The sequence below is a fragment of the Homo sapiens genome, chromosome 10 (genome assembly GCF_000001405.40).
Source record: "Homo sapiens chromosome 10, GRCh38.p14 Primary Assembly".
In the NCBI taxonomy this organism is placed as follows: Eukaryota; Metazoa; Chordata; class Mammalia; order Primates; family Hominidae; genus Homo; species Homo sapiens.
Genome location: NC_000010.11, coordinates 31684401 through 32255732, shown reverse-complemented (window position 1 = coordinate 32255732; position 571332 = coordinate 31684401). Strand labels below are relative to the sequence as shown.

The 571332-nt window shown below is 41.6% G+C and overlaps 2 protein-coding genes, 3 long non-coding RNA genes and 7 pseudogenes across 16 annotated transcripts, besides 29 other annotated features; 8 read left to right on the top strand and 4 right to left on the bottom strand.

Annotated features, from left to right (window-relative positions):
* Nucleotides 1725-2225: an enhancer, noted in NCBI's record as "H3K27ac hESC enhancer chr10:32542436-32542936 (GRCh37/hg19 assembly coordinates)". NCBI's record gives its function as "activates a minimal SCP1, AML or CMV promoter by ChIP-STARR-seq in naive H9 embryonic stem cells {active_cell/tissue: H9 hESC(naive)}" and the evidence as "EXISTENCE:reporter gene assay evidence [ECO:0000049][PMID:30033119]".
* Nucleotides 8103-8320: a silencer, noted in NCBI's record as "fragment chr10:32536341-32536558 (GRCh37/hg19 assembly coordinates)". NCBI's record gives its function as "represses an EF-1alpha promoter that drives an FKBP-Casp9 reporter gene in an ReSE screen in K562 erythroleukemia cells {active_cell/tissue: K562}" and the evidence as "EXISTENCE:reporter gene assay evidence [ECO:0000049][PMID:32094911]".
* RPS24P13 (ribosomal protein S24 pseudogene 13) lies at nt 23450-23953 on the top strand (annotated as a pseudogene).
* Nucleotides 47898-48192: an enhancer, noted in NCBI's record as "tiled region #5551; HepG2 Activating DNase unmatched - State 12:CtcfO, and K562 Activating DNase matched - State 12:CtcfO". NCBI's record gives its function as "activates a minimal TATA promoter and a strong SV40 promoter by Sharpr-MPRA in HepG2 cells, with weaker activation in K562 cells {active_cell/tissue: HepG2 | K562}" and the evidence as "EXISTENCE:reporter gene assay evidence [ECO:0000049][PMID:27701403]".
* Nucleotides 47898-48232: a biological region, named in NCBI's record as "Sharpr-MPRA regulatory regions 2209 and 5551".
* Nucleotides 47938-48232: an enhancer, noted in NCBI's record as "tiled region #2209; HepG2 Activating DNase matched - State 4:PromP, and K562 Activating DNase unmatched - State 12:CtcfO". NCBI's record gives its function as "activates a minimal TATA promoter and a strong SV40 promoter by Sharpr-MPRA in HepG2 cells, with weaker activation in K562 cells {active_cell/tissue: HepG2 | K562}" and the evidence as "EXISTENCE:reporter gene assay evidence [ECO:0000049][PMID:27701403]".
* Nucleotides 59381-59574: a silencer, noted in NCBI's record as "fragment chr10:32485087-32485280 (GRCh37/hg19 assembly coordinates)". NCBI's record gives its function as "represses an EF-1alpha promoter that drives an FKBP-Casp9 reporter gene in an ReSE screen in phorbol 12-myristate 13-acetate-treated (for megakaryocytic differentiation) K562 erythroleukemia cells {active_cell/tissue: K562(+PMA)}" and the evidence as "EXISTENCE:reporter gene assay evidence [ECO:0000049][PMID:32094911]".
* On the top strand, nt 66878-67608 carry PPIAP31 (peptidylprolyl isomerase A pseudogene 31; annotated as a pseudogene).
* Nucleotides 81990-82048, bottom strand: RNU7-22P (RNA, U7 small nuclear 22 pseudogene; annotated as a pseudogene).
* Nucleotides 85958-86252: a silencer, noted in NCBI's record as "tiled region #14665; HepG2 Repressive non-DNase unmatched - State 23:Low, and K562 Repressive non-DNase unmatched - State 20:ReprD". NCBI's record gives its function as "represses a minimal TATA promoter and a strong SV40 promoter by Sharpr-MPRA in HepG2 and K562 cells {active_cell/tissue: HepG2 | K562}" and the evidence as "EXISTENCE:reporter gene assay evidence [ECO:0000049][PMID:27701403]".
* Nucleotides 111974-112043: a silencer, noted in NCBI's record as "silent region_2283". NCBI's record gives its function as "represses an Ori minimal core promoter by ATAC-STARR-seq in GM12878 lymphoblastoid cells {active_cell/tissue: GM12878}" and the evidence as "EXISTENCE:reporter gene assay evidence [ECO:0000049][PMID:35858748]".
* Nucleotides 112084-112133: a silencer, noted in NCBI's record as "silent region_2282". NCBI's record gives its function as "represses an Ori minimal core promoter by ATAC-STARR-seq in GM12878 lymphoblastoid cells {active_cell/tissue: GM12878}" and the evidence as "EXISTENCE:reporter gene assay evidence [ECO:0000049][PMID:35858748]".
* Nucleotides 115767-116496: an enhancer, noted in NCBI's record as "H3K27ac hESC enhancer chr10:32428165-32428894 (GRCh37/hg19 assembly coordinates)". NCBI's record gives its function as "activates a minimal SCP1, AML or CMV promoter by ChIP-STARR-seq in naive H9 embryonic stem cells {active_cell/tissue: H9 hESC(naive)}" and the evidence as "EXISTENCE:reporter gene assay evidence [ECO:0000049][PMID:30033119]".
* Nucleotides 132273-132772: an enhancer, noted in NCBI's record as "H3K27ac hESC enhancer chr10:32411889-32412388 (GRCh37/hg19 assembly coordinates)". NCBI's record gives its function as "activates a minimal SCP1, AML or CMV promoter by ChIP-STARR-seq in naive H9 embryonic stem cells {active_cell/tissue: H9 hESC(naive)}" and the evidence as "EXISTENCE:reporter gene assay evidence [ECO:0000049][PMID:30033119]".
* Nucleotides 152392-153280, top strand: RPS4XP11 (ribosomal protein S4X pseudogene 11; annotated as a pseudogene).
* Nucleotides 199205-199394: a silencer, noted in NCBI's record as "silent region_2281". NCBI's record gives its function as "represses an Ori minimal core promoter by ATAC-STARR-seq in GM12878 lymphoblastoid cells {active_cell/tissue: GM12878}" and the evidence as "EXISTENCE:reporter gene assay evidence [ECO:0000049][PMID:35858748]".
* Nucleotides 199308-246718, top strand: KIF5B (kinesin family member 5B). 3 transcript variants are annotated; one of them, XM_047425203.1, is made up of 27 exons: nt 199308-199885; nt 205210-205423; nt 207182-207269; nt 215276-215349; nt 216302-216406; nt 216907-216955; nt 217515-217570; nt 218126-218213; nt 218355-218479; nt 219739-219843; nt 220066-220211; nt 220895-221043; nt 221695-221888; nt 222959-223027; nt 224454-224660; nt 227162-227305; nt 232697-232885; nt 233476-233593; nt 234446-234507; nt 234602-234711; nt 235774-235875; nt 237171-237231; nt 237346-237417; nt 237577-237681; nt 238374-238590; nt 240074-240224; nt 244217-246718. In XM_047425203.1, exons 4-26 carry the CDS (start codon nt 215344-215346, stop codon nt 240202-240204), a joined length of 2610 nt encoding a protein of 869 aa, XP_047281159.1. In that variant the 5' UTR covers nt 199308-199885; nt 205210-205423; nt 207182-207269; nt 215276-215343; the 3' UTR covers nt 240205-240224; nt 244217-246718. The 3 variants fall into 3 exon arrangements, with proteins under 3 accessions (XP_047281159.1, NP_004512.1, XP_047281158.1); NM_004521.3 differs by lacking the exon at nt 205210-205423; XM_047425202.1 differs by lacking the exons at nt 205210-205423; nt 244217-246718 and having other exon boundaries at nt 240074-240226.
* Nucleotides 199725-199934: an enhancer, noted in NCBI's record as "active region_3244". NCBI's record gives its function as "activates an Ori minimal core promoter by ATAC-STARR-seq in GM12878 lymphoblastoid cells {active_cell/tissue: GM12878}" and the evidence as "EXISTENCE:reporter gene assay evidence [ECO:0000049][PMID:35858748]".
* Nucleotides 206412-207611: an enhancer, noted in NCBI's record as "BRD4-independent group 4 enhancer chr10:32337050-32338249 (GRCh37/hg19 assembly coordinates)". NCBI's record gives its function as "activates an origin of replication core promoter dependent on BRD2, P300/CBP, MED14 and CDK7 cofactors, and independent of BRD4, by STARR-seq in HCT116 cells {active_cell/tissue: HCT116}" and the evidence as "EXISTENCE:reporter gene assay evidence [ECO:0000049][PMID:35650434]".
* LOC107984219 (uncharacterized) lies at nt 235334-332881 on the bottom strand. The gene is made up of 3 exons (XR_001747415.2): nt 327690-332881; nt 326911-327071; nt 235334-237707 (listed from the first exon to the last, which is right to left on the bottom strand). It is a non-coding gene; the product is annotated as an uncharacterized LOC107984219 (long non-coding RNA).
* Nucleotides 236520-237719: an enhancer, noted in NCBI's record as "CDK7 strongly-dependent group 2 enhancer chr10:32306942-32308141 (GRCh37/hg19 assembly coordinates)". NCBI's record gives its function as "activates an origin of replication core promoter dependent on BRD2, BRD4, P300/CBP, MED14 and CDK7 cofactors, with strong dependence on CDK7, by STARR-seq in HCT116 cells {active_cell/tissue: HCT116}" and the evidence as "EXISTENCE:reporter gene assay evidence [ECO:0000049][PMID:35650434]".
* Nucleotides 252240-253055: an enhancer, noted in NCBI's record as "H3K27ac-H3K4me1 hESC enhancer chr10:32291606-32292421 (GRCh37/hg19 assembly coordinates)". NCBI's record gives its function as "activates a minimal SCP1, AML or CMV promoter by ChIP-STARR-seq in primed H9 embryonic stem cells {active_cell/tissue: H9 hESC(primed)}" and the evidence as "EXISTENCE:reporter gene assay evidence [ECO:0000049][PMID:30033119]".
* LOC105376485 (uncharacterized) lies at nt 259138-274951 on the top strand. Its single transcript, XR_930806.3, has 3 exons — nt 259138-263455; nt 265109-265259; nt 274690-274951. It is a non-coding gene; the product is annotated as an uncharacterized LOC105376485 (long non-coding RNA).
* On the top strand, nt 263352-263646 carry RN7SL825P (RNA, 7SL, cytoplasmic 825, pseudogene; annotated as a pseudogene).
* Nucleotides 271178-271478, bottom strand: RPL34P19 (ribosomal protein L34 pseudogene 19; annotated as a pseudogene).
* Nucleotides 314071-315270: an enhancer, noted in NCBI's record as "P300/CBP strongly-dependent group 1 enhancer chr10:32229391-32230590 (GRCh37/hg19 assembly coordinates)". NCBI's record gives its function as "activates an origin of replication core promoter dependent on BRD2, BRD4, P300/CBP, MED14 and CDK7 cofactors, with strong dependence on P300/CBP, by STARR-seq in HCT116 cells {active_cell/tissue: HCT116}" and the evidence as "EXISTENCE:reporter gene assay evidence [ECO:0000049][PMID:35650434]".
* Nucleotides 326731-327230: a silencer, noted in NCBI's record as "silent region_2280". NCBI's record gives its function as "represses an Ori minimal core promoter by ATAC-STARR-seq in GM12878 lymphoblastoid cells {active_cell/tissue: GM12878}" and the evidence as "EXISTENCE:reporter gene assay evidence [ECO:0000049][PMID:35858748]".
* ARHGAP12 (Rho GTPase activating protein 12) lies at nt 326857-450335 on the top strand. Of its 10 annotated transcripts, NM_018287.7 has the most exons (20): nt 326902-327050; nt 345170-345208; nt 346807-347561; nt 394075-394338; nt 401527-401667; nt 403136-403216; nt 412147-412272; nt 416022-416096; nt 416414-416428; nt 423933-423994; nt 429348-429429; nt 435245-435346; nt 437847-437945; nt 441372-441474; nt 442910-443026; nt 444986-445084; nt 446426-446503; nt 446605-446739; nt 446982-447084; nt 447901-450335. In NM_018287.7, exons 3-20 carry the CDS (start codon nt 346878-346880, stop codon nt 448073-448075), a joined length of 2541 nt encoding a protein of 846 aa, NP_060757.4. In that variant the 5' UTR covers nt 326902-327050; nt 345170-345208; nt 346807-346877; the 3' UTR covers nt 448076-450335. The 10 variants fall into 10 exon arrangements, with proteins under 10 accessions (NP_001257626.1, NP_001257624.1, XP_011518063.1 ...); NM_001270697.1 differs by lacking the exon at nt 401527-401667 and having other exon boundaries at nt 326857-327050; NM_001270695.1 differs by lacking the exon at nt 416414-416428 and having other exon boundaries at nt 326857-327050.
* HMGB1P7 (high mobility group box 1 pseudogene 7) lies at nt 341979-342584 on the bottom strand (annotated as a pseudogene).
* Nucleotides 354172-354672: an enhancer, noted in NCBI's record as "H3K4me1 hESC enhancer chr10:32189989-32190489 (GRCh37/hg19 assembly coordinates)". NCBI's record gives its function as "activates a minimal SCP1, AML or CMV promoter by ChIP-STARR-seq in primed H9 embryonic stem cells {active_cell/tissue: H9 hESC(primed)}" and the evidence as "EXISTENCE:reporter gene assay evidence [ECO:0000049][PMID:30033119]".
* Nucleotides 404145-404345: a silencer, noted in NCBI's record as "peak921 fragment used in MPRA reporter construct". NCBI's record gives its function as "represses an SCP1 promoter by STARR-seq MPRAs in K562 erythroleukemia cells {active_cell/tissue: K562}" and the evidence as "EXISTENCE:reporter gene assay evidence [ECO:0000049][PMID:32103011]".
* Nucleotides 480687-481684: an enhancer, noted in NCBI's record as "H3K4me1 hESC enhancer chr10:32062977-32063974 (GRCh37/hg19 assembly coordinates)". NCBI's record gives its function as "activates a minimal SCP1, AML or CMV promoter by ChIP-STARR-seq in primed H9 embryonic stem cells {active_cell/tissue: H9 hESC(primed)}" and the evidence as "EXISTENCE:reporter gene assay evidence [ECO:0000049][PMID:30033119]".
* Nucleotides 489546-490183: an enhancer, noted in NCBI's record as "H3K27ac-H3K4me1 hESC enhancer chr10:32054478-32055115 (GRCh37/hg19 assembly coordinates)". NCBI's record gives its function as "activates a minimal SCP1, AML or CMV promoter by ChIP-STARR-seq in naive H9 embryonic stem cells {active_cell/tissue: H9 hESC(naive)}" and the evidence as "EXISTENCE:reporter gene assay evidence [ECO:0000049][PMID:30033119]".
* Nucleotides 495213-495302: an enhancer, noted in NCBI's record as "active region_3243". NCBI's record gives its function as "activates an Ori minimal core promoter by ATAC-STARR-seq in GM12878 lymphoblastoid cells {active_cell/tissue: GM12878}" and the evidence as "EXISTENCE:reporter gene assay evidence [ECO:0000049][PMID:35858748]".
* Nucleotides 495383-495662: a silencer, noted in NCBI's record as "silent region_2279". NCBI's record gives its function as "represses an Ori minimal core promoter by ATAC-STARR-seq in GM12878 lymphoblastoid cells {active_cell/tissue: GM12878}" and the evidence as "EXISTENCE:reporter gene assay evidence [ECO:0000049][PMID:35858748]".
* Nucleotides 495383-496307: a biological region, named in NCBI's record as "H3K27ac hESC enhancer GRCh37_chr10:32048354-32049250".
* Nucleotides 495411-496307: an enhancer, noted in NCBI's record as "H3K27ac hESC enhancer chr10:32048354-32049250 (GRCh37/hg19 assembly coordinates)". NCBI's record gives its function as "activates a minimal SCP1, AML or CMV promoter by ChIP-STARR-seq in naive H9 embryonic stem cells {active_cell/tissue: H9 hESC(naive)}" and the evidence as "EXISTENCE:reporter gene assay evidence [ECO:0000049][PMID:30033119]".
* Nucleotides 547848-548037: an enhancer, noted in NCBI's record as "active region_3242". NCBI's record gives its function as "activates an Ori minimal core promoter by ATAC-STARR-seq in GM12878 lymphoblastoid cells {active_cell/tissue: GM12878}" and the evidence as "EXISTENCE:reporter gene assay evidence [ECO:0000049][PMID:35858748]".
* MACORIS (macrophage enriched lincRNA repressor of IFN-gamma signaling) lies at nt 548286-562651 on the top strand. Its single transcript, NR_184023.1, has 2 exons — nt 548286-548427; nt 562386-562651. It is a non-coding gene; the product is annotated as a macrophage enriched lincRNA repressor of IFN-gamma signaling (long non-coding RNA).
* Nucleotides 559963-560524: an enhancer, noted in NCBI's record as "H3K4me1 hESC enhancer chr10:31984137-31984698 (GRCh37/hg19 assembly coordinates)". NCBI's record gives its function as "activates a minimal SCP1, AML or CMV promoter by ChIP-STARR-seq in naive H9 embryonic stem cells {active_cell/tissue: H9 hESC(naive)}" and the evidence as "EXISTENCE:reporter gene assay evidence [ECO:0000049][PMID:30033119]".
* Nucleotides 560525-561086: an enhancer, noted in NCBI's record as "H3K4me1 hESC enhancer chr10:31983575-31984136 (GRCh37/hg19 assembly coordinates)". NCBI's record gives its function as "activates a minimal SCP1, AML or CMV promoter by ChIP-STARR-seq in naive H9 embryonic stem cells {active_cell/tissue: H9 hESC(naive)}" and the evidence as "EXISTENCE:reporter gene assay evidence [ECO:0000049][PMID:30033119]".
* Nucleotides 562652-571332: the final 8681 nt, after the last annotated feature.

Here is a 571332-nt window from a genome sequence, read left to right as displayed (position 1 = left end):
TAGAGAGACCCCCATCTCTACGAAAAATTAAAAATTAGCCCCACACATGTGTGGTCCCAGCCACTAGGGAGGCTAAGGTGAGAGGATTACTGGAGCCCAGGAGATGGAGGCTGCAGTGAGCTATGATCACACGACTGCACTCCAGCCTGGGCAACAGAGCAAGACCCTGTCTCAAAAGAAAGAAAAAGAAAGAAGAAAGAAAGAAAGAAAGAAAGAAAGAAAGAAAGAAAAAGAAAGGAAGGAAGGAAGGAAGAAAGAAAGAAATTCAAATGGTTTATCATTGTTGGTATAGCTGCCTGTCACTGAAATTCTTGTGTATAATCTGACCCAGATGAAAGGAGTCCAAGGGGACAGGACTATTAAATCTGTGTGATCCTTCACGGATCCTCTTCCGGAAAAAGGACAAGAGTGGGAAAATTGATGAAATTCGAAAAGTGTCTGAATTAGTTAATAGCATTGCTACACTGCCAATTTCCTTGTTTTGATCATTGACCTGTGATGATATCTCAAGTATTAACTTTTAGGGAAATTGGGTGAAGGCTCTGTGGAAATTCTTTGCACTACTTTTTTCCTAGCTTCTTTGCAAGGACAAAATTTTTTGAGAATAAAAACTTACAATTTTTAAAAAAAAATTCAGTTTCCCATTTGGTAAGGGAACTTGTTAGGAATATAGATTCTCGGCCAGGTGCAGTGGCTCATGCCTGTAATCCCAGCAGTCTGGGAGGCCAAGGCAGATGGATTGTCTGAGGTCAGGAGTTCCAGACCAGCCTGACCAACAAGGTGAAACCCCATTTCTACTAAAAATACAAAAATTAGCTGGGCGTGGTGGCAGACACCTGTAATCCCAGCTATTTGGGAGACTGTGGCAGGAGAATCGCTTGAACCTGGGAGGCGGAAGTTGCAATGAGCTGAGATTACGCCATTGCACTCGAGCCTGGGTGACAAGAGTGAGACTTCGTCTCAAAAAAAAAAGAAAGAAAGAAAGAAAGAAATACAGATTCTCAGCAACACCCCCAAGAACTAATCCAGAATCTACAGTTTAATTAGAGATCCCCAGAGGGATCTTGTGGATTCTCATTCATATGCTCACTGAATTCTCAGAAAGAAAACTGTACCCATATCCTCATTTTATTGATGTGGGAAATGAAACTCAGAATCATCACCTGTGGGTGCGGTGGCTCATGCCTGTAATCCCAGCACTTTGGGAGGCCCAGGTGGGAGGATCACTTGAGCCTAGGAGTTCAAGACCAGCCTGGCCAACATGATGAAACCCTGTCTCTACTAAAAATACAAAAATTATCCAGGCGTGGTGGCACACACCTGTAATCTCAGCTACCCAGAAGGCTGAGGTTGGAGGATCACCTGAGCCCGGGAATTTGAGGCTGTAGTGAGCCATGATTCTACCACTGCACTCCAAGCCTGGGTGAAGGGAGTGAGACCCTGTCTCAAAAATAGAATCATCACCTGAGCAAATAAGTGGCCCAGATTTGAACCCATGTCTAGCTGACACTAAAGCCCATTCTTTTAATAAGCTGCCTGCCATCTGGTGCAGATATAAAATTTATTATCACATGCAAGCCTGGGACTCAGTTCCTCCAAACCCTGTTTTCTGGTTTCGTGCCTGAAGGCAGAGAGATGCATTGGAGAGAGCCCTGCACTGCCCTCCAGAGCCACAGTCTGGTCCCACATCATGCCACACTGCAGTCCTGGAGGTTGCCAAGGCCTTGCAGGAACTCAGCCTCCTCCTCTGCAGGGTAAAGGGGCAGGACAGACACTGGTTCACACTGTCTTCCACAGCTCTGGCAGTTAGCTTCTGGTTACCTTTATCCAGGCCCTACGGGTCACTGGGGCAGTGGGGTAGGGAGGATAGCCCCCCATATGTGCTTTCATCTCAGCTGGCCAGTGGAGGTCTTCAGACCCCAAGAAGTGGGTGACACCTCTCATTGGTGTCCTTTCCCCCTCCTGTGCCCCAAATACTGCACGCTTCTCTTTTCCCAGACCCCTGGCCTTTACCTCCTGCCAATAAGATTATCCTCTCAACTAGATGCCTGGGGCAGAAAGACCTAAATCAACAAATGCTCTTTGCAGTGTTTGCTGGAACAGCTTGCAGATCACAGACTGGTGCTCCCAGCCTTGGAGAAGCGGAGCTCAGGTGGTGAAATCTCAGACATGACTGTGAGCTGGGGAGGAACCTTCCCAGGCCCCTGGGTCTCACCACACACAGGTCTGGTTTTTCAAAGGTAAGCCTATGAGGGAGAAGCTGCCAGGTCATTAACACTACCGCCTGGGAGGAGGAAAGTGGTTTCAGCCACACCCAGTCCTGATGACACATCTGGAGGCTACTCCAGGGTAAGCCCAGTGAGAAGTCTGAGCTTTGCATCCTTTTAGAGTGTATCCTTCAGAAAATTTCGCGCAAAGGTTGTCTTTCCCTGGCTTCCTTTCTTGTCTCAACCCCATTGTATTGGCATGTGGTGGGATGGGGAGAAATGGAGATTGAGAGAATGAAATTAGAATGATAGAAACGTCCTGAAAATCCATTCAAACTGTCAGAGGTATTTGAACCAGAGCAACTCCATCTGGAGTAGGGGCTGGATAAAATGAGGCTGAGACCTACTGGGCTGCATTCCCAGGTGGTTAAGGCATTCTAAGTCACAGGATGAGATAGGAGGTCGGCAAAAGATACAGGTCATAAAGACTTTGCTGATAAAACAGTTTACACTAAAGAAGCCGGCCAAAACCCACCAAAGCGAAGATAGCGATGAGAGTGACCTCTGGTCAACCTCACTGCTATACTCCCACCAGCGCCATGACAGTTTATAGATGCCATGGCAACATCAGGAAGTTACACTATATGGTCTAAAAAGAGGAGGCATGAATAATCCACCCCTTGTTTAGCATATCATCAAGAAATAACCATAAAAATGGTCAACCAGCTGCCCTCGGGGCTGCTCTGTCTATGGAGTAGCCATTCTTTTATTCCTTTACTTTCTTAATAAATTTGCTTTCACTTTACGGACTCACCCTGAATTCTTTATTGCACGAGATCCAAGAATCCTCTCTTGAGGTCTGGATCAGGACCCCTTTCCTGTAACAAAACCAGGAGTGGAGAGAAAAGGGCCCTTCAAATTCCAGTAGCACAAAGGGTCTTTCTTTTCTTTCCTTCCTTCCTTCCTTCCTTCCTTCCTTCCTTCCTTCCTTCCTTCCTTCCTTCCTTCCTCCTTTCTTTTTTTATTTTTCTGGAGTCTTGCTCTGTCACCCAGACTGGAGTGCAGTGGCACAATCATGGCGCAATCTAGGCTCACTGCAGCCTTCATCTCCCACATTCAAGCGATCCTCCTGCTTCAGCCTCCCGAGTAGCTAGGACTACAGGCATGCACCACCATACATAGCTAATTTTTAAAATTTTATTAATTTTTTTTTATTTTTAGTAGAGACAGGGTTTGGCCATGTTGGCCAGGCTGGTCTCAAACTCCTGACCTTGGGTGATCTGCCCGCCTTGGCCTCCCAAAGTGCTGGGATTACAGGTGTAAGCCACTGTGTCCGGCCTTTTTTTTTTTTTTTTTTTTGAGACCGGGTACTGCTTTGTCACCCAGGCTGGAGTGCAGTGGCTCAATCATATAGCTCATTGCAGTCTCGAACTCCCAGGCATAAGCAATTCTCCCTAATAACTAGGACTACAGACATGTGCCACTATGCCCAGCTAATTTTTTAATATATATCTAGACATGGTGGTCTCGCTACATTACCCAGGCAAGTCTTGGTCTCTCCTCTTGGCCTCCCAAAGTACTGGGGTTACAGGCATGAGCCACTGCACCCCACCAGAGTAGCTTTCCTTCCTAAGAGACACCTACTGCGATAGTTCTGAAACTTGTTTGTCTAAGAATCATAATGGGGTAATTTTCACAGGTGTTGGGCAGGACCCAGGAATATGCATTTTTAATCAGTGTTCAGGCAATTCCACTGAGGAAGTTCTGAAGGTCACTCTCAGAGCTTCTCAAACTTGAGTGAGTATTCCCGGAGATTTTGTGAAAATGCAGGTTTTGATTCAGTGGGTCTGGGGTGCAGCTGAAGGTTCCGCATTTCTAGCAAACTCTGAGAGTCTACTAACACTGCTGGCCCAAGAGCCCCTGCCCGGAGTCGCAGGGCTCTGTCGTCTCAAGCCCCTTCTGGTTGTCTATCTTGATTCCAGTGCTTTCTAACAACATGTGCTTTGCTGTCATAAGCTTCCGGATTTATCAAAACTACAAGTTGATCTAGGAAAGCTACGACAGTAATTTTGTATACCCATTTCCCTGCTAAAAAAATAAATAAAATGTTGTGTGATTGCTAGAGCTTAGATAAAATTGTGGAAGACAACCAAACATAACTAAATCTTGCCAGTCAGCTAAGAAGTGGGCTATTTTTGAAAGCCATATAAAATTCAATAGAAAGTCTGCTGGGAACAGGTGTTTTCCGGTCTTGGGAGACAAAACTGCTCATTCAGGCTCCAGCTGCATGCATTTTTCCTTCTTGAATTTGTTTTACTCTTGGGAAAAAAGACTTTTAAATTCAGTGACAGCAGAGCTCTAGAGCTCATTTAGACAGAACTTAAAATGTTCTCCTGTGCCTTATCTGCTGAACTGTGTGTATCCCAAAGCCACTAGCAGAACATCTTCAGTGTGTCTGTGAGGAGATGACAGGAAAGGTGGAAGCTTGACCGAGGCTGGCCATACAGAACCAGGGTTCCAGAGAGGCCATAAAATGTCCTTTAGACTCTTTTTTTTTTTTTGAGCTTTTTACAAGCTTTTTTCCTTTTTTTTAATTTTTAAAATTGTGGTAAGATATAGATAACATAAAATGTACCATTTTAATCATCTTTCAATGTACAGTTCAATGGCATTCAATACATTCATATTGCTATGTAACCATCACCACTATCCACCTTCAGAATTTTTTGTCATCTTAAACGGAAACTGTAAGTAAACAGTAACTTCCCAGTCCCCTCTCCCCCTAGCCCCTGGTAACCACTGTTCTACTTTCTGTCTCTGTGAATTTGACTACTCTAGGTCCCTTGCATGCCTTAGTCAGCTTGAGCTGCCACAGCAAAATATCATAAACTGGGTAACTTAACAGACAGGCTGAAGTTCTGGAGGCCAAAAGCCTGAGATCAAAGTGCCAGCATAGTCGGTTTTGGTGAGGGCTCTCTTTCTAGCTGTAGGCTGTGGCCTTCTCACTATGTTCTTAGGTGGCAGGGAGAAACAGACGTCTCTGTGTCTTTTTTTTTTTTTTTGGAAATGAAAGTGTGTTTTCTTTTCTTTTTTTTTTTCTTTTTTTGAAGATGGAGTCTCACTCTGTTGCCCAGGCTAGAGTGCAGTGGTGCAATCTCTGCTCACTGCAACCTCCGCCTCTCAGGTTCAAGAGATTCTTCTGCCTCAGCTTCTCGAGTAGCTGTGATTACAGGCACCCACCACTATGTCCAGCTAATTTTTCTATTTTTAGTAGAGGCGGGGTTTCACCATGTTGGCCAGACTGGTCTCGAACTCATGACCTCAAGCAATCTGCCTGACTCAGCCTCCCAAAGTGTTGGGATTACAGGCGTGAGCCACCATGCCCAGCCTCTGTGTCTCTTCTTATAAGGACATGAAGAATAACACACCAAAAAATCAAATACTGTATGATTCCTCTTACATGATGCTGTTGAATGAATTGAGTCTACTCAGAATTCATATGTTAAAGCCCCAACCCCCAGTGTGACTGTATTTGGAGAAAGGGCCTTTATGGAGATAATGAAGTTTGAACCAGCCACCACACCCAGTTAATGTTTTGTATTTTTAGTAGAGACTGGGTTACTCCATGTTGGGCAGGCTGGTCTCAAACTCCTGACCTCAGGCTTCCTGAGGTGATCCACCTGAAGGTCATCAGGGTGTGGCTCTGATCCAACTGTTTGTTACTTTGTATTGTTATTTGTTGTGGCTTATTTCACTTAGTATAATGTCTTCAGGGTTCATCTGTGTTACAGCATGTGTCAGAATTTTATCACTTTTTAAGGCTACCATTCCATCATATGTATATACCACATTTTGTTTATCTACTCATTTGTTGATGAATATTTGTGTTGCTTTCACGTTTTGACTACTCTGAAGAATGCTGCTGTGAATATTGGTGTACAAATGACTGTTCAGGACCAGGCATGGTGGCTCACACCTATAATCCCAGCACTTTGGGAGGCCAAGGCGGACAGATAGTGAGGTCAGGAGTTCGAGACCAACCTGACCAATATGGCGAAACCTGGTCTCTACTAAAAATACAAAAATTAGCCACGTGTGGTGGCACATGCCCGTAATCCCAGCTGCTTGGGAGGCTGAGGCAGGAGAATTGCTTGAACCCAGCAGGCGGAGGTTGCAGTGAGCCGAGATCTTGCCATTGCAATCCAGCCTGGGCAACAGAGAAAGACTCTGTTTCAAAAAAACAAAAGGAAAAACAAAAACAAATGACTGTTCAGGTCCTTGCTTTTAAATTCTTGCACGTATATACCCAGAAGAGGAATTGCTGGACCAAATGGTAATTCAATGTTTAATCTTTGGGGAACCACCCCATGTCCCTTAGAATCCGGAGCCAGAGGCACATGTTGACATGTGTTTCCAAGGCCCCATTAGACCACCTCAACTCAGGGCTGACCTGGCAGAATCAGCGGGAGGATTTTATCTCTGGAACATGTTCAGCATGTCTAGTCCTTCCACCATGTTGCCCATCGGGAGACCTTTCAGCCCCTAGATGTGTCCATGATGGACTTGAGGCCTTTGCCTTCCCAGGGATGCTGAGCAGACTCAATACATAATAATCAAACTCCTAGAGGCCAAGGCCTCATGAGGAGCCCTGGAGCAGGTGTGAGACCTCAAAGATCCCTGAGGACAGTTAACTAATCCTGCTGCACACCACTCCTCCTCCTGCGTGTTTGTGTGTGGACCTGGCTCTGTAGCATTTTGAAGTGGAGGTCTGGAATCTGACCTCTGGGCTCTGACCTTCCTTTAAGGCTGTCAAAGAGACAGCTAGTTACCTGGTATTGTTATTGTTAGGGCTGGGTGCTGTGGCTTATGCCTGTAATCACAGTACTTCGGGAGGCTGAGGTGGGTGGATTAACTTTCAGGAGTTTGAGACCAGCCTAGCCATCATGGCGAAACCCTGTCTCTACTTAAAAAATACAAAAATTAGCCAAGCATGGTGGCACGTGCCTGTAGTCCCAGCCACTGAGGAGGCTGAAGCGGGAGATCGCATCACTGCCATCCAGCCTGGGTGACAGAGTGAGACTCCGTCTTAAAAAAAAATTACAAAATAGAAATAAATAAATAAAGTGGAGGTCTGGAATCTGACTTTTGGGCTCTGACCTTCCTTCAAGACCTTCAAAGAGACAGCTAGTTACTTGCTATTGTTATTGTTAAAATATGAACATGCAGTTCCTATTCATTTTTTGTTTTTGAGACGGAGTTTCGGTCTTTTACCCAGACTGCAGTGCAGTGATGCTATCTCAGCTCACTGCAACCTCTGCCCTCCAGGTTCAAGCGATTCTCCTGCCTCAGCCTCCTGAGTAGCTGGGATTACAGGCATGAGCCACCAGGCCCAGTTAATGTTTTGTATTTTTAGTAGAAACGGGGTTTCTCCATGTTGGTCAGGCTGGTCTCAAACTCCTGACCTCAGGTGACCCACCTGCCTTGGCTTCCTGAAGTACTTGGATTACAGGCATGAGCCACTGTGCCCGTTCTCCTATTTGGAATATGATGTGACACTGTCTCTCGAAACTGGAAATTCACAAGGAGTGAGTATTAATGTGTTCTCATGCTGCTGGTAAAGACATACCCGAGACTGGGCAATTTACAAAAGAAAGAGGTTTAATCAGACTTACAGTTCCATGTGGCTGGGGAAGCCTCACAATCATGGTGGAAGGCAAGGAGGAGCAAATCTCCTTTTAGATGGATGGCAGCAGGCAAAGAGAGAGAGCTTGTGCAGGGGAACTCCTTGTTTTAAAACCATCAGATCTCATGAGACCTATTCACTATCACGATAACAGCGTGGGAAAGACTTGTCCCCATGATTCAATTACCTCCCACTGGATTCCTCCCATAACACGTGGGAATTCAAGATGAGATTTGGGTGGGGACACAGCCAAACCATATCAGAGTGTGACCCAGCAGTCCCACCTCTTGCGCTTGTAAACAAGGATGTTGTGCAGGGTTGCTCATTGCCTCATCAGTCAGCCTTTCCTTTATGACTTCGGGGGTCTTTTTAAAGAACGGCTTTCCATCCCTAGGATTATAAACCTTTTCCCAATATTTTTTCTAATATTTAATACTTTTGTACTTGTTTTCCCAGCTCTTATAGCCAGTTTGAAATTTGTTTAGTTTAACTGAGTATTGTTTGTGTTTAAATTGATAGCCAAATATCCCAAATAGTGTGTTGAATGAACCATATTTTCCTCACTGATGTGAAGTACTATCTTTATCACAAACTAAATTTCTTTATGTATGTGGATATAAAATGGTGAACAGTGGCCAGGCATGGTGGCTCATACCTGTAATCCCAGCACTTTGGGAGGCTGAGGCAGGCAGATCACTTGGCTCCAGGAGTTTGAGACCAGCCTGGCCAACATGGTGAAACTCCATCTCTACAAAAAATACCAAAAATTAGCCAGGCATGGTGGCACACATCTGTAGTCCCAGCTACTTGGGAGGCTGAGGTGAGAGGTCACTTGAGCTTGGGAGGTCAAGGTTGCAGTGAGCTGTGATTGTGCCACTGCACTCCAGCCTGGGTGACAGAGTGAGATCGTGTCTGGGGGAGTGGGGCGGAAAGGTGGGAGTAGGGAGAAAGTGAAGAAGAATCCTATGTGTCAGCTTTAAATTGGAGATATCAGTATAAATTCATGATTGTGCGTGTGTGTGTGTGTGTGTGGGTGTGTGTGTATTTTCTAGCTCCACACACAGGAAAAGTCTAAAAACAACACTCCAGAAACCTTAATATATCTGATGCACAGTTCTTGGTTTCTAAAATCCATTGTCCATTTAAAAGAATTAAGGATCCTTAGAGAAATTAGAAATCCTTTGGCTGATCCCAGAGCCCAAGGCATAGAAAGTCCAAGTTAAACATGAAATATCAACATCTTATTCCAAAAAGAAGGAAGAGCTCAAAGGCTAATGAGCTCATGTCAAAAGGACATAGAATTCAGTCTGAAGGAGATCTCACTAGCAAAATTTGAGATAATTTGGGTAACAGCTACAAAAGGGAAAAATAAAAGAAAGTTTATCAATTATAACCCACTGAACTTTAAAAATCCCTGAGTACATAGTGATAATCACAAAGAGAGATGTAGAAAAGAGAGGAAAAGAAATAATTTTTCTTTCTTTTTTTTCTTTTTTTTGAGACTGAGTTTCGCTCTTTGTTGCCCAGGCTGGAGTGCAGTGGTGTGATCTCCGCTCACTGCAACCTCCACTTCCCAGGTTCAAGCAATTCTCCTGCCTCAGCCTCCTGAGTAGCTGGAATTACAGGCACATGCCGCCATGCCCAGCTAATTTTTTTTATATTTTTAGTAGAGACAGGGTTTCATCATGTTGGCCAGGTGAAGAATTTTTCTTTACTGATTTCCAACTAATAAATGTAGAAGAAATAAAATACAAAGTCACCACTTTGTAACTCCCAATGTGATAGTATAGTCACGGATTTTTTTTTTTTTTTTTTTTTGAGACACAGTTTCACTTTGTCACCGGGGCTGGAGTGCAGTGGCACGGTCCCAGCTCACTGTAACCTCTGCCTCTTGGGTCAAATGTTTCTCATGCCTCGCCTCCCGAGTAGCTGGGATTACAGGTGCACGCAACCACGCCCAGCTAATTTTTGTATTTTTAGTGGAGATGAGGTTTTGCTGTGTTGGACAGGCTGGTCTCGAATTCCTGACCCCAAGTAATCCACCTGCCTTGGCCTCCCAAAATGCTGGGATTATAGGTGTGAGCCATTGTGCCTGGCCAGTCAAGGATTATTAATGGATGCTAAAATCATTGGATAAAAAGTTGAGAAACAGGCCAGGCACAGTGGCTCAAGCCTGTAATCTCAGCACTTTGGGAGGCTGAGGTGGGCAGATCACGAGGTCAGGAGTTCAAGACCAACCTGACCAACATCGCAAAACCTCATCTCTAATAAAAATACAAAAATTAGCCGGAAGTGGTGGCGCATGCCTGTAATCCCAGCTACTCAGGAGACTGAGGCAGGAGAATCGCTTGAACCCAGGAGGCGGAGGTTGCAATGAGCTGAGATCGAGCCACTGCACTTCAGCGTGGGCAACAGTAAGACTCTGTCTCAAAAAAAAAAAAAAAAAGAAAAAAGTTGAGAAACAGGATAGTCACATGATTTCAAAGGATTACCCTACAGATTATGTATCAATACAAAGCAAATAATGTGTTTTATGGTAGATTATTTAGACATAGCCACTATAATTTCCCTCCCTGTATTCACTTCTTTGGGCTACATGACTTCCCTTGGCTAATGGGACAATAATAGCACATGTGATGGAAACAAAGATGTGAAAGTTTGTGCATTGAGAATTACTTTCGTGTTGCTGGTAATGCTTCCACTACCATAGCAATAAGCTTAGGCTAGCCTGCTGAAAGATGAGGAATGATGTTAACCAGGGCTCCAGATATCCCAGATAGCCAAGCCATCTCAGGCATCACAGCTAAGACCCAGATATGAGTAAGCCCAAGTAAGAACAGCCGAGCTTTGCCCAGACCAAAGAGACCACTCAGCTAAAATTGCTGATCTTCACTTCATCCCGGGAGGTGGAGGTTGCAGTAAGCCAAGACCACACCACTGCTCTTCAGCCTGGGTGACAGAGCAAGACTCTACCTAAAAAAAAAAAAAAAAAGAAAAAAAGAAAAAAAAAAAAGAAAGAAAATAGCTGATCTACAGAATTGTATGCTAAATAAAATAGTTGTTGGTGGAGGCCACAGTAGTTTGGGGTGTTTGTTAAGGAGCAATGAATGGCTGATACATAAGTTGGTACCAGAAGTGTTATGCTGTCATAATGAAAACCCAAAATATGTGGCATTGGCTTTGAGACTGTGGGCAAAGGCTGGAAATGTCATAAAGAAACTGCTAGTCAAGCTGGAAGAAATGACAAGCAAATGATCAATGGAAACTATGAAGCAATGAGAAAAGTGCTAGACAGAAACAGGAAAAATGCTGACCTGTGTTAGGCAGCAGCTCAGCAATTGGCAATAGTATCCCCTGCACTAACATGAAAGATGGAAAAAGCACCTAAAAAATTTCAGATATGGTGAAGGGGGTTTCATTCAAGGCAGAATGGTGAAAACATCAATTATCGAGTTGTGCATAACAAGGTACAGAAAACAAGGCATTAGCTAAATTGTGCTAAAAAGCACAATTTAGAGGAAACATAGAGGAGCCAGGACTGGAGAGTGAAAATAGCCCTTCATCTTGCAAAAGGTTTTCAGGAAAGAAATAATGCCCTGAGGGTAAAGATAAAATCAAAGTGCGGCTTTAACAACCTTTGTTAAGATTTCAGGAAGATTGTACTGACATCAGCAAGATGGTAGCATAGGAGATCCCAGCCTTTGTCCCCTTATATAAAACAATAATTAGACAGATATCTATGAAAAAAAATGCTCTGGGAGAGCTCAGGAGTCCAGTTAAGAAGTTGCAGCAGGCCGGGTGCGGTGGCTCAAGCCTGTAATCCCAGCACTTTGGGAGTCTGAGGCAGGTGGATCACAAGGTCAGGAGATCAAGGCCAGCCTGGCCAACATGGTGAAACCCTGTCTCTACAGAAAAAAAAAAAATAGAAAAATTAGCCGGGCCTGGTGGCAGGCACCTGTAATCCCAGTTACTCAGGAGGCTGAAGTGGAAGAATCACTTGAACCCGGGAGGCAGAGGTTGCAGTGATCCTGCCATTGCACTCCAGCCTGGGGGACAGAGCGATACTCCATCTCAAAAAAAAAAATAAGAGAGAGATAATCAAGAAGTTGCAGCAATGCAGTGAAGAAAAACAAAAAGAACAGAAAATAAATTGTACAGAAAGGGTAGGAAGAACAGTTTCATGTTGTCTTCATTATTCCATCCCCTAGGCTGGCATAGCTCAGTGCTGAAAGAGAAACCACCAGTCCATGAGTCCCCTCATAGGGAAAAAGAGAGCAGAGTAAGCAATCAGCTTCCTGAAACTCCAGGGGCACTGCCTGAAGAATCTGCTTTATCTTTACCACACCCAGATCACTGGGGAGATTGGCATAGCTGAGACATCTGGAGATGGCTAGGAAAACAGAAGGGCAGGCCAGGTGCAGTGGTTCACGCTTGTAATTCCAGCACTTTGGGAGGCCGAAGAGGGCAGATCATGAGGTCAGGAGTTAGAGACCAGCCTGACCAACACAGTGAAACCCCATCTCTACTAAAAATACAAAAATTAGCTGGGCACGGCGGCGGGTGCCTATAATCCCAGCTACTGGGAGGCTGAGGCAGGAGAATCGCTTGAACCCAGGAGGCGGAGGTTGCAGTGAGCCGAGATCGCGCCACTGCACTCCAGCCTGGGCAACAGAGCTAGACTCCATCTCAAAAAAAAAAAAAAGAAAAGAATATGGAAGGGCAGGCCTGTCAGTATCAACTACATGGAAGGTGCCACAGCAGTCTCCGGTGGCCTGCTCTTCAGAGGATCCCAACAACCTTTGACACTGAAGACCTCAACAGCCATTGCAGCTATCATGGATTCTGCAGAAAAAGAGATGTGCCTCCCTACAGAAGGAGCCACCACTGGGCTCCTTGAGCTGGAGCTTTCACCTTCCTTCCTCCTGCCTGCAACCACATGTATGCCTGGACTCCAGAGCTATGGCTGCTCCACACACACCTGTGCTTCAGACCCCAGCCCACAGCCACTCACGAGCATCCATGCTGCAGAAACAGACACTGCTGCCTCAGTGGGCATGCCTGAACCTCAAACATTGAAGCTACCACCACAGCAGGCACACCTGCGCCTTGGGCCCTGGAGCCATAATTGCTCCTCATTGGAGAAAAAGAGAACAGGAGGACCTCAGTAACTTTCACCTCTGAGGACCCTAAGAACTCTCGGCACTTTCTCAGATACCCACAGTTTTGGTCACTAAGAACCCCCACAATCTGCCAAAACCGGCCTCAGCTGAGGGAGCTACATGGAAACTATACCATTGCACACTTCCTTGAGATGAAATCACTGCACCAACCCAGCTGGCACCCTCACATACACCTGTAGGTAAAGCTCTTTTCCCACCAAAACTAGTTTATAAAGTCTGGAAGAGGTGACTGCTTCCTCAAATATGTAGACATCAATACAAGGCTATAAGAAATTCAATAAATCAAGGAAATATGACACCACTAAAGGAACACAATAATTTTGTAGTATCTGAACCCAGTGAAATGGAGTTCTATGAATTGTCTGATGATTAATTAAAAATAATAATCTTAAAGAAGCCCAGTCACAAAACAAGCCTTAACAAATTTAAGAAAACAGAAATCATTCCAAGTGTCTTTTCAGACCACAGTGGAATAAACTAGAAATGAATAACAGCCAAAAAGCTGGAAAATTCACAAATATGTGGGAATGAAACAACACACTCTTGAGCAACCATTGGGTCAAAGAAGAAATCAAAAGGGAATTTAAAAAGTATCTTGAGACAAATGAGAATGAAAATACAATGTACCAAAACCTATGGGACACAGCAAAGGCAGTAAGTACTGAGGGGGAAGTTTATAGTGATAAATACCCACATTAAAAAAAGAATACCAATGTCAAACACACAACCTAACTTTTCAACTCAAAGAACTAGAAAAAGAACAATAAGCTAAGGCCAAAGTTTTAAGAAGGATGAAAATAAGAAAGATTAGAGAATAAATAAATCACAGAGAATAAAAAAATTAGAAACAATTAAACAGAGTGGGTTGTTTGAAAAGATAAACAAAATGGACAACATTTAGCTAGATTAACTAAGAGAAACAATGAGAAGATTCAAATAAATAAAATCAAAAATGAAAAAAGGACACATTGCCAGTCACGGTGGCTCAAGCCTGTAATCCCAACATTTTGGGAGGCCAAGGAGGGCGGATCACCTGAAGTTGGGAGTTCGAGACCACCCTGAACAACATGGAGAACCCCATCTTTACTAAAAATACAAAATTAGCCATGTGTGGTGGCACATGCCTGTAATCCCAGCTACTTGGGAGGCTGAGGCAGGAGAATGGCTTGAACCCGGGAGGCAGAGGTTGCAGTGAACCATAGATCGCACGGTTGCACTCCAGCCTGGGCAACAAGAGTGAAACTATGTCTCAAAAAAAAGAAAGAAAAGAAAAGAAAAAAGAAAACAATTCAGGCCTGGCATGGTGGCTCACACCTATAATCCTAACACTTTGGGAGGCCAAGGTGGGAAGATTGCTTGAGCCCAGGAGTTCAAGACCAGCCTGGGAAACATGGTAAAACCTTGTCTCTATCAAAAATACAAATATTAGCTGGGCATGGTGGCATGCACCTGTAGTCCCAGCTACTCAGGAGGATGAGGTGGGAGGATGGCTTGAGCCCAGGAGGTGGAGGTTGTAGTGAGCTGAGATCATGTTACTGCACTCCAACCTGGGTGACAGAATCAGACCCCTTTGCAAAAAAAAAAAAAAAAGAGAGAGAGAGAAAGAGAGGAAGAAAGAAAGAGAGGAAGGAAGGAAGGGAGGAAGGAAGGAAGGAAGGAAGGAAGGAAGGAAAGAAGGATTCAATTCAAAATAATAACAGAAACAATAAAATGCTGAGAAATAAACTTAAACAAAAAGGTAAAAGAGTTGTAAAATGAAAATTATGAAACATTGGTGACACAGATAAATGGAAAAACATTCTGTGTTCATAGATTAGAGAAATTAATACTGTTAAAATGTTCACACTATCCAAAGTGATCTACAGATTTAATGCAATCCCTGGGAAAATACCAATGACATTTTTTACATAAGTAGAAAAAAATTATACAATTCATATGGAACCACGAAGCACCCTGAATAGCCAACACAATCTTGAGAAAGAAGAACAATGCTGGAGGCACCACACCCCCTGATTTCAAAATATATTACAAAGCACAATAATCACAACAGTATGGTACTGGAATATAAATAGACATATAGACCAATGGAACAGAATAGACAGACCAGAAATGAATCCATGCATCTATGGTCAATTGATCTTTGATGAGGTGTGAAGAATACACAATGAGGAAAGAACAGTCTCTCAAGAAGTGGCTTTGGGAAAACTGGATGTCCACATGCAGAAGAGTGAAATTGGACCCTTATTTCACACCATATACAAAAACCAAGTCAACATTTTGAATGTAAGACCTCAAACCATAAAACTACTAGAAGAAAACATAGGGGAAAAGCTTCCTGGCATTGGACTGGGAAATGATTTTTTGGATATGACACCAAAAGCAGATAACAAAAATAGAAATAGACAAATGAGATTGCATACAACCAAAAAGCTTCTGCATAGCAAACAAAACAACCAACAGAATGAAAAGGCAACCAATGGAATGGGATAAAATATCTGCAAGCCAAATGTCCAATAAGTAATTAATATCCAAAATATATAAGGAATTTATGCAACTCAATAGAAAAAAAAAACCCAAAACCAAACAAACAAAAAACCCTGATTTTGAAATGGGCAAAGGACCTGCAAAGACAAAAAAAATACAAATGTCCAAAGGGTATATGAAATAGTTGCTCAACTTCATTAATCATCAGGGAAATGCAAGCCAAAACCACAATGAGCTATCATCTAATACTTGTTAGAATGGATCAGAAAGATGAAAGATAGCAAGTGTTTGCAAGAATGTGAAATAAAGGGAACCCTTATACACTGTTAGTGGGAATATAAGTTGGTACAGCCATTATGAAAAAACAATATGGGGAGTCCTTAAATAATTAAAAATAGAACTACCTTATAACCCAGCAATCCTACTTCTGGGTATATATAGTCAAAGAAAATGAAATCAATATCTCAAAGAGATAGTTGCAGTCCCATGTTCATTTCAGCATTATTCACAATATCATAATAACCAAGATATAGAAACAACCCAAATGCCCATCAAGGGATGAATGAATAAAGAAGGTGTATAAATGGATAAAGCGTATGTGTGTGTGTGTTACATACATACACACAAATATATATATAATGGAATATTATTCAGCCTTAACAAAGAAGGAAATCCTACTGTTTGTGGCAACATGGATGAAACTAATGGACATTGTGCTAAGTGAAATAAGTGAGAAGCAAAAAGAAAAATACTGTATGATTTTACTTAAATGTGGAACCTATGCAGTGAGCCGAGATCGTGCCACTGCACTCCAGCCTGGGTGACAGACTGAGACTCTGTCTCAAAAAAAAAAAAAAAAAAATGTGGAACCTAAAAATGTAAAACTCATAGAAACAGTAGGGGCCAGGAGCGGTGGCTCATGCATGTAATCCCAGCACTTTGGGAGGCTGAGGCAGACGGATCACCTGAGGTCAGGAGTTCGAGACCAGCCTGGCCAACATGGCAAAAACTCATCTTTATTAAAAATACAAAAATTAGACAGGTGTGGTGACAGACACCTGTAATCCCAGATACTCATGGGGCTGAGGCAGGAGAATCACTTGAACCTGGGAGGCGGAGGTTGCAGTGAGCTGAGATTGCATCACTGCACTCCAGCCTGGGCAACAGAGCGAGACTCCATCTCAAAAAAAAAAAAAAAAAGAAAAAGAAAAAGGAAAGAAACAGAGTAGAATGGTGGTTATCAGGGGTTGTGGGGAGGGAAAGATGGGGAGATGTTGGCCAAGGGGTACAAGGTTTCAGCATGCAAGATAAGTAAGTTCTACAGATCTAATGTACAACAATGTGACTAGAGTTAACAATATTGTATTGTATACTTGAAATTTGCTTACAGTGTGCTTACCACAAAAGGGAAAAAAGCTAATAACATACAACATACCTCATATAATTATATGAGGTAAGGGTATGTTATTAGCTTGCTTGTGGTGAATATTTTGAAGTGTATACATATATCAAATCATCAAGTGGTTTACCTCAAATACATAAAATTTTTAATTATCAACTATAATTCAATAAATTTGGGGAAAAAGACCTCAGGAAGATTTAAGATGGTGCCTAGTAAATTATCTCATCTGGACAAAAGGGATCCTCAGACTTTTTATGAATATAAAGTTTGTCTCATTGTGGCCTTAATCTTGTCTTAATCTTTTGTGAACATAAAGTTGCATCTCATCTGTGGCCTTAATCTATATGGCCTGATTGAACATATTTCCATATGTGTACTGGCCATTAATTTCTTTTCTGCGAAATGCCTTCGTTTCTTATCATTTTAGAGAAGGGAATGTTCTTCCAGGGAACATAATGAGCTGGTAAGTTTCTGGGTTCTACATGATGAATTCATTCTAGCATGACCAGTTTTCTAAACCATCTGAACTCTTTCTATTATTCTGTCAGGGCGGTATTGGCAACTTTACCTCATTTAATTTGGGCCATCGTTAGCTCCAAGTTTTAAGGCTCCAATGCAGAAGAATGTTAGGATGGGCCACAAGCATCCTTGCCAGGATGTTAAATCATGAGTCATGGAAGACTCACACTGATGTGAATCCCCATATCAATAAACTCTCCCCCATCCAGATTTGTACTCCATTCCCCTGTCCATGCAAACAATACCTTCAATATACACTTCCATACTTGCTCTCCTGGCTCCTACTAGTACATATTACCCGAGTACTGCAGGTTTTGTGGGGAGGAGGATAATACATTTTCTCTTATTATAGAGATAGTACTTCTGGGCCTAGACCTTCCTGAGACCAAACCTAGTTATTTGTCTAGATGCAGTAAGAATAAACAAAGGCAGATTTTGAGAAGAACAAGTATCATCTTGCAATCTGTCTGCCTTAGGTGAGACCTTTGCATGGTTTCCAGGCAGTGGAATTCTGCTCTCTCCTAACAAGAGGGATGGGCTGCTTCTGTTGGCTGAAGTGTTGAGGAGACTAGTGTTTCAGTGTTTTCAAGTGTATCTACCTAAATAGAGGTGATGCTCATATTGCCTGGAAGAACATCCCCTTCTCTAAAATGATAAGAAATGAAGGCATTTCACAGAAAAGAAATTAATGGCCAGTACACATATGGAAATACGTTCAATCAGGCCATACAGATTAAGGCCACAGATGAGACACAAATTTATATTCATAAAAGATTAAGATAAGATTAAAGCCACAAGGAGACAAAATTTTATATTCATAAAAAGTCTGAGGATCTCTTTTGTCCAGATGAGATAATCTACTAGGCACCACCTTAAATCTTCTTTTTCCCCAACTTTGCTGAGTTATAGTTGACAACTAAACATTTTATGTATTTAAGGTAAGTCAAGACATCTCAGGGTCTTGACTTTAGCAAAGTAGACTTTCTGGTGCAGTGAATTCTGTTTTGTATGTAACTCTACCACCCTTGCAAATTTTAGGCCTAATTTTTCATATTAACTTTAGGCTCCAGAGGGGGGAAAACTTTCACGGTGCGTGAAGAACAAAAATAAGAATGACAGCAGCAGAATTCTCATTAAAAACAATACAAGGGCCGGGCACGGTGGCTCACGCCTGTAATCCTAGCACTTTGGGAGGCCGAGGCATGCAGATCACGAGGTCAGGAGTTCAAGACCAGCCTGGCCAACATGGTGAAAGCCCGTCTCTACTAAAAACACAAAAAATTAGCTGGATGTGGTGGCAGGTGCCTGTAATCCCAGCTACTTGGGAGGCTGCGGCAGGAGAATCGCTGGAACCCAGAAAGTGGAGGTTGCAGTGAGTGGAGATTGTACCACTGCACTCCAGCCTGGGTGACAGTATGAGACTCCAACTCAAAAAACAAACAAACAAACAAACAAACAAACAAAAAGACAAGTCTGGGCGCAGTGGCTCACACCTGTAATCCCAGCACTTTGGTTGGGAGGCCGAGGGGGTGGATCAGCTGAAGTCGGGAGTTCAAGACCAGCCTGACCAACATGGAGAAACCCTATCTCTACTAAAAATGCAAAAATTAGCCAGGTATGGTGGTGCATGCCTGAAATCCCAGCTACTCGGGAGGCTGAGGCAGGAGAATCGCTTGAACCCAGAAACGGAGGTTGCGGTGAGCCAAGATTATGCCATTACACTCCAGTCTGGGCAACAAGAGTGAAATTCTGTCTCAAAAAAAAAAAAAAAAAAAAAATTAAAGGAAAGAAAATACAAGCCAGAAAATAATGGAGAGCATTATAAGAACTGCCTTTCAAAACTGAAGGTCAAATAAGGAATTTTCAGGTAAGCAAAAGCTGCAGTAATTAACCACCAGCATATCTTCACTACAAACAATGTTTAAAACAATTCTTTGGGCCAGGCGCGGTGGCTTATGCCTGTAATCTCAGAACTTTGGGAGGCCGAGGTGGGCAGATCACGAGGTCAGGAGATCGAGACCATCCTTGCTAATACAGTGAAACCCCGCCTCTACTGAAAATACAAAAAAATTAGCTGAGCGTGGTGGCGGGCACCTGTAGTCCCAGCTACTCAGGAGGCTGAGGCAGGATAATGGCGTGAACCTGGGAGGCGCAGCTTGCAGTGAGCCGAGATCACACCACTGCACTCCAGCCTGGGTGACAAAGTGAGATTCTGTCTCAAAAAAACAAAAAAAACAGTTCTTTGGATAAAAGCAACATGATTCTACATAGAAACTTGGATATAAACGAAGGAATAAGTAGCATGAGATATGGCAAATATCTGAATACATATCAGGCTTTATTTTTATTTTTGATGTCTTTCAAAACCAATATATTTGAGGGTTATGATATATGCAGAAGTGAAATACATGATAACAATTATACAGGAGACAGAGAAGAAATGGCAATATGCTGTTGAAAGATTATTTCAGTATATGTGAAGTAATATAATGTTAGCTAAAGGCTGACTGTGGTAAGTTAAAAATGTATATCGTAGGCCAGGCACGGTGGCTCACGCCTGTGATCCCAGCACTTTGGGAAGCTGAGGTGGGTGGATCACCTGAATTCAGAAGTTCAAGACCAGCCTGGCCAACATGCTGAAACCCCATCTCTACCAAAAATACAAAAATTAGCTGGGCGTGGTGGCACACATCTGTAATCACAGCTACTCGGGAGGCTGAGGCAGGAGAATCTCTTTAACCCGGAAGGCAGAGGTTGCAGTGAGCTGAGATCATGCCACTGTACTCCAGCCTGGGCAACAGGGCAAGACCCTCTCTCAAAAAAAATAAATAAATAAAGATATATATTGTAAACCCTAGAGCAACCACTTAAAAAAATAAAGAGGGATATAACTAATAAACTAATAAAATAATATTGACATATATGTTGCAAATAAAACTCAAAACTCAATAAAACAAAGCAAAAAACAAAAAAAGGAGAAAAGAACAGATGAGATATTTAGAAACAAAATGATGATAGATTTAAACTCAACCATATCAATAATTATATTAAATATAAATTATCAAAACACTCAAAAGATAGAGATTCACCAAATTGGATTAAAAAATCAAGATCCAAAAGTATACTGACTACAAGAAACTGACATTAACTACAAAAACAAAGAGGTTAACCCTGAATGGATGAATAAAGACATAGGAAAAACGAATGGAAAGATAACTGAAGTGGCTAGATTAGTATCACACAAAGTAAGAGAGAACTATGAATATTACCATGAATCAAGTGGCACATTTTATAAAGACTTAATTTATCAAGAAAATACAACAATTTTAAATTTGTATACTCCTAACGAAAGGTTTCAAAAGATAGGCGTACCTCATTTTATTGTGTTTTACTTAATTGCACTTCACAGATTTTGTATTTTTTACAAATTGAAGGTTTGTGGCAACCGTGTGTTGAGTAAGTATATCAGCACCATTTTTCCAACAGCTTGTACTCACTTTGTGCCTCTGTGTCAAATTTTTTGGCAGTAAAGTATTTTGAACATATGTACATAGTTTTTAAAGACATAATACTATTGCACATACTAGACTACAGTATAGTGTAAACATAACTTTGTATGCACTGGGGAACCAAAAATTTTTTGTGATTTGCTTTATTACAGTGTCTGGAACCAAACCCACAGTATTTCTGAGGAATATCTCTACATGAAGCAAACACTGATAGAACTGAAAGGATAAGTGAGTCAATTCTCCATCACAGTTGCAGATTTCAGCACTCCAATCTAAGCAATTATAAAACAAATACATAAAAAAATCAATAAGTGAAGCAGCTCCATTGTCTGGGGTAAACACCCGGGGTTTGATATCTCGCACCAAGAAGATTAAAGACACAGACACACATAAGGAGTTTAGGAGCGGAGAGTTTAATAGACAAAAAAGAAGAGACCTCCCCCTCCCCTTCCCCCTCCCCCTCTCCCTCTCCCTCTCCCCGGTCTCCCTCTGATGCCACCAAAGTTGTGAAAGCGGAGGCTCGACTGTACTGCCGCCATCTCGGCTCACTGCAACCTCCCTGATTCTCCTGCCTCAGCCTGCCGAGTGCCTGGGATTGCAGGCGCGCGCCGCCACGCCTGACTGGTTTTTGCATTTTTTGGTGGAGACGGGGTTTCGCCGTGTTGGCCCGGCTGGTCTCCAGCTCCTGAACGCGAGTGATCTGCCCGCCTCGGCCTCCCGAGGTGCCAGGATTGCAGACGGAGTCTCGCTCACTCAGTGCTCAATCTTGCCCAGGCTGGAGTGCAGTGGCGTGATCTCGGCTCGCTACAACCTCCACCTCCCAGCCACCCGCCTTGGCCTCCTGAAGTGCCGAGATTGCAGCCTCTGCCCGGCCGCCACCGCGTCTGGGAAGTGAGGAGCATCTCTGCCTGGCTGCCCATCGTCTGAGATGTGAGGAGCCCCTCTGCCCGGCCGCCCAGTCTGGGAAGTGAGGAGCACCTCTTCCCGGCCGCCATCCCGTCTAGGAAGTGAGGAGCGTCTCTGCCCGGCCGCCCATCGTCTGAGATGTGGGGAGCACCTCTGCCCGGCCGCCCCATCTGGGATGTGAGGAGCGCCTCCGCCCGGCAGCCGCCCCGTCTGGGAAGTGAGGAGCGTCTCCGCCTGGCAGCCTCCCAGTCCAGGAGGTGGAGGGCAGCCCCCGCCCGGCCAGCCGCCCCTTCCGGGAGGGAGGTGGGGGGCGCCTCCGCCCGGCCACCGCCCTGTTTGGGACGTGGGGGGCGCCTCTGCCCGGCCGCCCCGTCTGGTAAGTGAGGAGCCCCTCTGCCCGGCCGCCACCCCGTCCGGGAGGTGTACCCAACAGCTCATGGAGAACGGGCCATGATGACGGTGGCGGTTTTGTCGAATAGAAAAGAGGGAAATGTGGGGAAAAGAAAGAGAGATCAGATTGTTACTGTGTCTGTGTAGAAAGAAGTAGACATGGGAGACTTTTCATTTTGTTCTGTACTAAGAAAAATTCTTCTGCCTTGGGATGCTGTTAATCTATAACCTTACCCCCAGCCCCGTGCTCTCTGAAACGTGTGCTGTGTCCACTCAGGGTTAAATGGATTAAGGGCGGTGCAAGATGTGCTTTGTTAAACAGATGCTTGAAGGCAGCATGCTCGTGAAGAGTCATCACCACTCCCTAATCTCAAGTACCCAGGGACACAAACACTGCGGAAGGCCGCAGGGTCCTCTGCCTAGGAAAACCAGAGACCCTTGTTCACATGTTTATCTGCTGACCTTCCCTCCACTATTGTCCTATGACCCTGCCAAATCCCCCTCTCCGAGAAACACCCAAGAATGATCAATAAATACTAAAAAAAAAAAAAAAAAAAAGAGAGAGAGAGAGAGAGAAATCTTCCTCAAGCTGAGAAAGTGGGTCACCCAAGAGAGGGTTTCCAGGTTTGGGGTGGGATTTGATCAATTTTGTAGAGAGGCTTGAGAAGGCAGTGACTGATTTACATAGGGCCCAGGGGATTCATTTAACCAGGTGTGCCATTTACATAGTCCACAAAGGAACTAGCCCTCCCACCCTAATCTTTCATTGTGTAAATGTGGCTTCTACCTGGCTGTTGCCATGACACCTGCACATGTGGCTTTACCTGGTTGGTGACACCCATATACTTCGTGGTAACAAAGAAAAGGGAGGGAGAAGTCTGCATGTTGGAATGTACCTGGATTCCAGGTACAGCTGCTGGCATTTACATACTCAAGCTTCCAGCTTGCTTGCAGCTTGACTTTTCAGGCTGCTTTCTGTTAGAAAAGAAGTGGTTTTGGGGCTGCTTTTTATTAAAGGAAAATTCTACCAAGAACTCTTTTACCCTCACTAACTGCCTAAAATAATTTATTAATAACTCCTCTATTGTAAGGATATTTAAGGTTTGAACAACACTGTCAACCAACATGCCCTAATTGGCATTTACATAACACTCCACCACAAAACAGCACTCTTTTCCTTCCTGGCCGTCTAAGGATTGACTACCATCATGAATGACACAGTAACTATCTGAACTAGAAAGTTCGTGACCAACCAACTACTTCAGAGGAAACAAATGATGATTGATGTCCTTCATACCTGGAAGGCAACAGTACCTAAGACAGAAATTTGGGAAAAACTAGCCAAAATGTACAAGACCACACTGGATGTCATCTTTGTGTTTGGATTAGAACTCATTTTGGCGGTGGCAAGACAACTGGCTTTGGCATGATTTATGATTCCTTGGATTATGCAAAGAAAAATGGACCCAAACATAGACTTGCAAGACAAGGCCTGTATGAGAAAAAAAGACCTCAAGAAAGCAATGAAAGGAAGGCAAGAACAGAATGAAGAAAGTCAGGGGACTGTAAAGGCCAATGTTTGTGTGGGCAAAAAGCCGAAGGAGTCAAGATGCTGCAATGATGTTTTCTGCAGCCATTGTGGATTCTTCATGAGAAGATTAATAAACTAATAATGTGAAAAAAAATAAAACACCACAATACGCATTCAAGTGCACATGGAAAATAGATCAAAGAAGGTCATATTCTAGGCCATAATATGTCTCAATAAATTTGAAAGAAAGAAATGAAAGTATGTTTTCTGATCACAGTGGAATTATATGCCAAATCAGTAACATAAATATACCTGGAAAATCTCTCAAATATTTGGAAACTAAACAATAGACTTTGAAATAACTCATGCACCAATGAAAAAAATTACAAATGATATTTGAGATAAATTAAATGAAAATACAATATATAAAAATGTGTGGGGTATAGGTACAGCTATGCTTACAGGAAACCTTGTAACATTAAACGCTTATATTAGAAAAGAAGAAAGATCTAAAATCATTAATCTGGCCGGATGTGGTGGCTCATTCCTGTAATCCCAGCACTTTGGGAGGCCGAGGTGGGCGGATCACCTGAGGTCTGGAGTTGGAGACTAGTCTGGCCAACATGGCAAAACCCCATCTCTACTAAAAATACAAAAATTAGCTGAGCATGGTGGTATGCGCCTGTAATCTCAGCTATTCAGGAGGCTGAGGCAGGAGAATCACTTGAACTGGGAGGCAGAGATTACGGTGAGCCGAGATTACACCATTGGACTCCAGCCTGGGCAACAAGAGTGAAACTCCATCTGGAAATAATAGTAATAATAATAATAATAATAATAATAATGATGATGAAGATGGGGTCTAACTCTGCTGAACCGACTCCATCTTGTTTCTAACTTTTAAGCTGTCCTTGTTCATTCCTGGGCATGGGCTGAGCTAACTTTGGGAAGGGATTCAGTTCATGGTTTGACTCTGAAGCAAAACTGATAATAGCCCTTTCCCAGAAAGACCCCCTTCTTGCCTGGGGACCAGTCCACCTTGCAGTACTAACAAATTAGGTACAAGATTAGAAAGTACAGTGTAGGGGTCATGCAGCCTCTGGTTCCAAGAGTCTGAACCTTCCCAAATGGTTCCTGGGGATAACATCACTATTGAAAAACCTAAGATCAGTGCTTGAGATATTTTGGCAGACCCTGCACTCAGTGGATCAGCTGACACCACCCAGACAGGTAATCTGGCTCCACCAGTTCTGCCATCTCACCCAGGAACAGAAAACAGCAAGAAAAACTCTCTTCGACCCCCTATGATTCCATCTCCAACCTGACCAATCAGCACTCGCCACTTCCCAAATTATCTTTAAAATCTCTGATCCCCAAATGTTCGGGGAGACTGATTTGAGTAATAATAAAACTCTGGTCTCCCACAGCCGGCTCTGCGTGAATTACTCTTTCTCTATTACAATTCCCCTGTCTTGATAAATCGGCTCTGTCTAGGCAGCGGGCAAGGTGAACCCACTGGGCAGTTACAGTATCTGGGCTCCAGCTCCTGACAGCAGGCCAGAGGAGAAGCAAACTCTGAGAGACGTGGCTGCAGTCTGCACCAATGCAGACAGGACCAAAGGCAGCCCAGGCTGAGTCCTGGTTACCAGTGAGACGTGAAAACTTCAGAGAGCTGCCAGGGCTGAAAAGGCCACATGGAGGGAAACAGTGGACCTCTCGGGTCCTCCTGCATGGGTGAGTGACTTGAGGACCAGACAGACTCCACCCAAAACCTTTTTACACTTTATAATAAGCCCTAAGACTGTTTTTTTTGTTTGTTTGTTTTCTTTTGAGACGGAGTCTAGCTCTGTCACCCAGGCTGGAGTGCAGTAGCATGATCTTGGCTCACTGCAACCTCTGCCTCCCAGGTTCAAGCAATTCTGCTGACTCAGCCTCCTGAGTAGCTGGGATTACAGGCACCCGCCACCACGCCCAGCTAATTTTTGTATTTTTAGTGGAGGCAGAGTTTCACCATGTTGGCCAGGCTGGTCTTGAGCTCCTGACCTTGTGATCCTCCCGCCTCGGCCTCTCAAAGTACTGGGATTACAAGCGTGAGCCACCGTGCCAAGCCTAGTTTTTGTTTTTAAAGATGGGGTCTCGGCCGGGTGCAGTGGCTCACATCTGTAATCCTGATCAACATGGAGAAACCCCATCTCTACTAAAAATACAAAATTATCTACTAAAAATGCAAAATTAGCCAGGGCGTGGTGGCACATGCCTGTAATTCCAGCTACTCAGGAGGCTGAGGCAGGAGAATCACTTGAACCCAGGAGGCAGAGGTTGCAGTGAGCCAAGATTATGCCATTGGACTCCAGCCTGGGCAACAAGAGCGAAACTCCATCTGGAAAAAATAATAATAATAATAATGAAGATGGGGTCTAACTCTGCTGCCCATGCTGGAGTGCAGTGGTGCTGTCATAGCTCATTGCAGTCTCATGCTCCTAAGCTCAAGCAGTCCTCCTGTCTCAGCCTCCTGAGTAACTGGGAGGCACATGCCACCACGTCTGGCTATGACTTATGATACAACCATAAAAATGACTGCAATTTCTTTTCCACCTGCTCAGCAAGCATGAGTCCCAAACAACAGCAACAACAATAAAAAATGGGTTGTAAAAGAATAAAATAATATTTCTTGGACATCTGAGATTATGGGCTGAGAGACATACACACTACAAAAATACAAAAACGGACAAAATTAAGCAATATGAAAAGGAAGGCATTGAGATGAGGAAAAATATATACACTGTATTTGATACACTTGGATGACAAACATCTCAAAGGTAGAAAGAATGATCTGGTTAATACATAGATTCTACCAGAGAAGTTTAAAAAAAAAAAAAAAAGAAGAGAGAGAGAGAAACTGGTTATTTATGTGGATGGATATAGAAATAAACTACTAAATGGAAAATGGACTGCTTTTGTAGAATAACCCAAAGGGCCAGCTGAGGACACCCACTCTGTTGTTTGAGCAGTGCATAAACCGTAATTCTGCATCACACATTTGCTTCATATCAAAGACTTCCTCATGATTTCTGCAAATTCTGGGGAACATGTATTTTATGGCCACCCGGACCCACTGAACAATCCATTTCACCAGCATCTCACCTTCCAGGATTGCTCTCTTCTCTCTGTCCTATACTGTACCATCAAAGCTTTTGACTTAATAAAAAGCTACTTTTTATTTTTATTTACAGGCATGGTGGCTCATGCCTGTAATCCCAGCACTTTAGGAGGCCAAGGCAGGCAGATTGACTGAGATCAGGAGTTCGAGACCAGCCTTGGAAACACGGTGAAACCCTGTATCTAACAAAAAATTCAAAAATTAGTGGTGCGTGCCCGTAGTCTCAGCTACTCAGGAGGCTGAGGCAGAAGAATTGCTTGAACCTTGGAGGCAGACACTGTAGTGAGCTGAGATTGCACCACTGCACTCCAGCCTGGGTGACAGAGCGAGACGCCGTCTCAAAAAAAAAAAAAAAAAAAAAAGTTGGGGGGCTACTTAGTATGGGGGCACTCCTTAGAAGCCAAAGAGAAAAACTTTTTTCTCTCTGATTCACTAACATCTCTTGTTCCATTTCTTAATCCATTTCCTGTTTGCCCTGAGAAATGAGCGCCGGCAGTGAGCTGAGATTTTTTTTTTTTCCCTTAACGGAAAATGGGTTAAATTAAGGGACTGGCCAGCAGTGTTTACCTTCTCTTCACTTCTTATTACACTGTCATTACACCATCTGACAGTACTGCACTATGATGGTTAATACTGATTGTCAACTTGATTGGATTGGAGGATGCAAAGTATTGTTCCTGGGTGTGTCTGTGAGGGTTTTACCAAAGGACATTAACATTTGAGTTAGTGGACTGAGAGAGGCAGACCAACCCTCTATCTGGGTGGGCACCACCTAATCGGTTGCCAGTGTGGCTAGAATAAAAGCAGGAAGAAGATGGAAAAGCAGACTGGCTGAGTCTTCAAGCCTTCATCTTTCTCCCACGCTGGATGCTTCCTTCCCACAGACTCCAAGTTCCTGCCCATCAGACTCCAAGTTCCTCAGCTTTTGGACTCTTGGACTTACACCAGTGGTTTGCCAGGGACTCTCGGGCCTTTGGCCACAGACCGAAAGCTGCACTGATGGCTTCCCTACTTTTGAGGTTTTGGGATGTGCACTGATCCACCACTGGCTCCTTGCTCCTCAACTTGCAGACGGCCTATCATGGGACTTTACCTTGTGATCACGTGAGTCAATTCTCCTGAATATGCTCCCTTTCATATATACATCTATTCTATTAGTTCTGTCCCTTTAGAGAACCCTCACTAATACATACACCAACTTACCTCCCTCATTCATAGACTCCTGGTCCTTTCCACCCCAACTCTAGACATTACCTAGGGGATTTCATGCAAATGCCCCTTGTAACAAGTTAGTCCCTTAATTTTTCCAACATTTTTGTCATTGCAGCCCAGTTTTGACTTGTAAAATGTTGGAGACGCACATCAAACAGGTAACAAAAGACTCAAAATGGCATTAAATAAGTCAGCAACAATTTCAAAACTGTCATGACTACGGAACATCAGCATCTCGTGATGTCTGTAAAATATCCACAGTTGCCGCACTCCTCAGAGGTGTGAGGCTGTTTGGGTAGAGCAGCTTCTTGCCTTGACTGATGATGTACCCACATCTCACATCGGTGGTTTCCAGTTGCAGCTGTATCCCAGCACAACTCAGTATTCCTACTTCATGACTCTGCTCAGCTCCCTCACCTCTACCCATGTGACCCTCCACAAGTCTCTCTCTGTTGGCCAGGGTGGTCTTGAACTCCTGGCCTCAAGCAATCCTCCTGCCTTGGCCTCTCAAAGTGCTGGGATTACAGATGTGAGCCACCACACTCAGCCTCCACATCTGTCCTTTCAGCTAGAACTTTGTCCTCTTGGTCAGGTGTGGTGGCTCAGGCCTGTAATCCCAGGGCTTTGGGAGGCAGAGGCGGGAGGCCTCTTGCTTGAGGCCAAGAGTTCCAGACCAACCTGGGAAACATAGTGAGACCATGCCTCTACAAAAATTAAAAATATTAGCTGGGCATGGTGCCAAGTGCCTGCAGGGCCAGCTACATGGGAGGCTGAGGTGGGAGGACTGCTTCAGCCCAGGAGGTTGAGGCTGCAGTAAGCCATGATCATGCCACTGCACTCCAGGTTGGGTGACAGAATGAGACCCTATCTCAAATAACAATTTTTTTTTTTTTTTGAGAGGGAGTGCACTCCTTTTGAGAGGAGTCACCCAGGCTGCAGTGCAGTGGCCTGATCTCGGCTCACTTCAACCTCTGCCTCTCGGGTTCAGGTCATTCTCCTGCCTCAGCCTTCCGAGTAGCTGGGCTTACAGGCACATGCCACCATGCCCAGCTAATTTTTGTATTTTTAGTAGAGACGGGGTTTCACTGTGTTGGTCAGGCTGGTCTCAAACTCCTGACTGGCCTCCCAAAGTGCTGGGATTACAGGCATGAGCCACCACGCCCAGCCAAAAACTTTTTTTTATTATTATTTCTGAGTATCAAAAGATACATTTTAACTTCAGAACAACTTTTAAATTAGCCAGAATTAAACACAGCCTGCTTTAATTTTCCCTAATGTAGTTACATGTATCAAATGTATCAACGTCAGCACTAAGCCCTTAGGAAAGGAAAAAGGCCAATTTGTTGAGAATTGTTACAAAGAACTGGCTGCCCCTGTTCTCCTCTCTTATTCCCAAAGCCCAACTCGGTCAGAATCTGGGCATTCTTCACCCCAGGGTGGGCGTGGCTGGTGACAGCTGAGGATTTTTGTTTTGTTTTGTTTTTGTTTTGTTTTGTTTTTGAGACAGTCTCACTCTGTCTCCCAGGCTGGAGTGCAGTGGCGCGTTCTCGGCTCACTGCAAGCTCCGCCTCCCGGGTTCACGCCATTCTCCTGCCTCAGCCTCCCGAGTAACTGGGAGTACAGGCGCCTGCCACCACGCCCGGCTAATTTTTTTGTATTTTTAGTAGAGACGGGGTTTCACCGTGTTAACCAGGATGGTCTCGATCTCCTGACCTCGTGATCCACCCCCTCGACCTCCCAAAGTGCTGGGATTACAGGCGTGAGCCACCACGCCCAGACAGCTGAGGATTTTAATGACTTCTTCCGGTCCATGTCTTGACTGTTCTGATTCTGCTGGCACATTGATTTAAGGGATTAGGAGGGAAATAAATGTTTATTCAACTGTTAGTGTATCAGAGAGAGAAAGTTCTTCTCTTTGGCTTCTAAGGAATGTCCCATGTTAAGCAGCTTTTTACTAAGTCAGAAGCCTTGACTCTACAGTATAGGGCGGATAAGTGAGCACTCCAGGGTGAGTCCAATATTTCTTTAAAAATGCCCCCACTGGCCGGGAGCACTGGCTCACGCCTGTAATCCCAGCAATTTGGGAGGCTGAGGTGGGTGGATCACCTGAGGTCAGGAGTTCGAGACCAGCCTGAGCAACATGGTGAAACCCCATCTCTACTAAAAATTGAAAAAAAAAAAAAAAAAAAAAAAAATTAGCCTGGCCTGGTAATGCATGCCTGTAATCCCAGCTACTTGAGAGGCTGAGGCAGGAGAATCGCTTGAACCCGGGAAGTGGAGGTTGCCGTGAGCCAAGATCGCACCATTGCACTCCAGCCTGAATGACAAGAGCAAAAATCCATCAAAAAAAAAAAAAGCCCCCGCCCCCAACTTCAGTCTATTCCCTCTAAAGCTGTTACATTAGCTTTAATTGGCTTGCTTCCTCTTAAACAACTTCAGAGGAATTGGGGATGGTTGTTACTATTGGTTTAATTCCTTTATCTTACTTGGTAATAATTTGGTAATAACCAGTTAGAAATCGAAACACTCTTTTGATAAAATCTCATAGTTGCATGTCTCTGACCCTTCTTTCCTTGTCACATCTCTCTTGGACCACAGGTGGGAAAGGATCTCAACTTATTTTTCATTTTTCTTTTCCTCCTCCTCCTTCTTTTTTTTTTTTTTTTTTTTTTTTTTGAAATAAGGTTTTGCTCTGTCACCCAGGCTAGGGTGCAGTGGCACAATAATAGCTCACTGCAGCCTCTGCTTCCTGGCCTCAAGTGATCCTTCAATCCTCCTGCCTTGGCCTCCCAAATTGTTGGAATTACAGGCATGAGCCACTGTGCCTGGCTGGTTCTCAACTTTTAAGGGCACATGAGATTAGCTTGGGCTCACTAAGATAATCCAGGATAATCTCCCATCTCAAGGTCCTTAACTTTAATCACATTGCAAAGTCCCTTTGTCCATGTAAGATTCTGAGGTTCTGGGGATTCACACATGGACATCTTCATGGGGTCGTGATTCTGCCTACCATGAATGATACATTTAAACCTTCAGTAACTGAATTTTGTGCCATAATTCTTCACACATGTAAGAGCATCATGCAGTGGGAACAGTTCACTAGTGTGGATTGTTATGTCGATGGTCACCTGTTGAGTACACATAGGGCTAAAGCCAGGAGGACTTGGTTGGTCTGTTCAAGCTATCCTCCAAGAAGTAAAATCTATGCACTGTTAGAAACACAGAGAAGGCCAGGCACAGTGGCTCACGCCTGTAATCGCAGCACTTTGGGAGGCAGAGGTGGGCGGATCACGAGGTCAGGAGATCGAGACCATGCTGGCTAACACGGTGAAACCCCGTCTCTACTAAAAATACAAAAAAAATTAGCAAGGCGTGGTGGCGGGCACCTGTAGTCCTAGCTACTCGGGAGGCTGAGGCAGGAGAATGGCGTGAACCCGGGAGGCAGAGCTTGCAGTGAGCCAAGATGGCACCACTGCACTCCAGCCTGGGCAACAGAACAAGACTCTGTCTCAAAAAACAAACAAACAAACAAAGAAAACAAACAACAACAAAAAAGAGTTAAGTTCTTGTGGCATATTTCTGCTCACAAAAACATCACCACACTTCTAAGTAAAGACCAAAACACTTTAATGTTGATTTTTTTTTTCAGAGTGTTTGCTGTTGGTACATGTAAATGCAACTAATTTTTTTTTTTTTAAGAGACAGGATCTGCTGCTCTTTTGCCCTTGCTGGAGTTCAGTGATGTTATCGTAGCTCACTATAACCTCCAACTCCTGGGCTCAAGCAATTCTCCCGACTCAGCCTCAGGAGTAGCTGGGACTACAGATTTGTGCCACTACACCTGGCTGATTTTTAAAATTTTTTGTAGAGACAGGGTCTCACTAGGTTGCCAGGTTGTTCTCTAAGTCATGCCTCAAATGATCCTCCTGCCTTAGCTTCCTGAGTAGCTGGGACTACAGGTGTGAACCATCATGCCTAGCCTTGCTACTGATTTTTGTATATGAATTTTATATTCTGCAACTTTGCTGAATTCACTGATCAGTTCTAACAGTTTTTTCGTAGCGTCTTTAGGTTTTTTTAGGCATGAGATCATGTCATCTGTGAACAAGGCTAATTTGATTTCTTCCTTTCCAAACTGGATGCCCTCTATTTCTTTCTCTTGCCTTATTGCTTTGGCCAGGACTTTCAGTGTTATGTTAAATAACAGTGGTGAAACTGGGCATCCTCGTTTTGTTCCCATCCTTGGAGGAAAGGCCTTCAATTTTTTCACATTAAGTATGATGTTAGCTGAGGCAAAGCACTTCTAATATTAAACATTGAAATAAATGTGAGCTCTACATACATTTAAGAAAGATCAATAAAAACAAGTAAGATAATTATTTACCTGCTTATTTCCAATTCAGGGTCAAGAGTGGCCGGAGTCTATCCAAGCAGCTCAGGGCACAAGATGGGACCCAGCCTCAGACAGGACTCCATTCCATCACAGGGCACACTCACACACCCCCACACTCACTCATACTGGGACCATCTGAGACAACAATTCACCTAAGGTGCATGTGATACAGTTTGGCTGTGTCCCCACCCAAATCTCACCTTGAATTGTAGCTCCCATAATTCCCGCTTGTCATGGGAGGGACCCAGTGGGAGGTAACTGAATCATACCGGCAGGTTTTTCCCATGCTGTTCTCGTGATAGTGAATACATCTCATGAGATTTGATGGTTTTATAAAGGGGAGTTCCCCTGCACATGCTCTCTTACCTGCTGCCATGTAAGACATGCCTTTGCTGCTCATTTGCCTTCTGCCATGATTGTGAGGCCTCCCCAGCCATGTGGAACTGTGAGTCCATTAAACCTCTTTCCTTTATAAATTACCCAGTCTCGGATATATCTTTATTAGCAGCATGAGAACAGACTAATACAGCATGGCTTTGGGATGTGGGAGGAAGCGGGAGTACCCAGAGGGAATGCATGCAGACAGAGGGAGAACGGGCAAACCACAAAAACAGTGGCTCTGGCCCAGGACCAATTTCTTCTTCTCATCCACATAATAAAATAATGTTGAATGAAATGATGTTATTTGATGACCTGCCTATTCCACAGGAGAGACAAAAGTACATAATGGTCATGAAACTGGATCACTGCGGGGGCACTCCTTAATTGAGGTGCACATGGTCCCTTTTGTTAGGAGAACAAATTGATTTTAAACTCAGGCACAAAGTCTGGCTGAGAAAATGATGAACTAAAAAAAGACTCAAATAACTTAACTTTAAAAAGATTTTAATAAATGTTTTCCCAATCCCATTGGCAGCCTCAAGTGAATAAGGAATGTTTTCCCCATCATTTTGGGCATCATTATCAAATAGCTCGACACAAGTGCATTTTCTGGCAATCTCTTCAGATGGCTTCTTTTAAATTTGTTGAACAAAAGTTACTTACATCACTTTGGTTAGAAACTCTCAAAAGAGTAAATTATATGTAATCACCTCTCAAATTATGAATGCACGTGAATTAGAATTCTTGATGCAAGTTAACATCAAAACTAAAACATTTTCATTAATGTCGATCTTCAAAATTTTCTTCAGCTATGTGAAATTGAGCTGAATAGTTTTATTTTTGACCAATCTTTCTTTCTTTCTTTTTTTTTTTTTTTTGAGGTGGAGTCTTGCTCTGCCGCCCAGGCTGGAGTGCAGTGGCACAATCTTGGCTCACTGCAACCTCTGCCTCCTGGGTTCAAGTGATTCTCCTACCTCAACCTCCCTGGTACCTGGCACACACCACAACGCCCAGCTAATTTTTTTATTTGTAGAGATGGCATTTCGCCATGCTGACCAGGCTTATCTTGAACTTGACCTCAAGTGATCTGCCCGCCCGGCCTCCCAAAGTGCTGAGATTACAGGCATGAGCCACCACACCTTGCCTGACCAATCTTAAATAATTTTTTTCTCATTGGAGAATCATTTAGTAAATATACTACTGTTTACATTTACTTTATTTATTAATGATTTACTTTATTTCCTTAATGATTTACTTTATTTCCATATATGGATTTACTTTATTTCCATTTATGGCAAGTGATACCAGTTTTCCACATGTGGTAATAATGTAAACTTTTCTTCTAAAATATATTTATTATTAGTAAAAATGAGTAAATTAAGGAAAATAGTATGCACTGAAATTTGGAAAACACTAGCATAACAAATATGAAGTATTTGCTTAATACTTTTAAGCTTGGCAAATAGTAAATACATAATGAAAGATAGCTACTATTTTTTAGATACTTTTAGTTACTTTTTAGTTAAATTATTGTGAAATTCTACATTAACATGATTTAATTTACCATTTAAAATTTATTTAACAATTAGATATTCCCTGTCCACAACACGCCAGGCCCTGGGAATTCAAAGATGAAAATGAATGAAATAGACCCTGCTTCCAAAGAGCTACCATTTTGGTGGTGAGAGAGATATTAAATAACCAGTAAAAATATAATGGTTTTGTTTTTGTTTTTTGAGACAGAGTTTCGCTCTGTCACCCAGGCTGCAGTGCAGTGATGCGATCTCAGCTCACTACAACCTCCGCCTCCCCGGTTCAAGTGATTCTTGTGCTTCAGCCTCCCGAGTATAGGTGCGTACCACTACGCCTAACTAATTTTTATATTTTTAGTAGAGACGGGTTTTCGCCATGTTGGCCAGGCTGGTCTTGAGCTCCTGACCTTAAGTGATCTGCCCACCTCGGCCTCCCAAAGTGTTGGGATTACAGGTGTGAGACACTGTGCCCAGCCACAATATAATGTTTTATGTATTATTATTGGAGCTATGTACAAAGTGCAGTAGGAACAGAGGGGAATAGCCCCGAGGTTTACCGAACAGGGTCAGGGAATTCTTTTTTTTTTTTTTTCTTGAGACAGAGTCTCACTCTGTCACCCAGGCTGGAGTGCAGTGGCACGATCTTGGCTCACTGCAACCTCTGCCTCCCAGGTTCAAGCAATTCTGCTGACTCAGCCTCCTGAGTAGCTGGGATTACAGGTGTGTGTCACCACACCCAGCTAATTTTTATAGAGACGGGGTTTCACCATGTGGTCCAGATTGGTCTGCAACTCCTGGCCTTAAGTCATCCACCTGCCTTGGCCTCTCAAAGTGCTGGTATTACAGGCATGAGCCACCATGCCCAGCTGGGAATTATTATTTTTTTTAACTTTTATTTTAGGTTCGGGGTACATGTGCAGGTTTATTATACAGGTAAATTTCATGTCACAGGGGTTTGGTGTACAAATTATTCCGTCACCCAGGTAATGAGCATAGTACCCAATATGTAGCTTTTCCATCCTCACTCTTCTCCCTCCCTCCACCCTCTATAAGGCCTCAGTGTCTATTGTTTCCTTCTTTGTGTCCATGTGTTTTCAATGTTTAGCTCCCACTTATAAGTGAGAACATGTGGTATTTGGTTTTCTGTTCCTGTGTTAGTTCACAGGAACAGTATGCAGCCATACTGACAGGATTATGGCCTCCAGCTCCATTTATATTGCTGCAAATGAGATGATCTCCTTCTTTTTTTATGGCTATGTAGTATTCCATGGTGTATATGTACCACATTTTCTTTATCCAGTCTACCGTTGGTTGGCATTTAGGTTGATTTCATGTCTTTGCTACTGAGAATAGTGCTCTAATGAACATACATGTGTATCGGGGGAACCAGCCCCCAATATTTTAACGTAGGTTCTTTCTATTTTTCCCTAAATATTGGCCGGTTTGAGAAATAAAGAGAAAGAGTACAAAGAGAGGAATTTCACAGCTGGGCCTCTGGGGGTGACATCACATATTGGTAGGACCGTGATGACGACCCCAAGCTGCAAAACCAGCAAATTTTTATTAGGGATTTTAAAAGGGGAGGGGGTGTACGAACAGGGAGTAGGTCACAAAGATCACATGCCTCAAAGGGCAATAAAGATCACAAGGTGAAGGCAAAATTAGAACTACTGATGAGGGTCTATGTCCCGCTGTGCACATATTATCTTGATAAACATCTTAACAGGAAACAGGGTTCGAGAGCAGAGAACTGGTCTGACTAGAATTTACCAGGCTGGAATTTCCCAATCCTAGTAAGCCTGAGGGTACTGCAGGAGACCAGGGCGTATTTCAGTTCTTATCTCAACAGCATAAGACAGACACTCCCAGTGTGGCCTTTTATAGACCTCCCCTGAGGAATGCATTCCTTCCCCAGGGTATCCATTATTAGTATTCCTTGCTGGGAAAAGAATTCAGCGATATCTCTCCTACTCACACGTCCATTTATAGGCTCTCTGCAAGAAAAAAAATATGGCTCTATTCTGCCCGACCCTGCAGGCAGTCAGACCTTATGGTTACCTTCCCTTGTTCCCTGAAAATCACTGTTATTCTGTTCTTTTTCAGGTGCACTGATTTCATATTGTTCAAATACATGTTTTACAATCAATTTGTACAATAGTGGTCCTGAGGTGACGTACATTCTCAGCTTAAGAAGATAACATGATTAAGAGATTAAAGACAAGACAGACATAAGAAATTATAAAAGTATTAATTTTAGGAACTGATAAGTGTCCATGAAATCTTCACAATTTATGTTCTTCTGCCTTGGCTCCAGCCAGTCCCTCCGTTCGGGTTGCTGACTTCCCACAGCATGCATGCATGTGTCTTTATGGTAGAATGATTTATATTCCTTTGGGTGTATGCCCAATAATGGGATTACTGAGTCAAATGGTAGTTCTGTTTTAAGTTTTTTGAGAAATTGCCAAACTGCTTTCCACAATGGCTGAACTGATTTACATTCCCACCAACATCTGTTATTTTTTGACTTTTTAATAATAGCCATTCTGATTGGTGTGAGATGGTATCTCACTGTGGTTTTGATCTGCATTTCTCTAATGATCAGTGATGTTAAGCATTTTTTCAAATGCTTGTTGGCTGTGTGTATGTCGTCTTTTGAAAAGTGTCTGTTCATGTCTTTTGCCCACTTTTTAATGGGGTTGTTTTTTGCTTGTTGATTTGTTTAAGTTACCAAGGAAAGCAATTGAACAGAAATGTGAAGGGTGAGTAAAGGAAACCACAGAGTTCCCTAATATGGAGGGTGAAGCTTGTGGAAGGGAACATGGGCCTGCAAGGCTTCACAGGACGGCAGGGGCAACCCTGAAGGCCTTTGTGTGCCAACCCCAGAAGTTTAGATTGTATCATGTGGTTAGCAGGGAGTCACTGAGTAACTTTGTTGTGGGAAGTAAAATACAGGTTGAGTGTCTCTTATTCAAAATGCTTGGGATGAGCAGTGCTTCAGATTTCGGATTTTTTCAGATTTTGAAATATTTACATGTACTTAATGAGATATCTTGGGGTTAGGACCCACGGCTAAACATGAAACTAATTAATGTTTTAACGAAACAGAGTCTGAAGGTAATTTTATACATTATTCATACATTTTATACAATTCATACATCCATACGATTTATACATTAACATTATTCATTAACATTTTATATACACCTTATATGCAGAGTTTGAAGGTAATTTATGCAATATTGTAAATAATTTTGTGCATGAAACCAAGTTTGTGTTAAGTACTTATGTGTGGAATTTTCTACTTTTGGTGTCATGTCGACACTCAGAAAGATTCTGATTTTAGAGCATTTCAGATTTCAGATTTTTATATTAGGGATCCTCAACCTGTAATCAGATTTGTATGTTGGAAAAAAAATTATTCAAGCAGGAGCAATGTGAAGAGACCATTGGAGTAGAAAATGTTAGAGGCAGGGACGATGGCGTGAGAGCCATGCAGACCTAAACCCGGGCAGGACCTACAGAGAAGATGCGAGAGAGAAGGAATGGCCAGGTAGAAGAGTTTGCTGGACTTGGCGATGAATGGGATGTGGAGAGAAGGGGGAGACCCCCAAACCTACCAGATTTCTAGATATCCTGCAGTAGGTTCCACTCTTTCAGTCAAACCAGAACAGCATCCTTTGCAGCCATACTGACACTATCATGCAAATTGACAGGAACCATTTGGTTTCCAAATCAGGCAACTGTTGAATGCCTTGTCTTTGGAAATCAGTATTTCATTCACAATACTGCAAATGCCTGCTAATGAGTGTGACTTGAACAGATGTTAAAATAATGTTTTGGGTAACTAGCGTGCTCTATGAACAAGGTTAGAATCTTCCCATTACAATTTTCCACCACCACACACCTGGCATCTTTGCTGATTGAAACTGTTTGATATCATTCACCATAAATCCTTCTTATCTGGCTAATGCAGCATGAAATTATGTCAATTGAAGCAAAACATAATACACAATAAACACTGGCAAAACCAGTGACTATGACAGCAGCTTTGCATATGGAGTACAAAACAGGTTTTTGGTTTTTTTTTCTTTCTTGGAACATATGGCCAATTCTTTTCTTAAGTGAAATGCATAAAACAAAATAAGGAATGTTTGCTAAATGAGCATTGTAAAGTAAAAATTCACTGGTGATGGAAATAGCAATAAGGTGCACAAAAAGGATCATGGATAAAATTTTCTCTGTCAGAAAGTGGTTTTGACAACTTGGTGTCTTGCAAGTCTACGCAGATCTACTACACCAAATACTCAAGACAAACCTTCAGGGGCAGTCACCGAAGACACACAACTCTCCCATCCTCTGCAGAACTTCTTACTTCTTTGCTCTTACTTAATTTAACAGTTAATCCTTAATAATAACATTTACTGGCCAGGCACACTGGCTCACACCTATAATCCTAGCACTTTGGGAGGCTGAGGCAGGAGGATTGCTTGAGGCCATGAGTTTGAGACCAGCCTGAGCAACATAGCAAGACCTTGTTAATATAAAAAATAAAGAAATGGCTGGGTGCAGTGGCTCAGGTCTGTAATCCCAGCACTTTGGGAGGCCAAGGTGGCTGGATCACCTGAGGTCAGGAGTTCAAGACCAGCCTGGCCAACATGGTGAAACCCTGTCTCTACTAAAAATACAAAAATTAGCTGGGCGTAATGGTGGGCACCTGTAATCCCAGCTATTTGGGAAGTTGAGGAAGGAGAATTGCTTGAACCTGGAAGGCAGAGATTGGAGTGAGCCAAGATCGTGTCATTGCACTCCAGCCTAGGCGACAAGAGTGAGACTCCATCTCAAAAATAAATAAATTAATTTAAAAAATTAGTCAGATGTGGTGGTGTGTGCCTTTAGTTTCAGCTACTTGGGAGGTTGAGGTGAGAGGATCACTTGAGCCCAGGAGTTTGAGGTTGCAGTGAGCTGTGATCACGCCACTGCACTCCAGCCTGGACAGCAGAGCAAGACCCTGTCTCAAAAATAAATAAAACAAAACAAAAAAACCATTTATTGAGTACTTACTATCAGCCAGGTATGAGCTAAAAGCTGTGCACATATGACCTCAATCTTCTTAACAATATTGTAAGGCAATTATTATTATTACTCTCTTTTGTTGTTGTTGTTGTTGTTGAGGAAATCAAGGCACAAAGAGCTTTATAAATGAGTCTAAAGCTGGATAGCTAGGAAGTGGCAGAGCGAGAATTCAGACCTGGAGAATTCTAAGTGCAGGGTGACTCCACTGCCTGTAAGTGATAGGAGAAGCTTGGTGGCCACAGGGCCTGGAGTCATATTTTAAGTTCATGCCTGAAACAAGGTCTCTGCATGAGAAACCAGAAAACCTACTACGTTCTTCATATCATTGTAATTCAGCTAGAAAAAATAATTGAAAGTGATACTTCATTTGCAAGAATAAACCCATCACCACTGATAAAAAGAAAGCTTCAATATTTGCATAGGTTCAAGAATAATCTGTTCTCCTTTTTACCAAAAATATAATGGAAAAGTCAACTGTGCAATCAAGACCAAACCTGATATGTTATAATTGAGAAGGATTCTCTTTCAGTCAGGTCTAAACAGGTACTGCAGGTGAGACCTGGTAGGGTGTCTTGGGCTTGGTAGTTGCTCAGTATTCGAGGGCTCTAGGTTTGTAGAGCAAACTCAAGTTGGCCTAATAGTTAATTAATATTCTTGCTACATCTCTGTAAACAATCAAGCCAACTATCTAGACAAGCCCTTTTGTGATTGGGACTCATCTTTGGAGATTATTTTTTATTGCAAATGAGGGAGATTGTTAGAATAATTATGCAAAATTGAAAATAGGCAAAAGAGATTTCTGAGTGTTCTTTCAGTGTGGTGCTAGGTTTGCTCTTTGATTTAATTTCGATCAATTGGGCTGTTTTACAATTCCTTAAAGGTTAACCTAAACAGGTCTAGTAGAGGTGCAAATAGTTTCTGTCTAGTGGAAAAGATAAGCCCAAAAGTTAAAATTTATTGCCTTGTAGGATATTAAAGAGTTTTTAAAATCTAACTTGTCAATCTTATCCTAACAATCAAAAGATTTTAAGGCCAGGTATGGTGGCTCACGCCTGTAATCTCAGCTCTTTGGGAGGCTGAGGCCGTAGGATTGCTTGAGCTCAGGAATTCAAGACCAGTCTGGGCAATGTAGCAAGACCCCATCTCTACAAAAAATAAAAAATCGGGCCAGGCACGGTGGCTCATGCCTGTAATCCCAGCACTTTGGGAGGCTGAGGCGGGCAAATTGCTTAAGGCCAGGAATTCAAGACCAGCCTGGCTAACATCTCTACTAAAAATACAAAAATTAGCCAGCGTTGTGACACACACTTGTAATCTCAGCTACTTGGGAGGCTGAGGCACTAGAATCACTTGAACCCAGGAGGCGGAGGTTGCAGTGAGCTGAGATCACGCCACCGCACTCCAGCTGACAGAGCAAGATTCCATCTCAAAAAAATAAAAAATAAAAAATCATCCGGACGTGGTGGTGCACACCTATAGTACCAGTTACTTGGAAGGCTGGGGAGGGAGGATCCCTTGAGTCCAGGAGTTCAAGTACAGCCTGGGCAAAGGAGCAAGACCCTGTTTCTAAAAAAATAAAAATAAAAGATTTTAAGGGCTGATAAGCGCCCAGTTCTGCAAATTCTCCTTGAGCCAGTATTAATATCCTACCGGCTTCCTCATTAATTAATGAGTTGACTAAAATATTTGACATATGTTCTTTATATGTTTGCATTAAAGTATGATTTTACCTATATTAGCAGAGGTTCAAATGTTTGTTAAATAAATACAGAGTCACACAGATGAAAGCCCAGAGTGTGCACTTTAAAGACCTGCACAGGGGGCTGATGCTATTTTTGTGGATCCAGCCTGATACGGTTTGGCTGTGTCCCCACCTAAATCACATCTTGACTTCCCACATGTTGTGGGAGGGTCCCAGTGGGAGGTAACTGAATCACGGGGGCAGGTCTTTCCCATGCTGTTCTTGTGATAGTGAATAAGTCTCATGAGATCTGATGGTTTTAAAAAGGGGAGTTTCCCTGCACAAGCTCTCTTCTCTTGTCTGCTGCCACGTGAGACATGCCTTTCATCTTCTGACATGATTGCGAGGCCTCCCCAGCCACGTGGAACCATGAGTCCATTAAATCTCTCTCTTGTAAATTGCCCAGTCTTGTGTATGTCTTTATCAGCAGTGTGAGAATGGACTAATGCACAGTCCATGCTCCACCCACAAAGTCACTGTCCTGTTGTAAGGCTGCATCCATCCAGAAGACTAGCACTTTTTTCCTCATGCAAAGATGCTCTGCACACAGACAGGGCATGGTGGCTCACATCTGTAACCAGCACTTTGGGAGGCTGAGGCTTGTGGATCGTTTGAGCCCAGGAGTTTGAGACCAGCCTGGGCAAACATAGTGAAACTGCGTCTCTACCAAAAATACAAAAAGAAAAGAAAAGAAAAAAAAATAGCTGGGTGTGGTGGTGCACATCTGTAGTTCCAGCTACTTGGGAAGCTGAGGTGGGAGAATTGCTTGAACCCGGGAGACAGAGGCTGCAGTGAGCCGAGATCACACCACTGCACTCCAGCCTGGGCAACAGAGCAAGAACCTGTCTCAGAAAAAAAAAAAGATGTACTGCACACAATGTGCTTGTGTAGTTACTTTCCTCTAATTTACACAAAGGCACTTAGAGGCTAGTGGTAGCCCTAAATACCTCTGCCAAAGTAACAAATACATTTTAAAATTGTAAAACCCAACGAAGTATGTATTTCATGAAAACTAATGTAAATATATTATGGGTAACCTGGAAATATTTTCAGTCTCTGGAAAGAAATCTGTCAATACATAACCAGCTATAAAACTCTGTAATTTTAATTCAATGATTCTACTTTAGGGTATATTACCTCAAGAAGATAGATTCTCCCCTTTTCCTCCTCCAAAACCAGATATGTATACATAGCAGCACATTAATAACATCAAAAAATTCTGGTTAGGCCGGGTCCGGTGTCTCACACCTGTAATCCCAGACTTTGGGAGGCTGAGGTGGGCACATCACCTGAGATCGGGAGTTCGAGACCAGCCTGGCCAACATGGTGAAACCCCATCTCTACTAAAAATACAAAAATTAGTCAGGCATGGTGGTGGACCCCTGTAGTCCCAGCTACGTGGGAGGCCGAGGCAGGAGAATAGCTTGAACCTGGGAGGCAGAGGTTGCAGTGAGCCAAGAGTGTACCACTTCACTCCAGCCTGGGCAACAGAGTGAGACTCTGTCTCAAAAAAAAAAAAATTCTATCTGGGTATAGTGGTTCATGCCTTTAATCCCAGCACTTTGGAACACTGAGATGGGAGGATTGCTTGAACTCAGGAGTTCGAGACCAGCCTGGGCAACATGGTGAAACCTATTTTGTATATTACAAAATATACACAAATTAGCCGGGCATGGTGGCACATGCTTGTAGTCCTAGCTACTCAGGAGGCTGAGGTGGGAGGATGACTGTAGCATGAGACAGGGTGGAGGTTGTAGTGAGACAAGATCACACCATTGCACTCCAACCTGGGTGACAGAGGGAGATAGTGACTCAAAAAATAAATAAATAAAAATTAAAAAATTCAAAACACTATACATAGTCACACAATAGGCTATGTCAATACCTGAACTATTTCTATAAACTAATAGTATGTAAAAAAGGGCCAGATAAAAAACATCTAAACTGCTTGATGGCAGGATTGTGTATCGCAACCTCTGTAGCACCCAGCATGTGGCAGGTATGTTGCTCATTAAAAGTATGAAAACAGACTAAATTTGTATACTGTATTTACACTAATATAATATTGTAGCCTAGGCATGGTGGCTTATGCCTGCAATCCCAGCACTTTGGGAGGCTAAGGCGGGAGGATCACTTGAGGCCAGGAATTCGAGATCAACCTGGGCAACATAGTGAAACCCTGTCTCTACAAAAAAATTTAAAAATTAGCTGGGCATGGTGGAATGTGCCTGTAAGTCCCAGGTACTTGGGAAACTGAGACGGGAAGATCACTTGAGTCCAGAAGTTTGAGGCTGCAGGTGAGCCGTGATCATGCCACTGTACTACACTCGCCTGAATGACAGTGTAAGACCCTGTTTCCAAATATATATCTCAGCATTAGCATTTTTGGGTGCTATATATGTAACAATACTATATAAAACATATAGTATTGTTAAGTTATTAAGCATATATAAGTATCCAATTCCAATGAGGCTGGAAAAGACTAGAGCCATGTTGTAGAAGCTCTGGGTGCCAGGTTGTGGAGTTTAAACTTGACACTGGCACAAAGAGCTGCAGAATGTTTTTCAAGACAAGAAGCAACATGATGGGCTGGGTGCGGTGGCTCACGCCTGTAATCCCAGCACTTTGGGAGGCCGAGGCAGGCAGATCACTTGAGGTCAGGAGCTTGAGACCAGCCTGGCCAACATGGGGAAACCCCATCTCTACTAAAAATACAGAAAAGTTAGCCGGGCATGGTGGCAGGCGCCTGTAACCCCAGCTACTCGGGAGGCTCAGGCAGGAGAATCTCTTGAACCCAAGAGACGGAGGTTGCAGTGAGCCAAGGTCACACCACTACACTCCAGCCTGGTCAAAAGAGTGAGACTCTGTCTCCAAAAAAAAAGAAAAAAAAAAAAAAAAAAAAGAAGCAACATGATGAAACCAGTATCATAGGAAGTAGTTGAGATTATTTGGAGAAAAGTTAATGTGGGATAAAGATGTCTCCAGTACCCCGGTCTTGAAAGCTGGCAGAAGATTAGGAGTGAAAGATTCTTTGTTTATATATGGTAGAGGAGAGCCTGACTCTTAAGTGTAGGAAAAAGCCTGATATTCTTATTCTGTAAAGCTGGTTTAAAAATTTCTAATTAATTTGCTGTTACCCAGGGTGGAGTGCAGGGTGCAATCGTAGCTCACTGCAGCCTCCAATTCCTGGGCTCAAACAATCCTCCCACCTCAGCCTCCCAAGTAGCTGGGACCACAGGCACACACCACCCCCAACTGGCTAATTTTTTACTTTTTTATTTTTGTAGAGACAAGGTCTCACCATGTTGCCTAGGCTGGTCTCGAACTTCTGGCCTCAAGTGATTACTGCCTCAGCCTCCCAAAGTTCTGGGATTACAGACGTGAGCCACCATGCCGGCCTTTAATAGTCTTAATTTTCTGGAAAGTCCCAGCTGACCCGGTTCATCGTGAAGCTAGAAACACCCTGGATTTCCATGGGATTATCACTAGAGGGCAACCTAATCATATCCGCTCAAAGTGGTGTTCTCACATTAGCAGCAAGAGTGCGTTTGTGGCGTTTATTAAAAATGCAGGCTCTGGGGCTCCCCCTGAGACCTACAGAGTCAGAATTTGCATTTAAAAAAAATCCTCAGTGATTGGCTGGACTGCAACTCCTGGGCTTTAGCGATCCTCCAGCCTCAGCCTCCCCTGTAGCTGGAACTACATGTAGCGCCATGACGCCCAGCCGAAGTCACATCTTTAAGTAAGGTTCAGCTCTTGCAATCAGTCTGTCTGGGAAATCAAAGGGCATCAACCCCTCATAGCACGGTAGGAAAGGGAAGAAAGGGACGGAAGGAAGTGGCGCTGTCTATTATCTATGGGCAAGGCCTAGTGTTTTAACCAGACTGGATCTTGGTGGACAGGAGCCGCGCGTGGGAGTGACTCAGTGCATCTTTGCAGTTGTGCCTCCACATGAGGGCGCTGGCGAGTTTGGGGCAGTGGTCACTATAGGCTCCATTTCCACCTTTTATGCTGGTGGAATCCCACCAGCTCATATGGCATTTCCCTGGAGTCTTACTGCTCTCAAAGAGCAAGGCTGGGCTTGCCCTGGACCCAAGGAGATAGGATTGTGCAGAGGAAGTCTTCCGGGCTGGAAAAAGCACATTCCCAGAGCAGTAACCAGAACCTGGACCGTCTCTGGTTACAGTTCAACCACGTTCGAAAATCTAAAGCAACAGTTCTCAATTTACCAGCGCTTCAGAATGCCCTGGAGGGCTTGTTAAAACCTAGATTGCTGGGCAGCACCCACAGTGTGTCCGCTTCAGTAGGTCTGAGGCGGGACTGGAGAATTTGCATTGCTCCTGCTTCCCAGGTGATGCCGATGCTGCTGACTGGGGACCACACTTTGAGAAGCATTGCTTGAGGCCAGGAGTTTGAGGCTGCCGTGAGCTATGATTGTGCCACTCTACTCCAGCCTGGGTGACAGGGTAAGGTCTTGTTTCTTAAAAAATAAAATAAAAACCTATTGTAAATACCTAGGAATCCAACTTACAAGGGATGTGAAGGACCTCTTCAAGGAGAACTACAAACCACTGCTCAATGAAGTAAAAGAGGACACAAACAAATGGAAGAACATTCCATGCTCATGGATAGGAAGAATCAATATTGTGAAAACGGCCATAATGCCCAAGGTAATTTATAGATTCAATGCCATCTCCATCAAGCTACCAATTACTTTCTTCACAGAATTGGAAAAAACTACTTTAAAGTTCATGTGGAACCAAAAAAGAGCCCGCATTGCCAGGTCAATCCTAAGCCAAAAGAACAAAGCTGGAGGCATCACGCTACCTGACTTCAAACTATGCTAAAAGGTACAGTAACCAAAACAGCATGGTACTGGTACCAAAACAGAGATATAGACCAATGGAACAGAATAGAGCCCTCGGAAATAATACCACGCATCTACAACCATCTGATCTTTGACAAACCTGACAAAAACAAGAAACGAGGAAAGGATTCCCTATTTAATAAATGGTGCTGGGAAAACTGGCTAGCCATATGTAGAAAGCTGAAACTGGATCCCTTCTTTACACCTTATACAAAAATTAATTCAAGATGGATTAAAGACTTACATGTTAGACCTAAAACCATAAAAACCCTAGAAGAAAACCTAGGCAATACCATTCAGGACATAGGCATGGGCAAGGACTTCATGGCTAAAACATCAAAAGCAATGGCAACAAAAGCCAAAATTGACAAATGGGATCTAATTAAACTAAAGAGCTTCTGCACAGCAAAAGAAACTACCATCAGAGTGAACAGGCAACCTACAGAATGGGAGAAAATTTTTGCAATCTACCCATCTGACAAAGGGCTAATATCCAGAATCTACAAAGAACTTAAACAAATTTACAAGAAAAAAACAAACAACCCCATCAAAAAGTGGGTGAAGGATATGAACAGACACTTCTCAAAAGAAGACATTTATGCAGCCAACGGACACATGAAAAAATGCTCATCATCACTGGCCATCAGAGAAATGCAAATCAAAACCACAATGACATACCATCTCACACCAGTTAGAATGGTGATCATTAAAAAGTCAGGAAATGGCCAGGCGCGGTGGCTCATGCCTGTAATCCCAGCACTTTGGGAGGCCGAGGCGGGTGGTTCACGAGGTCAGGAGATTGAGACCATCCTGGCTAACATGGTGAAACCCGTCTCTACTAAAAAGTACAAAAAATTAGCCAAGCATGGTGGCAGGCATCTGTAATCCCAGCTACTCGGGAGGCTGAGGCAGGAGAATGGTGTGAACCCGGGAGGCGGAGCTTGCAGTGAGCCGAGATTGCGCCACTGCACTCCAGCCTGGGTGACAGAGCGAGTCTCTATCTCAAAAAAAAAAAAAAAAAAAAAAAAAGGCAGGAAACAACAGGTGCTGGAGAGGCTGTGGAGAAATAGGAACACTTTTACACTGTTGGTGGGACTGTAAACTAGTTCAACCATTGTGGAAGACAGTGTGATGATTCCTCAAGGATCTAGAACTAGAAATACCATTTGACCCAGCCATCCCATTACTGGGCGTATACCCAAAGGATCATAAATCATGCTGCTATAGCGATACATGCACACGTATGTTTGTTGCGGCACTATTCACAATAGCAAAGACTTGGAACCAACCCAAATATCTATCAGTGATAGACTGGATTAAGAAAATGTGGCACATATACACCATGGAATACTATGCAGCCATAAAAAAGGATGAGTTCATGTCCTTTGCAGGGACATGGATGAAGCTGGAAACCATCATTCTCAGCAAACTATCACAGGAACAGAAGACCAAGCACCGCATGTTCTCACTCATAGGTGGGAATTGAACAATGAGAACGAACACTTGGACATAGGGTGGGGAACATCACACACTGGGGCCTGTCGTGGGGTGGGGGGAGGGGGGAGGGATAGCATTAGGAGATATACCTATTGTAAATGATGAGTTGACAGGTGCAGCACACCAACATGGCACATGTATACATATGTGACAAACCTGCACGTTGTGAACATGTGCCCTAGAACTTAAAGTATAATAATAAAAATAAATAAATAAATAAATAAATAAATAAATAAATAAAAACCCATTGCAAACTGCCTAGAGAATTAAGTACAGATTAAAATACCACCTGCCCAAGCCCATTAGGATTTCAGTCTCCATTCAAGCAAACAGGCCTCCTACTTAAAAAACTGACCTGTTGCCTCTACCTCCATAACCCACCAGGTGGGGCTGCTGGGCTGCCACAAAGGAGGCTGGGGAAATTTCCACGCTGTCAGGGCACCCACAATGCTTTGAAGGGTGCCAAGAGCACCTTAGCTTCATCCTAAAGAATGTAAATATTTCAGGTTACCCATAACCAATAGCACAGTGTGCTACCCCTGGGTCTTCCCACCGCTCCCCACCACCTCATTAATTTCCCCCCACCTCCTTACATCACTCCAGGGCATTCTGAAGCGCTGGTAAATTGAGAACTATTGCTTTAGATTTTCCAACGTGGTTGAACTGTAACTAGAGAAGGTTCAGGTCCTGGTTACTGCTCTGGGAATGTGCTTTTTCTGGAAGACATCCTCTGCACAATCCTATCTCCCTGGGTCCAGGGTTTACAGTGAACTTTTTTAAGGTAAGGTATTGTATTCTATTAAAATGCAAATAATCTCAAGGGTGATGTCTTAGTCTGTTTGGGTTACTATCACTAAATTGAGTGGCTTATAAACACCAGAAATTATTTTTGTTCAGGAGGCTGGAAGTCCAAGATCAAGGTGCCAGCAGACCAGGATATGGTGAGGGTCCTCTTCCAGGTTGCAGACCGCTGACTTCTTGTATCCTCACATGGCGGGAAGAGGGTGAAAGAGCTAGGGTCCCTTTTACAAGGGCACCAATCCCATTTGTGAGGACTCCACCCTCATGACCTAATTACTTCCCAAAGGCTCCACCTTCTAATGCCACCACATGGGGGGGTTGGAATTTCAACATCTGAATTTGGGGGAGACACAGACATTCACTCCATGATAGGAGATAAGCCATTGCCAATCATTAAAGTTTGAATTAGGACACTAGAGTATTTTATAGTTTGGTTACAAGGGAAGGAAGAAAGATGGATTCAAACATGGAAATCTGGGTTTCCATGAAGGGCTCACTGCAACTTGCAGTCAGAATGAGGACAAGAAACATCTGGGGTAGGACAAGGCCAAAAGCCAGAGGATGGCAAAGGACACTCACCTTGCATTGTTATGGTCCCTGGGGTATCCCTAGATGTGCAATGAGACAGGCCGGTATAATGTTTAAACCCTCTCCTCTTCCAAAAATCAGAGAATCTTGCTAATTTTTTTTTTTTTTAATTGAGACTGAGTCTCTCTCTGTTGCCCAGGCTGGGAGTGCAGTGGCACGATCTCCGCTCACTGCAAGTTCTGCCTCCCGGGTTCACGCCATTCTCCTGCCTCAGCCTCCCAAGTAGCTGGGACTACAGGCACCTGCCACCACGCCTGGCTAATTTTTTGAATTATTTTTAGTAGAGACGGGGTTTCACTGTGTTAGCCAGGATGGTCTCAATCTCCTAACCCTTGTGATCTGCCCGCCTCAGCCTCCTAAAGTGCTGGGATTACAGGCGTGAGCCACGGTGCCCAGCCATTGATATAGTCTTTACAGACTTATCCTATGCTATACTGATTATGTGCTTTTACCCTCTCTAAATATATACTACTTTTCCATGTCATTAAATTATTCTTTTATAACATAATGTTTAATAGTTGCTTGCATAAAAGTGCATTGCATGAATGTACCACAACTTCTTTACTGGTACTCTGACAGTAGATACTTAGAGAATACTTAAAGAGAGTTTAAATAAAGAGTTTCAAATATGAAAATAAAATGTGACATTTTAATATTTTCATTATATTTCAAGTCAACAAGTCCTTATTTGGGGAGAAAAAAATAAAATGTGGCCTCTGCCTTAGGAAAGCTAGAAAAAATATAATTGAGCAAAAGACTAGCTTTTTATCACAAATTCCATCAACTATGACTCGTTTAATGTAACATAACAGGAAGGCAATTTATAACAGAAGAAATAACACACCCAGAGCTGATTCCTGAGTAAGCCAGGCCTGAAAAACACCAAGATAAGAAGAAGAAGAAATATATATATCCCAAGTCCCATTTCATGGAATTCCTTTGATAAAACTTGGAATAAAATCCATAGTTTAATTGTTCCTGCAGGCTAATGGATGCTAAACTGCTCACATGCAATCCAATTTGTGTATGGAGCTGACTATGGTTTCCAGCATAGTCCAGCTCCGGTGGTCTGGAACGTAAAGTTAAGAACTTTATGGAAAAGTTCAAAATGTTGTGAATTGTTAAGAACACATATTTCAAAGTATTTTGGGGAGATATGTGAGTGTGTATGCATCCACCAAAACAGTGCAAAAGGCAACAGTTCCTCCCTTCCTGTAAGGTATCAAACCCTCACAATTGAAAAGACTGTAACTGGCCGGGTGTGGTGGCTCACACCTGTAATCCCAGCACTTTGGGAGGCTGAGGTGGGCGGATCACAAGGTCAGGAGATCAAGACCATCCTGGCTAACACGGTGAAACCCCGTCTCTACTAAAAAAATACAAAAAATTAGCTGGGTGTGGTGGCGGGCGCCTGTAGTCGCAGCTACTCGGGAGGCTGAGGCAGGAGAATGGTGTGAACCCAGGAGGCGGAACTTGCAGTGAGCAAGATTGCGCCACTGCACTCCAGCCTGGGTGACAGAGCGAGACTGTGTCTCAAAAAGAAAAAAAAAGAAAAGAAAATACTGTAACCAACATCATGTCAGAGTTGGAGGCCAGTGGCTAGGTCTTATGCTTCAATGTCTTTTCATTCTCAACCATGGAGTTTCCCCAGTGCACTCTTCAGGCCATTAGCTGCATATGCAAAAACAGATGTCCAAGGTCAAAACAGATTTCCAAGGTCAAAATGTTTCTTTGATGGACTGGGTTAAATAATTTTAAACAAATTTCCTTACTGCAGGACTATTCAGAGTCGTTAATAAGCTGTGTTGTTAGAAACATTCCAATACAGAATGCAGCCTTTCTAAAATTTCCTAAATTTTTTCAGTATGGAATGCTTCTTTCGTGGAACATATTGCAAAACAGAACCTGAGCTTGAGAAACACTGGCTTAGCACAAAAGTGTGGAAATTGGATGATATTATGGTGGTATTCATCTGGGGACTCAGGACACTGAGCATCTTTTTGTTTTGTTTTGTTTTTGAGGTGGAGTCTCACTCTGTCACCCAAGCTGGAGTGCAGTGGCACCATCTCAGCTCACTGCAACCTCCACCTCCCAGGTTCAAGCAATTCTTCTGCCTCATCCTCCCGAGTAGCTGGGATTACAGGCACATACCACCATGCCCAGCTAATTTTTTTGTATTTTTAGTAGAGACAGGATTTTCACCATGTTGGCCCAGGTGGTCTCCAACTCCTGACCTCAAGTGATCCACCTGCCTCGGCCTCCCAAAGTATTGGGATTACAATCATGAGCCACCATGCCTGGCCCTGAGCATCTTAATCGTGTTCTTGACAAGCCACCTTTCCCTATAAGTCCATTAAGGGAAAAACATGCCCAGAGGACAACAATGGTATATTAACATTCATCATTATTGAGATTTGACCTCAATCCAAACAGTGAAAGATAATAGATCATGTAAAGAATTCTTTGTGCCTAGATTAGGTCAAGTCTAGAGCCTAGTTAAAGGGCCTCCTCTCTGCTTTGCCTCATCTTTGATCTTCCCACTATGAAGATGAGAAAATGTTGACCCAAAAAGCAGAAGCAAAGGGAAAAACAAGAATATAATGCTTTCGCCATGCAAGGCTCTCTCAGGCACTGGCAGTTGCAATGTGGAACTGCATCCTTAGCCCTTCTGATCTCACCTGCCAAGGAAGTTCAAAGAGACAGTGAAGAAGAGTACCAGAGAAAAGAGAAGTGGCACCTAACCTGCCTCTTGGATGTAGGGCATTCCGAGCATTGGGCTTTCAGAAAGGAAGCCTCTTGCCAATCCATTCATTCATTCTGTCATTAAGGAGTCATTAAGGAGTGTCATTCATTCTGACATTAAGAAGTCATTCATTCTGTCATTAAGGAGTGTCATATACGGCACTCCTCCTGTATGCTAGACCCTAGTCCAGGTGTGAGGGACACCACAGAAAATGTCTCTGTCTCCAGGAAGCTTCTGGGGCATGATGAAGGGTGTCAAAGAGCAAAATTTCGAATTGAGTTTCAAAGACTGAATTGACTTTTATTAGTGATTCATGAACTGGGCAGCATACAGACAAATAGGAAGGAGCTCCAATGAGCTAAACAGAATGGGTGAGTTTTATAGGCAGAAAAAAGTAGAAGGAAGTGGGAACAGGGAACAAAGAGTACATTGGAGGCCAGGCACGGTGGCTCACGCCTGTAATCCCAGCACTTTGGGAGGCCAAGGCAGGCAGATAACCTGAGGTCAGAGAGTTTGAGACCAGCCTGGCCAACATGGTGAAACCCCATCTCTACTAAAAATATAAAAATTAGCCAGATGAGGTGACAGGTGCCTGTAATCCCAGCTACTTGGGAGGCTGAGGCAGGAGAATCACCTGAACCTGGGAGGTGGAGGTTGCAGTAAGCCAAGATCGTGCCACTGTACTCCAGCCTGGGTGACAGAGCCAGACTCCATCTCAAAAAAAAAAAAAGAGTGCATTGGTCGTTTCAAGGTTACTTTCCTACTAGGGATGTAAGCAAAATCTTGTTGGCTTAATGGGATTTAGCTATTGTCTCTCTCCTGATTTCTTGGAAGGCCAGATCTTACAAATAAACAACTTATGTTTCAATTTGGCAATGTGGAACTTCAGCACTACTGACTCCACTTTCGGCTGGCTGTTTTTTTCCTTAACAAGGTGGGAGACAGACACTAATCAAATCAACAAATAAATATATGTTGAGGATAATAAGTGTTACAAGGAAAAATAAAGCAGGAAAGTTTGTTTACTGTATCCTCAGTGACTGATAAATAGTAGATGTTCAATAAATGTTGTTACATCAGTCTAGAAAGAGTAGGAGGAAGGGAGAGATGGGAAGAGATTCATTAAAGGATACAAAATTACAGCTAGATAGGAAGAATAAGTAGTTCTAGTATTCTACATCATTGCAGATGACTATAGTTAATAATGTATTGTATAGTTTCAAGTAGCTAGAAGGAGGATATTGAAAGCTCCTTAGGCCGGGTGCAGTGGCTCACACCTGTAATCCCAGCACTTTGGGAGGCTGAGGCAGGTGGATCACGAGGTCAGGAGATCGAGACAATCCTGGCTAACACAGTGAAGCCCTGTCTCTACTAAAAATACAAAAAATTACTGGGCGTGGTGGCACGCACCTGTAGTCCCAGCTACTTGGGAGGCTGAGGCAGGAGAATCACTTGAATCTGGGAGGTAGAGGTTGAAGTGAGCTGAGATCACACCACTGCACTCCAACCTGGGCGACAGAGTGGGACTCTGTCTCAAAAAAAAAAATAAATAAATAAAGTTCCTGAAACAAATAACTGAAAATAGCTGATAAATGTTTGAGATGATGGATATGCTAATTATCCTGATCTGATCACTATAAATTCTATGTATGGAAACATCACTATGTACTCCATAAATATGTACAATTATACTTTGTCAATTAAAAACATAAAATTACCAAATGCAAAAAAGTTGCTAAATCAATGAATTACCCTCACTAGAATCTTAAAAGGTAGATATTATTATCTCTATTTTACATATTTAAAAAATTGAGATTCAAAAGGGATTAAGTAAGTTACCCAAAGTCACAGCTGATTGACAGGATGTAGATAACCTGAACCCAAATGTTCTGGCTCTAGAGCCCAAGATCAGAGCCACTGTGCTATTATTTATATCGCATCTCCTTGTCCTTATGAAGTTTACAGTCTAACTAAAGTTTAAAATGTAGGTTTGGGTTGGGCACGGTCGCTCACACCTGTAATCCTAGCACTTTGGGAGGCTGAGGTGGGTGAATTGTTTGAGCTCAGGAGTTCAAGACCAGGCTGGCAAACATGGTAAAACCCGTCTCTACTAAAAATACAATAATTAGCAGGGCATGGTGGCGCACGCCTGTAATCCCAGCTACTTGGGTGGCTGAGGCAGGAGAATTGCTTGAACCCTAGAGGCGGAGGCTGCAGTAAGCCGAGATTGTGCCACTGCACTCCAGCCTGGGCGACAGAGTGAGACACCGTCACACACAAAATATAAATAAATGAAATTTTTTAAAATGTAGGTTTGTTTTGATAGAAAATAATAATGGAGGCTGGGCGTGGTGGCTCACCCCTATAATCCTAGCACTTTGGAAGGCCAAGGCAGGAGGATCACTTGAGGTCAGTAGTTCAAGACCAGCCTGGCCAACATGGTGAAACCCTGTCTCTACTAAAATACAAAAATTAGCCAGGCATGATGGCAGGTGCTTGTAATCCCAGCTACTCAGGAGGCTGAGACAGGAGAATCGCTTGAACCCGGGAGATGGTGGTTGCAGTGAGCCAAGATAAAAAAAAATAATAATAAAAAAATAAAATAATGGAACCAGGCCAGGAAAGGTGGCTCACGCCTGCAATCCCAGCACTTTCAGAGGCTGAGGTAGGTGGATCACTTGAGGTCAGGAGTTCTAGACCAGCCTGGCCAACATGCTGAAACCCCATCTCTATTAAAATACAAAAATTAGCCAGATGTGATGGCAGGCACCTGTAATTCCCGCTACTCAGGAGGCTGAGGCAGGAGAATAACTTGAACCTGGGAGGTAGAGGTTGCAGTGATGGTACCACTGCACTCCAGCCTGGGCAAAAGAGTGAGACTCCATCTCAAAAAAAAAAAAATAATAATAATAGAAATAATGGAACCATCTTTAAAGCCTTGCAGAGTAAAGATTCAAGCATGTCTGTACAATGTCTGTTGGTGGAATGGAGTTGGGGCAGTATCCTTTAGAGATTTGAAGTTGCAAAATTGGAGAGATTAATGTTATGTGGCAATAACTCCAAAATTATTCAAGGGTGTTGTTACTAATTATAATTGGTATTTTTTAAAAATAATAAAACCTAAGGTTTTCCCAATTTGTCAGCTTCAAGCTCAACCTTCCAAACATGAAATTTTCACCTCATGTTAAAGATGAGAACATCAGTATAGAAGGATTATCACATCCAACTGCACACCAAGAGCAAAGCTGTTCTCTACTTGTGAATTCATATATTATAAAATGCCATTACCTCTACAGGGGTTCATTTCATATGTAAGTTTAGTCCTTTCCTGAAGTGACATCTCATTTTTCCTCCTTCCTTCCTTACCGGGAAAAATATGTCCCTCATCCTCCCCTCTTCTCTGTCCTTAGACCCTCTTCTACCTATGAAATTCCATCAAATATGCAACAATTTCTAACCCAGTGAGCTATGAGGAACTTACCTACACAAGTTCCCACAAGACATATTTTGTCCTTAGTCTTGCCTCACAGGCCAAAGGATGGGGCGCAAAGGGTGGAAATCAAAACTAAAGTGAAAATCTCACAGGAACTCATACTGTTGCAGCAACAAGACACAGTATGACAACTTAAAAGAGTGTTCTTTTAAAAAGAGAGAGAGAGGAGAGATGGCCCATGTGCCACCTCCCAATATGGCAGTGGTATGAGTGAAAGGAGACAACAGTATGTGAAAGCAAATGTGAGTTATTATTAATAAGTACCTGAAAAAACAGCCTGAGCATAGCACCGTGTGACTCTTACTTTCACTAAAAGCAGAATTTAAATTAAATGGCCACGTTGGTCAAATTTTTAAAATTTCTTGATTTAGACACCAGTGGAATAGCTATAAATGTTGAAACCCCATAACATAAGCTTTCAAAATAGATGTTTCCGCTTTTTGGCAAATAGAAATAAGCAGTTCCATCCCCCAGGCACTCGGGGGTACCTGGGTGATTGTTTGCCCAGGGAATGAGGAAATGGTCCCTGCTGGGTGGGGCTATCTCCCTGGGCCCTGGCTCTGTTCCTTTTTTTCTTGTTGTACTTCTTCTCCAGCAGGGCTAATTAATCTTTCATTTTTCCATAGCTAATGATTAATAATAAGTGCCCCATGCAAAAAGTACAAGGTCCTCAGCTAAAGGAAATCTTTCACCAAAATGCCATCAATGCACTTTGAAGTGTTAACCATCTCCCCTAACATCCTGTAACTTGATGTCATTGAATTAGCTCAATTTTTGAGTAACATATTTTGTGACTTTTCAGGTTTTACAGACTTTTATATTTTATTTATTTATTTATTTATTTATTTAGTTAGTTAGTTAGTTAGTTAGTTAGTAGAGACAGGGTCTCCCTATGTTCCCTGGGCTGGTCTTGAATTCCTGGCCTCAAGCAATCCTCCCTCCTCAGCCTCCCAAAGTGCTGGAATAACAGGCATGAGGCACTGTGCCCAGCAAGACTTGTATATTTTATAGATACAGGTCTCTAAAATATTTAGAGGGCTTGTATATTTAAAGAGCTTTATATTTTGAGAGCTGGTATATTTTGCCTCCGCTGGTGGGTAATTGCTATACCTGAAATGAAACCCATTAAGTGTTGAGTTAGGTACTGAAAGGGGCTCCAAGTCCCTTTTTGGAGTTTGCAGAGGCTGTCACAACTCCCACTGCCTCCTTCAGTCGAAATCCTGAGTCTCCTAGAGGCAGTGAGTGAGCATGTGTATGTGTGTGTGGTATTGGTCAGTTATTAGAGTTTAACAAGTAAGTGTTTGGGGTTAAACAGTGGAAAGATCACAGTATGGATAGTATGAAAAGCTATCTCTTGCTGGGTGGATTTTTGTTTGTTTGTTTGTATTTTTGAGACAGAGTCTCACTCTGCCACCCAGGCTGGAGTGCAGTGGCGCCATCTCGGCTTACTGCAACCTCTGCCTCCTGGGTCCAGGCGATTCTCCTGCCTCAGCTTCCTGAGTAGCTGGGATTACAGGTGCCCGCCACCATGCCCAGCTATTTTTTGTGTTTTTAGTAGAGATGGGGTTTGGCCATGTTGGCCAGGCTAGTCTCGAACTCCTGACCTCAAGTGATCCACCCGCCTCAGCCTCCCAAAGTGCTGGGATTACCAGTGTGAGACACTGTGCCCAGCCTGCTTGGTGGTTTGGAGCATGCCCCTTGGAGAATCTAGACCTTTAATTGAGACCTAATTCTGCCACTTAACCAGCTATGAACTTGAGCAAGCTACTTTATATATCTTTGCCTTCCTCCATTCCTTGTCTGTAAAATGAAAAGAATAATACCACCATCTTGGTAGGGCAACCAGGCAGAAGATCAATAATGAAATAGAGGAGCTGAATAACACTATAGGCCAAATGGACCTAACAGACATATACAAAACACTCCAATCAACAACAGCAGAGTACACATTTTTTTTAAACTGCAGATGGATCATTCTCCAGGATAGACCATATGTTAGGCGACAAGTTTTAATACATTTAAAAGAATTGAAATCATACAAAGTATCTTTTTTGTGTGTGTGAGATGGAGTCTCCCTCTGTTGCCCAGGCTGCAGTGCGGTAGTGCGATCTCGGCTAACTGCACCCTCCGCCTCCTGGGTCCAAACAATTCTCCTGCCTCAGCCTCCCAAGTAGCTGGGATAACAGGCACCTGCCATCACGCCCGGCTAATTTTTGTACTTTTAGTAGAGACTGGGTTTCACCATGTTGGCCAGGCTGGTCTCGAACTCCTGACCTCAAGTGATCCGCCTGCCTCGGCCTCCCAAAGTGCTGAGATTACAGGTGTGAGCCACCGTGCCCGGCCTCAAAGTATCTTTTTTCATCAAAATGAAAAATTAGAAATCAATAGCAGAAGGAAAAGTGGAAAATCCACAAATATGTGGAAATCAAACAACCAATGAATCAAAGAACAAATCACAGAGGAAATTAGAAAATATATGAGACAAAGCAGGGGGCGGTGGCTCATGCCTGTAATCCCAGCATTTTGGGAGGCTGAGATGGGTGGATCACTTGAGGTCAGTGACAGCAGGAGCATCGCCATCTTGGCATCTTGGACAAGCCACTCATTCTAAAGTTCACCTTAATAAAAAAATCACCTAAATCCAAGGGGCATCAGCCTAATGGCTATGGTCAACATGACCATAAACCACAGATAACATCTCCAACCAGAAACATTCCAAACTCCTCCCTGACCGGAGACATGCTAGCCCCTAAATTAGCCCCCTCCAGACAGGAAGATGCTAGCCCAGATAACCCCCCTCGGGCCAGAAAGATGTCTGCCCCAAAATAACCTCCCCTCCTCCCAGAGAGATTCCAGCCCCGTCATAAACTTCTCCACACACATAAACATTCCAAGCTTGTGATAACCCTAAAACCGATATGTACTCTTAGTCTGTAAGAGAAAGTGCTCCTGACCACAATCTGCCAGGAGTGTCTTCAGGTTTTGACTAAAGAAAACCTGTCTTTAACTGCCAGCGGCGTTTCAACTTTCTTTCCTCTTTCTTTAACTCTGACAGTCAGAAGTTTGAGACCAGCCTGGGCAACATGGTGAAACCCCGTCTTTATTAAAAATACAAAAATTAGCCAGTTGTGACGGTGCGTGCCTGTAATCCCAGCTACTCAGGAGGCTGAGGCAGGAGAATTGCTTGAACGCAGGAGGTGGAGGTTGCAGTGAGCTGAGATTGCACTCCAGCCTGGGTGACAGAGTACTCAGTCCAAAATTTATGAAATGCAGTGAAAGCAGTGCTAAGAGGGAAATTTATAGCTATAAACAAACTAGTAAAGAAGAAAGATCTCAAATCAACAACCTAACTTTATGCCATAAGGAAGTTGAAAAAAAATAAAAACAAACTAAGCCCAAAGCCAGCAGAAGAAAGGAAATAATAAAGATTAGAGCAGAGTTAAACAAAACAGGAATCGAAAAATAATAGAGAAAGTCAACAAAATCAGGAGTTGGTTTTTTGAAAAGAATAAAAAAATGGACAAACTTGTAGCTAAACTGAGGAAGTAAAAAAGAAGGAAGACTCAACTAAAATCAGAAGTGAAAGAGGGGACATTATTACTAATTTTACAGAAATAAAAATTATTATAAGGGAGTACTATGCACAATTATGCACCAGCAAATTGGATAATCCAGATAAAATGGACAAATTCCTAAAAACATATACCCTACCAAGACTGAATTATGAAGAAATAGAAAATCTGAACAGACCTAGAACTATAAAGAAGACTAAATCAGCAATATAAAACCTCCCAACAATTCACTGAAAAAAATCTTCCAAACATTTAAAGAAAAATTAACACCAATCTTTCTCAAACTCTTTCAAAAAAATGGAAGAAGAGAGAATAATTTTTAACTCACCCTGCGAGGCCAGCATTATCATGATACCAAAGCTAGACAAAGACACTCCAAGAAAAGAAATCACTGGGATGCAAAAATCTGCAAGAAAATACTAGCAAATAGAATTCAACAGCCCATTTAAAGAATTATACATTATGACCAAGTGGAATTTATCCTTGAATGGAAGGATGGCTCAAATCACAAAAATCAATCCATGTATTAATAATACACCATAGGCCAGAAGCCGTGGCTCATGCCCATAATCCCAGTACTCTGGGAGGCTGAGGCGGGCAAATCACTTGAGGTCAGGAATTTGAGACCAGCCTGACCAACATGGTGAAACCTCGTCTCTACTAAAAATACAAAAATTAGCCAGGTGTGGTGCCACATTCCTGTAATCCCAGCTACTCGGGAGGCTGAGGCAGGAGAATCGCTTGAACCTGGTAGGCAGAGGTTGCAGTGAGCCACGATTGCTTGCCACTGCACTCCAGCCTGGGGGACAGAGCAAGACTCTGTCTCAAAATAATAATAATAATAATAATAATAATACACCATAAAAACAGATTGAAAAGGGAAACACGCATGATAATCTGTACTGATGCAGAAAAAACTCTTGACAAAATCCAACACCCTTTTATGATACAAAACACTGAACAAGTAGAAGGAAACTACCTCAACATAATAAAGGTCATATATGAAAAGCCCACAGCTAACATCATAGTCAATGGCTAAAGACTAAAAGCTTTTTCCCTGAGATCAGGAACAAGACAATTCTTTTTTTTTTTTTTTTTTTGAGACGGAGTCTTGCTCTGTCGCCCAGGCTGGAGTACAATGGCTCGATCTTGGCTCTTGGCTCACTGCAACCTCTGCCTCCCAGGTTCAAGTGATTTTCCTGCTTCAGCCTCCCTAGTAGCTGGGATTACAGACCCCTGCCACCATGCCCCACTAATTTTTGTATTTTTGTAGAGATGGGGTTTCATCATGTTGGCCAAGCTGATCTCGAACTCCTGACCTTAGGTGATCCACCTGCCTCGGCCTCCCAAAGTGCTGGGATTACAGGCATGAGCCACCGTGCTCGGCCAACAATTTCCACTCAACACAGTACTGGAGGGTCTAGGCAAAGCAATTACTCAAGAAAAACAAGTAAATGGCATCCATATTTGAAAGGAAGAAAAACATTATTTCTGTTCACAGATAATAAGACTTTACATTTAGAAAACCCTACATATAGGCCGGGCACGGTGGCTTACACCTATAATCCTAGCACTTTGGGAGGCCGAGGCGGGCAGATCACCTGAGGTCAGGAGTTCGAGACCAGCCTGACCAACATGGAGAAACCCTGTCTCTACTAAAAATACAAAATTAGCCGGGCGTGGTGGCTCATGCCTGTAATCCCAGCTACTCGGGAGGCTGAGGTGGGAGAATTGCTTGAACCTGGGAGGTGGAGGTTGCAGTGAGCTGAGATCGCGCCATTGCACTCCACCCTGGGCAACAAGAGCGAAACTCAAAAAAAAAAAAAAAAAGAAAACCCTAAATATTTCTGAAAATTATTAGAACTGATACATGAATGTAGCAAAGTTGCAGGATAAAAAATCAACATGCAAAGTCAGTTACATTTCTATATGCCAAGAATTAACAATCTGATAAGATAAATTTTAAAAACTATTTTATTTATTTATTTTTATTTTATTTATTTATTTATTTTTTTGAGACAGAGTCTCGCTCTGTTGCCAGGCTGGAATGCGGTAGCGCGATCTCAGCTCACTGCAACCTCCGCCTCCTGGGTTCAAGTGATTCTCCTGCCTCAGCCTCCAGAGTAGCTGGGATTACAGGCACGTGCCACCACGCCCAGCTAATTTTTGTATTTTTAGTAGAGACGGGGTTTCACCATGTTGGCCAGGATGGCCTTGATCTCTTGACCTCATGATCCACTTGCCTCAGCCTCCCAAAGTTTACAGGCTGTAATCCCAAAGGGATTACAGGTGTGAGCCACTGCACCTGGCCAAAACTATTTTATTTATAATAGTATCGAAGAGAATAAAATGCTTAGAATAAGCTTAATCAAGGAGACGAAAGACTTGTACAATAAAAACTATAAAACATTGGTGAATAAAATTAGGGCACAAATAAATAGAAAAAGGTCTCATGTCCATAGAATGTATGACTTACTGTTGTTAAGATGTTTATACTATGCAAAGCAATCCACAGGTTCAAATCCTATCCAAATCCCAATGATATTTTTTGCAGAAATAGAAAAATCCATACTAAAATTATAATTAATATGAAATCTCAAGGGACCCCAAATAGCCAAAACAGTCTTTTCCTTTTTTTGAGATGAAGTCTCACTCTGTCACCCAGGCTGGAGTGCAGTGGCACCATCTGGGCTCATTGCAACCTCCGCCTCCCAGTTTCAAGCAATTGCCCTGCCTCGGCCTCCTGAGTAGCTGAGATTACAGGTGTACACCACCATGCCCAGCTAATTTTTGTATTTTTAGTAGAGATGGGGTTTCACCATGTTGGGCAGGCTGGTCTCAAACTCCTGACCTCGTGATCCGCCTGCCTCGGCCTTCCAAAGTGCTGGGATTACAGGTGTGAGCCACCGCACCTGGCTGAAAACAATCTTAAAAAAGAACAAAGCTGGAGGACTCGCCCCCTCCTGATTTCAACAAAGCTACAATAATCAAAACAGTGTGGTACTGGCATTAAAAAAAAGACATATAGACCAATGGAATGGGGTAGACAGCCCCAAAATAAACCATTGCATATATGGTCAAATGATTTTCAACAAGGATGACAAGACCATTCAATGGAGAAAGGACAGTCTTTTCAAAAATTGATGTTGGGAAAACTGGATATCCACATACAAAAAAAATGAAGTAGGACTCATATACAAAATTAACTCAAAATAGATCAAAAACATAAATATAAGACCTAAAACTATAAAACTCTTAGAAGAAAACATACAAGAAAATCTTCATGACATAAGATCTGGCAGTGACTTTTTGGATATAACACCAACACACAGACAACAATAAAAAAGACATAAATTGGATTACATCAAAATTAAAAACTTATTTGAATCAAAGGACACTATCAACAGAGTGAAAAGCCAAAAACCCATGGAATGGGATAAAGCATTTGCAAATCATATATCTAATAAGGAGTTAATAGCTAGAATATATAAAGAACTCTCACAACTCAACAACAAAACAACCCAATTTAAAAATTGGCAAAGAACTTCAAAGAAGATACACAAATGGCCAATAAGCACATGAAAAGATGCTCAGTATTGCTAATCATTAGGGAAATCCAAAGCGAAACCACCTCATGAGATACCACCTCATACATATTAGAATGGCTGCTCTCAAAAACAAACAAACAAACAAAAATCACAAACACAAAAAGCAAAAAATAACAAGTGTTGGCAAGAAATGGTGAATGTGGAACCCTCCTACACTGCTGGTAAAAATGTAAAGTGGTGCGGCCACTGTGGAAAATCGCATGACGGCTCCTCAAAAAATTGAAAATAGAACTACCACATTATCTGGCAGTTTTCTTTCTGAGTATACACCCAAAATAATCAAAAGTAGGGCCTTGGAGAGATATTTGTATACCTATATTCATAGCACCATTATTCACAATAACCAAAAGGTAGAAGCAACCCAAATGTCCATTGATGGATGAGTAGATAAACAAATTGTGATATATACCTACCATGGAATATTATTCAGCCTTAAAAAGGAAGTACATTCTGACACATACTACAATGTGGATGAAATTTGAGGACATTATCCTATGTGAAATAAGCTACAGGACTAAGTGAAATAAGCTAGTCACAAAATACTGTATGATTCCACATATATGAGGTCCCTGGAGTAGACAAAGTCATAGAGACAGAAAGCAGAATGGTGATTTCCAGAGCCTGGGAAACTGAGGGAATCGAGCTGTTGTTTAATGGGTACAGAGTTTTAGTTTGGGAAGATGAAAATGTCTGGTGATGGACGGCAATGATGGTTGTACAACAATGTGAATGTACCTTAATGCCGCTTAAAATGGCTAAAATGGTAAGTTTTATGTTCATTATATTTTACCATAATTAAAAAAAAATACTGTATTGGGAAAAATAATAGAATAGCAAGTTTTCTATTAAAATTGCCTTTAATTACCAAAAAATTAGTAAGATTTAATGTAGGGTTTTTTGCAGATACCCATTACCAAATTAAAGTTTGTTTTTAAATTTAATTTTATTATTATTTCACTCTGTTGATAGTGTCCTTTGATTCAAAGATGTTTTTAATTTTTAATTTTATTATTAATAAATTTATTATTATTATTTTTTGAGACCAGTCACCCAAGCTGGAGTGTAGTGGTGCAATCTCGGCTCACTGCAACTTCCACCTGCTTGGTTCAAGCCATTCTCCCACCTCAGACTCCTGAGTATCTGGGATTATAGGTGTGCACCACCACACTCAGCTAATTTTTTGTATTTTTGGTAGAGATGGGGTTTTGCCATGTTGGCCAGGCTGGTCTCGAACTCCTGACCTCAGGTGATCCACCTGCCTTGGTCTCCCAAAGTGCTGGGATTATAGGCATGAGCCACTGCCCCCAGCCAGAAGTTTCCGTCTATTCACAGTTTGCAATGAGTTTTTACTTTGAATGAGTATTGAATTTTGGTGGAGACTTTCCTGTATCTAATGAGTAAATTATACAATTTTCCTCCTTTATTCTCTTAGTACATAAGTTACATTGTTTGTTTCTCAAATATTTAACCAACTTCGCAATTTTGGAATAAACATAAATTGGTTGGAAAAAATAAAAATTCCACCAACTTATCATAGGATTATTATATAATATGCAACATAATAACTGGCAGTACAATAAGTGCTCAATAAATGTTTCCAGCCATTTTTAAAATCACAAACTTGAGAGAAAAGGCTGAAATGTTACTCTAAATTCTCCTGCAAGAGTTTACTGAGCAAATATATACAACTCTTATATAGCAATGAAAGTAAATAATTTAAAAAATGCTTGCTGAGGATTCTGTCCTTTCAATTCTTGGGGAACAGTATCTGAGTGATCTGTGGCCAGTGAACTCTCCAAAAAAATTATTTCTAAGAATAGATTGCTGCAAATATGGGGAGCTCCTAAATATGAAACAAGCATTGTCACCAGGGAATGCTGAGAATCCTGCAAGATAAATAGAAATTTAACATTCAGTGTGCTTAAGTAGTAGTCACAATAATTAATACTCTTAAGCAGAATTATATGCCAAATTCTGGCCAGGACATAGCATTAGACAGTTTTTCTGCCCAAAGAGCACTTTGCTGCTCACTTATTTACATTTTCCATTATTTGGAACCCAAATAGATTTTTCTTACTTTGTTACATTAAAAGTCACTGTGGAATACAGTTACAGAGAACCCAAAAAGTATTTTAAGATTTGAAAGTGATTGTCTGGGTAGTTTTTAGACCAAAAGTTGCCATCTAGTGGCACTAATTATTAGTGCAGACACAGTGAAACAAAAGAAAAAAAAGGGAACTAATATTTTTCTAGAAACTGTTCTGTGCCAAGCACTGCAATAGGTACTTTATTTCTTTACATCTTTTAGTCTTCTCCCATCTTCTTTGTTATGAATGTGTCACTTCTGTCATGCCTCCTCACAAGCTGATGATGAGAAGCAAAAGAGTTGTTTCTGTTAACATTTCATGGAGATGCAATAGGAGAAAAGCCAGAGAGGAGTAGTCTAGAAATGGAAGCTTCATTAAAAGAGAGAGAGCAATACAGAATGAGGAGTTCTAGGACTCACATATCAGGCACCTTCTTCCATGATCATGTGAGTTACATGAATCAGTGGATCCCCACATTGCCTCGGATGTAAGAACTCCGTAGAAAGCAGTGAGAACAGTGACCGTGATGCTGATAACTGTATCATAAGCTTTTTGGGACAGAGACCACATCATATAGTGTTTGCATTCTCTGTGGTCCACGAAGCCTCTTCTGTAAGAGCACTCATCCTGTTCATGAGGACTCCACCTTTATGACCTAATCACCTTTGGGAGGTGCAAGATAAATAGAAATTTATCACCTCCACACCTACAATACAATCACATTAGGGATTAGGTGTCAACATGTGAATTTTTTTTTTTTTTTTTTTTTTTTTTTAGACACAGTCTTGCTCTGTTGTCCAGGCTAGAGTGCAGTGGCACTATCTCTGCTCACTGCAACCTTCATCTCCCGGAGTCAAGTGATTCTCCTGCCTCAGCCTCCCGAGTAGCTGGGATTACAGGCGTGCACCACCACGCTGGGTGAATTTTTGTATTTTCAGTAGAGCCAGGGTTTCACCATGTTGGCCAGGCTGGTTTTGAACTCCTGACCTCAGATGATCTGCCTGCCTTGGCCTCCCAAAGTGCTGGGATTACAGGTGTGAGCCACTGTGCCCAGCTTCGACATGTGAATTTTGAGGGGACTTAAACATTCAATCTACAGAAGAAACTAAATATCCCCACTCCTCTGAGGGCAAGAGGAAGAAAGGCTTTGGTCTGCCTCCTGCTCTGTCCACAAGCCTGGGTCCAGGCGGCTGGGAAAGGAACCCTGAGGACTTTCCTAACTAGTCACTTGAAGTCCACTTCATCAATAACGATGCCCCAGCTACCTTGGGAGAAATGGCCTCTCGCCCAGCAGGGATGCAGAATGAGAACTTTCACAAGAATGTTGACTGAAGGAGGTAATCAATACTCTTGCAGTTATTTCAAACACAAAAGCCTATGAAGGCAACTCAATTACTCTCACGCCTCCTTTTCTGACTTACTTTCAGAACCTTGTCAAAGGCTAGTAGTGTTGGGTGCCTTTTTTTTTTTTTATTCATTTACTTACACTATTCAAGCATGCTCTTTTCCTGGTAGAATTTTTTCTGCTTTCTGGATAAAGACACCCAGTGTCCAAAAAGTGAACAGCATGGGAATATGGAGACTTATCAGATGGAACTTTGACCTCCAAAGAGGCTTTGCTGCATCTTTTCTTCCTTCCTTGTCTGTTTTGTCATTTCCTATTTTTTTTTTTTTTTTTTTTAGACAGAGTCTTGCTCTGTCACCCAGGCTGGAGTGCAGTGGCAAGATCTTGGCTCACGGCAACCTCCACCTCCTGGGTTCAAGTGATTCTCCTCCCTCTGTCTACAGAGTAGCTGGGATTACAGGTGCCCACCACCACGCCCAGCTAATTTTTTTTTTTTTTTTTAAAGTAGAGACGGGGTTTCACCATGTTGGCCAGGCTGGTCTACAACTCCTGGCTTCCAGTGATCCACCCACCTCGGCATCCCAAAGTGCTGAGATTACAGGCATGAGCCACCATGCCTGGCCTATTTTGTCATTTCTTATTTTCATTTATTTGGTTCTTTTTATCTGGCAGTGTTGTAGGAGTTATTAAGAAATTATTGGCTGGGTGCGGTGGCTCACAGCCTATAATCCCTGCTCTTTGGGAGGCCGAGGCAGGTGGATCACTGGAGGTCAGGAGTTCCAGACCAGCCTGACCAACAAGGTGAAACCCCATCTCTACTGAAAAATACAAAATTAGCTGAGCATGGTGGCAGGCATCTTTAGTCACAGCTATTCGGGAGGCTGAGACAGCAGAATTGCTTGAACCCGAGAGGTGGAGGTTGCAGTGAGCCGAGATTGTGCCACTGCACTCCAGCCTTGGTGATGGAGCCAGACAGACGCTGCTGCCGAGGAAAACCTTGTATTATTAGGCATGGTCAACCCCACCGTGTTCTTCGACATTGCCATCGACGGCGAGCCCTTGGGCCGCGTCTCCTTTTAGCTGTTTGCAGACAAGTTCCCAAAGACAGCAGAAAATTTTCGTGCTCTGAGCACTGGAGAGAAAGGATTTAGTTATAAGGGTTCCTGCTTTCACAGAATTATTCCAGGGTTTATGTATCAGGGTCGTGACTTCACACGCCATAATGGCACTGGTGGCAAGTCCATCTATGGGGAGAAATTTGAAGATGAGAACTTCATCCTAAAGCATACAGGTCCTGGCATCTTGTCCATGGCAAATGCTGGACCCAACACAAATGGTTCCCAGTTTTTCATCTGCACTGCCAAGACTGAGTGGTTGGATGGCAAGCATGTGGTCTTTGGCAAAGTGAAAGAAGGCATGAATATTATGGAGGCCATGGAGCGCTTTGGGTCCAGGAATGGCAAGACCAGCAAGAAGATCACCATTGCTGACTGTGGACAACTCGAATAAGTTTGACTTGTGTTTTATCTTAACCACCAGACCATTCCTTCTGTAGTTCAGGAGAACACCCTTCCACCCCATTTGCTCGCAGTATCCTAGAATCTTTGTGCTCTTGCTGCAGTTCCATGTTTTCCTTGTTCCCTCCCATGCCTAGCTGGATTGCAGAGTTAAGTTTATGATTATGAAATAAAAACCAAATAACAAAAAAACAAGAAAAGAAATTATTTTAGTCAGATAGAGACAAAAGGGGTCCTTTGGAAGTTTTCGTTTTTTAAAGCATCTCTGGAAAAGTTTCTTGTAAAGCCCCAGCTCTTAGAGCCAGGCTGGCAACCTTTGATAAGCAAATGATGGCCATTAGAAACTGGGTCCACCCAAACATGGCCATTCCTGCAGCCTTCTTGCCCTTGCCCCACATGTTCCTGGCAATATGGCCGCCCCCGCATATCCCCACATGTGTAGAACATCATGGCACCCTGTATTTGCATATTAAAAAGCTAGGGTGGGAGAGCCAGCTTTTTCACGGGCTACGTGAATGACATGCCTGGCCAAACCAATCCCCTGAGCCCTATGTAAATCAGACACCACCTCCTCCAGCCTCTGTATATATACCTGGCTGGTATCCGTGGCAGGTGGGGTTTCCTCTTTTGGCTTTAGAGGCCCCCCTCCCTCTGTCTCTGTATGGGGGAGGGTCTTCCTTCTGTCTTCTCCCTTCCTTCTTGCCTATTAAACTCTCCAGTCATTAAAACTACTCCACGTGTGTCCCTGCCGTTTTTTCTAATTCAACTTGAGAGGAAGAACCTGGTGTTCCTTCACTCATTGGAGCTGTATCAGCAGCTCCACTTAACTTAAATCTCAGAGCTAAAAATGTTGCCTTAAAGAAATTTTTTTAAAGAACAGGTTTAGAGAAATTAGTGGTCTCAAAACTGGAGTAGGGACTTAATTTTTGTCAAGTTAGGGTTGTAGGAGAAACCAGGAAAAGTATTACTGTTCTCTCTACAGCTAAGACAGAGATTTAGGGGGATATGCTGAGGCACACCACTTCCCTAAATTTAGTAACTTGCTAGAGAGCTCCAAGACTCAATAGGAAATTATACTCATGGCTCAGATTTATTACAGCCAATGATACAGAATAAAAGCAAGCAGGAAATAGACATGCAATGGAGGAGTCCAGAGAGGTCTCACACAGGCTTCGGATGTCCTTCCCTGTCCGAGACCACAGGAGTGCTTTCTTTTTCTGGCAGCAAAACTACACTACAGGAACGTGTGTGGAATATCTCTATCCAGGGAAACCCACTGGAGTATCAGGGTGCAAGGTTTACTGGGAGAGGATGGTCACATACGCATATTCTCTTAGCAACCAGCCATGGCAACCAAAATTGAGAACCCAACACAGAATCTAGGTGCCCATCCTCAATCTTGATTTTTTTTTTTTTTTTTTTTGAGACAGAGTCTTACTCCGTCACCCAGGCTAAAGTGCAGTGGCGTGATCTCGGCTCACTGCAACCTCTGCCTCCTGGGTTCAAGTGCTTCTCCTGCCTCAGCCTCCCGAGTAGCTGAGATTACAGGCGCATGACACACCAGGCTAATTTTTGTATTTTTCTTAGTAGAGATGGGGTTTCACCATGTTGGCCATGCTGGTCTCTATCCCTGACCTCAAGTGATCCTCCAGCCTCAGCCTCTGCCTCCCAAAGTGCTGGGATCACAGGTGTGAATCGCCACGCCCGGCCACTCATTTCTGATGTTTGTGTGAAGAAATTTCACCATCTGATCTGGCACAGTCCATTGCTCCTGGTGTGTATGAGAAAATCACCAATCACTAACTATCACAAAGAACATTCCAAGGGCCACATTCCCAGAGTTGGCCAATGGTCAATCATGGTACCCTGATATATGCAAGGAGTAGGCTACCAGATCTGCTTGTTAACTCTTTCCTCCCAGGAGGGCACTAGTAACTCCAACTGGTGGCACCAGAAAGTCAGGAGCTGAAAATATACAACTATGACCCAGGTTGGTCAATTAGGTTCTCCTATAAAATTGACTGTCCATCAACTATCAACAGAAATACTAATTCATCACTAATTTAAATTCATTAACAGATATGACATTCCAAACAAAATTAAAAGAAGGAAATATATTTACGCACAAGTAAAGTATCGTCCTCATCCTAGAGGAAATATAAATGAAAGGCATTTGAAAATGATAAGCATTAGGTAAGTGTGACCCCTGTTAATGCCCCGCAGGACTGGCAAACAGGCTCAGGCCTTCCCTACTAAGAACCCAGCCTGCTTAATGGATGATCTCAGAGGCAGATAAGTGCACTTCATGGTCAGAAGCTTCAGACCCCTGTCCCCTCTTCCCTGTTCCCTGAGCCTGAACAAGACAGCTGTGGAGTTTTGTCTTGATGACTTTTTTTTTCGAGATGGAATCTCGCTCTGTCACCCATGCTGGAGTGCAGTGGTGTGATCTTGGCTCACTGCAACCTCCACCTCCGAAGTTCAAGCGATTCTTGTGCCTCAGCCTCCCGAGTAGCTGGAATTACAGGCACCCGCCACCACGCCCGGCTAATTTTTTGTATTTTTAGTGGAGATGGGGTTTCACCATGTTGGCCAGGCTGGTCTCAAACTCCTGATCTCAAGTGGTCTGTCTGTTTTAGCCTCCCAAAGTGCTGGGATTACAGGCATGAGCCACCACGCCTGGCTTCTTGATAACTCTCTTTAGCTGAAAGTCACTCATTCCTTGACCCACTCGCATTTCCAGCGGATACTCAAACTAGGTGCCTTTTCTCAAAGAGAACTGCATTTACTTTTCCAAAGAGATTTTTTTTTTGAAAATTTCCCCCTAAATTCATTCTTACTGTAGGCTTCTTTGTCCAAATCAGAAACAGAAATTGCATTACCCTCGGCCACCCAATACTATGTTTAGCCACCTTAGATGTTTAGATATTTGAGATGATCTAATCCAGTTTTCTCATTTCCAGGTACAAACTTTTATTTTTATTTTAGACCTGGGGTCTTGGTCTGTAGCCAGATTGGAGTGCAGGAGTGCAATTCTAGCTCACTGCAGCCTCAAGCTCCTGGGTTCAGGTGATCCTCCCCTGTCAGCCTCCTGTACCTAGGACTACAGGAGCGCACCACCATCCCAGCTATTTTTATTTCATTTTATTTTTTCTTTTTTATAGTCTCTAATTGAAGTTATTTATTTAGTTAGTTAGTTTTTGACAGCTCTGTTACTCAGGCTGGAGTGCAATGGTGCGATCTCAGCTCACTGCAACCTCTGACTCCTGGATTCAAGCAATTCTTCTGCCTTAGCCTCCCAAGTAGCTGGAATTACAGGTACACACCACCACATCCAGCTAATTTTTGTATTTTTAGTAGAGGCAGGGTTTCTCCATGTTAGCCATGCTGATCTCGAACTCCTGACCTCAGGTGATCTGCCCACCTCAGCCTCCCAAAGCGTTGGGATTAGTGGATCACCACGCCCGACCTCTAATTGAAGTTAAAATGTATTTTTTTTCTTTATTTTTTGTAGAGGCAAGGTCTCTCTATGTTGTCCAGGCTGCTCTCAAACTCCTGGCCTCAAGCAATCCTCCCACCTTGGCCTCCCAAAGTTGGGATTACAGGCATGAGCCAGTGCACCCAGCCTTCAGATACAGATTGAAACCTGAGGCCACCTAACCTATCCAAGGTCCCACAACTTACGGGTGACACCTGCCTCTTGTCCTGCAACCTCATGTACTACCTCCCACCGCACACAGCATGCTGGGGCCTCTCATGGAACAGCTGACCTAGGCCCACCAACCTGGTGTCATAACAGGGTTCTACAATGTCTTCGTTATCTATTGATGGATTTGAAATGCTTAGGGGGGATATTGTAATGGACCCGGCAAATGGTGGCTTGGCAGCCACGATCATAAATTCACTTGACTAAAATTTTGGAGCTTAATTTTTTTTTTCTTTAAAGAAAAGGGGCCAGGCGTGGTGGCTCACGCCTGTAATCCCAGCACTTTGGGAGGCCAAGGTGGGCAGATCACTTTAGGTCAGGAGTTTGAGACCAGCCTGGCCAACATGGTGAAACCCCGTCTCTACTAAAAATACATAAATCAGCCAGGGGTTGTGGTGGGTGCCTGTAATTCCAGCTCCTTGGGAGGCTGAGGCAGGAGAATCACTTGAACCTAGGAGGCAGAGGTTGTGGTGAGCCAAGATCACACCATTGCACTCCAGCCTGGGCAACAAGAGCAAAACTACATCTCAAAAAAAAAAAAAAAAAAAAAAGGAAACCCCATCCCTACTAAAAATACAAAAATTAGCCGGGTGCAGTGGTGCACGCCTGTACTCCCAGCTACTCGGGAGGCTGAGGCAGGAGGAGAATTGCTTGAACCTGGGAGGTGGAGTTTGCAGTGAGCCAAGATCGTACCATTGCACTCCAACCTGGGTGATAGAGTGAGACTTCATCTCAAAATAAATAAATAAATAAATAAATAAATAAATAAATAAATAGTATTTGAGAAGGACAAATGAAGGAGAGAAGAAGGGAGAAAAACCCAGGAATTAAAGTCAATTAATTTAACATCAGTAACTGAAAAAAAAAAGAGCTATCCATCCCATAATCACTTTCATGGAACATCAGGAAATGAACAAGGCAGCACGTTCCCTCTTAGATAATAAATAATGTTAAATTCACCAGAGTTGTTCTGACAAGATTACAAATTTACTGCATGGAATAATGTGCTGGACATTCTATTTCTGTACATGGTGAGTCTAATGAGAAACAAATGCAGTTCTCATATTCTTCTTTTTTTTTTGAGTCGGAGTCTCGCTCTGTCACCAGGTTGGAGTGCACTGGCACGATCTCGGCTCAATGCAATCTCTGCCCTCCGGGTTCAAGTGATTCTCCTGCCTCAGCCTCCCAAGTAGCTGGGATTACAGGCATGCGCCACCAAGCCCAGCTAAATTTTTTTTGTATTTTTAGTAGAGACAGGGTTTCACCATGTTGGTCAGTATGGTCTCAATCTCTTGACCTTGTGATCAGCCCGCTTCGGCCTCCCAAAGTGCTGAGATTACAGGCATGAGCCACCACGCCTAGCCTCTTCTTTTTTTTTTGAGATATGATCTCTGTCACCCAGGAAGGAGGGCAGTGGTATCATCATGGCTTACTGCAGCCTCGACCTCCCAGGCTCAAGCGATTCTCTCTTCTTACCCACCTGTGAAGCTGGGACTACAGGTACATGCCACCACACCCGGCTAATTTTTTAGTAGAATTAGGGTCCCAATATGTTGCCCAGGCTGGTCTTGAACTCCTGGGTTCAAGCGATCCTCCCACGTTGACACCTCACAGTGTTGGGGTTACAGGCATGAGCCACCGGCCCCGGCCCAATTCTTTCCTTATCTGGATTTCAGCCAGGTACTTCCACCCAATCCTACACACAGATTGTATTCAGAATCCCAACAGAACCAGATGGCCGTTCAGCCCAGTATTGCATTAGTAAGTAGCAAGAATGAGGACAGCTCAGTTCTGAGTTGGGTCCCACAAACACCCTGTCCACAGCCTCAGAGGTGTGGTGGGAGAAGCAATTTATTTCGTGTCTTGTCCCCAGTCCTGTGGGGCTGTCGGGCAGTTGCTGTGTCTGCGGAGATGAAGTTTCCCGCTGGCATCTCCCCACCCACCCGGGGCAGCAGCTGGGGTCTTCCTCCTGCAGAAGCCCGACAGGCAGCTGCGAGTCACCCCACACTCTGATGGTCTCACTCGTGATCAGAGGGGAGCGCCACTTGAACACTGAGAGCCACATAATGCTGAGCTTAACATGCTGTTTAGAACCAGGGCATTACATTTGTTCTGTTTTCCAAGTCTCGTGGGTAAAAAGAAAATAAGCAAGAAATACACTTTTAGGTTTCTTTTTTCCAGAAACTATATAATTGTGGATCCTAACTTTTTCCAGGGTTTTCCTCTTGTCATTTCAAAATAAAAAGTCTCCCCTTGGTTGGGCGTGGTGACTCACGCCTGTAATCCTAGCACTTTGGGAGGTTGAGGTGAGTGGATCACTTGAGGTCAGGAGTTGGAGACCCGCCTGGTCAACTTGGTGAAACCCCGTCTCTACTAGAAATACAAAAATTAGCCGGGTGTGGCAGTGCACACCTGTAATCCCAGCTACTTGGGAGGCTGAGGCAGGAGAATCACTTGAACCCAGGAGGTGGAGGCTGCAGTGAGCTGGGATAGCGCCACTGCACTCCAGCCTGGGCAACAGTGAGACTCCATCTCAAAAAAATAAAAACTTAAAAAAAAAAACTCTCCCCTCAATTCCCCAACTTTTTTTTCCAAATCATGTGACTTCAATGGAGCCAGAAATATTGACTGTGTTTAATAACCTGCCTGCTTTCCCTGTTCTTCTCCCCTCTCCTCACACCCTGTAACAACAGCCAATAAATCAGGAGACAAGGTGCTGGGGCAAGGGAGACGACTTTATTTAGAGAGCCAGCAAATCATGAAGATGGCAGACTGCTGTCCTAACACTGTAACTCATCATGAATTAATATAAACTTCGGGCCCCTGTTATGTTAGGGAAAGGGGAAGAGGAAGGGGGTTGAGACCAAGAGGTGACCGATGACCACAGATATCTGGGCACCAGCAAGGACCCGAGGAGGTTGGGAACCTTCTCTGTCTTGCTCATGTGACAATATTCCTATAAATCTTTTTTTTTTCTTTTGAGACACAGTCTCACTCTGTTGCCCAGGCTAGATTGCAGTGGCACAATCACTGCAACCTCCACCTCCCAAGTTCAAGCAATTATTCTGCCTCAGCCTCCCGAGTAGCTGGGATTACAAGTGTGCACCACCACGCCCGGCTAATTTTTGTATTTTTAGTAGAGACAGGGTTTTACCATGTTGGCCAGGCTGGTCTTGAACTCCTGACCTCATGATCCACCCGCCTCGGCCTCCCAAAGTGTTGGGATTACAGGCGTGAGCCACCACGCCCGGCCTATAAATCTTTAACATAACATTGTGATTTGTGTGTACTCCCTTCTTATTTCCTTGGGAATTAGTTTCGGGAAGGGAATATTATCATCCTCATTTTAAAGTTAAATTAGGCCGGGCGCAGTGGCTCACACCTATAATCCCAGCACTTTGAGAGGTCAAGGCGGGTGGATCACTTAAGGTCATGAGGTCAAGACCAGTCTGGGCAACATGGCGAAACTCCGTCTCTACTAGTAATACAAAAATTAGCCGGGCATAGTAGCGCACACCTGTAATCCCAGCTACTCTGCAGGCTGAGGCAGTTGGCTCGCTTGAGCCTGGGAGGCAGAGATTGCAGTGAGCAGAGATCTTGCCACTGCACTCCAGCCTGGGCAACAGAGCAAGACCCTGTCTCAAAACAAAAACAAAAACAAAACAAAACAAACTATAAACTAAATTCCTCCCATAGTTAGCTTGGCCTAGGATCCTTTGTGCAGATATAAGTAAAAGCAGTTAACAGATACCGTGGGAGTGGGAGTGGTTAGGAGCCAAATGGAGCTGTCATGTTCCCAGAACCAAGCAAGGTCCGGCTGTGTTTTCTTGAGAACCAATAACGAGAAACAGACAAACTAGGAAAGAAGGGAATTTATTGCTATAACCGGATACAGGGAGAAGGCCGGAGATAATTCCACCAGACCAACTCAAAGTGTTACAATTTCTTTTTTTAAAAAATTTATTTTAGACCACGCCTTACAATTTTCTTAGTGCTTATATTGGCTGCGGCTATGTGCCTACGTGCAGTAAAACATTTGCCTAAGGCTACTGATAACTAATTTTGCTTCAACTAGAAGGTCAGAGGCAAAAAAAAAAAAATACTTGCTCAGTCCAATTAAAAGGGCCCCAGGACCTTCAAGGCCTGTCTACTGTGGTACCGGAGTGATTATTTCTAGCTTATGTCCTTCACAGCTTGGTCCGGAGAGCTGCCTTACACTCTCCAATGAATCTATTCAAACAGCTGCCTCAGTTATTTTGACTCGTCTCAGATTTTGTCGACCCGAGAAGGGTTTTGGCACTGGGAATGTAAGACTGTCTCTATTATTTTGGCTTGCTCCAGGTTAGGGAGAAGCCCATTCAAGGCTCCGACTGACCGTATGTTTCATTTCTAGCTTTGATGTCTGGGCACTGATTTCCCTAGGTTTAACTATTTGCTCCATGTTAAGGCGGCGCTGTGGATATCTGCCTGTGTAACTGGAGTGCTATGCAGGCCTGTCTGTGTGACTGTCATGTAGGCCTGTCTGTGTGATTGCCAGGGAGGATTGGCCTGCCACAGTCATGCTAGGCCTCCTTTTTACTGCTACACCCTTGGCGCATCTTCATATTTTTTCCCCATGCGGGAAGAAACTGTCTCTACAGATCAGCCCAGCAAGCTTCCATGACACCAGATCTGGGCCAAGCTGGTGTGCTCCCTCCTCCCCCTGAAATGTGCCCAAACACCAGGCCCTTAGATTCCCTTTTCCTTCAAAGAGACTCTCTAGCCTGTAGCCAACCCGGACAGAGCTCCACTCATGCCACCCACCCACCCACATCTGCACACACACCAACACTGGCTGTCACTTACAGAAAGCTCTGCTACAACAGAGCTTCTCTGAGGGCTGTTCCTCAGAGTTAACCCCCAGGGGACACCCTCAGTGCATGAAGCGGGGGTGAGGGGGTTGATGAATAAATACACCACCTTATTCACCCCTTTCTAGGACAATTCTGGGGCTTTTTCCACAGACTCACACATGTTCCCAGCAGGACCGAACCCTTATTGCCCATAGCAGTAATTTGCTCAGTCACAAGCCCAAATGTCAGAAGGTGTGTGAACCAGAGCAACTCCATCTGGAGTAGGGGCTGGGTACAATGAGACTGAAACCCACTAGGCTGCATTCCCAGATGGTTAAGGCATTCTAAGTCACAGGCTGAGATAGGAGGTCAGCACAAGATACAGGTCACAAAGACCTTGCCAATAAAACAGGCTGCAGTAAGAAGCTGGCTAAAACCCACAAAAACCAAGATGGCGATGAGAGTGACCTCTGGTCATCCTCACTGCTACACTCCCACCAGTGCCATGACGTTTACAGATGCCATGGGAGCATCAGGAAGTTACCCTATATGGTCTAAAAAGGGGAGGCATGAATAATCCACCCCTTGTTTAGCAGTTAGTCAAGAAATAACCATAAAAATGGGCAACCAGCAGCCCTTGGGGTTGCTCTGTCTATGGAGTAGCCATTCTTTTATTCCTTTACTTTCTTAATAAACTTGCTTTCACTTTAGGACTCACCCTGAGTTATTTCTTGTGTGACATCCAAGAACCTCTCTTGGGGTATGGATCGGGACCCCTTTCCTGTAACACAAAGACAATAATTGCACCCAAATTCTCATCTCAGAGTCTGTTTTGGTGGAAATGCAAACTAAAATAAACTTCTTCCTTTTTTTTTTGAGACAGAGTTTCACTCTTGTTGCCCAGGCTGGAGTGCAATGGTGCGATCTAGGCTCACCGCAACCTCCGCCTCCCGGGTTCGAGCGATTCTCCTGCCTCCGCATCCCGAGTAGCTGCTATTACAGGCATGTGCCACCACGCCCTGTTCTCTTGAAGGTGGCCTCCTTCTTTATTTTAGACACAGGGTCTCACTCTGTCACCCAGGCTGGAGTGCAGGGACATGATCATAGCTCACTGCAGCCTCAAATTCTTGGGCTTCAGCTGTCTTCCAACCTCTGCCTTCCAAGAAGCTGGGACTACAGGTGCATGCCACCACACCAGCTAATTTTTTTTTCGTTATTTTTATTTCTTGTTTATTTTTCTTTTTTTATAGACATGAGGTCTCACTATGTGTTGCCTGGGCTGGTCTCAATCTCCTGGGCTCAGGTGATCCTCCTATCTTGGCCTTCCAAAATGTTGGGATTAGAGACATAAGCCACTGCCCCCAGCCTCCGGCTAATTTTTAAAAAATATTTATGTAGAAATGGGGTCTTGCTATGTTGACCAGACTGGTTTTGAACTCCTGGCCTCAAGCGATCCTCCTGCCTCAGACTCCCAAAGTGCTAGGATTACAGGCATGAGCCACTGCGCCTGGCCTCCAAATTCTGTAATAGGTCCTTCCCTAGTTCTCTTCCTGTCTCCCTCCAAGGGTGTTCCCCCGAGTCTGTGGTTGGCCCTTCTTGCCATCGTCTTCTGAACAGTGTCCTCTGCAGTCTCATCCATTCTGACTTCAACCATCATCTTTCTTTCTCTTTTTTTTTTTTTTTGAGACGGAGTCTCACTCTGCCACACAGGCTGTAGTGCAATGGCGTGATTTTGGGTCACTACAATCTCTGCCTCCTGGGTTCAAGTGCTTCTCCGGCCTCGCCTCCTGAGTAGCTGGGATTACAGGCACGTGCCACCATGCCCGGCTAATTTTTTTGTATTTTTAGTAGAGATGGGGTTTTACCATGTTGGCCAGGCTGGTCTCAAACTCCTGACCTCAGGCAATCTGCCCGCCTTGGCCTCCCAAAGTGCTGAGATTACAGGATTGAGCCACCACGCCCAGCCTCAACCTACGTCTTTCAAGAGGCAATCCCAGTTCTGAGCCTCTAGGGCCAACCTCAGTTTGTAACTTCAGCCATGCATCTGTGTTTTCCTGCAGGAACCGTACACCTCTGTGCTTGTGGTGTTCCTAAAAACCCTGTGGGAAAAGCAGGGGCAGGCAGGGCTCACCACGGTGGAACTGGGACCCACATTTCAGCCACTCTCCCACTCCCTGCTGGGTGAAGCATTGAGTAGCTACAGTTAATTACAGAAGCCTGGTCTTGGCTTTACCCTCTTCATTGGGGATACCATGGAGCCTGACTTGGGGACTCCTACTCTGGGGACAGTAGCAGGGAGTGGGTGTGACTTGAACCTCCTGAGTTACCTCCACCCAAATCTGAGTTGCTCCCCAGAACAAGTCCATGGTTCCTGCTTGGAGAGCATTTGTTTGTTTGTTTGTTTGTTTGTTTGTTTGTTTTTTGAGACAGAGTCTCGCTCTGTCGCCAGGCTGGAGTGCAGTGGTATGATCTCGGCTCACTGCAACTTCCGACTCCCTGGTTCAAGCGATTCTCCTGCCTTAGCCTCCCGAGTAGCTGGAATTACAGGTACGCGCCACTATACCCAGCTAATTTTTGTATTTTCAGTAGAGACGGGGTTTCACCATGTTGTCCAGGATGGTCTCGGTCTCCTGACCTTGTGATTCACCCGCCTCAGCCTCCCAGAGTGCTGGGATTACAGGTGTGAGCCACTGTGCCCGGCTGGAGAGCTTTTCGTTAGATCCCCAGCCAGGGCTTAAAACTGATCTGAGCCCATCACCTTCTTCTTCTATTAAATTTTTTAATTATTATTTTTTGAGATGGAGTCTAGCTCTGTCACCCTGGCTGGAGTGCAGTGGCATGATCTCGGCTTACTACAACCTCTACCTCCTGGGTTCAAGTGATTCTTGTGCTTCAGTCTCTTGAGTAGCTGGGACTACAGGAGTGTGCCACCATGCCCAGCTAATTGTTGTATTTGTAGTAGAGACAGGGTTTCAACATGTTGGCCAGGCTGGTGTTGAACTGACCTTAAGTGATCCACCCTCCTCGGCCTCCCAAAGTGCTGGGATTACAGGTGTGAGGCAGCGCACCTGGCCCCTCTTCCATTTTTTAACACCTTCAAAGAGCAGCTCCTTCTCCTATGAATCCACCTTTATGCAGGCACCCGGTTCAATACCTCAAAATCAATCCACTCCTGGCTTTCCTTGCTGCCCATATCCAATCAGTTGCTGAGACCCTATTGGTACTGAAATGGTTCTCTCATATTTTCCTTCCCTCTCTGTTGCTTGCAGAGCCATGTCAGTTCTTGCTGGCAGCTGGACTATGACAGTGACCTTCTACTTGGCCCACCCAGCTCCAGTTTCTCCCTTCCTCTCTGTTCTACCCGACTCAACGGCTGTCACTGGATAAAACCTTCAATGGCTCCCTATTACCTACAGAATAAAGCACAAATTCTGCTGCTTGGTTTTCAGCCTCTTCATGACCTAGGCCCAACTATCTTTTTTTTTTTTTCCTTAACTGATCACTTTTTTTTTTTTTGAAGTGAAATTTATGGCCAGGCACAGTGGCTCATGCCTATAATGCCAGCACTTTGGGAGGCTGAGGTGGGCAGATCACTTGAGATCAGGAGTTCAAGACCAGCCTGGCCAACATGGTAAAACCCCTTCGCTACTAAAAATACAAAAATTAGCCGGGCGTGATGGTGCACACCTGTAATCCCAGCTACTTGGGAGGCTGAGGCAGGAGAATTGCTTGAACCCGGCAGACAAAGATTGCAGTGAGCGAGGATGGCAGCACTGCTCTCCAGCCTGGGTGACAGAGCGAGACTCTGTCTCAAAAAAAACAAAAGAAATTTACATAATATTAACCACTTTTGTTCATTTTGAATGACCAATTCAGTCACATTTAGTGCACTCAAATATTGTGCAACCACCAGCTCTCTCAAGTTTCAAGATTTTTTCCTTTACCTGTAAAAGGAAGCCCTATACCCACTAAGTAATCACTCCCCACTTCTCTGTCCACCCACCTCTTGCTAACCTCTAATCCACTTTCTGTCTTGATGGATTTGCCTAACCTGGATGTTTCATATAAATGGAATGATACATATATGGCCTTTTGTAACAGGCTTCTTTCAGGTAGCTTAATGTTTTCAAGGTTCCTTCATATTGTAGCATGTGTCAGTACTTTGTTCCTTTTTATGGCTGAATACTACTTCGTTAAGAGTTGGCTGGGCACCGTGGCTTACATTTGTAATCCCAGCACTTTGGGAGGCCAAGGTGGGTGGATCACAAGGTCAGGAGTTTGAGACCAGCCTGACCAACGTGGTGAAACCCCGTCTCTACTAAAAATACAAAAATTAGCTGGGCATGGTGGCGCGCACCTGTAGTCCCAGCTACTCAGGAGGCTGAGGCAGGAGAATCGCTTGAACCCAGGGAGCAAAAGTTGCAGAGAGCCGAGATCGCACCATTACACTCCTGCCTGGGCTACAGAGCGAGCCTCTGTCTCAAAAAAAAAAAAAAAAAAAAAAAAAAAAGAGTTGGCTGGGCGCCGTAGCTCACGCCTGTAACCCCAGCACTTTGGGAGGCCGAGGTGGGTGGATCACTTGAGGTCAGGAGCTTGAGATCAGTCTGGCCAACACAACAAAACCCCATCTCTACTAAAAATACAAAATTTAGCCGGGTGCAGTGGTGGGCGCCTATAATTGCAGCTACTCAGGAGATTGAGACAGGAGAATCGCTTGAACCCGGGAGGCAGAAGTTGCAGTGAGCCGAGATTGCGCCACTGCACTCCAGCTTGGGTGACAGAGCAAAACTCTGTCTCCAAAAAAAAGTATACCACATTTGTTTATCCATTCATCAACGGATGGGCTGTTTCCACCTTTGGGTATCACAAATAATGCTGTTGGCTGGGCATGGTGGATCATGCCTGTAATCCCAGCACTTTGCAAGGCCAAGGCAGGCAGATCACCTGATCTCAGGCTCAACATCACAAAACCCTGTCTCTACTAAAAATACAAAAAATTAGCCAGGTATGGTCTTATAATCCCAGCTACACTGGAGGCTGAGGCAGGAAAATTGCTTGAGCGCCGGTGGTGGAGAATGCAGTGAGCCAAGATTGCATCACTACACTCCAGCCTGGGTGATGGGAGTGAAACCCTGTCTCAAAAAAAATTAAAAGCTTAAACAAATAAATAATGCTGCTATAAACACTTGTGTATAAATTTCTGTGTGGACATATGTTTTCATTTCTCTTGGGTGTATACTTAGGAGCGGAATTGCTGGGTCATATGGAAACTCTATGTTTAACTTTCTGAGAAACTGCCAGACTGTTTTCCACAGTGGCTGCACCCTTTATACATTTGCACCAGCAATGCTGAAGGGTTCCAGTTTCTCTATACCCTCACCAACTCTTTTTTTTATTTGAGCCATCCTAGTTGAGGTGGTATCTCATTTTGGTTGTGATTTAATTTCCCTAATGACCAATGACGTGGAAAATCTTTTCATGTGCTTTTTGGCCATGCGTATATCTTCTCTGGAGAAATGTCTATTCATGTCCTTTGCCTGTTTTTTAACTGAGTTATCTGTTTATTTTTTTTGTTTTCTTTTTTTGAGATGGAGTCTCGCTCTGCTGCCCAGGCTGGAGAGTGTGGTGGTGCAATCTCGGCTCACTGCAACCTCTGCCGCCTGGGTTCGAGCGATTCTCCCACCTCAGCCTCCCGAGTAGCTGGGACTACAGGTGCCCGCCATGCCCAGCTAATTTTTGTGTTTTTAGTTAAGACGGGGTTTCGCCATATTGGCCAGGCTAGTCTTGAACTCCTGGCCTCAGGTGATCCACCCGTGTCAGCCTCCCTAAGTGCTGGATTACAGGCGTGTGCCACCATGCCAGGCCCTATGTTATGTTTTTGTTGTTGAGTTGTAAGAGTTCTTTATATATTCTGAATATTGAACCCTTATGAGATATATGATTTGTTAATATTTTCTCCCATTCTGTAGGTTGTCTTTCACATTCTTGATAATGTCCTTTGATGCAAAAGATTTATATTTATTTATTTATTTGGGGGCTTTCCGGCAAAACTGGAAAGCCGGCTAGACAAATTCTAAAAGAGCTGTAACACTCAAAAGATTTTCTTTTAAGAAAAAGAAAGGGAAGAGGAAGAACTGTATCTCACTTTTGTTGCTTTCTATATTTTATATATATATGTATATATACACATATATATATACATATATATACACATATATATACATATATACACATATATATATACATATATACACATATATATACATATATATATACATATATACATATATATACACATATATACACATATATATACGCATATATATACATATATATATACATATATACATATATATACACATATATACATATATACACATATATACATATATATACACATATATATACACATATATATACACATATATATACATATATATATATATATGTATGTATGTATATTTAAAACCAAGGCTGGGCACAGTGGCTCATGCTTATAATTCAGTGCTTTGGGAGGCCAAGGTGGGAAGATATCTTGAGGTCAGAAGTTCAAGACCAGACTGGCCAGGACAGTGAGACCCCGTCTCCATAAAAACTTTTAAGAATAGCCAGGTGTGGTGGTGCATGCCTGTAGTCCTAGCTACTTGAAAGGCTAATGTGGGAGGTTTACTTGAGCCCAGGAGTTTGGGGCTGCAGTGAGCTATGAGTGTACCACTGTTTCAGCCTGGGTGACACAGTGAGACCCTGTCTGTAAAACAAAAATTAAAAAAATTAAGAAACTCCAGAAATTTCTGTGTAACAAAATGCCCATTTGCCCTTGAGGTAGTTCTACTCTACTCTAATAAGCATAACAAACAAAACCAGGACCTAAAACCACTTGTCAATGGGACTGTTTCTTGTATTCTCTTTTCCCTTTCTTCTCTGTTATGATCTGAAGCTTCTTTTTTTTTTTTTTTAAGACTTAGTCTCGCTCTGTCGCCCAGGCTGGAGTGCAGTGGCGCGATCTCGGCTCACTGCAAGCTCCGCCTCCCGGGTTCACGCCATTCTCCTGCCTCAGCCTCCCGAGAAGTTAGGACTACAGGTGCCCGCCACCACGCCCCTGGCTAATTTTTTATATTTTTAGTAGAGACGGGGTTTCACCATGTTAGCCAGGATGAGCTGGATCTCCTGACCTCGTGATCCGACCGCCTGGGCCTCCCAAAGTGCTGGGATTACAGGCGTGAGCCACCACGCCCGGCCATGAGCTGAAGCTTCTAATACCATGTGCATGTTAAGGTTCCTATTCCTGCCTGGCTCTTGTTCTTTTCAGATTGTCAGTTAGCAGCTCTATTGTTAAGTACAAATCACTTTCATTCCCCTTATTAGTCCCGGACCCCAGAGAGGTGGCCTTTCCCCTGGGGTGGGAGGTGTGGGGGGAGGTCCCTTATGTTGTGGGGGGTGGGACGCGGCAGGTCAGAGGGGTCCCTGCTCCATCTCAGGCACAGCCCTGCCTTCCTTCACACCCTTTGCGCAGTTGTTCTTTTCTTTTCTTTTTTTTTTTTTTTGAGACAAGATCTCACTGTGTCACCCAGGCTGGAGTGCAGTGGCAAGATCTTGGCTCACTGCAACCTCCGCCTCCTGGGTTCAAGTGATTCTCCTGCCTCAGCCTCCCGAGTAGCTGGGATTACAGGTGCGTACCACCACACCTGGCTAATTTTTGTATTTTTAGTAGAGATGGGGTTTCACCATGTTGGCCAGGCTGGTCTCAAATTCCTGACCTCAGGTGATCTGCCCACCTCGGCCTCCCAAAGTGCTGGGACTACAGGCGTGAGCCACCGTGCCCGGCCTTATTAAGCCGTTTTAAGAATTAATGGAGGCCAGGCGTGGTGGCTCACGCCTGTAGTCCCAGCACTTTGGGAGGCCAAGACAGGAGGATCACCTGAGGTCTGGAGTTCGAAACCAGCCTGGCCAACATGGTGAAGCCCCATCTCTACTTAAAAACTACAAAAATTAGCCAGGGATGGTGGTGCCTGCCTGTAGTCCCAGATATTTGGGTGGCTGAGGCAGGAGAATTGCTTCAATTTGGGAGGCAGAGGCTGCAGTGAGCTGAGATTGTACCACTGCACTCCAGCCTGGGCAACAGAGCGAGACTCTCTCTGTCTCAAATAAAAAAAAATTAATTGATATGGCTCACCACAAAAAGTTAGAAGTAGGTGATGACAATTTGCAGTTTGTTACAAGGAAACTGTGGCTCAACGAGGCAGTTTGTTACAATGAAAGCAAGTCTCAGAGACTAGAGCTCTTGTCCCACCTACAAATATTGACCAGCAAGCTGGCAAGTAACAGCTGCAGAGCCTGTTCTGTAAGTTCTGTGGAATGGCAGCTTTCTGTTCTTTCAGAACATTGCAGGAAATGTTTACCTAAGGCAGATTCAACAATATCCCAGGAGCTGGACTGCACAGACTTAATGAGGACCGGGTGAGGGAAGCCTCTGAAAGACCAGGACTCAGGGCTGTTTCTTGGGCACCATGCAAAGTATAAGGGGCTACTGGAATTGCAGTGGCAGGAGGATCACGGCAGAACAATCTCTGAAGCCAGTCCAAGGAGCTTAAACCCAGCCATCCCATCAGTATAAAGTTGCTTATAAATCCACTGCGCCAATTAACAAAGCTAACAGAAGGGCTTAGGGTTTCCTCTCTGGAATAGGGGCTCCTGATTAGCCTTTCAGATGCTAACTAAACATCCCCAAATTGTGTGTTTCCAATTAAGAATTGTGAAGGTCAAATCTAACACACACACGCACTTGCGCACACACACACACACAACCTTTGCTGAAGTACAGTACTTAAAAGTAAATCAGACAATATAAAAGCTTACAGCTCTTCAAATCATTTTGTGCTAAGTCAGAAAAAAATGGCATGACTTATATCTAACCATGAATTCTGAAAACAAGCCACAAGTTCACATCTGGGCTCTGTCTTGTACCCAGTAACATAGACAGCCACCTGCCTGATCCCCATACCTCAGTCGGCTTCCCTGACACCCTACCTCCAGGTTTATCCTCTCACTGGGGACCCTGGGCATTTAGGAGTGTCCCTAGAAGGACTTCACATGAAGATGCAGGTAACTAGAGGACCCTTAAAAGGTAGCGCTTCAGCTGGGCATGGTGGCTCACGCCTGTAATCCCAACACTTTGGGAGGCTGAGGCAGGCTGATCACCTGAGGTCAGGAGTTCAAGACCAGCCTGACCAACATGGAGAAACCCCATCTCTACTAAAAATACAAAAATTAGCCAGGCTTGGTGGTGTGTGCCTATAGTCCCAGCTACTCAGGAGGCTGAGGCAGGAGAATCACTTGAACCTGGGAGGTAGAGGTTGCAGTGAGCCAAGATGGCGCCATTGCACTTCAGCCAGGGCAACAAGAGCGAAACTCCATCTCAAAAAAAAAGGTAGCGCTTCAGAAACAGAAAGTCAAATACCACATATTCTCACTTAGAAGCGAGAGCTAAACCATGGGTACCCATGGACATATAGAATGGAATAATAGACACTGGAGACTCCAAAAGGTAGGAGGGTGGGAGGGGGTAAGGGCTGAAAAATTACCTGTTGGGTACGGTGTTCACTGTTTTGGTGATGGGTTCACTGAAAGCCCAGCCTTCACCACTACACAATATGTGCATGGCAGAAATCTGTGCTTGTACCCCCAAAATTTCGAAAAAAGAAAAAAGAAGCAAAAAAGGTAGAGCTTGCACCCACTGCAAATGGTTTATGGGAAGGTGGTGTAGAAAAGGGTCCCTGAAGGTGGCCCTGGGAGAGGAGCCCAGGCAGAGACGGTCCCAGATCATGGGGGAGCCAGGAATGAAAACAGGAGGCTTGGACATCTGGATGTGGGAGGAAGCAGAGGAAACCAGAAGTCAGGAAGGAGCGGTGCAAGATTCTGTTGAGTGCACAAGACCTTGAACATGCTTACAGATTAAATGTCCGTCAGCTGCTTTAGCTGTTCACGGCTTTTCAGATTAGCTGCCCAGAGTGTGGGCAGCTTTTCAATAAGCACTGCTGATTATTCATTCTGGAGAAGCTCTGGCAGTGCCTCTCATACTTTCAGTGCCAGTTAGAATTGCCCCAGGTGCTGATTTGTAATGTAGACTCCGGGTCCCCATGCCCAGAGGTTCTCATTCAGGACACCCGGAGTGAAACACAGGAATTCAGATTTTTAAGAACCACTGGTGATTCTATTGCACATTGGCCCTGATGTAGCACCCTCTAGGTGTGGAGCACTTTTTTTTTCAACAGGAAAATAGCTTTATAAATTAGCAAATTTATTAAATACCATATACTCAATATAACATTTGAACAATTCTTCTTTTTTTTTTTTTTGAGACAGAGTTTCGCTCTTGTTGCCCAGGCTGGAGTGCAATGGCATGATCCCATCTCACCGCAACCTCCTCCTCCCGGGTTCGAGCGATTCTCCTGCCTCAGCCTCCTTGAGTAGCTGGGATTACAGGCATGCACCACCACACCTGGCTAATTTTGTATTTTTAGTAGAGATGGGGTTTCTACTGTTGGTCAGGTTGGTCTCAAACTCTCGATCTCAGGTGATCCGCCGCCTCGGCCTCCCAAAGTGCTGGGATTACAGGCGTGAGCCACAACGCCCTGCCTACAATTCATAAAAGTGTAAAGAAAACAGGGCACGGTGGCTCACATGTGTAGTCCTATCTACTCAGGAGGCTGAGGCAGGAGGATTGCTTGCGCCCTCGAACCCTCCCAGGGTTTCGAGGCTGCAGTGAGCTAAGATCACGCCAGTGCACTCCAGTCTGGGTGACAGAGCAAGGCCCTGTCAAAAAAAAAAAAAAAAAAAAAAGAAAAAAAGAAAAGAGTCACTGAAATCCTAACAGTTTAGATACTGTCATTTCAGGAAATGTTTAGGCATGAATGCATATGAATACATTTGCATAAGCAGGATCATACATTTCGTGGGACTTTTTGTTTGTTTGCTTGTTTGTTTGTTTGTTGTAGAGATGGGGTTTCGATATGTTATCCAGGCTGGTCTTGAGCTCCTGGCCTCAAGTGATCCTCCTGCTTCTGTCTCCCAAAGTGCTGCCTACCAAATGAGGATACTTAAATACCATCTTTTCTTTCTTTTTTCTCCCCCAACCCCTGCTTTTATCCTCCCCTACTCCTACCAGCATCTCCACCACTCTCTGGTGTGTGTCCTTCCATATTTTTCTCCTAGCTTGCATAAACAAACATATCTGTATGGGACTCTGTCACTGTTTGACAAAAATAAGTTCTTTTAAAAAAAAAAATAGAGATGGGGGTCTCACTATATTGCCCAGGCTGATCTCAAACTCCTAAACTCAATCGATCCTTCTACCTTGGCCTCCCAAAGTGTTGGGATTACAGGTGTGAACCACCATTCCCAGCCAAAAAAAAAAAAAAATGTTTTTTTGTGGGGGGTTTATTTTTTGAGATGGAGTTTCGCTCTTGTTGCCCAGGCTGGAGTGCAATGGCACAATCTCAGCTTACTGCAACCTCTGCCTCCTGGGTTCAAGTGATTCTCCTGCCTCAGCCTCCCAAGTAGCTGGGATTATAGGCATGCACCACCATGACCGGCTAATTTTGTATTTTTAGTAGAGATAGGGTTTCACTATGTTGGTCAGGCTGGTCTTGAACACCTGACCTCAGGTGATCCACCCACCTTGGCCCCCCAAAGTGCTGGGATTACAGGTGTGAGCCACTGCTCCCAGCCAGGAAAAAAAAAAAAAAAAAGAGTTCTTATTGTATATTCACTACTCTGTGATTTTGCCCTTTTTTTTTTACTTACTGTTACCTCTCTGAAACCCCTTTAAATGAATGGGTGCAGATTTAATGGTTCCTTCCAATGGCTGCATGATATCCTACGGCAGGGCACAACTTGCATGTTCTCTATTTCTATTATTCTGCCAACAAAACAGTGCTGCAAGACGTGCCTGGCTGACAAGCAGTTTATAATATTTCAGGCTAACCTGTTGTGTTTGGATCTGTTAGCTCCGGTTGTATCATAAACCACACCAAAAGTTAGTGGCCTAAACCAGTAATCATTTGACTCAGCTGAGGGTCAGCCAGGTGGTGTCATTAAGCTCTGGGCTGGCTCTGCTGATCTCTGCTGGGTGCCCGTGTGTGTTTTTGGTCAGCTGGCAATTGGTCAAAACGTGAAGTCTGGGGATTAGCAGGCTGGTTGGCCTGGGGGCAGGAGGGTCTCAGCTGGGGTGTCTTGTCTCTGCTCCATGGGGGCTGTCATCCTCCTGTAGGCCGGCCCCAGCCTTTCCACATTGTGCTCCCAAGGTTCCAAAGCACAGCAAGAGAGGCAAGCCCAAGTGTGCATCTCTGCTTGTGGCATGTTTGTTTTTGTCCCACTGACCAAGACAAGCCATGTGGCCATACCTGGAGTCAGTATGAGAGGTGACTACTCAAAAACATGGGGCCAATGCGGTGGCTGACACCTGTAATCACAGGACTTTGGGAGGCCAAGGCAGGAGGATCACTTAAGGCCAGGAGTTTGAGACCAGCCTGGGTATCACAGCAAGACCTTATATCATTTTAAAAAAAGAAAAAAAAAGAAGAACATAAGTATGGAGGGAGAAGAATTATGCTGGCCATTCTTTTTTTTTTTTTTTTTTTTTTTTTGAGATGGAGTCTCACTCTGCCACCCAAGCTGGAGTGCAGTGGCACCATCTCGGCTCACTGCAACCTCTGCCTCCCAGGTTCATGCAATTCTCCTGCCTCGGCCTCCTGAGTAGCTGGGATTACAGGTGCCCACCACCATGCCTGGCTAATTTTTGTATTTTTGGTAGAGACGGGTTTCACCATGTTGGCCAGGCTGGTCTTGAACTCTTGACCTTAGGTGATCCTCCCACCTTGGCCTCCCAAATTGCTGGGATTATAGGCATGAGCCACTGCACCCGACCATATTGATCATTCTTATACACAGTCTACCCCATCTGCTAAGAGGCTCTAAATGTTTAATAGGAAATGAAAGTCTTGGGAAATTTGTGAATCAGAGGACAGGAGCTTGTCTTTTCCTGCCCAAAGATTGGTTTCAGTGATGTGACAATGTTAGCACATTTCTAATGATCCAAGTGTTGCAGAACATACTCTGGGACTCAGGCTCTGGAAGAGCTGACACCATCTGACCTGTCCTCCCTCCCTCCACAAAAGCTCCCAGTGGAGACCTCTCCCAGCAGCTGCTCTTTGCACCTGTTCCTGTGAGGCCTCAGGAAATTCCCTCTTTCTTTAGCTCTCATATATCCAGGGGTTACATATATACAAACATACTGCCTGTTGGCCAGGTGTGGTGGCTCATGCCTGTAATCCCAGAACTTTGGGAGGCCAAGAGGTGCAGATCATTTGAGGCCAGGAGTTTGTGACCAGCCTGGCCAACATGGTGAAACCCTGTCTCTACTAAAAATACAAAAATTAGCTGGGGGTGGTGGCGCACGCCTGTAATTCCAGCTACTCGGGAAGCTGAGGTAGAAGAGCTTGAACCTGGGAGGTGGAGGCCACAGTGAGCTGAGATCGCACCACTGCACTCCAGCCTGAGCGACAGAGCGAGACTCTGTCTCGGGAGAAAAAAAACCAAACAAATGTAGTGCCTGTTTAAAGAAAGTCCTCTTTGCAGAACCCCAGCCTCCTGCAAGTATTCCTTTCTGACTCTTCGCTGCTGCCTCTCAGGGTCATCTCAGGTCTCCAGCCTGGGACTTCATGGTAGGCCATGCCAAAACCATTAGACTTGGAGGACTTGGTTCTGGTCCTGTGTATTCTCAGGCTAGTTGCTTTATGTCTCTGGATTTCCCTTTTTAAGTCTGTTAAGTGAAGGAATTGATGAGGACAGTGCTTCTCAAAGTTTAATGTGCATGTGAATCACCCAGAGATCTTGTTAGACATGCAGAATTTCAGACCCTTTCTGAGACAGCTGACTTGGCATCTGTTCTGCCAGGCACGGTGGCTCACGCCTGTAATCCCAGCATTTTGGGACGCTGAGGTGGGTGGATCACCTGAGGTCGAGAGTTCGAGACCAGCTTGACCAACACAGAGAAACCTCGTCTCTACTAAAAATACAAAATTAGCTGGGCGTGGTTGCTCATGCCTGTAATCCCAGCTACTTGGTAGGCTGAGGCAGGAGAGTCGCTTGAACCCCGGAGGCGGTGGTTGCGGTGAGCTGAGATCGTGCCATTCCACTCCAGCCTGGGCAACAAGAGCGAAACTCCATCTAAAAACAAAAACAAAAGCTCTAGAGCTGTTTTTTCTTTTCAACCTGGACTGCACGGTAGAATCTCCTGGGGAAGCTTTAAAGTATGAGTGCTGGGTGCCCCTGCCTAGAGATTCTGATTCACTTGGTTTTGGGCGCACCTTGGGCATTGGGCACCACTAGGCTTGAAGGGTTGGGGAAAGGGAGGGCTAGAGGAACCTGGAGGGAGCAGCGTAGAAGAGGACTCAACCACTGCTAAACTGCAGCCTGGCAGGGAAATGGCCAAGGGGGAATTAATATCCCAGCCTCCCTCTCCTCCCACTCTCTCATTTGCTGCCAGAGTGTACCACGCACTAGACCCAGTTGGATTCCAGAGCACAGGGAAGCACAGTTGAAGCAGTCCATAAATGTCATCTCCTGGAGCACCAGATGGAATGAAGAAAGATGGAGAATGGGTCTGAATCCTGGGGCTCAAGATGGAATGAAGGATGGAGAATGGGTCTGAATCCTGGGGCTCAAGATGGGATGAAGAAGGATGGAGAATGGGTCTGAATCCTGGGGCACCAGATGGAATGAAGGATGGAGAATTGGTCTGAATCCTGGGGCTCAAGATGGAATGAAGGAGGATGGAGAATGGGTCTGAATCCTGGGGCACAAGATGGAATGAAGAAAGATGGAGAATGGGTCTGAATCCTGGGGCTCAAGATGGGATGAAGAAGGATGGAGAATGGGTCTGAAAAGGCAAATAGAAATGATCCAGCCAGGTGCAATGGCTCACACCTGTAATCCCAGTGCTTTGGGCAGCCAAGGCGGGCAGATCACCTGAGGTCAGAAGTTTGAGACCAGCCTGGCCAACATGGTGAAACCCCATCTCTACTAAAAATACAAAAATTAGCCAGGAGTGGTGGCACATGCCTGCAATCCCAGCTACTTGGGAGGCTGAGACACAACAATTGCTTGAACCCGGGAGGGAGAGGTTGCAGTGAGCCAAGATAACGCTGCTGCACTCCAGCCTGGGCAACAGAGTGAGACTCTGTCTCAAAAAAACAAGCAAGCAAACAAACAAACAAGAAAAAGCCAAGTGAAATTCTCCAGCAGAGGATGCTTGTTTCAAAATGCAGATTTAAGGGGGCCAGGCGCGGTGGCTCACGCCTGTAATCCCAGCACTTTGGGAGGCTGAGGTAGGTGGATCACCTGAGGTCAGGAGTTCAAGACTAGCCTGGCCAACATGGCAAAACCCCATTTCTACTAAAAATACAAAAATTACCCAGGTGTGGTGGCACACGCCTGTAGTCCCAGCTACACCGGAGGCTGAGGTGGGAGAATCGCTTGAAGCCGGGAGGCGGAGGTTGCAGTGAACTGAGATCACGCCACTGCACTCTAGCCTGGGCGACAGTGAGACTCTGTCTCAAAAAAAAAAAAATGGTGTTTAACACCAGGTTCGGTGGCTCATGCCTGTAATCCCAGCACTCTGAAGGCCGAGGCAGGCAGATCACTTGAGGCCAAGAGTTCGAGAGCAGCCTGGCTAACATAGCAAAGCCCCGTCTTTACTAAAAGTACAAAGAATTAGCCGGGCGTGGTGGCACACGCCTCTAATCCCAGCTGCTTGGGAGGCTGAGGAATGAGAATCACTTTAACCCCAGAGGCGGAAGTTGCAGTGAGCTAATATTGCACCACTGTACTCCACCCTGGGCAACAGAGTGAGACTCTGTCTCAAAAAAAAAAAAAAACAAAAAACAAAAAAACCTGGGTGCAGTGATGCATGCCTGTAGTCCCGGCTATTTGAGAGGCTGAGGTGGTGGGAGAATCTCTTCTGCCCTGGAGTTTGAGACCAGCATGGACAACATATTAATAGCAAGACTCCATCCCAAGAAAAAAAAAAAAAAAAGAATGGTGTTTAAATATTTACCAGAGGAAAATGAAAGAAGTGTATTCTTGATAAGACATGGACTCTACCTGACATGAAACGTTCCTCTGAGGACTGAGCCTTGTATCATTTTTACGTAACCTGAATGTCCGACATCCCTCCACCTGTGACCACAGGGGAGGTTGCACTTTATTTTGATGCTCAGCGTCCAACGTCACAACTGTCCACTGGCTTGAGCATAAGAAATAACTTTGCCTCAGATTCTCCCAGCCCCACTGCAGGATTTCTAGGGACCATAGTGCTTCCCATGTGCCCACACCCTCTTAGCTGCAGTTGCCACAAAGCATTTGCTGTCTCCTTCCCTTCCTTTAGGTCCACAGCTGCTGCCCACACCATTTCTGGGAGAAGCCTCACCATGACTTCTGCCCTCCCAAGAAGGCCATGAGTCGTTCCAGTCGTTCCAGTCATCCACAGCTGCTGCTCACACCATTTCAGGGAGAAGCCTCGCCACGACCCCTGCCCCCACAAGAAGGACATGAGTCGTTCCAGGCTGCCTTTGGGTTTCACCAAATTTCCAGTCCTGGGGGGCATTAGATTTGACTTGGCTTTTATGGAGAGGTGAGGCAAATGCCCACCCTTCAACTCTTCTATCCTGGACCACACTTTTAATGGCACAAACTGTTATTTTAGAACTGTCAGGAGTTCTTCCTATGGCTGGAGATAAAGTGTGTATCTCACCTTTGCGGAGGCTGGAAAGCTGCTGTAGGAGAGGGGAGAGCTGGGTTTTGCACCCTAGGGTAGAAGCTCTTTCTGGGATTGGGGCACACTGTCCTTCATTCTCACTGAGGAACCATTTTTGTCCCATTGTGGAAGGCTTGACCCAGGGAAGGAAATCAAATGAAGATGCTTCAGACTGAGATGCTAAAATTATTTTTCCATTATGTAAGCTGGATATATTTTTAGCAGCTCTGTAATTTTGCAGATATATTTTTTAAAGTATGTATGTTGTTTTTTGTTTGTCTCACTTTGTCACTCAGGATGGAGTGCAGTGGCACGATCTGGGCTCACTGCAACCTCTGCCACCCAGGTTGAGCGATTCTTCTGCCTCAGCCTCCTGAGTAGTTGGGACTACAGGCGTGAGCCACCATGCCCAGCTAATTTTTTGTATTTTTAGTAGAGACAGGGTTTCATCATGTTGGCCAGGGTGGTCTCGAACTCCTGAGCTCAAGTGATCTGCCAGCCTCGGCCTCCCAAGGTGCTGGGATTACAGGTGTGAGCCACCACGCCTGGACTAAAGTATGTATTTTGATTGGAATGTCCCTGAAAATTATTGGAATTTTTTGGGAAAGGGGTCTGTGTGTCGGTGGTGGTGGTGGGGATAGTGTATATGTGCGTGTGTATATGTGTGTGTATGTGTGTATGTATGTGCATGTGTGTGTGTGTGTGTTTTGCTCAGGTATTTGCTTCTGGGAGATCATAAGTCCAGAGCTGCTGAAATCCCACACATGATGTCACTTAAGAATAACAACTCAGACCAGGAGAAATATACTCTCAGGTCTTACAACCGCCTCACCTGGGCCATACAGAACCATATGACAATCTGTAGAAAGGAAGGGTTATTTCCCACCTTTGATTGACCTATGGTGGAAAAGGAGGCAGCCTTGCAGGTATGGAGCGGGGGCCCATGCTCTAGCAGGGGGCTTATACTCTGGAAAGAGTGATCCCTCGACGCCAGGGAGGCCGGGGGCTAAGCTGGGGACTTCCTAGCAGTGATATCAACACTGAATTTTGAGTTTTTGTTTTCCGCATTGTAATCCCTTTTAGTCTCAAGATATCAATAAAGTTGAGTCCTCAGAACAGCTTGGAGTTAGCAACACTTTGGAGCCAGGCCCATCCAGTGCTTGAGAGCACAGTCACATTACTGTCACCAGCTGGCAAGGAGTGGCAACAGAGGAGCAGCAAAGAGGAGCAATAGCCAGAAGGAATGCGTGCAGCATGTGCGGGCCCCTCACAGAGTCTCCGAAACATTCGGAGGGAGCCCATGCAGGTTGGACTGTCTGCAGAGAGGCAGACAGAGACCAGAGTGAGTTGGGTGGGAAGGTTGGCCACTCCCTGCCCACCATCACCAAGCCCAGGGAACTTGGGCGTCTTCAGTTAACCCCCTTTTTTTTGAGACAAGGTCTTTCTCTGTTGCCCACGCTGGAGTGCAGTGGCGTGATCATGGCTCACTACAGCCTCCAACTCCTGGGCTCAAGCTGTCCTCTGCCTCAGCCTCCCAAGTAGCTAGGCCTACAGGTGTGTGCCACCATGCCCTGCTAATTTTTTAATTTTTTGTAGAGACAGGGTCTCGTATGCTGCACAGGTTGGTCTTGAATTCCTGGCTTCAAGTGATCCTCCTGTCTCGGCCTCCCAAAGTACTGGGATTACAGGCATGAGGCGCTGTGCCTAGCCCACCCCTCTTTCTTTGAGTTTCAAAACAGCTCTACTCTGCCTAGCATCCTACAGAGCCCTCAAGTCCTGTTTCATCATCTTCTGGCCATCACCCGTTGCCATGAATCTCACAAGAATCAATTGCATCTATTTCTAGCCCTCTGAGCCCAGTCCAAGGGCCCACAAAGGGAATGATTGCAATGCCTGACTCTTTCTTCCCCTCTACTCTCTACCCTCCCATGGGCTTACTCAAAACTCCTCCTTCCTCTCCTGGTTACAGAACAAAAGTTTTTGTGCACATAAATGGGCTGACATAGAGCCAGCTGTGGCCTAGCTCAGCCAGCTCAGAATGTTCTATTGCACTTATTCCTGGCTCTCAGATGGAATCTCCTCGATGGTATCAGGTGGAATTGTTAGGGCAGCTTGCCCTTCATCACCTTTCAATAGGGCACACCTTTCTGCCTAGGATATGTGCAGGAAGACAAGGCCCTTCTGTGGCATTTTTTGAGGCATATCACAGGGACCCACTCCGTCCATCATCTGTCCCAGTATGTGAATATTCCCCTCCTCAGTCACTCCTCATCTAAGTACCAGGCAGCTGTTGCCCAGTGTGTCCAGACCACTCGCAGCACTGGGGCATCCCACCTCCACTGCCCCGGAATCCTGAGAGCAGTCAAACGCTGGTCTCCAGATTCCTGCCGCGCTGCTTTAAATGCAAGTTCCCAGCTCTTCCCTCTCCTCCCATCCTCTTATTCCATGATGCTTTGCATTTTCTCCCCAACCATCCTTGCTGTTTCCTTGTTTTTCTATCACAAATAAATTCCATCATGTTTCTAACTATTAACTCATTTTATTCAATCAACAATATAAGCCAGGCGCAGTGGCTCACGCCTGTAATCCCAGCACTTTGGGAGGCTGAGGCAGGCGGATCACTTAAGGCCAGGAGTTCAAGATCAGCCTGACCAACATGATGAAACCCCATCTCTACTAAAAATACAAAAAATTAGCTGGTCATGGTGGCACATACTATAATCCCAGCTACTCAGGAGGCTGAAGGACAAGAATCGCTTGAACCTGGGAAGTTGAGGCTGCAGTGAGCCGAGATTGCATCACTGCACCTCAGTCTGGGTGACAGAGTGAGACTCTGTCTAAAAAAAAAAAAAAAAAAAAAATCAGGCTGGGCACTGTGGCTCATGCCTGTAATCCCAGCATTTTGGGAGGCCAAGGCGGGCAGATCACGAGGTCAGGAGTTCGAGACCAGCCTGACCAACATGCGGAAACCCCGTCTCTACTAAAGATACAAAAAGTTAGCTGGGCGTGGTAGCGCACACCTGTAATCCCAACTACTCAGGAGGCTGAGGCAGGAAAATCGCTTGAACCCGGGAGGCAGAGGTTGTAGTGAGCCAAGATTGCACCACTGCACTCCAGCCTGGGTGACAGAGTGAGACTCTGTTTAAAAAAAAAAATCAATATTTATTTTAAAGGTAAGTAATGCACTAGGTATTGTTCTATGCATTGAGAACACAGCGATGAATAATATAAACAGGTGTCTGCTCAGGTGCTTACAGTGTAGTAAAGGACAAATAAAAACAAATGAGTAAACAGAAACACATAAATAAAGTACATCCTTTCCATGGTGACAAGTACCTTGATAATGGAATGGTGTGCCAGAGGCACAGAACAGGTGCGTCTTTAGATAATATGATGGGAGAGGCTCTATCCGAGAATGCCAGTTTGCTAAAGGTCTGAATGACGGGAAGAGCCCAGCCACAGGGCAGTTCCAGGTTGAAGAACAACTCTCTAGATGGGTAACACTATAAACTCATGATCGCCGCCCTGGGATGTGTGCATAGAACATCCCGGCAATCCTCTCAGGTATTTGGTCAGGCTCCCTCACCTGCGTTGCTCATTGGCTGTTCCAAAACTTTTCCACCCTATTCAAGGCCATATCTCATTCCTGCCTTCTTCTTGCTCAACAACTGAGTCTGCCTTTTACTTCACAGAGAAACTTGAGTGTGTCGGGGAACTTCATTCACGTCCCACCTCCCCATACCTGCAGGTTCACTACAAATCCATATGTTCTTTTCCTTCCCATCTCAGAAGCGTCCCTTCATCTCCATATTCTCATGTTCCACATTCACCTCTTCCCATCTCCTCAAGGCTGTGACCGGCCCTCTCCTATAATTCCAACTTAGGGCCGGGCGCGGTGGCGCACGCCTGTAATCCCAGCACTTTGGGAGGCCAAGGCAGGTGGATCACCTGAGGTCGGGAGTTTGAGACCAGCCTGGCCAACATGGCATCTCTACTAAAAATACAAAAATTGGCTGGGCATGGTAGTGTGCACCTGTAATCCCAGCTACTTGGGAGGCTGAGGCAGAAGAATCATTTGAACCCAGGAGGCAGAGGTGGCAGTGAGCTGAGATCACGCCACTGCACTCCAGCCTGGGCGACAGAGTGAGACTCTGTCTCAAAAAAAGAAAAAGAAAAAGAAAAAGAATTTCAACTTCTTTTGTGTTGTCATCTTCCATTCAGCATAGAAGAAATGCTCATATCTCCCTTAACAGAAATGCTTTCTTCACTCTCACAAACTGCTAGTGGTCATTTAAGTTGGCTAATATAAAAGTCACAGTAATATCAAGCTATTCAACAAGCATTTTGCATTACATTTCAAAGGTCTTAGACTTTTGCCTAAATTTTGATTTACGAATTCTACTTCTAGAATTTATCATGATTGTGCTCTAAGTCGTAGTGACAAAGAGGGTCATGCTAGTGCTGTTTATAATACTGAAAAGCTATAAAACCATTATGTTCAATAAATAGGAGAAATTATTTAAATAAAATATGTACGTATGGCCGGGTGCGGTGGCTCACGCTTGTAATTCCAGCACTTTGGGAGGCCGAGGTGTGTGGATCACCTGAGATCAGGAGTTCAAGACCAGCCTGGCTAACATGGTGAAACTCTGTTTCTACTAAAAGTACAAAAACTTAGCCAGGCATGGTTGTGTGAGCCTCTAATCCCAGCTCCTCGGGAGGCTGAGGCAGGAGAATTGCTTGAACCCGGGAGGCAGAAATTGCAGTGAGCCATGATCACGCCATTGCACTCTAGCTTGGGCAACAAGAGTAAGAAAACTCTGTCTCAAAAAAAAAAAAGTAGGTATATAATAGAGCACTATCTGCTGCCATTAAACATGCTGTTGTAGGAAAGACAATTATGACATGAAAAATTATTCACGATTTATAAAAACACAAAATGTAGTCAACAAAATGATATGAATACCGTGATACCATTTAAAAAGTATATTTCTGCTTTTAAAAAGACTATAAGTATATTGTGTATACCAAAATGTTAACAGCGATTATCTAGGGGGAGAAGACATTATATAAGGTAGCTTATACTTTCATGCTTAACTGTATATAGTACTCTACATTTTTATTGTTGTTGTTCTTGTTCTTGTTTTGTTTTGTTTTGTTTTTGAGACGTAGTTTCACTCTTCTCTTGCCCAGGCCAGAGTGCAATGGCACAGTCTTGGCTCACTGCAACCTCCGCCTCCCAGGTTCAAGTGATTATCTTGTCTCAGCTTCCTGAGTAGCTGGGATTACAGGTGCCTGCCACCACACCTGGCTGATTTTTTTGTATTTTTAGTAGAGATGGGGTTTCACCATGTTGGCCAGCCTGGTCTTGAACTCCTGACCTCAGGTGATCTGCCCGCCTTGGCCTCCCAAAGTGCTGGGATTACAGACATGAGCCACCGTGCCCAGCCTGTTGTTGTTTTTTGAGATAGGGTCTTGCTCTGTTGCCCAGGCTAGAGTGCAGTGGGGTGATAATGGCTCACTGCCACCTTAGTCTCCTGGGCTCAGGTAATCCTCCCACCTCAACCTCCCAAAAGGTTGGGACTATAAACATGCATCACTATACCTGGCTAATTTTTTTTATTTTTTTACTTTTTGTAGAGATAGGTTCTCACTAAGTTGCCTAGACTGGCCCTTCTGAACTCTTGGGTTCAAGCAATCCTCCTACCTCAGCCTCCCAAAGTGCTAGGATTACAAGCACGAGCCACTGCACCTGGCCAGTATTCTAAATTTTCTATTGTAAGATTATACGGCTTAGTAATGAGAATAAATTATTTTTATATTTCTTCTTTGTTCTTGAGTATTGTTCACTTTTCTTTTTTCAGGAATAAACTCCTTCAAAGCTTAAATGGTCCCAGACAACCCTTTCTCCCTCATTCCTCCAATTCTACACAAATTAATCTTTTTTTTTTTTACATTGGGTAAAATCTAAGCCATCACCTTTCTCTATTTTTTCTTTCTTTCTTTTTTTTTTTTTGAGATGAAGTCTCGCTTTGTTGCCCAGGCTGCAGTGTAGTGGCGCGATCTCGGCTCACTGCAGCCTCTGCCTCTTGTGTTCCAGGGATTCTCCTTCCTCAGCCTCCCAGGTAGCTGGGATTACAGGCACACACCACCACACCCAGCTAATTTTTGTATTTTTAGTAGAGACAGGGTTTCACCATGTTGGCCAGGCTGGTCTCAAACTCCTAACCTCAGGTGATCCACCTACCTCGACCTTCCAAAGTGCTAGCATTACAGATGTGAGCCACCATGTCCAGCCTATTTTTTCTTTATTTTTTTATTATTTTGGGAGAGAATTTTGCTCTGTCACCCAGGCTAGAGTGCAGTGGCCTGATCATGGCTCACTGTAAGCTGGAACTCCTGGGCTCAAGGGATCCTTCCACCTCATCTTCCCAAGTAGCTGGGACTGTAGGCATGAGCCACCATACCTGGCTAATTTTTAAAGTTTTTGTAGAGATGATGTCTCGCTATATTGCCCAGGCTGGTCTCAAACTCCTGGCCTCAAGTGATCCTCCCACCAAAGCCTCCCAAAGTATTGGAATTACAGCCGTGAGCCATTGCATCACCTGTCTTTCAAGATGTCTGTTCCATTTGCCTTCTCTCTCAGTAAATGACCTTGCCTCTTACTTCACAGAGAAAATTAAAACTAACAGGTGAGAATTCTTTTACCTTTCATGCATCCTATAGAGTGCTGGAAGCTAGTGGTACAAAGATTAAAGAGCATAGCCTCCGGAGCTTTCCATCCTGTGAGCTTTGGGGATTTGTTTGGACATCGGGAAAGAGATTTTCCCCCAGCCAGCATACATTACACTAATATTTACTGAAGACTTAATGTATAACCTGTTTGGCCAGATCTAAGGATAAGTTTGAATTATATGATTGAAGATGTCTAAAAGTCATAGCAATAAAATTTAGCAGAGATACATGGAAAAGTTTGTATACAAATGAGAATCCCTAAGACAGCACAGCTTGTGATTGAATTCTAGCTTGTCACTTGTTACGAAAGTTTACTACTGCATCCTTCCTTTGGATGCACTCATATAACAAATACACCAGCAAATCTGAGTGTAGTCTGTGTTCTGTGAAGGCATACAGAGATGGGCACAAACATAATAAGATCACTATGACGATGGAAGTAGAAATAGAGTTCAGTAATCAACCAGAAGAAGACCCTAAGGGAAGCCTCCATGGAGAAGATGAGATTTGAGCTGGAACTTGAAAGACATCTGCCACCATTTATTTATGTATATCCTTGCATGTTCCAGAAGGAGTTAATATAGTTTCAAAAACAAATGCAAGATGTTGACTTCCAGAAAAAAAAGGAGCAGATGCACTTTTCCCTATTCATCTCACCAAGTGCAACTAAAACCCTGGACCTCACATATAAAACACACAAAGACTCTGAAAGGTGGAGGGAAGAAATTAGCCTGACGAGGGACCTCAGAACCTGAAGAACAACAATAGTGAGTTTCCTGGGTTTTCTTTCTGACTCATATTCCCCATTCTGGATGCCAGAGAAGCTGGTAACACAGAAACACCAATAGGAACAAAAATCAGAAACAAAACAAAACTCAAGAAAAATCTGCTCTTTCTAGCCAAAGGAAGAGAAAAGGGGTAGCCTGGCAAGAAGGAAATCTTTTAGATAAACAACCACTCTACTCCAGCCAAACATCACAGATAAAGCTGTGGCTCCACTCTCACTCCCACCGGCAAAGGCTGACTGGAGGGTTCAGAATGCTACTGTTGCCAAAAGCTTGCAGTGATGAGACAGACACCACTGGGGTTGTGTCAGAGGAAGCCTAGTGGAGAGTCAAGACTTTCATCCCTGCCCAGGGTAAGGAAGTGACCTCCCATGGCCTCAGTAGGGGCCATGTGGGGAGCAGTAACAAGGCACCCCTGTGCCCCCCATCTAGGATAATCAGTGGAGGCCTAGTAGGGGGGCTGAGCTTCCACCCCTACTTATCAAAAACAAGGAGGTGTCCCAGGCATCAGTGAAGGCAGAATGGGTATCCTGGGGTCAACACCTACCTAGCAGTAATGAGTAGAGCAATGTGAGAGGAGGTCTGTTCAACAGAAGATTTAAATAAGAGACACAATGTCTAACATAATACCCCAAATGTCTATGTTTCAACAGAAAATCACTCATCATACCAAGAACCAGGAAAATATCAACTGGAATGAGAAAAGATAACCAGGATACACCAACACCAAGATGGCACAGATGTTAGAATTATCTGACAAGGATTTTAAAATAGCCATTATAAAAATGCTTTAGGCCAGGCACAGTGGTTCACGCCTGTAATCCCAGCACTTTGGGAGGCCGAGGCAGGTGGATCACCTGAGGTCAGGAGTTTGAGACCAGCCTGGCCAAGATGGTGAAACCCTGTCTCTACTAAAAATACAAAAATTAGCTGGGTATGGTGATAGGTCCCTGTAATCCCAGCTACTCAGGAGGCTGAGGCAGGAGCATTGCCTGAACCAGGGAGATGGAGGTTGCAATGAACCCAGATCATGCCATTGCACTCCAGCCTGGGTGACAAGGGCGAAACTCCATCTAAAAAAAAAAATGCTTTAATGAGGCCAGGCATGGTGTCTCATGCCTGTAGTCCCAGTGCTTTGGGAGCCTGAGGCAGGAGGATCACTTGAGGATAGGTGTTCAAGACCAGCCTGGGCAACATAGTAAGACCTTGCATCTACAAAAAATAAAACTAAAAAATTTAGTTGGGTGGCGACATGTGCCTGCACTCCCAGCTACTTGGGAGGGTGAAGTGGGAGGATCTCTTGCACTTAGGAATCCAAGGCTGCAATGAGCTATGATTGCACCACTGCACTCCAACTTAGGCAACAGAGTGGAGTGCAGTGGTGCAATCATAGTCTCTTAATAAAAAAGAAAAAAGCTTCAGTGATCAATTATGAACATACTTGAACCAAATGGAAAAAAATATAAATCTGACCAAAGAAATAAAAGCTATAAAAAAAACTCAAGTCAAAAATTTTGAACTGAAAATACAATAAACAAGTGAAAAACTCAATGGATGGGTTCAATAGCAAAACAGAGAAAATAGGCTGGAAAAAGAAAAGAAGAGATCATTAGAGACCTGTAGAAAATTATCAAAATATTTGTGTCATCAAAGTCCCAGGAGAGGAGAAAGGGGACAGGAAGTACTAGAAAAGTATTTGAAGAAATAATGGCTGAAATTTCCCCAAATTAGGCAAGATACATAAACCTAAAGGTTCAGGAAACCTAGAGAATCTCAAACAGGATAAAGCCAAAGAATCCATACCAGGACACGTCACAGTCAAATTCTGAAAACTAAAGAAAAACGAAAATATTTTAAAGCAACATGAGAGAAATACACCTTATGTATAAGGGAAAAACAATTCCAGTGGCAGCAGATTTCTCATCAGAAACCATGAGGCCAGAAGGAATTGGCACAGCATTTTTCAAGTTCCGAAAGAAAAGAATTGTCAACCCAGAATTCTATATCCAGTTAATATCGTCTTCAGAAATGAAAGGGAAATCAAGACATCCTCATATGAAACAAAACTAAGAGAATTTGTCACTAGTAGACCTGCTTTGAAAGAATGGCTAAAGAAAGTTCTCTTAAGAGAAAAGAAGTAATAAAAGAAAAAATATTGGAATATCAGAAAAGAAAATAATAACAACAAAAGTGAAAATAGGAGTAAATACAATAGACTTTCCTTCTCTTCTGGAGTTTTCTAAATTGTGTTTGATAGTTAAAGTGAAAATTATAACAATGTCAGATGTGGTTCCAATGCATGAAGAGGAAATAATTAAGACAATTATCCAATAATGGGGAGGTTAAAGGAATGTAAAGGGAGGTAAGGTTTGTACACTTCATTCAAACTAGTAAAATGTTGACACTAGAAGACTATGATAATGAGTAGTACAAGTGACATTTTTGTAGTAATGGAAAAGTCCTTTGTTTTGATTGCAATGCTAGTTACATGAATCTGATGTGGTAAAACAACAGAGAACCACACACACATACACACACATGCACACACACACATTGTCCCAATGTTAATTTCCTGTTTTTGATATTGTACTATAGTTACAAAAGATGTAGTTATTGAAGGAAATTGGGTGAAGGCTACACAGACTTCTCTGTACTATCTTTACAACTTCCTATGAATTTATAATTATTTTTAAGTAAAGATTTTTTTATAAAGTGAATGTAGTACACCTCGTTAAAATATGAATGGAAGGCAGTAGATGTTCCTAAAAATGAGGTTTTATATATATATATATATATATTTTTTTTTTTTTTTTTTTTTGAGACGAAGTTTTGCTCTTGTTGCCCAGGCCAGAGTGCAATGGTGCGATTTCGGCTCACTGCAACCTCTGCCTCCCGGGTTCAAACGATTCTCCTGCCTCAGCCTCCCGAGTAGCTGGGATTACAGGCATGCACCACCACGCCCGACTAACTTTGTATTTTTAGTAGAGATGGGGTTTCACTGTATTAGCCAGGCTGGTCTCAAACTCCTGACCTCATGATCTGCCCGCCTTAGCCTCCCAAAGTGCTGGGATTACAGGCATGAGTCACTGTGCCCAGCCGAGGTTATTTCTTAATCAGGACTTTTTTAGTTGCAAGTGGCAGACACCTGAATCAAACCACTTCAACCAGAAATTTATTAACACACATTAACTTCATCACTTAGTTTTGCTTCTGTCTGTGGACTCGTTTCACTTTATGCTGCAGCAGCCAAGCCTCCTCCAAGGAACATGACTAAGGATTAGCAATCTGAGAGCTTAAGATCCAAGAACAAGGGAGTCTCTCTATCCTTCCTAGCATGCAAATGTAACATTGGAGACCTCCAAATGTCTCCACAAGTTGGAGAACACTCCAATTTGCCTGGCTTGGTCACATGCCTATCCCTGGGCCAATCGCTATGGCCTGGAGGTAGAATGTTGTGAGTGACAGCCCTTCCCCTTGCTCCACCCACAAAATGGAATTGGGAAGGAAATGCTGTAATAGAAGAGGGAAGGGATGTTGGCCAGCAAATACACTGAAGTCCACTCCAGAGCCTCCAGTGTCCTGCAGGGATTACAGAAGTAAGAGAATAATGAGAGTCCCTCTTACAAATGGAATCATACGGCATTCTTTTTTTTGTGACTGGCTTATTTCACTTAGCATAATGTCCTCAAACTTCATTCATGTAGTAGCATGTGACAGAATTGCCTTCTTTTCAAGGCTGAGTAATATTTCATTGCATGGATGTGTCACATTTTGCTTAGCCATTCATCCATGGATGGACACTTGGGTTGCTTCCACATTTTATCTATTGTGAATAATGTTGCTATGAACATAGTTGTACAAGAATGTTAGGATTTTAAAAGGAGAGAAAGATCACAAAAGAACATAAAACATCCCATAAGGCCATAAGCAGTGGCTCACGCCTATACCTTCACAGCACTTTGGGAGGCCAAGGCAGAAGGACTGAGACCAGCCTGGCCAACGTGGTGAAACCCCTTCTCTACAAGAAGTATAAAAATTAGCCAGGCATGGTGGTGCATGCCTATAGTCCCAGCCACTTGCGGGGTTGAGACGGGAGGATCTCTTGAGTCCGGGAGATCGAGGCTGCAGTGAACCTGCACCGCTGCACTCCAGCCTGGGCGACAAAGTGAGACCCTGCCTAAAAAAAAAAAAAAAAAAAGAGAAAGAGAGAGAGAGAGATAGGAGTGTAAATAAGAGAAATGAGAGGGGAAGCAGCTGAGCTGGCCAATCATATCTCCTGGGCAAAGCCATTCCAGGTCCTGTGGGTGAACCAACACAGCTTCCAGGATGTATTTGAAATAAGAGTCAAAAGAGCTTCTGAAACTTCGAAAAGCTTTTGTGAAAATTCAAATTCTTGTGTTGAATTCAGAACCCCAGCAGGTTGTAGGCATATGGTAAACATGAGTGATTTAACTTCTAGTTAGAGGAAAAACAAGGTAAAAACCACAGGAAATTGTTTTTACTTCACGGATCCATTTCAGATAAGATAAGGCTGAATGAGGGAGCAAACTTAGAAATCAGATAAGGAGTCAAAAACAACAACAGGAATAAACCGAAGGGAAGGGCATGATGTCATGCAAGCTTTCTGTCATTCAAGAGAACATTTTGAAGGTCATCATCTGGTGTTAGTTGGAGTTTAATTTTTGCTTCTCACAGCAACTTGTATCAGAGAAAGAAAATGCTTCTGCACGCAGATCCCACAGTCCTCGGTGAGGAGGTTAGGCTGTGCTGTCTCTAGCGAGCAATACTCCTGTTAAGTGACTTGGTAAGCTGGGCGCAGTGGCATGTGCCTGTAGTACCAGCTACTTGGGAGGCGGAGGCAGGAGGATCACTTGATCCCAGGAGTTTGAGTCCAGCCTGGATACATAGCAAGACTCTGTCTAAAAAACAACAACGGCTGAGCGTGGTGGCTCACGCCTGTAATCCCAGCACTTCGGGAGGCTGAGGCCAGTGGATCCACTTGAGGTCAGGAGTTTGAGACCAGCCTGGCCAACATGGTAAAACCCCGTCTCTAATTAAAAAAAACCCAAACAAACAAACAAACAAACAAAACACAAAAATTAGTCGGGCGTGGTGGCGCACAGCTGTAATCCCAGCTGCTCAGGAGGCTGAGGCAGGAGAATCTCCTGAACCTGGGAGGTGGAGGTTGTAGTGAGCTGAGATCATGCCACTGTACTCTAGCCAGGGCAACAGAGTGAGACTCTGTCTCAAAATAAATAAATAAATAAAAACAACAACAACAAAAAAAAACACAAAAAGACTTAGTGGAATGGTTCTGCATGCTTCCTCAAATCTCCCAGGTGTGCCGGGCGTTATTGTTGACAGGTAGCTATTAAGCACCTCATCTATAAGAAATAAAAACAATAATGAGCAGGACCAAGGACTTCTCTTCATTTTTGTTTTTTGGTTTTGTTTCACTCTGATACTCTGTTTACAAATACAAGCATAAATGAAAATTGCCTGCATTTGTTGTGTAGCTACAGGACATCTTGCTAAAACTTTTGATCTCATTGCATCACCACAACAATCCTAGGAAGTGAGTGATATTATTATTGCCACCTACAGAGGAGGGCAGTGAGGTATGGATTCATGTGCAAGCACAGGCCTGACTCCAAAGGCTGCATTCTTAACTTCTTCCTCAAGGCTTTCTGCTGAAGAGGAAGCTTAGCTATTTTCTCCAAATACAAGGGAATCTGCTTTATTGCCTGTACACAATTGGCACTTTTTTGGGGTGGGAGGATAAGTTAAAGAGACCTTTGCATGAAGTTGTGATGTTCCCTACCAAATGTAAGTTAAAGTTCCCAATGACTTGCTGTTGGTTGTCAAAACAGAGATTAACAGTCTGAGTCATGGAGTCATTTATTTCAAATTTGGCTTCTGCGCCCATTGTGAAGTAATTTAAAAAATGGGCCACGGGCATGGGAATGGCTTGAGTGACGTCACAATTGGGCAATGTGATCCCACCCTGGGAGGCTGAGACCTAGATTCAAATGGAGTACTCGCCTGTCTGTCCCTTCTCTGCTACGGTTCAGGTTAGATGAGCTGCTCCCGTTGGTGGTTTTTATCTCTTAGCTACACAGCTGCCTGTAGCACTCTCGTCTTTCAGAATGAGTTGCCAACTTTCCATTCTGGCCGTCAGAATTAAAACAAAGAATCATCCTCCAAAGTCATCCAGGCCGGTTAGTTTTTTTCTCTCTCTCCCTTTTGGCATTGGTGTTTTAAATGGAAATCTGATTCACCTGTCACCAAAACACACAAGAGAGCGCTGTATCAGAGGTGCTGGACAAAATTTGTCTCCTGGTATCCTATTCAGGGGTGAGCACCCCACCTGCTGAAAAGGGAGCCTCAGAGAGAGGCCAGAGAGGCAGTTCCTCGGCAGGGGGTGGGGAGGTGGGTGGGTGGAATATCTCTGAGACCCCAAGGGAACATTTTTTTTTTTTTTGAGACAGGGTCTTGCTCTGTTGCCCAGGCTGGAATGCGATGGTGTGATTGCAACTCACACTGCAATCTCAGCCTCCCAGAGTTAAAGGCTGGGTGCAGTGGCTCACACCTGTAATCCCAGCACTTTGGAAGGCCGAGGTGGGTGGATCACCTGAGCTCAGGAGTTTGAGACCAGCGTGGCCAACATGGTGAAACCCCATATCTACTAAAAATACAAAAATTAGCCAGGCATGGTGGCGTGTGCCTGTAATCCCAGCTACCAGGGGGCTGAGGCAGGAGGATCGCTTGAACCTGGCAGGCGGAGGTTGCAGTGAGCCAAGATCGTGCCACTGCACTCCAGCCTGGGCAACAGGGCGAGACTCCATCTCAAAAAAGAAAACACAAAAAACAAACAAACAAAAAAAACCTCCCAGAGTCAAGTGATCCTCCCACCTCAGCCTCCTGAGTAGCTGGAACTACAGGCATGTACCACCACAATCAGCTAACTTATTTTTCAAGTTTTTTGTAGAAACAAGGTCTCCCTACATTGCCCAGGCTGGCCTCAAACTCCTGGCCTCAAGCGATCTTCCCACGTCAGCCTCTCAAAGTGCTAGGATTACCAGCCAAAGGGGACATTCTTGACCAGACGATGTCCCGAAGCACGGGAGTACTGGGCCATGTCAGTTCCGTGAGATTCGTCCTCTCTAGAATGAAACTGAGAGGATCAAGTGATATTAAATATAACAATATTAAGATTCAAAAAGTCTTTACCATTGCTCCAACAATCCCACTACTGGGTATCTACTCAAAAGGAAAGAAATCATTGTATCAAAAAGAATCTACCCCACTCATATGTTTATGGCAGCACTATTCATAGTAGCAAAAATATGTAATCAACCTAAGTGTCCATCAACATAGGATAAAGAAAATGTGGTATGTATACAGTATGGAATACTACTCAGACATAAAAAGGAATGAACTCATGACATTTACTGCACCATGGATGGAACTGGAAGCCATTATCCTAAGTGAAATCACTCAGAAACAGAAAGTCAAATACTGCACGTTCTCACTTAGAAGGGGGAGCAAAGCAATGGGTACCTGTGGACATACAGATGGAATATTAGACACCAGAGACTCCAAAGTGTGGGAAGGTGGGAAAGGGTGAGGGTCAAAAAATTACCTGTTGGGTACAATGTTCACAATTCAAGTAATGGGTTCACCAAAAGCCCAGACTTCACCACTATGCAATATATGCTTGTAAGAAATCTGCACTTCTATCCCCTAAATTAAAAAAAAAAAAAAAAGAGGCTGGGTGTGGTAGCTCAAACCTGTAATCCCAGCACTTTGCGAGGCTGAGGTGGAGGGAATCACTTGAGGTCAGGAGACCAGCTTGGCCAACATGGTTCAACTCTGTCTCACAAAAATACAAAAATTAGCTGGGCATGGTGGCAGGCACTTGTAATCCCAGCTACTTGGGAGGCTGAGGGAGGAGCATAGCTTGAACTCAGGAGGCGGAAGTTGCAGTGAGCCGAGATCATGCCACTGCACTCCAGCCTGGGCAACAGAGCAAGACTCCAACTCAAAAAAAAAAAAAAAAAAGAACATAGGTTGAATCAGTGGGTGCACGTGGACACACAGTGTGGAATAACAGACACTGGAGACTGTAAAACATGGGAGAGTGGGAGGGGGTGAGGGCTGAAAATTACCTATTGGGTGCAATGTTCACTATTTGGGTGATAGGTACCCTGAAAGCCCTGGCTTTACCACTACGCAATAGATGCATGTAAGAAACCTGCACTTGTAGGCCCTAACACTATAAAAATAAGCAAAAAAGAATACAGGTTTAAAGATGTAGGCACCCCCTGCTGACAAAAAAATCCCCACTGAAGTGTAAGCATCTGACCTAAGATCCTTTTCTGATATCAGATTTGGTGGTGGCAGGAACAAAAGGGCACCAATCCCAGAAGGGGGAGGCTAGATCAACTTTAGGTCACGACTTACTACTTTCCTGGTAAGTTTTACTTGCTCTAGAATACTCTAGTCTTAATATCTGCTCCCTTTAGGGTTATCAGTCTTGAAAAAAAAATGAAACATTTTTCAGTGTAAGTATGTCCCATGCAATATTTGGGACACACTAATATATCATTTGTTTTTCCATTGCTTTTTTTTTTTTTTTTTTTGGAGACAGTCTCACTCTGTTGCCCAGGCTGGAGTGCCATGGCATGATCTTGGCTCACTGCAACCTCCACCTTCTGGGTTCAAGCGATTCTCCTGCCTCAGCCTCTGGAGTAGCTGGGATTATGGGCACCTACCACCACGTCCAACTAATTTTTGTATTTTTAGTAGAGATGGGGTTTCACTATGTTGGCCAGGCTGGTCTCAAACTCCTGACCTCAGGCAATCCTCCTGCCTCAGCCTCCCAAAGTGCTGGGATTACAGGTGTTAGCCACTGCACTCAGCCTGAAATTCATATTTAACTGGGCATCCTGTATCTCACCTGGCAACCTTAGTTCTTTGATCTGAGAGTTTTCCACGGGGTATCTCACAGACAGAAGGGATGGGATGCCATCATCAAGCATCCCGACGTCAGAGAATGGGCCCAATGCCTTCCTATCCTGGCAGCTTAATATGAACTTGGAGCTGCACTCAGGAATGTCTGGACTGGGCATTAAAAGAACAGTTTTCACAGAGGACTCAAAAGGGACAATTGATGGTGGGAGTGGTGGCCAGGTCTGAGAGTGGTCATGACAGGATGGTGAGGAGGAGTGGGCAGGATGGAGCTTATGCTGAGCATTTGGTCATGCGTATTTGTTTTTCTGTTGCTACCATGGCAAATGACTGCCAAGTCAGTGACTTAAAACAACACCCATTTATTATCCCACAATTTCTGTGGGCCCTACATCCAGGTAGGCATGTCCAGGTCATGGGATTGAAATTCTGCCTCCCACAACAGGCTTTGGAAATTGACAATTCACTCTGGCTGGCCAGGGTTGGACAACCTCTCAAAGCAGAAGAGCAACTTCCTGTCATATCTGAGGCTACAACTGTTCATGTAGCCACTTAGGGTCCAGTGTGATATAACCAGGGTAGAGCCCAAAGAACTTTATTCTGGTTCCAGCTCTGCAGCCGCCACAAGAAAGAAACTTAGACAAGTATTTAAAGTCTCTGGCTGGCCTACTGTGGGAGGCCACGGTGGCTTACACCTGTAATTCCAACAGTTTGGGAGGCTGAGGCAGGGAAAATCCCTTGTGGCCAGGAGTTCAAGACCAGCCTGGGCAACATAGAAAGACCCTGTCTGTACAAAAAAAAATTTTTTTATTAGCTGGGCAAGGTGGCCTGTGCCTGTGGTCCCAGCTGCTCAGGAGGCTGAGATGGGAGGATTGCTTGAGCCCAGGAGTTCAAGGTTGTAGTAAGCAATGATTGTGCTACTGCACTCTGGTCTGGGCAACAGAGCAAGACCCTGTCCCCTCCAAAATAAATAAATAAATAAATAAATAAATAAATAAATAAATAAAGTAAGTAAGTAAGTCTCTGGGTACTTTATCTGTCAGATGTAGCATCCTGGAGGAGGAGTCTGGCTTCTGGTCAAATACCTACGTGTATGTGTTTTTTTTTCTGGCCCAACCCTAGGCAGTTACCTAGGCTTTACCTGGCAGGCCTCCCTGGGAAAAGCTGTCCTCCCCGCACCAGGCATGGTGCACAGCCAGGGCATTGCAAAGGGAGCTGCAGTCGAGGGCTCAGGCCCCGCTGGCCAGCTGTGCTCCTATACATAGCTGTGTTCCTAGCCCAGGTGCCCCTTCCTCAGGCCAAGACCTCTTATCGGGGGAGAGAGGAAAACTATGAAGAAACTTTTTGTCTACCCTGATGGTATTCGGTACTTTTCCACTCAGAGTCTTTGTCCCAGATTCCCTCTCCCCACCCCAGTCCCCCAGGACCATAAAACTGCAGGAGCCCTTTGCTCTGGGCTCCCTCAGTAGCGAGACACCTCCCCTGTGTGCCGTCTCTGCACTGACAGTGCACAAGCCAATGCTCTACGCTGTTCCACAGGGGGAGATGGAACCAGGGGCACTGGTGTTTTCTTCCACTTAGCATCTTGCTTACACTATTGTGGTAAGTGAATAAAGGGTGGACTCTCGCTTTATTTGGTTTATTTATTTATTTGACAAGGTCTTGCTCTATCACCCAGGCTGGAGTGCAGTGGCACAATCACAGCTCACTGCAACCTCAACCTTCCGGGCTCAAGTGATCCTCCCGTCTCAGCCTCCTGAGTAGCTGGGACTACAGGTGCTTGTCACCACACCTGGCTAATTTTTAATTTTTTTTTTTGTAGAGACAGAGTCTTGCTATGCTGCCCAGGGTGGTCTTGAACTCCTGGCCTCAGGCAGTCTCCTTGTCTCATACTCTCAAAGTCCTGGGATTACAGACATGAGCCATTGCACCCAGCCAAAGGGAATATTCTTGACCAGATGGTGTCCTGAAGTGCAGGAGTGCCAAGCCCTGTCACCACCACACCCAGCTAATTTATTTATTTATTTTTATTTTTAGTAGAGATGAGGTCTCACTATGTTGCCCAGGCTGGTCTAAAACCTCTGGCCTCAAGTGATCCTCCCGTCTTGGCCTCTCAAAAGGCTGGGATTTCTAGGCATGAGCCACCGCCCCAGCTTGATGTCCTAAAGCATGAGTGCACAATGACCCCATGAATGCAATGCCCCTCAAAACCGCTGGTTCTTTAATGAGGCCATTTAAGAATTAGAGTTCTGGCTGGGTGCAGTGGCTCACGCCTGTAATTTCAGCCCTTCAGGAGGCCGAGGCAGGTGGATCATCTGAGGTCAGGAGTTCGAGACCAGCCTGACCAACATGAAGAAACCCTGTCTCTATGAAAAATACAAAACTAGCCAGGCGTGGTGGTGCATGCCTGTAATCTCAGCTACTTGGGAGGCTGAGGCAGGAGAATAGCTTGAACCCGGGAGGCGGAGGTTACAGTGAGCCGAGATCGCACCATTGCACTCCAGCCTGGGCAACAAGAGTGAAACTCCATCTCAAAAAAAAAAAAAAAAAAAAAAGAATCAGAGTTCTAGCCTGTCACGGTGGCTCACGCCTGTAATCCCAACACTTTGGGAGGCCAAGGCAGGAGGATCGCCAGAAGTTCAAGATCAGCAACATGATGAGACCCCATCTCTATAAAAAATACAAAAAGTAGCCAAATGTGGTGGTACATTCTTATAGTTCCAGCTACTTGGGAGACTGAGGTGGGAGGATCACTTGAGCCCAAGAGTTCGAGGCTGCGGGTGAGCCACTGCACCTGGCCAAGACTCTCACTTTCATTTCAGTTTGCTGTCTTAATCGGCAGCCCCCGGCAGTTCAGCCCTCTCCAGCTCAGCAGAGCTCTTGACAACACTGCCCAGACTAGTTGCCCTAGTAGTGTCATGAGTTACAAGGCTCATTCATTCATAGATTCAATAACATTTATTCAGCACCTATTATGGGCTGGGCACTTGCTGGGTGCCAGGGATACAAAGATGAGTAAGTCCTGTCCCATCACCGGCATGAAGCCAGTTCCAGTTGAGACACGTTGATTGATTCATTAGGATACAGTGTAATTCCTTCTTCCATCAAGTATTTTTTGAAAGCCTGACTTCTTGCTTGGGACCTCATATAATCCTCACAATGATTCTTTGAGATAAATTTTGTGATTGTCTTTATTGTATGGATTAGCAAACCAAGGTTCAGAGAATAAAATTTTGAGTGAATATTTTAGGCCTTCTAACTAATAAGTGATAGATGAGGATTCAAACTCAGGACTTCTGGTTTAAGTTTAGTGTGCTCTGTCTCTTTCATGCCACCCAGAGATAAGCTCTAAATAAGGACACAGAGGAAGGAATAGATTCTTCTTGGGGCTAAAGGAGGGGAATGCAGCAATATCTCAGGACTTCGAAAAAGTGCTACATACAATTACTATTATTGCTATCATAATTTAAACTCTTACTGCTTTTAATTAATGAAGATAAAAGTTGTGTGTCATCCATAAGACATCTTGCAAAGCCCTAACTTCTCCCTGAGATGGAAAGTTCCCTTGTTATGGGCATTACTCACAGCTGGTCCCTCTGGCCTATGTGCTGATGACATCAATGCTCAAGGCCATAGTGTGAGCGGTTTTCTCCAGGTGGGTTTTTGGAAAATCTGTGCATAATGACCTGCTAAACAATGACTCTCCAAAAATAGTGATTCATGAATGTGGCCATTTAAGAATCAGAGTCCTAGCTTGGCACGGTGGCTCACACCTGTAATCTCAGCATTTTGGGAGGCCAAGGCAAGAGGATGACCAGGAGTTCAAGACCAGCCTGGGCAATAAAGAGAGACTCCTTCTCTACCAAAAAAATACAAAAATTAGCTGGGTATGGTAGTGTGTTCCTGTAGTCCCAGCTACTTGGGAGACTGAGGTAGTAAGCTATGGAGTTTGAGCCCAGGAGTTTGAGGCTGCAGTGAGCTATGATTGTGTCACTGCACTGTAGCTCAGGCGGCAGAGTGAGTTTCTGTCTCTAAAAAAAAAAAAAAAGAGAGAATCAGTCCAGGCATGGTGGCTCATGCCTGTAATCTCAGCGCTTTGGGAGGCCAAGGCAGGAGGATCGCCTGAGTCCAGGAGTTTGAGACCAGCCTGGGCAATATAGCCAGTGTGGTGATGTTGCCTCTAGTCCCAGCTACTCAGGAGGCTGAGGTGGAAGGATGGCTTCAGCCCAGGAAGTCAAGGCTGCAGTGAACCCTGATGGAGCCACTGCACTCCAGCCCAGGTGACAGAGTGAGACCCTGTGTCAAAAAAAAAAAAAAAAAAGGCTGGTTCTGGTGGCTCACGCCTGTAATCCCAGCACTTCTGGAGGCCAAGGTGGGTGGATCACCTGGGGTCAGGAGTTCAAGACCAGCCTGGCCAACATGGTGAAACCCCATCTCTACTAAAAATACAAAAATTAGCTGGGCATGGTGGTGGGCATCTGTAATCTCAGCTACTTGGGAGGCTGAGGCAGGAGAATCACTTGAACCTGGGGGATGGAGGTCGTGCCACTGCACTCCAGCCTGGGTGACAGAGCGAGACTCCATCTCAAAAAAACAAACAAGCAAACAAACAAACAAAAAGCAAAACAAAAAAGAGAGAGAATCAGAGTCCCATCTGGACATAGAGGAATCCACTTACTCCACCTCTCCGGCTTGAAGGGAAAAGCTAAGCGTGGGAGTTTGCAGAATGACAATAAAGGGCGCAGCACAACTTGGAGCTACACGCAAAAGTGAGCATGATGTCACTGTCTCCTCCTTGAAACATTTCTTCTGTTTCCATGAGTGTGAAGGTATTGGGAAATATTTAAGATAAGTGCTGTTGTCTGGGGCTCCAGGACCTCTGGGGCTCCGGGACGTCTGTGCCTCCCGACAGAGATGAAGGCATGGAGGCCAACCCCGGCATGTGCCCATCGCAGGGTGGCTTCCTAGTTTTGTTTGTTCATTTCACCCCCACTTACTTCCCAGTCCTTCTTCCTTTCCAGGCTTCTCATGAAAAACACAGCCATCCCTAAGGACCCCAGAGGCCCTGCACCTTGGCTGTGCATCTGCCCCTGAAAAAATTCTGCAGCCACAGAAACAAATGCAATTTTCTTGTCTCAGGTCACCTTCAGTTAAGCTTGAATCAGCCAGCCCAAGTGACCGGCTATGACATTCATTTCCCTCTTAGATCTCTGCTCCTCCTAAACAATAAAGCTTCAAGGTGCCAACAAGGAAGACTGAATTTTATTCTGTCAGATTGAGTGGTAGCCAACTGATGACCTCACTCAATTTCAGGCTTCCCAGTTATCAAACAGGACTTGCATAAGCACCGATGATCTGAAATTAAGTTTACTGGAGAAGGAGTACAAAGAGCTACTAAGTACCGTGAAGCTCTTGTTAGTTATTGAGTAGTAATAGGAATCAGTAGAATCCCCATTCATTTGTATCTCTTCTCGTAATAAGCATCAATTGAGCACCCACTGCATGCAGGGCCCTCTGCTTGTCACCCATGGGGGTACACAGACACAATCTCTACCCTTCCAGAATTTAGCACCTTAAAACCAGCCAAGTGGAGTGCTGGAAACGAGGGGCAAAAGGTGTCCTCAGTGGTGCGCTAAGTTGGTTCTGAGCAATGTGTCACAGTGCAAACCAAAAATAAAATTCTAAAGCCCACTAACCATCTGAATGGATCCCTCCTTTCAGCCAATGGCATTTGAAAGTTCACCTGAAAAAACTAGTTCAGGCCATGATGGAAGGGGGCGTTGGACATGCCTCATGATCCCCTCCTGTCTTTGGAATTCAGGAAAAGCTGACCAACATTAACATTAACACAGACCTTAAGTCTGATAAGAAACATTTACAATCTATTCTCTCTGAAGCCTACTACCCAGAGGCTTCATCCGCATGATAAAAACTTGGTGTCTACAACCCCTTTTCGTAACCCAAACATTCCTTTCTGTTGATAATAACTTTTTCAACCAATTGCCAAACAGAACATTTTAAAATCTATCTATGACCTGGAAGCTGCCCCATCTTTAAGTTGTCCCGCCCTTCCAGATGGAACCAATACACATCTTAGACATATTGATTAATGTCTCGTGTCTCCATCAAATGTATAAAAGCAAGCTATGCCCCGACCTTGTTGGGCACATGTCACCAGGACCCCCTGAGGTGTGTCATGGGTGCATCCTTAACCTTGGCAAGATAAGCTTTCTAAATTGACTGAGTCCTGTCTCAGATGCTTCTGGGTTCATAACGGATACCCCATACCTACATTTTGAATAAACAAGCAAGACTGATGATGGCTGGGTGTGGCGGCTCAAGTCTGTAATCCAAGCACTTTGGGAGGCTGAGGTAGGTGGATCACTTGAGGCCAGGAGTTTGAGACTGGCCTGGTCAACATGGCGAAACCCTATGGCGAAACCCTATCTCTACAAAAAAAAAAAAAAAAAAAAAATGAGCTGAGCATGGTGGCGCATGCCTGTAGTCCCAGCTACTTGGGAGGCTGAGATGGGAGGATTGTTTCAGCCCAGGAGATGAAGGTTGCAGTGAGCCCTAGTTGCGCCTTTGCACTCCAGCCTGGGTGACAGAGTGAGATCCCATCTCAAAAAAAGAATGATGCTGACCACAGCTGGTTTTGCTCACATGTCTCTTTAGTCATCGGAGAGGCCAGGCCCTGGCCAACCCCCAGTCCTCCCGCTGGACTTAATGCATGTGGGCAGTTTGGTTTCTGCCAAAGGCCAACAGGGTTCACCTCAGGTCTGTTAGTGGCACTTTGGGGCTTTAAGTGCAGTCATTTTTAATTCATGAAATTCAAAGGAGACACTGAATGAGTTGGCTCTCCAGCCCTTAACAGGCTGGCCTGAGCATTTTGGGGCGGAAGCATTTTGTAAGGGATTGGAGAAGCCACGCCTTGACCCAGGCAGGGAAAAGGATGACTCAGCCTGAGCCACTGAGGTTGGGCAGGAAACAGCTGATTCTCCTGCTGTGGTGCTAGGCAGGACTGCCTCCCCGCGGGGAGCGGCAGGGGGGTGGGCAGGGGAACAGGTTGCCTTGGGAATCTGGAGTGACTTTAACTGGCAGCTCTTTTTCTTCTCTTCCTTGGGTTATTCCTGGGGATTTGGGGAAAGAGTTGAGCAACAGGCTGGGTTAAAGGAGACAAAATAGAAAGGAAATGAGGAGCTCTGCAAGGCCATCCCTCGAAATAGGCCAGCAAATTCAACTCTTGGAGCCTCTTAGGGAGTCAGGTGGAACCAGGAGGAGCACAAAACACAGGAGAGATCCTTAACACACTGTAAAACGTGAATGTGTTTTTTTGCACCTGGCAAGAAGCCCCCAAAGCTGTACTCTTCAAGGAACTGCCAGCAGCCTGCAGAGATGGTCTTGCGTAGCTTCTGTCAGTCAAGAAAAATGATGAGACAAGTCTCATTTTAGGAGGTTTATTTGCCAAAGCTAAGGACGCACACTGTGACACAGCCTCAGGAGGTCCTGATGACATGTGTCCAAGGTGGGTCGGGGCACAGCTTGGTTTTACACATTTAGGGAGACATGAGACATCAATCAATATATTTAAGAAGTACATTGGTTTGTCCAAAAAGGTGGGTGCCAGGCCTCTGAGCCCAAGCTAAGCCATCATATCCCCTGTAACCTGCATGTATACATCCAGATGGCCTGAAGCAACTGAAGATTCACAAAAGAAGTGAAAATAGCCTTAACTGATGACATTCCACCATTGTGATTTGTTCCTGCCCTACCCTTACTGATACATACATTCTGCCCCACCCTTAAGAAGGTAATTTGTAATATTCTCCCCTAGCCCTTAAGAAGGTACTTTGTATGCCTATCCCAAACCTATAAGAACTAATGATAATCCCACCACCCTTTGCTGACTCCTTTTTTGGACTCAGCCTGCCTGCACCCAGGTGAAATATACAGCCTTGTTGCTCACACAAAGCCTGTTGGTGGACTCTCTTCACACGGACCCGCGTGACATTTGGTGCCGAAGACCCGGGACAGGAGGACTCCTTCGGGAGACCGGTCCCCTGTCCTCGCCCTCACTCCCTAGGGAGATCCACCTACGACCTCAGGTCCTCAGCCCAACCAGCCCAAGGAACATCTCACCAATTTCAAATCTGGTAAGCGGTGTTTTCACTCGTCTTCAGCCTCTCTTGCTACCCTTCAATCTTCCTCTCTCGCTACCCTTCAATCTCCCTGTCCTTCCAATTCCAGTTATTTTCCCTCTCTAGTAGAGACAAAGGAGACACATTTTATCCGTGGACCCGAAACTCCGGCGCCGGTCACGGACTCGGGAAGACAGTCTTCCCTTGGTGTTTAATCACTGCGGGGACGCCTGCCTGATTATTCACCCACATTTCATTGGTGTCTGATCACCACGGGGACGCCTGCCTTGGTCATTCACCCACATTCCCTTGGTGGCAAGTCAATTGCGGGGACGCCTGCTTTGGCTGCTCACCCACCCCCTTCTCTGTGTCTCTACCTTTCTCTTTAAACTTACCTCCTTCACTATGGGCAACCTTCCGCCCTCCATTTCCCCTTCTTCTCCCTTAGCCTGTGTGAAAAGCTCCCAATGTGACTTGTCTCAAATCTTTCTTCTTTCTTTCCTGTCTGTTCGTTCAGTTTCCACCCGAAGCTCTGAGTCCTTTGAATCCTTCTTTTCTACGGACTCATCCGACCTCTCCCCTTCTCCCCAGGCTGCTCCTCGCCAGGCCTAGCCAGGTCCCAATTCTTCCTCAGCCTCTGCTCCCCCTCCCTATAATCTTTCTATTATCTCCCCTCCTCATACCTGGTCTGGCCTACAGTTTTGTTGCGCGACTAGCCCTCCTCCACCTGCCCAACAATTTCCTCTTAAGGAGGTGGCTGGAGCTAAAGGCATAGTCAAGGTTAATGCTCCTTTTTTCTTTTTCTGACCTCTCCCAGATCAGTTAGCATTTAGGCTCTTTTTCATCAAATATACAAACCCAGCCCAGTTCATGGCCCGTTTGGCAACAACCCTTAGACACTTTACTGTCCTAGACACCAGAGGAAGGCTGTCTTATTCTCAATATACATTTTATTACCCAATCCACTCCCAACATTAGAACAAGTGCCAAAAATTAGATTCCGGCCCTCAAACCCCACAACAGGACATAATTAACCTCACCTTCAAGGTGTACAATAATAGAGTAGAGGCAGCCAAGTAGCCACGTATTTCTGAGTTGCAATTACTTGCCTCCACTGTGAGAGAAACTCCAGCCACATCTCCAGCACACAAGAATTCCAAAACGTCTGAACCGCAGTGGCCAGCTGTTCCTCCAGGACCGCCTCCCCCAGGATCTTGCTTCAAGTGCTGGAAATCTGGCCACTAGGCCAAGGAATGTCTGCAGCCCGGGATTCCTCCTAAGCCATGTCCCATCTGTGCAGGACCCCACTGGAAATCCGACTGTCCAACCCCACAGCCACTCCCAGAGCCCCTGGAACTCTGGCCCAAGGCTCTCTGACTGACTCCCTCCCAGATCTTCTCGGCTTAGCAGCTGAAGACTGACACTGCCTGATTGCCTTGGAAGACTATAGGACCATCACAGATGCTTTGCGTAACTCTTACAGTGGAGGGTAAGTGGGTCCCCTTCTTAATCAATACGGAGGCTACCCACTCCACATTACCTTCTTTTCAAGGGCCTGTTTCCCTTGCCCCCCATAACTGTTGTGGGTATTGACGGCCAAGCTTCACAACCCCTTAAAACTCCCCCACTCTGGTGCCAACTTGGACAACATTCTTTTATGCACTCTTTTTTAGTTATCCCCATCTGCCCAGTTCCCTTATTAGGTGGAGACATTTTAACTACATTATCTGCTTCCCTGATTATTCCTGGGCTACAACCACACCTCATTGCTGCCTTTTCTCCCAGTTCAAAGCCTCCTTCACATCCTCTCCTTGTATCTCCCCACCTTAATCCACAAGTATAGGACACTTCTACTCCTCCTTGACGATCGATCATGCACCCCTTACCATCCCATTAAAACCTAATCACCCTTACCCTGCTCAATGCCAATATCCCATCCCACAGTATGCTTTAAAAGGATTAAAGCCTGTTATCACTTGCCTATTACAGCATGGCCTTTTAAAGCCTATAAACTCTCCTTACAATTCCCCCATTTTACCTGACCAAAAACCAGACAAGTCTTACAGCTTAGTTCAGGATCTGTGCCTTATCAACCAAATTGTCTGGCTTATCCACCCCTTGGTGCCAAACCCATATACTCTCCTATCCTCAATACCTCCCTCCACAACCCAGTCTAGATAAACCTAGCTGACCCCATAAATCCTAAATCCTTTCCCCACTCCCCTTTCCATTCCTTAAAAAACAGCCCTAAAAGCTGCTCCCACACTAGCTTTCCCTAACTCATCCCAACCCTTTTTATTACACACAGCCGAAGTACAGGGCTGTGCGGTCAGAATTCTTACACAAGAGCCGGGACCGTGCCCTGTAGCCTTTCTGTCCAAACAACTTGACCTAACTGATTTAGCATAGCCCTCATGTCTGTGTGTGGCAGCTGCCGCTGCTTTAATAATTTTAGAGGCCCTCAAAATCACAAGCTATGCTCCACTTAACTCTCTACAGTTCCCATAACTTTCAAAATCTATTTTCCTCCTCACACTTGATGCATATACTTTCTGCCCCCTAGCACCTTCAGCTATATACTCAGTCTTTGTTGAGTCTCCCACAATTACCATTGTTCCTGGCCCAGACTTCAATCCGGCCTCCCACATTATTCTGGATACCACACCTGACCCCCATGACTGTATCTCTCTGATCCACCTGACATTCACTCCATTTCCCCATATTTCCTTCTTTCCTGTTCCTCACCCTGATCACACTTGGTTTATTGATGGCAGTTCCACCAGGCCTAATTGCCACTCACCAGCAAAGGCAGGCTATGCTATAGTATCTTACATGTCTATCATTGAGGCTACTGCTCTGCCCCCCTCCACTACCTCTCAGTAAGCCAAACTCATTGCCTTAACTGGGGCCATCACTCTTGCAAAGGGACTACGCATCAATATTTATACTGACTCTAAATATGCCTTGCATATCCTGCACCATCATGCTGTTATATGGGCAGAAATAAATTTCCTCACTATGCAAGGGTCCTCCATCATCAATGCCTTTTTAATAAAAACTCTTTTCAAAGCCGCTTTACTTCCAAAGGAAGCTGGAGTCATTCACTGCAAGGGCCATCAAAAGGCATCAGATCTCATCACTCAGGGCAACACTTATGCTGATAAGGTAGCTAAAGAAGCAGCTAGCTTCCAACTTCTGTCCCTCATGACCAGTTTTTCTCCTTCTCATTGGTCACTCCTCTTTACTCTCCCACTGAAGTTTCCACCTATCAATCTCTTCCCACACAAGGCAAATGGTTCTTGAACCAAGGAAAATATCTCCTTCCAGCCTCACAGGCCCATTCTATTCTGTTGTCATTTCATAACCTCTTCCATGTAGGTTACAAGCCGTTCGCCCACCTCTTAAATCCTCTCATTTCCTTTCCATCATGAATATCTATCCCCAATCCTCCACTCTTGACTCCCTCTTGGAGTGGATAGATGATCTTTGCTGACAGGACACACTCCAACACTTTCATCCCGATGAAGTCCTATTGTTTACTTTTATACTCACTCTTATTCTCGTTCCCATTCTTATGCCACCTACTACCTCTCCCCAGCTATCTCCACCACACTATCAATCTCACTCACTATCTCCTAGCCATTTCTAATCGTTCTTTAACAAACAATTGCTGGCTTTGCATTTCTCTTTCCTCCAAAATCGCTGAGGCCTCAATTTACTCACTGCTGAAAAATGAGGACTCTGTATATTTTTAAATGAAGAGTGTTGTTTTCACCTAAATCAACCTGGCCTGGTATATGACAACATAAAAAAACTCAAGGATAGAGCCCAAAAACTCACCAACCAAGCAACTAATTATGCTGAACCCCCTTGGTCACTCTGTACTTGGATGTCCTGGGTCCTCCCAATTCTTAGTCCTTTAATACCTGTTATTCTCCTTCTCTTATTTGGACCTTGTATTTTCCTTTTAGTTTCTCAGTTCATACAAAACCGCATCCAGGCCATCACCAATAATTCTATATGACAAATGCTCCTTCTAACAACCCCACAATATCACCCCTTACCCCAAAATTTTTCTTCAGTTTAATCTCTCCCACTCTAGGTTCCCATGCCACCCTTAATCCCGCTCGAAGCAGCCCTGAGAAACATCACCCATTATCTCTCCATACCACTCCCAAAAATTTTCACCGTCCCAACACTTCACCACTATTTTGTTTTGTTTTTCTTATTAATATATGAAGACAGGAATGTCAGGCCTCTGAGCCCAAGCTAAGCCATTATATCCCCTGTGACTTGCATGTATACATCCAGATGGCCTGAAGCAACTGAAGATCCACAAAAGAAGCGAAAATAGCCTTAACTGATGACATTCCACCATCGTGATTTGTTCCTGCCCCACCCTAACTGATACATATATTGTCCTCCACCCTTAAGAAGGTACTTTGTAATATTCTTCCCCCACCCTTAAGAAGGTACTTTGTACGCCTATCCCAAACCTATAAGAACTAATGATAATCCCACCACCCTTTGCTGACTCCTTTTTCAGACTCAGCCTGCCTGCATCCAGGTGAAATAAACAGCCTTGTTGCTCACACAAAGCCTGTTGGTGGACTCTCTTCACACAGACTTGCGTGACAGTGGGGACAACTCAAAGCAGGGAGGGGGCTTCCAGGTCACAGGTAGGTGAGAGACAAATGGTTGCATTCTTTGAGTTTCTGATAAGCTTTTCCAAAGGAGGCAATATGCATCTATTTCAGTGAGCGGAGGGATGACTTTGAATAGAATGGGAGGCAGGTTTGTCCTGAACAATTCCCAGCTTGACTTTTCCCTTAGCTTGGTAAATCTGGGACCCCAAGATTTTCCTTTCACACTTCTCTAGGGCCCAGGAACTGCTGAGTTGGAGTCAGCCATTGTGACTCTTTTTCTTTTCTTTTTTTTCTTGTAGAGATGGAGTCTCACTGTTTGGCCCAGGCTAGTCTCAAACTCCTGGCCTCAATCCATCCTCCTGCCTCAGCCTCCCAAAGTGCTGAAATTACAGGTGTGAAACACTGTGCCCCGCCTCCACTGTGACTTTATTTCCATTCTTTGTGTCTCAGAATCCTCATTTGTAAAATAAAGTTAATAATAGAAGCTACCTGTAGGGCTGTTTGTGAGGATTAATGAATCAAAATGGATGAAGCACATAGAACAGTTCATGGCGCAGGGTAAGAGCTTCATAAATGTTTAGGCATTTTTATGAGTAGGTCAAGAAGAAGGCATTGGTCAACACAAACAGTTGTGCAGACACTGACTATTAAACTGTAGCCGGAGGTAAGGGTTGACTTAAAAGGGAGAAGCTGAGGTAAGTTGCCCTGAATATCCACTCCAATGTGCAGTAGTTGCAAGTGGATTTTTAAAGGCAAAAAGAGGGAGACAGGGAGTGGGCTAAGACAAAGCTGCTTGTCAGGAATTCCCATTGGTTTACAGAAATAACACTGATTAGCTATACACTGTGAAGCTTTAGGGTGTGGGTTATGGTGTCCCATGTGGCATTATTAGATTAATTTATAGCTGCCTGTGGCAATAGCAAGCCATTTCAAGAAATGAATACATAGCTCAAAGCAGGGAGTAGGGCATGATTGTGAGACAGCCAAATGCCTAGGCATATTAAAAGAGGTCCCCGGAGAATCTCCGACCTGCCCCACAAGTGTTTACATGAGATACTTTTGTGCAGATGAGGGAACCTGCCCAGGGCCTTGTCTGAGCCTGCCAACATGCGCACTGGGGGATGGGGCGGAGCCACAGGCAGTGGGAGGAGCCTGGCCTCTTCAGTTCCTGTGTGGCGGCCTGGGATTCAATCTGTGAGGTGGGGGGCCTATTAGCAGGACTCCATCTCGTTTTGCTGTTTTTTTCTTTTTTCTCTTTTCACCCAATAAAATCCTGCTCTACTCACCCTTTAATGTGTCTGCGTGCCTAAATTTCCTGGTTGTGTGAAAAGAACCCACTTACAACTGAACTAAGGAGCAAAATTCTGCAACAATTGCTGCCTGTTTTTAATACCTCTCTGGGCCCAATAATTAAAAGGACTTGTGTTCCTCAGATAAAAGTTCTTTTCTTTTCTCATAACTGAATATTTTTCTTAGTTTTAAGAAGCCATAGGAAAGACGCATTTCTGTAGGAAGTAACTGTACCTATAGCCCAATCTGGATGCAGTTCTTTCCTTCTTCCAAGCCTGGGGGTATGTTTCCTCTGTGGATGAAAAGAGTGAAACTCTGTAAAATATTTGAGGAGATTTATGCTGAACCAAATAGGAGTGACCATGGCCCATGACCCAGCCCTCAGGAGGCCCTGAGAACATGCACCCAAGGTGGTAGGGGTGCAGCTGGGTTTTATACATTTTAGGGAGGCATGAGACTTCAATACAATACATTTAAGAAATACATGGGTTTAGTTCAGAAAGGCAGGACAACTGGAAGCAAGGAGTGGGGTGCAGGGGGTGGGGGAGGCTCCAGGCTATAGGTAGATTTAAACATTTTTTTGTTAACAATTGGGTGAGTTTCTCTAAAGACCTTGGATCAATAGAAAGGAAATGTTTGGGTTAAGATAAAGAATTGTGGAGACCAAAGTTCTTATTTGCAGAGGAAGCCTTCGGGTAGTAGGCTTCAGAGAGAATAGGTTGTAAAATATTTCTTATCAGACTTAAAGTCTGTGTTGATGTTACTGCCAGAGAGGTATAATGAGGCACATCCGATCCCCACTTCCTGTCATGGCCTGAACCAGTTTTTCAGGTTAAATTTTAAGATTGTTCTGGCCAAGAAGGAAGTCAGTTCAGATGGTTGGGGGGGCCTTAGAATTTTATTTTTGGTTTACAGCTCGATTGTCTAGAACAGTGCTTCTTACTCTTGAATGGTATATAAATTACCCAGGATTGTGTAAAAAGCAGATTCTCTCTCAGTAGGTCTGGACACAGCTGAGATTCCACATTTCTTCCAAGCTCCCAGGTGATGTTCCTGCTGCTGGTTCACAAATACTGGTCCCAGGGATCCAGCACAGTCCGCAGAACTTCCGGTGATGATGGAAATCTCTACCTGAGCCACTAATCATATGTGACTATGGACCAATTGAAATGTGGCTATTGAAAACTGAAGTTTTCATTGCATTAAAATGAAGTATAAATGACTGTATGGCAAGTGGCTACCTTACTGGACAACACAGCTCTAGACTCATGCCCAGAAGGTCCAGGTCATGATCTGGATTCTTGTTAGAGACACAGACCAAACCATGTTCAGGACCACATATTACATCTTAGATAATAATGAGGACTCAGCAAAAAGGTGTGTACAGCTCTACCCAGACCATCTACATACCCAGAATGTACAGTCAACACATGTGCTCTGATATCTGTAAATGTCAGTAAAATAACTTTCCTATTTGCAGATAAACTTCCTGGTAGAGCTGTCTGACTGAGTTCCTTCCCTCACCTCTGGACCTGGGGCTAGAACCACTATTGTAGTCTGTGCGTTCGTAAAGAAAAAATAAAAATGAGGTATTTAATTAACATTATTTCTGTGATCTCCTCAGTTCCATAATTTTTACTTCTCAATTGTTTTCTTTGCATGCCTTTAGGGCATGCCCTTGATATCCACAAACAACATAAAAACAGGCATTCTCTGCACGTAAAAAAATGGAAAGTTTGTAAAATTGAGAAGAGTTAAAAAAAGATCTTTATCTGACCAGCTGTGGTGGCTCACGCCTGTAATCCCAGCACTTTGGGAGGCCAAGGTGGGTGGATCACGAGGTCAGGAGATCGAGACCATCCTGGCTAACACAGTGAAACCCCATCTCTACTAAAAATACAAAACATTAGCTGGGCGTGGTGGTGGGCGCTTGTAGTCCCAGCTACTTGAGAGGCTGAGGCAGGAGAATGGCGTGAACCCGGGAGGCGGAGCTTGCAGTGAGCCGAGATGGCGCCACTGCACTCCAGCCTGGGTGACAGAGTGAGACTCTGTCTCAAAAAAAAAAAAAAAAAACTTTATCTGACTACATTGTGAAATAATAATAAAATAACTAGGAATGTTTGATATTCAGGAATTTTTCTCAGGTTGAAAATTATTTCCAAGTGTTTAGCTTTCTTCTGGGTTGTTCCAAATAATCTTTGTGGTTTCTTTTTGTTTTTGAGATGGGGTCTTGCTCTGTCGCCCAGGCTGGAGTGCAGTGGCACGATCTTGGCTCACTGCAACCTCTGCCTCCTGGGTTCAAGTGATTCTCCTGCCTCAGCTCCCCTTTTGTATTTTTAGTAGAGGCAGGGTTTCGCCATGTTGGCCAGGCTGGTCTCGAACTTCCCATCTCAGGTGATCTGTCCGCCTCGGCCTCTCAAAGTGCTGAGATTACAGGTGTGAGCCACTGTGCCCAGCCCAAATAATCTTTGATTTCTGCCAGTGCATTCTTGGGTGAGCTGGATGTGTCAAACATCCTGGATAAATGGTGAGAAGACTTACACCCATATCAGTGACAAATAACTGACTCTGATCCAAAGCATGCAGCCAGGTTCTGAGCAGATGCCGGGGCCTGATGCCTCAGAATTGATAGGAAGAGGAAACCAGCCCTGTTTTTCACTACCTCTTGCTGAGAAATGTATCCATGCTTTTACATGCTCCTGGTGTTACATGGAAGAGATCAATTTCAATTGTCTCCAAGTTACTGTACTGATTTTATAAATGACTCTGCATTTAAGAGGACACTTCACATTTTAGCATGTGAATGGCTGAAACCTTAATAGACAACACTTTATAGTAGGGACAAAGTGAAGAGCTGTTATATTGGTTATGAGAGCTCTCTACTGCAACATAGACTGTCAAATTGAATTTAATAGCAAGGAGTTGACAGCAATCATGAAATAATAGCAATGAGTAGCTACCCTTTATTTCATGATAGTGGAAAGTTTTTTCTATATCCTTATTGCTTTTATAGGGTCTGGGTGTAGTGGTCATGCCTGTAGTCCCAACACTTTGGGAGGCCAAGGCAGGTGGATTGCTTGAGCCCAAGAGTTCAAGACCAGCCTGGGCAACACAGCAAGACCCTGTCTGTACAAAAAATTAAAAAATTAGCCTGGCATGGTGGCACACACCTGTAGTCCCAGTTACTCAGTAGGCTGAGGTGGGAGGATTACTTGAGCCCAGGAGGTTGCGGCTGCAGTGAGTCGAGATCATGCCACTGCACTCCAGCCTGGGTGACAAAGAGTGATCCTGTCAAAAAAAAAAAAAAAAAAAAAAGAAAGAAAGAAAGAAAAAAGAAGTTTATGGAAATGAGATATACTGAGAAACTATCCAATAAATGCCCCCATGCTATACTGTGTTGAAAATAATATGTGTTGAATAAGAATGATTCAATTCTTATTCAAGGACAACATTGAGTTTCCTGCCATAGTGAAAAGGGGGACCCTTGAGTCAACATTCACATAGAAATCAAAGTAGAGTGTAACATTAAATGCCTTTGATGATGGACTATAAAATATACACACTTTGGACATTTTATTATGACACAGCACTTAACAGATTCAACATTAACTCTCAGATGAGAAAATGCTAGCAGCCCAAGGAACAAAGGAGTATTCTTCTCTTTTCTTTTTATTATTGTTCCCTCCCCTTCCCTAATTTCACTTTCTAGTTCTCTCTGCTTTTTAACTATTAGAAAACTTTTATTTGGTACTTTATCCCATATCTTCTTCCACTGGAAAGACATGCCCCTTCACTGGGCATCAAATGTACGCAGCACTGTGCAAGATGCAATAGAAAGGTATAAAGAACATGTTCCTTCCCGTAAGCTTATGAGGTTCCTTCCCATAAGCAATTTAGAATGTATCTGGGGAGAAAACCCTACTAATATGAAGGGGTGTGTTTATAAGGGCCATAAGTGATTGAAAACTACCCACCAATCACACAGAAAAGCTAGAGTGGTTGACTACAAGGAGGAGAAGGTGGAAAAAAAATTCCTTGAGGATTCATGATGTAAGTCTGATGGCTGGGAAGCAACTAGAGAAAACCAGGCTGATTCAGTGAGTGTCTGGGAGAGGCTAAACTCCCCTCTAAGGCTAAGAGTATCTTGCAATGATAGCTCATTTAGACAAAGCAGTCTGGGCAGACAAGGCTGCACAGGTGACGTATTCTGAAAAATTATTCTTTTTTTTGCTTTGTTTTGTTTTGTTTTTTTTGAGACAGAGTCTCACTCTGTCACCCAGGCTGGAGTGCAGTGGCGTGATCTTGGCTCACTGCAACCTCCGCCTCCTGGGTTCAAGCGATTCTTCCACCTCAGCCTCCCGAGTAGCTGGGATTACAGGTGCGTGCCACCACATCCAGCTAATTTTGTATTTTTAGTAGAGATGAGGTTTCACCATGTTGGCCAGGCTGGTCTCAAACTGCTGACCTCATGATCCGCCCACCTCGGCCTCCCAAAGTGCTGGGATTACAGGTATGAGCCACTGCTCCCGGCCCTGAAAAATTATCCTTAAGGAAGCCTGGATTGAAACCTGCTAGGGATGGACAGGCTAGCTCCAGCTCTTCAGCCATACTTGGGCCCATTGCGATCTGAGAGACCAAAACAGACACCTCTTCATCACTAAGATGGATTCTAAGGTTAAGGAAACAAAGTTCCCTGTAAGTCAAGGGTTTGGGCTTACTGACATGGCAAATTTCTAAATTCCTACAGCTTTAAGCTTCCTAGCAATGGGAGCTCGGACCCCTCCTAACTGATTTACAACCCAGACCAGTATAACTCTGTTGGACAGAGGACCAGCCTTAATAACATTCTTTTCTGATAAGCAATTACAGACCGTAAGCCAGTTTTAGCAACTTATAGAGACTGCATACAAACTGTCTTTGTGTCCTACAGTTCACCTTTTGACATAAAAGAGCCAAGTTCCTCCTCATTTTATTTTTTTATATTTATTTATCTATTTATTTATTTATTTTGAGATGAAGTCTTGCTCTGTCACCCAGGGTGGAGTTCAGTGGCGTGATCTCAGCTCACTATAACCTCCACCTCCTGGGTTCAAGTGACTCTCCTGCTTCAGCCTCCCCAGTAGCTGGGATTTCAGGCATCCGCCATCATGTCTGGCTAATTTTTGTATTTTTTAGTAGAGACGGGGTTTCACCATGTTGGCCAGGCTGGTCTCAAACTCCTGACCTCATGATCTGCCCGCCTTGGCCTCCCAAAGTGCTGGGATTATGGACATAAGCCACCACGCCCAGCCAATTCCACCTCATTTTAATGCTAAAGCCCTGCCCCAAAGTGAACACGAGATGTATGTTACAGACATGTTTGCCCATTGCACATGCATTCAGCTCCCCTCATAAATATGTATAGTTTTTCCCCCAAAACTGCTGAATATGTATGTCCTGTGAGGAAAAAAAACCCCAACTGCTCTTCCCTCTTGAAAAAGAGAATACCTTTGTCACACATCAGAGACTGTCTCTTCCCGTTTCGCAAACTGGTATTGATGATAAAGCTCTCCTTTCTACTACTGAGCCATCCTGGTGGTCTTTGGGACAACACCCTGAGTTGGATATCTTCTGCTAAGAAGAAACAACTACATATATGGGTCACAAACCCAAGAGTAATGCAGGGATCTGTGATTGGACCTGAATCAGGCAAACGGGCCCATGAGGATCTCAACCAAACACTTCTGGGTCCTGTGAAACTGCAAATATTTTCATTTTATTAACTGCCTTTTTTGTGCTGGGCCATGTTTGGTCATGTCTAAGCCTAGGGAAAAATGATGGGCTCCTCTTATGGTGGTTTTCTTTTCTTTCCTTTTTTTTTTGAGACGGAGTCTTGCTCTGTCACCCAGGCTAGAGTGCAGTGGCGCGATCTCAGCTCACTGCAACCTCTGCCTCCTGGTTTTAAGTGATTCTCCTAACTCAGCCTCCCAAGTACCTGGGATTACAGGTGCCTGCCACCGCGCCCGGCTAATTTTTGTATTTTTAGTAGAGATGAGGTTTCACCATCTTGGCCAGGCTGGTTTCGAGCTCCTGACCTCGTGATCCACCTGCCTTGGCCTCCCAAAGTGCTGGGATTACAGGTGTGAGCCACCACACCCAGCTTTATGGTGGTTTTCTATAGCACCTCTTGGAGTTATATCTTTGCATTGTGAATTGCATTTTTTTTCCTTTGAGCATATCAACAATTTCCTTCTTTAATTTTATTTTTTAATTGACAAACAGTAATTGTACATATTCATGGGTGACAGAGTGATATTTCTATACATACAACATATGGTGATCAGATCAGAGTAATTAGCATATTCATCATCTGTGAGTGGCATTATTTTTAAATTTTGTTTTTTTATTATTATTTATTTTATTTTATTTTTAGAGACAGGATCTTGCTCTGTCACCCAGGCTGGAGGGTAGTGGTACAATCAGAGCTTATTGCAGCCTTGAACTCCTGGGCTCAAGCGATCCTCCTGCCTCAGGCCTCCTGAGTAGCTAGGACTGCAGGCACGCAACACAACCCCAGATGGGGTCTCATTATGTTGCCCAGGCTAGACTCATACTCCTGGCCTCAAGCGATTCTTCTGCCTCAGCCTCCCAAATTGCTGGGATTACAGGCATGGGTCACCATGTCTGGTTGTATGTGTTGCATTTTTTAATAGAGCATGTTCACAAAAGCATATTATTGAGGTAAGAAAAGAAGGAAGAAAATAAAAGCAGATAAACAGCCAAAGTTTTGGGAAATACAAGAACTAAGGAATAAAAAACGAGAGTGTGATCTTGATGAAAAATGAAATCTTAGAGAATAAAAAAATGATGATCATTTAGGCATTTTTAAAAATTCACTGCTATGAATTAGTGGGATCAAATTAAAATGACAGATGTTGAAATGTACAGTAACAGAGAGATGAAAATATAAAAGCATGTTGGCTCTTAAATCCTTCGAGTTTGAGAACTAAGGGATGCCAGTGAGATTGTGTGGCAACACAGACTTGAAATGTTAAAAATTCACACAAACAATTATTTCCTTTACTCATGGAAATGTCTAGATTGCTGTCTGTTCCACTACACTGGTGAATAGACCTTTGTCCCAATGTCCTTGACACACAGCCTTTGTTGAGATCCCTGAGGGGTTGTGAGGAAGGGGGAAGGGCGGCGTAATGTAGAGAAGTTTAGAGGACAGAATCTTTCTCAACTCAATGTCTTTTGTTAGAATCCCAGGACAAGCTGGGCGCGGTGGCTCACACCTGTAATCCCAACACTTTGAGAGGCTGAAGCAAGCGGATCACGAGGTCAGGAGTTCGACACCAGCCTCTAGCTTGGCCACCATGGTGAAACCCTGTCTCTACTAAAAAATACAAAAATTAGCTGGCTGTGGTGGCATGTGCCTGTAATCCCAGCTACCTGGGAGGCTAAGGCAGGAGAATCGCTTGAACCCAGGAGGTGGAGGTTGCAGTGAGCTGAGATCACGCCACAGCACTCGAGCCTTGGTGACAGAGCAAGACTCCGTCTTGGGGGAAAGAAAAAAAGAATCCCAGGACAAGTCCCAAATGATGGAGTCTCACCCAAGTACATTTTTCAGAAAGCCCTCCTGCTTCTGTGTGAAGCCCAAAGCTAAGAGCTCTCCCGTGCCCACCCTTCCCATATTGGGGCTATTTGTCACTTCAAGTAGCAGTGCCCATTGCTCAAGGCATTGAGTGATCATTGTAATTCTCTAGCCAGCTTCATATATTTTAAATATGATCAAAGAGGAAAAGAAAAGCAATAAAAAGGCACAATTTAGATGTAATCTTTGGCTAGTGAGAAAAAACAATGATACTGGATTAGCCAGGATTCTTTTTTTTTTTTTTTTTTTTTTTTTGAGATGAAGTTTCACTCTTGTTGCCCAGGCTGGAGAGAAATGGTGCAATCTTGGATCACTGCAGCTTCCGCCTCCCAGGTTCAAGCAGTTCTCCTGCCTCAGCCTCCTGAGTAGCTTGGATTACAGGAGCCTGCTACCATACCCGGCTAATTTTGTATTTTTAGTAGAGACGGGGTTTCTCCATGTTGGCTAGGCTGGTCTTGAACTCCCAACCTCAAGTGATCCCCCGCCGTCTTGGCCTCCCAAAGTGCTGGGATTACAGGCTTGAGCCACCGCGCCCAGCCGGATTAGCCAGGATTATTTTGGCTGGAGTGTGTTAAAAGAAAAATCTTAAACAGGCCAGGCATGGTGGCTCATGCCTGTAATCCCAACACTTTGGGAGGCTGAGGTGGGTTGATCACTCGAGGCCAGGAGATTGAGACCAGCCTGGCCAACATGGCAAAACCCCATCTCAATGAAAAATACAAAAATTAGCCAGGTGTGGTGATACATGCCTGTTATCCCAGCTACTCGAGAGGCTGAGGCATGAGAATTGCTTGAACCCGGGAGGCAGAGGCTGCAGTGAGCCCAGATGGCACCACTGCAATCCAGACTGGGCAACAGAGCAAGATCCTTTCTCAAAAAATAAAAAGTAAATGAAAGAAAAATCTTAGACAAATTAAATTTAGCAGAGTTTAATTGAGCAAAGAACTAGGGCAGCCCCTGAACCAGAGGGAGGTAGAGAGAGGTTCCAGTATGGCCTGGTGGTCCGAGAAGATTTATGAACAGCAAAAGGAAAGTGATGTACAGAAAATGGAAGTGAGGTGCAGAAACAGCTAGATCGGTTACAGCTGGGCGTTTGCCTTATTTGAACATGTTTTGAACAGTTGGTCACCTTTGATTGGCCAAAACTTGATGATTGGCACAAGCATAGCTTGCAGTCTGTTCATACATCCAGTTAGTTTACAGTTCATTATGTACAGAGATATCTTTAGGCTGAACTTAAAATAACGTAAGGAGGCAGCTTTAAGCTAAACTTAGTTTAACAAATGATAGAGCATAAATTCAAACTAGCTAAAGCAAAAAGTGGAAATTAGTCAAGGACACCTGTGTGTCTCATGGAGTCCAAGAAGAGAAATGAGATCGGGCCTTAGGGAGGAACAGAACCAGGATCTTAAATCTTTCTGCTGCTCTGCTAGCTGAACATCTGCTTCCTTCCTTCCCTGCCTCAGCCCACCAGGCCCTGAAATCCTACCTTAATCATACCATGTTACTGCTCCAAGCACAGAGATCCCCAAGAGAGGTGAAACTGATGGGAGGGGCAGGCCATCTGGAGCCACCGCTGCCATCACACCAGCTGCAGCAGGGAGGAGTGGCCAGCGCTCCTTGCTCTGTGGAGCCCGTGGGAGCTGGGAACAAGTGGGAGCCTCATCCCTTCTAAGTTGGGGTGAGAGCTTCCTGGGTGCTGCTGCAGCCACCCAAACCTCAGCTGCAGACCTGGGCCTCCCACTCCACAGAGTAGGCAAGATCCCCACGCTCCCAGGCACAGCTGCAGCTGCCCAAACTGCAGCTGCAGACCTAGGCAACCCTGCACTCTTGGAGGCCCAGGAAGTCACCCCCACCGCCACCCTTATAGGCTTGGAAGTGCCTGCTCCACTGCCTGGCTTCTCCCTGTTGTCAGTGCCTGGTCCGATCTTGGAGCAAAGCTGGGGGGAGCCTGCGCACTATGAATGGCAGCAGGAGGCAGACAGATTCCTGGGCAGAAGGGGGTGGGTCCCTGGTGAGGTCCCACCTTCAGGCCAGGGAGGGCCTGAAAGCTGGAAGCTGGGCTCCCAGTCCTGCAGACCAGAGTGGGAGCTTGTGGTGGCTTTTCTGGGCCCATCCATGGCTGCTCACGGACCAATTGTTGCACACTTCCTCCTCTCGGAGGCCCATAAAAGCCCCAAGCTCAGCCAGAACTGAGCAGATGTTAGGACAACCAGCAGCAGAGAGAAGCTATCCACTCTAAGGCCTCCTCTATGCTGAGAGCTTCAGAGACTTGCAGAGACATTGGGACAGCCAGCTGCGGAGAGGAGCAACCCACTCCAGGGCCTCCTCTCTGCTGAGAGCTGCAGAGACAACAGGACAACCTGCCTGCAGAGAAGAACTTCCCACTCCAGAGTCTCCTCTCTGCTAGGAGGTGAACACTCATTAGGACACCCTGGCTGCGGAAAGGAGCTGCCCCCTGCGGGTCTCCTCTGAGCTGTTCTGTTGTTCAGTAAGGCTCCTCTTCATCTTGCTCACCCTCCACTTGTCTGTGTACCTCATTCTTCTTGGTCCCAGGATGAGAACTCAGGGCCCATCAAATGGCAAGACTAAAAGAGTTGTAACATAAACAGGGCAGAAACCTGCCCCCTGCTCATCATGTTGTGGGTGAACAGAATGAGACAAGAGCTGTGGCCTTTTGGGGAGCCCAGACCTGGGAGCTCCCTGAGCCAGGGATGTGACTTTCTCTTTGGGGCCCTGAGGTTCCTGGTGTCTCCAAGCTTCTGGGCACCACTGCAATCCCCAGTGCCAGCTGAGGAAGCTGCTTGTGGTGCACCTGGTCTTGCTGCAGCCTCATGGAGAGCTGGTGCTCATGCCAGCACCTGGAGCTGCTTGCCCCCTGGCTGGCATACCTGACTGTGCACAGAGGTCAGACCTCACACTTGCTCATACACTCCTTGCTGTTCCGCACCTGGCTCACCCTTGGCAGGCATGGGATCCAGGCCGGCAGCATGAGCAGAGTGCAACCTGCCAGGCCAAGTGGGCAGAATGAGCCCGGTGGGCCCAAGCAAATATCGGGCAATGGCCCCACAGCCACAGAGGTTTCCAGCCAGAAAAGCAACACCCAACAATCCTGTAACAAAACTACTCTTTGTTTTCCCCCAAAGCCTTGACATGTCAGGAAGGGCAGTAAGTAGTGGCTCTAAAATCCCTGCTGCTTCTGCATGGGTACCCTTTCCTCTCCCTCTGGAATCCCTGGAAACCAAGATTTCTGACCATATCCTGAAGGGACCTGTGCTTTTGTTTCCTTGGCCTGCTGAAATCCTATTCACCCTGCAGGGTCCAGCTCCAATCTATGAAATTCTTCCACCCCGGTCCTTTGCCTACACTGCTAAGTACGTTATTAATCTTCCAAATTCCTCTCCACAGTGCTGGGAAGAGTCGGCCTTAGCTCCTAGTAGACACTTATTAAGTATGTGCCAAATGGAAGCAAACTAATGGGCTAACAGACCCCCCTCAACCCCAGGACCTCTCACACAAACTATGGCAACATTGACAGCTCTAGGGATTGCCACAAGGAGCTTGTGCCCACACCATTATTTTAAATCAAACAAAGAGGCAGCTATTACAACATGTAAATCCACCCTTTTAGATAGAAAAGGAGGTAAAATAATGATCCAAAGTGTAATCATAGTAGATTCGTTGCCTGACACATACCACAAGTCAATATGCTGAGAGGTTGGGTTGCAGCAGAGAAAAATGTAATCCTAGGGTCACCAAACCAGGAGATGGGAGGGAACCTCAAATCCATCTCCCCAAGGAATTTGAAGTTAGGGTTTTTAAGGGGTAGTCAAACTGGTTGCTGGAATTTAGGGTCTGAGAAACATCTTAAGCAATCCTTAAACAAAAGCCTTATGAGTCTAATGTCAAAGATCCCGTCTGTAGGAGCAATGGGATGCAGACGTCAGCACCTAGTGCACCTGACTTTTAATAACAAGGAAGTAGGTTAGAGTGTAGCCTGATGAACGCTTAATTGTAACTATATTTTTGTCCAGAACTATGGACAAAATCCTTGCAGTCCTTCTCAACCCTGTAGGAATGGTTTCAAAGATAACATTGAAAAGACACAGTCATGTTTTTCCTCCTTTTAAGTGTTTTCATTCAAGTTAAATATCTAAGCATTGGCCTTGTGTGACGGCTCATGCCTGTAATCCCAGCATTTTGGGAGACCAAAGCAGGAGGTTTGCTTGTGGCCAGGAGTTAGACACCAGCCTGGGGAACATAGTGAGACCCCGATCTCTACAAAAAATTCAAAAATTAAAAATAAATTTTAAAAAGCATTTAAGTACCACTTCTGCTCTTCCAAGTCCTCCACTGGTTCCCAGCTTGGCAACTTCAAGGTACCGTTTGATCCCAACTTTAACAGGGGCCACCTCCCTCTTTGTCAAACTTCAAAGAGTAGGATGTAGGAAAAAGCAAACATTTTTTTTTTTTTTTTTTTTGCCAAAATTCTTTCTTTGAAATTTGTTTTTCTGTGATGTCTGGGAATTTCTAGTGAGAAACGATAAAGTAAAATAAGACAATCTCACTCCAGCCTTTGCCTTCAAACCCCCACTTCATCACCTGTGTTTCTGCATCACCCCCAAACAGCTAGTGCTGTGTTCTGACCTTTTCTTTCTCTGCATTCCTACCCTGGCACCAGCTGCAAACAGAGTCAGACATTGCCCCTGTAGGCCTTAAAAACTGATGAACAAAGATAGCCAGATGCTCTCTTCTATTGTGAGGAAATGGGGTGGGGGCATTTTTCCCTGGCAGAGACTCTCAAGTATGTTACCTTCCACTTTGAGCCATAATCACCATCATTCCCAACAACAAAACGGTAGTTCCCCCCACACAAAGTCACTGTGCTGCAAGGACCCTGTCTCCCTTAACGCTGCAAGCCAGTGGCCTATGTCTGCTGGCTCACAGGGACCCCTGGCATCGAATGTCTTACCCAGGGAGATAGTACCCTGTGGTGGGAGCAAAAGTCACCTCTTTTTTTTTTAAATTTATTTTTATTTTACTTTAAGCTCTGGGATACATGTGCAAAACATGCAGGTTTGTTACATAGGTATACATGTGCCATGGTGGTTTGCTGCACCCATCAACCCATCATCTAGGTTTTAAGCCACACATACATTAAGTATTTGTCCTAATGTTCTCTCTCCCCTTGCCCCACAACCCTTGACAGGCCCCAGTGTGTGATGTTCCCCTCCCTGTGTCCATGCGTTCTCATTGTTCAACTCCCACTTATAAGTGAGAACACGTGGCGTTTGGTTTTCTGTTCCTGTGTTAGTTTGCTGAGAATGATGGCTTCCAGCTTCATCCATGTCCCTGCAAAGGGCATGAACGCACCCATTTTTAGGGCTGCATAGTATTCCATGGCATATATGTGCCACATTTTCTTTATCCAGTCTATCATTGATGGGCAAAAAATCACCTTTTTGCTCCTGGCAACCTTTGCCCAGAGCATTCTGGTTTGTCTTTGTGTGTAACAACTCAAGGGAGATGGCTTTTTGTCCCGAGATAGCACTTTCAATATGATGGTGCTTATGTGGTACTCAAGTAAGCACAACATAAACAGTATTGCTGAGAAGGACAGTTCACGTTTATGTTTTAATTTGGTGGAGTATTATTGTTTCTTTGTCATTTGGTTGAATCACCATCTTTGGCTATTTTAGGAAAGAACAGAAAGGGAGCAGTTTTCTGATCCACCTGACAAATTCTGGGCCTGCACTCTCCCTTGGAGTCCACAGGATTTAATTTAAAGAGCCAGAAGACTAAGTTTAAATAGAAAAGGATATTTTGAAAAAAGGCAAAGTGAGACTGTTTTTTTAAATGAAACCTGAAAACGTACCTTGAAAGAGATTCCATGACTAAAGCCGCCTAAGGGAGTTTATTAAATGATTATTCTTTGATTCTTTGTTTCATTTTTGTCTTGGGTAAGAGCAATCCAGGTTTCTCTTCAGAATATGATTTTTTTTTTGACGGAGTCTCCCTCTGTAGCTCAGGCTGGAGTGCAGTAGCATGATCTCGGTTCACTGTAATCTCTGCCTCTCGGGTTCAAGCAATTCTCCTGGCTCAGCCTCCTGAGTAGCTGGGATTACGGGCGCCTACCACCATGCCCGGCTAATTTTGTATTTTTAGCAGAGACAGGGTTCCACCATGTTGGCCAAGCTGGTCTCAAACTCCTGACCTCAAGTGATCCACCTGCCTCAGCCTCTCAAAGTGCTGGGGTTACAGGCGTGAGCTATTGTGCCCAGCCAGAATATGATTTTTGATACCATTATTAGTTGGACTTCATATTCTCTTTCACCATCAGCAAGCAATTTTGTTTTCTATATAGTTATAATTTATTTACAAACAGAAGGTGTTTTATGGAGACCTTTGTTTACCAAGCATAGCTCAAGAGTACACTGTATTTCTGGAATTCTCTCGTCTTCCTTTGAAGACCTACCTAAGAAGTCTACACTGATGGATGTGTGAAAGACTTCAAGTTTCTTAATATGGCTCATTACTTTCATGAGAAGAAAAGGTTACTATAGACTTAGTTAAAGCAAGAAAAAGGCTTTCTATTGGAGTGGTCATTTCACAGTTTTATATCAAAATTATTTTATTTTAAAGGGAATTACAGGTAAACCTCACAAGGCTGGGCACAGTGGCTCATGTCTGTAATCCCAGCACTTTGGGAGGCCAAGGTCAGAGGATTACTTGAGGCCAGGAGTTTGAAACCAGCCTGGGCAACATAGCAAGACCTGTCTCTACAAAAAATTAGCTGGGCATGGGTGGTGCACACCTGTAATCCCAGCTAGTCGGGTAGCTGAGGCAGGAGGACCACTTGAGCCCAGGATTTTGGGACTGCAGTGAACTATGATTGTGCCACTGCAGTCCAGCGTAGACAACAGAGAAACCCATCTCTGAAATATAGAACAAACTACAACAAAACAACAACAACAAAATCACATGAACATGGAATTTTCTTTGTGAACGCTTACTGACTTGGTTTCTAAAGGGCAGTGGAGTTATTTGTCTGTACCTGATTCAACAATATCCATCTTAAAATTCATGAAGATCCAATTAAAATGCCCCTTATTCCCTCCTGAACCCCCTTCACCCTCTGCCACACACAGATATTAAATTGTGACATCCCCCAGCACAACAGCATGTGCCCCCAATCTATTCCAATCTATCATAATCCTTTGTGTACAGTCCCAAGTCACCTAGTAGACGATGTGTTCTTTGAGTGCAGGGACTATGTTGTATTCTTCTTTATTTTATTTTTTTATTTTTTTGAGATAGAATTTCTCTTTTGTAGCCCGCCCAGGCTGGAGTGCAATGATGCAATCTCGGCTCACTGCAACCTCCGCCTCCCGGTTCAAGCAATTCTTCTGCCTCAGCCTCCCAAGTAGCTGGGATTACAGGCATATGCCACCATGCCTGGCTAATTTTTGTATTTTTAGTAGAGATGGGGTTTCGCCATGTTGGTCAGGCTGGTCTCGAACTCCTGACCTCAGGAGATCGACCCACCTCGGGCTTCTAAACTGCTGGAATTACAGGCATGAGTCACCATGCCTGGCCAAATGTCATACTCTTCTATTTTGCATCTTCCACTGAACCTATGACTGTGGCTGGTACATCCGAAAAGAAATTAAATACCTGCTGGATTTAACTTATTTCAATGTCTCCACAGAATCCCATTATCCTCATAGCACTCTTTAGAAGTTGCTATTTTCCCTCTATAGTGACAGTGTACTGTGACTGTCACTCTAGAGTTATTGCAAAAAGGAGAGAAGTTTAGGAGGGACACAGTAACACACATGACATTTGCCTTTGTTGTCTTCCTGCTATTTTTAATAAACATTTTCCCCAGGTGCCCAATTCTGCCATGGAACCCCCACCTTGGCATCTCATAAGGGCCTGCTCAGTGCCATCAGTTCCTGTGACTTTTGTATTTATTTATTTGTTTCAAATGTCTTTTATATTGACTTTTTTTTTTTTTTTTTTTGAGACAGGGTCTTGCTCTGTTGCCCAGGCTGGAGTGCAGTGGCACGATCTCAGCTCACTGCAACCTCTGTCTTCCAGGTTCAAGTGATCCTCCCATCTCAGCCTTCTGAGTAGTTGGGACTACAGTCACACACCACTACACCCAGCTAATTTTTGTAGAGATGGGATTTCTTCATGTTGCCCAGAATGGTCTCGAACTCCTGAGCTCAAGCGATCTGCCAGCCTCGGCCTCCCAGAGTGCTGGGATTACAGGCATGAGCCACCATGCCTGGCCTATATTGACTTTTTAATGATATGTTCATTTAAGAAAAATTTAGCAATACAGATAAGCAAGATAAAAACCACCTGTGAACCTACTCCTCAGGTGGGATCATGTGGCATAACATTCCTGTCTATAAACAGAGTGAGTTTTGTTGGCTTGTTTTCTAGAATGAGGGTATCAAATAACCTCTGAACAAGGAGAGACAAAAATTCCCCTGGCAGGGATCTTCTTTGTCCTGTGACTGTCGCTTCATCCATCCTCTTAGTTTTGCACTAACACGCTTTGGTAGAAACACGTCCTGATTAGAGTTGAAGTGGATTTCTCTTTGGTTTTACAAAGCTGACCCTCCCTCCTAAACTCCTTCCCATTGACAGTAGTAAGCAGAATTTGGGGGAAGCTGAGCATGAGGGGATTGTGGGAAAACCATATGTGACCCAGCATGTGGTTGCTATTTGAAGCAACTGCAGACCTGCTCACCTCGGCACAGTGAGTTGCTTTGGGGAGCAATGGCTAGGTAGAAGAGTGCTCATTAAGAAGAGTTGTGAGGGCCAGTGCAGTGGCTTATGCCTATTATCCTGGCATTTTGGGAGGCTGAGGCAGGAGGACCACTTGAGAACAGCGGAGGATGCAGTGAGCTATGATGGCGCCACTACCCTTCAGCCTGGGTGACAGAGTGAAACACTGTCTTCAAAAAAAAAGGAGAAGGAAGAAGCAGCAGAAGAAGCAAAAGAGGAAGAGGAAGAAGAGGAAGAGGAGGAAGAAGAGGAGGAAGAAGAAGGAGGAGGAGGAGGAGAAGAAGGAGAAGAAGGAGAAGGAGAAGAAGGAGAAGGAGAAGGAGGAGAAGAAGAAGAAGAAGAAGAAGAAGAAGAAGAAGAAGAAGAAGAAGAAGAAGAAGAAGAAGAAGGAAGAAGAAGAAGAAGAAGAAGAAGAAGAAGAAGAAGAAGAAGAAGAAGAAGAAGAAGAAGAAGAAGAAGAAAGTATCCAATGTGGGTTGCATCTGAGACTCTGGGAGAAATCTAGACCGAAAGAAGAAGAAGAAGAAGAAGAAGGAGAAGGAGAAGGAGAAGGAGAAGGAGAAGGAGAAGGAGAAGAAGGAAGAAGAAGAAGAAGAAGAAGAAGAAGAAGAAGAAGAAGAAGAAGAAGAAGAAGAAGAAGAAGAAGAAGAAGAAGAAGAAGAAGAAGAAGAAGAAGAAGAAGAAGAAGAAGAAGAAGAAAGTATCCAATGTGGGTTGCATCTGAGACTCTGGGAGAAATCTAGACCGACCAGTGGGGTCATTCTAACAATGGTGGACAATGATTTTCCTTCAAACAGTAGTAGGACAGCCTTTAGCAAAGACACTGTGAGGCTGCAAGAAGCAATGAGGTGGGTGCGAGGGAGGGACTGTTGAGTCTCTAACTCCTGCTCTGCCTGGCATGGAAGCAGATGTGCATGTGTAGGAGGATGCTTGGTATTTAATAAGTTGGGTATTTAATAACTTTTTTAAAAAGGTAAAACATCATCATAATGAGGTAAGAATTATGTTTTACCATAAAAAAGTAAAATGTAATAATAAAATTAATAATAATAGGTTGGGGGATTTGAACACTTGGAGGTGGAAAGACCCCTTAAGAAGATGTTCTTTGGGATAAGAGCTAATAAAAAAAGAAAAAAGAAAAGAAAAGAAGATGTTAGTTTGCCTGGAAGTGGAGCAAGTAGGCATTCAAGCAGTCAACTCTAAATGAAGCAAGATTATATTTGTGCACCAAAGTGGAAAAGCAAGTTATACCATGTGTGATTGCACCTGCGTAAATGTGTGTGTAATTTTTTTATTGAGGGCATCACATTAACTGGTACTGATTGCTTTAGTTCAGGGAACTTCAGGCATGGAAGGCAGAGCACAAGAAAGATATTTCTGGATGAAATGGCCTTTCTGATCTTCCTCTTAAGTATGCAATGATTTCACTGATAGGTCAGGTCAGATTTAGCCCATCTCATAACTGGTTATAGAAAATCAGGAGAGGCTGAGCGCAGTGGCTCACGCCTGTAATCCCAGCATTTTGGGAGGCCAAGGCGGGTGGATCACAAGTTCAGGAGTTCGAGACCAGCCTGGCCAACATAGTGAAATCCCGTCTCTACTAAAAATACAAAAATTAGCCGGGCATGGTGGCACATGCCTGTAGTCCCAGCTACTCGGAAAGCTGAGGCAGGAGAATCACTTGAACCTGAGAGGTTGCGTGGGGAGGTTGTGGTGAGCTGGGATGGCACCACTGCACTCCAGCCTGGGCAACAGAGAAAGACTCCATCTCAAAAAAAAAAAAAAAAAAAAAAATCAGGAGAAAGCCCTAAAAAAGGTTCAGGAAACAGAAAGGAGAATTGCTGAATTCTCTTACCAGACTCCGACCTGGAGTCTGGTAAATTCTGATAGTTCTCCCAAGCCCCAAACCCCTGAAGTCTTCCCAGCCACTGCCATATGCCATTGGCTTGTTAACAGTTGCAGCCTCTTCTCAGTCACAAGTTTTTGTTTGTTTTTGCTTTTTCACTTTTGCTAACATTTAAAAACTTTTAAAATAAAAATTTCCAAACACAAACAGAAGTAGAAACAATGGTACAATGAACTCCCATGGACCCATCACTCAGCATCAAGAATTATCAGTGAGGTTCCATCTGTACCACCATCCACTCCAACAAACATTTTGAAGCAAATCCCAGACATCATATATATACACCTTAAAAGCAAGGATTCTTTTTTAACATAAACACAATACACAATACCATTAACACTTAAAAAAGTTAACAATAATCTCTTAATATCAAATATTTAATCAAAGTTCAGCTTTCTCCAATTGTCTTATAAATGTTTTTGTAATAGCCTCAAGTTTCATATGCTTATAGTGTGTTAGAATATTTTGTTTCTATCTTTAAAAATCCATCAATAAACGGGGTGTGATGCATGCCTAGAGTTCCAGCTACTTGGAAGGCTGAGGTGGGAGGATTGCTTGAGCCCAGAAGTTTGAGGCTGCAGTGACCTATGATGAATAGTCACTGCATTCCAGCCTGGGCAAAGTAGCAAGACCCCCATCTCTTAAAAACAAAAAACTCATCAATAAGTGTGCATATATTTACTATGTGGTCAGCCTTGTTTTAAGCACAATAAGGAGCTAAGTGCCCATGCTGCGGAGTGGTGAAAAATGGGATCAAATAGACAGGATAGGGCTAGACTACGGAGGATATTTAAAAACAGCAGAGGAGTTTCAACTTGATTTGGTGGACAGTGGAGAACCTCTTAAGATTTCTGAGCTTGGCGTGACAAGAGGAACTTCAGCTTCTCCGGTGAATGACATATGATAGTGACAATTCCCTTCACCTCTCACAATGCCTGACTTCCTGAAGAGTTGAAAGAGCAAGTGAGGTAATGAGTATTCTATACAAACCTCAGTTGCATTGATGGGAGTATAAAGATAGAAACTTGCCTTTATAGTCAAATGTTTTAATACAGATATTCTGCAAAGCAAGGGATATATATATATATATAAATTGAAATGAAATATAAATTATATTTCAATAATAAGACATTTTAATGAAAAGTTTTAAAATAGTAAAATAACCATATGCATAGTGTTAATATAAACAAAGAGCATTCTTTTTTTTTTGAGATGAGTCTTGCTCTGTTGCCCAGGCTGGAGTGCGGTGGTGCAATCACTTCTCACTGCAGCCTCAACCGCCTGGGCTCAAGGGATCCTCCCACCTCAGCCTCCTGAGTAGCTGGGACTACCGGTGTGCGACACCACGCCTGGCTAATTTTTTGTATTTTTTGTAGAGACGAGGTTTCGCCATGTTGTCCAGGCTGGTCTCGAACTCCTGGGCTCAAATGATCCTCCCACCCTGGACTCCTAAGTTGCTGGGATTACAGGTGTGAGCCATTGTGCCTGGCCTCAAGAGCATTCTCGATGGTCAGGAGAGACAATGTAAAAGAATATAACTTTGAAGACTTAGAAAGTGAGTGTTTTTCTGACATCTTCTAAATATACATCGTGAGTTTTTTAATTGTATAAGTCCTAACCAATAGCCTAAGAGCTAAGTATACAGATGAATACCATATAAAGGCAATCTAAGTCTAGTTATTTTTAACTCAGTGGATTATAAAATAAACCTAAGACCTCATTAGAGGTCAAGTTTTTGCAAAGATATAAAAATTGAGCTAGAGTTGGCAGGGGCATATGTGGTAGAATTTTGAAACACTTTGTAATCCATGAGTCAGTGCCTCCGGAATGTTGGAGAAGAAAGAATGGCAGTAATCAATCCAAGAGGACCCAAAGGCATGCACTCTGTAGGCTGTTCCACGCCAATTTTAGCAAGTGCACATGTCTCCAAAATAATAGGTACTCTCCAAGTGGCGAGATGGCATCTGGATCATACAGGGTTTTGTGGTTTTTTAAAAAGTCATTTAAAATTATTGAAATTCAACTAGACCCTCCAAAATCTTCAGAAGAAAAGAACAAATTTCAAATTTTAGAAAGCAGTTTAAGAAAAAGACATAATGGGACTGAGGTTTATCAGTATACATATTATCATGATCAATCTTTAGTATTATTATATGAAACTGATGGATGTTTCATAAAAACACATGGATTCTGGGCAGCCTTCCCTACTGAAAGGCTGAGAGGTGGACCCTGGGGCAGACAGCTGGGCTCAGAGCCCAGCAGGGTGAGGATGGATGAGGATGCGCTGACCACCCTGAAGATCCTCATCATTGGCGAGAGTGGGGCGGGCAAGTCCAGCCTGCTCTTGAGTTTCACAGATAATACTTTTGATCCAGAACTTGCAGCAACAATAGCATGATGTGACTGCAAACAGTATGATAAGAATGTATGCCAGGTGAAACACAGGGATCACTGTCATAGAAGTTGCCTCAAATTCCAGTTGTCTGGAAAGCGATGTAAACTGGACCGCCCGCCACAAAAATATACTCAGTAAAATAAAGTCTATAATATGTCAAATGTGCCAAGAGAAGATAACGGTAAATATATGTCTCTTTCCCACTGTCTAAACCAGTAATTCAATGCTCTGTTCTGTATTTGCTTCTTCCAGGCAATCCAGGAATCACATCAACCTGGCTATTCACAGATGAAGGGGTAAAGAAACTGCTGTGTAGATACACAATGGAATACTCTTCAGCCATAAAGCTTCTGGAAACCCTGTCATCCGCAGCCACATGTGGAACCCTGTGCATCCACAGATGAAGGGATCAGGAAACTCTAACACATATACTGAAGGGAATAGCCTTCAGCCACCAAAATAATAAAATTATGTAGCTTGGAGCAATACAGATGAACCTGTCCATCCACAAATGAAGAGATCAAGAAACTCTAGTATGTACACAAGGCAAAACCCTTCAGCCACCAAAATCATGACATTATGTCACTTGGAGCAACACAGTTGAACCGCCGAGGATGCCTCATCCTCCACAGGCGGATAAACGCTGTGGCCGCCGCTGCTGCCTGGGTTGTGCCCTGACACCCCCACTGCTTCTCTATTTATACAACTTAATAGGGTTGCTGACCCAGCAATAACTGAACAGCTGATATGTACCTCACACTAAGCCAGATGCTTCATATGTATCTAATTTGAAAAATGCTGAGCTACTTACCTTCTTAACACCACGGAACTTCTACTTAAAAGTTTGTTTTTTAATCCTAGAGAGCTCCAAGCAAGTTTTAGGGGGCTCCCCAAAACCAGTGAAGACTTTAACTAAAAGTAGAATTTCAGAGTACTATAATTTGATTAGAAACCAAACCCCAAAATTAAATATGAAGATCAATGTCTGTACTGAACCGGCCCATCTGGTGGACACAAGATTTGTGTTATTGACTAGAATGTTACCGAAAATTCACAATTTCTGGCATCCATCGGTGTTCAGAAAATTGGATTAAGTACCAAATACAGCAGAGCACACCCAGCTTTGAGGCAAGGACCCCGTCAAGCAGTCAGGCAGCGCTTCTGTTAGGGTTCTGGGCACAAGTCTTCCCCGTCCCTCCCACCTTCTCCTGGCCTCCCTGTAAACCCGAACAGCCAGGTACCTCAATTTTCTTCAAGGCCAGGCTGTTCTTAACGTTGGCAAATTGGTCGAGGAAATGGGTGAGCCACTGCTTGCTCTGCACGTCGTCCTCAGGATGCTCGGTCTTCAGGCAGTACAGCAGCCACACGGCTTTGGCCCGCAGGAGTAAGTGGCCCATTCCTAGGCTGTCCCCCAAGATGTGTCCTCCGAAGAAGCTGGTCAGGTAGAGGGGATGCCCGCCCTATTTGTAGATGGGGAAGGAGATGCTGCTCAGGTCGAGCGTTTTGTCCACCTGCCAGGCGTACAGGAGCGGGTTGGGGGGCACGCAGAGCACCCTGTACCTCGCGCACACCTGCTGGTACTGGATCTGGCTTCCGTTTCCCCGCGCCACACGCAGATCCTGCACCGCACCGTCCAGTTTGCTGACTTCTGCAAAGATGGCCGGGTCCAGCAGTGAGTCGCTGTGGAAGACCGCCAAAAGCGAGGCGCAATTGGCCTCGGTGCTCATCCTGGAAGCCGAGAAGACGTAGGAGTCGTTGTTGGTGAAATGGCTCTGCAGGAAGCACCCAGGCCTTGGCAGGTGAAAAAGCAGCCGTGGGCCAGAGCTCCCCCTACCCAACCGTTTCCTGGAGAAATTCTAGGCGAGTCTATTTGAGCTCCGCCCCAAGCTGCCGGCGGAGGCGGCATTTGTAGCACGTGGTTGGCCCCAGTCGCCTGACGAATATGGAAGGTGTTTGTGGCCTGGTTGACCTCTCAGGGGTTCGGCAAATACAAGGATCGCTTTTTCAAGGCCATCAAATGCGTACCTATCCTACGGGACTCGCAATTTATTGGGAGAATTTGGGGGTTTCTCCTACACACACAAATGGCACAGAAATTCCACGTGTCCTGAGAAACAGATTTTACCTTTCCTGGTGTTCACCCTGTAGCAGTTTCAGGTAAGGCTTTTGTGAACCTGATGCACTTGACTTATTGTTTTTATTCTCTGTCCACAAATGTAACATGAACATACATTCTCCTAGTAAAAACAAGTAAACGCATAGAATGAAAAGTGGAAAAAAGAAATCAAAACCTTTCTATCCCATTCCTCTTAAAGGAAGTGTTAAAAAGTGGGTCTACATCCTCACAAACCCTTTCTATGCATATACATGCATATCAAAGATATAGCAAATATACCTTTTCCATAAATATTGTTGAGCTATTTGTGCTATGCAGATTACATTTTTCATCTACAGTGGCAGAGGGTTTGAACATGTCAGTGCATATAGACTTATTTATTTATTTATTTTTGAGGCAGATTCTTGCTCTGTAGCCCAGGCTTGAGTGCAGTGGTGCGATCTTGGCTCACTGCAACCTCTACCTCCCCAGTTCAAGCAATTCTCCTGCCTCAGCTTCCCAAGTAGCTGGGATTACAGGCATGCGCCACCATGCCTGGCTAATTTTTGTATTTTTAGTAGAGATGGGAGTTTCACCATGTTGGCCAGGCTAGTCTCGAATTCCTGACCTCAAGCGATCCACCTGCCTCGGCCTCCCAAAGTGCTGGGATTACAGGCATGAGCCACACCACGCCCGGCCTTATCTTATTTTTTTGAACTGCTCTATACTTTTCCAATGTGTGGATGAAACATAATACAGCAAGAATTTTGTTGATGGACCCATAGATTGTTTAGATGTTTGCTTTTATAAACAGCATTCAGTGAGTGAATGTCTTTTATTTAACCTATACTGAGGAACCATATCTGCGAGATAGTTTTTTAGAGTGGATTCACTAGGCCAAAGGAAAGGTTATTTAAAATTTTTAGAACTATTGAGAAATTAAAATCCAAAAAAGTTGTATTAATTTGTACCCTCATAAGCAATATATAAATTTACCATAGCCTATCCCACAATGTCGGCAAAGCATTTGGTTTGTGCCATTGGTATCTTACTTTGGTTTAATTTTGAATTTATTGCTTAGTATCCTTATCTTTCCTTTTGAGTGAACTATCATATCTTTTGTGTGCGTGATCCATTCGATAGTTTTCCTATTGGATTGTTGGGATTTTCTTCTTTGTTTATAGGAACGATTCATATGTTAAAGAAATGACCACTTTTCTTGTGATCAGAGTTACAAGGGTCCTCCCCACCCACCTGCATTTTGCTCATTGCCATGGATTATTATCATTATTATTTTTTTGAGATGGAATCTTGCTCTGTCACCCAGGCTGGAGTGCAGTGGCGCCATCTCAGCTCACTGCAAGCTCCACCTCCCGGGTTCATGCCATTCTCCTACCTCAGCCTCCTGAGTAGCTGGGACTACAGGTGCCCACCACCACGCCCAACTAATTTTTTCTATTTTTAGTACAGACGGGGTTTCACTGTGTTAGCCAGGATGGTCTCGATCTCCAGAACTCTTGATCTGCCAGCCTCGGCCTCCCAAAGTGCTGGGATTACAGGCGTGAGCCACAGCGCCCATCCTTGCCATGGCTTAGTTTTGTAGTTCATTAATGAATACTTTTCTTCCCTGAGATCCAAGTTTTTGTCATATTTGTGTGTGTGTGTGTGTGATTAAAAAAAACCCACATGGATTCTAATCACGAAAAATGCAGAAAATAGCGTAAGGACTATTTCCGAAGATTTTGTCTTGTTTTTTGGTGGTTCACCAGATGGATGCACGAGACTCAGTGACAGGGTCCTAAGATTCATTGCAGCAAAGCATACTGAGCAAAAATAGCAGGGAATGTGCAAACAGAGGAGTCCAGGGAGGGTCCTGGGAGGCCCAGCATAGGCCTCTGATTTCCTTCCTCATTCACAGCCACACAGGAGCACTTTCTCTCTGGTAGAGCTATCTGGTATATATGAGTCTCAGAATCTGAGGGCTTTGTAGCAGGTGGGTCACAAAGGTACCTCCTGCTATACAACCAGTCATGGCAACTAACACTCAAGATCCCAGTAAAAAAACCCAAGTGTCTTGATATTTGTGCCAAGAACCCAACAAACCAGTACAGTGTGGCCCATTGCTCCAAGTATATGTAGCAAAACCATCAATCATAGCCAGGTGCATTGGCTCTCACCTGTAATACTAAAACTTCGTGAGACTGAGGCAGGAGGATCACTTGAGTCCAGGAGTTTGAGACCAGCCTGGGAGCCATAATGAGACCCTGTCTCTGTGAAAACAAAATTAAAAATTAGCTGGGCATGATGTTGCATGCCTGTAGTCCTAGCTACTCAGGAGGCTGAGGTGGGGGAATTACTTGAGCCCAGGAGATCAAGGCTGCAGTGAGCTATGATCACACCACTGCACTCCAGCCTGGGTGATAGAGTGAGACTGTCCCAAAAAGAAACAAAAACTATCAGTCACTACCATAAAGAACATTTCAGGAGCCATATTCCCAGTTGCTGGCAAAGAGTCAATCATGGTGTCCTTGGAGACATGTAAGGACTAAGCATACAGACCTGTTGTGGTATTAGTTTGGTGCAAAAGTAATTGCAGTTCTTTGCCATTACTTTCAATAACTCTTTCATTAGGGATATTCTGGAATGAACCAAAGGCAGCAAGCTTGCAAGATGGTATTACTCCAGAGAGTGTGCCCAGTATGCCCTACCAGCCTGCCTTTCCCCATGTTTCTCCCTATGCCTACTTCCTCTCCTGTCCTTGTTTCCAGATCCCATATACCTTTCAAGCTCCCAAAACTTTGGGACAAACTCCCAAGACTCTCATGCCCAGCTGGTAGCCATCACTTGTACAGTCAGGACTGGCTACGCAATTTGTAGGATCTGGTACAAAATGAAAATACCCAGTTCCTTGTTAAAAAATTATTAAAGAACTTCGGGATAGTGACAATAAAGCATTAAACCAAGAGTAAGGCCCTCCCTCGAGCAGGTCACAGCTACACAGGTTGCAAAAGCCTGAGGCCAGCCCCGATTTTTTTCTTTCATATTCTGTCACCGAGGCTGGAGTGCAGTGGCTCCATCGCTGCTCACTGCAACCTCGACCTCCCAGGCTCCAGCAATCCTTGGGACTTGGAGAAGCTGGAATACCACCACACCTGGCTAATTTTTGTATTTTTTGTAGAGACGGGTCTCACTATATTACCCAGGCTGGTCTCCAACTCCTAGGCTCAAGTGATCCTCCTACCTTGGCCTCCCTAAGTGCTGGGATTACAGGTGTGAGCCAATGCGACTGGCCTTGTAGTGAGTTTTCACTGGCGTATGTAAGACAGCTACAGGGAATTGGAAAGTACCCCACTCACCTTCAACTCAGATCACTCCTAGCTCTACTCCATTGACAAGGTGACCTTGGAAAGTCACCTTGCCTCCAGACTCCATTTCCTCCTCAATAAAACAGGAATGATAATGATAGCATGTTTATGGGGCAATTGTGAATGTTGAAAGAGATATATACATGAAAACGCTTTGTAAAGTAAAGCACTATGCAAATATTAGCTTTCTCTCTGGGGCTATGTCCATCTAGATAACAAACACTGGTCTATTATTTTCTCTCCCTTGGACAGTGCTGGAGGCACACTAACAGATACTTTTCTTTGTTGTTGTGAGTTCGCTCTTGTCACCCAGGCTGGAATACAGTAGCGCAATCTCGGCTCACTGCAAACTCCACCTCCCGGGTTCAAGCAATTCTCATGCCTCAGCTTCCTGAATAGCTGGAATTACAGGTGCCAGCCACCATGCCCAGCTAATTTTTGTATTTTTAGGAGAGATGGGGTTTCACCATGTTGCCCATGCTGGTCTTGAACTCCTGAGGTCAGGTGATCCACCCACCTCAGCCTACCAAAGTGCTGGGATTATAGGCATGAGCCGCCGCGCCCGGCCAATACTTTTCTTTTTCACCCTTTCTCCCCAGACATGAATGCTTTTGTTATTATAGTAGTACAACATAACCTCATATTATGTTTCCCCAATTACAAAATGTAGTTATACTTACAGTTGTTATTATGGGGGAGACTAATTTGTGTCAGGTTGAGTAACTTCTATGGATGGCTAATCTTATGCACTTTATGTTTTATTCCAATTCAACTTCGGAGGATGTCATTTTCAAAACTTGTCCCTAAATTGTCACTTTGTCACACCATGTAATACTGTGGTCACCTCTCTACAGAATATACTTTGTGCTTGTTAATTTCTCACCTTCCTAACTGCTGCTATGTGCACATAAAGATCCTGATAAATATTTGCTAAATAAATGAATTGGCAAATGAATAAATAAAGAAAGAAAGAGAAGGTCATAGTCTGGATACACAAAAGGATTAAATGACGAAACTGGTTTATGATCACCAAACATAATTTCTTTAATGTCAGAAATAGTAGTTCTCTTAGTTGCTACCTAAAGACTTCAAACACACAGAAATGCATCCCAGATCATTGCAGCACTGGATCCAGAGAAGACGAGGTCCTGGTGGGGCAGACATGGAATAGGGTGGAGCTAGGTGAGCCACTGATTGGCCCACATGCATCACTATTCCCTGAATGGAAATAGTGCTCCAGCCTTGGGGTTCGGGGTCTGTTCCAATATATTCAAAGGGGTCATCCCCAGGCCGGATTAGGGGCTCAAGGTCACTCCAGGAAGGGCCAGCCCAGAAGTCTGTGGTCCTTCCACTTCCTGACTGACTTTCCTCTTTACAGAGCCCTCTTTCTTCTTCCTTCCACTACATAACCAACACACAATCAGGGCCACTGCTGATCCCTCCTAGACCAATTTCAATCCATGAGTCATCTCTAGGACTGACCCCATTCCCATGCAACACTCAGGAGTTGAGCTGATCCTCTTAGAAGTATAGTCCTTGATACATAGTCCTTGATTCTGAAAGACTAGTCTAGCTTTTAGAGGTGGCTTAAAGGAAAGAAACAAATGTTTTTCATTCCCAAACTTCTAGTTCCTATATATATTTGGGCCAGGTGTGTAAGAGAGACTCACTAAATGTGTGTTGACAAGCTGAATAGAGTTTCCACTCTGATCGACTCAGAAATGAAGAGCTCACAATTCAGAATGTGTCTGTGACCCCCAGATAAGTCTCTTGGCCTGCACAGCTGGAGACTACCCAAGAAATTCCAATAAAATAAATTGCTTGCCTGAAAAATGGAAGTGTTCCATTTTTAATGTTGTAAAAGAAACAAGTAAATGCCTCAGAGCCTACAGCCTTTAGGATGGCTAAGAAATCCAACATCATAATGACATTAAGGCTTTAAATGAGAATTGAGACGTCTCTGCAAAGTTTTTGAGTTAAAATTTTTATTGCTTGTGTTCCCGGGATCCTTAGATAACAGAGTTAAAATAATTAAAGTGTGGTTATGGCAACCCTGCCAGCTTTCATGGTTTTGGAGATTGCTATGATTTGAGTATGGTTTGAGTTTATTTCCCCCAAAAACTCATGTTGAAATTTGATCTCCAAGGTGGCAGCGTTGGGAGGTGAGTTTAGTGGGAGGTATTTGGGCCATGGGGGTGGATCCCTCATGAATGGCTTGGTGCTGTTCTCATGGTAGTGAGTGAGTTCTTGAATTAGTCTTGGATTAGGTCTCTTGGGAATGGGTTAGTTCTCAGAAGGGCAGGTTGTTATAAAGCCAGGACATTCCTCAGGCTTTGCCTTTCTTCACACGTGTCCACTTCACCTTTGACCTTTCCACATTGTTGCTTGTTTTTTTGTTTCTTGTTTTTTTCTTTTGAGACAGAGTCTTGCTCTGTCACCAGGCTGGAGTGCAGTGGCACTATCTTGGCTTACTGCCACCTCCGCCTCCTGGGCTCAAACGATTCTCCTGCCTCAGCCTCCTGAGAAGCTGGGACTACAGGCGTATACCACCATGCCCAGCTAATTTTTTGTATATTTTTAGTAGAGACGGGGTTTCATCATGTTGGCCAGGGTAGTCTCGAACTCCTGACCTCAAATGATCTGCCCACCTTGGCCTCCCAAAGTGCTGGGATTACAAGCTTTAACTGTAGCCCCCGGCCTCTCCATCATGTTTTAGCCTACCATGAGCCCCTCAGCAGAAGCCAAGCAGATGCTGGAGCTGTGCTTCTCATACTTCCTAGCCTGCGGAATCAACTAAATAAACCTCTTTTATTTATAAATTACCCAGCCTGAGTTATTCTGTTATTGCAAAAAGAAAAGGTTAAGACATAGGTGATCCTCCTTCCTTGCCTAACACAGCCATGGCTGTGTCCCAAGAAGCATCTGAAGTGGGTAGCAGCTCCAAAGCATTGGATGCTGGATAAAGTGACCAGTGTGTTTGCTCCTTGTCCATCCAGTGGTCCCCACAAGTTGCGAGAGTGTCTCCCCCTCATCATTTTCCTAAGGAACAGACTTAAGTATGACCTGACAGGTGAGGAAGAAGATTTACATGCAGCAGTTCATTAAGATCAATGGCAAGGTCTGAACTGATATAACCTACCCTGCTGGATTCATGGATGTCATCAGCATTGACAAGATGAGAGAGAATTTCTGTCTGATCTATGACACCAAGAGTTGCTTTGATGTACATCTTATTACACCTGAAGTGGCCAAGTACAAGTTGTGCAGAGTGAGAAAAATCTTTGTGGGCACAAAAGGAATCCCTCATCTGGTGACTCATGATGCTCACACCATCCACTACCTTGATCCCCTCATCAAGGTGAATGACACCATTTAGATTGATTTGGAGACTGGCAAGATTACTGATTTCATCAAGTTTGACGCTGGTAAGCTATGTATGGTGACTGGAGGTGCTAACCTGGAAAGAATTGGTGTGATCACCAACAGAGAGAGGCACCCTGGATCATTCGACGTGGTTCGTGTGAAAGATGCCAATGGCAACAGCTTTGCCGCTCGACTTTCCAACATTTTTGTTATTGGCAAGGGCAACAAACCATGGATTTCTCTTCCCCGAGGAAAGGGTATCCACCTCACCATTGCTGAAGAGAGAGACAAAAGACTGGCGGCCAAACAGAGCAGTGGGTGAAATTGTCCCTGGGTGACATGTTAGATCTTTGTACATAATTAAAAATAACATGGCATGATTAATAGCCAAAAAAAAAAAAGACATAGGTGATCTTCAGCCTGACAGCTAAGTCCTCCTGCATCTATGTTCAGAATGCTTCAGTTATGTACTTGTTTAATTAAATAGAATAGTAAGTCAAAATGTGTTATTTGGGGGGAACTCATATTTCCTGGGAGGAGTTTTGTGAGATAAATGTTCAGCAGTTAGAGATTTTCCTTCTTGTTGCAGGGAATGGCTTTTCTCAGTTAGGCAATGATAAAACTTTCTACTATTAGGAAAGTAGAGTATAGTAACATCACGTATTTAAATGGAAAAATCAGTATAAGCTTTGGCTTTAAAAAAGATGTATATTTTCTAGCTCTATCACTCTTTTATGTGGTCCCACGGCAACAGCAGCACATTTATGTGTAACCAGCTGCAGTGATTGTTAAACTCCTATCTTCCCTGTTGTTGCATGTGACCACTGGGGACAGTAAGTCTTCCTGCCTTTTGTATGGTCTCTACAATTTCTGGGACTTTTTATCAGTATTGTATTCAACATTTTTCTTATACAGATAGATATAAGTATAAGTTGGTCTCTAATAGTATTGCCTACCAAAAAGAGAAGGACTCCTAGAGGACAGCTGATTCCATGTCTTGGGGCAAGAAAAATTAGGATGGTTTTTGGAACTTCATGTCTTGCCAAAAAGCAAGAATGTCTTTAAGGATGCCAGAGCAATGCTATAGGGCAAAGCAATTTGCTTAAATGGTTTCCCATCATGAACAATAACCGTTACTGTTAATAAATTAATTAGAACAAATCAAATCTATAAAAGGCCAAGGGTTTATGATACCTGAAAAGGGAACATTAGCATAAATTATACAAAAGGTAATGTACTGAAAAAGAAGAATGATTATAAGAAAATATGTTTTATTTGTATTGATTTTAATAAATAAAAGAGGAAGTATGTGTGTTTTCTTTCTTTAAGTTTTTACCTATTTATCGAGTATGGATTATAATTCTTTCTATCTGTATAAGAAAAATGTGGAATACAACACTGTTAAAAAGTCCTAGAAATTGTAGAGACTATACAAAAGACAGGAAGAATTACTGTCCCCAGTGGTCACACACAACAACAGGGAAGATAGGAGTTTAACAATCACTGCAGCTGGTTCCACATAAGATGCGAAAAAGAGTTCAATAGAGTTAAATGTGCCAAATGTGTTAGAGAGGAAAGCTAACTGTGCATCTCCTAGGTAATTAAACTTCTTGATAGTCCTACTGGTGATAGTGAAATACAACAAGAAATGAACACGGTTTTAATATGAAAACAGACCAGGTGAATATATAATAGCAGAACATGTTATCTAACACTAGCCAACCAGGACTATAAAGAAAAAGTAAATGATTTGGATTTTTGCTTGTTTTGTGTTTTAGAGACAGGGTCTTACTCTAACGCCCAGACTGGAGTGCAGTAGGGCGATCTTAGCTCACTGCAGCCTCCAATTCCTGGGCTCAGTTGATTCTCCCACCTCAGCATCTCAAAGTGCTGGGATTGCAGCCATAAAGAAGAATGAGTTCATGTCCTTTGCAGGGACATGGATGAACCTGGAAACCATCATTCTCAGTAAACTAACACAGGAACAGAAAACCAAACACCACATGTTCTCACTCATAAGTGGGAGTTGAACAATGAGAACACATAGACACAGGGAGGGGAACATCAGACACTGGGGCCTGTTGGGGGGTGGGGGACAAGGGGAGGAAGAGCATTAGGACAAATACCTGATGCATATGGGGCTTAAAACCTAGGTGACAGGATGCCACAAACCACCATAGCACATGTATACATATGTAACAGACCTGCAAATTCTGCACATGTATCCCAGAACTTAAAAAAAAAAAAAAGAAAGAAAAAGTGCTGGGATTACAGACATGAGTCTTCGTGCCCTGCTCAAAGTAAACTATTTTGAAGGAAGATAGCAAGTTGCAAAAAATAAAACATAGGCTAAAAATGATCTGAAAAGTTTTACTGAGATGATAAGTGGAGCTTTACTGTAAACAAGAAGTTCAGCCCCCATGACCAGGGATCAAATTTGACTCACCTAAGAAGCCCTCAAGTCCTGTGCTCTAATGAATAATCTTTGATAAGCCACATCTTACAACCTTGGAGTATTTTTCTTTTGAGTCTGGTAAGATTACTGCAATCCTGGGAATGTATCAAAAAAATTGTTATGAAAACTCAAGATATTATTAAAATAAAAATAACTATAACCCAAAAAAGGTATAAAAACAACTACAAACATAATAAATTTAGCCTGTTATTCTGATGTCTCAAAAATAATTTAGGTATAATAATACATTTTATTATCATTTGTATGTTTTATTTACCATCTGAAGTGTTTGAAATGTCTTAGAAATCAACCATACTAATAAATATATTTGTAATTACAGTTTAAAATTGTTTGGGGAAATGTAATTAATTAAATTTAATTCTTAAATGTTCAAGAAAATTTAGCTTTCAAATATTAGATATATGAGGCTTAATAATCTGAGCATTAAACAAAGTACAAATAGCTAGGAGTATTCTTCTCCATGTCCCAAAGCCCCTGGTCATTGAAGAATGTACCCAACAATTCAGAGGGATAATGATATGGTTAGGCTTTATGTCCCCACCCAAATCTCATCTTGAGTTGTAATCCCCATAATCCCCACGTGTCAAGGGCAGGACCAGGTGAGGTAATTGGATCATGGGGGTGGTTTCCCGCCTGCTGTTCTTGTGATAGTGAGTGAGTTCTCATGAGATCTGATGGTTTTATAAGTGTCTGGCAGTTCCCCTGCTTGCACTTACTCTGTTCTGCCACCCTGTGAAGAAGGTCCTGCTTCTCCTTTGCCTTCCACCATGATTGTAAATTTCCTGAGGCCTCCCCAGCAATGCAGAACTGTGAATCAATTAAATCTCTTTCCTTTATTAAATTACCCAGTCTCAGGTATTTTTTCATAGTAGTGTGAGAATGGACTAATACAGTAAATTTGTACCAAGGTAGTGGGGCACTGCTATAAAGATACCTGAAAATGTGGAAGCAAATTTGGAAGTAGGTAACAGGCAGAGGCTGAAACAGTTTGGAAGGTTCAGAATAAGACAGGGAGATGTGGGAAAACTTAGAACTTCCTAGAGACTTGTTGAATGAATGGTTTTGACCAAAATGTTAATAGTGATGTGGACAATGAAGTCCAGGCTGAGGCTGTCTCAAATGTAGATTAGGAACTTATTAGGAACTGGAGCAAAGGTGACTCTTGCTATGCTTTAGCAAAGAGACTGATGGCATTTTGCCCCTGCCCTAGAGCTCTGTGGAACTTTGAACTTGAGAGAGATGATTCAGGGTATCTGGCAGAAGAAATTTCTAGGCAGCAAAGTGTTCAAGATGTGACTTGGGTGCTCTTAAAAGCATTCAGTTTTATGCATCTGCAACGAGATGGTTTGGAATTGGAACTTATGTTTAAAAGGGAAGCCAAGCATAACAGTTTGACAAATTTGCAGCCTGACAAAGCAATAGAAAAGAAAAACCCATTTTCTGAGGAGAAATTCAAGCCCACTGCAGAAATTTGCTTAAGTAATGAGGAGCCAAATGTTAATCTCCAAGACAATGGGGAAAATGTTTTCAGGGCATGTCAGAGGTCTTCTTGGCAGCCCCTCTCATCACAGGCCCAGAAGCTTAGGAGGAAAAAATGGTTTCGTGGGCCGGGCCCAGGGCTCTGCTGCTTTGCGCAGTCTTGGGACTTGGTGCCCTGCATTCCAGCTATGGCTAAAAGGGGCTAAGGTAAAGCTCAGGATGTTGCTTCAGAGGATGCAAGCCCCAAGCCTTGGTGGCTTACATGTGGTGTTGGGCCTGTGGGTGTACTGAAGTCAAGAACTGAGGTTGGGAAACCTCTGTCTAGATTTCAGAGGATGTATGGAAATGCTTGGATATCTAGGCAGAAGTTTGCAGCAAGGGCAGAGCCCTCATGGAGAACCTCTGCTAGTGCAGTGTGGAAGGGAAATATGGGGTCAGAGCCCCCACACAGAGTCCCTACTGAGGCACTGCCTAGTGTTGCTGTGAGAAGAGGGCCACTGTCCTCCAGATGCCAGAATGGTAGATCCATCAGCAGCTTGTACCATGCGCCTGGAAAAGCCACAGACACTCAACACCAGCCTGTGAAAGCAGCTGGGAGGGGGGCTGTACCCTGCAAAGCCACAGGGGTGGAGCTGCCCAAGACCATGGGAACCCACCTCTTGCATCAGCATGACCTGGATGTGAGACATGGAGTCAAAGGAGATGATTTTGGAGCTTTAAGATTTGACTGCCCCACTGGATTTTGGACTTGCATTGGCCCTCTAACCCCTTCATTTTTGCCAATTTCTCCCATTTGGAATGAGTTTCTCCCATTTACCCAATGCTTGTACCCCCATTGTATCTAGGAAGTAACTAACTAGCTTTTAATTTTACAGGCTCATAGGTAGAAGGGAATTGCCTTGTCTCAGATGAGGCTTTGGACTTGGACTTGGGTTAATGTTGGAATGAATGAAGACTTTGGGGTACTGTTGGGAAGGTATGATTGGTTTTGAAATGTGAAAAGGATATGAGGTTTGGGAGAGGCCAGGGGTGGAATGATCTGGTTAGACTCTGTGTCCCCACCCAAATCTCATCTTGAATTGTAATCTCCATAATCCCCATGTATCAAGGGCAGGACCAGGTGGAGGTAATTGAATCATGGGGACAGTTTCCCCCATGCTGTTCTCGTTATAGTGAGTGAATTCTCACAAGATCTGATGGTTTTATAAGCATTTGGCATTTCCCCTGCATGCACTCCCTGCCACCCTGTGAAGGAAGTGCCTGCCTCTCTTTTGCCTTCTGCCATGATTGTAAGTTTCCTGAGGCTTTCCCAGCAATGCAGAACTGTGAGTCAATTAAACCTCTTTCCTTTATAAATTACCCAATTTGAGGTATTTCTTCATAGCAGCATGATAACGGACTGATACAGGTAACGTGTAGCAAGAATAACTGGGATTGATGTCAGTACCCAATGGGAAAAGTGGAAATGAGATGGGTAGGAGTGCACAGAGAGCTTCAGTTATACCAAGTTTACAACTTAAATGGGGCTTTTGGCTGAATAGGTGCCCATAACATTACATGCTATACATTTTTTTATGTTAAAATATTTCAAAATAAAACAAATTTACAACTGTACTTGAATGAGGAGAAAATGTCCCTGATCAAAAATATGGTCTTAGTCCTAAATGATTGGCTACATTGGTTAAAATCACATTGAAAAACTTTTATATGTTGTAATCTTACCGCAAAGGCAGAATTTTACGAGTTGAAAACCATTTTAACTGGTCAAGTGAGATAAGTACATTGAAATTAGCCTTAATGTTTGATTTTAATGCCACTAACTATTAAATATATGTTCATCTATTTCATTTCTTAGATGTTCATGAAACTCTTAATTTTCCAGAAATTAAGTCACATTGCCTCTGTGGACTTTTGACTTGTGCTGTGCCTTCAAAAACTGTTTATATAAAACATTTACCGTACTAACGTAGTTCATAAGTTGGGTTAACCAAGCAAGTTAACAGTAGTAAACTATTTTTACGTTAACTTTGGGAAGCAATAGCTATCATGGAAAACAAAAATACAGCAGTAAATAAATACTCTTTTAGTGCATTGTAGTGGATTCATATCACAAAGAGAAAAGAAATATGAAAACATATATAACTAGTGCTATTCTGTACCTTATACAGCTTTGCAGTGGCTAAAGCCACCATAATATGGGCTGACAATTGTCATCAGTCTAGGTTATGTACTGGGCCATCATCAACACTGGGAAGTTTGTTACTCAGAGCCACTTAAAATGCATTCTGGTGGATCACTTGAGGTCAGGAGTTCAAAACCACCTTGGCCAACATGGGAAAACTCTGTCTCTACTAAAAATACAAAAATTAGTTGGGCGTGATGGCATGTGCCTGTAATCCCAGTTACTCAGGAGGCTGAGGCAGGAGAATTGCTTGAATCTAGGAGGCAGAGATTACAGCGAGCCAAGGTTGTGCCACTGCACTCCAGCCTGAGGGACAGAGTGAGACTCCGTCTCAAAACAAAAACAAAACACATTCTTCACAGTAGTCTGCAGAGGGAAGCTCTGTCTAGAAGGCATTGGCAGGGCTCATGTCTGAATTGAGAGCTCAAAATCTCTGGAATTGACCAAGCTAAAAGAAAGATTGTTTGTTTTCCACAGATGCTGTATTAGTCTCTTTTCACGCTGCTGATAAAGACATATCCGAGAGTGGGCAATTTACAGAAGAAAGGGGTTTAATAGACTCATAGTTCCATGTTTCTGGGGAGGCCTCACAATCATGGTGGAAGGTGAAAGTCACATCTCACATGGTGGCAGACAAGAGAAACGTGAGAGCCAAGCAAAAGGGGTTTCCTCTTATAAAACCATCAGATCTCGTGAGACTTATTCACTACCATGAACAGCCCCCATGACTCAATTATCTCCCAGTGGGTCCCTCTCACAACACAAGGGAATTATGGGAACTACAATTCGATACAAGATTTGGGTGGGGACACAGCCAAACCATATCAGATGCCAACTGAGATCTGGTGGCAGAGTGGAACCTCCAGGAATTGTGAGATGAAGGACCTGAGTGCCAAAGTGCCCATATATTTACTTATTTCGATTGTATTGATTCCAAGCAACTATACTTAATGCATCTTAATGCATTTGTACTGACACTGTGGGTCATCATTTCCATGATCAATTCTGTATTCGCTGATTCCACGCTTTCAGAAACTTCAGAAATTGATGTTTGCTATTGAGTCCAGACTGACTCTCAAAGATTTCTTTTCCTTTCTTTCCTTTTTTTTTTTTTTTTTTTTTTGAGACAAGGTCTTGCTCTTTCACCCAGGCTGGAGCACAATGATGCAATCACAGCTCACTGCAGCCTCAAACTTCTGGGCTAAGATGATCCTCCCACCTCAGTCTCCCAAAGTGCTCAAATTACAGGCATGAGCCACTGTGTCTAGCCCAAGAATTTATTACTTTTGTAACTTGTACCCTTAACTCTCTGCTTGTAATATGACCTTTTTTTGTTTGTTTTACTGCTAAACTAAACTCAAGACAATAGGGTTTGAGGACACCTCCCTTTATTGACATAGTCACTATTTGCTAAAAGTGGAAAGCAAGTAAAGAAGACAGCACAGCACTCACCACTGCAGCCAGGGGACCTCAGCCCTGCAAGGGTGCTGCAGTGGAGAGGGGCACTGCCTTATGCTCTCAAGGGGTGGGGGCCCTGGCTCCTGGCACTTGCTGGCTGTGTGACCTTCACTTAGTAATTTTACTTCTCTGGACTGCAGTTTTCTCAGTGAAAATGGATTAACAATACCTTTCTTTTTCAGAGCCAGTGTTAGGGTGAGGTGAGTGAAACCAGATCATGCAAGCAAAGCCACATTCTTTCCCTAAAATTTTGACATTTTGTTTATCATGGATTTTCTTGCAGTTATTTTTTTTATTTATTTACTTTTTTGAGACAGAGTCTTACTCTGTCGCCCAGGCTGGGGTGCAGTGGTGTGATCCCAGCTCACCGCAACCTCCACCTCCATGGTTCAAGCAATTCTCCTGCCTCAGCCTACTGAGTAGCTGGGATTACAGGCACCCACCATCATGCCTGGATAATTTTTGTATTTTTAGTAGAGATGGGGTTTCACCATGTTGGCTAGGCTGGTCTTGAACTCCTGACCTCGGCCTCCCAAAGTGCTGGGATTACAGGCATGAGCTACTGCGCCCAGCCTCTTGCAGTCATTTTAATTTTGCAAATATTGCATTAAAATATTATTTATCTTACTGAGTTTTTGGGGATCTCCCTTAATTTTGTGTCTGAGGCAAGTGCCTCACCTCCATCACCCTAGTGTGAGTTGTACCATCACCCAAGGCAGGGTTGTGGGAATAATCCTAGATTCTTCATTCTTAACCCCACCCCACGTCCAAACAATCTCCAAGTTTCATAGAATCTAGTCTCTCTCTCTCATTGCTTTCTCATTCTCTATTCCCATTTGTTTCATCTCTCATCACTCCCCTGTGAGATGACTCCAAGAGCATTTTAATTAGTCTATTCTAACTAGTCCACCTGTCTTCCTCCAATGCATTCTCCATGTCACCGCCAGTGAGGCCTTTCTAAAGGGCAAATCTGATCCCACCACTCTCTGGCTTTAAAGCCTTCAAGATGTCCTCTAGCTTTCCGGATAACCTAAATTTATTCCCACGGTCTTTCATATCCTGGTTCTGTAGTCTTGTTTCCTGCCATAACCCCACTCCCACAAGCATGGTGGTATTTCATGCTGCCAGGCCTGTGCGCATACTGTTCCCTGTCCCTGGAATGCCCTTCCCCATTTCCTTACCTAGCTGAATTATATTTCAAAGCTCAGCTCAAGGATACTTCCTCTGGGAAGATTTGGCTGCCCAGATAGTTGAACGTACATATCTAGTCTCTGTGTTCCCAAAGCACTTCATGTGTCCTCTATCATCGCTTCCATCATGTTAGACTGAATTCACTGATGCACTTGCTGTATTGCTTGCTCTCCTAGCACAGCACTAATGAGACTCAATAAATGTTTGTTGAATGACTGACAGACTGAATTACATAAAAGGACATAATAATGCACTGTACACAGTAAGTACTTGAAAGTATTATTCTGTTTCCTTTTTTGGTTTTGCACCCAGCTACTCCAACAACAGATGTATGGTTGTTGTCTTCAACAACCAGATACTTTTTAAGAACTGATACTTTTCTTAAAGGATCTCAGGGTATTTGCTGAGCCTGTCACTGCTGGTTGGAGGCTTTGATTGAAGGTACTCAATTTTACTAAACAAACTGTGCTGATCCCAGTAGTCTAAAGGATGGATAAGAACTGATTCTTGCTCTTTAAGAATATTCAATCTAATATAACTGAATGTGACAAATACTCAGTTTATGCTAACATAAGGCATTTTGCAATAAAGTACCATACAAAAGACTGTGGGGGTTATATCACTTGGACTTGAAGAATCAGTGGAGTAAGAGATGGAGACAGAAACTTCCACATGGGGGACACAGAGGCACAGAGGTGGTGAGCCATGGAATATTTGGAAATAGAAAGTAGGTCTGATGGAGTACATAAGGGGACCTGAAGAAGCAAAACTTGTAAAGACGGTTGAGAACACATTTCAGAAACCCTAAAATACCACATGGAGGAAATGTGTGCTTGACCTGAGACAATAAGAAACCATAGACGGGCCTGGCGCGTTGGTTCATACCTGTAATCCCACTGCTTTGGGAGGCCTAGGTGGGCGGATCATGAGGTCAGGAGTTCGAGACCAGTCTGGCCAACATGGAGAAACCCCGTCTCTACTAAACATACAAAAAATTAGCCAGGCATGGTGGCAGGTGCCTGTAATCCCAGGTACTTGGGAGGCTGAGGCAGGAGAATTGCTTGAACCTGGGAGATGGAGGTTGCAGTGAGCAGAAACCACGCCACTGCACTCTAGCCTGGGCAACAGAGTGAGACTCTGTCTCAAAAAAAAAAAAAAAAAAGAAAGAAAGAAACCATAGAAGGTTGTTGAGGAGTGTCATAACCAGATAATTTCCCAAAGAAAGTTTAGTCAGGTAGTATATTATCATGGATGTGTACTACATAAAAGGAATCCAGCCATTGTGAACTACTTTTATTAAAAAAATAAAAAGGCCGGGCGTGGTGGCTCATGCCTGTAATCCCAGCACTTAGGGAGGCCGAGGCGGGCAGATCACGAGGTCAGGAGATCGAGACCATCCTGGCTAACAGGATAGTTTAGTAGAGACCCCATCTCTACTAAAAATAGAGAAAATTGGCTGGGCGTGGTGGCGGGCATCTGTAGTCCCAGCTGCTCGGGAGGCTGAGGCAGGAGAATAGCGTGAACCCAGGAGGCGGAGCTTGCGGTGAGCCGAGATGGCGCAACTGCACTGCAGCCTGGGCAACAGAGCAGACTCTGTCTCAAAAAAAAAAAGAAAAAAAAAAAAATTGGCTGGTCACTGTGGCTCACGCCTGTAATCCCAGCACTTTGGGAGGCCGAGGGGGGAGGATCATGAGGTCAGGAGTTCGAGACCAGCCTGGCCAATATGGTGAAACCCCATCTCTACTAAAAATGCAAAAATTAGCCAGGTGTGGTGACACACGCCTGTAGTCCCAGCTATTGGGGAGGCTGAAGCAGAAGAATCGCTTGAACCCAGGAGGCGGAGGTTGCAGTAAGCCAAGATCATGTCATTGTACTCTAGCCTGGGTGACAGAGGAAGACTCTGTCTCAAAAAAAAACCCTCCCAAATACATTGAGAACTGTACCCCTCATTCAAAGACCAAATTAATTAACCTTGAATGTCAATGGTCTTAATGCTCCACTTAAAAGGCACAGAGTGGCCAGGCGTGGTGGCTCATGCCTGTAATCCCAGCAATTTGGGAGGCCGAGGTGGGTGGATCACCTGAGGTCGGGAGTTAGAGACCAGCCTGACCAACATGGAGAAACCCCGTCTCTACTAATAATACAAAAAATTAGCTGGGCGTGGTGGCACTTGCCTGTAATCCCAGCTACTCGGGAGGCTGAGGCAGGAGAATCGCTTGAACCTGGGAGGCGGAGGTTGCAGTGAGCCGAGATCGCGTCATTGCACTCCAGCCTGGGCATTAAGAGCAAAACTCTGTCTCGAAAAAAAAAAAAAAAAGGCGCAGAGTGGCAAGTTGAATAAAAAAACAAGACCCATTCATCTGCTGTCTTCAACAGACCCATCTCACCATAACAACATTCATAGACTCAAGATAAAGGGTTGGAGAAAGAACTATTACACAAATATAGAACAAAAAAGAGCAGGGGTTGCTAGTCTCATATCAGATAAAATAGACTTTAAACTAACTGTAAAAAAGGACAAAGAAGGACACCACATAATGATAAAGTGTTCAATCCAACAAGGTGACTTAACTATCCTAAATACATATGCATCCAACATTGGAGCACCCAGATTCATAGAACAAGCACTTTTTGACTTACAAGAAGACTTAGACAGCTATACAATAATGGCAGGGGACTTCAACACTCTGCTGACAGTGTTAGACAGATCACTGAGGCAGAAAGCTGGCAAAGAAATCCTGTACTTAAATTTAACACTTGTCCAGTTGGACCAAATAGACACACTCCACCCATCAACTACAGAATGTACATTCTTCTCATGAGCACATAGAACATAGTCCAAGATCAACCACATGCACAGCCATAAAACAAGTCTCAATAAATTCAAAAACACTGAAATCATAGCAATCATACATTCAGACCACAGTGGGATAAAATTATAAATCAATAACCAGGAGATCCCTCAAAACCACAGAATTAAATGAAAATTAAACAACTTGCTCCTGAATAACTTTTGAGTAAACAATGAAATTAAGAAGAAATTTCAAAATTATTTGAAATAAATGAAAATAGAGACACAACATACCAAAATCTCTGGGATAGAGCTAAAGCAGTGTTAACAGGAAAGTTTACAATGCTAAACACCTACATCAAGAATTTAGAAATATCTCAAATTAATAATCTAACATAGCACCTAGGGAAACTAGAAAAATAAGAATGAACAAACCCCAGAGCTAGCAGAAGAAAATAAATCAGAACAGAGTGAAATTGAGACCCAAAAATTTATATAAAGGCTCAACAAAACCAAAAGCAGTTTCTTTGAAAGAATTGAGGTTGATAGACTGCTACTAGATTAACGAAGAAAAGAGAGAGAAGAACCAAAAAAATACAATCAGAAACAACAAAAATGACATTACAACTGATCCCACAGAAAATACAAAAGGTCCTTAGGCAAGATTATGAACACCTCTATGCACATAAACTAGAAAGTCTACAGGAGATGGATAATTTCCTAGAAACACATAAACTCCCAAGACTGAATCAGGAAGAAATAGAAACCCTGAACATACCAATATCAAGTTCTGAAATTGAATTAGTAATTAGAAAGAAACCTACCAACCAAAAAGAGCCTTGGACCAGGTGGATTCATAGCTGAATTCTACCAGACGTACAAAGAAGAGCTTAGTACCAATCCTATTGAGACTATTTCAAAAAGTAGAGGAGAAAGGACTCTTTCTTAACTCATTCTGCAAAGCCAGCATCACTCTGATACCAAAATCCGGCAAAGACACAACAAAAAAAGAAAACTACAGGCCAATCTCCCTGATGAACATAGACACAAAAATCCTCCACAAAATTCTGTAAACCGAATCCAGCAGCCCATCAAAAAATCAATTCCCTATAATCAAGTAGGCTTTATTCCTGGGATGCAGGGCTGGTTCAACATACACAGATCAACACATATGATTCATCACATAAACAGAGTTAAAAATAAAGGCCGGGCCGATGGCTCACACCTGTAAAAAACAAAAACAAAACAAAAAACCATATGATCATCTCAGTCAATAGGTGCAGAAAAAGCTTTTGATAAAATCCCAAATGCTTTCGTGATGAAAACTCTCAATAAACTAGGCACTGAAGGAACATACCTCGAAATAATAAGAACTATCTATGACAAACTCACAGCCAACATACTGAATGGGCAAAAGCTGGAAGCAGTTGCCTTAAGAACTGGAACAAGACAAGGATACCCTCTCTCACCACTCCTATTCAATGCAGTACTAGAAGTCCTAGCCGGAGAAATCAGACAAGAGGAAGAAATAAAAGGTGCCCAGATAGGTAAAGAAGTCAAATTGTCTCTCTTCACTGTTACTATGATTCTGTATCTAGAAAACCCTAACAACTCCACCAGGAGGCTCTTATTGCTAATAAATGATTTCAGTAAAGTTTCGGGACACAAAATCAATGTATAAAAATCAGTAGCACTTCTAGACACCAATAACATTCAAATTGAGAGGCAAATTAAGAATGCAATTCCATTTATAATAGCCACATTAAAAAATACCCTGGAATACATTTAACCAAAGAGTTGACAGATCTCTACAAGAAGAACTACAAAACACTGCTGAAAGAAATTATAGATGATACAAACAAGTGGAAAAACATCTCATGCTCATGGATCAGAAGAATCAACATCATTAAAATGACCATACTGCCCAAAGCAATCGGCATATTCAATGCCATTCCTATCAAGCTATCGACGTCATTTTTCACAGAATTAAAAAACTATTATAATATTCATATGGAACCAAAAAAGAGCCTGAATAGCCAAAGAATTCCAAGTGAAAAGAAAAAAGCTGGAGGCATCACACTACCCAACTTCAAACTATACAACAAGGCTACAGTAAACAAAGCAGCATGATACTGTTACAAAAACAGACACGTAGACCAATGGAACAAGATAGAGACCCAGAAATAAAGTGCATACCTACAACCATCTAATCTTTGACAAAATCAACAAAAACAAGCAATGGAGAAAGAACTCCCTATTCAATAAATGATGCTGGAATAACTGGCTAGTCATATGCAGAAGAATGAAAGTAGACCCCTACATTTCACCATATACAAAAACTAACTCAAGATAAATGAAAGACTTATATGTAATATGTAAACCTATACAAATCCTAGGAAAAAACCTAGGAAATATTATTCTGAACATCAGCCTTGGCAAAGAATTTATGACTAAGTCCCCAGAAGCAATGGCAACAAAAACAAAAATTGACAAGTGGGACCTAATTAAACAAAAGAGCTTCTGCACAGCAAAAGAAACTACCAACAGAGTAAACACACAACCTAGAGAATAGAAGAAAATATTTGCTAACTATGCATCCAACAAAGTTCTATTTTCCAGAATCTATAAGGAACTTAAACCATTCAAAAACCAACCCCATTAAAAAATGGCCAAAGGACATGAACAGACAGTTCTCAAAAGAAGACATACATGTGGCCAAAAAACATATGAAAAAAATGCTTGGCATCACTAATCATCAGAGAAATGAAAATCAAAACCACAATGAGATACTATCTCATACCAGTCAGAATGGCTATTATTATTATTATTATTATTTTTTTTTGAGACGGAGTTTCACTCTTGTCACTCAGACTAGAGTGCAATGGCGGGATCTCGGCTCACTGCAACCTCTGCCTCCCAGGTGCAAGTGATTCTCCTGCCTCAGCCTCCCAAGTAGCTGGGATTACAGGCACCCACCACCACACCTGGCTAATTTTTGTATTTTAAGTAGAGACGGGGTCTCACCGTGTTAGCCAGGCTGGTCTCAAACTCCTGACCTCAGGTGATCCACCCACCTCCGGCTTCCAAAGTGATGGGATTACAGGTGTGAGCCACTGAGCCTGGCCTAGAAAGGCTATTAAAAAGGCAAAAAATAACAGATGTTGGCAAGGTTCTGGAGAAAAGAGAATGCATATACACTGCTTGTGAGAATGTAAATTAGTTCAGCCGCTGTAATTTGTCAAAGAACTTAAAATAGAACTACTGGCCCTGTGCAGTGGCTCAAGCCTGTAATCCCAGCACTTTGGGAGGCTGAGGAGTGTGGATCATGAGGTCAGGAGATCAAGACCATCCTGGCTAACGTGGTGAAACCCCGTCTCTACTAAAAATACAAAAAATTAGCCGGGCGCAGTGGTGGGCCCCTGTAGTCCCAGCTACTTGGGAGGCTGAGGCAGGTGAATGGCGTGAACCCAGGAGGTGGAGCTTGCAGTGAGCCGAGATCGCGCCACTGCACTCCAGCCTGGGTGATGGAGCGAGACTCTGTCTCAAAAAAAAAAAAAAAAAAAGAACTACCATTCAACCCAGCAATCCCACTACTGGGTAGGTACCTAAAGAAAACAAATTATTCTACAAAAAAGATACATGTAATTGTATGTTAATTGCAGCACTATTCACAATAGCAAAGACATGGAATCAACCTAGATGCCCATAAACAGTGGACAGGATAAAGAAAAGGTGATACATATACACCATGGACTACTATACAGCCATAAAATAGAACAAAATTGTGTCCTTTGCAGCAACATGGTTGCAGCTGGAGGCCATTATCTTAAGCAAATTAACGCAGGATCAGAAAACCAAATACTGCATGTTCTCACTTATAAGTGGAAGCTAAACATTGAGTATACACAAACATAAAGATAACAGCAATAGACACTGGGAACTACTAGATAGAGGCAGGAGAGTGGGAGGAGGGCAAGGACTGAAAAACTACCTATTGGAAACTATGCTCACAGCCTGGGTAATGGAATCATTCATATTCCAAACTTCAGTGCACACAGTTTACCCATGTAACAAACCTGCACATGTACCCCCTGAACCTAAAAGTTGAAAAAAAAATCCCAAAGACCAAATTATTGCAAGAACTCATACTTAAAAAAAAAAAGGACGATGAACTATATTTGAGCAACCTAAGATCTTTTGAATTTAGGAATATTTGTTGTGCAGAATGTGAGTTTTATCAAGTTAGAAGAAAAAACTGGTAGAAAACGGTCACTTCATTTACTGAGTCGGTGATGTTTCCATTCTTCCTACTCAAGGAAAATTTTTAGTCTGGAGGCCTTGCCGTTTAATCCACCTAGATCTTACAATCAACAGAGAAGATGGCTAGAACTCGTCTTCTCTGTTCCATTCTTTTTTTTTTTTTTTTCAGAGACCAGAGACAGGGTCTTGCTCAAAAAATAACTAAAGATAGATCACAGACTTAAATGTAAGACCTGCATGTCTTGCTCTGTTGCCCAGGCTGGTGTGCAGTGGTGGAGTCACAGCTCACTATAGCCTTGAACTCCTGGGCTCAAGCAATCCTCCCAATTTTTTGGCAGAGGTGGGGTCTCTCTAGGTTGCCCAGGTTGGTCTCCGACTCCTGGCCTCAAGCAATTGTCCCTCCTTGGCCTCCCAAAGTGTTGGGATTACAGCCGTGAGCCACTGTGCCTGGTCTGTGCTCCACTTCTATCAAGACCTCAAATGTGGCAACCTCTGTGGAAGAGATATGCAAGATAGGCCAATTTCTAGAAGCCACAGTAACTATTTCTCTGGAAAGTGATATGTTCAAAGTAAAACACCAGGGGCATGCATTAACTATTTGAAAATACATGTTTGTGTGCCATACCTTAAGGAAATCTGACATTAAACCTACAAATCTGAAGACATAAGAGATGAAGAGATGAGGATGAGGTTTTTTTTTTTTTTTTTTTTTTTGACAGAGTCTCACTCTGTCACCCAGGCTGGAGGAGGGCAGGTGTGTGATCTCAGCTCACTGCAACCTCTGCCTCCCAGGTTCAAGTGATTCTCCTGCCTCAGCCTCCCAAGTTGCTAGGATTACAGGCATAAGTCACCACACCCATCTCATTTTTATATTTTTAGTAGAGACAGAGTTTCTCCATGTTGGCTACACTGGTCTCGAACTCCTGACCTCAAGTGATCCACCCACCTTGGCCTCCCAAAGTGCTGGGATTACAGGCATGAGCCACTGCGCCCGGCCAGGATGAGATTCTTCAACCTCGTTTAAGATAATTAGGTGTATGCATAACTTTGGGGGAACAAATAAGTGATAAAAAGCCAAGTTTTCCATACCACATCTATCTTAAAAAATCTCCCGTCACAAAGAATCAGGTGGCACAAGTGTCAGGCATGATTTGGGAGGGAAAGAGAGAAAACTAGTCAGAAGCTTTTGAATCATTATCACTCCTAAGAAAACAATTTCTGGAGCAACAGGGCAGTGGTGTCCACTGATTCTTAAACTTTGGTATAAATTGGAATCACAAAGCAATTTTGTTAAAAGTACATATGCCTGGGTTCCATCTCTGGAGATTATTCCTGTAGGTCTTGGAGTAGGGGTGTGGATGTGGAAAGGAATCAGGTATCTGCATTTAAAACATGTACATGCATTTGTGGGGTGCCATGGTTCACACCTGTAATCCCAGCACTTTGGGAAGCTGAGGTAGGAGGATTGCTTGAGCCAGTAGTTTGAGACCAGCTGGCAATATAGTGAGACTCCTGTCTCCACAAAAAATAGAAAAAATAGCCTAGCATGGTGGCATGAGCCTGTAGTCCCAGCTACTTGGGAGGCTGAGGTGGGAAGATCAATTGAGCCCAGGAGGTTGAGGCTTCAGTGAACTGTGATCATAACACCATATTCCAGCCTGTGCAACAGAGCAAGACCCTGTCTCAAAATACACATACGCACACACGCACAGACAGACAAGTAATGTTGATACCAACAAAATCTGGGAATCACTAAAAAAAGGATTACCGAACTCTGTATCTCCCAAATTCCCAAGCACCCAACTGCAACTGTCGTCTTTTTTTTTTTTTTTTTTTTGAGATGGAGTTTCACTCTTGTTGCCCAGGCTGGAGCACAATGGCATGATCTTGGCTCACTGCAACCTTTACCTCCCAGGTTCAAGCAATTCTCCTGCCTCAGCCTCCCCAGTAGCTGAGACTACAGGTGCCCACCACCACGCCTGGCTAATTTTTGTATTTTTAATAGAGATGGGATTTCACCATGTTGGCCAGGCTGATCTCAAACTCCTGACCTCAGGTGATCCACCCACCTTGGCCTCCCAAAGTGCTGGGATTACAGGTGTGAGCCACTGTGCCTGGCCCAACTGTCATCTTTTTGTGTTGGTGTTCATGTAGTGTTTTCTAATGGAAACACTTGCTTTGAATCCTTCATGGTTAGAGTAAAATTCTTCCAGATGTCTGCAATCCCATTATTTTCACATTCTTCCCGTCTCTTCCAATGAGGTGACATGGAAAACTAAGAATAGAAACAAATGTGCCTTTGGAAGATGTGTTAGTCCAGATGCACGGAGACGTGGCTGCCAAGATGGGATAAAATGTGCAAGGGTCTTACTAAGGAAAATGACTAGTGAAGGAAAGTGGAGAGCAGCTGGAGAAATCTGGGGAAACGCTCAAGCCACAGGCAAATTTGACTCTGAAAGAGGAACAGAGAGAGAGAATCTTTGGTAGAGGTGTCCCAGACCACCATGTAGTCCATTCAGCTAAGTTGTCAAGGAGTCCCCAGGCCAAAACTGGTCATCAGAGGAGCCTCCTGTCTTCTAGGAACAGGTGTCCCCAGAATCCCTGCTGCACTGTCATTGGCTGGGAGCAGCCTAAGGGAATGGCGCCCCTGGAGCCATGGATTTCAGATCCAGCAGCTGGGCCCTTATTCAGTCGCAATCCTTGCAGCTGAACTGAGACATTCTCATGGCTGCCACAGAAGAGCTCAGTTTTGGTTGACAAACTGAGAAAAGAGAAATGAGGACTATGTGACAAAGTGTTATATGTTGGTTGCTCTGATCAGCAATAAGACACACCCCACCATGTTTGCTTTTGAACATTTTTATTATTTATTTATTTATTCAAGACAGGGTCTTGCTCTGTCGCCCAGGCTGTAGTACATTGGCGTGATCATAACTCATTGCAGGCCTGGTGTGGTGGCTCAGTCCTGTAATCCCAGAACTTTGGGAGGTCGAGGCGGGTGGATCACTTGAGGTCAGGAGTTTGAGACCAGCCTGGCCAACATGGCAAAACCCCATCTCTACAAAAATACAAAGAAATTAGCCAGGCATGGTGGTGTGTGCCTGTAGTCCCAGCTATTGGGAGGCTGAGGCAGGAGAATCGCTTGAACCCAGGAGGTAGGGCTTGCAGTGAGCCAAGATCATACCACTGCACTCCAGCCTGGGTGACAGAGTGAGACTCCATCTAAAACAACAACAACAAAAACAACAAAAACTCATTGCAGCTTCAACCTCCCCAGACTCAAGCAATCCTTCCACCTCAGCCTCATGAGTAGCTGGGACTATAGGTGCATGTCACCACTCCCGGCTAATTTTTTAAATTTTTTGTAGAGTTGGAGTCTCAGCATGTTGCCCAGCCTGGCCTTGGACTCCTGGCCTCAAGTGATCCTCCTGCTTTGGCCTCCCAAAGTGCTGGGATTACAGGTGTGAGCCACTGCACCTGGCTTGAAATTTTTTTTAATTAAAGAACATTACTCTAGTGGTCCATTAATCTTTCTCCTCTCCTTCCCTTTTCCTTTCTCCCCACCCTTCAGTCCCCATATTAGGATGTGGAGAAGTTCCTAATTTACATTTATTTATTTATTCGGTTTAACCCCACATTACCTGTCAGCTTTTAATTCTCTGATATTCTCCATCATCAGTCGGTCTCTCAGCCCACTGAGCACACCACACATATACCACTTTCTCCATCTGGGTTTATGCTGCCCTGCCAATCTGGAATGACCCTCTGTCAAGACAACACATCTATACTGGCTGGACAAAGAGCTTGCGTCAGGAGAGGTAGGGTGGTCTGGAGTGTGGAAAGCTGAAGACCACCACCTACCAGTCATTTCTACCCCCCTTCCTTCCCCAAGGCCTGTGGCTTTCCCATTGATTTTGTATTCCTCTCAGCATCTGGTTCAAACTGAGCATATGGTAGGTAGACAAAGCACACAGAAATTCCTCTGCAAAGACGGCCACAAAATTCTATGCATGAGACTCAAACAGTCAAATTTCTAGAGTTTTCAGCGAAAGCTTCAACGTCCAGAAGAAAGTGGAAAAAATTAAAATTTGTGCAGAGAGTGGAGGTGATAACTTCTAACTAGCATGCATAGAAAACTTGTGGTCACTCATTATCTGTGAGATATCATTTCGTGAACATTCACAAGTGCAAAACTACATAATAAAGTGAAAGTAGATGACTCTTGGTGCACTGCCTATGGGGTAGCCCTGTTCCAAAGGGGCAGTCAATCCACCAATCAATATGTTGATTCTAATACAGATGATGTTATTGGTTACTTTGGAAAGATCTCAAGTGGATTGATGTAAACATCTTTGCAAATTTAAATTGCCTATAAGACAAGGGCTTCTTCACTTATCTATAGCTTTTTTTTTTTTTTTTTTTGTGATGGAGTTTTGCTCTTGTCGCCCAGGCTGGAGTGCAATTTTGCAATCTCGGCTCACTGCAACCTCCACATCCCGGGTTCACATCATTCTCCTGCCTCAGCCTCCCGTGTAGCTGGGATTACAGGCACCTGCCACCACGCCCGGCTAATTTTTTGTATTTTAGTAGAGACAGGGTTTCACCATGTAAGTCAGACTGGTCTTGAACTCCTGACCTCAGGTGATCCACCCTGCTCGGCCTCCCAAAGTGCTGGGGTTATAGGCATGAGCCACTGTGCCCAGTCCACTTATCTGTAGATTAATCATTAACCTATTTTGTAGCATCTATAACCTAATATATCTTATTTTTAAAGATTTAGATTCTTTCTACCTGTGTGATAATCAGAATTCTATAGACAATGACCTTGAGAAAAAAGTGACTTTGAAGTTAATTGTATCTTCTGGAGATTCTCTTGCTTATCAGTGAAATCTTGGAATTTTTTTTCTATAATTAATAATGTAAGCTTCCCACCTGGAGAAGAGAGAATTCACATCATTCCAGTGGACATGTTATATTACTCATTCATTAAATTAACAAAGCAAAGAAGATTCTAGAAAAGGTTGCTTAAATATGGCATTTTGCACACTCCTGGCCATTGTTAATACCTTGGATATTCCTGTATATGTTACATACAGTCATGGACTCTCAGACAGATCCTGGGATGACAGACTGTCGATGACTGTAATTACTGATAACATTTCCATAGGATAGATGTTTATTGTTGTTTCCTGAGCACCCAGCAACTTATTAGGATGTCTAATCCCTGCCATTTTAGAGATTCCTTTCCACATGGTATCTATTTACCCTCCAATGACACCGTGCTTACCATTTCAATCTGAAGTTTCCAAAGCACTTTACAAAGTGACTAAATATAACTTGTATCCCAAGAAGTCTTTTCAAGAGAAGGGTTGCAGATAGTTCTCATTTTGCACAGTTCCCACAGGCCCGAATTTCAGTTACTGCAGTTTAGTTAAATAACAACAGTCCCCCAACAACCTGGTTCGAATTTCAATTCCATGCCTTACAATATGGCACTCCTTATTTTTGCAATTGCATAAAGTACAGACTTTGCCACTAGGTCTTCAGTCCACACATCACTACATAAGTAACTGATGTGCACTGTGATCAGTGGCCAATCACATCACTTATTTTCATGTCTGTGCATTTTTGGTCACTGCACATCTGTTATTCGGTTCATCTACAGATGGCAAAATGGGGAGGTGTGTTGCCTCCCAGGGATAAATTCACATGACATTTTACACAAATGGGTAATAGAAAGAAGGAACTGGCTAACAAAGATGAAAATAGAGCAAAGAAATAAGAAGTGATAATTCTGGACGTTAAATTAGAATAGTGAACACTTCAGCTATAGAAGAAATAACCTGTTGCTGGGCATGGTGGCTTATACCTGTAATTCCAGCACTTTAGGAGGCCGAGCTGGGTGGATCACTTGAGGTCAGGAGTTGAAGACCAGTCCGGCCAAAATGGTGAAAACCTGTCTCTACTAAAAATACAAAAAATTAGCCAGGTGTGGCGGCACACGCCTGTAATCCTAGCTATTCCAGAGGCTGAGGCATGAGAATCACTTGAACTGGGGAGGTGGAGGTTGCAATGAGCTGCGATCACGCCACTGCACTCCAGCCTGAGTGACAGAGTGAGAGTCTGTCTCAAAAAAAGAAGAAGAAATAGCTGTCCATGGGAATGCTGACCCTGCTACCATTAGAGCCTTCAACATGCAGCCAGAGGAACTTAGTTAAGGTGACTTAATTTAAATGAGAAAAGCAATATAACAGAAAGAATGAAGACGTCACAGAGGCAAAAAAACTTTACACTAAAGGAACTCATGAAGACACTGCATGATATAAAAGCACAAAGGATAAAATGTCAGAACCTGACCCAGACTTAGAAAGGTACATGACAAGACCGGGCACGGTGGCTCACACCTATAATCCCAGCACTTTGGGAGGCCAAGGTGGGTGGATCACTTAAGGTCAGGAGTTCAAGACCAGCCTGGCCAACATGGTGAAACCCCGCCTCTATTAAAAATACAAAAATTAGCTGGGTGTGGTGGCACACACCTGTAATTTGGGAGGCTGAGGCATGAGAATCACTTGAACCTGGGAGGTGGAGGTTGCATTAAGCCAAGATCACGCCACTGCACTCCAGCCTGGACTACAGAATGAGACTCCGTCTCAAAATAAAAAAAGAAAGGCACATGACAACAGAAAACATTCTCACTTCATATTGTAAGTTACATGGAGAGAAAGAGACAAGCACTGTACAAACTATGCTTCATAAGTTTTTTACAAAGAAATAAGACACTTTAATGTGTAATGTTTCTAATGTTTTAACTTATATTATTCATTTTACTATTTTTTTCATTTTCCTATACCTTTATAGCTGACAGAGAGTTTTTACTGTTTTGACAAACTTTTTTAAAGGTTATGGAACAATTGTAATTTTTCCCATTCATAGCTAACATTGCTTTGCATGGCTTTATACAGTCATTCTTTGTTTTGTTTTGTTTTGTTTTTTTGAGATGGTGTCTGACTGTCACCTAGGCTGGAGTCCGGTGGCATGATCTTGGCTCACGGCAACCTCCACCTCCCGGGTTCAAGCGACTTTCCTGCCTCAGCCTTCCCAGTAGCTGGGATTATAGGCGCATGCCACCATGCCTGGCTAATTTTTATGTTTAGTAGAGACAGGGTTTCACCATGTTGGCCAGGCTAGTCTCAAACCCCTGACCTCATGTGATCTGCCCGCCTCGGCCTCCCATAATGCTGGGATTACAGGTGTGAGACACCGCACCTGGCCTGTACAGTCATTCTTATGGTGCTACATGACTGTGCAAGGTGAGGACTGCCTGTACAAATTTAAAGGGTTCAGAATGTCTGGTAACAAAGCCATATAAATCCATATTCCGCCGATTGTCTCTTCTTTTACAAAAACTACTCCTTTATTCTACTGTTACAGATAGTCATTTCTAAACTTTTCTATGCAAGGAAGCAACTGTTTTTAAATGTTTTTCAGAGCAGAAGCCATTACAAAGCATACATGTTTCACATGTTTGACCACAGATACAGTGCAATTGGGAAGGTAATTTCTTGTGTTTGGAAGTTGCAACCTTCAACTTTCTGGTCTTCTCCTCATGTATTCTTTGTCCTCTACTGTGCCTCCTGTGGAAGTGAACTCCCCAAATCCTATCTATAGCCCTGGGTGCTCACTAAGACAACATTACTGAACAAGCAGGGATGAGCCCATGACATCTCATTCACAACATGTCTAAAATCCATGTCTTTATTCTTAAAATCCTCCCTCCTGACTTACTGATTTTGTTATTTTTATTTTTATTTTTGTTTTCTTGAGACAGAGTCTCATTCTCTTGCCCAGGCTGGAGTGCAGTGGTACAAATATAGTTCACTGTGGCCCCGACCTTTGAGGCTAAAGCGATCCTCCCACCTCAGCCTCCTGAGTAGCTGGGACTACAGGCATACGCCACCATGCCTGGCCAGTTTTTGTCATTTTTCTGTAGAGACAACATCTTGCTTTGTTACCCAGGCTGGTCTCAAACTCCTGGGCTCAAGTGATCCTCCTGCCTTAGCCTCCGAAAGTGTGGGGATTACAGGCATGAGCCACTGTGCCTGGCCACATATTTATTTTGATTGATTATTGCTTTTTATTTTGGCTATTTGAATTTCAAAATTTGGAGTTAAAAACTCCTCATTCTTCCTTTTACATAATGTACCTTTAAGATATCTGTTCATTGGTAGATTAATTTAAACTAATTAAACTGTACACTTATTTGTGGATACCACTGCACTAAGGGTTTTAAAAAAATATTGTTTTCTTTTTTCTTCTCTCTTTTTTTTTTTTCTTTTTTTTGAGATGGAGTCTTACTCTGTCACCAGGCTGGAGTGCAGCGGCGTAATCTCGGCTCACTGCAACCTCTGCTTCCCGGGTTCAAATGATTCTCCTGTCTCAGCCTTCTGAGTAGCTGGGGCTACAGGCGTGCGCCACCACGCCCAGCTAATTTTTGTATTTTTAGTAGAGACAGAGTTTCACCATGTTGACCAAGATGGTCCGATCTCTTGACCCTGTGATCCCCCCACCTCGGCCTCCCAAAATGCTGGGATTACAAGCATGAGCCAATGTGCCCAGCCCTCTTTTCTTTTCTTAAATTTTTTTCTTTTTGTCTCTGCTGCTTGAATCAGAACAGTTTAGAGGTATGAATATTCCACATGTATATACATATATGCTTACTTATGTAAATGAATATATGAGAAGGGGAACTGGAATTGTGCTCATGGTTTGAAGGAAAGGTGAATGAAAGAGAAAAGCTTTCTATCCACCATGACCTTTATGCTGTCAAAGCAGCCAGTGGCGTGGCAGAGACAGAATTCCCTTGAGGCTTGCCCTGACACTAAATCAGGCAGGAACGCCAAGGGATGAGTCAGAGGGTGGACTGGGATCTGCTTCTCCCAGCCTCCACTAAAAGAATGAAACTTTGAGGCATTTCACAAGGGCATGTGGACCCTCAAGTCGCCAGGGTACATGTGGCCATGAAAATGTGTAACCATGACTACATCCCTGCTCTGGTCTCTCAATGCCAGCGTCATCCACTCCCAGGAGATGTCCTAGACCATCCCCTCTTCCCACTTTTCATACTACATCAGTCTTTTTGTTCTGTGGGCAATATTGGAATTAGGTTTTCACGGAAATAAGTGGTTAGATGATCACAGCTTGGCAGACAAGGAGAATGGCAATTCCATAGACAGAAGTTCCTCTTTTTATTTTTTATTTATATTTTTTGTAGAAACAAGGGTCTCACTTTGTTGCCCAGGCTGGTCATGAACTCTTGGCCTCAAGCAATCCTCCTGTCTTGGCTTCCCAAAGTGCTGGGATTACAGGCGTGAGCCGAGATCACAACACTGCACTCCAGCCTGGGTGACAGAGCGAGATCCTGTCTCTAAAAAAAAATAATAATAATAATGAAGAAACAAAATGCTTTTTCCTACTTTCTTTTTTATTTTTTTGAGGCAGAGTCTTGCTCTGTCACCTAGGCTGGAGTGCAGTGATGTGATCTCGGTTCACTGCAACCTCTGCCTCCTGGATTCAAGCAATTCTTCTGCCTCAGCGTCCTGAGTAGCTGGAATTACAGGTGTGCACCACCATGCCCAGCTAATTTTTGTATTTTCAGTACAGACAGGGTTTCGCCATGTTGGCCAGGCTGGCCTTGAACTCCTGACCTCAGGTGATCCGCCTGCCTCGGCCTCCCAAAGTACGGGGATTACAGGCATGCGCTACCTTGATGGCCAATTCACTTCACTTTTGACACTACCTGGAAACAGCATCAGATCCCTTAAGCCTGCGCGACTTCAGTTGCCAATCTTTTTTTTTTTTTTTTTTGAGACAGAGTTTCGCTCTTGTCTCCCAGGCTGAAGTGCAATGGGGGTTCAAGCAATTCTCTAGCTTCAGCCTCCTGAGTAGCTGGGATTACAGGCACCCGCCACCAGGCCTGGCTCATTTTTATATTTTTAGTAGAGACGGGGTTTCACTATGTTAGCCAGGCTAGTCTTGAACTTCTGACCTCAGGAGATCTGCCTGCCTCGGCCTCCCAAAGTGTGGGGATTACAGGCATGAGCCACCGCGCCCACCTCAGTTGCCAATCTTAAGGACTAGTTTGGCACCTATACTTCTGATCGACCTGCTAAAAAATCGGAATTTCCACACAACTCTCTCCTTAGGTTCCATTAATTTGCTAGGATGCCTCACAGAACTCAAGGGAACACTTTACCTACATTCATCCAGTTATTATAAAAGATATTACAAAGGATGCAGGTGAAGAGCCCAGGGAGAGATGCCGAGGGTAAGGCACATGAGAAGAGTCTGGGAGTTTCCTCCAGGAGCCTGCATGTGTTCACCACTCTGGAAGTTCCCCAACCCTGTCCTTTTGGGCTTTTAGGGAACCTTCATTACGGACGCATGATTAATTAAATTACTTGCCATTGGTGATCAACTTGACCTTCAGCCTTTCTCCCCTCCTTGGAAGTTGAGGAATGAGGCTGCAAGTTCCAACCCCCTAGTTTTGTCTTTTTAGGGTCCTCTAGCCACCAGTCATTTTATCCAAATATGAAAGACACTTAAAGGCCAGGGGCAGTGGCTCACGCCTGTAATCTCAGCACTTTGGGAGGCTGAGGCAGGAGGATCGCTTGAGGCCAGGAGTTCCAGACCAGACTGCACAACATAGCAAGACCCCCGTCTCAAAAAACAACAACAACAACAAAATATATATATATATAAAATGACCTGGATGTGGTGGTGCACATGCCTGTAATCCCAGCTACTGGGGAGGCTGAGGCAGGAGAATCACTTGAACCCAGGAGGTGGAGGTTGCAGTGAGCCGCCACTGCCCTCCAGCCTGGGCAACAGAGTCAGACTCCATCTCAAAAAAACAAAACAAAACAAAACAAAAAAACTTACCATGACATTACAATAATTTTAAAAGTATAATGTTATTAGGGAAAAGTGTACTGATGTCTGTAATTTAATTAGAAATGCACCAAAAAGAAGGTGGATCAATGTATGGATAGAATGAGTGATAGCTGTCAGGATACATGATAAAGGGAAGATAATTTCCCACTAGTTTGCATTTATTTCTCTGGAAAATTAAATAATCACAATAATAAGAAGGCACAATAATAATATTTTGTAATGATATGTATCTCAGATATACCTGATATCTTTTTGTTTGGTTTGGTTTTTGTTCATTTTTGATACAGGCCTCTCTATGCTGCCCAGGTCGATTTTAAACTCCTGGGATCAAGGAATCTTCCTGCTTAGACTTCCCAAAGTGCTGGGATTACAGGCATGAGCCACCTTGCCCAGCCTACCTGATGTCCTTACCGTGTGAGATTTCATTTCCCTTTATGCTGAAGTATAAATCATCTGAACCTTCATCCTATATGACTGATAGAAGTCTAATATTTTTATTATTAATAATGATTAACTTTTATTGAGTACTTATTATGTGCCAGGTCCTTTGATTTTTTTTTTTTTTGAGATGGAGTCTTGCTTTTGTCACCTAGGCTGGGGTGCTACGGCACGATCTCGGCTCACTGCAACCTCTGCCTCCCGGGTTCAAGCGATTCTCCCGCCTCAGCCTCCCAAGTAGCTGGGATTACAGCCACCCACCACCATGCCTGCCGGGCTAATTTATGTATTTTTAGTAGAGATGGGGTTTCACCATGTTGGCCAGGCTGGTCTCTAACTCCTGATCTCGTGATCCACCCGCCTCAGCCTCCCAAAGTGCTGAGATTACAGGCGTGAGCCACCGCTCCTGGCTCCTTTGATCTTTAAACAAGAAAACACACAATACACATATACATCTATAAGAATAATCAATAATTTTCAAAGACAGCAAAGAGCAAAGCCATATTTAAGAAAGAAATATTATCCTAAAGAAATCAATTTACAGGAATATAGCTCCTGCAATGAAGACAAATGTTTGAAATACTATGCAGAACAGCATAACCCCTCATTTTGTTGGATCTTTTTATTACAAAATAGAATCTTTCTTACCAAAAAATCTACCATCCTGTTTTTCCAAAAACCAAGAAAGAAAGGAACAGCCTGCTCTCACAGAAAAATCTAAGTCTCCCTTTCTGGTAACATGAAGTGGAGTGTTTGAAATTGTTCAGTTTCTCACAATTGTAAGGATCCCAGGATCCAGATAATCAGGGTAGAGTTATCTGAGCTCCTTTCTTTCCCTTTGGCCTAGAATGGAGACCCCCAGGCTTGAGAGGAGTCTCTGCTGCATTTTCCCCTCACCATACAAGCAAGCCTTTGAGGTCCCAGTTTTGTGTTTTTTTTTCACTTTTCAACATCTTAATAGGAAATTAAGTATCAAATTTTCTGAGCTATATAATTGAAAAATTCATTTGGGATAACAGTAACACTATAAACTTACTGTGAAATTATAATTTTTAAAGTATAGTGTTATATTTAGGGAAAAGTGTATTGATGTCTGCAATTTAATTGGAAAGGCACCATAAAAAGGTGAATCAATGGATGTAAAGAGCAATAAATAGCTGGGTGAATACATGATAAAGAAAGGATAGTGAAGTGTTAATTGTAGAATCTAGGCAGCAGGTATACAGGTGATCACTATAAAATTCAACTTTGCTGTAAATTTTTAAATTTATATGGTGAAGGCATATATAAATAGATTAATAGAATCTTCGAAGCTTTCATCTCAGAAGTCCAGAAACACACCCATGAATATATGGAATCTTGTTGTATGACAGTAGAATCATAAAGTTTTGAGAAATAGTACTTGGATGGGAGAAATAATGAATGATTTAATAAATGGTGCTGAAGTCTGTTCATTTAAAAAAAATTAGATTTCTATCCCAATTAGCCTTACAGTCTAGTGTTTTCCATTGAACTCTAAGTTCCATGACAGCAGAGTCTAGATCTATTTTTCCTCCTATTATAATCCCAGGGCATGGTGTTTAGTAGGTGGTCAATAAATACTTGTCAAATGGTCAAATGAAGAATATATTAATGAAGACCTTAGTCCTGGAAGATATGCTGTGGGTTGTAGGATTCCTGTGATCTGTGCTGTTGCCAGGCATTGTAGGAAAGAGCCAAGCAGCTGAGTCTGGAATCTGTCCACTTCCCTGTTCCTCCTTAGCTGAGCTAAAGCAACTGTCACACTGACTGCTGGTTGCAAATAAGCAAACTTAATGATAAGTGCTATGAGGTTGTCCTAGACTTCATTCAGGGCTGACAGAGCTCCCTTGAAGACTTGCTTATAACTTTGGACTTGCAGGAACAAAGTCTGTAGCTGTTTGCGCTTTCTAAATCTGTAACAAATGGGATGGGTGAGCAGGATTTGGGGTGGGGGAGAAATAATGATGTAGAAATAAATGATTGATCCAAGTTCATTGTATATACATATAATATACATCACATATATATGCATTATAGATGTATGTATAAATGTTACATATATTATATATATGTTTGCGTGAAAGAGCGTGTGTGCATAAAGAGATAGCAAAAATTTCTTCCATGAGTTTAGCCAGATCTCACGTACATTTTCCTTATAGCCCTGAAAAAGGAGAGCAAGTTATTTCACAGGGAATCAAATTCGGCAACCGATACTTTGAACTACTTTCACATATTGATTTGATGATTTTGTTGTCAGGACACACATTGTACTTTGATTCTGGTAAGTCATGTGCTTATTCTCAGCACACCACTCATAAAATGAAAAGGCTGCATTTAAATTATAGATACTGCACTTAGAGTTTCCATTTTGACTGCTAAAGTGTGTTTTGTTCCATTGTATGATAAACATTGGTATATACATTTTAGTATAGTTGAACATTTTTTTTTTGGTGGATCATGGGCACAATGCCTCCAAAGCCACAGGGGCTTCCTTTAATCGAGAGACTATTAAAACAAATGTTCTTCTTTTAACATACAGCCATTGAAAAGATGACACATTAAGAAACATGTAAACACTGCAGCTGGTTAATTACAAATTGCACTGCTTGATTTAGTACCTATGCGCTCCCAGGTTTGGGGACCTTAAGAGAGGGGGACAGGGGCCTCCCCTCACCTTTCACAGTTGGATAGAGAAGGCAAGAATGTGGGTACAGTAACAGAAAACAGAAGACCTGGCTTGTGCACAGTGCCTGAGAGAATCAAAGCAAATTCTATCTTCTAGTTCTCCCGGAAGAAAGATTTAAGATGTTAGGAAGGTTGGAAAATGAATGTGTGTTGTCATTTGGGAGACAAAGGAATTGACAAATGCTTCTAGTTAGAATACCAGCTAGGAAAAGGAGGCATACAGAGCTGACCTCATGCTCTGAAAAGGCAAGGAATCCAGAACCTGCCTCCCTAATCCACTTAAGCCCCAACCTTGATCATCAAGGGCAGTGCATAGGTGATCCTGTACGTCACACCTGAACACACGACCCAGCTTAGGGGAAACACCTTGCCTTCTTTGGTTCTGCTGCCCCCAGTCACCCTCCCAGGCCACCCCAAATGCCTCTCCCTCCAGTCTCAGCTCTGATCCGTGAGCCCTGCCAAAGGCCTGAGACTGCACTGATCTCAGAAAACAGGAGTCTTCCTTTCCCACACTAACTGAAAGGTGACACAGGAACCAACCCCTTAACTTTCCAAATTACTGAGAACTCAGACGACCAAATACCGTACCTGTTGGCCAGTGGAGCCTGCTTGGTCTTTCCATAAAGAGAAGGGAAACCAATAGAAGAGTAATGCCTGTCATTTCCAGGGGAGGCAAAAAAGGACAGTAAACTTTACTACTGTAGGCCCCAGCGCAGAGCCATAGAGGGAGATGTGCCTTCCTCTCCAGCATAAAAATAATATTCACAAGAGTTTTGTATATGTGGTTTTTAAACAAACAATAGCAATAGTCCTAAACTTGGGTCAGTCAGCTGGTGAAGGTGACTGGCAAGATTCTGGCAAGCAGAATGATTCGGAAGTTTCGCAGCAGAGTCTTCTGCCGAGGCTCAGGTCTCCCCTGTGTAACCCGCAGGGAGAGGGGTAAGGGGGCTTGGGCATTAGTACAAACAGCCTTGCAAGGTTTCAAAACTAAGCCCTAATTCCCAGAAATGAAATGGAGGTCGAGGAGAGATGAGGGTCCACTCTCAGGGAGGCGGAGGGATCAAGGCCACTTCCTGGGATTGCTTCTTAAGGGAAACAGGCCCTCTTGATAAGGGCTTGTTGGGGCACATGGAGCAATACCTAGAACAGCCCAGACCTTGGGGTTACCAGGTGGAGCCATGTGAAGGGAGGCAGTTGCTATGCACTGATCTTCCTTGGTGGGCCAGGCTGAGCCTCCTGGGTTAGTCGAACATTTTTTAAGTCTACGTAATCCTAAAAGTCAAAAGAATAAGCTGAATAAAAGTGTTGTACAGATCTTTAGTTTTCCTCCAGTATAAGAGAAAGTAAAGTGGATACTTCACAAATATTCTCTGTATCACTGTGTATTATAGAGACTGCGTATTACATAGACAACTAATACAAAAATGCATGCTTTCCACAAACAGGAGTGCATGTTGTCTTTGCTTAGATAAGCCATATATGCAGCATAATAACTGTTCTCTTTATTTTAAGACACAAATCCTAATATTCTTTAGAGTGCCTCAAAGAAGATGAAGTGTGACCCATAAAAGAACTACTTAATAACAAAGATTCTTCAGAATGAACCGTCCTAAAAAAAAACAAAAAACAAACAAACAAAAAGATTCGTCCCACCTAAAATCTTTGTTTTTTTATTGATCTGAATGAAACACATTTTCCTTTTCATGGTTTCCCCATTCATCAATAGTAAACTCAGCTCCTTTATCTCAGGAGCATTAGAACTACTAACTGCAAATGTGCTGAGTACAAATCACTTTCAGAAATGTCCAACAATCACACCCATTTTAATGCTGCGAATGAAAGATTTGATGAACCTAATCGGTTCATCTAGCAAGCAAGCTATTATAACACTATTTTACTGCTGGTACTATTCCATTACCACCCGTAAATGATGTATTTAAAGTTCCAGGATCTTGAAAATGAACAGAGCCCTTGTAAAAATTGTGTTTATACATTTTGTTTATTAAATAACTTAATGATTACTTTGAGTATTTGTGCAGCTGAAACCCAGGGGTGAGGCTGCAGTTGTCCTGATTAAGGTAGTACATTCCTGCAAAAGGCTTAACTGCAATAGACATGTTACAACATGAACACGATTAGGATAAGAGAAACATCACCATCTTGATTTAAAGTGGCTACTTTAATTTTGTCTATAAGATGTCTATGATAAAATATCAGACTATACTTTTACATAACACTTCAAGGCCTCCAAAATAAGAGAGAAAATTATATTACCTTTCTAAATAGGTATATCGATATAATATAAATCAGTACTTTTGTCTTGATTCCTAAACTTGTGGAGTGACAGTAATAAGCAGAACTGAAAAGAGGGTGGACAGTTGTGACACATCCAGGTTCAATATTCCAAAGATTCATCAATGTTAAGAAACACATTTAGGGCTGGGCACAGTGGCTCACACCTGTAATTCCAACACTTTGGGAGGCTGAGGAGGGAGGCTCATCTGAGTCCAGGAGTTTGAGACCAGCTTGAGCAACATAGGGAGACTCCATCTCGATAAAAAATCTGGCCAGGCACGGTGGCTCATGCCTGTAATCCCAGCACTTTGGGAGGCCGAGGTGGGCTGATCACCTGAGGTCAGGAGTTTGAGACCAGCCTGGCCAACATGGTGAAACCCTGTCTCTACTAAAGATACAAAAATTAGCTAGGTGTGGTGACGGGCACCTGTAATCCTAGCTACTTGGGAGGCTGAGGCAGGAGAATTTCTTGAACCTGGGAGGCTGAGATTGCAGTGAGCCGAGATTGTGCCACTGCACGCCAGCCTGGGCGACGAGAGAGACTCCGTCTCAAAAAAAAAAAAAAAAAAAGGCTAGAAAATTACCCAGGTGTGGTGGCATGTGCCTGTAGTTCCAGCTATTTAGGAGGGTGAGGCAAGAGGATCGCTTGAGCCCAGGAAGACGAGGCTGCAGTGAGCCATGATCAGCCCACTCCACTCCAGCCTGTAACAGAGTGAGACCTTGTCTTAAAAAACAAAACAGCCGGGCACGGTGGCTCACGCCTGTAATCCCAGCACTTTGGGAGGCTGAGGTGGGTGGATCACCTGAGGTCAGGAGTTGGAGACCAGCCTCACCAACATGGAGAAACCCCGTCCCTACTAAAAATACAAAATTAGCCGGGCGTGGTGGCACATGCCTGTAATCCTAGCTACTCGGGAGGCTGAGGCAGGAGAATTGCTTGAACCCTGGAGGCGGAGGTTGCGGTGAGCCAAGATTGTACCATTGCACTCCAGCCTGGGCAACAAGGGCAAAACTCTGTCTGAAAAAAGAAAAAAAAAAAAACAACCAAGAAACACATCTAGGAGGAGTTTACTATGCCTATCACTTAGAGAAGGTGGAAGTATCTGAACTCTGGGAAATTGTTTGCTGAAAATGAATTTCAAGTTGTCTGCCTTTCAATTTAACTATTCAGCCACTTGGTTTTGGTTTTGTTTCATTTTTGATAAAGAAAAAAGCAGTTGATGGAAGGGCACAAACTGACAGTTCTTACTGTATTAAAAATCAAGTCAGCCGGGTGCGATGGCTCACGCCTGTAATTCCAGCACTTTAGGAGGCTGAGGTGGGTGGATCATGAGATCACGAGTTCGAGACCAGCCTGGCCAACATGACGAAACCCCGTCTCTACTAAAAATACAAAAATTAGCCGGATGTGGTGGTGGGTGCCTGTAATCCCAGCTACTCAGGAGGCTGAGGCAGAATTGCTCGAACCCGGGAGGCGGAGGTTGCTGTGAGCCGAGATCGCACCACTGCACTCCAGCCTGGGTGACAAGAACAAGACTCCTTCTCAAAAAACAAAAAACAAAAAACAAAATCAAGTCTTCGCAGAAATAGACAATATAAAGGCTTCCTAAGTGTCCTGCAACACTGGTGTTGTAGATGCTGTGCTGTGCCGCCCAAGCGCCCAAATTCCCAATTTATGACCGAGGCAGTGGCGGCTTTCAGTCTCCTTGGGAATTCCCTTCTACAGAAGGGAGCTGCTTCATCTAAAATTATGTCCATTCCCCAGGGACAGCCAGCCTGCGAGGCCTAGCCCCTTGTCCCAGTTAGCACTGCCATCCCTGCTCCAGGGATTCCTCCATGAGATCGGCTGAGGCCTCCGTGCCAACTGCATCACAGTCCAACGTCCCTGCTTAATCCTGCTGTTGACAGCTCTCCCCAGTTAACCTTCTGCAAGCAAATTTCTGCCTGAGACACTTCTCCACATCAAACTCAACCTAAGACACACGGCAAAATTCTTTGATACAATTAAAGATAACCATTTTTGGCCGGCGCAGTGGCTCACGCCTGTAATCCCAGCACTTTGGGAGGCCTGAGGAGGTCAGGTTTGAGACCAGCTTGGTCAACATGGTGAAACCCCATCTCTATTAAAAATACAAAAATTAGCCAGGCATGGTGGCGTGCTCCTGTAATCTCAGCTGCTGGGGAGGCTGAGGCACAAGAATCACTTGAACCCACGAGATGGAGGTTGCAGTGAGCTGAGATCATGCCGCTGCACTCCAGCCTGGGCAACAGTGACACTCCATCTCAAAATAATAATAATAATAATAATAATAATAATAATAATAATAACAATTTTTATGTAATTGTAGATTACTACTCTATTAATTGGGTTTAAGTGAATGCACTGGTTGTGGTAACATTCCTGCCAGTTTTCTTATAAATCTGTCTGCTTAATTCTAGGTGTGTGGACTTGGCTTTACAAATGTTAATTTCTGTAGGCCGGGCACTGTGGCTCATGCCTATAATCCCAGCACTTTGGGAGGCCGAGTTGGGTGGATCATCTGAGGTCAAGTGTTTGAGCTACTCAGGAGGCTGAGGCAGGAGAATCGCTTGAACTCAGGAGGTGGAAGTTGCAGTGAGCCGAGGTCGTGCCACTGCACTCCAGCCTGGGTGACAGAGCAAGATTTTGCCTCAAAAAAAAAAAAAAAAGAAAGAAAGAAAGAAAGAAAGAAAAAGGAGTCTGAAAAAACAGTCTGAAAAAAATGTAAAATGTATACGTCTTGTTTTCTAAAAATAGAATAAATTAGCTTGTCAAATCACAGTAAAAATATGAATAAATAGGAGAGACTCTCCAGTTTATTTCTCAATTATGTCCATTCTCCTTATAATTACTAATTATCAGGTGACTTGCTGAGCAAGAATGAAACCTTGGTCATTGAAGACATGAGGATGCTGGGAGCGGTGGCTCATACCTGTAATCCCCACACTTTGGGAGGCCAAAGAGAGAGGATCACCTGAGCCCAGGAGTTGGAGACCAGCCTGGATGACATAGTGAGACCCTGTCTCTACAAAATATTTTAAAATTAGCTAAGTATGGTGGCACATGCCTGTAGTTCCAGCTACTAGGGAGGCCGAGGCAGGAGGATCACTTGAACCTAGGAGCCTGAGGCTCTAGTGAGCTGTGATTGAGCCACTGCACTTCAGTCTGGGCAACAGAGCAAGACCCTATCTCTAAAAAAAATAAAAAATACAAAAATATATGAGGGAAGCTGCTACACCTGGTCAACCAATGGTACGTTTAACCTAACGTTCTGCATAGAGAGGCAAGTTTTGTTAAACATCTTGGCAGTGATCCCTGATATCAACTTTAAATTGTCAGGAAAGTTTTCCAAAATATCCATTATTTGTGCTCTCATGGCCCTGCTTTTATAGAACCTATCCCTATGGTTTCTACTATCCTAACTCCCCCACTAGAATCCTGGTCTTTTTCAATGGGAACCTGTTCATAATTTTATCCCACCAACTTTTGAGCAGAGCATGTTAATTAATAGGCACTCGTTGAATTCCAATTTCAATCAGTACAGAGGACTTATTAGCATTTGTGAGATCCTGAGCACTGAGCTAAGCATTGTTGAAGGAAACGAGCCATAGTCACTGCCCTCAAGTAACTTATATCCTCGGAGTGACAACATAATTAAACTGGAGACCCAGATACAAACTGTGGCAAATTAAATATGGGAGGTTGAATATTCACATTTCTCTTCAAACCCCCTGAAGCTCCACTAAAATGTTAGTAAAGAAATACCAGGCCGAGCGCGGTGGCTGAAGCCTAGCCTGTAATCCCAGCAATTTGGAAGGCCAAGGGGGGCAGATTATTTGATGCCAGGAGTTCGAGACTAGTCTGGCCAACACAACGAAACCCTTCTCTACTAGAAATACAAAAATTAGCCAGGCGTGGTGGCATATACCTGTAATCCGACGTACTTGGGAGGCTGAAACAGGAGAATTGCTTCAGCCTGGGAGGCAGAGGTTGTGGTGAGCCGAGATCGCTCCACTGCACTCCAGCCTGGGTGACACCATGAGACTCTGTCTCAAAAAAACAAAAAAAACCCAAAAAACCCCAAAAAAACAAAATGCCAAAGCCTAAAGCCACGATATAAAGAAAACTTGAAAGAAGACTATCAGCAAACAGGATTTCAACAAAATGTTGGAAATGTGTAACTACCTAAATAGCCTGGAGAAAGCTAAAAACCTAAGCTTGCAGGCAGAATGTCAATAAGTAAGTTAATTCTCTATATAGAACACCAGACAGCCTCGGGAAATGTAGACACCAGGAGGCTGAGGTGCAGGGTAGAGCTGAAAATAGGAGGGTTTAGTTAAAAATGTATATAAAGATCTGTTGGAATGCAATTTCCCCCCCACCAAAAATGCCAGAAGATTGTCCTCTCCCCCAGCACAACAGAAAGAAGGAAGCTCACTCTCTCGAGAAGTTGAACCAGGGAGGCTGTGGACTCAGGGACATCACACACACAAAGATGGGGTGAGTCGCCTACTGAAAACAGGGAAATAAAACCTACAAACTGAATGTTAAGATTGCGTAACCCCATCACTTCTGAGAAAACTGGCAGCCAGACTTATGTAAACCTGGCAAAATATTAGAGAACTCCTTTCTAGGGAAACCAACCAATTCAAAAGAAATGTTATAAAACCACATTGGGTCTACACCACCGAAAAAGGTCTATAGATTCAATGCAATCCCTATCAAAATACCAATGACATTCTTCATATTAATAGAAATTTTTAAAAATCCAGAAATTCATATGGAACCACAAAAGAATTTAAAGTAATCTTGAGCAAAGAGAACCAAGCTGGAGGCATCACACACACTACCTGACTTCAAAATATACTACAAAGTTATAGTAACCAAAACAGCATGGTCCTGGCATAAAAGCAGACACATAGACTGGTGGAACAGAATAAATAGCTCAGAAATAAATCCACACATTTATAGCCAACTGATTTTCGACAATAGTGCCAAGAACACACAATGGGGAAAAGATAGTCTCTTCAATAAAAGGTATTGGGATAACTGAGTATCCACATGCCAAAGAATGAAATTAGACCCTTATCTCATACTATATTCATAAACCAACTAAAAATGGATTAAAGATTTAAATGTAAGACCCAAAACTATGAAACTACTAGAAGAAAACAGGGGGAAGCTCCCTGACATTGGTAGGGGCAATGTTTTTTTTGGATATGGCCCCAAAAGCATAGGCAACAAAAGCAAAACTATTTTTAGATAAATGGGATTATGTCAAACTAAAAAAGTTCTGTACAGCAAAGAAAACAATTAACAGTGGCTGGGCACGGTGGCCCACACCCATAATCCCAGCACTTTGAGAAGCTGAGGCTGGTGGGTCACCTGAGGTCAGGAGTTCAAGACCAGCCTGGCCAACATGGCGAAACCCCATCTCTACTAAACATAACAAAAATTAGCCAGGCCTGGTGGTGCGCACCTGTAATCCCAGCTACTTGGGAGGCTGAGGCAGGAGAATCACTTGAACCTGTGAGGCAGAGGTTACAGTAAGCCAAGATCATTCCACTGCACTCCAGCCTGGGTGATGGAGTGAGACTTTGTCTCAAAATAAAAATAAAAATAAAATAAAAAAGACATTTAGAATTTTCCTAATGAAATGGCTAGTTCCTGCCCAATCACACCTTGATGAAACCCATCGATCTCTAAACCCTACCAACATGCACAAGGTTTTCCAACATGTTTTAGTTTCTCACTCAAGTTGTTAGAATATCAACGCCCACCACTCATGTGAGGAAATCCTCTGACATGAGTGACAGATTCCAGAGAAAATTTGGGAAACAAAAGCTAAATAAAAAATAAAACATGCCAGGGGTGGTGGCTGATGCCTGGAATCCCAGCACTTTGGTAGGCTGAGGTGGGTGGATCGCCTGAGGTCGGCAGTTTGAGACCAGCCTCACCAACATGGAGAAACCCCATCTCTACTAAAAATACAAAATTAGCTGAGCGTGGTGGCACATGACTGTAATCCTAGCTACTTGGGAGGCTGAGGCAAGAGAATCGCTTGAACACGGGAGGCAGCGGTTGCGGTGAACTGAGATCGCACCATTGCACTCCAGCCTGGGTAATAAGAGCAAAACTCCGTCTCAAAAAAGATATATATATTATCTGAATAATAAGAGAAGATATTGGTCTGTGAATAGAAACATTTCATGTAAAACATCCATTTGGAGAATTAAAATCCAGAGAGTTTTACACACACACACACACACACACACACACACCCCCCATAGGGTGGGATCAGCACATCGAAGACATTTTTTTGTTTGTTTCAGACAGGATCTTTCTCTGTTGCCCAGGCTGGAGTGCAGTCGTGCAATCACAGCTCACTGTAGTCTTAACCTCCCCAGGCTCAGGCGATTCTCCCATCTCAGCCCTCCAAGTAGGTAGGACTACAGGTGCATACCACCACGCCCAGCTAGTTTTTTTGTATTTTTTGTAGAGATGGGATCTTGCTATGTTGCCCAGGCTGGTCTTGAACTCCTGAGCTGAAGTGATCCTCCTGCCTTGGCCTGTCAAAGTTGTGGGATTACAGTTGTGAGCCATCATGCCCAGTCCATCCAAGAGATATTATCCTCCTAATTACACACACACACACACACACACACACACACACACACATCGCCAATAGAAAACAGTTGAAAATAAAGTTAAGAGAATATCTCCAAAAGGAGAACAAGAAAACAAAGAAAAGGAAAATAGGAAAGAAAAGAGGAATATAGACAAAAAGAGACTAAAAGCTGCCTGGAAGAAAAATTCAGATCACATACAAATGATTAGGACTCAGAATCAGACTTAACAAAAGGAGCAATACCTTCAAAATATCAAGAGTAGCTTTATACTGCTGGTGGCTATTTGGAATGTGTTAAGAGTAAACTGGTAGAAAAAGTTAGGCAATTTTTAAATCCAGAAAAACACAAAAAGTTGTACAAGGTAGGCAATGTAATTATAGTGCACTACATGGCTAAGCTGGGAATAATATTATGTAGCATGTAAATGCTGTATATTAATTTAACTAAAAATAGTGATAGAAATATATATTGAGAAGATAAAGAGAAGAAAATACGTTGATTCAGATGGAGGCTAGTGTAAAGGAGCTATAACCTCATTTAATAATAATAATTCATAAGTCAAGAAGCAGCAATAAAATCATGTTATTTAGAAACATGGAGATAAATACTAGAAGAAATTGCTAAAAGATTTAAAGTAGTTGCCCTGGAGAACAGAAATGGAGGTTGGATTGAACAGAACCAGAACTTCTATTTTTCAGGGTTGTAGTGTAGTTTTCACTTTTTAAACTATGAGTGTGTTTCTTTGATAAAATAGAAAAAATATATAGGTTCTAAAGAGTTAAATGAAGCTGGATGTGATAGTGTGTGCCTGTAATCCTATCTACTTGGGAGGCTAAGACAGGAGGATCGCTTGAGCCCAGGAATTTGAGACCAGTCTGGGCAACACAAAGAGACCTCGTCTCAAAAAATTAAAAATAAGGCCAGGCGCAGTGGCTCACACCTGTAATCCCAGCATTTTGGGAGGCTGAGGTGGGTGGATCACCTGAGGTCAGGAGTTTGAGACCAGCCTGACCAACATGGTGAAATCTCGTCTCTGCTAAAAATACAAAAATTAGCCGGGTGTGGTGGCAGGCGCCTGCAGTCCCAGCTACTCAGGAGGCTGAGACAGGAGAATCACCTGAACTTAGGAGTGGAGGTTGCAGTGAGCCAAGATAGCGCCACAGCACTCCGGCCTGGACGACAGAACAAGACTCCATCTCAAAAAAAAAAATTAAAAATAAATAAATAAATAAATAAATTATGGTATTAAATACCATGTAGGAGTTTTCTCTCTGACCTCTGAAATAATTCTGTGTGGTACAAACCACTTGCAGAAGGTGGGACCTGAGGAAAGACGGATGGGATTTGGACAAGCACAAAGGAGAGGGACATACACAGTGAGATCAGATTGGCTTTGAAATTAGCAAATTATAATGAAGGACAGTGAAAAAGACCAGTTTCCAGGAGTTAAGAATGTAAGTCGTGGAGCAGTGGAAAACCCTAGTTATGTAATGGGGAGTCAGTGCTAGAAGAAGGCCTTGGAATCCAAGCAGAGGAATTTGAATTAGTTTGAGTAGGAAAAAGGGGCGTTGTTGTAGGTTCTTGAGTAATGAAATGATTTAATAAAGGTAATGCTTTTGGAGACTTAATCTGAAAATTTCATGCAAAACAGTGGATATGGGAGGAATTGTTTAGTCTTTTTCACTATCGTATTCCTATAGTCTATCTCAGCACCTGGACCATAGTGGGAACTCAACCTATAGTTACTGAATGTTCGAATGGGAAAGAGGCTGAGACCTCCCGTAGTAACCTCGGCCTGAAGTAGTGAAGCCTTGGACCAGGATGGGGTCCTGGAGCTAGAAAAGAGCAGGTGTGTCTTATTCAGATTTGAAAAAGAAATGCTATAATTTTCTATTCCAAAAGCCCATTTCTGGTCATTTCAACTGGAAATAGTAAACAAATTTTCTTACAGTAATAATGTTAAAAATAAACATACTTTTATAAATGTACTTATAATAAATAAGTACATTTATTTTTAAACAGTGGTGATGTTCTTAGATTCCCTCCAACCATTTAATTTATAATTAATTTAGAATATAGCCCAATCTAATACATTTATTACACTTTTAGAGGATTATTTCCAGGAGAAACATTTTAAGTTCCAAATTTTAGGTTATCATTCGAGGGATCTACTGCTATGTAACAAATGATTCAAAATGGAGCAGCTGAAAACAATAACCATTTTATTATATCTCATGATTTTATGAGTCAGGAATTAGGACAGGCCTTAGCTGGGTGATTCTTCTACTCCAAGCGTGTTAATTGAAATTACTCACTGGTATTCAACTGGTGGGTGTGCTGGCATGGATAGTCCAAGATGGCTTCACTCACAAGTCAGGTCTCTGGATGGAAGGCTGGGATCAGCTGAGACCATTGCTTAGTGCCCACATATGGCCTCCCCAGCATGGTAGTCTCAGGGTGGTTGGTCATCCTAGATGGCAGTTCAGAGCTCCTAGAGTATTCCAAGAAACTAAGGTGGAAGCTGCAAGCCTTCTTCTCACCTAGTCTCAGATAGCATGTGGTGTCATACTTCTGCCACATATATTGGTTGCAAGTGAGTCATAGGGCCAACCATGCAAGATTTAAGGAGAGAGGCTGCACAAATCTGTGAACCCAGGGAGGCACAGTTCATCAGAGACTAACTTCCATAGTGGAGTTTTTTTTTTTTTTTTTTTTGAGACGGAATTTCACTCTTCTTGGCCAGGCTGGAGTGCAATGGCAGAATCTCAGCTCACTGCAACCTCTGCCTCCTGGGTTCAAGCGATTCTCCTGACTCAGCTTCCCGAGTAGCTGGGATTACAGGCACCCACCACCATGCCCGGCTAATTTTTGTATTTTTAGTAGAGATGGGGTTTTGCCATGTTGGCCAGGCTGGTCTTGAACTCCTGACCTCAAGTGATCCGCCTGCCTTGGCCTCCCAAAGTGCTGGGATTACAGGCGTGAACCACGGAGTCCAGCCCACAGCGGAGGTTTAATGTTCTTAATCTGTATAGGTGAAAACACCACTTGCATTTCCATAAGAAAAAGTTATGCCAATAAGTCTCGAAATGTGCTCTCAAGGAAACCTGCTGTTTCACTGCTAATGCTGAATAATGGCAGTCTGTTCTATGTTCGGAAGCATTACTAGGATTAACTAGGTTTTAAAAAAATCAATCTTTTGTTTCCCCATGAAAATATTTCTTAAACCCTTATTGCCTGATACCATTATTTCTTAGTAGTGTGACAGGACAATTTTAAGAACAATTTTGTTTTTCCATAGCATTTTTCTCCTTCCTGGTTCTGTGATAACATTCAGGCTTTTTGTGCTCTCTTTCCCAGGAAAAGTATGTATGTCAGGTCTGAAAGCAGAAGGCTCTTGCAGACACTTCCCTTTCTGGCTTTTATTTATTTATTTATTGGTTTATGAGACGAAGTCTCACTCTGTTGCCTAGGCCAGACTGCAGTGGTGCAATCTTGGCTCACTGCAACCTCTGCCTCCTGGGTTCAAGCAATTCTCCCGCCTCGACCTCCTGAGTAGCTGGGACTTCAGGCACACGCTGCCAAGCCCAGCTAATTTTTTTGTATTTTAGTAGAGATGGGGTTTCACTGTGTTGCCCAGGCTGGTCTCGAACTCCTGAGGTCAGACAATCCACCTGCTTTGGCCTCCCAAAGTGCTGGGATTACAGGCGTGAGCCACTGTGCCCAGCCTCTGGCTTTTATTTTTATGAAGACTGAGTTTCCAGAATCTGTTGTGCAGGAAGAGGGGACAGGCAGGGGTTGAAAGGCAACAGAAGCTGACCAGTACCTTTGGTAGCAGAGGTTTCCAGAGCTTCACTCCCTTCCTTCTACCTCCTTTCCCTGCCCATACGCATGACGTCTCCTCAGTCACCTCTTTGGAACCTCTGTTTCTATGGAGTAGAATTTCAAACTCACTGCTCTAGATCAATCAATCCTCAGGTCTTCTGAGTTGAGGAACATAGGGGGAATGGTAAGAGTTGAAGTTCAGGAGCTTCAAATACAGACTACCATGTTTCTCTTTTGCATGTATAGGGGATAAAGGTAAGAGTAGAATTACAGGTGATTGGAACTTTCTTAGCCTGGAAGTATAGAAGAATGCTGATACCAGTCATGAATTAAGTATTGGCAGGGAGTGGGGGATAATTCGCTTCATTTCTGGAATGCTAAATTTAAGGTTATGGTACAGCATTCTACACAAGGTGGCCTGTAAGCAGCTGGAGAGATGACAATGTCAACACAGATGAAAACGTCAGGGTTTTAGATAAGAGACTCCAGCAATTGTTGAAGAAGTGAGCCCAGAGATAAGAGAGCCAGGGCTGGGGACAGAGTCCTCACAACGTCCTGCTCAAAGGTTGCAAACTGGAGGCCCACCTGCCACATCCAGCCCACAGGGATGTTTTACTTAGTTCATGCATTATTTAAATTATTTTTAAATTGATGGCCAATTTAACTTAAAAATTGAGAGTTTTAAGGACATCTGGATTATGTCTTTCTGGAAAAAGGAAAACTTGGTAGTGTTGGGCCCACAATTCTCCCGTGGTAGAAGCTGCGTAGCCACTGCTGTCTTCGGATGGAACTGCCTCTGAGCAACCACAGTCCCTTCTAGTCAATTTCACCCAATAAATGGCAGCAAGAAGTGGCAAAGATTCTCCCCTTGACCAAACTCTAGCCAGGCTCCTCTGAGCCTTTCTTGAATAGGCCTCAACCATGGCCTATAAAGACTTGAACAAAACATGAACATAGTTTAACAGCTCAAGATCAGATTTCTGGGATGACCCTAACCTCCTTTAAAGTGGTTTCCTGAGAAAATTCAAGACTACAGAAAAGATACTGTTTGTTCCAGCCAATACCTGAAGATAGGGTCCCTGTCTCCTAGGTTCTGCGGGAGGGCAGGAGCCTAACCTCTATAAGGACCAGTTAGAAAACCCAGATGGGTTCCACGTGGACCAACCCCCACTTATTGCTTTTTGCAATTTTTCACTTCCCGGGCTCTACTGAGCTCCAGCTCATCCCCCTTTGTATTTCTTTGTGCTCCCTTTAAAACGTCCAGTTACCTCTGTACAAGTCAAAGTTGAGTTCAGTTGACTCTGGCTTATTTTCCCCATTGCAATAGTGTGTTATGCATTAAAAGTTGTCAATACCACTTTAGCGTCTGGCTTGTTTTATCTTTGACAGAAGGCTACTAGTCAACAGGAACCAATGAAGGTGTTAGGTTTCATTGCTGTTTTAAAGATGGGCTGGCTGAGCGTATTTGTTTCCCTTTTTTCTTCAGGGAAGCCAAGAAAAGGGAGAAATCAAAGATGGAAGAAGATGGTGGCCATTGGTATTGGACGAAGTTGGAAAGAATTTTGAATGCAACTGAGAAATTAGTTTTTGAGAGGGAGAGTGCTGACTTTTTCTGCAATTAAAGATAAGGATGACAGGATATAAATATGATGAAGGAACCAGGCAAAGAATAATAGGACTGAAAGAGTGAGAAAGTAAGACTCTACCTTCATTGATCAGACTGGACTAACAGACAGAGATAAAGCCAGCTGAAAGGTAAGCAGAAAAGTATTTCTCTCAAGGACATACTACATTTATAAAGTGTCACACAAACTCCTTCTTTGAGTGACCTAATTTCTTTCTTTTTTTTTTTTTTTTTTTTTTTGAGACAGGGTATGGCTCTGTTACCCAGACTGGAGTGTAGTGGCACGACCATAGCTCAGTGTAATCTTGGCTCCTAGGCTCAAGCGATCCTCCTGCCTCAGCCTCTGTAGTAGCTAGGACTGCAGGCACACACCACCACGCCCGGCTAATTGTATTTTTTTATTATTTTGTAGAGACAAGGTCTCTCTATGTTGCCCAGGCTGGTTTCGAACTCCTGGCCTCAAGCAATCCCCCTTCCAAAGTTCTGGGATTATAAGCACGAGCCATCATGCCTGGCCTACTGATTTCTTACTGAGAAAACTGATTCCACAAAAATCATAGACTATTACAAACTGTTGTTTGAAATTGTATCAGTAAGAATAAAACATTCCACTCTTGCTTGGAGGACCTAAGACACAGAGAAGCAGTCTTGACTTCCAAGCCAGGTGAAGGAAAAAGGGGTTTCTGAAGACAACACTTCCCATCTATCTTAACTGTAGTATTCACGGAAACAGAACCTGGGGTCCATGGTGGTCCAGACCTGATGTTAATGCCTTTATTTGCAGCTCTGCTTTGCCTGGGGCCTCTCAAAAACACTGCTTCATTTAAATGTCATCAGAACTCCACACCTCCCAGAAAGCCCTGGGTTAATTTCATCCATTCCTTTGTTTGGTGAGATGTTCCAAGGTTCCTTGAGCGTGAGCTCTTCTTCAAGGCAGTGGATTAATAAACCTGAATCTGTTGAACTCTGAATTTGTTTCTGTAGGTATTAGGATGATTGGGTGAGCACAGGTAGCCCTGGAGGTTTTCATAGTTCAGTCCTTCATTTTACAAACAAAAATTGGGGACGAGGGGGAGGAGTTGTTACTGCAGTTCTTCTGCAGCACCTCAGAGCCACTTCCTCAGAGCCACTTCCCCGTGGAATTTTATGGTACTCATCTTCTAAAACTAGAAGGCAAAGTCAACTATGGAGTGGTCTTCCTTGGATATGAAATGAACAAATTTACCTAGGCCTTTTATAAAGACCATCTTTAGGCTCCAGGTCAGTCATTCCTCCAGCACTGGGATTGATGGGTTCCGTATGTTCATTGCAGGGAAAGTGGCGGGAATTCGCTGAACTTCGTGGGGGCGGCGAGGGTGCGGGCTGGATGCAAGGTACTGGGCCGCTGGAGTGACAGAGATGCTGTGTGATGGGGGCTGAGGGCTCTTCCCCCTCCTCACCCTACTGTTCCACATTTCTTCAGCAACTTTCTTCATTCCTTAGGAAAATTTTCCTTTTTCTTTCTTATTCCTGTTTCCCCACATCCCACTCTCTCAGGAAAGAGCTACCCTTCATTGAAATCTTACTTTTTTCTGGCAACGCGCTCTAAAAAGATGGGCCAGGAATGATTCCCTCCACCCCCAGACAAAAATGAAAGCAACACTTCCTTTTAGGAATATAGTACTTTCTGTTTTTAATTTTAAAGCTAGTCAAGTGACACAGTGCGAGTGGAGAAGAAACAAATCTCTGGCTGTGACCAATTAGCTGCAAACACCACCGCAACGGGACCAGCCTAGTGATTTATTTAAACAAACGACATTAAGTAGTTAAAGCAAACCCCTTCTCCCTCAAAGAAAAGAAAGCTAAGTGCGTCTGCCTTAGCTCTGGGGAATTCTTCGGCGGCTTGGGATGGCGGGTGGGAGCTGCCGCCCTGCCTCCCCAGGAACTTCTGCGACAGGGGCAGTGCAGTAAAATTTGAATCTGCGACCCCGGGCCAGGAGTGGTGGTGGAAACAGCAGCCCGGCCGCCGCGGCAGGGTGCGAGCGCGCGCACCGATTGGTCGCCGGGCCGCCTGGCCCACTGCGCCTGCGCAGTCCTCCTCCCGCACCGCCCTGTCGCCCAACGGCGGCCTCAGGAGTGATCGGGCAGCAGTCGGCCGGCCAGCGGACGGCAGAGCGGGCGGACGGGTAGGCCCGGCCTGCTCTTCGCGAGGAGGAAGAAGGTGGCCACTCTCCCGGTCCCCAGAACCTCCCCAGCCCCCGCAGTCCGCCCAGACCGTAAAGGGGGACGCTGAGGAGCCGCGGACGCTCTCCCCGGTGCCGCCGCCGCTGCCGCCGCCATGGCTGCCATGATGGATCGGAAGTGAGCATTAGGGTTAACGGCTGCCGGCGCCGGCTCTTCAAGTCCCGGCTCCCCGGCCGCCTCCACCCGGGGAAGCGCAGCGCGGCGCAGCTGACTGCTGCCTCTCACGGCCCTCGCGACCACAAGCCCTCAGGTCCGGCGCGTTCCCTGCAAGACTGAGCGGCGGGGAGTGGCTCCCGGCCGCCGGCCCCGGCTGCGAGAAAGATGGCGGACCTGGCCGAGTGCAACATCAAAGTGATGTGTCGCTTCAGACCTCTCAACGAGTCTGAAGTGAACCGCGGCGACAAGTACATCGCCAAGTTTCAGGGAGAAGACACGGTCGTGATCGCGGTGAGTGACCCCCGCCGGCATCCCTCCTCCCGCTTCTTCGGGCCGGCCTGTGCGGGGAGTTTAGGGAAGTGGCAGGGTGCAGAATTGAAAGGGAGCGGCGGTGTCCCCAGCCCTCCCCGGCGGGGTTTGCCGGTTCAGATAACCCAGTGGAGGGAGACTGCGCAGCCTCGCGTGCGTTCCTGGATCGCCCCCACCCCAGTCTTCGGCGCCGGGAGACGGGAAGCGCCCAGCCTCAGCCCTGGACACTCCCCCACCTGGGGCAATGGAGGAACGTCCGGGCAGCAAGTTCAGTGCACGTTTGTCTGCGTGTGTGTGTGTGTGTGTGTGTGCAATTACGGATACTGTTGGTGTTTTGGATTAACCCCAAATTTGCCATTCAGAAAATATGTAATGCTAATATAAAGATCGGCTGGTGACATTGAGCTCTGAGATAAGCCGTAGTGTACTTTAGTAAAGATGCTTAGTTTTATGGAAACATAACCAGTCCTTGAACCGTATTGTTTCCCTCTGGGAGAAGGAAAAAGCACCAAAAAGAGGTACAAATATTATCTATACCTCCAACTTTCACCCACCACTTTTTGAGTGATGAAAGACTTTTCATGTTAACAACTACAAATGGCAAATCGATGATTGTAGAAAGAAATAGTTGAGCTTTTTTTTTTTTGAAACAGGATGATCAGTTTTGTTTAATCTAGCAGACCTAGCCGACTTTGGTTGGGTCAGATAAGTGCTCCGAAAGACAAATCGCATTCTTGCTAGGTTTTATGGGATAACAGCCTAGGAAAAAGTATTAACTTTTTGTTTTTGTATCAGACAGAAAGTGTTATAAAAACAAACTTATAAAAAAGATAAAAATTGACCAGTATTAGATTCATACTTCTGCAGTTAAGGTCTATCTTGAAGAAAATTGTTGTTTGGTAATCCCAAGAATAGTGAGATACTGTTTTTTTGTAATGAAAAACATAACTAGAGTTGAGTGATCATTATCAGTGAGACCAGAATGTGAGGGTTTTTAAAGGTCTGATCTCTGGCATTGAAAGGTGTGAGAAAATAGCACTCCTAGTTGAAGGAGATTAAAAATTAATTGTAAAGTATGGCATACGAAACAGTGACTAAATTATGTTGCTCTTTGTTGGTAATGCTATGTAGTAGAACTAACTTTCTACATTGTTACCATGGTATGAAATTTTAATATGTTAATTTTTCCTCTAATGTCATTCTATAGTTAATACTGTATTGGGGCTATTTAATTTGGAAATAGGGCAGAGGTCACAGGAGATGGGACATGGATGATTGAAAGCATTGACACTGAAGACAGACTAAAGTTCTTTAGGGTTTTGATGTGAAAGTTTCTCCAAAGTTCAGCTCCAAAAAATGAATTGTCTTAGCTCCTTGGTAGGCCTTTGGCAAACAAGTCATTAGGCCACTAACAATTGCCAACTATTACTGTGTAAAGACTGTCAGGCGAGTTCTTTGTTAACAAGTCCACTAGAAAAACTCGTGTGTAAATGACATCATAGCCCGGCAGAGGCGGAGTAGTTAAGCCCAGTAATCCTTTTCCTTTGGGATGGTATATTTTACATATAGTCAGGAGGCTTGCAAGGCCTGGATTAGTTGTCAAACTTGAGGCTATTAGTTTCTTAAGAGTTTTTGTGGTTTACAGTACTCAGCTTCTGCAGTGGTTGGCACATCAAACCTATTTTTCCGTTTACACTTGTTTTAAGAATGTCTTATTTCTTCAGATTTTGTGTTTACACAGATCTGTAGTTATCACTATGATTCTTTTTGTTGGAATGCTAAAATTTAGGATTCATAAAATGTACTAAGATTAGAAGGTAAACTTTGATGAGGCACAAATACGACATGAACTATGAAGAAAGAACTAAAGGAAAATGAACAAAGGAAACATACATTTATTCTAGGTTTCCATTGGGAAAAAGTTGCTTATAAGTTCCGTTTCAAAATTTCAGTACTCTATATAAATGGTAATATTAGGAATAATGGATACATTGTTGGTTTGTGAATCCGTAATGAACAGTTAACCTTTAGGTAAGCTGATAAGCATTTTAGTTGTTTTTTGGTTGGTTGGTTGTTTTTTTGAGATTTTTTTTTTTTTTTGAGATATTTTTGAGTTTTGCTCTTGTTGCCCAGGCTGGAGTGCAGTGGGGTGATCTTGGCACACTGCAACCTCCGCCTCCCGGGTTCAAACGATTCTCCTGCCTCAGCCGCCCCAGTAGCTGGGATTACAGGCACGCGCTACCACGCCCAGCTAATTTTTGTATTTTTAGTAGAGATGGGTTTCACCATGTTGGCTAGGGCGGTCTCGAACTCCTGACCTAAGGTGATCCACCTGTCTTGGCCTCCCAAAGTGCTGGGATCACAGGCATGAGCCACCACGCCTGGCCTGGTTTTTTTTTTTTTTTTTTAACGTGTAACCAAAAATACATTACAACTGAATAACATAGCCTTAAAAAATGAAAGGCAACATGTTTTGGTTCATTGTTTTCAGAAACTAGTTTCTTGCATATAGTAACGACATTAATTATTGAGGTCTCATATTTTTGTTCAGTTTTTTAAATGAATTATTTCATTTTGTAAAAGGTTATAAGAGCAGCCAGGAGGAGCGGAATTGGAAAATCTGTGGGTAAAATCTTCTCGGTTTGGTTTTTTCATTTTACTGGTTCCTAATCCTGATTCATAATGAACAGTTTAGGAGAGAATTGCTGCAATGCAGCATTTAAAACTAAATTTTTAAAAACATGATTTAAGAACATTTTGTATACAATCTTCTATTTAGATCAAAATTGAAAGAATATTGTAGTTTATGATGTTAGAAGCATAATCAGTGCTCATGGAGAAAGTAATTTTTAAGGATTCTGATTTTCTTATAACTTGAGTTTTTAATACTTTGTCTAAACTTTTTTCCTGCTACTCATGTAATCAGTGATTTTAATATGACACCATGGCAGGCAAATCTTTCATAGTGTTTCTGTGTATGCTGTACAGCCTTTAATACAGAATTTATTTTTAATTAAGTGCTTGGTGAAGTGCTATAAATGTAACATCGAATGAAATGAATTATTTTATGAAAGTCTTTAAGCGATATACATATAAACTATTTGCTTTAAATTAGAGAACTTGTTACCGCAAAGCAAGGAGGACAGGGAAACAGTTTATGTCTTTGAAATGAGCTTGCTGGAAACACCAGAAAAAAATCAGTAGAAAAAATTAGGAGCTTGCTAAAAACACCAGGAAGAAAAATCAATAAAAAAATTACATCTATCTATTTATGAATCATGAAAGTAGAATATGGTTATTTGCATCATTAAGTATCTTTACAAATCATTATTCCTTATATGGTACACCGTAAAGGCTGCCAAAAACAAGCTGTGGTAGTTCCGAGAAATTAGAAGAGAATAAAACTAATTAGATAATCTTGCCCAGTTCCTTGCCTAAGCAAAACAACATTCTCGCTTTTCAAGTGAATGATTTGGTGTTTGAACCTTCTTGATTACCTTAAGAGGGAAAAATGAAGGAGAGGAGGGAACCATCATCACATACCTTTACAGTTGTGGAATGTTAGCCCACTATAGTGTTTAACTAAGGAAAATCTAATATAATACACTCCCAAGTGATCTGAAATGATCCGCTATTCAGAATTCCAGAGAAAGACATATCCCTGCCAGAAGGGTGTCCTTCATAACCAAATTTGGTCTTCAGTCTGGTCGGTGCATACTCAAACAGGAATCACTTCCCTTAAGGAACCTAAGGTATGCAGTTGAGATCAACTTATTCCTTTTTGATTTGTCCCCTTAAAGCATCAATCAGACGTGAATGCATCTTGTGACTTGGAGTTACTAGTAATATTGAAATCTGAAACTTGGGGGATCTTTGAAGACACATGGGATTAAAAGCTGCATAATGTACATTTCGAGGCTAAAAACCAGGTTTGAAAAATACAGATGTCCAGATGAGTTTTTCTTTAATTTATTTGAAAAATAGAGATATGCCTTAATTATAGACCATTAGAAATAATTTTTGTGTTTCACAGAGTCTTGATTTTCATTCCAGGAAGCCAGAGTCAGTAATTTATGGCTAGATCTTTAATTAAAACATTTGCCTTACTTAGTATTACAAAATCATCATTTGGTTTTGCAATCAAGATAAGACTGTTTTGTCAACTTAATGCTAAGCACTTAATTTTTATTTAACAATAACTTCTAGAAAGATAATCACTCCAGTCTCAATTATTTTTATGTTTGTGTGTTACCTTTTAATAGTTGCCATTTATATTATTTTAGTAAGGTTGTAGTGGTAGTTTATATATTTGCTTGGAGTTGATAACTAGAGTAAGCAGCTTCATAAAGTACTTCTGAAGGCAGGCTTTACTATTAAAACTGTTTACTATTATGAAGCTGTTTACATTATTTCTGGCATATCTCTTGGTAAATGGTTTAGGGGCACTATTTTCTATTGATGTAAAAATTGAGGCCAGGCATGGTGGATCACGCCTGTAATCCCAGCACTTTGGGAGGCTGAGGCAGGTGGATCACTGGAGGTCAGGAGTTTGAGACCAGCCTGGCCAACATGGCAAAACCTCATCTCTACTAAAAATACAAAAATTAGCCAGGCGTGGTGGCACATGCCTGTGGTCCCAGCTACTCAGGAGTATATTTGTAGATACATATAAAATTCTCTTGACATTACTTGATCACTTATATTAGATCCAAGTGTATAACTTAACTTAGTATTCAGGTTTTTATCTGGCCTTATCCTCTATTACTCTTTGAACCCTACAGTCTGTACTAATTATTTCTAAAATTGTGTTACTCATCTACAATATCTCATATCTTTATAGTCACTAAATGAATGTCTGCTGGATAAATGAGGGAAAATTACTTTCTTTTTGCATAGAAAAAACTATTAGTATGGTTTGTTTTTGGGTGGCGATTGTTATTTTGATTGTACTTAACGTTTGTTTTCAGAATTGTTCACCATGAATATATCTTGTGTCAGCAGTAAAATAATAGATTTCTTTTAGTCACACCTGTAGAATTGAATGTTAATTGTTTCAGTAGCATCTGAGAAAAGGATACGTTCACATATGTCACAACTAAAGAATAATCAGACATCGATGCCTATTTTAAATTGATGCCAAAGTGAGATCAGCTTCTTGTATCTGTCAGTAATGCTTTCAGCTTTAGAGGAAAAACCAACAGCTAATAGTGGCTTAAATAAATAAGAGGATGTTTTTCTCACATAACAAAAAGCCTGGATATAGGCCCTTCACGGTTCCTCACTCTGTTATACTTTGTCGTCCTTAGCTGTTGCTTTTCATCATCCTGTTTGTCGTATTTGCAAGATGGATGCTACAGCTCCAGGCATTCATTCCAGGAAGGAGAAAGGGCAGTTTTAGCTGAGATGGTCCTTTTTATCAGGATAACAACACCCTTCTCAGAGACCTCGAACAGACCGCCACTTCATATTATTCAGAGCTTGGTCATGTGACTACTAGTTGCAGGGAGACTAGGCTAACAGGTATTTGGCTTTCCGGCCTATTTATTGGGAGGTAGCAAGGGAAAGGGGAATTGGGAATGGCTTTAGGAGTGTCTGGTTCATTGTTACTTTTATTTCAGACTTTGAAGTGGGGATGTGGAGGGTAGTAGGTCTTTTTCAGCTAAGACTTAGGAAGTGTTTTCTAATGTTAAGGGCTTTTTCTGGGGTCATGATTGTTTTGTGTTTTAGGGCCCAACTTCCTTCCTTTCCTTTAGGAGAAACTAGAGAGCAGGCAGATACTTGCAAATACCTAGAACCCCTTGCCTCTTATTTTTGGATACCTACTCTTTCTCCTAGATTATTAAAATTGTTCCTGCAAGCATTTAAACTACCTCAGGTCTTACAAGTCTTAAAAAAAAAATAACTTTCTTAGACATACAGCAGATTTTCTGCACCACTTGGTTACCTCCCATTCTTTTTCAATCCATTCCAATCTGACCTTTGTCATTGAGTACTTTTTAGTTTTGTCTTGGCCTCACAACTGTATTTGACATAATCACTCCCTCCTTGAAAATTATTATTTTTTGACTTGCATGGACACCACTGATTTTTTTTTTTTGTTCAATACCCCTGGCTCCTTCTCAGACTATATTAGTGGTTCTCTGAGAGTGGTCCATGGAGTCCCCAGTATCATTTCTGGGGTCCAGAAGATCAAAGCTGTTTTCAGAATAAGATGATGTCTTTTTAACCGTTTTGATATTTGCATTTGATCCTTGCTCCTTGTACTTCAACTTAACAACTTCCATTGGTTTCTTGAATGCTACACTGTTCTTTCTGCCTTAGGATCTTTAAGTATCCTCCCAGTGCCTAGACTACTTTCCTACACGAAACCTTTTTCACCCTTCATGACTAATACTGGGGAGAGTGATGATGAGTTAGTTGCTGCGTATTTTTCAGTTCTTAAATATTCTTTCTCCAAGGGTGTTTCCGTGATATTCTGCTTTCCCGTAGACTTAGGTTCTCCTCCTATATTCTCTCATTGCACTTTCATAGCACTCAATTGCATGAGTCAGAATTCTGGTCACTTAATTTTTTAATGTCTGCCCCACTATTATTTATGCTCCACTAAAGCAGAGAGGGAATCTCTTGGTTATCATTCTAGCATGTCATCTCACATTCCATAAGTATTTGTTAAATGAAAGAATGGTTGAAAAGCTGTTGCAGGACAGGCATGGTGGTTCACACCTGTAATCCGAGCACTTGGGGAGGCTGAGGCAGGAGGATCTCTTGAGCCCAGAAGTTCAAGACAAGCCTGGGCAACATAGCATGGTGGCACATGCCTCTAGTCCCAGCTGCTCAGGAGGCTAAGGTGGGAGGATTTCTTGAGCCCAGGAGGTTGAGGCTGCAGTAAGCAGTGATTGTGCCACTGCACTCCAGCCTGGGTGACAGAACCGAGACCCTGTCTCAAAAATAAATAAATAGGTATTTAAAAAAATAAAAATCACTCAGCAATATTTGGCTGCCATAGTAGTGCTAATTATAATTACTGGGAATTATAATTGTAATTACTGGGCCCTGGGAATGCAGCAAAGACTAAAGACCATTCTTGTTTTCCTGGAGTTTATTCTAATGGATTTGTGCATGGTGATCCCTTCTACTTCAAAGATTCAATGATACCAAATTATGCATACTAGGTATACTATTTTGAGGATTAAATATATTATATGATGGCATCTGTAAAGGTTAGAAATGTTCATTTACCTTTAATTTGTATAGTTGAAACACTTTTTTGTTTTTCAGTCCAAGCCTTATGCATTTGATCGGGTGTTCCAGTCAAGCACATCTCAAGAGCAAGTGTATAATGACTGTGCAAAGAAGATTGTTAAAGGTAAATATATTCAACCTGCTGAGTTGTCTCAGCAATAAGTAAATAAGTTTGTGATCTTTTCTACTTACTCAGCTTCCTTTTTTCATTTTAATGCCCCTTTCTTCTAAGTTAATTGCAGAAGAAAGTTGTTTAAATAATAAAAAGGTCAAACACAATTAGTAAATATTCTATTGCTCAAATTCCATGATCTAATTATATACAGTACCTAATTAAGGTTATTATGAGAACTATGTTACACACTTATTCTTAAGAGATGCATTTCTGTTAGATATTCCCAGGAGAGTTTCCAAGGTGGCAGTTCTAGAAAGAGAACAGTATGAGAATGAAAACAAAAGGGCTAGACACATTTCTAAAAAGTAGTGGAAAATGGCAGTCTATCATTCTTCCATTCCATTGTTATTCCTTCCCCAAAGACTTACCTATCCCTTGAGGAATTTAACAAGGGTTGCCAAGGGTGAGAAAAGTATGTACATTCCAGTTAATACTATAACTTATACAAGAATATTTATAACTTTATATATTCTAAAACCATTGAATTTTAAAGCTGAGAGAGTGCTCATTGTTTATCTGGAGTTACTTCCAGTTACTGTAGAAATCTGTTTAATCAAAGGAATGGCTGTTACTTTGTGATATGATTTATTTCATTTTTTGACAGCTGTAGTTGTTACAAAGTGCTTCTTAGATTGAGGCAAAATCTGTGTTGTGGCATTCACCACATTAAAAGAATTGGGATTCAGTATAAAAATAGGTGGATTAGGATAGCATAGGAGCACAGATGCTCATCCTAGTAACAGGAGATAAAGTGGAGTTATAGAAGGTTTATAGATGAGGTGAGGGAGGGAAAATGTGTATGTACTCATTATATCAATTTCATATTGTCTAATACAGGGAGCAAAGTCATCATGGAGATGAGGAAGGGGGAAGAGGTTCTAGGAAAAGGCATGAAATGGATGGATTCAGGCAGTGTGAGAGTATTGCCAGGCAGTATTAAGGGCCCACTCAAGGTTAGCTGCTGAAAGAGTTGAATTTTTGCCCATTTGGAGTTTTGCTAGGTGAGTACAAAAGAGGGAAGTGGGGGACAAGAGAATTGAGGATATAGTCAAAGGAGTGATTATAATGGTGGACCATGGGATCTAAGGTGGTTAAGTTACAGGAAGAAGGATATGAGGGAGGCTGAAGGGCAGTGAAAAAAGGTGGTAACATTAGTGGGTTGTAGATCTCAGTGGGGTCAAAGATTTGTTGGAATCAGGGTACTGGACGGAGTAATAGAAGGTGAATACAGACAGTCCCTGACTTAGAACAACTTAAAATTGTTCGACTTTACGATGGTGCAAAAGCAATACACATTCAATAGAAATATTCAATAGAAATATTTCTAGTACCTGTACAACCATTCTGTTTTTCACTTTCAGTATAGTATTCAATAAATCATATGAAATATTTAACACTTTATTATAAAATAGGCTTTGTGTTAGATGGTTTTGCTGAACTGTAGATCAGTGTACGTGTTCTGAGCACATTTAAAGTAGGCTAGGCTAAGCCATGGTGTTTGGTAGGTTAGATGTGTTTGATGCATTTTCAGCTTAGGGTATTTTCAACTTACAGAACATTTATCAGGAAGTAACCCCATCGTAAGTTGATTAGTATCTCTACTTGAAATTGAGATTATGGAAGCAATGCAGTTAGTAATGAAAAGGTAAAGGTGTTGTCATGGAGTTGACTTCCGAGGTAGTAAAGAAAGGATAAGGCCAGACATGGTGGGTCACACCTGTAATTCCAGCACTTTGGGAGGCTGAGGTGGGAGGATTGCTTGAGGCCAGGAGTTTGAGACCAGCCTGGGCAACAGCGAGACCCCATCTCTGTTTTTAAAATAAAAATGAAGAAAGAATAAGATCGCAGAAAATTTGGTCAAGGAGCTGAGAGGCCAGGTTATTTTAGTGGGATTATCTGCTACAGACTTTGAAACCACCAGTACTGTTTTATTACAACAGTAATGGTATTGGTGAGAGAGAGTGAACTGGGTACTGACATCTTCATAAAATGAAGGGGAATTAACACTTGTAATTGTGTAAATGACTGCAACAAAGAGGAACAGGGTCATCATGTTGTAAGCATCATGTGGTTTTCCAGAGGGATCGATCATAGAACACAATTTTACTACATTCTTTGATTGAGACATACTTCTGTCTCATCAGTACAGTTTAAGATTACATTAGCTTTCTAACCAATAGAAAGTTACCGATTCATGAATTCATGGGCAATTTGAATATACAGGTCTTTTTTGTATCTCTTGCCGCCAGCTTTAAGCCCCATTCCATACTTGCACTTTGGAGAGCAAACCTTTAAAGTGCAGATTCCATTTTGTTCATTTTAGCTCTTAATCATATTTTGAGTTTTATACTGGGGATCTAGTAAGTTGGCTGTCAGCACATTTGATAAGTCTATTAAAGTGTCAAAGGTTTTGAAGTTTGAAAAATATGATTCTAAACCATTTATAAAGTGCTTAATGGGTCATGGTCCCTAGGTTAATCTTCTAAAATGAATAAGATTGTTGGCAGTTATTTCAATCACACTGTTTGGGTATTCAGCCAACTTCAGAGCCTCTTACCTATACGATTGGCTAGTCCTTAGTTTGTCAACATACTCACAAGAAAATGATGAAAAACTTGAATCCTTTTATCAAGTGATGGTGCATGACTCTAGTATTTGCCCAAAGTACCAGTTGAATAACCATATCCAAACAGGAAATGAGGTTAGTTCAACCATAGTCTTTACTTAATAAAATTTTGGTATACTTATTTCCATAATCTATCCCTTTTCCCATTTTGAAAATGTAAATAACATTAGTGTCTTCTATTACCTTTGTTCTCTTTGGCTTTTAAAAGTAACCTACAGTAGCTGTGAGATTTTTATCCCTGGAACGTAATCCTCCTTAGTAACTAGAAACTTGGGCTCATTTGAAGCCATTCTTTTGCTATCGTACTATCCACATAAACCTTAAAGTCCCTTTCAACAATGTTTATTCTGTTGTTCTGTTTTGAGGATCATATTTGTGGAAGATGGTAGTAAATAGAAGTACCTCTGTTTTAATATCATCAGTTAATATTTTCTGGTCTTTCCTAAGCAATGCAGGTTCATTCATTCATTATTTTTTTTCTGAATATGACTTTAAAAGTTCTTTTTAGGGCCTTAGTTTTTATTTTGTTTTGGTCTTAAAGTTACTTATCCTGGACTTTTATCTTTCTCATGCTGTTCTCGTGAGTTCTGTCTCTTCTCTTGTATATCCTTAGTTACACAGTCTCTTAATAATAGGCTGATACTCAGAGTTTTTCAAAATCTATTGTTTTTTAAGTGGTACCTAACCTTAAGGAAAAGAAAAAGATGAAGTCTGTTTTCCTGACGTTTAGGATACATGCATCTATTACTTTTGTTCTGTTTTATTACTATTTGCAGTTCTAAGATGAAATCGTTTGCTTCCTGAAATTTCTCTTCTTTTCTCAAAATTTCAGTCCCTTCTTCATCCTGCTTTACTGTTTGGAACTGCGTTCAGGATAATAGTTCCCTTCTCTGTAATATGGTAAGAGTATAATCTTTAGAATCAGACAGTCCTAGATTGAATTCTAGGCTCTGCCACTTTCTTGCTGTGTGACTTTTGGCAAGTTACCTAACCTTTCCAAGCCTCCATTTCTTCTTGTGCAAAATAGGTACTAGGAGTTGTTAAGCACAATACAGGTATCAGCTGCTAATTGTGTCCTCTGTCGTTGTCTTCTTTTTTTTTTTTTAAATTGAGACGGAGTTTCGCTCTTGTTGTCCAGGCTGGACTGCAGTGGCGCCATCTTGGCTCACTGTAACCTACCTCCGCCTCCCGGGTTCAAGCAATTCTCCTGCCTCAGCCTCCTGAGTAGCTGGGATTACGGGCATGCGCCACCACACCCTGCTAATTTTTGTGTTACTAGTAGAGACAGGGTTCCTCCATGTTGGTCAGGCTGGTCTTGAACTGCCAACCTCAGGTGATCCGCCCACCTTGGCCTCCCAAAGTGCTGGGATCACAGGCGTGAGCCACCACGCCCGGCATGTGTCCTCTGTCTTCTTAGAGGACATTATTAATTCAATCAGTCGTGTTTGTATTTGGGATAAACTCATAGTCTCAGCTATTTCTACTGTACAAAATTAGACTTCCAGCAAGTGTTAGAATACAAGGTTTCTATCATAATCTCTTTCTTCTTCTATGCAACCTTTGTAATTTATGTCAGTATCACCTGGCGATGATTTCCTTTTATCTTTACCCAAGTGCTCTGTACCATTTTGGAGGAGACTGCATGTAGTAGCTGGTGGGACTTGTCCTGGACAAGGATATGAATGTGGCAGAGTTACCAATAAATACACATATTTAAGGAGAAAGATGGCGTAGGGGTAGGTCGTGGGTACCTAGGGAGGTGTGAGGACAGGAAAGCAATTAAATACATGGTAGGTTGTACTTGGGACAATCATTGTTAAACAGATTGGATGAGAAGCCATGGTTAGAAATTGTTGGTAGGCAAAGATCAGCAGAATGATGGGCCAGCTGGGATTTCTTTTGAGATAGGGATTTGATGAGCAAGTTGCCAGTAATGACCTGAAAGCAGATAGTACTCTCTGGGTCCCCGACAAGTTCACTGAGAATGCACTGGCTCATAATTATCTGGACAAGTTTATAACTTGATTTTATGTAGGGCTATTAACATTCCCTATCTGTAGATTTGTTAGATACAATTGTTACTTTTGAATAAGGTTTATCCACTTGTATTCTCTTGAATTCTGAATCTGAGTGATTTGTTTCCCTTGTGTTAAGTAGCTATTTATTCATTGCCCACTATATGATAAGCATCTCATCAGGTCTTTGTAGATTTCCTGTTTTTTCCACCATGGCTTCCTGACCTGAACTCTCTGCCGCTGTATTCACCTTTGGTTTTTCCAGATGTAGCCTACCTTGTATTTATTTTGGTTCCTCTGCTCCTTGAGTATATAGTACAGTGGTTAAGAGCAGGTCTCTGGAACCAAGTCTATTTGCATTTGCGTCTCAGCTTCATCTTACTAGCTGTGGAGTTACAGGCAAGTTATTTAACCTCTCTGTGTCTCAGTTTTCTCATCTATAAAATGGGACTAATAATAGTACAGTGCGGGCTGGGCGCAGTGGCTCACGCCTGTAATCCTAGCATTTTGGGAGGCCGAAGTGGGCGAATCTCCTGAGGTCAGGAGTTGAAGACCAGCCTGGCCAACATGGTGAAACCCTGTCTCTACTAAAAATAAAAAATTAGCCGGGCATGGTAGCACATGCCTGTAATCCCAGCTACTTGGGAGGCTGAGGCACGAGAATTGCTTGAACCTGGGAGGCGGAGGTTGCAGTGAGCCGAGGTTGCAGTGAGCCGAGGTTGCGCCACTGCACTCCAGCCTGGGTGACAGAGCAAGACTCTGTCTCAAAAACAAAAAACTAATAGTACCGTGCACGGGGTTTTGTGATGATTAAATACAATAATATATAAAAAATGGTTAGAACCTGACTCATTGTAAGCTCTCAGATGTTAATAGTAACTTTATATGATGACTTCTAATTCTCAGAGCTTTTGCCTAAGTAGTCATTTTGCTGGGGAGGCTGAAGTTCAGGGAGATACAAAGTGACTTTCTACAACGTGATGTGCTGTTATCTCACTACCTAAATATGTTTTTTCTGTTGATACAGTATGAAAGAAGTAATACTTGTTCAGAGTTGTCCACCTCTGTTTCTCATAGGAATGGCAAAAGTATATTTAAAAGGGTGAGGGAGGCTTTAGAAAGATGCTGTACATTGATGATGGTAATAAATATTCAGCAAGCATTTGAGTTCCTCTGGAGTGCCAGGCACTGTGTTAGGAGTTAAACACGGTCCTGACTTTGAGTTGACAGGCTAGTGAGTAAAGCAGACAGGTAAATTGATCGAATACTCATTGGTAAGTGTTATGATTAAATGCAGATACTGTAAGAACACATAGGATGAGACTTTTACCCAGATATTTTGGGGGTGCGTTGTGGAATTGGGTTAGAGGAAGAGGTAAATGTGATACATGAAATAATTTTGCTTTCCTTCTCAAAAATAAAAAGATTTTGAAGGAAAGTTTCAAATGTTTGGAGTCTCTTAAAATCTTCCCAGGGAAGTTAGTAATGATGTCTTTTTTTCTCATTAATAAATGTTTCTGTAGGAAATCTGTTATCCACTTAGTTGTGCCCATGTTGGGGTTTTTTTTTCTTTTTAAAATAATGAATAAAAACAAGGATTGGCTTGCTTATTAGTTTACTTTTCACTGTTATATGCTGTTTCCAACAGAGGCTTCTCTTTTTGTTTTGGCTTCCTCTAGAATAGAATGTAATTTCATAGTACCTTTCTTGTCACCAAAAACAAACAACAAACAAAATCCTCGAAAGCCAGAAATCAAAGGATTGCCTTTTTCCCCCCTTTGACCTAATAAAAGAATATATTTAAATGTTAATGTCAGAGGCTAGAAAAAAATTTCATAGGAGGGTCAGGTGCAGGGGCTTACTTAGGCCTGTAATCCCAGCACTTTGTGAGGCTTGAGGCAGGAGGGTTGTTTGAGCCCAGGAGTTTGAGATCAGCCTGGGCAACATAGCAAGACCCTGTCTCTACAAAATTTTTTTTAGAATTAGCCAGGCCTGGTGGCATGTGCCTCTAGTCCTGGCTACTTGAAGCTGAAGCAGGCAGCTTACTACACCCAAGAGGTTGAGGCTGCAGTGACCAGTGAGCTATGATTGTGCCATTGCACTCTGAACAGAGGGGAGACCCTGTCTCATAACATTTTTTTTCATAGGAACTTCTTGGTAATTGATTTTGAGGTAGGAGTGAGTGTTACACTTTGTGGGTAGGATAAAGAGGAAGGTCGGGGTTTGTGAGGATTAGCTACTAATTAACCATCAATTAGTCTTGTTTCTAAAATCTCATCTGTATGTAAATTGGCAGAGGATTTTTTTTCTTTTTGGTCACATAAAGCTTTGGAGTGTAGATGTAATGACATTTGAGATGTACACTGATACAAGAGATTCTTTATTATAAGCAGTGGAATTTAAAATTTGTTTCTTAATTAACCACAGAAAGCAGTCTGGGTCCAGAGAAAATTGCTTAGATGGGTCATCACTAAGAAAATTACTGTTGTTATATATTTCCTTTAATGTCTTTATAAATCCTTTATGTACTAAACTTTGATGGAGTCTTTCATATTAGCATAAAGAAAATCTGAATCTTTCTTGCCACTCTTTCCACAAATAATTTTGGTTTTTTTTTTTTTTTTTTGAGACAGAGTCTCACTGTGTCACCCAGGCTGGAGTGCAGTGGCTCGATCTCAGCTCACTGCAACCTCCTTCTCCTGGGCTCAGGCGATTTTTGTGCCTTAGTCTTTCGAGTAGCTGAAATTACAGGCCACGTACAGCTAATTTTTTTTTTTTTTTTTTGAGATGGTGTCTTACTCTGTCACCCAGACTGGAGTGCAGTGGCGCGATCTCGGCTCACTGCAACCTCCACCTGCCCGGTTCAGGCAATTCTCCTGCCTCAGCCTCCTGAGTAGCTGGGACTACAGGCACGCGCCACCAAGCCCAGCTAATTTTTTGTATTTTTAGTAGAGACAGGGTTTCACCATGCTGACCAGGCTTGAACTCCTGACCTTGTGATCCGCCTGCCTTGGCCTCCCAAAGTGCTGTGATTACAGGAGTGAGCTACCGCACCCAGCCACTCCCACAATATTTTATTATACAGAATTTAGTATGCAAGGGTTAGGAAGAGGGTGTGTGTGTGTGTGTGTGTGTGTGTGTGTGTTTTAGGGTGTTTTATACCTCACTAGGAATAAACATCTGATATTTTCCTGTAACATTAAGTAATTTTTTTTTTAACCTTTTCTCTACCCTGTCATCCTGTAGTTTAAGTAATTTCTTAGGAATCTTGCTTAAGGAAAAAATCCCCTGAACTATAAAATCTTTTCTCATAGATGTACTTGAAGGATATAATGGAACAATATTTGCATATGGACAAACATCCTCTGGGAAGACACACACAATGGAGGTAACGTTTTATAATCTGTACTTAGATGTGGTTTGCAATACATACAGCATTCATTATTTGTGATATTATTTCACCATGCATAAACATTTTAATTTACTCTTTATTGCCTTTTCTCATACAAATAATATACATGTAACATCATTGTTGGAATCTAATCAGTTCCTGAGTTTAAATAGTAAGGGATACCTGTATTTGAGATTATATTTGAGATTGTTTTATCAGTTAGCATAACCATAAAATAAATAACATTTTAGACAAGAATTTTTTGTCACCCTGTTATATGGGAAATTTTGAATGCTTATGTGTTGTTGATTTTATGTAGTATAAATAACTTTTTCCTGTTCTCCTTGGCTCCTCCTTCCTCAAAATAACTGTCACTCTTCTCTGATAAGAATGTTGCCATAATTATCAGTGCTGCTGTTAATAATAGATGTGGACCCACTATAGCTTTGCTTCTAGAAAACAGCCTGTGATTTTCTGCCACTGCTAAAGAGCATCTGTTTTTATCATTTATTTGAGTGTACTATATTAAGTAAATGACTGCTTCTTTTAGTGTGATTCATATTACTGATTTTCATAAAGTCATAGAGAACAAGGACATCCTAGTATTTGCATGAATTTGCCTCGAAGTAGAAGGAACAATGTAGAATTATATGGAAAGAAACTAAAACCTTTTTAATTATGTTCATTTTACAATGAACATTTTACAAGCATGGATAATCTAAATCTAGTGATTAAATGAAGGGTTAAGATCTGTTGGTAACCCATGTGGTTGATGTACAGTACTGTGTATGTGTAATAGTTGAATTGGATTTTTTAGGTATTTACAGAGCCGTTTCCACAAAAATATAGTTCCTGTCCTTTCTTGACTATAAGTTGTAGATTGAAACTCTTTGTTTTTACTTCATATTTTATAATTTATTTAAGAAGTCTAGTTTTGTTTTTTGTTTAGGGTAAACTTCATGATCCAGAAGGCATGGGAATTATTCCAAGAATAGTGCAAGATATTTTTAATTATATTTACTCCATGGATGAAAATTTGGAATTTCATATTAAGGTAAATTCCTTGAGGAAAGATTATATTTTATTTTACAGCAAGAATAATGTTCTAAAAAAATAGTAAATGCTGGTTTCTTTAATTTTAAAAATTGTTTTTCTGGAAAGGTACAGTTGAAAGATCATTCAGGTTAGTAAACTTGGATTTTTGTTCATCTGCCATTAGATGAACAGGAATGTTAACTAACGTAAATGATTAAGTCTTTAGCCTCCTTCAAAAAATAAAGGAGGTTGCTTTACTGCAGAACTTGAAGGTTTCTACTACATAAAACTATTCTAATTCATTTTAGATGAAGATAATGTAATTTATGTCCAATGGGAAGACTGCTTAAATAACTAAGCTAATTTGGCTAATTTATGTCTTCCCATTAGAATGTGAGCTATGGCTGGTATGTTGATAACTGTCTCTCTAGTCTAAACAATGCCTAGCACTCAGACCTCAATATGCGAATAAGTTATATAACTTTAGTTGATCGGTGTTTTTTTAAATTTGCCCTTTAGGTTTCATATTTTGAAATATATTTGGATAAGATAAGGGACCTGTTAGATGGTAAGTTAAATTCTTGCTAATCAGTTTTAAATAACATCTGTTAATTCCTTTTTAATAATAGATGTGAGACTATTTCTTTGTAACCTATATGAAATTGTCTTAAGTTATTGGAAATAGACAAAATTTTTTTTCTTCTAAAGTTTTAGTTGAATACCTTTAAATAGAATAACTAGTTTAAAGCGATGTTTATGGGTACTTCTTAGTAGTAATTAGAGCATTGGACTGGGAGTTACATAATCTGAGCCCTGAGTTCTAGTCTTCTGTCAACTGTCAATTAGATACATTGTCCTTAGGCAAATCATTGAACCATTCAGGGTTAATGTTCTTGTTTATAAAATGTGGGTGGTAGGTTGGAGTGGTCCTAAAATTCTATATTGTTGCATTGGTTTCTATTTACATCTCCTGCTGTGTCTGTAAGGTCTGCTTTAGAGCAATGTTTTAATATGTTTTTAGAGTTCAACTATTGCTGTTAGGCTGCTCAGGAAAGCCTATCAGTTATTTCATATCCAGTGTTAAGAGTTTTAGGAGAATGTTGCTAACATTTGTTTTTCTTTCTCAGTTTCAAAGACCAACCTTTCAGTTCATGAAGACAAAAACCGAGTTCCCTATGTAAAGGTATTTATAGTACAGTTGTCTAGAAAACCCTGTAATACTTTTTTTTTTTTTTTAAGACAGAGTCTCACTCTGTCGCCCAGGCTGGAGTGCAGTGGTGCAATCTCGGCTCACTGCAACCTCTGCCTCCAGGGTTCAAGCAGTTCTCCTGCCTCAGCCTCTTGAGTAGCTGGGATTACAGGCATGCGCCACCACGCCCAGCTAATTTTTGTATTTTTAGTAGAGACGAAGTTTCACCATGTTGGCCAGGCTGGTCTTGAACTCCTGACCTCGTGATCCGCCCGCCTCTGCCTCCCAAAGTGCTGGGATTACAGGCGTGAGCCAATTCATTTAATATATGGAGGCTCGCTCTGTTGCTCAGGCTGGAGTGCATGGCATGGTCTCGGCTCACTGCAACCTTTGCCTCCCAGGCTCAAGCGATTCTCCTGCCTCAGCCTCCCAAGTAGCTAGGATTACAGGCACCCGCCACCGCGCCCGGCTAATTTTTGTGTTTTTATTAGAGAAAGGGTTTCATCATGTTGGCCAGACATTAACATATTTTTAAAAATTATTTCACAGGGGTGCACAGAGCGTTTTGTATGTAGTCCAGATGAAGTTATGGATACCATAGATGAAGGAAAATCCAACAGACATGTAGCAGTTACAAGTAAGTAGAAAATAACACTGGTTAGGATTTAAAACCAGCTTAAAATATCCTTATCCAGGTGATTAATTATAAGATTGCTTCAGGGAAATTGTTAAGGGGAAATCATGTTTGTTTATATTTGTTTGTGTAATTTCCTTGCAGATATGAATGAACATAGCTCTAGGAGTCACAGTATATTTCTTATTAATGTCAAACAAGAGAACACACAAACGGAACAAAAGCTGAGTGGAAAACTTTATCTGGTTGATTTAGCTGGTAGTGAAAAGGTAAAGTCTTCATGTATTTTGACAAATATTTAAGCATCTTTGTAAACTTTAGTTTGAGTTGGGAGTTACGCAGGGTTCATTGTTGCATCTTACTTACCAAACTGGATTTGGTAACCTGAGATTTGTAACCGCTGATGCCAGTGCCTTATGATGATATCAGCTGAATAATCAGTTCCAAGTTACTGTTGTTTGACCATACTCTAGTTCAACCCATAAGTGGTTTCTATGACTTAAGATATGTTCATAGTGAGAACTGGTTCAGCATATGTTGTTATAAACTTTATTAGATATCCCTTTTCTAATTTTTGATACGTATTTTATCCATATTGGCAGTGGGGTCCCTATTAAAACTGGTAACTCTCGATTAGTCTTTTCTGGTTTGGTTGGACTTATTTCTTTCCTTTGGATTATTGTTTCATTATTACAATTCTATACAGTCTGATTCTAGTCTATATCAAATTAAGTTTGAATGTTATAATAGGGACCTCTGACCATTTTTGCTGTTGTGCTAATTTTGTTTCTTCTGCTTAGAATGATATATCTATTCCGTTCTACTCTGAAGTCTTACACACATCTTTCAAAGATTATCTAATCTGAGAAATCTCCTAAGCTATTTCTTCAGCCAACATTGCTAATTTATTGTTCTGACCTATCTTTAACATAGATACTAGCTGGGCATGGTGGCACATGCCCGTAATACCAGCTACTGGGGAGGCTGAGGCAGGAGAATTGGTTGAACCCGGGAAGCGGAGGTTGCAGTGAGCTGGGATCAAGCCACTGCACTCCAGCCTGGGTGACAGAGTGAGACTCAGTCTCCAAAAAAAAAACACCACAACATAGATATTTAGATATTTTATATATTTTTAAAAGAAGCAGATTTGCTTATATAATGTGTTTAAAACTCAGTCTCTGTTTTCTAACAGTTACAACATCAACATTATGCATTAGCCAATTTTAGAAGGTTCCTGTTTTCTAATGTAGCAAAGGGGACTAACAGATTAATGAACTACAAATTTACATTTAAATTGGTTATTTTCAAGAGTACCTACAAACTACAGATAAAATTTGATGTCTCTCTAATCAAACTCTTAAGAGTAGTACTCAAGAAATGGTGGTATGCTTGGCAAATAAGATCATGAAGCTTTTCATGTTCTTTTTTCTTTTTTACTGGTTATTGATGACATATGAACATTTTAGAAAATGTAAAGAAAATTATAAACTTGTAATTTTGTTTCATTCTTTTGAAATCTTATGTATAGGTTAGTAAAACTGGAGCTGAAGGTGCTGTGCTGGATGAAGCTAAAAACATCAACAAGTCACTTTCTGCTCTTGGAAATGTTATTTCTGCTTTGGCTGAGGGTAGTGTGAGTATACATGTCTTCTATCTCCCTGTTACCTTATGGGGCATTATTTAAATATAGGTGTATATGTGTGCCTGGGTGTGTATGAGAGAGAGAGAGAGAAAGAGAGATTGAGATTCAATGTGTTTGAATCAGTATGTGTAAGTTAGTTGTCTTTTGGGAGTTTATTTTATAATAACATTTTATTATACTGGTCTTGTTTTCTTTCTTTGTTTTTGTATGCAGACATATGTTCCATATCGAGATAGTAAAATGACAAGAATCCTTCAAGATTCATTAGGTGGCAACTGTAGAACCACTATTGTAATTTGCTGCTCTCCATCATCATACAATGAGTCTGAAACAAAATCTACACTCTTATTTGGCCAAAGGTTTGTTGTTAAGAAAGTACAAAACCTAAATTTAGATAGACCTTTTGTTTATAAAATGTAGGAAAATGTGAGCTGTTATTCCAACCTGTACATACTGTTTTGTGCTAGACACACTCAGTTTGAATTGATGACAGATAATACAAGGTGGGTCTGATTTTTAGACTGCTTGGTTTAAGTTTTAGTACACATTAAAGTCAGATGTAATTTTAGTCAAATTTGTGTGACAAGCTGTAATTTGGTATTAAAGAAAATAAGCATTTGAATCAAATAATGAGGTCAAAGCCTGGCAAACATAATCCTCTGTTAAGCCTGTAGACATGCATGACAGGTTAATATAATCTGTATGAGATGATTAGGAAAATCAGTAATGATGATTCCGTCTTTGACTTTCAACAGTAATTTCTTAATTCAGCCTTGCAAACAAATTGGAAAAATATAGGCCTTTGTCTTTTATTTTTAGTGGTTTGTTGATTTTTTTTTTTTTAAAGCTATTCACAGATTTTGGAGCAGACTCAAATTTAGTTGAGTTGTAAATAACGTCATATGTTGCGGCTTTTAGTATTTAGTCTAAGAGATTACTGGACAAGCATAAGTTTCTTAGCCATATATACATATATTCCATATAGATAAAATTAAAAATAATTTCAGTCTCATCCTTTTTTTCCTCCAATTACATCTCTTAGGGCCAAAACAATTAAGAACACAGTTTGTGTCAATGTGGAGTTAACTGCAGAACAGTGGAAAAAGAAGTATGAAAAAGAAAAAGAAAAAAATAAGATCCTGCGGAACACTATTCAGTGGCTTGAAAATGAGCTCAACAGATGGCGTAATGGTAATAACTTAAGAATTTGTCATCTTCAGTTTGTTAAATACAGATTTAGAGCATAGAAACGTAGAAATAGTTCAGCAAAATCAGTAAGTGACTAGATCAAGAAATTTAATAGACATCGAAATAATTTTTAAAAAAATTAATAGAAATCCTGGAGCTGAAAAATAAAATGAGCAAAATGCAAGAGACCATCAGTAGTAGAATTAATTAAGCAGAAGAATCTGAACTTGAAGACAGATTATTTGAAAATAACACAGAGAAGAAAAAGTTTGAAAGAACGAGGCTGGGTGCACTGGCTCATGCCTGTAATCCTAGCACTTTGGGAGGCCAAGGTGGGCAGATCACTTGAGGTCAGGAGTTAGAGACCAGCCTGGCCAACATGTTGAAACCCCATCTCTACTGAAAACACCAAAATTAGCCTGGCATGGTGCTGAGCGCCTGTAATCCCAGCTAATCAGGAGTCTTGAGGCAGTAGAATTGCTTGAACCCTGGAGGCAGAGGTTGCAGTGAGCCTAGATTGCACCACTGCACTCCAGCCAGGGTGACAGATTGAGACTCTGTCTCAAAAAAAAAAAAAAAAATTTTTAAAGGAATGAAATTGAAATTAGCTTTAGACGTCGTTTTTTTATTAACCACTTTATTTTCTTATTTTAGGGGAGACGGTGCCTATTGATGAACAGTTTGACAAAGAGAAAGCCAACTTGGAAGCTTTCACAGTGGATAAAGATATTACTCTTACCAATGATAAACCAGCAACCGCAATTGGAGTTATAGGAAATTTTACTGATGCTGAAAGAAGAAAGTGTGAAGAAGAAATTGCTAAATTATACAAACAGCTTGATGACAAGGTAGGTATTGCTTGATTTAGGTCTGCTTTATATTAGGATACTATTGACATGGGTGTTTTTATTTTCTAACTTTTCTCATTTCAGTGCTGTGGGCACTTAGGATCTTTATGCATCTTCCTTGATTTCTGTTAATCTTGTAAAAATTATTGTATTAACAAAATAAAAAGTCATAATTTCAATTTCTGTGTGGAAACTGTATGAGCATGTATCTTTTCTTCCCCCTCTTTTTAAGCTAAAAGAACTTTATAAGGCAGCAGTCCCCAACCTTTTTGGCACCAGGGACTGGTTTCAGGGAAGACAGTTTTTCCGTGGATCAGGTCGGGGAGATGGTTTTGGGATGAAACTTCCACCTTGGATTATCAGGCATTAGATTCTCATAAGGATCCTCTAACCTAGATCTCTTGCATGCACAGCTGATAATAGAGTTCGCGCTCTTAATGATATTCTAATGCTGCTGATCTGGCAGAAGGCGGAGCTCAAGTGGTAATGCTTGCTGCTCACCTCCTGCTGTGCTTCTTGGTTCCTAACAGGCTTCCAGTACTGCTTTGTGGCCTGGGGGCTTGGGGACCCCTGTTCTAATGAAAATTTGGCATTGGGTCATTGGGAGCCTCAATGATACCAATTGTTAGAATCAGGGCTCTGAAGACTCCAATAAAAGATGATGTGAGAGATTAAGGGAAACACAATAGAGTGGAAATAATATCTTCCTGCTTTGCATATAGAAGTAATGTCAATAGTATGAATAATAGCAAACTAAGAACGTAATAGAATGGAAGGCAAGAACAAGAGTAGTAAAGAGATTAGAAGAAAATATTTTCTTAAGTTGATATTTTTAATATATTTTAAGCAGAGATGGCAGGTTCGAAGTACATGACCATTATAAGTATTGATAATTGAAAGAAATTCCTTTTGTTTTGCCATTTTCTTAAAAGAGATTAAAATAAGCAATGTTGAATTTAGAGAAATGGTTTTGAAATATTTCTGGGGAGTAGTAATCTTATAACCTGTATTGGGAAACAACTAGAACCAGGTTGTTAGCTACTGGTTAACCGGATACTTCACAATTCTAGGATGAAGAAATTAACCAGCAAAGTCAACTGGTAGAGAAACTGAAGACGCAAATGTTGGATCAGGAGGAGGTGAGTTGAATACCTTTTACATTGCTTCCAGAAAAGCTTTATAGTTTTGTTTTCTGAATCCCATTGACTTTGTCTTTAATAGTTGTATAATTTTGGGTATGACTGTCTTTGTGGGAATAAGAATGTCACATGGATAAAGTGAATTTTTACTTATTCATCGTATCTACCCAGATACAATCTGTTGTTCATTTCCGCCATCTTTTTTTTCACCCTGGTTCTTGACATTTCTCTTCTTGTCACTTACTTTGGATCCTCATTTTATCTTCTCACCCAGCAGAGCAGGGGGATAATTGAAAAGCAGTCCTTTAAATTTTTTTGTGGGGGTGGTGGGCAGGGTGAAGACAAAGACTGCTTCGGTAAGAAAGAGATACTCTCCATCAGTGAACTTAATCCTGGTCAGATCATCTTTCAACTATAGCATTTCATATTTCAACTATAGCATTATTCCTCAAAGGGGCACTATTGATATTTTGCATTGGATAATTTATGTTATTCTGTCCTTTGTATTATAGGACATTAAACATTCCTGGTCCCTACTCCTAAATGCCATTAGCATTCTACCCTATTATTAACACTCCCACAGATTTCCGGATATCCCTACAGGAGAGCCACTAATGTGGATGATTGTGGTTTTCTCCTAACTAGTCTCTTGGCATCCCTGCAGTTCAGATTTTATGTGCTGATACCAGGTTTTGTTTTTGTTTTTGAGGCGAAGTCTTGCTCTTGTTCCCCAGGCTGGAGTGCAGCGGCGTGATCTTGGCTCACTGCAACCTCCACCTCCCAGGTTCAAGCGACTCTTCTGCCTCAGCCTCCCGAGTAGCTGGGATTACAGGCGCCCGCCACCACGCCTGGCTAATTTTTTGGTATTTTTAGTAGAGACGGGATTTCACCATGTTGGTCAGGCTGGTCTCAAACTCCTGACCTTGTGATCCGCCCGCCTCGGCCTCCCAAAATGCTGGGATTACAGGCGTGAGCCACCCCGCCTGGCCCAAATCTAAATTTTTAAGCAACTCTTGTAGAATGCCATTTTCCTTTATTACATTAATTTGCATGTGACTGCAGTCGATCTCTCCTAGCCAACTTCTCCATGAATGAATACTCTTTCCTGTATTACTAAGCACTTTATCTGTCCTGTCCCTCTCTTATGGTTCTGACCTTCTATCTTGTACTGCACTTATTCATGTGCCTATCTTCTCTTCTACTGTGTTCCTTAAACACAGTCTTTGATTTTCTTTCTGCCTTGCAGCATCCAGCACAGTGCCTGCACATAGTTGACATTTAGTAAATCTGTTTAATGAATAAATGTTGCCACACTGAATACCATCCATATTTCACTCCATTTGTTCTTGACAAATGGTGAAGCTTCATGGGTGTTTTTTAAAACCTGTATACTTTTGGGGAAAATAAATTATTTTCTGTCCTATAGCTTTTGGCATCTACCAGAAGGGATCAAGACAATATGCAAGCTGAGCTGAATCGCCTTCAAGCAGAAAATGATGCCTCTAAAGAAGAAGTGAAAGAAGTTTTACAGGCCCTAGAAGAACTTGCTGTCAATTATGATCAGAAGTCTCAGGAAGTTGAAGACAAAACTAAGGAATATGAATTGCTTAGTGATGAATTGAATCAGAAATCGGTAGGATATAGTTTTATTTTCTTTTTTAATGCTTTAGTACAAGTATTCTTAACCTAAAAACTACTTAAATAACTTACTTTTCTATGTAAGTCAAATATCGATAACATCAATTTTCAAGGACTCGGGTTTCAACTTCATTTCTTTCTGTATATGAAGCCTTAGAGGTGGAGGAAGACAGTTATTTTAGTTCCTAAAGGTCTGTTAATATCTAATTTAAATGCTGTTTTAGAGGATGTTTGCTACTCCTAATTTTAATTTTTTTAATTTAGTATATAGCATGTAGAATCTAATGTTACTACTAATGTTAAAGGAAAAATAATTTAAAGCTGCTAGTTGCCCAATAAAGCTATTAGATGATTGTTCAAACAATAAATTAAATATGCAGTACAAATTAAAATGCTATTTAATCAACTGTGAATTATTTGGAATAGATGTAAGGATATGTAACTTAACATAATTTATGTTTTACTTACTGTTACATTTCCACTACGTGGAACAGTGCCTTTTTAGCACAGTGTAGTGGTTCCCAATAGATGGAGATTTTTTTTTTTTTTTTTGAGACAAAGTTTCACTCTGGTTGCCCAGGCTGGAGTGCAATGGCGCAATCTTGGCTCACTGCATCCTCTGCCTCCTGGGTTCAATGATTCTCCTGCCTCAGTCTCCCGAGTAGCTGGGATTACAGGCGCCCGCCACCACGCCCGGCTCATTTTGTATTTTTAGTAGCAACAGGGTTTCACCATGTTGGCCAGGCTGGTCTCGAGCTCCTGACCTCAGGTGATCCACCCACCTCAGCCTCCCAAAGTGCTGGGATTACAGGCGTGAGCCACCGTGCCTGGCGACTAGATGGAGATTTTTACTTGCTGAAAATTGATACAGGACAGACATCGCCAACCTCCAACAATGATGACAGAAATAATACATAGCTATGAATGTTTCAACATCATCATGGAGGAGCTATTTTGTGGTTTTGTTGTGGTTAATGCTAGCTTCTTGTTTAGAAATCAGCATCTAGAGTTGCACTCAGGACCCATGTCCACCACTTATTTCCCTGCTCACATTAACTTGTCTAAAAGAAAGCAGTCAACAGTACAAAATAATGCTTTTAAAAGGTTTCCTGCCCCTATGAGTTCCTTTTCTCTTTTTAATCTACAAAGTTACAGTTAGCTTGAAGTTAACATTCAGTACTGTACAGATCTAAGACACCATTATAACTAACTCTTACTGAGTTGCATTATTAACAAAGCTAATTGTTGTATGAAAGAATAACAGGAGTTTTTTACAACTCTGAAAGGTGGTCCTTGGCCGCTGATTTTAGTCTTTAAGACAGTTATATTTATGTTTCACTTGTGGAGCTGAAATCTATCAGCATTACATTGATAATAGGAGTTAGAAATCCCTAGTGTTTAGCATCTGTTTATATGCTTAGACAGTGTTGCTGTTCAGTTAGAGAGTGTCTGGTAATTTAAACAATTATGGTAGAAGCATGCTATATTATGAGACTTGAAGATAATTGGTATCATATTGTAGATTAACCTGGGTGGATACATACTCTACTGATACTCAGAAACTTAAGGAAATGACGAACTACCATAAGAAATAAGCAGTTGGAATGATGGCATCTTTACTAAAAGATACTGATGAAAAGTCAATAAATGGCATTACAAATACAGTATAGTACAGGCATTACAAATACAGAAGCCCCAAGCGTTTCAGATTTTGGAATGTTTGCATTATACTTACCAGTTGAGCATTTCTAATTGGCAAGTCCAAAATGCTTCAGTGAGCATTTTCTTTGAGCATCATGCAAGCACTCAAAAAGTCCCAGATTTTCGAGCACTTCGGAGTGGGGATGCTCACCTTGTATCTGTTCTGCCATATGAGTTATTTTAAAGTGGGCACCAAACTGGGTTGGACTTTTCAAAATTTGGTGATTTTGTAGCTGTTAAGCCAGCTATGATTTGAGATTTATAATGATAGTCATTAAACTCAGATAATATTACTTTAACACTAGCTCCTGGATAATTGCCTGTATCATAGTATTATCACATGGATTCTTTCCAGTGAGTAAGTATATAGAAAGTAGATGAAGAAAGCATACTAACCATCTAGAAAAGAGTGTCATTGTAACGTTAATTTGCTGACTCACTTTCTAAAGATAAGACATAATATAGTAATAAGTGATAATCAAATCTAGTTAAATTTGAGGCTTCCCATTTTTAGACAGAAAATATTATTCAATCCCAGGAATTTAGTGAAATAACAGAAACTGCCTGCTCTTAATTGAAAACAATGTGGCTACTTTTACCATAGCCTATTAGGTCTAAAATATATTTTAAGTTTGAGCTGGGAGCCCAGAACCTGGTAGATAGTTCAAGAAAAATGAAAGCAGAAAAGACATGGTTTCGTAAGGGCTTGGTGTAAAACTTGAAACACCGATGAGTATTTGATTTGAATTTTCATGTAGTAGATTTAACTATACTTTTTGTTTTGGGTTCTCTTAGGCAACTTTAGCGAGTATAGATGCTGAGCTTCAGAAACTTAAGGAAATGACCAACCACCAGAAAAAACGAGCAGCTGAGATGATGGCATCTTTACTAAAAGACCTTGCAGAAATAGGAATTGCTGTGGGAAATAATGATGTAAAGGTAAATATAATAACTAAGTATTAAGGACAATTATCTGTATACACTGGCACTTTTGTTTACTACTAATAGTTTGTAAAGTTCTTTTCGTATTCATGATCTCATCCTCACAAACAGTCGTGTAGTAGATGTTATTAACCGCATTTTAAATAGATCAGGAGAGAGCAAGAGAATAAGGGCACCCAAATAGGTAAATTCAGTAGGCGGCATTTATTGGACCTCATGTTTGATTCTTTACTATAACATTTTCCCCAACCTGGGCAATGTGGCGAAACCCTGTCTCTACAAAAAATACAAAAATGAGCCTGGCATGGTGGCGTGTGCCTGTAGTCCCAGCTACTGGGGTGGGAGGATTGCTTGAGCCTGGGAGGTCAAGGCTGCAGTGAGCTGCAATCGTGCAACTGCACTCCAGCCTGCACAACAGATCAAGATGCTGTCTCCAGAAAAAAAAAAAATTCGTGCTTAAAAATTACGTTAATAAATTTCCATAAGTGAAATGATTGGAACAACAATTAAGATTAGTTCACGGACCAGACATAGTGGCTCAAGCCTGTAATCCCAGCACTTTGGGAGGCCAAGGCAGGAGGATCACTTGAGCCCAGGAGTTCGAGACCAGCCTGGGCAACGTGGCAAGACCTTGTCCCTACAAAAAATTTAAAAATTAGCCTAGCATGTAGGCATGGTGATACATGCCTGTAGTCCCAGCTATTTTAAGAGACTGAGGCAGGAGGTTAAAGATGCTGTGAACCATGTTTGTGCCATGGCACTCCAGCCTGAGCAACAGTGAGACCCTATCTGGAAAAAAAAAAAAAAAAAAGATTAGCTCAGGGAATAAATTTATAATGAATGGGCTTGTGGTTGCTTTAAATATTTAAAGAAAAGTTAAAGATGAGCACTGCTTTCTTAATTCTTTTTTATTTTAGTGTGAAAAATTTCAAACATATAATAGTAGAGAGAATAATACAATGAACTCTAGAGTTTTCAGTTTTCAAAATATGTCCATATTTTCTTTATACCTCTTTGTCCTAATCTTTTTAAAGATACTAATATTGGTTGTTAGCATTAGGCATTTGACTTGGTGGTAGATTTAAAAACTAAGACCAAAGAACCAAACTAAGACTCTTAACTGAAAAACCATGCATATAACATGAAAGATTTGTATGTTGCAGTAGCTGTTTAGACTTTACCTTTTTGATTAAAGCCTAATTACAATACAAAGAGAGCATATACACTTGGGTTTATATTGAGAGCCTACTAAAAAGCCCAGTCTGTTAACCAGAGTTGGAACTGACGTAAAAGTTTTCAATATGGAGTACACATTTCCATCTTTTGTATTGTTTAATGTTGCTGTTTGCTGTTAACTGATTCTTCAGTTTAAAAATGAAGAAAAAATATTTTTAAAAAATACAAAAAGAATAAAAGATAAAATCAACAAAATAAAAGTTACTGTTTGTTGATGGAGGCAAGGATTCTCATGACTCTTCTCTTCATATGTTATTTCTTCAGTGGACTCACTATGGGGCCACTTGACTTGCTTTCCCTTCACCATCAGTCTGAACATTTCGGCCCTATTCTGTTTATGGTGAAGTAATGTGAGATGTAGAGAAATCTCTAGGATGGAAAAGTACATTTATTTCATATCGCAGAACACCAGAGAGATGTTGTTCAAGATTTGCTTTGTAGATTTGCAACTTTTTAGACAAATCTTATATTTTATGTTCAAATAATTATGATTTAAGTTAAAAAGTGTAAAGAGAGAGTGGAAATGGTTTATGTTTAGTGGCAGAGGGATGAAATCCAGGTTCCATGACTACTAGATTTTTTTTTCCACTATACCATAGCAGTTTGAAAATAAGTCGTCTTTGCAAATAGTTATTCTAATTAAAAAAAAAAAAGGATCCTCAGTATTTTTGTCATTAACAAGTAATTCTTTTCCTCTCATCATATATAAGCTCTGTTAGAGCGTTACTTTTTTTTTTTTTTTTTTTTTTTTGAGACGGAATCTCACTGTGTCTCCCAGGCTGGAGTGCAGTAGTGCGATCTTGGCTCACTGCAAGCTCCGCCTCCCGGGTTCATGCCATTCTCCCACCTCGGCCTCCCGAGTAGCTAGGATTACAGGCGTGTGCCACCACGCCTGGATAATTTTGTTTTTGTATTTTTAGTAGAGATGGAGTTTCACCGTGTTAGCCAGGATGGTCTTGATCTCCTGACCTCTTTATCTGCCCACCTCGGCCTCCCAGAGTGCTGGGATTACAGGCATGAGCCACTGCGCCCGGCCTGTTGTTGTTCTTAAGTTACAGTTTACAGTTTTATGTTACAGTTTACAATGATTGTTGTACTCATTGTATTCTATAGTTGTGTGGATTTTAAGGAGTGCATAATATTATAGGTCCGGTATTTAGAATAGTTCCCACACCACCCTAACAAATTCCCAGTGTTTTTGCTATTCACCTCTACTTCTTGAACTTCTGGCAACCACTGATGTTTTTACTATCTTTATAGTATTGCTGTTTCCAAAATGTTATATAGTTGGAATCATACAGTATGTATATGTAGCCCTTTCAGCTAGTTTCTTTCACTTACCAGTATGCATTTAAGATTCTTCCATGGCTTTTCATGGCTTGATCATTTTTTTAAATTACTAAATTATATTCCATGATATGAATGTACCATGGTTTGTTTATCCATTCACCTATGTGGTTACTTTGAGGTTTTGGCAATTAATGAACAAAGCTGCTATAAACATTCATGTGTAGGCTGAGCATGGTGGCTCATGCCTGTAATCCCAGCACTTCGGGAGGCCGAGGCGGGCAGATCACTTGAGGCTAGGAGTTTGAGACCAGCCTGGCCAAAGTGGTGAAGTCCCATCTCTACAAAAAATAAAAAAACTAGCCAGGCATAGTGGTGCACGCCTATAGTCCCAGCTATTTGGGAGGCTAAGGCACGAGAATTGCTTGAGCCCAGGAAGTGGAGGTTGCAGTGAGCCAAGATGGTACCACTGCACTCCTTCCTAGGTGACAGAGTGAGACTCTGTCTCCAAAAAAAATAATAATAATTCATGTGTAAGTTATTCTTTGGACATAAATTTTCAGTTCAGTTGAGTAAAAATACCTAGAAGTGCTAGGTTGTACGTTATGACTATGTTAGCTTTGTAAGGAACTCCCAAATGGTCTTCCAAAGTGGTGGAAACATTTTGCATTCCTATCAGCCATGAATGAGAGTCTGCTGTTCCACATCATTGCCAGTGTTTGCTCTTGTCAGTTTCTTGGGATTTTACTAATGTATGGTGTTATTTTATTGTCATTTTAATTTGCAGTTGTGTTTTTTCTTATTGTTGAGGTTTTCTTTTTCTTTGAGACGGAGTCTCGCTCTGTCACCCAGGCTGGAGTGCAGTGGCGTGATTTTGGCCCACCATAACCTCCGCCTCCTGGGTTCAAGTGATTCTTCTGCCTCAGCCTGCCAAATAGCTGGGAACACAGGCGCGTACCACCACGCCTGGTTAATTTTTATATTTTTAGTAGAGATGGGATTTCACCATATTGTCCAGGCTGGTTTCGAACTCCTGACTACAGGTGGTCCGCCTGCCTCAGCCTCCCAAAGTGCTGGTACTACAGGCATGAGCCACTGCGCCTGGCCCTGTTGTTGAGTTTTGTTTTGTTTTATTTTGAGATGGAGTCTCGCTCTGTCGCCTAGGTTGGAGTGCAGTGGCATGATCTCGGCTCACTGCAAGCTCCTCTTCCTGGGTTCAAGCAATTCTTCTGCCTCAGCCTCCCGAGTAGCTGGGACTACAGGCTCCCACTACCACACCTGGCTAATTTTTTGTATTTTTAGTAGCAACTGGGTTTCGCCATATTGGCCAGGCTGGTCTTGAACTCCTGACCTCAGGTGATCTGCCCGCGTCAGCCTCCCAAATTGCTGGGATTACAGGCGTGAGCCACCGTACCTGGCCTCCTATTGTTGAGTTTTAAGAGTTCTTCGGCCGGGCGCGGTGGCTCACGCCTGTAATCCCAGCACTTTGGGAGGCCGAGGCGGGCGGATCACGAGGTCAGGAGATCAAGACCATCCTGGCTAAAACGGTGAAACCCCGTCTCTACTAAAAATACAAAAAATTAGCCGGGCGTAGTGGCGGGCGCCTGTAGTCCCAGCTACTTGGGAGGCTGAGGCAGGAGAATGGCGTGAACCCGGGAGGCGGAGCTTGCAGTGAGCCGAGATCCCGCCACTGCACTCCAGCCTGGGCGACAGAGCGAGACTCCGTCTCAAAAAAAAAAAAAAAAAAAAAAAAAAGAGTTCTTCATATGTTTTGGATATAAGTCTTTTATCAGATAGTGTTTTGCATTATTTCTCTGTGTCTTGTTTTTTTTTTTTTGTTTTTTTTTTTTACTCTCAACGTCATTTTTTGAGACTAAAAATTTTTAATTTTAATGAGGTCCAACTTACCAAGTTTTACATTAATAGATTGTGTTTTTGGTATTGTATTTAAAAACTTGTCACCAAACCCAATATCACCTAGATTTTCTCCTGTGTTAAAAGTTTTTTTTTCAGTTTTGCATTTACATTTAGATCTATGATCCATTTGGAGTTAATTTTTCTGAAAGGGGTAAGGTGTGTACCAGGATTCATTGTTTCACATCTGGATGTCCAGTTGAAGAGACTGTCCTCCCTCCATTAAATTGCCTTTGCACCTTTGTCAGAGATCAGTTGACTGTATTTTGTGGTTTTATTCCTGGGCTCTTTATTCTGTTCTGTTAACCTGTTTATCTGTTCTTTGCCAGCACTGTACTGTTTTGATTATTATAGCTTTACAGTAAGTTGCATAGTGTCAAGTCCTGTGACTTTGTTTGTCCTTAGTGTTGTGCTAGCTATTCAGGGTCTTTTGACTTTACATGTAAACTTAATCATGTCATCTGCACAGTTTTATTTCTTCCTGAAGGTGAAGGAATATACAGTGACCACAATTCCTTCTGGTTGAGCTTAAAGTTCATCCTTTCCCTGCCACCTAAACATCCTCTTGTTAAATTTTAAGCTGAACGTGCACATGATTAACAATGAATTTACTGAAGAGGTCCTGTAAAGAGGAAGTGAAAAAATTGAAAGAGGCAGAATTTATTAGTTTGGTTGTATTTTTGTGTTTTCTTTAGGTTTACATTTATTTATTTTTCTTGTTGGCATGTATTAACATTATTCTCAGTTTTTAAAAAAAGGAAGGCAAAAAGTAAGCTGTATTTATTTACCTTTCGTTGAAAACAGTAATAAAAGAAAAAAATAAGATCCAGACTTTGTATGAATATTGAGTAATACTAAAATATATTTTATAAAAAGATTTTATAGCCTAATTGGGAAAACACACATTGAACATTTTTGGCTTTAATTTTTTATTTTACTTTTTCCTTACAGCAGCCTGAGGGAACTGGCATGATAGATGAAGAGTTCACTGTTGCAAGACTCTACATTAGCAAAATGAAGTCAGAAGTAAAAACCATGGTGAAACGTTGCAAGCAGTTAGAAAGCACACAAACTGAGAGCAACAAAAAAATGGAAGAAAATGAAAAGGAGTTAGCAGCATGTCAGCTTCGTATCTCTCAAGTATGTTATAGAACAAAGTTTATTCATTTTTTTGAAACAGCCACATAGAAATTTTATTTATTATACAAGTTTTCAGAAAAATGTGTGTCTATAGGTGAAATTTAGTTGTTTTTTTCCTAGTCTAGCTGCAGTAAATTTGAATGATTTAACTGAGTTATATTTGCCTAACATAAATATGGGTTATGTATAGAAATTTACCAGAATGATGTGACTGGTGGTAACTTGTTAAAGACTTCAGAATTCCAGGGTGGGCAAAACTGCAGGGAACCAGTTTCCTGGCTTGGCAACTGAATGAATGGGGCCATTCACCACTATCAGAATTTCACAAGGAGGGAAGATGGTAACGTTAGATGGTGGTATCTGTAAAATTAGTATTTCATATTTGAGTCTTCAGTGCCTTAGTTTGCAAGTTATGATCACCAATGAATTAATTGATTACATTCTTTAACATTTCAAAATTGGCTCCTGAATATTTTAGTTTTAAATATTCCCAAATTTATCATATATAGATAATGAAATGTTTACTGTCAAATATTCTTAAAGTGTATGCATATGTTTTCCACTTCATATCAGTATATTTTTTCCAAAAGCATGAAGCCAAAATCAAGTCATTGACTGAATACCTTCAAAATGTGGAACAAAAGAAAAGACAGTTGGAGGAATCTGTCGATGCCCTCAGTGAAGAACTAGTCCAGCTTCGAGCACAAGGTATAGCTTCCAACTGTTTATGAGTTACATCTGTGTTCTTATTTTAGTATAATTGTAGTAAACTTAATATTCACACTGAAAGAAATAGTAGGAATATGGCTGATTTCGAATGGTAAACAAATCATACATATTAATGTTGCTTTGAAACATTTTTTTGTTGTTGTTTTGAGACGGCGTCTTCACTCTGTTGCCCAGGCTGGAGTGCAGTGGCACTATCTTGACTCACTGCAACCTCCACCTCCTGGGTTCCAGTGATTCTCCTGCTGCAGCCTCCCTAGTAGCTAGGACCACAGGCACATGCCCCCACGCCTGGCTAATTTTTTACCTTTTTTGTAGAGACAGGGCTTCACCGTGTTACGCAGGATGGTCTTGATCTCCTGACCTCGTGATCTGCCTGCCTTGGCCTCCCAAAGTGCTGGGATTACAGGCATGAGCCACTGTGCCTGTCAAAACATATATATATATATTTTTAAGATTTTGTTTGAATATGGAAATAGCCAATCTGGGGATTTCCCACAGTTACGAAGCGGGGTGTGTGTGTGTGTGTGTCTTAACATAGGGGACTTAGGAGTTATCTCATTTCTTTACCATTCCCTTAACTAATCTGTTCTGGATTAGGCCAAAAAAAAAAAAACCAAACAAACCATAAAGGAATACATAATACCAACACAATGGATGTAACTTGTATACTAGTCTACATGTCATTGAACTTGGAGAGCAGGTGACATTTGGGTAATTTGAAGTTGAATATTGCTAAGGAAAATGCTTATTGTAAAATCCATTTGCTCCTTGGTTTATATGAGGAACCTTAAAGGCTTATTTCACTCTTCTATTTTCTCTCTATTCAAACAGAGAAAGTCCATGAAATGGAAAAGGAGCACTTAAATAAGGTTCAGACTGCAAATGAAGTTAAGGCAAGTTTGATGTCACATTTCTAACAGCTTTAATTAATCAGTATTAATTTTGATTAGTCTGACTTTAACATCCTTTTCCCCCCCAAAATTTTAGCAAGCTGTTGAACAGCAGATCCAGAGCCATAGAGAAACTCATCAAAAACAGATCAGTAGTTTGAGAGATGAAGTAGAAGCAAAAGCAAAACTTATTACTGATCTTCAAGAGTAAGTATTATACTTCTCTAGTTAGGAGGAAAGAATCGGTTACTGATGGTCATGGTATATATTCTTATTAGAAACCTGCAGTTTTCATCAAAATTACATTTTTATCTTGGAAAATAAAGAATTTTCTCATTTATGAGTAAAACTTCTAAATTCCAGGTGAAATTTTTGAGGCTTTTTTTTAGGTCTTTTGATCTAAATTATTCAGTAAAAGAAAAAAATCCCCAACCTAAGTCTATTATTGCATACCACAGTCTTCTCCAAATCCTTTATTTAGTTTCCTTTTTTAAAAAAATTCTTGGCTGGGTGCAGTGGCTGATGGCCTGTGACCCCAGTGCTTTGGGAGGCTGGGGTGGGAGGATCACTAGAAGTCAGGAGTTCAAGACCAGCTGGGCAACATAGTGAGACTCCATCTCTACAAAAAATAATTTTTTAAATTAGCTGAGCTTGGTGGCACATGCCTGTAGTCCCAGTGACCCAGGAGGCTGTGGCACGAGGATTGCTTGAGTATTGGAATCTGAGGCTGAAGTGAGCTATGATTGTACTACAGCCTGGGTGACAGAGCGAGACCCTGACTCAAAATTCTTAACTGGGAAAAACTTTTCTGGAAATTCTATGGATTTTCAAAGGTTTTTTTTTTTTTAAGTTGTCATCTTAGTTTATCTAGAAGCAATTTCCCTGCCTCCATAACCATGTGCACATACATAGAGTTTATGGAAGTCAGAGTTTGCAACAATTTGAGTAGGAACCAAGAAGAGAATAACATAACAAAATAATGATGAGGTTTGGGGCGTAGGTCTTACTATGAATACCTGATGGAAGTAGGCATAAGGATTCAGGAAGATGAAAGACAGAGGAGAACAGAATCATGATTTCAAACCAAAATACGAAAAATTTTGTATGTCCACAAGTAGCCAGGTCCCTTTCCTCTTTTCCTCCATAGGGTATAGGATAACAGAAAAGTCCTTGATGAGATTATAGAATTTAAAAGTTTGGAAATTTTAATGATGACATTGAGAAAACTGTGATATTGATACTGTGTTAATTATTTTTTTCTTTCGTCAGCCAAAACCAGAAAATGATGTTAGAGCAGGAACGTCTAAGAGTAGAACATGAGAAGTTGAAAGCCACAGATCAGGAAAAGAGCAGAAAACTACATGAACTTACGTGAGTAATTGTTTTTAATTAAAGTTTAAAAATAAAAGCTAAATTAGAGGATTATAGGCATTACCTTTGGATATAGCCAGTGGATACATATTTTACTTTGTATGGGCTAAAGGATTTTTTCTTAAATCCACTGAGTTGGTTTGATTTATATCTAAATACTTGGAATATATACTTGCATTTGAGTGAAAGCAAGGTCTTATATTTCATTGTGGTTAAGATTAAGGTTTCTCTTTATTAATCTGCTTGCTGTTTCTTTATCTCCATATTACTTCAGGATCCAGCATAAAAATGAACCTAAAACAATATATTAAGTAACTTCGAAGATTTTAAGATCTAACACAAAAACTGAGTTTTTGTTAAATTTTCTCTTGCATAAAAGAGCATTGTGGTGTTTAGCCTTGCCATTTTGAACAGAGGTTTTCATGGTTTACCTTTTCTCATTTTCTCAAAACTCAGTTTTCTAGAATCTTAGCAGGTAGAAAGTGCATGATTATAATTTTTCACATACCTTGAGTTTGTGAGACAATTTGCAAATCAACTGATATTGTTAGGATAGTTAGAACATCAGGACCAGTTCAGAGTGGATTATATGAAGATTCTGCTAACTTGCAGCTGTAATTTTGTTTAGAATACTTGTAATGTAAAATATTTTAGTCTTTGACAGTTTATAATCTATAATTAATCAGTATCATTTTGGATAAATAGCAGTATAATACATGTGGCATATTTTAAAATATAAATTATAGAACTATTCCTTATTCTTTGAATTCTGCCACATTTTATTTCATCTCTTCCATTGCTATATATGGAATGTATAACAATAGACTGTTGTTTAGAAGGCATATGAAAATTTTTTGAAATTGCAAAGCTGCAGTGGCTCACACCCATAATCTCAGCACTTTGGGAGGCCAGGGCAGGAGAATCAGTTGAGCCCAGTGTTTGAGAATCAGCCTAGGCAATATAGTGAGACCCCGTCTCTACAAAAATTTTTTTAGACAGGGCTGATTGTACATGCCTGTAGTCCCAGCTATTTGGGAGACGAGGTGAGGAGGATCACTTGAGCCCAGGAGGTTGAGGTTGCAGTGAGCAGTGTTTGGGACAGAAACTCTGTGTCAAAAAAAAAAAAATTTTTTTTTTGAAAGACAGCACAGGTAAATTGTTTAAAATAGGCATCTTGTATTTATTTAAATTTAAGAATTTATCCTTTCAGACACAAAATATTTTATTCAACTCTCATGCTAAGTACAATATACAGAATAAAATTTGAAAATATATGTTTGTTCTTCTACTGTTAGGGTTATGCAAGATAGACGAGAACAAGCAAGACAAGACTTGAAGGGTTTGGAAGAGACAGTGGTAAGAAAAACATGAAAATAAACAGGATTGGGAAATATTTTGTGGGTTTTTTCTACCATGATTATTCTAAATTTAAAGTCTGAGCTCCAAAAATATCGCTGTTCTTAATCCAAGGCAAAAGAACTTCAGACTTTACACAACCTGCGCAAACTCTTTGTTCAGGACCTGGCTACAAGAGTTAAAAAGGTAATGTAACTATGCCGAGGTAGGCGTTTGCATAAATGGTGCTTACTTCTAGGTAATTATTTGTATTCAAAGTGAAATAACTTTACAGTCACGTCAATTTTTGTATAGTTAAGCTTAGTTTTTTTTAATTTTTTTGTAATACTTACCTTCTTTTCTCAGAGTGCTGAGATTGATTCTGATGACACCGGAGGCAGCGCTGCTCAGAAGCAAAAAATCTCCTTTCTTGAAAATAATCTTGAACAGCTCACTAAAGTGCACAAACAGGTACTAAAGAGTATATTTTCTGGTAGCTGCAAGATAGTAAAAATCAAAAATTGAGGATTGGCAAGTGAGTATTTCAATCTTTCAGAGTCCTCAGGAATTTTTATACCCTGAGCCATTTTATCAGAAATTATATAAAGAAACCATAAGTAACTTTTAGAGGAGTTAATATTTTTAACAACGTTATTATCAAAAGAGGCAGTGAAAACATGTATTCTCATTTTCCCTTTAGGATTTTAAGACTGTGCATTTTCATAATTTATTCATGGTAATTTTGAAATCTCTACTACACAAGACTGCAGTTAAAGTACTGCAAAGTCTTTTGGGGAGAGTGGTCTTTTTATACCTAATACCCCAGTGTGTCAGACATAATGACGCAGTTTTCATTTAACCAGATTAGTTGTCTTACTGAAGAAACATAGCACTATCTTGTAATGTATTGTCTTTGCCTAGTAGAGGGAAAGAACAATTCTCCCCCTAAAAAATTAAAGGAAATTATACCTTTGTGAATAAACTAGATGTGTGCACGCTATGTATAGATGGATGTATTCCTTGCGTGTTTCTGCCTAAATTAGATAAATGGGAAACAATATAAAATGCAGTTTTACTTTTCTAAAGAGCAATTATGAAATGCTCATACTTTTTCAAGTCATCCTGTTAAATCTGGAATCCTTGTTTTCTTTGTGTACGTTTAGTTGGTACGTGATAATGCAGATCTCCGCTGTGAACTTCCTAAGTTGGAAAAGCGACTTCGAGCTACAGCTGAGAGAGTGAAAGCTTTGGAATCAGCACTGAAAGAAGCTAAAGAAAATGCATCTCGTGATCGCAAACGCTATCAGCAAGAAGTAGATCGCATAAAGGAAGCAGTCAGGTCAAAGAATATGGCCAGAAGAGGGCATTCTGCACAGATTGGTTAGTAGAACACATTAAAACCTTTAAACCTTGCTCAATTTGAATGCTTTCATTTAGTGGAAAACGTAATCCGAATTTTATGTGTTGTCATGGTGCATCTGTCTCTATTTTCTAACTTAGCAGAGTGGCACTGTTGGGAAAGAGGAATAATCACATTAGCAGAAAAAGAAGATAAATGAGAACTAGAGAAGCAAGCAAGAATGGTCATGGAATGGAGAAACTATATAGAGCAATATTATTAAAGCCAAGAGAATTGCAAGAAAATAAGCCATCAGCAATGATTTAACGTTTAAGAATAATCATTGGTGGCTGGGCGCAGCGGCTCACGCCTGTAATCCCAACACTTTGGGAGGTCGAGGCGGGTGGATCACCTGAGGTCAGAAGTTCGAGACCAGCCTAACATGGTGAAACCCTGTCTCTACTAAATAAAAAAAATTAGCCAGGCATGGTGGTGAACGCCTGTAACCCAGCAACTTGGGAGGCTGAGGCAGGAGAATCGCTGGAACCTGGGAAGTGGAGATTGCAATGAGCCGAGATTGCAATGAGCCAAGATTGCACCATTGCACTCCGGCCTGGGTGACGAGCGAGACTCCATCTCAAAAAACAAACAAACAAACAAACAAAAATTGGTGCAGGAAGTGTTTTTTTTGTGTTTTATTTATTTATTTATTTTTTGCTTGTTTTTTGAGATGGAGTTTCACTCTTGTTGCACAGGCTGGAGTGCAATGGCGTGATCTCGGCTCACTGCAACCTCTGCCTCCTGGGTTCAAGCGATTCTCCTGCCTCAGCCTCCCTAGTAGCTGGGATTGAAGGTGCAAGCCACCATGCCCAGCTAATTTTGTATTTTTAGTAGAGACAGGGTTTCTCCTTGTTGGTCAGGCTGGTCTCGTACTCCTGACCTCAGATGATCCACCTGCCTCGGCCTCCCAAAGTGCTGGGATTACAGGCATGAGCCACTGCCCAGCCATTTTTTTTGTTTGTTTGTTTGCTTGTTTTTTATGACACAGGGTCTTGCTTGTCACCCATGCTAGACTGCAGTGGTGCAATTATGGCTCACTGCAGCCCCAGCCTCCCAGGGTCATGCAATCCTCCCACCTCAGCCTTCCAAGTAGCTGGGACTACAGGTGCACGCCACCACACCTAGCTAATTTTTTTATATTCTGTAGAGACAGGGTTTTGCCTTATTGCCTAGTCTGGTCTTGAATTCCTGGACCCAAATGATCCACCCACCTCAGGCTCTCAAAGTGCTGGGATTACACAGGTATGAGCCACTACGCCTGGCCAGGAAGATTTTTAAAGGCTAAGAATTGTATAGGTCCTAGAGAAAAGGATGTTACAGAAAAGAAAAAGTGATGGAGAAACAAAAAGGCAAAGAAAAACAAAACATTTGGGAATTTGTTGTGAATAAGAGAAGAAACCTTAACAGTCATTGCAGTCACATCTTAAACTTTATTCTAAAGTCTGTCTTTATTTTTCATATTAGCTAAACCTATTCGTCCCGGGCAACATCCAGCAGCTTCTCCAACTCACCCAAGTGCAATTCGTGGAGGAGGTGCATTTGTTCAGAACAGCCAGCCAGTGGCAGTGCGAGGTGGAGGAGGCAAACAAGTGTAATCGTTTATACATACCCACAGGTTTGTTATTTATATCTGGCTTTTCATATCTGTTTGTGGAAAATTGGTTGTTAAATAGGTTTTTTGGTTTTAAAAAATTCTCACATTAGTGTTATGATTTTTTTAACTTAAGCATTATAAAAGTAATTTAGTTTGATCTTTTTGTGTAGTTTAGATCATACTATATATTCAAATTTGTGGTCTTAATTGTTTTGAAATCTAGCATTGGACCATTTGTAATAGCTTTTGATACTGTGTCTAATGGATGTACCATGGTTTATAAACATTCCTTTCCTTTTGGCTAGACATGTAATTATATTAATTTTTTCCATAATTGAAATTTTCAAAAACCAAAATTTTCATATATGAAATTTGAAACATCTTTTTTTTTTTTTCTTTTTCTTTTTGAGATGGAATCTCACTCTTGTCGCCCAGCCTGGAGTGCAATGGCGTGATCTCAGCTCACTGCAACCTCTGGCTCCTGGGTTCAAGCGATACCCCTGCCTCAGCCTCCCAAACTGGGATTACAGGCGCCTGCCACCATGCCTGGCTAATTTTTGTGTTTTTAGTAGAGACGAGGGGTTTCACCATGTTGGTCAGGCTGGTCTCAAACTCCTGACTTCAGGCGATCTGCCCGCCTCGGCCTCCCAAAGTGCTGGAATTAGAGGCGTGAGCCACCGCGCCCGACCTGAAACATCTCCTTGTATTCCCTAACCTGTTAGAGATTATTTCCAGAAGGTTCCCAGAAATGCAATTACAAGGAAATATGAACATTTTTAAGGCTCTTGCTACATATTAACACATTGGTTTCTAGAAAGACTGCACCAAATTGCTTATGAGCCCAGCTTACTAACAGATTTCTGAGTTTTATTTATAATTATATAAGTAATATCTGTTCTTTGTAGGGCATAAAACAGTCACAAATTAGAAAAAATCTAGAGATACTACACAATATACTATCTCTCTCTCTCTCTCTCTCTTTCTGGAGCTTTCTGTATTAGTTTTTAAATTTAAAAGTTTAAACTGTTGATAACTATTGTAATAGACTCCACTTATTCTACTACATATGCTGCTTCGGAGCCTGCTTTTTTTTCCGGCCCCCTGCCCCCACAAACCCCACACCCCCCTGCCCCACTCCGAGACGGAGCCTCGTTCTTGTTGCCCAGGCTGACATGCAGTGGGGTGATCTTGGCTCACCGCAACCTCTGCTTCCCAGGTTGAAGCGATTCTCCTGCCTCAGCCTCCCAAGTAGCTGGGATTACAGGCGTGCACCACCACACCGGCTAATTTTGTATTTTGTAGCCTGCTTTTTAAACTTAGCAATATATTCGGAACACTTTCTTCTACAACGTGATTGGTTAGTGGTTGCCTAATAATTGGTCATATAGCAGCAACTCTGATTGTAACTAACTCTTCAGGAAGTCCCTGATGTGTGTATGTGCTTTGGAAATAAAAAATACTAGATAATTATGAAATGATCAGCTGTTTCTGACAAATACTAAAGCTAGTTTATTTTAATGTTGCTTGTTTATACTTCGACATTTTGCATAATACTGGCTCTAAGTTGAGTAGAGAATTAAGAAATATTCTGAAGGATTCACATTTCTAGCAATTTTAAACGTTTTGTTCACACAATGTAGGATTTAAAACAGTGGTAGAGTGAAAAGAACAGGGACTATGGAGTTCCATCCAAGTTGGAATCCTGACTACTTTTATGAACTTGAGCAGATAAACTTTTTAATAGTTTTTTTCTCATTCTGACTTGTTTTACAGTACTTCATAAAAATTATGGATTTATTGCTTAACTATTTAATGAATCTCTAAAATAACATTTTTCTACATAGCCACAATATTATCACACCCAGTAAGATTATATTTTTAATATTATTTAATACCATTCCATATTCAGATTTTTCCAATTTCTTTTTCACTATCCTGTACAGCTGGTTTGTCTAAACCAGAGTACAATTCAGGACTGCTGTTTGCGTTTAGTTTTATCCCTTAAATCTCTTCTGATCTTGAATGAGCACCCTCTTTAGTGATATTGACTTACTGAGTAGGCCCAGTTATCTTGAGGGTATAACACCTGTGTCTGATTGTTTTTATGTGTAGTCACCTTGTTCTCCCTCTATTTCTATGCAAAAGCATTGATTAGACTCAGCATAAACATTTTTGACAAAGTTATGTCATAGATAATATGTACTTAATATCAGTAGACATACAATAGCTGGTTTTCATGATAATTAGAGATAACTCCTGTGTTTTTCCCCTTTGGACTCATAGCAGTTTTATTAGTAAAATGGAAGTCATTCTTAAGAATTACATGAGTTGGCCGGGAGCAGTGGCTCACACCTGTAATCCCAGCACTTGGGAGGCTGAGGTGGGTGGGTCACCTCAGGTCAGGAGTTCGAGACCAGCCTGACCAACACGGAGAAACCCTGCCTCTACTAAAAATACAAAATCAGCAGGGCGTGGTGGCACATGCCTGTAATCCCAGCTACTCGGGAGGCTGGGGCAGGAGAATCGCTTGAACCCAGGAGGCGGAGTTTGCAGTGATCCGAGATCGTGGCATTGCACTCCAGCCTGGGCAACAAGAGCAAAACTCCGTCTCAAAAAAAAAAAAAAAAAAATTACATGAGTTAAGATGTTACCCAGCACACAGTATTCAGTAGATGCAAGCCTTTTCCTACCTTTCTGGAAGTGGGAGCTGGGCAAGGGGATTTTCAAAGCATAGATAGAAAGTTTATCCTTTTTGGATATTGTCCTCACATTAAAATTCATATGTCAACTTTAAACTTACCTCATTGTAGAGAGAGGACAGACCATACTTTTGTTAACTATTGCTGATAGCAGTAAAGTGACACCAGGTTAGCACATAAGGGAGGGAGCTAACCCAGCCAAACTAGGTTTTCAAGACTTGAAAGTTATGATGTAAAAATACAATTATTTACAGGTTTGTTTTGATGCTGGTCCAAAGATAGTGGTTCTTAGTTTTCAAACTCTTATAATCTATCTTAAACCATGATTGGGGAGTATATGATTCACTTAAGTGATAAATTGTTTAAATGTTAAATAATTTGCACTGGAGTGCAGTGGCAGGATCTCGGCTCACTGCAACCTCTGCTTCCCGGGTTCAAGCAGTTCTCCCTGCCTCACCCTCCCGAGTAGCTGGGATTACAGGCGCCCACTACCACGCCCGCCTAAGGTTTTTGTATTTTTACTAGAGACGGGGTTTTGCCATGTTGGCCAGGCTGGTATTGAACTCCTGACCGCAGGTGATCTGCCTCCCTCAGCCTCCCAAAGTGCTCAGATTACAGGTGTGAGCCACTGTGCCCGGCGAGAAATTTTTTTAATGTTAAGAAAAACATTTCAAGTCACTGTGTTTATTTTTGGAAAGGATGACATTTATAATACTGATACTTTTAGTTCCCAGTTTTACATGACTAGTCTTCTGCCTTGCATAGTACTTTAAATAGGTTGCTTTTCTAAATGCATAGGTAAGTAGGCAGTTTAATACTACTAGAATTATTTATTTCACTGTTACTTTTCCTACTGTATACACCTCTTGTTTATCCCTATTCCTCTCCCCCTTTTTTTTTTAAAGCTTCTATGTATATAACTAGTAGTTGCTGGTTAGTGTTCCTTGGTTTAAGAAGGTCACTGACCACTGTCTGCTGGTTAAAAGATTAGCCGTCTTTTTCTTTTTTAAACAAATACAATTCATAAATCAGCTTACCCATAGCTTTATTTGGGAGAATAAAAACAAAGGGAGGGCTGACCTCCCTTTAAACATTACTGCTTCTAAACAGTTCTACTTAGGTAGTATATAAAAGGAAACCAAATCATTTAATATTGCCATCCTTCTAATTTTGGGGAAAGTAGCCACAGATGTTGGCTAAAATGTTTATAATAAACTGTTGGCATATTTTATTTTGTTTTATTCTTCATGATTATCTCAAACACCAATTTTGTAAAACTAAACATATTTACTCTATGCTTTCTCCCATTTTTAGGTGTTAAAAAGTAATCGAAGTACGAAGAGGACATGGTATCAAGCAGTCATTCAATGACTATAACCTCTACTCCCTTGGGATTGTAGAATTATAACTTTTAAAAAAAATGTATAAATTATACCTGGCCTGTACAGCTGTTTCCTACCTACTCTTCTTGTAAACTCTGCTGCTTCCCAACACAACTAGAGTGCAATTTTGGCATCTTAGGAGGGAAAAAGGACAGTTTACAACTGTGGCCCTATTTATTACACAGTTTGTCTATCGTGTCTTAAATTTAGTCTTTACTGTGCCAAGCTAACTGTACCTTATAGGACTGTACTTTTTGTATTTTTTGTGTATGTTTATTTTTTAATCTCAGTTTAAATTACCTAGCTGCTACTGCTTCTTGTTTTTCTTTTCCTATTAAAACGTCTTCCTTTTTTTTTCTTAAGAGAAAATGGAACATTTAGGTTAAATGTCTTTAAATTTTACCACTTAACAACACTACATGCCCATAAAATATATCCAGTCAGTACTGTATTTTAAAATCCCTTGAAATGATGATATCAGGGTTAAAATTACTTGTATTGTTTCTGAAGTTTGCTCCTGAAAACTACTGTTTGAGCACTGAAACGTTACAAATGCCTAATAGGCATTTGAGACTGAGCAAGGCTACTTGTTATCTCATGAAATGCCTGTTGCCGAGTTATTTTGAATAGAAATATTTTAAAGTATCAAAAGCAGATCTTAGTTTAAGGGAGTTTGGAAAAGGAATTATATTTCTCTTTTTCCTGATTCTGTACTCAACAAGTCTTGATGGAATTAAAATACTCTGCTTTATTCTGGTGAGCCTGCTAGCTAATATAAGTATTGGACAGGTAATAATTTGTCATCTTTAATATTAGTAAAATGAATTAAGATATTATAGGATTAAACATAATTTTATACGGTTAGTACTTTATTGGCCGACCTAAATTTATAGCGTGTGGAAATTGAGAAAAATGAAGAAACAGGACAGATATATGATGAATTAAAAATATATATAGGTCAATTTTGGTCTGAAATCCCTGAGGTGTTTTTAACCTGCTACACTAATTTGTACACTAATTTATTTCTTTAGTCTAGAAATAGTAAATTGTTTGCAAGTCACTAATAATCATTAGATAAATTATTTTCTTGGCCATAGCCGATAATTTTGTAATCAGTACTAAGTGTATACGTATTTTTGCCACTTTTTCCTCAGATGATTAAAGTAAGTCAACAGCTTATTTTAGGAAACTGTAAAAGTAATAGGGAAAGAGATTTCACTATTTGCTTCATCAGTGGTAGGGGGGCGGTGACTGCAACTGTGTTAGCAGAAATTCACAGAGAATGGGGATTTAAGGTTAGCAGAGAAACTTGGAAAGTTCTGTGTTAGGATCTTGCTGGCAGAATTAACTTTTTGCAAAAGTTTTATACACAGATATTTGTATTAAATTTGGAGCCATAGTCAGAAGACTCAGATCATAATTGGCTTATTTTTCTATTTCCGTAACTATTGTAATTTCCACTTTTGTAATAATTTTGATTTAAAATATAAATTTATTTATTTATTTTTTTAATAGTCAAAAATCTTTGCTGTTGTAGTCTGCAACCTCTAAAATGATTGTGTTGCTTTTAGGATTGATCAGAAGAAACACTCCAAAAATTGAGATGAAATGTTGGTGCAGCCAGTTATAAGTAATATAGTTAACAAGCAAAAAAAGTGCTGCCACCTTTTATGATGATTTTCTAAATGGAGAAACATTTGGCTGCATCCACATAGACCTTTATGTTTTGTTTTCAGTTGAAAACTTGCCTCCTTTGGCAACATTCGTAAATGAAGCAGAATTTTTTTTTCTCTTTTTTCCAAATATGTTAGTTTTGTTCTTGTAAGATGTATCATGGGTATTGGTGCTGTGTAATGAACAACGAATTTTAATTAGCATGTGGTTCAGAATATACAATGTTAGGTTTTTAAAAAGTATCTTGATGGTTCTTTTCTATTTATAATTTCAGACTTTCATAAAGTGTACCAAGAATTTCATAAATTTGTTTTCAGTGAACTGCTTTTTGCTATGGTAGGTCATTAAACACAGCACTTACTCTTAAAAATGAAAATTTCTGATCATCTAGGATATTGACACATTTCAATTTGCAGTGTCTTTTTGACTGGATATATTAACGTTCCTCTGAATGGCATTGATAGATGGTTCAGAAGAGAAACTCAATGAAATAAAGAGAATATTTATTCATGGCGATTAATTAAATTATTTGCCTAACTTAAGAAAACTACTGTGCGTAACTCTCAGTTTGTGCTTAACTCCATTTGACATGAGGTGACAGAAGAGAGTCTGAGTCTACCTGTGGAATATGTTGGTTTATTTTCAGTGCTTGAAGATACATTCACAAATACTTGGTTTGGGAAGACACCGTTTAATTTTAAGTTAACTTGCATGTTGTAAATGCGTTTTATGTTTAAATAAAGAGGAAAATTTTTTGAAATGTAATGACTTTCTTAAAACTTAAGTGTTAGGTTGATTTTACATGGCTGAGTTCAGGCCTTCTGTCTTGACAGAATAGTGACTGATATGTCATTATATTTATGTATATTTTGTTTCCTAATGTCTTGCAGCCTTTTGGACCGCAGATATTAAATGTATAGGCTAAAGAGCTAGAAATGAATGACCAGTCTCACATATAAAACTTTTTTTTTTTTTTTTTTTTTTTTTGAGATAGAGTCTTGCTCTGTCGCCCAGGCTGGAGTGCAGTGGTGTGATCTCGGCTCACCGCAACTCTTATCACCTGGATTCTAGTGATTCTCCTGCCTTAGCCTCCCAAGTAACTGGGATTACAGGCATATGCCACCACGCCCAACTAATTTTTGTATTTGTATTAGAGATGGGGTTTCACCATGTTGGCCAGGCTGGTCTCGAACTCCTGACCTCATGTGATCCTCCTGCCTCGGCCTCCAAAAGTACTGGGATTACAGGCGCGAGCCACTGCACCCGACCGGTGTCACCTGTATTTTACTTTGTATAGTCCCCATTGTTCATCTGAGTCTGGTTGTTTTATTAACCAGGATAAGAACACTTGTTAACGTTTGTGTTTTAGATACTTCCTCAATGATCATTCAGGTCTAGCTGAAGAATAACTTTAAAAAGACTGTTCCTAAATTCAAGTGGGTATTTGTTTTTTCTTGTTTTGGGGGGCATTGGGCTTTATATGTTTTTATACTGTTGTGGAAAATTTTAATCAGATATGAAATCAGACAATAATAATGAGTAATACCAGTTAGTCTCAACAATTATCAACTTACAGCTAATCTTGTTTCATCCGTAATCTACTCATCTTCCCCCAACAACCCCCCGCCCCGCCCCGTGTTATTTTGAAGCAATCCTAGAAAAACATATGCTGCTTTTTTTTTTTTTTTTTTTTTTTTTTTTTTTTTTGAGACGGAGTCTCACTCTGTCGCCCAGGCTGGAGTGCAGTGGCATGATCTCAGCTCACTGCAAGCTCCGCCTTCCGGGTTCACTGCCATTCTCCTGCCTCAGCCTCCCAAGTAGATGGGACTACAGGCACCCGCACCATGCCTGGCTAATTTTTTGTATTTTCTTTTTTAATAGTAGAGATGGGGTTTCACCGTGTTAGCCAGGATGGTCTCGATTTCCTGACCTCGAGATCCGCCTGCCTCGGCTCCCCCAAAGTGCTGGGATTACAGGTGTGAACCACCGGGCTAAGTATTTCAGTATGTATTTTTAAAAGATAAGGACTCCTTAAAACATACCCAACAAATACCATTATCACATCAAAAAATTTATAATTTCCTGATATTCAAATATTTAGTTTTTGTAAACAGTTTGAGTCAAGATCCAATGGAAGTTCATATATTAATGAAGAGTCCGACTCTTACTAATTTTTTCATTGCAATGTATGAAGAAAATAACTTTTTTGCCCTGTAGTTTCCCAGATACTGCAGTTGCATCCCTTTCATATCATTTAACGAATTTCTGTGGCCTTTATGTTTCCTATAAATTTGTTTCAGATCCACAGACGTAATCAGATTCAGATAGTTGTTTTGTTGGATGGGGACAGTATTTATAGGTGGTGGTATTCCATCAGGTGGCACATAATGTGTACTTGTCTCTTCTTGAGCTATTAGTCACTATTGATGATCAGTGCCTAGATCCATCTAAATAGGGGATACAGACACAGCATTTTTTTCATTTGTTTGCTGCAGTAGAGAAACTTGGTCTCTTACTTTATAGTTATCTAGTGGGTGTGTTTGTATAGTTATCTAGTGGGTGTGTGTGTATAGTTTGTGTAGGAAAGACAAGGTAAATGCTTCTTTCCGTTTATTTGTAAGTAAGTTTCAAAATGAGCTGCTTCACTACTGTCTTCCAGTAGTGACTAGTTTCGTATTTTTTCCTTTTTGGTTTTTTATTATTTTATTATCTTTTAGGTGTGCTCTATAAGCCTTTGTATTAATTTTTTTTCCTTTCCTGGAGAAATTTGAAAACAGTTTTTTTTCCAAATTAAAAAAAATCGCAGCACATCTAAGGAATAGGATGCAAAAGGGAATATAGGAGTGATAGAAACTAGTGAGAAAATTTATACACTCATGCAGGCAAACTAGGATAGGGGATGGATAATTAATACAGTATCATAACTGATGGCCAGAGAACTTGATTTTTTTTTTTTTTAATTGAGACAGGGTCTCTCTTTTTTCTTTTCTTTTTTTTTTTTTTTTGAGACAGGGTCTTGCTGTCACCCAGGCTGGAGTGCAGTGGTGCAGTGGTGCGATCTCAGTGCACTGCAACCTCTGTCTTCCCAGCCCAGGTGATTCTCCTACCTCAGCTTCCCGAGTAGCTGGGATCACAGGCATGCGCTACTACGTCTGGCTAATTTTTTTTTTTTTTTTTTTTGGATTTTTGGTAGAAATGGGGTTTTGCCATGTTGTCCAAGCTAGTTTTGAACTCCTGAGCTCAGGTGATTCACTCATCTTGACCTCCCAAAATGCTGCGATTATAGGCGTGAGCCACTGTGCCCAGCCTCCAATGCTTTTTTTTTTTTTTTTTTTTTTGAGATGTAGTTTCCCTCTTGTTGCCCAGGCTGGAGTGCAATGGCGCAATCTTGGCTCACCGCAACCTCTGCCTCCTGGGTTCAAGCGATTCTCCCCTCAGCCTCCCGAGTAGCTGGTATTTTAGGCATGCACCACCACGCGCAGCTGATTTTGTATTTTTTAGTAGAGACGGGGTTTCTCCATGTTGGTCAGGCAGGTTTTGAACTCCCGACCTGAGGTGATCCACCTGCCTTGGCCTCCTGAAGTGCTGGGATTACAGGCGTGAGCCACCGTGCCTGGCCCGATGCTTTTTAAATTTTTCTTGAGAGAGGGTCTGGCTCCGTTGCCCAGGCTGGAATACAGTGGTGTGATCTTGTCTCACTGCTACCTGTCTGTCCCCCAGGCTCAAGCTGTCCTCCTGCCTCAGGTTCCCTAGTAGCTGGTACTACAGGCATGTGCCACCATGCCTGGCTAATTTTTGTACAGATAGTTTCACCATGTTGCCCAGCCGGGTCTCAAACTCCTGAGCTCAAGTGATCCACTCCCTTCGGCCTCTCAAAGTGCTGGCATTACAGGTGTGAGCCCCTGTGGCTGGTCAGCTTTTTTAAAAGATGGGGTCTTGCTCTGTCACCCAGGCTGGAGTGCAGTAGTGCAGTCAGTCTACTGGGGATCCCATGCTGGTGGATCATACAAAACTCTCAGTGGCTGCTTGAGGCTCTGTCGTCAAGAAAGGCAAACTCACATTTTTCTGTTAGAACAAATTGCAGGCCCTCCTGGGATAGGAGACTCTATGTACTCAACTTACCACCAAGTTGCTAGTTGGTTTCTTCAAGGGACAGTTGAACTCAATATTGCTGGTAGGACGTTAGGCAGCAGACGTAATTGGATCAGCCTTTGTAAGTGGGAGCCGTTGCTACTGGACGTGCATAGCTTTCATCTCCCACTGGCCACACCATTCCTGTGCTCACGATACCAGCACTGCAGCGATGGATGACAGACTGGCGGATGACAGACTGGCTGATGTCAACCATTGGTTAAATTCCTCTTCCCTAGTAGATACTGTCTGGTAGGCATTAACATGTCACACAAGATCCTCACATCCTTTGCTGATACCCCTGTCTATGTCTACGGGAAGGGCAGGCACAGCAGCTTGAGACTTCTGTTTGGCCTTTGTCACTATACAGGATAACCTGTATCCAACAGGCCAAAGATGTAATGTAGTGATCATGCCAGTTACCAAGTGTGTCAATTCTAGTTAGACATCAGAGACACGGAAATGACCAGCAGAGGGATCCACAGAGCATGTGCTGCTTTAATGTGAGCACTATATGTTACCTAAATAGAACCATACCTCCATCTGCGGCCCCTATGATGATGCTTTAGGTTTCTAGGTACAACGTCAGCTTAGACCCTGTATCCAACAGCCTTCAAAATATTTGGGTGTTCCCTTTTGTCCATTGTTCAGTAACCTGAATAAATGGCCATCATTCTTTTGAGGGCAGGACTGGGGAATTGTAGTCGGTACTGGGTTGTTGCAAGGTCTTTCCTCCTGGGGACTGGACCTCATGACTGCAGAGGTAATCAGGTTAAAATGCAGTCATTTTCCAATATAACTTAATCCAATATAACTTAAAGGGAATGCATAGAGGGGAGATGATTAGCAGAGATGGCATCTACAGGCTAAGGAAAGGGGCCTTGAACAGCTCTTTCCCTCACAGACCTTAGAGGGAATCCATTCTGCCAACACCTTAATTTTGGACTTGTAGCCTCCAGAACCATAAGACAATACATTTCTGCTGTTTAACCCACCCAGTCTGTGGTACTTAACAGCAGCCCTAGCAAACTAACACAATAGCCTGCTCTGATAATTCAGCAGGACCCTCTAGGCATTTCTCCTTAGCATGGTCAGCATAAGCTTTGTACAGTTGAGCTTTGTCAGTACAAGAGAAAGGGGCTACTTTTCTCAGGTCTGGCATGCTTCCCCTGGCTGCTTATTACCATCCTGTTGTCAGGCATGGCTCAGCCCCAGCTGTGACCCGAGTATGCAGTCAGTTAGCCAGCTTTCAGCTCTGGCCTTGGCCCTGTGACTACCTCGCTAGCTGGCAGGTGGCTCCCTCTGAGCCTGTCCTTCAGCCTCAGCTCACACATAGCCTGGAGAGGCACTCCCTGCTTGTGGCTGCAGTTTTCTGTCCTCTTGTACTCTGGAGGAGTGTGCCAGCCTCAGCCCATGTGTACCCCAATGGTGTGTTTCCTTCTTGCCCGTCCTGGCCATGATTCCCTGCTTGCCAGTGGCAGCCTGAATGTACCTCAAAGGAAAGTTCCTTGGTGACTGACTCAGCTGTCACCCAGCGCAATCCAGCAAATGTCCCTGCCATACAGTGGGCTGCAGCCACACCTCTGCAAGATCTGAAACCCAAACTTGGGGAGGGACATCCCTATCTAAGAGTTTGATCCTTCCTTGGGTACTTTCCCTTAACCCTAGGGTATCCTGTAAAGTTTTATGTATCCATTTGTAAGGCAATCCCCTTGGACCTTGACTGATACAAAGGGTGATATGTAAGTTTATACTCAGAATCTTATTTATTATTTATTTACTGAGACAGAGTTTCGCTCTTGTCGCCCAGGCTGGAGTGCAATGGCATGATCTCGGCTCACTGCAACTTACACCTCCCAGGTTCAAGCGATTCTCCTGCCTCAGCCTCCTAAGTAGCTGGGATTGCAGGCGCCTGCCATCACGCCCAGCTAATTTTTTTTTTTTTTTTTTTAGACGGAGTCTCGCTCTGTTGCCACGCTGGAGTGCTGTGGCACAATCTTGACTCACTGCAGAAAGTAGGAAAGAAAAGACCAGAACAAAAGGCCTCAGATCTGAATAATAAGCATGCCATAAAGAGAACAGAAGAAACAGCAGAGGAAATCACCAATGAAACTGAAAGCCATGGCTTTCCAGTGCCCAGCACAATATATAAAAACAGACCCGCACTAGGGTATGCCATTGTGAATTTCACTACAAGGAATACCTGAACTAGAAAAAATTTTAAAAGTTTCATACAAAGGACTGAGAATCTGAATGCCTCAAATAACATCAGATATGAGAAGAAAGTAGATCAATATCTTTAAAATTCCAAGGGAATGTTATCTCCAGCCTCAATTAGTGTAAGGGTAGGTGGAATAAAAAGGTTTCCAGGCACACCAGTTCCCAAAAATGTTACTTCTTTATTTTTATTTTTTAAGACAGGCTGCGGTGGTTCAGTGGTGTGATCTCAGCTCACTGCAACTTCTGCCTCCCAGGTGCAAGAATCACTTGATTCTCATGCCTCAGCCTCCCAAGTAGCTAGGACTACAGGCATGCACCACCTCCTGGATTCAAGCAATTCTCCTGCCTCAACCTCCTGAGTAGCTGGGACTACAGGCGCGTGCCTCCACGCCCGGCTAATTTTTTCATATTTTTAGTAGCGACGGGGTTTCGCCATGTTGGCCAGGCTAGTCTCGAACTCCTGGCCACAGGTGATCCACCCGCCTCGGCCTCCTAAAGTGCTGGGATTCCAGGTGTGAGCCACTGTGCCCAGCCTGTATTCAGAATATTTAATGCTTAGCACTTTCCCCTACTTGGCTGTCTGAATGCTGGTAGCCAGGCTTATGCTTCCAGCCAGGAGATGAGAAGATTCTGTGCAAAATTTGGCAGCTGATATTGGGGGTCTCCAGGGAAGCAGCAGTTTCAGGAATGCCAGAGTCAACAAATCCTACTCCTATGAGCCGGTTGCTTCCAGTCAGCTTATTGTCCCCCTCTTCAATATGTGCAGACAGGCAAGGATCACCAGCCATTTGAGGAATGCCTCTAGGGTGAAAGGTAGAATCAAAACCCACAACCCAAAATGGAGCAAAGTGGGACTGTGAAGGGAGAAGAAAACATTTTTAAGGAACTGCCACTAATATCCTCAGGTTTTGAAATTGTAAGGTTTTTCTCCATCTAAGAAAAAAAGAATATTCAGAAAATAAGTCCTGAAAATAGAAATTAAAAACTCAATAGAAGGGTGAGAAGATGAAGTTGAGGAAATCTCCCACAAAGTAGTACAAAAAGAACAGCTGGAAAGTAGGAAAGAAAAGACCAGAACAAAAGGCCTCAGATCTGAATAATAAGCATGCCATAAAGAGAACAGAAGAAACAGCAGAGGAAATCATTAGTGAAACTGAAAGCCATGGCTTTCCAATGCCCAGCACAATATATAAAAACAGACCCGCACTAGGGTATGCCATTGTGAATTTCACTACAAAGAATACCTGAACTAGAAAAAATTTTAAAAGTTTCATACAAAGGACTGAGAATCTGAATGCCTCAAATAACATCAGATATTAGAAGAAAGTAGATCAATATCTTTAAAATTCCAAGGCAATGTTATCTCCAGCCTCAATTAGTGTAAGGGTAGGTGGAATAAAAAGGTTTCCAGGCACACCAGCTCCCAAAAATGTTACTTCTTTATTTTTATTTTTTAAGACAGGTTGCGGTGGTGCAGTGGTGTGATCTCAGCTCACTGCAACTTCTGCCTCCCAGGTGCAAGCAGTTCTCATGCCTCAGTCTCCCAAGTAGCTAGGACTACAGGCATGCACCACTATGCCCGGCTCGTTTTTTTATTTTTGGTAGAGATGGGGGTTTCACCATGTTGGCCAAGCTGGTCTCAAACTCCTGTCCTCAAGTGATCCACCCACCTCGGCCTCCCAAAGTGCTGGGATTACAGGCATGAGCCACCGTGCTGGCCAGCAAAAATGTCACTTCTTATGTACCTTTTATCGGGAAGCTGTTCCTCAACCACAATAAGGGAGTAAACTAAGAAAGATGCAGGGCATACAAAAGAACAGAACCCCCAAGGTGACAGCATACACAGCAACCAGTCCAGACAAGAGCCAGTCAGAGACGCTTCCAAGACAAAATGGAGAGTAATTGATATATTTGAACATTTTGAGAGGAGATTTATAAAACTGGAGAGTTTAGGGTGGAATAAATGATTGGTACAAAGAACACTAAGAAAAAAATTACTATTCATAAAAGAATCATATAAGCAAGAAAGGGAAAGTCATAGTCTAATTACATGGCTCAGTTGTGATTGGCATGTCGTTGTCATAATAATGTAAACAAGGATTATTAACGAAATTCATGATATGCCCTTATTGGGAAGAGGAGGAGTTGAGGGGTGTGTATGTTTGTTGATGGTAGTGAAAGAGTCCTCATCTCCCTTAGTGATGAGACAACTGATAATGCTTAAACATGAATAATTCGGAAGTACTGGAGATCTGGAGATGAGAACAGAGAAAGTGGTTGCTTCTGGGGAATGCAAAGAATGTGAAGCGGGAAAAGCAACTGCTGGTTTTTCAAGGATGTTTTCTAGAGCTTGTTTGACTTTTTGGGCCTCAGATTGTATTTTGCCATCAAGCTCCCTGGGAAGTACAGTCAGCCCGCCATATCCATGAGTTCCACATCTGTGGATTCAACCAACCACAGATGAAAATATTCCAGGAGGGAAAGGCCGGGTGCAGTGGCTTATACCTGTAATCCCAGCACTTTGGGAGGCCAAGGCAGGAGAATCACTTGAGTCTGGGAGGTCAAGGCTGCAGTGAGCTATGATCGTGCCACTGCAGTCCAGCCTGGGTGACAGAACAAGACCCTGTCTTACACATAACATAAAATTTACCATCGTGACCACTTTTTTTTTTTTTTTCAGAGTCTCACTCTGTTGCCCAAGCTGGAGTGCAGCAGCACAATCTCTGCTCACTGCAACCTCTGCCTCCTGGGCTCAAGCGATTCTCCCGCCTCAGCCTCCTGAGTAGCTGGGATTATAGGCGCAGGCCACCACGCCTGGCTAATTTTTTATTTTAGTAGAGACAGAGTTTCACCATGTTGTCCAGGGTGGTTTCGAACTCCTGAGCTCAGGCAATCCGCCCGCCTCAGACTCCCAAAGTGCTGGGATTACAGGTGTGAGCCACTGCGCCCGGCCTTGACCACTTTTAAGGCTACAGTTCAGCAGTGTTGGAAAAGAAGCAATTTTTTAAAAGGAAATGTACACGGAAATCAGTTCAGAACTGGAAGTGCTAATATCTTTTGCTGTATTTGTTTCATGCTCTGCACTGAAATATTTGTTTAATGTTCTTTAGTTCATATTAACTTGCCAGAATAATGTTAACATAAAAACTTTCAATTGTTTCCACTGTAGGTAAAATTAGAACCTATTACAACTAGTTAAAATATTCAATAAATTAACTCATTTTCCCCCCACTTCACAGTTAAGAGCCATTTGAAATGAAAAAGGAATGTTACTAAATCTAAGCAATCCCAAATAAATGCCCATTGTTTCTTGAGAGATAGACAAGACATCGCCAGTATGAGTGACAGAAGAACACCCACAACAACATCCTGGATATATTATTTGCTCTCTGAATAAAAGGCGCATAGCTTTTCTATACAATAACTGGAATTGTGCATGGTCCCCCTCCACATTGCTCTGAAAATGAACTTTTGTTTTATGCAGATGTAGGCGAATTAGAATGAACAAAGGCCCACATTTTAAGGCTGAGAACATTCAATTGAAAATGAAAAATGGATTTTTCTTCTATTAGACAGGAGAGCAAATGTAAATGTTTTGCAGCGGGCAGGCTAAGGCAGACCTGAGGTCCCAGAGTTGTCTCCTTTGAAAGTGGCTGGCTACTGGCAAGTACTAATAGTTCCTGAATGCTCCCATCAAGGGTCCTCATATGGCCCATCAGAAGGGATAAACAGAAAGAAGTCAAAACCACTTTCCTGTGTCCTCTGGCCCAGTATCTGCACAAAGGACCAACTGCTTCTCACACTTATTATAGTAGCTGGTTCATTTCAAGGTCTGGACCACTTGCTAGAGGACTGGACCTACAGAGATCTATCTACGGGGCTGGGAAACTGTCCAAGACCCTTCAACAGAACTTTTACAGGAGAAAATCCTGGAGACCATTCTTAAGAGGGCTGATGACTAGTTATTAAGGAATGTTGAGGTCCAGATCCCTGAGCCTGGGCACAGAGGCAACCTTCAAATCCCCTTCCATCTCCCTTCCCTGCCCCTCCCCAACACCTGACAAGGCTAAGTTCACTCTAATACCTGACAATAGCTCCATGGAGAATTCACAGCCAGCAAACCTCTACTGTGTTGTCTTCAGCTGTAGTCATTGTTCACAGTCCAGAATGATCGATCACCCCTCTGCTCTGTCTGATTCCTCCTTTCTGCTCCACAATTAGCTTTCCTCACTTCCTACCTCATCATAGACTCTCATTCACCCCTTAAACGCTGATGTTCTCAGAGCACTCTTTTGGCAACACATGCTTTCTGACATACACCCATGTGATTTTAATTTAACTCTCATCTATATGCTGATAAATATAAACCTAAAATCTGCTTCTCCAACCCCAATTTCCCTTATAAATTTCTAACTCATATATCCAACTGCATGCAGGCCATATCCAGGTGAAGCCTCCACAGGCATCTACAACTCAACATGTCCAAAAGTGAACCAACAAAGACACATGTGTGGGTAAATAAAAGTCACAATCTCTTACCTAAAACCTTGGACAAATGTTTTATGAAATTGTAAATTTTCAGATTTTAGAAAAGATAATACACAGTATATAACACCGCAGTTATTTATGTATTTCTATCAAACACAAGTTTTCATTCAGCAACAGTTTTTTCTTCCAGCTCTTTATATGAAGTGGAATACACAAAGAATACAAACAGCCTAATGTCAATTGAGGTCATGTTATCAAGTGAGTTTGTACCACATTTACAAAAAAAATTTTTCAGAGCTTTTTAGATACTGGAATTGTAAAAAAGTGACTATTAAACTTTACTTGTCACATGTATGACATTAAAGGGCTAATATCCTTAATACACACAGGGCTCTTAGAAATAAAGAATAAAAAGATGAAAACCCCACAGGAAAATGGACCAAGGACATGAATAGACCATTTAAAGAAAATATGTTTTAAATGTTCAATCTTATTGTAAAAAAAAAAAAAAAAAAAGGCAACTCGAAATAGGTATTTTCTGCTTATCAGATGAGCAGGGATAAAAAATAAGTTGGCAAAAGTATGGAGAAACAGGCACTCACACTGTTAGTAAATGTTTGTAAAAAGCTTAGAACAGTTGTCTAGTAAGCACATAGTAAGCTTTATATAAGTGCTTGTTAAATAACTTGGTGGAAGTTTGTAGTGGTACAAACTTTTGGGAGGACAACTTATCAATATCTATTAAAATTTTTTTTTTTGAGACGGAGTTTTGCTCTTGTTGCCCAGGCTGGAGTGCAATGGCGTGATCTTGGCTCACTGTAACCTCCGCCTCCTGGGTTCAAGTGATTCTCCTGCCTTGGCCTCCCAAATAGCTGGGATTACAGGCATGCACCACCACGACCGGCTAATTTTTGTATTTTTAGTAGAGATGGGGTTTCTCCATGTTCATCAGGCTGGTCTCGAACTCACAGCCTCAGGTGATCTGCCCGCCTCGGCCTCCCAAAATGCTGGGATTACAGGCGTGAGCCACTGCACATGGCCAATATTTATTAAAATTTTTAATGTGTATATCCCATTATCCAACACTTCCAATTGTAAGAATTTATTCTACCAAAACTACACAGATGTGCAGAGCTCAATTGCGTGGAAAGATGTTCACTGAATCACTCTAATAATGAAATCTGAAAACAACACTGCCAGCGCTTATGCTGTGTTTTTCCTCAGGCCAGCGGGAAGATGGCCGCATCACATTCAGATGCATTGGTAACCAGAGGATGGAGAGAGAGTGTCTCTCTTTCTGTGGCTCTGTCTTACGAGTGGAAAAACTTTTCCCAGAAGCTTCCCATCAGATTCCCTCTCCTGTCTCAGTCGACAGAACTGGACCACAAGGAAATTCCCAAACCAATGCCTGACAAGGGGATGGGATTATTCTAGGCTAGTGGTCCTCAAATATTTTTATCTGAGGACCCATTTGGACTCAAAAATTAGGGCCAGGTGTGGTGGCTCATGCCTGTAATTCCAAAACTTTGGGAGGCCAAGACAGGAGGATTGATGCCAGGAGGTCAAGGCTGCAGTGAGCTATGATTACCTACTACGCTCCAGCCTGGGTGACAGCAAGACCCTAAAAAAAAATAATAATATTGAGGATCCCCAAAAATCTTTGCTTTTATGAGTTATATCTATCACTAAAATTTTGAAATATTTATTGATATAAAAATAAGAAATCTAGGCCAGGCGCAGTGGCTCACACCTGTAATCCTAGCACTTTGGGAGGCTGACACGGGTGAATCACAAGGTCAGGAGTTTGAGACCATCCTGGCCAACATGGTGAAACCCCGTCTCTACTAAAAATACAAAAAATTAGCTGGGCATGATGGCAGGCACCTGTAATCCCAGCTACTCGGGAGGTCAAGGCAGGAGAATTGCTTGAACCCGGGAGGCGGAGGTTGCAGTGAGCCAAGATCACACCACTGCACTTCAGCCTGGGCAACAGTGCGAGACTCTGTCTCAGAAAGAAAAAAGAAGAGAAGAGAAATCTGTTACATATTCACATAAGTAACATTTTCATGAAAAATAGTAACATACTCCACAATTAAAACATTTAAGAAGAAGAGTAGCATTGCTTTACCTTTTACAAATCACTTTAATATTGGGCTTAATGTAAGACAGCTGGATTCTCATATCTGCTTTGGCATTTAATCTGCTGCAATCTGCTAGTAGAAGTATATATATATTTTAAAAACCCAGCCTCATTAGGATATGTAATTGCAAAACAGAAACTCACAGAGCCCTGAAATGAATCTCAGAGACCCCAGGAATGTTCAGCCAAGGTTGTTTTTTTTTTTTTTCCTTGAGGCAGAGTCTCACTGTGTCATTCAGGCTGGAGTGCAGTGGCACAATCACGGTTCACTGCAGCCTTGACCTCCTGAGCTCAAGCGATCCTCCTGCCTCAGCCTCCCAAGTAGCTGGGACTACAGCCATGTGCCACCACGCCCAGCTAATTTTTGTATTTTTTGTAGAAAGAGGGTCTCTTGTGTTGCCCAGGCTGGTCTCAAGCTCCTGGGGTCAACAGATCCTCCCCTCTCAGCCTCTTCAAGTGTTGGGATTACAGGCGTGAGCTACTGTGCTTGGCCCTCACCCACATTTTAAGTACTACTGCTCTAGGCCAGTGAGACCTCCCGTGAAGAAGAGGTTGGAATCATCCTTTCCTGGAGCACAAGGCCACAAGGCCATCTGGGGAAGGGGTGGATGCTTGAACTTCCCACTATGCTAGGAGAGAAAGAGGAGGAAATGGATACTGTTAGGAAGAAGGGAAGATATTGACCGATAACCAGCCATGCCCCTTTCCAAACTTTTCTCTAGAACATACTCAGAGTAAGCTTTTTTGTTTTTAAATTTTCACTGTGACAAAATACACCTAACATATAATTTACCTTCCTAATCTTTTTTGTTTGTTCATTTGTTTGTTTTGAGACAGAGTCTTGCTCTGTCACCTAGGCTGGAGTGCAGTGGTGCAATCTCGGCTCACTGCAACCTCCGCCTCCCGGGTTCAAGCAATTCTCTTACCTCAGCCTTCCAAGTAGCTGGGACTACAGGCGCCTGCCACCATGCCCAGCTAATTTTTGTATTTTTAGTAGAGACGGGGTTTCACCATGTTGGCCAGGCTGGTCTCGAACTCCTGACCTCAGGTGATCCACCCACCTCGGCCTCCCAAAGTGCTGGGATTACAGGTGTGAGCCAGTGCGCGAAGCCTTCCTAGCCATTTTTAATGCACAGTTCAGTGGCATTAAGTGCATTTCATTATTGTGCTACCATCACCACCGTCCATCCAAGAATGTTTCCATTTTGCAAAACTGAAACTCTATACCCACTAAACAATAACTCCACAGCCCCTTCCAGCCCCGGTCTCTATGAGTTTGGCACGAAGTTCTACTTTCTGTCTCTGTGAGTCTGACTACTCAAAGTACCTCATGTAAGTGGAATCATACAGTATTTGTCTTTTTGTGACCGCCTTATTTCACTTAGCATAGTGTCCTCCAATTTCATATATGTCGTAGCACATATCAGAATTATTCTCTTATTCTTAAGGCTCAGTAGTATTCCACTGTGTGGAGAGACCATATTTTGTTTGTATATATATCTGTCAATGGACATTGGGTTGTTTACACCTTCTGGCTATTGTGAATAATGCCGCTATGAGTGCAAATCTCTATTCGAGTCCTCGCTTTCCATTCTTTTGGGTATATACACAGATGTGGAATTGCAGGATCATATGGTAGTTCTATTTTTGCTTTTTTGAGCAACTGCCATACTGTTTTCCACAGAGACTGCATCATTTCACATTCTTGCTGGCAGGGGATAAGGGTTCCAATTTCTCCACATTCTTGCTAACACTTTTTGTTTTTTTGATAGCAGCCATCCTAATAGGTGTGAGGTGGTTAGAGTAAGCGTAAGTTGATAATGTCATTTTCCTGGTAGAATTCTACCACGGCTTTTAGCCGCCTTGTAAAATTGAAGTTGATGATGATTAGGACTGGCAAGGCCCTATTGTTCTGACCCTGCCCTCCCCTCCACCCTCATCCCTTATTCTCTCCTTTGCTCACTGTCCTCCAGCACACAAACCTTTCTGTTTTTCGAACGTGCCAACAGGCTTCCATCTCACAGCCTTTGCACATCCTCTTCCCTCTGCCTGGAAACCTCCATTTACAGCTTCCCAAACACTTTCCCTTCCTCAATTCTCAGCTTCAATGCAGGGACTTCCCAAACATCCCCTGCCAATCACTATCACATCACCTTGCTTTCAACGTTTGACAAATATTTTCTTGAGCACACATTCTATGACAGGCCCTATGCTAGGTGCTGGGGATACAGCAGTGAACAAAGCAGGCTAAAATCCGTACTTCTATGCAGCTTACATTCCAGTGATGGTCTTCAGCGCATAATCACTACTGCAATTATCTTGTTCATTTTCCTAATATTTGTTGCACTGGCTGATCATTTCAGCAGTGTTTATAAAGCAAAAGAGTTGGAAATAGCCCAAAGGCAGAATACTAGAGGTTAGTTTTTAAAATTTATAGTTCACCCTTATACAAAGCCATAGTTATAACATAAAATGAAATATAAAATTATAGTTCATCCTTAATACAAAGCCAGAGTAATAATATAAAGCCTTATAATGTAAAGCCATACTTCTGTTTCATGTGCTGCCATGGAAAGGTGACCACGATATACTGGTATCAGACATAAGGATATATTCCTTCTCAGTCTGCTTAGCACCACCACCTCCTAGACCCTCAGCCTCTTGTTCCTGCTTAACACATAGTTCTACCACTTGAGCCCAGTTGCTCTGGGAGAGCAAAACTGTCACCTCTTGCTACCACTACAAAGCCAGGCCAACCAGATACCCAGAGTTTCTACCTACTCCTCCTACTTTTGGACTTGGATAAAACCACACAGCTGGGCATGGGATCTGACATCCTAAACATCTACCCAAGAGTATAGGTGATGCAACTCAGGAGCTTGAATGACTAACACTCCATGGGAAATTTTTGCTTTTCAAAATTATTGAGATCTTAAAAAAGATTCCTTTTCTTTTTTTTTTTTTTTAAGAGATGGGGGGTGTCTCACTATGTTGCCCAGGCTGGACTAGAACTCATGGGCAGAGAAGGGAAGATGGAGCCGCCATCTTGAACTTGTCTGTTCCCCTAGTTCCTGCTGGCATTCACCTGTGCAAGCTCCCAGCTTGCTTGTCTCTGCCTGCAGCTCAACCTTACAGGCTGCTCTTTGTTACAAAATGATTTGGGGCTGCTTTTCATTAAAAAGAAAAGCCTTACCGAGGACTCCCATACCCTTACTATCTGCCTAAGTGATTTCTTCTTAACTCCTATGTCACTTCCACCTTGGCCTCCTGAGTAACTAGCTGCATGCCACTAGGCCCAGCTTTAAAAAGCTTTTCTTGATGTGGTTTACATCTGTCCATGTTTATCATATTCAAAATTAAAGCTGGGAAAATTTAAAAGTATTAATTGATTTTTAAATAATAAGTCATTATTTGCTAACATAAGTACATATTTTATGTAAAATAAAATATATTTTTCCAAAACAAAATTAAGCAAAAAGAATAGTATTGTTTTATACTTTGGCAAATCTCTTTAATTTCTGGTTTAACAGAAAGCTCAATTCTCATCTGCTTTGGTATTGTCTGTTGCAGTATCTTGTTTTGGTTTAAGTATCCGAATAACTTAGCCTTATACCGATGTGTGGTTGGAAATGAGAAACATAGCTTTTTCAAATAACTGGATATTCTTCTTTGATATTACACCAAAACTTGACAGTAGTACTTTCTGAAAGGCTAGTTGCAATGTAGAATCTGGAACCAAATCAATGAACTCTATGTATTCCCTTATATTAAATTCCATTGTTCATTTGTACTCTTGTTGAATCTTTTACCCATGAATAATATTGATCTTGCAGATCCCCCTGAAAGGGTCTTACATCCTCCAAAGGTCCATGGACCATACTTTGACAAATGATGATTGATTGGTTTACTTGTTCATAGTTGGCTTCTTCCAACTCTACCCTCTAGAAGTAAGCTTTTAGAAGGAGCAGGAATCGTGTTTATTTGGTAACCCTTGAACTTATCATAAGATCTAGCTCACTGAGGGTACTCAATAATCATGAGTTCAATGAATGAACCTCTGTGATTCTCCAAGGGGTGTCCTGTGAAGTCATCTGTTATTTCATGGAGGTGGTTAATGGTTCTATGTGATGTTGATACTACATCAACCAATTTCTCCAGGTTTTAAAAATCAATGTCATATAGATAAATTCACTTAACACTAACTGGCTGCAAAATCATCAAATTTTGCCCTTCAGAAACAGATTGTGATTTTCAATGACCAATATTTATTTCAGTAATCATTCAATACAGTATTACAATAATCCAATGTCAATACATTTTATGAACTCTGCAGTATAAAATGCTATATGTTGGAAACAAGTTTATCTAACCAAAGATTTATGAAGCAGTTCTCTTTCTTTAAGGGTACAGTATTGCTGGGTGCAACGACGTGCCTGTAGTCCCAGCTACTTGGGAGGCTGAGGCCAGAGGATCACCTGAGCCCAGGAGTTCTGGACTGCAGAGAGCTGTGCCAATCAGGTATCTGCACTAAGTTCAGTATCAATATAGTGACCTCCTGGCAGTGGGGGACCACCAGGTTGCCACAGGAGGGGTGAATTGGCTCAGGTCTGAAATGGAAGAGATCAAAACTCCTGTGCTGATCAGTAGTGGGATTGCGCCTGTGAATAGCCACTGCACTCCAGCTTGGACAACATAGCAAGACTGCTTCAAAAAAAAAAAAAAATGGCTACAATATTATGGAGAAAGAAGAGTAAATGAGATTAGACTAAAAGAATGTTGTAATTTTTAAAAAGATGAAAACAAAAAATGAGAAAAACTTACATGGCATCTTTCAGGAAGATCCATAATACTCATGTATACATGCATGTGTATTCTAACCACTTCCAAAACAATCCAAAATAATCTTTGTAATAGAATTTGACTACATTATGTGATCTAGACCCTCGCTGCTCAAAGGGCTCTGAGCAGCACTGGTGTCACCTGGAAGTTAGAAGTGAATGAAGAGTCTCAGGCATCTCAGGCTCCACCAGACCTACGGTGGCAGATGACACTTTCCAAATATGGCCGCCACAATATGTTCCTCCCCAGATGCTCTTCTTTCACTGTGAAGTTGACAATCCCCTGTTAAATGATGAGGTCAACATCCCCTTAAACCTAGGCAGGCAGACCTTTATGACTGCCTTGCCCAATAGGGTATGGCACAAATGATGTTATGTGACTTCTGAGGCAAGGTCATAAAAATGCCATGCAACTGCCACCTTGCTCAGTTGGGATACTTGGTGGAACCTGGCACCACGTTGTAAAGGAGCCAAGCATCCCCATGGGGAGGATACCTGTGGGTTTAGTGGTCAAGAGCCCCACCTGGGGTCCCAGTCAACAACCAGCATCAACCACAATGAGAGTACATGAGCCTCCAGGTGATTTCAGTTCCCCGCCATCAAGTCACCTTCCGAATCAAACTTTCCCATTTAACCATGTTTGGGGACAAGACAACCCCACCAAACCCTGCCCAAATTCCAGATTTGTGAGCAAAATAAATGATTAATCCTTGAATGGCTGTTTTAAGGCACTTGTTTGGGAATATCTGCTATATAGCAACAGACATCCAGAACAGCTACTCTATCATGATTTGCATTTCATCAAGATCCTCAGTGACTCACATGCACATAAAAATGTGAGAAGTGTTGATTTTATTCACTTATTTTTTAGAGAAAGAGTCTTGCTCTGTTGCCTAGGCTGGAGTGCAGTGAAATCACTGTAACCTTGAACTCACTGTAACCTTAAACTCCTGGGCTCAAAGGATCCTCCTGCCTCTCAGCCTCCCAAGTAGCTGGGACTACAGGCATGTGCCACCATGGGTGGGTAATTTTTTTTTTCTGTATTTTTTTGTAGAGATGGGGTCTCACTATGTTGCCCAGGCTGAGCAACTCCTGGCCTCAAATGATCCTCTTGCCTTGGCCTCTGAAAGTACTGAGATTACAGATATGAGCCACTTGCCCCTGGCCAGTACTGATTTAAAGTAAAATTGTGTAACATTTAATTTTCCTACAGCTCTTAACAACATTGATGGCAAATTATGAAAGGCTGTATAATGAGTGAAAATCATATTTAAGGTAATTGTTTCCAGAAAGCTGCATTATAACTGCCTGTTAAATGTGCTGTGTTCTTCAGGTGTCAAGACTGGTCCAAATCTTGGGTCAGACTCACATTTGGAGAGTATCGTCTCCATGAGAGTCAGAAGAAAATGGGCAAAGTAATTGAGGAGGCGAGCTACAAGATTTCCGAAGCTGACACTCCTGAAATATAAAGATGAGGACTGAGGGTGGGTGACTAATATCTAGCAAACCTTGTATCAAAAGCAATCATCATTTTAATAACAGATGGCACAAAAAAATCTTTTGAAAACAAATTACGTCATGCTACCCAAGTTAAGGGTAGATGAATATGTGCAGGTGCCTGCTATTGTTAAGGCATAACAACAAAGCTACAATTCATATTGCTTTCCTGAGGTCATGCTTTAACAGTAAATAGCTAAAAGTCCACTGTCTCATACTGCAATATATAGGGTAGCGTTGGTACCCACTAGTTAGTATGTGTGTGGTTCATTAGCCTATACTGAAGGTCTTTGTCCATTTCAGTTTAGCATTTCCCTCATTGTATTCTAAATTCTAAATAAGTTCAAATCACAAAGATTAAAGAATAACAATCATCATGGCTGGGTGTGGTGGTTCACGCCTGTAATCCCAGCACTCTGGGAGGCCGAGGCGGGTGGATCACTTGAGGTCAGGAGTTTGAGACTAGCCCGGCCAACATGGTGAAACCCCATCTCTACTAAAAATACAAAAAAATTAGTCGAGTATGGTGGCGTGTGTCTGTAGTCCCAGCTACTCGGGAGGCTGAGGCAGGAGAATCGTTTGAACCAGGGAGGTGGAGGTCGCAGTGAGCTGAGATCACGCCACTGCACTCCAGCCTGGGCAACTCAGTGAGACTGCCTCTCAAAAAAACAACAACAAAAAAACCCAATCATCAGCTGTCACATCATGTTGAACAACTGGATATCTAGGAACATCTAAAATGGTCAATTTAAGTGAATTAATTTCAACAATTAGTTTTTAAGTTACGTAATGCATTTTTCTAGTTTCCAACCAGATATTTTGCAGCCCGGTCATTTAGCATTTCCTCTGAGCCATCTCAGGCTCACCTGGGTTTAGACTATTCCGGCAAAGAATGGCTCCATAGCTGCTACGGCTTGCTTTATTCATTTTCCAGTTTTTAAAAGTAACTTGTTAGTAAAAGTTTTTGGTTGTGTGCAACAGAAAAAGATTCTGGCTAACTTAAGCAGAAAAGGATTTATTGACAGGTTAAGAGGGGCTCATGAACACAGTGGGAGGACAATGACCAGGCTTGGGAAAGGGCAAGGACCAAGGAAGTCCCAGAGGATGGGACACTGTCAGCAGAGTCACATTACCAACCCCACCCACTCCCCACCCACAGTGCTGCCAGGATGCTAACAATGCCCTCCAAAATATCCACCATTCTTGTAGCACAGCCTCTGGGATCAAAGCCTTGTGGCTTCCGTAAGTGAGAGGTGGATATGAGATGTGGAAGCCAAAAATCGCCTTTCTGGCAGAGGGGAATGGATTATTCCACATAAGAAAACCAGGATGTTAGAAGGAAGTGGGCTGATGCTGGACGTGCAAAACCTAATATACGTCTGCTATAAATAATATGTATAAAGCACAAAAGCACAAAATAATGCATGCTTATTGTGGAAAATACATAGTATAGCGCCTTCCTGTATTTTTTTCTAAAATTGGGATATTGTACATATTCTTTTTATTTTATTTATTTATTTATTTTTGAGACAGGGTCTTATTCTGTTGCCCGGGCTGGAGTGCAGTGGTGCTATCTCGGCTCACTGCAACCTCCACCTCCCAGGGTCAAGCGATTCTCCTACCTCAGCCTCCTGAGTAGCTGGGATTACAGGTGCCCACCACCACACCCAGCTAATTTTTCTATTTTTAGTAGAGATGGGGTTTCACCATGTTGGCCAGGCTGGTCTCGAACTCCTGACCTCAGGTGATCCACCCACCTTGGCCTCCCAAAGTGTTGGGATTACAGGCGTGAGCCACCGTGCCTGGCCATATTCTTTTTTTTAAATTTAATTTAAAGTTCTGGGATACATGTGCAGGACATGCAGGTTTGTTACATAGGTAAACATGTGCCATGGTGGTTTGCTGCACCCATCCACCCATCACCTAGGTATTAAGCCCCACGTGCATCATTAGCTATTTATCCTGATGCTCTCCCTCCTCACCCCGCCAACAGGCCCCAGTGTGTGTTGTTCCCCCTGTGTCCATGTGTTCTCATTGTTCAACTCCCACTTATAAGTGAGAACATGCGGTGTTTGGTTTTCTGTTGCTGTGTTAGTTTGCTGAGGATAATGGCTTCCAGTTTCATCCATGTCCCTGCAAAGGACATGATCTCGTTCATTTTTATGGCTGTATAGTATTCCACGGTGTATATGTACCACGTTTTCTTTATCCAGTCTATCATTGATGGGTATTTGGGTTGATCCTATGTCTTTGCTATTGTGAATAGTGCTGCAATGAACATATGTGTACATGTATCTTTATAATAGAATGATTTATATACCTTTAGGTATATGCCCAGTAATAGGATTGTTGGGTCAAATAGTATTTCTGGTTCTAGGTCTTTGAGGAATTGCCACAGTCTTCCAAAATGGTTGAACTAATTTACATTCCCACCAACAATGTAAAAGCATTCCTATTTCTCCACAGCCTCACCAGCATCTGTTGTTTCTTGACTCACATCTGACTGATGTGAGATGCTATCTTATTGTGGTTTTGATTTGCATTTCTCTAATGATCAGTGATATTGAGCTTTTTTTCATATGTTTGTTGGCCACATAAATGTCTTCTTTTGAGAAGTGTCTGTTCATGTCCTTTGACCACTTTTTAATGGGGTCGTTTGGTTTGGTTTTTACTTGTACATTTATTTAAGTTCCTTATAGATTCTGGATATTAGACCTTTGTCAGTTGGACAGATTGCAAAATTTTTCTCCCATTCCTTAGGATGTTTATTCACTCTGATGGTAGTTTCTTTTGCTGTGCAGAAGCCCGCTAGTTTAATTAGATCCCATTTGTCAATTTTTGCTTTTGTTTCAATTGCTTTTGATGTTTTTGTCATGAATCTTTGCCTGTGCCTATGTCCTGAATGGTATTGCCTAGATTTTATTTTAGGGTTTTTATAGTTTTGGGTTTTATATTTAAGTCTTTAATCCATCTTGAGTTCATTTGTGTATAAGGTGTAGGAAAGGGGTCCAGTGTCAATTTTCTGCATATGGCTAGCCAGTTTTCCCAGCATCATTTATTAAATAGGGAATCCTTTCCTCACTGCTTGTTTTTATCAGGTTGGTTGAAGATCAGATGGTTGCAGATTCTGTTCCATTGGTCTATGTGTCTGTTTTTGTACCAGTACCATGCTGTTTTGGTTACAGTAGCCTTGTAGTATAGTTTGAAGTCAGGTAGCATGATGTCTCCACCTTTGTTCTTTTTGCTTAGGATTATCTTGGCTATACAGGCTCTTTTTTGGTTTCATATGAAATTTAAAGTCTTTTTTTCTAATTCTGTGAAGAATATTAATGGTAGTTTGATGGGAATAGCATTGAACCTATAGATTACTTTGGGCAGTATGGCCATTTTCACCATATTGATTCTTCTTATCCATGAGCATGGAATGTTTTTCCATTTGTTTGTTTCCTTGAGCAGTGGTTTGTAGTTCTCCTGGAAGAGGTCCTTCACTTCTCTTGTTTTGTACATATTCTTTGTAACCACCTTTTAAAATGTTATTTTATTTTTTTTGAGATGGAGTCTTGCTCTATTGCCCAGGCTGGAGTGTAGCCATGTGATCAAGGCTCACTGCATCCTCTACCTCCCCAGCTCAAGCAATCCTCTGCTTCAGAGTAGCTGGGACTACAGGCATGTGCCATCATGCCTGGCTAATTAAAAAAAAAATTATTTTTGGAGAGATAGGGGGTCTCCCTATGTTGCCCAGGCTGGTCTTAAAACTCATGGATTCGAGCAATCCTCCCACCTTGGCCTCCCAAAGTGCTGGGAATACAGGCATGAGCCACTGTGCCCAGGCTATAATCAATTTTTTTTCACCTAACAATATATTGTGATCATTTTCCATATCATTAACTATTCATCTGCAACATGATTTTTAGTGGTGGTATGGAATTTTTTCTCTGTATTTATTTTAAATCACTTAGGTACTTTCTATTTTACTTTTTATCACTGTAAATACTGCTGGGATGAACATATACTTTTTTTTTTCTTTTGCTTAAGTATATTGAAATCTTACCATGCATCAGGCACTACACTAAAGTGTTTTCTACATTATCTCATTTACTTCTCACAATAGCCCTGTAAGGTAAATGCTATTATCATGTCCATGTTACAGATGAGGAGCGTGCTGCATGGAGGCTGGGAACAATTCGCCTAAGATCATGCAGTGCTGATGCCCCTAATTCACCTGAGGGTCACACTGCAAGTAGATGGCAGAACCCGCTTTAGTGTGAACTCAGACTTGTCTAACTGGGGAGCTCGGCTCTGAGCATCTTAACTTCCTTCCCAAGTAGATATTATTGAGTAATCCATGAATATTTCCTTACAATAAGTCAGAAGTGGAATTGAGGGAGTAAAAGCATTTAATACATGCTGTCAACCTGCCCTCCAGAAAGTTTGCACCAATTTACACTGCCCCCAGAAATAGAGTAAAGTACCTATTTTTGCCTGGGCAAGGTGGCTCATGTCTATAATCCCAGCACTTTGGGAGGGTGAAGCTGGAGGATCGCTTGAGCCCAGGAAGTTTGAGATTAGCCTGGGCAATATGGCAAAAACCCGTTTCTACAAAAACTAAAAAATGAGCTGGGCATGCTGGTATGCACCTGTAGTCCCAGCTACTTGGGAGGAGGAGGTGGGGGGATTGCTTGAGCCTGGGACGTCAAGTCTACAGTGAGCCACGATCACGCCACTGCACTCAGCCTGGGTGACAAAGCAAGACCCTGTCTCAAACAAAAATTCAAAAAAAAAAAAAAAAGTGCCTATACTCTTGGCCCATACCTGCTAGGGATTATCTTCATCAGAATCTTTGCCAGTTTAGCTGGTGAAAAAAGCTATCATGGTTTTTAGTTTTCCCATATTTTGTATTATAGTATAATGCTGGCTACCTTTTATGATGGTTTACTGTGTGTTAGGAGAATGTAAACCCTGAGAGGTTTGAGACTGCTGTCTGTTTTGTTCACTGCAGTACCCCCGGCACCTGGCAGAGTATCTGGTACACAGTAGCCACTCAATAAAAATTTGATAAATAATTGAATAAGTGAGTGTGCTGGTCATTGAGGTCAGCACTTTACACAGATAATGTCATTAGTCTTCACAGCACTCCAAGGCCTTAGCTAGTATTCATACCATGTGCGCAGTCCCCTCTGACCCAATGGGCACCCTGAGGGCCTCAATTTGACCCTCAGGTTCAGCTGCTCCAAAGGAGGATTGCCCATCTCCCTTGATTTCCCTATAATCCCCCAAAATGAATTATTTTCAATTTTTAATTTTTTAAATTTTTTGTAGAGATGGAGTCTCACTATGTTGCCCAGGCTGGTCTGAAATTACTGATTCAAGCGATCCTTTCCCCTTGGCCTCCCAAAGTGCTGAGATTACAGCGATGCATCTGGCCAAAATGTACTCTTTGTACAACACATAATCTATATTTCAAGTCAGATCACCCCATTATATATCTACATTTGGTGAAAATATGCCCATCCATTTCCCTATAATGTAATGGCAGAAACACAATTGTTTTATAAGGCTTTTGATTTAATTATTCAAAAAAGCTTCAATTTAAAATTTAGCTTTGTGGGCCAGGCGCGGTGGCTCACACCTGTAATTTCAGCACTTTGAGAGGCAGAGGTGGGTGGATCACGAGGTCAGGAGATCGAGACCATTCTGGCTAACACGGTGAAACCCCATCTCTACTAAAAATACAAAAAATTAGCTGGGCGTGGTGGCACATGCCTGTAATCCCAGCTACTCGGGAGGCTGAGGCAGGAGAATCGCTTGAATCTGGTAGGCAGAGGTTACAGTAAGCCAAGATCGTGCCACTGCACTCCAGCCTGGGCAACAGAGCGAGACTCTGTCTCAAAAAAAAAATGTAGCTCTGTGACTCTGCCCAAGCCTTCAATGCTTTCACAGTGATTTTCTGCTCCTCACTAAGAAAAGCACACTGATCTTGTCACAGATATATTTAGTGCACATCGAAGCACCACGGGCCCTGCTAACATGCTTTTGTTTGTTTTAGACAGCATGTTAAGAATTTTAGGTCTCATGGCATAAACCTCTCCTGGTCGGCCTGAGCACATCCCATACCCAGATTTTGGTGCTGTCTCACTCCTCTTGGTATAAAGCTAAACAATTCCATTACCAGAGGCTCAGGCCAGCCTGGTCTTTTTTGTTTTTGTTTTGTTTTGTTTTGTTTTGTTTGAGACAGGTTCTTGCTCTGTGGCCCAGGCTGGAGTGCAGTGGCACGATCTCAGCTTGCTGCATCTACCTTCCAGGCTCAAGTGATCCTCTCGCCTCCACCTCTTAAGTAGCTGAGACTTCAGGTGATGCCACCACATCCGGCTAATTTTTTGATTTTTTGTAGAGACGAGGTCTCACTATGTTGCTCAGCCTGGTCTTGAATTCTTGGGCTCAAGTGATTGATCTTCCCACCTCGGCCTCCCAAAGTGCTGGGATTACAGGTGTGAGCCACCTCACATGGCCTACCCTAGTCTTATTGGCAGCTATATCGTAGGATAGCCTACAAGGGCATATCAAATGCTGGACCATTTTGAGTGCTTCTAGAAACGGAAAAAGAATCAGAAAACTAATTATATTTATAGAGCTTGGAAAGAGCTCTATTAAAAACATTAACCATAATCCTTTTTTATATATTTTGCAAATATCTTCCATTATTTTCATTTGCTTTTTAATTCTATTTATGGTGTTTTGTTTTAACTTGCAGATGTTTTACCTTTTCTGGTAGTAAAATCTATCAGTTGCTCCTTTATGGCTTCTTTGCTATTGTACATAGAAGGCTTTTCTACCTTAAATTGACTAATAACCCCACATAGTAACTAACCATTTCTCTGTGGAATTCCCTGGAGTCAGAATACAAGCCGTGGCTTTCCAAAGTAAAATCAAGGTGGCGGTGCACAGGACTCCATTTTCACATAAAAGCACCAAATGAGCTTTGCCACTGCTCCAAGGTGATCTCAACCGCCCAGGCCTGGGGTGCCAAGGTGCTTGACTCTGGGTGAGGATATGGGAGTATCAGTTCCATTTCTTCTCCAGGTCCTACAGGCTGGTGCTATACTCTCTGCAAAGCATCCACCACAAATACTATTGCAGACCCTTGGGGGTAAAACGCTGGGTTTTACCTAAACCTATAGGTAATAAGGATGTATGTTTGTGGTAATTAACATGTGTATATTCATTCATACAATTTTCCTCATAAGGCTTCAAAGGACTGGACAACAAAAACTAAATAGCTTCAAAACAGTCTCCTACGGTAGTAGAAAATTAGATAAGGATGGAAAAGAACATTAACAAACTAAACCAAATGTCATTGTAGGTCAAAAACCAGAATTTTCTATGTATATGAGCGAGAATTAGTGAAGACGAAGGAATTTACAACATGCAAATGAGTTAACTGTTAATGAGTAGTAATGAATTCTAAGTATTTATTGAATTCCAATGAATTCCAAGTAAAGGGCCCTGCTTTCAGTCCCTTGTGAGAAAACATGGAGCCTACAAGTGGGAGGATGGCTTTTTTTTTTTTTTTTTTTTGAGATGGAGTCTCGCTCTGTTGCCCAGGCTGGAGTGCAGTGGCCTGATCTCGGCTCACTGCAAGCTCCACCTCCCGGGTTCCCGCCATTCTCCTGCCTCAGCCTCCCGAGTAGCTGGGACTACAGGTGCCTGCCACCACGCCCGGCTAATTTTTTGTATTTTTAGTAGAGACGGGGTTTCACCATGTTAGCCAGGATGGTCTCGATCTCCTGACCTCGTGATCCACCCACCTCGGCCTCCCAAAGTGCTGGGATTACAGGCGTAAGCCACCGCGCCTGGCCGAGGATGGCATTTTTAAAGGCCTTTATTTTGATTCTACATTGAGCTCAGGAATGGTCTGGATACAGTTAAATCTTACAGAAGTAACAGTGAATGTAATATTGTTCCCTGTGCTACATAGTTATCAAAAGCACCTTCAGAACTTATTGCAGCCTCCCTCTGTCATATTAGAAGAAGATATAAAGTTACAACGGCAGCATGAGGGTGTGTGATGACAAGGTGGAATGGTAATTAGTTGCTAATTAGAACTTTCTGAAACATTAGGGTAATCATCATAGGAAAATCCCACTCAATGTTGTATGTAAGTTAAAAATGCCCCAGGGTAGCTATTAATTCCTGAAAATAGCAGCAGGTATGAGCACTTCAGCTGAAGTTAATCAACATTTCTATTACCTACTCGGTTTCTAGAGGTTACAATTTTATATTTTTCATGGTGGAACATCAGTCTGGTATTTATACCCATATTATGTGATTTATAAATTTAAAAACATCTCATTTTATTGTAAAGCTGCTGTCAAGGAGAAAACAGGTTTTAAATAAAATTTGCTTTAATAAACTTTTTTTTTTTTTTTTGAGACAGAGTCTCACTCTGTCGCCCAGGCTGGAGTGCAGTGGCGCGATCTCGGCTCACTGCAAGCTCCGCCTCCTGGGTTCACGCCATTCTCCTGCCTCAGTCTGCCGAGTAGCTGGGACCACAGGCGCCAGCTACCACACCCGGTTAATTTTTTGTATTTTTAGTAGAGATGGGGTTTCACCATGTTAGCCAGGATGGTCTCGATCTCCTGACTTTGTGATCCGCCTGCCTCAGCCTCCCAAAGTGCTAGGATTACAGGCGTGAGTCACCGCGCCCGGCGACATTTTTTTTTTTCATATTGGATGTAGTCCACTTTGTTTTTCCCTTGGAGATATTTTCCTTTTCATCAAGAAAGGTACTTAGGTAACCCACACACATGAAGGCATAAACAGAGCTCAGAGACAAGTCATATGGTCCTTACATGAACCTTTACTTCGTGTTGATACATTTCAGATCTTTAAACCATTAGAGGCCAGGCGTGGTGTCTTACACCTGTAATCCCAGCACTTCGGAAGGCTGAGGCAGGAGGATGGCTTGAGGCCAGGAGTTTGAGATGAGCCTGGGCAAAAAGTAGTGAGACCCTGTCTCTACGAAAAATTTTAAAATTAGCTCAGTGTGGTGGCACACACCTGTTGTCCCAGCTACTCAGGAGGCTGAGGCAGGAGGATCGCTCGAGCCCAGGAGTTCAAGGCTGCAGTGAGCTATGATCGGGCTACTGCCCTTCAGCCTAGGTGACAGGGTAAGACCCTGTCTCTTATTTTTAAAAATGTATATGATCTCTTAGTTTTTGGGTCAGGACTCTGGGAACAGCTTTCCCAGGTGTCTCAGGCTCTAGGTCTCTCATGAGCCTGCAATGAAGCTGTCAGCCAGGTCTGCAGTCTCATCTGAAGACTACACTGGGGGAGGGTCCACTCCTAAGCTCACATACCTGGTTATTTTCAGTCTCAGTAAATACACTTCCAAGCTCACTTACATGTGCCTCTCCACAGGACTCACTAACAAGGTGGCTGGCTCTCCCCAGAGTGAATGATTCCAGAGAAGGCCAGAAAGAGTCACTGCATCTAAAACGGAACCTGCAGTATTTTGTAACCTCATCTCAAAAGTGACAAACCATCACTTCTGTCATAGTCTTGTCTTTAGAAGTCAGTCAATTCAACCCACGTAGAAAAAGGGGATTGCACAGCAATCCCATTACTGGTTATATACCCAGACAAATATAAATCATTCTACCATAAAGACACACGCTTGTGATTGTGAATGTTCACTGCAGCAAAGACACAGAATCAACCTAAAGGCCCAACAATGACAAATTGGATAAAGAAAATGTGCTACATATACAACGTGGAATACTACGCAGCCATAAAAAAGGAGATCATGTCATTTTTGCAGGAACATCGATGGAGCTGGAGGCTATTACCATTAGTAAACTAACTCAGGAACAGAAAACCAAATACTGCATGTTCTCACTTATAAGTGGGAGCTAAATGGTAAGAGTGATGAAGGCAAAGAAGGAAACAACAGACACTGGGGTCTACTTGGGGAGGGAGGGTGGGAGGAGGGAGGAGCAGGAAAGACAACTACTGGGTACTGGGCTTAACACCTAGTGATGAAATAATATACACAACAAACCCCTGTGACATGTTTTTACCTATGTAACAAACCTGTGTATCTACCCCCAAACCTAAAATAAAAGTTAAAAAAAGGAGGGGATTATACAAAGGTGTTAATACAAGGAGCCAGGGATGCTAGGGGGTCATCTTAGAGGCTGCCTACCACAACTGGTAACTGGTATTTTAAAAATTTTATCTACTGATGTATCAATCTATCTATCTACCTATCTATCATCTATCTATCTGTCTCTCTGTCATCTATCTAGTCTCTGTCTGCCTGTCCTTCCTATCTATCTATCTATCTATCTATCTATCTATCTATCTATCTATCTATCTATCTATCAGTCTTGCTCTGTTGCCTAGGCTCTAGAGAGCAGTGGTGTGGTCACAACTCACTGCAGCCTCGACCTCCCAGGCTGAAGTGATCCTCCCACTTCAGCCTCCCACCAAAGTAGCTGGGACTACAGGTCTGCATTACCATACCTGGCTGGGCTTTTGTTTGTTTGTTTTGTTTTGTTTGTAGAGACCCTGTCTCTACTCACTGTGTTGCCTATGATGGCCTCAAACTCCTGGTCTCAAGTGAGACTCTTGCCTCTGCTTCCCAAAGTGCTGGGATTACAGGTGTGAGCTACCACACCCAACCTTTTAAGTTAGTTTTAATTTTTGTCATTTGGAACAAAAGTGGTCCTGACTAATATATCCAGATGTCATGAATCTAGCCCCAAATAGTCTAGCTTCCCTTAATAAAGCCATCATAACAATGCCTTTTATAAAAGTATCTAAATATGTTGAGTACATTCATATTTTTCAGCCTTATTAGTTTAACACTTAGAAAACTCACACCCTATTGTGTGAACTACTACAGAAAATACTTTCTTGTTCCATTTAAGTTCCCCAAGAGCAAAGAGAAATGCCTTAAGTATTATAATGCTTCTCAACATGTCACATAGTATCTGGTCACACAGTGGATTCTCAACAAAGGCATTTTTTTTTTTTTTTTAAAGATAGGGTCTCACTCTGTAGCCCAGGCTGAAGTGCAGTGGTGCAATTTTGGGAGGGAGGTGGGGGGCAGCCCCCGCCTGGCAGGAGGGAGGTGGGGGGCAGCCCCCGCCCGGCCAGCCGCCCCGTCCTGGAGGGAGGTGGGGGGCGCCTCCGCCCGGCCACTGCCCCGTCTGCGAGGTGGGGGGCGCCTCTGCCCGGCCGCTCCGTCTGGGAAGTGAGGAGCCCCTCTGCCCGGCCGCCACCCTGTCTGGGAGGTGTACCCAACAGCTCATTGAGAACGGGCCATGATGATGATGGCGGTTTTGTCGAATAGAAAAGGGGGAAATGTGGGGAAAAGAGAGAGATCAGATTGTTACTGTGTCTGTGTAGAAAGAAGTAGACATGGGAGACTCCATTTTGTTCTGTACTAAGAAAAATTCTTCTGCCTTGGGATACTGTTAATCTATAACCTTACCCCCAACCTCGTGCTCTCTGAAACATGTGCTGTGTCCACTCAGGGTTAAATGGATTAAGGGCGGTGCAAGATGTACTTTGTTAAACAGATGCTTGAAGGCAGCAGGCTCCTTAAGAGTCATCACCACTCCCTAATCTCAAGTACCCAGGGACGCAAACACTGCGGAAGGCCGCAGGGTCCTCTGCCTAGGAAAACCAGAGACCCTTGTTCACATGTTTATCTGCTGACCTTCCCTCCACTATTGTCCTATGACCCTGCCAAATCCCCCTCTCCGAGAAACACCCAAGAATGATCAATAAATACTAAAAAATAAAAAAATAAAAAAATAAAAAAATAAAGATAGGGTCTCACTCTGTAGCCCAGGCTGAAGTGCAGTGGTACAACTTTGGTTCACTGCAGCCTTGACCTTCCAGGGCTCAGGCAATCTTCCCACCTTAGCCTCCCAAGTAGCTAAGGCAACAGGCACATTCTACCATGCCCGGCTAATTTTTGTATTTTTGCTGAGATGGGGTTTTGCCATGTTGCCCAGGCTGGTCTTGAACTCCTAGGCTTAAACGATCCTCTCACCTCAGCCTCCCAAAGTGCTGGGACTACTGGTGTGAGCCACCCCGCCTGGCCTATGGATCTTCTAAGTATAAGTTAGATGATTTTTCCCTAAATTCAGTATCTTCTTTTTGCTGATGTGTGCAATATTTTCTGCCTATTCACATAGCCTCACACTAACTTTAGGTTATTCTCATATAGTGGGGATTTTCATGATCAGAAGAACTTAATGTCACTGTACCTACCCACCTTCAATAATTCATAAAAATAGTAAACAAGGATACTCATAGGGGAATGCCAATGTTTACACTCCTTCCTCCAAGAAGTGCCTTTTCCTGAACCATTGTTTCTTGTCTCTAAGCAACTTCCTCATGCATTGCACCAGTCTCCATCATACCATGATGATTCAATTTTTAAAACAGTCTTTTGTGTGGAGCTTTGTGAAAGGCTTTTTGCAAATCTAAATAGATGCCATTCATGAGCTTTTGTCCCTATGCATATGTGCCTCCTAAAAGAGCTTTAATAGGTGGATGATGCCAATTTCCTCTCATTGAAACCATACGTTCTCCTCCAGCTCCTTCCTTGACTCTGGCAGTCATATTGGCATGCAATTATCTTTTGGAGGAGTAGGGCTCACAGCCCTTCCCTGTTGATCTGCTTTGATTGGGTCTTTAATTGGGTCTAAATTGGGTGAGATATTGTAGAAGAATGCAGGGTTAAGATCGCCAAAATCTAACTACCCTAAAAGAGACTAATCACTATGGTTAAGATAGCATGCTGAGATCAGAAACAGGGAAATATGGACGTATGTGTGGTAAATATGGGCAGAGAAAAGGAAGTAAGGTTAGAAATACAGGAAGTTGGTGGTTGTCAGTCAAGGGTCAGGAACGTTTTAGGGTCATGCCCTTTAAGAATCTGACACTGTTCTCCATTTCCCTTTTCTTTAAATTCTCTCCTCCTTCGATTCCCTCAATGCTGTGCTCTCAACCTAGCTTGGTAGATGTTCCTGCTCAGACTCCTTTCCTGGAAGCTCTTCTTCCTGTCTCTTTAATGTGGTTTTTTTCCAGGTTCCATCCTTGGCTTTATCTTGTCTCCCTCTATAGGTTCTCCACTGTCAATTTCATACATTCCTATGGATTTAGGTAAACATAGATTAATAGAATAAAAATGGGAATTTGAGCTTTAGGTAAGTCCATTCATCTGCCTAGTGTAGATTTCCACACTGATATCCCAGACACTCCAATCTTAACATGTCCAAAAATCAAAGGCATCATCTTTATATAAGCTAAGGACTTCTTCATTTTATGTGACAAAAAACCCTTATTTCATGGGCTCTAAGGAGAAGCCAAATAGCACAGGGATAGAGCTAGATTCAGAAACAACTCGAACCAAGACCTGGAAATTGCAATGATTTATTTCTCTTTTTTTTTTTTTTTTTTTTTTTTTTGAGACAGAGTTGCTCTGTCATCCAGACTGGAGTGCAGTGGCATGATCTTGGCTCACTGCAACCTCCACCTCCTGGGTTCAAGGAATTCTCATGCCTCAGCCTCCTGAGTAGCTGGGACTACAGGAGGGCGCCCCCACACCTGGCTAATTTTTGTATTTTTAGTAGAAAAGGGGTTTTGCCGTGTTGGCCAGGCTGGTCTCAAACTCCTGACCACAAGCGACCCGCCCACCTCGAACTCCCAAGGTGCTGGGATTACCAGTGTGCACTGCCACGCCGGGCCCATTTCTCCAAATTATACATCAACTTTCCTCTGAATGTCTGTTTCTTTCTCCCTTTGTTGCAGATTGATGATTTCTGCTGCTCGGCCTATGTGGTGGAAAACACAAAGATCTCCATGTTTCTGCTTTAGTCACCCAGAGTGAGACTAGTTTGATTCTGGGTCCTAAAACTCACTGGCCCAGCCATGTTCAAGGTGTCCAGCCATGGATCAATCAACTTTGGCCTCAGATACAGTGTATGCAACTTGAAGTTGCTTCATAGCTCACTGATGCTTTGCCTTCAACCTTTTTTCACTGTTTCATTTTAGATAGTTTTTATTGCTACATATTCAACTATACTACTCATTTCTTCTGCATTGTCTAAACTCCTGTCAATCTCAATCCCATCCAGTGTATTTTTCTCTCCCTTTTTTTTTTTTTTTTAGAGACAAGGTCTCACTCTGTGGTCCAGGCTAGGGTGCAGTGGTACTTTCATAGCTTACTGCAGCCTCAAACTTCTGAGCTCAAGCAATCCTCCTGCTTCAGGCGTCTGACTAGCTGGGACTACAGGTGGGTGACACCACACCTGGCTAGTTCCTCGTATTTTTTGTGAAAACGGCATCTCACTATGTTGCCCAGGTTGGCCTTGAACTCCTGGCCTCAAGTGATTCTCCAGCCTTGGCCTCCCAATTTGCTGGGATTACAGTTATGATGCCTGGTCCCAGCATATTTTTCACTGTAGATATTGCATTTTTCATATCTAGATGTTCAATTTGCTCAGTCTTTTCTGTAGACTTTAAACATGGAATATAGTTATAATAACTGTTTTTAATGACTTTGTCTATTAATTCTTTGACTAATGTGCATGCATTTCTGGGTTGTTTCTATACATTGATTTTTCTCATTATTGATTGTATTTTCTTTGTTTGCAGCCTAGAAATTTTTTATTGGATGCTAGACACTGTGAATTTCACATCCTTAAGTGTTAGTCTTCTATTCCTGTAAACATTTTCTTGAGCTTTATTCTGGGAAGCAGTTAAATTGTTTGGAAACAGTTTAATCTTTTTGAAGCTTCTCCTAAGCTTTGCTAGGCAAGATGAAAGCAGCCTTTATTCTAGACCACAGAGGAAATGCTCTTTAGAGTACTCTACCTGATACCCTGTGAATTACAAGGTTTTTCATTCAAGGATTATTCCCTCTGCTCTGATCTCATGGTTCTTTCTTGAGTCTTGAGTAGTTTCTGCACGCTCATGCGTGGATTAGTACTCAGCTGAAAACCTGAGGGCCCCGATCTCTGGAGCTCTCTCTCTGTGCCGCAGTCTCCCCTCTGGAACTCTGCCCTGTGAACTCAAGATGCCATGGCCTGCCTGGGCCCCCAGGCTCCACCCACGTTTCCCCTCTCTAAATGCTCTCTCCATGCAATGAGCTCAGGTAATCACAGGCCTCACCTCATTTGTTTTCCCTCTCTCAGGAATCATTGTTCTCTGCTGCCTGGTGTGCAGTGTCTGAAATCTGTTGTTTTACGTATTTTGTTTGTTTTTTCTGTCCTTTCACATGGGAGGCTGAATCCAGTCCCTGTCACTCCACCTTGGCCAGAAGTGGAAGTCCAATTGTCTTCAGGAACTATTTGCAGTTATTTAAACTCTGGGCTCTTGCATGTCTCTGCACTTTTATGTCAGTTTGACGTTTTTCCCTTCCACCCTGTCTGCCTGGCAAGACTCAGTTCAAGCATTATCTCCTCCCAAACCTGCCCAGCACTCATCCCACGTCAGCATCCCCTCTCCATGCTCCCTGACATCATATCCACAGTGTGGAGCTTGGTTCCCCTCACTGAACTCTAAGGCCTGTGTGCAAAGATCATGGCTTATTTATCATTTTTAAAATTGAAAAATAATGATATACATTTTTATGGGATACATAGTGACGTTTCATACATATAACGTATGGCAACCAGTAAGGGTAATTAGCATATCCATCATCTGAAACATTTAGCATTTCTTCAGTGGTTTTGTTTTGTTTTTTTCAGACAGAGTCTTGCTCTGTCACCCAGGCTGGACTGCAGTGATGTGATCATGACTCACTGCAGCCTTGACCTCCTGGGCTCAAGCCATCTCCCACCTTAGCCCCCAGAGTAGCTGGGACTACAGGCATATGCCACCATGCTGGCTAATGTGTGTGAGTGTGTGTGTGTGTGTGTGTGTGTGTGTGTGTATGTGTGTGTGTGTGGAGACAGGGTCTCCCTATATTGCCTAGGCTGGTCTCAAACTCCTGGGCTCAAGCCATCCTCCCTCGCTGGCCTCCCAAAGTGGGATTACAGGTGTGAGCCAACGTGCCTAGCCTATCTTTGTTTTCAGACAGAGTTTTGCCCTTGTCACCCAGGCTTCAGTGCAGTGGCACGATCCAGCTCACTGCAACCTCTGCCTCCCAGGTTCAAGCGATTCTCCTGCCTCAGCCTCCCGAGTAGCTGGGATTACAGGTGCCTGCCACCACATCCAGCTAATTTTTTGTATTTTGAGTAGAGACAGGGTTTCACCATGTTGGCCTTGCTGGTCTCGAACTCCTGACCTCAGGTGATCCACCTGCCTCGGCCTCCCAAAGTGCTGGGATTACAGGTGTGAGCCACCACGCCTGGTCCCTATCATTTTTTTATACTGGGAACATTTGACATCCTCCTTTTAGCTTTTGAGGTTTATTCATCTTTGATTTCTGAACCTAGCACAGCAACTGAAACAGTAGCTACCCATCATATCCTTGTTGAAATGAATTGTTTCTTATATTTCAGTGGACTATTTAAAGTGAAACATTGGGTTGGGCACTGTAGCTCACACCTGTAATCCCAGTGCTTTGGGAGGCCAAAGCAGGAGAATCACTTGAGCCCAGGAGTTTGAGGCTGCAGTGAGCTATGATTGTGCCACTGCACTCCAGCCTGGGCAACAGAGTGAAACCCAGTCTGAAACAAAACAAAACAAAATCAAGTGAAACACTGTATATAATTACCCCGAAACAGAGAATAATCTTCACTGTTTATTCCAGAGTATTTTATAAACTGTTACCTGCAAAAATGGGCTGGAACTTAAACACTTATGTATTCTCAAGTTCTGATATTGCATTTCTTTGAATCAAGTATGTCATTTAGCAAAATTTTCTGAGGCGATTCTCAACAAAGTGGTTGTGTTAGAAGTATGTATGTTTGTAGCCTTCCCTTTAGAAGGGTTCTGGATTTTGGGGGCATATTTCTATGTAGTTTGGTTTGGTTACTTATGAGAAGCATGAAATCTTTTCAAATATTTACAACTCATGCTGTGCAGAATGCAACTGCAAAGTGCCAAGCAAACAACCTCATGTAGTGAAACCCTTCCTTGACTCAATAGCCAGGTATGGTGGCACACGTCTGTAATCCCAGCTACTCAGGAGGCTGAGGCACAAGAATCACTTGAACCCAGGAGGTGGAGGTTGCAGTGGTTTGAGATTGCACCAGTGCACTCCAGCCTGGGTGACAGAGTGAGACTCTGTCTCACGAAAAAAAAAAAAACATACAAAGTCACACTGTAATCTCTAGCACGGCATTATATCACATGTAGGTTTAATAAACTGTTCAGGGGAAACAGATGCCAAACTTTGAGGCTGGGCATGGTGGCTCACACCTGTAATCCCAGCAATTTGGGAGTCCAAGGCAGGAGGATTTCTTGAAGCCAGGAGTTCCAGACCAGCCTGGGCAACATAGTGAAGACCCCGTCTCTAAAACAAAATACAAAAATTAGCCAGCATGGAAGTACATGCCTGTAGTCCCTGCTGCTCAGGAGTCTAAGGCGGGAGGATTGCTTAAGCCCAGTAGTTTGAGGCTGCGGTGAGCTATGATTACACCACCGAACTCTAGCCGGGTGACAAAGCAAGACCTCTGTGGAGTCCTAATTAGGGAAAAGGAATCAAGCTGGCAGGACCAGGGGAAAGCAAAAAGAAGCAGCAGATAAGCTATCAGTCTGCCTTTCTTCATGGTCCAGGACACGTAGCCCTCCTGTGCAAATAACTCACAATCTCCCTGCACCCAACTATCAGAAACCTGCAAGTTAGCTCACCGCAACCTTGGTGTTATCACTACTGCACAGAGCCTTCCTCAGCATACAGCATACGCACTATTCTATACTATCCCCAGCATGCCTTTGTCTCTTGGAAGTCATCGGCTCCTTTGGGCTGGCCTGCCTGTTGCTCTCTTGCCGTGTATTTTCATACTTTCTTTAATAAATTTGCCTTTCTTTACCTACAACTGTCTTGGTAAATAAATTTTTCGTAACACCCACACCACCAGCTCAGATAGTTGCTGCTCACCGGTGACAACCCCGCTTCAAAAAATAAAATAAAATCAACTTTTACATGAAATTTGCTAGGAATGAGACCTGTGAGACTCCATCATGGGTCCTTTGTGGACTATACATGCTCTTATGCTAACATGTTTCCCCTCTCACCACATCACTGGGACACTCTGTGTCTCGCCTCAGCCTCCCAAAGTGCTGGGATTACAGGTGTGAGCCACCACACCCAGCCTAAAAGTTTGACATCTGTTTTTCCTGAGCAGGTTATTAAACCTACGTGTGATATGATGTGGTGCTACAGATTTCAGTGGGACTTCATGGCTTTTTTTTTTTCTGTACTTAAACCTACTTGAGGCCTCAATGCTTTCTTTTTTTTAACCTGTATAAAAAACTGACATAAATAGGTAAATAGGGCATGTTAATTATAGAAAAAACATTGTGTGTGTGTGTGTGTGCACACATGAGTAAATGAGTAAATATCACTTGCAATTAAACCACTCAGAGTGTCATTATAGCCTTTCGGTGTGTATCTTTCCTGCTACATATATACACACACACACACACATGTTATGTAGCAGGTACAATATGGTATAGAATATGAACTCATGAATTGATTCATGAATATAATATGATTCATGAATTCATATTCTATACCATATTGTACCTGCTACTTTTTGTAATCTGCTTTCCCTCATCATATCTTTCTAAGTCAACTAATATCTTTTTTTTTTTTTTTGAGTATTTATTTATTTATTTATTTATTTATTTTTTTCTTTTTTTTTTTTATTTTTTATTTTTATTGATCATTCTTGGGTGTTTCTCGCAGAGGGGGATTTGGCAGGGTCATAGGACAATAGTGGAGGGAAGGTCAGCAGATAAACAAGTGAACAAAGGTCTCTGGTTTTCCTAGGCAGAGGACCCTGCGGCCTTCCGCAGCGTTTGTGTCCCTGGGTACTTAAGATTAGGGAGTGGTGATGACTCTCAACGAGCATGCTGCCCTCAAGCATCTGTTCAACAAAGCACATCTTGCACCGCCCTTAATCCATCTAACCCTGAGTGGACACAGCACATGTCTCAGAGAGCACAGGGTTGGGGATAAGGTCACAGATCAACAGGATCCCAAGGCAGAAGAATTTTTCTTAGTACAGAACAAAATGAAAAGTCTCCCATGTCTACTTCTATCCACACAGACCCAGCAACCATCCGATTTCTCAATTTTTTCCCCACCCTTCCCGCCTTTCTATTCCACAAAACCGCCATTGTCATCATGGCCCATCCCCAATGAGCCGCTGGGCACACCTCCCAGACGGGGTCGTGGCCGGGCAGAGGGGCTCCTCACTTCCCAGTAGGGGCGGCCCGGCAGAAGTGCCCCTCACCTCCCAGATGGGGCGGCTGGCCGGGCGGGGGGCTGACCCCCCCACCGCCCTCCCGGACGGGGCGGCTGGCCAGGCAGAGGGGCTCCTCACTTCCCAGTAGGGGCGGCCGGGCAGAGGCGCCCCTCACCTCCTGGATAGGGCGGCTGGCCGGGCGGGGGGCTGTTCCCCCCACCTCCCTCCCGGACGGGGCGGCTGGCCGGGCAGAGGGGTCCTCACTTCCCAGTAGGGGCGGCCGGGCAGAGGCGCCCCTCACCTCCCGGACGGGGCGGCTGGCCAGGCAGGGGGCTGATCCCCCCACCTCCCTCCCGGACGGGGCGGCTGGCCGGGCGGGGGGCTGACCCCCCCCACCTCCCTCCCGGACGGGGCGGCTGGCCGGGCAGAGGGGTCCTCACTTCCCAGTAGGGGCGGCCGGGCAGAGGCGCCCCTCACCTCCCGGACGGGGCGGCTGGCCAGGCAGGGGGCTGATCCCCCCACCTCCCTCCCGGACGGGGCGGCTGGCCGGGCGGGGGGCTGACCCCCCCCACCTCCCTCCCGGACGGGGCGGCTGGCCGGGCAGGGGGCTGACCCCCCCTCCCCCCTCCCGGACGGGGCGGCTGGCCGGGCGGGGGGCTGACCCCCCCACCTCCCTCCCGGATGGGGCGGCTGGCCAGGCGGGGGGCTGACCCCCCCACCTCCCTCCTGGGCGGGGCGGCTGGCCGGGCAGAGGGGCTCCTCACTTCCCAGTAGGGGCGGCCGGGCAGAGGCGCCCCTCACCTCCCGGACGGGGCGGCTGGCCAGGCGGGGGGCTGACCCCCCACCTCCCTCCCGGACTGGGCGGCTGGCCGGGCGGGGGGTTGACCCCCCCACCTCCCTCCTGGACGGGGCGACTGGCCGGGCAGAGGGGCTCCTCACTTCCCAGTAGGGGCGGCCGGGCAGAGGAGCCCCTCACCTCCCGGCCGGGGCGGCTGGCCGACCCCCCCCCCCCCCCCCCCCCCCCCCCCCCGGCCTCCCTCCCGGACGGGGCGGCTGGCCGGGCAGAGGGGCTCCTCACTTCCCAGTAGGGGCGGGACGGGGCGGCTGGCCGGGCGGGGGGCTGACCCCCCCCACCTCCCTCCCGGACGGGGTGGCTGCCGGGCGGAGACGCTCCTCACTTCCCAGACGGGGTGGTTGCCAGACGGAGGGGCTCCTCACTTCTCAGACGGGGCGGTTGCCAGGCAGAGGGTTTCCTCACTTCTCAGACGGAGCGGCCGGGCAGAGACACTCCTCACCTCCCAGACAGGGTTGCGGCCCAGCAGAGGCGCTCCTCACATCCCAGACAGGGCGGTGGGGCAGAGGTGCTCCCCACATCTCAGACGATGGGCGGCCGGGCAGAGACGCTCCTCACTTCCTAGATGGGATGGCGGCGGGGAAGAGGCGCTTCTCGCTTCCTAGATGGGATGGCGGCCGGGCAGAGACGCTCCTCACTTTCCACACTGGGCAGCCAGGCAGAGGGGCTCCTCATATCCCAGACGATGGGTGGCCAAGCAGAGACGCTCCTCACTTCCCAGACGGGGTGGCGGCCGGGCAGAGGCTGCAATCTCGGCTCTTTGGGAGGCCAAGGCAGGCGGCTGGGAGGTGGTTGTAGCGAGCCGAGATCACGCCACTGCACTCCAGCCTGGGCACCATTGAGCACTGAGTGAACGAGACTCCATCTGCAATCCCGGCACCTCGGGAGGCCGAGGCTGGCGGATCACTCGCGGTTAGGAGCTGGAGACCAGCCCGGCCAACACAGCGAAACCCCATCTCCACCAAAAAAAAACGAAAACCAGTCAGGCGTGGCGGCGCGCGCCTGCAATCGCAGGCACTCGGCAGGCTGAGGCAGGAGAATCAGGCAGGGAGGTTGCAGTGAGCCGAGATGGCAGCAGTACCGTCCAGCTTTGGCTCGGCATGAGAGGGAGAGGGAGACGGGAGAGGGAGAGGGAGACGGGAGAGGGAGAGGGAGACGGGAGAGGGAGAGGGAGACGGGAGAGGGAGAGGGAGACGGGAGAGGGAGAGGGAGACGGGAGAGGGAGAGGGAGACGGGAGAGGGAGAGGGAGACGGGAGAGGGCAACTAATATCTTTTCTAATTTCCCAAAGCGGTAACATGTAAAATGAAATCGTTCACAAACATTACTATTACAGTCCCTCTCTCTCTCTTTCGTTCTAGAGTATCAGCTTTTTATAGAGAACTATTGAAGACATAATGCCTAAGAAAAGTGAATTACTGTCAAGTGCTGGAATTTTAGGCATAGTGAGATGCATATTCTAAGTGCTTCTAAGTGCTATATTCATATCATTCATGCATAAGTTTAGCTCTGCCATATTGTGAATAACAATAACAATATCACTAAACAGGAAAAGTAGGACTAGAGGAGACCATTTAAAAATTCCAAATGTAATGTTTCAATATATCCTAAAAGACAGCTATTTTTAGCGACAGCAATGAGACCTGGGAAGATTTACTCCCAAAATGAGAAAAAACCCATGATTTGATACCTTGAACATATTCCAACAACCTACTGAAGATCAATTTATCTAATTTCATTTTATATTTTGATGTTGTGTTAAGACAGTTGACAACCAATTTCTTTCCCCTTGTTAACTGAAAATATCATACTTTGAAACAGTCCAATCTAGGCTGGCAAAAACATATATATATATATATATATATATATATATATAAAACATATTATCTATCTATCTATCTATCTATCTATCTATCTATCTATCTATCTAAATATATTTGAGACAGTGTCTCAGTGTCCACATTGCCTAGGCTGGAGTACAGTGGTACAATCTCGGCTCACTGCAACCTCCGCCTCCTGGGCCCAAATGATCCTCCCATCTCAGCCTCCTGAGTAGCTGGGACTACAGGTGCACGCCACCATGCCCGGCTAATTTTTGTATTTTTTGGTAGATGGTGTTTCACCATGTTGATCAGGTTGGTCTCGAACTCCTGACCTCAAGTGATCCACCCACCTTGGCCTCTCAAAGTGCTGGGATTACAGGCAGGCATGAGCCACCATGCCCGGCTGAGGCTGGCAAAATACTAATGTTCCGATTTCTTTAGAACGATATAGTTAAGTTCCATGATGGCAGGAATGATGTCTACCTCTAGTGTCTAGCACAGTACCTTGCAAAGAGAATAGGCGCACAATACATATTTATAGACTTTATCAAGTGACAATACGTTTGGAAGCGATTAAGTATAATTGAGTAATAATCAATATTTGTATTCAAAAACAAAGTATCATCTAAACATTAATTTCTTTTTTACCTTTATGTTTTAGAAATGACATTGATATACAAACATGCATATGCACTCCCCCCTCAACACACACACCAGGGTTTCTCAACCTTACCACTAGTAACATTCTCTGTTGTGTGGGACAATTCCACTAGCACCTCTCTTCTCCAAATTGTGATGATCAAAAAGATTTCCAGGCCAGGTACAGTGGCTGGCATGTGTAATCCCAGCATTTTGGGAGGCCAAGGCAGGAGGATCACTGGAGCCCAGGAGTTCGAAATCATCATCCTGGGTGACATGGTGAAACCCTGTCTCTACCAGAAAATACAAAAATTAGCTGGGCGTGATGGTGTGTGCCTGTAATCCCAGCTACTCGGGAGGCTGAGGTTGGGGGGATCACTTGAGCCCAGGAGACTGTGGCTGCAGTAAGCCATGATTGTGCCACTGCACTCCAGCCTGGGTGATGGAGTGAGACCTTGTCTCAAAATAAAAGTTTGCAGACATTGCCAAATATCCCCTGGGTGGAAGTGGGGGGAAGAGGATTGCTCCTAGTTGAGAAATACACACACACACACACACACACACACACACACACACACACACGAAGTCAAAACTCTTAAGAAACAATTATAAGAATTCTTTAAGAAGATCTGTCATTCAAATGATAGATTACTACTAACACATCAATTCAAAGGAGAGATTGGTTTAAGAAGAAGGAATACTGGCTGGGCGTGGTGGCTCACCCCTGTAATCCTAGCACTTTGAGAGGCTGAGATGGGTGGATCACTTGAGTGCAGGAGTTTGAGACCGGTCTGGGCAACATGGTGAAACCCCGTCTCTACAAAAAATATAAAAATTATCCAGGTGTGGTGGTGCATGCTGGTAGTCTCAGCTACTCGGGAGGCTGAGGCAAGAGGATTGCTTAAGCCCATGAACATGAGGCTGCAGTGAGCTATGATTGGACTGCTGCACTCTAGCATAGGTGACAAAGCAAGACTGTAAAAAAAAAAAAAAATAAGTAGGAATGTGCAGAAAATGCAATTTGCAGAAAAATGGCTGGTTATCTTGATATTAACTGATTTCTGGAAAAAAAGAACCACTAATACTATGTAAAAAACACCCCCTTTGAAATGGTCTTCCATTCATTTTATTCAGCCTGTTATTTATCTACTTCAATTTTAAGAAAAACACCATCTGAAATCAAACTGGCACCAATATCCTAGTGATTAAAATGATTACATTTAAATTCCTTCAAATTGATTCCTTAAAAATTAATTCTTATTTTCTCATTTTCTTAACCATGCAGCATTAATTCTCAATAATCACCATAGGGACTCTTCTGGCTCTGCTGATGACAAGTTTTATGATCTTGGGCAAGTGGTTTATCTATTAGGGCCTCCATTTCTTCATCTGCAAAATGGAGATAATATGAATATGTACACCTAGATGTGTTGTCAGATTAGAAAGAATTACCACAAGTAAAGTGCTTAGAACAGCAACTCACACTCAGAAAACACCCAACGAATGCTAACGATAGTTATTTATTTATTTAGAGACAGGGGTCTCACTATGTTGCTCAAGCTGGACTTGAACTCCTGGGCTCAAGTGATCCTCAACCTCCTGAGTCGTGGGACTACAGGGATGCACCACCACACCCGGCTGACAGTTGTTATTCACATTTACCAATTTGCAACCAGTTTTTCACATCAGATAATCCATCCTTCTTCTTCCTTGCCATATATGATTTTTGGCTAATTAATTCCACTGAAATATACTAAGCAAAGTAAGCAAATTTCAAGATAAGATTATATAAAATATAATTGAGGAGACACAGCTGTCTCACTATTTTATTAATGCTAATATTCTTCTCTATAACTATGAATAGAAAAATAAAGAATTTTTTTTTTTTGAGATGGAGTCTCACTCTGTCTCCCAGGCTGGAGTGCAGTGGCACGATCTCAGCTCACTGCAAGCTCCGCCTCCCGGGTTCACGCCATTCTCCTGCCTCAGCCTCCCGAGTAGCTGGGGCTACAGATGCCCGCCACCACGCCTGGCTAATTTTTGTATTTTTAGTAGAGATGGGGTTTCATCATGTTAGCCAGGATGGTCTCGATCTCCTGACCTCGTGATCTGCCCACCTCGGCCTCCCAAAGTGCTGGGATTACAGGCGTGAGCCACCGTGCCTGGACAAGAATTCTTTTTAAAATGTTTCTAATTTTTAATTTTAATTTTTAGAGACAAGGTCTCACTCTGTCACCCAGGCTGGACAACATTGGTGCAATCCTAGCTCACTGCAGCCTCAAACTCCTGGGCCCAAGTGACCCTCCTACCTCAGCCTCCTGAGTAGCTAGGATTACAAGCACATGCTATCATGCACAGCTAATTAAAAAAAATGTTTTTTGCAGAGACGGGGTCTCACTATGTTGCCCAGGGGGATCTTGAACTCCTAGTCTCAAGTGATCCGCCTGTCTTGGCCTCTCAAAGTGTTGGGATTATAGGTGTGTACCATCATGCCCAGCCCAAGAATTCTTGAGAAAAGAACAACAGTGACTTTAATAAATTCTCAATATTTTTCCTCAAGTTAAAAATCAATTTTAAATTTATTTTTCAGGTACAATTTTTTTTCTATGTAAATCAAGTCAACAGGAATAATGATTACTTACATAGATAGCATTTACTCTCTGCCAGGCACTGTTCAAAACAAATTATTTAATCCTCAAACAACCCTATAAGATAGGTAATTTTATTATTTCTATTTTAAAGATGAGGAGCTGTGGCCAGAGAGGTTGCATAACTTGCTCAAGGACATTCAGCTAATAAGTGGTAAAATTTAGATAAGAGCCACAGTCTGGCTCCAGGGTCCATGTGCATAAGATTATATGATTGTAAAACAATAGCTAGATCAAAAACACAGACATTGGGCTAAAAGCTTTAATAAATTCTCAATATTATTCCTCAAGTTACAAATTCATCTTAAATGTATTTTTCAGGTACGATTTTTTTTTCTGTGTAAATCAAGTCAACAACAGGAATAACGAGTACTTACATAGATGACATTTACTCACTGCTTGGAGAGGAAATCCTGGATTTACTCTGTCGCCCAGGCTGGGGTGCAGTGGCGCAATCTCGGCTCACTGCAAACTCCGCCTACCAGGTTCAAGCAATTTCCCGCCTCAGCCTTCTGAGTATCCAGGATTACAGGCATCCGCCACCATACCTGGCTAATTTTTGTATTTTTAGTAGAGACAGGGTTTCACCCCGTTGCCCAGACTGGTCTCAAACTCCTGGGCTAAAGTGATCTGCCCGCCTTGGCCTCCCAAAGTGCTGGGATTATAGGCATGAGCCACCACACGTGGCCCAGCTCCAGAATTTCTGCTTGAGTCTTTTAAATTATCTCAATCTCTTTGTTAAATTAATCTGATAGAATTCTGAATCCCTTCTCTGGGTTACCTTGAATTTCTTTGAGTTTCCTCAAAACAGTTATTTTGAATTCTTTGTCTGGAAGGTCATATATCTGTTTCTCCAGGATTGGCCCCTGGTGTCTTATTTCATTCACTTGGTGAGGGCCTATTTTCCTGGATTGTCTTAATACTTTCAGATGTTTGTTTGTGTCTGGGCATTGCAGAATTAGGTATTTATTGCAGTCTTCACTGTCTGAGCTTGTTTGTACCCGTGCTTCTTGGGAAGGCTTTCCAGATAATTGAAAGAACTTGGGTGCTGTGATCTAAGCTGTATCTGCTTTAGGGACAATATAAGTTCAGTAACACTATGATTCTTGCAGACTTGTAGAGTTACTACCTGATGTTCTTGGATAAGATTTACCAGGCAGAGACTCTTGTTCTCTCCCTTTACTTTCTCCCAGACAAGCAGAGTGTCTCTCTATTCTGAGCCATCTGAAGCTTGGGGTGGACTAATACAAGCACCTCTGTGGCCATCAGGTATGACTGTGCTGGATTAGAGCTAAAGCCAGCACAGCACTGAGTCTTTCCTAAGGCCTGCTGTAACCATTCCGTGGCTATGGCCTATGTTCACTCACAGCCTGGGGCTCTACAATCAGCATGTGGGAAAGCCAGCCAGGCCTGTGTCTCTCCCTTCAGAGTGGCAAGTTCCCCCAGTCCCCAGGCAGGTCTAGATGCCATCCAGGAGCTAAGGAGTAGAGTCAAAAACCTCAGAAGTCTACCTGGTGTTCTACTGTATTGCAACTGAACTGACACTCAAACCACAAGATGCAGTCCTTCCCACTCTTCCCTCCCCTTTCCAATAGGAGAGGAGCCTCACCCCACGGCCAGTGCCACCACAGGCCCACAAGGAGTACTGCCAGACTACTGCTGATGTTCCCTTATGGTTCAAGGGCTCTTCAATCAGCATATGGTGAATGCTGCCTGGCCTGGGACTCACCCTTCAGACCAGTGAACTCCCGTCTGGCCCCAGGCAGGTCCAGAAATGCTGTCCAAGAGGCAAGTTCTGGAATCAGGGACTCCAAGAGCCTGCTTGTTGCTCTATCCCTCTGCGGCCAACCTGGTACCTAAGGTGCAAGACAAAGTCCTCTTTACTTTCCCCTCTGCTTCTCTAAAGCAGAAGGAGTCTCATCTCATAGCCATCACAGCTAGGAATGTGCTGAGGTTTACCTGAAGCTAGCAAGTCTCAGAGTCCCACCAAAGGCCCCTGACATACTGTTACAGTACATAGCTAGTGAGGCATGAGCAGAGCAGGAGAGGGCACTCCCCTGATAGGAATGTCAGGTGACTATCAGGTGTTGGGAGGCAGTTGTCACACTGTCTCTCTAAAATAGTAATTGGTCACAGCGAGCACCAGGGAAAGGCAGTCTCCCAATAGATAGAAACACTTGAAACTGGTGATCAGCAGATTCCCAATAAGATCTCAGGAGTTCAGTGGGTGGGCTCAAGCATGCATATTAAGAGGCAAAATATCAGAGATGAACTGGTATATGACTTTCCAGGGACATTCCACTAGTAAGGGAAGAATGTCTCAAGTGAGCATGTGTACAACTCCACTACACACTGCACATGCTCATTTCCCAAGTGCTTGCAGGCCACTGCACATGTGGACAGCCCACCCCAAGGGAAGAATAAGGGGAAAAGGAACGTAAGACCCCAAAAGTACACCAATGTATAAAACCCCAAGTCAAAAGGTCAAACTGTGTACTTGTCTTTCAAGTTGCCTGCTTGGCCCTCTTTCAAGTGTATTTCCTTCCTTTTGTTCCTGCTCTAAAGCTTTTTCATAAACTTTCACTCCTGCTCTAAAACTTGCCCCAGTCTCTCCTTCTGCCTTCTGCCCCTCAGTCAAATCCTTTCTTTTGGCCGGGTGTGGTGGTTCACGTCTGTAATCCCAGCACTTTGGGAGGCCAAGGCAGGTGGATCACCCGAGGTCAGGAGTTTGAGACCAGCCTGGCCAACATGGTGAAAGCCTGTCTCTATTAAAAATACAAAAATTAGCTAGGCATGGTGATGGGTGCCTGTAATCTCAGCTACTTGGGAGGCTGAGGCAGGAGAATCGCTTGAACCTGGGAGGCAGAGGTTGCAGGGAGCCAAGATCATGCCACTGCACTACAGCCTGGGTGACAGAGCAAAACTCTATCTAAAAAAAAAAAAAAAAAAAAAAAATTATAATTCTTTCTTCTGAGGAGGCAAGAACTGAGGCTGCTGCAGACCCATAAGGATTTGCCGCCAGTAACACGATTTGGTGCCATGACTGGGATACATTCTGCTACTAACATATTTTGGTGCCAATTGATTCTGATAACTTCCACTGCTCACATACTTTGATGCTGCATGACTCAGATACGTTCCCTTGTGGTAAGACATCTCTATGCCCTGCCTTCTCTGCCTGGAGGCATTCAACCTCCGTACACAATTTTCTTCTTCCTTTTTCTCTCGTGCTTACTAACCAAACCCCAGAACAATTCCTCTTGGCCATATGTGACTCTGTTCCCCTGGGCTGATTGCTCAGCTCACCCTGATTGGTGGCTCACAGGGGTGGGAAGTACCTTGAGGTTCACGCTGAGGCACTAATGGCTTTCCTGGACAAGGGGCTCACAAGAGTGGTAGGGCTAAAGCCTAAAACTGTACAATGTCAGGTTTCTTCTTCTTTTTCAGCTAAAATTTACTAAGAACCCTCACTGCCTATTCTTCTTTTTTTTATGTGTGTGTGTGTTTTGAAATGGCCTTGTGCACCTGCTGGACCATCTGCCTTGGGGGCAAGTCTGCCTCTTTGCTTTCACTTCACATGCCACATGACTTCTTAAACACACACTCCCTGTTATTTGTGTGCCCGTGGCTTTTACTGTGTTTGCATGGCAGCAAAGACACGAGCTCCCTTGCAGATATCCCGAGATTTATACTTGTTCTTACCCTACCAGCTTCCACGACTCTAACCCTTTCCCTGTCTGCTGGCACATGGCCAGGACAGACATTAATTGGAACTCCAGCTCTGCCAGCTCCTTGACTTACCACATGCTTTTTGTTCCTGTTATGTCCCAGGGCCAAGTTTTCCAGTGGGTTTTGAAGTAGTCTGTCCACCTGCATAGGGCCTCACTCTGACGCTTTAAGGATCCCACCTATTGGCTTTTTTGAGTTAGCACTCCACTGAGAGGAAAAGATATTCTTCCTTTGCCATTTGCAAGTTCTTACCCCAAGCCCCAAGTCCTCCGGAGATTACTACTTTACATCAAGAGGGCAAATAAATGGGGCCAGGCGCGGTGGCTCACACCTGTAATCCCAGCACTTTGGGAGGCTGAGGCTGGCAGATCACGAGGTCAGGAGTTCGGGACCAGCCTGGCCAACATGGTGAAACCCTGTCTCTACTAAAAATACAAAAATTAGCCATGTGTAGTGGTGCACACCTGTAATTCCAGCTATTTGGGAGGCTGAGGCAGAAGAACTGCTTGAACCCGGGAGGCGGAGGTTGCAGTGAGCCAAGATCACACCACTGCACTCCAGTCTGGGCGACAGAGCAAGACTCTGTCTCAAAACAAAACAAAACAAAAAACAAAACAGGAGGGCAAATAAATGTTAGGGCTGCTATTTTTGCAAGCATATGAAGGCTTTCCATGAGTATTCCTCTCACTTCCTCCTGTAGCTTCCATTCTCTAATTACTTCTACACCCTTCTCAACGTGCTTCAAGGTCATATTTAAAAGGGAGTCGGGAGGGAAGAACATGGGAAATGGGAATCTGAGAAAAGAGAAAATCACATTTTTTGCTAGAATGCTCCAAATGCGAGTCACTGTAAGGTCATGGAGACAAGGACATAGGTGAGCCAAAGGCTGCAGGGGCAAGAGCCCCATAGGACAGAGATGAAGGTTGGTCCCAGGCTAACAGATTACTGTTAGAACAGAGATGAAAGCAAGGTTAGGGTTACATGGCAAGATCGGTTATTCCAGAACCCCAAGGATGAACAGGGGGCCCACGGTTCACTCTAGTATCTCCTCTCTTCTCAAGTAGGTAATTGTGACAAGATGGAACCAAGGCTACTTGGTAGGACCGGTTCATTCTGGAACCCTAAGGACCACGTGGGATGCCTCATTCAGGATAATAGGAAAGTAGACGAAAAGCCTTCTTTTTCCTCTTTCCCTTTTTTTCTCCTCTGTTCTCTCTTCACAAACGGGTAATTGCATCTCCATACCAGAAGACACACCCCTTGGATGCATCCCCCAAACTGGGAAAAGTTTGATTCCCACCAACCTTGACACAAAAAACTAGTTTTCCTTTGTAATACTGTTTGGCCTAAAAAGGAACTGGGAGGAAATTGCAAAAGTCAGCCTTCGAACCAGTGACCCTGTGCAGGAGGGTCTAAAAATGAACTGGGAGGAAATTACAAAAGTTAGCCTTGGAACTAGTGACCTTGTGCAGAAGGTCCTCAGATTAGCCTTCTCAGTCTTTTATAACTGAGAGTAGAATAAGGAGAAGAGGGCTAAGGCAAAGGAGAAATGCAGGGATCAGAGGCAGGCTCAACTATTGGTTGCTTTACAAGCTCTTCCAGCTCCCTCCAGGTTACTACCATTATCACAGGGAGCTAGGCCACTGGAAGGCAAACTGCCCAATGGGACAAATGGGAAAAAGCTGCACATGGCATGCCCCCTCTGCCACATGCTCAGCCAGTGTAATGGGACTGCCCTGAGGGCCAAAGGGCCTTGGGACAGGATCGCAAACCTTGATGGCCTTGAGCTGAAGGGGCTCTTTCCTCTGGCTGGCTTCCAAATCAGACATAGTCATCAACAGAACAAAGCCAAGGGCAACTCTTGAGATGGCAAGTACAATTATAAATTTCCCTTTTGGGTTCAAGAGCTGCCTACTCTGTGCTAATCTCCTTCTCTGAGCAACTCTCCTCCAAATCCTGTTGGGTAATGGGGACAAATGGCACCTCCTCCCTCCAAAAGAAAAGATTCATACCCTTCATATTACTTAAAGAACCAATTACCATTCTCCCACCAGTCCCTGGTAATGTCTAATGTTTCCCACCCCACACCTCACTGAGGCAAAAATATACTTTCCAAGATGGTGCTTACTTAATATTTACCTGACCTCTGAATTCATCTTTCTCTAATAGCTCTATTTCTTCTGGTAAAGCTAACTAAAGCTTTAACCAATAACTTCAACCTGGACAGTCCTACCTCAGGGGTTTAGAAATAGCCCACACTTCTTTGGACACGCCCTAGGAAGAAATCTAACTGAGCAATCTCTTGAGAAAGAATAACTTCTACAGTATGTAGATAACCTCTGTATTTGCTCCCCCTTCACACGACTCATAGCAACATGCAGTACAAATCATAGTTTCCTAAAAGATGGAAAATTACTTGTCTAATACAAAAGTTATAAAGGTGAAAAGGTATTTCTGGTAAGGAATGTTAAAAAGAAGAGATTTTATCTGAGAAAGGATCTCAAGTGGTAAATTCTTGTCCTAAAGTAAAATAACTGGTTATTTAAAAAGAAGGATGTTGGCCAGGTATGGTGGCTCACACTTGTAATCTCAGCACTTTGAGAGGCTGAGGCGGATGGATCACCTGAGGCAGGAGTTTGAGACCAGCCTGGCCAACATGGTGAAACCCCGTCTCTAATAAAAATACAAAAAATTGTTTTAAGTTAGATAGGATAAAGCTAAAGGTTTGAGCAAGTTGTGGAAGGTCTGTGAAAGATTAATCTTGTCAAAGAAGATCTGTGTGTGAATACATTAGCTAAAATTAAAGGGGCATTATTCAATTTATTCATAAATTGAACATTGGAATAAAGACACAACACAGTTTTCTTAGAGTATTATTCTGCTCTTTAACAGAACATTCTAAAGGGTTATAAAAAGTTTATAAAAATTTTTACCTTCGTTTGGCACAGTGGCTCATGCCTGTAACACCAGCACTTTGGGAGGCCGAAGCAGGTGGATCACCTGAGGCTGGGAGTTTGAGACTAGCCTGTCCAACATGGTGAAATCCCATCTCTACCAAAAATACAAAAATTAGCTGGGTGTGGTGGCACACGCCTGTAGTCCCAACTACTCAGGAGGCTGAGGCGGGAGAATTGCTTGAACCCGGGAGGCAGAAGTTGCAGTGAGCCAAGATCATACCACTGCACTGCAGCCTGGGCTGCAGAGTGAGACTCTGTCTCAAAAACAAAACAAACAAACAACAACAACAAAAATTTTACCTTATGGTTAAACTGATTAAGACTGAATAGAATGGGAGGCTGAGGTGGGTGGATCACAAGGTCAAGAGATCGAGACCATCCTGGCTAACATAGTGGAACCCTGTCTCTATTAAAAATACAAAAAATTAGCTGGGCGTGGTGGCATGTGCCTGTAATCCCAGCTACTCAGGAGGCTGAAGCAGGAGAATCACTTGAACCCAGGAGGTGGAGGTTGAGCACAACTTGCTCGTACTTTTAGCTTTATCCTATCTATTTCCACTTGAACCCGGGAGGCAGAGGTTGCGGTGAGCCGAGATCACGCCAGCCTGGGTGACAGAGCGAGACTCGGTCTCAAAAAAAAGACAAAAACAGAAAAAAAAGGCTGGGCGCGGTGGCTCACATCTGTAATCCCAGCACTTTGGGAGGCCAAGACCAGCGGATCACGAGGTCAGGAGCTCGAGACCAGCCTAACCAACATGGTGACACCCCATCTCTACTAAAAATACAAAAATTAGCCACGCATGGTGGCATGTGCCTGTAGTCCCAGCTACTTGGGAGGATGAGGCAGAAGAATCGCTTGAACCCAGGAGGCAGAGGTTGCAGTGAGCCAAGATCGCCGCACTGCACTCCAGCCTGGGCAACAGAGTGAGCGAGACTCCATCTCAAAAAGAAAACAAAATTGAATAGATTTGTCTGTAAGGTTAAGAGTTGGGTTTGACATCAATAGTGCACTAATGCTAAGGTAACATCTGGCTTTCTTTGGACTGTATTTGTGTAAATGTGTTATTGGTATGTGTTCCAAAATTATGCAAAACTCCTATAATTCTAATATAACATAGTATATACATTAGGCTGGGCGTGGTGTCTCATGCCTGTAATCCCAGCACTTTGTGAGGCCGAGGCAGATGGATCACCTGAGGTCAGGAGTTCGAGACCAGCCTGACCAATATGATGAAACTCCATCTCTACTAAAAATATAAAAATCAGCCGGGCATGGTGGCATGTGCCTGTAATTCCAGCTACTTGGGAGGCTGAGATAGGAGAATCACTTGAACCCAGGAGGCAGAGGTTGCAGTGAGCTGAGATTGCACCATTGCACTCCAGCCTGGGCAACAAGGGCAAAATTCCATCTCAAAAAAAAAATAAAAATAAAAATAAAATAATTTAGTATACATTATCTATAATAATTATTGTTATGTTAAATTCTTGTGTGCCACAGAGGTAACAAATTTCCTTGTCAATTTTGTCTTTGTCTGTGGCTACCCTAAAACTTTTTGTCATCTATATACAATTGGTGTCTTGTTTTAAACCTCTTTAAAAGGTGATTTTATAATCAGATCTAGGACTCTAACAAGTGCTCTTAAATGCAGGTTTCTGGTAACTTTGGAGATTGCGACATTAGAATAAAGGAAAAAACTTTCAGGACTCTCCTGGAGAGCTAAAATGTTCATGAATATCAAGCAGAATGAGTTAATTGCATGGACTAAACTAGTAGAAGACTGAAATAATCCTCATGACTTTTGGCTTAACACATTGCTAATCCTTTGTCAAAGTCAAGAAAACTTTTTTTTGAGCTATGTACAGCTTTTAACAACTGAGTAAAGCATATACCTGTGAATTAGTTTGCTTTCATTCTGCTATAAAGAACTACCTGAGACTGGGTAATTTATGAAAAAACAGAAGAGATTTAAATGATTCATAGTTCCACGGGCTCAACAGGAAACATGACTGGGAGGCCTCAGGAAACTTAAAATCATGGTGGAAGGTGAAGGGCAAGCAAAGACCTCCTTCACGTGGTGGCAGAAGAGAGAGCGAGCGAAGGGGGAAATGCCACACACTTTCCAACAACCAGATCTCATGAGAACTCACTAACATGAAAAGAGCAAGGTGAAGTCCACCCTCATGATTCAATCACCTCCTACCAGACCCCTCCCCCAACACTGGCAATTACAATTCCAGATGAGAGATTTGAGTGGGGACACAGAGCCATACCGTATCATTTTACCCCTGCCCCCTCTTAAATCTCATGTCCTTCTCACATTTCAAAACCAATCATGTGGCCAATATGGTGAAACCCCGTCTCTACTAAAAATACAAAAATTAGCCAGGCATGGAGTTGGGTACCTGTAATCCTAGCTACCTGGGTGGATGAGACAGAATTGCTCAAACCCAGGAGGCAGGGGTTGCAGTGAGCCGAGATTGCACCACTGCACTGCAGCTGGGTGACAGAACGAGACTCTGTCTAAAAAAAAAACAAAAAACAAACAATCATGCCTTCCCAACAGTTCCCCAAAGTCTTAACTTATTCCAGCATTAACTCAAAAGTCCAAGTCCAAAGTCTCATCTGAGACAAGGCAAGTCCCTTCCACCTATGAGCCTGTAAAATAAAAAATAAAAAACAAGTTAGTTACTTTCAAGATACAAAGGAGGTACAGGCATTGGGTAAATGCCCCCCTTCAAAAAGGGAGAAATTGGCCAAAATAAAAGGGCTACAGGCCCCTTGCAAGTCCAAAACCCAGCAGGACAGACATTAAATCTTAAAGCTCCAATATAATCTCCTTTGACTCCATGTCTCACATCCAGGGTATGCTGATGGAAGGGGTAGGCTCCCACGGTCTTGGGCAGCTCTACCCCTGAGGCTCTGCAGGGTACAGTCCCAGTGGCTGCTTCCAAAGGTTGGCATTGAGTGCCTGCAGCTTTTCCAGGTACATGGGGCAAGCTGTCAGTGGATCTACCATTCTGGGATCTGGAGGAGGGCGGCCCTCTTCTCACAGCTCCACAAGGCAGTGGCCCATGGGGACTCTGTGTGGGGGCTCAAACCCATTTCTTCTCCAACTGCCCTAGCAGAGGATCTGCATGAGGGCTCTGCTCCTGCAATAGAGTTCTGCCTGCACATCCAGGCATTTCCATATATCCTCTGAAATCTAGGTGGACGTTCCCAAACCTCAACTCTTGCCTTCTGTGCACCTGCAGGTCCAACACCACGTAAAAGCTGCCAAGGCTTGGGGCCTGCACTCTCTGAAGCAATGGCCTGAGCTGTACCTTGGCTGCTTTTAGCCACAGCTGGAGATGGAGCAGCTGGGATGCAGGGTGCCATGTCCTGAGACTGCACAGAGAAGCAGGGCCCTGGGCCTGGCCAACAAAACCTTTTTCCCCTCCTAGGCCTCCAGGCCTGTGATGGGAGGGGGTGCTGAGAAGGTCTCTGACATGCCCTTGAGATATTTTCCCCATTGTCTTTGCTATTAATATTTGGCTCCTCTTTACTTATGCAATGCAGCCAGCTTGAATTTCTCCCCAGAAAATGTTTTTTCTTTTCTACAACATGGTCAGGCTGTGAATTTTCCCAACTTTTATCCTCTGCTTCCCTTCTAAACATAAGTTCCAATTTCAAACCATCTCTTTGTGAATGCATATGACTCTATGCTGTTAGCAGCAGCCAGGCCAATCTTGAATCCTTTACTGTTTAGAAATTTCTTCCACCAGATACCCTAAATCATCTCTCTCAAGTTCAAAGTTCCACAGATTCCTAGTGCAGGATCACAATGCCACCAGTCTCTTTGCTAAAGCATAAGAAGAGTGACCTTTGCTCCAGTTCCCAGTAAGTTCCCATTGCCATCTGAGACCACCTCAACCTAGACTTCACTGTCCACATCACCATAAGCATTCTGATCACAACCATTCAACAAGTCTCTAGGGAGTTCCAAACTTTCCCTCACCTTCCTGTCTTCTTCTGAGCCCTCCGAACCCCTCCAACTTCTGCCTGTTACCTAGTTCCAAGGTGACTTCCACATTTTCAGGTATCTTTATAGCAATACAGCACTCCTGTTACCAATTTTCTGTATCTGTTTTCACATTGCTATAAAGAACTACCTGAGACTGGGTAATTTATGAAAAAAAGAGGTTTCATTGACTCACAGCTCCACAAGCTTAACAGGAAGCAAGACTGGAAGGCTTGGGAAACCATGGCAGAAGGCAAAGCGGAAGGAAGGACCTTCTTCACATGGTGGCAGGAGAGAGAGAGCATGAAGGGAGAAATGCCACACACTTAATAAACAACCAGATCTCATGAGAACTCACTATCACAAGAAAAACAAGAGGAAGTCCACCTCCATGATTCAATCACCTCCTACCAGCTCCTCCCCCAACACATAGGAATTACAATTCAAGATGAGATTTGGGTGGGAACACAGAGCCAAACCATATCAACCTGTAAACAATATTTGGAACATAGTTGTTTCTCTGCATCTGATTTCTTCAGAATTTGGAAACTATTTGTGAGTATTCTTAACTTATGGGAATATAGTCATTTGCTATATTATTGCTTATTTGCAATAAGAATCTGTTTTCTTTTGCAACAGGACACAATTGGAGGAACTGGTTATTTTACCAAGGCTTTGACTAGAATGGCATGCTGTCCTTTAAGAAATCACACTGGATTTATAGAGCCCATAAAAGCCCCATGGGAGAAACGGGCCCCATACCTTGTCTACACAGTCCCTGTTCAAGGTTCCTGACCTGTGGTAAGTAAAGAATGTCACTTTCTAACAGGCCCAGGAAAGCAATTTATCTTGGGACCTCAAGAGAAGAAAAATATACCCAGCTCATACAGGTATTTGATGGCACCAACGAATGGCTTGGCTTAAGGCTTTAAAAAGAGTGTTATCTGAGATTCCTTATGGAATAAAGTTCCATCAAAGCTAATTTTAAAAGGAGCCTATATGGCAAATAGTTACTCTTGCTGTGCTTTATACAAATACTCAGGTTAAGTATAATAAGACTAAAGCATATTTTGCAAATGAGTCAGTCCTATCATGATTTGTTTTTAATCAAATTGAGGACTACAGAGAGAAAAATTGTTTCAAGAACTATGGTATAGCTATTATTAGATTCTAGTTTCATCAGTTGTTTTTGTGTTTTTGTCTGCCTGCTTATTCCTGTGAACTAACCCTGCTTATTCCTGTGAACCAAGCATTCATCCTGCTGCAGCTCAGAAGAAGCAAGGAGGATGAGTAACATAAAAATCTGGATCAATATTCTGATTTTGGGCACATATTAGAATTGGGTGGCAACCACATGCATCCAAGTCTTAGAGTACGCATGACTAGAGCCACCAGCTACTTGAGCATTTCGACAGCTTCGAGAATTTTTGGACCCGTCCTCACTCCTTTATTTCATGTTAACATTCTTTTAAATCTAATAACTTGATTTGTCTCCTTGCTTTCAGGCCATCAAGCTATAGATGATCTTCAGTGAGGGATACCCTCCTCTCAATATTCAAGAGTCACCCTTCTACGGGTGACCCCTAGACTGCCCATCAGTGAGACATGACAGAGGTGAAATTCTGCCCCGTCTCCCTTGGGACCTGGCTGGATACCACTTTCACCAACCCACAGAGCCACCCTGCTGTGACAACTAGCAAGAGGCTAAGACCCACAGAACCACCACCACCCCTCTGTCAGCAGGAAGTAGTTACAGAAGACTGCCCTTCATCCATTTCCCCCAAAGAATTGGGGTCTTGAACTCCAGAGGGGGGAAATATTATAGCAGTTAGCTAGTCAGGCATGAGCAGAGCAGGAAAGGGCTCCCCGATAACAGGAATTTCAGGCGACTATCAGGTGATGGTCAGGCAGCTGTCACACTGTCTCTCTAAATTAATAACTGGTTGTAGCTGGTGCCAGAAAAAGGCAGTCTCCAAATAGACAGAACACCTGAAACGTGATCAGCAGCCTCCCTATAAGATCTCAGGAGTTGGGTGAGTGGGATCAAGCATGCACATTAAGAGGCAAAATGGCAGAGTTTAACTGGTACATGACCTTCCAGGGACATCCCACTGGCAAGGGAAGAATGCCTCAAGTGAGCATGTGTGCAACTCCAGTAAATACACTGCACATGTGAACAGCCCACCCTAAGGGAATAATCAGGGGAAGAGGAACACAAGATCCCAGAAGTCTGCCAACATATAAAACCCCAAGTCAAAAGGTCAAACTGCACACTTATCTTTCAAGTCGTCTGCTTGGCCCTTTTCCAAGTATACTTTCCTTCCTTTTGTTCCTGCTCTAAAGCTTCTTAATAAACTTTCACTCCTGCTCTAAAACTTGCCTCAGTGTCTCCTGCCTTCAGCACCTCAGCTGAATTCTTTCTTCTGAGGAGAACTGAGGTTGCTGCAGACCCATATGGATTCGCTACTGGTAACAATACTACCTGGGTATCGCTGCTGTTTATTCTTTCTACTTTTATATGTCTCAAAAGGTTTTTATTTGACCTTCCTTTGTGAAAGACATTCTCACTAGATATAGATTTCTATGTTGGCTGTATTTTACTTTCATTACTTTAAAGATATTGATTTACTCTTTTCTGATTTGCATTATTTGCAATAAAAAGTCTATATACTTAATGTGTCTTTTTTTCCTGCCTGCTTTTAAGATTTTTCTTTTTTATCACTAGTTTTAAGCAATTTGGTTAATGTCTTGGTATATTTAATCATGTTTTATGTTCTTCCGGCTCACTGAAGTATTTGGCTCTTGTGTGGGTATATAATTTTCATCAAATATAAACATTTTTGGTCATTATTTTTAAATAGTCCTTCTGCTTCCACCCTCCCACCTCATATTTCTCTCCTTCTGGGACTCTATTTACAAGTACATTATATCACTTTTTGTTGCCGTATAGCCATTAAACTCTGTTCATTTTAATTTCCAATCTTTCTTCTGTGTTTCATTTTGGATAGTTTTTATTGCTGTGTGTTCAAATCCACTAATATTTTTTTTCCTGTGGTTTCCAGTTTGCTGTTAATATCATCCAGTGTAGATTTCTGTATTTGTCATATTTAGAAGTTCAACATAGGTTATTATCTTCTGTGTATCTCTTTGTCATGGTTCTTTAATTGTTTTAATGTCTTTATTAACTTTATCATATGTGCCATTTCAAGGTTTATTTCTATTGACAGACTTTTCATCTACTTATTTTACTGTTTGCATTTTCCCCTCCATGAGCTACAGCCTAGACACTCTCTAGACAGTAAGCTGGGACAAAGATAGGGTTCATCTCATTTGTTTTCCTTCTCCTAGGAAATACTGTCCTGAGCTTCCTGTTGTCCAATGTCTGGAAACCGGTGTTTCATGTATTTTTATCCAGTTTCCTGGTTAAGGTAGGAAGGTAAATCCAATTCTTGTTGTTCCATCATGGCCGGAAGTAGAAACTACTTATGTTTTTTGATCCTACTGAATGACCTTCCATATAGTCTGATGTCTAGTAATAAGGTAAACCGGCCTATAATTAAAGTAATGCACTCAGTGGATTAGCCATTGTGTCAGTGGCATCTTGTTTTATGTGCTGACAAAGGATTTCTTCTCTCTTGAAGGTTTTTAATGGACCATTCTCTTCAATTGTGTTTTTCTCCCAAGTTTTTATTTTTAAAAATGTGAAGCTTAACTAAAATTTGAGAAAACTGAACAATGAACATACATAAGCCTTTCATCTAGATTAATCAATTGTTAATATTTTGCCATGGATGCTTTATTTCTCTTTTTATATTTTTCAACCAATTAAAAGTAAGTTCTGGCCGAGTGCGGTGGCTCACACCTGTAATCCCAGCACTTTGGGAGGCCGAGGTGGGCTGATCACCTGACGTCGGGAGTTGGAGACCAGCCTGAACCAACATGGCGAAACCTCGTCTCTAGTAACAATACAAAAAATTAGCTGGGCATGGTGGCATATGCCTGTAATCCAAGCTACTCGGGAGGCTGAGGCAGAAGAATCACTTGAACCCAGGAAGCAGAGGTTGTGGTGAGCCAAGATCGTGCCATTGCACTCCAGCCTGGGCAACAAGAGCAAAACTCTGTCTCAAAAAAAAAAGTAAGTTCCACACCTAAATATTCATCCTGCATCTCCCAAGAAGAGGGAATTCTCTTATATAACCACAACAGCATTGTTCTACCTAAGAAATGTAATTGACGTAATAATAGTAATATACAGCCCATATTCAAATTTCTCCAATTATCCTTAAAGCTTTTCTTTTTCTAGATTCACAATCCAATCAAGAATACGGTTGATAAGGCCGGGCTCGGTGGCTCATGCCTGTAATCCCAGCACTTTGGGAGGCCGAGGCGGGTGGATCACGAGGTCAGGAGATCGAGACCATCCTGGCTAACACGGTGAAACCCTGTCTCAACTAAAAAATACAAAAAAAAAAGTAGCCGGGCGTGGTGGCGGGCGCCTTTAGTCCCAGCTACTCGGGAAGCTGAGGCAGGAGAATGGCGTGGACCCGGGAGGCGGAGCTTGCAGTGAGCCAAGATCGCGCCACTCCATTCCAGCCTAGGCAAGAAAGCGAGACTCTGTCTCAAAAAAAAAAAAAAAAAAGAATATGGTTGATAATTATGTCTCATTAATATCTTTTTAACCACAACAATCCTTGTGATGGTCAAAATGTTTATCATCCCTCAAAATTCATATGTTGAAATCCTAAACCCCAAGGTGAACCCTCATATACCAAATTAGAGACCTTGTAATATATGCCCATGGGAGCTCATTGGCCCTTTCCACCATGTGAGGACCCAACTGAAGGCACCATCTATGAATCAGAAAGTGGGTTCTTAACAGACACTGAATCTGCTGGCACCTTCTTTAAAACATTTGTAATTTCATTTTCATTTTTAGAGACGGGGTATCGCTTTGTCTTGCTTTGTCACCCAGGCTGGAGTGAAGTAACGTGCTCATGGGTCACTGCAGCCTCAAACTCCTGGGCTTAAGCAATCTTTCTGCCTCAGCCTCCTAAGTAGCTAGGACTACAAGCATGGGCCACCAATTCCCTGCTATCTGCTGGGAACTTGATCTTGGACTTCTCAGACTCCAGTACTGTGATAAATAAATTTCTCTTGTTGGTAAGCCACCTAGTTTATGGTATTTTGTTATAAAAGCCTGAACAGACTGTGAAAATCCCCGCCTTTTTTTTTTTTTTTGAGACAGAGTCTTACTTGCTCTGTCACCCATGCTGGAATGCAGTGGCATAATCTTAGCTCACTGCAACCTCTGCCTCCTGGGTTCAAGCCATTCTCCTGCCTCAGCCTACCGAGTAGCTGGGATTACAGGCACGTGCCACCACACACAGCTAATTTTTGTATTTTTAGTAGAGACAGGGTTTCACCACGTGGGCCAGCCTGGTCTTGAACTCCTGACCTCAAGTGATCTGCCCGCCTTGGCCTCCCAAAGTGCTGGGATTACAGGCGCGAGCCACCGTCCCTGACCACACCCCCCCTGCCTTTTTTTGTCTTTTATAATATTGATAGTTTTGAGGAGCTCAGGCCTACTACCTCATTTTATTTAGATTTTTATTTTTCTTTAAAAATTAAAAAAAAATGTTTTGTAGAGACAGGATCTTGCTATGTTGCTCAGGCTGGTCTTGAACTCCTGGGCTCAAGCAATCTCCTCACCTTGGCCTCTAAAATTGTTGGCACTGCAGGCATGAGCCATTGTACCTGGCCTAATTTAGATGTTAAAGGATTGTAACAGTGTTAGTAAATTTTATGACAATTTGAGAAAGAGAAACTCCTAAGTCATTTTGGACTAATATTCATCCTGTCACTTTGAAGACTATGCTAAATTTTGAATGTGAATGAATCTCATTTTAAGAACTAATACCCTAAAATTGCTTAATGACTCAAGTGTGCTATTATATAATAGAACTTAAAAGTAGAAAACATCTAATACTGCATTTTTTCCTAGTGAAGGGATAAGCAGTTGAGACATTTTAGCTCTATTTTGTTTTGTCATTTTTGTTTTATGATCACAGGATTACTTAAAAAGGTGGACAGCTGGGCACGGTGGCTCACGCCTATAATCCCAGCATTTTGGGAGGACAAGGAGGGAGGATCACTTGAACCCAGAAGTTTGAGACCAGCCTGGACAATGTAGTGAGACCCCGTCTCTACAAAAATTTTAAAAAAATTAGCCAGTTGTGTTGGCGTGAGCCTGTAGTCTCAACTACTCAGGAGGCTGAGGTGGGATGATCACTCGAGCCTGGGAGATTGAGGCTGCAGTGAGCTGTGATCTTGCCACCGTACTCCAGCCTGGGTTGACAGAGTGAAAAGAAAAAAGAAATAAAAAGGGGACCTAACTTTTTTACAAGCACGATTTTTGTGTAGTGTATATAGAAAGTCAATTTTTTAATGTGTTCAGCAGCTGAAATCGTTGTATACTTCCCCATGTGCAATGGAACAGAAAAACGCTCGTTGTTTTAGAACACCAGAATATGCATGAGACATAAATGTGTTTTTCCCTGATGAAAACAACTTCATTTCACTTCCGGAATTTCAAAACTACCATCTGGTAGTCAACCCTGTTTTTCCACCAGATGGCAATAACCCATAATGGCTGAGCAGGATGAATGGAATGTACACAAAACAGTGCAGGGTGTGAGCATTAAAAGGGCTGTGAACGTGAAATGTGGTAATGTAGGAAAAACGATGAGTCCCAGGAGAAGAGGATAAATAATGGATTGCTAAATCTGGCACCCTTGGAGCTAACAACATCCATCATAAAAGGGGTCACATCATTTAAGAGCAAACTTTAAAAGCAGAAAGCGTTCCAGTATTTGTTATTTTTTTTTGGTTTGTTTTCAGAATCACATATTATAGAACAGCTGACAGAGTGGAAAAATTGTTGATATTTAAGTAGAATCTGTACCAAAAACATATTGTATGTTCCTAACAGAAGTGATAAATTCAGAGAGATTATTTTAGGAAAAAGGAGGGAACCGGAAGAACTGCTGATGAAATCTGCAGGCCACTTCTCTTCCCCTCCACCATGACTTCAAGAATCCTGCTGACACTTCACACTTCTCTTCCCAAGTCTGTTTAACTGGGTACACCTATTTGGTTTGGATTTTAGGTGGCATAATACAACCCAACCCAATGCTATTCAAACTCCTGTAAATAACTGACAGCAGGCTACAGTCCCAAATTACAACACGATTTTCTTTTTTGACAGGTTTTATGTAAAAAGACTTTCGCCCCCTATTAAATATCTGTCATTTTCTCTTGCTCTGGGTTCTTTTTCTGAGAACTAGACATACCTCTGATAAAGGTCATGCTATTCTTTTTGGAGACTAAATAATACCAATATTTATCATTATTTTTACCATTTTCCTTTCTTTCTTTTTGAAAAATAACAATATGGGCCTGGCGTGGTGGCTCATGCTTACAGTCCCAGCACTTTGGGAGGCTGAAGGGGATGGATCACCTGAGCTCAGGAGTTCGAGTTCGAGACCAGCCTGGGCAACATGGTGAAACCCCAGCTCTACAAAAATTACAAAATTATCCAGGCCCATGCCTGCATGCCTGCAAGGCTACATGCCTGTAGTCCCAGCTACTTGGAGGCCGAAGCAAGAGGATTGCTTGAGCCTGGGGGGCAGGGTTTGCAGTGAGCCAAGATCCTGCCATTTCACTCCAGCCTGGGCAACAGGGTGAGACCCTGGACCTTGTCTCAAAAAAAAAAAAAAAAAGTTAAGGAAAAAATAAAAACAACATGGAGAAACCCCATCTCTACTAAAAATACATAATTAGCTGGGCATGGTGGTGCATACCTGTAATCCCAGCTATTCAGGAGGCTGAGGCAGGAGAATCGCTTGAACCTGGAAGGTAGAGGTTGCAGTGAGCTGAGATCGCGCCATTGCACTCCAGCCTGGACAACGAGAGCGAAACTGTGTCTCAAAAAAAAAAAAAAAAAAAAAAAAGAAGTAAAGAAGTTCCAGCTTGTCAGATAAAGACCAGAATTTTAAATAGACTGGAAAGAACTAAAACAAAGGTGGTTATTAGGGCACATGCTTACACAATTTCATAGGAAGCAGGACCATTTCCTTTTGTTTTGGTAAGTACATCAATGATCTATCTAATATAGGCGAAGATGTACATAAAACAAACAAAAAAAAAGAGATGAGATCTAAGCAATTCAGGTTTCCTTAGAAAATATTTTTTTTAAGGGTGCTCTAATGAAAAATGTTAAGCTCTTCTCTCTCTCTAACATTTTTATGTTCACTGTAAATGTCCTAAGGAATCAATATAAAATTCTTGAAAATATGGAAAAGTAAAAAGACATCAGTCTAAAGACAACTAATATTAACATTTTTGGCTGGGTGCAGTGGCTCACGCCTGTAATCCCAACACTTTGGGAGGCTGAGGCAGGTGGATCACTTGAGGTCGGGAATTTGAGACCAGCCTGACAAACATGGAGAAACCCCGTCTGTACTAAAAATACAAAAAAAGTAGCGGGCCATGGTGGCACATGCCAGTAATCTCAGCTACTCCGGAGGCTGAGGCAGGAGAATCACTTGAACCCAGGAGGCGAAGGTTGTGGTGAGCCGAGATTGCGCCATTGCACTCCAGCCTGGGCAACAAGAGCAAAACTCCGTCTTAAAAAAAAAAAAAAAAATTAACATTTTTAGTGTATTTTCTTTCATAGTTACTTTTTAAAAAAATAATTGTTTTCTTCATCTTTAAAAAAACCTGTTTATTTTCATGGGTGTTTCATAGTGTTCATGACCTCATCTCTCATATTACATGATAACATAAGTCTTTTCCTAGGTGATTAGAAACACTTCATAAAACAATTTTAATTGCTTCACATGTTTCAGTATAGTGAGCCATACTTTAACATATCACACATTTATTTAGTTTTTCCTTTTGCTATTACAAATAGTAGCACTGTGATGCATGCTCTAGTGTATACAAAATATTTTTCATATTTAGGCTTATTTAGGATGGATCCCTAAGAGTGAAATTAGTAGTTCAAAAAGCATAAACATTTTTAATGCTTTGTCTTTTATTTGTATCATTGCCAATTTTTTTTTAACAGAGCTGAGTCCATTTACACTGCTCCTAGCAATGTGCAAGAAAGCAGCTTTCACACTGATGCCATTACTGTATTGTCATAAAAAAACAACCAACCAAACACTTTGGGTCTCTCAGTAGTGTTTTAATTTGCATATCTTTGATTACTAGTGAGATGGAACCTTTTCCCACTGTTTGTTAAACAACTGAATTTCCTCTTTTGTGAATTGTCTACTTTGTCCTTTGTCTGTTCATCTCTTGGGGTCTTTGTTATCCCTATTTACATAGAGAACTGACAAGCACTGCCCAGAGAAAGGCCTTCTGTATGCGACACCATGGAATTCTTCCTCTTTTAAGTTATTCCAGACGAAGCATTCAAACAGCAATGTGAAGGGGAAGCCAGGAAGAGCAAAAAGATCAGCAATATATTTTTCTGTGCTATTCAAATGAAAAAAGGTTCATCTTACTGCAGTAAAATGGCTCTGTTCCTTTACCTAATCCAGTACTTATTTTAATACTGTGTATTGGAAATTTTGATCACTTTTCAAAGAATTCATTGTATATTATATAACACCGGGAGTACATCTCACCATGACTCACTGCAAAGCTATGGTGGTTACACAAAGTGTTGCCATGCCAGGCTCATCTTTTAAAATGATTTAATCAGATGTGATTTTAATTTAATTTAACTTGATGGAGTGTCATACTTTATTCTGTAGCCACTTCCTGAAAGGTTGGCACTTCCACGTACAGCTTTTCTTCTGAATACAATTAGAGCAAGTACAAGGAGGGGATATAAATACAGACTCCTGGCTGGGTGCAGTGGCTCACACCTGTAATCCCAGCACTTTGGGAGGCTGAGGCAGGAGGATCCCTTGAGGTCAGGAGTTCAAGGCCAGCCTGGGTAACATAGTGAGACCCTGTATCTATTGAAAAAAGTAACAAATAAATAAATACAGGCTCCTGGCTTTGAAGTGAAGGTAGTTCAGCTGAACTGTTCTCACACTCTGTACTGCAGTGTCCCGTCCCAGGCTTCAGTGACATGCCTGCCAGTGGCAATGGCAGGGCTTCAAGCCAGTAAATAAGGCCAGGAGCAGTGGCTCATGCCTATAATCCCAGCACTTGGAGACGCTGAGGTGAGAGGACACTTGAGACCAAGAGTGTGAGACCAGCCCGGCCAATGCAGTGACAGTTAAAAAAAAAAAAAAAAAGATCAGTAAATTAGTCTAAGGCTGCCTTTGTTCCACTTGGTCAGTTATGGAACCTTCCTAAATTTCCTTATCTGAAAAGTGGGGATAGTAATAGTTCTTCTTCCTATCCAAGATACAGTTTAAACATTATAAGAGAAAAATATTTTCAGGATGAAAACAAGAATGTTAAGTATTACCATATTATAATGAATGTTATTTAAAATATAAGAACCAAAAATGACTTATTTTGTCAAATATCTTAAGGTCATAAAAAGAATCAAGGCCTATTACGACTGAATAGGATCTGAGAATCAGCCAAACCAATCCTCTCATTTGACAGAAGAGAAACTGAGGTCATAGCAGGTAATATCCAAGATAAGACTTGTCCAAGATGGCGCTGCTAACTAATGACAGAGCTAGAATGCTAATTGGGGAGTTCCATAAAGAAATCCCCTCAAGAAATCTTTCTACTGCTTCTTCTCCCTATCCAGTGGGTAGAATGTTATTACTAAGTGCAATCAAGTAAGGAATTCCATATTGTTCCCCTTATCATCTTTAATAGAAACTGTTTTTGGCTGATGCCTGTAATTCCAGCACTTTGGGAGGCCGAGGCGTGTGGATCACTTGAGGTCAGGAGTTTGAGACCAGCCTGGCCAACATGGTGAAACCTTTGTCTCTACTACAAAAATACAAAAAATTAGCCAGGCATGGTGGCAGATGCCTGTAATCCCAGCTACTCGGGAGGCTGAGGCAGAAGAATCACTTGAACCTGGGAGGTGGAGGTCGCAGTGAGCCAAGATCATGCCACTACACTCCAGCCTGAGCAACAAGAGCCAAACTTCATCTCAAAAAAAAAAAAAAACTGTTTTCAGAACTCCTCTTTTATTTTATACCTATCGTGAAAATAACTACCATTTTAAATAGGGTAAAATAAAGTTTTCTGACAACAGAATGTGAATTTGTGTAAACTAAAAACATCATATGTCTAAAAGTTTAAAAAGTAAATATCAAAGAGCAGATTTTAATCAAACTGAAGCCTCTTTTGAGTCATACTTGCAATGCAGTCCCATTCTGTATCAGCCAGTGGGGTACTGCAAACATACAGGAGAACGAAGGTCAGCGAGATGAAGTGGAACCAGTTTGACAGAGAATATGCAATCTTGTTTCAACAGACTGATTAATATGAGAATAAATAAATTTGTTAGCCACTAAGAAGGAGGGCTCCGGAAGCTTTGTGATTTAAGAGAAGCACATCACAAAGGGGAATCTACTCCTGTTTTCAATTAACCATTGAAGTGAAGGCATGGGAAACTTTACAGAAATAATGTGGATTTGCAACAAGGAAATTCAATATCAACACTTTGAAGAATCTTATTCATACAAGACTGGGAAAGCAGGCAGCAACTTGGTTTATTTGTGTGAAGCTATGGGAAACTATTTTTTATTTTTATTTGTGTAGAGATGGGGTCTCACTATGTTGCCCAGGCTGATCTTGAACTCCTGGCCTCAAGAGATCTCTCATTGCCTTGGCTTCCCAAAATGCTGGGATTACAGGCATGAGCTATTGTGCCTGGCTAGAAACTGTATTAGTAGATACTTTCCATTGGTTAAGAGCTGAAAAACATAATTAAAAGTAGTGTTAGAGAAGCCACATGCTCGGATGCAGAGCCAACACAATTTGTCTGTCAAACCCAAGGGAGATGGTTTTTGTTTTACCTTTTTCCCCCAATTTCTTTAACTATTATACAACTTTTGCTTTCTTTCATATATTTTCCCCCATATGAAATAGGATTTCATATATATTTAGTTAAATTCTCTCTTATTCTACACACACACACGCACACAAAATAGAAAGTTAATCAAACAGAAAAAAATGGTCAGAAAGTTCTACATGGCAAGGACTTTTCTGTTTTTTTTTTTTTGAGACAGGATCTTCCTTTTTTGCCTAGGGCAGAGTGCAGTGGCACAATGCTGGCTCACTGCAACCTCTGTCTCCTGGGTTCAAGTGATTCTCGTCCCTCAGCCTCCCTAGTAGCTGCGATTACAGGCAGGTGCCAACACACCTGGCAATTTTTTTTTTAGTAGAGATGGAGTTTCACCATGTTGGCTAGGCTGGTCTCGAACTCCTGTCCTCAAATGATTCACCTGCCTTGGCCTCTCAAAGTGCTAGGATTACAGGCATTAGCCACTGTGCCCGGCTATTCTAGGCTTTTTCTTTTCTTTTTTCTTTTATTCTTCTTTTATTTCTTTTTGAGACAGAGTTTTGCTCTTGTTGCCCAGGCTGGAGTGCAATGGCACGATCTCTGCTCACCTCAACCGTCACCTCCCAGGTTCAAGCGATTCTCCTGCCTCAGCCTCTCAAGTGGCTGGGATTACAGGCATGTGCTACCATGCCCAGCTAATTTTGTATTTTTTAGTAGAGGCGGGGTTTTTCCATATTGGTCAGGCTGGTCTCAAACTCGCAATCTCAGGTGATCTGCCCACCTCGGCCTCCCAAAGTGCACGGATTACAGGCGTGACCCTGGCTCTAGTGCTTTTTCTAAGTAGCCATGTTATTTGCCTGTTTCTCTTCCTTTTGTTAAAATAAATCTTTTGGACTTAGCACACCGTGGATAGTGAATAGATATTTCAGAGTCAGAGAACAGTTCACTTTGATTTCACAGATTTTATAGAATATGCAAAGCACAGAGGCTTTACTGCACATCTAGATTTAAACTTGGTAGTCCTGACAATTCTAGAATCTGTGATGTTATACCAGGAAATGAAAGCTAAAACTATCTCATTTTAGCCATTAATTTTAACCTTTTCTCTCACTAACCTTCAAACAAAACCAGTAAGGTGGTGAAAAAAACGTTCAAAGCTTTAAACCTTCCCACTGACCTTACACCCCAAAGATCAAAGTGAAGACTATGCTGTGATTTGCCTAAAAGACAAAAAGATGAGAGATCAAGGCTCTGCATTAGTCATGAAGTGAACATTTGTCTCAAAATCAATCAAAATAGACTTGGCAGGAATATTGAATGAAGCCAACATTTTGCTCTTGTGCAACTGTCACAGATCACATAGTGGCTGCATTTTATATCTCATAGAATGGTGCCTCCAGCAATGTGAGTGAGAGCACTGGTATTTTCCTGACTCATAAGGACAGGAGTGTGCCGCCCGCTGAATCACCCTCCTCATTTCCGGGGGTGCCTGGGTGTTCCAAGACACTCATGGAGGATTAAATTATGGTTGCCATGACAGCTCCCTAAATGCTGTCTTGATAATATCAACAGCTATAGTATCAGTGTTCCCTGAATGCTGACTTATTTTCTCTTCCAAAACCTCAATAATTTTCGTAATCAAAGTTCTTCAATAGCTATGCAAATCTAAGGAATTAGTAAAAATCCTTTTTTTCTTAGATAGGTTGCCATATTAAGATACAACTCATCTCTTTCCATAAGATATATTCTTTTGAGTGAATGGTAATTGACATATGATGTTGTTTGTTGTATTTTTAGAAGGTATGAATAATATCAAAGTTAGAATAAAAATGGAAAGTTCTCACAATTTTTTAAAGTTATGGAAGCTTGTATTTGAGGACACAAATCTGAATTTTTTAAGCATTAGCTGGCATCCTGTGATAGAGGGGGCTGGTTTTACATGTGCCAGTGATTATGCAAATTACCATATGTAAGAACCTGCCTAGGTAAGAGGATGTTCTGTCCCTCTCCCTCTTCCATTCTAATGATTTGAGATATCAGTGAGTAGAGGCAAGGGAAGAAGTTCCTGGCAAACCTGTATTTTTATTTTAAAAAATCTCACTGTTGGGAGGTTGCAATATCTTTTAGGAGCATTACCTTAGAGCATTGAGTACTGAAGGTCACTTGCAGATGTCATAACGAACACCACAAAATGTTCAATGACCTTGATGCTTATTGAAATGTCTTCACTGAATGTTTTGAAACTGGGCAACTCTTGAGCCTTCTTTGCTGCTTTCTGATACAGTGTTCTCCTCTTTTCATTTCACTTTCTCTTAGGATGTTTGCTATTACTTTTTTGCTGAGATGTTCCTGGAATCCTTCTAATTTTAGTTGAACAAACATTTATCAAAGACCTGTTGTGTTCCCAAACTGTTCCTGTTTAGGAAAGCAGTTAATCAAGTGTATTAGTCAGGGTCTTGTCAGAGAGAAGTCCACTCAAATGAATTAAGTGGGAACAGACTTAAAGATAGGCTATTCACAAAGGTGAGGGTAGGTTAAGGGAACTTGTAAGAGACGGTGAATCGGGGAGCATTACAGAGCCTGGAGGGAGCAGGAACCATCTTTATCGTTTATTGTTATGATATGCCATATGCCAGGTTTTGCTCCTGAAACTATTTTCCATGAAATCCCCTTGTAATCTCTTTCTAAAATGAGAACAAGGGCATATTGCAAAAGGGAAACTGTGCCTTGATAGGAATGTGCTGATATATATTATCTCCTTTTATCCTCCCACCCACCTCAATATACCAATCCTATGGATTTTAATACTATAATTTGTTTGGATGTTTTTATCTACTGTACCAGATTATACAAATTTACATAAAGTTTCCTCCACCGATGTACTTACTGTTTGATACTTGCTAGAATTTCCAGTGCAATGTTGACTAGGAGTGGCAAAAGCATGAATTTTTGCCTTGTTCCCGATATTAGGGAAGGACTTTTATTTTTGAATCAAGAAATATTATTTATATCTTAGCTGTGTTTCATATAGAAACATTGTGTGCCCAAATGTGACAAATAGTAAATGTTTTTCATGTAGTCTAAATGATCTCAAATAATAAATTATTTATTGCTGATTTTTATTAATTTTAGGGTCATTTCCTTAGTGCCTGAGTGAAACTAAAATGAGTGTATATTTAATTTAGAGGATAACAGCAGAACAAATTATCAATTAAAATATATCTGAATTATTGATTGGGTGATTACACATTTTAAATTTGAAGGCCAATTACTAAATTTTCTTCTATTAGGCAGCCAGGGCTACATAATTTTGGAAAAAAGCTCTAGGTGGCAATCTGTCTCTTAGCCCTTTACTATGTTGAAGTCAAAAGAAAATAGAGATGAATCTCTAGGCATTTTATTTGGGAATCACAGAATTGTAATTCAGAGCATACACAGATTACAGAGGTTTTCCAGAGGCCCAAAGGACAATCCCAAAGTCAATTTTAGGTTAAAAAAACTTTTAAATTAGAATTTGGTTTTGGGAAAGTGGCAAAGATGTTAAAGGCTTAAAATATTTAATTAAAGTAGAATTGCATGCCATTGAGAAATAATAGCCATTTATTTAATCAGAGTGATAAATGAAAGACTTCAAAAGCAAATACAAGAAGTAACATAGGCCAGGCATGGTGGGTCATGCCTGTAATCCCAGCACTTTGGGAGGCCGAGGTAGGCGGATCGCTTAAGCTCAGGAGTTTGAGACCAGCCTTTGCAACATGGCAAAACCTCATCTCTACAAAAAATACAAAACTCAGCTGAGAGTGGTGACATGTACCTGTAGTTCCCAGCTACTTGGGAGGCTGAGGTGGAGGATTGCTTGAGCCTGGGAAGTTGAGGCTGCTATGAACTGAGATCACCCTGCTGCACTTTAGCCTGGGCAACAGAAGACGACCCTGCCTCAAAAATAAATAAAACTGGCCAGGTGTGGTGACTCACGCCTGTAATCCCAGCACTTTGGGAGGCTGAGGTGGGTGGATCACCTGAAGTCAGGAGTTTGAGACCAGCCTGGCCAACATGGTGAAACCCTGTCTCTACTAAAAATACAAAAATTAGCTGGGTGGTACGTGCCTGTAATCTCTGCTACTTGGGAGGCTGAGGCAGGAGAATTGCTTGAACCCAGGAAGTGGAGGCTGCAGTGAGCCAAGATCGTGCCACTAAACTCCAGCCTGGGCGACAGAGCAAGACTCTGTCTCAAAAAAATAAAAAAATTGGCCAGGCATGGTGGCTCACACCTGTAATCCTAGCACTTTGGGAGGCCAAGGCGGGCGGATTGCGAGGTCAGGAGATCGAGACCATCCTGGCTAACATGGTGAGACCCCATCTCTACCAAAAATACAAAAAATTAGCCGGGCGTGGTGGCAGGTGCCTGTAGTCCCAGCTTGGGAGGCTGAGGCAGGAGAATGGCGAGAACCCGGGAGGTGGAGCTTGCAGTGAGCCGAGATCGTGCCATGCACTCCAGCCTGGGTGACAGAGCGAGAGTCTGTCTCAAAAAAAAAATAAAAATAAAAATAAATTAAAAAAAAAAAACCAACCAAAAAAATCCAAAATCAAAACTCCGTTGAGACAGAGAGAAAAAAAATAAACTTGGCTCTGTATTGAGATAACTTTTTCCAAGTAGTCAAAAACCTAATAAAAACAGGAAAAGCACAAGAAACTACCTTAAAATATAACTTATCTGTTTTTTTAGGCTGATTATTTAAGAGGTAAAGAGAAACCTCTTGTGGCTGGGTGTGGTGACTCTGGCCTGAAATCCTAGCACTTTGAGAGGCCAAGGCAGGCAGGTCACTTGAGGCCAGGAGTTTGAGACCAGCCTGGCCAACATAGTGAAACCCCGTCTCTACTAGCCGGGTGTGGTGGCTAGTGCCTGTAATCCCAGCTACTTGGGAGCCTGAAGCACGAGAATCGCTTGAACCCAGAAGGCGGAGGTTGCAGTGAGCCGAAATCGCACCAGTTCACTCCAACCTGAGCAACAGAACGCGACACTGTCTCAAAAACAGAACAAAACAAAACAAAACACTCTGTCTCAAAAAAAAACAAAAAAAAAGAAAGAAAAAAAAAGAAAAACCTCTTGTAGTACGACTGTTTCTCTTTCTAGGATGCCTGTTTGAATTACCTGGAAGTCAAACTTCATGAAAAGGTACTAGCATTTAATTAAACACTGGAAGAGTATGTGACTAAGGTTATGAATATACACCACGTTATAGAAGAGTAATGTAAACAAGAAACCTGTACCTTGCGCAGGAGGATGTATGACTGTAAATTTGCCTGGTTACACAGAACAACTTTGACACACCAAGAAAAGCCAGGAGTACAGAATCAAGTTATACCAGAGGAAGCATTGTTCTCTCAGGCCTTTAAGACAAACATGTACCAACACACAACAGCACAGTCAGAAATGAGAAAAAAAAAAAAAAAGCTACGGAAATTGGCAAAAACGTTGAGAAAGAAAGCCACTGAGATATTACACAGAGCTGGTCATTATCTTACTTTTTCTGTTAAAGAAAAACCCTTAAAAGTTAAATTGTTGTGCTTGGTATACAGGGAACAATGGACACTGCATTGTACTCTCATCTGTACATTTATTTTGCGGTGAAACTCATACTTTTATGATCTTAAAGCAGCTAGCAAGGACAAATATAATCTTGTCTGACCAGCAAATCAAGCCACTCCGTACCCCCAAATGTGTGCTAACAATTTTGAAGACATTTTTATTTTTATTTTATCAACAAATTTAAAATTAGCTTATTATCAAAGATTTACTTAAGTCCTGTGAACTAAAAAAATTTTAGTTATTATATTTTTTAACAAAATATTAGATTTGAGCACTTAATTTTTCCTTTTAAGTCAAATAATTAGGGTTCTTTAATATATTTTGGTAGAAAATAATCTTAAGTCAAATAATTAGAGCTCTTTTATATATTCTGGTAGAAAATGATCATATGCATATAGAAATAAAAAACCCATAAAAACATACAAACAAAAACAAAGACCATATAGTTTTTTGTTTGGGTTTGTTTTGTTTTTGAGACTGGGTCTTGCTCTATTGCCCAGGCTGCAGTGCAGTGGTACAAACATAGTTCACTCTAGCCTTGACATTCTGGGCTCAAATGATCCTCTTGCCTTAGTCTCCCATGTAGCTGGGACCACCACACCCAGCTATCTTTTTTTTTTTTTTTGTAGAGACGAGATCTCACTGTGTTGCCCAGGCTGGCACATAGTTTTTATTAAAAGTTTATTCTTGAGTAAAGCATAGTAACCTAAATTTGCTGGTTTATAAGAAGACAATTGGATTCAAACCATATTTCTGACAACATAAGGCTAAACTTTGAGTGTCTTTTTTTTTTTGAGACAGAATCTCACTCTGTCGCTCAGGCTGGAGTGCAGTAGCACGATCTCAGCTCACTGCAACCTCTGCCTGCTGGGCTCAAACTATCCTCCCGCCTCAGGACCCTAGGTAGCTGGGACTACAGGTACTTGCCACCAAGCCTGGCTAATTTTTTTTTTTTTTTTTTTTTTGTAGAGACAGGGCCATGTTGCCCCAGGCTGCTCTTGAACTTCTGACCTCAAGCAATCCACCTGCCTAGGCTTCCCAAAGTGCTAGGATTACAGGCACGAGCCACTGTGCCTGGCCTTTGTTTCTTTAATAAGTAATCTTAAAAAGGCTGGGAAACAAATTTTGGGTAAAGCAGTTTGAGTCATTACCAATATACTGGATTGGACAAAAAAGGGCTGTGAAAAATATGACAATTATGTGAGGAGCCCCAAAAGATAAGAGTTATTATTTTTATATTTATTTATTTTTGAGACAGGGTCTTGCAACAGAAAAAAATCTGTTGCCAGGGCTGGAGAGCAATGGTGTGATCACTGCTCACAGCAGCCTCGACCTTCTGGGCTCAAGCGATCCTCCTACCTCAGCAACTCAGCCTCTCAAGTAGCCAGGACTACAGGCCCGTGCTACCACGCCCAGCTTTTTTTTTTTTTTTTTTTTTTTTTGAGACGGAGTCTAGCTGTGTTGCCCAGGCTGGAGTGCAGTGGTGCGATCTCAGCTCACTGCAACCTCCACCTCCTGGGTTCAAGCAATTCTCTTGCCTCAGCCTCCCAAGTAGCTGGGATTTTTTGTTTTGTTTTGTTTTGTTTTTTAAGTAGTAGAGATAAAGTCTCACTATGTTGTCCAGGCTGGTTTCAAACTCCTGAGCTCCAGCGATCTTCCCGCCTCAGACTCCCAAAGTGCTGGGATTACAGGTGTGAGTCACCACACCCTGCAAGAGCTATTCTAACGAGCTTTATACAATATTTTCTTGGTTTCTATTACTTATTCTTGAGACTAAGAGTGCTGCCTTTCCTTCTAGTATAGGGAAGGTGTCTTTTACATGGAAATTTCATCTTTTGCCTTTAAGAAACAGCATTAAGGCCAGAATAACTATAGAAATACTATGAAAACTAAAGTTTTGGCTGGTTCAGTGGCTCATGCCTGTAATCTCAGCACTTTGAGTTTGAGGCAGGTGGATCATCTGAGGCCAGAAGTTCAAGACCAGCCTGGCCAACACAGAGAAACCCTGTGTCTACTAAAAATACAAAAATTAGCCAGGTGTGGTGGTGCACGCCTGTAATCCCGACTACTTGAGAGGCTGAGACACGAGAATTGCTTGAATCTGGGAGGTGGAGGTTGCGGTGAGCCGAATTGCACCACTGCATTTCAGCTTACACGATGGAGAGAGACTCCTCCATCTCAAAAAAAAACCCTACAGTTTTAATAGTAACTATTAAGAATATATTTTCTTTTTTAAATTTTTTTTTGAGATGGAGTCTCACACTGTTGCCCTGGCTGGTGTGCAGTGGCGTGATCTCGGCTCACTGCAACCTCCGCCTCCCGGGTTCAAGCGATTCTCCTGCCTCAGCCTCCCAAATAGCTAGGATTACAGGGGCCCACCATCACACCTGGCTAATTTTTTGTATCTTTAGTAGAGACAGGGTTTCACTATGCTGGCTAGGCTGTTCTCGAACTCCTGACTTCGTGATCTGCCTGCCTTGGCCTCCCAAAGTGCTGGCATTACAGGCGTGAGCCACTGTGCCCGGCCAAGAATAGATTCTTATTAATCAGTATGCCAGAATAGTTGAGGAGTTTTGGAAAAAGAGAGTTTAGCATAGAGAAGGATAAAGGGGAGGAGGAGGAAGGGGATGGAAAGGTTTTGGGGAAGAATGAGTCCCAGGTAGCTTTGTGACAGTACTTTGCAGTGAGGCAATCTTTGAGTCTTGAATGTGAGTCTTTGAGCCTCAAGATACCAATTGAGATATCTGTCCTATTTGGACTGTATGATTTCATAGATGTGGCCCTTTACTTTAGTTTTAAGAAAAACGGACTTTTTTAATGATCCCTATAATGTTTGAACACGTCAGCTGGAGTCTCAGAAGGGGGAATTATTTTGGCATGCCTTTGAACTTTGAGAGCCCATTTGTAAATAAATTTAGCTGACTTGGTTTAATGACAAATACACAAAAACTTATATATATATATATATATATATATATATATATATATGAGATGGGGTCTCACTATGCTGCCCAGCTGGTCTTGAACTCCTGGGCTCAAATGATCGGCCTGCCTCAGCCTCCTAAAGTGCTGGGATTACGGGCATGAGCCATGGCGCCTGGCCACAAAAACCAATTTAAAATCCAAGTGTGCAAATGAATCAGAAAATAAAGTATGTACTCCCCAAGAGGGATAATAAGCCTTCTTTAACAAAAGAGAGAAAAAAATCCCTTTTAAACAGGAGTCCTCATAACCAGGAAGAAAAACGTATTCATCTTAACCAAGTCTATAGCAAGGAGGGAGAAAGTTCCCCTAAACAGAAGATTTCATAGCTGGTAGCGGGGAAGGATGCCTCCCAACCAATTCCCAAATAAAACTGAACTAAACCAAAAGAAAAAATATGAGTTCAAGCCAACAGAGACTCACCATGGGGAAAAGAGGTGGCTCGTAGAAGTTTGGGGGCTCAAGAGGCCTGAATTTGGGTACTTCATGCCACATTCCAGGTGCTAATTCTCCAAGGTGAGCCTGCTTTGGATCCCACTTCTGACTTCAAGTATGTAGAAATCAAAATAAAATATAGAGATGAATCTCTAAACATCTTATTTGGGAATCACAGAATTGGAATTTGGGATATATATATATATATATATATATATATATATATGCACATACAGGTGGTCTTTGGTATGCTCAAAGAACAAAAAGAAGGTTGGTAGTTTATTAGAAGGAGAAATGTTATGTTTTGTTTTAAAAGAAAGCTCACTGCTACTGGAGAAGCTTTGGGGAGCTGGCAAACTCTGATTGCTGAAGACAGCAGTAGGTAACACTAGTCTATGAGTCACAGTAGGTCATTTCAGCAGCTACTAGGTAAAACTATTCTTATGGTTACAGCAGGCTGTTTTAGCAGCTGGGCTTGCAGAAAATTTAATTTTTGGAGCTGGTGCTATGTGCCCTGAGTGATTTTTCCCCCCACTCCTGGACTCTTTGAGTTAGTTGGGTATGACAAGAATGTCCTAATTTGTATAATCAACTATTACAAGTACTAATTATTATTATTATTTTTTGAAACAGGGTCTCCCTCTGTTACCCAGGCTGGAGTGCAATGGCACCATCTTGGCTCACTGCAACCTCTGCCTCTCGGGTTCAAGCAATCCTCCTGCCTCAGCCTCCTGAGTAGCTGGGACTACAGGCGTGCACCACTATGTCCAGCTAATTTTTTGTATTTTTAGTACAGATGGGGTTTCACCATGTTGGCCAGACTGGTCTTGAACTCCTGACCTCAGGTGACCCACTTGCCTAAGCCTCCCAAAGTGCTGGGATTGCAGGTGTGAGTCACCACACCTGACCACAAGTACTAATATTTGTCTTTAATAATAGTTAAAACTGATCATATGAATTTATATAGTGAAAGCAGTGAGATTTCACAAGAAAATATTAATAAATCTCCTAAAACCCTTAAAGATGTGTTATGCAAATCTGACTGCTATTGTACTCATTATTCTCTTTGAGATTTCTGGAAATTAAGCCCACAAATAAATATAATCAAATACTGAAACATATCAGACAAAATCATTTACAGGGCATCTGTGTAACCCATGGAAACAAGAAGCAGTTGATATTACAAAATGGGTGAGTGAACAGATACACGAGAAACATATGCCTTTAGCGTTTTTCCCAAAATATATTTTGTTGACCTTAATTAACAGACAAATGATCCATGAAATTCTAATTTTATTGTTTAAAATGGAGGATCCAATTTGTTAAAACTTGTTCAAGGAAGGCTCTACTAAACTTGAAGAAAAATAGAGTACTTCTGAAAATTTATATACATTTGATAAAATGTATACTAAGCCTCAAAATAAATGTACCTGGATTTTAAATTATTACGGTAAGAAACAGACATCATTCAATCTGAACAAAAACTCTGAGGTTTTCAAAAGTTTGCCTATGAGCACTAGCTTACCTGATTTTATTTATTTATTTATTTATTTATTTATTTGAGACATGGTCTCACTCTGTTACTCAGGCTGGAGTGCAGTGTCACAATCTTGACTAACTGCAACCTCCACCTCCTGGGTTGAAGTGATCCTCCTACTTCAGCCTCTGGAGTAGCTGAGACCACAGGCACACACCACCATGCCTGGCTATTTTTTTTTTTTTGTATTTTCATTAGAGATGGGGTCTTGCCATGTTGCCCAGGTTGGTCTTGAATTCCTGAGCTCAAGCAATCTGCCCGCCTCAGCCTCCCAAAGTGCTGGGATTATAGGCATGAGCCACTGCACCCAGCCTCCTTGATATGTTTATTTTACTCAGGTAAACTTTTATAAAACAGAAGAAGCCTGAATGTTTTAATAACAACAACAACAACAAAAAGATGCCAGAAAAATTTTAAACATTTTCACTATTTGAATAGATAAAACATTCTGAAATTTTGAATATCAAAAAGTTTAAATATGAATACAATGAAGTCTATTTCTTATGCTTTCCATCTACTGTGTTCTCATACCTCATGTTACTTTGTCCTAGTTTAATGCATATACAATTTAATACAATATTCTGTACCGTATTTCTGTGTTTTTCACTTAACAAAAAAATCTTGGAGATCTTAATGTTAAAACAAAGAACTTTCTGTTTTTTTGATTAACAGCTGCACAATGTTCAAACATATGGCTCTATCATAATTTAACTAGTATCCTGTTGATAGATACTTAGCTTGTTTCCAATCTTTTGCTATTCTCAACAATAAGAAACACCTTGTTATTTCTTATGTGTGGAAACATCTGTGGCATAAATCCCTGGAAATGAAATTCAAGGCTCCGAGTATATATGCATTTGTAATTTTAATACATACTGCCAAATTCCTGTTTCTTTATAGCCCAGCCAAAGTAGTGATGCCAGATATAATTTTGTTTTTTCATTTAAAAATATATAATGAAAAGTAGGTTACTTATTAAAGAACTAGGAAGAAAGTAGGACAAGTTTATGCAAAGTACAGACTACATTTTCACCTAAAAATACATTTAACAGGAATCTATTGTGCATCTACCGTATGCCAAGTGCTTTTAGGCACTTGGGATATACACACAAACAAATCAGACTCAAATCTCTGCCTGTGTGTGGAGCTTATATTTCAGTTCTACATTTTGGAACTCTCTGCTACTTCATAAGAAGCCAGTTAAATGTCAAAATCCTGAAAATGATCTGTTGAAATCCTGAGCACAGGCGCCAGACATATGCTACAAGTGTTATTTAAAAACTAACTAGAGGCAGTGTTACATATGATCATAGCTCTCCATCAGGTTCTTTTAAAACAACACACTAGCGAGAAAGCTCTTTTTATCCGCCTCCATCTGCTGTTGGTGGTGATCAGCATACTGTGGGCATTGTGGTATCATCCGAGATTAGGCTGTGAAATAGGAAGTGGGGTTACAGGCAGATCCGCAAGTGTATGCAAACTGTTGAGTTCTATCTCTTGCTAAAACCAAGGGTGCCCAATTCAGGTTTGGAGAGTAGGGAAAGTAAGGTTATCAGCGCATTCCTATCAGGGTCGTTTTCTTTTTTGCACTGCTCTTGTTCTGGTTTTATAAGGAGAACACAAGCAGAGTCTATGGAAAATAGTTGCCAAAGCATACAGGAAATACTCCTTATACTGAACAAATGCAAGAAAACAGAACGGGTTAGAAACCGAGGGAGACAAAAAGGCAGTGGGTGCCAAGGACTGTGAAAAGCAAATGCAACGATAGAGACAGCACAGTCTCAGGCTTATTTTTCAAAAATTCTCATTGTAAGCCTCTTTCCTTTCTAAATGGAGACTATCTTAACACTTTAGCTCGCATTAGACTTAATTTAATAAGAAGGTTGTAAACCACAGCTGTTAAAGTCTTGCCACTGCCCTACCGGATTCTTCGCATCCTGTAAGGCACAATTCGGAGTTCAGCTGGTTGATAAGGAAGCCAGGCATTGTGGCATCTTCAAGTACGAAGTGAAGCACAGGAAAGAGCCAACTCCGGAGAGTAGCTCTTCATTGCTTGAATCATACATATGCTTGTTTTTTCCCCCCTCTCCTTTCTGGTCTCTATTATTAACAAATATTTCATCCTGGCACAACAGGCACAATCAACAACTGGTTAAGGAATGAGTAGTTACTGAAGTCCCAACGCCTCTCAGTTATTTTTCTCACACTCACTGTATTCTAGACCTAGAAGCCAGCTCTCATTTGAAAGCTGAGGTTCAGAAGGGTGAAGTGCCAATAAATGGCAGAAGCCAGGTCTCTTTCCTGATTCCCATTCCAGCTGAGCTCCTCCTGCCACTGGATCACCATCAAAGACCTGCCAAAGCTGTTACTTCCGGGTTCGGTGCTGCCACAGTGCAAACGGGGATGACTTTGGACAATGACCCTGTGGCCCCCGCAGGGCTCGCACCCTCAGGCCCGTGGAAGGCTAAATGCTGACGGACTGGTTCTGCCCTGGAGCGGCTCTCCGCGTCCCAGGGGTCTCCTCAGTCCCGAGTGTGCACAGCGGGTCCTGCCACGTACCCTGGCGACCCCAGCAATGGACTCAGTGCCCCGGGTCCCTTTCCGTCTCCCTCAGGCGGCGTGCAGCACTTTTTCGGGTGTCCCAGTGGAATTTCCGGGCCCGTGAACGACTGACCCACGCCCGGCCGCAGCTCCAGGGGCCGACGAAGGGAGCGCTAGGGCCCACGGCAGGGCCGTCTTTGCCCGGGCTCCATTCCTGCCACCCTGGCGCTATGTCCGCCCTTCCCTGGTTTTCCCTACGAGCGTTTTTTTAACGCTTCCCACTCCTTGTTTACAAAGTGCTGAGCCCCCTTGACCGCAGGCTCCCGCGCCGGCCCGAGTTCCCACACCGTACGCTGGCTGCCCCCTATTCGGATCCCCGCCGGGCGCCGCACCCCCTAGCCACCCCAGACCGTCCCGGAGACCCGCGCCCGCCCAGCTCGCCCGGGCCATCACGTGAGCCTCCCGCCCCGCCCCCGCGCGTCACGTGAGCCCCGCCCCCGCGCCGGCGCGCTCCGACGTGCCCTGTAACTTACCCTCCCTCAGAGGCCAGCCTGCGGGGACGGGCCGGCCGCGGCCGTAGCCGTGTGAACGCTCTTCGGGCTCGCGTCGTCGACCCGCAGCCGCGGGGCGGACTAAGAAGGGAGCCGCCTGCTGCGAGGCCGCCGGGCTCCCGGTGAGGTGCAGGGCGCGGGTCCTGGCGGACGGAGGGCAGGTTGGCGAGGCGCTGCACAAAGGCGCGCCGGGGCCGGGCTGTGCCCGCCGAGGGCGGTGGAGTCGGGGGGAGGCGTGTGCGGGAGGCGCGGCGGCGGCGGCGGCGGCGCCGCGGAGGTGCGCGCAAAGGGAGGTCGGGCGCGCAGCGAGGGGCTCTGGGCGCGGGGGTTAGGCGCCGAGGGGGAGGGGGCCGGCGCAGCCTATTGGCTGACGTGGGCGAGAGGGTTTAAATGGCCCGAAGTTGTGGCTTCTCTGCCCCCTGGGTTTCCTGACTTCCTGTGTGAGGGCAGCGCCCGCCCGCCCCGCCCCCAGGGAGGAGAGTGTGAGGGTGCGCGGGTGTGTGTGTGAGTGCGGGAGAGTGCGCGCGTGTGTGCACAAGGCGGGTGTGTGCGTGTCTATGTGCAAAAGGCGGGTGTGTGCGCGCGCGTGTGTCTGCAAAAGGCGGGTGTGTGTGTGTGTGTGTGTGTGTGCGCAAAAGGCCGGCCCGGCCCCTCCCGCGCCCTGGGCCCACTCCCTAATCGCGGTGGGGCTTGCAGGCCTCCACCCACCCGGGGAGCCCACCCGGGGAATCCACCTGGGGCGTCCCTCGAGGACTGTTGACCTTAAACCGGACACTTTCTTCTTTGCGGTCTTTCCCGGTGCCCTGCCCCTGCTGGATGGACGTGCATTCGCTCCCCTCCAGCTTATCTGGGCGGAATCTCCTCAAAGTCCTTGAATTGAAAAATCCTCTTTACCAGCGTGCAGCCCGCCTCCCATCTCAGGGGAGCTGGTTGTCTTCTCAGAACGGCTGTCCTTTACGCGTTGCTATCTTAAGTGACTGCAGACCCTTTGAGAAGAAATGGCCACACGGTCTTCGTTAGAGAAAAAGGCACGCCCTTCAGCTTTCGAGGCGTGTGATGTTTTCCTTTTGACTGCAGCTGCAGTTTTGTAAATGTATTTTCAAAGGCTAAAGCACGACGTTGAAAGTACACCTTTATCGAAAGTTTTAATGTCATCCCAAGTGGAGTGTTTGTTGTGGATAGAGGCTTTTAGCACTCTAATAACACGATTGGTTGTGGCTGGCTTTTGGGTTAATCATGACATTGAGAAGTAGATTTTATCGACTATTTAGGCATGCGTTCCTAAAGGGAGGTGGTGGAGGAAGGAAGGCTCACTCGGGTTCTGATTCAGGTTCTGCCACCCGACTTCTAGAGGTTAGACCTTGGGAGACTCCGGGTGTTTCAATGGAAGTGTTAAAAATAAGTATCTAGCCCCTAGCCACGCCTCTTTCATACTTAAAAGTCGGGAACGATGGCCTAGATGTGTGTGTACTTGCCCATATCGCCTTTTCTTTATCTGTAGGAGGGTGTTTTACAGAATCGGTCATCTTCCTCTACCTCCTCTGGTCTGAATAGGCATTTTGGCTATTTTTATTTTGCCTTGGAAACGTTTCAGAGCTGGGTTTTGAGAGCCCAAAGCAGGCAGTGAAAGCGTGACCCCCACCCATGCCACCTGACGAGCCAGACCGTCTGCGCACATATGTGCGACCCCTGGTTGCATGCGGCTCCACTGTTCTAAAAGTGTTTCTCTGTGGGGGAAAAAGAAACCCCAGAAGTGTAATATAATGTGTGTATGTATATTTATGCGCCAATATTTGTTGATAGATTTCTGTTCGTACTTCATCAAGCTGGAGAAGACTGATGACTCATTGATTGTTAAGATAATGCCGTCTGTATAGTTAGTTATATATATATTAGTTGTTCATATATAATTATCAATACATTGCATCTCTTTCGGTTTTATATTTGCTAATACCAGTTGTTTCGAGGTGCAAATGAAAATAGATTAAGTGCTGTAGAAAAACAGCATGTTACTTGTAGTTAATCATTTGACTTTTCTTTAATTAGAAAGAATCTGCTCAGTGGTTTTTTAGTAGGCTGATAGAAAGTGAACTTTACAAATTTTTAAGTACTCTACGTAAGTGATATTACTGAAAATAATACGGGTGATTAAAATTTTTAAATGGAGTAAAAACTAAATAGTGGTGATCTGTTTAACCATTAAACAGTAGTACTAATATTTTACTTACCTGAGAAAATGGGCATCACAGTTTTACAATAAATCATGGGAGAGAAAAGTGAAATTAAACTTTTGTCCTGTATTTAACAATTTTGGCTAGAATTGCAAATATGCACTATTTTGTAGTATGAATCAGATGTGAAAGGTGTCGTAGTACGACATAGCATCACTGTACTTCAAATCGGGCTTTTCAGATTACCTCTTTTGAGGAACCTATTGGGCCACTATCCTTGTGGTTTTTTTTTTTTTTCTTCAGTTAGCTGGCCCCGGCTCATTGGTATATGGCTTTGCTGTGATTCAGCCATTTCCCTATTACTTTCATTGACTTCATGGACTTAATGAATATTCTGCAGTTTCGTTTTGTAATTGATTAGCTCTTTAATTGAACTGAACTGCCAAATGGTGTAGTCTCTAAGCCTCCTTCCCCTGTTGATAATCTAGTGCTTCTCAAATTTTAACGTGCATAGGAATCACCTGCACTTCTAATATCCACTTGGTCATATGGATGCTGTTCTGCCAGACCACAGACCACTGCTGTCCAATAGAAATGTAATGCCTATATAAATTACTTGTGCTTAAAGTTTCTAGTATTCACATTATAAAAAGTAAGCACGTGGAAAAAAAGTGAAATAAATGAATATATTTTACTTAGTATATTCACAATATCATTTTAACATGTAATAGGAAAATTATTAATGAGATATTTTATGTTCTTTACATTGGACCAGGTTTTTTGAAATATCAAGTGTGTTTTACACTTAGAGCATTTCTCAATTTGCATTAGGCACATTTGACTAGTGACTGCTGTATCGAACAACAGTTTTGGAGTCTAAAAGTGTAGACCAATGTTACTCTTAGTGTATTTTCAGATTGGCCTCATCAGCAATCCTTGAGAATGTAAATTTTAGGGCCCCACCTCATACCGGTTGTTGTTAGAATATCTAGGGCTAGAGCCTGTAATCTGTGGTTTGAAAACGCTCTGGGATATGGCTATACAATGTATATGTGGTATTCTGGATGGGACCCTGGAACAGAAAAAGGACATTAGGAGAATACTAAGGAAATCTGAATGAAGTGTGGAAATTGTTATGTGTCAGTGTTGGTTGATTGAATATGACAAATGTACCATACTAACATAAGTTGTTAATAGGGATAACTGGGTCCAGAGTACATGGGAACTCTGTGGACTATCTTTGCAGTAATTATGTAAATCTAAAACTCTTTTAAAATAAGAAGTTTATTTTTAGAAAAGTTCTTCAGATTATTCCATTGCTCACTAAAAGTTTGAGAATCCAGTGATCTAGATTATTAATCACTTGTACTGCTACAGCTTGTTTGGGCAGGATGGTGGCCAGTATTGGGTCTGGTAGGATGATGATAATAGTTTTTTTGTAGTAAGACCTAAAACTTTTAAAGCACTTGCCATGCTCCATGCACTATTTCAAGTGCCTTACACACATTTACTTAATTCTCCCAGTATGCAGTATGTACTACTAATAAGCTGCACTTTGCAGATGGAAAAAACTGAAGCCCAGAGAGGTTAAATGACTTGTCCAGAGTCACACAGCGAGAGACAGAGACAGGATGTTTTATAAATTATCAGTGCGTTTGTGACTATTTTTCTACTCTCACAACTTTTGCTTCCTTGAGTAAGCACTGATTAATGTAGATACTCTGTGACGTCTGAAAGTTACAAAGTTTTTTTTCTTTCTTCTCACAAACATCTTTTGAGGTTTGTATTGTTTGCTTTGTTTTACAGGCAAGTTAAGGTGCCTAGGGTCCTGAGAGCTGATAAATGGTAAAGCCTAGATTTAAAATTTAGACCTCTGACTCCAAGTTCTGTGCTCTTTTCCTTCCCCACAGCAGAATTCAGAATATGTTATGAGGTTAGAGTGACATCTTTTAAAGTTGGCTGAAAATTTCCTATATTTTGCTACATAATATATATTTTTAAATTTCAGTTTTATTAAAGTGTAATGTACATACATAAAATAAACTAACATTCAACAATAAAAAAGAATGATCTATGGAGACAACATGAGTGAATCTCAAAAGCATTAATCTAAGTGAAACATGTCAGACACAGAAGGCTACATACTATATGATTTGTATTTCTCTATTACAGCTTTTGCTTCCTTGAGTAAGCAGTGATTAATGTGATACCATCTATCATGCTTTATATCTAAGTGCTTTTTTTCGTGTTTTCTCTTTCCGTTCTTACAAGGATCTTTTGAGGTTTGTACTGTTTCCTATTTTAGAGATGGATTGTACCACAGTTTGTATTCACAAGTTCATAGGCCTTTGAGTTTTCAATTTCTGGCCATTATGAATGTTCATGTAAGGCCTTTGTGTGGACTTATGTTTTCATTTCTCTTGGGTAAATACCTAGAAGAGGGATTGCTGGATCATGTAGTAAGCGTATGTTTAACTTTATTAGAAATTACCAAATTATTTTCCGCAGTGGTTGTACCATTTTGCATTTCCACCAGCAATGAAGAGAATTCCAGTTGCTGGTATCTTTACCATACAAAACATTCTGTGTTTTTGAAAGCCATCCAGTAGGTGAGTAGTGATACCTGGTTGTTTTAATTTGCATCATTAGGGTTTTAACAGTTTTTTTAAAAAAATACAGTTTTGAGGTATAATTGCTGTATAACAAGCTGCACATATTTTTTAAGTGTACAATTTGAAGAGTTTTGACATATGTATATACCTGTGAAGCCACTACCATTTTCAAGATAATGAACATTTCTTTCACCCATCAAAAATTTCCTTGAGCTCCTATGTGATTCATTCCCCATGTCCCTTGGCAACTATTGCTCTGCTTTCTGTCACTATCAATTAGTTTGATTCTAGGAAATCAATTTTCTAGAATTTTATGCAGATGGACTCGTGTACTATGGATTCTGGTCTGGATTTTTCTTCACTCAAGAAAATTATTTTGAGATTCACCCAGTTTGCTGTGTGTATCAACAGTTCGTTCCTTTTTATTGCTGAGTGATATTCCATTGTGTGGATATACCACAATTAGTTTATTCAATTGTTGATTGACTTGCGAGTTTCTCTTTGTTACAGATGAAACTACTGTCTTTGTGTCTACATATGCTTTAATTTTTGTTGGTAAATACCTAAGAGGAAAATCCCTGAATCATGTGGTAGATGCATATTTAACATTTTAAGCATCTGCCAAACTTATTTCAAATGCTGGTTCAGTTTTACATCCTCACCAGCTTTGTGTGTGAGTTCCACTGGCCCTGCATTCTCAAAAACACTGGTATGACCTGACTTAGCCATTCTGTGAGATGTGTGGTGACATTTCTTTCTTTTTGGTTTTAATTTGCATTTTCCTGATGGCTAAAGATGTTGGGCATATTTTCATGAGCCTATTTACCATCTATAGATCTTTGGACAAGTCTGTTTAAATATTTTGCCTGTTTTTTTTTTTTTTTTTTTTCCTGTTAGGGTCTTGCTCTGTCACCCCAGGCTGCAGTACAGTGGCATGTTCACAGTTCACTGCAGTCGCGAACTCCCAGGCTCAAACAGGCTTCCCACTTTAGCCTCCCAAGTAGCCGTGACTACAGGTGTGTGGCACCATGCCCAGCTAATTTTGTAAACTTTTTTTGTAGAGACGGGTTCGTGCTATGTTGTCCAGGTTGGTTTTGAACTCCTGACCTCAAGTGATCCTCTTGTCTCGACTTCCTAAAACACTGGAATTACAGGTGTGAGCTACCTTGCCTAACCTATGATTTTTTTCTTTTTTATAATGTCTTTGGTTTTGGTGGAATGGAGTTGGGATGTTTTCTCTCTGCTTCAACTTTTTTTTGAGAGATTTATGTAGAATTGGTAGTAACTTCTTTACGTTTTTGGTAAAATTCACCAGTGAAGCCGCCTGGGCCAGTTTTCTTTGTGGGAAGCTTTTAAAGACAAATTCTGTTTATTTAATAGATATAGGAGTATTCAGGTTATCTGTTTATTCTTTAGCAAGCTTTGGTTATTTGTATCTTTCAAGAAATTTGTTAGAAGGGCATGGTAGCATGCACCTGTAGTCCCAGCTATTCAGGAGGCTGAGGCTAGGAGGATTGCTTGAGCCCAGGAATTAGAGGCTGCAGTGAGCTATGATTATGCTTCTGCACTCCAGCCTGGGCAACAGAGCAAGACCCTGTCTCTTAAAAAAAAAAAAAAAATTTGTCTACTTCATGTGGATTGTTGAGTTTGTTGGCATAAAGTTGTTCATAATATTTTCTATTTTCCTTTTGATGTCTTCAGGATCTGTAGTTATGTCTCTGGTTACCTTTTTGATAATTTGTTTCTTTTCTCTTTTGTTCCCATTAGTTTGGCTAGAGGATTGTCAGTTTTACTGATCTGTGCTTTTTTTTTTTTTTTTTTTTTTTTTTTTTTTTTTTTTTGAGGCAGGGTCTTGCTCTGTCTCCCAGGCTGGAGTGCAATGGCATGATCTCAGCTCGCTGCAGCCTTTGCCTCCTGGACACAAGCCTCAGCCTCCTGAGTAGCTGGGACCACAGGCACATGCCAACCACACCCGGCTAATTTTTTGTATTTTTGGTAGATATGGGGTTTCACCACGTTGCCCAGGGTGGCATTGAACTTCTAAGCTCAGATGATCTGCCTGCCTTGGCTTCCCAAAGTGCTGGGATTATAGGTGTGAGCCATTGCACCTGGACAGTTTTACTGCTCTTAAAGAACCAGGCTCTGGTTTCATTGATTTTTCTCTAACATTTTTCTGTTTTCTTTTTATTGCTTTCTGCTCTCATCTTTTTCATATCTTTTCTTCTACAAACTTTTTTTTTTTTTTTTTTTTTTTTTTTGAGATGGAGCCTTGCTCTGTCACCCAGGCTGGAATGCAGTGGCACAATCTCGGCTCACTGCAACCTCTGTCCCCAGGGTTCAAGCCATTCTCCTGCCTCAGCCTCCCCAGTAGCTGGGATTACAGGCATGCACCACCATGCCCAGCTCATTTTTGTATTTTTGGTAGAGACGGGGTTTCACCATGTTGGTCAGGCTGGTATCGAACTCCTGACCTCATTATCCGCCCGACTCTGCCTCCCAAAGTGCTGGGATTACAGGCATGAGCTACCGCGCCCGACCTCTACAAACTTTGGATTTAATTTGCTCCTCTTTACCTTCTTAGAGTGGAAGCTTATGTCATTGATGTGAGACTTTGTGTTTTTTCTGGCATTTAGTGCTGTAAGTTTTGTCTGAGCACTACTTCAGCTGTATCCCACAAATTTTGAAATTACATGTTTTCATTTTCATTCAGTACACATTTCCTGTTTGGTTTCTTTTTTCTTTTTTTGAGACGTTGTTTCACTCTCACCAAGGCTGAAGTGCAGTGTCACAAACTGCAGCCTTGACTTCCTGGGCTCCTGTAATCCTCTTACCTCAGCCTCCCTTAGTAGCTGGGACTACAGGTGCATATCACCATGCCCGGCTAGTTTTTTTAGTTTTTGTAGAGACGGGGTCTCACCAGGAGTTCAAAACTCACCAGGCTGGTCTTGAACTCTTGGCCTCAAGTGATCCTCCCACCTCCGACTCCCAAAGAGCTGGGATTACACGCGTGAGCCACCTTGTCCAGCCTGATTTTGTCTTTTGACTCCTGACTCATTTAGAAGTGTGTTGCTTAGATTCCAAAAACAATTTTGGGGTTTTTAAGATACTTTTTGAGAGTTTCTAATTTAATTTTATTGTGATTGGAGAACATACTTTGCATAATTTCAGTTCTTTTCAGTTTATTGAGGCTTGTTCCATGGCCGAGAATGTGGTATACAGGAACTTAGGTTTGTAAGAAACTACTAAACTGGCTGTGCTATTTAGCACTCTCACTAACACTATGTAAATACTCTAGTTTCTGGAATACTTGCCAGCACTGTTATTGTCTTTTTTAAAACAAAAACAAAAACAAAAACTTTATTGTAGTTGATGTGTAGTGATACCTAATTTGGGCTTTAGTTTACATTATTGATTTTTATTCTTGTTAAAATCAATTTGAATAAAACTTACAAATCGTGGATTTTTTTTTTCCAGTAGATGACAAAATGTGCTGAGGGATTGGTAATAGTTCATCATTTGTATGCTGCGTAAGTGCTACTTTTCAGTTTTCTTTTTTTTTTTTTTTTTTTTTTGAGACGGAGTCTCACTCTGTCGCCTAGGCTGGAGTGCAGTGGTGCAGTCTTGGCTCACTGCAACCTCTGCCTCCTGGGTTCAAGCGATTCTCCTGCCTCAGCCTCCCTAGTAGCTGGGATTACAGGCACCCACCACCACGCCTGGCTAATTTCTGTATTTTTAGTAGAGTGAGGTTTCACCATGTTGGTCAGGCTGGTCTGGAACTGCCGACCTTGTGATCCGCCCACCTCTGCCTCCCAGAGTGCTGGGATTACAGGTGTGAGCCACTGCGCCCGGCTAATTTTCAGTTTTCTAAGAGTTTGAATGTTTGTTTGCTTTTTAGTATTTACTTTTTTTTTTTTTTGAGACAGAGTCTTGCTCTGTCACCCAGGCTGGAGTGCAGTTGCGCGATCTCGGCTCACTGCAACCTCCGCCTCCCAGGTTCAAGCGATTCTCCTGCCTTGAGTAGCTGGGATTACAGGCATGCCACCATGGCCAGCTAATTTTTGTATTTTTAGTAGAGATGGGGTTTCACCATGTTGGTCAGGCTGTTCTTGAACTCCTACCTCGTGATCCACCCACCTCATCCTCCCAAAGTGCTGGGATGACTGGCGTGAGCCACCGTGCCTGGCCAATATTTACTTGTTTTTTGTTTTTTTTGGTTTTGTTTTTTTTTTTGAAATGGAGTCTTGCTGTGTTGCCCAGGCTGGAGGTGCAGTGGTGCGATCTCGGCTCACTGGAAGCTCCACCTCCCTGGTTCACACCATTCTCCTGCCTCAGCCTCCTGAGTAGCTGGGACTACAGGTACCCACCACCATGCCCAGCTAATTTTTTTGCATTTTTAGTAGAGACGGTTTCACCGTGGGAGCCAGGATGGTCTTGATCTCCTGACCTTGTGATCCGCCCACCTCAGCCTCCCAAAGTGCTGGGATTACAGGCGTGAGCCACCGCGCCTGGCCCTATATCTACTTTTAAAGAGGATTTGTAAGAGCTTCATGAGGATTTTAGTTACTTGTGGCTTTTGAGTAGATGGGTATAAGGTGATTTAAATTGTATACTACAGTGTCTTTAGTGAAATATATATAACATGAAATTTACTGTTTTAACCATTTTTGAGTGCACAGTTCTGTGGCATCAAATAAATTAACTTTGTTGTCCAGCCATCACCACCCTTCATCTCCAGAACTTTTTCATCTTTCTAAACTGAAACTCCATACCCATTAAGCAGTAACTTCCTGTTGCTGTCTTTCTCCATCCCTTGGTAACCACCATTCTGCTTTCTGTCTTTATGAATTTGACTACTCTAGGTACCTTATATACATGAAATCATATAATGTTTGCCCTTTGTGACTGGCGATTTCCCTAAGCATAAATAGTCTTCAGAGTTCATTCACATTGTACTGTCAGAATTTCCTTCCTTTTTAAGGCTGAATAATATTTTATGTATGTATCACATTTTGTTTATTCGTCCATTGATGGATATTTAGTTTGCTTCCACTTTTTGACTATTGTGATTAATGCTGCTGTGAACATGGATATACAAATATCTGTTTGACTTTCTGCTTTCAATTCTTGTGGGTGTATACCCAGAAGTGGAATTGCTGGATAATGTGGTAATTGTATTTTCAGTTTCCTTGAGGAACTACCATACCATTTTCCCTAGTGGCTGTACCACTTTACATTTCCACCAGCAGTGCACAAGAGTTTTAGTTTCTCCACATCCTCACAAACATTTGTTATTTATTTAGTTATATTTATTTATTTGAGACAGGGTCTCACTCTGTTGCTGAGGTTGGAATGCAGTGGCACAGTCACAGCCCACTGCAGCCTCAACTTCCAGGCTTGAGCGATTCTTTCACTTCAGCCTACTGCGTAGCTAGGGCTACAGGCATGTGCCACCAATCCTTGGCTATTTTTTAAATTTTTGTTTGTAGAGACGGGGCCTCGTTATGTTACTCAGGCTGGTCTTGAACTCCAGGGCTCAAGTGATCCTCCTGCCTCGGCCTCCCAAATTACTGGGATTACAGATATGAGCCACTGTACTTGGTCTATTTTTTAATTTAAAAAAAATGATAGCCGTCCTGTTGGGTGTGAAGTGGTATCTCATTGGTGTGTGTGTGTGTGTGTGTGTGTGTGTGTGTGTGTGTGTGTGTGATTTCCCTAATGATCAGTAATATTCAGCATCTTTGCAGGTTCTTACTGGCCGCTTATATACAGATGCTCCTTAATTTATGATGGTATTATGTTCTCATAAACTGATCATAAGTCAAAAATGTTGTGAGTCAAAAATGCATTTAAATTAGCCTGAGCAACATAGCAAGACCCTCATCTCTAAAAAGATTAAAAATTAGCTAGGTGTGGTGGTACGTACCTGTAGTCCTAGCTACTCAGGAGGCTGAGACAGGAAGATTTCTTGAACCCAGGAGTTTAAGGCTGCAGTGAGCTATGATGGTACCACTGCACTCCAGCCTAAGTGACAGAATGAGACCCCCATCTCTCAAAAGAAAAAAAAAAAAGGTATTTGATATTCCAATAAACCCACCATAAAGTCAGGAAATTGTAACTGGAACCATTGCAAGTTGGGAACCGTCTGTATCTTCTTTTGAAAAATGTCTGTCAGGTTCTTTGCCCACCATGACTCTTGATATCCCAATGTTTATTTGAAGTAAACTGGCATAATTTAAACATTATAGAGTGTTTTCTCCTTTTTTTGGGTGAGTTACTGATGTCTGACACTAGAACTTTGCAGTGGCCAGACTTAAATAATTGCTGCACTAACAGATGTATTTGCCTTTGTTTTGTGGATTATATCTTTTTAAAACATGGGGGATTGGTAAACACATGCAAGTAATTGAATGTAAGTGATATTTAGAAGATTTTCTTTAAGAGAGTAATGTGTATAGTTTCAGAATACCTGAATGGGTTGGGGAGGAGAAGATACCTGGGTAGCCAGTAGTGTTGTGAAGTGAATGTTTTTCTTCTAGAATAAGTTGTTAGGAGATCGAAAGTTTCATTGAACTTTTATAAAGACTAGGGTAATGATTTCTTTTCTTTTTTATTTTTTTGAGACTAAGTCTTGCTCTGTTGGAGTGCTGGAGTGCAGTGGTGCGATCTTGGCTCACTGCAACCTCTGCCTCCTGTTCAAGATATTCTCCTGCCTCAGTCTCCCGAGTAGCTGGGATTACAGGCACGTGCTACCACGCCTGGCTAATTTTTATATTTTTAGTAGAGACGAGGTTTCACCGTGTTAACCAGCATGGTCTCGATTTCCTGACCTCATGATCTGCCCGCCTCAGCCCCCCAAAGTGCTGGGATTAACAGGTGTGAGCCATCGCGCCCGGCCTGGGATTATTAATTTTAAACAAGTACTTTAAAAAATACTCGGAGGATTTGATGCGAAGTTCAGTGCTTAAACTGGAAAAGTTTCTTAATATTTTATATGTTTGAAGCTATATTAACATTTTATAGTTCACAATATTAGCATTGCTAAATAGGTTATACGTATCTGGATTGGACTTAAATTGTAAGCTCACTAATTAAGATACATTATGTTTCGGCTGGGCGTGGTGGCTCACACCTGTAATCCCAGCACTTTGGGAGGCCAAGGCGGGCGGATCACAAGGTCAGGAATTCCAGACCAGCCTGGCCAACATGGTGAAACCCCATCTGTACTAAAACTACAAAAATTAGCTAGATGTGGTGGCGGGCACCTGTAGTCCCAGCTGCTTGGGAGGCTGAGGCAGGAGAATCGCTTGAACCCGGGTGGCAGAGATTGCAGTGAGCCAAGATGGCGCCACTGCACTCCAGCCTGCGTGACAGAGGGAGACTCCATCTCCAAAAAAAAGATACATTATGTTTCTTTAACGTTTTGTTTACCTGTTTACTTTTTTTGATATACCTCTTAAACAGATTGGTTGGTTAAAACGGATGTCCTGGGGGAGAAAGACAACATTTGCTGAACTGTTTAAGTTTTGGTAGGCTTCTTGGTAGTTTAAATGGGAAGAAAATTTTAAAAATTGGCAGATAGAAAGGAGGAGGCTTTTAGATTAAAAAATAGCGTGATAGGAAATTTGAATCTGACTTGGGGGCAGAGAAGTAAAATATATAAGCAGGCGTGTGTGTCGGGGGTGGTGGTTGTTGAAACGTGGAAAAAGGGAGGAGGAAGAAGACTGGTAAGAGGCATGAAAAGCTTGTATGGGCGTTTTTGAGACTGCTAAGAGCAGCATCGGGGTGTAGCAGGCAGTAGGTATGCAGACCTTGTATATACTGGGAGTTGGGTACTTAGTAGTTGTAAGTGTTTGGGATGAATATGGATGGAGGCGTGTGGTGATGGGTATAGTATAGAATACATTTCAGTTCCAGGAGTATTGTGCTTGGACAGCGTTGTATTTGATTGAGCAAACTTTTAACCAAAATACTTTATAGAAACAGGATAAACAGCGTTCAACTTTCTCTTAAGAACAGAATCTACAGGTCTGGGGAACAGAGGAAGAAACAACCCAAAATTAAAACTGTAAACGTTTGTTTTAATACAGCTTATGTTTTTAAGTAAAAATAGCATTAATTATTCACACATTTGTAGATACTGTTACCTAGATCTAAAGTTTTAGTGCTACCCCATAATCATTTTAATTATTTTTTTCAGAGAATTTATCTGATTTTTGTCCTTTCTGTGAAGTTTGTTTCATTTTTTTAAACGTAAATTATTTCATGATTCCATTTCCACATTCTCAGCACATTTTTAAAAAATTGATAACACTGTATGTTTTTTATTATGTACAATATAGTTTTTGAAGTATATATACGTAGTGGAATGGCTAAATTTAGCTAATTTACAAATGCATTACCTCACATAGTTATCATTTTAGTGGTGAGAGCACACATCCACTCTCTTTACAGTTTTCAAGAATACAGTATATTGTCATTTACTGTAGTCACCTTGCTGTACAATAGATCTCTTGAAATTTATTCCTCCTATTTGACTATGATTGTATGTCCTTTGAGCAACATCTCAGTATTTCTCCCCTAGGCCCTTAGCCTCTCGTTACCACCATTTTACTCTCAACTTTTTTTTTTTTTTTTTGAGACAGAGTTTCACTGTTGTTGCCCAGGCTGGAGTGCAATGACGCTATCTTGGCCCACCACGACCTCCGCCTCCCGGGTTCAAGCAATTCTCCTGCCTCAGCCTCCCAAGTAGCTGAGATTACAGGCATGCGCTACCACGCCTGGCTAATTTTGTATTTTTAGTAGAGACGGAGTTTCTCCATGTTGGTCAGGCTGGTCTCGAACCCCCGACCTCAGGTGATCTGCACGCCCCGGTCTCCCAAAGTGCTGGGATTACAGGCATGAGCCACTGCGCCTGGCCTCAGCTTCTAAGAGATCAATATTTTTAGATTCCACATGTGAGTGAGACCATGTGGTGTTTGTCTTTCTGTGCCTAGCTTATTTCATTCAACGTAACGTCCACTGGGTTCATTCATGTTGTTGCGAATGGCAGGATTGCCTTCTTTTTTATGGCTAAGTAGTATCCTGTTGTGTGTATGTGTGTATGTATATACACTTTATCCTTTAATGGACAGTTAGATTAATTCTATATCTTGCCTATTTCGAATACTGCTGCAGTAAATGTGGGAGTGCAGATATCTCTTCACATACTGATTTCATTTCCTTAGAATATATGCCCAGTAGTGGAATTGGTGGATCATATAGTAGTTCCATTTTTAATGTTTTGAGGAACTTCCATATTGTTTTCCATTATGGCAATACTAATTTTCATTAACACCAACAGTATATAAAGGTTCCCCTTTCTCCACATTCTCGCCAGCTTATATTTTGCCTTTTTGATAATAGCCATTCTAACTGGGGTGAGGTGCTTTCTCATTGTGGGTTTGATTTGCATTTCCCTGATTAGTGATGTTGAGCATTTTTTTCTTACACTTATTGGCTTTTTGTGTGTCTTCTTTTGAAGAACATTTATTTGGGGCTTTTGCCCATTGTTAAATTGGATTATTTGTTTTTTTTTTGCTATTGAGTTATTTGATTCCTTATCCTTTTTGGATGTTAGCCCCTTGTCAGATGTATAGCGACATGCAGAGGAATGAAGCTAGATTCTCTCTCACCATATAAAACAGTCATTTTATATTTAATTAGAGAATTAAATATAAAACCTGAAACTATGAACCTACTATAGAAAGAAAACATAGGGGAAATGCTTCATGACATTAGTCTGGGCAAGGACTTTTGGATATGACCTCTAAAACACAGGCAACGAAAGCAAAAATAGCAAATGGCATTATTATTATTTTCTTAATAAAAAATTGTATTAGAAGCATTCAGAATTTTAACAAACAACTGCAGCTTTTGTTTTTGCAATTACAGAGTGGTATTTAGTTTAGTTAACAGAACAATTATTTCATGTAAGCTGCATAGAGACAACAACTGAAGATGAAGAAACTACCATCTCCATAAGTAACTGATTTGTGCTGTGCACCAAGTACCTTTAAATTTCCATGCCATTTTACAACCCCCGTGCTATACCAAGAAGGTTAGTGGCTATTGAAAATACCACCAGGACAGGGCTATCTAAAGACATGTTTGGTAGTGTATTAACTGTACAAAAAAAGACACTGTACAGTTTGAAAACAAATCTTATACAGCCTTACATTTCAATTCTTTCTTCAAAAAAAAAAAAAACCCTGCTAGAACCAACTGATTTGTCATCATCTTCATGTTTATCTTTATTTTCCTCTTCTTCCTCATTCTCTTCATTTTCCTCATCTTTCTTCTTTTTCTTGCTTTTTTTTTCAGCCTTGATGACTCGTGTTTTTTTTTTTTTGCAGCATCAGGCTTTCCTTTAGCTTGGTATGCAGCAATATCCTTTTTGTATTTTTCCTTCAGCTTCACAGCCATCTTTCCATAAGGTTGCTTGTCACCTGCAGCTCTCCCAGTTTCTTTACAGTATATCCAGTGGATAGGCCAGGATGTTTACCTTTGATTTTTGGCCCATACTCAGAACAGAACAAGAAAAAGGCCAAACAAAGGAGGCCCGTTGGGTGTATTGGGATCCTTGAACTTCTATTTTGTTTTCCCTTTAGGAGGGGTGTAGGCTTTCATTTCTCTTTCATAATGGGCCAGGGTTATCTTTGCCTGTCTTCACATTTTCCCTTCTCTTTAGCAAACGTGGTTTTCCACCTCTTTGAGCGCTTCTTAGAAAGACCCTTAGAAGCTGACTGAACCATCTGGGTGCTTCCTGTGCTCCTCCTGGCAAGTTTGCACAAATAATGTGTATAATGACATTTTTGCCTCTTGACTTCTTTGGATCTTTGCCCGTGTTCAGTTATTTTTCCTCATCAAGGCATAGAGTTGCTCAGTGCCTTTCTGGCTCACACTTGCCCTGGCGTTGTTTCTGTGGAGCTCAGTGTACGGCCGACACATGGCATTATATCAAACTGAGACGCTTCTGCGTGGCAAGGGAAACAGTCAACAGAATGAAGAGATGACCTATATAATGGGAGAAAATATTTGTAAACTATATGTCTAACAAGGGGTTAATATTTTCATTGTTTCTGAATGAATAATTTATAATAAGTTTTTTTCTTTCATTTTTATGTGGCTCTTCCTAGACCTTGGATTGTAACATGTAGTTCCTGCTATGTGGCTTTCTGCATGTTTATAATTTTAATAGTTTCTCTTGGAGCTTCCCAACCTGTTTCCCCACCCTTCACCCCGGTATTGACTAGAAATCTATCTCAGCTCTTACTTTCTATCCCATTGTCTCCACTCTTGCTCATTTTACCTGCCTTGGTATCTAACCACCTTTTCTATAGAGATACCTTTTGACCACTTATCCATCTCCTTTGCCCTCCTACTTCTCATTGCCTTTAACTAAAACTCTAGATTGGATGTCTCATGTTGAACATAGTAAAACCGACTTGCTTTATCTTTCTCCCTAACTCCTCCTTCATACTTATCTTTGTAGTCACTGTGGGGAAGGTGTAGTCCTAAAGCCTGGCAGTGAAAGAGATTGAATGTGGACTGGCCTTTAACTCATTGTTGTCCCCAGCCCCACAATTCCTCTCCCACTAGTGTGAAACCGTACAGCTCACTTGTTATTCTTCATCCTTCTTTTCTCCATTCTTAGGGATAAATGTCTAACTAACTATAGTATGTCTGAGCTGCTGTAACCTTTTGAAAAGTAGCTGCATATTCCCTCGCTCATCTCTGTATCTTCAAAGATATTTCTTAAGTTATTTTATTACTTTCCTGGAAAAAAAATCACCTAAGGATAAGCATTTCAGGGTAAAATTTTGAAAAGTTGTGAAAAATTTGTATAGGTAAATGATCAAAGCACATAGTGACTAGCGTTCTGGTAATGCATGAAAGTAACGACTGAGCGTCTGAAAGGTCAGAATTCCTGTTTACTGTGATGGAAGAGACCATGGGGTGAGCATATTTGGCAGAGCTCGGGTAGGGTAGAGATGGGAATACATTTTGGTTATGATAAGTTTGAGGTATTTATTGGACCACCAAGTAGATTTGGTTATTATGTATTAATAGTCTTTTTTAGTCTAGAAGAATCCCCCTCCCTTGACAGTACTTTTTTGAAGAGTTCAGGTCTGTTGTCTAATAGAATGTCTCACATTCTGGATTTGTTTGATTGTTTTCTAATAATTGCTTAAGGTGAAACATGCTTTTGACAAGAATATAACGTAGGTGACATTGTGTATGTTTTATTGCATCACATAGGAGGCATATCTTGTCAGGTCGCATTAGTGCTCTTAAGTTTGATCATTTGGTTAAGCTTATGCCACCACATCTTTCCATTGTTAAGGTATTTTATCCTATTTAAGATTAGTAAGTAGGCTGGGTGTGGTCGCGCCTGCAGCCCCAGCACTTTGAGAGGCAGAGGTGGGTGGATCACATGAGCCCAGGAGTTTAAGACCAACCTGGGCAACATGGTGGAACCTCATCTCTAAAAAAATACAAAAATTAGCAGAGTGTGGTGGTGTGCAACTGCAGTTCCCGCTACTCGGGAGGCTGAAGTGGGAAAATTGCTTGAGCCCAGGAGGTGGAGGTTGCAGTGACCCAAATTGTACAGCTGCACTCCAGCCTCCGTGACAGAGTGAGACTGTGTCTCGAAAGTAAATAGCCAGGTGCGGTGGCTCATGCCTATAATCCCCTCACTTTGGGAGGCTGAGGCAGGCGGATCACCTGAGGTCAGGAGTTCGAGACCAGCCTGGCCAACATGGCAAAACCCCATCTCTAATAAAAATGCAAAAATTAGCTGGGCATGGTGGCTCATGCCTGTAATCCCAGCTACTTGGAAGGCTGAGGCAGGAGAATTGCTTCAACCTGGGAGGCAGAGCCTGCAGTGAGCCAAGATCGTGCCACTGTACTCCAGCCTGGGCAACAGAGACTCTGTCTCAAAAAATAAATAAATAAGATAAAAAAATAAATAAAATAATTAGGAAGTAATCAGGGGACAAATGTGTTAGGACACCTAATAACTTTTAACATACGTTTTTATTCTCTTTACCCATTCAATACATAAACTTGAAAAACAGTTATTTCATCCTCACAGTTTTATAATAGAAGAGATGTTTGTTGTATAATCAGAAGTTTAGAAAGATGCTTGTCAGAATTAAAAATAAGGGACAAAATGAAGTTTGAGACAGTGTGGAAGTACAGTGGGAGAGGGCAGTGGTAAAGCCAGCCTCAGTGGCTGTTGGTGGTTGTGTTTGCATGTATTTGGAGGGCGGTGCTGACCACAATCTTGATGTATAAAACTTTCCTGATTCCTTATAGCTATTATAAAAAAAGTTTTGCTTTTAAAAATGTAAGCAACATTATATTCTTAGTCTTCAGCGATCTTGGTTTGAGTTAATGAACTTATTTATTTTTTTACAGGTTTAAATGTGATACTGGTGTAGATCTCCTTGTTCTAAGGTAATTTTTTATTTTTTGAAAATGTGTTGTATTAAATTTGTTAGTCAAGTAGTTTGTCTAGAAAGTAAATTTCAGTTAACAAAATTGTATCAGTGACTAATTGACTTACCACCTGGCCTTATAGGCGTTATCTGTCATAGAGAAGATTGTTATCCTCAGGAGAATGATGGTTACTACACCTGTAGTGTAGAATAATATGCTCAGTACTTGTTTGCTATAGAAAATTAGTAGGTTGTTATGGAACCTTGGGTTTGCACATTTTTGGTAAATCTCAGTTTGCCTTAGGATCCTTGAGCATTGGGTTGAATGTATTAGTTTCCTAGGGCTGCTGTGACAAATACTACAAACTGGAGTGCTTAAACAGCAGACAGTTATTTTTATTCTCTCACTGGTCTGGAGGCTAGAAGTCCAAAATCAGTTTTGGCAGGGCCGTGCTCCCTCGGAAGGCTCCAGGGGAGAACCCTTCCTTCCTCACCCCTGCCTGACTTCTGGTGGTTGCCAGCAGTCCTTGGTGTTCCTTGGCTTTTAGCTGCTTCACTCCACTCCAGTTTCTGCCTCTCTCTTCAGATGGTCTTCTCCCTCTGTAGCTTTCCTCTCTGTAAATCTCCTCCTTTTTTTCTTTTTATTTTGAGACAAAGTCTCACTCTGTCACCCAGGTTGGAGTGCAGTGGTGTGATCTTGGTCCACCACAACTTCAGCCTCCTGGGCTCAAGAGATCCTTCCACCTCAGCTTCCCAAGTAGCTGGGACTACAGGTGCATGCCACCACACCCAGCTAATTTTTGTAATTCTTGTAGAGGCAGGGTTTTGCCATGTTGGTCAGGCTGCTCTCAAATTCCTGGGCTCAAGCAATCCACCTGCCTCAGCCTCCCAAAGTGTTGGGAATATAGGTGTAAGCCACTGTGCCCTTAATCTCCCTCTACTTATAAAGGCACCAGTCATTGGATTTTGGGGCCCACCCTAATCAAATATGACCTTGTCTTAACTTGATTACATCTGCAAAGACCCTCTTTACAAATAAAGTCACATTCACAGATCCTGGGGTTAGGACTTGAACTGTCTTTTGGGGGAACACAATTCATCCCCAAACAGGTGGGAACTGGCTCATGCTGTAGTGATGTGAGGATGCAGTGATCATTTAAACCCGTAATGCCGTGTTCTAGGAGGTGATCATTTAAACCCGTAATGCCGTGTTCTAGGAGGTACTAAAATATTTTGGAATTGTTATAGAAATGAAAGTAAATGCATATTAGTTATTAGTGAGCCTTTCTAAGAAGGTGAAGGAGGTTTGAGGGAGTAATGAAAGGAAGGAAAGTTCTTCTCAACTCTTGTGTCTACCTGGTTAGTGTATATTTACTGTTCCAGTTATCGGCTTTTGTTTTGGTCATAAGTGACTGAAAAATGTAGATTACAATTAGAATGAAAGTGTTTTTAATGTGGCAGTGCATATGATAGTAGACACATGTTTGCTTTTTGGGGTTTGAGATTTGAAGTAATGTTCTTTAAATGGCCTATACTATATGATGCTTGTGAGTAAATACGAAATCCAGATTGCATTAACTTTTTTCTTCATTCTCTTTCTCCATTTAAATAAAACAGCTATATTCATCCAACAAGCCATAAAGCCATAATGTGGTATAACATCCTTTTTGAGAGGTGAATATTATTGAATGAAAATGGCTGACAGAAGTGGGAAGATTATTCCAGGACAAGTGTATATTGAGGTGGAATATGATTATGAATATGAAGCAAAGGACAGAAAGATTGTGATAAAACAAGGGGAGAGGTACATCTTGGTGAAAAAGACCAATGATGACTGGTGGCAAGTCAAGCCAGATGAAAACTCCAAAGCGTTTTATGTGCCAGCCCAGTATGTGAAGGAGGTCACGCGCAAAGCTCTCATGCCACCTGTTAAGCAGGTAGCTGGTCTGCCAAATAACTCCACGAAAATAATGCAGAGTTTGCATCTTCAGAGATCAACAGAAAATGTGAACAAATTGCCTGAGCTTTCAAGTTTCGGAAAGCCATCGTCATCTGTTCAAGGAACAGGTCTTATTCGTGATGCCAATCAGAATTTTGGACCCAGTTATAATCAAGGTCAGACTGTCAACCTAAGCCTGGACCTGACCCATAATAACGGAAAGTTTAACAATGACTCACATTCTCCTAAAGTTTCCAGCCAGAATAGGACACGCTCATTTGGTCATTTTCCCGGTCCAGAGTTCTTGGATGTAGAGAAAACTAGCTTCTCCCAGGAACAATCTTGTGATTCCGCAGGAGAAGGCTCTGAAAGAATACATCAAGATTCTGAATCTGGTGATGAACTTAGCAGCAGCTCCACTGAACAGATAAGGGTAAGATTAAAAATAGAATGAGGAAACACTGTACCACCCTAGTGAAAATATTAGTTATAGTTTTAATTGAAATATTTGTAAGAGTTAAGACTTGTTTTGCTTTGTATTTTCAGAGTACATGGGTTCTATCCTGATTTAGAGATCTAGAAAATATGTGAAATAACTTGTGGAGTTCATAAAGGGTCACTTTGGTTTTCATAATTATTCTTATACCATGACAGGACTAGATCTACTTTAAGTGAGGAAACTTTTTTTCCCTTTTCTCTATTGATTATGTATAAGGCAGAGGGGATTTACTTAATTTACTCAGTGATGATATTTCTTCTAATAGAAAAAATTTTTACTCTTTTTTACCTGTACCCATTTTGACTTGGTTCCAAGAAGTCTTCAGGTAATAATGGTTATTTGAGGAAAGATGTCCTTGGAATATTAACTGCTAACTTTTGTCTTAAGTGTCTAAGTATCCACACTTGATTTCACTGAGTATTAGTCTGGAAAAATTTTTCTGTGTTCCTGGTTCTTTTTTTTTTTTTTTTTTAAGACAAGGTCTTGCTCTGTTGCCTAGGCTATAATACAGTGGAACAGTCATGGCTCACTGCAGCCTTCACCTCCTGGGCTCAAGTGATCTTCTCACCTCAGCTTCCCCAGTAGCTGGTACTACAGGTGTGTGCCACCACAGCCAGCTAATTAAAAAAAAATTTTTTTTTTTTTTAGAGACAGGATCTCACTGTGTTGCCCAGGCTGGTCACTTCCTGGGCTCAAGTGATCCTTCTGCCTTGGCCTCCCAGAGAGCTGGGATTACAGGTGTGTGCCACTGTACCTGGCTTTTTTTTTTCTTTTTAAACCTTTCTTTTGAGATTAGATCTATGCCATTTTATTTCTCAAGTGAAGTGAAGACATTTTAAAAGTACATACGTGAAATTGAAACTTGAATATATTTTGAAAAGTCTAACTTTAAGTGAATTTAAAAATTAATGAGTTTTTGGCTTGAAGTTCTGTTGTAAGATTATTCATCAAGTCTGGGAATAATTGCGAGGGGTGCCCTTAGGTGTGGTCTGATTGTCATGGAAGTATATTCTTTCTGTAGGTTGTAATTTTTCTTGTGACATTTTGGAATGGAAATAGGAAAAAGGGAAGACTTTAGAAAAACTTCTAGTGTTTGAGATCAAGGAAGCTATGTGAAGTACCTCTGTCAGTTTATCATTGTGTGTCTTAGTGAGTTTTTGTTCAGTCTTTATGTGATACTCTGACATAGAATATATAGTCTTTCCTGGAATTTTTCTATATTTAGCTCCTCAGGGAACTAATGGGCCTTAGGAAAGACACAGGATTCCATCCAGCCATCACCACAATTTCACACTTCAAATTACATTTTATATTTATGTACGCACGCAATCCTATGTTTTTTTCATTACAGTCATCTTAAGTTCACTGCCCTGGAGTTCCATGGCTCCTAACTTCTCCTGGGGCCTTAACACTGTTTGGAAATCCTATTAGATTTCTCCAGCCAGCCCTCTTCCTAACTCTCCATGGCAGCTGTTTCAGACCTTCTTCATTTTACTCAGTTCTCTGTTTCACTTATTTTCCCCTGCTCTCATGAGAAGATAACCTTGCCTTCCTTCCACTTTACAGCAAATATGAAAGCCATGGGATGGAAACGACTTCAGCTTTGGGGAGCACATGGTTAATAGTACTGGCTTTAGATTGGAATCTGGTTCTGTATCACTTGCCATCTGTGTGATAATTGGGGAAAATCACTGAACCTCTGTGTGTTTTAGTTTCTTCATTTAAAAATTGGGGTCACGGTTCTTGAGGCACATAATAAATGCATTATGTATCTATTGATGTTTAATAAACTACCCCCAATTCGAGTGGCTTAAAATAGTAAACATTACCACTTGGTTCCTGTGAGTCACTGAATCAGAAGCAGCTTAGTTGGGTGATTCCGAAGGCTAGGGATGTCTCCTGAGGTTGCAGTCCTAATGAAGGCTGGGGCTGGAGGGGCTGCTTCTGAAGATGGTTCACTCACGTGGGGCTAGTTGGGCCTCTTCATGGCTGCTTGTGTGTTGTTTCTAGTTTTCTTCAGATGGAGCAGAGAGAACGTGGTAGACACTGCATTGTCCTTTAGTCCTCATCTTTGAAATTGCCCACTGTCATATCCTATTGATTGTGCAGTTCAGCCCTGTTCTGTGTGGGAGGAGACTACACAGGGGTGTGCATATCAGGATTTGAGGATCATTGAGGAGCCTCCTTGGGGACTGGCTATAACAATAAGTATGCCATAAAATATAGCTGCCATTGTTATTATTGTTGTTATTTCTGTTATTATTTCCACCATCAGATCTATAAATACACCTGTATCAACAGTCCTCTTTTCCCCCAGTACAATGCAAGTGTTTCCTGTGCAATCAAAGAACATTCTCCTCATATTCACTCTTCCCACATTTCACATACCTTATGCCAAAGATTATAGTATTGTGCTCATATGGCTTTAGACTTGTTGTTTGTCAAGTGTTTTCAGCATTTACATTTGCTCATGTTTTTCTCATCTTAGTAAAGCTCTTCTTCAGCTCCTCCTTCCCGTCTGAGCATCTTTTATCTTCCTTTACCTTTATCGGCGACCCCTGGAAAAACTGATATGTATTTGCTTTTCTGCACTTGCTCATTTCCCACTCACATGATAACCTCTCCAGTGTGGTTTCTGGCTCCACCACACCACCCAAACTGTTTCTGCTAAAGATACTCATGGTTTCATTGTTGATAATTTACAAGGCAGTTAAAAGAATTTTAGTGTGCGCTTGTAGTCCCAGCTATGCAGGAGGCTGCGGTGGGAGGATCACTTGAGGCCAGGAGTTTGAGACCAGCCTGAGTGACATAGTGAGACCTCGTCTCTAAAAACAAGAACCAAAAAACCCCGCAAAATTTTATACATAATTTATACAATTATCACAGCCAACAAGATTAATAATCAGTTGCCAAATTTAAATAATTTTTTTTTCAAGCATAGCAAGGGTGTAAATATTACTAATTTTCAGTGTATGGCTTGATGAATTTTTACTTATGTATATATTCTGTAACCAGTCTCGAGCCCCTTCCTTGTCGATATCACACCCTCAGCTCCTATGTCTGTCTTAGGAGGTTTTCATTTTCCTGACTTACATCACTACTGATCAGTCTTCTTTAATTAAACTTTTCATTTTGAGAGAATTGTAGATTCATAAGCAGTTGCAAGAAATAATTTGGAGGCCGGGTGTGGTGGCACATGCTTGTAATCCCAGCACTTTTGAGAGGCCGAGGTGGGAGGATCACCTGGGCCCAGGAGTTCAAGACTAAATTGAGAAACATGGCGAAACTCCATCTCCACAAAAAATACAAAAATTAGATGGGTGTAGTGGCATGTGCCTGTAGTCCCAGCTACTTGGGAGGCTGAGGTGGGAGGATCATTTGAGCCCAGGAGGCAGAGGTTGCAGTGACCCGAGATTGCACCATTGCACTCCAGCTTGGGCAACAGAGTGAGACCCTGTCTCAAAATAATAATAATAATTTGGACAGGTCTCTTGTACCCTCTATCCAGTTACCTTTAGTGGTAGCATCTTGCAACACTATACTGTAATATCACGATCAGGGGTTTCAGATTGGTACAGTTAATATGCTGAGCATTTCCATCACCACGGGAATCCTGTATGTTGCCCTTTTACAGCCATAACCAATTCCCTCCCATCTTAACCCTCCTTAACCCCAATCACCACTCATCTGTTTTCCATTGCTATACTTTTGTCATTTGAAGAATTTTATATAAATGGAATCATACCTTTGGGGATTGGCCTTTCATTCAGTGTAACTCTGTAGATTGATCCAGGCTGCTGTGTGTTATCAATAGTTTGTTCTTTTTGTTGCTGAGTGGTATTCTATGGTATGGATGTACCATAGTTTATTTAACCATTTATCCATAAAAGAATATCTAGGTTGTTTCCAGTTTTTGGCTGTTGCAAACAAAGCTGCTGTAAACATTTCTGTACAGGTTTTTATGTGAATATAACTTTTCATTTCTTTGGGATAAACGCCTACAAGTATAATTGCTGTTCATAAAGTAGTTGCATGGTTAGTTTTTAGAAAATAGTCCCAAGTGTTTTTACAGAGTGACAGTATCATTTTAAATTCCCACCAGCAACGTATGAGTAATCCAGTTCCTCCGCGTGCTCACCAGCATTTGGTGTTGTCACTATTTTTTTATTTTAGCCATTCTGATAGGTGGGTAATCTCATTTTGATTTTGATGTGCATTTCTCTAATGGGTACTGATGTTGAATATGTTTTCATATGTTTATTTGCCATTGATATATCCTCTTCATTGAAATGTTTCTGCATGTCTTTTGCCCATTTTCGAATTGGATTGTTTGGTTTTTTTTACTGTTGAATTTTGAGAGTTTTTTTTTTTACATAGTTTAGATACTAGCCATTTGCCAAATACATGGTTTGCAGATATTTTCTCCCAGCATGTAGCTTGCCTTTTCATCCTCTTGATAGTGTCTTTGCAGAGCACAAGTTTTTAACTTTGGTGAAGTCTTGTTTACTGCTTTTTCCTTATGTGGAATCATGGTTTTGTGTTAAGTCCAAGAACTAGTTTTAACTTTGTTGAGGTCCAGTTTATCCGTTTTCCCTTTTATAGATCATGCCTTTATATCAAGTATAAGAACTCTAGCTATATTAGGCTTTTCCAGAGAAATAGAACTGATAAGGTTGTGTATGTGTGTGTGTATACAGTCATGCACCGCATAATGACATTTCAGTCAATGATGGACTGCATGAATGATGACGGTACCAGAAGATAATAATACTGTATTCTTACTGTTCATTTCTATGTTTAGATGCACAAATACTTACCATTTTGTTCCAGTTGCCTACAGTATTCAGTACAATAATATGTTGTACAATTTTGTAACCTAGGAGCAATAGGCTATACCATCTAACTTAGGTGTGTAGTAGGCTATACCATCTCGTTTTGTGTAAGAACGCTCTGTGAAAGTCAAAGATGAAATTGACTGTTACATTTCTCAGAAAATATCCCCGTTGTTAAGTGATGCATGAAGTCCAGAATTTGCAGGGTGGACTGGCAGGCTAGAGACTCAGGGAAGAGCTGATGTTGCACTTCAAATTGATAGGCTGTCTGGTGGCAGAATATCTTTTTGCTTGAGGTAGGTCAGTCTGTTGTTCTATTCAGGCCTTCATTTGATTGGATGAGGCCCACTCACATTCTGGAGGGCAATCTGCTTTACTCTCAGTCCACATTTAAAAGTGTTAATTTCATCCAAAAAAAAGCACTGTCACAGAAACTTTCAGAATAATGGAAATATCTGAGTACTGTGGCCCAGCCCATTTGACACATACAGTTAACCATCACAGAAGCCTTAGATCCTGAATGCTTTATTTTTTTTTAAGTTTATAGTTTCACATTTTATGTTTGAATTTGTGATCCATTTTGAGTAATTTTTTTTTTTTTTTGAGATGGGGTCTTTGTCTGTCACCTAGGCTGGAGTGCAGTGGCACGATTGTAGCTCATTAGAACCTTGAACCACTCAGCTTAAGTGATCTTCTCAGCCTCGTGAGTAGTTGTGACTACAGGCATGTGCCACCATGCCCAGCTAGTTTATAATTTTTTTGTAGAGATAGAGTTTCACTGTGTTGCCCAGGCTAGTCTTGAACCCCTGGCCTCAAGTGATACTCTTGCCTCAGCCTCCCAGTGTATTGGGATTATAGGCATGAGTCACTGTGCCTGGCCATGAGTTTAATATTATTTTATATAAGGTGTGAGCCTTAGATCAAGATTCTTTTTTTTTTTTTTTGCCTATGGATATCTAATTGTTATAGTACCATTTGTTGAAAAGGCTGTCTTTCCTCCAATAAATTGTCTTCTACCTTGGTTAAAAATAATTTGGGCTCCTTTGTGTGGGTCTATTTCTGGGTCCTCTATTCTGTTTCATTCATATATGTCCTTTCTTTAATACCATGCAGCCTTATTTACCATAGCTATACAATAAGTATCGAAATCAGATAAACTGATTTCTCTCACTTTATTCTTCTTTTTCAGAATTGTTTTAGCTATTGTGGTAGGCTGAATAATACTTACCAAAGATAATAGGTCCTAATCCCTGGAACCTGTGAATGTTACCTTATTTGGGAAAGAGGTTTTTGCAGTTGTGATTAAGTTAAGGATCTTGACGAGATTATCCTAAACCCTCCATTTAATCACAAATGTCTTTATAAGAGAGAGGTAGAGGGCACTGCACACACAGAAGGCTATGTGAAGAAGAAACAGATTTGAAGATGCTGGCCTTCAAGATAGGAGTGATGTGACCACAAGCCAAAGAATGCCAGCAGCCACAAGAAGGTGGAAGAAAGAAAGAGGGAATTCTTCCCTAGAGCCTCTGGTATGCACATACAAGAGCATCAGAATTGTTAACTTTTACCTCTGTGGACTATGACTTCATTAACTAGAATAAAGTATTTATAGTACTGGAATATAGTAACTTTAGTTTTACAGATTCTACACATTTTCAGAGGTTTTGAGATTAGCACCTTTTCCTTCATCCTGGTTTAAGAAGGTAGTTTCAAACTTTTTTTTTTTTTTTTTTTTTTTTGAGACCAGGTTTTTGCTCTGTCACCCAAGCCTGGAGTACAGTGATGTGATCTTGCCTCACTGCAACCTTCCACTTTCCAGGCTCACGTGATCCTCCTGTCTCAGCTTCCCGAGTAGCTGGGACCAGGCATCCACCACCATTCCCAGCTAATTTTTTTGTATTTTTAGTAGAGATGGGGTTTCACCATGTTGGCCAGGCTGGTGTCAAATTCCTGACCTCAAGTGATCCTCCCGCCTCTGTCTCCCGAAGTGCTGGGATTACAGGCATGAACCACTGAGTCCAACCAGTTTCTTTTTCTTTTCTTCTCTTTTTTTTTTTTTTGAGACGGATTCTTGCTGTCACCCAGAGTGGAGTGCAGTGGCGCAATCTTGGCTCACTGTAGTCTCTGCCTCCCAGGTTCAAGCGATTATCCCGCCTTAGCCTCCTCAGTAGCTGGGATTACAGGTGCACCACCGTGCCCAGCTAATTTTTTGTATTTTTAGTAGAGACGGGGTTTTGCCATGTTGGCCAAGGCCAGTGTCAATCTCCTGACCTCAAGTGATCAGCCCGCCTCAGCCTCTCAAAGTGCTGGGATTACAGGCTTGAGCTGCTGAGACCGGCCCAGTTTCATACATTTTTAATAAAGTTAGGTTGTTTTGTCATAGTCTGCATTCTGTCCTGGAATTCCCGACCCACCTCAAATGCCTACATTAAAAAAAAAATTTGCATACATTGGGGTTCATTCTTTGTGTGGTAAACTTAAATGGGTTTTAACAAATGCGCAATATTGGGTATCCACAATTACAGCACCATACAGGATGTAATTACTACCTTAACATCCTCTGTGTTTCACCTTCCTTCCCTCACACTTCTGGCAACCAGTCATCTATTGACTCTCATTGTAGTTTTGTCTATTCTAGAATGTCTTTTAATTGGAATTACACAGTAGGTAGCCTTTTCAGATTGGCTTCTTTCACTTAGGAGTGTGTATTTAAGATTCATCCATGCCTTCTCATGGCCTGACAGCTCATTTCTTTTTATTGCTGTATAATCTAATCGTATGGATCTTTCACAGTTTATCCATTTATCTATTGAATGATGTCTTGGTTGCTTCCAGTTTTTGTTGGTTATTAATAAAACTGCAATGAACATTCATGAGCAGATTCAAATCAGATGGGTAAATCCTTAAGAACATGATGTATGGTATGTTTAACTCTGTTTAGTATGGTATGACTCTGTTTAGCTTTGTAAGAAACTGTCAAACTGTCTTTCTAAGTGGTTTTTCTATTTTGTATTCCCATCAGCAATGGATGAGAGTTGTACCACATATTCACGAGCATTTGGTATTACTAGTTTTTTGGATTTCACCCATTCTAATACATGTAAAGTATCTCATTGTTTTAGTTTGTATTTCCTAATTGCAAATAATGTTGAGCATCTTTTCATATGCTTATTATTTGCCATCTTTATATATTCTTTGGTGAAGTGCCTATTCAGGTCTTTTGTCAGTTTTTAATTGGGTTGTTTTCTTATTGATGAGTTTTAAGAGTTCCTTGTATATCTTGAATGTAAATTCTTTAATCAGATGTATGTTTTACAAATACTTCCAGTCTGTAGCTTGTCTTTTCATTCTCTTAACAGTGACTTTTGTAGAGCAAAAGTTTTCAATTTTAATAAAGTACAAAACTAAACAATTATTTCTCTCATGGATCATATTTTTACTGTTGTATCTAAAAACTCATTGCCAAACCAAAAGTCACCTAGATTTTTCTGTTTCACTTCTAGAATTTTTATAGTTTCTCACCTTAAATATAGGCCTGTGATCCATTTTTAGTTAATTTTTTGTGAAAGGTGTAAGGTCTTTAGGTTCATTTTCTTTGCATATATCCATCTAATTGTTTCACCACCATTTGTTGAAAAAGACTTTTCTTTCTCCATGGAATTGACTTCGTTCCTTTGTCAAAGATCAATTTTTGTGGGTATGTTTCTGAACTTTTTATTCTGTTCCATTGATCTCTGTGTCATTCCTTTGCTAATACCATGCTGTCTGGATTAATGTAGCTTTATAGTAAGTGTTGAAAGTAACTAATATGTGTCTTCCTACTTGGTTGTACTTCAGTATTGTGTTGGCTGTTCTAAGTCTTTTGCTTTTCCATGTAAGGTTTAAATTTCACTTTGTCCATATCTACAAAATAGTTTGTTGGGATTTTGATTGGAATTGGATTGAATCTACAGATCAAACTGGAAAGAATTGACATCTTAACACTATAGTCTTGTAATTCATGGACAAGGACTATGTCTTCATTTATTTAGACTGTTTTCGATAACGTTCATTAGAGTTTTGTAGTTTTCTATAACCTTTAGCTATCACCCCACTGTCGTCTGTGGTCCTCAGCACCAAGCAACCATTAATCTATTCTCTATCTCCATAGATTTTCCGATTCTGGACCTTTTATTTTAGTGGAATCATATTTATGTGGTCTTTTGTGACTGCTTTCTTGCACTTGACTAAATGTTTTCAATGTTCAGCCATGTTGTGTGTAGCATGTATCAGTACTGCATTCCTTTTTGTGGTGGAATAATATTCTATTGTTTATCCATCTGCCACTTTTGGAGCATTTTGATTGTTGCCACCTTTTTTGGCTAGTATGAATAATTCTGCTATAAACATCTGTGGACGTGTTTTTTTTTGTTTGTTGTTGTTACACTATTTTATTGTTGTGGGAACATCACAGAGTGTACTTACACAAACCTAGATGGTCTATCCTCCTCCACACCCAGGCTAGATGGTGTAGCCCGTTGCTCCTAGGCTACAAACCTGTACAGCATGTGACTGTCCTGAATACTGTAGGCAGTTATAACACAGTGCTAAGTATTTGTGTATCTAAACATAGAAAAGGTACAGCAAAAATACAGTATTATAATCTTATGGGACCACGTTTGTGTATGTGGTCCACCATTACTGAAACGTTATTCAGCATATGACTGCATATAAAAATGCAGTTGGGCCAGGTGCGGTGCTCACGCCTGTAATTCCAGCACTTTGGGAGGCCGAGGTGGGCAGATCACGAGGTCAAGAGATCAGGACCATCCCACCAGCAATGCATTAGGGTTCCAATTTTTCCACATCCTTGTCAATACTTTTTATTATCTGGCTTTTTGCTTATGGTTATTCTAGTGAGTAGGAAGTGTCTGATTGTGGTTTTAATTTGCATTTGCCTCATGATTAATGACGTTGAGCATCTTTTCATATGTTCATTTGCTATTTATATATTTTCCTTGGAGACATATTTATTCAAATTCTTGGCACATTTTTAAGTTGCGTTGCCTTATTATTGAGTTGTAAGAATTCGTTATATAGTTTAGGTAGAGGTCACTTACCAAATGTATGATTTGCAAATATTTTCTCCCCTCTCCCATTCTGTAGTTGTTGAGACAAGGTTTTGCTCTCTTGCCCAGGATGGAGTGCAGTGGTGCGATCATGGCTCACTGCAGCCTTGACCTCCTGGGTTCAAGCGATTTTCCCACCTCAGCCTCCCAAGTAGCTGGGACAGCAGGCTCAAAAACAAGCCTGGCTAGTTTTTGTATTTTTTGTAGAGATGGGATTTTACCTTGTTGCCCACGCTGGCCTCAAACTCCTGGGCGCAAGCGATCTGCCTGCCTTGACCTCCCAAAGTGCTGGGATTACAGGAGTGAGCCATTGAACCCAGCCTAATAGTAGATATTTTCAGTTTCCCGTCTAATAGTTCCATCTGTGCCACAGCTGAGTTTGATTCTGTTGCTTGCTTTGTTTCTTCATACTGTTTTTTTCTTGCCTTTTGGCATGCCTTGCAATTTTTGGTTGAAAGCCAGACACCATATATCAGGTGATAGGAACTGAAGTGGGGTATTGGGTTATCTGAGTAGAAACTGGATTGCTTTTAATGTTCGCTGTAGTTGTAGGTACCAGAGGCTTTAAATTCTTCAGACATCAGTGTTTGTCTCTAAGAGATTTTCCTTAGTATCTACTTAGATACTAAGTATCTAAGATTTTCCTTAGATACTACTTAAGGTAGGCGCCCCCACCCCACACCCAACTCCCACCCTGTGCCCCTCAGTTCACTGTTGATGTACTGGAGGCCTGTTGGAGTGGTGGTAAAGTATGGGGAAGGGGATAGTGTTCTGTTAGGATTAAATCTTAGCCTTTTAGTGTGTGTGCGTCATGAGCTGTGAATTTTACAAGTGTCTCTTAGTTTACCCTTTCCCTTAGGCAAGACCAGGGATGTGGAGTCTGGGAAGTGCCCTTTCCTCAGGTCAGATAAGGCTCTGGTAAACCCTTTTAAGTCTTTGTAAGTCTAGGAAGTAAGTCTTTGTTATGATGAATGACTTGGGCTTATTTCATACTAGTTATTTTTTCCCTCCCCTTGTCAGAGCTATGGGAGTATCTTCTTGGCTCTTTACTGTAGGAAGCTGATGTTGTTTTTGGAAGTAAACCCCACAAAAGTATAAGGTCTTTCTTTCAAGACTGCCACTCCTAGAAGTTAGTCATTCTCATCCTAGTCCACACTTAGCCTCCAGCAGTTCATTGAAATGACCTTTAAATGTTCCTTCCAGTTTATAGCTCCAGGGTTTCTGTTCCAGGGAAATAGATCTGTGTGACTCTGAATTTGCCTTGCTCTCCAAATTTTGGGGTAGTGGTTTGACACGTGACTTTGGTTCTGTAATGGGTCCTAGAAATAAATTATTTTCAGTTTGTTCAGCTTTTATCTTGGTGTTAGGATGAGAATGATGACTTCCAAGCTTGTTACATGTCTGAGCTAAAATAGGAAGTTCTACAGTTGATTTTCATGTTCATCTTGTATCTTGCCACCTTGCCTAACTCACTCACTGATTTTATGAGATGTTTTTGTATGGTTTATTAAGAACCATATACTTTGCTGAAGCCCTTTTTTTCCCCCTCATAATCACATTGATGTTCGTTTAATATGTGTGTCTTATCAATCTTGAGTATCAAGTTTCCCAGGTCCCTATCATTAGAAAGTATGATCTGAAACTGGGGAGTAGAAATGATAGGACTTTTCTCTATGAGGCTGACACGATGCCAGAAGAAAAAGTGATAACTGACAACCTGACATTTAGGAAGAAGGCCAGAAATCTATAAAGCTTAGAATCATATTATTTTAAAAATGCAATAATGAGTTTTTATGATGATGACCATAAATCTAGAAATGTTTACATTTGTTACATACTAGCTTTTTTTTTTTTTTTCAAAGTAAAAAAAGTTTAATGATGTCCTGGATCACATCCATTATTTTATTTTATTTATATATATATTTTTATTATACTTTAAGTTCTTGGGTACATCTGCACAATGTGCAGGTTTGTTACATATGTATACATGGGCCATGTTGGTGTGCTGCACCCATTAACTCGTCATTTACGTTAGGTATATCTCCTAATGCTATCCCTCCCCGCTCCCCCCACCCCACAACAGGCCCCGGTGTGTGATGTTCCCCTTCCTGTGTCCAAGTGTTCTCATTGTTCATTTCCCACCTGTGAGTGAGAACATGCGGTGTTTGGTTTTTTGTGCTTGCGATAGTTTGCTGAGAATGATGGTTTCCAGCTTCATCCATGTCCCTACAAAGGACATGAACTCATCCTTTTTTATGGCTGCATAGTATTCCATGGTATATATGTGCCACATTTTCTTAATGCAGTCTATCATTGTTGGACATTTGGGTTGGTTCCAAGACTTTGCTATTGTGAATAATGCCGCAATAAACATACGTGTGCATGTGTCTTTATAGCAGCATGATTTATAATTCTTGGGGTATATACCCAGTAATGGGTTGGCTGGGTCAAATGGTATTTCTAGTTCTAGATCCTTGAGGAATCGCCACACTGCCTTCCACAATGGTTGAACTAGTTTACAGTCCCACCAATGTAAAAGTGTTCCTATTTCTCTACATCCTCTCCAGCACCTGTTGTTTCCTGACTTTTTAATGATCGCCATTCTAACTGGTGTGAGATGGTATCGCATTATGGTTTTGATTTGCATTTCTCTGATGGCCAGTGATGGTGAGCATTTTTTCATGTGTCTGTTGGCTGCATAAATGTCTTCTTTTGAGAAGTGTCTGTTTATATCCTTTGCCCACTTGTTGATGGGGTTTTTTCTTGTAAATTTGTTTAAGTTCTTTGTAGATTCTGGATATTAGCCGTTTGTCAGATAAGTAGATTGCACAAATTTTCTCCCATTCTGTAGGTTGCCTGTTCACTCTGATGGTAGTTTCTTTTGCTGTGCAGAAGCTCTTTAGTTTAATTCGATCCCATTTGTCAATTTTGGCTTCTGTTGCCATTGCTTTTGGTGTTTTAGACATGAAGTCCTTGCCCATGCCTATGTCCTGAATGGTATTGCCTAAGTTTTCTTCTAGGGTTTTTATGGTTTTAGGTCTAACATTTAAGTCTTTAATCCATCTTGAATTAATTTTTGTGTAAGGTATAAGGAAGGGATCCAGTTTCAGCTTTCTACATATGGCAAACCAGTTTTCCCAGCACCATTTATTAAATAGGGAATCCTTTCCCCTTTTCTTGTTTTTGTCAGGTTTGTCAAAGATTAGATAGTTGTAGATGTGTGGTATTATTTCTGAGGCCTCTGTTCTGTTCCATTGGTCTGTATCTCTGTTTTGGTACCAGTACCATGCTGTTTTGGTTACTGTAGCCTTGTAGTATAGTTTGAAGTCAGGTAGCGTGATGCCTCCAGCTTTGTACTTTTGGCTTAGGATTGACTTGGTGATGCGGGCTCTTTTTTGGTTCCATATGAACTTTAAAGTAGTTTTTTCCAATTCTGTGAAGAAAGTCACTGGTAGCTTGTTGGGGATGGCAATGAATCTATAATCTACCTTGGGCAGTATGGCCATTTTCACGATATTGATTCTTCCTATCCATGAGCATGGAATGTTCTTCCATTTGTTTGTATCCTCTTTTATTTCACTGAGCAGTGGTTTGTAGTTCTCCTTGAAGAGGTCCTTCACATCCCTTGTAAGTTGGATTCCTAGGTATTTTATTTTCTTTGAAGCAATTGTGAATGGGAGTTCACTCATGATTTGGCTCTCTGTTTGTCTGTTATTGGTGTATAAGAATGCTTGTGATTTTTGCACATTGATTTTGTATCCTGAGACTTTGCTGAAGTTGCTTATCAGCTTAAGGAGATTTTGGGCTGAGACGATGGGGTTTTCTAGATATACAATCATGTCATCTGCAAACAGGGACAATTTGACTTCCTCTTTTCCTAATTGAATACCCTTTATTTCTTTCTCCTGCCTGATTGCCCTGGCTAGAACTTCCAACACTATGTTGAATAGGAGTGATGAGAGAGGGCATGCCTGTCTTGTGCCAGTTTTCAAAGGGAATGCTTCCAGTTTTTGCCCATTCACTATGATATTGGCTGTGGGTTTGTCATAGATAGCTCTTATTATTTTGAGATACATCCCATCAATACCTAGTTTATTGAGAGTTTTTAGCATGAAGGGCTGTTGAATTTTGTCAAAGGCCTTTTCTGCATCTGTTGAGATAATCATGTGGTTTTTGTCTTTGATTCTGTTTATATGCTGGATTACGTTTACTGATTTGTGTATGTTGAACCAACCTTGCATCCCAGGGATGAAGCCCACTTGATCGTAGTGGATAAGCTTTTTGATGTGCTGCTGGATTCGGTTTGCCAGTATTTTATTGAGGATTTTTCCATTGATGTTCGTCAGGGATATTGGTCTACAATTCTCTTTTTTTTGTTGTGTCTCTGCCAGGCTTTGGTATCAGGATGATGTTGGCCTCATAAAGTGAGTTAGGGAGGATTCCCTCTTTTTCTGTTGTTTGGAATAGTTTCAGAAGAAATGGTACCAGCTCCTCCTTGTACCTCTGGCAGAATTTGGCTGTGAATCCATCTGGTCCTGGACTTTTTTTGGTTTGTAAGCTGTTAATTATTGCCTCTATTTCAGAGCCTGTTATTGGTCTATTCAGAGATTCAACTTCTTCCTGGTTTAGTCTTGGGAGGGTGTATGAGTCGAGGAATTTATCCGTTTCTTCTAGATTTTCTAGTTTATTTGCATAGAGGTGTTTATAGTATTCTCTGATGGTAGTTTGTATTTCTGTGGGATCGGTGGTGATATCCCCTTTATCATTTTTTATTGCGTCTATTTGATTCTTCTCTCTTTTGTTCTTCATTAGTCTTGCTAGCAGTCTATCAATTTTGTTGATTTTTTCAAAAAACCAGCTCCTGGATTGATTTTTGAAGGGTTTTTTGTGTCTCTGTCTCCTTCAGTTCTGCTCTGATCTTAGTCATTTCTTGCCTTCTGCAAGCTTTTGAATGTGTTTGCTCTTGCTTCTCTAGTTCTTTTAATTGTGATGTTAGGGTGTCAATTTTAGATCTTTCCTGCTTTCTCTTGTGGGCATTTAGTGCTATAAATTTCCCTTTACACACTGCTTTAAATGTGTCCCAGAGATTCTGGTATGTTGTGTCTTTGTTCTTGTTGGTTTCAAAGAACATCTTTATTTCTGCCTTCATTTTGTTATGTACCCAGTAGTCATTCAGGAGCAGGTTGTTCAGTTTCCATGTAGTTGAGCGGTTTTCAGTGAGTTTCTTAATCCTGAGTTCTAGTTTGATTGCACTGTGGTCTGAGAGACAGTTTGTTATAATTTCTGTTATTTTACATTTGCTGAGGAGTGCTTTACTTCCAACTATGTGGTCAATTTTGGAATAAGTACGATGTGCTGAGAAGAATGTATATTCTGTTGATTTGGGGTGGAGAATTCTGTAGATGTCTATTAGATCTGCTTGGTGCAGAGCTGAGTTCAATTCCTGGATATGCTTGTTAAGTTTCTGTCTCATGGATCTGTCTAACGTTGACAGTGGGATGTTAAAGTCTCCCATTATTATTGTGTGGGAGTCTCAGTCTCTTTGTAGGTCTCTAAGGACTTGCTTTATGAATCTGGGTGCTCCTGTATTGGATGCGTATATGTTTAGGATAGTTAGCTCTTCTTGTTGAATTGATCCCTTTACCATTATGTAATTGCCTTCTTTGTCTCTTTTGATCTTTGTTGGTTTAAAGTCTGTTTTATCAGAGACTAGGACTGCCTTTTTTTTGTTTTCTGTTTGCTTGGTAGATCTTCCTCCATCCCTTTATTTTGAGCCTATGTGTGTCTCTGCACGTGAGTTGGGTCTCCTGAATACAGCACACTGATGGGTCTTAACTCTTTATCCAGTTTGCCAGTCTGTGTCTTTTAATTGGAGCATTTAGCCCATTTACATTTAAGGTTAATATTGTTATGTGTGAATTTGATCCTGTCATTATGATGTTAGCTGGTTATTTTGCTCGTTAGTTGATGCAGTTTCTTCCTAGCCTCGATGGTCTTTATAATTTGGCATGTTTTTGCAGTGTCTGGTACCAGTTGTTCCTTTCCATGTTTAGTGCTTCCTTCAGGAGCTCTTTTAGGGCAGGCCTGGTGATGACAAAATCTCTCCGACGATCAAAATTCTCTGAGCTAAAGGAAGAAGTTCGAACCCATTGCAAAGAGATTAAAAACCTTGAAAAAAGATTAGACGAATGGCTAACTAGAATAACCAATGTGGAGAAGGCCTTAAATGACCTGATAGAGCTGAAAACCATGGCACGAGAACTATGTGACGAATGCACAAGCTTTAGTATCCAATTCGATCAGCTGGAAGAAGAGGTATCAGTGATGGAGGATCAAATGAATGAAATGAAGTGAGAAGAGAAGTTTAGAGAAAAAAGAATAAAAAGAAACGAACAAAGCCTCCAAGAAATATGGGACTATGTGAAAAGACCAAATCTACATCTGATTGGTGTACGTGAAAGTGACGGGGAGAATGGAACGAAGTTGGAAAACACTCTGCAGAATATTATCCGGGAGAACGTCCCCAATCTAGCAGGGCAGGCCAACATTCAAATTCAGGAAATACAGAGAACGCCACAGAGATACTCCTCGAGAAGAGCAACTCCAAGATACATAATTATCAGATTCACTAAAGTTGAAATGAAGGAAAAAATGTTAAGGGCAGCCAGAGAGAAAGGTCGGGTTACCCACAAAGGGAAGCCCATCAGACTAACAGTGGATCTCTTAGCAGAAACTCTGCAAGCCAGAAGAGAGTGGGAGCCAATATTCAACATTCTTAAAGAAAATAATTTTCAACCCAGAATTTAATATCCAGCCTAACTAAGCTTCATAAGTGAAGGAGAAATAAAATCCTCCACAAACAAATGCTGAGAGATATACTAGCTTTTTATGTTGGCATATATATTCATAGAAAGAGTTTATTCATTGATGATGATAAACTAACACATTTCTGGCATTTGAAGCCTAATCTTACATTGATTTGGAAAATTTTTATATAGAACAACACATCAACCAACATTTCAAGGTGCTATTATCATAGTATAATGGGTTCACAAAACCAGTTCCCGAATTTGTTATAGATTTCAGCTTCAGTTCTAATTGAAAACCATTTAAATATTTCCTTTTAGTCTTTTTTTCTAAATTGTGTCAGCTGCTAATAGAGGTGTTTATTGTGTTTAAAAACTACAAGTGTTAAATATATATACATATATTTACAAAGTAGGAATCATGCTGTATGTGCAGTTTCACTATAGGGAATATTTTACAAAGTATTATACAAATGGAATTTCAGTTAAGAAGAGTGCTTGAGGAATGGGATTTTCTTTTTTTTAGGCTAATTGGATTTTCTGGTTAATTCAGGATTAGGTATAAAGTCCTTTTTGTTTTAATGTTTGTTAGAGATTTTACTAAATCTGTTTCTACATAGATGGTACTGAATCTAAAAACAAGTGTAAACTGGCTTTGAATAGCCAGTTAATAGTGTCCCCTTTCATCCAAATCCTAGCTTGCTGCTGATAAATCTTTTTGATAAGTCCTCTCTTGCCACACTCCTGGAACCATGGAGTCGTTACTTAGCTTTCTTAAAATTTTCTGAAATGCTGCTTTGTCACCAGCCCAGTCTTACCGTAGACTTCCTACTTAATTATTGCTTAGAGCATGTCTAAAGTTAGGAATCTTAGGCGATTTAGGGGCTCAGTCTTCTTTTAGTACTTATGATTTCTGCTATATAATGGCTTAAATAAGTTTTGGTGAATTAGAAAACCTAATCCTCAGTATTTATAACGTAATATTTTTTGGTAAAATATGCTTGAAGTTCCAATCATCTTAGAAAGCAACCTATTTGTAGGTTGGAATTATTTGTCTCTTTGAGCACTAGTATAATTGTTGCTTATTTTACTTTTTTAAAATTTAGGACAATGTGGGGACTGAACTTGGGTTGAAACTGATTTAGATTTTCAGATTTTGGATCTGCCTCTGCTTTGCTGATCCTTGGGTGAACCATTTAATCTCTGAGCCTCAGTTTTCTCCCCTCTAGAAATGGAGCTCAGAATTGTCATTAGGTTTAAATGAAATTCTGTTGTGAAATGACTTATGTACCCAGACACAAAAAGAGGTACTTGGTACAATATTAGTTCTATTCACTGCACAGTAATGTATATACAGGCAGTGTTGGAGATTAGAATGACTAAGTACAAGTATGTATGAGAATTTCATGGCCCTCCAAGATCCCATGGTTTTTTCTGCTTGTTTTAGTTTATATATATTAAAATATACAAAAATCTGGCCAGGCATGGTGGCTCATGCCTGTAATCCCACCACTTTGGGAGGCTGAGGTGGGCAGATCACTTGAGGCCAGGAGTTCAAGACCAGTCTGGTCAGTGTGGTGAAGGGCATGCCTGTAGTCCCAGCTACTCGTGAGGCTGAGGTGGGAGAATTGCTTGAACCCAGGAGGCAAAGGTTGCAGTGAGTTGAGATCATGCCACTGCACTCCAGCATGCATGACAGAGCGAGATCCTGTCTCAAAAAAAAAAAAAAAAAAAAAAAAACGAGAAAAATTAAGAAAAGAAAATCAAAATCCTTAGATTCATTAATCACAGAAGATAAAATTTTTAAGTGGTTACTGGATTTTTACACTTTCAAAGTTATTAAAAACATTTTTAGAAAGTAGAAAGTAATACCTTCATTTATTTGAGTGCAAAGGTGAACTTTGTATTATTCTTTATAGCAATTATTGGTAAAATTTGTTTTGTGTTGTACTTTTTTGCACAGAAACTGAAGTAAGGTCACTTAGATGATTATGTGACTGGCAGAGCATTATTTAATCAAAGCAATTGACAGATGATATTCAGTGGCTTTGCCTTAGAAGGCTAGCTAGCTAATACTGCCAGGTTCTGGGTTTTCTAAATCCCTTTGCCTAGAATGTATAACCTAGTATTAATAGTATTTGATTCTTAAGCCAGGTGTGGTGGCTCACGTCTGTAATCGCTGCACTTTGGGAGGCCAAGGTGGGCGGATCACTTGAGGTCAGGAGTTCGAGACCAGCCTGGCCAAAATGGCGAAACCCTGTCTCTACTAAAGATACAAAATAATTAGCCAGGCATGGTGGTGGGCACCTGTAATCCCAGCTACTAGGGAGGCTGAGGCAGGAGAATCATTTGAACCTGGGAGGCAGAGGTTGCAGTGAGCCAAGATTGCACCATTGCACTCCAGCCTGGGCAACAGAGCGAGACTCTGTCTCCAAAAAAAAAAAGTCCTCTTATGTTCACCTCCCATCCATCTTTTCTCCAAATCAGCCCCAGAATTTCTGTTTTGACCCTTTTCTTTTCTAAAGTAAATTAATCTCTCTTTTTCTTAACCTTTTTTTCCTAAACTCTGTGTGCTTTTACCTCATGATTCCTAGATGCAGTTTATCTTATGTTTTATATTTACTCTTTTTTTCTGCTTTCATCCTTGTGTATTAGAACTCTTAATTGTAAGTGCTGGAAACCCAGCTATGACTAGCTTAGACAAAGGGGAATGTTTAGGCCCATGAGACCAAAGTCCAGGAGGGGATTATTCATTTGGGCATTAGGAATGATTGGAACTCTAGGGCCTTGTTCACTGTCAGGATTCTTTTTACCTCTTCAATCTCTCATCTCTGATTTTCTCTCCATGGTTCTGTTATTCTTCCAAAGATATTTCATCCACGTGGCTGTAGACAAGTTTTGGCACCTGCCAGGATCACATTCTTAGTTTTTAAAATTAGAGTATCTATTTTTTCTTTCCTTAGTTCTAATTGAGAAAATCTCAGAGAAAGAGTCTGTCTTGGCTTGCCTTGGGACATGTTTAGACTTATGGCCAGGAGCATGATTGGACCCCACCCAAACTGCCTAGGTAGAATTTGAGGAGAAGCAGTTCCCCCAGAGAAGTAGTAGTTTGTCCCCAAATAAGGGAGACATGTTGTTGTTCCCAGAATAAGGGAGAGGTGCCAGGCAGACAAAATAGCAGTTGTCTGTCATATCCTCTTTTTCTGACTGTGGGTCTCTAGGTCTTCCCACGTATATGTATTCTGTACCAGGCCAGTCATTGACACCAGCTGCTGTGAAGACCAGGGAGGGAGCTGGCAAGGAATAGAGCATCCAAACTTATTATAGTTCACCACTGAAAGTTTTGAAGATCCAGACTTTGTGAGTAGAGAGGAATTCTATGTACTATAAAATAGGAAGGGCAGGCCGGGCGCGGTGACTCACGCCTGTAATCCTAGCACTTTGGGAGGCTGAGGCGGGCGGATCATGAGGTCAGAAGATTGAGACCATCCTGGCTAACATGGTGAAACCCCGTCGCTACTAAAAATACAAAAAATTAGCCAGGTGTGGTAGTGGGCACCTGTAGTCCCAGCTACTTGGGAGGCTGAGGCAGGAGAATGGGGTGAACCCAGGAGGTGGAGCTTGCAGTGAGGCGAGATCACGCCACTGCACTCCAGCCTGGGCGACAAAGCGAGACTCCATCTCAAAAAAAAAAAAAACAAAAAAAAAACAGGAAGGGCAAAATGATACTCCCTTTGAATGAGAGTTTGTGCATGTCTTTGTCTCTCCAGACTGTAAAGTCCTTAATGCCAAAGATTGTGTCCTATTGATCTTTGCCAAACAACCCTTTGACAACAGATAATGTAGTAAATAACCTATTGTATAGTGAAGGGAATACCGATTTCGTATGTCTGCAGTTTGGCAAGGGGTGAACTTGTGATGGTTCTTTTTATGTGTCAACTTGGCTGAGCCACAATGCCCAGATATTTGGTCAAACATTATTCTGGGTGTTTTTATGAAGGTGCTTTTTATATGAGATTAACTTGTAATTTAGTGGGCTTTGAGTAAAGCAGATTACCCTCTGTAATGTGGGTGGGCCTCATCCAATTTGGTGAATACCTTGGTAGAACAAAGACAGTCCTTCCCTGAGCAAGAAGAAATTGAGCCAGCAGACCACCTTTGGACTCAAACTGCAACACTTCCCTGGATCTTCATCCTGCCCCTCTACCCTGCAGATTGTAGATTTGCCAAGCCTCCACAAGTACATGAGGTAATGCCTTAAAATAAATACATCTTAAAATAAATCTCTTTCTGCCTCTGTCTCCCTGTATGTATACACACACATCCTGTGGATCCTGCTGGATCTGTTTCACTGGAGAACTCTTGACTAATACACAGGGTATAGCTACGGATTGCTCTGCATTTTTATTATCACAATTAGATACTGTAAGAGAAAGGCCTGAAGATCATGTGTAAAATTCTTTGCAAAAACTTCTCAGCCTAGCTTAGTTCTTGTGTTCGTGTCTGGGCCAGTTATTCTGGTAGCTAGGTTAAGCACTCTGATTTATCAGAACTGCATTTTGTGTCAGTCCTTTTGTGAGATGTGCAGGGTAGTATGATTGACAGTTTCATCAGAATCACATTATTTGAGGGGGAGAGCAGATAACCAAAGAAGGCAATGGTGGTGGTGCTAGTACCCCAAAAAAGGACTGTCGAAACCAATAAATGTTCATATAGCACAGTTATTTACTGTACATTGGAGTATATCTATCTTTTGGAATATGATGTCAGTATACTTTTTATATTTCAGAATTCTTGGCTACTGTATAAAGTCAGTTTCATGTAGATTTCCATCACATCTGTACTTGGATTCTGATACTGGAATATTCATGTGCTTAAATCTATGATTAAAAAAAAATCTTAGGTGTTATATTTAAAGGCCAAAGTCACAGTGTCATTTGGCTTGGGTATCAGAAGTTGCTTTCTCTGTGTACATATGTATATATACACACAAACACATAGATAATTGTAGTATAATTGTAGGAGAGTAGCTGTGGAAAATATGGTTGAGAAGCTGGCATAATCCTGATAGAGTCATTAAAAAAATGTGTACATTAAAAATGTTCTGTGTTTTCACCCTGTTTTCTTTCTAGAGAAGAATTTGCTAATCTAGGTGACATATCAACAAAAACAACAGATGTGGAAAATTTTTTGCATTTTTGTTGAGAAAAATCTCATCTCTGTGCATAGAATATCTTTAGCAGTTGCTTCAGTAAATGCCAAGCAGATGGTTTAAACTCAGAATGACTACTCAAATAATTTTATCACAACAATTAGTTTGAAGTCTGTTATAACAGTCAAGATCAGAATTTTAGAAAACCATGAATGTAGGTTGGTGTACATTAAAGAGGTATAGGAATAGGCTTCGAAATCAGAAAAATTGGTGTCACAGAATCTACAAAAGATTCTTGACTTTTGAGGCCCTCTTTTTTTTAAGCTATGGTTGAATAACTGTGTATTTGTTTGTTTGTGTTTTTTTAATTAAACTTTTTTTTTTTTTTTGAGTTGGTGTCTCGCTCTGTCACCCAGGTTGGAGTGCAGGAGCGGGATCTTGGCTCACTGCAACCTCTGCCTCCCAGGTTCAAGCGATTCTCGTGCCTCAGCCTCCTGAGTAGCTGGGCTTATAGGCATGCACCACCATGCCCAGCTGATTTTTGTATTTTTAGTAGAGATGGGATTTTGCCATGTTGGCCAGGCTGGTCTTGAACTCCAGGCCTCAAGTGATCCACCCGCCTCAGCCTCCCAAAGTGCTGGAATTACAGGTGTGAGCCACCATGCCTGGCCATTTGTCTGTTTTTATATAGCATAACAGTGGAATTCAGTAACTTAAAAGTTGTTGGAAAGTAGGCAAAGCAGGAAGGAACTCTTGGTTTTTAATGAGGTGATAGAAAAATAAAAAGCCAGAGGCTATTCTGACTGATGGAGGGAGGAGGATATCTTCAGTGTGTCAAGCACTGGATAGATACTTAACGTGTGTTTTCTTCACAGCTGCTTTCTAAGGTAAAGAGATACTTTATTTTTACATTGAAAAAATAGTTTCCTGTTCCCAGGTTAAGAAGTCAAGGAAGTAGTTATACCTTTTAAAAACTACTAAAAATGATTACATTAAAATTTTGTTGCTCTTGTTTGATTGGTAAATTTTACTTGAAAGAATGACAAACTGATTATTCATACTAGGACATTAGACATTTTCTCAAAAATGAACAGAAGTAAGCCTATCACTTTAAAGAAAATTGTCAATTTTTGCTTGAGGGAATGGACACCCTGCTCTCCAGGATGTGCTTATTTTACATTGTACACCTGTATCAAAACATCTCATGTACTCTATAAATATACACACCTACCATGTACCCCCAAAATTAAAAAAAAATAAGAAAATAATTGATTTTTATTGCATATGATAAAATTCAAGCTTTTTAAAAATTTATGAAGAAATGACATGGTGAGTTTTTTGAGCTCAACTGGAGATTAGAATTTTGAAAACTTAGATTTGTTGTCATGAGCTTACAGCTTCTCAATCTCAAGACTCTTCATGAAAGCAGTGGTGATATTAAAGTTTTTGTTTTGTTGTTTGTTCTTAATGTTGTGTAATGAAATGTTTCAACATTTGGAAGATAAGCGTAACTCAGTGAATGAATGTTCCTCAAGTGACCAGTGTACAGTGGGTAAGAGAGCCATTCACAGTGCAAGGTAGACAAGTGGGTTTTAATGTGAGAAAGTACAAAGAGTTAATTGTTATGATTTTTAGATTCCACATTGCAACTCATCTTTAAGAAACTGCCACTTGTCAAGTTTTGGTGGAGTGTCTGAGAAGAATGTTCACAATAATATGAAAAGGCTGTAAAGTATTTCTTCCTTGTCCGACATATCTATAAGGCCATTGTTTATGTACTTCAACCAAAAAAAAATTGCAAAATATTGAATGTAGAAGCAGATGTGAGAATCCAGGCAATAAAGAGATTTGTAAAAATGTAAAACTGTGCCGTTTTTTTTTTTGGAGGGGAGATTAATCACTTTTTCATAAAAACATATGTTAATATGTAACAGGCTTATTTTTAAATGAACTAATACATAATTTAAGAATTTTTTAGTTTTGTTTTCTAATACTAAATATCAATAGATATGAACTCACACAGATGAATTCTTTGTGAAAATTTATGTCAGTTTGGAAAGAAGTGGTCTTTTAACCATACGTAGAATTAAATTCTTTTTTTTTTTTTTTTTTTAGGTGTAAACATATAATGCCATGTTATAAACTATGCTAATATTCACTTATTGGAACTTTTTTTGGCTTACAAAAAGTTTAGGCCAGGCGTAGTGGCTCATGCCTGTAGCCCCAGCACTTTGGGAAGCTGACGTGGGTGGATTACTTGAGCTCAGGAGTTCAACACCAACCTGGGCAACATGGCAAAACCCTTTCTCTATAAAAAATACAAAAAAAATTAGCTGGGCATTGGGGCTTGTGCCTGTAGTTCCATCTACCTGGGAAGCTGAGCTGGGAGGATCACTTGAGCCCAGGATGCAGAGGTTGCAGTGAGCTGAGATCACGCCACTGAACTCCAGCCTGGGTGACAGAGCAATACGTTGTCTCAAAAAAAAAAAAAAAAGTATTTTACATGAGGTCACATTCCTGAAAGGAAAGCACAGTATGAAAATACTCAGTTTCAAGTTGTGAAAACCTTGAATGTGCAAAAATGGGAATGACAAGAAGTGAGACTTATGTCTCCGGTAAGGATGGAAAGAGGAAGGAAAGATTTCCTGTAGTTTCTGGTCAGACTGTTTTAAATATTTTTGTGCTGAAGTTGGAAAATGGAAAGCTTAAAAATACCTCTACTATGTTAGTTCTTCAAGCATGTTATGCAGTGTGAGAGATAACCTAGTGAGAACTGTTTTCAATACTTTAAGATGAATTGACACCATTTCTCACCTTTTATCTATTTAGTTAGTTGAACTAAAATTTGAAGCAAATTTAGGCAAGGGGATAATTAATGTAAGTCTTAAAAGAGTAGGTATTTCTTTTTTTTTGAAATGGAGTTTTGCTCTTGTTGCCCAGGCTGGAGTGCAATGGCGCAATCTCAACTCACCACAACCTCCGCCTCCCAGGTTCAAGTGATTCTCCTGCCTCAGCCTCCGGAGTAGCTGGGATTACAGGCATGTGCCACCACGCCTGGCTAGTTTTGTATTTTTAGTAGAGATGGGGTTTCTCCATGTTGATCAGGCTGGTCTCAAACTCCCGACCTCAGATAATCCACCTGCCTCGGCCTCCCAAAGTGCTGGGATTACAGGTGTGAGCCACTGTGCCCGGCCCAAGAGTAGATATTTCTTAATGCAGAGAAACCTTAATCAGTTTTCTTGAGGGACAGAATTTTTTGCCCCATTGAATTTTCCTTAGTAAGAGGGATATCTAGTATCTGTTTTACATTTGCCACTTACTAGAAGCTTTCAGTGTGCTAGATAAAATGCAAAGTCTTGCCTAGTTTCTGTTTTTTTTTTTTTTTTTCTTTTTAAGAGACAGAGTCTTGCTCTGTTTCCCAGGCTGGAGTGCAGTGGTGTGATCTCAGCTCACTGCAGCTTCCACCTCCCAAGTTCACACAATTCTCCTGCCTCAGCCTCCCAAGTAGCTGGGATTACAGGCACGTGCCACCACGCCCACGTAGTTTTTGTATTTTTAGTAGGGACAGGGTTTCACCATGTTGGCTAGGCTGGTCTCAAACTCCTGACCTCATGATTTGCCTGCCTCAGCCTCCCAAAGTGCTGGGATTACAGGTGTGAGCCTCTGCACCCAGCCTAGTTTCTACTCTTAAAGAGCTCATAGTTTTGTGCATTTTGTTCCACTCTCCAGCATTAGCAAAGTAACATAAAAGTTTATTGGCCCTTTCTTTGAAAAATTTGACTTTTTCAGTCATGATTTTTTACTTAGTTCTCCTTATTATATTAGTGTGGAATGTCTCCAGGTCATCAACATTACTTTTGGGGACAAAAAGTAATTACACCATTAGATATCAGTTGCTAAACTCCACTAAAATGGAAATATTGGAAAATCCCAGGTAGCAATTTGGTTAGGTAGGCTCTGGCTACTAAAATATTTTAAACATAGATGTTTATTCTTAGTTTATTTTCATCTGATATAAAAACATCTAGCACTTTGGGAGGCCGAGGCGGGCGGATCACGAGGTCAGGAGATCGAGACCATCCCGGCTAAAACGGTGAAACCCCGTCTCTACTAAAAATACAAAAAATTAGCCGGGCGTAGTGGCGGGCGCCTGTAGTCCCAGCTACTTGGGAGGCTGAGGCAGGAGAATGGCGTGAACCCGGGAGGCGGAGCTTGCAGTGAGCCGAGATCCAGCCACTGCACTCCAGCCTGGGCGACAGAGCGAGACTCCGTCTCAAAAAAAAAAAAAAAAACATCTAAACAAAAATTTTGTTTTTCCTGTTTTTTTAAATTTGAAACACTTATTTCTCCTATTCTGTGAACACTTACAGTATTCTTAATATGCTAGTTATGAATATATTTTACACTGTGGTAACAAAAGTATTTTTTAAACACAGCTCTAAGAAATGATTACTAATACTTGTAGTATTTGGTAGGGACAATATGGATAGTGAGTAATAGTCTGGACTTTGGAATTAAATAGACCTTCCTGGTTTTGAATCTTAGTTAACAACTTCCTCATGGAGAGGAATAGTTAAACTCTAGGGTATTGAGATGATTGGCAAGATAAGTCAGTCAAGTGCTTAGAGTAAATGCTTAATAAATCTTAACAGTTTATTGTTTCTGTTGTTGCTAAAGGAAATTTCATTGCAATAAAATGTTCAAAACTTTGTGGACTTCTATTCGAGACCCCTCAAAAGATATTTTCAGACTTTTAAGGCAGTAAGCAAAAAGTCTTAAAATAAATGTATACTTTGCATATTGCTTTAGAATTGATATTTTATGTTTTTTTTGTGTGTGTTCCGTGTTGGCCTCTTATGTGTCTGTGGGCCCAGGACATTTATTCCTGTTTTTCAGCCTGTGAGTATAATGTTACTGCTTTAGGCAAGTTTTTGTTTTTTTTTAACATGATACTGCCCATTACATGTATATTATATTTGATGGTTAGTCCTTTGTCACTTTTAATATTCTGATGGAAAACTGATGTGGTAAGTTTTTTTTCTTTTTTTCTTTTTTTTTTAAGGAACTCATACAGCATGGGCATATCCTTGTTGTAGTCTCAGACACTCAGGAGGCTGAGGTAGGAGAATCACCTGAGCCTGAGGGGGATAGAGATGGAGGAGGGGAAGGTGGGGGGAATTGAGGTCACTGCAACTTGGTTCACTGCAGCCTTGCCCTCTTGAGCTCAAGTAATCCTTCCACCTCAGCCTCCTGAGTAGCTGGGACCACAGGTGTGTGCCACCACACCTGGCTAATTTTTTTTTTTTTTTTGGTAGAGTCAAAGCTTTGCCACGTTGCCCAGGCTGGCCTTGAACTCCCAGAGCTCAAGCTGTCTCAGCCTCCCAAAGTGCTGGGACTACAGGCATGAGCCACCACTCCCGGCCAGAACTTGTTTTAATATTTAAGAAGTATAATTTACTTAAGTGAATATATGAATATAAAATTTATAGAAATACAATTGTTGACCTGATTGAAGTATTAAAGGTGGAACTTATTAATAATTGCTGGGGATAGTTTGATACAGATAACTTATGTACATTTAGTTATATTACATGAAGTGATATTATTAGGCTGTGTTTCCTAGGTAAACATTTTTCTGAGACCATAACAAGACAGGGCATTCAAAAGTAGAATCTTATTCTTTTTGTTTCAGAAATGTTTGAACCCATTAAATTAAACAAAAGTGTTTTTTTTTGTTATTGTTGTTGTTTGTTTGTTTTTCTATAGAGATGGGGTTTCACTGTGTTGTCTAGCCTGGTCTCAAACTCCTGGGCTCAAGCAGTCCTCCTGTCCTGGCCTCCGAAAGTGTTGGGATTACAGGCATGAGACATTGCACCTGGGCAAAATGAAAGATTTTTGAATACCCAACTTGAACTAGGGACTTTAAGAGCACCATTACATTTTTTCATTCATGTTTTGTTAAACATTTTAATCATTTTTTTATTTGCAAAGGAAGAGAAACCACTGATCGAAAAGAACAAAATAAAGAAGGCAAAAACTGTGACATCTAATTTACTTGAATAATGAATTATTCATGTACTCATTTAATATTTATTGAGCACCAGCTATGTACCTTGTATCGTGCACAGTTCGAAGAATATGATGATGAGCAGAGAGCATATCTTTGAACAGAACCATGCTTATGAATAAATACCTGACATCTAGGTAGAATAGTATATTATTTCTGTTGCTTCCCTATTATTTCCCATAAGAAAAAAATTTGATTTAACTGGATGTTCCCTGACCTCTGGGCATAGTTAAAGGTACCTGCAGAGAATGGCCAGAAACCCTGTAGAAGCATGTAGGCACCATCACTATAACCATTAAGAACTTGGAATGCATGGGATATCCCAATAGGATTCTACTAGTGTAGCACTGATGGTATTAGTTATGGAATTTATCTGATTTAAAAATTGCCAGCTTAGTGTCAGCCTGATAGACTATATAGTATTGTCTTTTTTTTAAAATACTAGAGCCAAGTGTGAGCCATATTAGGTGATTTGTAGGTAATGCAGGTAATTAGTAGGATGAGGCAATGAATAGGATACGATCTGAGGTCAGAGGAGAAATATTTGGGGAAGATTAAGTTAAATAAGTTAAACAATTTTGAGAGGTAGAAATTCTGTATTTTGTCTCTTTGACTTGAGCCAACTACTAATAAAATTATATTTTCAAAATAAATTTTTTCATTTTTAAAGAAGACCACTCAAGTTTTTTGTGATAATCATATCCATAGTTAAACAAGAGAAATATTCTTAACTTTTTGTTATTGTTGTTACTGTTTTGAGAGAGGGTCTCACTCTGTTGCCCAGGCTGGAGACCTCTGCCTTCCAGGCACAAGCAATCCTCCAGCCTCAGCTTCCCAAGTAGCTGGGAACACAGGGGTGTGCCACCACGCCTAGCTAATTTTTGTATTTTTTTGTTAAGATGGGGTTTCATCATGTTGCCCAGGCTGGTCTTGAACTCCTGAGCTCAAGCAATCTGCCTGCCTAGGCCTCCCCAACTGCTGGGATTACAGGTATGAGCCACTGCACTTGGCCTTATTCTTGTCTTTTTAAATAGATATTAAACCTTACATGTAAATTAACACTGTTGAAATACACTGTTAATGATAAAGTGACACTTTGACCTATGTTCTATTTTTGCATAGCTGAAATAGTTGAAGATTTCATTTTCTGTTCTTTCTGATGTTATAGAAGGGGACTCTTAATGTTAAAGGGATGGCAATTTGTAATGATTTGAAGGAATTACTTTGGAAGAATGAAGAACAATACATATTCATCTGATTTTTGTGTACATGGTTTTAACAAAATCTAGCTTAAAAATTGGGAGGGTATTTTCACAGGGCTTGGCAAACATTTTCTGTAAAGAGCCCAGTAACAAACATTTTAGGTTTTGTGAGCCATGTGGTCTCTGTTGCAAGTGTTCAACTCTGCCATTGTAGCATGAGAACCTAAGTGCATAGCCAATATGGAAACAGAGGAGCATGGCTTTGTTTCAACAAAACTTTATTTACAAAAGAAGGCAGCAGGCTGGATTTGGACCATAGTTTGCTTATCCCTATACTATAAAGGAATATAGGGAACTGCTGCATTTTTTAAATTTTTTACACTTTTTGCCTCATTTTAATAAATGTAAAATACAATAAGACATTCAAATACAAAATTGCACAAGCACTGCTATACAGATAATACCTGAGGCTTCTGAAACAGAAGTGTCTATTATGTGATTTCTCAAAAAGCTGATCAGTTAGTGTAAGGAAGTTCTGATTTTATTTATTGAAGTAGGTTTAGGAGTTTTAGTGTGAAATTATGGAAGTCCAAGATGTTTGAAAGTTGAAAATCTGTGTAAACGGTCATGGCCTGTCCCTATTATGATTGTATTATGATTACAACCTCATTCAGGATATCAACAAAAGTTAAAATTGGGTGGTGAATTTCTGCTTTCTTTTTCAACTTATTCTGTTTTCCAACTTCTTTTTAAAAGAAGGGTACTTTTACCTTTTGTATCTGTGTTTCATAATTTAAAGAAGATTATGTATAACATTTTGTGCAGCTTAATCATCACTTTTCTAGTCAGGAAAATGTTTTATTTTTTATTTTTGTGAGACAGGGTCTCCTGTGTCACCCAGGCTGGAGCTTACTGCAGCCTCAACTTCCCAGGCTCAGGTGATCTGCCCACCTCAGCCTCCCAAGTAGTTGGAAATACAGGCATGTGTCACCACACCCAGTTAATTTTTTGTAGAGACAGGGTTTCTCCACGTTCCCCAGGCTGGTCTCAAACTGCTGGGCTCAAGCTATGTGCCCGCCTTGACTTCCCAAAGTACTGGAATTATAGGCAGGCGCCACCTCACCCAACTGGTTTTAAAATTTCATTAATTATCTGCTAAATATCTTCCTTGAGTGTGTCAGATTTTCTTTCATTATTTTATGCTTATTTTGAAAAACCTCATTAAGCACCCATGTCATGTGGATGGTATTGCTAAAACACTCAAGTAGTTGTAACGCACACAATGGGATCAAACCTTGTTTTGTAGAAAACGATTTCACTTTTTAGTTAAAGTAGTTTTTTCTTCATTGGCAGTTTTGTTAATGTAATTTAAATGTGTTTTGTGGAGAAAAATAATCTGTTTATCAGGTACAATAGCTTACTAGCCAGCTGTTCTTTATACACAATCAAGTGAGAAGGAGTGTGATCTTTTTGACTTTCCAACTTCAGATTTAATGACTTAAAATGGGAATTGATAAATGTCAGTCTTCCTCTAGAAACTATAGGTAATTAGAAAAATGTTATGGATACTTTATAATAGTATAGTTATTCTGATATATTTTTATTGATACATAGGTAGTTTTTATGTTAGTGTATTTACTAAAACAGAGTATGAAGACTGAAAGCTGGGATAACCAGACTTGTTTCTTCCTCTGGTAGCACTTTGTTCTGTTAAAAGGAACCAGGCGTCTTTATGCTACTTTCAGTATATCTCATTCTAATGCGCAACAGCGTCCCAAAAGGAAATGCTGAGCAAGAAATTAGTAAATCTTAACTGACTTTAGATCTGCCACAGATTTTTCTCATTTGCCTGTTTGATTTCTCCTTGGGATATTGAGATGCCTGATGAAAAAGAACAAGCATTTGGGACCAAAAGGAGCTGACACATGTCTCAAGTGATCTTGGAACAGGATATTGAGTCTTCAGATGAGGATTAGGAGTTAATTTGACTTACGGAGAAACTGGAAAAACTTGTCTTTTGTATTTTAGAACCTTTTCTAAAAATTCTGAACTGAGAGCTAGTTTGGGAGTAGGGGTTGTAACTGCCCTTAAAGGATACTCAAGACCTTGAAAAACAAACTGCGGTTTTAACTAGCACTAACTGTTCGTAGCACTGGAATATACCTACTAGGTGAATTTTTGTTTCCTGCACTTTGAAATATGAGAAGAATGTTTTATATTTCTCTTCCTGGGGATGGGGTTATATGAACTTAAGGAAGGTCAACTAAATTGCTTTAAATTTAGCTGCTGACTGATTTTTTTCCTCCGCTTTTGGATTAATGGTCTTCAGTGCATATGTAAGATGTTGTGGAGTAGAAAACGTGTAAAGTATTAGTGGGTTTTTTTTTTTTTTGGTGGTTTTTTGTTTTTGTTTTTGTTTTTGTTTTTTTTGAGATGGAGTCTTGCTCTGTTGTCAGCCTGGAGTGCAGTGGTGCCGTTTTGGCTCACTGGAACATCTGCCTCCCAGGTTCAAGCAATTCTCCAGCCTCAATAGCTGGGATTACAGGTGTGTGCCACCACACCCAGCTAATTTTTAAATATTTTAGTAGAGATGGGGTTTTGCCATGTTGGCCAGGCTGGTCTCTACCGCCTGACCTCAGGTGATTCACCTGCTTTGGCCTCCCAGAGTGCTGGGATTACAGGCGTGAGCCACTGTGCCCGGCCTGATGTTATTTTTTTTATGATGACCTTTAGAGCAATAGGTAAGTTTTATTTGAGGAGTTTCAAAAGAGAAGGGCTCTGGGTACCTACCCCAAAGAACTGTAAGCCAGGGATTCAAAAAGGTGTTTGTACACCATGTTCATAGCAGAATTGTTCACTATAGCCAAAAGGTGGAAGCAACTGTGTCTATTGATGGATGAATACATTAATAATAAATACACAGACACACACAATGGAATATTATTCAGCCTTGAAAAGAAAGGAAATTCTGACACATGCTAAGTGAAATAAGTCACAAAAGGACAAATACTGTATAATTCCACTTATATGAGGTGCTTGAATTCATAGAGACAGAAAGTAGAATGGTGGTTGCCAGGGACTGGGGAGAGGGAGGATGGGGAGTTAATGTTTAGTGAGTATGGAGTTTCAGTTTTGCAAGATGAAAGAAGTTCTGGAGATGGATGGTGGTGATGGTTGCACCGTAGTGGGAAAGTACTTAGTGTGACCGACCTGTACACATGAGAATGGTTAAAGTGGTACATTTTATGTTATGTATATTTTATCACAGTTATTTAATGAAAAGAGAAAAGTGCTGGGAATGAATAGTGTCTAGACAGGCCTCAGTTTTGTGGAACTTTAGGATGAATTGTTCATTTAAAGAGGTGGTTAACTTTTGATCACTGTGATTACAGAACAATCCTATTCCCCCTTACCCATCCTTCCCTACCCTACCCAATCCTTTGTCTTTTTTATTAGCAATTTGGAGAACTTGCTTGTGGGAACTGTATTCTCATTGTGACTTTTTATGAGAATTATAATTCTAAGCTTAGTGACTTCATTTCTGCTTAGACTGAACCCAAAATATCTGTGATCTTGAATGAACCCTTCCTCCTTACCTACTCTACTTTTTCTGGGTAAACTTTAAGTTTTGAGTATTGACCTCCATGGGTATCATAAGTGTTCTGTGCTTCTAGAGCTTAGCTAGAGAATTTCTTAAAGATCATTCCAGAATTGTTACATGACTTTAAAATTAATGGCCCTTTTTCTCCCGTAAGCATTTTTTTCTTTTTAATCTCATTTCAAAAATAGATGAACTCCTTCTAGAATAAATTAGAAAGTACAGATAAGCAGACAAACAAACCCAGCAGTAATTCCATGACTCAGAAATAAGTGACAGAAACTTACATATGGTCTTCTGTAAGTTTTCTGGCAGATACATGAGTATGTGTGTGAAAATTTTTTTTTTTTTTTTTTTTTTTTTTTTTGAGACAGAGTCTTGCGTTGTCACCCAGTCTGGAGTGCTGTGGCGCCATCTTGGCTCACTGCAACCTCTGCCTCCCGGGTTCAAGAGATTCTCTTGCCTCAGCCTCCCGAGTAGCTGAGATTACAGGTGCTGGCCACCACGCCTGGCTAATTTCTGTATTTTTAGTAGAGATGAGGGTTCACCATGTTGGCCAGGCTGGTCTCGAACTTTTGACCTCAGGTGATCCGCACGCCTCGGCCGCCCAAAGTGCTAGGATTACAGGCATGAGCCACTGCACCTGGACTGAATGTATTTTTTTTCTACTTATAGAGTCCATTATGTGTGTCTAACTACCTATTTTAAATATCTCTTGTTTAACAAATTCAGGGCTTAGGTATTTCTTGCCTTGGTATAAAATGACCATTAAAGTGATGGAAAATCATCTACTTTTAATTTTCTTTCTGTTTTCAAGACAGCTTTAAGGAAATAATGCTTTAAAACTTGTAATTACACACTCAGTTTGGACTTAATAAAATAGATTACCCAAGTAGCTGTGCTATGACTTTCTCATGCATACTTGTTAATGAATTGGTACAGATAGTAAGTTAGAAACCCATTTATGTAGTTGTGTTCATTTGAAGTGAACACAACCTTTTCCACTACCTTTTCCTTAGGTAGTGTTTTTCAAAATTTTTTGTCTTCTGAAATTAAACAAAAAAAGAATATTCAGTTATCAGAAGATGAGAGACAGAAAAGATGGTATGTTGGGCATTTAAATGTATATCTTAAAACTATGGATCAATTTTTTATCTTTTTGAAATTCATACTTTGTTTTGCTGCCACCAGAAGCCTCACCTTCTAAGTTTAGATTTATTCATGTAATGTATGCTTTCAACAAGTGATCACAGATAGTTTTTTCATTTGCAGTTGTACCATTAACTTTTTAATCTCTAGAAATTTCAGTGACAGAGTATTCTTTAGTCATTCTCTGAATGCTGATGATAGAGTTACCATTCAAGTCCCCAGGGAGGGAGATTTATAATAATGGCAGTGTACCAGGTCATCGCATGTTGCCTTATCAGCATAAAATAGTAACTAAGTCTTACTATCTCAGCATAATGTCCCATTGAATTTTCTTTGCTTTACTGACCAACAAGGACAAACATATCTGGATGAATACTTTTAACACAAATTAATAATGAGGTTTCATCAATAAGTTTCTAGCAGCTATCACATTTAGCTTTCTATTTCTTGAAATATTCTATGGATTGGGAAAGCAGTTACTGAGAACAGGAGAATCATCAGAGTCTGTGTTAGGGCTTGAGAAAGGGGTCTTTGGTTTATTCATTTGTTTCTAGACTTTGAGAATGTGTAATGATAAGACATGGTCATGTTCTTAACTCCTAAGGGGCTTACAACTTAGTGGGAGAGACAGAAAAATGACAAATTAATGCTGCAGATTGGTGCCGGCCGATAGTAGCCACTGGCCATGGGTGGTTATTGAGCACTTGAATGTGGCTAGTGAGACTGAATAACTCAAGTTTTAATTTTAATTATTTATTATAAGTTAAATATGAAAACTGATGCTGGATTCATTTATTGGGAAACTTTGGAGAATGTTTGGAATAATTTGGATATATAAATCTACTTTTTCAACTGTACATTTTAAGAAATCGAAATATAGATAAAGTATTTCTGATGAAAATTTAGGACCTGAATTGAGATGTACTGTAAAATACACACTGGATTTTGAAGATAGTCCAAAAATATAAACTATCTCAGTAATTTGCGTGCTGATTATATGGTGGTGTGATAATATTTTGGATACATTGTGTTAAATATATTATTGTAATTCATTTTATCTCTCTTTTTATAACCCTTTTAATGTAGCTAGTAGAAAAAATTACATACCTGGCTCATGTTATATTTCTGTTAGATACTGATGCTCTAGATGCACAGGAAGCCCATGAATTCTGCCTTTGGGGAACAGGGGAACATTTCAAAGAGTTTGAATCAGTTCTTTATGGTTTTGAGTGTGGTTTGGTGATTGGGAACGGGTTATCTCAGAAGGATAAAGTAAAGATTTGAAGGTCTGGGAGGAAAATGGTATGCATTAATAATAGAATTATGAGTAGTATGGGAATTTTGGAACAAATAATATAGGGAGAATGGTAATAAATGAGGCAGAAAAGATTGGGACTGGAGTACTTAAGAGCCACAGTTCTCTTTCAAGGTCCTTGGAGTTATCTTATAGTTAATGAAATTTTCATTGATGTTTTTAAGCAGATGAGTAACGATATCAGATATGTGCTTTTAGAGAAACTAGTGGTATCATGGAGGATCAACTGGATGAGGCAAAGAAATGGGGGCAGTAGACCCCATGGGTGATTTTAGTTATTCAGCAAAAGATGGACTAAGGCAGTTTATCTTGGGATAAGAGAGGAAGAAATTCAAGATATATTAGGATAGAGAATTAGTAGTACTTTGTTGGGGTAAAGAGAGGAGATACAGATGACTTTGAGAGATAGCTGCTTGAGGAGTTTATGATAGTATTATTTGAATTAGTGACTCCTATAGGGTAGTATGTTATGGAAGAAGGTTGAGGCAGAGGATGTAGTGAGTTTGAGGTATATGTGGAATATCCATGCTGGTAGGTCTTTCAGAATACATGTCGGTAGCTCGGGGAGAGGAGGGTGTTTGAGGGAGAGATTTTGGTTTTATTGAAGCAATAGAGTTTAGGTAATCGATTTCCCAGGAGACTATAAAAACAGAAGTAGGGAGTTAGTGTGTGGATTTCATGATAGATTATTTAGTTATATAAAAATAATTTTCACTCAGGAACTTATTGAGTGCCAATTTGTGCAAGTGCTATACTAGGCTCTGAAGATGAAGAGACAAACAAGACAAATGTTTCTGCCTTAAAGAGAATGAAGTTCTAGAAGGAAAGGCAGACAAGTAAATCTGGGATTAGAGTTTAGTGTCGTAAGTACTATGATGAGCTGTAGAGAAGTAAGGCTGAGGAAAGGATGAGCGTGAGGGCATGAAAGAAAAGGAGACTGGAGAGATGTGGGCTCTATCTTGAAGGGGAAATTTGTCATTTGTTCCCTTTTTGGCAAATCTTTTGCCTGTAATAAACTTCCTAATTGTGCACTCCCATGACTCTCTATGTGCTGGTTCCTATTAGTTCCTTCATTCCTTTTCACTGTGGTGTCTGTCACCTCTTCTCTGTCAACCGTCTAGATACAGATAGATAGTCTTTACCAGTGGTTGTAGTTTATAGCATGGCACGATTGCTGCAATAATCTGCTTGCAGCTGTTATTGAGGGTTAGTAGCAGAGAGATGACTTCATCAGTATGTTTGTGTATGGCTTTTTAGAAACAAGCATTTGTCAGACATTACAGCTTTTCTACCTGGTACCTGCTTTATTATTGTCTTTGTCAGGGGAGGCGGGAGAAATGGTGACAGATCTGTGACAGGGTGAAGAGACTGTTCAGGCTGTTGGCCAAGGTGATAAAAGGAGAGGGGGAGGACAGAAGCAAGCCGTAAGGTGACAGCTAAGTCTTAGCATATGAATACAAGGTAAGGTAACCAACCCTGTAGTAATAGAGCACCTCTGAGTTTCAATAACTAGAAAATCACCTGAAAAAAAATCAGTAAGGCAAATTATGTGTTTACCATGAAAACTGATGTCTATTAAAGATACCATGATAACGAATTCACTTAGTTATCAGTAGTGTTTCCTTATTCAAAGGTTGTTTTCCTTATTTGTGTGTTATATCCGAAGAACAATAAAGTGTTGCTTGTGCTTGAAGTGCCCTTCACTACTCTCTTGACTTGCGCCTATTTTCCTTTAAAGATCATGTTAAACATCTGTTGTGAAACTTTTTCTGCATGCTGTGTCTCACCTCCTATCCCTGTTTAGTGCTGAGTTTTTCTGTGCTTCTAGAGCATCCTGTACACTTCTCTCTGCAGCAGTTAGCTGTGTCATTAGAGTAGTTTTGTCCTCTTTCCTAGGCTATTGGCTCCTCAAGGACAGGGACTGTCCTATTTTCATCTACTGCCTAGCTCATAATTAGTACTTAAATGTTAGTTAAGTAAGTAAACCATGAAAATATCAGTGTACTCTATAGAGCTTGAAATCTCAATGCAGTCACGCTTTAGACAGGAACATTAGAATTTGTAAGTTTTTGTTTTCAAAATTGTTAAACAAAGGGTGGTATATGTTTTTCCCCCTAAAATTTGGCTTTAAATGACTTTCTTTTAGGAAGTTATATTTTTCAGGTAATATTGATCATGTAATTTTTAGTTGTGAAACTAAACAAAATTCGTTTGTGAACTAAAACCAGTTTTAGTCCTGTTTTAGCTGAGCATTGTCCCATTGACAAATTTTTGCTTTTTGTACTCTGTTAACTGGCCCAATGTTATAATTTATATAACTACACAATTTATTATTATATAAAAATTATGGCTGGGTCCGGTGGCTCAGCCTGGAATCCCAGCACTTTGGGAGGCTGAGGCGGGTGGATCATCTGAGGTTGGGAGCTCGAGACCAGCCTGGCCAACATGGAGAAACCCAGTCTCTACTAAAAATACAAAATTAGCTGGGTGGGGTGGCGCATGCCTGTAATCCCAGCTACTCAGGAGGCTGAGGCAGGAGAATTTGCTTGAACGCAGGAGGCGGAGGTTGCAGTGAGCTGAGATGGCACCATTGCACTCCAGCCTGGGCAATGAGAGCGAGATTCCATCTCAAAAAAAAAAAAAAAAGACAGAAATTATGGTAAAGGAGACTTTGTTTAAGCAGCTAAATTACAAAAATACATAAATGTCTTTTTCTGTATATGATTTAAAATAGGATTTAAAAAAATAAGTTCAGCTTTAGAGCCTGATACTGTCAGGCTACCAAACATTTGTGGTAAATGTTTTTTTCCATAAGTCTAAATCAAAGGTATGATTATAGGCTGTAGGGATTTATACTATTCAGCAATATAAATATAATTCTGTACTTTTAGTAAGGTAGATACCCAGGTATTAATACTAAGTAGCATGTGCTGATTAAGAAGCAAGAGGTGTAGCTCCTTAGTATGGATTCTGCCATTCTCAGAAGTTTATTATAGAAGCAATTCTGAACTAATGTCAAAAGTAAAAAGAGGACAAATCTCAGTATTTTTTGGTATTAAAAAAAGTAACGATGCAGAAGGAATCTAAGTTTAAAGTTACCTTCTTATATATATGGTTCCCCAATTTTTCTTTTCAGTGGATAATGGGAGGATTATTTTAGTCTATCTATAGATAAAGTAGAACAGGCCAAGTCTTTTTTAAATATGAAATTAGGTCATGTGCAGAGGTACTGGTCCCAATTCAATTGTTAATTAATGACAGATATAACCCATAAAATTAACTTTGTTTTTTTTAGGGGGGAGGGGGTGGTGTTTTGTTGTTTGTTTGTTTGTTTGTTTTTGAGACAGAGTCTCGCTCTGTTACCCAGGCTGGAGTGCAGTGGTGTAGTCTTGGCTCACTGCAACCTCCACCTCCCAGGTTCACGCAATTCTCCTGCCTCAGCCTCCCAAGTAACTGGGATTACAGGCGCCCACCACCACACCTGGCTAATATTTGCATTTTTAGTGGAGACAGGGTTTCAGCATGTTGGCCAGGCTACTCTTGAATTTCTGACCTCAGGTGATCCTCCTGCTTCAGCTTCCTGAAGTGTTGGCATTACAGGCATGAGCCACGGTGCCTGGCCTGTTTTATTTTTTTTAAAGTATGAAAATTCCATTTGTTTTTGTTGGTGACAATTCATGAACAAGGTTCTTATAAATGTTAGAAAGCTGATTTTTATTTGACTCATATATTGGAAGTACTTATATCTTACTGCTTATTCATTTTAACTCTGATTTATCTGCAGAGTAACAGCAAATGGTGGTATGGACTTAAGAATTGTCTTTCAGTATTTATGTTTTTGTAATACAAATGTATTGGGCTGAAGAGGCTAGTTTGCCCTAAGCGCACTCAGGTACACTGACTTTTGAATAATAATGAACATAAATATCACATAGAGTACTTAAAAATATGTATTTATTGAGACAGGGTCTTACTCTGAAACCCAGGCTAGAGTGCAGTGGCTCACTGCAGCCTTGACCTCCTGGGCTCAAGTCATCCTCTCACCTCAGCCTTCCAAGTAGCAGGGACCACAGGCATGTGCCACCCTGCCTGGCTAATTATTTTTTATAGAGACAGGGTCTCGGTGTTGCCCAGGCTGGTCTTGAACTACTGGGCTCAAGTGATCTTCCCGCCTCAACCTCCCAAGGTGCTGGGATTAGAGGTGTAAGTCACCACACCTGGCCCTAAAATATAAATTCTTGACTAACCCCCAGCCACTATCACCACTTGCCACCCCCAGTAACTCTGGAATGTGGCCCAAGAATTTTAATAAGCAACCTCAGATGATTCTGATGACCCATTGACTTCCTGTGAAAAAACACTAGTTTCTATAGGGTCAATACTATTGTCACTTTTGTAAGTCTGGTGGACTAGACAAGGGCCTATCCTGCCCCACATCCTTGTCCCCTCAAACTCTAAAGGTGATCATTCTCATTATAATAAAATTGGGAAATCACATAGAAAAAAACATATATAATACTAATATCCAGAGAAAACTGATAATGTTTTAGTTTTTCTTTATGCTTTAAAATTTAATTGGAATTTCATTGTATTGTTTTATTTTCTGCTTTTCTTAGTTGCCCTTATACTTTTTTTTTTCCTGGACCTGCTGATGGCAGATCATGCAGATTTTTTTTTTTTAGATGGAGTCTTGCTCTGTCACCCAGGCTGGAGTGCACTGGCGCCATCTTGGCTTATTGCATCCTCCGCCCCCAGGGTTCAAGTGATTCTCCTGTCTCAGCCTCCCAAGTAGCTGGGATTACGTGTGCACCACCACGCCCAGCTAATTTTTGTATTTTTAGTAGAGATGGGGTTTCGCCATGTTGGCCAGGCTGGTCTTGAACTCCTGACCTCAGATGATCTGCCCTCGGCCTCCTACTAAAGTGCTGGGATTACAGGTGTAAGCCACTGTGCCTGGCCAGATTTTTTTTTTTTTAAATCAGAAATCATTCATAGCATTTTCACTGCTAGTATTAGTATTGCCTCATCTGTTGAGTCATGATTTGCTTAACCATTTTTCTGTTGTTAAATGTTTAGGTTGTTTCTGATTTATTTCTTATAAATAACACTGGAATGAACATCTTTGTTAGGGATTTTTGTGTCTTTAGGAATTTTCTTCCGTTTGTTCAAGGGTCTAAAAATATTTTTTTAAAACTCTTGAAACATACTGCCAAACTTTTCCAAAAAGGTTCTGCTGATTAAAGTTACCAGCAGTAAACTAGAGTTGTTACATCCCACCTTCACCAGCATTGAGTGTATTTGTTAAAAAAACATATTTTTGGTTCGCTAGAAAAGACAGTGCATTATTACTTAACCATCCCTTGTTGTAATTAAATATATATTTTGTGCATATGTAAAAATTAGTTTGGTATTTTATGCTAAGTATTTTTTATGCCAAGAACCTATATTTTCAAGCTTGAGGAAAATTGTTGGTAATCAATCAGTGTTAATTCCCTTGAATTTTTCAGTGGTTTAGGCAATAATAAACATGTGCACTTTCTTTTTGCCAGAGATCAGAGTATTTCACAAATACGGAGTCCTCGTCTATTCTTTTCTCATACACTTTGAAAATTGAGGATTTAAGCTGATTTTAAGTATGGAACTAATTCATTAAGAAAACAAGGTTCTTCAGGAGGTGGAGGCTGCAGTGAGCTGAAATCACACCATTGCACTCCAACCTGGGTGACAGGGCAAGACTCCGTCTCAAAAAAAAAAAAAACAAAAAAAAGAAAACAAGGTTCTTATTTCTACTAGAAACTAACTTTTTACCTTTCATTGTCAATAAACCTAATTATCTGTGCTTCTACTTAGAATTACTGTTAAGTCTCTAGATTTCAAACATAATTCCACCTGTTTCTTGGTTTATCGGTTTTGAAGAATGCCATCCAACTTTAGATTCCCTGATTTTTAAAAATTAGGGACTGGGCACGGTGGCTCACGCCTGTTAATCCCAGCATTTTGGGAGGCCGAGGCGGGTGGATCACCTGAGGTCAGGAGTTTGAGACCAGCCTGACCCAACATGGAGAAATCCTGTCTCTACTAAAAAAATATAAAATTAGCCGGGCATGGTGGCTCACGCCTATAATCCCAGCTACTCAGGAGGCTGAGGCAGGAGAATCGCTTGAAACAGGGAGGCAGAGGTTGTGGTGATCCGAGATTGTGCCATTACACTCCAGCCTGGGCAACAAGAGCGAAACTCTTGAGACCAAAAAAAAAAGGGAGCATTTCCTTCAACTTTTTCTCTTCTCATTGTATGGTGTTTATAATTATTTCCATTTCTTGTATTATTCCCAGTGTTTGTCCTGTTCACTCACCGAGATTGCTAGACTCTGGATTTCCCCTTGCTGGGCTGATTCCTGCAAACCACTTCCGGCACAAAGCTTGGGAGTGGTAGGATTCACCTTGTTTGTTTCTCTCAAAGATTACAGTCTGCAGCTGATTGTTGTACAATGCCTCACAATACTTGTTTTCTGTATTTTACTCGCTTTTCTAGTTTATGGCAGGAAAGTAGTTTCAGATCCTCATGGCTGGTAGCTGAAGTCTTTAAAAACTTCTTAATTGCTGAATTGAGTGATTCTTTCAGAGTCCCTGTATTGAAGTCTTTGAATTTGATACTGTCTAGTTTCCCTTCTTTTGAAATTTTCCTTCTTGACTTTCAAATGCTATTCTTTCCTGGTAGACCTTCTACTTCTAACTTTCCTTTCTGCCTCCATCACTTAGTCTGGTTCTTTAGTTATGTTAATTGCAATAATAATTATTATGCTAACAATAGAAATCACTATGCAAGATCATATGCTGACTTTAAACTTATGTTCTCATTTTAATTCATAAAGCAACAGCTTAGTATTTTCCAGGGTTCTCATTTCATCTTGCACTTACTCTGTATGCTTTCATATGTTATTGACCCCACGTGTATATTAATGACTTCTATATTTTTAGCCCTGATTTTTTTTTTTTTTTGAGACGGAGTCTTGCTCAGTCGCCCAGGCTGGAGTGCAGCGTCGCGGTCTTGGCTCACTGCAAGCTCTGCCTCCTGGGTTCACGCCATTCTCCTGCCTCAGCCTCCCGAGTAGCTGGGACTACAGGCGCCCGCCACCACGCCGGGCTAATTTTTTTTTGTATTTTTAGTAGAGATGGGGTTTCGGCATGTTAGCCAGGATGATCTCGATTTCCTGACCTCGTGATCCACCGGCTTCAGCCTCCCAAAGTGCTGGGATTACAGGCGTGAGTCGCCGCGCCTGGCCAGCCCTGATTTTTGTAAATTGGGAACTGAGTTCCCAATTTATATAACCAACAATCTATTACCATTTCCACTTGGGTTTTGAAAAGACTTATCAACCTAATGCAATCTAAATGTAACTCCTGTTTGCCCTTCTCTTTCCATTCTTTTCTTCATCTTGACATTAACTGTAGTAAAACTACACACACGGTAAAACAAACTGTACTTCACATAAGCAAACATACAACCTGTATGTTAATTTAACCTTCTGATTGTTTCTTGAATCTGTCCCTGCTTCTGCATTCCTACTGTCTTGTCCTATTGCAGCTCTCTTCATCTTCTGTCTGTACTACTGTACCAACCTCCTAGTTGCGTCTCTCTAAAATCTGTAATATTTTAAAAATTTAAATCAGAATGCACTTCCTGGCTTAATCTTCAGTAGTTTCCTAAATGCTTCTGGATGTTTGCTTTGCAACATGACCTTCAAACTCTCTGTGCTGTTACTTGCTTTTCCTTAGGCCTTTCACTTGCTGCTCCTTTTACATACTCAGTATGTCAGCATCATTCCCTGAAAGTACCATGCTGTTTTTCCTAGCTTTTGTTCTTCCTCCCTGCTGTTTCCCCAACTTTTACCGGGCTAACTCCTGTTTATTTATTTCTAAGGCTTAGTCACTTGTTTCCGGGTCTCTTCCTTTTTGCTCCCACAGTGTCCCATGTGTAGCTCTAGCATTGTGTCTATTATTATCATGTTTCACTTTCCTTTACCATGTTACGAGGTTCTGGAAGGCAAGGAGATTTTAAATTCATAATTTGTAGCCTAATCACCTAGCTTGAGTACATGATGCTCAATTCATTTGTCAATAGTTTCTATCTTAAAAAGGGACACAACTGTCCATCATTTTTTCAAAACTAGAAGCGTGGATGTTTTCTTAGTTTCCTCTCTTTATCACATCTAACTGGTTCCAAATCCCTAATTTTCCTTTTTTGGAGGAGATACATGTTTGCATACTTTTGTTCGTGTTTGTCATTAGTTTGTTTATTCATTCAACAAATTACATTAAGTGCTCCTGTGTACTGGGCAGTGTACTGAATATTGTATGCCAAATATTGCATTGTATTTATGGAATCTATAGGTTAATTTTTGGAGAATTAGCATGTTTATGAAGTTGGTTTTATTTTCCATTTAGGAACAAGGGTTTATCTATTGAAGTTTAATTTTAGGTACCTGAGGAAGGTTTTACAAATATTCTTACTTGATTTTATACATTTCTTTTAAGGCTTATTTGTGTTAGTTTTTTTCCTATTATGAATGAGATTTTTTGGTTGTTATATTTTCTAATTTGTCATTGCTTATGTATGGGAAACTGACTAGATAATCAAAAATCTGGCCAATTCATGAAACTCTTTTAGTAGTTTTTGTGGATTTGGGTTTTTAACTGTTGGTTATTTCAATGACAAATGACAGTTTCTTTTTTCTTTTACGTATTTTATGAGTTTAATTCATTTTTTGTATCTTAGCACAAATCCAGTACAGTGTTGAGTAGAGCAATTATACTTGGCAGTTAGTTATAAGTGAGATATGTTTACAGTGTTCTTCTATTTAATTCTTCCCTGCTCTTGTTTCAAAATTATGTTAACCTTATAGACCATAATATACTTCAATTTTAATCTTGACTTTAATGGAAGAACTTATCTGTCTTGTTGATTGTGATGTTTAAATACTAATAATTTTTAAAAGTCAAATTAAGGAAGTGTCACCTGTTCCTATCTTGCTAAGAGTTATATCCTGAATCTGTGTTGAATTTTATCAAATGCTTTCTTGGTGTCTGTAGAGATGATCGTGTTTATCTATGAATCTAAAGAATTACAATATGAGATTTCCTAAAGACAGACTTTCTTAATATCTGTGCTTGTTTCATTTAATGTAGTGCTAGATTTCTAATGTTTTATTTAGGATATTTTCTTCCATATTTATAAGTGAGATATGTTACAGTGTTCTTTTATTTAATTCTTCTCTGCTCTTGTTTCAGAATTATGCTAGCCTTATAGATTGTGCTGAAGGCCACTTCAGGTTTTTCTAGCTGGAAAAACTTTAAAAATTTAAACTGTTTAAACAACAGGAATTGTTTCTTGAAGATTTAGTAGAGTTTGTTCATAAACATCATTTAGAAAATGGCTGTTTCTTAGCATCTTTATTTCCCCAAGTTCTAGTCAAATATCAGGAGCAAAGTAAGAACTTCTTTAATATTGGTTGAATAAATATTCTCTAGATATTCTAGGTTCTGAGACATGATTTGCCATATAGAATTTTTATATTAACAGAATTTATTTTCATCAGAGAAAACACATTCACTAGGATATGGAATTAATCTGAAGGAGAAATGATATCTGTCTCCATGGATAGATTTTCTTCATAGAAAGATGTTGTTTAGTGATAAATTTGAAGCTAACGTTTTAAGGAAAATAGTCGAATTTGCATCATTGAATATAGTACATGTATAACTACCATGTGTAAGAAGACCAACAGTGACCATTTCACAAACATGTATTTGTGTTTGGGTTATTTTTACTGTTTTCACAGAGCTTATTCTGTGATTTAAACTCACAAACATTATAGACAAATATTTTTAGAAGTTAAAGCACTTTAATTTCAATAAAACTGATTCAGTGTTTCCATTCAGTATTCTTTTCAAATTCAGTATTTTAAAGCATTCATGAAACTCTAGTTACATTTCAGAAGTAATTGAACATCTGAATATAATTCTAGGATTTATAGGGAAAAGCAGTGGTTCCTCAACTAGGGCCAGTTTTGCCCCCAAGGGACATTCATCAGTGTCTGGAGGCTTTTCAGTTGTCACGTCGGAGGCGTGTGTGTGTGTGTGTGTGTGTGTGTGTGTGTGTGTGTGTGTGTGTCTGTGTGTGCATGCGCCACTGTCATCTGGTGGTTAGAGGTCAGGGAAGCTGATAAACATCCCACAGTGCAGAGGATAGCCCTTACAACAAATAACTTTGTGTCTCAAAATGTCAGTGGTGCTAGGGTTAAGAAATCTTGCTGTAAAAGGAAAATATATACAGAAATACAAATACATAACATAAGCAGGTGTTCTCAGACGTGTGTTTTTTTTCTTCAGCAACTGAAGTTCTGTGTAACCTAATACAATTTACAGTGCCCTTATACAAAGGGTATGAAGTAGCTTGCTCTTGACTGACATCTAGTGAGATATTTAAAAATAAAAAATAAAGCTGTAGCTAAACATTAAACATGTAAATCAGAGTTACTACTAATTCTTACTTTTCTACTGTTAGGAAATTCACAAATAAGGAAGCTAGGAAGAGATTAAATGATTTGTTTATAGCCTCTGAGAAATTATACCTGAGAAGGAATAGAATGTAGTAAATTCTTAGCTTAAGTATTATTCCTCTTTTATGTTTCACTTATGTTCCTGATTTAATGTTAGAGCTTAGAATATGAAATCTTTCTTTTGATAATTTTCATAATAAAAGCTGTGCTACTCATATGTAAAACTTTTTATATTTTAAAGTATTGCCTAAAATCATAGAATTTGAGAGCCAAAAAAGACCTTGGTGGTTTAGTCCAATTCCCTCATTTCTTGAGATAAAAAATTTCACTTTCAAAGAAGTAAAGTGATGTTACCCAATATCATACAACTTGTTAGTGCCAGATCTTGAATTAGAACCCACAGCTCTTGGCTGTCCATCACACTGTTTCAGGTAAAGGAAAGTATTATGCATACTTTGGATTTGGTTTGAAGCTTTTATTTATTTTTCAATGAAACTATGAATATTAAAACTGTTAAATTATTATTTCCTCAGAATATATTCACCTGTATATATGTTTTAAAATGAGTTAGTATTGTTTATAAATCTCCTGTTTCATTTAATTTTGACTTAAATGTTATACCAGTTTAAACATGAAATTTAAAAATGTTTATTTCACAGGCAACCACACCTCCAAATCAAGGAAGGCCAGATTCTCCTGTCTATGCTAACCTTCAAGAACTGAAAATATCCCAGTCTGCTCTTCCCCCACTTCCTGGGAGCCCGGCAATTCAGATTAATGGAGAATGGGAAACTCATAAAGACAGCTCAGGGCGTTGCTATTACTATAACAGAGGGACACAGGAAAGAACTTGGAAACCTCCTCGTTGGACTCGGGATGCAAGCATCAGCAAAGGAGATTTCCAAAATCCAGGGGATCAAGAGGTATGAGTAATTAAGGAATCAACTGCAAGTTACCAGATTTTCTCTTTTCATTATTCAGAAACCAAAGAAGTAAATAGTTTTGTTTCTTACTGTCAGCATGTTAAAACACGTGATCTCTAAGATCATTAAAAATTCTTTCCAAGCTTTACTAAAATATTAATGCTAGCTACTTCCTAATCTCTGACTAATGGACAGCTGCTAACCTGTGTGCGTACTAGTTCCAGAACTGGGTTTAAGTTGTCTAGTGCCAGTGCACCCCCTTATGTCTTAGAACATACTATTTCAGTTGTTACTGCACAAGCCGATGATATTTTAAGTTAAATTTAATTCAGTTTTTTAAGAGATGGAGTCTAGCTCTGTTGCCCAGGCTGGAGAGCCCTGGTGCAATGATATCTCACTGTAGCCTCAAACTCTTGGGCTTAAGCGATCCTCCCACCTTAGCCTCACTAGTAGCTGGGACTACAGGCACATGTCACTGGCTGATTTTTAAAAATTTTATTTGTAGAGATGGGGTCTTGCCGCCTGACTTCAAGCAGTCCCCCTGTCTCAGCCTCCCAAAGTGCTAGGATTACAGGCGTGAGCTACTGCACCTGGCTGTCCAGTGACATTTTTTAGAAAAAAATAGAAATGTGATGTGACCCAGCAAAATAAATAGAAATAATATATTTCTCTATTGGCTTAGTATGGCTACCAGACTACTTCCCATTTTTTCTCTTTGTCAGTCAGCGGTACAAGACCATTGTTTTATTTATATATGAGGGAAATAATTATAATTCCTTTGCTACAATTGAATCATTCTGTTAAGTCTAACAATTCACTTTAAAATCATTATTTTCTCTAACAAGTGTCTGTACTCTTTTTCTCCTTCTGGTTTCACCTTCCTCCATACCTCTTGCAGGATGGTGCAGTAAATTGGCCAGCTGTGTTTTAGAAACACTTATCTCAGTAGTCTGGCAAGAGGCCTTGGGATTATTTAAACGTACAGGAGTAACTTGGTAGGATTGGTAGAATAGAGTGAAATCCTGCCATTTGGTAGGTTGGAGTCCCTCCACCTGCATAGGACATCCGGCTGTTATAGAAAGCAGCTAGCTCGTACAAATAAAAGCAAACTTCAGGTAGATAGGATCTAGAAAAATCAGGGAACACATCTTGTATTTAGCAGACTCCCAAAAGCTTTTTGTAGTTAATAACTCCCTTCTTGTCCCATTTTTCAGTTGGTTTATTTATAGCTTTAGTTTGGTAATAATTTGTGTTTTTAGTGTTCAAGTGAGAGCAAAAATAGAAAAATTGTTCATGTTTAACTATAACAAGAAAGGAAAATTTGGCTGGACGCAGTGGCTCATGCCTGTAATTCTAGCACTTTGGGAGGCAGATCACTTGAGGTCAGGAGTTCGAAACCAGCCTGGACAACATGGTGAAACCCTGTCTCTAAATTAGCCGGGCGTGGTGGCGGGCACCTGTAATCCCAGCTACTTGGAAGGCAGAGGCAGGAGAATCGCTTGAACCCGGGAGGTGGAGACTGCAGTGAGCCGAGATTGCACCACTGCACTCCAGTCTGGGCAACAGAGTGAGACTCTATCTCAAAAAAAAAAAAAGGAAAATTTTATTTGAATTGTACATTAGAAAGATTTGAAAATAAGCTATCCAGTGTATCAATAATAAAGTAAAATTTAACAATTTTAGAGAATTAGGAAAAAGACTAAATTATAGACTAAAAGAATTTGAAGTATACATAGGAACTTTTAACATGTTTCTTAGCTATTTTAGTAAATAGATGGGAGTGACTATGTATACAGGGTCTCAATTACTGGTCTCTATACAAATTATATGAAGATTAATATTTCCAAAGTGGCTGGAGCACATCTTCCAGCGACTTCTTGAGAAAAGTTGTGTATGGGAGGTAAAATGGAAACTATGTGTGTATGAAAATATCTGTCTTCTCCTCTCATATTTAATTGATAGTATTCCTGGGTATAGAATTCTAGGATGGAAATTATTTTCTCTCACAATTGTGAGGCATTTTGAACTTTAATGGATATCTGGGTCAGCCCCTCTTTGGGGAATCCCCAGTGTTAGACCCATTAGGTCTTTCCTTTTGGACTAATTAGAATGTCCACAGATGTCTTTAGGTCTCTTGCCTATACACGGTAAGGGCTGTCTGTGTCTTGGTGTTGGCATTCATTTTGCATGTGGTCCCTCAGTCTCCCTTCTTTCTCTTGGTACCCATGTTCCTATTGTGTCTATTGTCCCCCAACTCAGAATCTTAGTATTTTTCCCTTCTCAGAGGGAATAACTCTCCATATGTCTGCTGGGGTAGGGATGGGCTGCACACCTAGCAGCCAGGTATGTAGAAGGAGATTCTGGCATTTTTAATCCTTATTTTAGTACCACTGCTTTCACTCCCCAGTTTCACAGATACCTGATACCGTCAGTTGCTGAGCCAGTTGCAGATTCTGTTCCGTAAGCTTGTCGGGTTTATTTTCCCCTACTCTCCTTTGTCTGCACCATACTGGTTTAGATTCTACTTTCTTCCGTGTAGGTAATTCAGGTTTTTTGTTCATCTGCTTGACTGTTGTCCTCCCTGTTGTTGTGGGTTTACATCATTTTAAGCACATTTCGCTGTTGTGATTTTAGTGGGGTTTGAGAGGGAGCAACTGTTGGCTCTTCTGTCTTAACACAGAAGCTTATTATTTTAGTGGTTACCCTAGAACAATCATTCGTAGTAGGGCTGATTTCGCCTTTCAGGGACATTTGGTAAAGTCCGAAGACTTGTTTTGGTTGTCACAATGGGAGACGTGCTACTGATCTCTAGTGGGTAGAGGCCAGAGATGCCGCCGAGACAGGATCTTGTTATGTTGCCCAGGATAGACTCAACGCTCAAACTCCTGGGCTCAAGCAGCCCTTTTGCCTCAACTTCCCCAGTAGCTGGGACTACAAGTATGGGCCACCATGCCCAGCTTTAGCATGCGTAGTTAGTCTATGCATAGTGTAAAGTTAATCACTGTCTTCTTGTTCCTTGAAGCCATATAGGATCTATGTGTGCTGTTGTGCTGCTGCTGTCATATGTTGTATTTCAATTTTTAGCCCCTTTGTTGTTGTTGTACATGACTCTTAAAATTAATCCTGATTTTTACCACCTTCTTTTCTCACATTTTCTTCTTCTGTCATAAATATGAGCCTTTTTTGGCAGGAGACAGGGTTTTGCTCTGTTGCCCAGGCTGGGGTACAGTGTTGTGGTCATAGCTCTCACTGCAGTCTCAAACTCCTGCACTCAGCCATCCTCCTGCTTCAGACTCCCAGGTAGCTGGGACTACAAGCATGAACTACCATGCCTGGCTAATTTTTTAATTTTTTGTAGCTATGGGGTATCACTGTGTAGACCAGGCTGGTCTTGAACTCCTGGGCTCAAATGATCCTCCCACCTTGGCCTCCTGAAGTGCTGGGATTACAGGCATGAGCCACTGTGCCCAGCCATAAGTACATGCTTTTAAATTCCTTCATGAGGATCTGTTAATAATAGAATCTTAGTTTTTGTCTGAAAATTTATTTTACTTTTACTTTTGAAGAACATGGGTATATAGTTCTAAGCTGACTGTTTACTTATTTGTTTTTCCTTTGTTCATTGAAGATTTTATTCTCATATTTTCCGGCTTCCATTGTTGATGCTGAAAATTCAGATGTCAATCTGATTGTCTTTTCTTTAAGTGTAGTTTGTCTCTTTTTGTTGGCAGCTTTAAAGATCATGTGTCTATATTTTTACTGTGATGTAGCTGGGTAAAGGTTTTTTATTTTCTGCGAGGGCTTTGTTGAGATTTCCGAATTTGAGGAGTCCTGTCTTTGATCAATTCTGGAAAATTCTTAGCTGTATCTGAATATAGGCTCGCCCCCATATTCTCTTTCTTCTTATTCTAGAACCTTGATTAGATGAATGTTTAACCTCACGCTGTTCATCCATGTCTCTCTGTGCCTCATTTTCAGTATTTCAAGATCCAGCTTCTATTTGGTATTTTTCCCTTTGTCTATGCCTTCATTTGATGTTAAGTCAATCCTTGAATTGTAAAAAAGTATTTTTTTTTATTTGTTTAGGGGAGTTTCCCGATATCACTACTTTGAAAAGTTTTAAACCTTCAAAAATTTAAAAGAACAGTAAAGTGAACATTATATGCCATGTATCATTCATCTAGATTTACCAATGGTTAAAATTTTGCCACGTTTGCTTTATTTCTTTCTCTCCCTTCACCTGCCCAAACACATACACACGTGTGCGTATGAATGATTTGAATCAGATAATATTTTGAATGATTTGAATCAGATGAATGATTTGAATCAGATAATGCTTTATTCCCTAAGTATAAGGACATGTTCCAGCAAAACCACAATACATTTATCATACCCAAGACATATAATATTAGTATGTTATTTCATACATGGCTAATATTCATTGTTTCTCAGTTGTCAAGTAATATTCTTTATAGTTTTTTTTCCTGCAGTGAAGGATCCAGTGAAGACTATATGTTGCATTTATTTGTTGTATCTCTAGTGTTGTTTTCTATTTTTTGTTAGTTTCTATGTATAAAGTTTTAGAGAGTCTGATTATACTGTTTTTCTGCTGACTCTTACTCAGGGTGTTTTGAGAGTGTATCTGTTTTAATGTGAGGTTATAGTTCTTGGAAATTCATAAATAGGAAGTCTTTACTGCTGGGGTTGAAGGTGGGTTCCTTCAGAGGTGAGTCTCTTCTGACGGATGCCTAGAGAAACTATGAATATTTAAAAGTACATCTTTAGCTTTAGTTTTTACAAGCCACCCAGGTAGTATTAATAGTAATTTGGATTTCATGAAGACTCTTGTGGCTAGAAAGTCCCCTTATTTTCCCCAATTATTGGGGTAAATTTCTATGATGTTCCTAGTGTGGAATAAAGGAGCAAAATTTGTTAATGGTTCACCCATAATTTGTGGGTATAATTCTTTGGCGTTTCCAGCTCTGTATTGTGGGATAGCCTTTTAGACTTCCTGCTTTTGGTAATCCTGAGTTCAGTTCTCTAACACTCCTGCGTGGTCTTGAAAACTAACATTTTAGTTTGGGGTCTGGCAAATGCCTTCAAGAAGAAAGCTGCTCTTTTTTCTTCTGCTTGACTGTCTTGATTCTTGTTTCCACTTAGCTTTTGACCTCTGAGGATTTCTTAATTAACCTTTTGTTCATAGATTATTTTAAAAAAAATTTTATGTAACATTTTCAACTGTTTCTGTTAAGATGATCAATTGGGATACCTACCTGCCATTCTTCTATAAATGGAGCATCTACCATAGCCCCCTCATATTTGTACTAGGATACATTTGCTGCAGAATACATCCCAAAGTTACTGAATTGGTTACACCTTTGAATGGAGTTATTAGGTATAGAATAGTTAACATCTATAGAATGCTTGCCAAAAATAATCTTAACTTTAACTTTTACTTAACTGCCATTAAACAACTATTTTCCAGTGGAAGATATCCAGATCTTAAAGCCTGGTTCTGTAGTATAATATAAAACACATGAAGATATTGGAGGTTACTTTTCATGGTAGAACATCATATTTACTGTGCAAAATTTGGAAAATTATGATGAGAATTTTGTTAGCTAGAAAGTCATATCTTTGAAAAAGTGATTCTGTGATTTTGTTTCTTAAATTAATTTTACTAATTCAGTTGCCCTTTTTCTGTTTCTAAAAGTTTTACTGCACTCTTCTCGTCTATGAGCTTGCATTTTAAGTTGCCTCAATTAAATAAAAATAAACTCCTGATTTTTGAATTAGGCTTTCAATGTTTAAAAAATGTTTCTGTTGTAAAACATATATAATTCACTTTATGCAGTGTTTCTGTAAAGCTATGTTTTTGTGAACATATTAATATTAGGCTCTTAGTGTCTTTAACTACAATCTTGAGAATCTACCTATCTTAGTGTTTCAGACCAAATTATGATGATAGAAAATACAGTCTGAATGAGTAAGTTTTACTTGCCGAAACTATTTTATCTAGAGGTGATAGGAAGGGTCATTTGCACATGAGTGCTAACCTAATAAATGATTTTTAAATGAATGACTTTTAAGTGCAGAAAGCAAATTGCCATTTAGTCATATTATGGTGCCTCTTGTCAGTAGGCATCAAAAGTTTCTAAATTTTCCCAGTCTTCTAATTCGCTTCCCTCATGTGTCTGCAGTTTATCATATCATGTGTACCCGTATTACCTTATTTTCTCCTCCCCCTCCCTTTCCCCTCCCCTTCTCCCCCTCCCTTCCTCTCCCTCCCCTCCCCTCCCCTCCTTTTCGCCCCCTCCTTTCCTCCCCCTTCCCCTTTCCCTCTCCTATCCCCTCCCCCTCCCCTCCTCCTCCCCATCCTCCTCCTGCTCCTCCTCCTCCTCCTCCTCCTTGTTCTTCTTTTGAATAAAAATGGAGATGAGGTCTCACTATGTTGCCCAAGCTGGTTTTGAACTCCTGTACTCAAATGATCCTCTGGCCTTGGCCTCCCAAAGTGCTGGGATTACAGACGTGAGCCACCGTTCCTGGCCCCTATATTATTTTCATACAGAATTTTTTATTTGTCTTTCTGTATTGTGTTTGAATTTGCTCAATGTTATTTTTTCTTGTTTTGAAGTTTAGTTTCCAGTAGTCTTTAACAAGCATTTGACTGAATGAGTTAGGAGAATTTATCAATAAATTATAACACAAATTATAGAAAAATAGTCTGAGATATATTTATTGAGCAGGGTTGTTTGCCTTGCATGTGGCTATATGCTTGTGGTACATGAGAAGGAGCTCAGTCTAATGAAGTTCCCTCGTCTCCTCCCTTGTTTACACACAGATATGTGTACACACACCTATTCCTCTCATTTTTAAACTTGATTTCAGCACGAAAGCAGCACTAAGTAACATTCGAGCTCTCCTTGGTCTGAAAACATTGTTTTCAGTTTTATTGTGGTGAATTTTTCTAGGGCTGCACTAATGTGATAAAATAACCACTATTAATTTTACCTCACCTCTTACAATGTACCATTTAAAGACTTATCAATTTATTTTCAAAATCAAATATTCAGATATATTTAAGATATCTTCATACTTATAGTCAAGTAAAATTTATTTATTAGATTTTCAACCAATTCATATTTATATTCAAAAAAGAAAAATCCTTATGTTTCTGACTATTTGTAGCTTCTTTCATCGGAAGAAAACTACTACAGCACTTCTTACAGCCAGTCAGATAGTCAGTGTGGTTCTCCTCCAAGGGGTTGGTCAGAAGAGTTGGATGAACGTGGGCATACCTTATATACCAGTGACTATACTAATGAAAAGGTACATTCTTTTTTTCTCATCTAGTGTTTTTTGGCAGAATTCTCTCATAAAATAGTTGTGTACTGCAGTTTTAGTATTTAAAAAAGAAAAAACTCATGAAAATATTCTTCATTGTAACTTTATAATCATGCCAATTGACAATACGAAAACTCAGTGTAACTACTGATTGTTTTAAACTGCTAAGGATGATAGTAATTTTTATGCTCTTGTACTCATGGAAGACTTTTTAAGAGTACACCTGTTGAATGTCATTTGTTTAGATTTCTTCAGTAGGCATATTTCTTTATATTTTTCTGAGGGAATAGTTTTTTGGAAATGGTTTTCTCTCTGTGCCATTATCATACATCGCCTCACTGCCTATTCTCCTTTTTCTATTACAATCAAATTTATGTAAAACAAAAACCATCAATCTAGTATTTTATGATTAGTCTGTAATGAATATTGACATTTTATGTGTGTATTGCATCTGGTATCATTTGAGAAAGCAACTGTGGGTTGTACATGTTCAGAGAAGATATGCTTGGGAATAAGTGGGGCTAGGCTTTTATCCCTCTTTCCTGCCTCAATTATTTGACATTAGAACATACGGAAGCAGTTTTTTCATTTATGTCATACTCAAGATCATGTGTTTGTATTAGCAATATGTAGTCTTTTTTCCCCTCATATTCCCTGTGTTTTATTGCATGATGTTCTGTTGTTGCTGTTATTTAAATTTTATTGTGTTTGGCCATAGGAAGTAATTCCTAAAGGTTTGCATGAAATGAGCCTTTAAATAGTTTAGTTGTACATTTAATTGAAAAACATTTCTCTTTTGTCAATTTCTCAAACCTGTTTTGAGAATGTGAGTGTACCTGTGTTCCAGTGCATATGTACATCGTATGTTATATGTTGCTTGTTGTTAAGTGGTGCTTGAGCAGCTAGCCAGACATTGGAGGATAGAGAGAGCAAATAAAGCCATGTTTAATAATGAGTATATTTATTCTTACCAAACTTAAAATGCAAGGCTTTTAGTATAATTAGTTAGAAATTTTTGTTGCCGGCCGGGCGCCGTGGCTGACGCCTATAATCCCAGCACTTTGGGAGGCCGAGGCAGGCGGATCACCGGAGGTCAGGATTTCGATACCAGCCTGACCAACATGGAGAAACCCCATCTCTACTAAAAAAACACAAAATTAGCCAGGCGTGGTGGCACATGCCTGTAATCCCAGCTACTCGGGAGGCTGATGCGGGAGAATTGCTTGAACTGCTTGAACCTGGGAGGTGGAGGTTGTGGTGAGCCGAGATGGTGCCATTGCACTCCAGCCTGGGCTCTCAAAAAAAAAAAAAAAAAAAAAAAGAATTTTTTGTTGCAATGTTCTTGATCAAGTAGAATAAAATTCATAAGAATTAAATCTAGTATCTCTGATAGTAGTAGCTTAAACTCACTTTTATTTAAATTTAATAAAAAACACCTGTTCTGTTTTTATAGTGGCTCAAGCATGTTGATGATCAAGGTAGACAATATTACTACAGTGCAGACGGATCTCGGTCAGAATGGGAATTGCCAAAGGTAATAAACCTTGACACCGAATTTCTATTTAAAAATAGTAGATGAAGTAATATCTGGAGATGGTTTCAGCAGATTTATTTTAAGATCTTTATTCTACTTTTACAAAGTAGAATAATTTTTTCAGAATTCACTGTGAATACTGTGAGTAGTGTAAGTTTTCTAAGATGTACAGGTGTCTTCACTATGTGATACTGATTGTTGCTATTCAGAATATCTTTTGGGTTAACTTGAAATTGGCCTTTCCTTATTCTTGGAAATAAGAATTCTCTTCAATACCAATAATGCCATCTTATATCTAGTTGTGTTGAGTATATTGATTTTTCTACATAAAGTTGGTCTTATATTTAATCATTTTTTGAGAGAAAGAAAAGTAACTCAGTATTCAAGTTTATCCTCTTATGTAAATGGTGTGTATGATTGAGCCATTCATTGACTGAGATATAGGCAACATGTGATAAGATGTCCTAGGATTTAGCTGGACGTCTCATTTCCAGACAAGTGTACCAGGGCTGAGTTTATCTAAGGTGGTAGGTTTCAAAGTGGCCATATGCATATCACTATTGGTGCTTGAGATAATTTTAAGTGATATATGAGCAAACATTTGAATTTTAATTGGTGCATTATTTTAATGTTCTAGAAAATAGCCGTAATTAGTGGACAAATATGTGGTGTCAGTTGTTACATATACTTTAGTTTTTAAAATTTGTCTTTTCCCCAAAGTAAGTCAATTTAAAGAAGAATATTAATAGTATAAATGAAACATGGATATAGAAAAAATGACTAGATGTTACTACATTGACTACAAGTTCGGAAACGCTAATCTAGTAAACTAATGTTAATAGTGCTTTCTTCTTTATGTGAATGCTATCTGGCCTTTCATTATTTTATGAAATTCTAAGGCTTGATATGGGTAGGATGAAAATGAAATACATATCCTGTAATTGATTTTTAAGAATACCTTTGTGAGTCTGAGTTGACCAAGTAGCAGAAGAGAGCTCCACTGTAACTGACAGCTTTTACAGTTTTGTAATCTCATGGAACAATGTGTAGGTGGCCATAATGGAAAAGTTCATGGGTGTGGGGGATGAGGAGATAGATAAAGGAAATACTGGTACCTTTGATTAATTTGTTGATGAAGCATAGCCTCAGAATTTTCTTGTAGTTTAAAAAACTTGTCACATCTTCAGATAAGCATTTTTTGATCCTTTATCTCACATTTTACGTAGGTTCTTACTTTCTGTTTGCTCAGCTCAACAGGAAAAACTATTCCATATTTTAAACCACTTTATTGTTTAAATTAATTACGGAGTCATATTAAAATTTACATTTATACAATAGGATTGTTTTTTAAAATACTGTTTTCAGCTTAACATATTAGTATTAGTGAAGATAATTTTTATATTTTAATTATAAGAGCTCCCGTATAAAAAGTTAAGAAGATACTACTATTATCACATTGTGTTTTTACTTCATCAATCATAAAATACCGTGAATGAAAAAGATCCAAATAAAAAGTCTATTGAAAAGTGCCACAAATCACATATTTCAGGGTTGAATGTTTTATCTCATTACTCTTTAAAATTATGAAACACAATTCAATAAAACATTTGTGGATATTTTTCATTTTCATTATTATTAATTTATACTTTTAGAATGTGATTCTGAAGATAAAACCTTATTTATCCTTGAAACTTTGAAGTTGTGCCAAGCACTCAGAACTCTGAAGAACCATAGCTTAGCAGTTGTGATACTCTAGCAAGTTTTTTAAAGTTAAGTTTTATAAAAGTTAAATAACCATTTTATTTTCCAAATATTTCATTGTCTTCCAATAAAACTTATAAGTGGGAAAATGATACCTCAAGCTTAGTACGACTGTTACCAACTTTTAGGGGAAAGGAGATAAACATAATAAGATAAGCAATTTATTTTATTAATGTGCTGTGAAGAAGTAATAGAATACCTCAGATACTGCTCTTCAAAATTGGTACCGTTTATAAAAAAAATTTAGTGATTAATTTAGAAAGAATGATTTTATGGATCATGATGGCCAAAATATGTAATAACTTATATGTTGGGGAAAGAGTATTGTTTTGAGGGATGTAATTACTCAGTATTGAAAACTATGTATAACAGGGATTGGTTCTGTTAGGCTGTTCTAATAAGGGTTATGCTTATAAAATACAAGCTCTGATTTCCACTTGAAGGAACCAGAAGAAAAATCTGCTCAATGTTTAGTTCACTGAAAACGATTTAGGTTATAGAAGACTAATATTTTATTAATACAATAATTAAATAAACATATTAAGTTTTTTGTTCCGCTTGACAGATTTGAATTGTAGCTCTTAACAGTACCTCAAATACCAGTTGAGTTTTTGGAGGAATCATCTGCTGTATCTTTCTTCATAGTGGTTTCTGATTCCCTGGAGTAATGACATCAGTCACAAGGCTGCTTTTGAGTGATTTGTCCCAGGTCAGGGTCCTTTGAAGGGAGAGAGTCCCAGGACGGCCTAATATCAGGAATAATTTGGAGTCTTAACTGGTAGCTAAATACTCCTACTGGGTTTCTTTATAACTCAATTCTATAATTTCCTTGGTCAGAAGAACTATAGGCTGCATTAGGAAACCTATTTACTTTCAGAGATGCCTTTAATGAAAAAAAGAGGAGAGGCAAGAGACTGAATCAAGACCTCAAAGGGTATTTTACAGCAGTGGAAATGGGTACTGATTGTGACCAGCGTTGAATCCTCAGTTTTGTGATACTATTTCATTTTCTGCTGCCATTTGCTGCTTAGCATAAAGTGTCAGAAGGTCTTCACAGTTTAACTCTCAATTAAATTGGATATGGAGAAGAGGTTTGAATTAAATACAGTGGAAATGAGGAAATAAGGAAAAGTGCTGTAGAGTCACTATTTCATGGATTGTTACTGCATGATAAAGACAACTTCAGGTTACATTCTGCACTCTTAAGCAACTTAATACTTACTAGTAAGTCTAAGATAAATCTGTCAAGCTTGTAACCCCCATGCAGATATTAAAATTTAGTTTAATATTTTCTGAACACATCTTTGGTGTTCAGTATTATGTAATATGTTGTGATAAATGCAAATACATAGGACATGGTCTTTACCCTAAAAATTTTTGTTGTAAGTTTGGAAAGAAGAAACATGTTTATATGACAACTGAGTAAAAAAGAATGTATACATAAATACAAACACTCTGGGTTAGGTGTAGGAGAAGGGAACCAGAAAACTATTAGACAGGAAGGAGGATTGAGAGAAAGAAATAAAGGAGAGTAAATGGAGAGAGAGAAAACAAAACATTCCCCACTCAAAATGAAGTCTGCTGTTCAGTATTTCAAATAAAATATGTGAAGAAATCCAATGCTATTATCATAGACATAAGAAGAATCAAAACATGGTATTCACTCCAGATGAAAGTAATGTTCTTTTTTTTTTTTTTAAAGACGAGTCTCGCTCTGTCGCCCAGGCTGGAGTGCAGTGGCGCGATCTCAGCTCACTGCAACCTCTGCCTCCCAGGTTCAAGTGATTCTCCTACGTACCTGGGATTATAGGCGTGCACCAGCACACCTGGCTAATTTTTGTATTTTTAGTAGAGATGGGGTTTCATCATGTTGGTCAGACTAGTCTCGAACTCCTGACCTTGTGATCTGCCCACCTCAGCCTCCCAGAGTGCTGGAATTACAGGCGTGAGCCACCGCGCCTAGCCGAAAGTAATGTTCTTAATAATTTAATAAAGGCTTAAAATTATGCTGTGGATGATCAGAATTAAATGAAGGCTTTCATTTAAAAAGAACAAGAAATTAGGAAAAATAAAAACATACATGAATAGGTAAATATGATGAATAAATTAGAAATCTTCAAGATGAAAAAACATAGTTATTCAAATAAAAAATGCAGTCAGCATAAACTTTAGACAGGGACAGAAAGCTAACAAATATGAAAGCATAGTTAAGAAAAATGGAGGATGAGTTGAAAGTTTTCTATATTCATGTATTAGGAATTCCAAAAGAAGAGAATGGAGGAATGGTGTGGAAACAGTATTTGAAAATATAATTTCTAGGAATTTTCTAAAATTGAAGGAAGACATGAGTCTTTAGAAAATATGCTTTGAATGCTGTCAAGGATAAATAAAAATAAATCAACATGTCAACAAATTTTGCTGGGTCTTCAGAACCCAGGAGACAATCTTAAAAGCCGTCACAGGGGGAAAGGACAGATCACCTACTGCAGTAGATGGCACCACTGGATCCATTCTTACTCTAGTATTAGGTTCTTTGTTGTGTACCTTTGTGGTGGCCTCCCAAATTGTCCTGTCGTTAACTGAGTTCAGCTGTGTGGCTTGCTTTCACTGGGATATGAACAAATATGACACAAGGAGAGTATTGAAATGGGCTTGTAGTCAGGGCTTGCTCTTGCACCTCTGCCATTGCCACGAGAAGAATGTGCCCAGGCTAGCCTCCCAGTCTCAGGAGGGGGATGAGAGACAGACTGGTGCAGATGAGCCCCTCTAGATCAGACAGTTTTTAGCCAACCCAGAAATCTGTGGTAATACATGATCAACATTTTAAGCCAAGTAAAGCACACTGTCTCTGTTTATTATACCTACTCTGTTCCAGGTGAACACCACAAAAGCCTATCCTTCTGCATGATGTGCTGTGCAGAACATGTTATGAAGCCCAGTCAGCCATCCCTAACCAGCACTATTGAAAGAGCACTCTCCCCCTCCCTGCCTGGGCACTATGGAGACTGTGGGGTGGAGCCCTGTTGACTAGACCCACAGTGCATGCAAGGAACCCTGTGATGCATCCTCCCTATGCACTAAATGGACAACAGCAACAAGGCAGCACCCCACCCTATCCCAAGCAGAGTGTGGGAAGAGGATTATGGAGAGGAAGGAACCAGAGAAAGGGATTTCTAAACTGTGTATAAGGTCCTAGACACTACTCCCAGTGGCCTATGCATGAAAACAACCAGAATTAACATAGCAAAATCTTTGAGAACTGAAACATGGTGGGGAGTACTGCCCAGGTTTCAGACTGGCCTCTGGGTAGCACACAAACAGGGCAGATCAGAACAGCAATTAAAAGATTTTTAAAATGAAATTGACATTTGAACTATGGGCCATAAAAGCAGGCTGGGGTTCACAACCTGCTAAAATATGTTTAAATAGAAACCAAAGTCTTATAGTACTCAAAACATCCAAATATGACCTAGAATTACTTGTCATAGCAAGAACCAGGAAAATCTGAACTTGAATGAGAAAAGACAATCAGTAGGTTGGTGACACACCAAGATGACAGGGATGAATGAATTATCTCATAGGATTTTAAGTCAGCTGTCATAAAAGTGCTACAGCAAGCAATTATAAACACACTTGAGATAAGTGAAGAGGTTGGAAGTCTCAGCAAAGAAATAGAAGATATACAGAAAAACCAAAGGGAAATCCTAGAGCCAAAAATCAAGTACTGGATGGCTCAATAATGGAATGGAGGTAAAAGAGAAGAGAATCTATGATCTTGAAGATAGGTTAGTAGAAATTATTTAGTCTGAACAATGGAGAGACAATAGATTTCCAAAAAAAAAAAAAAAAAAAAAAATGAACAGTGCCTCAGAGACCTGTGGGAAAATACGAAAGAGCTAACCTTCCTTTCATTGGAGTTCCAGAAGGAGAAAGGAAAGAGTGTGAGGCAGAAAGATACTTTGAAGAAGTAGTTTGAAAATGCCCCCAATTTGGCAAAAGACAAACCAACAGACTCAAGAAGCTGAATAAACACCAGATAAGGTAAACCCAAAGAAATCCATATCCAGGCTCATTGTATTCAAAATTTCTGAAAACTAAAGACCCTCCCTCCCCCTGATAAAGTCTTGAAAGCCCTTCAGTGAAACAACACTTTACCTTTAGGATAATAATTTGAATGAAGTGAGTGCCTTATCAGAAGCCATGGAAGCCAGAAAGAAGTGGCATAACATTTTTCAAATGCTAGAAGAAAAGAACTGTGAACCCTTCTGCACCCAGCAAAAATATCCTTCAGGAATAAAAGTAATATAAGGACATTTTCAGAATGAAACTAAACTAAGAGATTTATCCCTAGCAGTCTTGCTTTCAAAGAGTTGCTGTAGGAAGTCTTTCAAACAGAAGGGAAGTGATAAGAAAACTTGCAATATCAGGAATGAATAAAGAACAACAGAAAGGGTGAATATCTGAGGAGACTTTTGTCCTGGGTGTTTAAAATTGTCTTTGACATTTGAAACAAAAATTATAACATTCCTGAAGTAGTCCTGATATACAGTAGTGATATTTAAGACAACTGTTTCATAAAGAGTGAGTGAGTAAAGGGATGTAATTTTTGGTAGGGTTTCTATTATTCCACTTGAAGTAGTAAAATGTTGATACTAGTAGACTGATAAATTATGTATATTGTAATCCCTAGAGCAAGCACTAAAAAAGTATAACGAGAGGCTCAAGAAACTGTAGATATATTAAAATATAATAGTAAAAATTGCTCAAGTAGCCCACAGGACGGTAGGAAAGGAGAAACAGACAATTAATGATAAAATGCCAGACTTAAATCCTAACATTATAAATAATCACATTAAATGTAAATGCTCTAAACACACCTGTTAAAAGATTTGCAAAATGGATATTAAATCACTGTGATCCAAGAATATGCTTCTGTAAGGAAATCACTATTCTTTCTTTCTTTATTTTTTTGAGACAGACTATCACTCTGTCGCCCAAGCTGGAGTGCAGTGGTGAAATTTCGGTTCGCTGCAGCTTCCACCTCCCAGATTCAAGCTATTCTTGTGCCTCAGCCTTTTGAGTAGCTAGGCCTATAGCAATGCACCACCAAACCTGGCTAATTTTTGTATTTTTAGTAGAGACAGGCTTTTACCATGTTGGCCAGGCTGGTCTCAAATTCCTGACCTCAGGTGATCCACCCATCTCAGCCTCCCAAAGTGTTGGGATTACAGGCGTGAGCCACCGAGCCCAGATGAAAATCACTTTCTTACAATGACACATTATGCTAAAGTTTATCTATTAAATAATCTGCAGTAAATCTCATACTTCACGGTGAGATTACAGAAGCTTTCCCATTAGAGTTAGGAACTAGACTAGAACATTTCTATCACGCTTCTATTCAACAATTAAGAAAAGGAAAGAAATAATGGAATTAAAAAGGAAGAGATGCAATTGTTTTTTTAAATTATTGTTATTATTAGAAAATCCCAAGAGAACCTATAAACTTAAAACTGATGAGAGTTCAGCAAAGTTGCTGGATATGAAATTAACATGAAACTACCCATTTGTCTAGTAAAAAGTGAGTTTGAAAATGTGATTGCAGTGAAGATACTATTTACATTAGCAGCAGTAGCAACAAGAGTTGTAACTAAGAACATGTTTATTAAAGGTCTGTAAGATTTTAATAAAGAAATTTTCAGAGCAGAATAAAGGAAGACCCAAATAAATAGTGTAGCATACCATCATGATCTTGGATTGGGAGGCTGAATTTTATAACAATGTCCAAATTAATCTACAAGTCCAATGCATTTCCATTTAATATCCCTTCCCTCACTTTTTTGGGGAATGGAACCTAAAATTTATATTTGCAAACAGATATCCATAAAGAGTCAAAATATTCCTGAATAGGGAGTCGTTGGTGGGTAGGGAACAGGAGAGATAGAGTTCCTGCTATGGTAATTAAGTTGGAATAGTAAGGGCACATGTATAAAACTCAGACATGGCATTACAAATCAATGGGGTTAGGGAGACTTTGGCTCTACAAAAAAAAAAAAAAAAAGCCAAGTGTGCTGGCATGTACTTGTAGTCCCAGCTACTCAAATGGCTGGGACAGGAACATCTCTTGAGCCCAGAAGTTCAAGGTTGCAGTGAGCTCTGATCATGCCACTGCGCTCCAGCCTGGGTGACCAGAGAGGGACCCTGTCTCAACAAACAAACAAGCATTGGTTTGTGTCATCTGAGATGCTGCAACAACAACTAAAAAGAAAACAAATCAATGGGGTAAGCATGGACTAAGTAAGAATGTTACTAAGATTATTGGTTTTCACATGATAAAAATGAAAATAAATGTAGATCTTGACCTCACTTCATGCTCAATGATTAATTTCAGTTAGATTAAAGACATAAATATAACAAGTAAAACTTTAAAGACTGTGGAAAGATATATCAAAGAATATCTTTGTCTGCAGAGTAGGAAAGATTTCTTGAACAAGACTCAGAAGCCTACTATAAAAGGAAAGATTGACAGATATGACTGAATTAAAATTAAACAAAACACCTTCTCTTTGTAGAAGATGTAATCAAAGGGGAGAAGATGGGCTACAAACTAGGAAAAGATATCTTCAACTCACATAGCCTAGAAAGGTTTAGAATCCAGAACATGTAAAGAACTTACTAGTTCATTTTGAATTTAATTTTTGGTTTAGGTTTTTAAAATAATGCTTATTTTTGATTTTAGTAGAAGAGATAGAAGTAGAAAAAATAATTTGTCTGATTTTACTTTATAAATTATGATAGTTAATATTTATTGATAATATACTACTCTTTTAATACTTTCTTCTTTAATACTTTGATCTTTATAGCAACTCCGTGAATGAGATATTTCTGTTATATCCACTTTACAGTTGACAAAACTTAGACTGAGGGAGATTAAATATTTTACCAAAGATAACACTACCTTGGTCTGTGTAACACCAGAGTCTGTGATCTTCTCAATTGTGCCACAGTTCTGGTTAAAGATGAGAAAACTGAGGCTGGAAAATTTGTGGAGATGTCATATAATGAACTTCGCCTAACAGTCTTTGTCATTTGGAGCCAAGATGTTTAGATTCCACTTTCATTTCTATTGTTTATGAACTGTTTTTTGTGTTTTTTGCTTTGTTTTGTTTTAGTATAATGCTTCATCCCAGCAGCAAAGAGAAATAATTAAAAGTAGGAGCCTGGACAGGCGGCTGCAAGAACCAATAGTATTAACAAAGTGGAGACATAGCACCATTGTATTGGACACTAATGATAAGGTAGGACTGTTGAGATTTTTGGCAAGTTCTTTGCATTATATTGTACAGTGAATTGTAACTATTCGTACTAATATTTTATGTATTTAGTAAATATTCTTTGCTAAAACATTTGATTTCTTTTGAACTAATTTAAGCTTTTGATCTGCATGTATGTTGAAATGTTACTACATTATTGTTTCTTTTACCAAATTGCATACTTTAGTGACTACATTTTTATGTATTTAGCATCAGTTTGTCATGAAGTAGGTTTTGGTTTTGAGGGTTTTGGTTTTTGCACAATAGACTGACTTATCTGTAGCTTACTGATGTGTGTACCTTGATACATTTGATCCCAGTAGGTGACAGATTTTTCTTGCTTACCTTATTTTAAAGTCACATTCTGTTATCCTTTGTCTTCAGTCTCTAGGAGGTTTCATAGGGAAGACATTTAATTAATTTTCCTCATCCCAGGTAATATTGGAATTCTATTCCCTTTGTTTCTCTAAATGCTCTCTGCAGAAAGCACTTCTTTTATCAGTCTGAGGAGTAATGTCCTCTGTTTCAAAAACGGGTAAATTTTAATGCAAACATTAGAATGGATGTTTTAAACACTTCTTTAGAGGTTACTTATTCACAGTGTAGCTTCATTTTGGGGATAAGTTGGGAACTTAGTATGAATTTGCAGAATATTAGGTATATTGATTTTGAAATGTAAAGGTTTTTTAAATCATCAGGCTTCTTGTAGCATGACTAACAGTTTTTCTGTAATTTTTAGGTGTGTTCATGAAAACAGAATTAACTATCCCTATGGCATATTTCATTATGTTTGGATACTTTCAGTCCTAAATTCCTTTATAAATAATCTCAATTTATCAGTCATAACAAGCATAATATTTTGGTACTACAAGTTACTATAAAATTGGTCTTTGTTGAATTTAAAGGTGTAGTGTTAGAAACAGCCTTCATACATGTGTATAAGATGGACTAATAGAAAACAACGAAAGTAACAGACCAGTTTCTAGTTTCTAGTTTGTAAGGATCTTGTGTTGAATATAGAGACCACATTAAAGGAATGACATTCTGGAGTCTGTGCTATTGAAGATATGCTTGAAAATATATTAGTGTTGAGATTAATCTAGGTAAGAAAAATACCTAGAGATTTCTAATAGGAAAAATTCACTCAACCAAGAACCAGATTACAATTCAGGATAAATAGGAATCTCCCAAATACCATATATACTGTTCTAAGTCAAACCATTGTTGAACCAACTCTACCGCCTCTTCATACCAGAACAAATAGGATGATTATTTTGATAATTTATGCTTAAAATTTCTTACTCCTTTTTCTTTTTTTCGACATCATAAAATGTCAAACAATCTTACTCCTTTTTAATCTCTCAATTCATTTTTTAAAATTAATTTTCAATCTCTTGCTTTAAATAACTTGCATGCTTTCATCTCATTGTCCCAGAGTTGCAAGAATATGATTTTTTTGCGATTAGAGATTTACTTATTTTTGGTAGAAATGTCTTTTTTACCCTCTACCTTACCCTTTGCAAACAGATGCATAAGTTTCTTAACATAAGGCAGTATTTTAGGTTTTGAAAAAGGGACTGACTACCAGAACAAACTAGCTAATATGTGATAAGGGATGAAGTGTGTATAACCTGAATTGTAATCACAGCAACCTAATACAGATGCTCTGCAACTTAGGGTGAGGTTATATCCCAGTAAACCCACATAAGTTGAAAATACCATTAATTGAAAATACCACAAGGTGAAATGCATGTAATACACCTAACCCACTGTACATCATGGCTTAGCCTAGCCTACCTTAAATGTGCTCTGAACATTTACATTAACCTACAGTGGGGCAAAATCATTCAGTAACATGGTACACTGTAGAATATCAATTATTTACCGTTGTAATCTGTTTACCCTGGTAATCAGGTGGCTGACTGGAAGCTGGGGCTAGATGCCTCTGTGCAGCATCATGAGAGAGTGTCATATTGAATATTGTTAGCCCAGGAAAAGATCAAAATTTCAAGTATGTTTTCTAGTGAATGCCTATCACTTTCCCATCACCTTAAAGTTGAACAATCATAAGTCAAGGACCATCTATTATTGTATAGCAAATGTTGTTGTGATGACATAGGTCCTAATTCAGTTTACAGATAACCTTGGAAGGGTAGCCGTATGTCTGTGTGTGTATGTGTGAATGCATCTGTTTCTGCCTTTTTTTTCTGTTTTTACTAAAACTATTCATAGATGTATAAGGTGTATATTTATATGCATATATCTAAATATAGATAAATGTATACATGTAAAATTATTTCTTGTTTATAATAGTTATAATTGTACATATGTTATTACTGTATTTGTGGTTTTTATTTCTGTGGGACTGAATGTGCTATGAAAAATATAATTATCATTTTATTCAGTTACTTATTTTCTACTTTATGAATCATCAGATCTTCCATCTTTCTCATACTGTTTTACTATCAGACAGTCTTAGGAATCAAAAATTGATCTGAAGTTGTCAGAAAAAAATACTTAAGTGAGATTTGGATCTTAAGTTAAATTTTTTTGAAGTTTTTTATTCAATGTGATTTTAATATTTTCTCCATTAATAGTACCTTGTTTGATTTATAAACTTGTCCCTTCAAGGGCTTCCATGTAAACTTTCACTGCTACTAGTTTCTGTATTTACAAATTGTGTGGGATATAAACCCGAAGACATTTTTCCAAATCAGTAAATGTTGAGTTAATAGTTTTTTTGCAAGTGTTACTTAAAACAAATTCCCAGGTTGGTTGACAGCACCTTCTCCAGGTTTATAGACATAGAAAACTAGAATGATACCTACGTGGAGATGAATGTTCAAAGGAACTTTTTGGTTTGATAGAAACAAATTAATAATAGGTAATGGTGTATGATTTAAAAAATTCTCTTTTTCTGAAATTATTCAAAACATCTAAGGAAATGGAGAAAATTTAAGTGGAGGTGGGCTACTGCTACCAAAAAAAAGTTTTTCAGTCTTACCCTCCATGAATAGTCCTATCAACATCTGTAATAGAAATCATATTCTGTGTTTTAATATTGACAAAGCAGACTGCTTAAAAAAAAAACACGTTATTGGTTTGGTCTTATGATACTCTTGTAGGCTTAGACATTAAAATTTTTTTTTCTGGGGAGTTATTAATATTTAAATCGTAGGTTTCTTTCTTGAATTTAAAATATCTTATTTCTAATTTTTGGAAAGTTTTCTATAAATTACCTTAAATACTAATAGCAATTTAATTTCTTATATAGCTTTTGACTAAAATTAAATTCTCATTCTGGCATTTGCTAAGGTATTTCTGTGACCTTGCCTAATCCTGGGTATTTATACTTACCATACCAAGAGCAAGTTAGTATCATGATTATAACTTATTTATCCAGAAGTGTTTAGGTTTTACTTATTTTAATATGGTTAATTCAAACTGATATAACATCATGATTTTAAGGCAGCTTGTATCATTTCTTTTGAGTAATTCCATATGCATTATTTAAATTTAACTGTAATTGCTATAAAAAGCACCATATTTTATAAACTTTTAATAACGTTTGTAGTTTTAAAATCATTACCTTATTAGCTTGGAGCTGAATATAGAACGAAAATAACGAGGAAAAAATTTGTTATTCTCTCTTACTAAGCTCTCCCACTGTGAGTAGAGGCAGAAATATAATTATATAAAATAGAGTAACTTTTTTCATTACTTATTTCTTGTAGGAATCTCCAACTGCCTCAAAACCCTGCTTTCCTGAAAATGAGTCTTCTCCCTCCTCACCAAAGCACCAAGATACAGTTAGTATGATAGAAGCATATCTTATAATGTAGTCCAGTTATTTCAATCAATTTTAGCAAGTTAATTTACTCTTAATGTAATGTTTAAATGAGCTTCTATTAAATTTCATTGGTTTTTCTAAAAAATCACAATCAAAATAAGTTTAACAATCAGATTTTATTGATTTAAAAGTCCCCCTTTTGTTTAAAATATGGTATCTTACATGATTAAATTATATACCATATTTTTAAGTGATGAACTTATATTTGTTTTTAAAAATAAATATAAAATTCCCAGACAATACTATGACATTATACTTTACTCTTTTTTTCCTCAGGCCAGCAGTCCAAAGGTAAGAAGCAATCCTCTCCTTCTTAATAGGCATAGACACCTTCATTTTCTATGCTGTAAAATATATTGCCAAGTCTGTGCCAGATGAATATTGGAAATAATATAGCTTAACTGTAAGTTCTCCTAAACTGGAAAACCTCCATGTGACTTCTGTTAAGATACCTGTCTTAACTCTGATGAAATTTTACTTAATTTCTGTATTTATACTCATTCCCAGTCTTTTCTGTTGCTGATCATGCTATTCCCCTTCAATGGCTTCTGGGTTTTTTTTCGTTACCGTTTTTTAAATAGAGACATGGTTGCGCTCTGTTGTCCAGGCTGGAGTGTAGTAGAACCATCATAGCTCACTGCAGCCTCAACCACCTGCCCCTCCCCCACCAGGCTTAGGTGATTCTCCCGTCTCAGCCTCCCTAGTAGCTGGGACCACAGGCATGCACCAGCACGCTCTGCTAAATTTTTTTTTTTTTTTTTTTTTGAGATGGAGCCTCACTCTGTTGCCCAGGCTGGAGTGCAATGGCATGATCTCGGCTAACTGCAGCCTCCACCTCCCAGGTTCAAGTGATTCTTCTGTCTCAGCCTGCCGAGTAGCTGGGATCACAGGCATGCGCCACAACACCTGGCTAATTTTTTGTATTTTTAGTAGAGACGGGGTTTCGCTATGTTGACCAGGCTGGTCTCAAACTCCTGCCCTCAAGTGATCCACCCACCCTGGCCCCCCAAAGTGCTGGGATTACAGGCATGAGCCACTGTGCCTGGCCCGCTTGGCTAATTTTTTAAAAATTTTTATGGAGATAAGGGGTCTTGCTTTGTTGCCCAGGCTGGTCTTGAACTTGTGGCCTCAAGTGATATGCCTGCCTTGGCCTCCCAAAGTGCTGGGATTACAGATGTGAGCTACCACACCCAGCCTGTTTTCTTGTAGAATGAAGCCCTAAAATTCTTAATGAGCATGACAAGGCTGTGCATGCTCTGGCTCCTGAGTGCCTCCACCACCTCATCTCATATTTCCTTTTCCCTTCTTGCTTGTTGTCCTACCACACCACCCTTCTCTCAGTTCCTCAAAGGAGCCTGCCTTTCAGATCAGGGTCCTTGTGTGTGTCATTTCTTCTGCATGCTGAAACATTCTCCCCGACATCTTTGCCTGGTTAGCTTCTATTCATTCATCAGGGCTTAGTTTGAACTTTTATTTCCTCAGAGAATTTTATTCTAATTCTCTAGGTTAGGCAAAGTTTTCCTATAATACTCTTCATAGTATTTGATTATATATTATTCGATTACATAAAATAACTTGTCATTATTTATTTCTTATAGGAACCTCCAACTCTCTATTAATGTCTGTCTTCCCCACCAGACAGAGTAAAGCTTCATTAGAGCAGGAACAGAGTTACCCCATTACCTCCCACAGTGCCATATAATAGCTGCTCAGTAAATATTTGTTGAATAAATAAATGAAACCTTAAAGCTTTTTAAAAGACAAAATTTTATTATGGCTTCTCTAGTTTATGAAATTATGATACACTGTTATTTATTAGGATACTTCAGATTTCCCAGAGGTAAAGATTTTCACAGATACTGTTTCATTTTTCTAACTCTTTCTCCATTCCCTAGTGCAATCTGGTCTTTTTGGCACTAATCAGGGGTTGTACACATTTCCTTCTGATGTTGGCTTAGGCAGTACCCCTGCCTAGAGTGGGCCTTGCTTTTTCTATACATAGTTAAATCCTATACCTCCATCAAGATGGACCCTTCCAGAAAGCTTTGTCAGACTAACGTAGCAGAATAATGTTCTCTTCTTTATCTGAACTCTCAAGTCACTAATTGCATTGAATAAGTGCAAGTTATTATATGTACTTCTAGTCTCCCTACCAGGTTTTAAATTCCTAAAAGAAGTTTAAATAGAGGACAGATAGAGACTACATGCATCTACTTATCTTTTGCATTATTTGCACAGTACTGGGTACATAAACATTACATAACGATAAAAGTGAACATTATTTTGGTGGTTTTGGCAAGAATTGCCATACGAATCTAAGGCACTGTTACTACAGTACTCTTAATCTGTCCATCTAGAAAAGTAGGAAACCCTTTAAAACTATTTTAAATGTAGGTAATGCACAGTTCCCACAAAGATCTTTTATACATTATTTTCATTTTGTTAAAAGAGAATTCCTAAGTAATCCTAGAAGCAAAGTTTTTAAATGTTGCACATGCAGTTACAAGGACTGTTTTCAAATTATTTCACCACCCATTTATCCATTTTCTGAAGTTTGACAGCAGCTAGACCATGCCGGACTCACAGTACCCTCTGATGGCCATCACAGGGAACTGCCTCGCCAATGTTTCTTCTGTTTCAATCTTTTTTTACCTTTAGGTGAAAAAAACAAACCGCCATGTTAATTCTACCAGAGGTGGTTCTGTTTTTCCATCACCAGATGGCATTCCTTTTTTCCTGAATGCTCCATCCATGCTGTTGTGCCCTCCCATGGAGGTTTCTGCCCTCTGTGACATCTCTTCACTCCCTCTGCCCTCTGGTTCCTCCTCTGCGCTTGCATGGCTTCTGGTATTCTTGCGTCTCTTTCTCACTCGTACCCAGTTACTACAGGGAGATATTTCCCTCTTTCTTTGCGAGTTAAAATCTGATTGGTATAAAGGCTTAGTGATAAGAAAGAAGGAAGCTGCAAATTTAGAAGTGGAAATGATACCATCATCATTTTCAGTTCTTAATGTCACCTTAAAAATCCCTGCAGATTGCTCATCTATCTCCTTTAATCACACCAGATTTAAAATTTCGTCCCTTAATATAAATTTTAAACATGTTAACTTTTTCTTTTCTAATTTTTAAATGATTGTTACTTTTTGTAGTCCCTTTAAATCTGCTTGAAATAGGCAGTATATACATTTTTTAAAAGTCAATAATATATTTGTCTACAATTTGACTATAATATGGATTAAATAGGTTTTTGTGGGCTGATCTAAGAAGCTATTCATTATATGTCCCAATGTACCTATGAGAATATGCATTTTAAAATTCCCAATTACTGAATACTGAGTAAAGTTTTAGAATATGCATTTCAGAAACTTGAGCTTTGATATTGTATGTCCACTTATGGTATTAATATGCATTAATCAATTTAGAGAAAAAGACATTTTAAAATTTAATGATTTGAAGTATTAATGGACAAGTTGCTTATTTTTTTCATTGAATATTACTATTCTAAGGCCTTTTTAAAAAACATGAATGTTTAATTCTTTTTATATCCATTGACTCTTTAAAAATTTTATTTTTATTCAGATAAAACTTATGTAACATAAAATTAACCAGTAACCATTTTAAAGGGTACAGTTCAGTGGCATTTAATATATTTACAACGTGTGTGGCTATCACCTCTGTTATAGGACTTTTCGTCACCCCAAAATAAAACCCATACCCATTAAAAGTCACTCCCCATTTCACCCTCCCCAGTCCCCTGCCCTTGATAACCACTAGCCTGCATTCTGTTTCTATGTATGGATTTACCCATTCTGGATGTTTCATTACAGTGGTGTTTTTTCAATGCTATAGGTACAATTGTGCAAGTTTACTTATTCTATATTTTTAAAATCTTATTATTACACAATTAACTGAAGATAAGGATTTTGATCAGGTGTATTGATTTTGGTATATCACACTTGTTAGCCTAAATTGAGAAGTACCTACTTTACTAAAAGAATGCAACATCAATTAGAAATTGTGGAGCCTGCAAAGTAATTATGAACTTGTGAAATTTTCCCCAGATTACCTAGTAGAATTTGAAGTTTATTGTTTTCTTGCCTATTAGGATAGAATAATATTGTTACTCAATTTAACCATAATTTGCTAGTCCTTATTAAAGCATTCCTGCTTATTTTTAATATAAAGTTTCTTTTAGAGTATCAAATACTTAGACCAACAAATATTCATGTATAAGTTTGTATATATTTTATGGGACTTAAGATATTTTTTATGAAGCTTTCTTAGTAAGCAACACAAAAACATTGGTTGATTTTGACACATATTATGTAGAGAAAGTATACTAAATAGTATGAAATAAAAATCTGTTTAAATTTTTTTCTTTTTTTTTTTTTTTCTTTTGAGACGGAGTCTCGCTCTGTCGCCCAGGCTGGAGTGCAGTGGCGCGATCTCGGCTCACTGCAACCTCCGCCTCCCACATTCAAGCAATTCTGTGTCTCAGCCTCCCAAGTAGTTGGGATTACAGGCATCTGCCACCATGCCCAGCTGATTTTTTTATTTTTAGTAGAGATGGGGTTTTACCATCTTAGCCAGACTAGTCTTGAACTCCTGACCTCGTGATCCACCTGTGTTGGCCTCCCAAAGTGCTGAGATTACAGGCGTGAGCCACCGTGCCCTGCCTTAAATGTTTTTCCTAACTCTTACTTGTGTATCCAAACCTATATTACCCATCTGCCTATTTATTTTTATGTCAAATTCAAAAACTTAGATATTTAATAGTTAAAGCTTTATTTTCTCTGTTATTGACCCTCATATTTCTTTCTTGTTATAGTACTGTTAATTTATTGGTAAATTACTTCATCATATATGTATTGAATGCCAACTACATGCTTGATACAGTACTAGGCACTGGTTATTGATGAACATAACAGATGTGGTTCCAACTTACGGCCTAATGGAGTGGATAATGAAGTAATAAAAGTAATAAAAAATACACAATTGTACTTTGCATTAAGGGTGTCTTAGTCCATTGGGGCTGGTATAGCAAAAATATAAACTGAGTGGCTTATAAACAACAGAAATTTATTTCTCACAGTTCTGGTGGCTGAGGAGTCCAAGATCAAGGCATTGATAAATTCACTGTCTGGTGAGGGCACCTTCCTGGTTCATAGATGGTTCCTTTTTGCTGTGTCCTCACATGGCAGAAATAACAAGGGTTCCCTTTTATAAGGGCACTAATTAGATTCATGTGGGCTTCACCTTCATGACCTGATCATCTCCCAAAGGCCCCACCTCCAGGTATCATTACATTTGAGATTAGATTTCAACGTACAAATTTTGAGGGACACAAACATTTAGTCTGTAGTAAGTACAATAAGGCAAACAAACTGAGGCAGTCATAAATAGTGGGAAGTTTACTTAAAAGTGGTCAGGAAAAGCCCTAAAGTAACATTGAAGTGGAGATATTACCAGCTACCCAGTTGCTCAAGCTTGACAGTTTCCCCAAGATCTTTGCTCTCACCCTAGCAAAAGTCCCTGTCAATTTTGTCTTCTGAATCTGTCAAATTGGGCCCCTTTTCTCTGTCACTGCCACCACATTCAGGTCTTTATCATCTCTTATAGTAATGATTAAAATAGTATTCTAGTTGGTTCCTGGTCATGCTACCCTTTCTTAGTGCATTCTTTCTGCTACCTCATTTCTTGCCACTTCTCCACCTCACCCAATACTTGGGGGAATTTAAAATCCTTCAAATATGAAATGCTGTCTTTAGCCCCTGTGCCTTTCACTGTTGGTTGTTTTTATCTCCTGCTGTTTCAGTCTAGCTGACTCCTGTTCCTTAGTTCAAGTGTCAAGTTCCCCAGGAGGCTGTCTGATGTCTTTCTCTCCCAGGTTGAGTTAGGCATAGCTTTCTCATAGCATGTATCACATTGCATGGGAATTGTTCTTTGTATTTGTACGTTTTGGGTGTAGCAAATTTTGTTCTTTATGTTCAAGTTAGAGTGATTAATAGAGCATTAGTACTTGGGTCTTGATCCCTGTGACCATTTGGTGAAAGTTCTGGACCTTTTCTTTGAGTGATGCATATATACATGCTCAGTTATGTTCCAGTTTCAGTCTATCCGTTGATTTGGGTGAGAATCCCTGATCTAGACTCTCCCTCTCATCCTTAGGCTTAGGCTGTCTATCACTACTGCTATGCCATCCATTTTTCTTCCTGTTTTGATGCCTGTGTTTCCTTCCTGCCTCTGCTTTTTTTTTTTTTTAATACAAATTCAGCTGTGGCATTTTTAAAATGGGCTTAATTCCCACCTCTCTGCCTTTCCAATTGCTGAGTTCCCTAGCTTAAGTAATCAGTGCCCATCCACTCAGATTAATGTTGTTACTTAGTTCCCATATGATGGAAAGATTGTTTTCTCCCTGCTTTTGAGGGGTGCAGGCGGCAAATTAAAAATGTTCTTCTTTAACATCTTATGCAGCTGCCTTGCTGTGATCTGTTGAAAGTCAGCCCTCAACATGAAGGTTTATGAGAAAAAGAAAAAAAAAAAATCTCACACATACTTACAATTGTGTTATTAATGTTTTTGTTGAGGAGCAACATAGTTCTTACGAAAAATATCAAACTTGCGTATCTAAGGAGATTTAAGCTGTGCTTTATGAAAAAATTACAATAAAACTTCATATGGGCTATTTCCCAAGTCCCCAGTATACCAAAAATGTAAATTGACATAGCAGTTTGTCAGCTTTGTCTACAGATGTCAGTTTTTATCAGACCAGACGAAACTTTCAGACATTGGTAAAAAAAATGCTCAATATTATGTTTATCTCTCATGCAGAAAAATGTATATTTTCTGATTAAAGTACATTGAGAAAATATAGCAGAGTAATCAGTTAAATAGAATTGGGGATACTTCTTCCTTGTGAGAGAGAGAGAGAGAGTGCGTGTGTATGAGTGCTTTAGTTGAATTAAAATTGACTATTGTCTCATACAGATAATGCTTAGTAATGTTGAATGATTACTATGGACTCAGCTCATTTTAATTAAATTCATTTGCTTCTAGGAAACTAAAGCAGTGAGAAAGTGCTTCTTGATTTCCATCTGGAAGAATTTTAAGATAACATTAACTTTAGTGCAGTGGCTTCTGCCTTCATAGGGTTTGATGATAAAGCTTGTGTCACTGTTTTTGACATCAGCTGGCTAATAAATCTAGTTTGTCTAGAGAGGAACTCACAATCTGATAATATGCTTAATGAAGCACATGCTGAATTTTTTATGCTACATTAAGGCAAGTTCTGTACATGATACCAGTTAACTTTTTAGTAATTTATTAAATACAGACACAGTATTTGGTCTCCCTATTTTTACATTTTGACAAAGTGAGTTAGTATATTGAATAATTTTCAGATTATATAGTTGTAAAATAACAGCAAAGTAAATCATTCCTTTTTTGTAGAATTTATCCTTATAGCATTGTATTCCTTTCTTTGAATAGAAAGACATAAATTATTTTTCAGTGCTGCTTTGTTCATATGGAAATCTAATTTGATAGCAAAGTATCTAATAGCTGCTGTGACTTAAGGAGAAAAAGAAGTGTTTAATTATAAAATTAAGAAAAAACTACAAAAGTATTAGGAAAGTTATATTCTTAATGTATTCTAGAACTACGCATGTTACACATTGACTAATCTTTTCTTTTAAGCTAATTTTTAGAGAACGAGACCATGTTGGTTCAGTCATGTGTAAGAACTTGGACCTCATTGTCTATGTGATTGTATAAACAGTATTACTCTGTTCCATAGGATCAAGAGAAATATGGATTATTAAATGTAACAAAAATTGCTGAAAATGGGAAAAAGGTTCGGTAAGTACACAAGTCTTTAATGTTCTTACATGATTCATCTGAAATAAATTAAAAATTCTCAATATAATTATTTTAGTATAAACAATAGGTGCTGAAGAATCTCTCACCATTTGTTTTCTATGTAATCATATATGTAAGATTGTCATGAGATTTATGAAAATTTTCCTTTGTCTTGACATATTTCCTAAGTAATATTAAGTTAAGAGGTAATGAGGCAGAGGGTTCTGAGGATGCATTTGCTTTAATATTTTTTTTTTCAGTAAGCAGTAAATGCACATGGTAAAAAACAAAGGTAGACTAAGTATTGAGTGAAAAGTCAATCCCCCAGCCGGCATTACTTCCCCTCCCCAGAGGCAATCAGTGTTAAGTCTCCTGAATTCTAGTGCTTTCCTCCAGAGATAGGATATATATGTATATGTTTGTATGTATAGAGATTAATTTTCTAAACATAATCTTTTCACAGTTTATCTTGGAGATGGTTTCACTTCTTGCTTGTAGAGCTGCCACATTGTTTTTAATCTACTGCATAGTTGTATATTGTTTGGCTGTACTATATAGTTTATTTCCCCATTATTTATTTGCACGTTTTAAACTACACTTGTCTATTGGTAGACATGTCAGTTGTTTATCATTTTTGCTAGTACATGTAATATTACATTTAGCATCTTGCATGACTCATTTTGCAAGTATGCAAATCTGCCCATAAAATAAATTTTACAAAAAGTGGAATTGCTGGGCCACTTGCAAAGTCATTTCGACAGTGTTCCAAATTGCACTGTAAGATATTGAATCCGTTTCTGCCTCCAGGAGCCGTGCATTCCTGCACACCTTTCGCCAGTTTAGTATGTTGTTAAATTCTTTGATTTTGCCAGGAGAGAGAAGAGAGAAAATGATATTTTTATTTGCATTCCTTTTTAATAGGTTACAGTATCATAAATTGTTGGTATTTCCTTTTTGTTGAATTGTTTCTTTATACCCTTTGTCTGTTTTTCTATTGGATTGTTGGATTTTTTGGTTAATGTGTAGTACCTCCTAGTGATTTAAGGAAATTAACTCTGTGCAGTATAAGTTGCATTTAAAGAGTTTTAAATTTACATGTAATTGAGTTTTTTGGGTTTGCTTTCATGGAACTATTTTTTGTCAGACTTTGGTAGTTAGATTTTTTTTTTAAGTGCTCTGAAATAGCTTTATAAATACTACAATTATGTATCCCTTAAACTGTTCTTTGGTAGAATTCAGTTGTGAATTGAGTCTTTATTTTTCTTTCTCCATTTTGGGAATATGTAGTGCAGATAGCTCTTCGGCTACTTTCTTTGCTTTTGTTTTTTTTCCTATGATAGTAGCCTTTTAGATTTTCTGCTTCTTTTGGAATACTTTTTTCAATTTATATTTACCTAAGGAAATCATCTATTCCATCATCTTCAAATTTATTTACATTGAGTTGAGCAAAATCTTTAGTTTCCTATGTATTAGTGGTTCTTAAACTTTTTGGTCTGAAGACTCCTTTAAATGCTTAAAAATTACTGAATATTCTAAAGAGCCTTGGTCTACTCTCTATAACCTTATAGGTTATATCTACAGATACTGTGAGAAATTAAAACAAATTTTAAGGATAATTTTTTTAAAAATACCTATTACAAATTGACACAAATATTTTTTTGAAGAAAAACTATGTTTTCTAAGACAAAAAATTTCCATGAGAAGAGAGGCATTGTTTTACATTTTTTTGTAAATCTTTAGTGTTTGGCTTAATGGAAAACAGATGAATTTTCATCTCTGCTTGCAGTCTGTTGTGACATATTATTTTGTTTGAAGTATGTGAAAAAAATCCTTTTCACAACTAAAGGTGGAAAATGGAGGAATGTTTTAAGATATGTTCAGATAATTGTGCATTTTCCTGCTGCTCCGAAACTCTACAAATGGTAGTTTGTTGAGGGTTAGTTGTAGTGAAGACTCTGAAAAACTGCCGGTGAACGGTTCATACTCAGTTACATTAAAAGCCGTTGGTCTTTGTTGCACCTGAGTGAATCTTTGCCCATGCTTAATTTTATAATATCTTGTAGGTCATTTGTAAAATACTAGTTCACTAACTTTGCTCATTTCTCAAATGTTTACACATTTTATTTATAATATCAAAGAATCATACATCAGTACTGTCAGAAAAGTATTGGGACGTTGTCAAATCCATTGTAGCAGATGCCAGGTGTTCCAAAGTTCTACTTTCTGTTTGAAAGCTTCAATTTTTTTTATGGTGGTAAAAAAATACATAAGTTTGCTATCTTAACCATTTTTAAGTGTACATCTCAGTGGTGTTAAGTATATTCACATTGTTGTGCAACAGATCTCTAAAACCTTTTCATCTCATAACGCTGAAACTCTATACCTACTAATTCCCTCTTCCTCCATCCCCCAGCCCTTGGTAACCTTTCTGCTGTTTCTGTGATTTTGACTACCTTAGATATTTTGTATTGGTGGAATGATATGTTATATGTATAACTTTTGTGACTGGTTTATTTTGCTTGGCATAATGTCCTTGAGGTTCATTCATGTTGAAAGTTTTGTTGTTGTTGTTGTTGTTGTTGTTTTTGAGACAGAGTCTTGCTCTCTCGCCCAGGCTGGAGTGCAGTGGTGCGATCTTGGGTCACTGCAACCTCCGCCTCCCAGATTCAAGCAATTCTCCTGCCTCAGCCTCCCAAGTAGCTGGGATTACAGGCATGTGCCACTACGCGTGGCTAATTTTTGTATTTTTAGTAGAGACGGGGTTTCACCATTTTGACCAGGCTGGTCTTGAACTCCTGACCTCAGGTGATCCGCCCGTCTTGGCCTCCCAAAGTGCTAGGATTGCAGGCGTGAGCTACCATGCCCAGCCTCATGTTGAAAGTTTTAATTTTTTGTTGTCTATAAATAATATTATTTGTTTTCTTTGAAAACTTCATTTATTTTTAAGATAATGTTTGTGTGCCACATATCCAGGTCTGAATAACTATAGTATGTACATCAGTTGTTTTTTCAGGAGAAAAAATGGGGTTCCAGGAAAAAAAAATGTGACTAATTCACCTTGCAACTAAGTCACGCAAGTGCTTAGTCCTTGAGGCAATAATCGTTATTTTACTATTTATGTATTCAATATTTGTTCTCAGATATATATCTACTAGTTCTACAGTTTTTCTCATTTTGAAAATTGAACTAAAAAAGCTTACTTAAAGTGGAAATAGGCTAATTTAAGTATTTTTCATAGTAGGGAGTCAGTAGATGATATCTAAAGAAATAGAAGACTGAGAATATAAAATGAATTTACAAAAAATTAAAATACTTCCAAAATATCTTCAGATCCAGAAAATGAAATAATGATGACAGAAAAAGCACCATCTATAATATCAATATCAGTAAATGTAAATGGACTACTCATCTATTGAAAGAAAAAGGTGCTCAGACTGAAGCATAAAAAAGCAAAACTTAACTAAATTCTATATGTAAAAGAAACACCTAAAGATGATTCAGAAAAGTTGAAAAAAAAAAGCAATAAGGTGTGTCAAAGGTATAGAAAGTAAAGCAAGACTAGGGATATCAGTAGCAAAGTTCATCCTAGGGAGAGAGCATAAAGCATTATGAAAGTAGTATTTAAAATGGTAAAGCATGTGCAGAAGTCCACAGTGAAGATGTAATTATTAGGAATCACCATTTACCAAATAAAGTAGCATTAACAAACATAAGCAAAAAAATACAGGAAATAAATGGAAACATAGAAACTTAGTAGTAATTAACTTTATTTCACTAGTAGTAATTAACTTTATTTCACTTATCTTAATCCATAAAGTTCAACTAGACATAAAAAGTAATTTAAAAAAAGGTAAGTCTTATTGATAGATATTAAATTCTACATTCTGAAAACAGAAAATAAACCTCCTTTAGAGGTGGTTTTTTTTTTGTTTTTGTTTTTTTTTCTGGGTGACGGAGTCTCACTCTGTCACCCAGGCTGGAGTGCAGTGGTGCAATCTCGGCTCACTGCAAGCTCTGCCTCCCGGGTTCACGCCATTCTCCTGCCTCAGCCTCCCGAGTAGCTGGGACTGCAGGTGCCCGCCACCACGCCTGGCTAATTTTTTGTATTTTTAGTAGAGACGAGGTTTCACCATGTTAGCCAGGATGGTCTCGATCTCCTGACCTCATGATCCACCCGTCTCGGCCTCCCAAAGTGCTGGGATTACAGGCGTGAGCCACCGCACCCGGCCTAGAGGTTTTTATAAAATTGGCCATATGTTTGGCTATAAGGATAGCTTTAATAAATCCCTGCAGTAGACAGATTTGACATTCATTTATCTTCCTAGCAACTGTGTCCTTATATAGGGTAATTTTAATTTATTTTCCTACTTGTAAACACTGATTCATACCTGCTGTTTGAAAAGTACTGTGCTAGGCCTGAGGCAGATAAAAAATAAAAATAAAAACTGTTTTGTTTTTTCAAATAATTTACAATTCCTATGAGAGAGAAACATTTACATAAAAATCTCTAATATGATAAGGGAGAAGTTGAGGGGAATCTGGCTGGGGTGTAATATTCAAAAGCTTTAAAGTTCTAAATGGGTGAACTGATAATACATATGCTGTGTGAGGCGTACCTCTGTATCTGGAGATAGGATAGTAGATAAGTGGACAGTTTCTTTAAAAGCCCCATATTATACCAAAGTCTTAACATTGGTTACCTCTAGAGTATGGATTGAAGAAGAAATGGGATTCCCTTTCCTTTACACATTTTTGTTTTCAGAGTTTTTGCATACCGTATATGTGTTGCTTTTGTGATGGAGGAAACATTTTGTTTTTAAATGTCGTGTGGTCTATCAGTGTACAATTCATTGTATGCCTGTAATGCACCTAGTACCTACTACCTGAGTACTCCAGCCCAATTAGGGGAAGGCAGATCACCAAGAAATGTAACACAGTCTGTATAAAGAATTAGGTGAGTGAGGGAAGCGTGTTTGTCTAATTTTTACTTCTAAGTAAGAATTCTTGATAAATACAATATTCCACTTGTGTGACTTTAAAATAAATTAGTGTCTTTGATCACAAAGTGCTGTATTAATTTCACGTGAACATAATTACATGCGTCATTCATTCATAGTTATTTCTGATAACTTCTCTGATTAACTTCATTTGTTTTGGGGCCTTCATGATCAGGTTTGAACCATAAAATGACTGTAAATTGCATTAGTATCTATCCCCAATAAAAACAATTAAAATGTCAACAAGGCTGTAAATTGTAGATAACATTGATAAGAGCTAAGTAGGTCTTAATTTTTTGAATTTGGCTGAAAGAACTCGAGATTGGAGCTTTAATCGGTCATCTTTATAATTACAGAAAGAACTGGTTGTCTTCTTGGGCGGTGTTGCAGGGTTCATCTTTACTTTTTACCAAAACTCAAGGAAGTAGCACAAGTTGGGTAAGTATTTCTTCTCTTTGGAGATTTTATACATTTAAATTATGTGAATAGTATCGTACCTGAATTTCAGGAGGTAATTTCCAGAGTCCTTATAGTTATAGCTAGTGTGCAAATAAAAATGAATAAAATCTTCTTAAAGATTCATTTTAACTTATGAGAGAAAAAGAGGACTAAGTAGGACAGTCTAATTAGTGGTGTTATTAAAATCAACAGATTCTGTTTTATCCATTCAACTGAAAAGTGGGCTTATTACTTGGGCATTATAGAGAAAATACATTTCTTGATTCATTTTCAGGATGTTAAAGCTTTGCTGTGTTTGTGACTCTGCTATTTCAGATATTTAGTCAGAAAATAAGCAGTAATGTGGCAAGCTGTATCTTGAATTGTGATCTGACCATTGGTTACAAATCAGTGATTGAGGTGTCAGTGTCTGGATTGTCAGCCAGCTTTCAAAAGAAAAAGAAATGTCACATTACTTGTGGGATTTTGAAGCTTTTTATATATTTGAGTGCTTACTATCATTACTCTACTCTTCAGTTATTTGTAATGCAAACATTAAAAATTATAATTTGTGACATATAATAGCTACATTTTTTGAATGCTCATTCTGTATCCCACATATGTTGTCAGTGCAGAGGATTGTGTATATATTGTCTCCTTAACGCTGGGATAGCTATTGCTCTGATTTCGCCCTTCCCCCGTCATAGATGAGAAAATGAGGTATAAAACACTTAAGTATAATAATTTGTTCAAGGTCTTACAGCTACCAAGTGGCAGGTCTGGGTTTAGAACTTTGGCTTTTTGGCTCTAGAATCCATGCTCTGGCTATTTCTAAAAGTTTTTGGTAATTGAGTTTGAAGTGCTAATGCTCAAGTAAAATTTAAAATGAAATTATTCTAAATGTATTTGGTCTACCTCATATTCTACCGTAACCAATATTTTATTACAATTAATGAGTTTCTTTAAAATTAATACAAAACCTATGGATCTTATGTTTGATGAAAGAAAAGTCCATTTATAAAATTTAAGCAAATTTTAGTCATCCACATTTATAATGCAGCCATGCAACATGGTTCTGAACCCCAAATGCCACAGAACACATTATTCCTCAGCTTCTCTGATGAGGAAACCTAAAAATCCACATGAATTGAGCACGGATGTGAACATTCTAGATCGTTTCTTCTGTTTTGTTTTACTAATCTTTTAATTTGCTCCCTGTTCAGCCATTCCAGTGGAAATGACCTGTGAAAGGGTTGAAATTTTGGTTTGATATATCTTAAAGTAAATGGATAATTATGTCTTTCTCCTTTTCCTCGAGGTGAAACATGTGGGGCTCTTTTGTGTTAATGCATTTCTAGAGGACTGTGTAATTGTTTCTTTCTTCCTATTTACGGCTCAACTTTTATTTCAAATTGAGTGAAGAAAATGGATGAAAGAAAAGGAATGGAGAAGCAATAAGAGATTAATAAGTCACTTTTAAAAGTATCTGAAGAAAGCTGGATAGTGGTCACTTATTTGATAATTACTGATACTTAAAGATTGAAGGTTGTAGCAGGAACAGATGAAGCCATTAGACAGAGCATCCTGTAGGTAGGCAGGTTTGTATGTGATTTAGATGAAATGAAAACTTATTTTGAATTTAAAGATGTTAAATGAGTACCTTCCAGTACATAATCATTAGTACAGGATGGTTACATTTTTTAAAATTTATTTAAAGTTTTCACTGTAGAAGATCTTACACACGATTCAGAACTCATGATTAAAACTAATACTGACAAAGGAGGTGAGGTATTTCTGTTTATCAGCCAAGGTTGTATTACTTTGTTACCATGTGGCAATAGCCGAAACATAGTTTAAAATTTACTGAGCAAGCCAATTTGAAATTTTAGAATTCTCAATGAATTTTTAATTACAGGGAATCACTATTTTAATTTTTACCTTTCAAATGACATCTTATTACTATTGATATAGTATTAATATAATCAGTTCAGACAGGTATAATTTTAAAAAACATAACCACACCATTTTATAGTCTCAGTAAAGACTAAACAAGATTAAAGATGTGGTGAAATGCTTGGTTGTACAGTCAATTCTTAATTTGTATTTTATGGCTAATTTTAAAACCTCAGACTGTTTTGTTTTCCCCATTGCTACATATTTAAGGGAGCGAGAACTAATTTGAATGGCCTAAGTAAAAGGAAGTAAGAGTATTTAAAAATCATGTAAGTGCGTATAATGTATTATGACCCAAGAACATTCATAAATACCAAAATTTAGAGAAACATACAAGATGCTCTTTAACTCTGGAATTGGGATTATTGAAAGGAATGTTAAAGAATTCTAGCTTTGTTGATCTGCTCAGTCACCAACTAGATCTGTTATAGGTAAAATATATTCTCTTTATACAGCAGAATCACATCTTACCTGAGAATAAGATTCTAAGGCTAAAATGTAAGCCAAAAAACCAACAGTCACCTCAAGTGAAAACTGCTCTTGAATATTCGTTAGGAAGATGCTATACAGAAGCTGATCTCTAGCAGAGCCCATATTTCCTTTGGTGTTAGAAGGAATAGCTTTTCCTTCAGTTGAGTTTGAATGGCTTATGTTAAGGGGCCACATTATAGGAGAAATCTATATAGTTCTTTAAAAATTAGATTCACACTTAGTACAAAAACTTGAGATCCACTTGAGGAAATAGCAGGTTCAAATCTTCTACTCACTCCAGGGCAGGTACTCATGAATGGAACGCTGAGCACAGTCACCCACGCTATTCAAAGTTCTATTTTTAAAAAATTATTCATGGTTCGTATTGATTTTTTTTTTTTTTGGCAGAGAGTGGATGGTTAAAATTGAGTAAATGAAATGCACGTAGGCTGCATGCAATTCCACTTTATAAGAAATATTTTACATTGGTGCTGTCTCATCCAAAAATCTAGTGAGCCTTTTCTTCTCTAGGACAGATACCTTCCACTGGTTTTCTGGAAAACGGTTATCCACTGGATTGCTATATCACTTAACATAAACTTGTATTTGTTTTTTTCTCACTTCAGAAATGTATGTTTGTATGTTTGTTTGTTTGTTCAACAGACCTAAAAGCCTGCTGTGTTCTGGGCATTGTTAAGCTTTGGGTTTAGAAAGAAATAACATGGTCCCTGGCTTCAAAGCTTACGTAGTAGTGGGGAAGACTGACAAGTGAACAGGTTCAGTGTGACATGACATATGTTGTGCTTCTTTTCAGTTATTATTCATCATATTCCTTGAGCATTTAAAAAATCAACCCATAAATATTGGTAGTTATTCAAACATTCATTTGTACATGCTTTCAAATTTCTAAAAATAGTCACTCTTTTGGGCTAGATAATTATTTGTTGTCGGTGGGGCTGTCCTTTGCGTGGTAGGGTGTTTAGCAGATGACTGGCACTCCGCCTCTAGTTGTGACAACTAAAAATATCTCCAAACGTTACCAGATGTCCCCCAGAGGACAAAATTCCCTGTCTCCTAGAGGAAGTATCAGTGTCCTAGAGGAAGGGAAAGGCAGGCTAGATGGTAGGGCTACTCCCAACAGATGACTTGGAAAGGGACACCAGAAGATACTACTCAGCAGGTCACGAGGAGGAAGCTAGGGGATTTTGGACAGGGTCTAATCAAGATCGTAAAGGGCCTGACATGATTCCTCCCAATGGCTAACACAAGTCTGTTTAAGATAAATTCTATAAAGCATTCATCTTAAAAATGAAACATAAATTTATGTAATAATCATCAGGATAAATTCTAGGACCTTTGCAAAGTTATTTGGAAGTTGAGCTTTGCTTATGTTGTATGTCTGCATATAGAATTGTATCTTTGTCTTGTCTGGTTCCATTATGCTTTTCTCTTGTGTGTCATTTTGCTGTTGTGCATTGTTATGACATCATCATTTTCTTCCCTTTTCCATCAAGTCCTTCTGCCAACAAGGCTCAGTCTCTGAGCTCTTGCTTTCGCTGCTTTCTTCTTGGAAACACTCTGTCCGTCGTCGGCCTGCTGTTGCATATGTAAAGTCTGATCCTGTTTCAGCTGTCACTGTATGTGTTCCTGTTGCATGCCCTTTGCCACAATAATTCTGTTTTCTTTGTGATGAATACATTGGTGGGGAGGTTGATTACAGTAGAGAAAAGTGGGACTAGATTTTGGAAAATAATAACTAACGAAATGTTGCCAGCTATACTGATTGCATTTTTTTTTTTTAGCATTCCATGTCATGTCATTGTATTTATATTTAATTGCTATATCTTATTTGGTTGCTTATTTGTATCTTAGCTTAGAGCTACCCATCTACAGCGTGTATGATGACAATAAATTAAATAATTGATTTTTGTCATTTTGTTAAATGTATGTTCAAGTTTGGTAACATTTGCAATACATCATTTCTGCTCAGAAAGTTATGCCCAACATATAGCTTTATGTTTAATTTGTCTTTCGATTGACAATGGTACTTCAGGCAAAGACTTTGTAGAATACAGTTACAATTTCTATTGTGATTTTTATTATGATTCCACAAATAAATTCCATGTAATATCTCAAAATTTTCATTGACTCCACTAATAAATTTTATGTAATCCTAACTTTTGTTTAAGTTCACACTGATAGCTAAAAAGATGTAAACGGGAACAGGTTGAGGCAAACTGTATTTTAAATGTGAAGCTCCTGAATAGAGTTACTGAGATTACAAATAGTGAATAAGTTATCACAAAGTTGGGTAAGATAATTTCTAATGACAAATTAATTTGATTTGAAAATATTTTTAGCAAATGAAATTCTCTGTAGGAAATATTTATAACAGATTTTTATGATCTTTAGATTACAATTCAGTAGACTTTAGGGTTTTAAAACCTTTAAACTTTTCAATACCATAGGAATGTTACTTTTTATACTTAACAGACTAAACAAATTTAAAGATGTCAAGGTACAGAGTAAGTGTATATTTAACATAAATTTTCTACTACTTTTGCTAATCTTTTCCTTATCTAGTTAACAAAATATAATAGCTAGCTAAGTACTTCTGAACCCACCCGTAACAACTGTCTTCCCATTCTTTTCATAGTTCCTCATTAAATTGCTGATGCTTTATAGCATCTGTCTCTAGTTACAGTTTCTGACAAAGATAAAAGAACATGGGACTTAGTGTTTTCTGTTTCCACAAGTTGTTGTTAACAGCGTAACTACTCAATAAGGAAATACTTCTGAAAGCACAAAATCAGGTTTAGAGAATGTTTATTAGGTAGAAAATGCGCTTGTTATCTACCTGATACTGTTTATTACATATATAAGAGTATTGCCTTTGTGTACATAGCATTTTACATAGTCATGTGTAGTCTAGGATAAATTCCAAGATACAGAACTGCCAAGCCAAAGTATACATGCATTTGTAAATTTGCAAATATAGCATTACCAATTTTTCTTTTCTAGGAGTAGTTCCAGTTTATATCCCACTTGCATATGAGGCCTTTTTAGTCTATAGCCTCACCAACATAGTTTTGAAAAAATTTTTTCCCACTCTGGTGGGTAAAAAAAATTTCAGTTTGGCTTTATATATATATATATATATATATATAATATGATGGAAGTTGAGTCATTTTGTTTTCTGTGAATTGTGTATTCATATATTCTAGATATTTTTCAATTTTAAAGTAGAAATTGTTACTTTATAATAGAGAAAAAGAAGAATTTGAGAAAATCTATTTGATTTATTGTTAATATAAAATTGTTCTTAATTATTTTTGAATACACATATATGTGAGTATCACATGAAGGTTTTTTTTCTTTTTCAAAAATGAAGTTTGGCAGTAATCAGTCCAAACCAGAGTTCACAGTGGACCTCAAGGGGGCAACAATTGAGATGGCTTCAAAGGATAAATCCAGCAAAAAGAATGTATTTGAGGTAATACATTTTTTTCTAAGTATAACACATTCTAAACTGTAGTAATTGGATGTTCTGTTTTTTGAGCTATTTTGGGAAATAGTCTTTCATTGTGACTAGTTAAGGCAAAGTTGGTGATTAAGTTAGATGGTATTGTAATTTAAGAAAAAACTGGTGTAAAAACTGGCTTTATTTGCATAAGTTGTTTGAACTCAGACTGTATATTACAAGCCTTTGTTTCACAAATCCTATCTTTTGCCAGCAATAATAAAAAGGATGTGGTTCCCTTTACTTACCAAATCTAATATTAAAAAGTAAATTAAGGGGAATGTTGATAATGGGGAGGCTGTGTGTGGGGGTGGGCAGGGGGTGTATGGGATATCTCTATATCTTCTTCTCAATTTTGCTGGAACCAAAAACTGGTCTAAAAAATAAAGGCCTTTTTTTTTTTTAAACCTTTCCATTTTATCTTTTAAAACCCTCCCCAGTAATATATGATCTGTATTAGTTACTTATTGCTGCATAAGAGACCACCTCAAAACTTAGTGGTTTAACAAAAGAACCATTTTGTTTGCTCAGCCTGGCCTGGGCTGAGCTGGGTGATTTTTCTTCTAATCTCACTTAGGACTATTCATGAGGCTTCAGTCGTCTAGTGGCTTGATTGGAACTGGATGGTCTCAAGTGACCTCATGGCTAGTATTGGTGCCAGCTGTTGGCTAGGCCTCCTTGTCCGCAAGATCTTTCATTCTCAAGGGAGCTACCCCAGGCTGCATCAAGTGACGGCCTCAGGATTCCAAGAGGGTGAGGGTGGAACCTGCAGGGCTTCTCAGGGCCTAGATTTGGAAGTCACACATTACTTTCAGAGTATTCATTGGTTAAGACTGTTCAGGAGACTAGCCAAGTATTCAGAGTTGTGGGAAGAGAGGCAGCCTATTGACAGAAGAGCAGCATTATCTGTCCCATTCCAGAAGGGTGTGGTTACAGAGATCCAAGACTGATTTTGTGGACAGCCTTCCAGATCCCAACCTCTTTTTGTAGTCTCATGTCTCAGGGCTTTCCTGTTGTGTTGTGTAGACAGATTGGTTTAATTGCTGTTTTCCAAGTGGAGCCCAGGTTTTCTGGTTTGTCTGATTTTTACTCTTTATTGTTCTGCCTCGAGCACCAACCCATGCCAATCTCTCCGTGCCAAATGCTCCCTTTCTTCCAAGACTCATGACAAGCATCACCATAACAATGAGGCTACTTCTTTATTTATAATAATAAATATTTATTTAAAAATAATATTTAGTGTACTTGGGTTATCATTTGTCAATTATTTCTCTCATTAGATAATTACAATTTTTTTGTTTTTCCCTTAAGTAAAGAGACTATGTTTTTCCTTTAAATAAGAACCTATAACAGAGCAGAGTATCTTATGTGCAGTAAACATTCAATATTGGTAAACTGGCTTGACCAACACTAGAAAAGTGCATGAAAGAAGTCACTGTTTCCTGAATTAGCCTTGTAGTTTCAAAAGGTAAATCAAGAATAAAAATGGTTTCATGGTCAAATAAATTTGGGAAGCAGTGTATATTTTATTCCTATCTTAGAAAATCACAGTGCACCCTAGAATATCAAAAGCCTGTGACATCTTGAAGGAGAGAATCTAGTTATATTTTCTTCAATCCAGTATTTTCCAAGTTAATATTATATACCTTTTTCAAAAATTTATTTTTTGAGGGTACCTTTTTAAAACATTATTTGTGAAACTATGTTTGAGGACTATGTTTTTCAGAATGTTTGGGAAGCATTGCCATATCTTCCTCTAGGAAAAAAAATCAGTTTTTAATCGGAAAATGGGAGGAGTGCTTTCCACAAATGTGTCAAAATTCTTCCTCACTTAAGTTTAAGAAACTGCAAAACAGAGATTGTACATAAATTAGTTATTGCCTTCATATAGAATAAACATAGTATTCTTACTTCAGCTCATGATCTGACACTTAATTTAGTAATACTTCCGCCCAAAAGGGGTGTGACATTTATGCCTGCTCTTTGTACTAAGCCATTATATTTACCTACAAAGTAGGAAATATTGAAAGTCTTTATGTATTCTTTCTTCTGTATTTTTTAGCCAGAGAGACAGAAAAAAATTTCTCAGGTTGTGTAAAAATGTCATAGATTTTATTTCTTTATCCTAATTTAGAATGCACCACTTTGATACTTGAACAGATTTTTAAGTGATAAACGTACTAGTTTCAGCAGGTTTTATGGCATTTGTGTGATGGTGTTTGGGATCCTAAATTATTAGATTTTTGTGAGAATTTATTATGAGAAACAACTTTATGTTTTTTTATTCAACTGATATTATTGTAAACCAAAAAGGTATTCCATAGCCGTGTAGTCCTTTAACCTTGCATCATTGTTACATAATATATGGCAGCTACTCTTGGTGGTTTTGTTAACTTTGAATTAAAGGTATTCATGTATTTTGCTGAAAGCACAAACTGACCATACTCTTTTTTCTCCCTGCTTTTCTCTAAAGCTGAAAACTCGTCAAGGAACAGAACTGCTAATTCAGTCTGACAATGACACTGTTATTAATGATTGGTTTAAAGTTCTTAGTAGTACAATCAATAATCAGGTATGTCGTTGACTTAGGTAAAATTTTTACTTCAGAGCTGTTTTTCTTTTTTTTTTTTAATTGCTTATTGGATATCCGGATTGCAATCTATATGTGAAAAGGCACTTTATATATGTTTGACAGAGATGGAAAAAACAATGGTCAATTTAGCAGCCCCCCAGGGCTGGTGAATGATTTAACATTCTCACTTATGTGATGTTTGCTACCAGTGGATTTGAAATAATGTTCACATCAGGCATTGGCTGAAAAGAAATAGTTCAAAAAGAAGGGGTAAATGGTGCTTACTACATAGTATTTATTCAATAACTGAATGAGTTGGAAATAATACTATTTGGTGGAAGAAGTCTGAGGCGAGCTTATGAAATGAAAGAAGCTGTAGTCTCTTCATTAGCACTTTTTCTTTTCTAGTGACAGTTCTCTAGTTTTTCCGCCTCTCCCCTCCAAGCTGTTCAGTACCCTTGTGTTCCTAGTATATTTCTTCTTCTTTATATACAACAACCAAAAATAATCCTGGGTTTATATTCTGCAGGTATGTTAGTAAGAACGTTAGTAAGCAGCTGGGAGCTGTACTTTTTTTTTTTGAAACAGAGTCTCGCCATCACCCAGGCTGGAGCAGTGGCACAGTCATAGCTCACTGCAGCCTTGAACTCCTGGGCTCCAGCAATCCTCCCATTCAGCCTCCCAAGTAGCTGGGACTACAAGTGTGCTCCACTGTGCCTGGCTTGCACTTTTTTATACTCTGTATTCTCCTTTTCACCTTTCACCATATGGGGACATGGCTCTTCATTGAGGATCATATTATATTAATGACAGAAATGAAAGATACTACTGATAGGAAATAAAAGAGAACTTTGCCTCTTCTAGCAAATTAGTTATGAAGCTATATATAAATTCTTCCTTTGTAGTTTGTAATATTGCATGATATTTCTGAATCTTGTCCTTTCTTTTCCGTTTATTCCTGAAACCATGAGGGCAGGCCTTTATATCTTAATACCAAAATAAGAGTAACCTCCTAAACAGTTTTTTCCTTATTTAATCTTACCTATCACTGATTCATCCTTAATGCCATTGCCATATGAAACTTCCTAATGTCAATTTTCTAATCCCCTACTGCTCAGAAACTTGCTGTGATTCATTAAAATTCAGCGGTGTAGGCCCAATCTGTCTTTTCAAAATGCACCTTCTATTTTACCCAATATGGACTTTCAGCTCTAGTCACAGTAGTCTGTTCACTGTCTCTTGAAAGCAAGTATGCATGCATTCATTTAACAAATATGTGAATGCCTTATGCATTGGGGACATAGCAGCACACAGTCAGATACTGCACTTTCCTAGACTGAGATTATAGCCACAGACAGATGATTATTCAAGACAGATAACAGTTAATAAAATGAAATGTGATGAGTGTTACGATGGTAGGGGGGTACAGCATTCTGTAAAAACACCAATTAAGTAGGGGCAAACCTAGTGTATTAGTTAGGGAAGGCCTTGCAGAAAAAGTGGATTTTTGTTTTGTTTTGTTTTTTAATTGAGACCTACAGGCTCAGGGAATAAGCCAAGTGAAGAGAGATGATTTTACACACACACACACACACACACACACACACACACACACACACGTTTCTTTCTTTCTTTTTTTGAGACAGTCTTGCTCTGTTACCCAGGCTGGAGTGCAATGGCATGATCTTAGCTCACGGCAACCTCCGTCTCCTGGGTTCAAGTGATTCTCCTGTCTCAGCCTCCCAAGTAGCTGGGATAACAGGCACCCACCACCACACCTGCCTAAGTTTTTGTATTTTTAGTAGAGATGAGGTTTCACCATGTTGTCCCGGCTGGTCTCGAATTCCTCACCTCAAGTGATCTGCCAGCCTTGGCCTCCCAAAGTGCTGGGATTACAGGTGTGGAGCCACTGCACCTGGCCTATATTTTTGATTAAGAAATTTTAAAATACATACTGTTTCCAAAGTGTCAGAAGATAACCAAGGACTAAATGTAGCAAGAGGTGCAAGAACTTTGCAGGGAAAATTACAACTCTTTATTGAGAGACACTGAATAAAACCTAATTAAATGAGAAGTATATTCTGTTAATGCATTTAAAGATTCAATAATGTAAAGATATAATTTTCTTCCAATGACTTACAGATTCGAGATTTTTGAATCTCATTTAAAATCCCAGTAGTTTTTCTGGTAGAACTTGACAAGCTTATTCTAAAATTTATATAGAAATGCAAAAAACTAAGAATACCTAAGACACTCTTGAAGAAGAAAGTAAAAGGACTTGCACCATCATATGTCAAGTCTTTAAAAAGTCATATTCATTAATAAAGTATGGTATCTGTGCAGGGATAAGCATACATACCTGTGAAACAGAATAAAGAACCTAGAAACAGACTCACGTACCTGTGGACACTTTGTGCCAGATAGAGCACTGTAGAGGAAGCAGATGGTGCTGGTGCAGCTGGGAATCCAAGAAAAAACTGGAACCCTTCCTTAAACCATCCACAAAAATAAATTCCAGGTGGAGTAAAGATCTCCATGTGAAGGCAGAGCAAAGGTTTTTAGCTTTGAGAACTCAGTCATTCTTTAATCTGTACAAGCGACCTTAGTTATAGATGAGCTCTAGGATTTCTTTTCTTTTTTTTCTTTCTTTCTTTTTTTTTTTTTTTTGAGACAGAGTCTTACTTTCTCACCCAGGCTAGACTGCAATGGCGCGATCTTGGCTCACTGCAACCTCTGCCTCCCAGGTTCACGCCGATTCTCCTGCCTCAGCCTCCCAAGTAGCTGGGACTACAGGCGTGTGCCACCATGCCCGGCTAATTTTTGTATTTTTAGTAGAGGCAGGGGGTTTCATGATGTTGGCCAGGCTGGTCTCAATCTCATAACCTCAGGTGATTCGCCTGCCTTGGCCTCCCAAAGTCTTTGCTGGGATTACAGGTGTGAGCCACCACGCCTGGCCGCTCTAGGATTTCTTTCCGTTGACAACCGTGAATCTGAAGTATGAGTCTTGTCCTGTTGTTACAGGGTAATACTCTTGTCAGGTCCATGTGTAGAAGTCTTATACTGTTGTCAGAGAATGTAGCTCTATTGTGTTTTTCACCATAGATTATAGCCTTAACCTTTTAACTGTTAGTGTCACTAATATACAGTTGATTAAAATGAGGCAAGATAGCCTCATCATCAGTGTAAACTAACCCATTATCCTGTGAATTTTCAGCAACAATTTCTTTTTTAAAAAAATCAAAATTGATGCCATCTAGGGAGAAAAAAAGTATTTATCAAATATCTAAGTCATACATACTGTATACTAATTGGTTTCCTAAAATTGTTTGGAAGAGTCATTTACAATAGTCATTGTGAGAATTATGCCATTCCAACTATAGTAATACTAGAAGTGTAATATGTGTTTGGGAAATATCTAACCAATAGGCAGTAGAAACTGATGAAGGAATTGAAGAGGAGATACCGGATTCACCAGGAATAGAAAAGCATGATAAAGAAAAGGAACAAAAGGATCCCAAAAAGCTTCGTTGTAAGTTGTCCTTTCCCTATTTTGCTAAGGATTTGTGCTTGTTCTCTTAGCTTTTTGAAGGTTTTAAATACATATATAAAAGCTGAATGGAATGTCCAATGTTACAAAAGGGCTGTGCAGTTAACCAAGTGCAGTCTCAGTGTGTCAGCGCTCTTTCTTCTTGTTAACTCATTATTGTCGTTTTTCAGCCTCATAGTATGCATCCTGTGGCATCACATTAATTTTAAGGTATTGTGCTACTTTCAGAGAAGAAGTATAGTGCATTTCTGTTGAGGCCTCTAGGAAGCTGAACTTCATTGATTTAAAAATATATACTTACTGTTTAAGATTCTACATAGAATCTTATACTTTTTAAGAAGTCAAAAGTCATGGAATATGTACCATAATTTCCTACTGGACACCAGGCATCCATCTCTGGACTAGGATGTGTCTGTGCATGTAAACAGATGCAAGCGTTTCTATCTCCAGATCTTACTACAGAAAGGAGCATAGCAAAAGCCAGCAGCTTTAAGAAAAGCATTTTCTAATGTTGGCCCCTTATGAATTACATTGCTTAAATAGGCCGTTAGCTTTGTGACTTGGTACTTTGTTCAGTCTATTTTAACAAATCCACGTTTAACTGAGAACTTTTTGGCCTTCATATTAACTGAATGATTAGAAAATCAGTACTACTTTTCTGTATTTCTAATGAACTTTAGGCCTATTACTGACATTGTCAACAGGTAGCAATTTAACATAAAAAGTGATTATTTTTTATTCTATATTATAGATTCTTCATGCTCTCAACTTCCCCCAAATAGAATTATTTTCAAGAAATATACCTTTTGAATTTTTGTTACTATAACAGAAAAATCAAGACTAAAGGCAATGGAGGACATTTTCCATGTAGTCCCATTTGTAGCTTAGAGTACAAATAATTATGATGAAAGTTAGCTTAAAATACAAGTATAATAGTTATGATGGTTATATGTCTATATTTATATCTCTATATATTTGTGTGTATATCCAGTTTTCTTATTCAATGAAGATAGGGATTGTTTTGTTGTGTATTTTATGTATTTTTACTTTTTGGTGGTCATTTTACCTTCTAAAACTGATGGAGAATCAATAAAGATAAGTAGTTAATCATTTATGAAATAAAGAATATGTTAGAGTAAATTAGGGATGTCTTGGCAGATATACCATAGAAGGTACAGTTGTCATCTGTTTTTAGTGATAAAAATGAAATGTTTTGTTTGGTTTATAACTTTGAAATGGGGTCTGTGTTAATGTAATTCTTCACATCTTGTCCTTAAACCACATTAAAGTTAAAATAACTGAATTGTACTATGATCTTGACATATGAGGTTAATGTGTTTTGCATGCTAGCTGGAAAAACTTGTATCAAAAAAACTTTATTTTTACAAATGCTCATTACCTGTCTTTTTGTCTTAAGCCTTTAAAGTATCTAGCATAGATTCTTCAGAACAGAAAAAAACCAAGAAAAACTTAAAGAAGTTTCTTACACGACGCCCCACTTTGCAAGCTGTTCGTGAAAAAGGTTATATTAAAGGTTGGTAGGAGAAGTATTGTTGATAATAATGAATGTTGGCCTACGTCATAAATAAAATGTTTCAAATTAAAAACAAACATTTTCAAACAGTAAGAATATTATTCTTTATTCATGTATTCAAGTACAGTGATTAAAAGACATTAAGTAATTAAAATAGTTTTTTTGAAAGTTTATTTTAACTAAAGTAGTGGACAGACATAAATAACACACTAAACTTTTAGAAAGCCTGTTTCAGAGGAACTACATGGATGTGATGGGTGGCAGACTTTTAGAAATTGTGACAATGAAAAGTTTAGTTTTGAGATGCAAAGATCACAATAAATAAGAAATTTTGAATATCACTAACAATAGAAAGAAAAATGAACAAATAATTTTTACCCTTGGCTGTCATTTAAGGTAACTGAAAAATTAGCATAAGGTGTTTTTTTCTAACTAATTTATTTGCCTGTTATTTCATTTATAAGCACTATAATGGACTAACAATCTTTTTTTTATAGGAAAATATTCTTTAAAAAAATCACATTACTTGTGTATGTAGTTCTTACGAGCGTGTTTAATTCCAAAGGTAAAATTTTCTAATACCTGACTTAAAACAATGGCATTTATTTGTAAATAAAAATAAAAGTAAAGATAATATAGTCTATAATGTATATCTCTGTCTCTGATTATTATGAAATTTCTAACAAAGACCATCTATTTGTGAAGCATCTGCATTAAAACACGCAAGCCAGTTTTATTAAGAAGGTATTTAAGGCCAGGTGCAGTGGCTCACATCTGTAAACCCCCCACTTTGGGAGGCAGGAGGATTGCTTGAGTCCAGAAACTCAAGACCAGATTGGGTAACATAGAGAGACCCTCTCTCTACAAAGAATTAGTTGGGTGTGGTGGCACACACCTGTAGTCCTAGCTACTTAGGAGGCTGAGTGGGAGGATCGATTGAACACAGGAATTAGAGGCTGCAGTGCAGCTATGATTGCACCACTGTCCTCCAGCCTGGGTGACAGAGAAAGACTGTCTTAAAAAAAATAAAATAAAATAAAAAAGGTATTTAAGACTTCTAGGAAGAGACTAGCTGATTAATTCAAATTAGGTACTCTCCAATAAAGCATTTGAATTTGTATGATGAGTTCAGAGTCTTTAAAAACTTAAAAAAAAAAAAAAAAAGCCTGGCAAATAAGTGAATAGAAACTGTTGCTAATTTGTTCACCAGGCCTTTTCCCTGAGAAATATAAACTGTTGTCACTTTATGTCCTTATTCATCACTTCAAATTGTTTGTTTTCCTGAACATTTACCACTAATATGGAATTTCAAAACTGTTGGGTTGAAAGATCAATAGAAGAGTATTTGAAATGTATTTTGTGAAATCAAATGTTGGTACGTGATGGACGGACATATGCTTATTTTAATAGTTTTTAAAATAATCAAGTATTTACTAAGTGCCAGGCACAAGCCTAGGTGCTATGAATACCTGTTGGTGTTCAGGAACTACATGGTCCTTGGTCCTCTCCCTCATGAAACTTATACTCAAGTAGGAAGTAGACAAGATAATGTGAAATAGTAACAAATGCTGTGAATCTAACACAGTAATAAAATAGAATGTGTCTAGAACTGGGTTCTCTTAGGTAAGGATGGTCAGAGGGGTTATTAAAGTAGGTGACATTTTAGCTGAGACCAGGAGTGATAAGAAGGAGCCAAATTGGGTAGAAAATTGCTTTCTGCAAAAGCAGTAGAAAGTACAAAGAATTTTCAGGCAAGAGTGAGTAAGGGTTTGTATGAGTTTGGAAACGAATTGTTTGAAGTGAAAAGAAGTAGGCAAGATGCATATTGCATAAGGCATAGGGCCATGTTAAACAATATTTGGTTACGCTGGATGTTTCTGTTGCACTCTGAATGGTTAGCCATTTCATGAACTGAATTTCAGCAAGGTGATTGACTTTTTAAAAATAAATCTTTTTCAGATCAGGTATTTGGATCCAATCTCGCTAATCTGTGTCAGAGAGAGAATGGCACAGTACCAAAGTTTGTGAAGTTATGTATTGAACATGTTGAAGAACATGGTAAGAGAAGGATTTTGATTTTTTTTTTTAACATTAAGCAAACCAGCTTCTTGTTTTGCCATCAAAATTCCTAGAATTTTTATGATTTTGAGTGATGCAAACAGAAGTTCCTTATAGTCCTAAGATGTTAAGAAAATAATTTTGTTTACAAATACTTACATGTTTACACCTGTTTCAAATTAAGATCTCTCCAGGCATCTGCTGAATGTTTGGTACTCACAGTTAATTAAGTATATGCTATTCTTTGATGCCATTTCATTTAAGCATTTGCTTAAAATGAAGAAGGTAGTGATTGTGAAATTGAGCTTGTTTTTAAGAAATAATTTGACAATGTATAAGATCCGAGGAGATTGTGTTTACTTACTAAGTTTCTTCTGTCCTAAAAATCAGATGACATTTTAAATGGTTAAGTCAACCACAAATGTCTCACGAGATAAAAATTTTTATGTCATTTTCTGTAAAATAGGACAAACTAATTTCTATTGTGATTAATTTAAACATAGCTATAATATTTATACTAGTTTTATATACATTAGTATATTGTAATCACATTAACTTATCTCTGTATATCATGAAAGAGATTTTGTACAATTAAAACACATAATTCAATTTGTAATTTCTGCCAGTTACAGATCTCTTGTCCCACTGACTCTTCTTGTCAACATGGCAATAGGGATACTACACTATTGTCTTAATTTGAAGCTAAATGAATAGTACATTCAATAATGTGCTTTAGTAAATTTGTACATTATTATCATTTAATGAATACCTGAAATTTCGGGGCTTAATTGTATGAATTTCAGATGATTCTGTTTCACATATAAAAGAAAATAATAAATTATAGCAAATTATGTATTGTTTTTATAGAACCATTAATTTAGTGGTTATATTAAGTTTACTTATTACAAACACTTAATATGACAGATGCCTTCAATAAAGTTTTTACAATATGTGCATTTACATTATAAAATGGTATGCAAAATATGCATGGGCTGATTTTACCTGCTGACTTCCTTTAATTTTGAATTATCCCCAGATGTTTTCAGAAATTTGAAATTGTTAGTGTTTTAAGATTAATGAAACCATTTCCTTGAGCTGATTCACAGTCTATATGATGAGCAGAGTAGAATTACTGCTGTTTATTAAACAGAATTCAGAGCGAATCTCCATCTCTCTCCCCTGCCAAGCATCTACCAGAAGCCATTTAGAGAAAAAGAATATTTGCCCATTTGATTTTAGGCTAATGCAAATGAGTGGGAATTCTGACACATGCAAACGTGTTCAGAAGAGGCAAAGAAGTACTTTAAACACACACACACACAAATTATTATTGTCTCTTAGGTTTGGATATTGATGGGATATACAGAGTAAGTGGCAACCTCGCAGTGATCCAGAAACTAAGGTTTGCAGTCAATCATGGTAAGATTATATTTACTGTTGTTATTCAGATGCATCACTCATAACTTTTTGAACTGGCTTAAAGTAATTTTTTAAAATGTCCAATTCCTGCTGTTTTTCAGATGAGAAATTGGACTTGAATGACAGTAAATGGGAAGATATTCATGTCATTACTGGAGCCCTCAAAATGTTTTTTCGAGAATTACCAGAACCTCTTTTTACATTTAATCATTTTAATGATTTTGTTAATGCAATTAGTAAGTATGTAATTCTACTCAGTTTTTTCTAGATATTGAAAATTCTTTGCACAGATTAAGCCACCCAATTTTTTTTATCTTACTTTAAGCAAGTATTTTCAACAGATTGTTTTACTCCAAACATTTTAAATGTGACCACCAGATGTCACTGTGTATTACCAAATATCAGCTTCCAAACTGTGACATTGCTTTCAGTTTCATAAGAATTTGCTGTAAAATATCTGGTTATTATCTTTTTTCAGAGCAAGAACCAAGACAGCGAGTCGCTGCTGTTAAGGACCTAATCAGACAGTTGCCAAAGCCAAACCAAGACACAATGCAGATTCTTTTCCGACATCTCAGAAGGTAGGAGGACTGCCCAGTCATGGGATGTGGTATAGCACAAGGGGAAGCGGGAAGGCCTGTGGGGCCAGGGTCACTCAGACTCAGATTTGGATCCCAGCTATGCTACTTGCTGTCTTTGTAACTTGAAAAAGTTACTCAACTCCTTTTAGTATCAGTCTGTCATGGGTAAATGATTTGCTATGAAGAATACAGTAAAGTAGGTATTATATGTGAAGTATTTATGTAATGCTTAGCACATAGTAGGTGTTCAGAAATTGTTGCTAAGGTTAATATGAAGATGAGATTGGATATTAATTGAGGTGTATTAAGTTACCGTCATGGTTCTAGGTTACTACATAGCCACTTTAATAACCAAGTTCTTTCATCTGATAGAAAGTACACTAGAATACTAAAACAAAAAATCCCAGCTAGAGAGAGTTTTTTTTTTTTAAAGAAATTACATAAAATGAGTAAAATGGAAAGTTTAATCTCCACACCCTAATGAGATTTTTTTCCCATCAACTTAATGGAGCAGTCACTGTTACCTGAATTGTAACTCATACTTAAATGTTCTATTTTAAAAACTAAGCTAAAATATCACACATTTTAAGTTTGTTAGAGTATGCTTAATTGTATCTTTCAGCTGTGTTTATCAAAAAGAAAGCTTCACATGGCATTTAGACAGAATTCTACTTGGTTAAATAGTTTATGCATCACCTTAGGAAAATAAGTATTACTTCTCTTTTTAAAATGCAAACTGTTAGGTTTATAATACCATTTGAAGAATTTTCCCTCTCTCTTATTTTCTCTTTTAACAACTTCTTTTTTTCCCTTCAGAGTTATAGAAAATGGAGAGAAAAATCGAATGACCTATCAGAGTATAGCAATTGTTTTTGGTCCCACTCTATTAAAACCAGAAAAAGAGACTGGTAATATAGCAGTTCATACTGTGTACCAGAATCAGATTGTAGAATTAATTCTTCTGGAACTGAGTTCCATCTTCGGACGTTGATTCTTACTGAAGACAACCTGTGGAATAGAAGCTGGATTCCATCAGATTTCAAATGTTTATACACAATGTATTTTATTTTTTGGACCAAGCAGTGACTCTTTGATTTTGCACTTTTTTTTTGAGGGATCAGAAGGGAAGGGGAGAGTCGAGATGTGTGTTAGGCCCTCATATTTGCTGCTTTGTTGCAAGTTGATATAACTGCGTGTAATTATGAATTCATTTTATCCTGAATGTTTGCATTTCATACTCTGAATTTCAGTAAAAATCAAAACTTAAAATTCTAACCAGTCATATACACTGGATAATTTGGTAAGAAAACTGTATTTTTTTTCCCTGAAATTGGATAATGTACTTTCTTCTCAAGATTCATGACTTGATAGAACAATACTTTCAGTTATGTTGCAAAGGCTCTTGGGCATTTTAAACAAAATGAAGTATATCCATTTTGAAACCTGTGTATTTCTTTTTCGGGGTTTCTGCATGCAGTGGCAGTCTTAAGTGCCAAAATTCATTATAACCCCAAAATAACCCCTTGATGAAGGCTTGCTGTCTTTTACTGTGTTACACAGCATCCTTACTGGATATCTTAGTTGCTTGTTTGGGCAGCACACTAATATTACTTAAAACACTGTGATATACTGGAGTTTTAGTTAGCGGAAGTCAGTTCAGGGCATTTTAGGGCTGTCTTGCTATACTGAATTGTAGCTAACAATCCTAATTATATCTAGTACCATACTGAGTTATTGGTATGACCCTGTGGAAACACACATTATTTTATGTAAATATAGGCTAAAGACTTAATGTCCTTTAGCTTGTGTATATAATTGTGTTGTATAGTCTCAGAGTACATTCTAACCCTACATTTCTAATCATTGTTATTGGTAATCTTTTCTGTGAATATTAGGTTTCCTCCAGAAATAGTCCGTTATTTGGGAAAGTTAACTGTGTGCACTTTTAGATATTAACTACATTTACAGGCAAATCACTGTAATGAGAATGGTACTGGAAAAATACTGAATAGACTTGCTAAATGGCACATGCACTACAAGAGGAACCTTTTGGGTTATTTAATATGTACAGAAAACATTAGAAAAAATTTATTACAGAATTCTAATTCCAGTATGAATAGTGGAAACCCATCTGTAAATTAGATGGATGTTGGATGGAAAATGACATTGCTAAATTTGAGAATTTCTTTTTACCTACTAATGTAGATTGCTTTGTATAATAAAACACAGGGTTTGGAAGGTTTTGTTACAGGGAGCATGGTCTGTTGAAGATTTTTAAAATGTATTTTTCTAGATTAACTTCTGTACATGAAATGTCTAATAAAACTATAAGAGGTTTAGAGATTTTTCCATTGGAAATGTGCATTTTGGTTTCTAATTTTTTTGTTTTTTCATTTACTGGCATACTGTTATACCTCATTTTTAAAAATCAACTGAATCCAATATTTCCTGTGGCAAATAACACTTTCCTCATTTCATACCTTTTCTCCTCTCTTCCATGCCAACATTTCTCCACCCACAACGTACACTTTTTATTTCTCCATCAATATTTGAAAGCGAGTGATTTGTGACCAGGATTTTTTTTTCTTAGGGTTGCATTTATAATTTACAGATTGCCTTCCTTGGGAACAAGTATTTTTTTGTATGATCTGTCTAAAAACCTCTCACCTGAATTTTGTGGTAGAAAGTCTGTATTTGTTGTTGTGAGCGTGTTAAATTGATAACAAACCAAACTACTTGATAGCTAAAGCAGATTGTTTCGGGTGGGGAGAAAAAGCCCTAAATCAGAATGTTTATATTTGCCTAAAGATGTCCTTAATAATACAATATGCTTTAGATCTTGCTTATTTAGTGATTGTATACCAGGAAAACAATTAGACTCAAATCAGTGATGTTCTTGTTCTTGGTGTTCATGAACATATATCAAAGATTAAAATTGTCCTGTGTTTCTTGTTTCAAGGTACGTGTGTGTGTGTGTGTGTGTGTGTGTGTGTGTGTGTGAAGTCTTAAATGTTTTATTAGTCTACAGCTAATCAGTTTATTGTAATATTGTATGTACAGTGAGATTAATGTCTTGCGTTTTCATCCTTTGTGAATTAAAAATTCTCACTTGTTTTGTAATAACAAAGCTAGTAATATTTTCCTGTCTTGACAGCTTGGTTTTATAGTAGAAAATATATTAAAAGCTGAAATAAATTATCAGTGGAATTTTATTTGTTAGTAAGTCTTCCTTCATAATGTCATTGAAAAAGGTAGTTGCAGATTTAGAAAAGAAAGTATATTTAAATACATTGTCACATTCCAATTAGAAGAAAAACACTTATTTAAATTTTATAGAAATAAGAAATTTTACCCTTTACTCTGGAGAAAGTACGTTAATTATTAAATAATCTCCAAAAAATGATGTTTATATTTTAGATAGAGACAAATCTATAAATTGTTTTTATGTGAAAAGCACAAATGAAATAATTTGGTGAAACTTTGGACTTAGTGGTAGATGGGTTGTGCGTTTATAACATACACACAAACGTGTGTGTGTGCTAAGTGTTTGTGCACGCCGTTGCTTACATACAAGTGAAAACTCACCAATAATGCAGATACATGGAGACCTTTTTACTATTTCAGTTTCATTCCACGCTTCTTTGCAAGCCCACAATATTGAACATTAAGATAGCAGTGGGCTGGGCGCAGTGGCTCACGCCTGTAATCCCAGCACTTTGGGAGGCCAAGGCAGGTGAATCATTTGAGGTCAAGGGTTCGAGACCAGGCTGGCCAACATGGTGAAACCCTGTCTCTACTAAAAATTCAAAAAAATTAGCCGGGCATGGTGGCAGGCGCCTGTAATCCCAGCTACTCGGAGGCTGAGTCAGGAGAATCACTTGAACCCAGGAGGTGGAGGTTGCAGTCAGCCGAGATCGCACCACTGCACTGCAGCCTGGGTAACTGTGAGACTCCGTCTCAAAAAAAAAAAAAAAAGACAGCAGTGAAGGGAAAATAGTTATTCCATAATTGTGCCAAGAGATTTTTTCCAGCTCATGGGAGAGGCTTCTAATTAAATACTTAAACATGTAGTTTCCCATGACTCGAATTCCTCAAAGATCTTTAGGCATTTTTAAAGAAATACACAGAGGAGTCCACAACACATCTTTTTAGTAAAGAAGAAAATAAAAATAGTCAAGTGGGCGCCACGCTCTCACTAGTCTAATAAAAGTCAAATGTTCAAATATTGCATCTCTATAGAGAATTGAAAATGGGTAGAAAATAAGATTTTATGGAGTTTACTATTCTCCCTGAACTCCAGCCATGAGCTCTAATGATCTTCTTTTATAGAAAGCAATTCTCTGGGTAAGACTACAGAAAGTGTTTAATAGGGCCTTTAGCCTGCATGTTACAGTCTTGGAGGCGGAGCATAGTTTTTGTTGTTATTTTTTTTAAACAGTATTCCAGTGCAGCTAACATAGTACTATTAATTGCAACTTTAGTTTGAGACAAACAAAAACAAAAATCAAATGGGTGCAAAACAAAATCAACTGTCTTACAATGATGGTGTATTAGAATCTGTTGGGAATTCACAGGCTGTGTCCTCAGGCCGGGCAGAGTCAGACTTAGTATTCTAGAGAAGGGGGAGGTACAGAATGCCTAATGAGACATCTGTAACTACCAAAGACAAGGGAGTTCTCCTGAAGAATCTCAATTAGTCTGCTCAACTGAAGTTTTGTGGTCCAGTGGTGGCTGCAAGTATATTCAGCTGGATTGAGCTTTTACAAATTAGCCTTATGTGAATATAGCACTTAAATGAACTCTTTCATTTCCTTCATTGCTTCCCTTCTCCCACAGGGCCGGGGGGGCGGGGGGCGGGAAACGAAAGAAAGAAACCACTTTTATGGTGCTCTCATAAACAGAGCACTTGTACAACAAGGTAACTGTTTAACAAATTACTACAATACGTATTTACAATACATGTTTTTTCTCATCGACCCTCTTCTCCCTTTATTTTATTTCCTCTCTTTTAAGGTTTTCAGAAAAGCAGTCTTTGGTAAAGATTTTTAATTATTAATGCTGGTAGCCAGATCTTTCAAGTACTTATGATAGTTGTGGCTCATACTGCAAGTAGCTTAGAAACTTGTAACACTGTCATAAATTTATATTGATGAAATCCATAGTGACATGAGAGTGACAAATGATGCTGTAGAGGTCTTCCTAAACAGAACATTTGCAGAGGTAGAAATCAAAACCACTGTCAAGTCATGGTGGAGTAACCAGTGAAAATTCAGCACAGACTTCAAGGCCACCTTTTCCTCCTCGGCATTTTGAGAAATTGTTTATACAGTCATGTGACTGTTAGTGATGAGGATATGTTCTAAGAAATGTATTGGTATATGCAAACATCGTAGATTATACTTACACAAACCTAGATGTATACCAGATGCTACACCTAGGCTATATGGTATAAACTATTGCCCCTAGGCTGCAAACCTGTACAGCAGGTGACTACTGGGTACTGTAGATGATTGGAACACATTGGTAAGTATTTGTGTATCTAAACATATCTAAACAGAAAAGTTACAGTAAAAATACAGTACTATAATCTTATGGGATGACCATTGTATAAAGCAGTTTGTCATTGACTAGAACATCATTATGCAGTACATGACTGTATTTAGACAAGAAAAATGGGAATCTTGGATGCCAGAGTAATACTCTTAATGATTCATAAAGCAGGAAAGGACCTGTAGGGACCCTCACATTCACTGTTTGTTTTATAGATGAAATAACTGAGGCCCAGATTGATGTGAATGCCTAAAGTCATATGCTTAGTGACAGTATGATAAGCCTAAGGCTGAAGAGAAGTAATATTTTGATTAGCTATGTTATTTCTATTTAAAGTTTGTGATCAATTTAAAGCATATTCTGGCATGTTCAATAATACTTGAGGAACAAGTAACTTGCTTTCTGTTTCACGCTAAGCTAGTTGTTATTTATGTGGCATATTGAAACATATTTTCCTTCTATTATGTACATCTGTTATGAATATAGAAGTGGCAGGGGGTAGGTACTGCTTTTACTGGTCTCTTCTGGTTCTGGTTGCATAGGAAGTAAACTAGCATCCCTCTCTGTCCCCTGGCAAATAATCAGAATTCAGCGATTCTTTTTCTACCCACTGATATTCCTGGATAGGCCATTGTGTGTATTAATCTCTTTAATATGGATTTCTGTTTTCACTTATGTTCTAGAATGGTGCTATCCAATTACTGTAGCCACCAGCCATATGTGGCATTTTAAAAAATTGTGGCAAAGTATGCATAACCTAAAATTTACCTTAGAAACCATTTTTAAGTGTACAGTTCAGTTGTATGAAGTACATTTATATTGTTATGCGACCATCATCACCATCCATCTCTAGAACTTTTTTCGTCTTGCAAAACTGAAACTCTATATCCACTAAACAATCAATCCCCATTCCCCTAGCCCCTGAGAAAACCACCATTCTACCCTGTCTGTGATTTTAACTACCTCAATCATGCAGCATATGCCTTTTTGTGACTGGCTTATTGCACTTAGCATAATGTCGTCAAGGTTCATCTATGTAGTAGCAGGATTTCATTGTTAAGGCTTGATAATATTCCACTGTGTGTATACACCACATTTTGCTTATCCATTCGTCAATGGACAGTGTTGCTTCCATGTTTGAGCTACTGGGAATAATTCTGCTATGAACATGGATGTATAAATATGTTAGAGACACTGGATTTGGCACTAATTTTTTGGATATGACACTAAAGGCAAGGCAACTAAAGAAAAAGACAAACGACTTTATAAAAATTTTAAAAATTGGTGCATCTAAAGACATTATCCTATTGATAATAACATTATCCTATTGATAATAAACAGGCAACCAGCAGAATAGGAGAAAATATTTGCAAATTGTATATATGATGAAGGATTGATATCCTTGATACAGAGAGAACTCCTAAAACCCAACAACGAGAAACCTGATTCAAAAATGGGCAAAGGACTTGAATAGACATTCTCCAAAGAAGATACACAAGGACATGAAAAGATGCCCAGCATCACTAATTATTAGAGAAATGCATATCAAAACTGAGATATCACCTTACACCCAGCAGGATGGCTGCTATCAAGAAAGCAGAAAACAAGTGTTGGCAAGGATGTTGAGAAATTGGAATCCTTTTCCTCTATTGATGGGTGGGAATGTAAAATGGTACAGCCACTGTGGAAAATAGTATGGCAATTCCTCAAAAAATTAAAAATAGAGTTACCATACGATGCAGCCATTCCACTTCTGGGTACACACCCAAAAGAGTTTAAATTTACTTACAATTATGTAGTACTTTAAAATTTAGTTACTCTTTGGGAGGCTGAGGTGGGCGGATCACGAGGTCAGGAGATCGAGACCATCCTCGCTAACATGGTGAAACCCTGTCTCTACTAAAAAAATAAAAAAAAAAAATTAGCCGGGCGTGGTGGCAGATGCCTGTAGTCCCAGCTACTCTGGAGGCTGAGGCAGGAGAATGGCGTGAACCCTGGAGGCGGAGCTTGCGGTGAGCCAAGATGGCGCCACTGCACTCCAGCCTGGGCAACAGAGCGAGACTCCTGTCTCAAAAAAAAATTTAGTTACTCTGTCAACAATAGCTACATTTCGAATGGTCAGTGGGGACTTGGAGTTAATGGCCGCCATCCTGAACAATGCAAATATGGAACAATTTCATCCTCAAAAGAAATTTCTACTGGATGGTGCTATTCTAGAAGGTTGGGATGTGGGGAATAAGCAGTTGCAAAATGCGCATTCTGCAAAATCACTTAAAAAATTAAAATATGTAATATTTTATCCATCTCCCTCATGCTTATCTCTTAAGTCCATGACACTAGGAAAGTTTAAGGAGAGAAATATATTTTTATTATAGGTGTGCTAAACTTGAATATTTGTCCCATTATATGCTCTCATATTGGGGCTGGAAGGGAGGTAAATGTGATTTAACTTCCAATACAACACCATCAAAATGCTTGCAATTTGGGCAAAAGCGGTCTGAGACCATGGCTTAATAGAAGCCTCAGTTCACATTGTTCTCTTTGGAAAATCTAGGAATGCTGTACTGTGAGATAATTAATGTTTCAGAAGTTTGTGTCACAATAGTCTTACATTTAAATTTTAGAAGTTTTTACATTGGTGAGAAAGGTCTTCTAAAATTTTATTTTAGAAACTAAACAATGAAAGAAATGGTTCTAATTGGAACTTTCCCTTGGGATCTAAGCTACTTCACATTATATTTACTTCTGATTTTTAATAATACCCTGTATGAAGTAGTGAAAAACTTGAAAAACATACATAACACAACTTTTTAAATGGAAGCTGACGTCTAACCATGGATACAAGGAAATTATTGGTAATCTCAAAGCAACTCAGTAGGTCTGCACGTGATTTCTCCAGATGCATTCTAAAGTATGGAAGATGGCAGGGTATGTAGGTCTCATAGAGTAGATGATAATCAGCATTTTTTGTTTTTATTTAAATGACTATCAGATTTACTTCAAGGGTCCCAGGCCACATTCTTCCAGAGCTGGTACTCATGCATAGTTGGCTCTAGTTGAACGATGCTCTAGTTGAAGAAGCTGCTACTGATATGTTTTCAATCCTGTTATAAAAGGACTTCTATTAATAAGCACTTTAAAATTTCTAGGTAGGGAGTATAATAAGTTGTTAGTTACCCACACTGATCCAACCCATTGACAGAATGACTTAGTTCAGACTTAGGCAAATCGTAGGGTGTAGAAGCTTTGCCCTCTAGTAAACCTGACTCACCAAACACTCCTCCCATCTTCTCATTAAGCACGTTGATACAGAAAACGCTTCTCTCTGTATCCTTTCTTCTTCCTCCTTTCTCTCAGCCACCATCTCAGCAACTGTGTCTTAGACAATCAGTTGAGTGGCTACTCACAGAAGCTGTGCTAGGCCTTATTGAGGCCCCTGTGTCCAGAGTGTTCAGTTTCCTTGGAGAAGATGGACTTAAAGAGGAATCAAAGGCTTCTAGGGAAGACAGCACCACTGTGTTGAAAAGGAAACTCAACCTTTTCTGTCATAAGGGAAACTGCAATATCCTTGGATGACATCGTTCTGACTGCAGGGGTAACCTGAATTCAACCTGCTTGTTAGGGAACCAGATCTGATGTGACATTTCTGACATCTAGCTACATGTAATGACTGCTGTCTCTGGTCATGCCCTTGTCTCCTGACCTGTTAATATTAGCCAAATTGATTGCCTGAACATTGCCAGTAACAGTGACTGGACCTCCCTGTCGATCTTACCACTCTTGCCAATGCCTGTAGCATATTCAGTTGGCATTAGGTTCCATGAAAGCAGTATCACACAATGTGAGATTGCTGTTTTAAATAATGGGTAGTACTGAAATATCTCCCACTGAATAAGAGGTTGGGAAGAGAGCCCTTCTTTAAGAATCTACTGCAGAATGAGTTTCAGAGTACCAAAATGTCTTAGAGATAGCAACATGAGACTTGATGTTGCGCATTAAATATTTAATTGCTTACAGAAATAAGATGAAGTGAGGGCCAGCAAGGAGAAAATAGAGTCCTTAATGACTATAAACACTGACAAATGAAGACTTAGTACCATTTACAATGGAATAATGAGGAAAACATAGGCGAAAATTTAATGTTTTCAACAGTCATATTGGTGGTATTCTGCCTGGTGTGTATGTAGCATATGATTAAACAAATGAGTACATATTGGATATTTTAATTCTATCGTCTCGAGTCCTTGGCAATCAGGTTTCTAAGAATGGAACAAGGTGGTAAGTTAAAGTAAAAACTTTGTGGTCTTTAATTTGAATTGGGAGTATCAATATGATGTCATGAGATATTTAATCTATGTGTCTATGTGTTCATGTATGTAACTGATCACTGAAAAGGTGTAACAAGAATGACCAACTGGGGGAGCATCCTTAGCACCTGGGTTTTGACCTTGAAATAGAATTTCTCATTAAAAGAAACCAAGGCATTTTGGAGATATGGCTGATTCCAGGTGTGGAGCGGGAAACGTGGGAGATGATCCTGAAAGAATTGTCATAGCAAGGAAGTGATCAAATGTTAGCAGGATCTTGTCAAAAGAATTCTGGAGGCGACTTGAAGTTCCCACTGGCCAAAAATGGACAGTTGGAGCTTCAATAATAATAGTTGGCAATGAATTGAAACTCACTGATATGTTTACACCCATGAATTAATAATATCAAAAGAGGAGGATGAGAGGGAATAAATTCATATCTTCTTGAAAACTGATGATAAAGAGAAAGAATCAAACATTTATTTGGCCTATCCTGTATGCACTTGACCACTAAGTATCCATATGGCAGATGAGGGGAAGTACCTCTATATAAAAGTTTCCGGCCGGGCGTGGTGGCTCACGCCTGTAATCCCAGCACTTTGGGAGGCCCAGGCGGTCGGATCACGAGGTCAGGAGATTGAGACCATCCTGGCTAACACGGTGAAACCCTGTCTCTACTAAAAATACAAAAAATTAGCTGGGCCTGGTGGTGGGCGCCTGTAGTCCCAGCTACTCGGGAGACTGAGGCAGGAGAATGGCGTGAACCCGGGAGGCCGGAGCTTGCAGTGAGCCGAGATCGCGCCACTGCACTCCAGTCTGGGTGACAGAGCGAGACTCCGCCTCAAAATAAATAAATAAATAAAAAGTTTCCAACTAATAATTGAAATTATTATCATCCACTTTATACTCCCCATTGATTTAATAAATCTGTGTATTAAGCATCAATGGCTGCTAGCATCATCAAAAGAGAACTAGATATTACATGCTTCCTGATGGAAGAAAACAAGACCTCTTATGGTCTTGTCAAAGCAATTGAACCTTAAATCTGAATCAGGCTTTGAATGTAGCTTCCAGAAAATATAAAGGATGGAGAGCTACATCCTGCCTATGAAATCAAGAAGACTCAGACCGAGAAACAACTTGTCAAAGGGTCTGGCTTTCTCAACAAATAACACTGTAAGGAAAAGAAAGGATTGGAGAGGAGCTCCATAAACTTGCCTATTATTTTATTTCAGCTGAGACTTGGGCATCATTTAAAACCAATGAAATAGTCAAAACTTAATTCTTTATTATTTTATCATATTTTACTATTATCTCTGCTTTTAAGGTTATTTCACAGATATTAAGGTACCTGTGTGGTGGAAATACTATACAATGGTGTACTTTACACTTTTTCCCAGTTCTACGTTAGTGACATCAAGGTGGTTTGAAATTGGCAGTTTGGTAGTGGCAGTATTTAGACCAAATCAGGGATGGTTTACTGTTTGGTCAATTTGTCTAGACTTAAAAAGGTGATGGGGAAAATGTTAATGCAGATTAAAATTTAAAATGTGTCTGTAGCTGTTACATGGTGAACAACACAAGAAATTGAGGAAATATTCTTCCAGTGTTCAAAAACTATGATCTGATTCAGCAAAGAAGCCAGATATATCATGGACAAATCAGTGAAGTTCTGACATGTGTTGATTGTCTTTTGTCTTATTTGTTAATGTAAATAAAAATATCAACCAACATTCATGCCAGATTACACTTGTGAACCAATTGCAATCACAGGATGGCTAGAGATAGAAGAATTTGGGAAAAATAAAAAGATACTTTGTGAATAAATTGGTTATGTGGAATTAGCAATAAGGAGTATTATCTATTTTATTTATATTAGCTACATTTATTATACACTTATGTATGTGTGTGGATTTTGTGCCAGTTGTTAAACATTTACCAGCTCACCCCTGGAAACATGGCATGTAATAAATGTTAGTTGTTTTTATTAGTAGTATGGCAATAACACGATGCTGGTCCCTGCGAAGGGATAATGTTTCTAAAGACCAAATGTTTGGCAGGAAAGTAAACTGATCAAGATGACTTAAATTTTAAAGATGAGTTAAATTATATATGCCAAGAAAGGCCATCACTGAACTGAAAGAACTTATGTAACAGAAGCACTATGCAATACACAGAAGTCATCTTTACAATAAAGGCTGTTTGGGCCCAATATTTTACTTCCAGGTATCTATGAAAGGCAGAGCATTGAAAAAATAGAATGAACATCATGTCTTGTTAGAAATTAAATATCCCATAGATGCAGCAGAGGTTACAAAACGAACATGCAGAATTTATAACCATAAAATGGCCATCGATCCATTAGGTCCAAATGAAGTAGATTGAATAGGAAAGACAAGTTGTGTGATACCTAAATAAGACATTCATCTATAAAGAAATCCATAAATCTATGGATTAGGAGAATGATGAGCGTTTAAGTGTTGCTAAAAGGAAATATGTGACACTTAGGATAATTATATGATAACACTCACCTATTTGGAAAGATTTGGATGATGTTTGCTTAGTACGGATTATATTATAACAACAACATACACAGAAATGACCTGTAGGGTTAAGGGCCTTCAACCATCCTGACATCTGCTAAAAGTTGAGTCCTGGAATTGAGTCCCACCTTGTTTATGTTTTCAGAGGGGGAGTAGCTGTGTGCATTATTTTAATAAATAAAGAGCTAGTTGGTGGTCTGGGAATGACAGGATGCCTGGGAGACAGTGATTCCTGTATCTTACAGTTCATAATGGCAAGGAAATGAAATATGGGATTTAGTCAACCATGCATGGAGTCTGATTTCAGCAAACTCAGTGAAAATTCTTATGGCTCAAGAGGTTAAACTGAATTATTTGGAAAAAGTGAGATTTCAAGTACAGACGACCCTCCTTAGATTACACATTGGCAGTTTCAACCAACCAAGGATGGAAAATATTTTTTAAATAGCAAAAATAACCATACAACCATAAAAATGACACAAATAAGAATATGCTATAACAACTATATAACATTTACTTGTATTAAGTATTATAAGCAATCTAGAGATGATTTAACATATACAGATGTACAGAGGATGTGACTAGGTTATAGGCAGATACATTATTTTATATAAGGGACTTGGGCATCTGCAGATTGGGTCCTGGAACCAATCTCCAACAAATGTTGAGGGACAACTGTATACAAATAATGAAAGGCCAAGTGGGAAGAGACAGAAACTGAAATAACTGGTATGCTTGCATAGGAAGACCTCTGGTGAACACAGATTCCAAGGGATGAACTAAAGTTGACTGTGTGGAGCACATAAACTGATCATAAAAGAGTAAAAGTTTATAAAAATATTAGGAAGGTTAAAATTCCTAGTGAACTTTCAGAAAATGCTAGTCAACAAAGAATGCCATTAAATTATATTCAGATCCAGAAGTATGAGAAATGCTACATCTCCAATGAGCAGAATTTTATTTTATTTTATTTTATATTTTATTTTATTTTATTTTTTAAGACAGAGTCTCACTCTGTTGCCCAGGCTGGAGTGCAGTGGCATGATATCTGCTCACTGCAACCTCTGCCTCCGGGGTTCAAGTGATTCTCCTGCCTCAGCCTCCCAAGTAGCTGGGATTATAGGAGCCAGCCATCACACCCGGCTAATTTTTCTATTTTTAGTAGAGACAACGTTTCACCATGTTGCCCAGTCTGGTCTCGAACTCCTGGCCTCAAATTTTCCACCCACCTCATCCTCCCAAAGTGCTGGGATTACAGGCGTGAGCCACTGTCCCCAGCCAGAATTATCTTAAAACAGGGAAGGATAAAATAAATAATGTAGAGATGGGATAAAAAAGCAAAGAACAGCTATGGAAAGAAATGAAAAGTTTTCAATGCATCTGTCTCCAGGGCGAGGCCAACTACATTTTAGTATGTTTCTGCTTCTTGAAGAAATTGCAGATGGAATCCCAGAGCATGTGTCAATGATGTTTGGTAAATAATAGAGGAAATATTCAGAAGCATCAAGGTGAATACTTTTTTTCCAGTATAGAAAAAAGGTTTGCTCAATGGAAAGTATGCTACATATCCAATCTTAGATTCAGCAAAGCCTGTGGCAAAATTGCACATAATATCTTACGGATAAGGAGATAAAAACTTCAGCTTCTGGTACTTTTAAAGAAATACACAGCTGTCAAATAACTGTTGAGAGTGTTGATAAGTGGCTTGGTGGTATACTATGAGAATAATTGAGTGGTCCAAGACTTTGTCTTAATACCATGGTATTAAAACTTTATTAATGACTTAAAGCATAAAAATCTGCAGATGACAGAACTGGGACGATTAAGCAATGTGGCTCACAATCAATATGCAAAATTATATTAATCGACTTATGCTCCTGCAGTGGTTGATTAACTGATATCAGGTGATTCCTCCAACTGAGAACTAGAAAAGCTGATAATATTTTATTTATTTATTTATTTATTTATTGTTAATTTATTTAGAGACAGAGTCTCGCTCTGTCACCCAGGCTGTAGTGCAATGGCACGATCTCGGCTCACTGCAGCCTCCACCTCCTGGGTTCAAGCGATTCTTCTGCCTCAGCCTCCCAGGTAGCTGGGATTACAGGCACACACCACCATGCCCGGCTAATTTTTTTAGTAGATATGGGTTTTCCCCATGTTGCCCAGGCTGGTCTCGAACTACTTGCCTCAAGTGATCCGCCCAGCTCGGCCTCCCAAAGTGTTGGGGTTACAGGCATGAGCCACCGCTCCCTGGCCAGCTTACACTGCTTCTGTTCAGCTTCTTGACTCAGGATAACATTTTGTGATTCATCCAGATATTCGTATGTATCACAGTCTTTTCCTTTTTACTGCTGGTAGCATTACATTGTATGCCTACACTACAATTTATGTATACTTTCATCTGTTGGTATTTATGTTGTCAGGGGAGAAAACTTACTGAGAATGAGGCACAAGAATGGTAAGATGTGTCATATTTTGATAGGGATATGGGATATGCATTTGTTGAAACTCATCAAATTATACACTTCAGATCTGTGCATTTATCTGCATGAAAATTAGGCCACAATTAAAACAAGGGAAAATATATTGAAAATTTTAAAAAGTTACCTTCTCTGGAAGACTATAACATCATCCAGAATACTGCAGTGTTTGGCGTTCAATAATAAGCGCAGGCATGTAATAAAGCAATAATTGACCAAAATCAAGAGGAAAAGCAGACCATAGAAACAGTTATACATGAGATCCAAATATTGGACTTAATCCAAAGCTATGATTAATATGTTCAAGAAATTATATGAAAATATTAAGAATTTCAGCAGGAAACTAAAAATTACAATAAGATTTAAGTGGAAATTCTGAGACTGAAAAATAGAGTAATTGAAATTAAGAATTTAATAGATGAGTTTGCAGATAGATTAGACAAAACTAAAGAGGCAAGCCAGAAGATATGTCAAAGAAATAGCCAGACTGAAACTCAAAGGCAAAAAAGGATTAAGAAAAAAAAAAAAAAGAAAGAAATGACTGTAAGGGTTATATGCGACATGGCAAAAAAATAATAATAATAATAATAACATACATACAGTGATAGTTCCAGGAAAGGTGGGACAGAATATGAGAAAAGCACTATTTGAAGAGATAATGGCTGAGAATTTTCCAAAATAGATTTAAAAATTATTAAGCATAGATTGAGGAAGTTCTACAAACCAAAGCAGGATAAAGACAAAACCACATCTTAGGCACATCATAGGGGAACTCCCCAAAAATATAGCCAAAAGAAAAAAGGACATATTACTTTTAAATGAGCAACAATAAGATTGACAGCTGACTTTTAAACAAAAACTATAGAATGCTGAAATTAAACTGCCAATCTGGAATCTATACTTAACAGTAATATCCTTCACAGAGGAAGAATAAAAAAGATAATTTTCAGAAGAATAAAAATGGAGAGAATTCGCCACTAGCAATTTTTTCCCTGGCATACAATTTAAATGCCAGTTAGAAGTTTCTTGATAAATGAAAGAGTAAATGCAGTTCCCTAGGCAAAAGAAACATGATCCCAGGTGGAAGCATGGAGATTAAGGGAAAAAAAATGAAAAGTATGAAAGGGTCAATATATGAATTGTGGGGCATTTGTGTGTGTGTGTGTGTGTGTGTGTACTCTCACATGGCTATGATACATTACAATAATACAAGTGATGAGAGACAAGTAAATAAAGTCAAAATGTTCTGAGGTATTAGCATTGTTTAGGAAGTCATATTTATAAGGAATTAAATGCCCATCAATGACAGACTGGCTAAAGAAAATGTGTCATATATACACCATGGAATACTATGCAGCCATAAAAACAATGAGATCATTTCTTTTGCAGGAACATAGTTGGAGCTGGGGACCATTATCCTTAGCAAACTAACACAGGAACAGAAAACCAAATACCGCATGTTCTTACTTACAAGTGGGAGCTAAATGATGAGAACTCATGGACAAAAAGAGGGGAACAACACACACTGGGGCCTGAGGGTAGAGGGTGGGAAGAGGTAGAGGATCAGAAACAATAACTACTGGGCTAGGCTTAGTACCTGGGTAACAAAATAATCTGTACAACAAACCCCCATGACAGGAGTTTACCTGTGTAAGAAACCTGCACAGGTACCCCTGAACCTAAAAGTTTAAAAAAGAAAAAAAGGAAAATACTAGTTTATATTAGATTTACTAAGTCAAGAGTCATTTAATTTCTAGGGTAATTATAAAAGCCAAGAAACTGTAGTAAAGGAAAGTGAAACGTTGAAAAGCCACAAATTTGAAAGAAGGCGAAATAAATAGTGGGGAGAGAAAGAATAATGTAGGTTAGGTGGGAAAAATGGAAAATAAATAGTAAGATGCTAAGTTCAAAGATAAAAATATGTACATGAAATTTAAATAAGCTAAATGCTTTACTTAAAAGTTTATGATACTGGCCAGAACACAAAACTTACATATATACTGCTTATAAGAGTCATGCCTTAAATATTAAAATACAGAAAGGTTTAATGGAAAAGAAATATCACGTAAACTTTTTTTTTTGTTTTTTGTTTGTTTGTTTGTTTTTAGGTGGAGTCCTGCTGTGTCACCCAGGCTGGAGTGCAGTGACACAATCTCAGCTCACTGCAAACTCCACCTCCCAGGTTCAAGTGATTCCCCTGCCTCAGCCTCCCAAGTAGCTGGGACTACAGGCACGTGCCAACATACCTGGCTAATTTTTGTATTTTTAGTAGAGACGAGGTTACATCATGTTGGCCAGGCTGGTCTTGAACTCCTAACCTCAGGTGATCCATCACCTCGGCCTCCCAAAGTGCTGGGATTACAGGCATCAGCCGCCGCACCCGGCCTGTCATGTAAACTTTAACAAAAGGAATCTATTGCTTCAAGGCAAAAAGCATTCCTAGAGATAAAGAGAGATATTTTATATTGATAAAAGGGCCAGTCTTCCAGGAAGATACAAAAATTCTAACTTGTATGCACCTAGTTACATAGCCTCAAAACATGGAAAGCTAAAACTGACAAAACTAAAAAAAAAAAAAAAAAAAAAGAAAGACAAATCTACAATCACGGTAGGAAATTTTAACACATCATTCTCAATAAATGATAGAACACACTGACAAAAATCAGCAAAGATATAAAAAATTTGAAAGCACCAGTAATTAGTATGCCCTAATTGATGTGTAGAACGCTGCATGCAACAATATTAGAATGCACCTTCACTTAAAATGCATATGAGACATTTACCCAAACTGATTGTATGTTGGATAATGAAGTGTCAACACATTTCCGTGAATGCGGTATGCTGTCTGACTATGGTGAAATTAAGCAAGAAATCGGTATCAAAAAGATAACTATACAAGTCACATGGGCTTGGAAATTAGGCAACATACTTTTAAATAACCCATGGGTCTAAGAATAAATAGTGATGGAAATTAGAAAATACTTTAACTGATTTATATTGAATATATGACAGTTTACCTCATGAAAATAAGCGAAGAACAGCAAATTAAACAGAAAGAAGTAGGAGGAAAATAATGAAGTTAAAAGTAAGAAAAACAACTGAATAGAAAATAGATATACAATATAAAGGATGGCTGAAGACAAAAGATAATTATTTGAAAAAAAAATAAAATTGATAAATCCATGGCCAGAGAGAGATGGAGACAGAGATAACATATAACAAATATTAAGAATAAAAAACAAGAGTGAACATCATTACAAACTCTAGAGACATCTAAAAGGTACTAAGAGGACTTTATGGAAATAGTTATGCCAATAAATATGAAAATTTAAATAAAATGAAAAAATTCCAGGAAAAAAATACTAAGATTGACAAAGGAAATAGAAAATCTGAATGATATCTATCACAAAAATCAGCTTCATAATTAAACAACTTTCTGCAAAGAAAAGTCCAGACCCAGGTGGCTTCACTGGTGAATTCTTCCAAACATTGAGGGAAGAAATAACAATTATATACATATTTTTGCAGAGAATTAAAAAAGAGGGGACAGTCCTTGCCCATTTTTTGAGGCCAGCAAAACCTCATACCTAACAAGAACACGACAAGAAAGGAAAATTATAGTCTAATCTCTCTCATAAACATTGCTGCAATTCTAAACAAAATATTAGCAAATCAAATCTTATTATTTATAAGAAACATAGTGCACCATGACTAAGCTAGATTTATTTCAGAAATATGTTTTGGTTTAATAGTTGAAAACCAATCAATATAACTTACCACATTAACATAACTAAAGAGAAAAATCATCAGATCATCTTAGTAGATACAAAAATAACAGTGAATATAATTAAACACCATACATAATAAAAACTCTTAGCAGCCTAACAGAATGGAACTTCCTAATCTGATATAGAATATTTTAAAAATTTACAGCAAACATCATACTTAATGTTTAAATTTTGAAAGCTATTCCTAAGATTGAGAATGAGACAAGGATGTCAGTCACCATGACAACTCAACACTTTACAGGAAGTCCTAGACAGTGCAACACGCAAGAACAAAATTAAAGGTGTAATGATCCAAAACCAAGATATGAAACTGTCATTTTTTTTTTTTTACAAAAAAACAACATATAATAAACTAATAGAATTAATGAATTTAGTAAGGTCAAGTGAGTACAAAAGCAATATAAAAATCAATTGTACTTTTTATGTCAGCAATAAACTGTTAGAAAATAAGACTTAAAAGTGATCTATTACCATAGCCTCAAAACACATCACATATGTAGAATTAAATGTAACGAAGATGTGCAAGGCCTTACACAGCAAACTACAAAACATTCTAGGGACAAGTTAAAGAAAACCGAAAGAAATGGAAAGGTATACCTTGCTCATATATTAGAAGTCTCCGTTCTCCACAACATTAATTTATAAATTCAATGCAATCCCAATTAAAACCCTGGTAGAGGCCGGGCACGGTGGCTCACGCCTGTAATCCCAGCACTTTGGGAGGCCGAGGCGGGCGGATCACGAGGTCAGGGGATGGAGACCATCTTGGCTAACACGGTGAAACCTCGTCTCTACTAAAAATACAAAAAATTAGCCGGGCAAGGTGGCGGGGGCCTGTAGTCCCAGCAACTCGGGAGGTTGAGGCAGGAGAATGGTGTGAACCCGGGAGGCACAGCTTGCAGTGAGCTGAGATAGCCCCACTGCACTGCCTGGGTGACAGAGCAAGACTCTGTCTCAAAAAAAAAAAAAAAAAAAAAACAAAACCCTGGCAGATTCGTTTCTGGAAATGGTCAAGGCTGATCCTAAAATGTGTATGGCATCAAAAAGAACTTAGAACAGTCAAAAGTATGTTGAAGGAGGGTAAAGTTTGAAAACTTCTATCAGATATCAAAACAGATATCAAAACTTACCCTAAAGAATGCTTGTCCAACCCACAGTCTACCAACTCCAAGCGGCCCAGGACGGCTTTGAATGCAGCCCGACAGAAATTTGCAAACTTTCTTAAAACATTATGAGATTTTTTGCTGTGATTTTTATTATTATTATTTTTTAGCTCATCAGCTATTGTTAGTGTTAGTGTATTTTATGTGTGGCCCAAGACAATTGTTCTTTCAATGTAGCCCAGGGAAGCCAAAAGATTGGATGCCCTGCTGTACAGCTACAGTAATTTAATATTAATATAAAGATACAGACAGAACAATTGAACAGAATAAAGACTAGAAAAACATCTAAACATATTACTAATTATCTAAACATATTACTGATTTTCAGTAATGAAAACCAGTTAACTACTGACACGTATTACCTATATGAATCTCACAAACAATGTTGAATGACAGACTGAAGACAGAGGTTATACATTCCATTTCAAAATTTCAAAAACAGCAATCAAGACCAGTGTCAAAAGTTAGCATAGTGATTACTTCTGAATACTGTTAGAAGATAAACTCAGATAACCAGGAGATTAATGAGAAAAACAATAAAAAATGGCAGTAAGCATTGAATCAAATTACTTATAGGAGGCCAAGACTAATATAGGGATTATGATTTGAAAATTGAATGTTGGAGTTGTAGACCTTGATAATAGAATAGATACATAACTATCTATATAGAGAGAGGCTGAGGTATGAGAATCGCTTGAACCTGGGAGGCGGAGGTTGCAGTGAGCCGAGATTGTGCCACTGCACTCCAGCCTGGGTGCCTCCAGCTAGAGTCTGTCTCAAAAAAAAAAAAAGTTATGAATAACTGTGCACCAGATAACAGAGCATCAGCATTCACAGAGAAGAGCTATAGGGGAAACAAGAAAAAATATAGAAAACACTGCATCTTAATTATTTAATTCATGTGTTTTAGTTCATTAAACATCGAGGACCAAAATTAAGTAAGACTAAAAAATACCTAAATATCATAATTGATAAGGTAGAAATATGTGTGTGTATGTCTGAACATAACAACTCATTGTTTTTTAAGTGGCAATGAAACATTCATACAATTTTTCCATAAGGCCTCAAAGAAGACTTCAGTGAATTCTCAATGGTAGTGAATATAGACATTCTCTGATCACAGTACACTAAAGTACAAAGCAGAAACCAGATCAGGAACAAAAATTCTACTGCTTTGATGTTAAAAACCTCTCAACTCAGCTCTTGAGTCAAAAAGGAAAATTTGGCCAGGCACGGTGGCTCACACCTGTAATCCTAGCACATTGGGAGGTGAGGAGAGAGGACCACTAGAGCCCAGGAGTTCAAGATCAGCCTGGGCAACATGGTGAGACCTAATCTCTGCAAGAAATTTAAAAATTAGCGAGAAGTGGTGGCATGCACTACAGTAGTCCCAGCTACTCCAGAGGCTGAAGCAGGAGGATCACTTGAGCCCAAGAATTTGAGGCTGCAGTGAGCTATGATCACACCATTGTACTGCAGCCTGGGTGACAGAGCAAGAGCCTCTCTTGAAAAAAAAAAAAAAAAGAAAAGAAAAGAAAGAAAAAAAAGAAAAGCTTGGCTGACATTACTGAATATATAAAAAAACAAATGATAAGAAAACTCTATCAGAACTTATGGGTGCTCAGAAGAAAAGGTATAGCCTTATTTATTAATAAATACATGACCTAACTTAAGAATATACTAAAAGAACATTAAAAATAAACCCAAGGTAAGTAAAATAAAATAATTTGTAAACATAAATTTGAACTTAATTAATTAGAACACAGAAAAATGGTCTAACTAATAAGTTGACTGGAGAGCTGGCTCTTTGAAGGAAAAAATTAACGAAATAGAAGGGATAAACTGTTACCTAACTTGTCTGGGTCAATGCAAAATGTAAATATTTTAGTGCTTCCTTATTATTATTTAATAAAATCTGTGATGTAATTATATAAACAGGCTTGAAAAGTTGCCTCTTGGGGTTATTTAATGTTCACTTTCTTATCTCTAGCAAAATTAACCAAAGTTGTGTAGCTAGATGGCATATTGTTTTAATGGTCTCTGGAAAAGTGGATACACATTCAGAGCCAATTCTAGTGGGCAAAAACACATATTCAAAAATTAAACTTTTAACTTTTAGGGTGGCTCATTGGCTGTAATCCCAGCATTTTGGGAGGTTGAGGCAGGAGGATCGCTTGAGGACAGCAGATTGAGACAAGCCTGGGCACCACAGTGAGACCCCTTCTCTACAGAAAATACAAAAATTAGCCAGGTGTGGTGCTGCATGCCTGTAATCCCAGCTATTCCAGAGTCTGAGGTGGGAGGATCGCTTGAGCCCAGGAGTTCAAGGCTGCAGTGAGCTATGATCACACCATGGGACTCCAGCCTGGGTGATAGAGCGAGACCCTGTCTCTAAAAAATAATAATAACGAACTTTTAAGATTTAATTTAGACTGGACATGGTGGCTAATGCCTGTATTCGCAGCTCTTTGGGAGGCCAAGGCGGAAGAATCACTTGAGACCAGGAGTTGAAGACTAGCCTGGGCAACACATTAAGACCCCTATTGCAGTGGCCTGTGCCTGTGGTCCCAGCTACACAAGAGGCTGAGGTTGAGGTTGAAGGATGGTTTGAGCCCAGGAACTCACAGCTGCAGTGATTGCATGACTGCACTCCAGCCTGGATGACACAGTGAGACCCAGTCTCAAAAAAAAGAAAAAAAAAGAAATTTAGTTATACTAGGTTTAAAAGTCAAAATGATATTAAAAGATATATAATACATGAGAAATTTCACTCCCACCCTGTTCTCATTCACTCCATGTCCCACTCCAGGTCACTATTTTATTCTTGTTATCACTTCAGTATTTATACAAATATAAGCAAACTGGTATTTTATTCCCGTCTTTTCTTTAAAAAATTTTATTTTGAAATGATTTCAAACTTATAGAAAAATTTCAAGAATAGTGCAAAGAACTCCCATATATCTTTCACCCTGTTCCAGCTGACCACTTAGTCATTCTCTCACTTCTCTCTTATATGTGCTATATGTTTTATGTTTCAGAATGTATTTCTTTCAAAAACATACTCAGTTGCATATCTGCAGACAATGATCAAAATCAGAAAACTTAACTTGATACACTACAATACTACTATGTAGAGTCTGAATTCAAACCAAATATTTCCAGAATTTCCCTTTTACTAATTTAATTTTTTAAGGCTCCAATTCAGGATCATGCATTGCGTTTTCGTGTCTTTTCAGTCTCTTTGAATATGTACAGTTTCTTTAGTCTTTTTTCTTCCCACTTTTTGGTCTTTCATGACTTGACTTTCTTGAAGAGTTCAGGTCATTTCTTTTGCAGAATATCCCGCAACCCAAGTTAGGCCTATCTGATAAGATTCAGGTGAAATGCAGATTGTATCTTCTCAGCCTAGCACATCAGAAGGTATATGATGTGAGATTTTCCCTTATTAGTGATATTAACCTCATGAATCAAGGAAATGGCATCAAACTAATACCATTGTATTCTTCACGTACTTGAAGAAAAAAAAAGGCAATTTCATTTAAAAATGTCAATAATGAAGCAATACATTTTTAGTTTTCTCAAATTTTTACTTGTGTGTTGAAATATGAAGTGCACATAAAACATTTCTTTTCTTTTCTTTTTTCTTTTTTTTTTTTTTTGAGACAGAGTCTTGCTCTGTCGCCCAGACTGGATGGAGTGCAGTGGCACAATCTCGGCTCACCATAACCTTTGCTTCCCGGGTTCAAGCGATTTTCCTGCCTCAGCCTCCCGAGTAGCTGGGATTACAGGCGTGTGCCACCATGCCTGGCTAATTTTTGTATTTTTAGTAGACACGGGGTTTCATGGTATTGGTCAGGCTGGTCTCGAACTCCTGACCTCGTGATCCACCCACCTTAGCCTCCCAAAGTGCTAGGATTACAGGCATGAGCCACCATGCCTGGCCACATAAAACATTTTTACCGTAGTATGATGATTATCTCGAGGAAGTTACTTTTTTTTTGAGAGGGAGTCTTGCTCTGTCACCCAGGCTGGAATGCAGTGGTGTGATCTCAGCTCACTGCAGCCTCTGTCTCCCTGGCTCACACGATCCTCCTGCCTCAGCCTCCTGAATAGCTGGGACTACAGGAGTGTGCCACCATGCTCAGCTAATTTTTGTATTTTTTGTAGAGGCAGGGCTTGGCCATGTTGTCCAGACAGGTGTCGAACTCCTAAGCTCAAGCCATCCTCCTGCCTCGGCCTCCCAAAGTGCTGGGATTACAGGTGTGAGCCACCACACCTGGCCAGAAGTCACTTTTTGAGTCACAAACTGAACTAGCTACTTTTTCATGGAGGATCATTTTTTATTTGAAAGAATTACGGACAATCTCTGGTTACTCAGACTCCGATAACTGGCAGATGCTTTCTCAAAAACAAATGAAGTGATCCTGTCACCTTAAGGGAAAGGACCAGGAGTATTTGTTAATGGCAAAATTCAGGCTTTCAAGAGAAAACTAGAATTTTAAAAACTTGTATTCACCACAATGAGCTGACAGCTTCTCAGTATTCAAGGCTGGTTGGGATGAGATTACTGGAAATATTAACAAATCTGATTTTTAAAATGTTGTATAATGAGATATGTCAACCTTTGGAAGGTCAACACAATGTGGTGAACCAGTTCGTATTAAAGGAGAGCAATGCGCGCGTGATAGTATACATGATGGATAAAAAAGCCATTCAAATTGCAAGATAGAATGGTGGGTTATAATTTAATAAAGCATGAAAAGTTCATTGATATGGTTTCAGATTCCACTTGTCACATTTTATTGTTATGAAAAATATCTATAATTATCTAAAAAGGTTATTAAAATACTCCTCCCTTTTCCAGTTACATATATGTGTGAAGCTGGATTTTCCCCCGTATTCTTCAATCAAAGCAACAGCTTGAATGTGGAAACAGCTACGAGAATCTTGCTGTCTTCTATTAATGCAGATATTAAAGAAATTTACAAAGTGTATAAAGTAATATCTATATTTTGTTTTAAAAAACTAGTTTTCATAAAATATTTATATTAATGTGAAATAGGCTTATTTTCAATTAATACATTAAAAATATGTAAAAAACTTTAAAAATAGTTTTTCCATTTTAATTTCAAATATGGTAAATAGCAATAGATAAAATCTGCATAAACACAACTTTTGAAACCCTTCATAATTTTTAAGAGGGCAAAGTGTTCCTGAGACCAAAAAGTTTGAGTACTATTGGTCCATGATGTAAGTTGTTGATTTTTTTGCCAGTTTGTCATTTTTCTCTCGATTTTTTCTTTTTGTCATATAGTCATTTTTTATTTTTATATAGTTGAATTTATTATTCTTTTCTTTAAAAAAAGTGTCTGGATCTTGACCTGTGGTTAGATCTTCCCTCACTCCATGGATAAAAAGGAATTTACCTGTGTTTTCTTATGATTCCATGTTTCACTTTCTATGTTTCTAAATATATAAAATATCTGTCCTACCCAGTTATCCCAACTTAAAAGTCATCTTTGCCCCACCGGCTTGTGATGACACCTTTATCACATATTGAATTTCCATATGTTGGTTCATCTTAGTACTTCCTGTTTATACTATTGGTCTATAATTCATATGCTCATGTTATACCATTTATTGAGACTTCATGGAATATTTTGCTAGCTTGTAGAACTTGTCTTTCTCCCTCCCCCATTACTTATCCTTTCAATAACTTTCTTGACTTATTTGTTCATTTTTTCATGTGAATTTTGGATCACCTACAGATCAGTTTCTCCTACAGGTTTTAGTTCTCATCCAGGGTCATTGGTGCCTTAGCCCAGGCTTTGCTGCTGGCAATACAACCAATAGATAAGGCTTGTTACTTATGCTCAGGGCTACGGGAAGCTGTGGCATATACAGGGACATGCCCTGTTGGCTCCTGCCCAAGTGCTATGAGAAGCAGGATAGTGAACATTCTGCTTGTGTTTGATTTGTTTATATTCGGCAGCAGAGGGTCAACTGAGTGGAATACAGCATTGATTATTATCTGAATTCAATGCAACTAAATGTAAAAATTCCACAAGCCTGAATTCACAGCAATGGAACACTTATCAATTTCAACTTTTATTTTAGATTCAGGGTGTACACGTGCAGTTTTGTTACCTGCGTATATTGTGTAATGCTCAGGTTTGGGGTATGGATGATCCCATCACTCAGGTAGTGAGCATGGTACCTGATAGTTTTACCACCTTTTCGCTCCTCCTTCTTCCCGCCCTCCTCTTCTAGTCACCAGGGAAGCTACTTCTTGACATGGTTCCATGTTCTCTGACTTGACTGATGGTCTGACCATCAGACAGCTGCTCTCAGATCTGAGAGATACTTTGTCTCTGAGATGCCCCGGGGATGAATATGATATATAAATGCATAGTTATACTTTTTGAGAACTTGGAATAGTTAGGCGTTAGGTTCAGCTAAATTGTTTCCCTGACTCTGAGTGTGATGAGAAATGAAATATTGTTTAGTGAGTGTTATTGACAATAGCATAGAATGAAAAGGTAGAAAAATTCAGCAAGTGCTTTGTTTTCTGTGGACTGTATCCCTCACTACAGCTTTATTATTATTGATACTTCTATTATTATTACTGATTTTTCTCTGTGGTGGAATGAGCTAGGATTAAACTTATAAGGCCTTAGAAACTGCATTTTAGCCACTGCTGGCATTGATGTTGTTTTAATTATTATCTTTTTGCTTCTAAGGAACACCATCTTAAAACCGAAGCAACTGGACTCAGTGGTTCACACCTGTAATCCCAGCACTTTGGGAAACAGATGCGTGAGGATCGCTTGAGCCAAGGAGTTCAAGGCCATCCTGGGTGACACAGCATGACCCTGTCTCTATAAAAAACAAAAAATAAGCTAGGCGTGGTGTCACACACCTGGAGTCCCAGCTATTAGGGAGCCCAGGAGTTCGAGGCTGCAGTGAGCAGAGATTGCACCACTACACTCCAGCCTGGGCAACAGATCAAGATGCTGTCTCAAAAACAAAACAAAACAAACAAACAAACAGACTAAGAAACCTTCACTCCCCATCACCCAAAACCATGAAGCTGATTTCTTTGGTAGCTGGTTACAGGGGAGACAGTGGTAAAAGTAGAAACATTTAAATCACATTTGAAGAATAAGAAATCTAACATTTTTTTTTCAGGGTTGTATTGCCCTATTCTTCTAGAACAGATCATTGCGAAGAAATTTTCCCCATATGAAATAAATATTTGCATTTGAGACCTATCTCAAACAACTTGCCTGTGTTCAAAAACTCCATTTCTGAAAAGTTCAACAGGCAATGGGATCTATTAACACTCTTGTCCCAGTCACCTTTGGATGAACATATACCTGGGTTTCGGGCATCAGCTTATGTGTAACACTGACTGACACATCCCATATTGACATGAGATTTTTAGTGACTTTGTCCTACATTGTTTTGGGTTGGAATCACCAATACAGAACTGTCAACTCAGTTTAAAATGACTACATTTTGCATGACATTCTCAAGGGAAGGAGAAAAACATCTTTCATTTAGTGAAGATAGAAGTTGTTTGTCCAGAGAATGCCCTGTTTCCCTTCAATTCACCTGAATGCCGTGATAAATCTGCCGAGAGTTCTGATTGTCACACCAATCATCAATAAAAGACACACGGTCTCTTTCTCCAAGTTGCCGAGTCTGCTTTAAACTTTAATAGTACTATTTTTATTAGCTCCACTGCTTAAAGCTTTTCTCTAAGAGAATAGATATATTTTATTGAGAATAATTGTGCTGCCAGGTAATGGAAAATAAACATTAAACACTGATAGTATCATCCTCTTGACTCGTCTAATTTTCCTGGTTCATAATGCATTGTGGCTAGACTGATGAAATCAAACTGCAGTGGTAAATTACCTGTCAGATTGATTTGTCTGCTCTGTTCATTATCTTTGGTGAAAGTATGCTGAGATGGTTGTGTGTGTGTCTATGTGTGTGTGAATTTTGATTTCCTTGAACTTCAGATAGGAGTTAAAAGTGCTTCTTGGCAAAAAGTAAACTTAGTATGTGCATGTTCAAAATAAAATAGCTACCCACTCATAACCTAGTCAGATGTTCAAAAAATAATCTTCATGCTCCTTCTGTTTTGATTTTTCTTGCTTATGATGATGAATCTTAGGGTTATAGAAACAGTAGTGAAAACCCTTGTAATTGTCACTCTTCTCTACCATCCAAAGGAATGTTGAGGGCATGCCTGCACAACACATCACTAGGCTAGGCACTGAACACAGAGGGCTTTCCTGCTCCATGGGTGATTGAAATTGAAAACTGCTTTGCTCTGAACATATGAAGACCTTCCAAGAGCAAAATGGTAATTGTAAACTGAGTCCATAGTAGACTGAAATAGTTCTATTCAAAACTAGAAGTGTAGTCAAAGTGTAGCTCTATACAAAAACTTCGGAAACAATACATTTGGATCTGGAGGCAGTGAAAAAACTTTAAAGTTAAAAGAGTGTTATTTATTTATTTATCCTTTATTATAAAAATAGAGACAGAGCCTTGCTGTGTTGCCCAGGCTGGTCTCAAACTCCTGGGCTCAAGTGCTCCTTCTGCCTTGACCTCCCAAAGTGCTGGGATCACAGACGTAAGCCACTGTGCCTGTGCCTGGCCAAAAGATCATTATTTATTTATTTATTATTTTTTATTGAGACAAGGTCTCTCTCTGTCACCCAGGTTGGAGTGCAGTGGTGCCATCATAGCTTGTTGCAACCTTGACCTCCTGGGCCCAAGCAATCCTCCCACCTCAGCCCCCTGAGTAGCTAGGACTACAGGTGCATGCCCCCATGCCTAGCTAATTTTTAATTTTTTTTTGTAGAGATGAGGTCTCACTATGTTGCCCAGGCTGGTCTTGAACTCCTGGCTTCAAGTGATCCTCCTGCCTTGGTCTCCCAAAGTGCTGGGATTCCAGGCGAGAGCCATGATGCCTGGCCCCAAATTTCTTCATTGGAGTCAAAGCAAGTTTCCTGAGCTTTTAGGGCTTCAGTTTCTTCCTGTGTAGAATGCAGACAAAAACATCTTCTTCACAGTTTTTAAAATAAGGATTAAATGAGATAACGCATTTGAAGCACTTTGCAAAGTGCCTGGCTTATAGTAAGTATGCAATAAGGGTTTGCCATATGGCACAATTTGATATCAATTCAGCTACCAACCTATCATAAAATTCCTTACATTTTTAATATATTGGGTTTCAGTTGTTTTTTTTTAAGACAGTCTTGCTCTGTCACCTAGGCTGGAGTACAGTGGTGTGATTTCAGCTCACTACAACCTTTCCCTTCCAGATTCAAGCGATTCTTGTGCCTCAGCCTCCCAAGTAGTAACTGGGATTACAGGCATGCACCACCATGCCCGGCTAATTTTTGCATTTTTAGTAGAGAAGGGGTTTGGCTATGTTGGCCAGGCTGGTCTCAAACTCCTGGCCTCAAGAGTTCTGCCTGCCTCGGCCTCCCAAAGTGCTGAGATTACAGGCATGAGCCACTGCACCCAGCCAGGTTTCAGTTGGTTCTTATAAGAACCTTGCTAGGTACTTGGGGTAGGTCTCACCATTCCTTTACACAAGAGGGATAACTAAAATGCAGAAAGCTCAGTGCCTGGCAAGGGGCACAAAGTAAGTGGCAAAGTTAGGAGACCCCATGTCTCCTGAGCCTTTGCAATTCATCCATTCAAAAATGATTTTGAGTACTTTCTATGCATTCTGCACTGGAATTTATGATGAATATTACCAAGTACATTTCTTGCTTTTAGAGAATTTATAGTCTCCTGAGTGAGGAACAGAGATGTTAATCAAATAATCCTACTTATAAATGTATAATTCAGAACTGATTTAAGCACTCTAAAAGCAAGGAACATAGGCTTATAGAGGTCTGTTGACAAAAGGACCTGGTTTAGACTTGAGTCAGAGGAAGCTTCTCTGGGAAAATTCTCCTGGAGCTGAGGTCAGGAGGGTGAGGAGGAGTTAGCTGGGCACAGAGAGAAAGTGGAGCCCATGGGAGAGGCCCAGGACAGGAGACCTGGTGGCCTCCAGGAACTGGGAGGAAACAGGGAGGATGGAGGAGAGAGCAGAGTGCGGGGTGGGGTGGGGGTGACGGTGGAGGGGGTAATGACAGTGACGGTGGTGGCAGCTGCTAATTTTTATTGACCTTGTTCTTGCCAAATGGGTTGGGCCCATCTGGGGTCGCCCTATACCAAATTCTTAGCTTGGGTTTCCCAGTGAATCTAGGTTGCCAATTCATTCTAGGGCCAGGGTCTAGGCATGAGGCGTTCCCTTTCCTTTTCTCCCTGCCTTTCTTGCTGTGGAGAGGACCTGTGCCTCCTGGGTGTGAGTGCATGCATGAGGAGTGTGGGTTTACTATGAGCCATCCTAACCCTGAGAATGCAGGCCTCAAGGTGGGGAGGGTTTTTTGATCAGTTCTCTGTATCTTGACTGGGCCCCAGTTCTGTTCCATTGTTGAAGAGGCTGGTAAAGCCTAAGGCCCAAGCTTGCCCACCATACCCTCAGTGTGCAGGGAAAAAGCAGCCCTGATGCTTCGAGGTTCTGCTACTTCTCTGGGTTCCTACGTCCCCTTAGGTTCTAGCCTAGTAGTTACTTTCCAGTCAGCTTATTGATGCTTTTAAAGAGTTTATTTCTATTTTATCCCGTATTTTCTTTTCAGAGGGCAGCTCAGTCTGGAAATCTGGCATGCTACCACAGAAATCAGAAGTCCAGGCTGGGCACGGTGGCTCACCCCTGTAATCCCAGCACTTTGGGAGGCCAAGGCGGGTGGATTACCTGAGGTCAAGAGTTCAAGACCAGCCTGACCAACATGGCAAAACTCCGTCTCTACTAAAAATTAAAAAAAAAAAAATAGCAGGGCATGGTGGCACACGCCTGTAATTCCAGCTACTCGGGAAGCAATTCTCCTGCCTCAGCTGGAATTACAGGCGTGCGCCACCACGCCCTGCTGAGGCAGAGAATTGATTGAACCTGGGAGGTGGAGGTCACAGTGAGCCAAGATTCCGTCACTGCACTCCATCCAGGCTGGGTGACAGTGTGATTCTGTCTCAAAAAAAAAAAAAAAAAAAAAGAGAGAGAGAGAGAGAGAGAGATAAATAAATAAATAAATAAATTAATTAATTAATCAGAAGTCCACCAGACTGCATTGCTTGCTTTTCTCTCAGCCTGTGGAATCCTTATTAACCTAGCAGTGAGGAAATAGACAGAAATATATGTATCTTCCCCCACTGAGGAGTTAAGTAACTGAAGAATTGTTCTATTGCAATAAAATATACATAACGTAGAATTTACTATTTTAGCCATTTTTAAGTGGACGTTAAGTGTACAGTGGCATTAGGTGCATTTGCAATGCTGTGCAGCCATCAGAACATCTACAGAACCTTTTCCAATCACCTAAACAGAAACTCTACCCAGTCCAGGCCTGGTGGCTCATGCCTGTAATCCCAGCACTTTGGGAGGCTAAGGAGGGCAGATCACTTGAGCTCAGAAGTTCAAGACCAGCCTGGGCAACATAATGAGACTCCTTCTCTATGAAAAATACAAGATTATCTGGGCATGGTGGTGCACGCCTGTAGTCCCAGCTATTCAGGAGGCTGAGGTGGGAGGATTGCTCGAGCTGGGGGGGCAGAGGTTGCAGTGAGCAGAGAGAGCCTCCCGAGTTCAAGTGATTCTCCTGACTCAGCCTCCTGAGTAGCTGGGATTATAGGTGCCCGCCACCATGCCTGGCTAATTTTTGTATTTTTTTTAGTAGAGACGGGTTTCACCATGTTGGCCAGGCTGGTCTTGAACTCCTGACCTCAGGCGATCCACCCCCCTCAGCCTCCCAAAGTGTTGGGATTAGAGGCATGAGCCACTGCGCCCAGCCTGATGGCTGTTTTATACTCTGCTCTTATGGAGGTTGTGGCCATGAAATGTGGCTTCTGAGAATCAGTGTCTCCTTCAATGGACTTGGTACAGAACAGTGCAGACTGAGTGCTTGGAGCTCAGCTAAGTCCTGATTCTGGCTCTGTGGAGGCCTCTGCTGAGGAGCTGCCCTGGGGTCCAAGGGTGAGGGCAGAGGATGGAGCATGGCACACCAGGACCGAGGTGAACCCATGGTAGGCTCTATTTGTTGGCAGGGCTGGACTCTCTGGGCTGAGTGCTTTCCCACACTCCTGTGGGCTTCAGGAGCTTGTGCAGTCTTTCCAGAGGCAACTTTGGAAACAACTGAACACTCTCCTCTTTATTCCCTTTAGTTTTTTTTTTTCTTTCACTTAAAAAAATTGTGGCTGCTGATAAAGACATACCCGAGACTGGGCAATTTACAAAGGAAAGAGGTTTAATGGACTTACAATTCCACGTGTCTGGGGAAGCCTCACAAACATGGTGGAAGCAAGTCATGTCTTACATGGATAGCAGCAGGAAAAAGAGAGCTTGTGCAGGGAAACTCCTCCTTATAAAGCCATCAAATCTCATGAGACATATTCACTATCACAAGAACAGCAAGGGAAATGCCCGCCCCCATGACTCAATTATCTCCCACTGGGTCCCTCCTACAACGTATGGGAATTCAAGATGAGATTTGGGTGGGGACACAGCCAAACCGTATCACCAGGCATGGTATGCCATGCCTGTAATCACAGCATTTTGGGAGTCTGAGGTGGGAGAATCACCTGAGTCTAGGAGTTTAAGAGCAGCCTGGGCAACATAGTGAGACCCCATCTCTACAAAAAATATTAAAGAAAGTATCTGGGTGTGGTGGCACACGCCTGTAGTTCCAGCTACTCAGGAGGTTGAGGTGAGCATACTGCTTTAGCTCAGGAGTTTGAGGCTACAGTGAGCTATGGATGCACCACTGCACTCCAGTCTGGGAAACAGAGTGAGACTCTGCCTCAAAAATAATTAATAAATAATAAAATAAATAAATAAAATTATAGTAAAATATACATAATCTCAAATTGACCATTTTTAAAGTGTACAGTTCACTGGCATTACTACCTTCACATTGCTGTGCAACTTTTCCATGAATTTTGAGAAGGTCTTTACGGCCAAAAGAGAAATGGCCTTTCTAAATACTAAAACGATTTTTACCTAAAGGAAGCAGACTTGCTCCACTTGGATGAGTTTCGTGAGTTTGCACCTCATTACAACCTGAACCTAAGGGTTCAGGGCAGATAAACAGGGCGAAGCATTCTCTGTGCTGTTGAAGAGAGGGTGTGAGCCACAAATTCGGAGCCCATCTCCCGCTGTGGAGTCGGATGCTCCTTCCTCTCCCCTGTTCTCCTCCCCTTGTTTCCATAGTGTTGGAAGTCAGTACTACGGGAGACTGTTCGCCTCCTCACTGAGGCAGCTCTGTGAATAATAGTGATTAATTCCTGCTTTTGTCTGCACTAGGTGATAGGGGTGGCAGCAGGGAGGCCAAAGAAAAAACTAAGAGCTGCAGCTGAAGGCTTGATTTTTTTTTTCACCAATCCCTGTTTTCAGCTATGAACCTGTTAGGTTCTATTTTTGTGTCATCGTTTCAGAGAGCAGCATTTCAGAAACTTGGCAGCCACCAAGCAGACACCTGACCTGGTCACCTTGTGGCACTGGGCACTGGGCTGGCCACCCAGTGACTTGGGTTCTGATTTCAGCTTCGTCATTAGGCATGACACACCAGTGGCTTCTCTGAAACTCGGTCTCCTCACTGGCGATGTCTCACTCAACGCCTGCAGAGCTCTCTCCTTGCTCCAGAGTGGGGACTGGGGGGCGTCTTCCTTCTATCATTCAGGGAGGGATTCAGGGAGGAATCTCACCTTGACACTGAACAGTTGTGGAATCAGAGCTGGAAGGACTGGAGGGGGCTTGCCCTGCACCCCTATTTTACAGTCGAGTCTAACGCCCTCCAGGGAGCTACCGCACCCATCTCCCTCCAGGCTGCAGGGACGGTGGGGGCTGATCTGCTCTGTGGCTGGGGCTGCCTGCTCCAGGCTGGGCAGCACTGGGCTCAAGTCAGGCAGCCCTAAGGGTTCAGAGCTTCTGGATTTTTCCAGGGGCTCTGGAGGAAGAGATGAGGGATTCCTGAGATTCCTGCCCCACCGCTGATGCTCAGAGCTTTGCTGTCAGTGTTGTCTTGCAGGATAACCACACACCCCTTTCTTCCTCCTTTTTCTTCCTTTATACCCAGACTGTGGGCCTGCTCGGGCCCTCAGGCTTGGAGAAGCCTTCCCAAAGATGTGGGCCTGTTGTTGATTTACAGGGGCCTGGCTCCTCTGTGCGCGCCTGGCTGCATAACTTAACGGGATCTGTCACCTTCAATAGGCCGCTGCGCAGCTGCGTGCAGGAGCAGCTGCCTTCACTGCCTTTGTTTGGTCTCAGTTCTCATCTTATCCAGCACAGCCAAGGGGCCCTCTTGCCTCCCGGCACTGTGATTAGTGCTGACTGTCCTCTGCCCACCAAGTGCTTTGGGTGGCCCACGAATATACAGGGTCTCACACACAGTTTATGATAGTGATGGCGACCAAAGGCTGTTCATAAACAGTGAGTCGTGGGTGGCGGCATTAGCTCTTAAAAATCATAATCAGCTCTCCAGGTGGCCTCTTAAATGTGCTTGGGGCTTTTCTTCTCATCCATAAAATAGGCTACCTTAGCCAGAGGCCCCAGAGCTGGCAGGAGGACAGAGCACATGTTTGGCCTTTGTGGCCTCAAACGAATGCGCGATCCCCAGCTCAGACTGATGAGAATCTGTGCTTCTTTAAAACATACATGCACGTGCACGCACACACACACTCATTCACACATGCATGCACACTCACACACTCACATATGCACTCACGTGAGTATACACACACTCACACGTGCACACTCAAACATGCATACTCACAGGCATCTGAGGCCCCACAACCACCGTGGGCTGAGCCTGGGGATTGAGGAAGCAGGTGCAGCGGGCACAACTGGGCGTTCAGAAATGTTTCTCCCCAGGCCCCTGGCTCCCCATTTCCCTCCGTCATGGCTCCCCCTCTACTTCCAAATCTCAATGCCATCGACCTCATCTCCTACCAAATCTTGGAGAAGATCGGATCTCATTTGCTCAGACGTGGTCTGGGGACATTTGGGTTTGAGGCCCTCCCTGGGCTGTGGGATGCAATACAAAAAGTAGGTGGGTGGGGCCCCCAGGTGCTTCCCTGAGCCTCTGCTGTCACCAGCTCCAGGTCAACATGAATTGCTGAGTACCGCCAGACATGTCTTGGCGGGCGCAAGGGGTGGGCCTTGGGACAAGAGTCCACGACATGGCCCTGCAATGGCCTGCTGACCGGCCAAAGCTTTAGCAGTGCAGCCTAGGGGGAGGCACACAGGATTGGCAGCCAGACACACCTGTGTTCGCTGGGCCTCTGCTTTCCGACTTCCTGGCTGTGAGACCTCAGGCAAGTTGCTTATTTAACCTCACTGAGACTCAGTTTCCTCACCTGTGAAAATGAAGAGGAAAGAATGTACCCCATAGGGGCTGTTGATAGGATTAAAAGAGAGAATGTGTGCAATTGTCTTATCTGAGAATCAAGACATGGCAGCTGAAATAAAGAATGTTGTAATTTTCTTATCTCCTTGGCTCAATATTTTTTTTTTGTTTAAAATTAGAGAAAAGGGCTCTCTTTGTCACCCAGGTGGGAGAGCAGTGGTGCAATTAGAGCTCACTGAGGTCTCAAACTCCTGGGCTCAGGTGATCCTCCCACCTCAGCCTCTTGAGTAGCTGGGACTATAGGCGTGTGCCACCATGCCTGGCTAATTTTTTTAAAAAATTACTTTTTGTAGAGTTGAGGCCTAACTCTGTTGCCCAGACTGGTCTCGAACTCCTGGCCTCAAATCCTCTTGCCGTCACCCAAAGTGTTGGGATTATAGCTGGGGGTCACTGCACCTGGCCTGGCCCAAGACTTTGATCTGAGAAAAAGAAGACACTCAGGGGCCACATAGGCTGAAAGAACCCATGGCCGGGCAAGGTGTCTCATGCCTATAATCCCAGCACCTTGGGAGGCTGAGGCAGGTGGATCACCTGAGGTCAGCAGTTTGAGATCAGCCTGGCCAACAAGGCAAAACCACGTCTCTACTAAAAATACAAAAATTAGCCATGTGGTGGCTCACGCCTATAATCCCAGCACTTTGGGAGGCTGAGGCAGGTGGATCACCTGAGGTCAGGAGTCCGAGACCATCCTGGCCAACATGGAGAAACCCCATCTCTACTAAAAATACAAAAATTAGCTGAGTGTGGTGGCCCATGCCTGTAACCCCAGTTACTTGGGAGGCTGAGGCAGGAGAATTGACTGAACGTGGGAGGTGGAGGTTGCAGTGAACCAAGGTCGTGCTACTGCACTCCAGTCTGGGTAACAGAGCAAGACTCTGTCTCAAAAAACAAACAAACAAACAACAACAACAACAAAAACCAAAAACAAACTCAGTGCTGGTCTTAGCAGTAGGGCCAGTAAAAACCTTACCTATGAGATGTGTGTCTAATGGGAAGGGAACCCCAGGGTGTGGTGGATGACAGACAGCTCAGGGATCCTAGTTGGTTCCCTAACTCTTCTAGGGTCTCCTCCTGCTCTCCCTTGGCACTGATGTGTCTCAATCTGGGAGGCAGGAGGAGGAGAGGAACATGGGATTCTGAATGGCCATAGTCAAGGTCAGGCAGTCTGTCCTGGCCACCTCAGGGATAGACCCTAGGCTCCTGTCAGGCCTCGTAAGACTTGTTGACATAGAAGAGAGAGGCCACGTGCACTAAACAGCATTGGCAAGAAACCAAAGAAAGCTCTACATTCAATGGAGGTATGGAGTGGAGGGGCTCAGGACCTGCAGGCTGAGCAGCACCAGGGAGAATACAAAGTCTGGGGTCTTGCTCTGTCGCCCAGGCTGGAGTGCAGTGGTGGAATCATAGCTCACTGCAGCCTCAAACTCCTGGCCTCAAGCAGTCCTCTTGCCTCAGTCCTCCCGAGTAGCTGGGACTACAGGTGCATGCCACCATGCCTGGCTAATGGCCTCCGGCCAATGGCTTCACGTTGCCCAGATGCTAGATGAGTCTATTTCTATTTAGCATGTGATTCTCCCCGCCTGACATGAGAACCCAAACCCCACCCTCTGGTATGTGAGGAGGACAGGACACAAAGTCTTGTGAGGTTCTCTTGGAGGTCATTGCTTAAGCCCAGGCTGTCAGAAAGTCTGCTCTGGGACAAAGTTGGAGGCTGGGAAATGTGCCTTCTGGCTTGGACTTTCTTATCCCCTCCCTGGCTTCTGGTGCCCAGCCAGTTTCCAGACAGCCTACAGCCCACCTGGACTGCTCTCAGGGAGCTGAGGCCTGACTCAGCCTCTTGTTCATTGCTCCCCTATCTGGACACAGTCATCTCTGCTGGCGCATTCACGCCGAGGGCCAGATGTGTTCTCTCGCTCTTCCGGGATGAAGTGTGTACCCTGACTTAGTCCATTTCATGTTGTTATAAAGGAATCCCAGAGACTGTGTAAGTTATGAAGGAAAAAGGCATAATTGGCTCACAGTGTAGATATCTGGAAAAGTTCAAGACTGGGCATCTGACGAGGGCCTCAGGCTGCTCCACTCACGGCAGAAAGTGAAGGGGAGCTGTTGCATGCAGAGATTGCATAGTGGGAGAAACCAGGGAGGCCAGGCTCTTTTAACAATCCACTCCCCAGGAACTACGGTGAGAACTCACTCACCCCCAAGGGGAGTGCACTCATCTATTTGAGGATCCACCCCGATGGCCCCAACACTTTCCACCAGTCCCCACCTCCACCATTGGGGATTGCATTTCAACATGAAGTTTGGAGGGGACAAACATTACAACCTTAGCAACCCCACACCCACTTAACCCAAAGGGGTGCTAAATTAGCACAGGTGATGACAGGCATGAAGTATTGTTAGATAAACATTTTGATTTGCCTCCTGTCATTTATATGAATAAATGTCACGTGCATGTACATGTGTGCGCACCCTACACTTTTTAGATAAAATAGCATTTCCTATATATCCTGGTTTCGAACCTGACTTTTTCCGTTTAATATATTGTAAATGTTTTCCCATGTGCTTATAGTCTTCCATAACACAATTTTAAATGACTCTAAAGGATTGCCTTGTGACCCTCAAAGTGAGGCACATGCCAGACAATCCACTGGGTGAGGGAAGGAAATATTACAACTTCCTTTCATCTTTATTTTTATCTAAAAACAAGGCAGAAATGAAGCTTTATTACTTTCTAATACCCGGCCTCCGTTCTGGTCGGCCTGCACATGTGGTGCCTGTGTGGTCCTGCAGGGGGCAGAGGGTTGACAGTGGCACCTGCACATTTCTGTTTGTTCTGCATATTGCAATTTACTGCAGCTTCTAAGTGTTTGGTTAAAGAGATTATATTAACTAATAACCTTCACAAAATAGACAGGTGGCTTAATTTCTAGCTAAGAAAATGCAGACTGTAGGCTGCAAAACGTGAGAGGTTGGGAGTGGGGTGAGGGTTGAAAAATTACCTATTGGGTACAATGTTCACTATTCAGGTGATGGGTTCACTAAAAGCCCAGACTCCACCACTACGCAATATATGCATGGAAGAAATCTACATTTTCATTTTGGGAGGTTGAGGCAGGTGGATCACTTGAGGTCAGGAGTTCCCGACTAGCCTGGTCAACATAGTGAAACCCTGTCTATACTAAAAATACAAAAATCAGCCAGGTGTGGTGGCACACACCTGTAATACCAGCTACTCGGGAGTCTGAGGCAGGAGAATCACTTAACCTGGGAGGAAGAGGTTTCAGTGAGCTGAGATTGCGCCACTGCACTCCAACCTGAGTGACAGAGTGAGACTCTGTCTCGAAAAAAAGAAAAAGAAATCTGCACTTGTATTGCCTAAATATATAAAAATAAAAAACTGCAGAGCACGAAAAGAGAACGAGAAAATGGCTGAGTGGATTCTTTTTCAGATTCCATTGTGAACTCATCATCATTCTTGTTAGATGAGAAAACAACAGTATAATCAGATTTGAAAAGGAGTCAGCCAGAAATATATTAACATTTGAGAAGATTATGTGAATCATAGGTATACAGTCATTTCATTCATGATGGCCTTACCCTAAGTGCATATTGTACCTTGAGGTATAAGCTAATGAGAGTATCGCCATAGGCAAGACAGTTAAACAATTAACAATGAAAATATAAAGACAAATCTCAACATCCTTTCACTGATGTTGAAAGTCATGCAATCTTTCAGCCCCTAAACATTTTTACTAAACTATTGATAATAAATGTTTAGAAGCTTAAAGGTCACATCACATGGTAAAACTGGCCAAAATAACACATGAAACAAATATGGGGAAGAATTTAAATACAGCATTTCATTGCAAAATACTATTGAAGGCCAGGCGAAGTGGCTTACACCTGTAATCCCAGCACTTTAGAAGGCTGCGGCAGGAGGATCGCTTGAGCCCAGGAGTTTGACACCAGCCGGGGCAACATAGTAAGACATTGTCTCTACAAAAAATAAAAAATTAGCTTTGTGTGGGGGCGCATGCCTGTGGTCCCAGCTACTCAGAAGGCTGAGGTGGGAGGATCCCTTGAGCCTGGGAGGCCAAGGCTGCAGTGAGCTGTGACTGCACCACTGCATTCCAGCCTGGGCAACAGAGTGAAACCCTGTCTCAAAAATGAAATGAGCCCAGGCGCGATGACTCATGCCTGTAATCCCAACACTTTGGGAGGCCAAGGCGGGTGGATCGCCTGAGGTCAGGAGTTCGAGATCAGCCTGGCCAACATGGTGAAACTCCTTCTGTACTAAAAATACAAAAAATTAGCTGGGCCTGGTGGCAGATGCCTGTAATCCCAGCTACTCGGGAGGCTGAGGCAGGGGAGAGAATCTCTTGAACCCAGGAGGCAGAGGTTGCAGTTAGGCGAGATTGCGCCACTGCACTCCAGCCTGGGTAACAAGAGTGAAACTCCATCTCAAAAATAATAATAATAAAAGAAATGAAATAAAATACTATGAAGATATGTGGAAAGCAGTTGCTGAATATCTGAAGAAATAAATACTAGAATACATAATATAGTCTGGGAGTTTCATCATGTAGTTGGATGGAAGTACACATATTTCCAACATGACTCAGTTATGACATTTGCTGAAATCTGTCTCAAAAATGAAATATACTTTTTATGTTTTCATAAGTCACTACAGGAAGGATAATTGAAGGACATATATTCTCAATAGTGAATGATGTCTTCACAATTTTTTTTAAAACATGTAAGTATAAGTGCAGCTAAGAGCCAACTTTGACTGCAGTAAGAAGGTTCTTGAACATTGTGGTGGAGCTGACTATGTAGCACCTTGGACAAAGTCACTGTCACCAGACCCGGGCTGTCCTGGTTCAAGTTCCAGTGCTGCTGCTTGCTAGCTATGTGACCTTGGGCAATTCACCACCTTCCCTGTGTCTCAGTTTCCTTGTCTGTGAAATGGGATAATAATTGTATCCATATGAGGGGTAGTTGTGAAAATTAAATGAATCAATATATGTAAAGCACTTAAACTCTGCCTGGCACACAGTAAGTGCTCAACAAATATTAGCTAATAATGTAAATCGCACTTGAAATTTATTCACAGGCAAACTACTGTAGCAGATTTGTTTGTTTGTTTGTTTGAGACGAAATTTCGAACTTGTTGCCCAGGCTGGAGTGCAATGGCACAATCTCCGCCCACTGCAACCTCTGCCTCCTGGGTTCAAGTGATTCTCCAGCCTCAGCCTCCTGAGTAGCTGGGATTATAGGTTCTTGCCACCATGCTTGGCTAATTTTTTTATTTTTAGTAGAGACGGGGTTTCACCATGTTGAATTACATAAATTACACACCCAACCTTTGTGTAGATAAATGATTTTTTTGCTTATTCCTTATGTCCTTAAAAATATGATAAATATTCTGCCATATATTAAAAGTTTTGTTTTCTAAACTGAACCACCTCACTGATAGTATAGAGCTATCACTTCCAGCTTCAAATTTTCTGCTATGGGCCAGGTGCAGTGGCTCACACCTGTAATCCCAGCACTTTGGAGATGGAGGCGGGTGGATCACCTGAGGTCAGGGGTTCAAGACCAGTCTGGCCAATATGGTGAAACCCTTCTCTACTAAAAATACAAAAAATTAGCCAGGCATGGTGGCGGGTGCCTGTAATCCTAGCTACTCGGGACGCTGACGCAAGAGGATCGCTTGAACCTGGGAGGCGGAGGTTGCAGTGAGCCAAGATCGTGCCATCACACTCCAGCCTGGGTGACAAAGTGACACTCCATCTCAAAAACAAAACAAAACAAAACAAAACAAAAAACCAACAAAACAAACAAGATTATGTCCTTTGCAGGGACATGGATGGAGCTGGAGGCTATTATCTTTAGTAAACTAACCCAGGAACAGAAAATCAAATACTGCATGTTCTCACTTATAAGTGGGAGCTAAATGACGAGAACACGTGCACACACAGAGGAGAACAACACACACTGGGGCCTATTGGAGAGTGAAGGGTGGGAAGAGGAAGAGGATCAGGAAAAATAACTAATGGACACTAGGCTTAACACCTGGGTAATGAAATAATCCGCACAACAAACCCTCATGACACAAGTTTACCTGCATAACAAAACTGCTCATGTGCCCCTGAACTTAAAATAAAAGTTAAATTTTTAAAAAGGAAAAAAATAAAATAAAATGTGTAAACAGAATTTTCTGACTAGTTTAAAGATCTTCTAATGAAAATTTTAGTATTTTGTATGCATTAAATATAAAAAATGTAAGACCTCTTGGTTGACATCATAGAAGTAGAAAATTTACTTAGCTTAATTTCAATAAAAATTTCTGTATACTTAGTAAATGAGAATGAGAAATTAATTTATTGATTTATTAACTGTGCCCAATTATGCCTTTCCTCTATTTGTATCTGTGTCTTTATAAAAGATTGTTTTGAATTATAACAACTATTATAACCAGGAATGGAAATATATTGAACTTTCAGTTGTATTATAATGTTAAACTAAGACTTTAAGAAATGATTGATTAAATCCAAAATCACACGGCTCTTTTTAAACCAAAATATTTCTGAAGTATTAATGAATAAAACAGAGCAAATTTAAAATATTGCTTAAAATTTCCATATCATGTGTTTTGTATTGCATCTGAAACTTTTAGTTTGATAGTACCTACATATCATTTATTAAAAGTAAATGACTATTTATTAGGGTGTAAGCAAACATTATTTTTGATGGGAGTATGTGACTATGGACTCAAAATACAAGAGACCACTTGATCCCCAATTAGTAGGCACTGAGGTTGTTTCCAATTTTTTAACTTTTTCAAATGATGTAGGGAGCATCTTATGTAGAAGTTATTTGCTGCATTACTGCTGATTTTCTGGGGACAGCTTCCTAGAAGTGAGCATGCTTAATCCAAGAGTATGCTCATTGTAAGGGAATATTTTATTTTTATTTATTTAGTTAGTTTACAAATTTCCTGCAGAGAGACTATAATAATGGACATGGCCACCAGCAGCGGTGACAGTGTTTTCCCCTAGCTGTTGGCTTTGTTTTCATGTAATTTCAGCTGCTAGTTACAGGGGGAGGACTCTGGTCTATCTGGGAGCAGTGAGGGACCCCAGGGCTCTGGGGAAGGTAGTTTTGGGCAGGGATCTGGTATGACCACAGACTGTGGATGTCCACCAACAGCAGTCTATGCATCAGGGCGGTCGTCTGTGCATCAGACCTTTCCTGGTGGTAAGGAGGAGCTCCCTGGGGACTCAGGGCATGATCCTGAGTTGTTGAGGGGTCAGGTACAGCACAGTGGGGAAAGGTGGTTATCCCACTCTGAGGTGGGGGTGGGCACGTCCCTGAGGTGCTCTGTTTCGGGAAGGCTGTCTGTGGGATGCTGACTATTGTCACGCAGCAGTGTCTGAGGATCAAAAGCGAGTGGAAGGAGGTCTCCTTCTCTTAGCCCATGTGGAAAGCATTTGTCTTCGGCTGGAAACCTTGCGTGAGAACAAAAGCCAGCCCTTGTGGAATGCTTGCAGGCCCTGCGGCCAGCTCTGTTCCTGGCTCTCTTGGCCTTTTGCTAAGATAGCAGAGTGGGGCTTCCCACCAGAATCAGCAGAAAAGCCAAAGTTTCCAAGCAGCAGGGACTCGCAGCAAAATGGTGGCCCTTTGTTCTCATTTTCTCAGTCCCTCTGAGCAGCACGTTGCTGCCTACCCAGGCCTTTTCTCTGTGTGGAGGCCCAGTCCCTCAGAGCCCTGCCAGGCGCTCGGCTAATCTGACCCAGGAGTTCAGGAGGAGACACTGAGAGGGGCTCGTGGTTGAAGGTGCCAACTTCACAGATGGTATTCGCAGGTTGCCCTGGGATTCCTCTCTCCAGGAGCAGATGGGGAGGGGAAAATGACTTGGTCACATGGGCCTTCTGGGGCTGCCGCCCCACCACCCTGGCACCTGACAGCCCCACCTTTGTGCAGGGTGGGGGTCTCGGGGGCCAGAGGTGAGAGCAGCAGGTGTTTCGCTTCCACCTTTGTCTCTGGCCCCACAGGGAACACTCACTGGGGGTCTCAGCAGCTCCATACCCCACTTCCTCCTGCCTGGGTCCTCCTAACCCTACCCAAGGCTGGAGGAGAACTTGGTATAAAGCCTGCAGGCTCAGAGAGGGATGAATGTGACTGTGGGGTCTGAAGACAGGGTGATTGGATCTGCCCTGAAGGAGCAAAGGACTTGGGGAGACGCAGGCCATTTACATAGGTGTTCAGGCAGTGAAAGAGCCTGGACGGCTGATGGAAAAAGTCTCCCAGGAGACATAGGGGGAGATTAAGCAGCAAGATCAACTCCTTCACTGGTGCCCTTGAGCCACCTTCTCCCTCTCCCTCTCCCCTAGGATATCTGTCTCCTCTCTCTCTCAATATATATAATATTGTTTTAGTCCGTTTTGTGTTCCTATAAAGGAATATCCGAGACTGGGTGATTCACAATGAAAAGAGGTTTATTTGGCTCACAGTTCTGCAGACTGTACAAGCATGGCTCCAGCATCTGCTTGGCCTCTAGTGAGGCCTCAGGAAGTTTTTACTCATGGCAGAAGGGGAAGGGGAGCAGGTGTGCCACATGGTGTGAAAGGGAGCAAGAGACACTGCCAGGCATTTTTTTTTAATTTACTTTAAGTTCTGGGATACATGTGCGGAACATGCAGGTTTGTTACATAGGTATACATGTGCCATGGTGGTTTGCTGCACCTATCAACCCATCACCTAGGTTTTAAGCCCACATGCATTAGGTATTTGTCCTAATGCTCTCCCTCCCCTTGCCCCCCACCCTACAACAGGCCACAACTCCCCTCCCTGTGTCCATGTGTTCTCATTGTTCAACTCCCATTTATGAGTGAGAACATGCAGTGTTTGGTTTTCTGTTCCTGTGTTAGTTTGCTGAGAATGATGGCTTCCAGCTTCATCCATGTCCCTGCAAAGGACATGAACTCATTCTTTTTTATGGCTGCATAGTATTCCATGGTGTATATGTGCTACATTTTCTTTATCCAGTCTGTTATTGATGGGCATTTGGGTTGGTTCCAAGTCTTTGCTACTGTAAATAGTGCTGCAATAAACATATGTGTGCATGTGTCTTTATAGCAGAATGATTTATAATCCTTTGGGTATATACCCAGTAATTGGATTGCTGGATCAAATAGTATTTCTAGTTCTAGATCCTTGAGGAATCACCACACTGTCTTCCACGATGGTTGAACTAATTTACACTCCCACCAACAATGTTTGGCCAGGCATTTTTAAACAACCAGCTCTTGTGTGAACAAATAGAGCAAGAACTCACTCATTACGACAGGGAGGCCACCAAGCCATTCATAAGGAGTCTGTCCCCATGACCCAAACACCACCCACCAGGCCCTACTGCCAACACTGGGGATCACATTTCAGCTTGAGATTTTCAGGGGACAAGTATTATATCAAATGGTTCTTTTCATCCTTCTGTTCATCTATTCAACTAGCCAACCAGCCAGTAATCTGTTTTTTCATTTGCTCATTCATTCATCCATGTGTTCATTCAACAAACATGAAAACCATTTGATGCATATGGCTGGCTATGGCTCAGAGGGGTTTGGGAAGACTCTGACCTACTGCTTGTAGGACCTCATAGGCAGGAATTTGGTCAGAATCTGATTCATAAGTTTGTAGGTCTAAAAACTAATTTTTTTTTTCACCTGCCCAGAGGTTCTGGGGGGACTCATTCAGTTTGTTTCTTTGTTTGTTTGTTTTGTCTTTTGTTTTTTCTTTTTGAGGCAAGGTCTTGCTCTGTCACCTAGGCTGGAGTACAGCGGCGTAATCTGGGCTCACTGTAGCCTCTACCTCTTGGGTTCAAGTGATTCTCCTGCCTCAGCCTCCTGAGTAGCTGGGATTACAGGCATGTGCCATGATGCCCAGCTAATTTTTATATTTTTTCAGTAGAGACAGGGTTTCGCCATGTTGGCCAGGCTGGTCTTGAACTCCTGACCTCAAACGATCCATCCATCTTGGCCTCCCAAAGTGCTAGGATTACAGGCATGAGCCACTGCACCTGGCCCTCATTCATTTTTTAATGAGGTCATAAGACTGATTTAGAAACCCAAAGACCAAAAATCAATTATACCCCAAGCTTGGCTGGGTGGGATAACCAATACCAGTGTCCCCTCCTGCACAAATTAAAGTCCAGAAGAGGGATGCCTACTCAAGACAATTCAATAGATTTTTTTCTCCTCATGCCAATGTGAAAGGCAAATAAATCTCAGGACCCCCAAATCACTAAGCCAAAGGGAAAAATCAAGCTGGGAACTGCATCAGGCACACCTGCCTCTCATTCTATTCCTAAATAAGACAGTTACAAAGATTTTTAAAAATCTTCATATCTCCCTCACAATTTGCCTACTAGGAAGTTCCTTGTGGGCCTCAAGATCTTTACACTAAAACAGTTCTGTTGAATTTCACTCTGGCAATGTAAATTGATAGCTTATCTTCACAGGTGCAGGACAAAGGACAGAACTCAAAGTCATCCCTCGGCTCATCTGAAACAAATGCACATCTGATTGCTTCCTCTGCCCTATTGTTTGTGTAAAAATGCAGATTCACCCAGCCAGACCAAGGCATAAGTGACTACTCCGCTACCCCACCTCTCCTTGAAGAAAGCTGCCTTTCATATGGCCACAATCTAAAGTTCTGAAGGATTCCAGTGATTTTGCAACCTGCAGGCTTTGACTCGGAAGGACTCAGATCTGATTTCACAAACTTTCTTTAAGGAGCGGTGCAATGAAGCAATAGGGCAGCATTCATAGGCTGGGCAAGATAGCGAGACCACCTCTTTACTAAATCATTAAAAATTATCCAAGTGTGGTAGTGCATGCCTGTTGCCCCAGCTGCTCAGGATCCTCTCTCCTTGGCCTCCCAAAGTGGTGCTGGGATTACAGGCAATGGGGAAGTGATGACTCTAAGTGGTTTTTCAGGCCCTGGACCACAGGTAGCTGCAGAGAAAGACTCTATTAGCACAAGGGAGTGAGCCCCTGAGCCCACTGCAGGGTGGGAGGCCCTCAAGGTCCTGCAGTTTTGTTGGTGGGGGCTGTGAGTCATCAAAACCTGGGTATTCATAACTGATGTGACTTCATTTGTACCTGCAGGTTAGTTTGGGTGTGGGAACCTTTCAGGTGGGCTAGTCTTGAGTTGCCCTTAAACACAGTTGCTCTGCCTCAACATCACATTGGAAGCTCTCCAAGATAGACTATTTTTTGTAAACCTGATAAGTGCCTGCATTTGATGAAATTATAGGAATCTGATAAATGCTTGATGCTAGGGTAGAGGAGGTTGCCCAAGAAAGAGGTAAAGGGAATGAGGTGGACTTCGTAAAATGAGGAAATCTATCCTTGGATGGAAGTCCTCTTCCTTCATTCCTTTCTTCCTCCCTCCTTCCCTCCCTCCCTCCTTCCTTCCTTCCTTCTTTCCTTCCTTCCTTCCTTCCTTCCTGATAGATAGGGTCTCAACTCTGTGGCCCAGGCTGCAGTGCAGTGCTGTGATTATAGCTCACTGCAGCCTCAAACTCCCGGGTTCAAGTAATCTTCTTGCCTCAGCCTCTGAAGTAGCTGGGGCTACAGGCATGCACCACCACACTTGGATAGTTTTTAATTTTTTTGTAGAGATAGGGTCTCATTATCTTGCCCAGGCTGCTCTTGAACTCCAGGCCTCCAGTGGTCCTCCCTCCTTGGCCTCCCAAAGTGCTGGGATTACAGGAATGAGGCACTGTGCCTGGCTGGTAAGTCTTTACAGACACCAAATCCAGCAGATTCTGTGCTGTGGGGTTAGGTCATTTGGAAAATAAGAGAATGTAGCGTCATTCACGAAACTGCTGACCAATGCTCCATCACTGCTCCTTAAGGCTTTGAAAGTTTGTGAAATCGGCTGTAAGTCCTTCCAAGCCAAAGCCTGCAGGTTGCAAAATCACTGGAATCCTTCAGAACTTTAGATTGAAAGGCAGCTTTCTTCAAGGAATCCACCTTTGCTAGGATCAGAAAAATTCAGCCTGGTCCTTGCCTCTGAAGTCCTGAGAGTCTGATTTGTACATTGCCAATTATTATTGAACATTGTAAGAGGAGAAGGAAGAAGAGAAAGGGAAGACAGAGCAAACTGGGATCCTTGAGGCAAGCAGGTGGCTGGAGCCGTTCAGAATGGTGTAGCAGAAAGGGCACTGATTTCTACCCGGGCTCTTGACAGCTGAGTGGCCTTGCTCAAGTCGCCTGGCGTCTCTGGGCCTGATTCATCTGTAAAGCCAGGGGGTTGGACTGGATTATTTATGGCCTGTGGCTGCTCTGACATCAGACAGTTCTATCAATCTTTACCCCGGAGCTGTCCCACATCTCCTTGGGTTAGATAGGAAATTCATCTCCCTTGCAGATTAAACACCTATTGCTTTTTTTTTTTTTCTCCAGCAAGAGGGAATGAGGCAGCTATTTCTCCCTCTGTAGACAGAAGCAAAGAAAAAAGCAAAGTCAAATCAACCTCCCATTCAGTGCTTAGCCGTTCAGGCCTGAATGAACAGTGTTGGCTTGCAGGCGTCGCTCAGACCCTGTGGCTCATGGAAATCTGGAGTTGGTAGGGTCCTGACAGACGAGCCCTCTCTTTAAATTGAGAAAACAGATACCCCTAGAAGGGAAGTGGCATAGAATTATGTAATGATGGAGCCTGAACTAGAGTCTAGATAGATACCCAGGATGAAGAACCTGCCGAGGGCCTGTTCTGCCCTGCCGAGGCTGCTCGCGCTCTCGTGGTACTCCCTTAAGCATATACGATTAGGTAATCCTGTCCGCGTTTTCCTCTCTGATTGGAGTTTATGTTAATCTCAATTAAGCCGTCAGCCGGGCTTCCTGGTGCGAGGCGTGGCTTCTGCCAGGCGGTGTCTTTCTACCCTTTGTAAGGAGATGCGGTCGGTGATTGGTAGGCTGGGAAGCGCCAGCGGCCAATGGGGAATGCGGGGGGCGGGGATACTGGGCCGGGGCTGGGCGGGGCCGCGCGGTCGCCGTGGTTACCGAGCCGGCCGGCCGCCAATGCGCAAACACTAATTAGGCGCCCCACCCCGAAGCCCGGGCTGCGAGGCGGAGTCAGGGCCCCCTCAGCTCCACCCCGAAGCTTGGCATGATTTGCCATTTTACTGCTCCTCTGGAATCTGTGCTTCCTCCCGAGCGCAGGAGGTTCCCCTGCCGCGGCTGCCGGCCCCAGGACCTGGATGGAGATCGCCCGAGGAGAATCCGTTCTCCTGGTCACACTACAGAGGCCTAGGGGGACGAGACCTGCGGGGCCTGTCCGGACCCGAGGCGGCGCTCGGGATGGTCTCCCGTGGAGCAGAAACGCCGTTTCCTGGGTGAGGACTCTTAGTCGCCCACCTGGACGGCGGCGGAGACATCCGCGCCACCTGCTCCCCAAATCCACCTGGACGCGCACTCAGCAGGGGTGCGGGGGAGGGGCTTCCTTCCTTGGGGGCCTCGCCTAGAGCCCCCGCCCCTGGGATGCCCAGACCCCTTTCCCCCTAGCATGCCCAGCCCCCCAGCACGCCCACCCCTCCGGCACACCTACCCCCACCCAGCACACTCAACCCCGCAGCACACTCACCCCCAGCATGCCCACCCCCCAAGCACACCCCTTTCCCCCAACACACCCATCCCCCAGCACGCCCACCACACCTCCCAGCACACCCACCCCCGCCCCTACCTGTCCTGCGGTGTGTGGGGCGGGGGGGGCGGGGGGACTCGGACGACGCCCACGGGGCACACGTGGGCCCTCCTGTGCTCTCCGCACTCCCTCCCGTGCTTCCGCAAGCCTGCGCACTCCACTGGGGATTACGGTCCAGCCCACCCGGAGGACCCTATTCAAGCCCGAAGCGCCCCCCTTCCCCTTCCCAGCGCCGCGTACTGCGGCGGCCTTGTTTGATTACCTGCCTTTCCATTTCTTCTGTATTTACAACCCTCCCGACTCCCGGGGAGAGGGCGGCATAGGCAGCCAATCAGGATGCAGTCGTCTCTAAAGGTCAGGGTGACACACATTTCCCAAGATCATTCACGGACTTCGCCCTTCGATGCCTTGTTCTCATGACAAAACCTGGCTGCCAGCACTTAATGTGATTTCCCCCCATCTCTGGCAACTGAGAGAATAAAAAACTGAACATAAAAATTAACTCTTTTATTATAGTGTAGTGGTCAGTCTTATGTGAATAAAATTCTTCTCATCTAGGACCTGTCTCTCACCTTAAGAAGGAACATGGCATGAAGTGAGTTGGTCTGCATCCTTTGTTTTCCAACCATTTTTTCCTTCATTATTTTATTTTTTATTTTTAAATTTATTTTTATTTAGAGACAGGGTCTCCTATGTTGGCCAGGCTAGTCTTGAACTTCTGGCCTCAAGCAATTCTCCTGCCTCAGCCACCAGAGTAGCTGGGATTACGGGCATGAGCCACAGTGCCTGGATTTCCTCATAATTTTGAATAATTGCATTTTTTCCTTTAGCTGTCATCATACAGACCAACTACCAATCGCACCCAGCAGAAAATGGACCCGTTTGGAATTCAATGATTTTGCAATCTTGAATTTCATGGAAGGCCAGAGGTGTGGCTCAGGGATAGGAAGGGGTAGGGAAGGACAGGAACACACATGCCTCGGCGGTCTCTTTCAGATAAGGTTTGTGAGCCTTGACATACACTGAAACTTCTCCCATTCCCATCCTTAAAAAAATCTGTGCTTTCATCAGTATTTCTTTTTAAAAATTAATTTTTATGGTCCGTAGTAGGTGTATCTATTTATGGGGTACATGAGATATTTTGATACAGGCACACAATGTGTAATAATCACATTAGGGTAAACAGGGTATCCATCACCTCAAGCATTTATCATTTCTTTGTGTTCTTTCATCGTTATCTCTATGCTCGAAACACAAGATGATTCTCAGTTTCACGCTAAAGTCCTAAAAACACAAACTCCCTGCCTCTGCCATGAGAAGCATGGAGTGCAGCTTGAGGGAAACCCGTCTGTCAATAGACGTGACGTGGCGTGTTATTCCCACATCCATGCTTAGTCTGTCCAGAATTCCTTCTTTTCATCCCTTGAACTCTTCTCCACCCTGCAAATTCCCCATTCTCCATTCACATCTGGTGGGTTCCATAGCCATGCACTTAACTGCTTTTGCCTCATTAAGTCCTAGAATAAAGGGCCTTTCAGATGGGAGGGTGAGTCCAGTCCTGGAGGAGAGGCCTCCAGTTCCCACAGGGCCTGACTGCCTGACAAACCCAGCCTGGCTCTGGCCTTCATGTAGGTGTTCGTTTGTGGGGCAGCCTGGAGAGTCCGATGAAAAATGAATTCATCTGTAATCAGCAAACCAGGATGAAGGTGAAGTTAAAGTGGAGAGGAGCTAGTTCAGGTCGGCATCTGCAGCAGCAGAGGCCGGTTTGGGATTTGTCCCAAGCTCAATAATAACCCTAGACAAGACACCAAAATCATTTGGAGAGCTGTTTTTCCCTGTCAGTTTATGACTGGCCACGTCTGGCCAAGAAAAAGAAGGTGGAGGAAGCCCGCCAGGAATGACTTCCAGGCGCGCAAGGCTGAGTCTGAACTGAAGCCGACCAGAAATTGCAATTAGTGTGGAAATAAAGATCTTTTCAGAAAAGAAAATGGCCCCGGCACTCATGTTTTATTGTCTCTCTCATCCCCTGGCACCTGCCCAGACAGCCCTGAGACAGCCTCTTGGCTCACAGACTTGTGAATACCCAGGCAGGCCAAGGGGGAGCAGTACCCATCCTCACCTGCTTCTAGAAGGTGTGAGCTGCCTGTGGTGAAGGGAAAGCCAGGCCCCCCGAGGCCGGAGACCACCGGAGCTCCTTAGCAGGGAGGAGGAAGATCTGCTCCCCTCAGAGGCTACATACATTTGCACAGTTTGTTGCAGACCCCCAGAGGCAAATTCTTAAGCCAAATCCTAGGGGGTTACAAGATGGTGTCCCTGGGACATCCCCCTTTTTGTGAGAATGCACTAATTACCTACAAAGTCAGTGTTCTCTGCAAGAAGGCTGAGAACCCTGAGCAAAGTCAGAGGACACAAACGCTTTTTTTTTTTTTTGGCAAAAAAGAGGATGGGGTGTTTTTCATTCTCATCCTAATTTTGTTTACAGAGTAGGGGTGGAAAGGCATGCTAACCTGCATTCCGTTTATTTTAAAGATACGGCAGCATTTGATAATTCAGCATCGGAGCATTACCAGAGAGTGGACTGGAGGCTAACCGCATTGCATGTGCGGTTTTATTTTCTCTCACAGCAGCTCCACACGGTGGGTATTAATACCACTCCAGTTCGCAGAAGAGGAACTGGAGGCTCAGAGAGGTTAAGTAACTTTCCCAAGGCTCATGAGTGGTAGCGTGGGATTCAAACCAGGTGATTCTGAGCTGCAACCCAGCAGTTCTTGGTTCGACCCCTTGCGAGGCCAGAGAAGCCTGAACGCAGGCAGGATGAAACCCAAGCCCCCAACAGGGTCAGAAGGGGGAAAATAATTCCCCCGAGGTCATCTGCTATTAAGTGTCTGAGTTGGATTTGACTTCCTGGGACAGGACAGGGAAGGTTTGGGAATTGGGAAGGAGTCAAAAAATTCTGGATAATTAGGGTCTGCCGGGAGGGTAGGAAGTGTGGGCAGCTGGGGGCCGATGTGTGTTTACGAGTGAGTGGGAGAGACGGGGTGGGCTGGCAGTGGAACAAAAAGTTCCATTCTTCCAGTCAGTCCACAGTTTATGTTGATGCTACCCTCAAGATATATCTTCAGCCACCTTTTATCACCTCCATGGATGTAGCCGGCGACCACCAAACCTACCTAGGGTGACTGCAGTCTCCTGGTGGCTCTGCCCACTTCCACCCTTGCCCTCCTTCCTTCTGGGCTGTCAGACCTTTGCGTTCCTCTGCCAAACCCTCCAGGATTCCCCACTACCCCCGACCCCGCCCCACTGCATGAACTGCCTCCTGCTCCCTCCCACACCTGCCTGACCTCACTCCTTGGCTCTGCTTCATTCTGCTCTTGCCCCAGGGCCCTTGCACTTGGTGATCTTTCTGCCCTCAATGCTTCTTGTCTTCACTCAGGCACAGGCTGGGCCCATGGCAGTGTGTTATCAGAACTTATTAACATTACTGTCACTAAAGTTGGTATACACTCCCCCGCTGCTAATTAGACTGGCTTTAAAATTTAAAAACAAAAAATAACTTCAGTAAGGCATTCCCTGGCCTCTTTATTGGAAATTTCAACCACCCCTGACACCTCCTATCTCCCTTCTGTTTTCTTTTTCCCCCTGGTGTGACCCCTAACTTACACTTAATTACTTATCTCATTCACCTTCTATTTCCCCCGCTAGAATGCGAGCCCCATGAGAGCAGGGGTTTTTGTCTGTGTGGTTTGGTTGGTTTCTTCCATCCCGGTACCTAGAACAGTGCCTGGGACACATCATGAACTTAATAAATATTTGTTGAACAAATGAATGAATGCAGGAAGCCCCACAATTTAGTTCATGTCATGGGAAAGAGCTAGAATCTTCTGATAGGACAGGAGGCGGGGAGCAGGAGGGTTGTGGAAGGTGAGATTAAGGAGGCTGCGCTGGTGATGAGGGCAGCGATCCAGGAGCTAATAGTAGACGTCCTGGAAGCTGTGGGTATGGGAGACCGCCCCCAGCATCTCTCATCTCCACCCCTCCATCACGCACTGGGGACGCTCACAGGATGCCTTCATGTAGGTCCAGGAACACAACGAGATGCCAGAGATGGCAGTGTTTAAAACGGACAGCTGGGATGAAATGGCCCAGTCTTAAGTAACAAGAGGCAGAGAGAAAGTCACAGAACCAGGGCAGGAGCTGTCCACTCCTCTGCTAGGTCTGCCCCAGTCCCTGGCACCCAGCAGGAGTGTCATCTGAGAGCTGCCAGGAGAGACCCAAGGGGCCATTGGCAGAGCCAGACCCTCTCCTGCTGGCCCGGCTCAGAGAGACAGCGAGGCCAGAAGCCCATGGGGTGGGGCAGGAAGGACACCTGACCAGGCCACAAAGCAAACGGCACAAATTCCCGGGATGCCAGCCCAGCAGGAGAGTCCCTGGTGCTCTTCCAGCTCTCCACAGCAGTTTGAAAAGCCCAGGCTTCTCATTTCCAGATTAGGGGCTGCTGGGACCTTGAGAGAGACAGACCTGGGGGGAGTCCAGACTCTGCCTTTACTGTCTGTGTGATTTCGAGCAGGTCTCTCTCCTATAAAATGTGAAACATGCAGTCAAATGTGACCGGGTGACTGTGAGGATTCAGTGAGATAATGCACAGTGAGGCTTGGCATGCAGATGCACAGTCAGCCCTGACACACTCTTATTTTCTTTGCTGTCAGGGTCATATTCGGGAACAGGAATGGGGTTTAATAGGGCTCTTGAGAAAGCAAGAATGAAACAGGAAATCTGGAAACCTGGGCCCAGGCTCCAGCGCTGGCTGATTAAGGGTCTGGGCAAGGTTATCCCATGTCTCACCCCTGTGGTCTCCATACAGGTAAACAGAGGGGCTTGAATTCCATGACCCCTAAAGTGCCTTCTGGCTCCAATATTCTGTGATTCGTGACTCTGAGCAAACATCATTTTTTTACTGGACTCCATTAAATGGAGGAACCAGGGCTGGCTCAAGCCTGTAATCCCAGACCAGCCTGGCCAACATGGCGAAACCCCGTCTCTACTAAAAATACAAAAATTAGCTGGGCGTGGTGGCGGATGTCTGTAATCCCAGCTATTTGGGAGGCTAAAGCAGGAGAATCGCTTGAACCCAGGAGGCGGAGTTTGCAATGAGCTAAGATTGCACCACTGCATTCCAGCCTGGGCAACAGAGCAAGACTCTGTCTCAAAAAAAAAAAAAAAAAAAAAAAAAGAGGAACCAGGAGGCCAGGGCCTATCAGACTTCACAAAGGAGATTCTCTCAGAGGTTTTCTGCATAGACTTGGTGGGTGCTTGTGAGTTAAGTAGGGATGTCCTCACACAGTGGCAAGCTGGTCAGTGATTCTGAAACCCAGCTGTGCCCCATGTCCCCAGGGGATCCAAGCACAGATTCTCAGACCACCTCATGCCTATTGGTTTAGAATCTCTAAGGGTGTGCTCAGGAGTCAGTATTTTTGTTGTTGTTTTAGAGACAGTGTCTTTCTCTGTCACCCAGGCTAGAGTGCAGTGCATAATCATGGTTCACTGCAGCCTTGAACTTCTGGGCTGAAGTGATCTTTCTGCCTCCGCCTTCCAAGTAGCTAGGACTACAGACACTGGCTACCATGCCAAGCTAATGTGTTTTTAGTTTTTGTAGAGATGAAATCTCACTATGTTTCTCAGGCTGGTCTGAAACTGGCCTCAGGCGATCCTCCTGCCTGGGCCTCCCAAAGCGCTGGGACTACAGGCGAGATCCACTGCACCTGGCTAGGAGTTAGCATTGTTATCAATCTCCCAGGTGATACCGTCAGCTGTAAGGATGTGCTTTTGGGACTCTCCAATAGCGCAGGTTCCACATGGACAGGGAGGATGCTCTGCTCTCCTGAGTGTCTTAGTAGCGTGGTAGAAATCACCCCTCAAAGGGGACATCTTTGAGTGAAAGCGTCCTCAGCTGCCATGCTCTGCCCTGTCAGGCGTGAGAGCGCTGTGAAGCAGGCATTGGGAATTTGCTTCTCAGGGGCTAGGGAAGTGGCACCTTGAAGGCCTGCAACACCCGATTGGGCCAAAGGAGGAGTAGAAAGAATGGGAGGGCCTGTATAGCAAAGCCCCACAGACAGAAATGTGTGTCCTCACAGTTCTAGAGGCTGGAAGTCCAAGATCAAGGCAGGCAGGGTTAGTTTCTCCCGAGGCCTCTCTCCGTGGCTCGTAGATGGCTGTCTTCATCTGATGTTTTCATGTGGTCTTCCATCTCTGTGTGTCTGTCCCTTAATCTGTTCTTCTAAGGATACCAGTCTTATTGCATTAGGGCCACCCTGGTGACCTCATTTAACCTTCCTTACCTCTTTAATGGCTCTGTCTCCCAACACAGTCACATCCTGAGGTCCTAGAGGTCAGGACTTCAACACATGAATTTTGGGGGGACCCAATGCAGCTCCTAGCAGGGGCACACAGGGCAGAGTGGAGAAGGGGAAGGGACGTGAGGCTGAAGGGAGAGGTGGGACAATGTCACACCTGCTCCTTCTGCTCCACGCTTTTCCCAGGCCGGCCTGGCCTCTCCGCTCTGCACCAGCCTCTGAGGAATCACCACCACCACCGCACTTGGGAGATGGAATGCGATTTTCCAAAGCCCTTTCCTAGTTCTTACTTTACTTATTCTTTACAACCATCCTATAAGACAGGCCAGCAGGGCAGGGGAGGGATCTAGTGTTATTTTGTGGAAAAACAAGAGTGTAAAGAAGTGAGCAGCACATCTGAGAACACCATGGTTGGCACCAGGTTTCATGACCCCCAGAATGGTGTTCTTTCCGTGGCCACACTGAGCACCTGCTACACATAAGATGTGCTTTTCCTTGGCTTCCAGCAACTGGGGGTGCAGTGTCCCAGGAGGGCTAAGAGGTCCAAGTGAGAGCTGCCGAGGGAGTGACAAGGGGTGAGGCAAAGAGATTCCATTGCTTTTTAAAAAAATTATCTCTCGCATTCTATCCTGAAATGGAACTCCTAGGAGACTAAAGCCCATTTTGTGTATTTAGCTAAGTGTTTCTCCTTTTTCTCCCTATTAAAAGCATGGGGCTTGCCTAAGTCATTAAAAATACATGTTCCATTTGCTTTGATGCAGAGGGTGAGAAGATGGAAGAGCCAAGGGGACCAGGCTAGTCATGTCTGGCTGCGCCCCTGGAGCCCCAGAGGCTGATGGCTGAGCTGATAATTAGCAGAAGATCTGGAGGATCCCATTCACTCCACACACACTTAACAAGTGCTCACTATCCTAGCCCCCAAACAAGATATAGCTCTGCTGCCACTTCCTGGAACCTGAGGGGGAGACAGTCAAATAAATGGATGATGACATGATGGTGTAGAAAGGCAAGAAGTGGAGAGATATACATTGAGGCCTTCAATAATGGCCCAATAAAGGGGCCAGGAGACAGGGAGGAGAGGAGGGAGTCGAGGTCTAAGGAAAGAGTGGGGCTGGAGATTAATGGTTGCACCTAGCTAGGTCACACCTCTGTGTGTGTGTGTGTGTGTGTGTGTGTGTGTGCGTGCACAAACATGCATGAGCACACATGAGCATGCACGAGCATGCACTAGCTCTTGTGACGCACAGCACCTGTCCGGGTCCGCATTCTCTGTGTTCCTTGGAGCCCGAGCCATGCAGGTGGAAGCTCTGTGAGATTCACAGAATTTGCAGCCAGGGCTGGCAGTTCTCAGGGGCCTGAATGCTGCAAGTGGCTGATGACCAGTGGGAGAAGATGCGAGGGAGAGAGGCTGCCGCCCTGAGGGAAGGCTGATCGGTGACCACCTATAAGACAAGCTCAACTGCCTAGGAGTTCTCCTGGTGAGTCTCTAGATCTCAGGAAGGGTGGGAAGGAAGGTTAAAGCCTAATCTGCAAAAAACCAGAAACGGGAAGCAAGTGGGCAGACAGTGAGTACAAACCGCAGGAAGACAGCCCATGCTGCTGACAGTGGGGAGGATGTAAGTCAGGGCCAATGACCCTCTTGTCACCCTGTGATTGTACTCTGACTTGGGGACTTCCCAAAGGAGCATCCTTGGACTGCTTAGGCCAGCAGTACGTTCTTATAGACATGACGCGGCTCCACTAGTCACCAGGGATAAAGTCCCCTCCATTACTGGGCCTAGAGGTCACTTTTGGTGCTGCCTGTCCCCCTGCCCAGCTTCCCTAAGATCACTGCTTTCATATCCTGGACACAATCAGCAGCGTTCCTGGAGAAAAGAAAATCCCAGATTGCCTGAGAGTCATGGGTGACATAAATGTTTGGACCCCCTCAGTCAGCTTATAAACTGTTCTGCAAGGCCAAGAGCCAGAACTGCTAGTTTATTTTTAAATCCTTATGCTAATCATGGGGTGATGACAGTTTCTTTTTTTCTTTTCATTCTAGAGACAAGATGTTGCTGTGCCATCCAGGCTGGAGTGCAGTGGTGCAATCACTGCTCACTGCAGTCTGGAACTCTTGGGCTCAACGGATCCTCCCACCTCAGCCTCCTGAGCTGGGACTACAGGTGTGCACCACCACATCTGGCTAATGTGTTTTTTGTTTTTTTTGTGTGTTTTTTTTTAATAGAGATAGAGTCTCCCTACGTTGTCCAGGCTGGTCTCTAGCTCCTGGCCTCGAGTGATCCTCCCACCTTAGCCTCCCAAAGTGCTGGGATTACAGGCATGAGCCACTGCACCCGCACCTGGCCTTACAGTTTCTTTCTTTCTTTCTTCTAACCAGGCTCCCAGAAATAGCGTTGGATCCTTGAGACAGCCCATCACCCTAACACCAATTTCCTTAGCTCATAGGATTGAAAGGAGCAATGGCCCAGAGAAGAGAAAAGCAGATGGGGCGGAAGGGCTGCTTCTACAGGAGCCGCCCGGGAGGCTCCAGGCTCATAATTTAGTGAGAAGGCGAGTCCCCTTGCTCATCAGTACCTCCCTCCCCGAGGCGGGCACTGGGCCTACAGAGCTTCAACCTTTCCATCCTCCCAGCATTGGATGGGGGCGTCAGAGGAGGCTGGAGAAGCAGGGAGGTGTCCTCCCCTGAGCTGGCCGGGGCCCAGCGGCTGCCCAGGGCCGGGGGTCCACATGTCAGGGAAGGGCCTGTAGGCCCGGAGTGGGGTTCAGTGGGGGAGCCTGGACTGGCTGCAGGGGCGGCAGTGCAAGCCTGGCTGGCGGCCAGCAGACAGCTTTGTTTTTCCGTGGCAGTTTGCTTGTGATACTTCTTTCCTGAGACGCCAGCTGACAGGGGGAGGGGAGAGGAGACAGGCGTTAAAAGGGACAGGCTATGGCCACCTCTGAGAGTGGGAGCCAGTGCTTGGCAAAGCTGCAGGGTAGGGGCTGTCCTGCCACCCCCGCTCTGTCTCTTCTTGCATCCGCCCTTCAGATCTCGTGGCCAGGGCAGCAGATGTCTTGCTGGAGTCTCCATTGAGACTCCCCTCCCCAGACCGGCCTCCCCTCTCCCCTGAAGCCCAGCCGGGCTGAGAGGTGGCCTGCCAGCTGTTAGGCTCCCGCGGGCACTGGCCCGGCCCTGCTGTGTGTGTGCCAGGCGCCAGGTGCCAGGCAGGGGGTGCCGGCCGTGGAGCTTGTGGTGGAGGGGCTGGGTGTGCAGGGCTGGGTGCCAGGGGTGTTAGGGAAAAGGGGCTGCTCAAGGAGCTGCAGGTTTTTGGGACAAAGAGCAGAAGCCGCTTCTAGATTCAGGTCTGGAGTGTCCAGATTTCCTATTGACAGCTCAAAAATGAACAAAACATCAGGCTGATGGGATAGAGTCTTGCCCTGAACCTGGGATTCACATAAATCAGTTTTCCCTTGGAAAAATGGTCTCCCACTGTGGTCTCTTTTCCAGGCATCACAGACTTTCCCAGGGCAAGGGGACGTCAGCAGAGGAGCATAAATGCCAGGAGACATTTCTCAGACTATTCTGGCAAAACCTCCCCTGAAGCGAGCCCCGACTTCTGCTGGGAGCCCTAGGAGAGGTGATGGGTTCAGCTAAATAAGTGGCCAGGACCTTCCCCAGCTTCGGGCCTTATCTGGGACTGCCCACCGCCCTTGGACCCGCCTCAGAAGCCATTCAGACACCTTCACCGCAGTGGGGAGAGCAGCTGCTGGCTATGAGGTCACCATGGTGACTGTTGACAGCCGGCATCCTCAGGCCTGGCCTGGCACGGCCCCGGGGAGCAGAGGGGCTGTAGGCCACAGCCCGCCCACCTGCTGCCTCGGGGCAGCCTGTGAGCATCGATCTCCCCCTGGCAGTACCAGTTCAAAAGCAGGGCTCCAAGCGGAGGCAAATGCTGTCAAAGTGCCCCTCCAGGAGAGCTCTAAGGCATTACAGACTTAAACTATTGTCATTATAAATAAAATCGAACTCATTACTCATGAGATAATAAAAATTATGATGTTAGAAAAATCCTGGCCTAGTCAAAATATCCTAATTCTCCACCTGAATGTCCCCAGAACTTGTGACTCACACCTTTATCCAGTCTTTCTGATATCTTGCTGAAATCTGTTTTAAGATTATTTACTTCTATTTCTCTGAGGTGCAGGATGACCAATAACCTTGCTTCTCAAAAATCTTCAGCTATTTTAAGGCGAATTAAGCCTTCTCTTCTTTAAGCTACAGCAACTTCAATTACTTTAGCTAGTGCTTTTGTTTTTTTTCTTCTGAGACAGAGTTTTACTCTTTGTTGCCCAGGCTGGAGTGCAGTGGTGTGATCTCCACTCACTGCAACCTCTGCCTCTCGGGTTCAAGCAATTCACCTGTCTCAGCCTCCCGAGTAGCTGGAATTACAGGCGCACGCCACCACGCCCGGCTAATTTTTGTATTTTTAGTAGAGATGGGGTTTTACCATGTTGGCCAGGCTGGTCTCAAACTCCTGACCTCAGGTGATCCGCCTGTCTTGGCCTCCCAAAGTGCTGGGATTACAGGCACGAGCCACCATGCCCGGCCTAGCTAGTGCTTTTTAATGACCAAACATCTTTTTATTTTATGTTTTAATGACCGTGGTATATCTGCTCAATACATTAATTTCAATCGACTTATTCTGCTCTTAGAAGTCCACTTGCCAATAAAGACAAGGGAAAAGGAAAAAAGAATTTGAGGAAAGCATAGGAAAGTTATATGACCATTTATCAAGATGAGAGGACCAGCAGCCAATTTTTAAAAAAATGTGTTACTTTTAATGGTTTTTTTTTTAGAGCAATTTTTTATCTCTTTTAATCATCTCTATTGCCCATCTCTGAATCCCTTCCAGTTTTCAATGTTTTTAAGAACGATGTGGCTGGGCACAGTGGCTCACGCCTGTAAACCCAGTGCTTTGGGAGGCCAAGGCAGGTGGATCACCTGAGATCGGGAGTTCGAGACCAGCCTGACCAACATGGAGAAATCCCGTCTCTACTAAAAATACCAAATTAGCCGGGCATGGTGGTGCATGCCTGTAGTCCCAGCTACTTGGGAGGCTGAGGCAGGAGAATTGCTTGAACCTGGGATGCAGAGGTTGCAGTGAGCCGGGATCGCGCCAGCCTGGGCAACAAAAGCGAAACTCCGTTTCAAAAAAAAAAAAAAAAAAAAGGGATGTTAAGCAAAACGACCCATTATTCTAATCAGGGTTTGAGTTGCTACATTGTATCAGAGAAGAACTACTTTCCAATCTCTGTAAGTCACACAAGTATACTTTGTTATAGTCCAGTTATCAGCTCACTTTGTTTCTTTGCTTCTAACAACACTAACTTGATATTTCATATTGAGGTTGTGGTCAGCCAGGGCCCCTGAATTTTTGTTTTTGTTTTCTGTTTTCTATGCCAGTGCCTGACTATCAAGTATCTTGATATTAGTATGGGCTCCCTGCCATTTCATTTAGAACTTTGTAATTGAGGCATAATAAACATGTATATAAGATAACACGTAATTATACAACTTGATACGTTTTCACAAGAAGAAAATGTCTGTGTAACCACCATTCAGATTAAGCAACTTTATATTATCAACAGCCCAGAAGCCCCTCTGCTGTCCTCCTTTACCATCCTTGCCCCACCCTGAGGAGGTTAACCACTATCCCGATTGCTAACACCATAGATTAATTTTGCATATTTTTCTTCTTTAAAATAATTCAATCACATAGTGTGTACTATTTAGTGTCTGGTTCATTCACATTGCCATTCATTTCTACTTTCTTTTCTTATACTTAGCCTTTTCATAAGCAGGCCTAGAAGGATCTAGGGGTCTGAGAACCAAGGTGTTTCAACTCCAGACCCATCTGTTTTGACTATGGCTAAGTAGCACAGTACCTATGACATGCCAGATCTCTGAATTAGAATTTTACTTGAACCATTTACTGGTTATGTTGTTCCTTTCACCCTTTGAAATCAACTACCTCCATCCTAGGTCAATTCATATTCTTATATCAGGGTAACCTTAGAAGAGTGTGTGTGTGTGTGTGTGTGTGTGTGTGTGTGTGTGTCACTGCTTTAGCCCCATGGGAAATTATTTCTGCTATTATGAGGGAAATGATTGTTGAGAGTTGTGGTTATGTTAGGGAAGTCTTTATTTCAGGTGTTCAATTCAGCATTTAATTCCTAGTTGTCGTTGCTGCCAATACGTTATAGGAGTGGCAGGTCTCAGAGGCAGGGGAATTATGTGTGTGCAATGCCTCAGAGCAGTGTTTCCTGACCTTTTCCGTAAGTGCCACGGTAAAACATGATCATATTTATATGGCAAACTGGCATAAGTGGAAGAGATATTTTTGTAGTAGTAGCTGATAACACATAAGACAATGTTCTACAGCTACTCAAATCTTTATATTTATGTATTTACTTATAGATAAATATTATATGTAACATAATAGAAGTATATTATATGTAACATATATATGTATATTATATATACATATACATATAATATTATATGTAACATAATAGAAGTGTATTCAAATATATTTGCAAATATAGTTAACAGATATTTGTATTTAAGGAATGCAAGCTTTTTCTTTTCTTTGTGTCATATGCAATGTTGGACTTTTGTGTGCATGCCTACATGAATAGAATTTCAAATCCAAACTAATTTATTTTGCATCAATTATTTCAGAATAAAGAAGTTCTCGTTTTCAGAATACACACACATTGTTAGAGCGGTGCTTCAGCAACTATCTTGGATGTCACCAAAGGGGCACATCACTCAAAATCACAACAGAAATCTCCCATCTGTGTGAAGACAGAGGTAGAGCTGGGCCTGCCAGAAGCCCCTGCCTGCTCCTGACTGGTCTTTGGGCTGTGGGCCATGCTCCCTGGGCACGTGGAACACAAGGTCCTCTAGCTGCTTGTGGGCTTCTTGTCCATGTACAGCAGCTGCAGACTTTGTGGCTGGCTGCTGAAGCCCATGGCCAGGTGGCGGAGGCAGAGCAACAGGTGGGGGCGGCTGCACATGGTGCGTGCCGCCTGCAGGACCCTGGACCATGCCTGCAGACCCCATGCTCCCTGGCTGCCCTCCCAGGAGCATTAAGTGAGGCTCCCCCAGCTGCTCGAGGCCCTGCTCAGCTGCCCTGAAGGATGAGGGGATCATCTTGCATGGCATGCCTGCAACTCATTTGCAGCTTTCTAGTTTGCTCACCATTCAAAACTTTGCTCCTAAGATGCTTTAGTGACTGAGACCAAATGCTCTAGAACCTTCCATGAAGCAAGCTCATATGTGCGCCAGTTGAGACTAGGAGAGCTTTGTTGGATGACTTCCTGATTATCTAGTCAGAAGGCTGATGAAAAGGTGTCTGTATGAGTGTGGGGCTAAAGACATTTACACAGGATGCAGAAAGGTGACTCAGAGATCCAGGAAATATGAATCAGGCCTGCTGAGAACCCGTGAGGATTGGCAGTAGTCTGAGAGAAGAGTTTCATTCTAAATTCAGCTGGACCACGTCAGGCTGTATCAGAGAGGTTTGTCATAGGCAATTCAAATACAGCAACTGAGAAGAGTTTTTAAAACATTTAATTCTGTTTTTTAGAGACAAGGTCTTGCTCTGTTGCTCAGGCTGGAGTGCAGTGGTGTGATCATAGCTCATTGCACCCCTCAAACTCCTGGACTCAAGAGATCCTCCTGCCTCAGCCTCCCAAGTAGCTGGGACTCCAGGTGTGTACCACCATGCCCAGCTAATTTTTAAGTTTTTTGGTAGAGAAGGGGTCTTGCTGCATTGCCCAGGCTGGTCTTGAACTCCTTACCTCAAGTGATCCATCTAGCTCGGCCTCCCAAAGTGCTGGGATTACAGGCATGAACCACCATGCCTGGCCCAGCAGAGTTTAATAAAGAAATTATTGACAAGAGTTTACAGAGTTAAGAAAAGTCAAAAATAGTTAAGGAAACACCACAGGAGGAGGGAGCCATTATTCCCTCTAGGCTTGAAGAGAAGGAGCAAGGGGAGGGAGCAGGTATCAGAACCTGGGGAAAGAAACCCTGTGAGGTGGGAGCTGTAATCTTTGGTACAGTGTTGAGGCCACTGGCAACCTCCAATCCAGTGGGAAGGAGCAGGTGGAAAAAATGCTACAACTCACTCTCCTCCTGCCTCCAGTCTCCTGCCAGTGCCTTCCTCTGGCTAAACCCACGTAGCTGCTGAAGACCATGGCACCCATTGGTGCAGTCCACAAAGGCCTGCCTGTGGGACATAGAGTAGAGAGTGGAAAAAAGAGACACCCTGCACTTCACCATCCACAGAATGATGGCAGGTCGCTAACATCATGCTCTCATCTCAAATCTAAAGTGTTAGCCATGATGCTCTTCATGGGAGGTTTTGGGGTGAAAGTGAAGAAAGAACATCAAGTAATTAACATAGAAGCTGCTACATGCTATACCTGCTTCTGAGGCCCAAGTTAGTAATAGTGGCTTCGTCCCCTTACTGCCTATTACCTATTTTCCTATTCTCTGATAGTGCCTCAACCGAGCTGGGTTCGTTATCTTTATTCCTTCACGATCAGCATCCTTGGTGGTCCTGTTGTTATTGGGTTGCCTCGATTTTCCACTGAACAGTGAATTAAGAGAATACTAAGCACTGGCCTGTAAATTCCTGGACTCTGCATAAAGTCTTCCCTGCCCTCATTGTATAGTGAGTGGCAAGCAAATTCCTCCTTTGTAATCATATCAGATACCTTGGCCAGCAGTGCGAGCCCCATTTCTGCCTGTTGGATCAGTAGAAAGAGAGCCTGAAATGGTTAGAAGGCAGTCTCAGCTTCCCATTTAACAGAACCTTGGTTGTGTTCCCTTGTTCTTCCCTTGTGCACAAAGACCTGCAAACCCACTGAGCTCAAGTTTGCAAGGATCAGAAGCAAACACCTCCTAAGAGGATGCAACAGGTTTGGTGTAGTGGCTTATGCCTGTAATCCCAGCACTTTGGGAGGCTGAGGCAGGAGAATCACTTGATGCCAGGAGTTTGAGACCAGCCAGGGCAATGTGGCAAGACCTCCCATCTCTACAAAACATACAGAAAATTAGTCGGGTGTGGTGGTGTGTGCCTATAGTCCCAGGTACCTGGGAGGCTGAGGTGGGAGGATCACCTGGGCCTGGGAAGTTGAGGTTGCAGTGAGCTGTGATCGTGCCACTGCACCACTGCATTCCAGTCTGGGTGACACAGTGAGACTCTGTCTCAAAAAATAAAAAATAAAAATAAACCCTGTGCTGCACCTTTTTTTTTAATCTTAAGATGAGTTTTCTGATCACAGGCAATGTGATCTATAGTGATGAATAGGGCATTCTATAGGGACAGTGTTGGTAGAGTGTTATGAACAGGGAAACCAAAAACATGTAGAATATAGATCTATTCATATAAGGACCCATCACTGCCATACCATGTTGGATGGGATTTACTATTAGCAATCTGCCACCAGATTGATGGTGACTTCAGCTCAGCGAATAATACAGACCAACCCTGACTTAGGATGGTTCAACTTACTGACTTTTACAATGGTGCAAAAGTGACACACATTCAGTAGGATCTGTACTTCAATTTTTGAATTTTGATCTTTTCCTGGGCTAGCAATATGTGGTACAATACTCTCTTGTGATGTTGGGCAGAGGCAGCAGCAGCAGCTCCTGGTCAGCCAGGTGATCACAAGGGTCAACAACCAACACTCTACAGTGCCCTGTGTGGCCAGATGACTTTGCCCAATGACAAGCCAATGTAAGTGTTCTGAGCATGGTTAAGGTGGGCTAGCCTATACTATGATGTTTGGTAGGTTAGGTGTATTAAACACATTTTCAACTTAAGATATTTTCAACTTGCAATGGGCATATGGGGACACAACCAGGTCGTATGTCTAGGAGCATTGATGCCATATGGGGAACTCAGCACTGACTTCTGTTATTGGCTGCACATTGTTAAGACAATCACAGTCTTCATCCCAGAGAAGAGGTGGAACAAGCCACCTCGTACATGGTCTCAATGATTAAGTCCAGGGATGCCCTCTGGTAGGCACTCATGTAGGACACAAATGTCTTCACAATCTGTGTCTAGATAGTGAAGTCTACCCAGACACCCTTCCCCAGAACTCCTTGTCACCAATATTCCAGTCTTGTTCTTCAGTCCTTGACCAGTTGGCCATCCCATTAGCGTCTGCTCATGATTCTGTGTAAATCTGTACTCCAGACCATTTCTCATTCCATTTGAAGTGAATAATCTGATATCCTTCCCAGAATGCTGCCTACTGGGATGATTTTCCTTCACTACTCGCTTTCACAGCCACAGCTGAATAGGAATACAGTGACACTGGCCATCTGCTCCTGGCTGATGCTGTGTGTCTTTAAACTGGGCCTGGGGTTTCTCTTCATTAATTAGTCATAGGGGATTCCTACAAAGCCGAAAATATAAGTTGTGAGAGAGGCAAGTAGGTAATAGGGGCAGGTTCCAAGAGTCTGAGCTATCTGCTTGAATTAGGTTTTCCAAGAAATGAAAGCAACAGGACATGCATATATACAGAAGGATCTATTGTAAGGAATTGGCTCACTCAATTGTGAAGGCTTGGTGAGTCCAAAATGTGATGGTGGTAGGTCAGCGGACTCAGGAAAAGGTTGCAGTTTGAGTCCAAAGACAGTCTGCTGGTGAATCCCCACTTGCTTGGGAAAGGTCAGCCTTTTGTTCTATTCAGGCCTTCAACTGCTTGGATGAGGCCCACCCACATTATAGAGGGCAATCTGCTTTACTAAATCAATGGATTCAAACTTAATTCTCATCCAAAAACACCCTCACATAAACATCTGGAATAATATTTGACTAAATATCTAGGCACTGTGGCCCAGTCAAGTTGACATATAAAATTAGTCAGCATACTGCTTATGCAATTTATTTGGGGCTGATTTTGTAGGTGAGATAATACTCAGGTCATGATGGGTGGCCCTGGTCACATAGTCGCTTGCTGTCCTGTGACCAGGGAGGAATTCACTGTCTGCCAGAGCCTAGTGGCAAGCAAGAAGCTGCTTTGCAAATATCAGCAAAAGAGGCCTTACACCCATAGCCTTGGGATCTGCATGTTTATTTTGCTAGAGTCCTCCAGGGGATACTGATTATATTTTATATAGGTGTATTAGTCAGTTCTTACACTGCTGTAGAGACATATCTGAGACTGGGTAATTTATGAGGAAAAGAGGTTTAATTGACTCACAGTTCTACGAGCTGTATAAGAAGCATGGTTGGGGAAGCCTCAGGAAACTTACAATCATGGCAGAAGGGTGAAGGGGAAGAAAGCACCTTCTTCACATGGTGGCAGGCAAGAGAAAGAGCCCAGGGAAAAGTGCTACATACTTTAAATCAACCAGATATCATGAAAGCTCACTCACTATCATGAGAACAGCAAGGGGAAAATCCATCCCTATGATCTAATCACCTCCCAGCAGGTCCCTCCCACAACACTGAGAATTATAAATTGACATGAGATTTGGGTGGGGACACACAGCCAAACCATATCAATAGGCTGCATAAAAATGCTTCCTCTACCACTGGGTCTGCTTATTCATAGACATCAAGAGGCAGAGAAGCTTGCACCATAACCAGAGAATATTTTGGTCTCATGTCCCTCATAACTGGCAGCTTAAATGCTCAGAGATGCATACCCAAGAATGGCATATGTTATCTCTAAAACCCACAGGTCTACCAAAAGTTGTATCTTTTTTTTTTGTGGTAGGAAGAATAAGATGTAACAATTTGTCACTCACTCTTAACATCTGCCAGGCTCCAGAATCCCTAGTAACTTCACAATATGGAAACCCCTACACTTTAATGGGATTTATCTCCCATCTCCTGCATGCATGTATCTTACTAGGCCATCTAAAATACTTGCCACTTCTTGTTCACCAGGTCCAATTAACACAATGTCACCAGTGAAATAGTGATGTTCTGTAAGAGATCAAGATTTCAAGTTCTTGTGGACTATATCACAATAGAAAGCAGATCATTGATACAGCCCTGATATAAAGCCTAGGGTGAATGTGTACTCTTGTCCTTGCCATGTGAAGACAACCAGCTTCACTGGTGGAATTGGAAAAAAATCATTTTCTAGGACTATAGCTGTGTCCCAGGTGCCAGGGGCATTTTTGATTTGCTGTAGTAAAAATACTCATTTGAAACTGCAATTACAATTGGCATCACCAATGTGACTAAATTTTCTATAATCTACAGTAATTCTCTATGATCTAGCTGGCTTTTGTGCCAGCCAAACATATGAGTTAAATATTAATGTGGTAAGAATCACCACTCCTGCATCTTTTAAGCATTTGATGACTGCATTAATCTTTGTAATTCCACCATGGTTATGATATTTCTTTGGATTTACTGTCTTTGCAGTGTGGGAGGGGACAGTTCCACTTGGAAGTGAGCAGCTCCTACGTGGCCCCTCCTACCATTCCAGATAAAATTGTGCTTAATATATCTATTACTATCACACATTCTGGGCCTAGAAACATAGCTGCAGTGTACATCCTCAGTCCTATTGGACCCATTTTAAGACAGACTTGGGCCACTATTCCATTTATCACCTGGTCTCCATGAGCTCACTGTGACTTGTGGACTACAGTGGCAATTTGAGACTCTGGTGGTTAGCATGAGTTCAGAAACAGCGTATAATAGTCCCTGGAAGGTCTAGATATTTCCCCTTCTCACTCTGCTGAATGACCTCCAGTCTCTCTGGAGGATTGGAGAAAGATTCACAGTATATACCTACGGCCACATTGCAGGGCACTTGTCCAAAGACACTGTTCCTCTCTCTCCCAAAGTCAAGAGATTCTGGATCTCTGGGTTTTGGGGTCTGAACACTGGGTAAATTCCCACTATGATTCTGCCCACCAGACTCAGAATTTTTCTGCTAACATACGTCAAGCAGCACCCTAATGGTCTACATATGTATTGCAATCCTAGGGACCCCATGATTAGTTAGCCAGTGCCCCAGATCCCTATAGGATAAAATGCTCCAATTACCACATCAGTTCTGCAGCTCATTAGGGTAATTGTGTCCCATGTGCCTATGAGACATCTGGCCTCTACTACTCTGGGATTCCATTTTTTTTCCCATTATAATCAAGAAACCTAATTCCATTGCAGCCTCTCCCAGTGTCATTTCCTGCTTACAGAAAACAGCCAAGAAGTGCTTTTCCAGGATGCCTGTGAACATTTCACTAATGGAATTCTTATGGCCTTTGAAGGGAGTGTCCTCTGGCCCTCCTGGGGAGTGTGGTTAAGGCGTAGTTAAGAATGCTGCACAGAATAGATCCTCTCCAACATTCCCAACTTCCTAAGCCTTCAGTTTCCTTTTCTTCAGAATGCTAGAAAAGTCCTCATTAACTGCCAGCCACTGTTGAATGAGACTTCTGCTAGCCAACATAGCTATGAAGGCCACTTCCAGGTGCTCAAGCCAGCACAGTAAATCTTGAGTCTTGAGCGAATCCACCCATATCATTACATTCTCCTTGATCAAGTTTTGCATTTCATCCTTCTCCATGTAATACCCTTAGGACCCCCTTCCATACATGCTCTGCACACTCCTGCCAATTTTCCTGCAACTCTTCTGATGTACAGACTCAGCTTTGTCCTTCTCCATCTGGGATATACTGGGATGTAGCTCTCACTATGGGTCTGGAGGCAATGAGGGGTGTGGAAGTGGGTCCTGTGGTTACTTAGGAGTCACATCTGTGTCTGCTTAAATGTCTTGATCTGGGAATCAGCGTCCTAGCTGTAAACCAAAAATAAAATTTCAGACCTCCTGACCATCTAAATGGACCCCTCGTCTAGACCAAGGGCATTCCAAAGTTAACTTGAAAAACTAATTCAGGCCATGATACAAAGTGGGGGTCAGGCATGCCTGATTATACCCTCTCCCTTTGGAATTCAGGCACAGCTGACCAGCATTAATATTAAAATAGATACCTTAAGACAGACAGAATAGACTTTAAGTCTGATAAAAAACAAAAACAAAAACATTCTCTTCTATTGATTCTAGGTCTTTAAACAATGGCCTAACTCTTTCAACAAATTGCCAGTCAGAAAATCTTTGAATCTACCTATGACCTGGAAGCCCTCGCTTTGAGTTATCCTGCTTTTTCAGACTGAACCAATGTACATCTTACATGTGTTGATTGATGTCTTATGTCTTCCTAAAATGTATAAAACAAAGCTGTAGCTCTACCATCTTGGTTGGGCACATGTCCTCAGGATCCCCTGAGGGCTGTGTCATAGCCATTGGTCACTCATACTTGGCTCAAAATAAATATCTTAAAATATTTTACAGAGTTTGACTCTTTCAATCAACTTACCATTCTCAACCAGAGGAAAGCATAAGAAATCTGGTGGTGTTGAAAATTTAATTGGTGCTGCATGTCTGTCACCTTTATAATCAGTCCCTGGGCTTGAAACTTAGTCATATCTGTCCTACAGGAGATAAGAAATTTCTGTAAATCTACCATCGAGCTGTCCACCCATGTTCTGAGTTAGGCATGCACGAGCTTCAGTGTGTTTGCGTATGGTCTCTAGGGCTGTCAGAAAAGCCATTCCACACCGTAGATCAGTATTATCCATTACCAGCATAGCTAAGCCACTTGTTCTGCCAACATCTTGCTATCCATCTACATTTTTCCAATGCCACTACTGGTGATAATTTGAGTAACTATAGTGCAACTATATTTTATAAATTATCTGCATTCTATGTCCCTCTGGTATGTAAGCAATCCCATCCTAGAATTTCATTTGAGGGTTATTTTCTTCTGGGGCTATTCCTGGTCCCAGTTACTTTGTCAGTCATGGTTGCAGTGGGAAAGGAATGGCACATTGAATTAGCGTAATTAAAGAGGGTTTAACAAACAGATATTTCCTAGTTGTGAGCAGACTTAAGGGAAATCAGTAGGGTATGGCATAGCACCCTTGGGCTGGAAAGAGCTGGGTTGCTTTCTTATGTAGGTCTGAGTGGTTACCAGAGCCTGAAGAGAGAGCTATAGCTGTAGGAAGAGGGCCAGAGAAGAGAACCTCTGGCCTTGGGAAGGGGAATGCTGTTACTGCCAATCTTCAGCTCTACAGGGCAAATCCTCAGCTCTTTAGGGCAAACGAATACCCCTAGCCTCACCCTTTTTCTACCTTTCAGTTGCCTGTCAGTGAGTCCCAGTGGTTGAATCTAACCAGAAGCAACAGGACAAGGGACTGTTGCTACTGTCTGAAAGAGTCAGTCTCCCGTGTCATCCAGAATGGATCTTGAGGAACTGATGGGGAATATTCAGCACAACACCCAATCTTTCAACTTTCTCTAGGTACCAAAGTTACATAAGTTAGGGTAGGAAAAGGAAACAGTCTTTCACCTCCCTCAGAAAGAGAAACATTGCTCAGAAACAGTTATTGCAGTGGTTTCAGCCAAGGTCTTGAGGGCTCCTATAGGTGAAAAAATATCCCAATAATTAAAAATCCTGTGGTTGTAAGGCTTTTGGGGAGTGGGGTCTTCTTTAGGCTCCCTGAAAACTGCTGCTGAGGTAAGGGAATTGATATGCTTTGACTGTGTCCCCACCCAAATCTCATCTTGAATTCTCATGTGTTGTGGGAGGGACCCCCTGGGAGGTAATTGAATCACAGGAGCAAATCTTTCCTGTGCTGTTCTCATGATAGTGAATAAGTCTCACAAGATTTGATGGTTTTCAAAAGAGGAGTTTCTCTGCACAAGTTCTCTTCTCTTGTCTGCCACTATGTGGGATGTGCCTTTGACTTTCCACCATGATTGTGAAGCTTCCCCAGCCATGTGGAACTGTAAGTCAATTAAACTTCCTTCGTTTGTAAATTGCCCCATCTCAGGTATGTCTTTATCAGCAGCATGAAAACTAACAGGTTGGAACAGTTTGGAGGGCTCAGAAGAAGACAGGAAAATGTGGGAAAGTTTGAAACTGCCTAGAGACTTGTTGAATGACTTTGCCCAAAATGCTGATAGCGATATGGACAATAAAGTCCAGGCTCAGGTGGTCTCAGATGGAAATGAGGAGCTTGTTGGGAACTGGAGCAAAGGTGACTCTTGTTATGTTTTAGCAAAGAGATTGGTGGCATTTTGCCCCGCCCTAGGGATTTGTGGAACTTTGAACTTGAGAGAGATGATTTAGGGTATCTGGCAGACCAAGCTTCTAAGCAGCAAAGCACTCAAGAGGTGACTTGGGTGCTGTTAAAGGCATTCAGTTTTATAAGGGAAGCAGAGCATAAAAGTTTAGAAAATTTGCAGCCTGACAGTGCAACAGAAAAGAAAATCCCAATTTCTGAGGGGAAATTGAAGCCAGCTGCAGAAATTTGCATAAGTAACAAGAAACTGAATGTTAATCCCCAAGGCAATGGGGAAAATGTCTCCAAGGCATGTCAGAGGTCTTCAGGGCAGTCCCTCCCATCACAGGTCCAGAGGCCCAGGAGGAAAAAGTGGTTTCGTGGGCCAGGCCCAGGGTCCCCATACTGTGTGCAGCCTAGTGACTTAGTGCCCTGTGTCCCAGCCACTCCAGCTGTGGCTAAAAGGGGCCAATGTGGAGCTCTGGCCATGGCTTCAGAGGGTGCAAGCCTCTAGCCTTGGCAGCTTCCATGTGGTGTTGAGCCAGAGAGTGCACAGAAGTCAAGAATTGAGGTTTGGAAGCCTCCACCTTGATTTCAGAGGATTTATGGAAATGCTTGGATGTCCAGGCAAAAGTTTGTTGCAGGGGCAGGGCTCTCATGGAGAACCTCTGCTAGGGCAGTGCAGAAGAGAAATGTGGGGTTAGAGCCCCTACACAGAGTCCCTACTGGGGCATTGCCTAGTGGAGCTGTGAGAAAAGGCCCGCCATCCTCCAGACCCCAGAATGGTAGATCCACTGACAACATGCACCATGCACCTGGAAAAGGTGCAGACACTCAATGCCAGCCTGTGAAAGTAGCCAGGAGGGAGGCTGTACCCTGTAAAACCACAGGGGCAGAGCTGCCCAAGACCATGGACCCACCTCTTATATCAGCATGACCTGGATGTGAGACATGGAGTCAAAGGAGGTGATTTTAGACCTTTAAAATTTGTCCTGCAGGATTTCAGACTTGCATGGGGCCTGTAGCCCCTTTTTTTTGGCCAATTTCTCACATTTGGAATGGCTGTATTTACCCAATGCCTGTATCCCCATTGTATCTGGGAAGTAACTAACTTGCTTTTGGCTTTACAGGTTCATAGGTGGAAGGGACTTGCCTTGTCTTGGATGATACTTTGGGCTGTGGACTTTTGAGTTAATGCTAAAATAAGTTAAGACTCTGGGGGACTGTTGGGAAGGTATGATTGGTTTTGAAATGTGAGGACATGAGATTTGGGAGGGACCAGGGGTGGAATGATATGGTTTGGCTTTGTCCCCACCCAAATCTCATCTTGAATTCTCATGTGTTGTGGGAGGGACCCAGTGGGAGGTAATGGAATCATAGGGGCAAGTCTTTCCCATGCTGTTCTCATGATAGTGAATAAGTCTCATGAGATCTGATGGTTTTGAAAAGGGGAGTTTCTCTGCAGAAGCTCTCTTCTCTTGTCTGCCACCATGTGAGACATGCCTTTCACCTTCCACCATGATTGTGAGGCCTCCTCAGCCACGTGTAACTGTAAGTTGATTAAATCTCTTTCTTTTGTAAATTGCCTAGTCTCAGGTATGTCTTTATCAGCAGCATGAAAACAGACTAATACAGGAACTAATTTCTCTGACAAATGAGACATTCATTTTAATCTGCTATCATGGTGGATTGCAGTGCATGCAGAGAAATTCTGATGAGGAAGATAATCCTAGAAGTTGAAGCCCACTAAGAGAAGATTAAGAGATACGAAAGGATCCTGAATGTGACTCAAGCCTGGCTCCCACCAGAGCAGATTCATTCCAAGCCATTAGCTTGGTCCTTCTACTAAAACTGGCAGGGAACAGACAGGAGGGAGCAACAAAGACAGAAGTGACTGGAGCTCAGTGGTAGAGGATAGTGACTCTGCAAGTGATCCTGTACTCAAGTCTGATGATGTCCCTGACATCTCCCATTGCTCAGATTGGCAAAGAGGGCCTCTGTGGGGCAGGTATAAAGCTCATAGCTCTCTTTAGAAGATTGAGTACTTAATTCCTTTGTCTTAAGCTTGGGTCCTACTCATCAATACCAGGGCAAGAGAGAACATCAGTTCAGTTTCATGTTACAGGTGGCTGCGTATTTATTAGACTAGACTTTCCTGAGGGTCTATGGGGGGTTAGTGAGATGATAAATCATGCCGCCAAGGTTTGTCCACAGTCATTGTCATATGGGATGCTTTGAGACAGCCAAGATTTAAAAGTAGCAGTCCAGTACTGGAGGTAGCATTTGGGAACAGAGACACCAGTTATCCCACTCCCTCATGATCTTTGTTCTGAAGTCTGCCGGAAGATGATGGAGGCCAGATAGAGCCAAATGCCACTAACTTCCCTTCTTTGTTTCCCATATGCCCCACAAATTAAAACCCAAGAATTTTGAACTTGAGGATGCACTATTATCTGAAGAGTGGAAGGAGAGTTGTAAAGGGGACCAACGAAATGGTTTTCTCCAAGAATGGGACATGGATTGTTTTCAGAAAATGATAATAGAGTTGAACCATATGACTCTCAATCCTTCTGGGAAAAGTCTGAAAAAAAAATCAGTGTCTGAAGTCAAGGCCAGTAAGAATGTAAGAAATGATTGTATAGCTCTTTGGCATCCCCCAGTGTGGCAGTGCTTAAGAAATCAGACAAAATATAGATGTGAATTGTGAACCCAGAAGTATCTGAGACTAGTCTCAATCAATTTAGAAAGCTTATTTTGCCAAAGCTAAGGACACACCAGTCACATAGCCTCAGGAGGTCCTGATGACATGTGCCCAAGGTGGTCAGGGCACAGCTTGGTTTTATACATGTTAGAGATACATGAGACATCAATCAGTATGTGTAAGATGTACATTGGTTCAGCATGGAAAGGCGGGACAACTCAAAGCAGGGTCTTCCAGTCATAGGTGGATGAGAGACAAATGATTGCATTCTTTTGAGTCTTTGATCGGCCTTTCCCTGAATATACAATTTACATGTGAGGGGAGGTAGAGGAATAGTCACGTATGCCTTAGTCTTGCTCAGTGAAGCTGCATTTTTACATAAACAGTAGGGCAGAGGAAGAAATCAGATAGGCATTTGTGACCAGAAGGATGACTTTGAGTTCTGTCCTTTGTCCTGCACCTGTGAAGAAAAGCTATCAATTTACATCGCCAAGGTGAAATTCAACAGAACTGTTTTAGGGTAAAGATCTTGAGGCCCACAAGGAATCTCTCTGTGGGCAAATTTTGAGGGAGGTACGTAGCTTTTATTAATTTTTTATTTTTATTTTTTATCTTGTTGCTATCTTATTTAGGAATAAAATAGGAGGAAACTTTGCCTGACACAGTTCCCAGCTTGACTTTTCCCTGTGACTTAGAGATTTTGGGGTCCTGAGATTTATTTTCCATTTACAGTATACATTATCCTACTCCAAATAGGTGCATAAAAATAAATCAATATGCTATACTTTGATTTCTGGGCACTTGGACCATTAGCTAGGGAGCCTGTGATTGTTCAGTGCTGACCATGCAGAATGAATAGTGTCATATCATGTTGCCAGCAAAGAGGACACTACCCATTTGTGCCATGTGAAAAGATGCCCCAAGCTCTCCCAGAGCTCCTGCTACATTTTGGTGTTGATGGAAAATGTTTAGAGATAACTATCTTCAAGTTTGGGTTGATTTTTACATTTTTCTTCTTTGGGCTAACAACAATTTCTTTATGCTCTGGAATGCCTGGGAAAGTTGGTCCCCATCTGAAGTTGCTCCTTGATACGTGTGATTCTGTCAGTGCCTAGGGAGTGTGTGGGGTACATTGTTTCCTACGGGGAAAAAATGACCTGGAGCAGCAAGTTGGGAACTGAAGAGTGTTCCAGGGCTTCTTCCGAGAACTGAGAATGAGAGGGGAGATAGAGGAAGAGGGCCTGGGGATGGAAAGGGGGAGGTGAGAGCCATGAGCCTGGAGAGACAGGTGGGAGCAACCATGTTAAGGTTTTGGACATTATTCTGAGAGCAGTTGGGAGCATGTTGAAGCAACTTAAGAGGCATATGTGTGTGGGAATACAGGAAAAGACATGGTCAAATTTGTAGTTTGGAAAGACCACTCTGATTTGCAGTGTGGAGATTGGATGGAAGGAATCAGTACTAGAGGCAGGAGGACCAGCTGGGAGACAGATGCCTTGATTATAGCCTGAGCATTGTTGAGGATGAGCATGGTTTGAACTAGAGCAGTGGCACTGGGAGTGGAGAAAACAGGGTGGAACGTAGAATTATTCAAGGAGTAAAATGGGCAAGTCTAAGTAATCACTTGGATGTGAGGAAAAAGGAATGGGCAGTCAAGGATGGTTCCAAAGTTTGCAGCTTGAGCATTTGGTAGATGACATGACTCCCTGAAATAAATACCTGTCGCTATAGTTTGAATGTTTGTTCCCCTAAGCCTCATGTTGAACTGTGATTCCCAGTGTTGGGGTGGAGTCTGGTGGGAGGTGTTTTGGTCACAGAGGCAGATTCCTCATGAATGGCTTGGTGACCTCCCAGTAGTAATGAGTGAGTTCTCACTCTCTTAGCTTCCACAAGAGCAGGTTGTTAAAAAAACACACACACACACACACACACACAAATAAAAACCTGGCATCTCCCTTTTCTCTCTTGCTTCCTCTCTCACTATGTGATCTCTGCACATGCTAGCTCCCCTTTAGCTTCTGCCATGAGTAGAAGCAGCTTGAGGTCATCACAAGAAGCCAGGAAGATGTTGGTGTCATGCTTGTGCAGCTTGCAGATCCATGAGCCAAATAAACCTTTTTTCTTTATAAATTAACCAGCCTCAGGTATTCCTTTATAGCAATACTAAATGGACTAAGACACTTGTGGAGAAACTGGTTTAATGGGTACAACTGAGGTTGGGTCTGTTGACGTCTTGGTATCTGTAGGAGTCAAGTGGAGATGACCATTTAGCAGTTGTATACACATGTCTGAAGCTTAAGAGAGAGATGTATATTGGAGGTGGAGATTTGAGAGTCATCAGTATATGGCTAGTGCCTGACATCCTGAGAGTAGATAAACTTCTGAGAAACTGGAGTAAGAACAGATCAAAACCTGTCAATCCCTAATGCATGCTTTCTATGCTCCAGTCACAGCTGATGACAGGTCATTACCCAATCTGTTGTACAATTTCCCAGCTCCACACCTTGGCTCCTGGTGCTCCCGCTGCTAAGACACAATATCCTCTTTTTCCTTCCTGTAAAATCCTAACCTCTTGATGCTCTACTCCATTATCATTTCATTGAAGACACCCTCCTAGAGCCTCCCCACTCCTCATCTGAACCCCCACAGCACAGAACACCCAATCGCTGTTTATTAAAGTTGAGATGCATCTGCCTCCGCTTCCAGACTGTGTGCTCTAGGGTAGGAATGTGCTCCCATCCATGTCACACCCCCAGTGCCTTGTTCTGTGCTACCTCACACCTTCACACATGCTGTTCTCTGCCCGGAGGTCTGTCTCTTCTCCTTCCCATACTTCCCTTCACTCACCTGATGAATGAAGAGTAGCCAAATAGAGGGACAGATCCTGGAACAGATAAACAGAGTCTGGCATGCCATGTGATGCAGTTTAGGCTTGATTCTGTAGGCAATGAGGAGCCATGGAAGGTTTTAGAGCACAAGGGTGGCATATGAGAGGATTGTGGTGGCTATGAGTTTCTAGAACTCTTTCCTGTATTTGTTGCTTAATCAACAAGGATAGCAACAACTATAGGAAAGGGTTCTACAGCCTCACAGTTGTATTCCTGTGATGATTCTGAATAGATTTCAGTTATGAATCTGGGAGTCAAGGAGTAAAATGGGCAGGTCTAAGTAATCACTTGGATGTGAGGAAAAAGGAATCGGCACTCAAGGATGCTTCCAAAGTTTGCAACTTGAGCATTTGGTAGATGACACAACTCCCTGAAATAAATACCTGTTGCTATAGTTTGAATGTTTGTTCTGCCAAACCCTAGCACCTACTGGTTACCAAGCTCTCAGCTTTCCAGGGCATCATAGTGACAGGTGACATAGTGACAGGTGACCATGAGGACATGGTCCCGCTGATCCTCACCACTGACAGCAAGAGGGACTTTCTGGCCAGGGAGAGGTTGCAGGGTCATCTGGCCTGGGCTCCAGGGGAAAACCAACCTGTGATCCATGTGCTCATCAGGGTATCGAAAACCTAGGGGACTCCCACCACACATCACCCTGGAAATCTTCAAGATCTGTCTCAAGAAGTTACATCAAAATTGATAGAGCACAGTTCCTGGGTTTTTTTTAACCATCTATGAAAGACATTTAGGGGGGAAATTAGGGAAATTTGAATATGAACATATATGATGTCCAAAAATTGTTGTTGGTTTCGTTAAGTCTGATAATTTATTGTGGATGGTAGGAAAATGTCTTTATTTTATAGACATGGTTTTTAAAATGTCATGGTGTCTGTAATACACTTTAAAATGGTCAGCTAAGAAGGAAAATATACAGAGATATACAGACACAACAAATATGACAAAAAGCTAGCAGTTTTAAAATCTAAGCACTGAGTATATGGATGATTATTGATGTAGTCTTTTCCTGTCTGTTTGAAATTTTTTGGAATAAACAGTTAAAAACATGATAAGGGAGCTGTAGTTTCTCATTTCCTTAAAGAAGTAGAAGCTGATGGGAGCATCCAACAGCTAAGCACCTGTTAGGTGGTGTGCTCTTCTCCGAGTGGGATCACTAGACCAGCCCATGTCAAAATTACTAGGAAGCTCAACAGAATGCAGATTCCTGAGCACCACCAGGGCCCCCTCGCATCAGATTTTCTTGTGGGTAAGGTACGAGCATCTACATATTTAACAGATTCTTTTGGTGAGAATCATAGTTGTAGTAAGCTATCCACACAGCTAAGGGTCAACAGTGAGACAATTTGATTCTGTTTGCCACTAAATAGCTGTGTGACCTTGGAAAATTTACTTAACTTCTGAGAGCCTCCATGGTGTTGTATGTAAAGTAATGACATTTCATAAAGCCAACTTCCCTACCTCAGTGGTAGGTTTAATTTCACATTACATGTTTCTATTTATTTATTAGAGACAGAGTCTCTTTCTGTTGCCCAAGCTGCAGTGCAGTGGTGCAATCATAGCTCACTGCAGCCTTGAATGCCTGGACTCAAGGGATCCTCCTGCCACAGCCTCCTGAGTAGTTGGGACTAAAGGTATGCACCACTACTCCTAGCTTGGTTTTTTTTTTTTTTTTTTTTTTTTTTTTAATTTTTTGTAGAGACAGGGTCTTGCTATGTTGCCCAGTTATAGTTGCCCACTGTAGCAATATAGTATGTTGCTCCATAGTTATAGTTTCCTAAGTGCTGCCTGTTTCCTAAGTGCTCTGCAAAGTGCTACGCAGGTATAAGGTGATGTGCTAAACAATGAGAGAGAATAGCTACCAATTATTGAATACTCTAATGAGCATTGTGTATACAATATTGGGTTTGATGCTTACGACAATGCTGTGAGATATAAATGAGTATCCTTTCTCTACAGATGGGGAAATACACTTGTCCATGGTGGTTGCAGTAGTTTCCTATTACTGCTATAACAAATGACCACTGTCCTTCTGAAATAATTGAAAGCATCAGAATCCAGTTTAATGAGTATTCAAGCAAAAAGTTGGGAATGGCCATCTGGGAGAAAAAGACTGCAGAGAAATGGAATCAGTGCTCCAAAGTTAAAAGTTAAGCTCTTGCTTATAGGTGCAGAAAACAGAGACATTTCGCAGGATTATAACACTTTCTATACAAGGCTGGCTTATGAGTTACAACAATTTAATTAGTTACAATTTGTTTTCTGATGGCTTGTTTTCTTTTCTTTACAGCTGGTTTTCATTTTCTGTCCAATTTAAAAGAGTGTATTTAACCTTCCATCTTCAGACAATGTGATAGCTATGAGGTCTTTGTGTGAGAAAGCTAAGAGGGAAGATAATTTGCAATTAAGATCAACACGGAAGCGGGAAGGGATATTCCCTGGTGTCCTTTAGTCATTTGCAACATTTTACAAAACAATGTAGGTAGGGAAGAAAGCTAGTCTATAATCAGAGAAACAAAGCTTATAGCTCTCTAGGTTACAGCTGTCTGTCACATGACTCAAGCCCCATAATCACATTTCCTTAAGGCTTAAAAAATAAAGGTGTCAACAAGGCTGTGTTCCTTCTGGAGGCTCCATTTCCTTGACATTTCTAGCTTCTAGAGACTCCTGGCATCTTTGGCTAGGACTTCTTCTTCCATCTTCAAAGCCAGCAGTGTAGCATCTTCAAATCTCTCTCTTTCTCTCTCTGACTTTTGCTTCTGTGGTCACATCACCTCCTCTAATTCTGACTGTAATTGCCCAAAAGGTTCTTCTTACCCATTGCACAGATAAAACAATTCACTGAGATTGCAGTATTGCAGCAGAGAAAGGGTTTAATTAATGCAGAGCTAGCCAAATGGAAGAACAGGAGTTTATTATTTAAATCAGCCTCCCCAAGGACTTAGAGGGTGGGGTTTTTATGGATAATTTAGGGAGCAGGGGACTAGGGAAAGAGTGATGCTGATTGATTGAGGATAAAATCACAGTGGTGTAGAAAATGGTCCTCATGACCTGAGTCAGTCTCTGTCTGGGTAAGGGCCACAGTACTGGTTGAGCCATGAGTCTGGGTGAGGTTGGTCAGTTGCCAGAATCCAAAAGTCTGAAAAATGTCTCAAAAGACCAATCTTAAGTTCTATAATAGGGATGTTATCTACAGGAGCAATTGGGAAGTCACAAATCTTGTGACTTCTGGCCACATAACCCATGAGCAATAAGGGCTTATAAAAACTATACTTACATTTTAGCAGAATGTAGGCTCCTCTGTAATCCTAATCTCATGGCCTTTTGTTAGTTTTACAAAGATTGCTTCAGTCCCTGAGCAAAGAGGGGCTTAGTTTTAGAGAGGGGCTCTTTTCATCTTTCCTTCAAGGTTGAAACTACAAACTGCTCCCATGTTTAGGTTGGCCTATGCCCAGGAATGAGCAAGGACAGCCAGCCTGTGAGGCTAGAAGCAAGATGGAGTCAGCCACGCTAGACTTCTGTCACTGTCATTATCTTTGCAAAGGCAGTTCCATGGCCTTTCTGCCTTCCCTTTAGAAGAACACTTGGGGCCAGACATGGTGGCTCATGTCTGTGATCCCAGCACTTTGGGAGGCCAAGGCAGGAGGATCACTTGAGGTCAGGAGTTTGAGACCAGCCTGGCCAACATGGTGAAACTCCATCTTTACTAAAAATACAAAAATTAGCTGGGCATGGTGGCGGGCACCTGTAATCCCAGCTGTTCCAGAGGCTAAGGCAAGAGAATCACTTGAACCTGGGAGGTAGAGGCTGCAGTGAGCTAAGATTGTGCCACTGTATTCCAGACTGGGTGACAGAGCTAGACTCTTTCTCAAAAAACAAAAAACAGAGGAACACTTGGGTTCACCCGAATAACCCAGGATAACCTCCCCATCTCAAGATCCTTAACTGAATCATGCAAAGTCCCTTTTGCTGTGTAAGGTAACATATTCACAGATTCTGGGATTAGGATGTGAACATCGTTAGGGGGCCTTTATACCACCTATCACAGTTATGAAACCAATGAGTGCCCATCTGATTCCAAAGCCCACCCCCAGCACTGCACCCTCAAGGATAATGACCCAGGGAAATGCCGGATACCCTCAGAGTGTCTTCCTCCTCCATAGTTATAGTCTTCTACACTGTCTAATTTATCAAGAGAGGGGCTGGTCTGAATTTCATAAAAATTATTGAACAAATGTTGAGTGAGACACTGGTCTTAATTTAACACAGAGAAAGGAACGAGGCTTGCGAGTGCTTTCACCCTGAATGGTGTGATGCTCTTCTTACACACCATGGTTGGAAAGCATGCAGATGCCATGGCCTGTACATCCTGGCTTCCTATGATTATCACATTGAAGCACTGTGGAGGGAGAAAATGGTAGAGAACCAAAGCCTCAAGGAATGACAGTCAGGACAGTCCCAGCAACCACGTAGGTGCAGCAGAGCCTTTGGATCAAAACATGCATAGGAGTGTAGCGTCTACACCATCCTCAAGACTGGAATCTAAAGAAGGTTTCCCACTGCCTCCCAACAACACCCCCAGTGCTTTTCTTTCCCTGATTATTTACTCATTTTTGGAAACTGAAAATATAGACCACTATAAGAGAGGAAATTCCTATAATTCAGGCAGATTTTAACATGTTTTGCTTCGGCTTTTTTTCTTACATATTTTTACATGATTTAGATTGCACTGTATATGTAATTTTGTACCTTGCTGTTTTTCTTTCAACATTATTTTGTGAGCATTTTTCCAAGTCATTAAAAACTCTTTGTAAACATCATTTTTAATGGCTGTGTAACGACCCCTTGTAAGAATGTTCCATCATTTACTTAATCAAGACATTCATTTTTGGACTAGGGTAGACTTTTTTCTAGTTTTGTTTTTGTTTTTTTTTTTTTTTTACCTTTAAGTATGCTGTTTCAATTAATATCTTGGTACATAAATCTTTGTATAGTGGAATTGCATCTTATACTGGGGCTGGGCTTTAAAATCAAAGTATAAAGCAAAAATTGAATATAGTTAAAATAATTTTTTTTTTGAGACAGGGTCTTGTTCTATCACCCAGGCTAGAGTGCCGTGGCATGCTCATAGCCTAGGCTCACGCAATCCTCCTGCCTCAGCCTCTGCAGTATCTAGGGCTACACATGCATGTCACCACACTTGGCTAAATTTTTTATTTTTTGTAGAGTGGGCATCTCGCTATGTTGCCCAGGCTAGTCTTGAACCCCTGTCCTCAAGTGATCCTCTTGCCTCGGCCTCCCAAACTGTTGGGATTAAAGACATGAACTACCATGTCTGGCCTAAAATTAATTTTGAAAAAAAAAAATTACCTAAAGCAGTTCCATTAAGCGGTCAATCCGTCAAAGCCACTGGAAGCTCAAATGCTGAGAATTAACTACTTGTATTTTCTCTTTGCATTTAGCTGTGACCTCTTTCCTTGGGGCAGTGAAGAAAATGTACTTGGCTAAGAAAGACTAATAGAGTTAACAAAGACATTTTTCTTTCCTTCCCATTCCCTCCCTTTTCCCGCCCCATCTCTTCCTTTCTGTCTCTTTCTTAGGTATAGTTAAACACACATACGATGCCATAGTTGGATGCTCTGAAGGATGATTCTGGAGACAGGCTCAGTGCTTCTGCAGTGCATCTCTGGCATCTCTTCAGTCCCCTTGGCCCTACCTCTTCTTCCAGTCATTGCTTTGATCAGCTAAGTGCAGGTGCTCCTTGGCCTCCAGGTTCCCCTTGGCAGCTAGATTCCTGCCGTGTGGCTTTTCTGAAGCCCTGCCATGAGCCAGCTGCAAGAAGCTACTCCCAATCTGAAAGTGTGGGAGCGTTAACACCTGCGGAGCAACTTTGACCTGCAGGCCATGAGGAGCCGGTGGATGAATGCTTCCCCTTCCTTCCCTGGGTGGGAACTTCCAAGATGAATTTCATGGGCGTTTCAAGTTATTACGTCAATGGCGCCCTCCAACTCAGTGACACAGGCTGCTTGGGCTTGCTCAGTCAGGACTTGGGCACCAGTCTTGGACCCCTAACCGTAAGGAACACACATCAAGCTTTCTGAAAGGTCACGCCAAAGCCCCTCCCACTAGGCCCAAGAGGAAGGGCATAGATCTTCCCTCCCCACCACAACTACCCTTGGGATGAAGGTGGGACACACAGCTCCCAATAACTCTCAAAAATCCTCCTTACAAAATTCTCTCTCTCTTTTTTTTTTTTTTTTTTTTTTGAGACCGAGTTTTGCTCTTGTTGCCGAGGCTGGTGTGCAATGGCACGATCTCGGCTCACCACAACCTCCTCCTCCCAGGTTCAAGCAATTCTCCTGCCTCAGCCTCCCAAGTAGTTGGGATTACAGGAATGTGCGACCACCCCGGCTAATTTTGTATTTTTAGTAGAGACGGGGTTTCTCCATGTTGGCCAGGCTGGTCTTGAACTCCCAACCTGAGGTGATCCACCCACCTCAGCCTCCCAAAGTGCTGGGATTACAGGTGTGAGCCACCGCACCCGGCCTTACAAAATTCTCTCTTTATCTTTACTCTCTCTCGACTCTTTTTTCCTTGATGTGAATGAGGGATTCAAGGTTGTGTAATTTTCAGCTATCTGCTTTGAAATTCTGCAAATAATCTAAGATCTCCTTTATATAATATGACATTTATTGTAGCGTGGTGAAACTTCCAATTTAACATTGTGTTATGATAATAGTCCTAACAATGTGCTATGCTAGGTGTTTGAGATATCTTAGTCTTCACAGCCATTCTGCGAAGCTAAGTGTTATTATCCCCAATTTACACATGAAGAAACTGAAGCTTTGAGAGATTTCATGACTTGCTCTTGGCTCCACAAATGAAAGAGCCAGAGCCAGTTTGAAGCTAAGTTCCTCCTGTGCATGTGTTCCTTCCTGCATCACACTGCACCCTCCTCTCCATGACAAGGGGTTGGGAGGAGGAGGTCCACTTTCCCACACCCAACCCATGAACGCGGAAATGCACTTGTCTCAGTTGAGCTCAGTTATTCGTGTAATCATCTGCTACACGTTTGTTTTCCCTGCAAGAATATTAGCTTCATGAGCTTAAACACCCAGTCTCCCTAGACTCTCCAGCCTGGTCCAGCAGCTGGCACACAGTAGTGTTCATTGCATGTCAGACAGGTTATTGGGATGGGGATGGACAAAGACAGGTCTATGTTGGACATTAAGGAATTAGAGAGAAATGAGCGAGAGAAAAGAAGAGAGGGCATTATTGACAAAGTGAGAAAGATAAGTGTTGTGGGAGTAGGGGGGAAGTAAGTTTGGTTTTCTTGGATTAGAGAGTATGTCGGTGGGAGGCCCCAACTGGAAGGAAAGGCTGGGATCAGAGTGGAGAAGCCTCCAATTCAAGGACAAAGTCTTCCAGGAGCCAAGGTTCAGAAGAGGCCATCCTAGGGTTGGAGGCAGAGGTGGCAGTTGGGGGGCACGGGGGGTGTTGGTTCCTGAGACTAAACCATCAGGGATGTTTCTCTGGAGTTCTATGATGATTAAGATGAGAAGCCTACAGTGAAATCAACAGAGGACAGCCAGGGCATCCCATGATTTATAGACATTGTTATCTCTTGGAGATCCCTGAATACAATCTGCCCTGAATCTGTGTTTTTGTTTTTTTTTTTAACCTAAAATGTGCTTAAGGTCAGCACCACAATTCTTCTTAGGGAAGGGATTTTTTTCTTGTTGTTTGGGAAAATATCTTGAAAAACCTCTTTGGGATACAAGATGAGACTATGAAAGGCATGGTTTTGGTAGAAAGGCAAGGAAAGAGAAAGAGCTGTTGAAACCGCCCTGCATGAGAATGTGAGGAGGATTTTATCTCAGCTTGAGAGGAACAGAGAGAGAAGAGAGGGGAGCCTATGTGTCATCAAGTTTTTGACTACAAGAAGCGGAATATCTCTCTAAAAGTGGCAGAACCAATAGGAAATTAAAGTTTCTCATTTATAAGGAGAAGTCCCCAAATAGGCACCCAGGCTCCTTCTACGTTTCTGCCTGCTGTCCTCAGCTTGTTTAGTCTCCTCTCCTGGTTGAGCAAAGTCTGACAACTCTGGATGACACGTCCTCATGCAGCTGCACCAAAGCTAGGGCTGAAAGCAGAGGAGGAGAGAGGTTTTTCTTTCCTTTTTTGGAGACAAGATTTCACTCTTGCCCAGGCTGGAGTTCAGTGGTGTGATCATGACTCACTGCAGCCTTGAACTCCTGGGCTCAAACAATCCTCCCATCTTGGCCTCCCGAGTAGCTGGGATCACAGGCATGCACCACTACACCTGGCTAATTAAAGAAAAAAAACTTTGGTAGAGACGAGGCCTTATGTTGCCTAGGCAGGTCTTGAAATCCTGGCCTCAAGTGGTCCTCCCACCTTGACCTCACAAAGTATTGGGATTACAGGCATGAGCCGCCGTGCCCGGCTGAGAGAGGCTTTTCCTTTGTATCTTTTTATTTTTACCAAGAAGGAAAATATTTTCCAGAAGCATCTAGGAGACTTTCCTTCAGACCACTGGCTGGATCTGATTTCTCTGATGTCTGTGCCTACCTCTTATCCCCTCCCTGGCAAAAGGGCGATGGAACTGTCTGAGTCGCTTGGGTCCCTCATGGCTCATCCCCTGATATCTGTGGGAAGGCTTATCTTTGGAAAGCACAGACCCTGTGTTTGGATAAAAATGAGATTTCAATAGCAAGGAAAAAACAGGAGGTGGCTGTTAGGTACTCATGGTGTCTGGCATGAGTGAGGACAAAGTGAGGAGGATCCTTCGCTGGCAGCACAGCCAAAATAACTTTCAGAGTGAGAATGTCCAATGACGGTATAATAATATGTATGGCACACAAATGACCTCTCCTCTTGGCCTTCAGCAATTTGTCTAGTGGATCATCCTCACTGACACAGTGGGCACATGTGTCTGTGTGGGTTAGTGTGCAGAGCTCCTAACAATCTGGTGCCCTGGGGCGGGCTCACCCCCATTGTGTGTCTGTTCTGATCATCAGTGCTTGTACCAGGATAGGTGAGCAGTATTTCTTTTTCTTTTTTTCTTTCTCTCTCTCTCTCTTTTTTTTTTTTTTTTTTTTGTTGTTGTTGTTGAGACGGAGTCTCACTCTGTTGCCCAAGCTGGAGTGCAGTGGTGTGATCTTGGTTCACTGCAACCTCCGCCTCTTGAGTTTAAACGATCCTTTCACCTCAGCACCCCAGGTAGCTGGATTACAGGTGCACGCCACCATACCCAGCTAATTTTTTTTGTTTGTATTTTTGGTAGAGACGGGTTTTGCCATGTTGGATAGGCTGGTCGTGAACTCTTGACCTCAAGTGATCCATCTGCCTCGGTCTCCCAAAGTGTTGGGATTACAGGTGTGAGCCACTGCACCTGGCCAAGGATAGGTGAGCATTTCTAATATGACCCTGGGTGTGTGCAGATCAAGGATGGGGTGACTTTCCTGTCTCAATCAGCATAACAGGAACCCAAGATATCATGGGTAGAGGCAGGGATGCCCACAACACCTTAACCCCTCAAATGAAAATGAATGATATCCAGGAATGCTTTGGATGTACAAAGGTCATGGAAAAGAAGTCTGGGCCAACCTTACCTAGATTTTGAGTGGCCAGAAGATTTAGCCGACATGGAGGTTATAACTACACTATGCTGTTTACGTAACATTAATAGGAAATACAGGGTCAGGGGAATTCCCAGAGAAGACTCAGAGGGTCTCCAAGGTATGTGGTAAAATTGGCCTGGCTCCTTCCCATCTCTCTTCACTTGCCCTGGACTCTTCTTGCTTCTGCTTCCAGGAACCCACCAAGGTTAAGGTGAGGTCTGTGCAGCTGCAGACTCCTCCCCAAACCAGCGAGCCACAGTGTGGGGACAAGGTGTGCAGTCCTGTTCTCCTTTCCCAGCCCTGGAAAGAACAGTAGGAGGTTCTGCTTAGAGGGATCCTGGAGACAGAGGGTGGAAGCCAGGAGTTAGGGCTTTAAGGCTGGGAGGATGCACTCCTGAGCATGTCAGACAGGGGTCCCTACCGTGGCATTTTTTATGTACAGGGTTCATTGTCTGAACGGAATTTTATGGCACATCTGGACTATACTGGCAATTCCCACAGGGACCCCTGGGATTAACTGTATTTATTTTCTTGCATGTAGGGCCAAAGGAATCATTTGCTAGCAACTGTGAGAAGCTCTGAATAAGACCGATCGAGACAGTTATTAAACTAATCTGGGATAAAGGCAAGAACGAGTGTTAATTCTACCTGGCTTAACACCAACCTAATTTCTCTGGCATCTTTCTACATCATTGAAAGCAAGTGGGAGCTCCAGATGACACAAAGCGGAATGGCATTTGGTGATGCAGAGCAGATGACAGTGGACTTTGCTACCTTAGAGGAGTCAGTGTCTCATCCCAGCCTTTGCTGGGAGAAACCTTAGCAAAGAGAAGCCCGAATACCACTGGGCTGCTAAGCTCTCCCTCTCACTGAGGAGTCCAGTGCTAGTGCTAGGCCTTCACTTTCCAGCCTCTTCTCCTCCTGGGTGCTTCATATTTGCACAGTCCTTGGAAGAGCTGTGCTTGACTTAAGTTTAGTCAGCTCCTTGAGCTCCTTGATCTTATTGCTCCACTGTGTTAGGCTCTATTTCCCACGTTAACTTTGTGGTACAAGATGGCTGCTTCAGCTTTAGCCATTGTGTCTGCATTCCAGTCAACAGGAAGGACAAAAGAGGAAGAAGGGGACTGTTTTTTTTTTAAATGACATCTAGAAATTGCACACTGTATAAGCATTCCATTTATTCCCTCCCATGTTTTGTAATCCTGTTGTCTTATGCTATAAAGCCTACAACATATTGTCATTATTTTTGGTTTACATTGTCAATAATATTTTTAAAAACTATTTTTAAAATATTACTTTATTTATTTATTTTGAGATGGAGTCTCACTTTGTCGCCCAGGCTGAAGTGAAGTAGTGCAGTCTTGGCTTACTGCAATCTCCACCTCCTGGGTTCAAGTGATTCTCATGTCTCAGCCTCCCGAGTAACTGGGATTACAGGCATGCACCACCACACCCTGCTAATTATTGTATTTTTAGTAGAGATGGGTTTCACCATGTTGGCCAGGTTGGTCTTGAACTCCTGGCCTCAAGTGATCTGCCCACCTCAGCTTCCCAAAATGCTGGGATTACAGGTGTGAGCCACTGCAATTGGCTTAAGATATTACTTTAAACTGTCAATAATCTTTTATAAAATTGTGCATAGGAACACAGACACACACACACACAAAAACACACACACAGACAGACACATTACTATTACAAAGATGAGATCATTCATAATAACTATTGCCCTTATGTTAACTTCCCTGTTCTTCATTCTTTCCTGCAGATCTTGGGGCCTATCAGTCTATCTGGTATGCTATTTCCCCTAAGAAAGATACAACTCTTTCAGCCTGAAAATTCTTTTGGCATTTCTTATGTATTCTAGAAATAAATTACTTAAGTTTTTGTGTGTTTGAAAGATCTTCATTTTGCCTTCATTTTCCAAGCAAATTTGTGTTGGATATAGAATTCCGTATTAACATTTTTTTCTTTCAGTACTTTAAAAAAAGGTATCATTCTGATCCTCCAAGATGGCCGAATAGGAACAGCTCCAGTCTACAGCTCCCAGTATGAACGATGCAGAAGACGAATGATTTCTGCATTTCCAACTGAGGTACTGGGTTCGTCTCACTGGGGATTGTCAGACAGTGGGTGCAGGACAGTGGGTGCAGTGCACCGAGCCTGAGCCAAAGCAGGGCGAGGCATCACCCCACCCAGGAAGCACAAGGGGTCAGGGAATTCCCTTTCCTAGCCAAGGAAAGGGGTGACAGAGGGCACCTGGAAAATTGGGTCACTCCCACACTAATACCGCACTTTTCTGACAGTCTTAGCAATGGCACACCAGGAGATTATATCCCGTTCCTGGCTCGGAGGGTCCTATGCCCATGGAGCCTCGCTCACTGCTAGCACAGCAGTCTGAGATCAAACAGCAAGGCAGCAGCAAGGCTGGGGGAGGGGCACCCACCATTGCTGAGGCTTGAGCAGGTAAACAAAGCGGCTGGGAAGCTCGAACTGGGTGGAGCCCACCGCAGCTCAAGGAGGCCTGCCTGCCTCTGTAGACTCCACCTCCGGGGACAGGGCATAGCCAAACAAAAGGCGGCAGTAGAAACCTCTGCAGACTTAAATGTCCCTGTCTGACAGATTGGAAGACAGTAGTGGTTCTCCCAACACGCAGCTTGAGATCTGAGAAGGGACAGACTGCCTCCTTAAGTGGGTCCCTGACCCCCAAGTAGCCTAACTGGGAGGCACCCCCCAGTAGGGGCAGACTGATACCTCACACGGCCGGGTACCCCTCTGAGACAAAGTTTCCAGAGGAAAAATCAGGCAGCAACATTTGCTGTTCACCAATATTCGCTGTTCTGCGCCTCCGCTGCTGATAACCAGGAAAACAGGGTCTGGAGTGGACCTCTGGCAAACTCCAACAGACCTGCAGTTGAGGGTCCTGACTGTTGGAAGGAAAACTAATAAACAGAAAGGACATCCACACCAAAACCCCATCTGTATGTCACCATCATCAAAGACCAAAGGTAGAGAAAACCACAAAGATGGGGAAAAAAACAGAGCTGAAAAAATAAAAATTTTAAAAATCAGAGCACCTCCCCTCCTCCAAAGGAACGCAGCTCCTCACCAGCAATGGAACAAAGCTGGACGGAGAATGACTTTGATGAGTTGAGAGAAGAAGGATTCAGAAAATCAAACTTCTCTGAGCTAAAGGAGGAAGTTCGAATCCATGGCAAAGAAGTTAAAAACCTTGAAAAAAGATTAAACAGAGGGCTAACTAAAATAACCAATGCAGAGAAGTCCTTAAAGGACCTGGTGGAGCTGAAAACCATGGCACAAGAACTACATGACGAATGCACAAGCTTCAGTAGCTGATTTGATCAACTGGAAGAAAGGGTATCAGTGATGGAAGATCAAATGAATGAAATGAAGCAAGAGGAGAAGTTTAGAGAAAAAAGCATAAAAAGAAATGAACAAAGCCTCCAAGAAATACGGGACTATGTGAAAAGACCAAATCTACATCTGATTGGTGTACCTGAAAGTGACGGGAGAATGGAACCAAGTTGGAAAACACTCTGCAGAATATTATCCAGGAGAACTTCCCCAATCTAGCAAGGCAGTCCAACATTCAAATTCAGAAAATACAGAGAACACCACAAAGATATTCCTTGAGAAGAGCAACTCCAAGGCACATAATTGTCAGATTCACCAAAGATGAAATGAAGGAAAAAATGTTAAGGGCAACCAGAAAGAAAGGTACGGTTACCCACAAAGGGAAGCCCATCAGACTAACACTCATCTCTCGGCAGAAACCTTACAAGCCAGAAGACAGTGGGGGCCAATATTCAACATTCTTAAAAGAAGGAATTTTCAACCCAGAATCTCATATCCAGCCAAACTAAGCTTCATAAGTGAAGGAGAAATAAAATCCTTTACAGACAAGCAAATGCTGAGAGATTTTGTCACCACCAGGCCTGCCCTAAAAGAGCTCCTGAAGGAAGCACTAAACATGGGAAGGAACAACCGGTACCAGCCACTGCAAAAACATGCCAAATTATAAAGACCATCGAGGCTAGGAAGAAACTGCATCAACTAACGAGCAAAATAACCAGCTAACATCATAATGACAGGATCAAATTCACAAATAACAATATTAACCTTAAATGTAAATGGGCTAAATGCTCCAGTTAAAAGACACAGAGTGGCAAATTGGATAAAGAGTCAAGACCCATCAGTGTGTTATATTCAGGAGACCCAACTCACGTGCAGAGACACACATAGGCTCAAAATAAAGGGATGGAGGAAGATCTACCAAGCAAATGGAAAACAAAAAAGGCAGGGGTTGCAATCCTAGTCTCTGATAAACCAATAAAGATCAAAAGAGACAAAGAAGGCCATTACATAATGGTAAAGGGATCAATTAAACAAGAAGAACTAACTATCCTAAATATATATGCACCCAATACAGGAGCACCCAGATTCATAAAGCAAGTCCTTAGAGACCTACAAAGAGACTTAGACTCCCACACAATAATAATGGGAGACTTTAACACCCCACTGTCAGCATTAGATGGATCAACGAGACAGAAAGTTAACAAGGAAATCCAGGAATTGAACTCAGCTCTGCACCAAGCAGATCTAATAGACATCTACAGAACACTCCACGCCGAATCAACAGAATATACATTCTTCTCAGCACCACATCGCACTTATTCCAAAATTGACCACATAGTTGGAAGTAAAGCACTCCTCAGCAAATGTAAAAGAACAGAAATTATAACAAACTGTCTCTCAGACACAGAGCAATCAAACTAGAACTGAGGATTAAGAAACTCACTCAAAACCACTCAACTACATGGAAACTGAACAACCTGCTCCTGAATGACTACTAGGTACATAACGAAATGAAGGCAGGAATAAAGATGTTCTTTGAAACCAATGAGAACAATGACACAACATACCAGAATCTCTGGGACACATTTAATGCAGTGTGTAGAGGGAAATTTATAGCACTAAATGCCCACAAGAGAAAGCAGGAAAGATCTAAAATTGACACCCTAACATCACAATTAAAAGAACTAGAGAAGCAAGAGCAAACACATTCAAAAGCTAGCAGAAGGCAAGAAATAACTAAGATCAGAGCAGAACCGAAGGGAATGGAGACATAAAAAACCCTTCAAAAAATCAATGAATCCAGGAGCTGGTTTTTTGAAATGATCAACAAAATTGATAGACTGCTAGCAAGACTAATAAAGAAGAAAAGAGAGAAGAATCAAATAGACGCAATAAAAAATGATAAAGGGGATATCACCACCGATCCCACAGAAATACAAACTACCATCAGAGAATACTATAAACACCTCTATGCAAATAAACTAGAAAATCTAGAAGAAATGGATAAATTCTTCGACACATACACCCTCCCAAGACTAAACCAGGAAGAAGCTGAATCTCTGAGTAGACCAATAACAGGCTCTGAAATTGAGGCAATAATTAGTAGCTTACCAACCAAAAAAAGTCCAGGACCAGATGGATTCACAGCCGAATTCTACCAGAGGTACAAGGAGGAGCTGGTACCATTCTTTCTGAAACTATTCCAATCAATAGAAAAAGAGAGAATCCTCCCTAACTCACTTTATGAGGCCAACATCATCCTGATACCAAAGCGTGTCAGAGACACAACAAAAAAAGAGAATTTTAGACCAATATCCCTGAAGAACATCGATGCAAAAATCCTCAATAAAATACTGGCAAGCCGAATCCAGACACACATTGAAAATCTTATCCACCATGATCAAGTGGGCTTTATCCCTGGGATGCAAGGCTGGTTCAACATATGCAAATCAATAAACGTAATCCAGCATATAAACAGAACCAATGACAAAAGCCACATGATTATCTCAATAGATGCAGAAAAGGCCTTTGACAAAATTCAACAGCCCTTCCTGCTAAAAACTCTCAATAAATTAGGTATTGATGGGACGTATCTCAAAATAATAAGAGCTATTTATGACAAAATCACAGCCAATATCATACTGAATGGGCAAAAACTGGAAGCATTCCCTTTGAAAACTGGCACAAGACAGGGATGCACTCTCTCACCACTCCTATTCAACATAGTGTTGGAAGTTCTGGCCAGGGCAATCAGGCAGGAGAAGGAAATAAGGGTATTTGATTAGAAAAAGAGGAAGTCAAATTGTCCCTGTTTGCAGAAGACATGATTGTATATTTAGAAAACCCCATTGTCTCAGCCCAAAATCTCCTTACGCTGATAAGCAACTTCAGCAAAGCCTCAGGATTCAAAATCAATGTGCAAAAATCACAAGCATTCTTATACACCAATAACAGACAAACAGAGAGCCAAATCATGAGTGAACTCCCATTCACAATTGCTTCAAAGAGAATAAAATACCCAGGAATCCAACTTACAAGGGATGTGAAGGACCTCTTCAAGGAGAACTACAAACCACTGCTCAATGAAATAAAAGAGGATACAAACAAATGGAAGAACATTCCATGCTTATGGATATGAAGAGTCAATATCATGAAAAAGGCCATAATGCTCAAGGTAATTTATAGATTCAATGCCATCCACATCAAGCTACCAATGACTTTCTTCACAGAATTGGAAAAAACTACTTTAAAGTTCATATGGAACCAAAAAAGAGCCCTCATTGCCAAGTCAATCCTAAGCCAAAAGGACAAAGCTGGAGGCATCACGCTACCTGACTTCAAACTATACTACAAGGCTATAGTAACCAAAACAGCATGGTACTGGTACCAAAACAGAGATATAGATCAATGGAACTGAACAGAGCCCTCAGAAATAATACCACACATCTGCAACCATCTGATCTTTGACAAACCTGAGAAAAACAAGCAATGGGGAAAGGATTCCCTATTTAATAAATGGTGCTGGGAAAACTGGCTAGCCATATGTAGAAAGCTGAAACTGGATCCCTTCCTTACACCTTATACAAAAATTAATTCAAGATGGACTAAAGACTTAAATGTTAGACCTAAAACCATAAAAACCCTAGAAGAAAACCTAGGCAATACCATTCAGGACATAGGCATGGGCAAGGACTTCATGTCTAAAACACCAAAAGCAATGGCAACAAAAGCCAAAATTGACAAATGGGATCGAATTAAACTAAAGAGCTTCTGCACAGCAAAAGAAACTACCATCAGAGTGAACAGGCAACCTACAGAATGGGAAAAAATTTTTGCAATCTACTCATCTGACAAAGGGCTAATATCCAGAATCTACAAAAAACTCAAACAAATTTACAAGAAAAAAAAATCCCCATCAAAAAGTGGGCAAAGGATAGGAGCAGACACTTCTCAAAAGAAGACATTTATGCAGCCAAAAGACACATGAAAAAATGCTCACCATCACTGGCCATCAGAGAAATGCAAATCAAAACCACAATGAGATACCATCTCACACCAGTTAGAATGGTGGTCATTAAAAAGTCAGGAAACAACAGGTGCTGGAGAGGATGTGGAGAAATAGGAACACTTTTACACTGTTGGTGGGACTGGAAACTAGTTCAACCATTGTGGAAGAAAGTGTGGCGATTCCTCAGGGATCTAGAACTAGAAATACCATTTGACCCAGCCATCCCATTACTGGGTATATACCCAAAGGATTATAAATCATGCTGCTATAAAGACACATGCGCATGTATGTTTATTGTGGCACTATTCACAATAGCAAAGACTTGGAACCAACCCAAATGTCCAACAATGATATACTGGATTAAGAAAATATGGCACATATACACCATGGAATACTATGCAGCCATAAAAAAGGATGAGTTCATGTCCTTTGTAGGGACATGGATGAAGCTGGAAACCATCATTCTCAGCAAACTATTGCAAGAACCAAAAACCAAACACCACATGTTCTCACTCATAGGTGGGAATTGAACAATGAGAACACTCAGACACAGGAGGGGGAACATCACACACTGGGGCCTGTCATGTGGTAGGGGGGAGGGGGGAGGGATAGCATTAGGAGATACACCTAATGTTAATGATGAGTTAATGGGTGCAGCACACCAACATGGCACATGTATACATATGTAACAAACCTGCATGTTGTGCACATGTACCCTAAAACTTTAATAATAAAAAAAAAGAAACAATGAATAAGACCTAGTATTTGACAGCACAACAGAGTGACTATAGCCAATAATAATTTAACTGTACATTTAAAAATAACTAAAATAATATATTGGATTGTTGGTAACACAAAGAATAAATGCTTCAGCAGATGGGTACTCCATTTTACATGATGTGATTATTACACATTGCATGCCTGTATTAAAAAAAACTCATGTACCCCATAAATATATACAACTACTATGTACCCACAGAAATTAAAATTAAAAATCAAATAGTTAAAAAAAAAGGGTATCATTCCATTTTCCTTTGCCTCTGTACTTTTTCTCTGGTCGCTCTGTTTTTGTTTGTTTTTTTTTTCTTGAGACAGGATCTCACTCCATTGCCCAGGCTGGAATGCAGTGGCGCAATTATGGCTCACTACAGCCTCAACCTCCTGGGCTCAGGTGATCCTCCCACCTTACCCCCGCTAGTAGCTGGGACTACAAGCGTGTGCCACCACACCTGGCTAATTTTTGTATTTTTCGTAGAGGTGGGGTTTTGTCATGTTGCCCAGGCTGGTCCTCAACTCCTGGGCCCAAGTGATTCACTTGCCTTGGCCTCCCAGAGGGCTGGGATTCCAGGTGGTTGCTCTGAAGATTGGCTCTTTATATTGATTTTCAGTAGTTGGCCATGATGTGCCTTGGTGTGATTTTCTTCTCATTCATCTTGCTTAGGATTTTCTGAGTTCCTTGAATTGATTTGGAGGAAATATTGGCCATTATCTCTTCAACTATTTTTCTTTCCTCTTCTTTCTGCCCTCTCCTGGGACTCCAGTCACACGTATGTGGAACTGCTTAATATTTGATATTGTCTCACAGATCTCGGGTTCTTTGTTCTGTTGTTTTCACTTGTTTTTTCTCTTTATTTCAAATTGAAAAAAATTCTATTGACCTGTCTGTAAGTTTACCGATTCCTTCCTTTGCAAGTCCAGTGTCCCACTAAGTTTATCAGTTGAGTTCATTTCTAATATTGCACTAAAAAATTTCTAGCATTTCCATTTGATTCTTTCATAGCTTCCATGTCTCTATAAATTTCCTGTCTCTTCATGTATGTTTTCCGTGTTCCTACTAGATTCTTTAGCATTCCTACCATAGCTTTTTAAAAATCTTTGGCAATTCCAAAATCTGAATCAGAGACAATCTGTCTACTTCTACTGACTATTTCTACTCTTGATCTTAAATTACATTTTCATCATTCTTCATGTGTCTTGTAATTTTTGATTGATGCCAGCTATTTTGTATAAAAGAATAATAAAGAGTGAAGTAAATAATAGTTACCTCCAGGAAGGGTTACTAGAGTCGGGGACTGGGTTAAAATTTGTGTGGTTGGGTATGGATTTTTATTGCAGCTTTATTTTGATTTGGTTCACCAATAGATGCAAATATTTTAAGAGCATAATCAAGACTTTCCTTTCTCTGGGCCTTGGCAGTGTGAGTACTGGTAAAGTTCTGGAGAATTCTTAGTTCTTTATAGCTGAGCTTCCAGCTTTCTGAGCTTTACAGCTTGACCACCTTATTACCAGCATTTTGAGTTGTAGGCATTCTCTTTGCTTTCTGGTCTTGCCGCAGGCTTTTTGTACCTGGGAAGATCTCTGTCTGCCTGAAATTTCTGGAGCAATTTCTCTCAGCTGTCCTTCTCTGCCTTCTTCTCTTGGTAGCCAAAAGTCCACAGTGCCTCATGTTGATTTTTCTTGACTTTCCTACTCCACTCCCCTACCTTCATAGGTTAGCTGCCTTGAACTTGGTGGAGAACTCACACATCTCAGGCAGTATCTCTCTCACTTCTCCTGCCTTGCCTCCCAGCCTTTGGCACACTGCTCCTGAGAACCTCTTGAAATCTGTGGAAGGCATTACTGGAGGGGAGCACCCTAATTCTGTGCATGGGACACTAATCTATAGAATGCCAGTCCATACATAGTTGTTAAAATTTTTTAGAGATTCAGCTGGTTTCTCCTTGTCCTCAATTATCAAAGATTCTTCCTCCTCCTGACACTTTAGCAGTGCAGGGGTAAGAGCAGCTGTAGGAATCTTATCTCCTACAAATAGTTTGTCATTTTTGGGAGTTGAATTCATTTAGGTTACTTTGCATCCTCAGTTCTCTTTGGGGTTCAGAAAACCTATTGTTTAGTTTATCCAGGTTGTTTTGGCTGTTAGGATGAGAGCAAGGATTTCTTGGAATTTTTTATATCGTAACGTGAAGCAAAACTCAACATAAAATAATTCATTATCATCACCACCCAAATCTTTTATCTTTTAATTTACTTTATCTGCTATGGATACATCATAGATCCATTAAAGCATCTCATGGCAATTTTTTTGTCAATAATTTATGTATTTGTAGTTTTTTACTTTATGTATACTGTTATCATATCTGGTGAATATTCCAGATTATTTTGCTCACAAAACAATAGATTGAATACATAAATCCCCAAATGGCTTTTTGGCACACCCCTAAACAAACAAACAAAAACATGCAAAAATAAATAATTACATGTAAATCCAGTTAATTTGACCTTTGTGAATGTAAAACTGTTGTTTTGATTTTTTGATTTACTGATTTGCTTTAAATTCTACTTCTGCTATATTAATATTGCCGATTTTCTTTTCTCTTTGCTCATGTTTCTTCTTATTTTTGGCTACTGCAATCCTTTTATATTTAGTATGTTTGGGCCATTTTGTGTTAGATATAACTCTTTTTGTTTTGTTTTATTTTGTTTTTTTTTTTTAGACGGAGTCTCACTCTGTTGCCCAGGCTGGAGAGCAGTGGCATGATCTTGGCTCACTGCAACCTCCACCCACCAGGTTCAAGGGATTCTGATTCTCCTGCCTCAGTCTCCCAAATAGCTGGGATTACAGACACATGCCACCATGCTCAGCTATTTTGTATTTTTAGTAGAGATGGGATTTCACCATGTTGGCCAGGCTGATCTTGAACTCCTGACCTCAAAAGATCTGCCCACCTCAGCCTCCCAAAGTGCTGGGATTACAGGTGTGAGCTACCACACTTGGCTTGTTTTAGATATAACTCTTGTAAGCAGAAAATTGAAGTTTGCTTTTTCAGTTCAATCTGAGGCTTTGGAGAAATATAAGCCATTTATATTTATTGCTATAATTTGATGCTTAGTATGACTTTTTATTTACACACTTATCAAATATTTATTGAATATTTTTCTTAAAGCAAAAACATGAACAAAGTAAAAGTCTTTGTCTTTTGGCAAAAGTCTAGTAAATTATGAGTCCACTAATAATAGTTTTATTCAGGGAAAAGGAAAGCGTGATAATGAGAGAACTGACTCTGACAAAAACTGATTTTAAGTTCTAATCTATTATTCAATTGAATTTATATAAGAATGCAAAATATGAGTATCTTATTTTTTATGGTTACATAAAGGATTTTTTTTCTTTTTCAAGTGATATGTTGTGGTATATATGACATCTAAAGGAGTTTTCTTGAATTCTCTATCCACAGTACCATGTTTCTGGAAGAATAATTTTATCTTTGTAGCCGCTTTGGATCATTTCAATTTGATTTCAATATAATTTTTGCTTACAGACTGGGGATAAGGATAAGACATGTTATAGAATACTATTTTGTAGACCAATTAACTGTTTCTACTCTAGAAGGGGATCATCTGTTTTAAGTGAACAAAAAAGAATTTCCATCCAATAGTTAAAAAGTTTTTTTATTCTTTGGGGTCTGAGGAGAGAAAATTTTAAATAGACTACTTTAGCTTTTTTTCACCTCTGGAAATAGAGGAAGTTGTCTTTTATAAACCTCTGGCTGGCTAGGTTAAACATGTAAGGCCTAGAAGAAGATGGTTTCTGCTATAGCCTTGCTTAGGGTGGGAAAAGGATTTTGAGCAGTGGATCTGTCACTGTCTGTAAGAAGGGATGAAGGAGAATACCATCTGCTTGGACTTTTTGACAGAAAGCCAAGGATAAGTAAATGTTGCAGATCTGAGGTCCTATCTTCTGATGGACTCACAGAAGCTAGTGGGGATAGTGGGCCTGGAATTCCAACCTCAAGGCCCAGGACTCTGCTGCATTTTGCAGCTGGAGTGGGAGTTGGCAGAACTCAATTTCTTTGCTGAGAGCAAGTAGCAGTTCAGACAAGAAAAAGGACCTGGATTTCCTCAAGTCTGTAGCAGAGTCAGCTTTTTCTGGATTAAATTGATCCCCTTTCTCCCCATTCCCTACCTCCACATGGCCTTCAGACAGGCATGGTTGCTGACCTTCCTTACCCTCCTCAACCCCTCTACCCTGTGGACCTAGGGTCACTTGGGTATTATATTATACATAAACCTAATAGACAGCCAGCACAGGAGCCTGCACCAATTTAGAGCTCACAGTCATAGCATGACCATATGTCCCAGTTTGCCTGGGACAGTCACCATCTACACCTGTCGTTCTGGCATCGTTATTAATAGCTCTCCTTTTCACTCTCATCGGTGTCCAGGTTTAGACAATAAATTATATGGTTACTCTAACTTTTCATCTGAGACAAGGCACATTCTTTGGTTTATACTGACACCTGTAGGCATACAAAATGGCTTGGGAGAAATGGAAAAGTGGAAGGCTCTCCCTTTCCTCAGTCTCTGGGATTGCCTCCAGACTCTGCTGAGAACCCCAATTATTTGGTGTGATTCTAGAAAGGGGCAATGGAGGGGGAAGATTTCTCCTTGAGGCTGCTACACACTCTGCCACCATAAATGTCCAGGGTTCTACAAACACTTAATACTCCAGAAAGGATGTTTTGACCACTCCTGTTGGTGACAGGAGTCACCATCAGTTTCAGGTCAAACTATGAGACCCCATGGCTGCGTGAGCTTTGTAGATGTTCTCTGGATGGGAGATACAGCCATGCATGGCCCGCCCTTGGGGATCAGCAGTTGTCTGCAAAATGCAGGAAAAGCATCATGTGGACGACATAGGACTACGAGCCAGGGGATTTTCACAGCTGGAGAGGCTTACAAGGAGGCTCGAGCTGGTCAGTTTCAAGGTTTCTGGGCCTGCGTGTTGGAAATTAGGTCACCCTTAGTCTGCCTTGACAAAGAAGACACAGGACATTGGAGGGTGATGTGAGATGCAGTACACGAGGGTCTTACCCTCTCATCTCCCCCGGGTTCCATCACGACACCTGGACTCCAATCTGAACATCAGAAACAATACAAAGCACTTTTAAAAAATTAAATTCAGAGGTCGGGACAGCTTGGGCAGGACTAATTTGTGTGCTTGGCTGTCACAGTGATGGATTTGAGACAGATTAACCCTTGGGCTCCTGGGCCCAGCAGCCTGGGATTGGGTGGGGGGGTGCATTTTCCCTGCATGAAATTACCTTTGTGTAGGGCCCTCTGTCCCAGCAGATGCTGCTCCCTTCTGTTCCCTCACACCCCTGGGCCAACTGTTGTAAACCCCAGAAGAGTGAAAAGAAGCAATTGCCAAGATAAGAAAGCAGGCTTGCAACTGTGTTTGTCCTACTCCGAGTCATTCGGGGTAGGAAAGGGAAACACAGGATGTCTGACTTCCAGGTATTCTTGTAGGTTTTTACGGGGGCTTTTGTTTTTGTCTTTTCTTATTCTTATATTTTTTTAAGACAGCCCTGTGTGGTGAAGTCTCTAGTAAGATAGAAACCTAGGGCTTCACCAGTTCCCTCTGAAAAGGGTTTGAACTGGATTCTCTCAGACTCCCTGTGAGAAAATCCCAGCCATGCCCCCTGACCCTTGTCTTGGGGCTGTGGGGGCTGGGCTGGCTGCCTTCTGGCTGACACTCTCGGAGCAAGCAGACCATAATGAGTCAATTCTCTGCTGTCTGCTATTTAAAACAACGGGTTCCTTCCTGTTTCCTACGCGCTGACTGAGGCGTCTTCTGTGTTAGAAAAAAAAAAGAAACTCAGGAATAAAGTGCCTCCTCTCACAATGAATGGGCTACACATTTCGGCCCGCAGTGACACAAAAGCTCCTAACTGTTTCATCTGTACAGATGGCTCTCATTTGGTGTTGGTGGCATGACTCTGTGAGGTAATTTCCCACATACTTGGTCCATTTAACTGGAGGAGGGTAAAAACCTCCTCTAAGCCAAGTTAGAATCCTCCAAGAAATAGAATTGCTCTTAGCCCTGAGTGTGAAATTTTTGCAGAAGTCCCTGAATTGCAGATGTTCCCTCCAAGAGGGAAGGAGGGAGAGTGCGCAATCTCCCTGGTCTGAAGTGAGAACGGCCTATGCTCTCACTCTTTGTTCCCCTCCCCAGGGAAATCCAGTTACCCACTGGGAGTGAGCTGCCCCCTAACCCCGCATGACCCTGTTCCCCGGGAGGGGCAGCCTGGGGAGTGACAGGCATGACCTCGATGGTGGGCCAGGGGCCTCCTCAGGTGAGTCTTGACCTAACTTTGGCTCTTTCTCTATTTCTCAAACTAAGTGGGAGGGATGTTCAGAGGGAAGCCAGGTTCCCTTGGTTATGCAACACTTGAGTTGCAAATTTCAGTAGCAATATAGAAGGCAAAGCAGTTCTGGCTTTCTTAGCGACACCACCCAGCTTCCGGGTCCAGAGGGACACTAAGATGATTATCTCTCTGTGTGCACAGCTCGGTGACGCTGGGGGCCCAGGCTTCCTGGGGGAGACAGACCAGCCTTAAGAATGCTCAGGAATTGCTGGGACGTTGGTTCATTCACTCATGCAGCAAATGTACTGGTCCCTGGCACCAGCTGCAGATGCAGAAGATGAGCACGTCATGGCTCCCTCCTGCAAGAGCTGTCAGTTTTTGGATGGTGGGAATGTAAGAGACACATCAGGGAAGCAGGTTTCATGGAGGAGGTGCTGTTGGGCCAGGTCCTGAAGAGAAGGGCTAGGACTATGTTAGGCTGAAAGGGAGGATGACATTCCCAACAGAGGGAATAATAGGAGGAAAAGCACAGAAGACATATACATGTGGTATGTTTAATAAATGTAACAAGCATCAGTGTCATGTCTCAAGTGCAAATGTTGGCACTCTGTCAGGGACTGCACGTGTGAATAACTAGATGGGCGTGGCCAGAGTATGGTGTATATGTATGTGTGTGTGTGTGTGTGTACATGTGTGTGTATGCGTGTAGCAGGAGGCCTGTGAAGGGGTATAGGACCAGAGGCTTGAAAAGACATGCTAGAATCAGACTGAGAAAAGTCTGTTAGCAAAAGGAAGCCCAAAAAGAAGCTTTAAAAAGCTCAAGATCTACAAGAGTTGGTTGGTTCGAATGAGATAATCAGGCTTGTATCTTCAAGTGCTCATCCTGGATAACATCTGGGGAAGGGGTTGGGAGGGTGCAGTGGGCAGGAGGCTAAGGACTAAGTAGGAGTACTGGAGATGGGGACACCCCCTTTGTGCTTGGGGGTGGCATGGGGAAGGGGAGGAGGCCCCCGCTGGAGTGGCAGGAACGATATTGGAGCACTTACTGAGGTGCTGAACTTTGGAGCAGCTCATCCAGGGAAAGAAAGTGAGTTCATTGTTGTGAATTTGGGCTTCCAGAGGGACAGCAGGACCAAGCCCATATTGCAGGGCTGTCAGGCTTTGCAAACCCACGGATAGGCATGTAGAACCCCCGAGACAGGGAAAGATCCTGCATGAATGAGAGGAAGGCCAGGAAGGAAGCGGAGATGGAAGAGATCAGTGCCTAGGGCCCAGCAGGAAAACAGGTGGCCAACCAGAGAGCTGGAATGGGGAGCAGAGGGATGGGGGAGCCTGGGGTCTGCAGCAGTGAGAGGTGGGCACAGAGCCAGCCTGGGGGGTGAATGGCACAGGACACTAGAGAGGCAGGACGGGCCTCATGACTACTGCCACACATTCCTTCTGCCTCTTGGCTTGGGTTTGGAGAGACAAGACTCAAGAGCTGGTGGAGGTTGGCAGTGTGGAAGGCAGAGGCTTGGAGACCAAATTGGGATGAGGAGAGAGACATGGGTTCCCTGACACCCTCACCCAAACTCAAACCCCAAGGCCAGCTCCACAGCCCATGCCTGAGCTTCAGCTCCTGAATTCAGGAGGAATTAATGTTCTCAATGCCAATATGGAGTGCCCCCAGGTACCAGCTGAGGCTGTTCTAGGGCAGCTTTGTCAGAGATGCCTACATTTTCTTGGTACCATTCCCATAAGAATGTTGGGTACTTCCTGCTGTGACCCTCTCAAAGCACAGGGCTTTCCTTTTTTCAGTAGGTTTTGACTTAAAGCCAAGGAAATCCTCGTCGAAAGGCCCTCTTGACCACTTACTGGCCACAGGACCTTGAGCAACTCAATAACCTTCTCCAAGCCTCTTGGAGTTGCTGTGAGTGAGTGAGCTAACATCCATGGCACTCCACACTGCCCCAGTCCACATGACCCCATGAGGGCAGGCATTGTCCTTGGTTTCATTCTGTCATGTGACCAATGGTTACAACAGTGTCTGACACATAGGAAATGCTTCGAAACATATCTGATGAACAAATGAATGAATGGAGCATCCTTTCATTCATGAAATTACCTTTGTGTGGGGACCTCTGCCCCAGCAGATACCTAGTATTCTTCTGGCACTCAGGAAAAGTGGAATAAATGTGCATTTCCTTTCTTCCTTATTTTTTTTCAGCCCCATTTGCTTCCCTTTACCCCACACCTTTCTGTCATCTTGGTCTCATTTTTACTGCCTTCCTCCTCACCCTTCCCAACTCACCTCTCATCGTCTCTCACTCTCACTTTTATAAAAAGAGGAGCAAACAGTGGCTTGGTCACACTCTTAGTATTCTCTCACAAACACTTTTTATTCTTTATATGACCAGTCTGAGACTTTTCCAAATATTTCTTTTCTGCTTCCCTTTTAATAACAAATTTCATCTTTACATCATTTATCTTCTCTTGAATTTTACTATATGCAATTCAAAGAAGCCACACAGCACCGTGAATGCTTTGCTGCTTAGATATTTCTTCCACTAGATATCGTAGTTCATTGCCTTTAAGTTCTGCCTTTGTATTAGTCTGTTCTCACACTGCTATAAAAAAATACCTGAGACTGGGTAATTTACAAAGAAAATAGGTTGAAATGGCTCACAGTTCTGCAGGCTGTACAGGAAGCATGGCTGGGGAGGCCTCAGGAAACTTAAAATCATGGCAGAAGGTGAAGGGGAAGCAAGCACCTTCTTCACATGGCAGAGCAGGAGAGAGGGTAAAGTGTGAAGTGCTACACACTTTTAAACAACCAGATCTTGTGAGATCTTGGCTTGGGTTTGTCTATCCAAACCCAAGCCAAGAGGCAGAAGGGATGTGTGGCAATAGTCATGAGGCCTGTCCTGCCTCTCTAGTGTCCTGTGCCATTCACCCCCCAGGCTGGCTCTGTGCCTACCTCTCACTGCTGTAGACCGCATGCTCCCCCTTCCCACTGCTCCCCATTCCAGCTCTCTGGTTGGCCACTTGTTTTCCTGTTGGGCCCTAGGCACTGATCTCTTCCAGAGAACAACCAGATCTTCTGATCACTATCAGAAGAACAACAAGGGAGAAATCTGCTTCCATAATCCCAATCACCTCCCACCGGGTCCCTCCTTCAACATTGGGAATTATAATTTGACATGAGATTTGCATGGGGACACAGAGCCAAACCATATCAATCCACCCCTGGCCCCTCCCAAATCTCATGTCCCTTTTACATTTCAAAACATAATAAAGCCTTTCCAATAGCCCCCCAAAGTCTTAACTTGTTCCAGCATTAACTCAAAAGTTGATGTTCAAAGTCTCATCAGAGACAAGGCAAGTCCTTTCTGCCTATGAGCCTGTTAAATTAAAAACAAGTTAGTTACTTCCAAGATACAATGGAGGAACAGGCGTTGGGTAAATGCCCCCAACCCAAAAGGAAGAAATTGGCCAAAACAAACGGACTACAGGCCCCTTGCAAGTCCAAAACCCAGCAGGGTAGTCATTACATCTTAAAGCTCCAAAATAATCTCCTTTAACTCTGTGTCTCACATCCAGGTCACAATGATGCAAGGGGTGGGATCACTAGGTCTTAGGCAGCTTTACCCCTGTGGCTCTGCAGGGTATGGCACTCCACACTGCCCCAGTCCACATGACCCCATGTGCTTTCACAGCTGCTTTCACAGGCTGGCATTGAGTGTCTGTGGCTTTTCCAGGCACATGGTGCAAGCTGTTGGTGGATCTACCATTCTGGGATCTGGAGGACAGTGGCCCTTTTCTTACAGCTCCACTAGGCAGTACGCCAATGGGGACTCCATGTGAGGGATCCAACCCCACATTTCCCCTCTGCACTGCCCTAGTAGAAGTTCTCCACGAGGGCCCTGCTTCTGCAGCAGACTTCTGCCTGCACATCCAGGCATTTCTTTACGTCCTCTGAAATCTAGGCAGAAGCTCCCAAACCCCAACTCTTGCCTCTGTATACCCACAGGCCCAACACCACATGAAAGCCACCAAGACTTGGGGCTTTTACCCTCTGAAGCAGTGGCCCAAGCTTACCTTGGATCTTTTTAGCCATGGCTGGAGCTGGAGTGGCTGGGATGCAGGGCATCATGTCTCAAGGCTGCACAGAGAAGTAGGGTCCTGGGCCTGGCCCATGAAACCATTTTTCCCTCCTAGGCCTCCGGGCCTGTGATGGGAGGGGCTGCCGCTAAGGTCTCTGAAATGCCCTGGAGGCATTTTCCCCTTTGTCTTGGCTATTAACATTCGGCTCTTCTTTACTTATGCAAATTTCTACAGCCTTGAATTCCTCCTCAGAACATAGGTTTTTCTTTACTATTGCATGTTTAGGCTGAAAATTTTTGAAACGTTTATGCTCTGCTTCCCTTTTAAATATAAGTTCTAGTTTCAGGTCACTTCTTTGTTTATACAAATAAATGTGGGCTGTTAGAGGCAGCCAGGCCATATCCTGAATACTTTGCTGCTTAGAAATTTCTTCTGCCAGATACCCTAAATCATCTCTCTCAAGTTCAAAGTTCCACAAATCTTTAGAGCAGGGGCACAATGCCTGCCAGTCTCTTTGCTAAAGTATAGCAAGAGTGACCTTTACTCCAGTTCCTAATAAGTTCCTCTGTCTGAGACCACCTCAGCCTGGATTTCACCGTTCATGTCATTTTCAGCATCTTGGTCACAATCATTCAACAAGTCTCTAGGAAGTTCCAAACTTTCCCTCATCTTCCTATCTTCCTCTGAGCCCTCCAAACTGTTCCAACCTCTGTCCATTTCCCAGTTCCAAAGTCACTTCCACATTTTCAGGTATCTTTATATCAATGCCCCACTTCTCTGGTATCAATTTTCTGTATTAGTCTATTCTCACACTGCTATAAAGAACTACCTAAGACTGGGTAATTTATAAAGAAAAGAGGTTTAATCAACCCAGTTTCACAGGCTGTACAGGAGGCATGGCTGGGGAGACCTGGGGAAACTTAGAACCATTGCAGAGGGTGAAGAGGAAGCAAGCACCTTCTTCCATGGTGGAGCGGGAGAAAAAGAGTGAAAGGGGAAGTGCTACATACTTTTAAACAACCAGATCTCATGAGAACTCACTCACTATCACAAGAACAGCAAGGGGGAAGTCCGCCTCCATGATCTAATCACCTCCCACCAGGTCCCTCACAACCAGGTAGGTAATCTTTAAGAAGTTTTAGTCTTTTTCTGCATCTATTCTCTTGTTTTGAGCCCTTGCCAGAATAATCATTAATGCATTCAAAGCATTACAGGCTTTTTCCAGCAGTCACTTCAAAACAGTTCCAGCATCTACCCATTACCCAGTTCCAAAGCTGCTTCCACTCTGGTCTTCTCAAGGACTCATCTGGAGAGCCAGTGATTGCTGAAAGATGAGGTTTTCCTTATGCTGGGCAAGGAAAGCCCCGAACAGTGACAGGCTCTTTAGAGAGGAAATCCTCCTGGGCCTCCTGCCTCCCAGGCCCCCCGGAGTGCTGTCTGGGAGTCTCCAAGACTGTCCCTTCAGCTCTGGCTAGAGAACTCTCCATCCTTGGGGCCATGGGATCCCCAAAGCCACGGTTTCTCACGGCTGGGAGGAGAGAGAGAGAACGTGGCTCAGGGAGGCTGGCAGGGCTCTCTGTGTGGGACCCCACCCAGGCAGGGCAGAAGAGGAAGACAGTTCTAGAGCCTCTGCATCAAAGATTACAGGCTTCTTGCCATATCTCCAATCACTGTTCCCCTTGTTCCAGGCTGCAGTTGGCACATGAACCCATGGGCCATCAGTTGCTTTTGTTTTTAAGATCTAAATATCGTATTTATGACTAATAAAACTGAGTGGAGAATTACTAATAAAACTGGCCTTAGATCTGCAGCCCAGAGGGCATTCAAATAATCTCCATTCCCTCCTTTAATTGAACTTGTCCCCCAAAACATCAAACCCGCCCTCTTATTCTTCAACCATAGGGTACAATTAGTTTTTACACAAGCACCCCACACAATGGGGAGACCCAAGAGAGAGAGTCGGGGAGTGTTTATGAGGTTTATTGAGGGGATTAGGGGACCAGAATAGAGGGGAGGAAACAATTCTGCCGGTGGAAATCCTTTCTCTACTTAAAAAAAACTCACCACACACAAAGACCACAAACAAAACCCCCTGTAAGAATTTTGTTTTGAAAGCTGTTCCCTGCCCCAGGTCAAAGAGAAGGAAAGAAGGGATCTGGGCTTTGCGGGACACGGCTCTCCCACCGTGGCGCCCACTCTCTGGTTCCCTGTCTTTTCCCTCCAGGAAGTTCAGGTGCCTCAGCCTGGGTTTCATTTGAGCTTTTAAATAATGAACAGTTGTTATCCTTGCCCTCATTCGTTACATTTTTTAAAAAGCAAAATAAGCTAAACAAAGCAGAGAAGTATGCACCTAAAAACCTTTCTTCGACAGCCAGAGAAGCAAGGAAGGAAAGGCCGCCTACCATTTATTTTTTATAAACATCATACTAAATAACACGGATTTCAACTTATGGCTATAAATAACATGCGATGTTTTCACTGCAGATTTCCCCAGGCCCTAAAGCTATTTCAGTGGAACCTGCAGCCACCCTGTCCTCCCATCGCTGCTCGAGGTCCGGCGTTACCTACGCCTCATTGTTTCTAGAAGTTGCATTTCTGTATGTTGCTCAGAATTGGTTTGCATGCCGGACCCTTGCTTTCCTGTTTTTGCCTCCTCCCACCCTGGGCCACCCCATCCCATCCTCGTGATCGTTGGGACGCCCCCTCGCCTGCCCAGCAAGGACACTTGATGGAGAGGCTGCCGGGTTATGGCTTCCTTCCTTAGCTGGCTCGCAGGCCCGTGGCCCCACAGATGTTCTCCCTGGGTTTGTTTTGATAGCCCGTTTTAAAAACAGTTCATATCCACCAACTGTTCAGATAATAGTATTCCAAGTGGCAAGCAACTGTGATTATTTTTGTCGCTGTTTACCCTGACAAGCACAGCTCAGCTGGAAAATATGGGGCCGGGGGGAATTCCCCTTCCTTGCTCTTCTAATTGTTGCCCATATTTGCCATAAGGAAGTTGCATTTTTGACTTTCTCTCACATTGAGCCCCATGTTCCCTGGGAAGGAGAGAAGAAGGCGAGAGAAATCAGATGGAGAAAATGCAGTATGGGGCCTATTGGAATCGATAACCCTCCTTCCAAGTCAGGCTGTTTCACTATCAACACTAAGAGGAGTTTTTGTGCACATGTGTGTGGTGACATAAAGAAAGCCTTGCTTGGGGTAGAGCTGGTACTTTGAACTGGCTCTCTCTCCAACATCTCAGACATCCCAGGCCTAAAATCGAACTTCTCGTTTGCCTATCCAGTTGCAGAAACACCTGTGGTCTCCCGTAAAAGTGCAAAAGACCCCCACTCCTTCCCCAGGTTCCCAGAACAGGCCGGCTGGTCCCTCTGACTGTTCCACTCCTCTGACCTCCAAAGTCAGTTATTTGTCAAGCCTGGCTGATTTTCCCGGGACTTTAAAAAATTCTCTTGCACCTATCCCTTCTTTTCCAGCCACACCACCTGCCCCACCGACAGTTGGCCCTTTCCCTGTCCCCTTTATTGCAGCGGTAATTTCAACCACATCCTGGCCTTCCATCCCTTTCCTCCCATTTCACCCTCATACCATGGCTAGGCCTAGCTTCCGAAAGCTTGACCCTGTTGCCACTTACCTGCTCAAAAATGCTTAGCAACTTCCCACTGTGTGCAGCCTTTGTCTGGCTTTCCAGGCCCTCCACGCCCTGGTCCCTGCCTGATCTCTCTGCTTCCCCATTCAGATCCCTCCCATGGTGTGCCCAAGCTCAGGATTTCTTGAACACACCTGTGCTTTCCAGCAGGGCTGCCACGTGGCTGATTCCATGGCTGCCCTTCCCTTCACTATTACCTGAATGTGCTTCCTAGAGGTGAATATGGTTCAGCCTGTATGACCAAATGGCCCCCAGGCCTTTGAATATGCTGCTTCCTCATTCTGAAGTGCCCTCCTCTCCCAGCTCCACCTGTCAAAATCACACTATTCTTCAAATGCCACTTCTTCCATGAAGCCATTGATGGTGATTCTTGCTGGAAAGGGCGGCTCTTGATCATGAAAATCTGAAAGACATTATATTGGAAGTGTTTATAATTTTCTTTGTATTTAGATGTCAGACTTTCTTACATAAAACCCAAACCTCCTTAAGAATAAAGGCTGTGAATTACTTTCCTGCATATAATCTGCTGTGCCTAGCAGTCGATTTTTGTTGGAGGAATGAAAGAATGAATGATTTATTTTGGGCTTGGGCGTGTACATTTCACTGATGACCCCTGGGTGCATTTAAATTTAGCACACCTGTCAGATCTCTCCTCATCCTTATTTGTTACTCTATGCTGCCAAGTTAGGTGGAGGATAGGGTAGGAACCTGGGGATGTTTTCTTCATTATCTACAGTCACATAATCACGAATCACAGATTCTCAGATACGAGCAAGTCCATCAGATACTGACGGCCCAGTGTTTTGCAAATGATTGCTCAGAGCTATGAGTCCCAGGACATGGGGGTTGTGCAGCAGAGGGAGGCTGTAGGAGAGGGAGCTTTGGGATTTTGCTCCTGCTCCAACCAGATCAGGTCTGCTTGTGTCTGTTTCACATTTTGAGGTCTGGTGGAATTTATCTTTACCAGAGGCCAAAAAGAATTTTTATGAAAAACAAAACCAAACCATAGATATAGTCCAAGTTGATAAAAATCCAAAACTTAAGAAAATGCCTGTCTAAACCTATCTGGAGGGATCTCAAAGAAAGTACATTCAACAGCTTGTAATCTATAGCAATCACCCGCACCATCACAGGATGGCCCCACAAAACAATCGTCAGACGCAAGACGTCCATAAGAGTCCAGGAAAGAGCTGGAGGAGACGAGTCACGCCAGGTTTTAGCTCCAGTTACGCCAGGAACAAGTTGTGCAATGCAGCGAGTCCTTTTTCCTCTCTAGACTCAGCATCTCATTTAAAAGCATGGCCCTAGCAGCCTAGGCTGGGTGGCTCAGTGGTTATTAAGGGCACAGGGAGACCTGAGTGGCACCAGCACAGCCCAGGGAGCCACTGAGAGAGGAGAGGTGCCCAGCAGTGACACAGCCAGCAAGTGTCTGCACAGGGAAGAAGCACCGAGAGCTGGTCATTCTGCTCTTAGCCTGAACTTGGTGATCTCAGAGGCCCGGCCCAGCTCTAACATCTGTGACTCAGCTGGCAGCCGCGTGGACCCCGTTGCTGGGGGAAATGCTGTGTGCACATTTATTCTGGGTTTGGATATTTAAAGAGCCGGGTGTGTTGAGGGACATTTCGGAAGTGCTTGGGGAGGGAGGGGACTGCAGACTGGGCTTTTCTTTAAACACTTATAGATATCCTGTCTTGATCTCTCGGTCCACAAAGAGTAATTTTCTTTCCCTAAGAAAGTGACGTGGGTCTTGCCCATTGTGTCCGCCTCGCTGGCTCCCGGCTGCGCAGCCCAGCAGGAAGCAGGTGGCCTGAGGTGAAACACATGCCCGGCCCGGCTCAGGCCATTTCTGGGTTCCTGTCCAAGGGCAGCCTTGCTCCCCACAGGGAAAACTTGGCATGCCCCCTAGACTGCTGGGCACCTGGGGCACAGGGCTGACCCTCCACCTGGGAGGAGAAGAATGGAGCTCTCTCTGAGCCCCCAGGGGTCCTGGCAAAGGTGGCAGCCGTGGACCCTGGGGACATGGGGCAGCCTGGGCTTCCTCTTCCGCACTTGCTGTTTTCACTGGCTCAGGAAGCTCTGACTGCAAGCTGGGATTTTGTTTCCAAATCCCTGCGTCATTTTTACTATTTGAATTGCCACTTTGGGCTGCTTTTAGGGAGGTGGCTCTTTTGTTGCTTTCCTCACTCAGGATGTTGTTTCCAGTAGATTTCCTCACAGACTCCGTCTGCTGCCTTTGTTTTCCCTTCTGGGCACAAACACAGAAATCTTCCAGAATGGAGACTGCATCAGTGAATCGGACCTGCCGTGCTGTGAGCCAGCACAGTTTAATTTTTCTCTTAGGACATTTATTGTTTTTTATTTCTGCTTTCAGAGGTCATTGTGTCTACATGCTCATTATAGCACATTTGAAAAATATGGGAAACACATATAGGTGATATAGGAGGAAAATGAATATCACCCATAGGCTCAGTAGCCAGAGATCTACCTAGAATTCCGGTGATAATTTTTGTTTTGTTTTGTTTTGTTTTAAATTGGGCTCATACTGCACACATTGCTAAGGAACCTGCTGCTTACACCCAACCCTGTATCCTTAACACTGTCCCATGCTCTTTTATTTTTTGCAGACACAGTTTTTTGTTTTTGTTTTTTGTTTCGTTTTTGTTTTTTTGACAGAGTCTCACCCTGCTGCCCAGGGTGGAGTGCAGTGGCCTGATCTCTGCTCACTGCAACCTCCGCCCCCCAGGTTCAAGCAATTCTCCTGCCTCAGGCTCCCAAGTAGCTGGGATTACAGGTGCACAACACCACACTCGGCTAATTTTTGTATTTTTGGTAGAAGATGGGGTTTCACCATGTTGGCCAGGCTGGTCTCGAACTCCTGACCTCAAGTGATCCTCCTGCCTCAGCCTCCCAAAGTGCTGGGATTACAGGTGTGAGCCACCGTGCCAGGCCGCAGACACAGTTTTTAAGTCCCTACAGCTCTCCTTTGGCCTTGCCACCAACAATGCTGTGTCAAAGACGTTAGCCGGTGTGAAGGAGGAACGAGGACAGGAAAACAGAGTATGTCACACAATACACATCTACATGCAAAGCCCAGATGGGTGAAGTTGTGGGTGGCTTTTCTTTTCTTTCTTCTCTTCTAGAGTGTGCACATTTTTCTGTCACAAACACAGGAGAAGAGACAGAATAATGTGGTGATCGGAAGCGCAGGCTTGGGCAACCTGCTGTATGGGTGCAACTCTGCCACTAACCAGATGAGGTGCTTAATGGCAGTGTGCCTCAGTTTCTTCATCTCTAAAGTGTGAACAATAATGCTACCTGCCTCACGTGTCAGTTTTGAAGATGCAGGTGAAGTCCAGTAAATACCCAGTACTCAGTGACAGTTATGGCTTTATATGAACATTGTGATCATAAAAAGTCTGGGCGGGCACAGTGGCTCATGCCTGTAATACCAACACTTTGGGAGGCCAAGGTGGATGCATTACCTGAGGTCAGGAGTTTGAGACCAGGCTGGCCAACATGATGAAACCTCGTCTACTAAAAATGCAAAAATTTAGCCAGGCACGGTGGCTGGTGCCTGTAATCCCAGCTACTCAGGAGGCTGAGGTAGGAGAATCACTTGAACCCAGGAGGCAGAGGTTGCAGTGAGCTGAGATCGTGCCACTGCACTCCAGCCTGGGCAACAAGAGTGAAACTCCATCTCCAAAAATAAAAATAAAACAAAATAAAAATAAATAAATAAAACATCTAAAAGTCCCTGCTATGGGCTGAATTTGGTCCCTACAAATACATCTGTTGAAGTTCAACCCTCAGCACCTCAGAATGTGACTGTTTTGGAGACAGCATCCTTACAATGGTAATTAAGTTAAAATGAGGTCATTGGAGTGGGCCCTAACCCAATACTGCTGTGTCATAACAAGAAGATGCAGAGACATCAGGGATGCGCTTGCACAGGGGAAAGGCCATGTGAGGACACAGCAAGAAGGCGGCTGCCTCCCAGCCAAGGAGACAGGCCCCAGGAGAAACCCAACCTGCCCACAGGTTGATCTTGGACTTTCAGCTTCCAGAACGGTGGGAAAACAGACTTTCATTGGGTAAGCCACCCAGTCTGTGGTACTTTGTTATGGAAGCCCTAGCAAAACAATGCAGTTCCTTAACAAGAACATCAGTGTCATAGTTGCTCATCTAAGTGCAGTGCAGAAGCAGGTGATATACCCTAGACAAGTGGAAAACAGCTCGACTGCGGGCCCGGCAGTTCCTGCCCACCAGCCTCCCCTCAAGGCGAGCCCCCCCTCGCCTTTGCAGGGTACCCGGTGGCTGCAGGATGTCCTCTGGCTGCGCAGAGCCCCCAGGCTCTTGCTTCGCCAGGTCTGTCTCTTCCAGGCAACAGGGTCTTTCTTGGCTTCATTTGGAGGGCAAGAGCTTCCTCCTCCTTCAGGAACCTTGGCTAGCCATTTCCAATACAATACCTGCGTCTGCACTTGAATGAAGTGGTTTTCCACCCTCCAAAGACCAGTGGGAGAGTTTTCATGCATGGTCCATTTGAATCACTGACATGATGTGCTCTGAGCGTGGAGTGTTGGATCTCAGACTCAGGCATAGAAAGGGGGCCGCTGGAGGATGTATGTGCAATGCTTCCTCAGATTATGAAAGCACAGCCAGCCTTCTGTTGGAAGCACAGGACAAGTGTTTGCTGGGTAAGGATATTTTCCATCTTTGCAAACTGTGGGCCAGCTCTTTCTCCTTGGCTAGGTAGATAACCAATGCACCTTGTCTGCTAAGTCAGCCTCTCTTCATTCCTATTTTCTCAGTAGACAGCCTTATAAATCTGGCTAATAACTCCCATTTCATTTCCCCAAACTCCATTAGAGGGAAATTATAATGAAGCTCAAATACTCACCAGGTTATTCATGGGAAGGACCTTTGGCTTTTTAAAAATGCATTTTAGATGGCTGGATTAATCTAGTGGCACATTACAATGCAGCCCTGCTGAAGTTTGCAGGAGATTCCTGGCACCCGGCATTGTGCACTGCACAATGCCGCCAAGAAGCGTGAATTATCTTTACAGGAAGAGGCAGGAATTAATATGTCAGATGGAAAAGACCCACTGGCAGCACCTGATGAAAACCCAGGACTCTGCTCCCTGTCAAGGTTCTGCAAGGTTGGAGTCATAATCACACAACTCACAAGCAAACGCCCTGAGCAGGCTCCTCTCTGCAAAGGGCATAAGGGCAGAACAGCAGAGAAGTGACACACTACCCTCTCCATCTGGCCCTGCTCACCCACAAGCGTTGGAACAGGAATATTTGTAGCCTTGGAAAGAGGCACTTACCAAGATGCTTAATTGATGATAGGCACATTGAGAAAAAAATGCTGATTTCATTCCTTTTATTACCTCTCTGGCACAGCAAGTTAATTAAAAAGAAAGTACGATTGCAGCTTTGTATTCATTAACCAGGTTGATTTGTAATGTAAATATATGCATTTGTATGGTGCATACATCAAAGTAAGAATAACAACAATAATGATAGTATCTGTCACTAAATGAGCTCCAGATCCCAGGGAAGGAGTGATCGGCAGATTACTTACAACCCTTCCAACAACCCTGTTCAAAGGGTTATAAATAATGTTGGCCTTACTGGGACCAACAGTATTACATTTATTTTATTGATGGAGAAACTGAGGCTCAGAGTAGTTAAGGAGTTTGCCTGAGGTCACACAGCTAATGTGTGGTGTGCTGGGATTCGGTCTACGTGAGGAAATAATACATTTGTGGCAGAGTGAACTGAAACTTCTTTCTGCACACTCCCGCCCCAATCCCACCATCTGCCTCAACCTAATCCTCAATGTGGTCATGAGAAAAGCCCCGTGCAGTGGAGAGAAGCCAGATTGACTGCCACTATTCACTGTTGTGTAAAATGAGGAAGCTCTGGAAGTCACTGGAGCAGGAAGGAGCATAGGAGCCCTTAGCACGGGAATGGCAAGGACAGTGTGGTTATTTTGCAAAAAAATAGCTCCTTCATGTTAATATGAAGAACACACTTTTCTCGTACAGATTAAGTGGGTTGATTTTTGGAAGGGCAATACTCCTTCCGGTGGTGGATTGTGTTTGGTTTCACATACCTCAGGAGAAAACCAATCACACTTGAAGTGAAAGACCAGCTCCATTTCCCCTCCTTCCCATTCTAACTTTGTTACTCCTTTATTCCTCCAGAGGAGCAAAGAGAAGCTTGGTGGAAGAGAAAGCCGCTAGTATTCAGCGAGAAGATCACTCAAATCCTTCACCAGCATGCTCAGTGAAGAATGCATTAAAAAAATTAGACTTTTTTTCTTCCTGGCAACAAAATCTTGCCAAAATAAGTACCAAAATAAGTGTTCCAATGGTTTTATTTGGGGAAAGCCAACGCTTTCCCCAAAAAGACTTTTTCTTGTTTCTCATTTGGCTGCTACAAATAAAGCTGCAATGAACATACATGTACACATCTTTGCACGGAAGTAGCTTTCTTTTCTCTTAAGTAAATGTAGGTGTATTTCATTTTATTGTACTTTGCTTTCTTGTGTTTCTCAGATGTTATTTATTTATTTTGCAAATTGAAGATTTGTGGCAATCCTGTGTAGAACAAGTCTATCTGTACCATTTTTCCAACAGCATGTGCTCACTTTGCATCTCTGTGCCACACTTGGCTAATTAGGGAATACTTTAAACTTTCTAATTACTATTATATTTGTTATGGTGATCTGTGATCAGCGATCTTTAGTGTTACTACTATAATTGTTTTGTGGTTTCATGAATGGCACCCGTATAAGGTGGTGAACTTAATTGATAACGCGTTCTGACTGCTCCACTTACCAGCTGTTCCCCCATCCCTCTCTTTCTTCTAAGGCCTCTCTATTCCCTGAGACAAAACATTATTGAAATTAGGCCAATTAATAACCCTACAATGGCCTCTAAGTGTTCAAGTGGAAGGGAGAGCTACACATTGTATTAATCCATTCTCACATTGCTATAAAGAACTATCTGAGACTAGGTAATTTATAAAGAAAGAAGGTTTAATTGACTCACTGTTCTGCAGGTTATACAGGAAGCATGGCTAGGGAGGCCTCAGGAAACTTACAATCACTGTGGAAGGTGAAAGGAAAGCAGGCACATCTTCACATGTGGACCAGGAGCAGCAGGGAGATGCTACACATTCTTAAACTAGCAGTTCTTGGGAGAACCCTATCACAAACAGCACTAGAGGTAGGGTACTAAACCATTAGAAACTGCCCCCATGATCCAATCACCTCCCATTAAGCCTCAATATCAACATTGGGGAATATAATTTGATGTGAGATTTGGGCAGGGACACAGACCCAAGCCATATCATTCTGCTCTGGCCCCTCCCAAATCTCATGTCCTTCTCACATTTCAAAATATAATCATAACTTCCCAATAGTCTCCCAAAATCTTAGCTAGTGTTAACTCAAAAGTCCACAGCCCAAAGTCTCATCTGAGACAAGGCTAGTCCCTTCTGCCTATGAGCCTATACAAACAAAACAAGTTAGTTACTTCCAAGATACAATGGGGGTATAGACATTGGGTAAATACTCTCATTCCAAAAGGGAGAAATTGGCCAAAACAAACGGGCTACAGGCTCCATGCAAGCCGAAACCCAGCAAGGCAGTCATTAAATCTTAAAGCTCCACAATAATCTCCTTTGACTCCATGTCTCACATCCAGCCCACACTGATGCAAGGGGTGGGTTCCTAAGGCCTTGGTCACACATCTCTTGCTTTAAATCAAAAGCTAGAAATAATTAAGGTTAGTGAGGAAGCCAAGTCAAAAGCTGAGATAGTCTGAAAGCTAGGCGTCTTGCACCAAACAGCCAAGTTATGAATGCAAAGGAAAAGTTCTTGAAGGAAATTGAAACTGTTACTCCAGTGAACACACAAGTGATAAGAAACAGAAACAGCCTTATTGCTGATATGGAGAAAGCTTGAGTGGTTTGGATAGAATGGATAGAAGATCAGACAAGCTAAAACATTCCCTTAAGCCAAAGCTTAATACAGAAAAAGGCCTTACTCTCTCCAATTCTGTGAAGGCTGAGAAAGGTGAGGAAGAAGAAAAAGTTTGAAGCTAGAAGAGGTTGGTTCATGAGGTTTAAGGAAAGAACCATGTCCGTAACATAAAAGTGCAAGGTGAAGTAGCAAGCACTGATGGAGAAGCTGCAGCAGTTATCCAGAAGATCCAGCTAAGAAAATTTGAAGATAGATACAATAAACATCAGATTTTTTTTTTTTTTGAGATGGATTCTTGCTCAGTTGCCCAGGCTGGAGGGCAATGGCGCAATCTTGGCTCACTGCAAGCTCCGCCTCCCAGGTTCACGCCATTCTCCCGCCTCAGCCTCCCAAGTAGCTGGGACTACAGGCACCTGCCACCATGCCCGGCTAATTTTTTGTATTTTCAGTAGAGATGGGGTTTCACCATGTTAGCCAGGATGGTTTTGATCTCCCGACCTCATGATCCACCCGCCTCGGCCTCCCAAAGTGCTGGGATTACAGGCATGAGTCACCGTGCCTGGCCAGATTTTTTTTTTTTTTTTTTTTTTGAGACACAGTCTCACTTTGTCACCTGGGCTGGAATGCAGTGGTGCAATTAAGGCTCACTGCAACCTCCAGCTCCTGGGTTCAAGTGATTCTTTTACCTTGGCCCCCTGAGCAGCTGGGACTACAGGTGCCCACCACCATGCCCAGCTAATTTTTGTATTTTTAGTGGAGACAAGGTTTTGCTGTTTTCTAGGCTGGTCTCAAACTTCTGAGCTCAAGCAATCTGCCTCCCTTGGCTTCCCAAAGTGCTGGGTTTATAGGCATGAGTCACTGTGCCTGCCCCAGATGTTTGAATAGAGATGAAAACAGCATTCTATTGGAAGAAGGTGCCATCTAGGACTTTCATAGCTACAGAGGAGAAGCCAATGCCTGGCTTCAAAGCTTCAAAGGACAGGCTGACTCTCTTGTTAGGGGCTAGTGCAACTGGTGACTGGAAGTTGAAGCCAATGCTCATTGGCCATTCAAAAATCCTAGGGCCCTGAAGAATTATGCCAAATCTACTATGCCTGTGCTCTAAAAATGGGACAAAAGAGCCTGGATGACAGAATATCTGTTTACAGCATGGTTTACTGAATCTGTTAAGCCCACCGCTTAGACCTATTTCTCAGAAAAAAATACTTTTTTCAAAGTATTTGCTGCTCATTGACAATGCACCTGGTCACCCAAGAGCTCTGATAGAGATTAATGTTGTTTTCATGACTATAACACTACGTTCATTCTGCAGCCCATGGATCAAAGAGTAATTTCAACTTTCAAGTCTTAATATTTGAGAACTACATTTTGTAAGGCTATGGCTGTCATAGATAGTGATTTTTCTGATGGATCTGAGCAAAGTAAATTGAAAACCTTCTGGAAAGTACTCACAATCCTAGACGCTATTATAAACATTTGTGAGTCACAGGAGGAGGTCAAAGTATCAACACCAACAGGCGATTGGAAGAAGTTGATTCCAACTCTCATGGATGGCTTTGAGGGGTTCAAGACTTCAGTGGAGGAAGAGACTGCAGATGTGGTGGAAGTAACAATGGCACAGAGTAAGAAGTGGAGCCTGAAGGTGTGACTGAATTGCTGCAATCTGATGGCAAAACTCGCATAGATGAGGAATTATTTCCCATCAGTGAGCAAAGAAAGTGGTTTCTTGAGATGGAGTCTACTCCTGGTGAAGATGCTATGGATATTGTTGTAATGACACCAAAGAATTTTGAATATTCCATAAACCTAGTTGATAAAGCAGTGGCAGAGCTCAAGAGAATTGACTCCAAATTTTAAAGAAGTTTCACTATAGGTAAAACGCTATCAAACAGCATCACATACTACAAAGAAGTCTGTTATGAAAGGAAGTCGGTTGATGTGACCATCTTCACTGTTGTCTTTATTATTTGCAGAAATTGCCACACCCACCCCAGCCTTCAGCAACCACCACCCTAATCAGTCAGTAGCCATCAACATTGAGTCAAAACCCTCTGCCAACAAAAATAACTGAGTTGACAGTTATTTGCTTTCAGCATTTGGAAAACGTTGTGCCATTTCCTTCTGGCATCCATGATTTCTCATGAGAAATCTGCTGTCATTTGAATTGTTTTTTTCCCTATAGGTAAGGTATTGTTTCTCCCTCTCTGTTTTCAAGATTTTTTCTTTGTCTTTAGTTTTTAGAAGTGTGACTCTGATATGTGTCAGCATAAATTTATTTGAGCCTAACCTTATTGGGGTTTGTTCAGCTTCTTGAACCTGTAAGTTCATGTATTTTGTTAAATTTTGAAATTTTTCAGCCATATTTCCTCTAATGCATTTTCATCCCTCCTCTTCTCATTTCAGGACTCTGAAAGCATGAATGTTAGATCTTTCACCACAGTTCTATAGCTTCCTAATGCTCTGCTCTTTTTTTAATGTCTATTTTCTATCTCTTGTTCAGATTGGATAATTTCTATTGTTTTATCTTCAAGTTTATTTATCCTTTCCTTTGTTTTCCCTATTCTGTTCCTGAGCCCATTCTCTAGAGTTTTAAAATTTTGATTATCATATTTTTTCAGTTCTAAAATTTTCATGTTGTGCTCCTTTACATTTTCTATTTATTGGTTGAGATATTCTTTTTATAAGCCTGTTTGTCATTGTTCATTGAAACATTTTTATAATGGCTGCTTTAAATTCCTTGTCAGCCAGGTGCGGTGGCTCATGCCTGTAATCCCAGCACTTTGGGAGGCCGAGGCAGGCGGATCACGAGGTCAGGAGATCAAGACCATCCTGGCTAACATGGTGAAACCCCGTCTCTACTAAAAAACACAAAAAATTAGTCGGGCATGGTGACAGGTGCCTATAGTCCCAGCTACTCGGGAGGCTGAGGCAGGAGAATGGCGTGAATCCGGGAGGCGGAGCTTGCAGTGAGTTGAGATTGCACCACTGCACTCCAGCCTGGGTGACAGAGCGAGACTCTGTCTCAAAAAAAAAAAAAAAAAAATTCCTTATCAGGAATTTGAGACTCTGTCTCAAAACAAACAAACAAACAAACAAAAAATTCTAATATCTGCATCATCTTGGTATTGGTGTTTATTAAATGTCTTTTCTCACTTATTTTGCAATTTCTTTGGTTCTTGGTGTGGTGAATGATTTCTGTTTGTATCCTGAACCTGTGTATTGCTATGGACTATGGATTTTATTTAGATGTTCTCTTTTAGCAAGCTTCCACTGACTCCACAGGGTCCAGGGTAAGGCAGGCCTCTGTACCACTGGACGGTGATGATAATTGTGGTTTCTCATTCACCTTTCTCTGTCACTAGTGGAGAGGAGAAAGAGGTACCTTGTTAGCCCTGGGTGGAGGCAGAAGTCCAGGATCCTCATGTAGTCTCCATTGGTACTCGGGAGGTGAGATTATAACTGCTGGGTAGCTATGCAAGTTCCAGATCCTCTGTCAGTCTTCTTTGACATCACTCTGGTAGGCAGTAGAGGGAAAGGTGCCTCATTACAGCCTAGCAAAGTGGAAACCTAGCTCCCCATTCTGTGTTTGCTGGTGGGGGTGTCAGTGCAACTGCATTTTTTTTCTCGATGTTTGGCTAGGGGTGAGATTGTTATTGTCTAAAAACTTTCCATCTTGCTAGGTTACCCTTTATCTTTGCTAGGGAAAGCAGGTTTTTCTTAGAGGCTTTTTTTTCTTTTTAACTGATCCCATTGGTGTTTTCAGATTGCTGGCCTTTATCAGCACCTTGTCTGAGATATATGAGGCAAAAAGGGAAACACAGGGGGACTTACTTGCCATGTCATTTTTGGGTCCTGAGATCTCTAGCTGGTCTGCCTTCTGTAGACCTTTCAGAGTCCTTGTGTGTGTACATGTTTGTGTGCATATATATATATATATATAAAAAATGTGTATATATATAATGTATATATTTTTATATATATAAAATTTATATATAAAATATATAATGTACGTATATTTATATATAATGTATATATAATGTATATATATTTATATATACATTATATATAAATATATTTATATATAATGTATATATAAATATATTTATATATAATGTATATATAAATATATATTTATATATAAATAATGTATGTATAAATATATATTTATATATAAATAATGTAGGTATAAATATATATTTATATATAAATAATGTAGGTATAAATATATATTTATATATAAATAATGTAGGTATAAATATATATTTATATATAAATAATGTAGGTATAAATATATATTTATATATAAATAATGTAGGTATATATATTTATATATAAATAATGTATAAATATATATTTATATATAAATAATGTATATATAAATATATATTTATATATAAATAATGTATATATATAACATATATATGTGTATATATACATTCTAGGATTTTAATCTATACTTCACAGGAGAAACAGAGAGAAGTGCACCTACTTCACCTATTCCACCTTAGTCTAGAGACCTAATCTTTTCAGAAAAGGAAGTTTGAGGAGAAATTTTACTTAAGAAAAATCTTAGCAGTCCTCTGCCCAACTATAGTTTCAGGATAGTTTGTATTGCTGCTTTGGAACCATTCCCCAGCATTTCCACTCAATGTCTAGGCATCTTTTGGAGAAGACCTGGGGAAGTGCAGAACATGACTGAAAAATGCAGAAGGAGGTGGGATCATGTGGGGTACCCAGGCCACCATGTCTATCCTTAGTGACATGGCCAACCCTTTACAGAAATGGCCTGAGCTTGTTACTTTGAATGGTGCAGTACTCAAAGATAAACCAGGAAGTTACTGACACCTAAGAAAGATCCTGGTTTTTTATTCAGAATCTGATAGGCTTTCCTTTCATTGTTCACCAATAGCTCTGGCCAAAGCTTGTCAAGAGACCTTGCCATGCTTTGCTCTCTCAAGGTCCACCTAGAGTCAGTGTTTTACTTGTACCACTGTGTCCCTCATCCTCTCTAAGAACCCTCAATTCCAAAAGTACAAGAGAGAATGATTAGCCTCTAGCTGCTGTCTGTGTCCCAGCAGCAGCTTGGTGGATAGAATACCAAGATGGGCGTGGAGACTGTGCAAAGCAATGAGGTCTTAACCTCAGACTTACATCACACACTTGACCCACTCAGTATGTTCCAGACTGCTCAGCCATTTTGTGTACTAGATTTTGTTTTAAGGGACTTTGTGTCACTTGAAAACAAGCCCTCTTTCTAAAAGTGAAAATTTGCCACTGTGTGAGATTTTCAAAAATACTGTGTCCTACTGACCTTGAAATTTTTTCCAGAGGCAAAGTTACAGCATTGTTGCTGGAATGTATGCTATTCTCCAAGGAAACTCATTTATTTGGGGTATCACTTCTAAAGGGATGGCTTGTCACACAAAACTAAACAAAAACAGTCATCTTTCTTTGGGCGTAATCTCTCCCCTCTACCTTCAGTGGATCAAGTGGGCACCAGGGGCCTCCTGTATTCCTATGACTTCCTAATATTGTGTGCCCAAGATGGAGGTGCTGATGCTAGCAAAACATTGGCTCTAGCCCTGGAAGAATTTGTTAAGGACTCTGTGACCAATTTCCTCTACCCATAGGGTCCCATCTCTTCTTAGTATTAAAATTAATTACCAAGCACACACAGGCTAATTTAGCAAGAAGTACAGCATTACTGCCAACAATATTTTTTTTTTTGGCAACCCTTCAATTGTTCATTCAAAAAACGTAAACTGAGCACTTATTTTGTGCTAGGCACTGTTCTAGGTACTGAAGATACAGCACCGAACCAACCAAACAAAATGCCACCTTTATGTTGGCTGACATTCTACTGCAAGAGACATACAACAAATGGATAAATATTATGTTAAAAGGTGCTCTGGGGACAAATAAAGTAGAGAAAGGGAATAGAAAATGTCTGTGGATGGGGTTGGGAGCCTCAATAGTATGGCCATGGAAGGCTGCATTGAGAAGGTGATATTTGAGCAAAGACTTGAAGTAGGTGGGGAGTAAGACATCTGGGCTCCATGGCAGGGACAACCCAGACAGTCGTGATGGCCCTACTGAGTGGGAGTCTGCCTATTCTCTTCAAAGGGCATCAAGAAGGCAGTGTGGTCGGATGGGATGAACAGGGAAATGAGGATAGAGAAGGGTGGTGGGCAGATCATATAGGGTCTTGTCAATTAGTAAAGGCCTTTGGTTTTCACTCTGAGTGAGAAGGGGGACACTGGAAAGTTATGGCAGAGAAGCAATGTGATCTAACTTAGATTTTTGGCAGAATACCTTTAGAAGGACAAAGGTAAGAGAAGAATGCCTACTAGGAGGCTTATATGGTGGTCTATGGGAGAGAGAACAGTGGTTTGAGAAAGGGTGGTGGTGAGGGTCATGAGAAGTAGGTCAATGCTGGAGATATTTTGAAATAAAAGCCAGAGGATTTGCTATTGGTATGAATTTGATGTGGACAGTCTGTCACATTAGGTTTACCTCATCCCCTCAAAGTTTCCAAGTATGCCTGTGGGTTATTTATTCTTATACTAGAAAACTGGACAGAAGAAAGAAAACTGAAGATCTTACTGACCCAATGTTAGCCTGAGGTTTTCAGCTACTGTGTCTTCTGCCATTGTTGAAAGCTGGTCTGAAAACTTGCTTTAAAAATGTTTTTCACAATGGCCCACTGTAAGAAATACATTTCTACATTGCAACCCAGTGTGCTTGGTCCCACAAACACATCATCATCACAAAATTTTACAGAAAATCATTCGTCTTACTAAATGCATCATGATGCTTTCCTTTCTCTTCCATTTTACTTCATTAAGACAATGCTGGTCACTGCCCTCTAAATTAATTTCACAATCCACCAATGACCTCAATCTATGGTTTAAAAATCCCTGGACTCTGTAACACCTTTGGTGAAGCAGATCTTTGCACTGGCCTGGTGATGCTCTTGATATGATTCTTGGGCTGTCAAGGTCACAGTTCTTTAATACTATGCTCATTGTGGTGTGTATGTTGGAGAGTCCATAGATCATTGGCATATAGGCTATGGTGCGCCATAGAGATGTACATAAGGCTTGGGATCCTGCAAATAAAATCTTTCTGAGGTCTCCATTTGCCTGGAGACCAGACAATGTTAG

Bases quoted from the DNA above. Each gene is read 5' to 3' on its own strand.
- KIF5B (NM_004521.3), top strand. From the start codon at position 199,760: ATGGCGGACCTGGCCGAGTGCAACATCAAAGTGATGTGTCGCTTCAGA. The intron at 215,350-216,301 runs GTAACGTTTTAT...TTTTTTGTTTAG, and splicing joins GGAAGACACACACAATGGAG to GGTAAACTTCATGATCCAGA. The intron at 217,571-218,125 runs GTATTTATAGTA...ATTATTTCACAG, and splicing joins ACCGAGTTCCCTATGTAAAG to GGGTGCACAGAGCGTTTTGT.
- ARHGAP12 (NM_018287.7), top strand. From the start codon at position 346,878: ATGAAAATGGCTGACAGAAGTGGGAAGATTATTCCAGGACAAGTGTAT. The intron at 401,668-403,135 runs GTACATTCTTTT...CTGTTTTTATAG, and splicing joins GTGACTATACTAATGAAAAG to TGGCTCAAGCATGTTGATGA. The intron at 412,273-416,021 runs GTAGGACTGTTG...TATTTCTTGTAG, and splicing joins TATTGGACACTAATGATAAG to GAATCTCCAACTGCCTCAAA.